The 576716-nt window shown below is 45.9% G+C and overlaps 3 protein-coding genes across 5 annotated transcripts; all 3 read right to left on the bottom strand.

The window, feature by feature from the left end:
- Positions 1-50756: 50756 nt before the first annotated feature.
- On the bottom strand, positions 50757-53553 carry Rassf10 (Ras association domain family member 10). The gene has a single exon (XM_036189926.1). It carries the CDS (start codon positions 53304-53306, stop codon positions 51780-51782), a length of 1527 nt encoding a protein of 508 aa, XP_036045819.1. The 5' UTR covers positions 53307-53553; the 3' UTR covers positions 50757-51779.
- A 53219-nt stretch (positions 53554-106772) lies between these two features.
- Positions 106773-333481, bottom strand: Tead1 (TEA domain transcription factor 1). Of its 2 annotated transcripts, XM_036168990.1 has the most exons (13): positions 333075-333481; positions 254963-255218; positions 168966-169030; positions 166293-166355; positions 152660-152671; positions 151794-151928; positions 150479-150525; positions 149573-149634; positions 147926-148050; positions 132519-132692; positions 117274-117414; positions 114503-114655; positions 106773-109482 (listed from the first exon to the last, which is right to left on the bottom strand). In XM_036168990.1, the coding sequence occupies exons 2-13, from the start codon at positions 255108-255110 to the stop codon at positions 109369-109371; spliced, it is 1239 nt and encodes a 412-aa protein (XP_036024883.1). In that variant the 5' UTR covers positions 255111-255218; positions 333075-333481; the 3' UTR covers positions 106773-109368. The 2 variants fall into 2 exon arrangements, with proteins under 2 accessions (XP_036024883.1, XP_036024873.1); XM_036168980.1 differs by lacking the exons at positions 152660-152671; positions 333075-333481 and adding an exon at positions 166445-166507 and having other exon boundaries at positions 254963-255179.
- An 82959-nt stretch (positions 333482-416440) lies between these two features.
- On the bottom strand, positions 416441-576513 carry Parva (parvin alpha). Of its 2 annotated transcripts, XM_036195938.1 has the most exons (13): positions 576161-576510; positions 462888-462977; positions 462053-462123; positions 459102-459204; positions 448164-448304; positions 440113-440228; positions 434642-434700; positions 432546-432565; positions 431364-431425; positions 430834-430902; positions 428122-428223; positions 426980-427052; positions 416441-419627 (listed from the first exon to the last, which is right to left on the bottom strand). In XM_036195938.1, the coding sequence occupies exons 1-13, from the start codon at positions 576294-576296 to the stop codon at positions 419551-419553; spliced, it is 1119 nt and encodes a 372-aa protein (XP_036051831.1). In that variant the 5' UTR covers positions 576297-576510; the 3' UTR covers positions 416441-419550. The 2 variants fall into 2 exon arrangements, with proteins under 2 accessions (XP_036051831.1, XP_036051840.1); XM_036195947.1 differs by lacking the exon at positions 430834-430902 and having other exon boundaries at positions 576161-576513.
- Positions 576514-576716: the final 203 nt, after the last annotated feature.

The following is a 576716-nucleotide window of genomic DNA, read 5'->3' as shown; positions in this document are numbered from 1 at the left end:
AATTGCCATCCTTGAATAATTGAGAGCTCATGGCTAGCCTGGGCTACATGAAACCCTGTCATTTCTAGCTTTCTAGAGCAGGGCTTGGAGACACCAGCCTGTGACCAGCACTGGCTCAGATACTTCCAGGTCTCTGGCTGTAATAGAAAGCTGGTCACTAAGATTCTTCTCCCTCCCTCCCTCTTTCCCTTCCTCTTTGTTCTTATAGACACAGTCTGGCCATCTAATTCACCAATCTTTGAACACTATCTTCCCAATTCTGCTGCTACCACCCAAGTGAGATGTCACAGACATGTAGTACCTACTTCCAGACATAGAAATAAATGTCTAATATGTGTGGTGAGTCAGCTTGGCCTATCTCATGATTCTTACCCCAGGCAGGAGAAAAGGGTCCTGGGCCCAGGCCAGCAGTATCAGAATTAACCCTTGATGCTAAGAAGGTGATATGGAATCTAGTCTTCCAACATACAGAAGGTGGGGTTGGAGTGGCACATGGACCCTCCCACACTCTGGCTGTCCTTTGTCCATGATCATGAAGAACTCCAGGTACTAACATTTGAGCAAGCCATGGGGCCATCCATGTTTATGTAACCAGGCTTAAACAAAATAGACATGGCAGGGGTCAGCTAGGATCAACTGGCCTGGCTTAACCTAGCATGTGGGCTCCATGAGAAGATCTTGAGCCCCATCTGACATATAGGCACTCGATAGCTGTAAGTGAGTGGTTGAAAGGAGGGAGAAAGAATCACCAGTCTCCCCTGAAAGGGAATCTACACGTAAGCCTCTCTTCACAAAGCACCCTACCTACCCTCATCAGTCACATACCCCCTCTTCAACACTCACAATTTCCTGCAAAGGTGGGTATTGGGGGAGCGGCGGGGGGGGGGGGAGGTGGATCTCGGCCAGATCTCTTAAGTTTTGCTCTTATGCCTGCACCTACTTTTCCAAAGGCAAGACAAACTGGTCTATCCAGTTCCTCTTGGCTGGAGCAGGAGCCACTGTCTGCAGCTTCTGAGCCACAGGCTTCCTCACCAGGAGCGGGGCACCTCCCTTTCACAGTGCAGCCTTGAGCTTACAGGGCAAAGTCTGGTCTCAGACCACCCAGCTGCAAGCTGCCTGCAGCAGTCCAAGCTCTTGCCTTAGGCTCCATGGTCACCAGGTGATAGGTCACAACCCTTCTGGATTTAACAACAGTCCTCTGTACTTCCTCCAGTTTCTCTGTCCCCAGGGAGTCTGCAGCACATGTGGCTAAGAGTTTCACAGCTCTTGGACCAGACACAAGTTTCTTAACTTGGCCAAGCCTTACCTTTCTTATCTATAAAATTGAAATAACAATGGTGGCTGCCTCTTAGGATCATTAGGCACACAAGTGAAAGAATGTGTGAAAGGCTTTAAGTTTTTTTAAAAACTCATTCAGATTCATTTTGTTTTATGTGTATGAGTGTTTGTTTACATCTGTATCTGTACCACACAAGTGCCTAGTGCACATAGAGGTCAGAAAAAAGTGTCAGTTCCCTTGGAACTGGGGTTACAGATGTCTGTGAGCTACCATATGGGTGCTGGGAATGGAAGCCCACATCCTCTGCAAGAGCCACAACTGCTCTTAACCACTGAGCCATCTCTCCAGTTTGCTTTGCTGGGACCAAACCACCTGCTGGAAACAATTTAAGAGGGGAGGAGTTTCTTTTAGCTCCTGGTTTCAGAGGGCTTGGGTTCCTCATGGTGAGAAAGACATGGTAGAGAGGCTCAGTTCATGGTTGTGGGAGCATGCGTGAGTCAGAGACTGTCCTCATCACAGTAAACTAGGAAGCAGTGTGTATGACAGGAACCAGGGTTTGGGTACAACCCCTAGTGGTCTGCTTCTGCCACCTAAACATTGTATAGCCTCTCCACTACCTGGGGACAAGAATTCAAACTGTGACTCTGTAGGGGATGTCTCAGATTCAAACTGTTGTATTTCTCCCTTGTTTCCAAAGGGCACAGCAATCCCATAATGCAAAAATACATTTAATCCAACTTCAAGCATTCCTGTGATTTTTACATTTCATCATCTATTTAATTAGATTTAAAAACACCTAAGATGGGGGCTGGAGAGATGGCTCAGTGGTTAAGAGAACTGGCTGCTTTCCCAGAGGACCCAGGTTCAATTCCCAGCATCCACATCACAGTTCACAACTGTCTCTAACTCCTGTTCCAAGGGACCCAACATCCTCACACAGACATACATGCAGGCAAAACACCAACACACATAAAACACAAATAAATATATTATTTTTTAAAAAACCACGTAAGAGATTGAGGCACACTTCTGGATGTAACTATGAAGGACTTCAGAGAGGTTTAGCTGAGGTAAAGGCCCACCATGAATGTGGGTGACACCCTCTCATGAACTGGAAGCTGGTCATATTTGCTTCTAGTCAGGAGGCAGAGAAAGACAAATGCTCTGCTCACCCGCTCTTTTTCCTTTTCATTCTTTCTAAGTTTTCCTCACCATGATAGCTGACATCACCTCAAATAGTGATGAAATCAATACTTCCTTCCTCAGATTGCTTCTTATCAGGTTTGTGGTCACAGGAAGCAGAAAAGTAACCAATGCAGTCCCCAAGGTCTTAACCATGCCAGTATTGCTCAAATGTCTCTGTCTCTTCTGTGACTCAAGGCAATCTCCTAGCTGTGAGTGAGCCCCTACAAAATAAAATGCAAGGTTCCTTGCTTCTAATATACCACAGCACAGAGTAAACCTTACCATACCCTAAAGGAGGAACAGGATGATTCGCCAGCACAAACACTGAGTCCTATGGCTTCACATCTAGTATCTAGAGCATAGAGGGTCATGATTGAGCTTCAGTGGAGGCAAGCCTCAGCTCTACAGTCTCTTCTATTGGGCTGGCTTTGCATGTCCCATATTCCTGACATCTCTGTCATCCTGGAGTCTCCATTGAAATTTAGCTTCATCCTCTTTGCTAAGTCTTTCTCTTTCCCACCAGCTCCCAAATAATGACATGGAGACTTATGATTAATTATGAAAGCTCAGCCTTAGCATAGGCTTGTTTCTAACTAGCTCTTACAACTTAAATTAACTCATTTATATTTATCTACATGCTATTGCATGGCTTGTGGCTTTTACCTCCTCTCCTGCAAGTCCAGCTTCCTCTGTGTCTGACTGGAGACTCCTCCTTTCTTCTTCCTTGAGAATTCTCTGTTCCCAGAAGTCCTGTCTAACCCCTTCCTTCCTAGCTATTGACCATTCAACTCTTTACTAAACCAATCACAGTGACACATCTTCACACAGTGTAAAAGAATATTGCACAACAACCCTCACCTCTTCATGTATAGTCCTCTTAAGGGCAACCCTATAGAAAATCTATCCCTCCTACACACTAGTTGGCACTGTAGGCTTTTCTCAAATATTTTGATGGAATCCCCCATAATTCTTGAATTATGGAATCCCTCATGCTTCTAGAATTCTTCACACCTGCAACATAGCACCACACAGATAATGCCAAGTTCTACCACAACCTTGAATAATAGTAGGCTCCAATTGAGCCATAGCTGCAGCGGCCTCTGTGAGTATCTTTGTGGCTGAGCCTGAAAAAAAATACTTCCTTAGGCCACTCTGTGCAAGTAGAACACCTAGCAGTATCCTTTCTCTAAAGAAAAGACTTTCTACAATGGGTGGGGTCTCGTCAATTCCTGGAATGCCTTCAAGACACCTTTTCTACCATTTCCCTATGGAAAACTGGTACCAGGAGTGGGTTTTTGTGTGACTACATCTGACAATGTTATTCTTGGGCCTTCAGAACTTGTTTGTGAGAGGAATTTGGAAGACTTTGGAGCTGTAGGCTAAGTATTAAATGCTATAGGCAGAGCTTAATGGGCAGTTCCAGTGGGGGTTTAATTTGGTGCCTTCATCTGCATGAAAAGACCACCCTTGATGTTGTGTGTCTAGTCTCCTTAACCATGCATAGTGTATGCCACCTTCCTTCCTGAAGCTCAGCCCTCTCTCCTTTTACATAGCACTATGGAAGCACCATTGTCTAGTTTTCCTTTGAGTTTCATACTTTGTATATGGTTACTATGTTTCTGCACATTAATACATTTTATGTGCATCCCAGTACAACTTGCTTGGTAGCATTAATGATACTCTTTGAGAATGAAAGCCTCTTCTTCTGCCACTTCAAACATGCTAAATTTCTGACCAAACTATACTTCAAAAAAGAATCTTTCTACTCTTCTTTTTGATTCTCACTATAAGCCTAGCTAAAAGCAGGCAGGTAACAGTAACTATGCCAAAACTATGTGGTGCTTTGAAATTTCCTCCACCAAATTAATCCATAACATTTTAATTCAATCTTACTTAGGATATGAAGAAAACAGAGCCATATTTCCAGAATGTAAAACAAATAGGTCTCAATCGTAATTCCCAATAGAATTCTTGTTTCCATCTGAATCCTCATGAGCTTGACCTTTACTGTGGATACTTTCATCAGTATTCTGGTTTTCCAAATCCCTCAAGTATTGCCTATAAAGTGTTGCCTACAGCACATTGGGTACCTTTAGCCTGCATTCCTGAACACTTCCAAATTCCTCTCACAAACTGGTTCCAAAGGCCTAAGAACCACTTGTCAGATTTAGCTGCATAACAACTCCACCCATAGTACTAATTTTCCATATTAGTTTCTTTTGGATTCGAGATCAAAATACCTGAGAGAAACCACTTAAGAGGGAAAGATTCATGGTTTTGATTTATCATGGTTGGGAAAGACACAGCAGAACAGGTTATATCACAGTGAGGGAGCATGTGACAGAGGGTATTCACATCACAACAGATCAGGAGGCAGACAATGCAGCAGGAACCATGGGCTAGTTATTACTTTCAAAGGCACACCCCCAGTAATCTACCTCTGCCAACTAGGCCTCACCTCCCACAGTCTCCCAAAAGAGTACCACCACCTAATGAACAAGCATTTAAAACATGAGGCTATGGAGGTCATTTTAGGTTGAAACTATAATAACCTGGCATGTTGTAAGAACACAGTAAATGTTAATATAGAGAAATTTTCACTTTCCTCTTTTCAATCTGAAGTTTCAACAATTTTTCTCTAAAATAAATTAGTAGTTGGTTATGAGATGGGGGGGCATAAAATGTATTAATGTGCAGAAAAAAGGAAGTCATGCCCCAAATATGAAACTCAAGAGGACTATATTGGAAGTTAGCTTCCATAGTGCTAACTAAAGATACCTGGGCTTCTGGAAAGAGAAGTAGGATGGGCTAATGAGGGGTGTCCAAGGAGACTAGATACATAGTGTTAGGGACTGTCTTGCCATACAAATAAAGATGGAAGGATACAATTGCCACGGAAGTCCCAGTCTTCCCGAGGAGAGCATTTCCTCAGGTGGGATATTTGACTTCCCCACTTCAGCTGCTATTCTTTCTGATTCATGTAGTTTGCTCCTGTTCTCTTGTTGTAGACAAACAAAGCACAGAGCCCACAATCTAATAAAAGTAACTATCATCACTATCAATACATTTAACAAAGACTCTTTAAAGTCCAGACAGGACCTGGATGGTTTGCAGAATAAGGGCAAAAGTTTGAAGCCCCTGAGCTTTATGTAGGTTGATCCCTTAAACAAATCACACAATGTCTATTTGCCTGTCTTACCTGAAGCTTCTCCAAACTTGGCCTATCCCTTCTCTGGCTGGTTGCACCCCTGGCTCCATCTCCTGGGGGACAAATTCAAATAGCAGTGCATAGGAAGTTCCTCAGCAGGGTCTCTTAGTCTGGGTATCTATGTAGGAAAGAGAAGGCTGACAGAACAGAGAGAGGACTGGGCACTGTGCAGGTATGTAGTTTGAATGTAATTGGCCCCCATAAGCTCATAGGGAATGGAATTATTAGGAGGTGTGGCCTTGTTGGAGGAAGTATGCCACTGTGGGAGTGGGCTTTGAGGTTTCCTTTGCTCAAGCTTCACTCAGTGTGACATTAAAACCACTTCCTGTTGCCTGTGGGTCAAGATGTAGAAATCTCAACTCCTTCTCCAGCACCATGTCTGCCTGCATGTCACCATGTCTCACCAAGTCCATAATGGACTAAACCTCTGACACTGTAAGCCATCCCTATTAAATGTTTTTCCTTTATAATAGCTGCCATGGTCATGGTATCTCCTCACAGCACTAGAAACCCTAACGAAGACAGAAGTTATTACCAGGGACTGGGTTAGTGCTGCAATAGACCTGACCATGCTTTTGTTTGAAGGACTATAGATCTTGAGATTATGGATTAGAAAAGCAGTTAAATGCTTTAAGTGCTGCTTAATGGGCGATACTAGTAGGAGCATGGAAGACAGTGGTGCTGAGTGGGATTTAATAAACTGTGGAGACCTAGCTCAAGAGGTTTAAGAGGAGAAGAATATTAATATCTGGTTTAGAAATCATTCTTGTGATATTTTGGTGAAGAATGTGGCTGCATTTTGCCCTTGTCTAAAAAGTCAGCTTGAGCCAGGTGATAGTGGTATACGCCTTTAATCCCAGCACTTGGGAGGCAGAGCCAGGTGGATCTCTGTGAGTTCAAGGCCAGCCTGGGCTACAGAGTGAGTTCCAGGAAAGATGTAAAGCTACACAGAGAAACCCTGTCTCAAAAAACAAAAACAAACAAACAAACAAAGAATTCATCTTGAGACTAAAGTGAAGAGATTTGTATTAATCCATTGGCAGAGGAACTCTCAAAACAGGCTAGTATTGACTCTGTTGTGTGGTTATTATTGCTCACCCTTATACAGATTTATAATGAAAAGGAGCAAGCTGAGAAAGGAAAAATACAAAATATACAATTTGAAGAGCACCAGGGAATGGAATGGAACTAAGTCCTGTGTTCAAGGAGATTAGGAAAAAGAGACCCAGTGTTTCTAGGCCTGGGCATGTGAGAAGAGAACAGCAACAGCACCATGCCATACCTTTTGGCTTGGGCAGGCAGGACACAACCATGAGTGTTTGTGTTGAGCACCATTATGGTGAACCAGTACAGCATGGGGAAATGGGAGAAAAAGGCAAAATGGTTCATGAGCTGGGAAGAGAGATGGATCTGAAGGGGCAAGGATGGTGAGGAACAAGCTAACATGAATGGCCTGCTTGCCACCCAAGTCAAAGGTGATGTCTGGGCTTGGGCTGTTGCTAAGGGCCAAGTCTTGATCTGAGACCCTGAATGCAACTGTGGGGGCTATAGTATCTATGTCTCCTATCACCACTGAGGGCCATGCAGAGGTTTGTAGTCTGGGCAAACACCTGAGGCCATGTTGGTATTTGAGGGTTAGGCTGCCACAGGGGCCATAAAGAACTGGGTGGCCTGTGCTGCCAGCTGGGGCCATGGTGTTATCTGGACCTGAACTGTGGCTGAGAGCCATGTCTGGGTCCATGACCCTACCACAGCCAGAGTCTGTGTTGATATCTGTGACTTCTGTTATCATTGAAGGCCAAGCAGATGCCTGGGGTCTGGGCAGCCACCTGGGGACATGTTGGCATTCAGGGGCCACACTGCCACTGAGGCCATGCCTATATGGGTGACCTGCAATGCCAAGAAAGTCCATGATGACATCTGGTCCCAGGCTGCTATCAAGGACCATGTCTGGGTCCATGGTCCTACCACAGCCTGAGTCTGTGGCCTGTGTTACCACCAAAGGCCATACAGATGCCCATGATTTGGACCACCATCTATGGCTATATTGGTGTCTGACGGCTGTGCCACTGCTGGGCCCATACAGACCTGGGTGAAATGCACTGCCACCAGGGGCCATGGTGATGTCTAGGCCTGGGCTGCTGACAAAAACCATGTCACAGTCTGTGTTAATGACCATGGCTCCTGTTACCACTGAAGGCAGGGAGATTAGGACTGAACAGAGTTGGCCCTGCCCCTCACTGGCTGTGGCACTAGGAGAACTGGCCCTGCACCTTCCCTAGGCAACACAGTAGAGCTGTCCTCGTTGGCAGGAGTGCAGGTAAGGTGGGAGAGTGGGAGAGCTAGCCCCACTGTCTGTCATACAGTCCCAAGGAGAGATTCCTCCCTCACCCTTCACCCCTTGCCACCTACTGCAGGCAGGGTAAAGTTGATGCCAGCGTTATGAGAGTAGGAGAGCTGACCCTGCTCCTCACCAGCTGTGGCACTCAGGAGATTGGGCCTGCACCTCACCTTGGCAGCACAGCAGGGCTGATCCTACAGGCAGGCATGCAGATGACTGGCCCCAAGAATGTGTGTGGGAGATCTGGTCACACTCCTCATCCGCCTCAGGGTAGACTGAGCAAAGAAGGGGAGACAACCCAACATCCACCTCATTTATGAACCCCTCCCTCTGCCCCTCACCACCTGTGGCAGGCAGGAGAGCTGGGCCTGAGGTCTTGAGAGTGGGAGAACTGGCATTGCACCTCACTGGTGGTAGCACTTGGGGGAGCAGGCCACACACCTCACCTGGGCAGCACACTAGAGCTGGTCCTGTTGGCAGGAGTACAGGTGAGCAGGCCCTGGGGGTATGAGAGCAGGAGAATTAATCCCCCCCTTGTCTGCCATGTGGTGGCATGGGTGAGGGAAAGATACCCTCCTCTCTCACCCCTTGTCACTTGTGGCAGGTGGGAGAGCTGGGCCTGAGGTTTTGCAAGTGGGAGAACTAGCCCTGCCCCTCAATAGCTGCAGCACACAGGAGAGTGGGCTCTACAACCCACCTGGGCAGCACACTAGAGCTGACCCTATTGACAGGCATGCAGGTGAGCTGGCACTGAGGATGTGAGAGCAGGAAAACCAACCCCATGCCTCCATATACTCCTACAGCAATTGGGAGAGATGGTCCTGCACATCGCTGGGGCAAAATGGTTGAGCCGGCCCTGGTGGTGTGGGTGTGAGTGAGCCAGACCTGAGGGTCTGAGAGCAGAACTGGCCCTGCTTCTTGCTGCAGGCTGCATTGGGTGAGCCAGCTGAGGTAGTGCTGGAGAGCTCACTCAGGTAGTGATGATGAAGGAAAACTGGCAGGCTGACCAACCCAGCTATGATGCAGGCCTAGAACCAAGGCTATGAGTTGGCCCACCCCAACATCCACCTCATTCATGAACCGTTGGAACTTGTGAAGAGGTCAGACCTGCAGATCCAAACTTCTGGTGCTCCATGACACAGGATAACAACAGGATATCCAAGAGGAGCCCCAGGGAGAACCTAGTATCAATTGTATATCAGAAGCCAGAGGCCTCGAACCAGACCAATGACTCATAGCAATGAACACTTACAAGTAAAGATGTATGGACTAAAGGGTAAACTATGTGACTCACAAAGCCATACTACAGCTTCCCGGATGAGATTCTTTTCCTTTATTTGTTTTTGTTTGGTTGGTTCAGTTTTTGGTTTTTCTTTTAAATTTTCTTTTTGAGGGGGAGGTTTCAAGGGCAGAGGATGGATGGGAAGGGACAGGGAGATAAGTGCAATCAGGATGCATGATGTGAAAACCACAAAGAATCAATAAACCTTAAAAGAAAAAAAAATGGAGCAAAGGGATTGGTGACCTCAGGGCAACCAGCTAAATTCCCAACTTGTGAAAAGAAATTAAAGAAAAGCTTAGAGCCAGATGTGGTGGTGCATATCTCTAATCCCAGCATCGAGAAGGCAGAGGCTGGCAGATCTCTGAGTTTAAGGACAGCTTGGTTTACAGAGAAAGCTCCAGAACAGTCAAGCATAGGCAATGAAGGAAAGCAGAAAGTTGATGGAGATGTAAGTGAATGAGGGGACCTTGCTCCAGCCCCAGCTAGCAGCAGAACTTGGCAACTGCAGCCACATGGTTCTGGTCTTAGAGTCAAGGAGCCACTATGGAAAGCTGCTGAGGCCAGACATGTGTCAGCAGTGTCCCTGAATGGAGACCTAGAGAGGCCATTGAGTGAGGTTTTAAAGCTGAAGCATAGATTTCCTTGGAGACCCCCATGATGTTGGAGATGCCAGAGCTGTGGGAGATCTGTTAAGAAAAGCTACTAACAGCAAGTAGAACCAGCCCAAGAGAAAGAAGTGTGTTACAGTCAATGAAGAAGAAAGGAGTGGGAGATCTGAAGAGCATTTTGACATCAGACATGGAGATATAGAGTTTGGAGTTTGCTCTGCTGGTTTTTGGTCTTGCTTTGGTCCAGTATTTTCTATGTTCCCTTCCCTACATTTTGGAATGGGTAAGTATATCCTGTGCCATTATATGTTGGAAGTATATGATCTATTTTTTTATTTTGATTTCATTGGGGATTACAGTTAAGAGATTGCATGAATCTCAGAAAAGACTTTGAACTTTGGGCTTTCACACATTGTTGAGTCTGTAATAAACTATGGGGACTTTTGAAGTTGGACTAAATGCATTTTGCATTATGATATTAGAAGTCTATGGGGGATAGGGAGTGAAATGTGGTAGTTTGAATGTAATTGGCCTCCATAAGCTCATAGACAGTGGCATTTTTAGGAGGTGTGGTTTTGTTGGAGTAGATGTAGCCTTGTTGGAGGAAGCACATCACTGTGGGGGTGGACTTTGAGGTCTTCTTTACTCAAGCTTCACTCATGTGACATTGAGACCATTTCTTGTTGCTTGTGAATCAAGATATAGGACTCTCAGCTTTCTCCAGTACCATATCTTCCCTGCATGGCACCATGTCCCACCAAGTTGATAATGGACTAATCCTCTGAAACTGTTTTTCCTTTATAAGAGTTGCCATGGTCATGTTGTCTCCTCACAGTAATAGAAACCCTAACTAAGACACTAGGCATGTCTCAAATCAAAAAGGAGTAGTTGGATTTTATGTGCCCATGTGGGATAAATACCTAGGTGCAAACTACCTATAGAAGGTGTGACCTTGAGTGTATTTAGACTTTTCTTTGGGCCCCCAGCTCACAAATGATGACATGGACACTTATTATTAATTATAAGAGCTTGGCCTTTAGTTTAGGCATTTTTTTTCCAACTGGCTCTTGTAACTTAAAATAACCCACATTTTTAAATCTATGTTCTGCCATGTGGCTTGTTACCTCATCTTCATACTGCACATTCTGCTTCCCCTGCATCTCACTGCAAATTCACCTTTATGCTTCCCAGAGACCTCTATGCTGGAAATCATATCTATTCTCTCATGCCTATCTATTGGTCATTCAGCTCTTTATTACACCAAACACAGCAATACATCTTTACACAGTATAAAATATCCCATATCATTTCCCCCTTTTTGTCTAGATAAAAAGGAAAGGTTTTAACTCTAATACAGTAAAACTATATACAGTAAGGACAATTATCAAGTAAGAACTACATTTACAATGTCCAGTCCATTTGTATCTGCAAATTTGGAGAAATTAATCTATTATCTATCTTACCTTGATGGGTTCAAAGTTTTATATCTAAACCATTTTTTATTGTAACTTGTTTATCATCCTAAAAATATCCTTTTAGACCTTAAAATATTTTCTTGACTAACAACTTAAGCTTTTATGTTTCTCAACTTTATAAACTTTATATATCTTATGTAAGTTTCTTTTTTGAATTTGATAACAAGGAAAACTGTGACACTATAACGATCTAGTCTTCAACTCCATCAGAGGCCCAGGAAGGAAATAATATTACCTGAGTAAACAGGAAATGCAGAGCAAGCAATTTCCAAAACTATAGAAATGACAGAAATAGTTGGCTGCCTGGACAGTCACCCAAGATTCCTCTATAGTGGTGGGATTTCCATCTTTAGCCTCCAGGCTTAGAATATCTGACAGACTTTTCTTTTCTTTTTTTTTTTTCCTTTTTTTTTTTTTTTTTTTTTTTTTTTTGGTTTTTCGAGACAGGGTTTCTCTATGTAGCTTTGCTCCTTTCCTAGAACTCACTTTGTAGACTAGGCCTGCCTCTGCCTCCCGAGTGCTGGGATTAAAGGCATGAGCCACCAATGCCCAGCTCTGACAGACTTTTCTGTAAAACAGTTATTTTAAAGGATTGTCCTACCTTGTCTTGACAAAAATTTGGCAGTCACCTTCTTTTGAGTCCTGCTTGTCCAATTTAGACAGCATACTGTCAGCAGTCAAGGCAAGAGCAGTTTCTTGCCCAGTGGCTAGGTTTGTCACATTGAAAGCAAACTCCATATGGAGGTTCTTCAATGCCTACCATCTTTTTTTTTAAGTAGATTGGTGCTGCCAGGAGCAAATGATCTCACTGTCATGAAAAGTCTTATGTTATTAAAACATCTTAAATGCCATATTCTGTAGGTCTCTAAAGTGTTTAAAGACCATGTATCTATCTAAATATATCTCTGACTTTAAAAATATACCTACATGACTACAAATTTGATTGTTACAAATGATTAACTACTAACCTAAATTTCTTAATTATCCTAAACAGTTTGTAATAATAGCTTTTAAGAACTAGAACTTTACATTACATTTTAAAATGTGCTGCATAGGTACAATACCTTAAACAAGAACAGAAACATATATACAGCATGTTAAAACAAAAATAACCTTAAATTTGTATCAATATACAAAAACCCATACCAAGGTAAAATATTTGAGATTAGTAGTTGCTTTTCTTTTTTTAGTTTAAAAGTGGATTCAATAATCTACCCTTTTATTCTATCATTTGTATATCCCCCTTGTTCTTTTCAGAAAGAGATTTGTGGTAGTTTGAATGTAACTGGCTCCCGTAATCTCATAGGGAGGGGCACTATTAGGAAGTGTAGCCTTGTTGGAGGAAGTGTGTCACTGGGGGGTGAGCTTTGAGGTCTTTTGGTCAAGCTTTGCTCAGTGTCACAGTCAGTCAACTTCCTGTTGCCTTCTAGATGTAGGACTCTCAGCTATTCCTCCAGGACCATGTCTGCCTGGATGCCACTATGCTCCCTGCTATGATGATAATGGACTGAACCTTGGAAACTGTAAGGAAGCCACCCCAACTAAATATTGCCTTTGCAAGACTTGCCGTGGTCATGGTGCCTCTTCACGGCAATAAAAACCTTAACCAAGACAAGATCCTTGAATTCAACTTCCCTTGCTTAGTTTCCTCCCTTACCATGACCAGTAACAATTTGCAACCAATCTCCCTAAATGATAACAAATATTCATAACCCACTGAATGATCAAAAACTACCCACCCTACCTCTTGGGAATGTGGGCATCATGTTCTCTAGACTGCTTCCTGTTGTCTGGGGTGATGGCATCTTTAGGGGACCCTGAGAAAATTGAGGTAACGGTCAAGTCCTGGAGGAGTTGGCTGTTTCGTTTGTTGTCCAGTCTCTGTGTGATGGGACAGTGCAGGGCTCGTCTGAAGTCCTGGCAGAGCAGTCTGTGAGGCTGGACCATCTTAGCTGATGACTTTGAGGTTATCCTGAGAAGTTTGTAGTACAAAGCTGATCTTTGGGTGGTATTTATCAGCTTGGTGGCAGTACCACACTCCAAGTAGAATCGTCATTGTGAGGCTCCACCATCTTTTTGGAGACTTCAAAGGTCACTATTAGGAATGGTCACAGTTCACTGCAGAAAACTTCAATATTTTAAATGTCATGCGCAGAGGATCTCAAAGAAGTTAAAGAACCACAATCTGTTAAATACATCCAGAGTATACACACTTAACTCTTAGTTACTTGCTTCAGACTCAAGACCAAAATTACATACAGAAGGCTAGATGAAGCTCATTTCTAGAATTAGTTAGTTCTCTATATGACCATTAATATCATGACAGAAAAAATATATACATACATTTTATATATACATGAGATGGTTTCCCATGAATTTTATCTGCCTGGAGGGACCTGCAAACTCCCCTGGAGCTGGGGAATGATGCAGTCATTCTTGAAAGGAGGCTTGGGGGTACATCTTCCCCCATGCTGCAGCCTTTGATTAGTAGTAAGGACATGTTGATATCACCCATTCAACCCCTGCCCTGCCTCTCAATCAGGTGAGAAAGGAGATAAGGAATTGCAGATGTCCTGCACATGCAGCCCCATTGACATCTGTGCACAAGGGTCTCTCCTTTTCAGGGTCCCAGTCCTGTCTCCACTGCTAAACACTCCTGACATCAAGGCAAGAAGTCTGTGAAAGAAGGGGCTTGCAACCAACAAAAAGAGGAAAATATAAATGAAGATTCATGGAATCACTGGGGAGGGGTGGCCTGGGCTTATTTCCAGAATGATCTAGACCTCATTCAAGATAGTTTATGGTTGCCTCTGCTGCTTTTCCTGAAGTGAGAGGAAGGCAGGTAGATTTTAGCCTCTTTGGGCAGGAAGGGCATGAGGACCTGTTTCCTTGAACTCTGTGAGCAGCTCATTGCAGCCAGTCATAATGAAGTGTGGCTGGTGGGCCTGCTGTCTGCTGGCATGCTCCAACAAGACCCACTATAAGACTTACCAAGCATAAGTGCCTGTTGGAGTGAATTCTGGTACCACACAGTATATTTTCAAAGATGTCTTCAATTAGAAGTTGCTCCCGGGAAACTACAGTTGCCTTTCCAACCACGGGATGAAAACACCCCAAATCCAATAGCACAATGTGGACTAACTTGCATTTATGACCAATAACAGGTTAGGATTTTTTAAGATTTATTTTGTGTGTGTGTGTGTGTGTGTGTGTGTGTGTGTGTGTGTGTGTGTGTGTGTGTGTCTGTGTCTGTGTGTCTGTGTATGTCTGTGTGCTCTCAAAGGCCAGAAGGGCTGTCGGATCTTCTATAGGAGCCACCCAACATGGGTGCTGGGAATGGAACTCATTTCCCAGGAAGAACAGCAAGTGCTCTTAACCTCGAAGCCATCCAACCAGCCTGCTAACAGGTTTTATTAAGGGAGTCTGAGTTCTCAGGAGATTCTTCAGATTGCCCATAATCAGCCACTAAAACTTTCATGGATTTTTAAGAATAAAAAGCAAGCATACATTTCCAGGACTGAGTTGTTTCCTGTAAAGGGACAAGGGAAGCCGTTCCTACAGGAGTGTGTGTGTTTCAAAGCACTGAGGAGTGACTGAGTGTCACTGCTGACACTTAAGGCTCACTGTGGACGGGCTGGGAGTGGCTGCGGATATGAAGAGAAGAACTGGGAGACGGTGAGGCAGAACCAAGTGTGGAAGTGGAAGTATCAGTCTATCCTGTGACTTTTAAAGCCTATATATGTGTGTGAACATGCACGCTCTGTGCACGCGTGTGAATGCTTATGTGTGCATGCTCATACACAGGTGTACGTCTCCTACCACTGCAATAGTCAAGAAGCAAAGACACTCCACTAGAAGTGAGCACATCCAGGTTCCCAGCTTGGTCTCTAATGCGGTTCCCCACCAAAAGGAACAGCACTTTGTAGAGAAAGGACTTATTCCAGCATTGGGGGGAAGAGAGACAAGGTGACCCTAAGACATCCTGATGTGCTGGAAAGTAAGGAAGAGGGGAGGGGACATCACAAGGACACAGGAGCCCGATTAGAGAGACTCCATTTGGCCACATCAGTTATGGACAGAAATGAATTATAAATCACCGGAAAGAATTTCAGGGTCTTCACTAGCAATGACTGGATAAATGAATAATTAAATGAAAAGGAGAATAAAATGCCAAGTTAGATGAGCTGGCCAAAGTGGAGAGAGAGCTATAGTTGGGAAAGTGTTCATTTTGCAAACTTTACCATAATGACAGTTAGGTAAGAACTACCAATAAAGCTAAGCCTAGGGAGTTATTTGGACAAAGAGTGGGATATTCTGTACCACATCTTAAGTGTTTCCCTCAAGCTGGTTATTAGTTGCAAGGGGGTAAAAAGGAGTATAAAGTGGAAAAAAAATCAAACAACAGCCCAAAGGTGGTCAAAGTTAACCTCAGCAAGGGGAAAGAAAGGCACCACAGCATCCAGAGGGGACTTACCATCTCTGCAGGTCCCAGTGAGGAATGTCATCACAACAAAACATTCATTCATACTACTAACACAAAGAGAAGAACGGTCATGTTCTTCAAAAGTGTCAACTTCATAAAGACAAGGAAGAGCTGTGGATAGAGAGGCCTGAAAAGCAGGGTCTGGGAGATGGCCCAGTCAGTAAGTGTTTGTGGCGCAAACTCTGGGTCCTGATTTTAGATTCCCCACACCCACTTAAAAAGCCAGGTGGGAAGGTGTGCTGGCCTGTAATTCCCCCAAGGGAGAGAGGGAGGGGAGAGGGAGAAAGGGGGGAGGGAGGGGGAAGGGGAAGGGTGGGAGGGAGGGAGGGAGGCAGAGACAGTTAGATCCCTGAAGCTCACTGGCCAGTCAGCCTAGGAGAATCAAGATCTGTTTACATTTCTAACAACACCCCCTAGCTAGCTCTGGATCTTTCCTCCTCCACCCCTCCTTTCCCATTTCTGCCGTGGAAATGGGAACAACAAATGATATTTCTGTTTCCTGGTGAGCCAAGGAGACTACACAGGCTGGAGCGTCTGGTGGGGCCCCACCCTCTGCCTGAGGACCTCAGTTCATTGTCCTGTCACCAGGGCCAGGCCTTCACTCTGTCTAGGCGGAGGGCTGAGGAGATCACATCCAAAGCAGTTCCCGTGAAACAGGTGGAGATTGGCCTCCCTGCCATTCAGGCTGGGGCCAGGCCGCCTCCTGCACAGCTCCCTCATAGAGGTGTGTCACGCCCCACCATGCTTCACACAGCCTCTCTTCTGTCTCATAACCTTACATAACTTTGGCTCCTGTACAAAATAACTCCCTGGGAGGCCTCTGAACTTAGATGCCTGGGGATTTGGGAGAACAGACTAAGTTAGGGAAATGCCAAATTCCCATGGCTGGGAAGGTGGCCTTCCAGGCTGTCTATCATAAGCTTACCCAACAGACATCTGTCACGCTGAGTGTGTGTTTTCCAGTGGCATAGGGGTCAGAGAAGGTGATTGACAGCTGCAGCAGGGAAATCCTTGGGGTCATGGGGTCTCCTCCCGCTGCTCTCTACTGACTTCTGATAATATGGTATTATTTATTTTCAGGTTCTCCCATTAAATAGGTAGGTGGATACTTTCCTTACTCAAGTAAATTGGCAGTCTTTAATTCAGGCCAGGCATAGTAGCACATAGTAGCAACATTTAGAAGGCTGAGGCAGGAGGATCACAAGATAGAGGCCAGCCTGGGATATCTAAGGAGAACCTCTTTCCCTGGTCCAATGAGAGAGACAGACAGAGACAGAGAGAACAGAGGAGACCTATCAAATCTACAGCCTTGCCAAGGACTTCCCAGTGCTCAACCCTTTTTCTCAAAGCTGGAGACTAGCCATGTCTCCTGCACCTGGATTCCAGGGGTAAGCCAACCAGTTATCGTCTGTCATTGACAGGTGAGTCCTCAGAGACGCCTCGTATATAATTAGTCAAGATGACACCTGGTACCAAACGTGTCAAGAACCTAAACACAGCAGTGTTTGTGTAATACTAACCCCAGTGGGCACACATTTCTTTTTCCTGGTAGACAAAAAATGAGAAAACTTTTTTTTTCAGATTGATTGACTCAATATAGTAATTGTACTGATTAACCTTGACTGTTAACTTGATAGATTTAGAATCTTTCAGGAGACAAACTGCAGGATATGTCTGGGAGGGTGTTTCCTTAGAGGTTTGCCTAAAGAGGGAAGATCCATCCTGAATGGGAGTGGCTTCATCCCATGGACCAGGGTCCAGAATTAAACTAAAAAAGGAGGAAGCGTGCTGAGCGCCAGCATCCATCTCTAGCTGCTTCCTGACCAGGGGTAGAGTGGCCACTGGCCTTATATTTCAGTCACATTACCTTCCTGGCCGTGATGTACTGTCCCCTCAGACTGTGAGCCCAAAGAAAGCCCTCTCCCTTATCTTTATCAGGCACTTTGTAAGATAACAACAGCAACAATAACACAGGACTGGAACATCTGCTTCAAAGTTGAACACGCTAGGCTGAAATTCTGCTTCGCTCTCTTGTACACCAGTGACCTTGACATGGTTGTTCTTTGTATTACCCAGTTCCATCATCTGGAGTGTGGAGTAAGCCACAACATCTGCAGTATGCTGTGTCAATCGAGTCAACAGCCTCTAGTATATAGTAAGTATGTAAGCAGTCTTAACTATGGCATTCCTGAGGCCGAGAGGCATGGAAGTTGAAGGCTGAACTTTCTACTTGACTTTGGTATCATAAAGAACAATTTTGGTCTTTAAAAACAGAATGTGACATATGAACTCACAAACACACACCACCACCACCACCACCACCACCACCACCACCACCACCACCAGAGGAGAAAAGCTGGTCCATTAAGGGATTATTTGAGCTGAAATGTGCCTGCAGGAGGCCTGGTTTGTGACAGGCTCTGGAAAGTTCCGTTTAGCTCTCAACCTGGGAAGTGAAATGATTTACTCTTCCCACTTTGAAAAGGCTAGTGCCACCAGGGCATCCCCAGGGACAATGCATGCTTTTGTTGGAGAGTGACATTTAAAAGTACTTGATTGTTCAGGATGGGGTGTTTGAAGGGTTACCTTACTACAGGTTAATGGCAAATTCCACTCTGGACTTCCTGCCAACAAATGTATAAAGCTTTGTTTGAGACTTTGAGACTGAAAGCACTCAGAAGTGTTTGTTTTTCTGGTGGTGTTTTTTTTTTTCTTCCCCCAAGGAGGTTCTGGGTGAACATGAAAAAGACAAGAAGCCCGGGGAGGGGTGGGGGGGGGGGGGGGAGGAGCACCCTCTGTGCTTAAGGGCTTTGATGGAGGAAGCGCTGGCCCCAGAGCCCAGATGGAAGGGAGGAACTCCAGCCTTGCAGCCTCTCTGGGCTTCTCCCCCAGCAGCCGCCCCTTTCTGTTGTGAACCACCATGATGACAAAGCAGCTTCCAGCACCTTCTACCCATGACGTAACATTATATAACACCTGCTCTGCCAGAGGCTGCGGGTGTTGCTGTCAGGAGCCAGAGCCAGCATTCCAAGGCTAGGTCGGGATGTAAACACCCAGAGGTTTTCTCCCCAGTGTTCAGGAAGGGGGCCTGGTGAAGTACTCCAGGCTGCCTCTGTGAGGTCCCATTCATGCAAGCCATTCTGTCTTCTCTGTGGTAATATGGGTCAACCATACAATAACCATCTCCATCACAAGAGCGCTTACTCTTTTTTAATTTTTTAAAGATTTAAAGATTTATTTATATTATCTTATTTTATGTATATGGGGTCTTTGCCTGCATGTGTGTCAGCACTGTGTGTACACCAGGCCAGAAGAGAGCTTTGGAGCCATGGGACTGGAGTTATAGACAGTTATGAATCACCACATAGGTGCAGGGAATTTAAACCTAAGTCCTCTGAAAGAATAGTCAGTGCTTTTAACTGCTGAGCCATCTTTCCACTTACTCTTTGGAAGATGGGTAACCCTGGTGAATGTAGTGTTGGATGAAGAGAGTAGATTTCAAAAGGATGTGGACAAGGAAAGCGATGTAGGAAAACATTTTAAACTTTTAAAAAATTAAATCTTATTAAGTGTGTGTGTGTGTGTATGTGTGTGTGTGAAAATGTGTTGATCTCATTGGTTTAATAAAGAGCTAAAGGCAGGAAGAAGTTAGGCAGGACTTGAGGACAGGGAGAGAACTCTAGGATGAAGGACAGAGTTCAGAGGAGACTCAGGGAGAAGGAAGATGAACATGCTGAGTTAAAGAAAGATACTGAAATATGGGCTAATTTAAGTTGTAAGAGCTAGTTAGCCACAAGCCTAAGCTATTGGCCAAGCATTTGTAATTAGTAATAAGTCTCTGCATGGTTATTTGGGAGCTGGCTGGTGGGACAGAAAATTACACCTATCTGTGTCTGTGTGCATGCATGCTTGCACACATGTGCATGCATGACGCCTGAGTAGCATATAGAAATGTCTGAGAGTACTTTGTGATTTTTAGCCTTGCACTTTGTGGTTATAAGGGATGAAATTCAGGTCATCAGTCTTGGTAGCAGGTTCCTTAGCCACTGAGCCATCTTGCCAGTACCCCAGTGTAGGGAAATTTTTTAAAAATTATATTAATTACATATGTGATGGAGTCCTTGCAGGTGTCATGGCAGGAAAATGACCTATGAAGAGGTGAGAGTGAAAATTCAGTTCAGCCTGACTTAGTCTGCCAGGCTGGATGAAACTTCTAGAGAGTCTGATGCCAAACAGTTTATAACTTATTGCCAGCATATTTAAACATGATATAATTTGGAAAACAGTTTCCTGGTATAACACAACCCCCAATGTACAAGGAGACAATGATTATATTAAAATTTAATTCATAATATATGCCATTTCTTCCAAGAAGATGGGTTCTAGAGGTAGGATATACATACTAACATAAGGTCCTAAGGAACGGTCTAGCCTAGGCTATTAGCCCACCTGGTTGTGGGAGATCAGGGAAGCCCGTGGCTGAACAGGTAATGTAAGGTTCATTTATATTACTAGCCACCCCCAATCCTGGTTGTAGGAGTTTGATATGGTCTGGTCCAACAGATATCACAGTTCACCAGGCTATTAGTCACCTCCAATTACCAGCCTTCTGGAAAAACAGGTTAAATGTCTTTCCCTTTGAAAGGACAATCCTGGGTCTTTAACATTCCTGTTTTCCCTGGAGATCTGTGGGTGCCAGGACATTTATGCTCCTAAAACATATGGTTTAAAGAAGCAACTTTACTATTGCTCAGAAAGTACAAATGTGTGCCCCAAAATCATTCTAGTTAGTTAGCACTGGAGAGGAGGCAGACAAGAAGAGGAGCAGAGTTGACCAGCACCTAAATTCCTCAAGTACAGAACAATGCAATCTAGGACTAGTATTTGTGCTGAGGCTGGATGTGTGGATCTCTGGTCTACATTTTATAGACCTTTCTATGTTTAAAATCTTTATAACTTTAAATGTGAAAAACAATGTTTTATTTATACAACAGAATACCATGTAGCCATTAAAAATATAAGAGGGCCCTATATAGATTGTCATAAATATCCACATGGAATGTTTTTAGATCAAGAGAACAGGTTGTTGTTTAGCAGCATGATACCATCTATTTGTACTTAATGTCATGCATACACAAAAATCTTTTTCTTTTTTTTTTTTTTTTTTTTTTTTTTTTTTTTTTTTTGAGACAGGGTTTCCCTGTGTAATTTTGCGCCTTTCCTGGAACTCACTTGGTAGCCCAGGCTGGCCTTGAACTCACAGAGATCCACCAGACTCTGCCTCCTGAGTGCTGGGATTAAAGGCATGTGCCACCACCGCCCAGCCTCAAAAATCTCTTTAAAATGTGTGTGTCTAATCCAAAATATTCCCATGGGCTCCACACCCTTATGTTCAGTAACTTAAATATCCTCGTGTGTATGTTAGTTTCTTTTTTCATTGCTATAATGGAGTGCCTGTCAAAATCAATTAAGGAAGAAAGGTTTGGGAGTTTTATTTCTCCCCCTTTCTCCCTCCCTCCCTCCCCCCACCTCTCACTCTCTCTTCTCACAGTTTAAGGGGATACAGTCTATCAAGACAAGGTGTTGCAATAGTAGAATCATGAGGTGTCACATTGCATCCACAGTGAAGCAGAGGATCAATGAACGCTGCTTGCTGCTCATCTGGTTTATCCTTTCTGCCCTTATCATTCAGTCTAGGAATGTACCCCACAGGATGGTGGTACCTACATTCAGGGTAGGTATTCCCTCCTCAGTATCTCTGGAAATTCTCTCACAGACACGCCCAGAGGAAGGTCTCCTTGGTGTTTCAAAATCTAGTCAAGTTGACGATGGAGATTAACATCACAATCCCTAACCAACCTCCAGAGGGTCTCCTCCTCCACTCCTCCTCCTCACAGTACAATGTCACCTACTGGTTCCAGTAAAAGTCTCAGGAGTGAATGGTGAGTTCTCCCTTTCCCTCAGGCCTTGCTGGTTCTTCCATCTGTATTAATTGCTTTTTGTTGCTGTGACAAAACACCATGACCAAAGTAACTCATGGAAGAAAGTTTGTTGGGCTTTGGTCCCTGAGGGAAAATCCATCAATATAAACAAGGCCAATAAAAGCAATGTGTGCTATCTGCTTCTAGGGAACACATTTTAATCTCAAGGATGGATCATTTATGGTTACAAAACCAAAATGAATGAGCAGAGGTATTCATCCTTTCCTGCTTCCTGACTATGTATGTAGTAGTTATAGCTATGAGCTCTCAAAACTACCCCCAGTGACACTGCCTCCAGCTGTACCACCTCCCCAAATAGCGCCACCCACTGGGGACCAAATGTTAAAACACCTGCCCCCTTACCACATTCCTGGGAAGCTGGCAGCAGTCTCTGGCACTCACTCTTACCATCCACCACTGCTTCCTATGATCCATCCTTTATACAGTGCTGAAGTGGTCCCAAGGGATAGAAATTGTTCCTATGGAAACATCTCAATATTTCCATTGTTCTCATTCTTTGATCACTGGTTCTTTTCTCACCCCCTGCCTCATCAGGGGTCTATCTTCCCCTTTGCCTCTGTGTTCCACTCTGGAGCACTGGAATTTGTCTGGGCAGGTCCCACTCTGTGCTGACAGGGCCATCTTACATGTTATGCCTCTTGCTGCAGCTGCCTGCTCTCCCCCCTACCCCTCAGAGTCTCACATATCCCAGGCTGACCCCAAACTCCTTATATACCCAAAGATGGTCTTGAACTTCCGATCATCCCACCTGTATCTCCCAAGTGCTGGGATTAGGGCATGTGATACTATACACATTTGTGTAGTGCTGGGGATTTGTCTATACTAGCAATTATAATGTGCTCTCTTCTGATAGCATACCATGCTTCCATTGGTCTTACAATTTCTGTGCTTACTATTCCATTGAATACAGTAAATATTGTCAACTCCGACTTGTGTCCTAGGGCTGTCCTGCATCCCATTGCCCTGCTAAGTAGTTACATCTCCATTCCCATCACCTCGAGCTTCACTGGAGGACTTTCCTTTGGATCTAGAGTCTCTCTACATGATGGGGACCCCATAGAAACATACATGCTCTGAATTTCTCATGGGGCAGAAACTCTTTGGTACAAATATTGAGCTGACGTCTAGGAGCAAGGCTAAACATCCCCCAGCCCCAGCAATTCACTCTCCTCTTAACATAGCCAGCCATAAGTCTAAAACCAAGTGAACTTCACCCCACCCTGTAGCCAGTCTTTATGAGACCTGAGCCTTATCCCTGTGTACAGCTAAAGTTTGCATCTGGAAAGTTCCCTGGAAAGTTACCAGAGAGCTCCATGGCCAGATCCCTCCACAAGCAGTTTCTGGGGGTACACAGCCAGGTCTCTAGTTCAGGATACATCCTGCCTGTCCATACAGCCTTGTCTTCTGGGCACAGCTCAGATTTGTGACTCATTTCAAAATCTAAAAAAAAAAAAGGCCTATGTAAAATCCTCTGGGTTGATTACTGGTATTAAGTCAATTTCATTGTTAGTTTTTTGTTTTGTTTCCACAAAAGCTCTGGCTGGACAAAAGAACATTCAGAAAACATTTGATTGTGAAATAAATGGAGGTGGGTTAGCATGGCGTTGAAAGCTCGAGGTAGGCACGCTCTTTCCTTCACAGCTAGCTCCTGTACTTGGAGACAAACTCCTCCATAGCCATCAACACCCACCTCACTTGTCACTTTGGGAAAAAGTCATTTCCCCAAAGCAACCAACCTGAGAAGGGAGCTTTTCTTCTTTACTAAGATTCCCAGGACCTGCCTACTGTCTGTAGCTTAGCACTTGCCATACTGCCTTTGGGCTGTTTGTTTACTTGTTTCTTCCCACACACTAACCAGATCCTCTAAGGCCCAAACCATATTTTGTTCCATCCAGCAAGAGGTCTGTCTCTTGTAACAGTAGCCAATCATGAGCACTCAGGAGCCAGTGGAAGTGGGTTCCAATTCTAACTCAAACTTCTACTTCCTGTTTGGCCATGGGAAGTCATTTCCCCTCTCAAGTCTAGAGGACAGCTACTCAGAGTTGTTGAGAGAATCAAACTCAGCCTGGTATGGAAATGCTGCCTAGAGAATGATTCATACTGAAGCATTGGTGACTTTTATTGTTGTCTCTGCTCAGGGCCCCTTCTTGCCAGCTGGAGGCAGCTCAGTGAATGAAGTGTGGCAGAGGCCTTCACGAGAATAGTGTCTGATTTTCTAAAGCACAGTGAATTTCTGGGTATGTTAAATGGACCCTTGTACTGGGCACGGCAGTGTAAACCTTTAATCCAGCACTCAGGAAGCAAAGGCAGGCTGATCTCTGTGAATCTGAGGCCAACCTGGTCTACACAATTAGTTCCAGGCCAACCAGGATTACAGATTGAGACCTTGTCTTCAAAATTATAGCAATAGTTATTATAATTGTTTATTATTATTAAATGGCCTTGTGGGGAAGAACTGTTAGACCAGTGGTTCTCAAACTGTGGGTCTCAAACTTTCACAGGGGTCACATATCAGATAGCCTGCATATCAGATATTTACATTACAACTCATAAACTAGCAAAATTACAGTTGTGAAATAGCAACGGAAATAGTTTTATGCCTGGAGGTCACCAGAACATGAGGAACTGTATTAAAGGGTCACAGCATTAGGAAGGAGGAGAACCACTGTGCTAGACCAAAAGCAAGCTGACCCCTTCCTGACCCCTATGGAGTCGAATAACTCAAATTGTCTTCCCTAGACATTTGGCAACATTGGCCAAAAAGAAATTAAAATCAAACACATAATGAATTGGGGTGCTTCTGAGAGCACCCCTCTCTGTTGTGGTCGGCAACCTTACTGCAGCCTTGCTTCTGAACATGTGCCATTTGCACGGTACACATGATTTAGATAACCCAGTTAGGGATGTGCACTCTACCGCCACATGATCTTGGAAATTTGGCCAGTTGTGGGCCTCTACATTAAGCAAAAAGAAGCTTCTCTGATGCCTCTAAGAACTGCACTAGCCGAAGGGTGCAGAGGTAAGCATTTAGAAGGCAGTTTGAGATAGTGTTCACTTAACAAAACAGCAGTTCAACCCTAGGGCTAGGAGCTCCCCAGCCAGGGCTTCTTGGTCAGGTTTATAGTACCAGGCATGAACAGTACCTTATCCTAGATAAGGGCCTTGGACCTGAGATTCAAATCTTTCTGTTCTTTCTAACTTCCTTTCTTTATTTCTTGCTTTTTTTTTTTTTTTTCTTGAGACATGGCCTGTCTATGTAACCTTGTCTGGCCTGGAGCTCAGTATGTAGACCAGGCCAGCCTTGAACTCACAGTGATCCCATCTACCTCCGCCTCCAAAATGCTGGCATCAGAGGCATGTGCCACCACACCCGGCTCAAAGATTTAATTCCTTAAGTAAAAATAAACCAGCTTATCCATTTCATTAGCATACAAATTTACCTTTATCTTTAATCAATAACAAAATTACATATACATCAAAGAATGATTTTTAAATATTTTCTAATGGTTCATTATCAGTAGATGTTTGATTCATAGACCTATTTTGCATACCTATATGCCAGGGATTATGTGAAGATTTCTCCAGAGAAAGAGGGTCTGAAGGGGAAAATGCATGCAGTCTGCTCTGGATGGCTCTAAGTGATTACCATCCCTGCCAGGCACTGTAGCGAAGGTGTTGGAAGGTGTTTTCATCAGGCCTGTTGGGGCAAGTGCATTTTCTCTGAGAGCCGTCAGGAGACGGCTTAATTGGTGGTCATTAGAATAGATGCAACTGATTACGAATCACTTGAAAGCATTTCAGCTGCTTTTGCACTTTGTAATCTTCTTCCCTTATCCCTCCCTGGCAGCTTTTCTGCTTACTCCTCATTCAAGTTTCCCAGATAGATGCTTTATGTATGTACAAGTTTACAGCCTGTTATTCCGCCTTGGGCTCTTCATTCTCTCCTTCTCAAGACCAGAGCAGCAGCTCCAAGAATACCTACTATGTGCTTTGAGACTTCCTTACTGTATGTTCACGGACAGTGTGGTGAGCGCAGGTGGTCTCACCTTCCCTGTCCTGGAGCCCTAGCTCAGCCTTACCACACAGAGTGTGACTTCCCTGGCTCAAGGGAAATCTTTTTTTGTTTTGTTTTGGGTTAGTTTGGTTTGGTTTTGGTTTTGCTTTTTCGAGACAGGTTTTCTCTGTGTAGCTTTGAGCCTTTTCCTGGAACTCACTCTGTAGCCCAGGCTGGCCTCAAACTCACAGAGATCCGCCTGGCTCTGCCTCCCAGTGCTGGGATGAAAGGTGTGCACCACCACCGCCCAGCGAAAGGGAAATCTTTGTTTTGTTTCCTCCTATATCCCCGAAGAGCATGTGCATTAGTTACCTGTCTTCCTGCTGTACAAATACCTGACAGAATCAACTCAAGGGAGAAAGGTTTGGTGGCTCACAGTTCCAAGTACATGTCAGGGGAAGATGTGGTGGCAGGAACATGAGGCTCCTGGAACTGCGTTCACAGTCAGGAATCAGAGTGGTGAGTGTCGCTGCCTGCCTTCCTGTCTTCCTGCCTGCCTGCCTGTCTTCCTGCCTGCCTGCCTGTCTTCCTGCCTGCCTGCCTTCCTGTCTTCCTGCCTGCCTGCCTGCCTGCCTGTCTTCCTGCCTGCCTGCCTGCCTGTCTTCCTGCCTGCCTGCCTTCCTGTCTTCCTGCCTGCCTGCTTGCTTTTTATACAGTCCAAGACTGCCCCCCATGAGATGATGCCACCCACATATAGGATAGACCTTTGAGCCTTAATTAACTTAATCTAGAAACTCCCTCATGGATGTGCCTAGAGGTTTGAGTCCTAAGTGATTTTAGATCCTACCAACCATTAAATGTCAACTACCACAGTAGAACGATGTGTAGCTTGTGGGAGAACAGCTGTTCAATAAGCCACCTCACACATGCCTTGTCGTCCTATTGTACTGGAAGCACTCTCTGTCAGATCACAGTCCCTCTAGCTGCTGCTCTCTCCTCAAACCTAAGCCATGCCCCTCAGTAGCCCCTCTCCCTCCCTTCACATGGAATGCTGCCATACAGCACCTGCTGTCATCTTACAGGTCTTCCTCCCTTCCCTCTGCAGCTACAGCCTGCAACTCCTTGCTGCCCAGGTCAAAGGTGGTCTGAGTTATAGCTAATCCTTCTCAGTACCTGCCTGACTTCAGGCACATGGGCTAGGTCATGGCACGGAACCCTCAACAAGCCCTGGAAATCTATAAAAGACAGAAAACCTATTTTCTTCGGTCAAGTTCAAGAGAGAGGGGTACTCTGACAACTCTGTGTGTCCTACCATCTGGGTTGGCTGGTGGTCTTCAAAGTCCCCAGCAGACACAGCACTCTGCTCACACAGTGATTCCTCTGGGGAATTTTCCTATCTTCTTCCCTTGGCATCTGTATCTGCTCTAAACTTCCCTTTTTTATAAGGACACTGGGCATATGGTCAGGGTCACCTTCCCTAGTGACCTTAATTTAATTTGATGGCCTCCATAAATATCATGTTTCAAGAAGCATGGACATCTCCTCTCTCCAAAGTTGTATTTAGAAACTACCAAGAGTGTTAGGCCCAGGCCATTGTTTCTCTTTTAATCTAGCTTGGTGATAGCAGTTAAATCCCCCTTCCTTCTTATAGGTGTTCTTTTGTCCTGTAGAATGTCCCAAAGCATGAATGTGGCTGATTGTGCCTTGAAAACCACACCTACGTGTCCCTCTCAGTTGCCAGCTCCTCTTCCTCAGTAGAACTGCCCTTCTAGTTGGAGGTAAGTGCACCATTTGAGAGGACTATTTGCTAAGCAGGCTCAGTACTCCCCACGATCAGACCAGGAGGTACAGCAGGACTGGAGAGGCCGTGGGTCTCAGTGCCTCATGCTGGCACTGTAGCTCAATGTCAGCATCCCTCGGTGATCATGAGGTCACACAAAGGAAAGGTGGCTCACTCCCACCCCCTCCAAAGCTAGCTGAAATCCGCGTCAACTGTTTGATGACTTAGAAACACAGTATGTTCAGGAAAGGCAGAATAAATGTTCTTTTTATTATTGATGTGGAGAAAAACAACTTGGTATCCTAGCAACCCCCAAAGGTAATTAACAAGCTAATTTCTTTTCTTTCTTCGGGTCATTTAGAAGCTCTGTGTTTTTATGTTTTAGGATGAATCCATTACAGTTGTCATGATCACTCAAAGTCAGTTTTTCTCACTTTTAGCCAGCAGGAGCCCCTTAGGTTGACACCAAGTTCTGTAGACATAAACACAGTTGTAGTTAAGACATTTTTTATAATTATTTATTCTGTGTGGAGAGTAGGAGAGCTCAGGTTCTGAGGTGAATGTGTGGTAGTCAAAGAACAGCTTGCAGGAGCTGATTCTCTCCTGCCATGAGGAATCAAACTCAGGTCCTCAGGCTTGGCGGCAAGCCCCCAACATTCCCAAACACAGTCTTTGAGCTTCCTCTCTTTCTAGCACTTGAAATGCCGAAGCCCATCTCAGCTCCTTTGTGCCTTAGATTGTGAGTCAGTCAGATTCAGGAGCCGCCCTTTCCCTTTCCATGGAAAATGACACATTAGATGCCACAGTGCAGACATGAAGAGCGTTAGGACAGGTGTACACGCTTGGATTCCAGGCCTTTCAGAGAACAATGCTAAGAAATCGACCATGTATAGAGCTTCAGAAATGAGAAGTGCCTCTGTACCACTCCCACCTGCTAGTGCTCTTGCTCTTGCTCATTGCTCAGTGGTAATGTTCTTCCATGTTCGCAGTGCAGATGTGTGGGATTCCAGAAGCCACACAATGAAATAATACGACTAGAAGAGTCCGTTAGAACTACTTTCCCACCGAGATGATCTCAGCTTTCCCTCTGACATACAGTGATGTAGTGAGCACTATGAATTCTCAGTCTTACATGTGCAACTGTTCTGAGAGGCTCTGAAAAGTGGAATTGCTGTTTTGAAAGTGTGAAGGCAATGGATGGATTGGATCAATTTTAAAATCCCAATACCGGGCCAGGCATGGTGATCCATACCTTAATTTCAGCCCTCGAGAGGCAGAAGCAGATGGATCTTTTAAGTATGACATCAACCTTTAAGTCAACCTGATCTACAAAGTAAGTTCCAGGCCAGCCTGAACTACACAGTAACACACTGTCTCAATAATAAATAAATAAATAAATAAATAAATAAATAAATAAATCCCCAAACCAGAATCTTTAAAAAATTTTAAATTACATTTACGTGTGTGTGTGTGTGTGTGTGTGTGTGTGTGTGTGTGTGTTGTGTACAACACAAATGTGGAAGTCAGAGGACAACTTTATCCTCCCTTCCACCTGGAGGGACTCAGAGCTCAAACTCAGGTTTTGTGGTGGGAGTGCTTTCACCACCAAGTCTACCTGCTGCCCCCACCTCCACCCCCAAAACCAGAATCTCACAGGGATTTCACTTACTCCTGCTTTTGTAACCTAAATCCTGGGTGTAGCACACAGCAGAGCAGACCTGATATTTAAGTCGACCTGAGCCAAGCAAGCTGGAGCCCAAGGAAGCAGCGGTTTCCTTTAAAAAAGAAGAAATGAAAAGAAAATTCCAGGTTGTTCTTTGCAACATTCCAAGAGCCCCTTAAAGAAGGTCTATGTTTGTGGTCAAGAGGTAGAAATTTGGGGGGAGGGGTTGTTTTTGTTTTTGTTTTTTCCAGAGACAAGGTTTCTCTGTGTAGCCTTGGCTATCCTGGAACTCACTCTGTAGACCAGGCTGGCCTCGAACTCAGAGATTCCCCTTGTCTCTGCCTCTCCAGTGCTGGGATTAAAGGTGTACACCACCACCACCACCCTATGTCTGTGGTCAAAAAAGGAAAAAAGACCTAGAAAGACCAGCTTTCAGACTTGAGCCAGGTTCAACTGAACACAGACTACATATCAGCCAACCCCTGGCTGCCCCACTCAGACTAAGAAAAATGGCCTTTCCCTCAAAAATGTATTGAGTGCTGGAATGATTTGTCTTTCGGTGTTGTTGTTGTTGTTGTTGTGTGTATTTACGTGTGTACCACAGCATGATTACAAAGTCAGAGGACAGCTCAGGGTGTTTGAGGTGGTCTTCTGTTCCTTTAAGCTAGCTTACCTTGAATTTCCAGAGATTCTGACACCAGCTCCAGCTCCATGTAAGGGCACTGGGACTACAGATGTGCACGCCAGTGTCCAGGTCATGTGGGTTCTGGGGATATGACTTCAGGTCCTCACACTCACGTGCCCGCATATTGTCCAAGAAGCCACCTTCTCAGCCTTGTCTTACCTTTTACTTGAATGACTAAGCCACATGAAATTATCACTTTGCTCATGGCAGTGTGTGCATTTCATATGATCCCCATAAAATAGACTGATAGAGGCTCTTACCAGCTAAGGAAGGCTTTCTAGAATTATCATTGAAAATGATACCACTATGAAAAGAGAAACCAGAGACAAGCGGGCGGGTTGTTCACTGGCCATCTCTTGCTTAAGGGCAAACATAGGTTTGATAAGTTGCTAAATTGGTCAGACAGAAGAAACCTAAGTATGGTTCTGGGTAAGTCTGGAGAAACAGAAGCACTAAATTAAAGGCACTACTTTCAAATTGGCCAAAGAAAATTCTGTCCACCCAATGAAAGGGAAACATCTGGTTTAGCACTGTAGCAGAACAGAACGCAGTGAGAACCTCCAAAATGCCACTTGACAGAAAAAAAAAAAAAAAAAAAAGTCAAAACTCTCCCAGAATTCTGCAGATTCCAACATTCTGAGTAGCCAACAAGCCAAAGAGACCTGTAACCCCAGAACTTGGGAGGATCACAAGTTTGAAGTCAGTCTGGACCTATGTATCAAAAGAAAGGAGCAGGGGAAGGAGACAAAAGGAAGGGAGAGAAGGAGAGAGGAAGAAAAATAATTGAATGAGAAGATCCAGAATGCTGGTGCTCTCTGGTGTTTGCACTTACATTAATCCACCTCCTCCCCTGGCTCCACAGTAGCCTTGGAAACCAGCAGCCCCAGAATCACAGAAAACAAACCCTTGCAGCCCTGTGATCAATAGCTGTGCAAACCAGCAGCCCTGTGATCAATAACAGTGCAAACCAGCAGCCCTGTGATCAATAGCTGTGCAAACCAGCAGCCCTGTGATCAATAGCTGTGCAAACCAGCAGCCCTGTGATCAATAACAGTGCAAACCAGCAGCCCTGTGATCAATAGCTGTGCAAACCAGCAGCCCTGTGATCAATAACAGTGCAAACCAGCAGCCCTGTGATCAATAGCTGTGCAAACCAGCAGCCCTGTGATCAATAACAGTGCAAACCAGCAGCCCTGTGATCAATAACAGTGCAAACCAGCAGCCCTGTGATCAACAGCTGTGCAAACCAGCAGCCCTGTGATCAATAGCTGTGCAAACCAGCAGCCCTGTGATCAATAACAGTGCAAACCAGCAGCCCTGTGATCAATAGCTGTGCAAACCAGCAGCCCTGTGATCAATAACTGTGCAAACCAGCAGCCCTGTGATCAATAACAGTGCAAACCAGCAGCCCTGTGATCAATAGCTGTGCAAACCAGCAGCCCTGTGATCAATAACAGTGCAAACCAGCAGCCCTGTGATCAATAGCTGTGCAAACCAGCAGCCCTGTGATCAATAACTGTGCAAACCAGCAGCCCTGTGATCAATAACAGTGCAAACCAGCAGCCCTGTGATCAATAACAGTGCAAACCAGCAGCCCTGTGATCAATAGCTGTGCAAACCAGCAGCCCTGTGATCACATTGCAAACCAGGACTGTAGAGGACAGGATGGGTTTCTCTGAATGTCACCATCCTTTGGCCTGTCTAACTGGTATTTATTTCACCTGATCCTCTTTCCCTGCAGTTGTGTGTAGATGTATCCTGCTTGTTAAATAAGAAACACAGAGCCAGTTGCAGAGTTAAAAACCACGAGGTCAGAGCCAAAGCAGAAAACCTTACCCTTCACTGCTTCTGTGGTTCCTCCTCTCCGCCAGAGACCTACTTCTGTGCGTCCTGTCTATTTAAAGACTTTCTGTTCTCCTCCCTCATTGGTTGTAACCCAGCCACATGACCTCCTCGTCACTGCCTGTTTGTACAGACCTCCAGGTCTTCTATGGTTGGTATTGAAATTAAAGGCGTGTGTCTGCCATGCTGGCTGTGTCCTTGAACACACAGAGATCCGCCTAGCTCTGCCTCCCAAGGGCTGGGATTAAGGGCGTGCCCCACTACTACTCGGCTTCTGCTCTGGCTTGCTCTGACCTCAAGGCAACTTTATTGACATACAAATAAAATCACATTTCAATACAAATAAAATATCACTATATTTCCCCTTTTCTATTTTAATAAAAAGAAAAAAAGGAAAAAGTTATAACTAATATAAGAAAAACTATATACAAAAGTACAATAACTATATATACCATATATACAAACAATAAATACCTAAACAATGTCTAGTCCATTTGTAATTGACAAATTCAGAGAAAATAATTCCATTATCTATCCTATTTTGGTAAGTCCAGAATGTACCTGATTCACTTTTTATCCTAACTTATATAGCTAACGGAACTGTCTTATAACGTCTTTCAAATTTATACACTTACAGCTCTTAGTGAGTTTTTCTGAAATCCTTAACAAAGATAATTATAACTATAACTAACTGATCTTCAACTCCCTCAGAGACCCAAGAAGGAAATAATACTACCTAATAAAAAATAAAAACAAGAAGTACATGCAAGCAGCTTCAAAAAAAAATGTGAGTTGACAGAAACAGCCAGCTGCCTGGACAGTCACCTGAGGTTTCTCCACAGTGTTGGGGCATCATCTTCAGCCTACAGGCTTAGCGTTTCTGACAGACTCTTTTGTGAACTAAGATGTATACAAGGTCAACAGTTTGACCTCACATTTGGTGAGAACAGTCCATGTACCAGAAACACCTGAATTCCATTAGTGTCATGTCATGATTCAGGATTTTAAATTCTGGAAATTATTGATGTCTTTTCAATTCAGCTGTCCATTTTTCTTGGCTGTGTATATGTGGCTTCATCTTGGCATCCTGTTCTTCTCCACATCTCTCTATTAAACGCCATTCTACTATTGAGAGAGGTGAGCTTAGTTATTCCTCAAGAATAACTGTTTCATCTGCTGTTCCATTGCACATCAGAAGCCATTGGCCCACTCCCTGTTCAGCTGCCTTCAAAGAAAAGGACATGGTACCTTTTACAGATTGCAAAGGTCACTCACTTCAGGGATGGTGCCATATTGTCCTGGCTTCAGAAGATGCCTTTTGTTAAAGCCACAACCACACTTGTTTTGGCAAGAATTGGTAGTCCTTGGTTTCATGTCCTGTCTGTCCTGTTTGTCAGCAGTTGATTCAAGGATACTTCGTTGTCCAGTGGCTGACTTTTGCAACAATGAAAGTTAGTTCCATATGCAGTTTCTTCAATGCCCATATTTTCTCTGAAGTAGATTGGTACTGCCAGGAGCCGTCATGTCTCATAGTCATAGCAAAAAAGAAAAATTCTTAAGTTATTAAAACATTTTAAATGCCATATTCTGTAGATCTCTGAAGGGTTTGAAGATGACCTGTCTATCAAAATATATCTGTTTGATCTTGACAACACACCTAATATGACTACAAGTTCAATTGTAATGTCTAACCACTAATTTTCATTTCTGTATATCCTAATAGTTGGTAATACTAACATTCAAGGATTAGCAAATTACAATTACATTGTTAAATGAATGGTATAAATACAATATCTCGAACAAGATTAGAAATACGTATATGGTATATTCTAACAATCTCAATCTCAATAATAATAATTTGTATACAATATAAAACAATCCAATTGAATGTAAAGTATTTAAAACTAGTAATTGTCTTTTTTTTTTTTTTTTTAAAACAAGCACCTTTTGCCTAGCCCTTTTCCTAACCCTTAACAACAACTTGTAACCAACCCTCCTAAACAATGAAAACTATCCCAGACCCAATACCCATAAAAAGACCAAAAAACCACCCACCCCACACCACCCCTTTGGGAATGTGGGCGTCGAATTCTTAAAATTGCTTCCTGCTGGGTATGGGCGATGTTATCTTTATTCTGAAAAGAAAAATTTTGGGTTAATTGACAAATTCTAGGAAAGATAACTATATTCTTTGTTATCCATAATGCCAAAGTTCAGGGTTTATCTCAAGTCCTTGTTCAAGCAGTCTTTGAAACTGGATCATCTCAGCTAGCCATCTCAGAATTGCTCTAAGCACTTTGTAGTCCAAAGCTGATCTGTAGATGATGTTTGTCAGCTTAGTGATATTATTTTCCACGTGGAATTGTCGTTGTGGGGCCCCATCTTCTTCCTGGAGATTTCATTTGATGTTAGGCCTGGCCGTGATTTCCTGCAGAAAACTGAAAAGAGACTCGAACACAAAGACATGTATAGGCAGCTAATCGAAGCCTTTTCTCTAAATTAATTAGTACTCATATGACCATTATTATCTCAACAAAGTTTAATATATATATATATATATATATATATATATATATATATATCTTGTGAATTCTGATATAAAATTCATACTTTAAGAAAAGTTTAAAGAATCAGAATAGAGTCAAAGAATTGAGATTAGTAATAGAATAGTCCCTTAATTAATTTGGTTTTTCTCCTGTCCCATGTCAGAAGATGGCTCTTTCTTCTGGTATGATACAAGGAGTTTTCATTTTCTTTTTAACAACATGCTTGAGTTTAAAGGAGGAGAGAGCCATTCTCCAACTCCAAAATCAGCTTGAAGCTTTAATTGAACTGGGACTACAAGAAGACTAAGAGTATTAATTTTTTAGAGAAGAGCAGAAACAAACATTTAGAAAGATTTATCAAATTTTGTAGATGATATACCAATAGGCCATTTTACTCTTTTTCCTGGGACAGATGATTTGTCCTTTTTTTCCAGTTGTCTCATTTGTCCAGTGTTCTTCAGATTCCTTAGCCTTCATTCTCCTAAAAGACAAAAACAAAATCCCTTCCCCAAGACTAATTTTGGGGAGGTCCCCTTTTGGCAAGTTACATCTGATTAAATGAAAAGGCATGTATTAATGGTATAAGTGAGTTTAAACTGGATGGTCATGTTGGTTGATGAACTATCACCTCTTCTAATTAAGAGGTCTCTCTTGTTCAAATCGAACCTTTATCAGTTTTGATGGTACCCACAGCTTATCTTCTCCTGCAGAAACAAAAGCAAAACCTCGTCCCCAACGTAACACATGCCCTGGTTTCCATTCTGAGGTCAGCACATCCTTGAAGTATATAGGCTGATTTAATTCTGTTGTTTTTTCTATTAACCAATGTCTCTCTGCAGCTGTTGTTCCTTTCTCATTAGCATTGAGAAAATTCAAAGTTAGTAGAGCATTGTGCAGTCTATTTCTGGGGGTTTTTGTTACCTCTTTTTGTTTATTTATCATGTCCTTTAGAGTTCTGTTGGATCTTTCTATAACTGCTTGGCCTGTAGGATTATGTGGTATACCTGTAATATGCTTTATATTATAATAAGCAAAAAACTGTTTCATTTTAATAGAGACATATGCTGGAGCATTGTCAGTTTTAATTTGTGCAGGTATACCCATGATGGCCATAACTTCTAGCAAATGAGTGATTACAGAATCAGCTTTTTCAGAACTCAAAGCAGTTGCCCATTGAAATCCTGAATAAGTATCAATAGTATGGTGTACATATTTCAATTTTCCAAATTCTGCAAAGTGAAACACATCCATCTGCCAGATTTCATTCCTCTGAGTACCCTTTGGGTTACATCCTGCTGGTAATGGTGTCTGATTGTAGAAGGAACAAGTAGGACATTTCTTTACAATTTCCTTGGCTTGTTGCCAGGTTATGGAAAAATCCTTTTTTAAACCTTTACTATTGACATGATGTTTCTTATGAAATTCTGAGGCCTCCAGCACATTTCCTATCAATAATTTATCAATCTCATCATTACCTTGTGCTAGAGGGCCTGGCAGACCAGTATGGGATCGGATGTGAGTTATATATAAAGGATGACTCCTTTCCCTGATTGTATCTTGTAATTGAATAAATAGTGAAGTTAATTCTGAAGCATCAGGGATAAATTCTGCAGTCTCAATATGTAATACCACTCTTTCAGCATACTGAGAGTCAGTAACTATATTGAGAGGTTCTGAAAAATCCATTAATACCAAGAGAATAGCATACAATTCTGATTTTTGAACTGAATTATAAGGACTTTGAACCACTTTACTTAAATTTTCTGATTTGTAACCTGCCTTTCCTTGCTTGTTGGCATCTGTATAAAATGTCCGAACTCCAGATATGGGTTTTTCACGTACAATTCGAGGCAAGATCCAATCAGCTCTCTTTATAAGATCAATTCTATTGCTTTTAGGATATTTGCTGTTAATTTCTCCCAAAAAATTACTGCAAGCTCTTTGCCAAGGTTCACTTTCTGCCCATAATTTTTCAATGTCCTCTTTAGTTAAAGGTACAACAATTTCTGCTGGGTCTATTCCTGCTAATTGACGAAGTCTCAATTTTCCTTTCAAAATTAAGTCAGAGATTTTTTCCACATAAGTTTTTAATTTTTTATTTGGTTTATTTGGTAAAAATATCCATTCTAATATAATATCTTCTCTCTGCATTAATATTCCTGTAGGAGAATGCCTAGAAGGTAAAATAACCAAAATGCAATCCAGCTTTGGATCAATACGATCTACATGTCCTTCATGTACTTTTTTTTCTACCAAGGCCAATTCTTTCTCAGCTTCAGGTGATAATTCTCTTGGACTATTTAAGTCCTTGTCACCTTCTAAGGTTTTGAACAAATTATTCAGTTCATCATTTTTTACCCCAACAATAGTTCGTAGATGAGAAATGTCCCCAAATAATCTTTGAAAGTCATTAAGAGTCTGTAGGCGATCTCTCCTAATTTGTACCTTTTGAGGTCTAATTTTTTGTAGCTCTATTTTATATCCTAAATAATTAATAGAATCTCCTCTTTGTATCTTTTCAGGAGCAATTTGTAATCCCCAGCCAGGCAATATTTTCTTTACTTCTTCAAACATTCTTTCTAAAGTATCTGCACTTGAGTCAGCTAGTAAAATATCATCCATATAATGATAAATTATAGATTTAGGAAATTTTTTACGTATCACTTCTAAGGGCTGTTGTACAAAATATTGGCACAGGGTTGGACTATTCAACATTCCCTGTGGGAGGACTCTCCATTGAAATCTTCTAACCGGTTGAGAATTATTGTAAGTAGGCACCGTGAAAGCAAATCTTTCTCTGTCTTTTTCTTGTAGGGGTATTGAAAAGAAACAGTCTTTTAAATCAATAACTATGAGAGGCCATCCTTTAGGTAACAGAGTAGGCAAAGGAATTCCAGATTGTAGAGAGCCCATTGGCTGAATTACTTTGTTAATTGCTCTAAGGTCTGTTACCATTCTCCATTTACCAGATTTCTTTTTAATAACAAATACAGGAGAATTCCATGGGCTAGTAGATTCTTCAATATGCTGAGCATTTAACTGTTCTTCTACCAGCTCTTCTAAAGCCTGGAGTTTCTCTGTTGTTAAAGGCCATTGATGAACCCATACAGGCTTGTCTGTTAACCATTTTAAAGGTAGAGCTGTTGGTGCCTTTGGAAGATCATCAGTTTTTCTGCCCTGTTCTTGTATAATATGGATGGCTGGTGACCACTCATTAGAATAATACCTTCTAATATTTCTCTCAGAAACATGTGCTAGTTTATTATTTATTTCTGAGGTTGGAGGGATGTTAATCTGAGTATTCCATTGTTGTAACAGGTCTCGACCCCACAGGTTCATGGCTATGTTAGCCACATATGGTTTTTAATCTGCCTCTCTGTCCTTCTGGGCCTATACATTCGAGCCATCTTGCACTCTGTTTAACTTGAGATAATGTTCCAATTCCTAACAGTTGAACATTTACCTCCTGAAGAGGCCAAGATGGATGCCAAAATTCTGGTGCAATTATGGTAACATCAGCACCTGTGTCTACCAGACCAGACAACAAAACACCATTTATTTTTATTGTTAATTGTGGTCTTTGTTCATTTATAGAAGTTTGCCAAAAAATTTTCTTTATGGTCTCTCCTGAATTTTCTGTTCTCTCTGTCTCAGTTGTTCCATTACTCTGAGTAGCCTGGTTTATTCCAATAGGCATTTGGTCATTTAACTGCTCTGAGTAGGGGCCTCCTCTACGATTGCAGGAAAAGTCTGAACTGGATTCACTGTAGGGGCCTGCCTGAGGCCCCTCTGGGAGTTTCCCAAAGACTGAGGCAAAGTATTACCTTGTCTGTCCCTTGTTGATCTACATTCATTGGTCCAATGTCTTCCCTTACCACACCTTCTACATACTCCTGAAGGAAGGGGCATTCTGTTGCCATTGTTCCTTGAAGAAACATTGTTTCTAGAAGTGCCCTGTTTACAGTCCCTTTTCAAATGCCCTTGCTTTCCACATCCAAAACATCTAACATTCCTCAAACCTCTTGAAATTGCTTCTCCTACCCACATATTATCATGAGCCTCAACATTAACCGTGTCTCTAATCCAATCTTCCAGGGGTGCAGATCTCGCCTTTAACGGCCTGATTATTCTCTTGCATGCTTCATTTGCATTCTCAAAAGCCAAAGATTCAATTATTATCTGGCTAGCTTCTGAATTTGGGACCATTCTCTTTACTGCTGAAGTCAATCTTTGTAAGAAATCTGTGAAAGATTCTTTTGGGCCCTGTATAACCTTTGTAAATGACTCTGTTTTCTTCCCTGGTTCCTCAACTCTGTCCCATGCATTCATGGCTGCCATACGACATAGAATTAGAGTTTGCATATCATATAAACATTGTGTTTGTACTGCAGCATATTGGCCTTCTCCAACAAGCTGATCCTGGAAGATTTGTATACCTCTATCACTACATTGTTTTGCTATGGTTTTAGCTTCCTGTTTGAACCACATTTGCCACTGGAGCTGCTGTCCGGGTTCTAGAACCGCCTGTGCCAGCTCCCGCCAGTCCTGTGGTATAATTCTATTATAAGTCGACCAGGAGTTTAACATTTGTTTTACATATGGAGAATGCATGCCATAAGATACTATTGCCTCCTTAAACCTTCGTAAGTCTAACATTTCAACTGGAGTCCAAATATTTTGTGTAGTCATTTGACCAGGCTGCTGTTGTATGGTTACCGGATAAATTAAGGGTGATTGTGTGAAAACAGGCTTTCTTTCTGTAACCTTATAATCCAATCCTGAAACAACTTCACTGTTAATTTCTTCTGTCTGAATCTGAATTTCTCTATAATTCATTTTAACAGGTTTAACAAGTTTTTCTAAAATTTTTATCCTGGCACTTAAATTGACTGTCTTTTTAAATTGTAAAATAAGGATAAGAAGAATAATAATGTACATAATTCGATCAACATTAATCTTCTCATATAGTTGTTCCATTACCATACTGCCTAAAATTTCAAACAAAGCCCAATTTTCTTCCAATGTACACATAAAACCCATTTTTTTTTTAATGTGGAAAAAAATCTCTTTTAAATAGTTTCCTTTAAAATATCTGATATAAATGACTTACCAATTCTGCGCAGAACAGTAGAAATCCGAGGGAATTTCCAAACAGCTACCTAGCGTCCGAGGTGGGAATCCAGAGAGAGAGAGAGAAAGAGAGAAAGAGAGAAAGCGTAGCCAAGTTCTGGCTAAAATCTTGAATCCAGCCGCTTCAATGTTCCGGTCTGAGCGGAGTCGAGCCTGGGCTCTGGCTTCCTTAAGCTCCGACCGACCACGTGTGCTGGCGTTTCAGCCAAAAGCAGCCTATCTGCAGTTGCGTGTAGCTCCTGCAATTTAGCGGTAGCTCCCGCAGGCCTGAGTTGTTTGTAGCACTGGCTTTTTAAGCAAGTAACTCCAGCCGCAGCGCCTGAGTCCTAAGCTGAGCTAGGCCTGGGTTAGACCAGGGCTAAGCCGGAGCTAGGGAGGCAGGCCCGCCCAGGCGGGAAGCCGGACCCACTGCCAAGGCAAGCGGTTTTTTAATGAATTCTTGCCACGTTGGGCGCCAATTGTAGATGTATCCTGCTTGTTAAATAAGAAACACAGAGCCAGTTGCAGAGTTAAAAACCACGAGGTCAGAGCCAAAGCAGAAAACCTTACCCTTCACTGCTTCTGTGGTTCCTCCTCTCCGCCAGAGACCTACTTCTGTGCGTCCTGTCTATTTAAAGACTTTCTGTTCTCCTCCCTCATTGGTTGTAACCCAGCCACATGACCTCCTCATCACTGCCTGTTTGTACAGACCTCCAGGTCTTCTATGGTTGGTATTGAAATTAAAGGCGTGTGTCTGCCATGCTGGCTGTGTCCTTGAACACACAGAGATCCGCCTAGCTCTGCCTCCCAAGGGCTGGGATTAAGGGCGTGCCCCACTACTACTCGGCTTCTGCTCTGGCTTGCTCTGACCTCAAGGCAACTTTATTGACATACAAATAAAATCACATTTCAATACAAATAAAATATCACTATAGTTGTGGGCAATTGCTTGACCTTACAACTGCTTGAAGCAGAGATTATAGCAGAAAATCAAGAAGCTGACGAGAGAGAGAGAGAGAGAGAGAGAGAGAGAGAGAGAGAGAGAGAGAGAAGATAAAGAAAAAATTAAAAGGGAAAGCTAATGAATAAAATGCCCATAGAGGCTCTCGGGGACTCTGATACTTTTCTAAGAGTTTAGACAGTCTCATCCTGAATGTGGAGTGCATGTTAGCAGGGAAGACCTAAGAAGGCAATAACTTCTCAACTCTGACTGCCTCTGGCTCTGAGCCAGGGGAAATGAAGTTCAATAAATTGAGTGTCTACAGTGCAGACACAGCCTTCATACACAGAGCCCCTTGGGAACGGCTGAGACATGAATTAGCATTTGAGGAACTCTGTCCAATCATTAATGACCACTAGGCTATAGGCTACCTATGCAGACTTCTGTGGCCACATGATAAAGAAATACTTTACAAGATAAATTCAAGAAAGTTACTAATCAAACAAGCAGAATTTACAAACAGAAGGAAACTATCAAAGACAACAAGAAAGAGAAAGACTTAGATTTCCAGAGTTGGAATGTTATATTGTTTACAATGTCCGGTTTTTAACCACAAATTATGGGCCATGTGAAGAGACAAGGAAACACAGTCTATATGCAGGAAGGAGAGAAGCTACTAGAAACTTCCCATGATGAAGTTCTGGTGTACAAATTATTAGACAAAGACAAAATCATCTACTTTAATTTCTTTTTAGATAGGCTCTTCCAATTAGCCCAGTGTCTTAGTTGAGGTTACTATTGCTGTGATGAAATGCCATGACCAAGAGCAACTTGGGAAGGAAAGGGTTTATTCTGCTCACAGTTCCATATAACAGTCCATCACCAAAAGCAATGAGGGCAGGAACTCACGCAGGACAGGAACCTGGAGGCAGGAACTGATGCTGGGGCCATGGAGGGGTGCTGCTTACTGACTTGCTCCCCATGGCCCTCTCAGCCTGCTTTCTAATTGATCCAGGACCACCAGCCCAGAGGCAACACCAACCCACAATGATCTGGGCCCTTCCCCATTGATCACTTAGTAAGAAAATGCCCTACAGGCTTGCCTACAGCCCAGTCTTATGGAGGGATTTTCTTAAATGAAGCTTCCTTCTCTCAGATGACTCTAGCTTGTGTCAAGTTGACATAAAACTAGCCAACACACATTAGCCTAGAACTTTGACTCCCCATGTCTCTGCCTTAAAAGTCCTGGGATGACAGGGGTGTGCCGCCATGCCTGGCTCAAAGTCAGTAATTTTAGAATGTCCTTATCCAGAAATATTGATGACAGTATGCAGTCCCAGTTGCCTAAGAGACTGAATCAGGAAGTTCACCTGAGCTTAGATATTCAAGGGGAAACTCAAACCCCACATAAATAATTGGATAAGTAGATATGTGGAAATGGTGTCACAACAAATATAGAAGAAAAGCTCATTTTAAAATCAAACACAAAAACATACTAAATGTGAAATAATAGACAAATATATTGCATATACACAGTAACCAAAAGAGAGCTGGGGTAGCCTTGTTAATAATACCAAACAATATGGACATTAAGCCGAAATCTTTCACAAAAAAACAAAGAATAATGCCAAATACTAATAAAAAGATCAGTTCACTACAGAGACATGGCAATTATAAACATATATTTACCAAGTATCAGAAAACCAAAGAGCAAAGTGGATGTCGACTAAATGGAGAGAGGAACAGTTCTACCACACTCTACAGTTACAGCCGGAGTCTGATAGAACTCTTTCAACTAGAACAGCTAGAGAAATGAAATGGGCCCTGCAACCATACCCTCAGCAATGCTACCCAGGAGAGACACACACAGCACCATTCCCACCAAGAGGATGAGATACATTTCTCAAAAGCACATGGAAAATTTTCCAAGACAGATGATACATCTAAGGAGATTGAAATATTTTTTTAAAAACTGTCTTTTCATCACAGTAAAGTGGACAAAAATAACGGTTACACTATCCAGTCCATTTGTATCCAGTCCATTTGGCAAATTTAAAGAAAATATTTTATTATCTATCTTATCTTTGTGAGTCTAAAGTTTTATACCTAATTTACCTTTTATCATAACTAAGAAAAACTTTAAGTCTAATTATTTAGTCTTTAACTCCAACAGAGACCAGAAGGGTGTAATGTTACCTAATGACAGGAACATCTGGCTGCCTAGAAAGTCACCCAAAGTTCTTCTGTAACATTGGGGCATCTGTCTTTGGCCTACAGGCCTAGTATATCTGACAGACATTTTTGAGAAGCAGAGAATTTTGAAGGACTGCCCTACCTTGTCTTGGCAAAGTTTGGCTTTTTTTTTCATCCTGCTGGTCCAGATTGGACAGAATACCTAGTCAGCAATTGAGGCAAAGGAAGTTTCATTGCCCAAATAGCTAGCTTTTGCAATAAAGAAAACAAACTCCATATAGAGTTTCTTTGATGCCAATTATCCTTTTTTGAAGTAGATTGGTGCCGCCAGGAGCAGATGTGTCTCATTGTCATGAAAAGCCTTGGGTTGTTAAACATATTAAATGACATATTCTGTAGGTCTTTGAAGTGTTTGAAGACCATTTCTCTATCTAAATATATCTGTGTATGAAAACATACTTAACATGACTACAAGTTTGATTGTAATAGGTGACTAATTACTAACCTGCATTTCTTAATTATCCTAAGTAGTTTGTAATAATAACTTTCAAGGACTAGAAATTTACATTACCTTGTTAAATGAGCTGCATGGGTACAAGACCTACCTTAAATAAGAGTAGAAATGCATGTACAGTATGTTCTAATAAAAATAACCTTAAATTTGTATCAAAATACAAAAATATCTTAAATAAGAGTAGAAACATATATACAATACCACAAAGATTACCTTAAATTTGTATCAATATACAAAAATCTGTACCAGTGTAAAATATTTAAGACTAGTAGTTGCTTTTTTAGTTTAAAAGTAGATTCAATAATCTACCTTTTTATTCTATCATTTCTATACCCCCCCTTAACCTTCCCTTTTTATTTAGACAAAAAGGGGGAAATATTGTGTAATACTTTTATCACATTCTGACAATAAAGCTTGCTTTAAATCAGAAGGCAGAGCTAGCTGCTAGCTGACCAATGTTAACCATAAAGGTTTTGAAGGACTAGGGACAGATAAAGAGACAGGACGTAGTAAGGCAGGGGCTGAAGAGGATCTCAGTCCTTTTGGCTGGAGGAGCTGAAAAGACAGGAGGTCACTGGTCACTTCTCTGATCATTCAGGTTCTTACCCCGATATCTGACTCCCAATTTTTTATTGATAAAGAGTAATTAGATAAACACATCAAAGGCCTCAACCTTACGCAAAGAACAAGAGGCAACTAAGGGGTACTGAGACTATGGGAAAGAGCAAGGGAGGAGCAGGCCAGCTGGTTAGCTCCAAAAATACACATACAAGTAACATTGTACACACTGAGCAGGTTATACTTATATGTTTAGAAATGTAAATAATGATATATATGCATATATATAAATATATTCATATAATTTATTTATATATTTTGAGACCCTGTCTCAAAAAAAAAAAAAAAAAAAAGCTGACAAATTTCAACATCCTTTCTTCTTGATTAAAAAACAGAAAACTAGAAATTTCCTCATTGTGACCCAGGACAACACAATGTTGACAGTATATGCAATAATGAAAAGCTGAGTTTCTCTGCTAAGAGCAGAAATCAGACAGGAATGTCCACTGTCACCACTTTTATTCAATATGTACTGAAAATTTCAGCCAAAGAAAATGCCAAGAACTTGAACTAAAATTAATACAGATCAGAAAGAAGTGGCATCTCTGCTTGCAAATGACATGTTCTTACATAGAATAGCATGAAGATCACATGCATACACAAATGCACAGGCATTGTTGACCAACCACTTTAGCAAAGTCTCAGTGCATAAAAATTAACACACAAAAATTCTCTACACTAATGATTAATGGCCCAGAAAGGAAATTAAGAAAACAGTTCCATTTGCTGTAACATCTGGAATAAAAAAATTAAATAAAATATTTAGAAACAATTTTAGCAAAGAGATAAAATATTGGGCACAGAAAACTATACCATTGCTGTCATAAACTAAAGACAACATAAATAAACAGGTATCTGAGATGTTTATGGATTAGAAGAGTAATAATGTCATGATGCTTTAGCTATTTTTACCTCTTGCTGTGATTAAGATATTGATCTGGCAGAGAAAGGGGGAAAGGGCTCATTCTGGGTCACAGTGGCATCTGCAGTCAAGAAGCAGAGGTGATAAGTGCTTGCACTCAGCTCACTTGCTCTTTTTCATACAGTGCAGAGTCCCAGCCTAGGGAATGATGCCACCCTCTATGGGCAGACTTTCTACCTCCATTAATCTAGTCAAGATAATTCCTCATAGGCATGCCCAGAGGCCTTCAAGTTGATGATTTAGATTAACCAGAGATAGCAGTACTATAATTTAGATATGCAGTGACTCTCAAAAGCCTCTGGGACCCATTTTATTGATGTTGGGATGTTGTGGAAACTTTAAAAGGTATATTTAACGGAAGGTTTTGGGTCACGGAGGGAATGTCCTCAGTGAGATTTCCTTTCTCATTTTTACTTCCTGGTAATAAGTTTGAACTGTTTGTTCCATCATGACCTCCCTGCCACAATGTGCTGCCTCCACAGCAGTCCAAAACTGATCATGGATTGAAATGCTCAAAACTGGAAGCCTAAATCATCCTTTTCTCCTTTTAAGTTGATACCTCAAAGCATTTTGTTACATTAACGGAATGCCAACTGACACAGGGAACACGCAGTAAAGTCAAATAAGATAGAGGTGTGCTCCTGAGCGTCATTAGGGGTTGAGGTGCAGTCTTTACTGAGGGTCATGTTGGCCTGAGAAAAGGACCATTAGATGGAAAACCAACAACTTCAATCCTAAAAAATGTGGATGTCACCCTAAAGCTCTAGATACATCCTACACATGTGTGAATGGTTTGCAAAGGAGTGGATAAAGAGGCAGAAGATGGGACAGTGGTCTTTAAGCCTCATGTCCACATGTGCAGTGGGAGCCATATACCCAAAGATGCCCTTAACCTAGCTGCACAGGCTTAAATGCATGGGAACAGGGGCACTGCAGGCACAGTAACTCTTACCCTTGTCTCTTTCCTAAGATTCCTGCATGCAGCAGCTCACCAGAAAAGACTCAGTTAAAAGCGTTCAGTGGGGCTAAGGAGTGATGGCACATGCCTTTAATCCCAGCATGTAGGAGGCAGAGACAAGCAGATCTCTGTGAGTTCAAAGTCAGCCTAGTTTACAGAGGGAGTTCCAGAACAGCCAGGACTGTTATACAGAGAAACCCTGTCTCAAAACACAAAAACATAAACAAAAACAAAAAGTGCTGGGTGGCTCAGTGGGTAGAATGCTTGCCTGATGTGCAGGAGGCCCTGGGTTCTATCCCCAGCTCCACATAAACTGAAAGAGTGTTACATGCCCGTACTTCCAGTACTCAGCTGAAGGCAGTGGGGTCAGGAGTTCAAAGTCGCTCTTGGCTACATAGAGAGTTCAAAGCTAGGCTGGGCTACATGAAACCACAAAGCTAGAAACAGCTCTAGTACAGCTTGGGGTGGCACCACCAAGGGCTTCATGTGGCTCTGCTCTGTAGGACAGCTACCCACTTGGGACATTCAGTCAAAACCTCCATGCTAATATGCCCATGTTAATTTTTGTGAACATTCTCTTCCTTCCTTCCCCTTCCTTCCTCCCTCCCTCCCTTCCTTCCTTCCTTCCTTCCTTCCTTCCTTCCTTCCTTCCTTCCTTCTTCGTTCCTTTCTTCCTTCTCTCTTTCCTTCCGCTGTTTTTGTTTGTTTGTCTTTCTGTTGATTTGTTTGTTTGTTTTTGAGACAGAGTCTCACTCTGTGTAGCTCTGGTTGTCCTGATATTCACTACATAGACTAGGCTGGCCTCAAAAATCACAGAGATCTGCCTCCCTGGGGGAAATGATGCACAAAACTTTGCTAATGGCTAAGCCTTTCCAGTACTGGGAACCTTTGAGGACTCCTTTCTGTCTGTGCAGGTGTCTGGTGTGTGCAGTAAGCAGGGCACTGGCTGTGAGGTCAGGGTTGGGCTGGAATCTCATATCAGTTATTGATCAGAAAGACAAACTTAGCTTCTTTGTAAAAGGTGGAGATTCAAAAGGTCCACCTTACAAGAGGGATGCAGGGAAACACATGTCATGCCACGATGTAGCCTCTTGGAAGAATTCTGACAACAGTGGCTTCCTCACTCACCCTCTGTCCTTCCTGTAAGGAAGTAGATTGGACAAATATCTCCACACTGTGGAACACACCTTTAATCCCAGCATGCCAGAGGCAGAGGCAGGTGAGTCTCTGAGTTCAAGGCCAGCTCTACAGAGCGAGTTCCAGGATGGCCAGGGCTACACAGAGAAACCCTGTCTGGAAAACAAGCAAACAAATAAAAGAAAAAGAATTTAAGAGTGGGCTAGCAAGATGGCTAAGTGGGTAAAGATGCTTTCTGCCAAGCCCGACAACCTGACTCACACCAGAACCCACATGGCGCAAGAAGAAAAGGGACTCTCATAATTTGTCCCGATTTCCATATTCATACCTTGGCGTGTGCCCCTCCCCAAATAAATAATAAATAAATGTAAAAGGGGGGACTAGTCTAAGAACTAAATGACACACGATAACTAAAAATTAAAAAGAATTTAAAGGCAGAGGCATGAGGATCTCTGTGAGTTCGAGGCCAGCCTGGGCTACCAAGTGAGTTCCAGGAAAGGCGCAAAGCTACACTGAGAAACCCTGTCTCGAAAAAACAAACAAACAAACTAACAAAAAAAAAAAAAAAAAAAAAAAGAATTTAAGAATGAGCCCAAGTGCAATGTCCTAGCTAGAAAGAAACCCCCAGACAAATCTAAACTGTTAGCAGCTGTTAATTAGCAACTTGGCCTGTGTGTTTATTATGTTTAGGTTTAATTTTTGGTAGAGATGTGTAAAGAGAAATACAAATGGTTTCATGACATCACCTTCTAAGAATCACTGTCCAGCTAGATTCAGATGAAAAAGATAATTGTTTGTTTTTATAACTCTAGTTCTTCTGTTATCTTCTTCGCCCTGCCCCTATGGAGGCTTGGCCCCTCCTATTCTCACATCATTAGCCAATTCTGATGGGAGACAAGATTGCTGGCAGGTAAATCTGCCCAGAGAAGGAAGGAAAAATGAAGAGAACACTATGCTCTCCTTTTTTTTTTTTTTTTTTTTAAGATGAGGTCTCATGTAGCCCAGGCTGGCCTCAAACTCACTGTGAGTATGACTTTAACCCTCCTCCTCCGAATGTTGGATACTGGGATTATAGGCATGAATCAGTATGCCTGTTTTCACGTAATGCTGAGGATCGAACCCAGAGCTCCTAGCTGCTGGGCAGCTCTGCCAACTGAGCTACACCCCTGCTCGCTGCCAGTCATCTTAGCTCTAGGTAAAGGCTTTCAATCTTCTTGTGGCTTTTGAGCAAAGCCAGGGCCGTGAGCATTTACAGGAGAGCTCTACCACTGGTGCTGCACCCCAGCCCCTAAACACCTCTACTAGCTAGCACACCTGTGTTACAAACACAAAGGTATTTTAGCACAGTGATGCTCAGCCCCAATTTTGAGGCCATGTGAATTAATAAATTAATTTTGGTGAAACTATTTTCTAACAACAACAACAACAACAGAAACAAAATCTAATGACATCTAGGATAGAATGGGTACTCTTATGTATAGCTTACTTTTAATTAGAATGAGTAGTTCGAAGAGCAGTGTGGCAGTAAGCACGAAGTTTACTTATACATGTGTCTGTTCTTTAATGTGAGAATTCTCTTTCAGGCAATCTTTGTGGGGGAGGGGGAGGAGAGTCTCCAGAGCAGATGCACTCACAGAGAAGCTTAGCACAGAGGGAGAGTGACATTAATGATGTGAGCTGTCACCGAAACTAGGAAGTACTTCCCAGCTGAATGGATCTGCTCCTAAGTAGTTGGCCAAAGCATGGGGGCCAAAGCATGCATGTAATCATATCAAGACGATTTTGTGTAACAACAGAGCAAAATAGGAAATCTTGAAAATGCACAAAAAATCCTGGAGAGAACTTTGGCAAATTTTGGCCATGATATGTGTTTTGTGGTAAGAGACTGGGTGTGGCTTTTCTTTATTTCCCAAATTCATGCTATTTTCAGGTTTCTCATCAAGACTGTACTGTATAATTTTTCTAACCAGCAAAGTAATAATAATAATAATAACCATCTCTTTTGCAGTGTGTGTGTGTGTGTGTGTGTGTGTGTGTGTGTGTGTGGCCACAGGTGCATGACAAGGCATACCTGGGCAGGTCAGAGGCCAACTTGCAGGAATCAGTCCTCTCCTTCTACCATGTGGGTCCTGGGGATCAAGTGTCTTTACCCACTAAGCCATCTTCTCATAGGCCTAATAACCACATTTTAGATAATGAGGTAAGCAGAGTGAGGCCATCTGGGATCTGGGCTTGGAAGCACATGGTGAACGGGATACATAGGAACAGGCCCACACTGGATCTCCTGATTCCAGAAGACGGGCTGGCTGGGGAGCAGCCTCACAGCATTCCCTTCACAAGTTCACTGGATTTCTAGGGTCCTGAAAACAACCAGGGCGCAGGAGTCCCTCTTCAGAGACAGTGGCTGCGATGCTGTCTCACCCCCAGCGTCATGAGAACTAATCCTATGCAGGAAGATGGAACACGCTCAGCGTCAACCAGACTTTGAGTCTACACACACCACTGTGACAAAAACTTTTCACAAAAGAAACTATGGCCTCCCCTCTCACCAACAATTCTCCTTTCTCCTATTCACACAGAGCACCTTTTAGAAATAGAATTGATTAGAATGAAAGAAAAAAAGAGCAGACTGGACTATTCTTTGGATTATCCTATAAGCAAAGCCCCCCAGATGCCTGCTGAGTTTTAAGTAGGAAACATCTTCAGGTGGTAGAGACCAGGAAGGTTCTCAAAACCCCGCAGGCCTTCCTCCTGTGATGTGGCATGTTTGCTTTGCAGGTTTCAGGCATACTTGCTGACGTCAGCTACCCATCGAAGTTTAAAATAATATTAGTCAAAAGAAAAACAGCTCCCTTCTGCCAGGCAGTCGTGCTCTGCTAACTTCTATGTCCTTTCTGAGTTAATAAACGTCCAAGGGCCACCTCCCCTACAACCCTGGGGGAAAGAAAAAAAGCACAATAATTTTAAAAACCACCAGATCAGCCCATTGCCAGCAGAAACCATTCAGACAGGTGGCATTTGTCACACTCTAATGAGGATTTTACCTCTGCCTCTAAAGGAAAGCTGTCATTCAGCTTTGTGTTTACCCAATCAAATGACTGTCTGAGGACAGGGAGTTTCTTTTGGTCTCTTCCTCATCAGAAGGACCAAGTGTGAGGATGTTTTCTGCATCAGATGAAACTAAACAACAGCAACATAATTATACCAAATAGGGTCTTTCACAAAGAAATTAAGAAAACCACCTTTTCACTTCTGTTTTACTTGAAAATGTGAGAACAGTCACCTGTGTTAGAATTCCACAGCAGCATCAGTGTTGGGACAGTCTATGAAAAGGAAACACTTCAAAGGATCTGAGGAGTTCAGGAAGACATGCTCCTTCCTGTTGCGGGCACTCAGACAGCTGATCTCTCAAGGGAAGAACTCCCAAGGCCTCCGAACTTATCTTTGCATGTCATTGTGGAAACGGGAGCCAGCCCCTCGCTAGTTCAGTTGATACCAGCCTTCTGTACCTCGCTGGCAACACACACACCCCATTGTTATTACCTCCTCCAGACACATTAGATCCACATTCCTCAGAAAGTACCGGGCTCCACAGGGAAATGGACCAGCAGGCTCCTTCCACGGGCCAAACAGCTTACTACAACTGATAAGTTCCTATTGAAATATCTGGAACAATTACACTGAGCACCTCCCCCCCCCCGCAGCACTATCACCAGCTATAGGAGACAATGTCACCCTTATATCTCCTCTGCCACGAGCAGAGAGGCAGCCAGGCAGTTCCTAGCTCACTTCCATGTGCCTTTACCATGGCTCCCTGTCATGGTTTAATCTATTTGCTTACCAACAGTGGCCTATCAGATGCCCGCCCCCCCTTTGGAGGCCTTAGCTAGTAAACACTGATGTTTGCACTTGAAGTTAATTGGCAGTAGCAGCTTACTTGAACCAGAACCTTATCTCCAGCCAAAGATATTGAAGTTGGACTTGGATCTGGGTAAAATTCATGAAGGTCACGGTTGATTTTAATCATAGTGCTGGGCTTAACATCTAAATACTATGCAAAGTTCTTTGCGTTCAAGTTATAGTTGACACTAGAATGTTCGTTAAAACAGCAAAGCGGGCTGTGCCTCATTCTGCAGCTTCCCTTTTTGTCTCTTTCTTAACCATCGTCATTGGACAGTCAAGGAATAGACATCAGGAACTAGAAGACATCACCTCTGCCTTTGCAGATACACACCCCAAAGAGCCAGACTACATTTTTACCCCAGATTATGTGTGCCAGGATCTTATAATTCAAAAGGGCTGCATTTGGGGTGGGGCCGAGGTGGGGTCGAGGTGGGGGTGGGGGTGGGGGGCTTTTAACAGATTGTATTTAGTAGGGGAAACACAGCTTTAGATTGCAATGCGGTTTGGCTTTTGACAGAAATAAAAGGCAAATGATTTAGCAGATGGGTAATTCCCAAACCTGAAGAAATGTAAACAGTCAGGATTTTGGTGCCTATGGGTTTTATCAAAGACGTTAGGCAAGGCAGAGACCGACACTAGTGCGTCCTCTTTGGCTAGTTTTAACACGTTTCCAGTCACAATTAACATTCAAGGAATTTCCTTTTCATCCAAGTGTTTTCTTTTAACAGCACTTCATGCCACAGACCATAGTTCCAGCTGTCATCAGTCCTTCCCTACAGAGGAGTGGTTAAAACGTCCATACTGTTTTTCTTTTTTGTTTTGAAAATGGGCTTGGACCTTGTCGATTTTCCTAAGGTGTTTTAAAAATAGGGAGGGGTTCTCACCTCCTGCCTCCTTTTCCCTCTGAAGCTTAAGAAGTTTAGGGCTTCCTTGTCCAGGACCCTCCCCCACATTCATCCTGAGTCAGAGGAGCATGCTGCCTGGCAGTTGTCCTCTCCACTCTTGAGACCCATCGGTGGGAACTCTGAGCTCATCCCACCGCCTCACTTCATGTCCCTGAGCAGGCTGGGCCAATGCAGGCTGCAAGCGTCTAGACTCACTCCCTACTACTTCTACACAAGGGATTCGCACACAGGGGGTACCGAGTCCGAGTCTTGGCTATGCATGGAGCTCAGCCCAGTATCCGAGTCCTCATCGTTGCCGGGGCAGCTCTTAGCCAGTCCCCGGGCCTGGTCTACCCACATCTCTGCACAGGTCTGAGGCTGAGGTTCCCCCGAGGGTCCGCCGCAACCCACAGCCCCATCATTCACCACCGTCTGCTCCAAAGTGCGCAAAGTCTGGAGAAGGCCCTGCAGCTCGCGCTCCTTGATGTCCCTCTGCTGCTGGCTGTAATCCAGGTCAGCCTTGACAGCCTCCAGGTCCGTGCTGAGCCTCAGCCCGATGTAAAGGCTGGTGCTGAGCTGCGTCCTAACCCGCTCCTGCTCCAGCAGCAGCTCGCCATCCGGACCGCCGTCGGGCTCCGGGGGCTCCTCTCGAGCCGCCAGCTCCTCATTGCGCCGCCTCATCCACCGCTGGTTCAGCTCCTCCTGGATCTCGGCGGACAGGCGCTCCAGCAACTCCTCCTGCTGGGCGCGCTCCTCCTGCAGCCGCACCAGGTCGTCGCAGCGCCGGGCCAGCTCCTCCAGCGCTGCCGCCTGAGCCTCGCTGTCCAGGGGTGCTACCGCCTCCGTCCCCTTCTCCTCCAGCGTTGCCTCCTCGGGCTCCTCTCCAGGAGCCGGCTCGTCCAGGTCGATTCCAGCCCCTACCAGGTACGTATCCTGCACGTAGTTGACTCCGTGCCGCCGCATGCGATCCAGGTGCACCTTGGCCTCGTAGCGGTCGATCTCACGGTCCAGCTCCCGCAGCCGCTGCACCTGTTGGCGGATAGTGTGGTCCTGCGACAACACCAGATGCACCAGCGTCTCCATGCGCTCGACCGACGCGCTCTCGTGGGTCCGAGGCGGCGACGAACAGGACGAGGCGGTGGACGACGACGTGGACGAACAAGGCGACGGCGGCTGTTGCTGGCGCCTCCGGTTGAGCTTGGCCAGCTTGCGGAAGGCCTTGCGCACCACCCGCCGCTGCTTCTCCTGGGTCAAAGCCAGGCTGGGCCGCGCCGGGGCTCCCCGGGCCAGGCAGGGCCGCTCGCGGCTGAGCACTACCCGCGCCTCGGCGCTGCGCGGCCCGGCGTTGGGCAGCGACGCCTCGCTGCGCACCAGCACGAAGCGCACATTCTCCTGCTCGTCGCCCCAGGCGGTCCAGAGGCGCAAGATTCGCGTCTTGTTGGGCAGGATGCGCTCAAAGCCGCGCCACTTCTCCACGATGCAATAGCAGTGCGGGGGCCCACATAGCATGCCCTGGGGAATCGCGTCGTCGTCATCCTCGTCGTTTTCGTCCGGAGGCTCGGGCTGCTCCAACGAATTGGAGGGGTCCTCCGCCATTCCCCGTCGCTGGCCCCGCCGCTGCCTGCGTCTCCGCCGGCAGCCGTCCTCCAAAAGCACCCGCACCACGTCTGAGCACGTGGTGCGGCGGGAGAGGCCGGACACTAGCTTCTCCTCTTGGCAGATCCACACCGATATCTTCTTCTCCGAAGGATCCATGGTGTAATTGGGACGCGAGGGGCAGATCCGGCTAGGTGCTACTGGGGCGGCAGGGCCAGCGCGGGCAACCTGGCAGCTCCCAAACTGAAGGAGAATCCGTGACCGGGTCTCCGGCGTCACTAGCTTTTCTCTCTCGCTGTGCACTGAAATCAGGCGGCGGCTCCGGCACCGGGGCTCGGACGACGGGCTCTCCGGAGGCAGCGTGCGGGCGCTCGGGTTCCAGCGGCTCTGGCTCTGCCCGCGGTGCCCGAGGCCTCCGGGTTTTGCTCCTCCCCACCTGGCTCCACCTCTTCCCGCCCCCAGCGCCCTGAGCTGCGGCTGAGTGCACCGCAGGCGCGGCGCCCAGACTCGCCCCTCCCAGCCCCGCCGCTGGGTCTGCCCCTGGCTCGGGTTGCTGGCGTCGGGAGTCCAATTCCTAGTTTTCTCCACTCCGAGCAAAGAAGGACTCGGGAACCTCTCTGCCACAAGGCCTTGAGCCCAGGCTTCACATGGCATCAGCTCTGCGCCCCCCTCGGCTTAGCCTTGCCTCCCATGGAGAATTGGCTGCAAACACCTTAACCCAACTCTCTGCTTTTCCAGCACTCCCAGATATGCGTGGTCTTGGTCCTTCAGGGTAGCTAGCACCCACTGTACACTGCACTTTGCACAGGCGGAGAAACTGAGGCACCCAACAGTTTCTAGTGGAGAGGTTATGATCCACTACCTGACCAGCTAAGGTTTGTAAGCTCTGTCTCTTAAGCCTTCCAGTCCTCAACCACAGTGGGATCCTTGAGCAGATGTGCAGTGGTCTGAGTCGTGCTCAATTCCCCATAGAGCGGAACTGTGGACCCTCGTCTCCATTTCCCACAGTCTTCTTGACAGAAAAACTTACAGAGGGAGTCTGGGGGCCCAGGCCTAAATTAATCACCAGCCCTGCTTCCAATGGGGAAACTGGGACCATTACTACGACTGTTTCTGCAGTTTTCTGGCATGTAGATGTGCTCCGGAAATGCTAAGAGTTACGTATAAGAACACAAATCCAAAGCCACAATGCTGAGCTTCTTAAACCCTCTCAGTACAAGGCTTGTTCTGAGCTTGTCCTGGGAAGCACAGATCTGACAGCTCACTCCCCTGCCTCAAGACCTTGGATGTCTCACTATTTCTTGTAAAGTACTTTTGTCAATAGAATGATTCCTTCCTGAAACATTTACTGAGTTCTCACTGTGGTCTAAGTCCGGTGATGTGATGATGAGCATATCTCCTGACCAACAAGGAGCTCACTATAGCTCAATAAACATTTCCAACACCAGGGCTTCTGTGTTCTGACCACGGAAGTCGCTATGCATTAGGAGAACATGCCTGGATGTTGCACAGCAGTATAGCCCCTATCTGGGAGAGTCCACAAAGGCTTCCCATCAGAGGTACCATCTAGGGCAAGACAGAAAAAGAAATTGAACTTTCCAAAGGACAAAGAGATGGGGGAGGGGGGCAGGGGCACATGGCAGACAGAAGGAATCAATGTGCAAACTAAAGAATCAAGACAGCGTGGCAGTCACCAGGCTACAAAGAGTTAAATGACAGAAGTATTGGAGGAGAATGACCTAACAGAAGCCAGGTCAGGAAGAGTCTTCAATGCCATGCATATGCTTTTGGTTTTTATCAGAAGCATAGTTGTAGGTGCTGGGGCCACACTGGGTGCTTTTACTTACTGTGACCTTAGGGAGAACTTAAAAAGTGACTGCTATAAGGATTAACTGGCAGGACCTGGTAAGTGTATAGCAGAAGTCTTTATTGAAGGGTTAGAAACCTGGGAGGGGTATGTTTTTTTATTGCTAAAAAATGGGTTACCATGAACTTGGTAACTAAAAGCAACACCCACACATGATTTCACTTTTCTGAAGGTCATAGGTTGTACTTGGCTTGACTACTCAGAGTGTCCCACGCTAAGGGTGTTACAGCTGGTTAGAGTTCGGCATGGAGAGGGAAGCTACTTCAGACCCATTCAGACATGTTTCCAGAAACCACTTCATTTCCACTGTAGCACTGACGTCCCCGTCTTCCTGTTGGCCTTCGTCAGAACTTCTCTCAGCCTCTTACAGATTCTCCCCACGTGGCAGTGTCTGCCCTATTTAAAGCAGTGATGGCAGGTCAGAATCACCCAGTCCTCTTGGCATTGAACCACCCTGGCATCATCCTTTGCTAGCAGTGAGAGAAAATTCTGCTTGCAAAGGCTGGCTTCATCAGGCAGACCCACCTGGAGAAACTCTATGTATTGAGGCTGACTGATTAGTCACTGTGCTGGCTAGATTTATGTCAACTTGACACAAGATAAAGGAGGGAGCCTTGATTAAGAAAATGCCTCCATAACACTGGGCTGTAGGCAAGCCTATAGGGCATTTCCTTAATTAGTTATTGATGGGGGAGAACCCAGCCCATGGGAGGTGATTCCAGCCCATTGTAGGTGGTTCCACCCCTGGGGTGATGGTCCTGGGTTCTATAAGAAAGCAGGCTGACTGAGCAAGCCATGGGGAGCAAGCCAGTAAGCAGCACCCCTCCATGGCCTCTGCATCAGCTCCCTGCCTCCAGGTTCCTGCCCTGCTTGAGTTCCTGCCCTTGCTGTTTTTGATGATGAGTTTAACATGGAACTATGTGTGAAATAACCCTTCCCCCCCCCCCAAGTTGCTTTTGTCATGGTGTTCCATCACAGGATTATTAATCCTAACTAAAACAGTCACCTTAACTACATCTGAACAATCACTTTGATTGTGTGATTGTGTATCAGTCACCAGAGCAATGATGGGTGTTGGAGTGGTGGAGATCATGAGGCTAGCCTGGGATTCTTCCTACCATGAAGCTTAATGATAGCATGATTAGATCTTCACTGTTGAACCATCAGACCATGCAGGGGCCATAGTGCAGGGAGGGATGTAGTTACAGGTTAGAAAGCCCTTAAAGGACTATCCCACTCGTGAAAAGAAGAGATGGCAGGCTACATTGCTTCTAGAAAAACAAATCAAGGTGGTATGTGCAAGGCCATTTAGCAGTGTTTCAGAGAGTGTGTTCTGGAGTTCACCCCAACTACATTTGCGTTGAAGATAAAGGGATAAAACAAACTCACCTCCTCTGGTCCTCTCACTCAGCAGAAGCAGATATCAGGAGAAAAGGGCTCCCACCCACCAAGCAGGCCATGTTGGTTCTGCAGCAGACACCCACAGAGCACCTTCTAACTCAGCTTCACTGACACTGTCTACTTGGAGAGGCCACAGGTTGAGAGCTTAGTACCTAAGCCTGCCTCAGATGACAACTACAAGCCCAGGCTTGAATTGAGGGTCAGATGGAGAGTTACAAAACAAGATGTGGGAGGAGTGGGGTGCTTCCATGTCACCCTCCAGGAACCTCCATGTATTCAGCTTTCAAAGTTCTCCATCCCAAGACAGTGTCCTGTGGAAGTGTCATTAGATAGGCATGATGGATAAAGGCACTGGCCATTGATGGCCAACTTAACCTTCAGCCTCTCTTCCCTCCAAGGATGTTGAGAAGTGGGAATGAGGGCTGCAGCCCTCTGAGTCTAGCTGGCTCCTCTGGCAACCACCCCTCCCACCCAGTATTTATTCTAGAAGCTTTCCAAAATATCATCTCCTGTATGCTTGCAAGAGTGCCCCCCCCCCCCCCCCCCACAAAACAATAGCTTCTCTGTCATTTTCATCACTCTGGAGAACCAAAGACAAAAGAACAAATGTTTGACCCTCAAAAGTGCCCTTCTTGCTCAAAATCATTTAGGGAATTACAAAGACTACTATAAAGGCTTCAAGCCAGGAGCTGGTGAGCAAAAAGATGGATGTGCAGTCACGAACTGCATAATGACATTCCTACCAAGGACAGACCACACAGAGGGTGCTGGTCCCATAAGAAGAGAATGGAAGAGCTCAAAGGTTCCTGTTGCCTAGGGATGCTGCAGCCATCCTCATGTCGTCACACACTCTGTGGTCATGTGTGGATGTCAACAAATCTGCCATGCTGCCAGTGCTATAAAAGCAAAACACGTTCAGTTACTACTCAGTAATGGCAATAAACGACTGTGTTTGCTTTTCATTTACAGTCTGTGTTCTTAGTGTACTGCGCTCTTGGTTGTTATTTTAGAGTGAACTTGTACTTACAAAAACACAGTTGGCTACAGAACAGCGCACTGTCCTGTGCAGGAAGCAGTTCAGACAGCTCCTATTTACTGTATCACACCATTGCAAGGCTTTCGCTTGTGCTTGATTTCATCTTGGGTTTTGTCTCTCATGACCCTAGCAGTGACAGGTGTGTGTGTGTGTGTGTGTGTGTGTGTGTGTGTGTGTGTGTGTGTGTGTGTGGTGTTGTTGTTGTTGTTGTTGTTGGCTATACCCTCTAGATTTGTGTGAGTATGCCCTGCATGTTACAGACTCACCTGCTACAGACTCACCTGCTACCGCATTTCTCAGAATGTATCTATTGGAATTAAATTGCTAGCACTCCACAGAGTCCGCTTAATGATCAAAGGAATTTATTTGGGGAGTTAACTAACTCACAACCACTGGAGATTTATCATAGGTTACAGGAAAGCTGAACTATGTCCCATACTGATCTGCTTGGCCAAGATTTCAGCATCTAAATCACAAGTAGCCAAGATAGAGCCACGTTCATGCATCCCAGGACTTAAGGGTCCCTCACCAGCCACGCCCGAAGGGCATGTGCCTCAAGGTCATAGGCAGGTGTAACAGCCACCTGCTAGCCCACTAGGAGTCGTGCTTCAGGGCATGGCTCAAACAGCCACCCACTACACATGTCCTTTCATTCTGTTGTTCAGCAATATGAAACTGTATGTCGGATGGACTAGAGAAATGACTCAGTAGTTAAGAGTGCTACCCCGAGCCAGAGTTTGGTCCCCAGCAACCACGTGGTAGCTAAAACCATCTGTAACTCCAGTTTTGGGGAATCTGATCCCCTCTTCTGGCCTCTGTGGGCTTCTCTACACACATGGTACAAATAAACATATGCAGACACACATATAAAATAAACAAATCTTTTTTAAAACCTGTACACCATATCATAATCACCACAGGTTTTGCCAATCACAGTCTTTTTATCTGGTAAAGGAACAATGGCAGAACCTTTATAGAGTTGACATTACATGGAACAAAACAATGCATGGTATATAAAATACCTATGTCCAGGTTAATCATTGTCAACTTGACTGGGTTTGGAATCACCTAAAAGACACACCTCTTGACCTATCTGTGAGGGTACTGCCAATGAGTAACTTTGGGGAAAGACCCACCCTGAATCTGGGCAGCACCATCCCTTGGACCAGAGCCCCAGCATAAAAGGCATCTAACACACTCACTAAAGCACAGACAAGGAGGCACACAAGGGCACTTGCTGTTCGTGCAGCAAATTAACAGAGACCATGGACATATCCGTCCACTAAGGGACGAATCCACAGACAAGAAGTTACCCCTAGCTCGGAAGGTTTGCAGCAATTAAGTCTGGCAAAGTAGATTTGTTTGTCTAGGCAACAATGAACCTCCAACATGCATTAGCCAGTGTAAAATGAGTTTCAGAAGGATGCGTGAGAGAGGATCTTGCTTGTATTTTTAAAGACACACACAGAACACATATGCACACACATAAAATTGCTCTCTTTGTTTTCCAGGAGTCCAGACACCTGTATGGACATGCATAGAGAATGGTCCTAACAAACACTCAGCTCAAAGCAATGACTCCTTGCAGAGGGACTGTCAAATTTAGCCTCATGTCATAATGACTTTATGTGAATTTAGTAATCTATTAACTATGCAGTCACAATGAGTAACTTTTGCTTGCTTGCTTGCTTGCTTGCTTGCTTGCTTGCTTGCTTGCTTGCTTGCAGCAAGGTCTCACTCTGTACCCCAGGCTGGCCTTGAACTCAAGGTGATCCTCTTGCCTCAGCCTCTCAAGTGCTGGTATTACAGGCATGGGCCACCACACCCATCTCTGTGATGTGTAATTGTAAAACAAGAAGATGCTAGAATTGGATCACTACCCACTGCTGGTTCTTCTTTAACCCCCTACCTTACCCACCTTGTCTCCTTTCTGTGGTCCGAGCCACTACACAGCTGTGTCTGCTCCCTTCTCCCTGTAGGGCGTCACGTAGCTCCCAGGACTTTGTGCTAATGCTTTTGAGAATAATGATGCTCCTGGCAAAGGGATGGAAGTCAGCCTGAGACTCACAGTGGGTGCTCTACATAGCTTCACTCCTCTCTCTCCAGGGACACTTTGCAAATACATCTCCGCTCTCAGAGGGGTGCCAGAGCCCTTTGCTAAATTCCCACGTTTGCTCTCAAAGGTGGCACGTCATTCGAGCCTGTGGGAGTGTTTCCAGTCCTTTACCTTCCTGAGACCTGTGAGAGGTAAAGCAGAGCTCTCTTACCATGAGGAAACTGGGGCCAGAGGGGAGGGGTTGGCTGGTTTCCCAGCTCACACAGTTCTGAGGAAGTTGGCATTTCTCTGAAACTTTCTACCTTTCCAATCTGTCAGTCAAGGTTCACAGCAGTCCGGAACACCCAAACAGGAACTTCCGTCCTTAATTATGTTGAGCCACACAAAAACGTGACCGGGTTTTATTGACTGAATAGGTTTCTTGTAATGATTAGCTCCAGAAAATGATTGGCAAACTGTTTACAGAAACTAGGGGCTCCTCTCAGACTTGGAGGAAGCTGAGCACCACCACTCTTGTGAACCTTACAAACAACCCCTTCACTAACTAAGCTAAGCCCAGGGCTGGAACATAAATGCTGGGCTGTCATCACCCGGCCATATCACTATGAAGTGAGGGAAAGCCTGGCATGGTGCTCTGTAAAATGCAGCTCACTGGGCTCTAATAAATGGGCATCCCTATTCTCTAATGGTTACGTTGTATAAATTCAAGATTAATTTTAAAAATTATTATCATTATTATTGAAGTGTGTGTGTGTGTGTGTGTGTGTGTGAGAGAGAGAGAGAGAGAGAGAGAGAGAGAGAGAGAGAGAGAGAGATTATTGTTTGGTGTGGGCACACACATTCCTCAGCACATATGTGGAGATCAGGGACAATTTTTGGAAGTCCATTCTTGCCTTCTACCATGGGTTCCAGGGATCAAACTCAGGTAATCAGGCTTGCATGTTTTTGCCTAACAAGCCACCATCTGGCCTCCCCTGATGATTCTTATACACACCAAACTTTGACACAGACATATGTGGATCTAAGAACTGGATTCAAGGACTCCTATTTAGAATGTGCTTTGGCCCTTTTGGCCCCATAGATGACAATAATACACATCTGTACACAGGAAGATGGCAGGAGCATATGACAGCTTAGAAAGAGATGCCTCAGGCAGGAAAGAGAAAGCAGAGCTGGCAGGATGGGAGGAACTGCTTATCCATTCTCCTCTTGGGACTCGTGAATGGCTGGTGGAAGTCTGGGCTATGAGTGGTGAACACAGCAATGCTAAGGGAAGGGGCTTGAAAGCAACAGTCACTCCAGGTATGGGAAAGACATTCTACAAGTGAGTAAGCATGTTTAGTCTTTGTTCCAAGCCTGGGAGCTGGCGTCTTTTTGACAGACGTTTTTCTGGGAATTTACAGTACACACAGAGCAGAGCTGTCACCTATTCAACATTGATGATGTCACCCTGGAGGACTATGTCAAAAGGGGTTTTGTTTGATTAATTTTCATTATCTGTAGTTCCCCAGTAATGAAAGGTGATACTGTTAATGAGTGTGTGAACGAGACAGTGTCTTCAATGCCACATGTGAAGCATTTCCAGCTTTGTCAGGGTAGAATAGCCCTGACCCAAAGTGTGCCCTTTCTTCATTGTAGGGAACACTACTCTTTCTCTCCAAGTGTCCCCAACACCAAATTATTGTGTCTCAGCTGCTCACTTCTCAGAACACAGTACAAGGTCTGTGCTTGAGTTTCTGCTGTCCTGTGTGTGCAGAACGCTAGCTTTCTTTCTGCAGTGAAGTTGATTGAGTTAAGAGGAGTTTCAATACCACATTGACTGGCTTGGAAGGGTGGTTGTTTTAGAAGCTGGTACAAACTGCAAGGATTCCTAAGTCCTTTTAAAGAACAGCGTTTCAAAGAAATGAAATTGGACTGAGCAGAACTTTGGGTGCAAATTACCCTCAAATGCTGAAACCATCATCACAAGATGTTCTGATTTTCTCCTCTGAGGAAGACACAGAGATATTTTTCCTTTGTCACTACATCCATCCGGACAGAAGAGGAAGGCTGTGGGCCAGATAAGGGAAATGGGTTACATCTGGCACCCCAGTGTCCTTGCCCTGCTCGCTGAAGAAGCTTCTCTTTGTTCCATTCCTGAAGTGCAGCGTTGTTTTCTTGGGCTGAGTTCTGGGTTAACCCTGGGTTAGACTATGGATCTCTTACACTTGATCCTGTGATTGAGAGACCCACACAAATGCAAGCCTAAAGTACAATTGGACCCTATTAGCTGAAATCTCTGTGACTAGCACAGAAGCCACCTGATCTTATAAAAGTCTCGTCGGGTGGCTTCGCTTTTGTACCAGTGAAGTTTCAAGATGAAATTGGCTGGATTTTCAATCTGTGGATATTTGCTGCTTTAGAATATACCTTTTAAGAATTTTGCAAAACTATGCATGCTCTAAAATGTACTTCCTCCACAGGATGCAGCAATACTCTCTTGAATAGGTCCATACCCCAAAGGACTGAGAGCCGGATCTCAGAGATGTTCACACACCCACATGCATTATCCACAATACCAAAAATAGAAGCAACCGCAGGGTCCATTGATATATAGATGATAAGTACCATGTGATATATACACACAATGGATTGTTATTCAGCCTTTAAGAAGGGGGGATTATTATAAGATTTAGAACCTTGAGAACATAATGTTAAACAAAGCGAGGCAATTATTAAAAAGACAGATTATTATAACTCTATATAAGTTGCCCAGAATAATCAAATTCATAAAGCCAGAGAATCCAATGGTGTCTCAGGGCAGAGGGAGGAAGTGAGGAGCCCTCTCACACGGCTTCACTTTTGCAATATGAAAACAGTTCTGGACTCTGATGCTGATGACGGGTGCACAACCTATGTGCATACTTAATGCTGCTGAATTTCACATTTAAAAATCAGTTACAATGCTGGAGTTGTTTGATTAAGATAGCCACCACAGCACTGGGCATTTGAATACCTTGTCTCCAGTGCGTGGTGCTGTTTGGTGAGGCTTAGAAAGTGTGGCCTTGTTGGAGGAAGTGTGTCACTGGAGGTGAGCTTTGAGAGTTTAACGACTTGGTGCTGTTTCTAGTTCACCCCCTCTGCTTCTGGCTTATGGTTCAAGATGTGAGCCTCCATCTTCTGCTCTAGTTACCATGTCTGCTGCACGCTACGGTCATGGTCCGTCATGCCTCTGGAAGTGTATGTCAAATAATAAACCTATCCTGGTGGCAGCATTTTATCACTTCAATAGGAAAGTAACTAATACAGAGACTAACTGTTCAGTTGTGTATATTTTACTACTGCTTTTGAAAATAACAGCAAGGGCTGAGAGATGGCTTAGTAATTAGGAATACTAATTGCTCTTGCAAATGACATGGGTTCACTTCCTAGCACCTACATGAGGTGGCTCACAACCACGTATAACTCCAGTTCTAGGCGTCCTGAGGAGGCACCTGGAAGGCACATAAATCCACACAAGCACACAAACATACAGTAAATCTTTAAAATAAAATAATATAATTTTTTCTTTTTAAAAAAGTTCATGTGCATGGATGTTTTGCCTGAATGTATCTATACCCTTTGTATGTAGTACACAGAAGCCAGAAGAGAGTGGGCACTGGAGTTACAGACTTTTGTGAACTGCCATGTGGGTGCTGGGACTCGAACCTGGGTCAGCAAGAGCAGTCAGTGCTCTTGACTACTGAGCCCTCTCTCCATCCTCAAATAAGAGTAGTTTTAAAGACTTTATGCTGTATTTCTTATCAAGAGATCCTTCAACTTTTAAAGGATGTATAGAGCACTTCTCACATGACTTTCAAAGTAAATATACTACCTCCTTAGCTCCCCTCGCTCCGTTTGGAGACACCAAATTCCTGGTCACTGCTCATCTGAATGAAGTGTTTGTCTTCTTTCTCTCGCCCAACTCCCCCACGGCTCCATGCAGCATTTGTTAGCCATAGGCGCTGTTAGTGGCTTCATTGCTGTGGTCTTTATCAGAAATTTAGGTAGGTATTTGCACACACTGTTAAGCTTGATAAATGACGTGGGGCACCAGCAACTGCATTAAGAGCCTGTACGGCTCTACATTGACACAGCACATTTTCATTCTTACTAAGATTGATGGTCCTCCTACTTCTTGAAGCTGTTCACAGAATAAACAGCACACAGCCTGCTCAAGTGCCTAGAGACTGTGGCCAGGAACACACACCACCCCAACAGGTATTTGCTTACTAAGCAATAGTTTAAAAAAAAAAAAAAAAAAAAAAGTCAGGTAGATTCAGAGGCTCTTCATCCCTGTCCCCTGGAGCACTACATTCCTGAGCAGGTTTCCAGTCTCGGGAGTGACAGAAAGCAGAGCTAAGCCTTCATGTGTAAGTCAGGTAGTGAAACTGCATTTGTGTGTTTGTGTCCAGTCTGCATGGATTAACCCAGAGGTGGCTTCTGAGAACTTCTTGGGGTGATGTTGTCATTGTGCAAAGTAGAACTGCCCTGACCCTGAGTGGCATGGGCCAGTCACCGAGTGTGGCCCCTTGATGTAATCAACAGACAAAGTAAACACACAGGTACGTGACGTGGCTTGACACTGATTCCGGGGTCAGAGGACGCGTCTGGTGGGATTCTAGGTTCTCACTCCTGGAACAAGCAATTGGGCAGTGAAACCTAACTGCAGCAGAAACAGAGACAGTTATTAAGAAAAGATACACTTCCCAGGGAGGAAGCAAGCTGGAGCAAGAGTGTTTAGTAGTTCAGACAACCCCACAGTGTATGTGGGCTTTCCCATGAGTGCTCTGTTACATGTAGCTCAGCTTGAAACTTCGTGTGCTCTGTTACATGTAGCTCAGCTTGAAACTTCATGTGCTGTGCGTCTCCTTAGCATTTTTCATCTCCACCCAGGGTGAGCATTTTGGCATTATCACCAGCCACAACTCACCTTCAGACATGAACTGTACTAAAAGCAGTCACTGGGTGTTTTTCCTGCCCTTTCTCATTTGATTCTTACAGCGACACCATGAGAAGTGGGTAGAAGCTCTCTATCCAGCAACAAAGAAGTTAGGTGAGTTGCAAGGTCAGGTTTCAAATCTTGGTGCAAGGGTGGGTGCAATGGCTCAATGGCAGAGCACTTCCCTGGCACTCAGGAGGTCCTGAGTTCAATCCCCAGTACTACAGACAAACAAAACGGAACAACAAAACTCTTGGTGCAGTTCCAAATCTCCTTCCTTACACTGCTGGGGTTGACCAATAGTTCACTGCTTTACAAGAATTCTAAATGATAATGGCCTCCTGGATCTAGTATTGAGAAGTTCAAGGCCTCCTCCAGGGGAGCTGTTTTCCAAGCCACACCACACACTCACATCTGGAGGTTTTCTAGGAAGGAATGGTGTACCAAGGAATCTACCTATGAAGTTCATCAACTGGACTCCATTGGGAGAAAAGAGGCATTACATTTTTAGTTTAAATGTGGGGAAACTGGAAGTCATCATTGTCTACCTGGAGGTAATAAATCAGAGCAGCTAGCAGCTCAGGTCCAGAATGAACCAGTACACTTATGTCTGGAGGCCATGGGGGCTTCCCAGCAACCTTCTCCAGGCCAGTGTCCACAGATGCATACTCTGCAGTTACTTGTTTAGAGAACACACTCACATGGCACCACCAAGGCTGGCTCCAAGGGCATAGTGTGACATCTGAGTAAGGAATGTGAAGTGGCCATTTTATTCTCTGGAGAGACTGAGATGTCAGATATGGAAAGCGGGGTATTTTGAAGACATGCTTCTTAGCCCTGTCACAGGTCACACCATAGGTTCCATGGTGATGTGTCTGCAAGGATGGTGGTCCTTTAAGGCCTTCTGAGGGAGGAAACTGGTCACAGGAAGCATTCCATTTAGAAGTGAACCTGATGGTCTGATTTTGAGCCCTGGAACCCAATAAGGTAAAAGGAATGAACAAATTTGTCCTTTGACCTCCACATGCACACTTTGGGATATGCATGCCCATGTGCACACACATGATGATAAATAAAATACATTTTCAAAAAGTGAGTGAAGACCCATGACTTGACCCAGAGGGTGAAAGCACCCGCCACAAGGTCTGACAGCTTGAGTTTCATCCCTGGAGCCCACATGGTGGAAGGAGAGACCTGGCCCATGAATTGTCCTCTCATCTCACACTTGTGCTGTGTGGCACACTTACAGACCCATACACAAATAAATTAGTTCAAATTCCTTTTTAAATAAATAGATGATGTAAGTGGGCAAGGCAGTATAAATCAGGGTAAAGCACGGATTCAGAAACTCTGGGCCCTATTTGCTTTATTTCCTCCTCTGGTGACTGTCCACCCCATTCAGTGGCCTGGGGAGTCATCTGCGGTTGTAGAAGGCAAACAGGTTGACCCAGAGCCTAATTAGAGATGCGTGTCTTGAGGCTAGAGGAAGCCAGTGTGCAGATGATGAGTTTGCTGAGAGACACAAGGCATCTGTCTGAGGGATGCTGAGGGAGACTGAGAGACCAAGCAGGTAGAATTCACCACTGGGGTGAATGGTTGGCTTGGCTGATCATAAGAAAAAGGGAATGGATCCATGATTGAATAACAGTGGATTGGAAGATAGACTTTGAAGGGCACAAACTAAATCTACCGTCTCTTACACATCTAAAGTATGGCCTTTAGCTAGTAAAACTGTGCCCCTGAGCCATGGCTATATCCTGGCTATCACCTGACAGTGTTTCAGCGCCTAGATCTTTCCCTTGAGGTTTAGATTCAATTAATCGAAAACGGAACCCGGAAATCAATGTTTTCCAAAAGCTTTGGAAATGGCTCTGATGTTCCAAGGTTGAAAATCAGTCACAGCTCAGAGCATAGAACATCTTCAGAACGCCACGGTTGGCCTATGACATTTGAAGGAACTCAGGAGAGGCCCTTAGGGATTTTTGAACCACACTCTGTACAAACATTGATTTCCCACCAGCCCCTGTTCTCAGGACAGGCAAATTGCCCAAGAGAGTGTCCCCACAGGGGCCACTGAGAAGTGTACTCATGACACCCAACAAGTCAAAAGTCAAAGAACATCTCAGAACCTGGGCTCCTGACACTAGAGGAAAATCACACTGAAGGGCTGGCATAAAGCACGGAGCTCCAGGCAGGAGTCCAGAACCCCATCTAACACCTGTAACTCTGGAAATATCCTACTCTGCAACCCTGGGAAAGTTGCTCGTCTTTCTGCTCGCGCTCTCTCTCTCAAACCCTCACTTTTTGTTGGTTTCTTTCGATTTCTGTGACCCAGAGCCAACTTCTATTCTTAAATCCTCTGCTGTCACACTTTGGATCTGAAATGTCCCCCACAGGTTCATTTTGTGTTTGGTCACCTGGTTCCCGGGAGATGGCGCTATTTGGGGAGGTTGTGGGGCCTGAAGGAGATGCTGCTTGGCTGCAGCAGGTAGTCACTGGGGTAAATCCTAGGTCTGTTCTTGTGCTCTGTTTCCTGGTCTAATCATCGTGTGAGGTTCTCTATCATGGGCTCCCCCATCACAAACTGAACCCACCACTTTGCCATGATGAATCAAAAATGCTCTAAAACGTGAACCCAAGTCAGCACATCCCGCTGAGAGGGTTCTGTTGTGGATTTTGTCGAAATGATGAGAAAAGTGAGCCAGTGTGCCTGCCAGAAGCGTCGGGGTGCTCAGTTTCCTGACTGTGAGGAGGCCAGACCAAAAGGGTAGTATAAGAGGAAGAAATAAGCCCGGTGGCAGTGGCACAGGCCTTTAATCCCAGCACTCAGGAGGCAGAGCCAGGCGGATCTCTGTGAGTTCAAGGTCAGCCTGGTCTACAGAGCAAGATCCAGGACAGGCACCAAAAATCCACAGAAAAATCCCATCTGGGGGGCAGGGGGACAGGGGGGGGGTTTGCGGGGGGGGGAGGAAGAAAAAATGGGCATAGGTTATTTGCACTTTAAGAGACGTTTGACAAGGTTCTATGGCAAGTGTCTACAAAACACTCTAAAATTGTTTCATTCTGGAGAGAACACTTAGATTGAAGATGAAATGGTGACTGAACACTTAGGCCAGAAGCAACCTACCATCATCACCCTCATCACCACCATCATTGTCAAAATCCTGAGACATTTACATAACACTTGACAGTTTACAAAGTACTTTCTGATAATAATAATAATAACTACCACATAGTAGTTTATAGTAAAAAGGATATTTTTAAAGATTTCCCACACTGTGGGAATGGGTGCTGGATAAAAATGGAAATGGGCTAATTTATGGGAATGGACAGTTTACAGCTGAAAAAATGGACGCTGCAGAGGATGACCAGGTCCATCCATGTCCCTGTGTCTTTGTGTCTCACCCAGGGGTTTCCTGGCCCTGCTCAGCAGCAGGGTTTGAACCATGCCATTCTGTCCCCTTCCTTCCCTTCATCTTCACTCAGCTGGCCATTAGCTTGTCCTTTCTCTCCGAGGAGAATCCTTGCCTCGGAGTCAAAACTCTAGGATCCGCTCTCAGCCCTGCCATTTATTACTACATTCATTCCACCCAATGCTTTCGTTTGTTTTTGTTTTTGTTTTTGTTTTTGTTTTTGAAACAGGGTTTTTCTGTGTAGTTTTGGTGCCTGTCCTAGATCTTGCTCTGTAGCCCAGGCTGGCTTCGAACTCACAGAGATTCGCCTGGCTCTGCCTCCCGAGTGCTGGGATTAAAGGCGTGCGCCGCCGCCACCACCACCCGGCTCTACCCAATTCTTACTTTCCTCACCCACAGCAGGGTGAAAATGGCTTTTGTCTGCCGCTCTAGGTCTAGGTGAGGCTCAACTACAATAAACTTTTTAAAAGGGATTGAGAAATGTTCAAAAGCTCAATTCCGAAATATCCGGAAGACAGCACATGGCCCTCAGGAGGGAGCCTAGCAGACCAGGAAGCTGCTGTCACTGCCTCCAGGACAAGTCAGTGTGATGCTGACCTTGGGGCACTCCCAGAACCCCTCTTCCTGGTCACACAAACCCCAGGGTATGCTGATTCTTGGATGAGGCCCAGGATTTCCATAGCACATTGGTGCTGAGCCAACCTCACGACCATCCCCAGTCTCTGTTCTTTTCCATGAGCCAACTCTTTCTCTCGCACCCTTTCCTGCCTGTGTCTCATTTGCGTTAGATATTTCCCTCAAGGAATATTAGCTGTTTTTGCTAATAATCCATAGTCATACTCAGAAAGATAAATCAGTAGTTCAGAGAGAGGAAACATCACCATCACAAAGACCAGTGTTAGGGCTGAAGAGATGACTCAGCAGTTAAGAGCAGCTTGCTCTTCTTCCAGAGGACCTGAGTTTAGCTCTCAGAACCCAGGTCAGGCAGCTGACAATCTTCTGAACCTCCAGCTTCAGGAGGATGTAATGCTTCTGGCCTCCTCGGGCACCTGCACTCATGTGCATATATCCCCACACAGGTACTACACTCACACATAATTAAAAATAATAAAAATAAATGTTTAAAGATGTTCATGTGGACTGCATTAAGGATGTCAACACTTTTAAAAAAGACAAGTGTTAGGTGAGTTTGTGGAGCGTCATCTAATTCTCTGTCTTGGCTGCCTTCTTTGTCTATCCCCTGAACCATGGCCCTCTCTTTTAAACCCTGTGTTCTGAGGGCTGGGGAAATGGCCTTGGCTCTACCCAATAAGATGAGCCCAGCTTTGGTGTGCTTCTGCCTATCATCATGAATTCTTCCTATTGCACGTGGAAGTTCTAAAGTCCCCAGGCACCCTCTGGGGTCCAGACAAGGTTCCCACGCCCTGACCATCTGGCAGAAATCCACAATCACAGCCCTTAGCAATCAAAGCCAACCACTCAGCAGGCAGAGCAACTCCCCTTTGTGTTCTCAGTCTAATGGCCTGAAGAGCCCATAGTGGCTTGATGCCATAAAACCTTAGCATCCCTCAGTGGAAGTTTTCTTTTGTGGGTCTCTCAGACTCCAGACATCAGCACAAAGCCTGGTGACTGAGTTACCAGATGCAAGAGGAGCTGTTCCCACTTCCTCTCTCTAAACACAGCCCCAAGCACTTCATCTTCTGGTAACACCAATATATACACTGGTAGCCAATTCAAAGTGTCTTCTGCATCCTACCAGACAAGACCCAGCATCTTTGGCACTGTCTTCTGACTGCTATCCAGACTAGCTCTGCAGTCAGCTGCTCCTCTCCACTGCGGTGTCTGAACTCCTGCTTCTTGTAAGATTCTGAGCTGGCCCTGGGGTGTATATCTGTAATCAAAGAAGTAATGTGGCAGAGGCAGGAAGATTACTAGTTGGGGACCAGCCTGGGATACATGAGATCCTGCTATGGAACAATCTTTGTACACTGTAAATATGTATTGTCCTCATTAGTAAATAAAGAACTGACTGGCCTATAGCTGGGCAGGAAGAGATTGGGTAGGAGAGCCAGACTAGGAGGATGCTGGGAGGAAAAAGGTCTGAGTCTTAGGAGTCACCAGCCAGACACAGAGAAGAAGAACTTGTACAAAATGAGGTAATGAGCCATGAGCCACATGGCAGCAAGTAAAAGAATAGAAATGAGTTAATTTAAAAATGTCAGAGCTAGTTAGTAACAAGCCCAAGCTATCAGCCAAGCATTTATAATTAATAATAAGTCCCTGTGTGGTTATTTGGGAACTGGCTGGCAGGACAGAGAAGTCCACTTACAAGATACTATCAAAAAAAAAAAAAAAAGAAGAAGAAGAAGAAGAAGAAAGGAAGGAAGAGAGGAAAGGAGGGACAAAGGTCTTATGAGCCTAGGTAAGGCAATGGGCAGTGAAATGTGTCACTTGATGAGAATTAATATTTAGAATTTCATACATGCATACAATGTGTGTTTTTATCATATTTACCCAAAAGTAGATTTATTGTTGTTGTTGTTTAATATGTAAGAAACTGGGGCAGGGTAGCGCACATCTCTAATATCAGCACTTGGTATTTGAAGGTAGGAAGATCAGGAGTTCAAGGTCATCTATGACTACATAGTGAGTTCAAAGCTAGCCTGAGCAACATGAGACTGTCTCAATTTTTTTCTTTACTTAAAATTAATAAAAGATATAAGATTGTGGAGGTTAAAGCCCACCAGAAGGCTACTGTATTAGTGAGAGATGCTGAGAGAATGGATCTGGGCAAGGATGATGGGAATGAGAGGGGACAAGACAGCATCAAACTGGCAGAAAACAAAATAAAACTTAGGTTCAACAAACACAAGGAAGGGAGAACGAGAAGGAAGGAGAATGAGACAGAGAGATAGCCATGGGACAAGAAACCCCGATTTGCTAGCATTTTATTATTAAGACATAGGACAAACCCTGGAATTAATATATCAAAAGAATCTACTTCTTGCCTTTTCTGCAGAGAGAGAAAATCTAAGCTCTCCTCTCTAAGTCTGCAAGCATAAAAGACTTGCTTGAGGATGCTCTGAGACCTGGGGTCTGTTAAGCTAGAAGGAAGGGGAAGGAGACCACTCAGTCTCCAGGGAGCAGGTAGAAGCTGCCTTTGGGGTTCCATCAGCAGATGGGGTTCAGGACTGGGAGCAGAAGGCTCTTTTAACTATCTGGGCTCCAGCAGGACACTGGAGAGGAAGCCCCTCATCTGTCACCAGCGTAACTTCACAGAGTCGTCTTTACTTAAAGACTTTGATGTGGTCTCAGGTTCCTTTGTCTAAACCTCCAGAAGTAGCTAGCTGCCTGAAGAGGTCAATGCAGGCTCAGGTTTTATTGGACTGCCTCACCTTGGCCTTGATCATGGCCCAAGCTCTGTTTTTGTTTCTAAAGGTCACATGTGGGGAGACCTCCTTCACTGAATCAAAATGAACAAGGAGGCAGAAACGTGTCCATGGATGAGCAGAAAGAATCTCAAAACTTAGAGGAAAAACATGTGTGTGTGTGTGTGTGTGTGTGTGTGTGTGTGTGTGTGTGTGTGTATGCACATACATATAAATGTGAACCCTCTCAAAGAGATGGACAGGTAGCAGGAGTCACAAATTTGGTAAATACATTCTTGGGCCCACTGGATAATGGCACTTACTGACAAACCTCATTGCCTAAGTTCAATCCTCAAGACCTACATGGTGGAGAGAGAAACCCTGGTTCCTGAAACTTGCCTCTGACTATTACACAGATGCCCTGTGTGCATACATATATGCATGCACACACACAAATAAATGTAAGAAAACATTTACATACACATATACATAAATGTAAGAAAACTTTTTTTTTTAAAGGGCTGGAGACATAGTTCAGTAGTTAAGAGTGCACACTGCTCTTGCAGAGGACTTGAATTCTGTTCTAAGAACCCATGTCAGGTGGCTCCTCCAGCTCCAAAGGCTCTAATGACCTCTTCTGGCATCTGAAGGCACCTGCACTTACACACACACACACACACACACACACACACACACACACACGCACACACAATTTAAAAAATAATAAATCTGAAAGATGAGACATTCCCTCACATGTTTTAATGCCCATGGGCTCACAAGTGCTTTCTTTGACTGAAAAGCACAGACCCCTCACTGGGTAACTGGAAGCAGAATTGAAGCCCAGCATCTTTGCAGATTCAATGTCAATCTACTGTACTTTGACTGAAGACACAAAGATAAGTCATCATCCTAAACCTTAGATTCTAGGAAAAGCCAAAACTTGACAGGACCGACCCTCTGCCCAGAGGAGGGCAATCATTCATGATGGTGAGGCTGTATTCCAGAGCATAAATGAGGACCTCTTGAGAACTCCATTGTCCTCTCAAGCAACAGTTTCTTTGGATCACCTTGTAGAACCAGGTAGACTGGCTGGGGAGAGAATGGAGAACAGGAAAGGGCTGGGATACAGGGAGTGGGTAAAAATCAAATGCAAAGGGTATCAAGGCCACACCCTAATTAAGCACCAAAGCCAGTCAATTTAATTGGAATTTGCAAAATCATTAGAGAGGGCCATTGTCATCTTCCATAGACTCCATCCAGCCAGGGTACTGAATTGATTGAGTTCCTAGGGTTAGAGACAATCCATTGAACACTTTGCTAATGTTTCCAGGGAAAAGAAAGCTCAGTACAGGCTATATCCTGGGAACCACAATTGAATGTTGGTGCTGGACAAACCTGAGTTCTGTTCTGCCTCTCATTTCATGAGTACCATACCAGAAAGGGGAGACAAAAAGAAAAGAGAGAAGGACAAGTGTGGAGTAGGGTGAGTGGGCCCAGCACCTACCAGTGGACTCAGGATCGCATTCACTGATTTTACAGTGCCTAGTACATTGTGGACCACCTCACTTCAAAGATAAGTGTGCTGGGTTAGAAAGATGATTATCCATAAAATGCTTGCCATACAAACATAAAAAAACCAGGGGTGTGTGCTTGTAGTCCCAAAGCTGGCCAGTGGAGACATGAGGGTCCCTGGGCCAGCTAGTCTGGCCAAATAGGAGTGTTCTGGGTTCAGTGAGAGACCTTTCTTCAAGAAACAAAGTGGAGAGCAATAGAGGAAGACATCCTCTGTCCTCCACATGACACACAGGATGCACACATATGTACTTATAGATAATCACATAAACATGTAACACATATGAATGCACACACACATATGCATACATACATGATAAAGCAAAAAGCTTTAACATCTGAACTAGAGAGAAGTAGAAATTGTATTCCTTCTAAACTTCCAGATCTGTCATAGCACCTAATCACAATGCATGATGGTTTCTAAGCTTCCTGTCCACCTTTCCAGTAAACTGAGCACTCTCTGTGTGGACCAGGCCTGCCATCTATATGCTAGTGCCTGGTGCAAAGCCCAGCATAGAAAAAAAATGACCAAGAGTTAATGCTGGCTTGGGTCAGGGTGGGAGATGGTCAGGTTCTACGGATGTTTTGAGGGCAACTCCAAAAGGATTCCTTATTGAGTTGAGGATGCAAGATGGAAGGGTGGGTAACTCACAGGTCCTGGCTTAGGAGCCTAGGAGGGAAACAATCATCAGAGATGGAGAAAGCTAGAAGTAGACAAGAAGTCCCCTTTCCCAGGAGCATTCTGGCCATCTGTAAGCCATCCAAGTCAAGAGGCAGAGTAACAGCTGAGATCTGTAAAAAGGGTTTATAATAAAGATTTATTTAAAAAAATCGGGAGTCCTTGTCATAAAGATGATATGGAAAAACCTTGAAACTGTGTGCTTCCACCAAGGAGTGGGTGTGAAGTGGTCCAAAATCTGAGTCCTGAAATACTACAATACCAAAAATCTCGGGAGAGGCAGAGACCTCAGCAAACAAAAACAATGAACAGTGACCAAAGATACAGTCAGGAAAAAAGCAAGGAAAGATAGAAATGGCCAGGAGGCCAGGAGGAAAAAAAATCACAGCAACAGGATCATTCAACAGTGCCAATCAACTCCAATGTTTGGGAGTAAACTGAGGGGTGAGAACTACCCGCTGGACTTAGCAGACAGAGCCCCACAGTGTCCGCCTTGCGTCTATGTGTAGGTTAACAGCTTGGGCAGGTGAGTCTGAGACAGGAGGAGAGGCCAGGCCCTGGACACTTGGAAGTCTACTTATTACAAGAATTTGATAAGGAGAAACAACAAGATGAGCATGGTAGGCAGAGGGGAAGCAGGGGGAAGTCGCAGGTGTGTTGCTATGGGTAAATTATCAGCAGGTTGGAGTTCTGCCTGTTGCTAAAAGAGGCTATGGCTAGACTTTCCTAAACTCAGTCGGTCTTTCTCTTTCTAGGTGTGACTCCTAAGTTGTCTCAATTTGGTGGGGATCACAAGCCTTTCCTTGACTCTCACCATATTGCTATCTAGTAAACACAAACTACTTATCAACTACATGAGTGACTATACGTCTGAGCCAATAGTCAACTCTGAGCCATGGTTACTTCTGCCTCAGAGGATTAAATAAGAAGAGACACAATGGACATATCACAAGGGTCTGGTAATTGGCTGGTATCCAATATTACTTTCAATAAATCCAACTAGTCGAATGCCTTCATGTTATAGATAACGTATCTAAAGTCCAGAAAACATTTTGCTCCAGGTCGTATAGCTAGTGATAATAGTCTCTTGAATTCATCTTTAGCAAACCCCCTAGAGTGTCTAGGTGACAGGATTTAGGTGTATATGTTCAAGCTTCTGCAGATTGAGATGGTGAGAAGCCTAAATACGAAGAATTGATAGCAGCTGTAACAACCCTCTGGGAGCTTCCCCCATGGCCAGTGTACACCTTCCCATGTGACCTGTCCCCGTGTCGCTCCACTTCTTGCACAGTTGTCTGCATCCTCTCACAGTGTGGTCTCTTGTTTTCCCTGAATTCCACTTCTAGTGTTTGGGGCATCAACCCTTGTTATTCTCATTTTCAAACCGATGGACCAAGCTATGCCATGTGCTTTTTTTCCCCTTTATCATTGTTTTGTAAGCCTGGGTGGCCGACTCTTCTTGTTCCAATGGCAGGTGACCATCTCAGCACAGGCCCAGCACACATTTCTGGACAGCATTAATGGACATGTTTGTGAGCTGGGAACACATCTCTGTCATTGTCCTTGCAAGAAATGAACAGCCTACCCTTTCCTGGATGAATGAAGTCTGTTTACTTTGCCAACATTTATCCATGGAGTACTATATGCAGCAATTCCTTTAATAAGACAGTAAATCCTTAGCAGGTTTATAGCTGTCTTTCATCCAAAGACCTCAAAGAAATTTTATTCACACCGTCATTATTAATCATCCAGCTTGCCCAGGGAGGCAAGCTGTGATTGTTTCAAAGAGAGAAACTGAGGTTCCAACAAGGTTTATGTGACTTCTCAGGGTCATGAACAGGGTCAGAAGAAAGAGCTGGGCAGGGAGCCCAAATTCCTTTCTATCAGGCCAACAACCCAGCCCTCCCCTCAAAGCTCTCCAAACACTCCCTTTTGGTAAAAAGCATGATTTGTTACCTTGATCTATTAAGCAGGAATGAACTCCAAACTCTTCTTCAATGACACCGGGAAAGCAACGTTTATTTTTGAAGTTCCTTCAAGTCATAAAAAGCTTGATTCATTGTGTTAAATACTAACATTGAACCTAGCAGATAGCTTTGTAGTCCTAATGATACCCTGGATTTAAATGATGCCTTCGAAATGCAGTTCACAGGCTTCTGAAGACCTTTGGTCTCTTTTTTACTTCAAGTATCTCATTCTCCCCCCCCCAGTCTTCTGTGTGTCCCCCTTTCCTTTGCCTAGACCCTACTCCCATTAATCACATCTGCCTGTGACCCCCAAGTTCTCAGGATAAAAAAGAACTCTTTGGGGTGAACACAGGAAAGCCTCCCCAGACCCTGGAGCAGGCTGTGCGCTGAGACTCCACAGGGATCCTCCAACAGATTTATGGGACTAAATCTTGCTTGCAAGGACAGGTAGCAGACAGGAATTAGTCCCCTGGCTTGCCGACCTCTCATCTAGGGTGTTTGGATAAGAGCATGCTCAGTTTGTATTACCATTGGTTGTATTTGGCAAGGAATTACAGTCAACCTCTAGAGGTTTGTAAAGTACTGAATGGTTTGCAAGAAGAAAGGAAAGAGAGGAACTAGAACTTTCGGTCTCTCCCTTCTCCTGAACTCTAAGTGGTCTATAAATACTGTGGTTCTCTTAATGCCCGCTCAGATGTAGGAACATGGAGGGATGTTTTGGAAAGGAGAACTCAGGGAGCCAGGCTCAGTATTTAACAAAGACTTGAAAAACTGAAGGTAAAGTAGTCAGGTGTGTAGAGAACAGAACTGCACCAAGTACAAAGACCCTGGGACAGAAGTGTTCCTAGAATCTTCCAGGAAACATGGAATGTCAATAGGACTGCAGAGGATGGACCAAGGGGTGGGGTGACGGGAGTAAGACCAAGGAAGGAGGACAGATGACATGGGCTGGCACTTGAGAGGAGACCACATGGGCTGGTGTAATCATCTTCAGGATGCTAGTCTTCAGCATGGGATGAGTTGAGAAGTCATAGAGAGCAGTGGAGTGAACGGGGACATACTCACACTCTGACTTGTGGTTTCCTTTGTTTCTTTCTCTAACTCTTTCTTTTTGAGATAGAATCTCATATAGCCCAGACTGGTCTCAAACTATGTAGACAAGGATGAACTTGAACTTCTGACCCTCCTAGCACTGTGCCTGGCTTCTGCAGTGCTGAGGATCAACCCCAGGGCATGGTGCATGCTAGATCAGTACAAATCCAGGGCCTTGTGCCCCATGCACAACAGATCAGTACAAATCCAGGGCCTCGTGCACACTAGAACAATACCCTACCCAGCCAATTACTTATGTTTTCCAAAGAATTATCATAGTTAGAAAGCTGAGGGAAAAAGGGGGGGGGAGGGCAGGCATGGTGGTGTGCACCTTTAACCCCAGCACTTGGGAGCGGAGGCAGTGCTACAAAGTGAGAACTTGACTCACCAAACAAACAAGTGTATGTGGAGGAGTGGGGGTGATAATAAGACCAGCCAAGAGTCCTCGCAGTGACCCACACACCAGTTCATTCATTCAGTCACTTATTTACTGCACAAACATTTCTTGGCTCCACCCAAGATGACATCGTGGCTGGTGTTTCCCACTCACAAGATTATCACAAAGGACTTCCATCAAAGGATAGTGCTGGATCCACAGCTGGGTCCCATGGAAGACACAGTTTTCATGACGTGGCAGGATATTGAAAACCGTTAGAATATATTCCCTTTTCTTTTGGGTGTGGTGGTGCTGAACTCCAACCCCAGCACTCCGGAAGCAAGAGGATCAAAAGTTCAAAGTCACCCCCTGCTACAAAGCATATTAGAGGCCAGTCTGTGATATATGAAATCTTGTCTAGAAGTTTCGCTCTTAACTTGGAGAGCAATATCTTTATTTTCAGGACCTGAACACCGAAGTTTAAAAGATTAAGGGGCACATACAATAGAAAAGCATATCTATGGAATTTATCTTCAAGGGTTCAGAAAAAAAATACATACACCACATGCATGCATACGAACGTCTGTATGTTTAGGTATGTCCATGTATAAAGAGAGTATAAGTGCATGTGAATATGTTAAAAATGTATGACGGTTTGTCCATGTATAAAGAGATTATGTAGGTATATATGCGAGTGTGACTATGTTAAAAATGTGTGTGTGTGTGTGTGTGTGTGTGTGTGTGTGTGTGTTTATACATGTCTGTTAGAGAGAAAGAGTAAGGCAAGTGCTAGCACAGACCAGAGTATCTAGAAAGGTCTGTCGAGATCAGATACATGAACTTCTCTATCACATTTGAAAAACCTTTAAAGGTTTTTACTCAGGCATGGAGGTTTGTGCCTGTAATGAGTCCTTCAGAGTAGGAGTATTTTGGTCAGTTCAAGGCTAACCTGGGCTGCATAGTGAGTTTGAGGCCAGTCTGGGATACAGAGAGAGAAGTAGACCAAAGCCAAATTGAAAGTTGAAAACAAAAACAACGAGCTGTGGTGGTATTGTGTTCCCCGAAATATTGTGCAGGCTAATAAACTTATCCGGGGTCAGAGAACAGGACGGCCACAATATTAAACATAGAGAATAGGCAGTGGTAGCATTCCAGAGACAGAAATCCCTGTGGATCTCTGTGAGTTCAAGGCCACATTAGAAACCGCCAGGCATGGTGACACACACCTTTAATCCCAAGAAGTGAGCCAGGGAGTGATGGCAGAAACCAGAAAGATATATAAGAGGTGAAGACCAGAAACTAGAAGCTTTTAGCTAGTTAAGCTTTTAGGCTTCTAGCAGCAGTTCAGCTGAGATTCATTTGGATGAGGACTCAGAAGCTTCCAGTCTGAGGAAACAGAATCAGCTGAGGCACTGGCGAGGTGAGGAAACTGTGGCTTGTTCTGCTTCTCTGATCTTCCAGCATTCACCCCAATACCTGGCCTCAGGTTTGATTTTATTAACAAGTACCTTTAAGATTCCTGCTACACTGGTTATGCTGTAGACCCCTGCCAGAGGAAGAGGAGGGACACCCTACTTCCAAGGCTACCCCAATATTCAGAGGACAAGCAGGAGGATGGGAGCCGCCTTAATTTCTAGCCAGGAGCCAGAAAGCCATCCCTCATCCCTGCTGCCATGGAGCAAGAAATCTTGGGATGTAACAACGACCAGCCACCACCGGCTCCTACACATAGCAGGCTCCATATCACCAGGAACAGGAACACCTGAAGCCTTGCTGGTCCCACCTCCAAGGTTCCGACTTTCCGTGGGTGGAGCAAGGAATCACAGAAGGGATGTAGGGTTTTCACAATAAGAATTTGAACAGCTGTGAGTCACCTGTACAGCAACCCAGAAACCCTGATTCATAACATCTTACTTCCTACTGTGAGCTGAGCACAGGGCTGGGGAGGTGATGTAGGTGTGTGGTTGGTACCAGCTCTACTCTCCAAATTCTAGCCCAGAAGCCATGACCCCCAGTGTTGAATTCCAGAACACCGAAGTCCCTAAAGCCCCCATTACCAAAGTCACAAACCCAAGAGACCAAAATTTCTCCTGTGGCAGCGCTGGAGAAAGGAGACAAGAGAACACATATGGAAAGGCCATGTGACAGAGCTGGGCACAACCTTTGGTTTAAAATGTGTCATCTGCATAGCACTCATTGGCCAGTGACCTGTAAGAAAAGCTGTTTTGGTGAAATGCTGTGCCTACGATCCAGATTCCCAGGAACCATGCTGTTTTTTTAAATGGTGAACTTGATTCCTAAAATTAAACCTTTTATTTGAGAGAAAATTAATGTGTCATTAATCTCTGGTAGTATTCCTTCAGCTGAAGAGATGCCAGGCAATCCCTCCTGAGTTTGGACAGATTCTGTCAAACTTCAAGGCCCATTCTGGTATTTCAGATGACTCACGACAGTGACAGAGCAGTGTGCCCGGCCTCCAGCTGCGCCACTTTCTGCCCTGTCTCCTGCAAACAGGGTCGTCTGCTCCTATGGCTGTTACTCACTGATAAATCTGGTGTTTGCTGTGTTTACAGAAATATGTGATGATTATCTATTTTAATGTGTGAAATCGCCTCCAAAAAGCTTTTTTATATTTTCATTAAACAGATAAAAGCTTTTCAAAATATATCATTTTATTTATTTATTTATTGTTTGGGTTTTTTTGGGGGGGGTTTTCAAAACAGGGTTTCTCTGTGTAGCTTTGAGCCTTTCCTGGAACTCATTTGGTAGCCCAGAGTGGCCTCGAACTCACAGAAATCTGCCTGGCTCTGCCTCCCGAATGCTGGGATTAAAGGCGTGCGCCACCACCGCCTTGCCAAAATATATCATTTTAATGTAAGCAACTTCTTAATGTTGCTTCTGCAGTCCTTACTGGCCTGAAGCTCTCAATGTAGCCTATACTGGTCCAGTTCAGTGATCCTCCTGCTTCAGCCTCCCCACTGCTGAGATCACAGGCATGAACCACTCCACACAGTTTATACATCTTTTTGCTGTGGGTATCGCTTACTTGGTTGGGTCTGAGCCTGTGGGACTGGCGGGTAAGAAATATTTGTCGTGATTGTGGGTCAGGCAGAAAAACTCTAGCTACATCTTTTCTTTAAACAAACTGTATAAATGCCTGCTATTTTAAGAATTTTTTAAGTTTCTTTTTCCAGATTTATGTTTTTTGGCCTTTGGCCTTTCAATACTTAAGTTTTACAGAGTTTGAATCTTCTGAGCTTTCAACTATTGGAATTATGGCACTGAGAGATTGTTTTCCAAACCTGCTTGCAAAGTCTTCCGGGTTGCCAGCATCCTTGACCACAAGGAGCGCCCTTCCTTGACTGACAGCTTCAAGGTCTCCATGGAATGTAGGATGCTTGGAAGTATATCCCAGTATATTGTCCAAAGCACCCCATTGTTGCAGTGGGGTTCTACCGCCAAGCTCGGCCCTGGTGAGGACTGATGGGGAGAATGAACAGGACGGCAAAGGGCTTTCAGGGTGTATTCAGAACCCTGCTTTCAGATGTCCAAGCCTCTTTCCAACAGCACCAAAACAGGTCACCAGCAGACAGGCCCTGAGCCCCAAGCACAGAGTAGTCAGGCAGGGTGACACTGAGTCTTCCCTGTAGCTCAGATGAACTCTGTCCTCTCTTCACTGGAAAGCCATCTCAGGCTGCATTCTCTTCAGAGAAAGCCATTTGCTGCAGCCTGGGAAGGCCGGTTCACAACAGTCCTTGGTGATGTAGGAGGCACCACAGGAGGTACCACACAGGCTCTTTTCATCTCTAATGGTTCCAGCTCTCCGAGTTCAAAATACATTTCCAAAGTTCCTCGTTCAAATGCTATCAAATGCTAGGACTTAAGTGTCTAATGGGTAGTTGTTGGGCTTTGAAATTTTGCCCTGAAGAGTTAAAATTTCTACTTGACTGAAAATGGGGAGGATGTCCTTGAGGGAGGAATTTTCAGCCCTTGGAATTTTATGTCTGATCTCCCTCCCCAGCGCGAGATCAGTAGGAGACTGCTGGAGAGGGAGGGCTGGGGACAGTTCTGGGGCTGCAGGTGTTCCTTCCCGTGCCAGCCAGTAAGGGATTGCCCCCCCCCACACACCATCTTAGCCCCCAGCAGGCAGACACACCAGCCAGGACTTGCTGAAGCCCAAGTCACAGGAGTCAGCTTGCAAATGACTTTCCACAGTGTCGTTCCTGGTTGGATCACATCAGAGAGGGCATGGAGGTGCCTGCCGTAGCTGGGGCTGCAGGTGGAGGGAGGCCTGCAGAAGGAGTGCATCATGGGAAGGTGCAAGGGCCACCTGTGATGACCCCCAGACAATCCTGAGCGCTCCTGAAGCAGCTTCTCTTCTGTTGCTACCTCAACAGCAGACTAAACCGAAAGCTGGGGAAGTGGACCCCATCTCCAGCCTCAACTGCAATTACTGCCCTTTCTTTTTTATAATCTGTCTGTCTGTCAGTCAGTCAGTCTGTCTATCTGTCTGTGTCTGAGACAGGCTCTCAGGTAGCTTTGAACCCACTATGTACTAAGTATGACCTTGAACGTCTGCCTCTCCAGCCACCACTTCTGGAGTGCTGGGATTACAGGCAGGTGCTGCTACACTTGGTCTAGGCACTGCTGGGAATCCAACCTTGCCTGCTAGGGAGCTTTCTCCCAACTGAACATTCCCAGTGCTTCCTTTCTCGTTCAATGAACATTTCCTGAAGTCCTATACCTGGAGAAGCCCAACACTATCCTCCAAGAAGGCCATAGCCACTAAGTACTCAATATGGTGTGTATCCAATATACGCCACTTCTTAACAACGGTTTAAGAAAACACACAGTCCTCTTGGATGATGTGGCAGATGTGACCTGAGAGCCCTAAAAAGGGGGTCAGCAACAAGGCACTGAGGATGTTAAGGAGGCTGAAAAGGGACTATAGTCATGCCAGCCAATTACCAAGGACTCTCAGATCTGGCTCCTCTGGACAGGTCCAAGTTTAAAGAAACGTTCATGGAAGAAGAATTTAGGAAATATTTATAAAAGGGAAAAAATGGAGGTGGGAGGGCATGCCCCCTCAAAGCAAGGGGCAGAAGAAAAGGACTTCAAACTTCCACTTGAGAGTGGGCAGGGAGCTGAGGAAAGGGGAGGGTAAGGAATGCCACTTGAACCACTCTGGAGTTTCAAAGAAGGTGTGAGGAGACAGGACAGGGGCTGGAGCAGAAAGAGCAGGAAGAGAAGGGTCAAGGGTTACGTCTTCAGTTGCCCTTCCTGTTGCTGAGAACAGCAGGCTCTTCTCAAGGGCAACCCAGCCCCCTTCAACCCACTCTGCTCCTGTGGACTTAACCTCATCTGGCTCAAAGTCTGCCCCAGGCCACCCACCTACAGAGAGGCAGTGTGAGGGGAAATGGGCCTTCAAGATCCAACCCACTGCTTTCCTTATCTCCCCTCCAGATCTGAAAATCAGCTCTCAGTCCCTAGGATCCAGCACTTGTGAGGTTTACTCATTTCCCTGCATGAATCCCTTTCTGCCTCTTTGTCTCAGATCCATTGACAACAATCTACATTTTCATGAAAATATTTTATCAGATTTGCTCTTATCGATTTTCATAGCCAGCCTCATTCCAAAAAGGAGTGGAGGCAGCAGCTTCTAAAGCTGCAGGTGGTGACTGCTTTGATAAACGCAGCTCTCCACCCCCTTCCCAAACACCTGTGCCCACAGCCCTGGAGTATAGGTGCTGTTTCTGATTTACACTTAAATCAAGTGACAAATCACCTTTGAAGCCTGGCTCCAAGTTAGAGACTATGTGCAGGGTACTAAGCGCCCCAAGATATTACACACTATTATGGTGTCTCAGCCACAGAAAATATCCTTGAGGGTGACATTGGTGTGAGCTATGTTTCAGAGTTGTTTGCAACATTCTAGTCTCCTCAAGTGTGACCCCACCCTCCCACCCCCAGGCCTGGGGTTTGGATTCTGAGTTCTGGACACGCAGCAGTCTTCCCTTTGTTAGTGGAGCAAAGATCTGCAAGCCTGCTTTGGAAGAAGGGGTTTGGAGGAACAGGGCTTCCCTCCTCCAGCCCTTGCAATGTTCACACCTCCTCAGTCCTTTTCTGGACAAATTTGCACCCTGCCCACAGGGGATTGAGCCTAAAGGTGCCAACTGATCAGAGCTGGCTGAAACTGGACTCTTTTGCTAAAAGGCCTCTTGGCCACTGCCCAGCTGAGCAGGGGAGGGTTCAGCTTTGTCCTTAGGGATCTTCTGTGAGAGTCGCAGCCTTGGGAACTCCCATACTGTGGGAAACTAACAGGTGCTCCCCCTCCCACATCCACAGAGAATGCATTTTTGGGGGCTCACCCTTAGATCTGTGAAAATCCATACATAGTTTGCCCTGCAAATGAGCAGCGCGTCTCACTGCCAGGGACCCAGGAAAGATCTGCTGTGTCAGCTCAGGGGACACAATGGGGACTACAAAAGGGCTTTTTTGCTCCTTTTGTTTGCATTGGTCATGAGCTTACAGTGGCTGCCTTTCTTCTGAAAACATCTGGAGGGTTTAGGAAAAAGCACTGCATGGGACGAAGTGGAACCCCTGAACAAGCAGAAGACGTGCTGTCCAAGCAAAGAGCTGAGCATGAAAGGTGGACTAACCTAAGAGGATTCCTGTGTGCCATTTCCTCATGACACCCGCAGTCCTTTGCATTTTTATAAGACAGCGGGATGAATATCACCAACACTTTACGAGTGCTCTAGAGCACTGTTCCTGGAGAGAAGTGTTCGAACTTCTTACCTCAGATAGGGCACCAGCAGCAGAGCACAGAATTCCAGCAAAGGCCAGTGTAGTCCGCCAGTGCATTTACAGAGCAAAGGTCAGAGGTTACTTACAGGAGCCCGAGTGGTCCCAAAGCCACCACACCACCACCAAGTTTCAGCCCTGCGTGGATGGGGACTTTCCTGTAGCTACATAGATGGAGTCCCCCTTTGGCTAACATTCCATAGTCTGAGACTCTGAGACCACATGCTGCTGGGGCCAGATTTACATACAGCTGGGAGAGGGGTGTAGGAAAGAGTGGCTGGAATCTCAGGTGAGAGTCTGAGAGAACCCCAACAGGTATTGTCAAAACACAAAGGAGTGTGAGTGCCCTGCAGAGAGGACACACAGGGACCCTCCTAGGTTGGACAGAGACTGCTTCATCTCATTCACCTTGATGGTCTCTTGTGGGTTGTCAAAGCTGCTCTGAAGATGGCAATGGCTGTTATGCTCACACAGTTACTCTGAAGGTGGTAATGGCTGCAATGCTCACACAGTTACTCTGAAGATGGTAATGGCTGCAATGCTCACATAGTTACTCTAAAGATGGTAATGGCTACAATCAATGCTCACACAGTTACTCTGAAGGTGGTAATGGCTGCAATCAATACTCACATAGTTACTCTGAAGACGGTAATGGCTGCAATACTCACATAGTTACTCTGAAGATAATAATGGCCGCAATGCTCACACAGTTACTCTGAAGATGGTAATGGCTGCAATGCTCACACAGTTACTTTGAAGGTGGTAATGGATACAATACTCACATAGTTACTCTGAAGATGGTAATGGCTGCAATACTCACATAGTTACTCTGAAGGTGGTAATGGCTGCAATGCTCACAGAGTTACTCTGAAGATGGTAATGGCTGCAATGCTCACATAGTTACTCTAAAGATGGTAATGGCTGCAATCAATGCTCACACAGTTACTCTGAAGGTGGTAATGGCTGCAATCAATACTCACATAGTTACTCTGAAGACGGTAATGGCTGCAATACTCACACAGTTACTCTGAAGATGGTAATGGCTGCAATGCTCACACAGTTACTTTGAAGGTGGTAATGGATACAATACTCACATAGTTACTCTGAAGATGGTAATGGCTGCAATACTCACATAGTTACTCTGAAGGTGGTAATGGCTGCAATGCTCACATAGTTACTCTGAAGACGGTAATGGCTGCAATACTCACACAGTTACTCTGAAGATGGTAATGGCTGCAATACTCACACAGTTACTCTGAAGATAATAATGGCCGCAATGCTCACACAGTTACTCTGAAGGTGGTAATGGCTGCAATGCTCACACAGTTACTCTGAAGGTGGTAATGGTTGTCATGTTCAGAGGGAGTTAGGCTTGTTGAGTCCAGCCTAGGTGACTCCACTTACTCATGACGCCCCCATTGTCAGACCCTCCATCTTGTTTGTATCCAATAACCACTAACGCAAAGCAAAATCCATCCAGGCCATGAGCCTTGCTCCTCAGCTGGGTGACAGTCATGGACTCAGCAACAACACATGTCCTGTCTCTTAAATGGACTCTGCTTGTGGAACTGATGAGTTCTACCTCATGTGGGTATGCCTTGGACTCTGCAGTCCCTAGACTACACTTCCACTGAATGTGAGCATTGACAGCTCTGTCTTCTTTGGACTTTGATGTGCTTTGGGACTACCTTAAGGGTGACTGAGTCCTCTATGCAGCTACTAAATCTACCCATTGAAAAAAAACTGCCCCAGGCTGCCAGAAATGTGGGAGAAAAATTAGAAAGATCGTTTTCATGGGGCTCTAGTCAATGTTGAGCTTCTGAGAACCACAGAGCTCCAGGAGAGCAGAGTGGACCCAGGCAGGAGTGTGACGACAAAAAGGTTGCAAAGGCCCTTTCTTAGTGCTCTAGTGCACCCCCTACGGCTCATGCCTTTAATCCCAGCACTTGGGAGGCAGAGACAGGTGGATCTCTGTGAGTTCGAGGCCAGCCTGAGCTACAGAGTGAGTTCCAGGACAGGCCTAAAGATACACAGAGAAACCCTCTCTTGAAAAACCAAAAAGAAAAAGAAAATGTCCCCACAAACTTGCCTACAGGCAATCTGATGGTGGCATTTTTCTCACACGAGGTTCCCTGTTGCCAAATGGCTCTAGCTTGTGTTGAGTCAGAAAAAAAAAAGAAATCTCCCCAGCACACTTAGTGAAGAGAGGGGCACAGTTCACAGACAGTCCCTGGAGGCCAGCTGTCCCAGTAGCACAGATTCTTAGAAAGAGCTGGGGCACACAGCATGAGGGATTGCCATCTCAAACATATTTCCACTCACAGCGCATGGAGGCAAGTTGGCATTTTCATTTTGATTTTAGTAGAGACAAGTTGGATTTGTGGAGAAAACATCTTTTTAGAAAGCCCATAGAGAAGAGTTCAAATCCCTGTTAGCCTGCATGATAGCTATGTGGCCTTGGGTAGTTAGTTGCTTAAGTTGGAGTCCAGTGTCCTCGTTAGGAAAGGAAGATAGCAATACAGAAAATGCTGGAAAGCTGTCAGGATGAGGGTCAGTCCTGTGAAGACACTATGCCAGGTACTCTGGAAGAATCTATAATAGGTCTGTCTGTTTGCAGCATGCCATGGCACTGTAAACCCTTCCCTGGCTGCCCTTGCCAAGGTCAAAAGAGCTGTGGGAATCAGTTTAGGCTTTGCAGGAGTAGCAGCCGTGTATGACTAGGTCTGAGGGCTTCTAGGTTTAGCTTGTTTGGTTTAGGGTTTGGAGGGGGCACTGTATATTGCTTTATTTTGAAACAAGGTCTCATGCATCCCAGGCTGAACTTGAAGTTGCTATGTAGTTCAAGATGTCCTTGAACTTGTGACCCTACAGTGCTGGGATTACATGTGTAGGACACTGAATCTGGTTTACATGGTGCTGGGGATGGAGCCCAGAGCTTCATGTACACAGGAAAGTACTCTGTCAACTGGGCTACATCTCCAGCCCTTGGTTTCAGGGTTGTTGTTGTTGTTGTTGTTGTTGTTGTTGTTGTTGTTGTTGTTTTGGTCTTTTTTTAGACAGCCAGCTGAAGCCAGACGCAATTCACTGTTGTCCTTGAACTCATGATCTTCCTGATTTGGCCTCCTAAGTTCTGAGGTTACAAGCATGTGCCTGTAGTGGTTAAAAACATGAAGCCAGCCAGGCCTAGTCCTCATCCCTGTTACCTGTTATCCTCCCCATCAAAGCCTCTGGTCCCCACGAGCCATGTTGCCATGGCAGTTTGCTGCCCTCTGCTGTCCACATAGGAACTTCCTAGGATGTTTTGTAAAATTCCCAAGGAATCTGTGGCCCCAGGTGGAGGATCTCAACCCTTTTGAAAATGGCCCCAGAAGTGGTAGTGCCAGGCCTGGCTGCATAGTCTGAGGGACCCAAAGGCCTTGCTAAAATCTATTATGTTGTGAGTTGTCCTCTGTTTTCCACGTGAGTGCTATCAACAGACACACACACACACACACACACACACACACACACACACACACACACACAAGTACATGCACATGCAACAAAGAGGAAACTGTAGTTAGAGTTTTCCTGCCTGGCCCACAGTCAGGACAAATCTCTCTCACCCGCCAGGCCCATAGACACTCAGAACCAACCAAGTAAACACACAGAAACTTACATTGTTTATAAACTGTATGGCCGTGGCAGGCTTCTTGTTATCTACTTCTTCTATCTTAAATTAACCCATTTCTGTTAGTCTATACTTTGCCACGTGGCTCGTGGCTTACCATTACCTTACATCCTCCTAGTCATGGAGGTGGCTCACAGTATCTCTCTCCCCACGCAGCCTTCCACCTTCCCGAATTCTCTTCTCTCTTGTCCTGCCTATACTTCCTGCCTGGCCATTGGCCAATCAGAATTTTATTTACACAGAGCGATATCCACAGCAGGAAACTTGTCAAAAGAAACCCAAGGGTGGAACAGAATGTTGATCTAGCTTTGGGCACTTATGAAGGGGACATCTTTACATCCACTGGTGTCTCGTGCCCTGAAGCTGATATCCTTATTTCTACCTGCTCCTGACAATAAACTCCTGGGCCTACAACATAGTGCTACTAATCCTCTGAAGAATTTTCATGTAGCAGCCTTTGGGGGAGAGCAGATGGAGGGAAATCATTCCCTAACAAGACAGTCTTAGGAACAGACTTCTCTTGAGTAGACTGTATCACAAATCTAGTCTCTTTCCGACTCACTATTAAGGTCAAGAGGGGTCAAAAACACAGTGGCCCCTGTCTAGGCCCTGGGAGTCAATTCAGTCTTAGGAGCTGGACCAACTGGGATCCAGATGTCAACTCTGTACAGAGCCACACTGAGGACAGAGGCAACTTAAGAGCATGGGGTGGGAAAATTCACTTGCAAATTTCTCCAAGGGAGATACTCCAAAAGAGAATGTGGGTCCATTGCTGTCACCTGATGCCATACTTGGTATCTCAGGGTACATATGGAGAAAAAGAAGGAGTAAAGAAGGGGCCAGGAGGGTTGGGGGTGCATAGGGGTGGGGGGATGGGCATGGTGAAGATATCTCTGAGGAAGTCAGGGCGGTGAGTCAGGCAGGGGTGGACTGGAAGGAATTCAGGGAACTGGTGATGAGGTAAGGATGAACACAAGTGGAGAGCCTCTGGAGTTCTAGATTAAGACATAGGTGGTGTACTCAGACCCACCAGGCTGCTGCTGGAGTCATACACGCTGATGGTACCCCAGATTGGAACTCGGGGACTCAGAAAATGTAACCGTGCTGGTTCAGAGAAAGGACAACATCCTGGCTTATTCATTATTTCTATTCCTAACTTCCCCTGGCCACACACAGCTGACAGGTAGCTGTCCTGGGAGCCTGGAGAGGACAGCCCACAAAGTCAGTGCCCTGAGGGACAGGAAGGAAAAGCAAGGACTGAGTATGCGCACAATCCACCCAGCACCAGTGCTCATCCTGGTGGCTGCAAACCTGTGTGGCTGTCAAATGTCCTCAAAACAAAACACACATCTCTGCGGCCATGCACAAAGACTCTTCCTCTGGCTTCCTTTCCCCGGGGTTCTCTGTGGTGCCCCGTCTCCCTCTTCCTCATCTGCCTTTTTCTCCCATTTCCCACCTCTCCTCCTGTTTCTGTCCTTCTTTACTTTCTTTTCTGTTCTTACTTTCCATTCTCTTTTCTCTCCACCTCTTTTTTTTCCTATTAACGTGCACCATTCAGAAAAAAAATCAACTCATGAGGTTTTAGATTGTGTCACCGTCTGAATAGTGTGATGAAATCTCTCTCTGCTCCATCCTTCCTGGGACGTGACTGTTCCCTTTGTCCAGAGCATCCATGGTGTATACACTACCTGACCATTTGTTACACCTTGACTATGGCATATCCCCATGCTTATGTTTAAGTCACCTTAACTTTACTTAATAATGACCCCAAACACAAGAGCATAAATTGTGGAAGGACAGATCAGCTGTGGGACTATGTGGTCATGCTTTACATAAGGCTTATTAGAAAACATCGAAGACCTGGATCAATACTACCGGTGGTTTCACACACCCAATCGGAATCGTGGGGCATAGCTCTCTTAAATAGAAAGGGAATAGAGTATGAAAACACAGTGTGAAATCTGACACCCACCTCAACCTCTACACCCGGAAAGCCCCAAATCCAAATGTCCAGATGGGTTGATGAAAATCAATCCTAACTTTCTTTACTAAGTGACTAGATTCAATGCTGACTTCGTGGCAGAACTGGGAAGACCTGCAAGTATAGAAAGGAAAAAACATCTAAATCTCACATGAAGGGAAGCAGTATAATATTTGCTCAGTCAGATGTCTGCTCACAGTAATGATTACGGACACATCTGCGGGGTGGACACCACTTGAAATGCAGCTACCCAGAGGCACTGAAGGGCGAACCCACCAGGCAGGTTCTGGGAAAATCCAGGCATGAAACAGATGTTACCGAAGCATGACGCCTCCCTGCTCTGCTCTTTGAGTCAGGGGGCGTACCCAGTGTTGTATGAGCTACTGTCGCCACTGGTGAAAGGCAGCCATCATTTTGGTCCCTGACACAGAATGCTGCATTCAGAGCAATGATAGCTGAATAGAGAGTCCAGGGAGGCAGACAGGCAGAGCACCCCCCCCCACACACACACCAAATGCTACCTGCTCTTGCCTCTGGCTAACCCCTGAATTGAGCATGCCCAGGGAAGAAATGAAGTGTCTCAGATCAAGACAAAAGTGTCTCAGAAAGAGTGAAACCATTGCCCCCAAAATAGACCATGGTTATTCAGTCAAAGAAAACACCTATGAAGCTGAGCACAGTGGTGCAGCTCCCCAGGATCCGAGGGGCAGAAGAATTGCAACAAGGCCAGGGTCAGCTGGGCTGCACAAGAGCTCCAGGTCAGTTAGGCCAGCTACACAGCCGGACCTCATATAAAAAGAAGGGAGCAGGACAAGAAGACAGACAGACATGTTTATTGTGAAGGGAGAGACAAACTGTCTAAATTTGGAGATGACAAGGTCCTATCCTTTACAAAAAGCTATTCAACCTAATAAACAACTTTACCAAGGGTGGATACAAGGTCAGCCCACAAGTCAACTGAACTCCCATGGACTCACAATGGGTAGATTAAAATAAGATTTAAAAAAAGGAATCACATCCTTAAAAAAGATAAAACAGACTTCATTGAGATTCAAGGTTTTTCCTCCTCAAGTGGCAAGCTAAGAAACTGTAAAGACAAGGCACAGATTGGGAGAAAAGATTGGCAATGCATCTATCCAAGTACAGTCTTGTATCTAGACTATATAAAACCCCCAAGACTCAATGATTAAAAGAAATAAACATGGGCAAGAGATTTGAGTGATCACTTCCCAAGACAAATGAGTAGCCAAAAGGGACATGAAAAGTACTCGGCCTTACTAGGTCATCCAGGAAGTTCAAGTTAGAAATCACAAAGAGATGCTATTCTGTACCCACCAGAAGGCTAAATGGTAAAGAATGAACTGCCAATTCCAGAGATGACATTCACTGCTGGAGGCCACAGGAAATAGTACAGTTGTGTGGAGAAACAGAGGGACAAGCCCCTGTAGAGACACATTTGCCAATGACTCAACAATCCCCTTCTAGAAACATGGACACATGTCCTCACAAAAGTTTAGCACAGACACTTCTGACAGCAACAGGTTATACTGAAGCCCAAACTGGGGGACAAGTTAAATGCTTACCAGAAGAGGATTTAACAGTGGTACATGTGTGCTGTGGGACACCACTCTCAGGGATGAAAAGGGAATGAACAGTTGCTTTAAGAAACATTATTGAGGACCCTGAAACACATTATTCAAACTGCAAGAAAACAATTAGAAAGGACTACATGCTGCTTGCCTCCAATTACATGAAATTCTAGAAAAGCCAACGGCAAAGGAACAGAATGCCGACCAGGGCTCGCCTGCCTGAGCAGTGCTGGAGTTAGGGGAGGGGGATGGCTTGCAGAGGGATGTGGGAAGCTCTGGGTGTGGGCGATGCATATGTGCTGTACTTTATGTTGCAATGGTTATGCAACTGAACACAATTTTCCAAACATTATTTACTTCTAATGAGAGCAAATTATACTTTACAAAAGCTGGATTTAAAGGTGAACAGCATAGGCTGGGTGATGGCTCAGTGGGTAAATGCAACCTTGTAAAAGCCAAATTGGTAGCACCCATCTATAACCCCAGAGCTTTGTGGGGGAAAGCAGGAGGGTCACAGAGCTCCTGGTTTGGTGAGAGATCCTGATTCAGAAAATAAGGTGGAGAGTGATAGAGGAAGATGCCAATGTCAACTTCTGGTCTCCACACGTGCAATGTAGGGGCATGCGAACTCACATATGCTCATGCATGCACTCACACACAATTAATCAACAACAAAATCACAGTCTAGGAGCTCTTTTTCTCAGCTACAAGAGACTGGGTTCATATGGTCATGTCCTTTACACTCATATCATAGTCCATTGTGGCAACAAATAACTTACAGGGTTGGAGAAATGGCTCAGAGGTTGACAGTGGTGCTCTTGTTGCAAAGAACCCTAATTTGTTTCCCAGCACTCATGTTAGTTGCTCAACAACTGCCTTTAACTCCAGATCCGGAGGATCTGATGCCCTCTTCTGGTCTCCGTGAGCACTGCACCCACATGGGTCGTGCAGGGGGGTGGGGGTGGGAGGAGTGGCCTGGGGCACAGCTGGGGCTGCTCCACAAAGGCTCCTGTGGGGAAAGCAATGCCTGCCTGCGTTCTAGAAAAGAGGTCACTTTCTACCATGATTGCCCCCAGTGCGCTCTGTCCACAAAGCCCAAGAGTGCACTTGCCCAAAGCACCGTTTCCAGAGCACTGCTCCAGGATGGCAAAGAAGGGACAAACAAATCAGTAATCCATACATTCTCCCAACTTGTTCTTCCTCTCTGAGAGTCATTTTTGATTCTCTGGATTTCCATACTTCACAAGTGATGAGGTACAAAGGGAAAGTACTGAATTTTTACTTTGAAGGCATTTAGTCTATAGATTTATTGGGTGGAATTGACAATGTCAGCTCAGGAGTCGCTTCAGCTCTTCACTGACTTATGTTGTTGAACTTTAAAGTAACATGTTTTTCTCCATAAAGCTTTCTTACAGTTTCTGTTAGCCTTTATGTAAGAAAATAAATAAATAAAATTTAAAACGTAGCCGGGCGGTGGTGGCAAACGCCTTTAATCCCAGCACTCAGGAAGCAGAGGCATTCAGACCCATTTCTTGGAATCCTGGCCAATAAGCAGATAATACGCTGGCCAGCCCAGCATCCAGACACCATCCTACATTCCCTTTGAGAAGGGCTCCTCCCCCTTCCTTCTCTCCAGAGGTAGTGCACACCTCCCCTCTTCTCTCCCCTTCTCCCCCTGTACCCCAGCCTCACATGGGAGCCCACAGAGGCTTCCCAGTGAGAACTTACTCAGGGTCAGAGAATCTGGGCTTGCTTTACCCAGCAGGGCTGCATAATGGGATGATTTCACCATGGGCGTGGAGACCGAGGCTGTTGGTACTGACCAAGGCCCTCCTGTGTTTCTGACTTTCTTCTGTCATTTCTTAATTCCTCTCTCCTCTACCTAAGTGTGGGCTCCCACCGCACCTCTCCCTCCCTCCCTCCTCTCTTTCCCACACCAAATAAAACTCTCCATGGAGTGCCATGGAGTCCCATGAGGCACCCTGGCTCAAACTTGCCAAGGTCTCTCTCACAGCAGGTGGATCTCTGTGAGTTCAAGGCCAGCATGGTCTACAGAGCAAGTTCCAGGACAGGCTCCAAAGCTACACAGAGAAACCCTGTCTTAAAAATCGAAAACAAAACCAAACAAAATTAAAAATAAATATTTATTTTATTTTATTTTTTAAAGCTAGAGTCCTGCTATGTAGCTCAGGCTATCAGGGAATTTGCAACTTGCTGTGTAGACCAGGCTGGCCTTGAACTCAAAGATCTTCCTGCCTTTGCCTCCCATGTGCTGGGATTAAAGATATTCCTTCATAATTATAAAGAAATGGTACTTGGATTTATTTTTCTTGTATGAAAAAAAAATGTAGTTTGGTTGTTGTTGTGTTTTGTTTGGTTTGGTTTTCTGAGACACGGTCTTTATCCCAGATTGGTCTCAAAATAGCTATGTAGCTAAGGATGACCTTGAACTTCTGATCCTCTTGTCTCTGTTTCCCTACTGCAAGGATTACAGGCATACATCACCACACTGTTTATATGATGGGAGAAGTCAAATTCAGGGCTTCATGCATACTAGGCAAGCACTCTACTAACTCAACTACACCCCCAGCCACCAAAAAATCAATTCTAGGTAGCATACATTACTTTGCATGCAGAATATGCTTAATGTTCAGTCAAGTTCTAGTCATACACCTGTATATTCTTTTGCATTCTTTATATATTGTCTTCTAAGAATAATGGCAGATTTGATTCCCATGTTAGGTAGTTTTGTTTCTTTTACTGACCTTATTTCACTGTTTGGAAGCTATGTTGTGCTGAGATGATGCATGTAGGCATCCTTGTCTCAGTTCCCAAGTCAGAATTATTTCACTAGCAGCCAATATTTTATAGCTGCTTATTAGTTCATAAAGGATCTTTCTAGTCTTAATTCAATAAGAAGTAATTTTTAAAAATCATGAAAAATATTTTTAAAATGGATTAAACAAAACCCATTTATTTCTAACATTTCCAGGTCTAAGGCCAGGGTGTCAGCAGAATCTGTCTGCTGATGACAGCCATCCTAATCCACAGATGGCTTCCTTTTTGCTGTGATCTTGTGTGGAGGAAAGCAGAGGGCCCTAATCTCCTTGTAAAGGCCCCAAAGTCCTTAGTGGGGATCCTATGTCCCATGCAACCACAATCACCTCTCTTAGGCTCTGTCTCACATCGGGGACTAGAGCTTCAACCTGGGAATTTGACGGGTTGGGAGACACACAGACATTCTGTCCTTAGTGGACACCGAATGTTACTGGATACACCCATCTCCATCTCTTCACATGGTTTTGTTCCTTTGACAAAAGGTGTGGGAGTTATATAGGATGACTTTCTAATGTTAAACCAAGCTTGAATCCTTGGGATGGGCTCCATTTCATCATGCATTATGATCTGTTTGTCCTGTTACACTCAGTTGCTAGTATTTTGACCCATTTATGCTCATGAGTGGGATTAGCCTATGGTCTCCCTTTACATACTGTCCTTGTGAGTGTACGGTATTCACCTCAAACAACTGCAGGAGCATATTTAGAAACAAATCTTGTGCACTGTCTCAGATGCCCTGAGTTGTCTTCTTCCTTGCTTGATTGACACCCTACACTTACTTCCTAGGTGAGCCTTCCACTTTCGGACTTCCCATGCTCACACCTCAAGCCATGGCCCTGAATTCTTCAATAGCTACTCAGGGCAGATGCTGTGACAGAGATGGGCAAGCATTAGCCCTTTTGGAAGAATATTACTCAGTGAGAATTAGGAGGTGGGGCCTTACTGGATAGGCCAATTGCTCCTTTTCTCTCTTCCATTGATAACTAAAAGATTTCCTTCCTCCTTGCAATAGTTCCAGAAAAGCCCAAGTGCCAAAAATCATACACACCGAGTGACCTAAGGTCAATTCCCAATGCCCAAATATTCTAATCAATGAAACTTCCCAAGTACTGATAGTAGGCTGCAAGAGAGAAGTTCTACATCTGGCCAACATGACAGGTCAGGGCCAACATGCAGCTGCATTAAAAAATGTATAAATTTACTTCCAAATGATGTGAGAAAATGCACACAAAACAAAAGTGAATCTCCTGTTTAGGTTTGAGTCCCATCTCTAAGATATCTCAATATTATATCCAAATATTTAAAAATCTGAAATACTTTGGTTCCTTTGTTTTGAGTAAGATAAATGACCTGGACACCTCAATGACTGTAGCATGGCAGTCTGTAGAGTAACACATCATGGCATATTTCAACGGTTCCTACTAATGAACTTCAGTGTCCTCATTCATCCTGCCCTGAACTTGCATCTGCTATATATTAGCAGCTTAACTTTTTGTTTCAACTCTGCATTCTAGAAAATTTAAGTAAGCTAAGACTCCTGTATATAAGTGTAGGATTTTGTTCCTTGGGTTTGTGTGCTACCATTAGGAACTACTGTTTCATTCTCTTTGATGATTTTTTAAGGCCACTATTGTCTTTTTTTTTTTTTTAAAGACAGGGTTTCTCTGTGTAGCTTTAGAGCCTTTCATGGAACTAACTCACTCTGTAGTCCAGGCTGGTGGTGAACTCACAAAGATCCACCTGGCTCTGCCTCCTGAGTGCTGGAATGAAAGGCATGCACTACCACCGCCCGGTAGCCACCATTGTCATAAAACAATTTTCTGAAGTTAACTAACAGTTAACAAACTAACTAAAGTTTCTAACAGTTAACTTTTATCTGTTTTTTAAACTTTATTGGCACAAAAACTTATAACGGTATGTTTTTATTATCTATCATATTTTCATGAGTCTCCTGTAAGCACTGTAGGGATGACCCATTTCCCTGTTACTTTGGGTACTCTTCCAAACCTGCCAGTGTTCTGAATTTCTCTGTATATTTGAAGAATCAACTTTGAACTTTGTTGATCTGCTTGTTTCCTACTTGGTTTGCAAAAGCCACCATAAGGTCCTTCCATCCATCTATCTATCCACTCATCCACTCACCTACCCACCCACCCATCCACCCACCCACCCATCCATCTATCCATCCATCCATCCACCCATCTAAGCCACCCACCCACCCATCCATCTACCCACCCACTCACCCACCTCTCCATCCATCCAGCATATTTTTTATTTTTTGTTCTTTAACTTTGGGAAATGAATGTCTGGCTCAGCTTGAACCTCCCTTTCTTATACCATGTTCTAGGAGTGTTAGAGTGCAGACTTCCTCATAGCAGGCTTTCTTAGACCACCAACTCCCAAATCATTATGTGGAAACTATTTTAATTATGAATGCTCAGCCTTATCCTATGCTTGTCCCACTAGCTCTTCGAACTTATTTTAACCTGTTTCTCTTCATCTATGTTTTGCCTCGGGCTTTTGACCTTTCTTTCATTCTGTACATTCTATTTTTCCTGCTTCTCCCATGTCTGTCTGGCGGCTGCCTGGCTGGCTGGCCGGCCCTGGGTGTCTCCCTTGTTCTCTATTCTCTCCCAAGCCTAGATACCTCCTCCTACTTATTCTCTCTGCCTGCCAGACCCACCTATCACTCTACTGTCTAGCTATTGGCCATTCGGCTTTTTATTAGACCAATCAGGTGCCTCAGGCAGGTAAAGCAACACATTTTTATATCATTAAATAAATGCAGCATAAACAACTGTAACACATCTTTACATAAAGTAATATTCTACAACACCTCCTAGAGACTAATTTAGGGGTATTCTCTATATTTGAATACACAGCATTTTCTTGACTTTATTTTTGCTAGGCTCAGCACTAGTGTAGCAATGGTTGGCCTCTGACCCACAGCAATCCCTCCTGCCTTAGCCTCCTGAGTATTAAGATTACAGGCATGAGCCATTACACTCAACTTTACCTAAAGCTAATTTAATTTCCATGGCCAACTTTTCTTATGAGTTAGAATTGTTTATTCATCTTGATATTATATGTGTGTGTGTGTGTGTGTGTGTGTGTGTGTTTTAATCCTCTCTATATTGATATTTACCTCAATTGTATTAAGGTCAGAGACTATTAAAGCAATCCTTTGACATATAGATATTTGCTTGATTTGGAAGAACATAGTTTTCAAATTGTTTCCTTACATTTGAAATTTTTGGGATATGTTGTATACACATACATGTGCTCACTAATACAAAGTGTCTGCATAATTCTTTGTCTTGACTTGTTTCATTCATGACTGGGAGAAATGTATGAATTTGATTTGGGGCACTTTCATATGTTTGTCTCATGTCCAATAAGGCACAATTACTAAGTGCACACTTAAATTTAGAACACCTCCCCAAGATCTGCCAAAGTTCCTATCACCATTTCTAGATTAAGGATAAATCCTCAATATTAGATCATTGCTTCTGGAGGATGGGATCAGCAAGAGCTACAAGATCTGCCCAATCTGAATTCCTCCCAGCAGGAACTGGGAGACTTGAGTGTTGGAGAACTTAGAACACATCTTGAGAACTTGAATCTGGGCTAGATTATAGAAAGCACATTGGTATATACCAAGCACCTTTCTGCAATTCAGGATTTAATATTCCAATGGAAACATGCTACTTGTAATGGAAACTAATGTGCTTCTGGGAAGCCCCTTGATGTTTGAAGAAAACTATGGTGTAAATAAGGCAGGGCTCTGAAAGTTCAGAGACCATACTCCTGGGTTACATTGATAACTTGATACCAGAGTACCCACTTCCTATGTGTCCCAAAGGTCTACTAGACCTTGCATTAAAACTACAGTGAATGGAGTTCAATACTGCTGAGAAACTGGTCATAAGAGGTCAGTGACATGGAACTGTATGGAGATATTAGGGCTCTCGTGGCAGCATGTAGCTATCAGAGGCAAAATATAAACAACAGGGAGCAAGGAATGGTAGCCAAGGAGTGCAGCCCCCAAGAGATCTGGGAAGACACTAAGAAGACAGGGCAAGCCAAGGGTAAAAAGAATGGCAGCCATTGAAAGTGCTGTTGACTGCTTTAATAATGCTCTGATTGGGAAGGCAGATTCAGTGATTGGAAGCCATCAAAATCCCCATTCCTATAGCTGGAAGGATTATTCAGTTCGTTAGAAGGACCTGAGTTCGACCTCAAGAACTCACATTATAAAAGAAGGTAGACATGGTAGGATACATCCCAGCCCTAAGGAGGTGGGGGAAAGGAGAATCTCTGGGACTCACTGGTCAGCTGTCTAGCTTCATCTAGCTTCATCCGTGAGCTTTAGGGCTGAGGAAGATTATTTCAAAGGAGATAAATGTACCTGAGGATGACAGCTGAGGCTGTCCTCCAGTCTATAAACACCCCCACACAAGACACACACACACACACACACACACACACACACACACACACACACACACATGTGCACAATGGAAGGGAAAGCTGGGTGGCTTGAGAGAGGGTAGAGAAAGTTACAACCATTTACACATCTGGTGTATCTACACAACAAAGAAAGATAAACTACCTCTTTAGGATTACTGAATGTAGGGCCTTGTTTTATGGCTTACAGTAGGGTGGCAAGTTTATCCCCCCACACCTTGCAAAAAGCCAGATCGTTATTTTAGGCTCTGTGGACTACAGGGTCTTTGTCACAGGCACCTCTGCTACCACAGTGTGAAAGCAGACACAGCAGTAGGCTAACAAACAGTAAGGGCTGTGTCCCAATAAGACTTTGGACACTGAGTCACCGCATTGGCCAGTTTCCTGACTGCCGACATTGGTTATGACCAATATTCGTAAAAAAAAATCTGTATATTCTTAAAAATAATTTAAAGCCTCCAATTGTGCAGCTCATCATTTTGCACCTAATTAAAACACGTTCATCAAATTCTGATATTCAAATCCTGTTCTGTATATGTATTTTATAACTGTGGGAGCCCACAAAGGTTTCCTAGTGAGATCTGAGCTTGGATCAGGTCTGCATAAGGACTGGAATGGACTGACCAGGTATTTGGAAGGGTCTGCACTGTGCTAGGGGTTAAGTCTTTTGCTCCACCTTTTGGCATTTCTATAAATAACTCTTTAGAAGAGACAGAAGAGCTGGTGGATATTGATCCAGGCCCTCCTAAGGCTATCTGTGTTTCTGTCTCTCTCCCCTCAATATTTCTATCTAAATATTTCTCACTTCTCCCTCCTCAAGAGTACCCTGGGGAAAAAGTGGGGGCAGAACCCCCACATACAACCCAATGTCATCAATTTATCCATTTTAACCTGTAGCTATGTTAATGGGCACACATTAGTCTTGTATTTTATTCCACATCAATCCAAACTTGTAAGTAATTGTGAAGTAATCCTCATTGGCTATGGGAATTTTTACCTTGTTTGATACTAGTTGGAGATTAATAAGGGGATATTAGTTTTCTTTTGGAGTTTTGATTGCTGGTATTTACTAACTGGTGGGAGTCCGTTCTCTACTTCCAACCTGTGTGTCCTGGGGGCCGAATGAATTCCAGTTGTTAGGCTTGGCAGCTGGTGTTTCTATCCACTGAACCATTCTGCCAGCTTCATTTGTTATCTGTAGTTTTTATTTGGTTCTTTATCAATAGTGTAGAGCACAAATGTTAAGTCTTGGGTTCTTGGAGGTAAAAGTGAATGAAAACATTTGCTGAAGAGCCAGGCAGTCAGTGGCCTATTTGCTGTTATGACAACAAGACATTTGATGAACAGGCATTGGACACACAGAACAAGATGTCTCTGCAAAGTTTTACAACTTCCCACTATGAATTTTGATTGGCTTTCCATCAGTCACTCAGTAATTACACAAGAGTTAATTTGGCTTTCTATACCTGTGTTCATTAGTTCCTGAGGCAGTGTGGCAGGAAGAGAATTTGGGGGATCCACAGCAAAGTTGCCAGTCCCCTCAAATTTTCACTTACCCTCCCCCATGCTCCCCAAATGCCCTCAGGCTCTGGTGTTTGTTTTCCTAGTACCTCCCTCCTTGCAGAACTCCACTGGAACCTCCAGCCTAACAGAATGCTTCTGACATATGCAAGTACTCAGTTAGGGGACGGAGAGAATGGCTGTGACTTACCAGCTGTTAAGATCCTAAGAAAGGCCTGTTACTTCCTTAGATCTGAATCACATTGTAGCAAAGTTGTCAAGGACTCCTATTCTCCAAGAGTATACAGACTAGGAAATAGGGATGGGGTCTCACTTAAGACAAAAAGCTCCCATGGGCCTCTCCTCTGCTCTGCACGAGATCACAGCACCCGTGAAAACACACGAGCAGGGAAATACATGCCCACTCCTTGGCAAAGTGATGCAATTCTAGTGCCCAGGCTTTAGGTAGAAATAAAGAGAAGCAAGACCCCCTGAGGCCTAAGTCACAAGCTGAGGGCTCCCACCATCACTGCCAAAAGTCCCAGTCATTACAGTCTGGTGAAGTTCCTTGACCACTCTCATTTCCTCCTGGCCTTGAGCTTCTCCATTGTATAGTCAACCATTGTATATGCACAGGCCAAGAGATCAGGCCCAAGCATCAGGCTGAATGAACCTAAATAAGGCTCCATCCTTGTTAGTCATGACTCTGGATGAGTTAGCCTTTCTGGTCTCAGGAAGCAATGCCATTGAGACTGGAATGTGGAATATAGCACAGAATGGTTATACCAACACAGGGGCACAATGAGACCTGTTGTCACACAGGAACCAGTACTGCTGGGGCCAAGCTCACGACTCAGCATGCATCCAACTGCAAGAACACAGGCACAAGCAGGGAGCTCACAGTGCATTTCGCTTTGCACTTCCAACCCCTGGATCTACCTGCCCCTGGTCCCCAGCATGCACACATTAAGTTAACAACATAGGAGTGCATGCCTTTTAGTCTAAGGCTATTGTGAGTCATAGGATATGGCTTCTCAGGGTGTGTCTGGAACCACAGACAAGCTAAGCTATTCCACAAAACTTTTGTCGATTTTGGAGATAGGTTCTCATACAGCCCAAGTTGTATAAGTATGTATGGCTGAGATGCCCTTTAGGGAACACCTAAAGCTCCAGTCATCAGGCACAGGAGACACAACCACAGCTCCAACCCACTTCCCTCTGTCCTTCATATAACCCCCACCCTCACACAGGGCAAGATGACCCATGAGTAGAGGCACTGGCTACCAAGCCTGATGACCCAAGTCCATCACCAACACTCACATGGTGGAAGGAGAGGATTGAGCATGCCATTGGCTGTTGTGGACTTCCCATCCCAACAAAGTAAATGTAACTTAAGACAAAAGAAGGCAGATGTCATTCTCAACAGACTTTTGCAGACAAGAAAGGTGACCCACACTTTCATTTTCTTTATTTTTTCATTGATACCGTATGGATACAAAGTTTCTAGAAAGCTACAAAATGTCTACCACTTTATCAAGAAGGCATCAAAATGTGTCACTTTGCAAAGACATGAAAACACCTGCAGGAACCGACACAAAAATAGCATTTTTAGAGTGATGAAATAATTGCACTTAACTGTCATGGATATTAAAGTTATCACACATATGTACCGCGAAAGCTAGAATACATTTTTTTTTTTTACAAAGCACTTTATAAAAAAATTCTCTGCACACAAACCCTATAATTTTCATATAACTATCATACTAAAGATAAATTCACTTTAAAGCCAACACTTACAACATTTTTTAACAAAAAGGTACCAGTACCTAAACACAAACGTTAACAAATACAAGAATACTGTACTGCCGGGAGGTTTAGCCAAATGCCTTTTGAAAATTTCTGCCAACAGTTTACAAAAACACGTGGATGAGCCACTCTGCCCTCTTCTCCACGGTCTCCCCAAAGAGGAACCCTGTCACCCAAAGGCTCGGGTTCCAGCCCAGACCCAGCAGCAGTACAATATCAAAGGAATCACTGACCAGATGAAAGACTTCTGCCACAAGGCCACCCTATACACTTTCCACAAGAGACAACAGAGAAGCCATGAAGTCGTTTAGAAGGTGAACAAACACACAAGGCAAAAACCAATTCTCATAAAACTTGAGCATATCAAAGAAGTAAAGGCTTTTCAGGTTTTTTAAATGTTACAAAAAAAAAAAAAAAAATTTTTTTTTTTTTGTCATTTTTCAGGCACGTACTGTTTTTGTTTTTACTGTTTTTTTTTCCCTTGTCTGAAGTTATAAGCCCACTGAAAAAGGCCTAGAGAAGTTGATCTTTCAAGGAGGTAACAGGAGACGTACATTTGTTTTTAAAGAAGTGCAGTTTAGATCTATTTTACACAGTGAAACTAATCAGAGAACAATTAATTTGAAAAATTAAAACACAAAACTCATGGACAGGTTTTCCAAAATGATGGACGTGTAGATTCTGGCCACCTTTCTAAGAAAGAGGGGAAACAGGATGCCCATGGTGAAAACTAACAAGGCTAGTGGGAGCTGACCCTGTGGTCATGAACTAGGGTGGGGACATACACAGACGCTGCTGCTTCCACCTAAAATGATGTAGTGTGGGGCACAGGGACCCAATGCAGATTCACAGAGAAAACAAGTTAGGAAGGAGCAATAAATACAGATATCTCATCTCAGTCAATGGTGCATGACTTCGGTGAGGCCTGCCCTTTGCAATCAGTTAGTTTTAAACATAAAACCTTCATTGTTGAGGATATAAGCAAAGAGTTTAGGAGAGGCAACTACCACCGGACAAGACATCAATGGCTAGAAGGAGGCACAAGAAAACACATTTGACTAATTTCTTCAAGTTGTGGTGTGTTCCTGCCAGGGAGGAGTCCAAGACACCAAACAACCAACTCTAACCTGTGCTAAGAAATTCTCCTTTTCACTTGATAGCTGTTTTTCTTTAAAAAAACAAAACAAAACAGGACGTTTATACAACTTGGGGTGGATACAAGTCACTTCTGCAATTTCAGAGCCCAGACAGGCTATTCCTTAGACACCGGGGAGGGCAGGGAGAAGGGATGTGGATGTGGTAGAGTTTCCAGGCTAACTTTCAAAGTTGTCTGTCATTACTTTTACACTTATATCAGCAAAGGAATTTTTTTAAAAAAAGAAAAAGAAAGTAAGAAAAGAAAAAAGACCCTATTTTTTTTTCCTGGCTTCTTTTTGCCTCCTCTGTCCTTTTCCTTACTGTATGAGGTTTCCAGATGCACAAAGATTTTACTCTAAGCTGACACAGACTTCAGAGTTGGCTCTCTGAGGATAAGACCATTCTCAAAAATTGCAAATGTTGTGCTCTTTGGAAGTCTCTCACAGCACATCCGGACATCTGGAGCCAGCAAATCTGCCCAAAGACACTTCAACTGCAATGACCCTAATGAATCCATTTTAATTTTTGTTCTGCACTGTCATCTCGATGCAAGGCTTCCAACAACCAAACGGTATCACTGTGTAAAGCAGGCAAGTGCGCACTGTCGTCCCAGTGGACGAGAGTCTCCACAGACTGGATGTGAACACATGGAGAAGGCAAAGCCGTGGTGTCTGTCCACTGGCTGGGATTCGGGTGCTCGTGTGCAAGTTCCTTCCCAGGGATGCAGAGCTGGGTGACGAGTTGACGGACGTCCGGGGGTGGGGGGAGTCAGCACACACAGACACAACAGTTTGCGGGGTTCCCCGCTGCCACACTGTGCTATAGGTGAGTGGTGGTGGGGTCCCCACTGGCAGGCAGACTCACAGCAGGCAGGGACCACGCAGTGCTCTCATGAATAGAGGCCTGTGGTTGGTTACTCATCCTGGTTAACCAAAGGCATTATGGTGATCTCAAAATATTTTTGGTCTCTCTACAAATTGTCGTTATTATGGTGGCACTTTCTAAGCTGGAATCTCGAGCCAAAGGCACTTTCATGCTGGAGTGCAGAAGATTCACAAATAGCTAAGTATTTGGTCATGAATTGAAAAAGGCATCAATGAAAAGTACAATTCACTCTTCATAGTAAACTGCGGAGTTGCAGCCATTAGTTTTGGTATGGATACGTATGTGAGAGCATGGTCAAAGAACTGACTTGGGTTCTGATTTAGGTTGTTTGAAACCAAGTCATTAGCTTCCTATAGAGCTGGATTTAAAAACGGGCTTTTGAAACAAAAATGAGAACGCTTTTGGCTTGTCCTGCTTCGGAAATGGGGCCAATTAGCAAATGGACACCGAGAAGAGGCGTGAGAAAAGGCTGGCAGCTACTAAGGTATGACTAAGGCACTGCTTCACTGGGAGGCTTTGGCAGCTGTGAATTGAAAACTCCCTTCGAGGACAGGAGAAGTAACAGTAGTAAGAGAAATGCTTCCAGCTTATAAAGGGCTCACGCTTCCCAGGCAGCCTGTCACACCGACACCCTACGACGTGACGTCACCAAGATTTAAGGCTTTTCAGAAAAGACACGTGCAGGGCTTAGCCACAGAAACATCAACATAGAAGTCAGCAACTCAAGCATCCTCCTAATGTCACAGGTGAGGACACCAACATAGAGTTATTCTACCCTTCCTTAGGACAGGTGTGGTACACCAGAGCATATACAAAATTATACAAATTACAGGTTCCTGGTTTGTAAAACTGACCATCCTGTGACTTCAAGAATTAGGGTTGTATAAAAACAGTGGCTAGTGCCACCATGGTACTGAAGCCTAATGAAGACCTGGGTCGAAAAGTCCTTTGAGGAATTTTCACACCAAAGGTTCTATTTTGGCTGGTGTGTGAGCAGGACGTTGCTGCTGGGATGGGTGGGAAATAGAAATTTGACTCAAAGCCCATGGCTGGAGAACTGTCCTCCGAGGAAGTGAAGAGGCACATCAGACTTCCCATCTGCTTATGGTCCCCGGGTACCTACAGGGGATCTGTAGTGACCCGTCCGTCCATGCATTCTCAGGGATCACTTAAGCACAGAGCACCAAGGAAAGATGGCTTCTACCCAGGGGAAGCCGCAGAAGAAAGAGAAGCCTCACCCTTGTCTGTGACTGACTAGCTAGGAGGCTTTGGACCAGGCATCTCTCACCCTTCACGGTGAAGGGGAATGGACTGTGCTCTCTTTGGTCTGAGTACGAGCCACCTTGTGGACCAGATCCAGGCCCGCTCTATCCCAAAAGCCCAACCAAAGAGAGAGCGTGAAGCAAGCAGTACAGAGCAAACTCACCCTAACAATTAAAGGCTGAGCAGGAGAGTGGGGAGCTTGTGAGAAAGAGCCAAATCTGAGGGGAGTTTCTCTTTGTAAGCCCCAATAAAGCAAGGGCCACAGGACAAATCAGAAATGCTCTTTAAGTGGAGGTCAGATGGCTCCAGGGAAGGTGCTGGCTAGCTGGACCCAGCTTTCCAGACACAAGAGCAAGAGCAGCAGGCGGCGAGAGATGGTGGCCGCCTGTCCTGCCTCTAAACAGGGGGAAGGATGCTGCAGAAGAATACCACCTACCTGCCTCTACCCTCCCCACCAGAAAAAAGCTTACAGGAGAGAAGTTTTCACAGGATGAGCGAAGCAAAACTGGTTATCAATATGCTAATGACAAATAAGAGAAAAGGCAGCCATTTTCAACTAAGGTTGAACCTTGCACAACCAAGGGCAATGAGCTGTGACAACCGGGAAAGAGGCCAGCAAGTCTAAAAACCTCTGACAACGCACAGGGTGATGGTCAATTAACCAGCCAAATGCCCCTGGCCTCCAGTTAGCTGGACTCAGGGGTCCCAGCACATTTAGGTCTCTTTCATTGGAAAGATGGCTTCTAAACTATGCAGTGACTAAGCAGGACGCCTACATATGTTACTGACAGATCTGTCCTAAAACACTAAGAAGGTCACAGAAGAGAGAGGGCAGGGCTCGGCAAGGGTATCCTTCCAGCCTAGAGGAGGAGGGGAGAAGGAACCAAGAAGGATTAAAAGTTAAGACACAAATCCCACCCTAGGCTTTCATTTGAGAAGTCAAGCAAGTCTGGGATAACTGGGTCATTGATTAAGGCGGGGAAACTCTAGAAGGCTCACAAATCTTATAGCTACCCGCACTGAAGACAGAGCAGAGAGACTGTAAAAGGAGGAGGTGGGGTGGGTGTACTGGAGCAGAACACTGTCTTCTGGACATGAAAGGATCATAGCACTCATCAACTCACAGCAACTGTGAGAACAAGCTGGTCAAATTCCAGCACCGAGGGGGAAGGGGCTCATGAGCCCCCACCCCAGGGCTGAGGATCTATTGACAGTTGATAGCTTTTGGAGTAGGGGAAGCCCATTTTCTTTTAAGAGTGTGCTTCCTGGTAGGCTGACCACGTTCTAGTAGATGTCTACACACCCTTGAGTATACCGGCAGCACAAACTTGCCATGGTGGGTGTACTGGCTAGTTTTGTGTCAAGCTATAGTCATGTGAGAGGAGGGAACCTCAACTGAAGAAATGTCTCCAGAAGAAATGGCTGTAGAGCCAGGTGGTGGGGGCACACACCTTTAATCCCAGCACTCGGGAGGCAGAGGCAGGCAGATTTCTGTGTGTTTAGGGCCAGCCTGGGCTACAGAGTGAGTTTCAGGACAGCCGGGGCTGTTACACACAGAATCCCTGTCTTGAAAGAGAGAGGGGCAGAGGAGGAAGAGCTCTAGACAGGCCTACAGGGCATTTTCTTAATTAGTGACAGAGTGACAGAGAGGGTAAGGCCCAGCCCATTGTGGATGGTGTCACCCTTGGGCTGCTGGTCCTAGGTTCTATAAGGAAGCAGGCTGAATAAGCCACAGGAGCAAGCCAGTAAGCAGCACTGCTTCAGGGTCTCTTCAGGTATTAATTCCTGGTCTCAGGTTCCTTCCCTGACTTCCTTCGGTGATAAACTATGATGTGGAAATGTAAGCCAAATAAACCCTTGACTCCCCAACTTTGTGGGTTTTTGGTCATGGTGTTTCATCGCAGCAATGGTAACCCTAAGATGGTGGTTTATTTTCTTTTTTTAAAGGCGAGAAAGAGTAAGAAGTTGGGAGGGGTGGAGATATGAGGGATGGAAATAAGTTAGGGGAGGAATAGGGGTTGAATATATATTAAAGAATTTTATAGCTGTTTTAAGAGCCAACAGTAAGTCAGGGTCATTCCTAACTCCCACCCCCCCTACCCCCCCACCCCCGAAAGGCTTTGGAAGAAGAGGACATAGACAGTGAGGCAACACAGACACCATCCTAATTCTGTGAAGTCATACCTTCCCCATTGCCAGCCACTATCCTCTAGGTGGTACTTGGGAAATAAACCCCCAGAGCCTAGGTAGTATAGAGGGGCAACTCCACTCCTGAGTGGTAGACTGCTCCCCCATCACATTATTGGATGGCCTGGCCTGTAGCCACAGGAGATCACTTGTACCCATTCATATAGTCCTGGTCTCAGGACAATAGGCCATTCCTCTAGAGGAAGGATATAGGAAATAAAAGCTAAAGAAACATCCCTAAAGGATTAACTAATGGCATCCCCAAGACAGACAGAAGGGGAAAAACCCAGGGTAGCCATTCCTTTGAGGGCTGGCTTAGAATCAGGGAACCAAGGCAGTTCTCCTGAAAAGAAACAATGCCCCGCTGGCTTACGTGAAGGAGGCACATTGCTAATGACAAAGTCTTGCACATTCTCCTCAGGTCTTCCCAGGGACCAGGGATACAGCTGGGAGGAGACAAGAGTCAATCCAGTTTGGTTCTTTTAGCTACACACTAGCCATGCCCAACCACTAAAGACCACAAGTTGCTGAATATAATAAAAGCACAGTCAGAGCAGATGTTGGGGCAAAGAAGGGGTGTGTGTCACCTGGATATAGCAGAAGTAGGATTTTACTTGATAGCCTTGGTACAAAAAACAAACAAACAAAAAATTGCCATGCTTTTTTTAACTTAAAATTTTTGTCATGTTCTTTTATGTTCACATATTCCTGTGTGTGCATGCATGTGTGTAAGGAAACTCTTACTTTCCTCTTACCTTCCCTGGGAAGTAGAGGGGTAACCTTTTTTGCTTCCCCAATGAGAAAGCACTTAGGGAAGTAACCCCAGACTGGCCATATTAGGCCAACTCTGCTGGGTAATGCTTTGGAATATTCAGATCAGAGAGGGGAAATCTCTCTTGGAAACAGAACTTCCTGAATGAGGGCATCTGCTTAAAAAGATCAAGAGGGGATGGAGGGAAAAGAGAGGGGGAGGGGGAGGGAGGAGCACATAAAATACCATTGAGGCTTATGAAGAGATGTCAAGGAAAGAGATGCCCTTAGGGAAAATATATCCATGTCTATAATGCAGACCAAGAGAGTGATGAGTAAGCAGCAAACTGAAAGGAAGCAGGAAGAACTGAATATGCGCACGAACACAGAGCTACAATGACAGATGCTTCCCATGCATGGTGGGTTACCAGCAACAACAAACTACCCACAGGCTGGTGAGGAGGCTGGTGACAGTGACATTCTGGGGAGCAGACACCAAGCCTGATGAGCCTTGCACTTGTTCAGAGGATGACAATTTTCTCCCAGCCACAGGATTCTGCATCCTTTGCAACTCACTGTGCAGTATTCATGCCAATTTTTAAATTTTGTTATTAAATTTCAGTGGTTCAAATGTGAACTCTTCTCCATAAAAAATTTTGGTTGACCATATAAAATGCAGCTGCACACACAAGACTATAACATTGTAAGCTTAGATTTGTTTCAGTATTATCTACTTATTGCAAACCGAGCCATCTTTTCTTTTTCATTAAATAATCAATTATCACATTAGTACAATACAATTTTACATTTTTAAATATACTATATATGTTAAGGATAAGGGGTGACATTTTCTTCCTTTGCAACACCTGTTTCAAGAGTTTAATGAATTAGGATATTAGTTTTAACCTTGAGGGAGGGAAAGGTACAAAATTTGTCTCATTAGGATACTTCTACCAAGTATTTCTTAAGGCTATAGTTTAACATTTGGTTTTAAAAAGAAAGAAAGATTTCATTTAAAAAATAATTTAGTGAATTACATTCTTCCATAACTTCCACCCTAATTAGTTACAAAGATAAGTCTGAAGAATCTTAGTTTTCTTGTACTAATTTACATTTAAAGATTAATTTTACTTGTATCTTAAAACAAGGATTTTATGTTGGAAAAACAACAAAAAGAACTAAATACATTTGTATAAAGGCAATCAATGCTCCGTGGCCAAGCCTCTGTCTCATTATTTTCTACCACAACAGGAAACAGGTCTGCAGAGAGAGAGGTTTAGGCTGGTAAGATTCACCCTCCCCAAGGAATTGTGGGTTGCAGATCTGAGGAATACACAAAAAACTGCATCACAACTTCACAGCTACAATGATAGCATGAACACATGAAAAAAATAATAAGTTCACTCAAACAGGATTTAGAAAAGTCAGGGTGTGACCTGGGGGGCCAGGGCATCACCTGTGGTGAGGTTTACAGTCAGTCGTTCGATAATGGAGAGAGTGTGTGTGTGCACATATGTGTGTGTATATACAGATATCTATATATATAAATAACCAGGTTCAGTCCTTTACAAGCCTGTAGATATGATGCTGTGCTCCATGTTCACTATTTGAAACTTCAAATACACAGGCCATGCAGAGGAGAGTTTCTTGTGTATCCCTGTTTGTTACCACCTGTTTAAAAAAAAAAAAAGGCATATATATCATCACCCCACATAAATGAGAGCATGGTCTATTTGTGCCAAGGGTATGATTTGATGGAAGAGGAACCATCTTAAGGTGACGGGTGGATCAGAGACCCGTTTGGCCTCACTCTGTATCCTCCAACACATTCAGAAGATTACAAATCCCACTGGAACCCCACCTGAGCCCAGTACCATAATCAAGGAAGACCCAAGAGATAGGCTGACCCATCACCTGCAACCAACAGGTCACCTGTAAGAACTGGTGTGGTTTCTGTGTTTGGGATTAATTTGTTTATCATCAATAATCCTCTTTCACAGGACATTCACATGTTTTAGGTGACTTTCACCTATTTTAGTATTTTTGATCTTCATCTGAATTGACAAATAATTGTATGTATTATAGAGTGATGTTATGATATATTGTGGGATGGTTAAGTCAAGCTAATTATTATAGTCACCATAGTTATTTATTTCTGTTTAAAACATTTAAAAATCTCATTTTCCCATCTTATATTTAACTTGAGCTAAATTCTACTTCCCAACAGCGAACTACAAAGTTAATTTTACAGACACCTTGATTAGTATATCACATTAGCCAGCAGTACCTGGATGCAGCAGAAGTATTTGCTGTATAAAAGACAGTGGTACAGACAGAATCCTGTCTAAAAATGCTGCTTTCTGCTGACACAGGCTGTACCTCTCACAATGTGTTAGGAACTACCCATCCATTCCCCCTGGGTGCTCTCCCTCACACCCATGATTAGCCTCTTTCAGATATGAGCTCTGGCTCTCTTGCTCATGCTGGCTCCAGTCCTCCATGCCACCTCAGAAGGAACATTCGGAAGGCCAATCCGATCAAATTTACAATCTCACAACGCTTCGATGGTTTTCTGTGACTTTCATGTTCAAAAACATTTTGAACTTGAGTGCCTTATCTAGCTTGTCAAGGGCCTAATTTCCCCTTGGCAACGGTCTGCTTCACCCATTTAAGTTTCCCTTGCTTTCAAGCACCCAAGCTCAGGGGTCCTGATTGAAAAAAATAAAGTCTCATTTCTGGTTTTCTCCATGGAGCTATGTGATTCATATAGATCGGTTGTTTTCAATATCCAGCTCATCAGTGGACTATGAAGAACTAGCCCACGTTTTCTAGTTAACCGTCTCAGGCATGGTACGCCATGATCAAGCATTTGATGAGTGACCAAAACTCCCAACAGCCACCAATGCTGTGTGCTCACTATGCATCTACCATGGTGTGAGATACCTGGCCCAGACTGGGTTGCATCCAACCTCACAACTCTGTGACTGGGTGCTACCTTCCCCATGACAGAGGAGACTGAGGCACTGCCTGCTCTAGACTACTCAGTTCAAAGCTGTTAACCCACCTGTAGGTCTTCCCCACCTATGAGCTACATAATCCCATCTCAGCACAAGGCCCCTCTCTGCCAGACACTCATGATCATTTTATTTTCCATTCATCTGCTGGATGAATGCCTGCCTCCCTCAACTGCCCATGGAATGGCTGCTCTACTCATGCAGCTCATCACAATATTCCTACCACCAGACACCCAAATATGCACTTAGGTAAAGTCTTATTTGCTTGGTAAATGTGAAAAATGTCCAACTTATTTTTCAACTTAAAACATCCTCTTTACCATCCCTGAGAACCCCGCCCCCACATCTCTCTGGACTACTGCAGTGCTTAGTTCAGAAATACTCAACAATTTATATGACTCTATCATCATCTACTCACTTGGTTCTTTGACTCAACAGGCTATAAGTCACCACAGCATAGCACTGTGTTAAATCACTTCCTAGCAGCCAGCGCTATCCCCATGGTGTAGCTGAGGGAATTTAAAGGATCTTATGGTCACCTTGAGGTGGAGAATACAGATCTGAGTGATCCATTTATGAATGGAGACAGCCATGCAGGTCTGGAGACTTTAGATGGCTTGGCTAGGCACATAAAGCAGAGGGTCTTCAGCTCAAGCTTCCTAATTTCATGACTGCCAATCACCATGACCTTGAGTGAGTCATAATGATTCCTTAACCACAAAAATGATACTGTGGTTCATGGTAAGAATTTTATAATTGCATTTACAAAGGGCCTTTGTATCCAGCATAATGCTAGAAATTACTTAGACACTCCCATCTTCTTATAAATTCACTCTGTCAGTCTGTCTATAGCAAAGATTGAAAACCCAGACCATTATGTAGGGTAGCTAAGTTCTCTACCACTGTGTGTCCCCAGGTCTCTTTTCATTTTGTTTTAAAATATTTTATTTGATTTTACTTTATATGTGTAAGTGTTTGCCTGCATGTATATATGTGTAACATGCCCCTGGTGCCCTCAGAGGCCAGACAGAAACTGAACCTGGGTTCTCTGTAAGAGCAAGTGCTTTTAACTGCCAAGCCAGCTCTCTAGCCCCAGCTTTCCACTATTTAATTTGAGACAGGGTCTCACTAACTTGCCTACGCTGGCCTTGAACTCTCTGTGGCCCAAGCAGACCTTGAATGTGCAATTCTCCTGCCTTGGCTTCCTGAGAATCTGGGATTGCAGGCCTACGGCATCAGGTCCAACTTCTGTAAACTTGATATCAAAGAGATTGAGAATCAGAGGAAATATAAAGTAAGCAACCTCAGAAGACACCAGGCACACTTGGCTCATGGTTTACCTTTGTCTTTCTCAGCTCTGCTTGGGCTAGCACTGCCTCTATGTGCTCAGCTCAATCTCTGAGGCAAAAGGATGCAACCAGAGAGCCTACTCTACCAGTTGGCAAGGCTTTAAATTGGTCAGATAGTGTAATTTCTCCTGCCCATCAACTAGATGGTTTATGTTTTGTAGTCCTTAAGTCCATGGTTTTCTAAAGCTATGATATTCTCTTTTCTTTTCTTTTTTTAACATGTGTTGGTGTTTTGCCTGCATGTATGTCTATGTGAGGGTGTCGGGTACCCTGGAACTGGAGCTACAGACAGTTATGAACTGCCATGCGGGTGCTGGAAATTGAACTCGGGTCCTCTGGAAGAACAACCAGTACTCTTAATCACTGAGTCATCTCTCCAGCACCATGATATTATTTCTAACAAATGGCTTTTGGCAATTATTAATTGCTTATATCAAAATATTTTGTTTACCTGCTTAATGACACTTGTTTTGAGAGAGTTTCTGATAGCCTAGGTTGGCCCTGAACTCATGATCCTCCTGCCTCCACTTGCCAAGTGCAGGGATTACACACATGTGCCATTATGACTGGCTTTAATGGCATTTTTAACCAAACCCAGTGAGGTTCCAGGATACCTCTGCTGGTGGAAGTTGTATAGCCAGAGGCATGTTGCTGACAGGCACCTGGCTCTGTGAGAATTAGGGGCTTTGACATCTCAGGTACACATTCAATTCAGCCAGGCTCTCTGAGGCAGAGTCGGGAAGGGGGCTATCACCATCCTCAATGTGCAGTCATAGACAGAGCTGAAGTTGAACCTCCTGCTAAGAGAGGTGGTTGGCCACCCACTTAAGACTTCAAGTCATTGAGGTGGTTGTGAAATCTAGAAAAGAGCACCACACTCCCCACCTGCTCCCGGGTGCTGAGTCCTGCATTTCCTTTGTTTCTGTGTCTACTTAGGCTAGAGTTGGATGCTGCATGTTCTCCTTGACCACTCTTCCTCTTTATCTTCTTTTCTTTTTGAGATATGGTCTCTATCTAAACATGGAGCTCACTGATTAGGCCAGGCTGGCCAATGGCCTCCAGGGATTGAGCTGTCCCGGCCTCCCTAGTACTGGGGATCAAAGGCCTGGCTTCTTGTGGTGCAGAGAAACAGTACTCAGTCCTCACACTTGTGTGGTACTGACTGAGTAATCTCCCCAGTTCCCACATACGTGGACTGCAGCAGGACACAGTTTGAGACAGACACCTGCTCCCCGCCACCACACACTCTGTAACCTTCTCGTCTTCCAGCAAAAGGCTACTGCTGACATTAGAGACAGGAGTTCCAGATTTCCTCAGCCTTCCAGTATCTAAGCTTCAGGAGCACACAGGCACAGCTGAGACTCCACTAAGAGTCTCTCTCTAGAGTAAGCCAAGCTTGCAGGAAACATCCCATCCATGCACGCAGACCCTCTGTCTAAGCTCCGAGCCCCTGATGGCATGCACGCCTCATCCTGGCTATGCCATGACTACTTAGATTGCTAGGTCAGCATGGCAAGCACCTTTACCTGAGCCATCTCACTGGCTTGTTTGAAAATAGGGTCTCATTATGTAGTCCAGTCTGCCTTCAACCTCCTGATCCCCCTGCCTCAGCCTCCCAAGTATGGGGATTACAGGGGGCATGCACCACCCATAAAGTCTAAATCAGTTTGTTTTTAAATAGGAAGGAACAAATGGAAAGAGCCTTTCAAACCAAACAAAACAGGATAAATCTGACTGAGACTCACGTCCCAGTGGAACCAACACGCCAGGTAAGGCATTCTCCAGGTAAACACACAGGCTCGACATTCTGGTAACAGAACCACGTGGCAGGCATTCAGAGTACTGTCTGACCACAGATGGCCTTGTCAGCCCCTCGGGAAACGTGTTCTCCCTGAGTTTTTTGTCTTGGCATTCTGACCTTGCAGTTTAATCAAGAATTATTTTCTTTTTATTTTCTTTCTATTGCAGAATACTTTATGAACCTGTTTTGAGGACAAGAGTCTCGGATTCTGGAACTGATCCAAAATCAAGGCACTGGAGCTTTGAAACAGTCTTTGGGACATCTCTCAACTCGGCAGCCATGGTACAGAAGGACCCGGGCCATCGTTTCCTATTGTCTTGGTTCTGAATTCAGGTCGCACCTAGACCTATCTTTCAAGTCAAGCCCCACTACAGTCCATGTCTGTTGGTTGGGTCATGGAATTCAACTGTTTACCAGCCATCCAAGTTCCCTTTCTGAAAACCTTGCTACCTCCCCACCCACCTTCCTCATTGTCCTCAACACGCCTCAGGACAGACTTTGCCAATGCCAAGAGAGACAAACATTACCAATAAAATGGTGAAGTTTTCCAGAACACTGTTCATCATATATTTCTCTGGTAGGTGTTTGAGCTTATGGATGAAGTTGATCATATATTCACACATTGGCGAGCGGTTTATTCGGTACACAAATCGGCCATTCTCAAACCTTGCATACTCCGTCTGCGAAGGAAAAGAGGTTTGAGTAGTTTTTTATACTTCAGAACACAGAGGATGGCTGCTTCTGTAAGCATGCACTTTTCAACATGAATCATCTGTTCACGTGCTTTGTTCTTTGTGCAGATTACCTAATTAAAAACAAACCCTACCTTTACTGCTATACACAGAATCTATTATTTTTCTGGAAGTTTAAAAAAAAAGTGGCAAAGGGTGACCTTTAAAGGATTTGATAGATACTTTTTTTCAGCAAAATGTATGTGTGTGGCAACACACACACTGTACTTCACACAACTCTAGGTAAAAGGCAAAGTAACACAAACTTAGAGAACATGATTCTGAACCCCCAAAACACAACTGTTAGCACCGAACCAAACGTGGTACAAGGAGGCTGCAAAAAGTGGCCACCAGGCCCAGATCCACAAAGAATCCCAGACCCTGAGGGAGGGACCACCGAGGCTGAATAGGAAAATCTGGTGCAATGGACACCCTGAAAACAGATCCTCCCACCAAGACAGGCTTCTCCGGGTAGCCCTGGCTGTCCTGGATCTCACTCTGTAGACCAGGCTGGCCTCAAACTCACAGAGATCCACCTGCTTCTGCCTCCCAAATGCTGGGATTACAGGTATGCACACCACTGCCCAGCAACAGATCTTCTTTGAGACAGGTATGAAGCCAGGGTTGGCCTGGAACTAGACATGTAGATCAGGCTGGCCTTGAACCCTGTACCACCAAGCATAGCTCTGAAGACAGATCCTTGATAGAGATTTAAATCAGGCTCCAAACCCAAAGCCTGTCAGGTCTAGAAACCAGAATCTAGAAACATGAAACTGACACAAATCATAAAATATTCAGAATTTAACAAGAAACAAACCAGTATGATAAAATCATAAAATCCTATTAAAATACCTACAATGAGACAGAAATGCAAATAGATTTAATATTAACAACGTATCATTTTAAATGTGGTTATAGTGCTCAAACTTTCTTTCTTCCTTTCCACTAAATAAAGTGCACATTATTTGCCTAGCAAAGATGGAAAAAGAATAGTGAGATGGACGGGTTTCCCCAACCCTAGAACCTAGTTACAAAGTCACTAGGCCACAGTGTACACAGAGACACGGATGGAACAGGACCCAGGAGCTCCCAGGATATTCAAGAATGTTACAGAGACAGTTTCAGCTGGAAAAAGATGAATATTAACAAGTATAACTATTTTCACATTTATTTTGTCTGTATGAGGTATGTATCTGGCATGCACATGGAGGTCAAAGGGCAACCTACAGGAGTTGGTTCTCTCCTGCTGCCATATGGGTGCCAGTTGAACTCAGGTCCTTAGGCTTGGCGGCAAGCGCTGAGCATCTTGCTGGCTGATACCAACCCCCCAAGTCTAATCCGAATTTTGTGTTCCTGCGTCTCTGTCAGGGCATTCAGTTCCTCTCCCACTCCAGTTTTAATTATCTCTAGTGCTCAAGGCTCCCCACTGATATTTCCTGTCTCTCAAGTCCACTCTTCCATCTCCAATTATCCCCATTTGTCCCTTGAAACCATTCCTTCTGGTCACTGCTGCTGGCAAACATAAAGAGTGTGACCTCTGGCTTCCCTCCTCTTTAAGCTTTAATACACAGTTACTAAATTCCATTTAAAACCTCTTACTGGAGTCCCTCTGAAGCCATTTCAAGAAAGCTCATGACCTCTATTAAATTCACCGTCAACCCGACCAACCGTATCCTTTCTTGCCTCTTTCTGTCTGCCTCCCACAGCTGGAGCTGTGCTCAGGAAGCTCCGGGGCCGCCCGCACCCTTAGGGCTCTGCCCAAATCCTTAAAACCTTCCCTCTCCAGCCGGGCAGCCTCTGGATGGGTTGGAGTCTTGCCACAGGCAGGTTAGGTCCTGGCCCTGAGAGTCCAACACAGCAGCAAATAAAGCCTGCCTCTTCCGGTGGAAGATTCTGGTAAGACCAACGTGTTTGTAGAAGAAGGGGGGAATGAAATATGCAAGTGGAATGCGGACATTTCCTGATGCCTGGATGAAATGCTTGAGTTTTGGTGTTCATTTTGAGACAGGGACCCAGGCTGGCTGGAACTCAGGAGTCTCATGCCTCAGCTTCCCGAGTGCTGGGATTTACAGGCATGGGTCAACATTTCCCACTAAAATTTCAACTAAGAACAATAAAAATTTTTAAAAAGTAAAAGTAGCAAAAGCAACAATATCCAACTCCAAGTGTCAGGTTTGGGGCGGGGTGGGGGTGGGGGTGGGGACCACACAGCTGCATGCACCTTGGTCACTGCCTACAATGCCTGCAGCTAGGAAGCAGGGAAGCATCCTGACCCAGAGGCCCTTCTAGAACCTCTGGGGGCCTCTCACCAAGAAGACCCGTACAGGTCAGCTGAGCAGGACTTCCCTCACAGGGAAGGCTAGCAGAGCATCCTGTTGGCTTCCAGGAGCCACCCAACCCTTTGTACCTTTACGGATGTGTCAGGGAAAAGCGGAAGAGAAAGACATGGGCGGGAAGAGGGGGGAGCACCGCCCTCCGCCCCCCCCCCTCCCATCCCCACCGCCAACCGGATGTTTAAAGGAAGCCAACAGGCTTCCCAGAGGACTTTCTCATCTAGGTCAACTTACCTCTACTTTTTCTACTACTTGTTTCCCAAAGGAGCACACTTTGGTGGAGCAGGTAACCGTCATGTTTTCAGAGCTCTCGTACTGACTGCTCACACCATAAAAAGCCCCGGCGTCATCCTGGATATTACAGTTTAAGTCCGCCTGTTGGAAGGAAGTGGGTCAGGTTAATTCTCCCCTCCTAGGATCATGGTGACAGAGGACAGAGTAAACCATCGAGCAGACCTCTCTACAGACACCACCTTGGTGGGAAGCCACTTCCTTCCCAGGTGGGGCTGGAACTTGCTACATAGCCAGTCTCCACCTCCTAAGTGCTTGCTTACAGGTATGTGCCACCTGTTCCCAGGTGCCAGGTGTTAAACCCAGCCAGGGTCTCATGCATGCTAGGTAAGCACTCCACCGACTGAACCCTGCAGCCGAGCACATCTGGGAACTTGTCCCTTGTAAGGACATGCTACCAGCATGCTCAGCCTGACTTCCTTGCATTTAGTATTGGAACAGCACTATACCCTTGTAATGAAAATTCTGTAAGTTTCTAAAATGCACAGAAAAGCGGGGCATGAACTGACGGTGTACTCTGCCAATCTTGTGAAAGACTTAAACAAACAAGCAAACAAACAAAAAAAACAAAAACCAGGCCCTTCCAGATGACACCACATCAAGAGAGGAAAGGCTTCCTATTAATGACCACCCTACAAAGACGCAGAATCACAGCTACTCAAGTCACTTACAATACGCACAATAACTTGTCAATCAATACATAGATATTTTGAACATATCAACCTCCGTTGGAATGACAGTTACGGACTGACATCAACAAAGCTGATAATGACAGCATTCAATGTTCACACTTCCAGCCCTACAAGCTGAAGGGAAGTTGCCGCCCATGGTGGACGCAAATCTAGATTCCACAAGTGAATTAGGTGCTCTCTTTCTTTATCCAGTGCTAACTCTATTTAAAATTTCAAAATCTAAAGAGAGAATGGTAGTGGCTGAGTCTGCCTCTTCGTGACTTTCACGCATTTACAAATCCATTAAAGGCAACTGACGGTTAAGACTGTCCGTGGAGCACTGGCTGCTCAAGCTGAAGCTGCAGCTGCAGCAGGCTCAGACAGCTGTTACAAACAACTGCAGGACAGGACCTATACTGCATCTGTGTGTATTACTAAAGGCTAATAACTCAGGCTAGGAGTGCTATTTTAAAGCATGCATGTGCTGTGTATGTAAAATAAACCTCTGATTTGTCATTTCCTTAATTATTTAGGCAAACAATTTGGAGGAGTATTTCACCAGTAGATCTACTTTAGAACTATTCCCACATGGTAATAATGAAAAGACTTTTTTAAATGAGTGGTTCCTGCCATTGTCTGTCATTCCCCACAGACAAGCAACCCTCTTAGCTTAAGCCTGCACCAGATCATGTTCATTTCTACTCTGCCCTGGGTCACTGCTGTGTCTTAGGACTGACTATCCAGATACTGCTGCCGAGCTTTCATTTGGAGTAGATGATCTACCATTATACTTACCCTTAAGTTATTGGTCAGGTATGGTGGCACAGCCCAGCAATTTCATCGTTCTTGGGGCTGAGGCAGGAGGATTGCAGCAAGTTTGAGGCCAGCTTGGTCTCCAGTCAATTCAAGGCCAGCCAGAGCTACATGAGACTCAGTATCAAAAAAGAAAGTTCTTAAAGGTCTGGAGGGATGGCTCAGCCTTTAAAGGTGAAAAGCTCTGGCTGCTTTTCCCAAGGAGCTGGGTTTGATTCTCAGCACTCACACCATGGCTTACAATTGTCTGAAATTCCAGTTCCAAGGGATATGATGCCTTCTTCTGACCTCCTTCAGGACCAGGAACTCATGCAGTACACAGACAGATTCCACAACATGACTGGATGCAGCAAAACACCCAGACAAATGATGGACGGACGGACGGACGGACGGATGATAAGAAGATAAGAAAAGGAAACTTCAAGGTGCTGGGGCTGACAGAGTTGATAGATACAGTGCTCTCACCAAGCATCTACCTCAAAAATTGGGCACTCAGAAGGTGGAGACAGAAGAATCAGATGTTCAAGGTTATCCTCAGTTACACAGTGCATTTGAGGCCAGTCTGAGATGTATGTGATGCTGTCTCAAACCAAACAAACTTAAGAGCAGCCTCACAAGATGCTCACCCTGGTGCTTTGCTTGCTCTTCCGGCATTTTCTCTGTGACATTCAGCCACGGGATTTCTCACAGCTCATTCACCCTTGTTACTTCAGTAGATGGTTCTGCACCTATCTTTTTTCTTTCCCTTACATTCTGAGAGAACAAGTCAGGCAATGGTGGTGCACACTTTTAATCCCAGCACTCAAGAGGCAGGCTGTGAGTTTGAGGGTAGCCTGATCTACAGAGCAAGTTCCGGGACAGCCAAGGCTACACAGAGAAACTCTTGTTTTGAAAAACCAAAAAGCAAAACAAAAATTCTGAGAGAACTTCAAATTGGACATGCAAATTCTGGAGTTTGGATTTTAAAAGGTTTCCCCAGAGAACGGCAAATAACCCATTTGGCAATGTCACAATAAAAGCTATCCCTACACACAAAAAATAATCAGTCATCAACTATTATCACAGATGTTCTTTTGAGATAGTCTAGGAGAAAAGGCACTGACGTGAAAGAGAATTACCTGTCAGCTGATGGCATTAGAACTATTCTTCAAAGAAACTTAGGGGGACTGTAGAGATGGCTTAGTGGTTAAGGGTACTGGCTGCTCTCCCAGAGGACCTGGGTTCAAGTCCCCCTAGCACCCACATGGCAGCTCACAGCTGTCAGCAGTTCTAGTTCCAGGGGACCCAACACCCTCACACAGACACACACTCAGGAAAACACCAATGTACATAAAAATAAAAACAAATCATTGGGGGCTGGAGAGATGGCTCAGAGGTTAAGAGCACCGTCGTCTGCTCTTCCAGAGGTCCTGAGTTCAAATCCCAAGCAACCACATGGTGGCTCACAACCATCTGTAATGAGATCTGGCGCTCTCTTCTGTATATATAATAAATAAATAAATAAATCTTTTAAAAAAATCATTAAAAGAAACTTAGTCAATGAACTCAAGAGCAAGGAAAACGTAAGAAAGAATGCACACATCACAGCAACAAAGAAGACAGCTGTAATTAGTCTGGGGCTCAAGGAAACCCAGTACCCACCCTGCTGACTTGCCCACAACCAAAGACTCAGGTGTAAAAACATCTAACTTGGGCTGGAGTGACGGCTCAGTGGTTAAGAGCATTGACTGCCCTTTTAGAAGTCCTGAATGCAATTTCCAGCACCCACATGGTGGTTCACAACCGTCTATAACTGTAGTCTCATGGGATCAGATGACCTCTTCTGGTGTAGACAGATGTACAGGCAGACAAAACATCCATATACACAAAGTAAACAAATCTTTGAAAAACAGACACCTAACTCACAGAATTCTGACAACAAAAAATAAGGGAGGAAGATTATGCTGCTCTCGGGTGTTCAAACTATTCCTGCCAGTTCTTAATATAACCACAGGGTGTTTTCTGAGAGCACATAAACAGAAAAATACAAGAAACAGTGAATGAAACCCCACACTCTTGCTGCATACCAGCTCTGAAATACACCTGTACCCTGAGCTAGCTGGAAGGGGCTGACTCTGGATTGGATTCTGAAAAGGGGAGGGATGGGCAGCCCAAGGAGGCAGCCCTTCTTAGAGGCCCATCAGCTGCCCTAAGGATGAATGGGCTGCAGAGTTCAACTCTTTCTCCTCCATGCAGAACCCCCTCTCGCAGCCCCCTGGCCTGTGCTAACCACGTCTAAGTGTTTCCATGAATTTCTTCAGTAGCATTGCAGAAAGCAGTCAATGGTCACATAGCTCCGATCCTGTCCAATGTGTGTCCTACTGCTGCAACAAACTGCCACAGATTTAGAGGCTTAAAACATTAATTGATCTTGCACTTCAGGTAGCTAGAAATCCTACTGGGTCTCACCAGGCTCAAACCAAGTTTTGGATTAGCAAGGCTGTATCTCATTGGAGACTCTGGGGGAAATCTGTTTCTTAGCCTCCTCCAGTGTCTAAGGACACCCGAATCCCTCGTGGGTTGCTCCTGCTTCCTTCCATTCCTTCCTTTCTCTCTCCGGGTGTGTCTTCTCCATCACTCTTCCCCCATGATTACACTGGGGCCTCCTCCAGTGTCTAAGGACACCCAAATCCCTCGTGGGTTGCTCCTGCTTCCTTCCATTCCTTCCTTTCTCTCTCCGGGTGTGTCTTCTCCATCACTCTTCCCCCATGATTACACTGGGCTCAGTCAGAATGTAAGCTACCCTCCCACCTGAACCTTAGCCCCACCGACCTCCTCCCTGTGCCTTGCTGGGTAGTGTGCCATAGTCACAGACCCCACAGACATGGCACTCCCTGGAGCATCCCAACTCTGCCTAGCACAGGCGCTGACAAGCCAGCAGTAAAATCCCATTAAGAGAAAAGCATCTCTTCCAGAGATGAATCTCTGGCCTGGGTGGAGACCTGAGAGTCCAGTTGGGCAAGGTCAAGGACCTGGCTAATGAACTGATTGCCCTTCAGGAAGATGGTCCCACTCTTAAGAAGGCAGGTTTATCTCAAGCCATACTAAAGGATTAATAATTAGGCTTTAATGAGGTAATATACTTTTCTCCCAGAATTCCTGTCCCAGGGCCACAACTATAGGGCTCCATGAACCTGTCCACTTTCCTGAATTACTCAGAAAAGCCTCATCTTTCCTTTTCTTCTTTCTCCCTGTGTTCTAGCATGCTTCCTCATGCACCCTGGGCTTCCTTATGCTTCGTCTAAGGCTCCCCTCCCAGCCAGCCATATGGTTGCCTCTCCGCCATGTGGCAGGTTGACCTCCACAGTAGTTAACTCAAATGGCATGCCTCCCATCCCCTTCTCTTCTCCAAGCAGTGCTGAAATTTGCAGTTGGTCTGCTCTGGGGATTTTCTTTTCAACGCTAAAAAGAACTGCCCTTTCGCTCCATTAGAGTCCGTTCTTAAATCCTCTTGTTAATGAGACTAGGAACTCCAAGAGGGGACCCTGACTTCCCTGGCATCACTGCTTCTGGTAGCATCCACCCAGACCTCCAGGGCTTAGAAGACAAGTCTGACACTCTCCCAGTCTCTCCGGGGGGCTCCATCCTAGGACTCAAATCTGTTTCATTAAGCCGCCCCTCATGTTAGACTCCTGCCTGTCCGGTCCAGCTATTTTGGAGGTTGCTTCACCAGTCACTGCGTCTTCTGTCATCTGAACAATGGCATGGGCAGCAGGGCCTCCCATTTCTCACTTTAACTAGAGGAGAGGTCGTGAACAACAGCTGCTGCAATGCAGTGAGGAACGGGCGCACATTGCACCTGTGAGCTGCAAGGTGCTTTAGTAGGACAGTTAGCAAACGGCACCAGCCATCACTCCTGCTAACTCCACAACTGAAATTACGGTACACTCCATCACTGTGCACCAGGACAGAGCCTGACGGCCCATCTACAGAGACCTTACTAAGTACCATCATTAACACGATGATGACCATCAAGACACCAGGCTTAGCTTCAATCCACATGGGTGTGAATGGCAAGCTGGCTTTTTCCAGATAAACAAAGTGGGACGCTTGGCTGATTTGTGAGTACCGTGTCATAGCCGGCACACTGGGTCTAACTGCTCAGACAGGATAAATCCACCAATTCTCCACAAAGGCACAAGTAGAGATATTCTCGAATGCCCTCTGGAAACCAACAAAAAAGAAGTCACTTGTTGTGGCATATTTGTTTACACTGTAAAGATGTATCCTGCCTAAGGTGCCTTCTGATTGGTTTAATTAAGAGCTAAATGGCCAATGGTTAGGCAGGAGAGAATAGGCAGGACTTCTGGAGAGAGAGGACTCTGGGATGAAGAGAGGCAGAGACGACAGCAGTTGACTCAGACAAGTTGGACACAGAATGATGGAGAGGTAAAAAAGCCACACGGTAGAACACAGGTTAATAAAACCTGGTTCATTTAAGTTATAAAAGCTATCTGGGGCCGGGCAGTAGTGGCGCACGCCTTTAATCCCAGCATGTGGGAGGCAGAGGCAGGCAGATCTCTGAGTTCAAGGCCAGCCTGGGCTACAGAGTTCCAAGAAAGGTGCCAAAGCTACACAGAGAAACCCTGTCTCAAAAAACAAAATAAAACAAAACAAAACAAAACAAAAAGCTAGTTGGGAACAAGTCTAAGCTAAAGGCCAAGCATTTATAATTAATATGAAGTCTCCATGTCATTACTTGGAGGCTGGAGGTCCCCACAAAATAAAGTCCAACTACATTTGAAAAAGTAGTACATTTGAGAAGTACTATAGTGACCAACACACTTTGAGTGGATTAAAGACTCCAAGACCTATCTGCAGACAAGTTCTGGAAAGCAGGGTTGGGGAAGGAGCAGGTTTCACAGGTAGTCAAAGGAAGAGCACCCAAACTATAGCACCAGGAAGTGCTCCTGGGGACAGGGGTGTGGCTCAGGTGGGAGGGAGCTGTCTAGCATACATGGGGACTTGGCTTCATGCTGAAGAGGGCTGAAACCAGGAGTGCTGGCACATGCTTGTAATCTATACATATGAGGCGGAGAGGCAGGCGGATCAGGAGTTCAAGGCCAGCCTCTGCTACGTGAGACCCTTTAAGGCAAGGTTTCTACTCACCGTCCTTTTGTTCAACCCTTTAAGGCAAGGTTCCTACTCACTGTCCTTTTGTTCAATAGCCTATTTATTCAAGGCTATGGCTCACTGTTTGTTTTCATGGCCTTTATTTTTGGTGCCCATTTTGGGTAAACATTAAAAATGCACCTGGACTAGAATTCATCTTTGAAAACATGAAGTCTAGTCCAGATGTGTGGGATCCAGATCCTGAAGAGAGTGGCAGGAAGGAGAGCTAGGCTAAGAGCAGAGCAACTGTCCCTGCAAAACCTGTGGCCACTGGGGTAAAGGAGCAGGAGATAAAGGCCTATGCTGCCAAGGAGGGCTGGGAACTGGCAGTCCACATAGTAAGGACACTTAGCTGTGCCACAGCTTGAGGAGGTGAAGCTTGCTGGACCATGGTTGGAGAGAACCCCTAAGGTAGGGATATAAAGGGACAGGGGCAGGCTGTGGACACCCACTTTCTACTTATCTCCCATCATTCTTTAATGTGCAGAAGGGCTGGGGTGGAATTATGAGCTTGCAAAAGTGGCAACCATCTAGCACTGTCCCTGAAAGAGCCAGTGTGAGAGGCACTGAGGGATGGGCTGTTTTCAAACCACCACTTTGAATCGCTCCTCTGCATCCTCTCTGAGCCATGATCAAAGGACCAAGATCTCAAATTGTGAAGCAATTTTTTCCCAATGGCAGCATCTGGCTGCTTGGCAGACGGCACCAGGAGCTGGACCCTGCTGTGGGCGGCTGTCCAGGCCTGCCACATGGTGAAGCTGGGCCAGGCAGGGCACGCCTTGTGGGCTTCCCAGCTGCTCCCACAGGCGCCAAAGGACAATTGCTCTGCACAGGGCAAAAGGGCCCTAAGAGACTGAGCCTATCTGGGTGGGTGAAAGGTGGGTCTGGAGAAAGCTGGCAGCCCGCAGAGTCCTCCCAGCCTGCTTCATTTGCATGCATCTGTACTCTGGCCCAGACCCCTAAAGCTGGCCCCACATGCTTCAGGGTCTGGGCAGGAGAGGCTGGAGTGATGCTGGACACCTCTCCAGTTAGACAGACTGCCTATGGGGACAAGGAAGGAGCTGCAGGCAGGGAAGTGGGCCCCTGAGTGCATCCATTCACTGGAGCCATTGTACCCCTGCCCAACACAACTGAAACAGAGGCAGCTCTCTGGCCACAGCTGTTTTAAATAAGAATAACGGGAATAAATTCAGCCAGCCCAGCTCTTCAAGTTACTTCCCACTAATTATGGCATATATTTACATCCACAAAATAGACGATTTTTAAAAACACCACCAGGGCCCCTTTATTGTGCAGATTGCACACCCCTATTTGAATTTCATAAACATTTAGTACTTCAAAGAATCTTAAAAGCTTGCTCTAATTACAATAAGCCTAGTTTGAAAAGGCCTTGTGTTTGCATTGCAAATTTCCCACCAATACCAGCATTCATTTACAAAAATGCAATTAATATCACCCACACTCCAGGTAAAGACCACTGTGGACTACAGACTGGACTGTGGCACAGTCAGGGTCTCAGCTCCATGAAGTCTCTACACAGGCCAGTGCTTTCCTTCCAATTGAGTCATGCAATGGGTCCAGGGTGCCCAGTGGAGGCAGCCTGATCCCAGTTCTTCAGGTGTGTGAATCCTGCTGCATCCCCGGTAAATGGGACTGCTTCCTGAACTGGAGGTTCCATATATGAAATGTCTTTCTTAAATAAACAACAACCACCAGGCAGCCAATCACACACAGTGAAATAACAATTATATGTAAAGAAGCTATAGGCCACCCAATAATAACTGCATGGCAGATAAACATCACATAGAATTTGGGCACTGGAATGGTCCAACCATCTCAGAGTCACTTGCACTAGAATTTAAGTTTAAGTGGGAAGCCTGCACTGGTTAGTTACTAACCCAGTAATTCTACTCATGCTAACCAGTCCTTTTTACTAAAAAGAACAAAAATTAATAAAGACTCATCCTCAAATTCTGACTGATGTAAGAAAATGTTAGCCAGGCGGTAGTGGTGCACACCTTTAATCCCAGCACTCGGAAGGCAGAGGCAGGCGGATCTCTGAGTTTGAGGCCAGCCTGGTCTATAGAGTGAGTTCCAGGACAGGCTCCAAAGCTACCTGTCTCAAGGAAAAAAGAAAAGAAAAGGAAAGAAAACGTTGTATACCCCTGAGGCAGGGTGAGGGCAAGGGGTGGAGCTGTGGGGTGAGGACACTTGTGAGTAATCTTTTCTGTAGTAAAAACACTGTAGCCATGCACGATGCTCACAGACTTGGCTGACAGGAAACTGGCCCAAGAGGCTGTCTCACATTTTGAACTGTATTCCTTTATCTGCTTGAACCACTTGTAACTAACTTGTATTACTTTCATAAGATTTTAAATAAAAAAAAAGTTTATTATTTTTTTGATTCTGTGTTTGTGTGTCTGTGTACATTACTTGAGTCCAGGTGTCCTGGGAAGCCAGGGAAGTTTGACCCACAGGAGCTGGAGCTACAGGTGGTTGTGAGCCACCCAATGCGGGTACTGAGCTCTGAACTCAGGTCCTCTGGAAAAGCATTATAGACTTTTAACTCTTAACCTCCAAACCCTCTCTACACTCTACTTTGAAATGCGAGAGAGAGAGAGAGAGAGAGAGAGAGAGAGAGAGAGAGAGAGAGAGAGAGAAAGAAAGAAAGAGAGAGTTAACACTGGATCTCTGTGGACACACAACAAATTAGAGGGTCTTAGCTCATCAGTTTTAAGCATCTAGTCCCCAGGCTGGGGGTGTAGCTCAGTGGTAGAGTGTCTGCTTAGCTAATGCAGTGCCTTGGAACTACAAACAACCACCAAAACCAGTGTGGGAAGGGCAGTGCCCTGTGTGTCGGTTCCTACCCCAACCCTGATGCCCCTCTGTTCAGTACCAGCTCCAGGACAGCAACAAAGTTTAAACAGCCACACACACAGGAATGGCTGCACCCTGTCCTGGTTCTGCTAGCAAACACTAAGCCCAATGACCCAGGAGAGAAAGCTGTTGAGGACTGGCCAGCCAACTGGCAGAGGCACTCTCCCAGTGTGGTCAAGGCAATTCCCAAATGTAGAGATTCTGGGTGGATTCTACAGGCTGCCCCCCATGCGAGATAACTTGCTCATCCTTTTCCTGGTTCATAAAATTCTCTCACATCTGTGTGGTTTTAATTCCTTAAAACAGTGGTTATTCAGGAATGGTGGTATATACACACCTTTAATCCTAGTACTTAGAAGACAAAGGAAAGTAGATCTTTGTGAGTTCAAGGCCAGCCTAATCTACATAGTGAGTTCTAGGACAACCAAGGCGTATGTATACTGCTTTTCCAAAGGACCTGAGTTCAGATCCCAGTACCCACAATGGGTGGCTCACAACCACCTGTAGCTCCAACTCCTACTGAAAGAGTCTGTCTCAAAAACCAAAACCAAAAAAAGGGGTAAACATGCAAATTAAGTGAGTATGAACATACTGTTATTTATAGTGCATGTAATTTATAGGGCATGTATTTATAGTGCATGTAAAGAATTGTTTTACTTTGGGGTTGGCCTTTAATCCCAACACTTGGGAGGCAGAGGTCAGGGGGATTTCTGAGTTCAGGGGCAGCCTGGTGTACATAATGAGCTCCAGGTTAGCCAGCCAGATAAGGTTTCCCTCTCAAAAACATAAAAGGAAAGGATTCATGTGTATATAGACACATGTATTCAATTTATTTTGTGTGTATGTGTACATGTGTGTGTGCAAGTGTCCCCAGAGGCTAGAAGAGGGTGTCAGATCTCTAGAGCTACAGAGGGTTGTGAGCCACCTGATGTAAGGGCTGTGGTATGAACCCTGGTCCTCTGTAAGAGCAGCAGGCTCTCTTAGAAGATGAGCCATCTCTCTAGCCCCAGCTACAATGTTATATTACTCCAATTAAGTTTAAGAATAAGGTTTCATTCATCACATCTAACACTGTTATGAGTAGTTTGGGGCTGTAAGGTGAAAACATACAGCTTTCTTTACATGACTATTTGACACTCTTGAGCACTATTAGGATGGAAAGTAGAAAACTGAGATCCCCTCAAAGATACTAGCTTCATCTGGTTACTTGGCTTAATTCTGCCCAGCCCAGTCCACTTGGGAATGAGAGCTTAAGCTTCCATTGCCTGAGGTGCCCACACTGGTGTTCTGGGTTCCGTCATTTGCTTTGGTTGTAGGTCTGTGAAATGGCAGCACAGTTATTTTTCCATAGGAAACACCTCAGGTTGTCTGGCCTTACTGAACCCAGGTCAGACACTCTGAAAATGGAATTTCAACAGCAATCAAATGAGCAAATTAAGAGTCCTCCTGATTTGGGAAAAAGGCAAGAGGGAGAGCGGCTAGGCACGGGGGTCTCTGTTGTAATTTACTGAACTCATACTAAGAAGAGAATCTGCTAAATGAATTGCTAATATAAAGGCTGTTTCAAAGGGAGCATTAAACCTTCTGAAGCATCGTGAATGGCACGCACCTGCTGATACCCAAGGATAGAGATGCTAAGAGCACAACCCATCTTCACGAAGTCATTACAGAAGCCAGTGAGACTCCAAACCGCAGCCTGATTGAAACTGCCTTCTCTCCTCTGTTCTAACAGTTCGAGTGAATTTCTTCATAAAGGTTAAGGACTCCCAACAGTGGTGCTGAGTGAGTCACGTTTTCTATCATAGTCATGTAAGTGTTCAGTTTTAATCCTGCACATCTGAATAGAACAGATAAGTATCTGGGCTCATAGAGTAACTTTCTAAGTGTGTACACCACCAGCCACACATCTACTATCTAGGCCTCCTTATCAGGAGACATTATCAGGAGAGTCATGACACAAGGGTCCCCTCAGAGAAAGTAGCTCATCCACTGGGTGAAAGGAGCAATTTTGGAAGCAAAGCCCCCCCCCCAAAAAAAAAACTGTCCAAGCACTTTCTACATAAATTTACATTCAAACAAAATGTTCATCATAAAAAATCTCATCATCATTAAAATCCACTGCTGTTTAATTTGAAAGTAGTGAAAGTGGTTTCTTCTAATTATCTTATACTTTCCTATTAACTTGTATAAACCCCATTTCCTATCTTTGACAAAAGGACTATCAAACTTGACTCAAGGACCGTTCATAGGCTTTTTCATAGCTTGCATCTATCTTCTGTCCTACAGACAGTTTTTACCTTATAGTAGCCTCAAAAAATACATGACATGCTAATATACACCTTTTACAATTTAAGGATGCATTCAGAGCATACATATAAATGTGTGTGTTTTTTTCTTTGCTTTTCGAAAAAGGGTTTTTTTTTCCTGCGAAACCCTGGTTGACATGGAACTCTCTCTGTAGACTAGACTGATCTCAAATTTAGAGATCTGCCCCAGGTCACCACCAGGCCTGGCTAAGCATGCCTATATTTTTTATAGTAGTAAGAAGGAGACCCAGGGTGCTGGCGCACATCTTTAATCCCAGCACTTGGGGGTAGAGGCAGTCTGATCTCTTTGAGTTTGAGGCCAGTCTGAGTTACAAAGAATCTGCCTCAACAAACAAACAAACAAACAAACAGTAGATGAGAACAGCACTGCTTGACATTTGGAATAGTTACTCAGGCGATTACACCAATTCTTCTTCAACAAAAGCTATACTTTGTGTGTGTGTGTGCGTGTGTGTGTGTGTGTGTGTGTGTGTGTGTGTGTGTGTGTGCGCGCGCGCGCTGTGTCCAGAAGACCAACGGACAACCTCTGGTGTTGTCCCTTTAAAGCCATCTACCTTGTCTTCTTATTTTAGTTACATTTATTTATTTGTTTGTTTATTCTGGGAGGACAGCACATGTAGGAAGACCAGGAGACCACTTGTGAGAGTTGGTTCTCTCCCTTCTACCATGCTCATCAAGCTTGGCAGAGCCATCCAGCAGGCCTCACCTCATATTTGGGGTCAAGGTTTCTCACTGGCTAAGAACTCTCTAAGTAGACTAGGCTAATTGGTTAGTCCGCCCCAGGAATCTATCTGTCTCTACCTCCCTGACACTGGGATTACAAGTGCATGTCACCACAGGTGGCTTTTTATATACGCATTGGATATCAAACTTGGGTCCTCATGCTTGTATGCCAAACCCTTTACTGAGCTAGCAGAGTTTCTCAAGGGTTAGCTCTGGTGTGTGAGCAGTCCAAATTCACACCAACCAAGGTTGTCTCCTCCAGCATAAAATCCGTCAATCTCCCAGGAGAGTTCTTTCAGTTACCGTGAATAGCAGGCCTTTAAGGTACTGGGTACCTGGCAAGTTCACTTAAATAGGGACAAACTTCTCAAAATTCTAGTTTCCCTTTTACAAACTTGAATTTTATCTTTGGCAATAATGTCTATAGTTTTCCATGTTCAGATGGGGTTGGTGTGTTCATTGCCAACATGTGCTCTAGGTCCTAGGTGTAATCAGATGCACACAGGACTTGTTGCCTTGACTTGTGCTACTTTCCTGGTGCATCTCAGGAGCAGAGCCTTAGCTTTGGGTCCTACCGTGTCACCTCCTTGAGCACACTTCTGCTACATCACCTGTGTGAGCACCACCAGCAGGGGACAAATCAGGGCAAGTCACACTTCAGAAGTCTAACAAGTACAGTTTTGATCTTACCAATCCAGTAACCCATACTGAGGCAGGGCAGGGCAGGCAGGAGAGCACAGATGGTAGGGTGCACACATAGCCTAGCATGCATGGAGCCCTGGGTGGCATCTCTAGCACCAAATAAGCAGCTGTGCTAACACATACCTGCAATCTTAACACTTGGAGGGAAAGGCAGAAGAAGGATCAGAAGTTCAGGATCATCCCTCGCTACATAACAAGTTCAAAACCAGGCTGCGATACAGGAGAACTTGCTGAATGAAAGCAAACAGGCATGCAAGACTCTGAGGAACCCAGCAGGTGTTCACCTTCTAACCCATCCCTGAGCAGCCACCAGCTTAGCAAAGTGGCCTGTGCAGCTTTCTTAGGCTGCCCTAAATGTTAACACTGGCTACATCCACCCAACCTGGTCACCAAGGAAGGATGGTAAAGTTGGGTAAATTTAATGTGCAAATCCCCCAAGGAATTTAAAATGCACATTTTTCTATAACCCACCCATTTGTTTCCACTTTGGCTAGGCTTTTTCCTCTAGGACACGTGCTTGGTGTCACAATTATAGAGTCTTAGGATGACAAACCCTGTGGCCCATGGGTTAAGCCGCCTGGACACAGGGAGATGGACTGAAATTGACATATCTGATTTCAAGCACCAGGTCCACGGCCTGAAGCCGCTTGTCCCTTGTCATCCCCAGGCCTGTCTTCTTAGCTGGATATGAGACCAATTCCACTTAGAGCATGAAATCCATGTAAAGCTAACTTAGCCCACTCCTAGCACGCAGCAGGCACTCAATAAATGGAAGCCACTCTGTGAATGAGGTCCCCTGGGGGCAGTCAGAGTCCAGAGGGGAGCTGAATACACGTCCCAATAATTATGACCCAGCATGGGGACTGATTAACCGCAAAATGAAACAGGAGTGTGTGCAGTGGGGGAGGGCGGGGGTCATTGCTCTGCTCTAGTGAGGAAGGTGCTGCGAGAGGAAGTAGCTGGCTTGATGACAGCAGAAGACAAGACAATGGTATCTAGATGTGTGTGACGATGTGTAGTACACGGAAGGGCAGGCAGGCCCAGGGGGCCATGAAACCCAGGAGAAAGCACCTTGGAAGCAGGTCATCGAGGGCCCTGAATGACACACCGAGGGACTTACACACTTGAAGCTTCTTCTCGTAGACTGGCGACTAGTGGCCTGTCTCCTGTGCTCCCCACTCAGTACCCACACATCACACCTATGCCCCTACAGCCCTATCAGCAGGTTGCTGGCTCACACTAGAGGGAAAGGGACATAGAGGTGGTGAGGGCACATCAACAAGCCTGGTCACCAAGGATAATTCAAGTGGCCCCCGTCCTGGGAAAGCAGGAATGGAATTCTTTCTTTTCTGGTGTGTATAGGCCAGAGCACACCCTCAGGTGAGGTCCCTCAGGAACCATCACTTTAGTTTTTTGAGACAAAGTCTCTCACTGGCCTAAGCAGGCTACTTGGGCTGACCAGTGAAGTCCAGGGACCCTCCTATCCTGCTTCCTCAGCACTAGGATGACAGGTGCTTGCTACCACACCTGGCTTTTTGACATGGGTGTAGGAGATCATACTCAGATCCCTGTGTTGGTATGGCTGACATTTTATGCCTTAGCCATTTCCCCAGCCAGAAATAAAAACATTAACTGGCAAAGCCACTGTGTAGCCTCTCTGATACTTAGAAAACCTTAAGGCACACAACTCATCCTGACTCCAGGTTCCATGCTCCAGTGGAAGTCACAGGTCACTTGGCTTACTGGGGGGAAATGCAGCAGAAAGGGAAGAGGGTCTCAAGTTTTGCATTGTGACTCCAGCCACCTATGAGTCACCCCACGAGTAAGTCCTGGGGCCCACCTACCCAGTCAGTGTGGAACTACAGCTGGCTGTACTGCACCTCACTCACAGGAACCAGCAAAATCACAGCCATTGTCCACTCACCCAGAACTTTACGAGGAAGAAGGCATTTTGAGGACCTTTTCCAAACAGTTCCTTCAAGCCACCTTTCTTTTCAGGAAATTTGTCATATATCTGACGAATGTCCACAGATTCAAGCAATGGGTCACTGTAAGAATGGTTGGCATGTCCAATGTGCACGAAGAGGTGTTTGTTGTACTGCAAGAGAACAACAGAGACATTCCCATTACAAATGCTTTCTTAGAACAATGGAGACATCCCCATTACAAATGCTTTTGTAGAACAACAGAGACATTCCCATTACAAATGTTTTTGTAGAACAGGGACTCACCTACATGAGCAGAGAGCGAGTGGGAATTTTGAAATCCCACCTCTGAAAAGATACATTAGAGAGTAGAGGAAAACAACCATTGTCACTGATGGGCAAGGTCACATAGTTTCCGAAATGCCTAAGAAAGCTCCTCAGGTACACTAAGATGCCATGAAAACGTCAACTACCAAACCAAGAAACAATTCTTAGATGACTACAGCTGCTGACTGGATCACCCACAATGCACTTTCAGCCCCAGCTCTCCAAGTAGGTACTCCCTTCCTTCTGGCAGAAATGAGAGTGCTGAGTGGGTCACCAGGCAACACAGGAACCCATAAGAAACTTCTGTGTGAAGGGCTGGTCAGCACAGTTGAGTGCAAAGTTAGGATCGTGAGTAAGGATCTCCAGGGCCAAACAGGGACGGTAAGAGAAAAAAAAGCATCGGTCAATTGCGAACAAAGAAACAAAAAGCTCAAATTGTATTAAGTCATCTACTGATAAAGGACACTCTTTCTCCCCCGGATGTGTTATAAGACCTTATTTGGTTTGTCATTTCAGAGACACAGTCTCACTATGCAGCTCAGGCTAGCCTGCAATTTGATATGTAGACCTGGTTGAACACACATACATCCACCTACCTCTGCCTCCTAAGTACTGGGATAAAACATATTGCCACCACACCTGGCTTATAACTTTGTACATGGAATACAAAGAAGTGTCCTGACCCCCAACAATTATTTAAACATCACTAATGCTAGACTCCATTCTTACTAAACTGGAATCTCTGAGAATTGAGGCCAGGCATGGGTCATTTTTAAAGTTCCTTGATGAGATCCAATGTGTAGATGAGTATGAAGCTACTATCTAGAAACTTGGTACCTGACACTTTGGGCCTGCATTTCCCACTTATTCATATGGAATGTCCAGGAGGGCAGGGGCTCCAGAAGAGCTCAAGGAATCACAAGGGACACTGCACCCCAGTTCTTTACATTATGGACCCCCACTAAACCACTTTAAATCAACAGCTTACCAACTATAACCCTGAGTTAGACTATTATAGTTAACACTCAAATTGCAGAAGGCTTAGCAAACGTTCCTACAGCTTTGCCTGAAGCACAATCCTAATTAGTCTTAATCAATAAAAACACAGAGACAGATATTGAGGGTGAAAACTGAAAGATCAGAGAAGCAGAGCAGCAGCCACTAGAAACTTCTTACCTCTACGAATCCTCAGACCAAATGGGGGCGGGGAAGGCGAGATCCTGTCTCTACCTCCCTAGTGCTGGGATTAAAGGTGTGCACCTACTGAGCTGTTTCTCTTTTAGACTGGTTCAGTCTCCTGTAGCCCAGGGTGGCCTTGAACTCCTGGCCTTCCTGCTTGTTTCTCCCAAGTGCTGAGTTTAAAGGTGTGAACCACCACTGCCTGACCTCTATGGTTAACTAGCGGCTAGCTTCACCCTCTCATCTCCAGGCAAGCTTTATTTGTCAGAATACAAAATAGCATACATTTGCCCATTGGTTAAAAAAAAAAAAAAATGTGGAGTCCAGATTCAGCCAGTTCAAGAACAAAACGCTATACCCAGTATATGCCATCTGTGGCAGTGGCCTTGCCTTCTTAGTGTCGAAAGGATGATGGAATGAATCTCAGTGTTGTCAGAGGTTTAAATGACACCATACTTGGAAGTTTGTCACAGATCCTAGAGCCAATGAAAAGCAGGCACTCAAATGCTAGCTGCAGTCATTTTAAATGGCACTCCTAAGATCCAGTGCATACTTGTATATTTAAAATATCTCCACAAAGAAATGGTTTGAGGTTATGTATAATTCAGTTTCATCAATTGGGCCGACTAGCTATAAACTCTAGAAAATAAACCTCAAAGGAATGCCAGCTGCTATTCTGATTGCAACTGAAGACCTCTGGCCATGACATTGAGAAGCAGAAGAATGGATATCTCATCAGATGCCAGTACATCATGACTAGGTGGATATCTTCTTTAGGATGGCCAAATCCTCTCTTGGAAACATCTGAGGACTAATTTTATCAAGGCTTCCAAGAATGGTAGATTCCAGGTGAGATGAAAACAGGACCCTGTAGAACTCTTACATACACTCAGCATAGGGACCAGATGCCTGGCAGCTTTGAGCTCAGACAGAGAGCCTGCACGCCTCTGTGGAAGAGGAGAGTGAGGCTATGCTTAAAGGCCTGAAAAGTCAGGGTACATCTATGCAAAGGCTATCACATTATCTTCCTATTTTTATTTATTTTCATGAGATGGGTGTTTGTTTGTGTGTATGTATATGCAGCACATGCATGCCTGTTGTCCACAAAGGCCAGAAGAGGGTACAGATCCCACAGAGCTGAAGTTACTACAGATGTTTGTAAGCTGCCATGTAGATGCTGGGAACCAAACTCATCCTCTGCAGAAGTAGTAGGGGTCACTTAACCACTGAGCCATCTCTCTAGTCCCAAGGCCATCTTCTCAATGACAAGAAAAACAAAGGCCACAGAAAGATGTGAGGCACAGTGAAGGAACAAGTAGTCTCTAGCTTAAAGTCTGAGTGGTCCCAGTTCTGCTACCTCCTGTAGGCAGTGAGTCATGGAAAAGAATGGAATGCAGCAGGCCCTGGGGACACAGTGGATTGAATCAGATGTCCTGCCTGAGTTCCCAGCTCTTCTGACTCACTTGTGGCCCATGGGCTAGGGCAAAGTGGGAACAAAGTTAACAGGCTCTGAAGCTCAAAGTCCTTTTGCTCTTGATATTGAAATGGGCCCACACAAATGTTGGGAGCTCAGACCGCTCCTTGCCAAGAGGTCAGGAATGTGAACAGAAGGGAGAACGTTATCATATTCGTAGGGACCGAGAAGGGGTAGCCAAGCTGTGGAAGCCTGTCCTTTGAGCCTAAGAGCCATTACCATCTTCATGAGAACAGCTGTGATTGCCCCCGAACACCTTCCAGATCCAGCTTGTTGAGGGTTCCTCATGGGAGGACGGAGTGAGTGGGAGGGTCATGCGACCTTACTTGACATCTAGTCACTCTTTCCTACTTTTTCCCAGCTGTATATAATTTTGTCTGAGCTGTCCACTGCCTTGAGATTTCAGGACCCCCAAGAGTAGACAAAATGTGGACCATTAAATGAAAGGGAACCTCATTTATGCAGCTATGGGGCAGTTGCCATTGATACTGAGGGAAGCTTTTTTTGATAGTGTGGTTTTGTTTTGTTTTTTAAGTGGGGGGGGAAATCAACCACATCACTGTAGGCAACCCTTCACTCATGGTCTCTAAGGGAACCCAGTGGACTCACTGGTTCTCAAAGGTGGACTTGAATGGAATCCTTACTTTGTTTTGTCATCGATGCCTAGCCTGGGGTCAGGAGACGTTTGTTTTCATCTCCCCAAGATGGGTTCATACAAGTTGAAAACCGTGGTACTGATTGAGCACAGAGAAGGAACCCTCTGAACTTCCTGTGCACTCTGGCAGCGCAACGCCTGTATGACGGAAGAGTTCCAGGATGAAAGGGAACTATTATAGGCAGATGGTGCTTGGAATAAAGCCTGCCAGACGCAGAGCAGTCAATAAACTAGCCGCTAAGACAATTAATGGTCTGGGTTATGAATATTCACTCCATCCTACGGTAGGAAAAAAATATCCATCACTCAAAAGCTAGGAGCAAGCAAAAGAAGGTGTGTAGCAGGTTTAAATGATGGAGCTCGACCTTCAGAGCCAGCTGCTCGGGGGAAGTGAACCTCTTGCCTGTGTGGAAGGAAGGGAAACCAGGTCTTGTTTCCCAGGGCTTTTGTGAGCATGCTTTTCATATGTATGACTTCAGGTCATCCTTGCTGTAGTGGACTTTACATTCTCCTTACAGAGGAGGAAAGAGGAGTTACACATTGTTGTTTGAAGTCACACGTTTGGGAATAAGCCCGGAGTCAAGAACTAAAGCTTGGGCATGTAAGAGAGAGGCTTTGGGTCTCACAGACATCACTATTTTCTTCCTGAGGAACCATCTATGCCCTCCCAGATGTGCAGTCAACTGTTCCTGAAAGCTGAATCAAGGAGAAAAGCTGAACAGCGTTTCCCAAGTCCGTGAAATTAAATTAGAATTCTAGATCAAGTCACAAGTGCAGTAGACCGAGTCTTCAAAGGTTTCTATTTGGAGGATGTGACCTCTGTGCCCAAAGGGCTGAAAGGGATAGAGAAGCTGGTGCTGTCTCTCCAAGGCTGGGGACTTGAAACCAAACCCTGGCCAGTGGTGTTTGCAGGCTTTACTGCTGCCAAGGAGTGACCCTGCTTCTAAGAATACAAAGGACTGAAGGAGGTGTCCTGGAGACCACAGCATGCAACAAACAGACCTCGCTTCCCTTCAACTCAACCTGAGCAGCTCAGGAGTCCTTCTGGCTGCAAACCCAAAGGGCAAAACGAACAAAACAATCTGATGTGCTTACGCCTAAGTGTAAACAAAATCAAAACTCCAAAGAGACTGGGTGAGGCTGTAATTCCTTCCTAAGGGAATGGGGTAGGAATGGACACTTCCCTACTAACTGCCTCCTTCCCCAAGAAACCCAAGGCATGATGTTTTCCCCCAAAAGGTGGTATACACATCAAAAACAAAAACAAAAACAAACAAAAAAACAAACAAACCAAAAAAACCCTACAACCAACCAACCAAACAACAGAGCAGGAAAACACTTTCCAAAGGAAGGTAACTGCCCAGAAATGACAAGACTCAGGACTATAATTCTTCAAAACCCAACCTGTTTAGTTGAAAATAGTAACGTGTAAACATCAAAAGATGGGACAAGGGAAGTTGAGTGGGTGGAGATACTCTCATGTACACAGGAGCTAAGGCACTGGAAGGAGAGGAGGAAGGTGCAAACGAGGGAGGGTGGAAGGTGAGAACCCCACAAGACTGTCCTCTGACCACCACACTCAGGCGTGGCACATGCCAAACAGAAACCATAAACTTAAAAAATACAGTTTCCAAGGCACTTTATAGCTATAAGTAGCCACCCAAATATCCAAGGCAACAACAGAAAAGGCACCTACCCACGCTGTATTTTCTCCGTGGATTTTAGTAGAATGACCCACACACCTACCACCTACCTACCGTCCACCAGGCATTGAGCTAGGAACACTAAACCCATAAGCAAACACTGCAGGGTGCTTTTCTTTGAAGACTGGGCAGAGACAGTGTGGAGGCGGCTTCCTAGATCATGGTTCTGTGACTAGAACCATGTTCCTCACCTAAGCGAGCACCCTTAGCCCGATACTGAGATCATGAGGACATGGAAGACTGTCACCCCCACCTCTCCTGCACATCACAGTTAAACCGGTTCTTTTCATAAAATGACTACGGAGACTCAAGAGATGGCTCAGTGTTTGCAGTTCTTGGAAAGGCGACCAGTAGGATGTGGGCTGTGGGGTCCTGGAGAGGTGGTAGCAAGGAAAATGGGAGATTTCTCTATTAGAACAGCCAGAGAAAGTTCTAGAGTCGTACTAGAAATGGGGTGCCTGTGTGCATCTGGAACCCCCAGAAAGATACGCTTGTATAGATATAAAAAACAGACAGATGACGAACAGAGGCAATTACATACTCTTGGGGACAAGTTTCTAAGAAAGAAGATAGAGCAAACAGGTCACACTGCTATATGAAAAATAAAACTGATTTGTAATATAAGTGACGAAGAATTAAACCAGAAATTCTGATAGCCTACACTAAGGCGTTAAAAGCAGAATGAAAGCAGGTGTTTTATATTTAACATATGCTAAATATAGAGAGCTGAATCCTACTCTTCCATAGTAAGAAGTCAATGAGTATTTTCTAAAAAAAAAACATGAAAAAGGGCCCTTCAAAAGTGTGAAGACCTGAGCTCCATCACCAGTGGAATGTGCATGGACACACACACACACACACACACACACACACACACACACACACACACAAGTGATAATAAATTGCATCTAAAAGAATATGGAGAAGTGGTTGTAAGAGCTGTGCAGAAATATCACTAGTAAGAGGGACAAGGAGGTGAGGAGACACCGGGTGGCATATGACTGTTTTCCTTATAGACCATGTGGTTCAATTAGCCTTAGCTTTAAAAACAGTCCATGAAAAACTACCATAGGGCATGGGGGGGGGGGGGGAGAGGAAGGAAAAAAAACATAAAAGGAAGCAAAAGTATGACTTTTAGGGATGCTTATTTATTCGCTATTGATTACAGGCTCCCTGGGGTTCGAAGACCCATGGGTCAGACGGTAAAGCTCCTCTATGGCTGAAGACAGCTGCCCAGGAGTCAGGGTGACTGTGTGCCCATAGGACCCCCAGACAAGGCAAATCCACTTGAAACTTGAGGGACTCTTGGGCTCCTCTTTCTACCACTGTACTGTGACCATAGCCTGTCTTCACTGCTGTCCCTAAGAGCCTGAAGGAGCAGAACTCCTCAGGAGTCACGGAACAAGGCGTGCAAGGGTAACAAGGACCTTCCTCCTCGCTGAAGCACGGTCTCTGTCTCCTAGGTCTCTAGCCCCATTTGCTCTTTGCTGCTAATGGAAAGCACAGAGGGATGAGGAGACCTGGGCCTGGAGCCAGCTGAGATTCCGTCCTCTTCCTTCTGAGCTGTGGCTTTCAGCCCCTCTACCCCAGTCGCCTCCATTCGAAGGCAGTTCCTGCCCTACGTGACCGCCAGAGGATTAAGTGAGAGAATGCATGGAAACAACATTATCAACTGAGCACAGAGAATCTGTCACGAATACCATTTATTCCATAACTGTGCATTTCTCTGCTTGGGCTGAGACCATCTGAAGTGGTGTGTTCCCTCAGAGAGCAACAACATGGAAAGTGATTTAAAGCAGAGCCAGAGGGTGGGAAGTTCCAGACTCATGGGGTGAGCCCCACTGCCACGGCTACAGCTACCATCACTCCTGGAGGGAGGTGAGAGTTGTAACCTGAATTTCCCTCAGGCTAGAAGACTCCAGCACCAGAGGCTCCCTTTGAGGAAACACTAAAGGTCTGTCCTCTGAAATGATGGAGTGGCTGGGGATGTACCTGATCCATGAAAAAGAGGAACAGAGATTCCGGTGATTATTGGGACTTCACCGGTTTCTCTTCCACCTCAGCCTCTTTCCTTTTCCCAATGGGACTGAAAATATTCTACCTTGTTCAGAGATTTCTGATGTGGCCATTTCATTTCTGGGAAGGGAAGAGGGGAGGAAGGGAGGGAGGGAGGGAGGGAGGGAGGGAGGGAGGGAGGGAGGGAGGGAGGGAGGAAGAAAAGTTCTACAAATAATCTCTGTGCCCTGGGATAGGCCTGAGAGCTGCACTGCACCATGCAACCTGAAGATGGCGATCTTCTCCTAAACTTCTCCGAAAAATTCCAAGTATTTGAAGAACTTAGTAAAACCTTGAAAAATGACTGCTGTCAAATGATACCAAGGGAAAAATTATAATCCACTTAGGAATTTAAAGAAACTGAGACAAATAACTCATGTCGAAGGATACTAATGTCTAAGCTGAATCAGAATGAGGACAAATCACCTGCATTTGCTTCCCATCACGCTCTAGCTTGGACTGTCCATCTGGGTACCCTCAGGGTGACCTGGGCAGCCTTTAATGGCAGGAACAGGGGAAGGGTGTGGAGTCAAGTCAAGAAAGTGACTTGCAGACTCAGGCCGCAGAGGCTGGGGATTACATGGGCCTCTATGCAGCTGCCAGAGAGCCAGTGAACCTGAACCAGGCGTTTCCTCCTGAGATTAAGCACTGCACAGTGCTATATCCCTTTACTTCCAGGATATTATACCAGGATGCCTCCTCCTCACTTCCTAGTTCCACCCAGTGCAACTGAAAAGATACAATGGCTGAGTGCAGGGCGGCCACAGGGAAGGCAAGTGGGAGGGACGCCGACCCGCCAAAGAAAGCAGATGGAGCCTGGCTGGGCCTCTGTGAAATGTCTATAAAACCTGCATTTCCAGATGCTTTCAATTGCCTCTTCCCCAAAGGCTAATGAAGAAAGAGGGTGAGTTCCCAGACCAGCTCAGAGAATATAAACCACCCAGCAACAGGCTGCAGTCATGAGAAGCCATGTGCGGGTGTGGGACAACTTAGCATTGGTCAGAGCAGCAAGAGTTGAGGGACTGCACCACACCTGGGCATCATGCAGAGCCTTGGATGCCACTTCATCTCTTGGGTCCTCCTGGAGGACCACAGAGGAAAACCCACCTGGGCCCAGCCCACCATCAAACCAAGTCGCAGCACCCCTCCAAGCCCCAGGTCAAATGTACTTTGGGACCATGTATTTTAAGGATGTCAAGGATACCCAGGTAGGAATCTACTATTGGAGAGCTGTGTGACCTGAGGCATGGTGGCTTATCAGCCTTTCTGGGCTGTGTCATCTGAACACAAGGATGACACAACTGGTTGGGTCACCTCTAGGGGGTCGATGTGAAGGTCAAGTGAAAGAGAGCTGCAACACAATCTGCCAATCAGCTACACAACTCGTGAGACACAGTAACTGGCTTAGCAGCCCTACCCAGCCTGTAAACTTCACAACTTACACACTACCCGGCTCCAGCCACCCAGGGCAGAGGCAAGGATGCTTGGAAATCCACTCTAAACTCTCCATCTCCAACCCATGCCGTCCTCAACCCTCTGCCCCCTCTCACAGCAAAGGCTCCTAGATGCTAATTTCTTTTGACTTGTTCTGATGACATTTCCCCGAACCAAGCAACGTCAGAACTGTGGTCTGACAAAGGAATTTTACTGGAGCTGGTAATTTAAGCCTTTGAAAGACGCTATAAAGATAAGAAAATTAAATCATCTTTGGGCCTGTGTTGGCCCAACCACTTTACTGGAAGGAATCAGGTTATCTGAGGGGACATCAGTGGGGACATCAATGAGAGCTGGGTCAGAGGCCCATGGTCTCCTGCAGGATGGGCTCCCTTAGGCAAGGAGGGCTGCTGACTCACTCACACCACAGCCCAGGCTCCCACGCTCCAGATGAGATGCTTCCAGCCACTTGGAGATAAGGAGCAGAAGCCAGGCATTGCTGGATCCCTAGCCTAGGCCACCCTTCAGCAATTTCCACCTAGCAGAACACAAATGTCTGGACTTTGCCTTCAGCCCACACCCCCATCTGTGAACTAACTGTCCATCCTGATCCTCTTTCTCCCCCATTTTGAGGTCATTGTCATCCTCTCACTGAAAGACAGACAGTATGGAGGGGGAGGTACTTGTCCAGCCAGAGACCTCCCTAGATATTAGTGATTTATTGCTTGGACTTTCCCTAAAATGCCTCAAGCCATTGGTTTTTTATTCAAATAGCCAACCCTTCCATCTATCTGTGAACTGTTTCCAATGCTATATAACATCTGAGGCGGGGTCCCAGCACCAATGCCAGATCTTTTTAATTTAAGGATGACATGAAACTGCATCAAGAGCTTCCTCCCCTGTTCCATGGCTCTTCTGCATTCCATCGGCATGCTCAGCCATCCCAGGTACCCTCCGCCTCTTGCAGCTGGCTACTCCCCAAGGCTTTGTCCTCACTACCCACCATCTGGTACATTTCCCATTGTAGTACTTTAAGATCAGTTCAAAAACCATTTGGCAATGTGTAATTAACATGGCTACCCAGAAACCCAACTATGCTCACACCAAAACCAGGAAACTGAGGCTCACAGGCTAAGAAGTCAAGTAATCTTATCTTTGTATGAGATACAGATGTCACAAAAGTGAGGCAGAAAAATTCAGGTGAGGACATTCTTTAGTTCTCTGCCTTCACAGAATGCTGAGCTGTAAAAGGAGCCCCTAGAAATGCTAACCCAGCTCTCCATTCATTCACCCGTGCCTTTTGGAGGCAAAAGGCCCAGCCCAGTGCTGATGGTACAGGTAGCAAGTGCTAGTGATGACCAGGCACTCACTAGGGCAAGCTCAGGAGGGTCTCGCCTGCCTGGTCAGGCGTGCTCCAGTACCACACCAGAGCTGGACCATGTGTCATCCTCTCCCAGTGTTCCCTTCTCTAATGCAGCTCTCACCTAAGCAGCCCTGCACGCTCTCCTTTCCTGCTCTCAGCTCCTGCTTGTGCTGGCACTCAAGACCACAGTGGACATGAAACATGGAACCTGGCACCTGGCAAGAGTGACAAGGAGAAGCCGTGCTGCAGGTGAGTAGAGAGACAACGCATCACTGAAGGAACCTTCCTTGTCCCAGGAGTGGGTGGGAGTGGGGGCTGAGGAACCATCCAGGCTTTATCAGGCACACACAGGACACCACTCACAGTTTCCTGCTATGAGAGTTTGTGTGTACAAGGAAACAGCTGCCTACATCGCCTCCAGACACTGGGCCCCAATTCCAGGACTGGCCCTTTAAACTGCCCACATCCATGGGGGAGCTTACACTTCACACTTTAGGTCAGTTGCTGCACAACACCAAATCCACATAGAAAGGGTATTTTCAAGCATTCCCAACCACTTCTAAAACAGACTTTGTTACTTAGATTCTTCCTTCTCTTCTTCACCCTCTGCTGTTTGTCTCTTCACTTCTAGTGGAGCCAAAGGTAACAGAGGGACTGACTGCCTTGCGGTTTTCTACCGACATAAACAACCACCAACTTGGGGAAGTGCTGCCATCTGCTGCACACAGGACACGGCGCCAGCAGGGGGCGTGCAGCCATCTAGTATTCTTCCATTAGCCCCTCACCGCCTCGGGCCATGAACACAGGCTATTCCTCAGACATAAATGAACCAGACAGCCTTTTGGTCACAATCTCAGGACTCAGAGTCAGCTGACCTGGATATGAGTCCCATTCTGAGTACCAGTTGGCAGTCTAACATTAGGCACACTGCTTCCTAAGGATTAAATAAGCTAACATATAGTGTTGGCACATAGGAAAGGTTTAAGAGGTACCGGCCATACTGCTACTGGAACTAACACCACCCGCGTGACAGTGGCAAACCTGAGACGTCCCTGGTGATGACAGCAGCATCATGCAGTGAGCCAGTGGGGTTTCAAGAAAGGCTGGTACAGAGTGGGCAGCCCTGTACCAGGGAGACAGGCTAGGGTCCAGGCTCTTGGGCTTTGCTGTTAGGCAGCTAAGCAATCATGATACAGAAGACCAGGGTTCAAAGCTGCCTATGCGACAGCAATCCCCTTCAAGCCTCTTATTCAAGAAGAGGTAGGGTGACCGACTTCAGCATCGAGCTACAGAGTAAATAAACGAGCTCCCCAGCACCCTATCTGGCTGCTTCATCTCTTTCTTGCCTGTAAGTTCTAAGAATATTCTTTAAGATGGATTTCATTCCAATTATTGTGTGCATGTGTGTCTGTGTGTGGGGATATACACATGAGCGCAGATGCCTGCTGACTCCTGGGGAGCTGCCAGATGGGGGCGCTGTGAATCGAACTCATCTTCTGCAAGAGCAGAAGTGGTCTCAAGCTCATCCCCCCCAGCCCCTACTGAGGATATCTCACCACCTCATGATTTAAACAAGCCTACAAGGCAGCAAAGATACAGGATATATACACCTGTAAGTAGATACGAACAAAGGTCTAGACACTCCAACTGAGACACTCAATTTGGTTAAGATACGAGAACTGGCCACTTTGCTGATTTCCTTATCAAATCAATGTGATTAATGTTTTCACATTAAATTTTAACTATTTCCAAATGTCTTTAAACATACCAGCTGAGTATTTTAAATGACCAGAACTTTTCTATCATAGAACAAAAATACAATGAAATTAATGTCTCGGAAATTGCAAGAACCAAAGAAATCATCCACATGTTTTGGATTTTTCAGCCTAATCTTGATTTTGAAGGAGCACTTGGGCCTGTCAGGGGCCAGCACAGGGTGTTTGCCTAGTGGATGGTAGGTGAGGTCATTGCAAAGGCTGGCGCTTCAGACACTGTTAGATACTTTAAATAACTTGGTTAATTCCCTTTCACTTCAAGGAGTCAATTACCACTTTTCTCTTCCAGAAACCACACTTTGGGCCCTTGTGTTTCCACCAAAATTGAAGATGCATAATTTTTAGCCTGCTAAACATGTAGCCCAGACTGGCTTGCAATTCATTATCGAACCAATGATGACTGTGAACTCCTGATCTTCCTGTGTCTACCTCCCAGATGCTGGGATTATAGGCATAGGCAGCCACGTCCAGGTTATGTGGTGTTGGAATCAAAGCCAGGGCCCCATGCATGCTATGCAAGCACTCTACCAACTGAGCCAGCCCCCATACATTCATATATATGCATTTAACTACAAAATGGGTGTTCTAAGAAATAATATGTGAGACAGACTAGCTAACACAAAATATATAAAAGTGATATGATTTTTAGTTGGCGAATCTGATATAAACATCATATCCCAAGTCAGAAACATCAAGATATCTTAGAAAGCATTTTCTTTCTTTTTTTTCCTTTTTTTTTTGTGCATGTGTAGCGCATAGATGTGTGTATGTATGTGCACAGGCATGCATGTGTGTGTATAGAAAAAGTATTTTCATTGTCTGAAATTATACTTACTTTCTTCCTGTTGAAATGCTGTGGGCAAGACCCAGGGTCTTGCACATTCATACTAAATAAGCCCTCTCCCACTGAGCTATATCTCTAACCTTGAAACTAGACAATTTTGCTTTGTTTTGTTTTTTAAGACAGGGTTTCTCTGTGTCACAGGTCTGGCTGTCCTGGAACTCATTCTGTAGACCCAGCTGGCCTCAAACTCAGAGACCCACCTGCCTCTGCCTCCCTAGTGCTGAGATTACAGGTGTGCACCACCTCTGACCAGCTGAAACTAACATTTTAAAACTAAAGATCAAGAAACCTTACTTTTAAAAAGACTTTAGTTTTCATTACACACCTTCTGTATGCAGGTGTCTTTGAATGCACATGCCCTTGGAGACCAGGAAAGGGAATCAGATCTCTGGAAGCTGGAGTCGCAGGTGGGTGAGGTCTTTGCAGGAGCAGTACACAAAGAACAAGCAACTTTCAGCCTCTGACACACTATATGTAGTTGGCCCTTAGCATACTGTACTTCCTTTCTATTTAGTTTGAACCTTAGTCTATGAGATGGTGTCATCTACATTCCCCAAACAGTATAGTATGAAACTACTTAAAATAAGAAATTCACGACAACAAGAAACCCTGCCTTGAAAAACCACACACACACACACACACACACACACACACACACACACACACACACACACATACACGGGAGGGAGGGAGGGAGGGAGGGAAGGAGGGAAGGAAGGAAGGAAGGAAGGAAGGAAGGAAGGAAGGAAGGAAGAAGGGAGGGGTGAGGCGAAGAAATCCATGATTTAAAGTACAGGAGACGGTGTGTGTAGACTATAGGGGAACTGAGCATCTGCAGCTTTTGAGATGTTCTGCCCACACTGAGGGACCATGGTCAAGAAATCTGATGTGTGTTTGATTAGGCGTATTTCAAACATCAGCAATAGGGTAGAGAGGGAGAGACCTCCTCAGGACCATGCAGGCAGTCAGGGTCCTTTATCAACAGTGTGATTTACAGCAGTTGGAACAGTAGACTTCAGGAGGCCCAAGTCTGGTCCTTTGTTTGCTAACTGTATAGCTCAAGTCACCTGGCCTCAGTCTCCTCCTCCGCAACGTGAGAAAACAGAACCTACCTAAAGGCCTACAGAGAAAGAGTCAATGGCAAGACATAGGGGAACAAACGGGGTGCAGGAAGGAGAAGGTGAGGCCAGCGTCCAGGCAGAAGCGGACTGCCATATTCTGCCGTCTCACAATGCCCCCACCTGTGTGGACTAGCCTAGCAGACCCTGCGGCTGCTCTCCAGTTTGTTAGCACTTTACTTCATTATCCCCTAACTCTGGAGCAGCCTCATTCTCTGCCAGCCCTCAGGGTGGCAGGTATATGGACAGACCCCTCGTGAACTCTTGGTGTGCTTGGATGGGGCAGCATCTCTGCCTTGGGTACCTATCTCTGCACTCAGCCAAGCAGAAGCTCAGACGGTCACATCTAAAGCTCAGCATATTGTTCACTTATGACTGTGTGTGCTCACCTGTTTGTCTGTCTACTGTCTGTCTGCCTGCCTGCCTGCCTGCCTGCCTCCCTCCCTCTGTGTCCCAGACAGGGTCTTACTATGGAGCCCTGGCTGTCCTAGAACTATGTTGATCAGGCTGGCCTCAAACTCACTGGGATCTGTCTGCTCTGTGTGTGCCACCAAGCTGCCTATGACTCCTTCTCTTGATAACAGATGACAGCAAGACCCACAGTGACTCCTGGAACCACATTTCCAGCGTGGTTCCCAAAGAGGTCAGTGCTGCAAGACAGAGTAGGGCAAGGAGTTGGTGAGGATCCCAACACTAACTCATGACTGCTTCAGTTGCTGCCTGGGGCTCACCCACACACAGATGCAACCCTCACACTCACAGCCAAGGAGTGGGCGTGAACAAAGGGTACAGGCTTCTGGGGTGGGGAAGAAGGGAGGCTCGCATATGCATGGGATGATGTGTACAAGATGGAGTGGGTGGGGAAGGAGAAGGAGAAGATGACAAACAAAGTCCAGATGCCTGTGTTTCTGGTATTTACAGCATGATAAGGCATTGCTGTCTACAGAGCACCAACATTACTTCTGAAGATAATGCTTTCGTTTGTGTTCTTTTCGGGATGAGGGACCCAGAGACTTAGAGATACTGGATAATATAATGGCTGACTGTTTAGGCTTTAGTGCTTTAGAATGAACCTTTAACCCAGAAATATGAACTATATGATTGAAGAAGTTACTAGTCCACTGTCATCATTTATCTAATATAATAGTGTCCAAATACTTTACATCATATCAGCCACATAAGAATGCTCACTACGGGTTACATAAGCCTGGTGAGGGCCTGCCCTCCAGCCAAGGTACTCCCTGGAACTTGTGGTCCAAGCAGCAATAAATACCCACCTTTGAAGCTGGAGCTATCTGCCAACAGTATCCTTCTCCCTGGGTGAAGAAGGGCTCCCCAGCTGTTCCATGTCATGTTTTTACACAGGACATTTCACAGAGGTGTAAAGAAAAGGGGGTCGGTAAGGGATAGACCACAGAGTGGAGAAATGAGCAGCTGTGGAACACTTGCCACTAGCCACACCCCTCTGGGCATACTCACCGAGTCTGGGTCTCTCTGCTGTTCAAGGAAAGCTGAAAATTCCACCAGACGAAGCTTGGTTGTGCCAATGGAACGGCCCTGCCAGGCAGGGACGGAGGGAGCTGGGGCTGATGCAGGCTCAAACCCTGAAATAACAATTGTCACCTTTACACAAGTCCACATGTACCTCCTCCTAGACCTCAATGGGGTGGAATTCTGAACACAGAGGGCCTGGAAGGACAGGACAACTCCCTCCACTAATGGTACTCAAGCAGTGTGACAGCTGAACAGATCACATGAGGCTCATCGTGAAGACAGCTCCAACCAAGGTTAAAGGCCTGTGGCAGGACACTGTTAGTTGATAGTTAATGTCCATTGTCAGCTTCATTAAATTTACAATCACTGTGGTAAAACATCGATGAGGTTTAACTTAGGAAAATGAAAGAGTCACCCTGATAATGCCATCTCACAGCTAGGGCCCTGAACAACAGATAAAAGAAACAGAGAGCTGAGCATCAGCTTTCACCCCTCTCTGCTTCCTGCCTGTGGATAGAATGTGACCAGCTAGCTACCTCACACTCGGGCCACCATGACCTCACTGCCAAGATGGACTCTACCCTCAAATTGAGAAACCAAATAAAACTTTCCTCTCTTCAACTGCTTGTATTGATGTTTTGATATTTTGTCAAAGCAACTAGTATAGGCAGGTGATCCTGGGTAAAGAGGGCAGGTTGGAGAGCAAGCCGAGGAGGACAGAAGCATCTAAGGAAAAGCTTGTGAAGGCATCCTGTGAAGCCAGGACCCATACAGCATTGCTGCTATTGGCTCATCTTCTATCTCAAGACTAGGAACATTCCCTCAGGATGCTCCATGGAAGCAGAGGGTAACAAGGGACTACAATTTTATCTGGGACACTAAAGATTATATAGTACCTCACAAATTTCAGCTGAGTGACACTATGTGTATTTGGATGAGAGTTTTTTCATGAGAAGGGGAGCCAGATGGGCCAGCCAGGCTCACAGCTTCTGCTATGAGCATCCATGTCAGCCCTTCATTGCAGAAGGGAGCCACCGAGGAACCCAAATTCATGGGCTAAGAAAGCTGAGGTTAGCGGTGCCTGACTCAGAGTACAGGACTTGGCAGCTGCTGAAGCTGGCAACCACAACAACTTCCCTCCTAAGTGGGACCCGGCGTCTCAAGTGAAAGTGGCCAGGCTTCCTGTTTCCTGACAACCCCGCAGGAAGAGCTCTTGGGAGAAATGGCTTTCAGATTTTTTTTATCTACTAATTTTTATCACCTTCAAAGTTTTGCCTGCATACACGTATATGCACCATGTGCACGCCTGGTGCCCACAGGTCAGAAAAGGGATTGTATTCCCTGGAACTGGATTAACAAATGGTTATAAGGTATCATGTGGGTGCTGAGAAATGAACCCAGGTCCCCTGCAATGGCAATCCGGGCTCCTAACGAGTGTGGCCCTGGGAGAGGAACTAGAGTGAAGGGACCCAGCATCTGATGGGAGATGCCTGGGACTTTTCTTGGCTTCAAAATAGGGCCCACCCTTAGGAGGGAAAAGAAGAGGGGCAGCTGGTGGTTAAGAATGACATCACTGCACTCTTGGGACCCAGGGTGCCCTTTATTCTCCATTGAAGAAGCAGGGAGACTTACCTGGAATGGGGGCTGTGACTGTTGGCTGGATGGGGTAGGCCTGCTGCACAAAGGGCTTGACGCTAGGGACAAATAGTTAGCAAGAGTTAAAATTATGGGTACAGTGGTGGCTACAACCCAGGCCTGGCTTTGGCCTCCAGCAGGACTCCTCCATGGCCCCATCACATTGCCTGGCTCCCCCTGCCTGCACCGGGTTGCCCATTCCATGCTGAACTATATCTACAAAAAGGAAGTTTCTCCCTCCAAGGGAGAGCCTGGTCAGCAGGCTGCAGAGGACCAAACACCCACAATGATTTGGTGTGACAAGCTGGAGAGGGTCCATCCTCATTACCCCCATGGTGTAGCAGACACCCATGGAGAACACTTTTCAAACCCACACAGACCAAGGCCATCTGTCATGGCCCAAGGAAGGTTTAGGATGCCAGGAGTCAGGATCTCCCTTCTCCAGACCACATGGCTCAAAATATACAAAGAAAAATTCCTTTCTGTCTCTTGTGGGCTGAGCTTGCTCCTTGAATTCAAGGGGTCTCTGGGATTTCCTATCAGGCACTCATACTGCAGGGCCGGCCACAGAGGAAAGAGACAGCATCTTTGCTGACCTTTCGCAGGTGAGGGAGACTCTGGTACTGCAGTGAAGCAAGCCACAAAGGATGGGAGGGAGGCCTAATTCAAGTTTCCGGCTGTATCACTGCTAATACTAAAGGTGGGAGAAAGGAATCTACACCCGTGCACACTCTCAAAGGTGGCTCCTTTTCACGCCCGAGAACATGGGGACATAAGGAAAGGCAGATTCAGGGACTCCATCTGACACTCTTCTCTCCCTTATCCCCTAAGAGAGCCTAGTGCCGGAGGAGAAATCCCCCAGGCTGGGCTAATCCCTGCTGTCCCGGCCTTTCACAGACTTACTCTTGTGAGGATCCTGGCTGTCCTGTCTGTATCATCCCAGGCCAGAACTGGAAAGCAAGAGGCAAAAGCTTCAGGTTATAAGTTCTCATCAAAGTGCAGTTTGGGACATGGCCACATAATAAGCCCTTACTGAAGAACATACAGATTGCTCCCACCTGCCAGCTGTGGCATCATGTCTCTGGAGTACAGGTGTGGTTGGTGCTGTGTTCAAGACCACAGCCTACCCCTGACCTGGTAATAGGGGCTCTCTTTAACCACCACGATCCTGAAAACTCTCCTAAGGTCAAGAGGTCAAGTTTATTTTGCAAAGGCTGGCCCTCCTCTACTCCAAGTGCTTCCTGCAATACCCCGCAGTAGGTAGCTCCCAAGGTCCAATGCAGCAACACATGGACCTTGAAATAACAAAGGCAGAGCTTGGAGAAGCAACTGGGGCACTTCTTTTTGCTATGAGCATACCTAAGGCCTTTGGTACCTGCTAGTCCCCATCCAGAGGGAGAAGGGCAGAATCCTGACAGTATTACTTATCGGACTGACCAAGTCACCTCTTCTGGCGCCTCATTACTGAGTAACCTCAGCTTCGGGAGCTACAAAAATGGCATGACACTGAGGCCACTGAAGATGGCCCTGGGGTGAAACACGTTGTAACAGACAGCTTCTAGGCCTTCGGGAGCTGCCCCAGTGGTGGCTATAAAGTGACCCTGAGGATATAGGGATGGAGACCAAGAACGAGGAAAAAGAGTAAAAGAGGCAGGCCACAACTAAATGGGTTACCAGAAACAAAATATTTAATTTTATTTCTTTCCCAATTTTCTCCTTCCTCTTTCTTCTTTTCCCTTCTTCCTTCCCACCAATCATTTTCCTTCTCTTTTCTTTCCAGCCTCATCTTTCACCTTCCTTGTCTTATATATCTATCCATCCATCTATCCATCCATCCATCCATCCATCCATCCATCCATCCCCTATCTAGCATCCATCCATCCACCTACCATCTACCTACCTATCATCCATCATCTATCTTTCATTCTATTCATTATCTACCTGTTTGTCCATCCACTATCTATTTTGTGATATTGTGGACTGTCCTAAGGGCTTCGTACATGATGAGCAAGTGAGTGCTCTACCACTGAGCCACATTCTCACTAAGTCCCTCTTAATTCTAGTTTTAGATAGGGACTCATCAAATTGGCCAGGATGGCCTTGAACTTAGCCCTAACAGGCTTTCAAACTTGTGATCCTCCTAAATCAGCATCCTGAGTAGCTACACCATCATACATACCCAATAAACCACCATTCCTGGATTTGGTTCCTAACTTACCCCCGGTGCCCCCGGGAAGGTGGGGCGTGGAATTCCAGGCAGCCCCAGCTTGTTGTGGATGGCAGTAGCTGAGACGATCTGGGCTGATGACATGGCAGCCATGTGCTGCAAGGCCTTGTCCTTGGCAGTCTGATCCTTGAAGATGACAGTGACACACTGACTTAATATGGAACACATGGCTACCATGTGGGTTAAAAAGTACAGCCACGAGCACAAGGACTAAAATACAGAGCCACACAGGGGCCAGGGAAGCACACATGCACAGAGAGAACACCACAGCCAGGAGGCTGTGACTCTGGCTCATGGAACTAGGGCTACTAGCAAGCAATACCTAGTGGCAAGGTTGGGTTTTAAACCCTTAATCCATTTTCCAATAGATAGAGGCCAAACAATGTATTCATTGTTTTTATTTCCAGAGGAATTCTCAATGACATCACACTAGGGGTAGGGGTGACCCTGCTTTCAAGTGAAAGGTAAGAAGAATAGCTATCAGCAGGGGCAGGGCCATCTACAGAATTTAGGGAGCACTATTTGGGTGCCTGCTGTCACTGGGTCACAGTGTCAGGCCCTTCTGGGGTCATTCAAGGCCCAGGAACCCTGGCAGATATCTATGGAGGGGCAGCTCAGAAGCAGCAGACGGGCAGGGGGTGGGCAGCCAAGCAGCATGCTGTCAGGGCACATGCTATGGGGCTAAGACTACAGTGGTTCCTTTACCAAAGCTCAGAGTGTAGGGGATGCCACAGTGTTTCCTTTCCTAAATGGATCTTTTCTAAAAAGCCAAGACTGGTAACATAAAAGCTAGCCAAAATAAAAGTCTGCCAAGCACAGCTAAAATACAGAATACTCAGTTTAGAGAATATACTTACCATGCTTGTTACCTGGATACAATAATAAACAGTTTGTTAAAAGGATCACGTACAAAGGCAGGGTTACTTTTCTTCTTTAGTTAAAAAATACATATGTATATAAATACAACATTCGGGTGCTATAAAAAAATGCATACGTGAATGTGGTCATTTTCTATACTTTAGGAGAGTATCATAGAGATAGGTATCCAAAAACCACCACTGACAGAACTGACCTCCCCCCCAATTCCCTGACTGTGAGGCTATGTGGTGTCCCCATTATAGATGGAACAATGGTCAGGGGCCTTGTGTACGGCAGGCCCCATGGGTGCTCGCAAGGCTTGAGGGGTGAGGGTTCACAATCAAGAGCCCAGAGGCCACTGAAGCAGGGAGTGACACCAACACAAACTGGTGCCTTCTATAACGCTACTGCTCAGCGTTTATGATGAGGGACAGTGGCTGAGAAGACACTAAGTGTCAGCTAGGAGGCAGCTCCCATGTTTACAGAGTTAACCAAAGGTGAGGAATAAACAGGCTGAGCTGCCAAAGGGGAGGTTAAGAGGAGCCTGAGAAAGAATCAGACTAGGAAACTATTCTAGAAGCTTCTAACAAAGATGCATTGGATTCTCCAAAGTGTGGATAGTACTTTGTCCCAGCACACCAGGAACACCATGAGAATTTTTCTAAAAGCTCTTATCAAGAGACAGATTCTTAAAACATAAAAATATTCTAAGTTTTCTGAAAGGGAGTGAGTGGAAGGAGGGAGAGTAGGAAGAGCTAACATGCATCTTTACATTTCTGTACTTTGTACCCCAGAGCAGGACCCCTGTGCCAGCTCTCCAGGCTGCACTCAAGACACTGTGCACATCTGCCATGCCATGGCACCTTCTGCATCAAGGACACAGTGAAGGCCTAGGGACATTTCCTTGATTGCTGGTCCCTGCTGGAATGGCCTCGGGTGACTAGGAATGATGCTTAAGATCTCTTCACAGATAGCACTCTTTCAAGGCAGGTTTTATTAACTAGCCAGTCAAACCTCTAACCTGACATGTCTAACCCGAGTTGATGTAAGTAAAATTTAAGGCTCCATATATGTACTTACTGCCCAGCCATCCCCCTCAGAAGGGAACCTAGGAGCAGTAAATACAGCTCTACTCACAATGAAGAGTGCACAATACCAATAAACACTTGCTAGTTTGTCTTTGGGCCCTCACATTAGACTCCAGCCCTGAAGCCAGTCAACCTCTGGTGAGGTTAGAAAAGCTCATTAGGCAATCTGCTGAGCCTGAGAGAATGGCAAAGGAATGGTCACAGATGCCTTCCCCAGGCTTCACAACTTCTTTGGGGCGCGGACTCAAAAAGAGAGGCCCAGACTCGTCTGCTCAGCTGGTGTGAATTCAGAAGAACAGGTACAAAATCACTCCAAGACCTGACTCTGCTCCATGAGAAAGTCCTGCAGCCTCTCATGGAGACCTGTTGAGTTTTGTGTTTATGAGATGCTGAGGAGAGGAGTGATTCTGTCTGCCCCAGTGTGGAATATGACTGGTACATTTTAGTAAGGCAACTTGTAAAACCAAAGCTCAGGTCCAGAGAGAAACCAGTTCCTAGAATCTCCAAGACCTACTGGCTATGAGGACCTGCTTGAAACATTTCTCTTTGCTAGGTATGTCCAAAAGTTCTTCAAAATGTCCACGAAGGCTTGATAGTCTCAAACTGTTAACATTCATTAAATATGGATGTGCCTACATGTGAAGGTCGGAGGACAGTTTCAGGAGGCAGTTCCGGCCTTCCATCGTGTGAGTCCCTGGGATTGCCTCACCAGCCACACTCTTCTTTTGGAATAAGGAAATTAGTCAGCCTGAAGGGAGCAAAGAAACTATTTTTGCTGTTTACCTCTTATAGCTTCAGAACAAGATCTGATGTGTCTGGGTTTTTTTTTTTTTTTAATAATTTATTTATCTTTATTTTATGTGCATTGGTGTTTTGCCTGCATGTATGTCTATGTGAGAGTATCAGATCTTGGAGTTACAGACAACTGTTAGCTGCCATGTGGGTGTTGGGAATTGAACCCATGTCCTCTGGAAGAGCAGTCAGTGCTCTTAACCACTGAGCCATCTCTCCAGCCCCCTGATTCATCTGTTTAATTACTGGCCACTCTGGCAGGTACATAAATAAAAACAAAGTTCAAATGCAAGAGAGAAAGGGCATTGTTTTCTGTGACGTCTACAGTACCCAGAGCTTTCTATAGCACACGCTGTCGGGGAGTCAAGTGCCTGGCTTCCTGTCCTACCTAGGACGAGTCATGACACACCTTTCATTTTCTTCACTTTAGATAGAATTGCACCTTAATTTCTTACACCCTTCTGGGTCCATTATAAATGCACATATTTGTAGCTATGAGGGTGGCTGGTGAGTTCCATTATAACCAGCACATCATAATCTATAAGGCCACTGACCTAATGATCAGTAGCAACCTAGTAGTTTGTTCAAATCAGGGCACCTCTTAGCTGCCTGTCCTGACAGACAGAAAGCCAAGTGTGGGATGGAAACGTTATCTCAAGTAGTGGCTCCTGCACTTGACCCACCTGCCTGAGAACAGGCAATTTTCTGCAAATGGACTAAAATGTTTCCACTTGTGACTTCCTATCTTTTTCAGCAAGAATACTCTATTAATTTCATAGCAGTGGCCCTTTATCTACAAGATACACGGGAAAATTAAAAGGGGGGTGTGTGTGTATGCGCGCGTGCTTGCGTGTGTGTTTTGGGAAGGGGATCTATAACCCAAAGCAACCCTGTAGATAATAAGCACTGGCGGGGATACATGAAAATCTGGGCAAGAGCCTGGCTGCAGACTCTCTTACCCTGAGATGGGGGTCCAGAAAGACGATGTCACGGCTGTCATTTACAGCACAGAGACACGCACCTACCTTTGGAAAAAGTATCACCCTAAGTGTCAAACCTGAGGAAATTGCTTGCCTATGTCACTCTGGAATGATGTCCTGGTCTTTTATCTGTTGGCTCTTCTCACTCTCAGACAAGAGAAGAGGGGCTGATGGACACAGTTAAGTCTTGGTGCATGTAAGAAATGTGAGCTACGCTCGCACAGCAAATTAATTTCACTCTGAGATGTATTTTGCACCTCTTGATGTTTCTGAGATGTGGATGAGATTTACAAAGGATGAACGTACTGTTTTATCTTGAAACACTGTAGGAAGTCAATATTGAGTTATACTCTGCCTGCCTTAGACTCCAGGAAATACTATGTGTATGTGTACACAGGAGCACAGGAGAAGGAAAACAAGGAGGAGAGACCTGGGACAAGTTCATACTCCCCGTCCCTCTTGAGCCCACGGCCCACTCTGAACTGCCAGAGAGTAGCAAACATGGGCCAAAGATCCTAGAAAAGTCTGGGCTAGAGGTAAGAGTCTCATTATCTACCCTCTTCCTCCCTCACTGGCCCTGCCCCATCTGTACAATCACTCATAAACTCCCTTCCAAACTGTTAGTAAGGAAACAGGCTTTCACATTTCATGAAGATGAACTCTGTTCTGCTGACTGCCTCCCTTTGTGATCAAAATAGACGTGGTGTTAGGAAAATACCTGTATGTGATATACATAATGGAAAGGCAGCAATGTGAATGCACATGGCTGAAGAGTCCACCCTTCAAGTCTAGACACTGTAAGCTATTGTATGAGTCTTTCCCGTTCTCAATGGTTTGCCAGCACCCAGTTTGCAAAAACCATCTCACTGTCGCTAGACACTACCCACAGAAAAACTGAGGATAATAAATAGAATGCATGCTCCTATATGCAGTGTATCTCAGCGGCCATCCATTAATGAACAGCATGCTATACACAGCATATATAACCTGTAAAGTTCTAAATATACAGAATATACTGTGTGTATATATAAACCATATAACACACCAACTTATTTGTGAACTATCATCTAGAAATTTAAAGATTCCAATCTTATTTATTCATATGGAAAAATTAGCAATACTGAAGGAAAAAGACATATGAAGTCACAGAGACCAAGCCTAAAAAGCTCTCATGAGCTATTAAATGCTTTCCTGCAAACACTTTTCCCAGCAACATGAAATTATAACGCAAGGAAGGGAAAACAGCAATTTGCTTGAAAAACCTTTTTTTTCCCCCACCAGAAAGACAACACAAAATACTTCCCTAAGAATTACTTTTGCAGATGTTTCTAATCAAGCATAGTGTGGATTCACGTGACCTCTGCAATAATTAGCCGTGACCCTTGAGCAGATAAATATCACAAAAACATACGGTGGTCTGGGCAAAGGATGGGGCACTTGAATGTTTTCTAGCTCCAATCTCTAATTTGCTTATCATTGCAGAAGGCGGGAGCAAATACAAAAGGGGCGATTCTGGTCAGGCCACAGCTACTGTGGAGGAGGGAAGCCACATTCAGCGCTGGCCTGACTTGCAGCCTAATGAGTAGCAATTAATTCATCGTATTGTATTTCGAAATGCCCGACTCCATTCACATCAAAGAAAAAAATGTTTCAAGGCTTTTACACATTGTTCATTTTCAAATGTACAGAGCTATGTTTAGCACTGTGTCATTGTCCACCGTGGTTCTTTTCTTCTGATATGAGCCTTTGGCTTCACAAAGAACCGCAGACGAGGAGCTGGGTAGGTGAGCCTTGAGACTGTCCAAGAATTGAGGATATAAGCCATCTGTGGTCTGGAGCTAGGTCCAGGGAAAAAAGACCTTCCTGTGTCCTGCCCTTTTGTCTGGGAGCTGGCAGTTGAGATCTGGAGTGAGAGCTAGCCCTCACTGCTCATCTTTGCCATTTCCTTTAAACTCAGAGGAGAAGGGCTAGCTGGAGGGAACCCATGCACAGCACCTCGAGTTGGGGACAGGAACCCTTCTGGGTAGTCCTGCGAAGAATTTGGGCTTTGGCTCCTGATTTGGCTAAAGATTAGGGTCAGATCTGTGACCCTAGGCAGGTCACACAGCTTTTCTGAGCCCTTACTACCTTTGTGAAATAAGGAACACGGACAGCCCAGATCAGACAAGGTGTCAAACCACTGGCCCACCATCCAGGCCTCCCCTGCTATGACCTGCAGCTCAGGAGCTCTGGTCTTCACCGTACAATCTTGGCTACCAACGTCATTCTAGAGTGTTCTCCAACAGACCTTGGAGGTTACTTAGCATGAGACTTCTCAATGCAGGGATAAAAACATAGAATAGAGCTGCTTCAGTTTACCCTAAGAACTGAGAGGCCTAGTTCAGCCTGAACAGAGAGGCAAACAGATTCAGTGCTGGGCTCACAAAGTCAGTCCTTGCCATATTCCTGTGGAGATTCTAATTCTACCCCACATCAGTTAAAAGTACCTCTGAGGTCAAAGGATTCATGTCATGAAGGCAAGAGAACCTGAAGGGAGTTGCCATGGTTTCCCAAACCCAACACATGGCCAGAAGGATGCAGGTTCCCATCAAGGCTTGGGACCTTATGTTCTGTTCAGGTCCCACTCCTCATGTGAGTGTGGCACGCCTGCCTCCCCTGGAGTAGGCTTCAGTGGTAACATCAACTGGATGCAGCAGGGTGCACTTGAGCAATGATCCATGGAGGTTCTTGGAAGGATGAAATCAAGGATTTGAACTTTAAGCTCTTTGCTTATTAGAAGCAATGGTAGACTAGAACAAAAGGTCTGTTGAAAAATCATATCACAAAGGGCTCCAGGACAGAAATAAGGAAGGCCTCAGGAGTGTTCATGTAGCTAATAATTTAGTCAGTCACTGGACAGATCAGAGGCACATGTGTCTTCACCAGCTCTGCTATGATGAGGCACTATTGGAGCTTTTCTTCATTGCGTGCCACAGCTGGACACAAACAAACCTGCCCAAGACAGATTCTTGCCAAGGTGAGGACATACTGTCTCATGCTGTGCAATCATGTGAACACAAACATGAGGTAGAAAGGTTGGCTCCATCTATCTCCTGGGCCATCTGCATAGCCAGGTATGGGTCCTATGGTTCTGGACATCTTGGGTGAAGAAAGAGACTCAGCAGAAATCTCTGTGTAGAAACTCCACAGAGGAAAAAGAAAATAGGCAAAACATGGAAAAATCAGCTACATTATTTTTCCATGGCAGGATGAGTCACAATCCGTAGAAACTCTGAAAGAACTAATTTTGATAAATTTATGAAGAGTCAAACATTTCAGAGTCGGGAAGAATTTCAACTGTTGCAAGCTGCTCCTCAGACCACTATGCTGTCTCCTAGAACCCTATCTGAGATCTCGGTAAGACTCTAAACTGCAGGGGACTGGGGTGTCAATGGCAAGAAAGACCAGCACAGCAGATGTAGTTGGTCACAAAATCAAATAGCCAGTTCCAAGCTGGCATCTGTGAATGCCAATCCACCTATGCCACAGACCTAGAGACCACTTGCCTACTGCATTGTGTGGGTCCATCTTCTACTTTGCTGATGGAGTCAGGACAGCTACAAAGCTGAGGGTCATCTAAAACACACCCACTCCCTGAAGAGCCTTGGGTCAGAGGGGCTCGGTCAAAGCAGGGAAGCATCCTCAAAGATAAGCTCCCAGAGGCCTGCAGGAAGCACTTTTGCTTCTTTCTTAGATGTTTTGATCAAGATAAGATAAACCCTCGACTGTGTGAATTTCCACTATCTTGGTGCTTGGCCACAAATGCCTTTCATTCCTTTCTCCATCTTCAGGGGCTCTTCTGGAGTGTCTGTCTACTTCAGCAGCCGACACCGTCCTCTCTGCTCAAATGCAGTTTTAGTCTCAGTCCACATTTCTCTTCTCCTTGTCACGCTGTTAGGGATTCAACCGCGCCAGGCAGGTGCTCAGGCACTGGGCTATAGCCCCAGCTTCCTCTCTCTCAGCCACCTTGCATCTCTGCCACAGGATCATGGCCTGAAGCGAGTGACCAGTCTGTCTTCTGAGGCTGCTGTAAATGCTGAGGGAGTCCCGTATTGGTGTCAGGGGCAACAGCAAGAACTCGTGGTAGACAATGAGTGACATCCAGCTTAATACAATGTCAGGGCAAGATGGGGACAGAATTCTCCCTTGGTTTTATTTTATCAAAGTAACAAAAGAAAGGCTTGGGAGGAGGGGAAGCGGGGGAGGGACTAAGCTTAGTTAGGGAAGAGGGTTGGAGGAAATTAGAAGAAGTACAAAACAATGTTTTTCCTTGTTTCTAACAACATCAACAAAAAGTCACTCCGGAGTATACAAACCTAAGCATGAAGTTTTGCTTTTTGAGATGTAGCTATGGTTGGCCTAGGAGACTGACCTTACATTGGTGACAATGCCCGTCTCCCCAGTGCTGTGATTACAGGTATGAGCAAGCACACCTGACTATGTACTGACTTTTATATACTTAAAATTTAGCAAAGAGCAAAAGCTTCATAGTTAATAGTGATGCACTCTCCCCGCTAATCAGTTTTACTTTAAAAGAACCCAATCTGTAAGAAGTTCTGGGTCTCCTCCATCACACTGTGTGTGTGTGTGTGTGTGTGTGTGTGTGTGTGTGTGTGTGTGTGTGTTCCTTCCTTGATCACGCTCCACCTTATTGTTCTGAGACGCTAGGCTGGCTGCCTAGCAAGACTAAGGGGTCCCGAGGGACCTCCCCAGCACTAGGATAATAGACGTGCGCACCCGCACCCAGCTTTTACATGGGTGCTGTGGATCTAAACCCAGGTCTTCCTGTTTGCTTGGCAAGCACTTTACTGGCTCTGCCATTTCCCAGCTCTGAACAAGCTACATTTTAAATGTCATTGAAACTCCTATTCAGGAGGCTGGAGAGCTGGCTCAACAGTTAAGGGTACTGACTGCTCATCCAGAGGTCCTGAGTTCAATTCCAGCACTCACCACTGTATATAATAGAATCCAATGCCATCTTCATGTACATGGTGTGTATGTACATGTAGACAAAACTCTCAAAAATACAGAGTACATAAATAAATCTTTTTAAAATTCTTGTTCAGGAGTTCTATCATATATTTTACAGACTTAAGAACAAAACTAGTGTTCATAATTCTCTCTTACGAACACTGAGGAGAGAGCCCAAAGCAGTCATAGCAAGGTTATGGGGAGTTGGTGGAGGCTGACCAGAGGGACAAATAAATGAAGGCAACTGAGCAGGGCCCAGGCTGTGGAGGAGCCCCTGGTCCAGGCACCCACTTCTCCTATCACAGTCATAGTTCAGGCACTAGGATGCTGCCTCCAGCTTGGCCTCTCTTACTTAGCCATCCTCCTAGAGCAAGCTGTAAGGTCTTTCCAAAAGGGTCTTATGAATAACCTGTGTGCGCTCCCTAGCAAATGCTCCTACTTCAGTGAGATGACACAGGGCCGCTCCAGTCATCACCCGGGGACCACCTGCACGGTACTCTTCAGGGTGCTCCAGATACCCTACCTACATGAAAACTGAACAGGTTCCTCTACGCCCAGTTCTAACTGCATCCCCTCCACAGAATATTCTTCAATGTCCCACTCTCGGGTCAGGCATTCTTTCTTCTCTGGGCCCTGTTTCATGGCTACTGCAGATTCCTGGCTATGGGAAACCAACCAGGCAATTATCACAGAGTTGAGTGTTTCCCCAGATTACCAGTTCTAGGAAGTCAAGGCCTGCAGCACACCAGGTTTGAAGAAACCCCAGAGGCTGAGTGAAGCAATCACTCCTTTGTTTGTAAAGTTCAACAGAACCCTTTCCTGGGTGCTAAAATGGAAATGGACTTAAGAGTCTGCATACCTGGAGGTGATCAAGCCTACAGTCACTATGACAACCAGTCAGTAGCAACCTGGTCAATGAAACTGCCATAGGAGAGGCTCTGTCACCTGTGAGTTGTTTTTGGTTCAGAGAAACACAAGTCAGAAACACACACTTAGTATAGGACACTAAGGCTGAAAACCAGCTCCGAGATTAGAGGCCCTCTTGGCCTTCTGCCCGAGGCAGGGATGGTGGTTTCTCAAACTATATTCCATGGAACAGCCAAAGGACAATGCACAGCTAAGATCTGAGAGAGCGGGTGTCAATTAGATCCACTTTTATATTTCATGTTACAGTTTCAGTAAGATTTTCAACTTAAAACCTGAGGTTTGCTATTTTTCATTGGGCTGGGGAGACGACTGCGGGGGAAGTATCTCCCATGAAAGTGTGAGGACCTGAGTCTGAATTCCCCAGCACCTACATAAATTGGGGGTGGGGGTAGGATGGAGGCCTTTTCTGCAATCCCAACACACAGATGGTAGAGACAAGGGATCCTGGAGCATGCTGGATGGCTGGATGGCTGGAGCAGCCTAATCTCGGTGAGCTCGGGAGATCTGCCTCAACGTAAGATGGAAAGAAGTTGTGGAAAACACCCAATGCCAACACCTATTCCCCCCCCCCCAACACATACACACCACAAATACCCTTGTAAAAGAAGGCAGAGATGCCATCAACTTGTCACAAGCTAGAATTATGAGGGAAAGGGGACCTCAATTGAGAAAATGCCTCCATCAGATTGCCTTGTAAGCAAGTCTAGGGGCATTTTCTTGATTAATAGCTGATATGGTTGTGGGAGGGCCCAGCCCACTGGGAGTGGTGCCACCCCCTGGGCAGGTGGTCCTGGGTTGTCTAAGACAGCAGGCTGACAAGTCAGTAAGCAGTGCTCCTCCTTGGCTTGCCTTTAGTACCTGCCCCCAGGTTCCTGCCGAGTTTCATGAGTAATGGACTGTGACCTGAGAGTTGTAAGATGACATACACCCCTCCCTCCCCAAGTTCCTGTCTCAGGGTGCTTTATCACAGCAAACAGGAGGGCTGCTGGAAAACCAGTAGCCTGAAGAATTCTCACATCCTGTTCTGGTAAAGGAGAAGCAATTAGGCTTGGGATGGAGAGATGGCTCAGTGGGTAAAGGTGATGGCCTGACCAGAGACCCATATGCTATAAGAAGAGAACAGACACGGGAAAGTTGTTCTCTGACCTCCGTGTGTGTGTGTGTGTGTGTGTGTGTGTGTGTGTGTGTGTGTGTGTGTCTTTCTCTCACACACAGTCACAGACACACAGACACACACACAGAGACACACACACACACACACACACGCACATTTAAAGCAAGTAGTCTCATGAGGAAGTGCACCCATCAGGGACCCAGTTGTACACATGCCAATTTTGTCAACTCGGTGGGAAGATAAGGAAATGAGACCCTGGTTTTAGTATTCACAGGAGGTGCACCCCCCGCAAAACAAAAACAAAAACAAAAACAAAAACAAAAACAAAAACAAAAACCCACACATCCCACTTTGGTTTCTGGGTATATGAAGACATGGTGAGCAGCCTGGAAAAAGCACTGCCAATGAGAATGGACCAGTGGTAGCCAAGTCATCTGTCACCTTCTCCAACAAGCCTCCTACATCTTTCTCAAGGAAAACACAATAGCTCATGTAATTTTGACTACTTCCTGCTACCCCCACTGTATACCCGGAAGCTATTTATGTCCTTTTCAAGATGACTTCAAGTTGTGTTGTGAGTTTATCTCAGCAGTTATTGGAGGAGTTAACTAGGACATCAGCCTGTCCCTGTGGTGAACTCTGAAGACACCCGTCACTGTGTCTCCCCTGTGTGCTGCTGGATACCGGAGCCCAGCCGAGAGAGCTGAGACAGGACTATGAGGTCACCTTCCCGCTGCAAGACCTGCAGACACAAACCCATGCTCTGCTGGGGGCCAGTGAAGCGACACGAAACTAAAATGTCCATGGAGCACACGGCTGGCAAGCAGGTACACCAAGAGCTGATCTGTGTCCTCCTTGACTGTAATGAGGCCCTTCGAGCAGTAACAAGACACCACCATCCACTAAGTTACTGGTGACCACCAGTGTCTACTTCAAATGACCTCCATAGATCAGCTCAACAGTGCAATGCAGGCACTTAGTGGAAGGGCTGTGGGTCCAGCTCCAGGGACCAAGGGGTGGGTGGCCACTTCTCTACAGGAGGCTGGCATGAAGCTCTTAGCTAGTTTAGGATTCAGAAGGAGCCGAGTTCAATCTTTTCTTAGCTCTTTATGAGGCTTGGTCACTTCTGTCAAGTCAATTAGGGACTTGACCTACTGAACTATAATTTCTTCTGTATTTTTTTTTCTTGAAATCAGAACCACAAAATCAGAACTTGTGGGCTTCCATGAAAGAACACAGAAGGTTCCACATCAGAATTCAACGTTTGTCCTCAAAATCCCAGACACTGAAGACCATTCTTCAGGAATGTGGCCATGGTGCTCCCTCTGTATCAAATCGTGGCTCTTCTGCTAACATCCAACAGTACCCTACATCTCAGAGTCCCATTTACATGGCTAGTTCTGGGACAGGGGATTTGCTGCCAAGAGCCCACCAATGAGTGCCATGCCTGGAACATTTGATAGGTATTGGCTGATGGAGAGAGACACAGAGGACTCCATTTCTTTTCCTTGTCTTCTTTTTTTTGTCTTTTTGTGTCTTTTTTCCCCTTTGAGACAGGTTTTCTCTGTATAGCCCTGGGTGTCCTGGAACTTGCTCGGCAGACCAGGCTGACCTCAAACTCAGAGATCTACCTGCCTCTGCCTCCTGAGTGCTGGGATTAAAAGCGTGTGTCACCACCGCCCTATGAGGACTCTATTTCTATAAGAGGAGTGTGGAAGAAAAGAACTCAGGAGGCAGTGGTACTTCTTGAATTCAAATGCTAGGCCTGCCCCCTTGTGCTTATTGCCAAGAGTAGGTTAAAAGTGAGGAAGAAGCCGTCTTTTTTATTAAGAACAAATATATAAAAACAAGTATGTCTGTCTGAATACAGGTGTATGCATAATACCATGGCACATTTGATTTAAAGACAGTTGAAAAGCCTCCAAGTGACTTCTCATACCTCAAGGCAATCCCTCCTGAGCCAGACATTTTTGTTTTAGATCACCTTCTGATGTTTCCATCCACCCCTGCTCCCCCCTTCCCCAAAGCCTATAGGGAACACACACATAGTGGAGAAATAGTTTGTAACATCATAGATGGAAACATAAAATTGGTATCTATAAACTTCTTTGTACATCATTAGTTCATTAGCCTAGAGAAACGAGAATCAGAGTGAACTTGAGCAAGCCCTGGGGTAGTTACATCCACATAGAGAGTACAGCACCTTTGGTTAAAAAGCAGGATCTAGAAAGTTCTTTAGCCTTCCAACTGCTCAGCCAGTGCAGCTCAAAGCCAGCCACCATCAGCCACACGTGCCAGCGAGCAAGCATGCTGCCCACTGCAGAGCGCACATCCTTCCTGCCCTAGTTCTGTGCCGGTTGGCCTGGTTTGCATTTTAAAGTTGATGGATTTGGGGAAGGAGCCACAGTGTATGGCACTATGAAATGACACTGTTTTGGTGTTGAATAAAACCACAAATGTAATGGGGGGAGGGGGGCTTGAGAATAGCAACAATGTGATCCTAGATTAATTTTTACTATGAACCAAAGACCTTCTTCCCAGAGGCTGTGGATTAGTGCATTGCAGAAACGTAAAAGTCATGCACACTTTACTATAAACTCTGACTCAGGAAAAGGAACTTGAAATTAATTATCAGCGCCTTAATTTTTAAATTCTTACTTATTACTGTGAAAGGCACATGGTTATAAATGAGGTACAAATAAAAAAGCTCTCTGTGAACATGCACATGAGTTTGAGAATGTAGTTATCTCCAAGATCCACTGTGTTTTGCCTATGGCCATATCTGTAGATCTCTTTATCTCTTTCTTTTCTGTATTTTTGAGATGGAATCTCATGAATCTGTAGCAATCCTCCCTGCCTCTGCCTCCTACATACTGGGATCACTGGTATAAGCTACCAAGCCTGGTTTAGAATTCTCTACTAAAGAGACTTATTCAAAAAAACAAAACAGAGCAAACAAAAACCCCCAGCATGTCAGACAATGTCGAAGACATCTGATGAAACTGAATTGAAAGAAATGTATATGAAAATGTATTTTCTTAATATTATTATTACTATTACTGTTATTTATTTTATGTGTATGTGTTTTGCTGGCTGAGGCCAGAACACGGCATCAGATCCCCTGGAACTGGAGTTACAGATGGTCGTGAGTTGCCATATGGGTGCTGGGAATTGAACCTGTGTTCTCTGGGGGAGCAGCCAGTGCTCTTAACCACTGAGCCATCTCTCCAGTCCCACAAATATTTTTTAAAGTACATTAAAAATACAAATTAGCATCATTTCTAAATGTGTGTTATAAAGTCATTTCACAACAACTCTGGGGATGATTCTTTTTTTCTTTTTCTTTTTTTAAGTATATACCAACTGTTTTCTCTGGGTGCAAATTGCTAGCCCAGCGCTACAGGGCAGTTATTAGAATTTTTTTTTAATATTTGTTTCTGTGCTGAAGTTATCAAGACCAGCTCTCTGCTGCGATTGCGTTGTTACTGGGAACACACACTCACACACACACACTCACACACACACACACACACAAACACATAGAGTTTAATGTGAGGCCAGTACAGAAACGGAGAGATTAGACACAAAGAAATGTAAACAGCCCTCACATGCTAGGAAGCTAGGTTACAAGAATCCCGGCACCAGGCATTCACCAGTCACCATGGAAAACAGGAAGTGAGGTGCATAGCAACCACGAGCCAAAAAGCAGAAAAGCGCATACCTTTAGCTTGGAATGAAAATCACGAGATTTCCTTCTGGCAAGAACCTGAATGTGACTAGACACCTGCAGGGTAGGGGAAGGGAGGAAAACAAAGGAAAAGCCTGTAACCATGGAGATGAAAAGCCCCCTACAACTGGGCAAGCCAGACGTACCTTAATGGCGGCTTGAATTTCTCGAACTTTCTTTCTTGCTAAGACCTGTATATGACTAGACACCTACATTTTTCGGGTTTATGCAGGGGGGGGGGGGGGGGGAAGAAAAAAAAAAACAAGAAAAACAAAAAAAAAAAAAAAAAAAAAAAAAAAAAAAAGGAAATCAAATATAAAATCGCTATTCCTTGGGAGGGGAGGGGGGAGGTTATTTGCATCTCAACGAAGCTCTGCGGTTAGGAACATACAGTCCCGGCCAGACACCAAGCCCCAGCACTGATCTAAAGCTTACGGACAGGGTCCTCACTGCAGTGACCTGATTCAGAAGTTTGGGCAGGCTCACCTCTCATGTTCCCACCTGAAGAGACCACAGGTGGGGAAAACCTCTTTTTGGAGAGCCATGAGAGGGGGGGGGGAGGAGGGGTGCTTTTTATGAAATTTAAAAGGCGCGGATAGAGGTAAATGAAAATATTTACACCTCCTCCGTATCAGGAGGGAAAATCCTTTCTCAATTTAGAGCGGATTGTCCATAAATTAGGGTGTTCTACAGAATCACAGCTGAGGCTGTGAAGGGGTTCTGAGCTCCTGGAGGACTCTGGATTCTGTGGCAAATGCCAAAATAATACTGACACATAAATTAGACCTCCAAGAGAAATGAGACCTAGTTAGCAGAGCCTTTTTTTCCTCCCTTAAAATTTCTTTAATCCTCTACTCTTTTGGGAGTCGACTGGGTGCCAAGTGGATCTGCATATTATTACAAAATGAGATGTGTGAATACAGCCATACAGCCAGCCAGCCAGGCCAGCCAGTTAAAAATCTGGGTTGAAAAACCACTCAACTTTGCTGAACACCAACACTGGAGAGGTGTCGCCAAATATGGCCTACAGGCACCCTGAGGATAGAGCTGGGTGTGGAAACACAGGCAGGCAGGCCTCTGACACACACTGGGCAGGCAAACCAGCATCTATTTCAGTGGGACTTGATTAAATTTTTAAAAAGCTCCAAGTGAAGAGGTCACAGGCAAGTGACTAGAGTTCACCGGCCAAAATCCAGTTCAGCTCTTGAGACCTGCTGTCTGCATCGGGAGGTTCTGAGCCTTCCCATTACAAGTTCAAAGACCTGAGCGTTCTGGCAGTCACCTCATTTCAAACTCTGCAGTGACTCTAACAACAGGACTCGGCATTATCAAAGATCTTTTGCGGTTAAATTTGTCTTTTTGTTTGTTTGTTTGTTTCAATAATTTGCTTTCTTCCCGTTTCCATCCTCTTCACCCCTCCATCTGGCTCCTGCTGGTACTCATTTTCACCCAGACTCTTGTCTGATGCCCTGACTCAGTGAGGGCTGTGGCTGGGTGCATCCCCAGCAGACAGGCCTGCCTGCCTGCCTGCCCGGCTGGCGGGAGGCCACTCCTTTCTGCTGACTCAGCAAGGGGCCAGCACAGGCAGCCTTTCTGGGGGACAGCCCAGGCCCCTGATCCACACTCCAGAAAGGGAAGCATTTTGGGAGGGGGTGGGACCCTACAGCCACTCAGCCTTAAAGAGACAAGGGTGAGTTGGAAGCATTCAGGCTTCAGTTTTCATTCCCTCGCCTCCCTTTAATTACTTTGAGATGAGGTCTCTCACTAGGTTGCCCAAGTGGTCTTGAACTCCTGGGCGCAAAAGATCCTGAAGCCTCTGACTCCCAAGTGGCTGGGATTATAGGGATGTTCTACCACATCTAGTTAGCTGCTGCTGCTGAACTCTGTACCATGTCATTCCATATAGGTTAACATTAAATAAAAGTTTTCCCATTAACAACCCACCCATCACATTTTTTTTTGTTCCCCCTCTTTTTCTAATTCTAGAGACTGATCTCCCACCCATTCCAATTGTGAACTTGTTCACATCAGAAATATGGACTTTGTGTCAAAAAAACAAACAAAAAACCAGGGAAGGTCGAGCCCTGGCCAGAGTCAGAAGAGAATTCCCATTCCTGTTCTGCAGCGTATAAAAATTGTAACTGCTTTATAGTTACAGCAGCAGAGGCTGACAAAAAGCCATTGCTAAAGAAGCCACAGTGCCCTGCAAGTGTATCGCTCAGCATCGTATTTAGGCCACTGCTAAAGGCCACCGGCGTGACTTCACTGAAAGTATGACAATTACATAATCGTTTCAGGATGTTAAAATGCACAGAACCTCCAAATCTCTTGGCTTGCCAGGGTTAAGTGCACCTGCAGCCTTCTGCAACTCTGGCAGATGTTAGGGAGGTGGGAAAAGAATGGCAGGATTGAAAACACCTTAGCAAGGGGAGCTTCAGATACTGGCTTGGCAGTAAACTATGCCATTTTTGTATGACAGCACACGAGTGCACGCTCAGGCCACAGAAATGGTGAAGACTGGAAAAGAGCCACTCCAGGACGCCTACAGGGCAGACTCCTTACAGGGCACTGGGCCTGGGGCTCCCAGAGCTGAAGCACAACAGCCAAGGCCGCCCAATGTCTCTGGGCCATTCGCTGACATGCAAACCTTGCAGGCGGGTACTGTACCTGCTTCCTGGTTCTTGTCTTCCCTGTCCTGAGTTTGATGTATCTGGCTATCAATTCATTTCTACCTGCAAGAAAGAAGAATTTATAGTAAGGTGGGCTACTTAAGGATAAATAAACAAAGCCCCTAAAAGCAGTGGTTCTCAATCTTCCTAATGCTGCAACCCTTTAATACAGTTCCCCATGTTGCGGTGATCCCAATCGTAAAATTATTTTGTTGTTACTTTGCAGCTGTAATTTTGATATTGTTATGAATCATAATGTAAATATCTGATATGCAGGATATCTGATAATGCAACCCCAGAGTGGTAGAGACCCATAGGTTGAAAAGCACTGCCCTAAAAAGTTAAGAATAGAAATACGACTCAAGAAGTTTGAACTAGTGAGAGGCTGGAGAGATGGCTCAATGGTTCAGAGCAGTGGCTGCTCTTGCATAGGACCAAGGTTCAACTTCTAGAACCCACATGGTTGTTTACAACCATCTGTAACCTCAGCTCCAGGGGATCTGGTGCCTTTTTCTGGTCTTCATAGACACTGCACACATGCAGTGCACATACATAAATGCCTACAGGCAGAACACTCATATACATCAAATAAAAGTAAATCTGAAGAGAAAAACAGAATTTTGAATTGGGGTGGCTGGCAGAGTGCTTGCCTGGCGCTGGGCTAGCTCCCTAGACCGTATAAACCAAGCATGGTGGTGCACACCTGTCATGCCAGTACTTGGGAGGTAGAGGCAGGAAGATCAAAAATTTCGGATCAGCCTGGGCTAGATGAGACCTTGATATTTTTCAGATTATTTAACTGGAGCGTTTTCAGTTTATTCCTGACAGAAAAGCAGCACACTGAGAAAAAATGTTTACTAAGGGAAACTGAGATCTTCCTTTCAGAAGAGTATGCAGACCTAGAAGGATCATGCTCTGAAGTTGAGTGTGCCCATTACCTTCTCAGCCTAGACACTCACTCTGCTGATGCTGTCTACTACCATAGCACTAATTTATTATTTTTATTTTATGTATATGGGTGTTGGTTTTTTTTTTGGGGGGGGGGGTTGAGACATAGTTTCTCTGTGTAACAGCCCCAGCTATCCTGGAACTTGCTTTGTAGATTAGGCTGGCCTCGAACCCACAGATAAATGCCTGCCTCAGTCTCCCGAGTGCTCAGCAGTGTATGTGGGTGTTTTATCTGCATGTCTGTACATCATGTCCATGCCCACTAAGGTCAGAAAAGCAGGTCAGATCCCCCAGGACTGAAGTTATAGATGGCTGTAAGCCACCATGTGAAGGGTGTTCCACAGTTACACCCCTCATCCTGTTCCCCCCCTTTCAGAACTGCTGGTATTTTTCAAACCCCGAATATAAAATTTTCCATTTATTTCTATTCCCATTTCGCCCCATTAAATTGAGCCTATCATTCTAGCCTGTCAAAATCTTTTCAGATGCCAACTCTGTAACTGAATGTACCTTTTCCAGAGCATTTAGAGAAGGGCTTCTGAATTCAGTCGGGGAGCGGGGGTGTGTGTGTGGGGGGGTGCTTCTGTGAGCATCCCCTTTCAAACTTCTCGCTGCCAATATCTCCTGTAGTGTCATCGGGCCTACTTGTCCATCTCTCAGAAGGCTGTGCAGATTTTGCAATTTGTCATAAAGGCTTACTGACAGGCAAGCCCAGCCAGGAGTGCCTAATTACCAGAAACCAGACCTGAATGACAATGTCCACAGATCAGCCAAGTACCCTCCAGCCCAGGGCCCTCTCTGGGCAGCCATTCAGGGCCGTTGGAGCGGCCAGGGCTCTGTGCAACATGCAATTTCGCCTGGATCTTGTCCAGGTGGCACAGGAGAGGCTCTTGCCCCAAACTTGCTTATTTTCTGTGAATACAGAAATATGACTAGGAGAAGCAGTATGATCCCAACGTAACAGCTTTCGAGTACTCATGGTGTCAGTTTGAAGGAGTAAGGTGGCTGTCTAGGACAGCCACAGGCACCCAAGATCCCCCACGCCCACGGAATGGCACTGCGCTTTAATCCCGCTGCAGAGCTACTCTAAAGGGCACTTCTCCATCAGGTCCTTTCTGCAGCTGTGTGCTGAGCACGCCTCTCAGGTTATTTCACTAGAGTTTAGTTTAAGGCAGGTGTGTGTGGGCCCAGCCCGCTTACACAGAGATCTGCCATTAAAATAAGAATAGAGCCTATCTTACTATCACATGATTTTTCCAGAGGTGAACAAGACAACTTTGGAGGGTAGGACGGGGGTGGGGGGGATTGTGATTTTTCGAGACGAAGTCTCTCTGTGTAGCCCTGGCTGTCCTGGAACTCACTCTGTAGACCAGATGTCCCTGAACTCAGAAGAGATCCTCCTGCCTCAGCCTCTTCTGTGCTGGGATTAAAGGCATGCACCACCATGCCAGCTAACAAGACCACTGTATAAAGCCTGGGTTATTTTCTTTCATACTCTGCTGAGAATTATTTCTGTCTTTTAGATATTGAAACCGTTTGAACGTATGCAGTGTATCTTCTACCCGTAGAAGCCTGAGCAATTCTCTTGCAATCAATGTCCTAATATGGCTTATAAACCTCTCATGTGATTTCAACCCTTTCTGCTTAACTCAATTATTGTACTGCATGGTTTCATTTGGAAGTACAGGCTAACCTATTACCTGGATCAAATTATTTTAAATAATTCTTTAAAAATAGCAAATAGAAATCCTTTAAACCAAAATAGAAACCGTATGGTTGAGTCTATTAAAATTTTCTACATTTATTCCTAAATCTTGCCTGAATTAAAATAATCTGACTTACTTAGGAAACAAGAGTGGCATTCCAACTGTCTGGATTTCTCTGTGACCCTGACAGGATACTCTGAGCGCTACTTCTTTTTCCTTTGTGTGAGAGTGCGTGTGTGCATGTGCGTGCAAGAGCATGTACATGTGGTATGCACACCACACACCCATGATTCAAGTGTTTGCATTTCGAGGCCAGAGAAGACTTTTCATATCGCAGTAGCACAATCTCCTTTACTGCCTTGAGACAGGGTCTCTCATTAGACCTGAACTCAGCTCAGCATTTATCTTCTAGCTAACTTGACAACAAGCCCCAACAGTCCTCCTGGGTCTGATTTTTCTACCGGAAAAATCTGGTTTTGCTTTATTTTTTTTTTTTTTTTTGAAGTATGGGTTCTGGGGGTCCAATTAACCCAGTTCCTGGTGCTTGCTTTTATCCACGAAGCCATAAACATAGTCCCCCACTTATACATCTCTCAAAGCACAGTGTCTATAAAGCCCACTACCCCTCAACTGAACTGTGTAAGATTCCTATTCAAGAGTGGGACAGACACCACATCGATCCAGCAAAGCCGTAACTGTGAGGGGCGCCAGGCTGCACTCCAGGGCCTTGCTAAGCATCCACAATCAGAACACTGGCTGTTACAAAGGTTCACTCTTAGTCGGGCAGTGGTGGCACACTCAGGCAGATCTCTGTGAGTTTGAGGCCAGCCTGGTCTACAGAGCAAGTTCCAGGACAGACTCCAAAGCTACACAGAGAAAGCTTGTCTCGAAAAACCAAAAAGAAAAAGAAATGTTCACTCTTGCTCCTCCAGTTCTTCTGTGCTTTCTTTTCCATGAGCATTACATTGTAAAATAGACTTCAACAAGGTAAACTCAGTTTTACATCATCTCCCCACACAGTCTCTACACATTATCTGAAACAACTGTGGTTTTGGATCGTGAATTTTTCTGAGATTTTTGGAATATCTACATACATAAACAGGTTATCTTGTGGGCAGGACCCATATCTAGACATGGAATTCATGTATGTTTAAAATAAATAAAGTCTTTATCAACTAGCCTATAGGAAACATAATACATTTAAAACACACGCACGCACGCACACACAACAACCAGTCACATGAGGTCAGACCTGGAATTTTCCACTAAGTTTCAAATGCACTCCAGATTTCTGTATTAGGGATAGTCAGGCTATATTTAGTCTTCCTATTTGTTTAGATTTTTTGAGACAGGGTCTCATGTGGCCCAGGAAGGTGACCTTGAACTCCTAAACCTCCTTCTCCACCTTCCATCAGCTGAGCTTGCAGGTTTGTGCAGTACCTCGGGCATGCAGTATGACAGGTGTGTGCACCATCACAGGTGTGTACAGTACCACAGATGCTCACTTTCCTGTCCCCAGCCACCAAGACCCGTTATGTTATTGTAAGGTGAAGGCATCTGAAGCTCTCTGGAACATATCATTACCTTGAGTGAAAAGGCCAAACTGGCAGGCTGACCACTGTCGACAGATAAAAGCTTCTCTCTAAGAAGCAGGATCCTGGGACTCTTGTAAACCACACTGGCTGCTCAGACCCACTGAGCTTGCTAAGCCCACTCTCTGGGCTTGCCATCAGAAGCTGGGAGGCTACAGGCCACGCAGGTCACACTTGGCATTCCCGACTTCCCTTCTCCTCAAGAGCATTGTCATGTTTCATTACTAAATGTCACCTCATGGCAGAACTCCAACAGAGGTGTCCACACACACCCTCTCTTTGGTCTGAGACCTTGTGACCACGGTTGTTTCTCTCACAGGCAGGAGGCCAGGGTCACAAACCACACAGCCTGGACTGCTCAGCCTACCCTGCCACCCTCCCCAGACTTTAGATGTCTGAATGTAAGGACAAGACAGAGCACTCACAGAAAAGCACAGAGTTCGAACTGGACTTCTAAACCCAGAGGAGACTGCTTAACATCGTTGTGGGCTGTACGGGCGAAGGGAAGTGGCCTCAGGGTCGTGTTTGAGGCTCAGCAAATTCTGGGTCTGTGGCTACAAATTGTAGCCCAGAAACACTCAGCTTTAACAGAGGAGGAGCCACTTTGTCATTGAATGGAATCAGATTGCGGAGAGGGGAGAATAGGATGTCCCTGCTACAGCCAATATAAAGAAACCCAACTTCAGGCAGGACACCCAGGCTTTCAGAAGTATGGAAAGGGGTCAGGCCCAGTACTAGAATAGAAGAAAACCTCTGTTGCCCTTCATCCTCCAGCAGATCTATGTGAGGATCCCCATCACTGTGGACCCATGTGAGGACCCCCCACCCCCATCTTCTATACAAAAGAATGGGAAACAGGTCACAGATGTAAGACAACATATCTGACCAATGTTGTTATCAGAAAGTCATTGGCCTATGGGTACAGCTACAAGATTAGTCATACACCACCCTAAATCCTGATCTAGCCCAAAGGGCTATTTGATTCCTAGGATATTTTCAAAGAATACTTTGTGTTTCCTGTATAACAGGTGTTCCCATGAACTGGAACGTACCCACTGATTTCAGCATGCTTAGAATCCATCCGCCTTTCCAATAGCATCGTCTCCCCAGAATTTTGACCTGGTACAAGACCACCAGAGCTCCCCTTTTCTAAACACCTCTGGCCCCTAAAATGACAGCATGCAGATCTTCCCTGACTGACCTACCCAGCAGCTCAGTGTTAGCGGAGCATGCCATCACCTGAGACATAAACAACCCTATAGCCAAATTTGTTCATGGACCATCACCATAAAGCCAAGAAAAGGATGCATTGGGAAGAAGCCGTGAGAAACATTCCAACAGCACCACAGCCATGGGGTAAGAGAAATGGGGTTAGATGCAGGTTCTGTCCCCCAATGCCAGCAGCAGCAAGACCCAGCACAGAGAGGGGGTTCATGGAGGATCTCCTCAGACAAGATGGCATGAACATAGCTTCTAATTCTAGGATTCATTTTCATTAAGCTGGAGTTCATCTAAATGAGAGGGAAAGCTAATGTTCTAGAATATAAAAACTAATAACCAGAAGGTATAGCGGAACACTGCAGGGACCAAGTGTCACCAGCTCAGCAGAGGTCTGGGGGTGTGCATCCGTGGACCTGGCCAGAGGAGGCAGTCACTGGTCTTACTTTACTAACATTAAGGCTTAATAATTAGTCACTACCACCACTGTAACGTGCCCTGGCATAGTGGGAAGTGGGGGGTGCCCACCAAGGGGGAAGACACTCCCTGGTCTACATATAATGGGGCACAGGCAAGACAAGAGTAAAGTAATGCCACTTACAGGAGTTTATCATTTTCAGAGAATCTCCAAAAAGGTCCTACTGTGTGCTCACATGGTGCCCAGTCTCCTCGTGGCTATGAGGCTTCCATGTCTGAATGCTTAAACACTACATTGCAGCCTCTTCCCTGCCCCCAGCACACACCAGGCAGGAAGCTTCACAGGAGCATGGAATAAAGCTGGATTTCTGCTCACTGTAGCGAGGCAGGCCATAGGTAGGCACGAACAGATGGAGTGAATGTCTCCATGGGAGGGATGTGGGATCAGCGTGAGAGGGTGACTTCATGGAAAGGGGTATTTCAATCAGTCCCTGAGCACCGTCAAGGAGGAAGTAGCCAGGCCAATGTCTCAGTTAATCCCCAATATAAATCATTGACCAAAACCCAGTGCCAACATGGAAAATCACCAGGAAAGGCCAGGGCACCTTTCTAAGTTGTCAGAGGTTAGGACTGCATGTTCCTGAGCTAAAGGTCTACAAAGGAACTGGAGGCAGTTTCCTGAGATGACCGTTCTCTTCATTCAGGGGCACAGGAGAACAGCTGATACTTAGAAGAAGAGCTTAACAGAGGAGAACTGATGGAACCCTGGAAGGCCAGAAGTTCGAGTCTCCCTAGAATCTCTTTAAAGTGCCTGGTAATAACTCAAGGTCTAGCTTCCTGGAAGTATCATCAGCCCACCCCCTTGATAGCATTATATCAAGTGACAGCCCCATAAAATAACTTTATCATGGGGGTAAGACAGCTTATAATAACGTTTGCACTGAATTACAGGACAGCAGGTAAAAGTGGCTTAGGCTTTGCTGAATGAGGCAGTTCTGATTCTGCATACATACAATCCATGTTAATAGCTCTGTGGAAAAATAAGTAGGAATAATGGTTTCCTTCCCACCCCCCCCCCCACCCCCACCCCAGGCAGGGTTTCTCTGTGTAGCTTTGGCTGTCCTAGAACTCAGTGACCTTCTTAATCCCCAAGGGGATAGTGCTACCTTTTAATACTCCAACTGTGCTTCGAGCCCTTATCCATTCCTCACTGACCACTGTGACTCACAGTAAGGTTCTGGGATAGACAGTCCACAGCTTCAAGACCTTCAGTGTCTCTGCTGCCTCCAGCCTAAATCAGTAGCTTAGTAGGATGTCCTAGAGTGTGTCACCATAACCTGTTCCCCAACTTCTTCTTTTTCATGGCACCCTTCCACCATCCTTCAATTCACTTTACCATCAAGATGCATACCCGGCTCCCAGGTCCATGAACCCACCCAGCCACTCTAAAGTTACCCACGGCTTCGCGATCCCCGAGACCATACGACAGTCAGCTTTAACTACCAACCTGACCACACCTAGAGCTATCCAGGAAGAGAATCTACACTGGGTTGGCATGTGGGGCATGTCTGTGGGAAGGCTCCCATCCCAGTGAATGATACCATCTTTTTATGCATGAAGCCCTGAACTGTGGAAGAGCATAGGAGCTGAGCTGAGCAGAAAGCAAATGAATGAGCATGCACTGATCCTCCTCGGTCCTGACTGTGGGGGTGGCGTGACTAGCTCTTTGAAGGGCTTGCCACCATGACTTCCTGCTATGGTGGACTCAACCCTGGAACGATGAGCTCATTTCCCCCTTTATCTTTGTCAGTGTAATTTATTACAGTGGCAGATGAAACTAGGGCAGATTATCAATCAAAATTCGCGCAGGTACAGCTCATCTGAAACACATAGGTCACGGGTCCGGGGGGTGGGGGAGGGGTGTTGGTCAGGGAAGACCACAGGATTACAAAGCAAAATGAGACACAAGGAACCATGAGCTCAAAACAAGTAGCTCAGTGTACAAGAGGAACGATGGCTTCACTGTCACCAGGAAAGCAGTATGGGAGTCAACATGTCTCCCTAGTCCTATAGCTCTTCTTCATTTCCTTGTGTGCCTGGTCACTGCCCAGACTAGACTCTATTGCAAGTGCCTATCTTATAGATTGGAAGCTCCCAAGAGACACCTTCAGAATCCTCATTATCTTGGCATCCCACATGCCCACAATGTGTACAGGGTTCATTGGAGTCTCAACCTGTTGCCTTCAACTCTGCAGCAACCTGAAGAGACCCCTGACCAGAGGTTTCAGGACAGAGGTGGTTCTGATGGCCCCTTTCAACTCATCTCCTTCAGGGCCACGTCTGTTTATGTTGGGTTCTGTTGATGGTCTGAAAATAAGATGACCCAAACAGGCAAACGCTATAACACTTGGTCCCCAATTTAATGATGCTGTTTGGGAGGTCACAGGGATTCATTAAAGGAAGTAGGTTGATGGGGAAGGAGGGCCTTGAGGTTATAGCCCAACCCCACCTTCTTGCCCTGTCTCTGCTTCCTGGTTAGTACCATTAAGGAGCCGCCCCTCCATGATGGACCGTATCCCTCGAACCACAAGCCACATAAATCCTTCGTCCACTAAACTGCTTTAGCAAGTATTTTATCAGAGCCATGTGAAAAGTAGCAAGTATACCCTTCCTATGTCTATTATGAGGAGAACAAAATCCTCAGGGCATCCCTGTGCAGGGATCTCCTACTGCTCAAGAATGAGGCAGGAGCTTTCCCAAACCACAGCTCTGTCCAGGCCACTGTGTTGCCATCCTCCTACAACAGTCTTTCCCTCCTCCTTTGCTTGCAACTCCTACGCATCCCCATGCACCCCAACTGCCATATTCCTTCCAGGAGATCTACGGGAGCAGAACTGTAGCCTCCAACACAGCTGGGACTGCATCCTGCACTTCCTACGACAGAGGCCGCTCTATGGAGAGGCCATTTGCTTCCCTCTGACCCCATAATCGGCACCTTCCAATTGCACGTGACAATCCATATTTTTTTTAAATGAACAACATTTTATTAAATGTTCTTTTGTGTGAGGAAGAACAAAGGAAAAAAACTTAATGGACCATGGGAGCTGGGAAGCACTACCTGGTCTCAAAAGTGCTTTCTGTTCCCAATTTCAGAGATGCACACTTTTCCAGACCGGAGCTCTGCTCTCCAACACTGCCACCAGTGTGGCCAACCACTCGCTCCTTCCTTCTTCATGCCCCACCCACCTGCCACAGACAGAGGGACCTAGTCCAAAAAGAGAGCTAATCTCAACCTTAACCCGGGAAAGCCTCGTTAATGAAAAACTTTGCTAAGAACACTCTGTCTGTTTATTAATTATTTGGCCTTAGAGAAGTGTGAAATCCACACATGAGAGGTGCTAAGAACTGCAGGTCTTCACAGAGACTCTTTACTGACGCACAGATGCACGATTCTGGGTGTGTCTGCTCCCTGTGCTGGAACTACACTCAGGGTGTCCTGTGGGCAGGACCACCCTCTACCCCAGCTTGCTTGCTTCTTTTTTCTCTCCTCTCCTTCCTTCCCCCATCTCTCTTTAAGATCTCTCTGGAGACACTAACTCAATCTGAACCGCTGCTTTCCCATGTAATGCTAAGCAAACTGCATGGTCTCTGAGGGTCTACTGCGTGAGTTACCAACCACAGTGTGAAGGCACCTTACTGGAGGCCTCTCATTGTCAAGTAACGCCAGTGTAATGGTATGTGTTTCTACAGTCTGGATCTATTGGTGTAGAAAGCCTTCATGAGGGTTACAAAGGTGCTCTGTCCAGGACACCACCCTGCTGGGCATCTGACATAAGCCAGCTCCCATGTTACTGAAATGGAAACACTATGATCTTTTCATTTAAAATGGACTCTTCTGGTCTGTAGGATGGCATGCGTTGCCACCAAGTCTGATGGCCTGGGTTCAATCCCTGAAACTCACAAGGTATCCTATGAACTTCATACCTGAAAGGTGACATGAGTCCAACCACCTACCTTCCCACGCAAAATAATTCAATAAATGCTAAAAATTGGGAAAATAAAATAGTTCTTTTTTATTGGATAAAAGAGTAGACACCTGGTTTTTAGAGGAGGCTAAGAGTCAGACGCACACCTTTAATGCCGGCACTCAGGAAACAGGGGAAGGCGGATCTCCAGTTCCAGGACAGTCAGAGCTACAGAAAAAAAAAATCTGACTTGAGAAACAACTGCCGTGCCGGTGGCTGAGTATAGTGGCCAAGTATTTTATGAATTGTGACAGTTTAAAAAAACAAACATACAAAAAAAAAAAAAAAAAAAAACCCTCTGTGTGGATAGGCAGGAAGAATGTCAAACAGCAGAAACTTAGTTCTTCCTGTGAAAACATTAACTCTCCAGAAGAATTAGCAAACTTCTACAGCTACTGAACAAGAGTTGCACAAAAGTGAGTCACACAAGTCTTAAATCAAAATGAACCTCGCATATGATTGATCACCTGATGCTTAGAAAGCATGTCGAATAAAAATGCCTACTTAATAATGCTTCTCAAGCAGTATTTTTAAAAAAGCACTCAAACTGAAGAATGTGAAGTTGAGGGTTAGGCTAAACACAACCCCACTGCTCGCACGGACAATGTAGTGAGGTGGTAGAGAGCCAGCCAAGCTCACTGGGTGCTTGCCACACATCAGTACCATGCAAGGCCCAATCTGGGCACATACTGAACCTTGTACCTGATTCCCATCTTACAGATGCTGCAGGTCGGGTTTAAAACTTCCTTCAGGGATGTGAATCCAGTGCGGTTTCCTAAGCTCATTACTGCTTAATTTCCACCAACTATTCTGAAAAGGCCCATCACCTCACACAACCATTACAAAATGCTTGAGAAGAACAAAATCATAGAAAGTGGCAGAATTAAACCAAGAAATGGACTGAATCACATAGGCTCCGTTGTAAATAGTCTCTGCGCACCACTTACAATACAGAGTAGGTCTCAACTGTTGCCCATGAAGCCAAGGCCATCACAGGACACAGACATTCCTCCACCACTACAGACCTTGTACTATATCAACAAGACCATGTGTGAAATGCACACTCTGGCATAGGACACATTCTACCCTCAAAGAGTCCAAGACTGAGGCAAGATGGTTTGTAGTACTAGCGGCAGACCAACTTAGGTGGGAAGAAAGAGCTGTGTTGAAGAACAGCCCAGACGCAAGTGCTGTGATGCTCCTCCTAAGGTTGCCCTGCTCTGGGTCATGTGACCTGGGATGCTTCCAACCCCTGTGAGGCCAAGCTATAGAGAAAGCAGTGGCTTGGAAAATGCCCTTTCATGTTAAGACAGTGGCCAATCACATTAAAACACATCACCTCTCTAGGAGGAATGTGAGATTCAGGAGAGTTGGCCGTCTTTACATATCTTACATTTCTCATTACCCAGGTACCACCTTTGGTCTTCTCACCTGCCACCCTGTGGACACACTTCCCTGACACATCCTTACACCACAGCACCTTTGTGTAAAATGACTAGTCCTCACTCTTCCCTGTAGTCCACATCTGCTGAACAATAACTTCTAAGTTGCTAAGACACCATGGCCTAGATCATCTTAACCACTGACCCCCACTCTCTGGATATCCAAACTGGAATTGCCTGGTGATATGTTCAGTGGATTTGCCTAACTTCTTTGGCAAATGCTGAGCTTCATGAAGGCAGAAACTAAATTCTGCCTCCACAGTTCTCCTGGCTCCCGTCAGTGTGTTCATAAGATACTACTGAATGATGATTATACTGATGCTGGCTTCTGTCTCTTCCTAAAGCACATATATTTTGAAGAGCAGCATCATGGCACACAGGGAAGCAGAAATCTGATGTGTTCTTGTGGCAGTAAACAGGAAAGAGCTCCACAATGGCAGGAGGAGGCAAAACCCAGGGCTCCTGTCCTTGAGCTACACGGGGTCTGGGTGAAAAGATCGTGGAATGTTGAGCTATCTGTGACCTTTCCTCCCCCTGAAAAAGGATTCATCTACCACCCATCCACCCACCCATCCATCCATCCATCCACCCACCCACCCATCCATCCAGGAGTAGTTGGCTAACAGGCTTGTACTGGGACACCTGGCTTCTCTTTTTAAAATTCCGGTGGCCTTCATAGCTTTTAGGAATAGTATTCTGCCTCAACCCACCCACAAAGGGTACATAAATCGATGATTAAATATTAATTCTGATTAAATGATTAAAAGAAGAAAACATCTCTTCTTTTGGACAGGTCAAACAGGTTAAGAATCAACTCACTAACTCGGGGCCACATTCCGGGTAGCCACAATGTTTTCTAAAGATAGAAAGAATATACATCTGCTAGCTCATTCACTACACTCGAGAGCCCAAACGTCATGTCCTTATATGGCTCTAGCCTTGAATATTGCTTTGTAAAGATATCTCCAAGTGAAATTATCCAGCAAACCCTTGTGTGGATAGAAGGTTCCACAAGTCAACAACCGCTTAAGCAGTTTAAACCAACAAGCAAGATGCCTTCTATTTAAATGCTAGGAGCGACTCTATTTTAAGCCTTTTAAAATCCTTCGGGCAGGTGTTTAAGCTGTGTACTGACTGGGCCTGTGGAGGCTCCGGGTGGGGGATGGCAGGCTCTACTCTCCACGCAGGCAACAGTTTTGTTCAGACAATCTTCCTGCTGCAGGTCATGTGACAAAGGGCAAATAAACAGCATCTGGGGATTTTCAATTACAGACCTTCGCCCAGCATGCCTGCACTGTAATCTCTACCAGATGAGGCCCAGGCCTCCCTATTTTCAATAATTCACACACTGTGTACACATAACATGACAATAAGGGCATTCATGGTGCGGCCTGATTCGCAGATCAAAGCTAGCAGAGGGCCAGGAGGGCCAGCTGTATGCAGGCTGGGCTGCTAGATGCTTCGTGCTTTTCACAAGCTTGGAAAGGCTCTCCCCAGGACCTGGCAAGCCGGCCTCTTTCCTGAGCTGTATTGCTGAGCAAACTCTGAACAGGAATAGGGTGCCCTCGGGGAATGCCAGAGAGACAACCCATCCATGCAAATTTGGAAGCGCTGGGGAGGCTGCATCACTCTGATCCACTCAAATTGATGCCTCTTGGCTGGCCCAAGATCTGTGCAAAAGTTCCTGGGCCAGGCGGTACCTAAAAATATGCTCATTCTAAAAAACATTGTACAGTACCTGGGCAGTCTAAACCCTTAACCAGGTGCAGTGTCTCCCCATTCAGCCTGCAGGAACATAATTAGGCCAGAGGACACAGAGCCATAATTTAAGCATGTCTTACGGTGTGGAAAATGAAAGACAGGTCATTGTTGTTACTACTGAAATCTCTACAGTTAATTAACTCAATTATTCCGCACGTGGAGACCAGCACGGTTAGGCACTGGCTTTATGAGGATGTGCATGCCCCAACTCTAAATGCACAGATTTCTCAAGTCTACAGCATTCCAGATGCCTCTGGCCGGACTACGGAGTAAGTCCTGTGGAGAGTAGAGACATGGCTTCCTCCTCTAAAGATTTCACACTTGTCACTCAGGGCAGGAACCAGGAGAAAGCCGTAAGAGCGACTTCCTCTTTGCAAACACATGCTGCTCACCAGCTGTGGCTGGATGTCCTTCCCCCCATTTTCTCTCGCTCATTCAGAATGGTTTCCTCCTAATCACAATAATTCTGAAAGTGCTAAAACATATCAATCGTTGGCTAAGCCGTGCCTACAAAGGGGCCAGCCGGCTGGCTTTTATGGCCTTGTCCAACAGCAGCTGATACTTCATTCAGGAACAAATCCAATTTAGCAGTTACAAGAGGGTTAGCATCCCTGAAAAATACAGGGGTTGATCTGACGCTCAGAGTCGGCACAAGCTCTAGACGTGTTGCTTTGAAGGTTTTTCTGCTGCCATCCTTGGAGGTCCAGAATCAATCATCTTGCACCCCCAAACACATCCCCAAGCCCCCACAATCTGTTGGAGGCGGCGGCAGTCTAATCAGGCAAGTAAGTGTTCACGGGAAGCGAACAGTGTTGTTTTCCAACTGACTCACAAACACACAGGAAAAGTAGCAGCCACTCCATTCTGTCACAAATTCCTAACAAGCTGAAACCTTTGGGCCTTAGGTCAGCTCTAACGATGAGAAAATGTTAAGATTTTTACCTTTTGATTAAAATTTGTTTGTAATAAGGACCCAAAACTAAAAGAACCTGTAATTAAACTGTGCTTTTACATATCAAATCCTGGTCCCATGAGGAAGAACAAGAAATTGACAGAAAGAATATTCATTTTAAAATGCTTATTATACGTTATTTCCAGATGATTATCTAAGTTCAAGTTAAAAGAATCTCCAGAGAAAATGACTTAAATAATTCAAGCCATAAAAAGAATCCTCTACCACCATGAAGATGTCATTTTTAAGCCACAAGGTAATTTATAAAGTAAAATAAAAAGGAAATGATGTAACAGAAACATGAGCTGGTTACTCCTTAATATTAGGCTTTCTAGTCAATAGTTGGTTATTTATCCCAGCTATAGTTTTAACGATATGAAAAAAAGTGAGCCACAGAGACATTTGGTTTAAAAACATAAAATTTTTTCCATGCCATAAAGGAGACACATGCAATTGTGGCTGGCAAGTTATCAGAGATGGAATATTCCATACATGGCATCTCATTTCATGTGGCTTTAAAGAGTTTATTCTTCTCCATGCACTTCAGAAAGCACAAACTAAAACAACAATTCCCACCCCTGAGCCTACAGACAAAAAAAACCATTAGATTAATATTTTGTCAATGTCACTTGTCACAACAAAAGTGGCAGCGTTTCTCATTTACTTGAAGACTGGTTTAATTAAAATTCAAAAAACCGCGACAAACCTATATTGAATTTCATTGGCTGCACAGTAATTACTTATTTTGTAGCTGACTATAAACAGTATTTTATTACATCCACAAAAATGCATTTAAAAAGCTAACAAGAACTCTGACACAGGCAGGGAGCAAGCCCCGCCTCTTCTTCTTGAAATAGGAAGCTACTTCCTATTAATGTGACCTAAGAAAACAAGCACCCATGAGTTCCTTTTCCCAGTGCATGGGACGACAATTGACACGCCTGCAAGGATCTGCTCACACCAGGGCTCAGCTCCCCAAGAACAGAGCTGGCAGGGCCTGATGAACAAATCTGCCCCCACCCCACCCCCTGGACCAACAGAAAGAGTCTGGCTTGGCTCAAACCCAAAACTGAGACAATGGAGGCTGCCAGGCATGATGGATGACTTAGAAGACTTAAATATACCATTTGCATTCTCCCAGATAAACAATTAGCTGGGGGGAAATGTGGAGGAGGGAGTTGAGGGGGCCGGTTTACTTTTAAAACATCCAGGACATTATCTTAAGGTGCCTCATTGGAATGAGAAAAACAAAGGGCTAGGGAAATTTAGAATGTTTAAGTCAAGAGCGGTTTAGAAGCATAGAACACCCTTCCAGCATGAGAAGGTTTTCAATGCATATCATGGCTGATGTTTCCATTCCCTCTTCCTTTATTTTCAACCCACATAATTCTAATAGGCGCACAATAACTTTTAAAAAGTCATTTATGGAGCAAGGCGGGCTGGAATAAACGTGATTTAAGCATGAAGGAAAGGAAACGGCCTTCAGACATTCTTGCCAGACAGAAAACACTAGCTCTGAAGCCACATATAATTTCTTGAGCTCATGAAGAGTCTGGGTGGGGGTGAGAGACGCTTGACAGAGGAATGGGAAACGTCTTAAAAGTCAACCTTCATTTCTCCAGAAAGATTTACAAGCCTGAACAAGAGTGCCTCCGGAAGTCCACCAACTCTCCATTAATGCAGGAGGCAGCAGTGTGGTTTCCAAGGCAACAGAGACTCTTGCTCGCCAGCAAGCTTGGTGCACACTGCCAAAGGTTTCTCCTCAAATCTCAACTTCCTGTTTGCAGGTGCTGACAAAACCAGACATACTTTTAAGTACAGGCAAACAGTGCACTGATCCATCCCCCCCCCCCCCCGCTCCACCCCCCGCAAAAAAAGGGATTCTAAATTTTGGTCTTTAGCAAAAGTGACAAGGTAGAATCACAAGGCTCTGCAGCTAGCTAAACCTTGCAGGAGAGAACAATCTGAACAGGAGTTAGGAGCCCCCTGAGAACGTTCAGTGAGTTAAATATATTTGCTGTAATAGTATAATGTGTTATGACAAGCTATATATCAACATAATAGGCTCCTGTGATTAACGCTAGTCTGGTTTTTGTTTTTTCTGTGTTATAGGAGTGGTTTGAGGGTTGGTAACAGCTTGACTTAGCAGAATTCAGACACTAAAGAATCTGAATACATTGCACATGTGTGCATGTGCATGTGTGTGTGCACGTGCGCGTGCCAGAAGGTGACATGAGTGTCTTCTTCAATGCTCTCTACCTTATTTTTTGGGACAGAATCTCTCACCGAACCTGGGGTACACATTCAGCACTCCCTTCACCTCTGCCTCCCCAGAACTAGAATTCTAAGCAAGGGTGGCTAAAGCCAGTATTGAATATGGCTGCAGTACTTAAAAGCCAAACCCAGGTCCCCATGATCGCACAGCGGTTACTCTCCAACCTGAGCCACCTCCCCAAGCCCTGACTGCAGTTCTAAAACATCTATAACTCTGACAACTGTATTTCATGAGGTCACAATATACTTTAAAAGAGACTTTTCCTCCACGTGAACAGAAAATTGCAGGAGAAGTACAGACTACAACTCTCCCGTTAACGGTGCTAGCTTGTGGCCAAACTGCTAACTTTATAGTCTTAGTTTTTTCAGAGCCCTACTACAAAATTGTTGTCCCTTCTGGCTACTTTTGCATACCCTCCAAACACATCTAGACAGCAACAGAAAGCAGTCCCAGTCTTACTGGGGACCTGCAATAACAATCCTCCCATTTCCTTCTGAACAGTTTCAAGAGTACAAACCAAGGCAAGGGTGTCAACAGCCCAGGAGGCTCACAGAGGAGGCTCCCATTCCAAAACCAAACTCTACAAAACCAGCATGGGAACCAACAGGCCCCCAGCTTCTCTCTACAGAATGAAAAGCTCTGAAGAAGGGTGTCTACATGCCAAGGTAATAACACACTCACTTCTCATTCCGGAGCCATCTTCTCGAGTACACTGCCGTAAGGATGTTGTGGATATCGCTCTGTATAAATAAAATGCTGATTGGCCAATAGCCAGGCAGAAAGTATAGATGGGACAAGCAGAGAAGAGAATTCTGGGAAGTGAAGGATAGGGCAGAGAGATACTCCCAGCCGCCGCCATGACAAGGAAGATGTAAGGTACTGGTAAGCCAAAAGCCACATGGCAAAGTATAGATTAGTAGAAATAAATGGGTTAATTTAAGATAGAAGAAGTAGATAACAAGAAGCCTGCCATGGCCATACAGTTTATAAGTAATATAAGCGTCTGAGTGATTTTTATATGTGGGTTGTGGGATCACGGGGGTTTGGTGGCACCTGGAGAGAAGCTCTCCAACTACATAAGGAGACTGGAGCACCGGTGGCTACTGACAGAGGATGCAGTGGCTAGCGGGATAGGAGGAAAGGCATCTACTGAGTCATGTCCTCCCTGGCCACGGTGGACAGCAAATGTAGCTGGGGAAAGGCACAGCACAGTGACTAAGTATTTTACAGAGCTTTCCTTTTTAAATGCCCCTCCCTGCTTCTTAAAATCTCAGAATAGACTAGTTTTGTAGGTCCCTCTCTGTAACCACAGGATACCCTCACACATAGCAGGTTTTCAAGCTAAAAGGCTTTGTCAGACAGTAACAAGTTCCTGCTGACTTCAGTCAATAACTCAAGAGAGAAGGTATTCCATTTCACTTTTCAGTCATGCCTACCCCAGGACAAGCTAGCTGAAGAACAGGAAGTGTTTCCTATGCACACTCCTGCATCCCCATGAAAGCTCCAAGAGGTGCTGTCAAATGTCTATCGTGTGTGTGTGTGTGTGTGTGTGTGTGTGTGTGTGTGTGTGTGCGTGTGTGTGTGTGTGCGTGTGTGTGTGTGTGTGTGTGTTTCTGCCTGCCTGCCTGTCTGTCTGTCTGTCTCACATTCTGGGCACCACCACTCCCAACAGAGATAGCGTGTCTCAGTTTATGAAGTGCACACGTCCAGCCTAGACACTGTGTTAATGATGCTTCTTATTGTTCTGACAAGCAGCTGAAGGGTTTGCTTGGGCCCACAGTTTAAGGGTACAGTCCACCAGCAGAGGGAAGGAATGTCAATCAGATGTCCACACAGCAAATGCAGCCAGGAAGCAGAGCTGGCTTCCTCCTGCCTAGTCAGTACAAGGTCTCAACCCATGAATGAAGCTGCTCACAATTCATGCAAATGTCCCAGTCCAGAATGTCCAGATGTACCTAGATTTGACTCTTCCCGTCAAGCCGACAACCAACATTAACCATTACGACAAATAATCACGCCAATAGAAGAATGCTGACTGATTTACTGAGTGTCTATTTCGCTCCATACAAAGTGAGTTAGACCACTCCTGCCATTCACTGAGCACCTCAACATAAGGTTTCTGTCAGACAACAGAGTGTGAACTTTGGGAGAGCTGTACCAGGAGGTCAGGCTCCATCCTGTGGGTGGGTACACATGCACTCAAGAAAGGATTGCCCAAACACCTACACACTGGAGAAGGTAAGACTGGGGGGCTGAAGCAATCTTCATGACTTCCTCGGTATGGATACAAAGAAAGGTCAGCAGCCCGGCCTTGTGGCATAAGCCTTTAATCCTAGCACTTGGGAGGCTGAGGCAGGAGGACTGCTGTGAGTTCAAGACTATGTCGCAAGTGCTACATAGTGAGTTCCAGGCCACTTTGGGCTACAAAATAAGACCCCAAGATAGGACAGGACAAAACCAAAGGAAATGGAACTGAGAATATGGACGGAAAGGAATGAAGAGAAGATGGATGGGTTTCAGTGGCACCTGGCACTTCCAGCTCCACGATTCTTGGAAACAATGAACACCACAGGAGAAGGAGGCAAAAGCAGGGAGGCAGTGAGGTGCATCTTGAATAGATGAACTTGAGAATAAAAGCCATCCGTGTGGAGCAGCTCTCCAGGAGGCCGCTGTGCGGAGACTAGCAGAGCAGACTCCAAGGTCACAGTTCTGAGTATTGAACCCAAGGGAGTAAAAGATGACACCCAGCAGCACACAGCGGCAATGAAATAAGGAGCGAGGAGGAAGAGAGGGGCTTGAAAAGAGGCAAAGGCAGCCACAGTGGAGAGGGAAAAGAGAAGTAACTGAGTTATACCCTCTAAACGAGTTCAAAGCTCAACAGTGTGATGCTGGGTAAAGACCCCCCACGAGCCACTGTGACACTGGTACGTATGCACTACATGACGCCTCTAACATGCTAACATATGATGTTCTCAGGGGCTGACTACTCATCAGTCTCACTCCAAAAGGAAGTGAAACCCGGGGGAGTGGCTGGGTGGTGACACAGGGTTAGAGAAGGTGACACAGCAGAGCCTTTCCAGTAGAGGAAATGAGGGAGGAAACACGGTCTGAGGTGGAGGGTGGTTACTTACCTGTCTGGTAGCTGCTGAGCTACCAGCATAAGATTTGGAGGAAAAAGGAATCCAATGCAAATATTTCATGACAATCAGTGGCCTATATAGAATTTACAATAAAAATCGTAGCATATTTTAGTATCTGAAAATTGCATTGACACAAATGCTTGACATTAGTGATATCACCATGTAGTGTTTAGGGGTGTGTATGTGTGCATACACACAGTTATAAAATGTCAGCATGCTACTACCTAGAACCACGGAATTCTAGGCACTAGAGGTTTCAAAGGAAAAGCAGGTTTCCTGAGTCCACAAAAAATAACTCATGGAGCACCTGCAGATCACTCCCCATTGTCTGGGAGTTGCTCACGGGTGAGCCAGGCAATACCTACAAGCTGCCCAGCATCCTGCATGGCTACTTCTCAGCCTTCACCATTTCCGGTTATGAGACTAACCATTCTCTCTTTCATTCAATTAAGTCTTGCTTTGTGGCCTTCCTCGTCCCTAACTCATTACTAGGGTCCCTCCAACGGACCACTACACTACAGACATGCTACAGACAATGTCAGCACTCCTTGCTACCTGCAAATCCCCATTCCCCTGCCAAGAACCAACTGAAATAAAGCCTCCACTTTGTGCTGTTAGAGATCCTTCTACTTTCAAAGCCTCACTTGTTCTTAGTGTCTAAGACATATGTCTACCCATCTGAGACACTTCATGGAAAGGGTGTTTTCCTATCACTTCTGTATCTCCAAGTTCCCAAGACATTGCCTAGCACAGAAGACATGATCAATAACTTCCCAGAACTAATGAACCAGAAATATAAGTAGTATAGGCAGTACTTTTCTACTAAGATTCTTTTAAGTGTGTGGGTTCTTTTAAACTAACTTGGAATGAAAATGCTATTTTCAAAAAACACTTACTTAGAAATTTCCCCATGCATGTCTGTGAACAGCAATGTTCAGAGCTTTCTTTTCTCTTTTTCTTTTCTTTCTTTCTTTCTTTCTTTCTTTCTTTCTTTCTTTTTTTTTAATGAGCTGCTTCTGTGGTGACATGTTTTCTATCAAAAGATATTTATCAGGCTATTTCCCCAATTTGAGCCACACACATTCTTTCTGCTGAGAAACGCTGTAATTACATGTGTGCATGACTCCTCATCTCTCCAAGCTTCCTAATTACAAAACATTATCATTCAAAACCCAAAGCGTGAACACTCCAAGTATCTGCAACTTCCCTGCCTGACTGGGAGGAACCCTGAAGACTGAGTGGCTAACTCCAGAAGACACCCCAGGTTCATCAGACAATGCCAATGTCACTGATGAGAAAATGAAAGCAAAGAGACACCAAGAGACACACACTGAGCCCTTTATAGGCAGGGAGAACTGGGGCCTGACTTATTCTTGTTTGTTTGTTTGATATTTGTTTTTCTTCTTCATTTTCTTTTCTTTGGGGCTTAGAGGTTCAAAGGGGGAGATACATAGAAAGGTCAGAGAACAACTTTGGGAAGAAGTTCAGCGAGGACAAAGGGGTGAGAGTATCTGATCAGATAGGGATGATGTCCTTTCTAAGAACAAGAGACAACAGGGAGGCCTGTGCTCAGAGGACAGACCATGTATGGACACAGAAAAAGCAGGCAAGAGCTGTGGGAAGAGGTACCCAGGCCTTAGACTTCAGCTTCCAGACTAGGAGATGACTGACTGTGGTCTCACTAGGCTGGCCTCACACTTGTTATATAGCTGAAGATGAACTTGAACTCAACACTGTGGCTCCATGACACTCCAGGTTCACTATTAGCATGGCACCACTTTCCCTGAAACATTTAGGAGGATGCCACCACCTGGTGACACCCAGAACACTGTGCTGTTCTTAGGTCATCGACAGTGTGACAGCCCCAGACTTATCCAAGCTATTGATAGCTTCTACACGGACTCAACCTGAATGGCAGACATAGCCACCCAAATGTCCAGCACTGCCCACTTCACACTTACCACAGTGTGGGGGCCTTTGCGTCTTTACAGTAGCTAAGAACTTCAAACACAATGCTAGAGTGTGATGAGAAACAGCTACTTTTGTTGTTCTTGTTTTGAGATGGTTTTCTATAGCCAGGCTAGCCTCAAACTCAGTCTTTATCTAGAATGTTTTTTCTTTTCCAGGTACATGTTGTGTGTCTGAGTGTGTGTACTTACATGTATGTCTGAGTGAATACTGTGTGCTTACGTGTGTGGGGGGGGGCACAGGTGTGAAAATCTGAGGTGGGGGGTCCACCCCCACTTTTCCCCCCAAAGGTACACTTGAGCAGGGAGAAGTGAGAAATATTTAGATAGAAATATAGAGGAGAAAGACAGAAACACAGGATAGTCTCGGGAGAACCTGGATCAAGACCCACCAGCCCCTTCTGTCTCTTCTAAAGGGCTTTTATAAAAACACCAAGGGGTGGAGCAAAAGACCTCCCCTTAGCACAGCCAAGTGCAGACCCTTCCAAACACCCAGTAACCATGCACATGGTCAGTCCACCCCCTTATGCAGCCCTGCTGTATAAAGCAAGCTCAGATCTCACTAGGAAACCTCTATGGACCCCAACAAGTTGGCATTGGGGACCTCAGGGCACAGATTCCACTAGTGTAGCTAGCCACCTTGCTAGACTACTTAAACAGTTGATTTCCAGATTATAAATTAAATTTCAGCATTATAAATAGTTCATTTCCACCTCTCAAATTTTGGGATTACAGGCAGACCATACCACCACCTGTATGTAGGTGCTAGGGATCCAAAATCAAGTTCTCATATTTGTATGACAAATTCTTTACCCTCTTAGCCATCTCCCAAGATGAAACCTTAAACTTATGATCCCCTCCATTCACTTCCCAAATGCTGGGATTGTAAGCATGAAAGATCAGCAGGGAAGAAGTACGAGAGAGTAATGGGTGAGAAGTAATCATGTTGGTTCCTTGCAATCCTGAGCAGATTTCAAACTCTGCTAGTGGTGTACACTCCTGAGCATTATAAATATTTCATTTCCAGATGATTGACAGTGGATGAAGGTAAGTTAATTAAGCTGTTTGCCTTTGCACTAGGGTATATGTGGCTGCTTGGCTAGAGGGAAAGAGTCACTATGGGATGTTCAGCATTAATTAACTCATGCTTAATTGCTGAACATAAAAACTATGAAGATGCTGACTTAGTTGGATTAAAGAAAATCTGCATTTCACAAAGCAATGACTTCAAAGGTTATCTCTGCAAAGGAAAAATGGATCTTTTTAAAAAATCTATTTTTACTATTTGTAATTAATTGTCTGAGCGTGTGTGCGTGTGTGTACACAAGCACACGTGCAGGTGTTCACAGAGTCTGACAGCAGAGTCAGATCCCCTGGAGCTGGAGTCACAGGCAATTGTGATTCACCTAACTTGGGTTGGGGAACTGAACTCCAGGCTTCTGCAAGAGCAGTACTTGTTCTTAACCACTGAGCCATCTCTGCAGCCCTGTGAAACAATAGGTCTTGTTGCGACAAATATAGCTTTTACCCTGCCGTGTCCAAGATGTGGTAAAGGTTTCTCACCACCACTGTCAAAGCAGAGAAGCTTTGGGACTAGCAGGATAAATACAGCCAGCCTCAAGCTGGACAGTAGGGCAAACCTGAATAGAAGCCCCAGCACCTTGTAAAAGCTGATGTGGTGGAGCACACTTATGACGTTGGCACTGAGGAAGCAGGCAGGTAGATGCAGCTTGACTTGCAGCTGGTTCACATCTCCATGAGCATGTGAGTGCAAGGCCAAGTCATGAAAAGCAAGCCTGCTCCAAGGGACTGAACACATTCCGGGCACCACAGGGGAGAGGGAAGTTTTGACTACTATGTCAATGATCTAACAGAAAGCAGTCATTTCCTTCTGGCTACCTCTTGATGCCAAGCGCCCTAACCCAAGGTTCTACTGAACTCCAAAAGCCCTCTCTGTACTTGGACCTATTCTCTCTTATCCCATCCTGTACCCTAAGGCCCAGTTTGGGATGAAGAATAAGCATTCTGGCTGAACTCCTTCAAGCCACAATAGACAACCCCACCAGCCAACAACACAGGAAGGGGAGTGGTGGTGTTAACAAACTTTGGGTTTTTTTTTAAATTTATTTATTAATTATGTATACAGTATTCTGTCTGCATGTATGCTTACAGACCAGAAGAGGGCGCCGGATCGAATTATGGATGGTTGTGAGCCACCATGTGGTTGCTGGGAATTGAACTCAGGACCTCTGGAAGAGCCGACAGTGCTCTTAACCGCTGAGCCATCTCTCCAGCCCATTTGGGTTGGTTTTTTTTGTTTTTTGGTTTTTTTTTTTGAGCTGAGGGTTGAACCCAGGGCCTTGTGCTTGCTAGGCAAGCGCTCTACCACTGAGCTAAATCCCCAACCCTGTTTTGTTTTTTGATTGATAGCTTTATGGTGAGGTACATGGTGCCGGCTTTGACACACACTGCAGAGTTGTAGCACTGGGCTAGCACACACCTGTTCATTTCACCATTTCGGGGGTGGGGGTGGGGGGAAGAGTCCAGACAAGGTTTCTCTATATAGCCCTGGCTGTCCTGAAATTCAGAGATGTGTCCACCTCTGCCTCCTGAATATTGGTAAGAAAGGCACGTGCCACCACTGCCCGGCTCATTTCACCATTTATAATCTCACTGAGAAACAGATGTCATCTCTGACCAGTATGAAAACACCCTGAGGAATAAATAATGTGGAACTCTACTGCTCCTGCCACATCTACCCCACAACAGTGACCCCCCCCCCATCCTGTCACACATAGGGTTGCATGTTTTCCAGTTAGAAGAGTGAGGTCATGACGGTGCAGGCCTTTAATCCCAGCACTCAGGAAACAAAGGCAGGTGGATCTCTATGAAGTCCAGGCCAGCCTGGTTGATCTACAAGAGTTTCAGACCAGGCAAGGCCACATATGAGACCCAGTGTCAAACAAACAAATCAACCAACCAGAAAAGCACACGGTTTGCCCGTCCCACACTCAGGACTGCTATTGGGTCCTGGGTAAGAAAAGCATGCTTTCTGGGACCTTGGCAGCCCCAAGCAAATGGAGGGAGGATTTCCAAGGGACTGGGGACATAGCAGGGGCTAGTCAGGGGCTCACTGAGCATAAACTAAGGCCTGGGTTTGAGCCCTGGCACCACATACACCAGTGGCAGTATACATCTATGGTCTTGGCACTCAGGAAGGGTAGGCAGGAGGATCAGGAAGGAGTTCAAAGCCCTCTTCAGCTAATGAGATGGGTAAAGGTACTTGTAAGCAAGCCTAACAATCTGAGTTCAGTTCCCAGGACACACAGGACAGAAAGGAGAAAACAGACTCCCTCCCATAAGCTGTCCTCTACGTACCCACTGTGGCACTCACCTGAGTGTGCACAGGGTAAATAAAATGTCACTTAAAAATGTAACATCACCACAACAAAAAGCCTTATGTTTAATCAACACCAAGGATCATTCATGGAAAATCTGCTGTGTGTACCCTCAGGCACTGTCAACACATGTCCAGTCAGCTCCTCACTATGGTGACAATTTCAAGCCTAGGCCATGACATTCCATCTGACTGGGGAAGAAGCAGAGCCTAAGACCTATGGAGGAGTTCACCCACAGCACAGCTGATCATGCCATGGTAGTGTGGTATGTCCGATCCCACTGCCCGTGCTGGTGAGTGTAAGGTGCCCACAGTCACCGCCCACAGCACACGGAACTAAGATAGTGTGAAGAGTCTTCGCTAATCAATCACCAGGGGAAAACGACAACAAAAATCAACTTTGCCTCATACCTCACCTTGCCCTCTCCTCTCCACAGAGAGACTGACTTGCCTCCCATACCTCAAATAGTTTTACACCACACTGTAATAATGTCCCAGGGCTGGTGGCCAGCCATTTACTCATAGGATTTCACAATATCCAATTTGATCCAAGCTGTCTTTCTTGGGCTCCAACTTCAAATTCTCATTCTTCAAAAGGTAATGATTGCAACTCAATTCAGAAGACATTTATTAAGCCCTTACATAATTACATGTGTCAAGGCATCAAACAGAGCCCTGGCTGGCCCAAGGCAAGCTCCAGGTCTGTTCTATGAACAAGTCACCAACCTACAAACACAAAAAAGAGCCTGCTAATTCCGTCTAGAAAAGGCAGTGGAGGCACCGTGGGGGCTTTTGAAAAATAAAGAATGGCTATTATGACAAAAAGCACACCAAGTCAAAAAACAATATAAATTAAAATCATCACTTGGGACTATCCAGTATGTATGACTAAACAGGTGGGTGTGTGGGGGGATAAACAGCAGGACTTACTTACTTACATACAGCTTTTGGTTTTTGTTCATTTTTTTAATATTTGCATGTGTGTATGTGCAGGTGTGTGTGAGTGACTGCCAATGACAGAAGAGGGCGCCAGAATGTCAAATTCCCCTAGAGCTGGAGTTGCTGGTGGCTGTGAGCCTCCAGACATGGGATCCAGAAACCAAGCACCCTTCACCACTGAGCCATCTCTCCAGCCTCATTGTAAAACCATTTTATACATTGGGGAGGGAGGGGAGGAGCTGTATCTTGTCGAGGGTTTGGGGGTGGAGTTTCCCCAGGAACATGGTGACAGGAGACAACTAAGCTTCAGAACACTAAGGGAATATCCTGGACCTCTTTACGAGGCTTGAAGATGAATTCCATGTGTTCAGATTTTGTATGCCCTGGGTGTTGGGTTCCTAAGGACAAGTTCCATAAACAGCTACCTAAGGTTCTCCTTTATGGCACCTTGATTCAGGTTCAGGGGCATCCAGTGCAGCCTAAATTAGATCCCAGTACACCTGAGGACTAAGGAGAAGGGCAAGCTGCACTCTGGAGCATCTCTGTAGGCTGGAACACAATGTTCAGAATTAAGATGATGTGAATTCCCCCCTTGAATCTTTTTTTTTCCTCCAACTCATTGATAAAGTCTTGATTAAGAACACAGACATTTTGTCATCCTTACTACAGTAACCTCATCTCTAAACTCGCCTGACTAGATGAGAGCTAATGCTGCTGCTTCTGTCTGGTCAATTATTGCATGGACACGAGGGACCAATTAATGCCATCCATAAAAGCCTGAATCATTCTGTCAATTAACAAGAGCTAACTATGTCATCAGATATATTACTGGTGAGCAAGTCTATTTGGTTGCAGTATGTCTTGGAGGAGAGCACTATCAAATGAATCACAATTGACTTGGACAACTGCTAGCATAATTTCGAAAGATGAAAAGACAGATGTGGTAGTTATTAGTGGTCCCCTGAGGAATTACGGCCAAGCAATTGGGATGTGCTAAGGCTGCGCTAGCAGGTGTCTGCAGCAGGAATCAGACGGAGGGTTAAATCAATATTTTCAATTTCTTAGGATCAATCTGGTGTTTGAACGAGATGGAAACTTGTTAGCAATTGGCAGGATGTGTAAATGAAAAGTCAAACTTCTTCTTATTTGTTAAAAGGGAACAAGTGTACTGCCTCATGCCCTTGGCACAAACTAACGCTTTCATGATCCAGTAGCTGGAGCATTTGCTGGGAATCAAGCGGTTCTTACATTTTAATAGAGTACTAAAGGTTAGCTTTCTAAAGGTTGAACATTTGAGATCTTTACAAAATGATTGAAGTGTCAATGGGAAAGTTTTGAGCTGTGACAACAGTATAGTTATTAATGATTAGTACAAAACGCAGAAGGAAATGTCAGCCTGGCTAGCAAGAGGGGAGAAGCAGTCTCACCAACAATGTGGAGATTAAGCAGAGCTCTAGGAACACGGCTGGGTTTTCTGTCAGTAGACTCGGTCGAGCCTTGATTCACCAGACACTTTCCTCCCCAGTCTTCTATAACCCTTGAGAACATCTTTTTCTCTTAAAATTCTTAAATTACATTGAGGGGTGGAGGAAGAAGAAGAGGAGAGAGGGAGGGAGGGAAGAAATGAGAGAGAGTAATCAGGTTTGCCCAGGCAAGGACCAGTACCCTGAACATCTTAACTGAAGCATCTTTGACAAGGTCTTGTCTCGTGTTTGTTTGCTTGCTTGCTTTGAATTTAGGGACAGACAGTCCTTTAAAGGACACAAAGGTATTATGGTCCAGAACATTTAAAGAAAACTTGGAATAAACAAATAAAAAATTAAAACCTAATAACACTGGGATGGCTAGAGAGGAAAGGCCAGTGTGCTCCATGGGAAGGGCAGTTAAGAGAAATGACATCAGTCTAGATCTTCCAGTCACTTCCCACTATGCTGCAGATCCTCTCACACCTGTTGAGGACAGGAAAGTTCCTGCTTTGCATATCAATTTAAAGGTGCCAAGGTCTACAGTCTACTTAATTATACATTACAAAATAAATGAAATGCAAGGCCAGCATATGTATTAATAGGCAAAACAGAGACTATCATAATGTTCCTATAGGGGATGGCCCTCTACAAATCTATAAAAAACTAATCCAAACAAGGATTTCTTAACTATATTGGAGCAAGCTCTCAGAGACAGGAGGATAATGAGGCAGAGCATCTACCCTCTAGGGGTAAGAGGGGAAGAGGTGCCCATTAACAGTAAACAGGGAAGATGTGAGATCAGAGGCAGGCACTGGGGGAATTCGGGAAGGAGAAAGCTTTAGCTGGGAAGGGGCAAGGAATGGAGGCTTTCCATGGGAACCCTCACAGAAGATGAGTTGGGTGAGCTGTAGAGATGAACTGGGTGAGCTGCAGACAGGACTGGGAAGGGTGAGTCAGAGAGGTAAACTGAGAGCCAAAGAAAGCACAAAAGCCCTGGATTCAATTCCCAGCACTGCACTACAATCTGGGTACAGGGGTACACGGCTGTAGTATCAGCACTCAGCAGGTGGAGCCTTAAGGATCAAGAGTTCAAAGAAATCATCCTCAGCTACACTGCAAGCTCAAGGCAGGCCTGGGAGACACCACACACACACACACACACACACACACACACACACACACACACACACACGGAGGGAGGGAGGGAGGGAGGGAGGGAGGGAGGGAGGGAGGGAGGGAGGGAATTAAGTCAAAGAAGACCCACATGAGGGAGAAGGGAAGCCATCAGTTTTCTGTCATAGCACTGCAACTAGCAAAGGGACATAGGGACCTGACAAAGCTTGAGTTCATACAACCGAACAGAACAGAAGAGCGAACCCAGTGAGTGTGTGGAGAGGCATGCTGCACACACTCTGCCCACACCTACTATGTGAGTTTCTCTTTTGAAGTGGCCACAGCGTCTCTGTGTGCACACATAGACATTCATTCACGTGTTTCATTTTAAGAACATGTTCCAGGTTGTTTTTATTAAACCACACAAGCAGCAAGTACCGAAGAACAAAGGGCTCAGTTAGAGGTGAGAGACAGTCTATCCCCTGGGCCAAGGCCCTGGGATCTGGAGCATCACTCCCTGATCTCTGAGGATGAGGGGAGACCAAGCCCAGGTTTGAGTCCTTCCAGGACCAAGGACTTAGGAGCTGTGATATCAGCAGCCAAGCTAACCAGGAAAAAGCTACCTTACTTCCTGCAAAGACAAATACAACATAAATTAAGAAATAAAAATTTCATCAGGGCCAACTTGTCCATGGATTCAGAAATTAAAACAGTGATACTAGAAAAAAGAAATAACAGCCGGGTGGTGGCGGCGCACACCTTTAGTCCCAGCACTTGGGAGGCAGAGCCAGGCGGATCTCTGTGAGTTCGAGGCCAGCCTGGGCTACCAAGTGAGTTCCAGGAAAGGCGCAAAGCTACACAGAGAAACCCTGTCTCGAAAAACCAAACAATTAGTAGAACCCACTGGGGATGTTAATGAAATAGTACGTCGAGAAATGCAGAGAGTGAGCAGAGTCCCCTCAAAGATACCTAGGTCTTCCCCTGCCAGCACAGGGGAAGGGCTTTTGCACATCCTCCAGGTCTTTTCTCCAGTGGCTCCCTGGGCTCTATATTCCTAGGCCTAACCCCCTTCAGGGCCTCTATCCCAAGTCTCAGCTTAGCAAACTTCTCCCCCATCCAGCCCACCCTATCAAAGGCCTTTGAATGTCACACTGAGTGGTATGGAGAAAGAACGGAAAACGGCCTCTGAAGTCTGCTCATACTCAAGAATTATGTAAGAACAAGAACAAACTCCAGGGTAGGGCGGTACTGGTATAGGCTGACTTGGGTAACTGTGGTGTTGTGCACCTTGTGTTCCCAGGTTAACTAATCCTGTTTAGCGAGAGGTGGTAGGGGCTGCAGACTCATACCTACTGTTCATGCTTACTCATTTCCCATGCAACACTAGAGCTCAGCGAACACAAGGATAAACAAACAGCCTAAAGGACAACAGTAGGAGCATTACTAATTGGTGTTCAAAGTCAGCAAGAGTAAGTTCTCAGTACAAAGGCACTGAGATGTGCAGTACCTCATGCTTCAATCACAGTTGGCACTGACTCAAAAAGACTCTGCATCGTCACCCCAATACACCTTCTTGGGCCAGGACAGGGCCCAGTCAGCTGGCTGAAGAGTCTCACTCACTGAGTGAAACGTAAGGGGTACTTACAAGGGCACAGGAAGGAGATGGTGGTTAGTAACCCCAACATTCTCATAGATTTTCTGGGCTAGGTAACAGGAGAAACTATGGAAAGTCAAGGGCAGAGCCAGGACTACTATTTAGGATCTTAGGGCAGTCTGGGTCAAATGGACCAAGGTAAAACCCTGCCTGCTATGCCTCCGTGTGGGAGGAGCGCCTCTGACAAGATCCTCCAGACGTGCCTGCATCACAACACCCACCAGCATTAACAAAGTGAGGGCATTACGGGGGCCCAGGGAGCTGGACATGAAGGCGCACACCTGCAATCTCAGGTGGAAGTGGGAGGAGCATGAGTTCAAGGCCAGGATCAGCTACATGAGCTACACCAGACTATGTCTAAAAACAAAACAAACCTGAAAAGAAGGGACATGGAAATTTTTCTTTCCAATATTTAAACAGCAATACAACTTTTACAATGATGCTGTCTATATCCCAGATGGTACGGTCTGTAGAACTGGCGTCTGGATAGACAAGACAGAATTGAAGCAGTTTACTTACTTCTACTCCAACCTGTCCCCAAAAGGGTTTGTTTGACGCAGGTTCCAAAAATTCACAATGCAGAGGAAAGGCAGAAACGCTACCAAAGAGAAGAGTGGGAGTGGACAGGAGAAAACAAACCCAAGATGGAGGCAATCGAAGAAAGAGGCCGCCCAGGCTGATACCAATGAAGTAAAAATGAGGTGGAAACCATTCGCTTCGAGTCTTAGGAGTGTGTGTGTGTGTGTGTGTGTGTGTGTGTGTGTGTGTGTGTGTGTGCGCGCGCGCGCGCTCTTGCATGTTATGGGTGCCTGTGTACAGAGACCCAAAGTTATGCCATACGTCTTCCTCAACTGCTCTCCACTCTGTGAAGTTGGAGGCCAGCCTCGTCTACAAATGGGAGCTCCAGGACAGCCAGGGCTACACAGTGTGACTCGTCTTTAAAGTCTGGGGATGGGAGTAGGTGTATATACTGAGCCAACTTCCTATCCTTCATTTAAATTTTTGGTTTGTACATGATGTTTCTTTTAACATACACATACATACACACACACCCCAAACACTTTCACATACATCCCAATTTTTGTTATTTTGTTTTCTAATGCACTGGGTATTGTAACTCATAAAAAAATGAAAGCTGTACCTTTAAGAAATTCAGCTCATAAACACCAGGCTTTGGAAACCAGGGTTCAGCAAGGAGGAGCCAATAAAAACCCTGTAACTTGAAACCAACCCACACAACATAAGAAGAAAGGAGCCCAGCAGTGCCCAGTTTGCCGGACAAGAAGCTAATTGACCAGAATGTCTGCTGCATAAGCTATAAACTAAGTACATAAAGAACAATATGAACATACAGTTAAACAAAAAGGCCCAACTGTCCAACACCACACTGTGCACCAAACAAGCAGAGTGATTGTTTGAGAAGCCGCTGGAGGAAGAAGGAATAATTAGCGCCCCTGTGAATCAAGTGTCTGCCAGGAAGAGGTCTCCATCCCGTGGCCCTGGCACAGCGGCACCTTTGGTCCTCAAGAGTCAAACTGGAGGCTTGGGGGGATGGTTCAGGCAGGAAGACCCTAGTTCAGATCCATGGAACTTACCCATGTTGGGGGGAGTGAGATCCCAGCGCTGAAGGGAGGCAGGGTACCTAAAGCTGACTGGCCAAGCCTGCCTGACTGAAATGCTGGGCTTTAGGCCCCATGAGAGACCCTGTCTCAGAAAATAAGGTAAGAGAGCCATTGAGGAAGACACTCAACATGTACCTCAGGTTGCCACACAGGCACACAGGCACACAGGCAGGGGACACATACACAGAGCCAAGGCTGGATTTTTAAGGACCTTTTATTGATAACAATGGAGGAGGCAAACATATTTTTCAGCCAAACACACTCCACTGCGGCCACCTCTCTTTCTGGAACACATACTTCTCTTCAAGTTTCACCAGCTGCTACTTTCCATGACCGGGAAGGGTCATTTTCTCTCATTTATTGTTTCATTGGCTAGGGATATAACAACCTGTGCCAAAAGAGGCGGGGAAGGGACCAAGGCACCCATCCGAGCCATCCTAACACAGAGGCATACAACAAAACATCACGTCTGTGGAAGTTTGTCCAGAGCTCAGAGAAAAGGTCCTAGGATCTTTCTCATCTCTCACTAAACACGGAAGTGGGTTATCTTCACCCTTCCAGTATGAAAACAGGAACTTGGGATGCAGAGAATGCCACCAAGAGAAAATTCATGGAATGGGGGTTCCTTTTGCCTCCAGGAGAAGCTGCAAGGCACAACAGTGGGTACCTCAGGACACAGAGTTTATAGGCACAAGTTCAAATCTCCTCCTTCCCTAAGATCAGGGTCAGCAAGCAACTCATTCACATGAGTTTTCCTTTTCCATGACACCCATCATGCTCCCGCAGTGTTGAGAGCACAAAGAAGAGATGGAAAGCCTCTGCCCTAGATTTGACAGATGTGATTCTCTTACTTACTTCATCTAAGACACAGCTCAGAAAATGACAGGCACAGTCTCCTTGCAATGCAAGAAATGCAGAGACAATTAGAAAGTGCAGTTCCCTACCCAGAACACACACTAGCTGGAGCCAGACTATGCAGGTGGAGAGATAAAGCCAGATCAGGCATATGTCACTGGAGATAATGAGTCTAAATGCTCTTATTCAAGTCACGTAATTCTTCTGCACTCATGAAACTCCACTGGGTTCTATCCAGAAGGCTCACAGCCCTGAAAACAATAACAGAGTGGCACCTCCCAATCTCACCAAGGGGATTCTCCGAGACAGGGACTAGAGAAGAAGTCCCTCTCGGGCTTTAGTTACTCTATAAATTCAAGCCATGGGGAGAGCTACAACCCAAAGGAAATCATGTCTGCAGCAACAGGAGAATTTGCTCTGACTTTCCACTGAACTGTATTTTTTTAAAAGAACATGGCAGGCAACACTTATGAGTTGGAACCTAAGTCAGGAACCTCTAGAGTCTGAGCCCAAGCATCCTAAACCTGAAAACCAACTGCTCAGCAATATGAATAATGGGTTTTTAACTGTCAGGCTCAATGCTAACCCTCTGAACAAAATTTCTTTCAAAGCAGCCCTACAGGAAAAATAATTTCTTATCTCTCTTACATGACATCAAGAGATGGACTTGAGGCTTGTACAGCTAAGCACATACAGCATGCTCTGAATCCATGCTAACTTTTATCCCATCATGACTGATTATTGGTTTGGGCTGTTTCCAATTTACACTTTATCAATCATGGCTTGAAAAATCACTCAGGTCATCTTCTTTGCCAAAGAACTACAGGTAACAGGAAAAAAAAGTAACCCAACATACAACTTCCACACACTGATGCAAGTTCTTCTCCAGGAAGGCTTGGTGACTTAGAAGAAAGTATGGCAGAAACCTAGAATGGCTGATGGCTTCAATTATTGAGTGAGAGCAGAGTGAATAAATAAATCCTCGGGTGTGTGTGTGTGTGTGTGTGTGTGTGTGTGTGTGTGTGTGTTGTGGGGTGGGGGGGGGGGGGGGTGATCATGTAAAGCTGCCTACTGCCTAAACACCTGGGTTCAATGTCGCAGACAACATGGTGGAAGAAGAATCGTCAAGCTCTCCTCTGACTTTCACACACTCACTGTGGCATGAGTAGCCCCCGCCCACACACACATGCATGCATTTACACACACAAAATAAACATAGCAAATATCCCAGAAAGGAAAAGGGACTGTTCCAAGTCCAGCTTTCTATCTAAACACTCTGTCTACTTCAAGGTCATGCAGATTTTGTACAATGTTTTTCTGGGAGATTCTGCTTGTCAGGTAGACAGACCTACAACCCATTTTTAACTACATTCTGTACATAGAATGTGAGATACGGCTCTAAAATTATCGTTATGTGTGTATGTGTGGTGATCCAATCTCCTAGCAGTGTGTGTGGAAGACTACAGTATTAAACTCTATTACTTCTGCATTACATTGGCTCCTTTGTAGGAAAACCAATATGAATAGTGGTTTATTTCCACACTCTCAATTTTATTCAATTTTCTAAGTAAGCTTAAAACAATAACATGGTCCATCACTGTAGCTGCATGCTGTTGCTTTTTTTAATAAATTTTTTTAAATTTATTTTTATTTTATGTGTATTGATGTTTGCCTGCATGTATGTATGTCTGGGTGAGAGTGTCGGATGCCCTGGAACAGGAGTTACAGACAGTTGTGAGCTGCCATGTAGGTGTTGGAATTTGAACCTGGATCCCCTGGAAGTACAGCCAGTGCTCTTAACCTCTGAGCCATCTCTCTAGCCCTGTGTGGTAAGGTTTGAAACCAGTATGTTTTTCTTTCTTTTCAGAAGGATGTTCGCATTCTTGGGTCCCCCTGCTTTACTGTATGGATTCAGGAAATGGCTGTCAACTTCACACTAAGGAAACAACATGCTTGAACATTTTCAAAGCTCATACTGAACCTAAGTCTATTTGGGGAGAATCAACACTGTTAAATTTTGCAATCCATGAAGACGATATAGCTGTTTACATCTTTTCTCCTCAGTAAAGCTGGACAGCTTTCACTGTTGAAGCCACAAACTTATTCCATTAAGTTTATTCATTAGAATCTTATTCTTGGCCTTTAATTCCAGCACTCAGGAAGCAGAAGCAGTCAGATCTCTGAATTCAAAGGCAACCTGACCCATAGAGTGAGTTCCAAGACAGCAAGGCTACACAGAGAAACCAACCCTGTCTCAAACAAACAATTTTATTCTTAAGCAGAACTGGCTATTTTGTTTTTGTTTGTTTTATTTTATTTATTTAGTGTGTGTGTGTGTGTGTGTGTGTGTGTGTGTGTGTGTGTGTGTGTTTTGCATGTGTGCATGTGCCACCTAGTGCTTGTCGGGGTCAGAGGATAACTTGAGGTGAATGAAGTTTGTTCTTCACATCATGGATCCCAGGAATCAAACTCAGGACATGAGACATGGCCGCAAGCACCTGCATCCATTGAGCATCTCACCAGCCCTAGAGCTGTTTGCAGAGTGTTCGCTGCTGTTCTAGAAATATTGCTGATTCTTGCATATTGATCTTATATGCTGTAAAATTGCTGATCTCTCTCTCCCCACCACCTCACCCCGTGTGTGTGTGTGTGTGTGTGTGTGTGTGTGTGTGTGTGTGTGTGTGTGAGAGAGAGAGAGAGAGAGAGAGAGAGAGAGAGAGAGAGAGAGAGATACCAGACCAACCTACCAAGACAAAGACAGTTCTACTTCTTTATAATCTGGATAACTGTCATTCCGAGTCTGCAGTGTCAAACTTCTGAACAAAAGGAGCAAGAGAGGAATGGACACCATGCCTCCAGGATGTCTTAGGAGGAAGCCACAATCATCATTTGCATGAGGTCAGCTACCAAGTGATTCTCTACAGAGCTGGATAACTATTTTCTTATACTAATAACCCATGAACACCCCATATACTTGCAAACTTAACAACAACAACAACAAAAAAAAAAAAAATCAAAGCATGTTTTAACTTTAAGGAGAACCAAAAGGAGCCAACAGACTGCAAAAAAGCATCAAGTCACTAACAACTAAGTACATGCAAAACCAGCACATCTCAAGCAAGGATCACTGCAAGCAAAGATAGGCAACCTAAGTGAGGCAGGCCAGGGCAGCTGTGGGCCAGCGCAGCCTCAGAAGAGGCCTGCCTCCTACAGGTGCTCCAACAAGGTCCAAGCTAGGCTAACCCCATGAAAACAGGAGTGGGCCCCAGCCACAGTCTCTACTGCCGCTCACCTGGGTGTCCAGGACTATGGCTGCTGAGAAAACCTCTTCCCACTACCCTGTGAGCCATCCGGGAGTGCGTCCTCAGGGGTCTGGAAGACAAGGGACCTCGAGCAGGAGAACTCACTTAGCACCTTGCACAACTCTATCTTACCAAATCAGCTGGACAGGTTTTGAAAACTGGATTCTAGGATGAAAATAATCAGGCATCCAACATTGCTTGAAAGAACACACTGGTTCCAAAGACTTTGTTTTCTCAAAAAGGCAAAGGTCTGGGTGGCCCAGCAAGGGGCATGTTGAGAATGTGACTGCTGGGCTTAACTCCTGGCTCTGACACACTCAGTCTATCCTGTACACAGTACCTGTGCAGAACAACTACTGGTACACAACTGGACAAGCTGCTCGCTACAGCTGGATACCCACCACACTTAGAAACCAGAACCCACAGAGTGCCAATTTGTCCCCGTGAATACATCCTACTGCACAGTGCAATAAATCTGAGACAGAAAGGCCAGTGGGCCAGGTGGTGGTGGTGGTGGTGGTGGTGGTGGCAGCGGCGGCGGCGGCGCACACCTTTAATCCCAGCACTCAGGAGACAGAGCCAGGAGGATCTCTGTGAGTTCAAGGCCAGCCTGGGCTACCAAGTGAGTTCCAGGAAAAGGTGCAAAGCTACACAGAGAAACCGTGTCTCGAAAAACCCAAAAAAAAAAAAAAAAAAAAGAAAGAAAGAAAGAAGAAAGACAGAAAGACAGACAGACAAGTGGATGAACAAACAACAGATTTCAGAGAAAATAAACAGAAATCTCAGAGTCCCTTGGGGGACTTAACATTTAGCAGGCGAGTTAAAGAACCAAAGAAGTGGAAATAGGGGCAGAACTCTGTCTTCCTTCCCCTGTTTATGAAGTTCCCACTTTAAAGGACCCTGGAGAAATGAGGAGTTCTGATCGCACACCCCTGCCCTGAACCCGAATGTGTGCTCATTGGAAGTAGTAGGAAGGTCCCCAGCTTCTGAAGGAAATACCTGAGAGCCACCTGCCCCTCCATTAATAGGTTCACCATTTTCTATAGGCAGTGTATTTCCCAGTGACTATTACTGCATCACCAAAGTCCCAGGGGCACAGGCAATGTCTCATCTTTCTTCTCAGATAGCTTTTACCATGAAATGTTAGAGCCAGCCTGGAACGGTTTAGGCAGTGGTGTTTGAACCTTCCTAACGCTTCAACCCTTTAATAAAGTTCCTCATGTTGTGCTGAACCCCCAACCATAAAATTATTTCATTGCTACTTCATAACTGTAATTTTGCTACTGTTATGAATCATAATGTAAATATCTGACATGCAGGATATCCAATATGCAACCCCCAAAGGGGTTGCAACCCACAGGTTGAGAACCACTGATTTAGAGTTAGACCATGAGTGCCTACTATCCCATCCTTTTGCTCAAGAAGGTCCCCACTACAGAAAGCCCTTTGGATGGGAAGGTACTATGACCAAGCAGGTCACCCAAGAGATCCCCGGTAGCCCCAGCAGGACAGCTGGCAGGGAAGCGTATGTCTCTGGCCTGCCTTACAGATTGCTTCCAAGTGGCTTCCACAGTAGTCTCACATAGCCTTTCAAAGTAGGCCGGGTCTATGAGATGGAAACATCCTTCAGGCTCAAGAGACCAGGTAACCTGCCCCAGATGACATGATGGCAATTTACTCTGCCTCCCACCCCTACCACTACCACAACCAAGTGCTAGAAGGTTTTACTTGGCAATAAATAGCTCCTAAAGAGGGGCTGAAGAGATGGCTCAGAGATTAAGAGCACTGGCTGCTCTTCCATAGGACCTGAGTTCAACTCCCAATATCCATATGGTGACTCAAAACAGTACATAACTCCAATTCCAGGGACTCTAGCAGACAAGAATGTGGTACATACACGCTTCTAGGCAAAATATTGATACACGTAAAAATATGTTAATCAAAATATTAAAAAAGTCCTAGAGAGCTCAGAGACACGATTGGTGAAAAAAGGGACAACCCACACAGCATCTCTCTCTTCTCAGTCACTACCACAGCTGAAATGCGCTAAGGGAGCGGGAACTTCAAAGTAAGAGAAAACTGACATATATTCTTAAAAAATTACTGGACAATTACCTACTAAAAATGTTGTCTTGAAATGGGAAAACTACAAATTAAACTCAGGCTAAGCTCTGAAGTGCTTTTTCAGTTCACTTGTCTGTACAACATGTAATCAGGCATGCTCGGAAGATTACCCCAATAAGCTTTGAAAAGAGCAGTCATTAGATAAAATCATGAGATAATTGCAGGGTTCTCCGGGTGGGGTGTTGCTAATATGGATGCTAATCTTGTCTGTGCAGCCACACTGATATCAGAACCAGGGCACTCCTGAAACTCAAGTTGCCCCATGACACCCTGTTCCCCAAGGTGCATAGCAGGGGAGAGAAACTTCTAGGCCCCTGCGTTAGGTGCCCTGTAGCTGCCAGGATCTGAGGACACAAGGCATGGTCCCTGGAAAAGGCATCATGGCTCTGCAGCTACTCCCTTCTGTGTTCATCCTTGTTAAGACTCCACACATGAGGCTGGGTAGATGACTCAGTGAGCACTTGCCCTACCACATGGGGACCTGAGTTTGAGTGTCTAATGCCCATGTAAAAAGCTGGGCATGGCTGTTACCACAGCATAGGGGACTAGAAACAAGTGATTCTGAAGACTCACTAGTCAGTCAGCCTAGCCAAAAAGACAAGCTTCCAGTCTGGTGAGAGATCCTGTCTTAAGGCAATAAGACAGAGAAATAAAGGATGGCCCATTTCTGTCTTGCCTCTGGCCTCCCCATGTATAAGCCTATGTAAATACACACACCATACACACAGCAAAATGAAAAGCAAAAAGTAAAAAGCATGGGATGGGCAATCTGAGTATACACTATAAAGAAAAAAAAGTTTTCCTCTTGAGGTGACTTCACATTTTGTAGGTTGTCAAGTGAGTGTGAATCCATCAGGTGGGGGATATTACACCCTACATATTTGGGGCTAATTAGGGAGGGGTTCATATCCTAGCCTTTCTATTTGCTAGCTCTGGGATTTAACTTGCATGCCCCGTAATTCACTCAGCCTATTAAAGAGGAAGATGGCAGTATCTACCCACTTAGATAACTGAGAGAATTAAAATAAGTCGATTTATGTAAAATAAGAGTTATAAAAATGGTGTGAACTATGCTATTGAAATCTGTGTTTAGGCATCCCTCGGTATCTATGGAGGACTGATTCCAAGAGGACCCTGCGTACCAAAATCTTAATGCTAATGTTTCTTCTGCAGAATGGTGTCATGCAATCTGCAAATATCTGTGCAGTTTAAATATCCTCTAGATCGCCCACAATGTCTAGCATGGTATAAATATGAGCTATAAACTGTTACAACCTCTTTTTCCCGAATAAGTCTGTGGGTGTTTGAAGAACCCAGTACACAGACGACCAGCTGTATAACTGTTTCCTCAATGCCAGGTCAGGGACAAAACAAGGCAGGTAGGAAGGAACAGGGCACAACAAGGGCTGCACACCCCCTCCTCAGCCCGTCCTCTGCCAACAGCCGACATCTGAAAGGGAGGTAGGCGGATTCTGTACACTATAAACTATACTTCCTGAGCCCCTGCTATCTGCAGTGGAATTCTTGTCACCTTGGAAATGCTTGTATTGGTAAGTTCATAGATGACCGTCCACAGCACAACAAAGCATGATGATAACATGGTAACAAACAGAGCTAATTTGGGGGAGACTGCACTCACATGCCCACTGCCCAAACAAACCAAGGGGCTTCACAGTCTGGGCTGCCCTGAACCCCCCGAACAGCATTCATGACCCTGAACAGACACTGCTCTGTTCTGATTCTTTCCTCAATGGCACTTCCCTCTCAATCAGTTCCCTGCTCCAAAGCCCTCTTGTAGGGTGTTGCGATCTCACCCTCAGATCTCAGACAACTGCTGCTAAACAGGCTCCGTGACATGTCTGACTCGGAACCCTCTGAGATCATGGTTTGGGTGAGGAGGAGACGCTTTAGGAGTGGGATGCGAGGGAGGGACAGACAACTGTGTCTTTCTTCTCACAGACAAAGTGCTAACAGACCAGAGCTGTAGATGGGTCTGTGGGTGAACAGGGTGGGGGTGACACACAGCCATGAGGGTGCCGTGAAGAGTCCACTCTCCCTCCCTCACAGCAGCAGGGTCTGAAGGACTGAAGGAAATTATTGTAAGGCAAGCGCCCAGAGCATATGGCATGCAAGCTGAACCACGCCATATCTGCCATCATACTTTTCCTCTTAAGATCTTTGTCCCAAGACTGATGAAGGATTTTATTCAGGTGGCCTAAAACAGCCTTCATGACCTGTCACCATGACCCTTCAGCCATTTTGAGCCCTCAGCCATTTTGCACCCTTCTCTGCCTAAATTGGCTGAGCTCCCAGTGACTAGGTTCTTTTACCTCTAGTAATAGGGTGAGAAGCTGTTGCTGTCCTCAAGAAAAAGCAAGAAGTATGTGTTAGAGCTCAAAACCCAGCAAGCAAGCCGTTTCCTTGTCTGTGAAGCAGTCCTGACTCACTAAATCCAATGGCCTAAAACTGGCCCCATGGATTACAAAGTAAGGCAACTCTTGCAGATCTGCATTCTCCTGTAGCATACATATACAGGGGAGAGAAACAGTGTAATGTTTAAACGAAGGCTCCGAGGGCTGGGGATGTGGCCCTGTAACACAAGCACTAGTCTACCGTGTGATGCCCAGCAAAGGAGGGGAAGAGAGCAGGAAGAGGGTAACAAAGGCAGGGGAAGGGAGGGGAGGAGAACGGAGGGGAGGGAAAGGAAGAGAAGAGAAGCATTCACACATGTAACTAATTTTTAAAAAAAACTGTTAAGTCCCCTAAGTATCAACACCACCACCATTCAGCCATCCTGTCCCCAGGAAATGCAAGCCTGGCTTTCAGGTTCTCTATTCTCTAGATAACCTCAATGGTGCCCAGAGGCCTCCAGAGTTCCCCAACTTCCTGTGACCCAAAAAAGAAACAACAAAAGCCTGAACCATTCCTGGAGTCCACAGCCTGTGTGTCTGTTTCCTACTTGTGCTCTTGCAAAACCTGAGAGGGCTCAGTTGCTTCACACTGGTCCCAAGTCAGTCTTCAGCTGAGTCACCAGAGTTTTCGCATTTCACCACTGAGCTGATAAAGGCTCCAAGTATTTCCGGTGCAATTCCAAATGTGCACCCCAGTGTCCGAGTGCCCCAGGGTTATTTCTCACTGCTCTTGGCTCCACGTCTTCTCCCTGCCCTCTGAGCTTGAGAAACCCACTGAATCTCCTTTGACAGCTCAGACAATGGTGGAGGAGACAGGGAAGGGTGCCCACACAGAAGGGCAACTCTGCAGAGCCGGACCTTACCAGACCTCTCTAACGCAAAGGGTTTACATCACCCAAGAATCATGATTCTAGGTGACACCACTCACCACCAAGGCTGCCATATTTATTTCCAGGGACACCTAAAGTCTTCCTTCCTTCAACTTTTTGTCTCTGGAAACAATGAGATGTGGAATGTCAGACCTACTCAGACCCCATCGATGTGTGTGAGTTTGTATACACTTGCCTGTGCAGCCACAAGGAGATGGCAGAGGCTGGATGGGGATAGCCTGCTTCATCGATGGCTTCTCCACCTCATTTTGTGAGACAGGGTCTCACTGAACCTCACTCTTTGAGCTAGACTACCTGGTCATTGAGTCCCCAGGGATCTGCCTGTTTCCTCACGCCCTTGCTGGGGTTCAGGTACACACAGTCACAATGGCATTTCATGAGTTCTAGGGACCAGAAATCAGCCCATCATTGCTTGTGCAGCAAACACTGTACCCACTGCTCCATCTTCCCATAGGCAATGCCAGTGACCACAAATTTAAGGGAAACAGGACGACTCGGAAAACAGGGTTTCTACGGGATAAATGACACACTAAACACTGCAGCTGTGCACTGCATACTCTGTGGATGAAAAGTGGATTATGCACTTTCACCATAACAGCAGTGTGTGGTGAAGGTTAAAAATCAAGGTGCTTAATGATTATTGGATGGTACCACCCACACATGTGAGAAGTAATGGGAGCATGTCTTCTAATTTCCTATAGGTAGCCTGCCAAATTCCTGCCTTCTTCCTAGGACAGAATCTGCAGTGTTTTCTTTGCCACACTGATATACCCTGTGTCGTTATAAACAAACGCCGCTTTCTTTACAGCTAATAACCACAATGTGTGGGTAAGAAACCTCTCCAGTATAAATCCGTGGGGACAAGGCTGCATTGTGGGCATTAAATAATTATAACAATCTGACATGAGTCAGAGGATTGTTTCTCAATGGCCCAACTGCACTTCCAACTTGAAAGTCAACCCCAAAGTCTCTTTTCCTGGCACTCTGTCCGTGTGCTCTGCTCTTGGGAAACAATCCTCATTCTTGATAGTTTAGTCCCGTTGCAAGAAGCTGGCAACGTGGGCATTCATGAAATATTAACACAATACATTGATTTTTTTTATAAGTGTGGCCAACAGTGGATCAATTATATTACTATGAAAAGCTTTTCATAATTCATCTGGGGGGCACTGGGATCTCACTGCTGGATGGTACTCAGGCAATGAAGCTGGCAGTTTTGAAGAGGTTGGAACTCAAAGGCAGAGAACACATTATATACATGACAGATGGGTGAACATAGCATTCACAAAGGATGGAAGATGTTTGCATCTGCCAGAAAGATTGATAAGGGGCACAAGAGATCAACAAGTTGCTTATTAAGTCCATGCCAGTTTCCATAAACAAGAACAGAGAAATCCCAAACACTGATAATTTATTCCCCTTATGTCAACCACTGCGTACCTATCCACACCTTCCTCTGAAGTAAGACCTGATCATTTCTAGGTCCGAGGAGGGATTCCCAGGTATCTCTCCTCTGAACTTCCTTTATTCCTAACAGTTTACTATAAACTCTGCTTTCACTGGCTTTTGTTTGTTGGGTTTTCTGGGATAAGGTCTCAGTGTGCAGCCTAAGCTGGCCACAGACTCACAATGCTACTGCCTCCATATCCCTAGCCAAGATTACAGGTATGTGCCACCATACCTGACATACACTGATTCTGAACTGATACCAGCAGTGCAGTAGGGTATACGATTCAGTCCTCACAGCATAGGGCCTGAAATAACCCCATTTCCTAGTTAGTGGGAGCCCGAGGAGTGTCTGCCCCAGGTGCTGATCCAGCTACTAGTGAACATGTATGAGCTTCTTGTTCTACGTGTGGTGTGAATAAACCTCACAGAGATTTGGGGGAACAGCTCACCAGCCACAGGAATAAGCATTATTCCACTCCAGCAGACCTGTGGTAATACTGCCTAGGCAGTCACAGAAGGCTGATCAAGGAAATAGGGGTGGGGGGACCACAGGGGAAGGGTCACTGCCAGTTGCCTTCTCTACTTCTCATTCTGATGCTGCTGTGGTCTGTGGCCAGCTGTTCTGGAGTCATCATGACCTCTGCTCATCACCCTTTGCTGACAGGGAAGATGTGCACAGATGTGGTAAGCCAATAGCCACAGGGTGCACATTCTCCCTCTGCACTGCAGTCTCACTTGCAGAAGAAGGTAAACGCTTCCTCCTTCTTGAACTATTCTGCCAGAATTTCAGAGTCACCCAAATGACCTCCTCCTGAGCTCCTAGATTAGGGCCTAGCATGGAAGACCCGAATACACAGACAAATGCTTTCAATTATTCAAGGCTTAGACTCTAGCAGGAATACCCTCAAAGGAGGTTAGAGTAACTCTGAGGTCCTTGGAAAACACGTGTGCAGAAGAAATGGGGATCCCTGGATGAGTGGCAGACTATCTTAACTCAGGTATCCTGGAAGCTGAACCATGTTTATTTAAGACAGATAGTCTTATGATGCTTCTGTAAAATCCTGGTGGCATAATGGGTACGTGACTAGGAAGGCCTTGCCATGAAAGCAGTGGGTGACAAGGCCAGTGTCTGCCTTCCATCTATCCCCTCGTGGAATATGGATATGAGCTGATTACTTGCCATGTGCAAGCATGGCCTCCGCTCCCTCAGTAGCTTACCACCAGAGAAAGGAAGGCAGGGTGGTCCCCAGCCTGTCCCACCTTAACAAAAGGCCTGCCTGGCTTCATAAGAACCTTTATGTTCTGAAACACTAAAGATTTCGGTTAGGAGCCAATCAAACCCTGAAGTACAGCAATCAGTAAGGAACTGAAAAGGAGGACGCCATTTGTGCTTCCTCCTGGGCCAGGAGGGAAGCCAGGAAGGAATTCATTGATCTGTAAAGGCAGTCAACAACTTCCATGTGCCCTGCTGCCAATACCTTCTCTCCTACACACCCCAGGTTTAAAAGGACACAAGAAGTGTGGGACAACCCCCCTTTAGGTCCTGAAAAAAAATATATAAGAAAGATATACCCAATTCTAAAATTATCTGATCCCTAATGCTTCTGAATATATTACAAATTAGTGCAATAATCCCCAAATCATTGGAATTACTTGGTTACATTTGACTCAATTTTTAACCAAGAACTAGATTCTGAGAAATGGCATCAAGCTGGTGCCCAATATTAGGTGAGGAATGAAGTCAGGGCATGCACAATCATGGGAAAACACTGTTGCATCCTAATTCAGTTATGGTTCTAAACTCTCTCCAGATTCTTCTATTTTTAATTTATTAAATTTTAAAGTATTCATTTTTACTATTTTTTGTCATGTGTTTGTGTTTGCACACCTGCATGCTCACATGAGTGCAGGTGTCTGAGTGTCTGCATAGGTCAGAGGCATCAGATCCCTCTGGAGTCCGAGTAACAGACAGTTGTGATGTTGCCAACATGGGAGCTGGGAACCAAACCTGGGACTTCTGTAAGAGCAGCACACACTCTCAACCACCGAGCTATCTCGCCAGCCACATCCTTTATCAATAACTACACTTCTAAAATTATTTTAAATGTCCTACAATAAAGAACAACTGGAAAGCAATTACTTGGAGACGGGGATCTCCGTATATTATGAAGGCTGATCCTGAACTTCCTGTCCTCCTGCCTCAGCCTCCCTGGTGTTACTGCAGGAGTGCATCCCTGCCTAGCTAAGGGTTGAAAGCCAAAACAAGTGGAAACCCCTGAGGAAGGGGCGGCTGGGAGCTCTCCCCACTTCCACACTCAAATGAAGACAGTGAGTGGCCTTGCCATCCCAGAGGAACAAAGACTTTGCAGCCCTGGCAGCCTCCTGAATGACAGAAACCAGCCTCCCTTTCAAAACCATCTTCTCTGTAACTTGGAGAAAGGCCTCTAGAGCCAGAGAATGAAACCTACCCTAATCTACAAACAAAACTTGCTTTGATGTTGCCAAGCTGGCCTGCATCCCTTTTCAATGGCTGCTTATCGGCAGCTGCATCTCCATTAAGTACTTAGTCAGCAACCATTAGGGGGCCCAATTCTGCACCAGGTGCCTCTCCAGAGGACTAAAAGGAATAAGCATATGCCTTGCCCCTCCTTGCCACAGACAGACAGACAGACAGACAGACACACACACACACACACACACACACACACACACACACACACACACACACACACACACACACACACAGGGGTGGGGGTGCTCTGGAACTGAGGGTGCTGAACTTGAGGTCACACCTCACCTCTCTACCATCCTTGTTGGTTGGCAGTGAGAGAACCAGGATGGAGACTCTCCACAGTTATTTGGCTCCTGATTAATTCCCGAATTGCCCCTCAATCTGGCCTTCCCTTCCATGGCATGGGGGCCTACCCCCAGCATTTTTAAGAGGTTTCCTCCCAATCCAGGCTCAGAGTTCCCTTCCATGGCATTTTTTCTGGCTAGGCTAAAAGTGACTGGGGGTTGGGGGGCAGAGGTTGTAAATCAAAGATGCCCAAGATTCCAGCTGCACCCTCTGCACACCCCAACAACCTATCAAGGCACTGTGTATACATCCAGTTCAAAGGAACAGACTGCCCCAAAAGCCTGGATGGAAACCAGCACTTGAGTACGATACCAGTGGCCCAGGACACCATGCGCTTCAGCCAGATGCTCAGATGGACTCTGAGCACACTCTGGTGCCCCTGAGGCCTCAGCTCTACCTACCTCTGCCAGAATCCTCCATCCATGGACAGTGCTCACTGACCCACACTGTCACTTTCCACATCTCCCTCATAACCAGCCCTAATGAGTAAGGGAAACAAGGCACAAACAGGTTGGGGGGGGTGGGGGGGGAGAATGAGAAAAGTTTCCACAACGGCCAGCCTGCCTGTGTGTGGCTGACTGTTCGGACCCAGGCTGCCGACCATGGCAGCAGGGAGAAACACATGCTCTGGGGAGCGCTTGTTCAGCACCTCCTGACTACATCCAGGCGAGCTAGAGCTGCGTGCCATGGACAGTGGCTCCTCTCCTCCTTTCACCCTCGGAAGTGGCTCCACACCCAGCCTAGTCCTAAGAGAATCTGCAGAGTTCAAAGTGAACTTGGAGCTCAGGCTGACATCCTCCAGAACCACGCCATCCGGTGTCAGGAAGGGAGGGAAGCTGGTGTACCTGGAGTGTCCCCAGACCAAGCCACATGCATGGTAGACTTCACCTCACTGAGCCCTCAGAGAGCCCTACGAGGAAGGGGCATCCTGGGGTCCAGAGACGTGAAGGGGCTCATGCAACCCACATAGCTGGTAACTGGATTTTAAAAAAAAAAGCCAGGATGAAAAATCAAAGCCTGTGGCTTTAGCAGCACCTGTCAAAGCACCTTGGGGGGGGGGGGTGGGGGATGAAACATACAGACCTAAACAGACAGATCAGATGGACGGACTCACCTGAAAACATACACAGTTATTCTCCCAGGTCCAAACGTGGGGTGCAGTAGAGAAGATGGAGTGTATCCCACAGTTCTTCCTTCACAATCATTTCCCTCCCTCCAATCCTACAACATGACTCACTCAGAAGCTCCCCAACTGTGGATACCCTTGTGGGTGATTGAAAGCTGCTATTTCCATAGTTGCATAAGAAAAACAAGGGCTGGAGAGATGGCTCAGAGGTTAAGAGCACCAACTGCTCTTCCAGAGGTCCTGAGTTCAATTCCCAGCACCCACATGGTGGCTCACAACCATCTGTAATAGATCTGGTGCCCTCTTCTGTGTACATAATAAATAAAATAAATTCAAAACAAACAAACAAACGAAACAACAACAAAACAAAAAAGCTGCCTTCCCGGGCTTCCTCCAGCTCTTACTCTGCAGCCACTGGCACAAGAAGCATCCATCCTCACAGGGACCAGCCTCATCCCTCCAAGCCACTCCAGCCACCCTCCAGTGCCCACTAAAACTCCCCAAGAGTATCTAGATGCCAGCTACTCTTAACCATCACCACTCGGCTCCCTCGCAGACCAGCTGCCTTGGGGGGTCACTAGCAGACTCTAGGTATTTGCCACAGACTTTCCTTCCAGCCTCCCACATTATTAGCCTTTGCTACAAGGAGGGAACTTTCAGCACACACTCCTGAACCCAGAAGGGAACTAGTTCCACATCCGCAATTCGGAGGGTTCTGTTGCCACCCCCCACCACCAGACAGGGTTTCTCTGTGTAGTTTTGGTGCCTCTCCTGGAACTCACTTGGTAGCCCAGGCTGGCCTCGATCGAACTCACAGAGATCCGCCTGCCTCTGCCTCCCGAGTGCTAGGATTAAAGACATGCGCCACCGTTGCCCTCTATTGTCTTTTAAAAATCTCACTTAGTCTGGCTGGCCTGGAACATCCTACGTAGCTGAGAATGACTTGGAACTTCCCAAGAGGTGGGGTTATGGCCAGCAGCACCAGCTGAGGCAGCCTTTCCATGGGAATCCTAGCTAGACATCTGTATCTAGCTGACTCTGGCTTGGTGGATCCATTCGACATAGGTAGAGTACACTTACTTAAAGGAAAGGCCTTCACCCCAGACTCAGGAGCTCAGGCTCATTCTCAGTTATGTGGTCCCAACAAGGTTTGTGCAGGCTGTTGTTGGAAAATCTTCAGTTCCCAGTGGCAAGGGTCTTTATATCATGTGACCGTATGCTCCAAGAAATAATAACAGAACTGGCTTTCAAGCAAAGGAAGGGAAAGAAAGTTGAATGACTCATTAAGTCCTGTTCCAGCAGCTTCCATGGCACCATCAGAAATCTTGCTCCCACCAGCTCTGTTACTAATTTTCAGCAGTGGCCAGGCATACACACAAGTCACCGGCCATATTACAGACTTCATGCCCTCACATTCAACCATCACAGGTGGCTGACTTCCTGATGATGTTCCAATTAGGGAAAACTCCGCTCCACCAGAAGGCCCAGCAAGGCAGATCCTCTTCTGCCCTGGCTGTGGCAGACATGACATATGCCAGCACCGAACAGCCACCACCATGGGTATGGCTGTCTGACTTGGGTATACTGTAACCCACCTCTGGAGTTCAAATGAGGCCAGTGCCACTCAGATCACCTACTCTACACAGAAGAGGGTGGCCTGAGTGCTTTGGGTAAGCAGAGGAGAAGGGGGCTGCAGAGGCTGCTATAATGTCCTGCAGAGCTAGGGGACACCTAGGCACCTTCCAGTCACCTTTGCACAAGTGTCTACTGGCCTCCAGGCTGACAAAAGTAGCATTTCCAAAGCTAAGGAAAGAGCTGTCACTGGAAGAGGAAGAGACTGTGGCAATGAACTCCCTTCAGGCCCAGGCATCATGTCAGGAAGCTCCCTCAGAGGCACAGACTGAGAGCTCTCTGGTTAAAGGTCATACAAAGAACTTCCAGACAGTGAACCTTGCCCCATCCCACTCTCCGGCAGAAAGCTAAGAAACTGAGCTTAAACAAGGATCCTCAGGTCGATAAAAACCATCCAGAAGGTCCAGAGAGGAAAAGTCACACTCCAAAAAGGCTGCACCATAAAGTCACACTCCAGCATGGATGATGACTTCCCCATAGCTGCACAGATGGAGTCCATCAGCTGATCTTCCACACTACATGCTCAGGCACCTGACCAAGAGGCTACATGCAATCAGGAGAGAATCACACACAAATGGCTGAGGTCTCAGGTGAGGGGCCACTGACCGTCCCCACCCCTTCTTCTATAGAGGAAAGTCAACAGTCAACAGGTTCACTCTCAGATGTTCCCTGAAAGTCATCTCAGTCTGTCATACTCAGACAATAGCCCACTACAACCTGCCAACACAATAATGCACACAAACATTACCACTTGCAAATACTTTTTCCAAGCAGAGAATGCTTTCATACATGGAGCTTTTATCATGAAAATTAGCATGACAGTTTGACTGTGCTGTTATGCTACATTTTTTTCATAACTTTTTTTTAAACCTGCAATGTGATTTGCTTCTGTCCAAAGAGTGCTACTTTTGATTCTTACCATAGCCCATATATTACTAGTTAAGAGTTTGCTGGCACCCCCCAACCCCCCACAAAAAGCAGCCTTAGGACTTTGCCTGTGGGAGCCAATCTACCAATTCATTTGATTGCTTGATATATCCTGCAGTTTTTACAGGCAATTTCACAGTTGTGGGAATTGCACAGCACATGTCTGTGGGTCCAGCAACTGAAGGTGAAAAGCGAATTTAAACAACTAGGTGGTAGCTCCATGTTTGCCACTGAACTCTGAGACTGGAGTGACGGTGGGATCATGTACAAGGCAAGATGGCAACGGTCTTCAAATCCAACCGAATGGTGAAAACCACACTGCCAGCTTTGGGATCTTCACTCCTAGTATGGCAGTACCTGGTGAGCTAGCCACACTCTTCCTATGGCGGTACCTGGTGAGCTAGCTATATCCTATTGTGGTACCTGGTAAGCTAGCCACACTCCTTGGTGGTGCAGAGTCTTTGGGGGTCAGGAGGCTCCTCCCTTTCACCTTTTAGACCAGCACCCAGGACAAGAAGCCAGGATTTCTGGCTACAAACTCCATCACATAACCAGGGCCGATGACGGTCACTATCCAGAAGTTCAACTAGGGTCACTGTTGTGTGCATCCTCTAGTACAAGAAGTGCTTCAGAGGACCTGTAGTCAGAAGGCTTCTCCTATCCCGCCTGGTCCCATGATCCCTCAGCCGTTTATAAAATAATCATTTAGAGGCTTAATATTAATTATCAACTGTATCAACCTATGACAGGCCTCTTGCTAGCTAGCTGTTATACTTTAACTCAACTCATGACTATTAATCTATGTATCACCACGTGTTCCATGGCTTTACCTACATCCCATTACATGTTGCTCCTAGGATGGCAGGCTGGCGTCTCCTCACTCCATCTTTCTCTTTCCTGTCTCTCTCCTTGGATTTCCCGCCTGCCTCTAAGCTGCCTTGCTATAGGCCAAAGAAACTTATTTATTAACCAATGGGAACAACATATATTCACAGCATACAGAAAAACATCCCCCAGCAGGGACCTGTTGAGGGGGCCCCTGAATATTAGGGAGCAGGTCTGGTCCCATTCCAACACGAGAATACTGGCATCTTAGCTGGACCAGTGAGAACCCTACACAAACCCTCAATCAATTCATGAATTTAATAAATACCCTCAAAAATACCACGGTTAAAAAAATAATAACTAATAAATAAAAAAAACTTCCTGAGATCATCTAATCAGCTTTGAAAAGCAACAAATGAGCTATAAAACTAGCCTGATTTAAATAGATCAATCCTCAAGAAGGTACAAGGTGTATCAATCAATGCCTTCTGTGCCTACTAATCTTTACCTAACCACAGGACACATGGTTCTGCAGACAGTCTCAATTGCAAAACCTCCAGGGCTGTCTTAAACTCTGTTGCATGGGAAAGGGTCACCATCAGTCTGTCACTGTAGAGTGAGGTGCCACTGTAAGGGGCAGCCATTTGCAAGTGAAACTACACCAAGCTGTGAAAGAATCTGAGCCCCAACATTAGTGAGTCTACATCAAAAGTACCTGGAGTTTTGTTTTCTTTGAACAGTGGCAATGCTCTTACAATCACTAGGTTACGTTACATAATCTTTAGTTCTAGGGTCAAAGAGGAATTAAACACCCACAATGCATAATTATGACATAATAGTCACAGTGAACTAGACAGGGGCTGTGATCTGAAATAATAAAAGAATTTCCTGTAGCAAAAAGTACCTACCTCATAAACAACACTTACAATGGTTCTATCTAATGTTTCCAAACTGAAAACGTCCCCTCAAAATAGATAGGGGATGAGATGACTTAGCCTGTAAGGTGGGTGCCACATGAGCACAAGGGCCTGACTCTGGATCCCCAGCACCCATGTTTAAACAAATAAACAAGCCAGGTATGGCGGTGAGTGCCTGTAATGTTTGTTCTGCAGATAACGTAGAGAATCAAGTATCCTGCATGGGGAATGTAGAGGCAGAAGGATCCTAAAGCTCTTGCTGAATTGACAAACTCAGTGAGAGACCCTGTCTTAAAATATCCAAAGAGGAGGGGTTGGGGATTTAACTCAGTGGTAGAGTGGCCCTGGGTTCGGTCCTCAGCTGGGGCAGGGGGGGAGGGGGTAGGAGAGACTATTTTCCAGGTGGTGGCGGTGGCAGCGTACACGCCTGTAATCCCAGCACTCAGGAGGCAGAGGCAGGTGGATCTCTGTGAGTTCGAGGCCAGCCTGGTCTACAGAGCTAGTCCAGGACAGGCTCCAAAGCTATAGAGAAACCCTGTCTCAAAAAAAACCACAAAAAAACACAAAAAACCACACACACACACACACACACACACACACACACACACACACAAAATCCAAAGAGGAGAACAACAGAGAAAGATACCTATGGTCTGCTTCTGGCTTATGGCACAATTGCCATGTGCAGCCTCAAACACACACACACACACACACACACACACACACACACACACCTATATATAAGCAAGCACATACAGCAATATACATACACACACCAAGACACAAGTAAATAATGCAAAGCAGGTGGTTAATTGTATTACTTATGTTCATTATGAGTATCTGTTCCTCACATGGATGGCATGCCTTCTCTGGATATAACTTTTCTGACTACAAATTCTTAAAAGGGGACTCACCCTAAGCACAGCAGATCATCAAAAGGTCATGTGGCCCCTGATCAAACAGGCCCCCTGTATCCCACAGCAGCGGTCTAGTCTATCTCTGTAGGACTAGCAGAAAGTACTTAGAGGGGAGCAGGAGGCAGAGGTGGTAGCAGCAGGACAATGTGGCCACCTTCAAGATGCATTTAGTACATCTGGACCAAATCTGATTCACCCTAACCCGTGAGCACTTTGAACATACTGTATAAGATGCTTTTTCCATTTTTGCCAAGTCTAAGCCACACCAAATATGCCCCATGCCTTCAATACCATGCAGGATACTTGGTTCTCTACATTATCTGAGCTATCCTCTGCAGAACAAACACTACAATCTCTGCCTTCTCTCTGAGGAGGTGGCTCCCTTTTGTCCACCTATGTATGCCCAACCTATTCAGAACTAACTGGGCCTATGTACCAAGGACACAAAGGGAAGAGTACCTAACTCCATGTGTCAGTCAATGGAAGGCACCCTCTCCTCCAGAACATTGCCTGAGATGATGTTCACTGCTGCAGGAGCCACGTGTATGAACCACTGGGCTCTCACAAAGCTGCTGAGTCTGGTGTTCATGTCTGCATTAAACCAGGACATCTAGACCATCTCCTTCCTTAGATGACCCCACTCACTCTTCCAACACCGGCAGATTCCTTTCTGCATTCTGAGACAAAAACATAGGCGCAAACTCAAGACCCTGTACAAAGGCCAGGCACTAAAGAAGACAGCATGGCCATCTTCCATAAAATGCTCTCCCCCACACCACTTCCTCACCTGCTCTCACCTTGGGTCTTAACCAGCTGCGATTCAGATCAGTCTCTGCATTCAGCCCATAAAATGTGTCTATTTTTAACAAGGAGACATGATTAAATCATATCAAATGTCTTGTTTACTACATCAACCTCAGGCTCTGCCTAACGTGCTTCTCAAAGAAAAGAAGATGGCTTGCCTAGAATGGCCAGGTTTTAATGAGCCTATGCTGAGCACAAGAGATCTCCACTAGGGAAAAACCAGGCTTTTCGGCCCATATTTAATGGGGTTACATCCTCATGAATGAGCCACAGCAATGAATTTAAAGTCTTGGAATACAAGCTCAGACACAAGTACTTTCCCTTCCGGCTCCCCGAAAAGATCTGAAGCATAATGTTTGTATTTAGGAGGCAGAATCAAGAGTTTGTTACTTCCAGACCAGCCTGGGCTACACAGCAAGTTCCTGCCCAGCCTGAGCTACATAGTGAGATGGAAACGGAAGAATGTAAAGGACTGAGGGAGGGAGACTCCATAGGCCATCTTTGTTTTGTAGAAAACATTTATTTTAGGCATTACATACATGGAGGGGGGCGGGGTTGCCTCAAAAGAATATCCTACTCGTAGATGTGAAGGGGATCTGGACACAGAGCCTGTGGCCCTGCTGACAATCAAGATTGCTTCAGCTGATCTGGTTAGGTAGGTGGGTGTCTCCTCCCATACCCACTGCTTAGCATTTGTCCCTTCCTAGGCTGCACACAGAAGCGAACCACCTCCCTAGACAAAGGAGGACCTGCCTACCCTCCAGGGTATTCTGAGCTACTCCCCTGCTACAACCTCCAGCCAAGGTCTCAAGCATATTGTACTCTATTATCACAGGGCCCAAGGAAAGCTAACGGAACAGCTGTGCTTTGTGGTTTTTTCTAGGCACGGCCTAAGCACTGTTCCAGTGTATATACGCTACCCAATTCTATCCCACTTTTATGTTTTAAAACTCATTCTTATTTTATCATTTTGAGTGTTTTGCCTGCAAGAGAAGAGAGAGTTGGATCCCCAAAAACTGCAGTTACTGACGGTTATGAGAAGAGAACCTGGGTCCACTACAAAAGCAACAAGTGTTCTTAACCTCTGAGCCATCTCTCCAGCCCCTCTCTCTATTCAGCTTTCTCAGCAAAGGTGAGCAGGGCACTGCAGTCTGTTTATTATACACAGACTAAACCCACCCCAACAATCCCATGACTATGAAATGAAAGCCTGGAATAGAATTCCTTACCTATTGACAGCCTCCAGACCTTGGCTCCCCACTGACAACATAGCCAAGTTGTGGGGTCACAATACACAGCCCAGGAGGGCCAGTTCCATGAAGACTTGATCTGTGTTGGTGAACAGCAGCAGGCACTCAGAAAGCCAGGGAGCCTCCCACTTTGTCTTTCCAGGTGGGCCACACACATAGCACTCACTCAACAAAAGCCAGGAAAAGTATTATCATCTTTGTGGCTTATGAAAAGCCATAATCCTCCTTCCTATTATTTTAATCAAAGTCACCTGAAGTCATCTGTTCTCAAACAAGGCCCACATAAGCCGGGGGAGCCACCAGCAGGTAGGAAAGAGGCGCCCTTCCTCATTAGGATGGGGAAACAAAATGGCTCTAATTTACACACACACTTCTAAATCCACCAACGGGGGGCCTTCAGAAATGCCTGCGGGAGGAAGAAATTTCCTAGAATGTTCTGTGGCTGAGAACACCTGGGGTTTCAGGATGAGCGATAATGGAAAATTTACCATAAACAGGGAATGTGAAGGAGCTTAGAAAGCCTTTCAGGAACAGAGGAGAGAGCAGCCTCCTAACCCAGGGCCAGGTGGGCAAGGACAGCAGTTTCGGCAGTTTTCTGCCAAGCAGGAAAATATAGGTAAAAAGATGAGGCCTGTGTAACTTTTGTTTTCTACACATCCAGCACCCAGGCTGGCCCTGGTCAGGAGGCTGCTTGGCTCCTGGCTACCATGGTGCTTTTTCTTTCTTGACAATTCACTTCCCTAACAGGCACAGTGCCAACTCAAATGAGGCTCAGAGCACTGAAAAGCCCTTCAGGTAAACAGTGTGATAAGCTAAACTGAAAAACTAGACAATGTTTTTGGACTATGAGGTAGTTGCTATGGAGACAGTTGCTAATTAACTGCTTTCAAGCAGGAGAACAAAGGGCTGGGGGCAGGCAGGCCTCTGTATCTCCTTGCCAGCGATGCAGCAGGCTTGCGCAACAGCACGTCGCTCATATCTGGAATACCTGAGAGCTGGCTGGTCTGCTACATGCCTGGGGAATTGACAAAAGTATGTTTTCTTCATCTTGACCTGGATTAACAGCACCTGGCCACCAGAACCTACCAGGAAAGCAAGCTACCCAGTGAAACAGCAGCTTCAAGGGTACCAATAAAAGCCCTAGCCCTTTCCTAAACAGTTATCTTCACTGCAGCCTGAAGACAATGGAGAAGGGTCTCAATGAAGGGGTGGGCAGGAAAAACTTCTCTGTCTTTTGGGTCCTGGGGTTGGATCAAAGCTTTACACATACATGCTAAGCATGCATTGTATCATGGAGCTACACCCACCAGATAAATGCATGAGAATGTCAGTATTTTGTGTGTGTTATGTGTGTTTCTAATGTGCATGCATGTGTTGAGGCCAGAAGTCTAAATTCGGTGCCGCCTTCTACTGCTCTGCCTTATTTTTTGAGACAAGGCCTGTTACTGCATATGGAATCCACTAATATGGCCTGACTGGCTGGTCAGAGAGTCCACAGAATTGCCTGCCTCTACACTCAGCACTGAGGTTACAGACATGTGCAACTGGTCCTACCTTTTGTATAGGTGCTGGGAATCCAAATTTGGACTCCGTGCTTATACAGCAAGTGCTTACCCACTGAGGCATCACCTCAGTGCCCCCCCCCTTATCATTTGTAAATGACAAGTTTAACTTTTCATGCTTTATTTCAGAAAAAAAAAAAAAAGACATTTCAAAACAGAGAGATAAATCTCTCCTTATTTGGGATTCAACTTCCCCATGGAAAACAGTGCTGGATTTAGCTCACGAACCAACAATAAAACCCGTAAACACACCATACTCTTTGGCCTCAACATTATACACATTCAATAAACAAGCACAAAAGCGTAACCGAAATGTGTGTGCCTTACCACCAGCTCTGTTCCTCTCCCATCATGATCCCAAGCTGATCAGCTCCTGAGACACCAATGGTAAGTTCTGAAGGGCTGGCCTCACCTGTAGCCCTTTACTGACATCAACACTGAAGGGAATTAGCACATCACCACTAGTGACCAGCAGGTCTTGGAAGGACTCTAATACCTCCATTTGAGACCCAAGTAGTTGTTTATGCTGGTTACATGAAACATATGTGCATTTAATAAATACCATTACTACCCAGTAAGCTTTGCCTAAAAGAACACATGAAGCAGTCCTCTTCATTCTTAAGAACCTCAGATCAATGCACGCTGGAGTATCCAGCCTCATTACCAGAGGCAGAATCTGGATTAAACCGGCCATAATTCTCAGAGACACAAGAAGAGGATTCTCGGGCATCTAGGTTCATAAACAGCCTTAGAAAAAAAAGCAAGGTGGTGTTCTGGCATAGCTAACCTCTCCACAAGTGCATGAGCTGTGAACGCAGACATGCTGGATCACACCCAGGTTCTTAGGGCACTGTCTTTTGCAATACTGGCCCCTTTGAGCTCTGGTTTTCAGTTACAACAGATACCAGTTTCAGAGTTCCTGGGCTAGCTGTGTGTTTGCTACAGCCCCCCGTCTACAGTAAGCAGTCAAGAGACCACAGCTGTTTACCAGAGTCTCCAATTAGTAACTACTTTCCTTCACAATGGCATAAAACTGCTTTAGAAAGAGGGAAAAGGTATTATGACCAGACTTGTGACCCTTTCTACCCACAATACCAGTGACCATGTCCACAGTTCGAACTGTATGTGGGCACTGGACCTAACTGCCACAGCCAGACTCAGTTGCTGGTATAAACTGGGTCTGTTCTTGTGAAAGCAAGGAGTTAACTTGTTCTGCACCAGGAAGCTTTTTAATAAGGCTTGCACCCCAAGCCCCTCCCTGCCTGGGTTAAATTTCATCAGCCAGTACCCAGGGGCATCTCACTTCGTCTCATTTCAATCAGTTCCCTCTGCTTCTTCCAGATTGTCCCCATCCATCCATCCATCCATCCATCCATCCACACAGTCAGTAGAACTTGCCAGCCATGAAAGTTTTAGTAAACATGGGGTGCTAATGCAGAGAACACAAAAACCTAACTGATGCCTACTCCTAAGAGGTTCATAGGCCAGAGTCACTGACATAGGACCCTTAAACATCTGAGAAGGGGCTGGTGAGATAGCTCAGTGGGTAAGACTCTTGCAAGCTTGACAACCTGACTTCGATACCCCAGAACCCATATGGTGGAGAGAACTGATGTCCACAAGTCATCCTCTGAACTCCACACAAGTGCTGTGGCACGTGCCCTCCTCCAGCAAAAAAGTAAATGGGGGAAAAAAAAAAAAAAAAAACTGAGAAGCTCAGCATGGTGATGCATGCGGGTAATATGGATACCTGAGGGACTGAAGCAGGAGGATTAAGATTTCAGAGCTGCATGCCAAAGTGGAGAGGAAGCCTAGGCCACAATGAGATTTGGTCTCAAAAAGTCAACAAAACAGTGAGATTCGCCTTATAAGGCAAGTACATGTGCTCAGGGACAGAGGTGGAAATCAGGGAGGTAAGATGCCCCACCAGTCTTCCTAGAGAAAAAAAACATGGCTGTCAGGGCACTTTCCTTTTTGTGCCACCATGCAGGCTCACCATGCTCCCTGTGTCCCACTCTGTATGAGCAAGAGGGACCAGTCTTTAGGAGTAGGGGGAAGAGCTGGACATTAGTTAACAACACATTAGGTTATATTATTCCCCACTCCCGCTGACACCTAATTCTGTAGCTTGGCTGTCTTAAACCACCTCGTCAGCAACCTGGGCCAGGATAGAATATACAGGAACAATAACCACCTCTCCCAAAAGCCACCTCTGCTGGTAAGAGAGTGGTACCCATGCAGAAGCTTCTTCATCTGCCCTTCTATCCAGAGTGGCTATAGAGATGCCACCACTGCTGTTCAATAGATAAGTCTCTTGACTAAAATAAACAGAGGCCTGAGATCACCACCGATGCAGTAACCTTGGATGGGAAGCCAAGCTCTGACTCATCACTCTCACACACAGGTGGCTGTAGATCCTTCAGGGCAGAGCCTGCCTGGCTCTGGAGGTAAGAAACAATCCCCTACACTCCAACCACAGTGTCTTCACCTATAGGGTGGCTCACCCACTGCCGGTCTCTTCCATAAACCAACCCTCATCCACATTGGTGAACTGTCCAAGAGCTTCCTGATGGCCACCATGTACAACTCTCCCAGGTCTTCTCAGTTCACACCACCCAAAAAAAACCCAAAAAGGAACTGTTATCCAATTTAGTTTTTTTAAAAGGGAAAAAATTCACTGCAACACCTAGTAATTTCCCCTCTTTCAAAAAAACAACATCCTTGGCCACCTACTTCTGCCATCTAGTGTATCTACACATGGGATTCCTTATGGAACAAACGATTGTTTCCATCCAACCTGACAAGTGACCTCAAGACAGAGACTATGTCACACACAGCTGTCAGAGCAAAGGGCTAGGAGGTCCTATGGTTCAAACTGCAACATGTCTGTTGTATTAAGGACATAGCCCTCCTCTGGAAATAAATGACAAGTCCTCTTGTCTTAAAGTTGTTGGACTAAGTAAGGGATATGGTATCTAAAAATACATTTGCAAATTAAATTATAAAGTGTTGTGAGGGTTATGCTTGTGGAGCTGTTTTCTGTAATGATAATACAGACACACAGAGCACAATCCGATTGGGGGCCAGGCAGGGGGCAGGAGGCAGGGGTGAGGAGCATACCTACAATCCTAGCACTCAAGAGGATGAGGCAGGGAGATAGAGGCCCAGTCTGGGCCACAAAGCTAGACTCTGCAATGAGAAGGAAGAAAGAAACACAAAGATTTGTGGGAATAAAAGCCACAGAGTTGGGAATTCAATTGGCAATAATGGGCTCAAAACCATCTGAATAATTATTAGGGGAAGTTCAAAAAATATGAAAAATATGCCCTCTTTCAAGATTTTTCTTTTAAGATTTAATTGTGTGTCTGTGTGTAGGTGTATATATGTGAATGCAGTACCCACAGAGGCCAGAAGAGGGCATCAGATGCCCCTGGGGCTGGAGTTACAAGCTGTTGTGAGCTGCCTGGCCTGGGATGATGGGAAAGAACTTCAGGTTCTTTCTCTGCACGATCAGTAGGTGCTCTCAACTACTGAGCCATGTTTCCAGCCCTTAAAATGACTTTTTAACTGCACTGATTGGCATCTGTAAAAGGACAGGCACATGACTTTTCAGGGCCGTTTTATAACTTCAGTAATTTAAAATTTAAACTTAAATAAATTAAGTTGTATAAAGGAAAAGCAAAACAAGTGCACAGTTGTTTCTAATTTGAAAGTGAGGCGCGCAGGTAAACTGCAAGCAAACAGTGGATACGTACTTCTCGTAAACCTGTGTTCTTGGGTTTTAGTCTGCCATTAGCAGCCACCCCAATAAGAACATGACTGTACCTCAGGATAGCTCTGATCACATATCTTTCTACTCTCAACATGGTACCAACCCCCCCCCCCCCCAATCACCCAGTTTGTGTTTCTGTTTATTGCTTATTTACAGGAGAGGGAATGGAAAGAGGAAAGAAAAGGAATACAGCTGCTGAGCCTATATCTCCACTCCCCTCCTCTCGGTGTAATGGGATTGTCGTGAAACATTAATCACTACCACCACAGAAACTCAAGCTCCTTTTATGGAGACAGGACATCGAGAGTCTCGGCGCATCTGAAGGAAAAGGGAGCCAAGCCTGCTTTTGTGCCAAGCTCTGTAAATATAAGATCTGTTTCCCTCCAGGAATCACACAGAGCACCCTGCTGCCTTCAACACACCAGAAGCCTTTCTTGATTTGCTTGTTTCAATAAAGGCACTCACTTGTTCCAATTCCCTTCATGCCTGTCTTTGACCTGAAGCTCTGAGATCCTACTATGTGTGGACCGATGCCTTGTATCTGATGGGAGAAAATACAATCAAATTCTAGCCTTAAAAGAAGACAGTTTAACCCCACTTGAACCTAAGCAGCTGGGTTACCAGTCAGGTGATGTGTTAATCAAAGTAAGTCAAGTTACCACAATATTAACGAAACATGCTAAACTCTGGAGTCTGGAGGAAGAAGTCAATGTCAGGCAGCGTGGTCTGGAAGCAGCAGGTGGAGTGCAACCGCACGCCAGTGTCTTCAATCACAGGAAGCAGAGAGCTTTCCAGAGGGTAGGCATGTATCACTTCCAATCAGCAATCAACAAGCATTTATGGAAGGGGATCTCAGCGGGCAGCTGAAGTAAAGGTACAGGATGAAAGCATAGAGTGAGCAGAAACAGTAAGGTCAGGGTGCCGAGGCCACCAGGATAGGAGTGTAAGGTGAAAATACAGGTATAGTTTCCTCCCCTGCCACCAGCTTTTTGAGACAAGATCTCACTATGGCATAGAGCTCACAGAGATCTACCTGCCTCGATCTCCAAATGCTGGGATTCAAGGCTGATGCCACCACAAGAATATCTACTGACCTCACTATCTAATGGAAGGAGTCACTTAATTTGCAAGGATAAGCACAGCTAGATTACTTCTCTAGTAAGCAACTGGGACTTGAGTGGTAAGCATGGAAGGGGGAAATGAGCATACAAAAGACGCCCCAAAGAGTAACACAGGAGCCCGGTGTGGTGGCGTACTCTTAGAACCCCAGCCCTCAAGAGGCTGAGTGAGATTGGAGGAATTGTGATGAGTTCAAGTGCAGTCTGGGCTACAGAGCAAGTTCCAGGCTAGCCAAGAGCACATGGCAAAAACCTGCAGCAAAAGAGGCAAAAAGATGGCTCAGAGGTCAAGAGTACTCAATGGTTTTCAAGAAGACCAGTTCTGTTTTCAGCACGTTTCTCCAGTGGTTTGCCTGTAACAGGTCCAGGGGGATTTGACACTCTTGGCCTCTGTGGACACCAACATACACATGGCCCATACATACACACAGCCACAAATAAACCTTCCAAAAAAAGCAAAAATGAAGAGGAGGAGGAGGAGGAGGAGGAGGAGACTCTAGGATTATCTACATCTTCCATGAGGACTGCGTCAGCCAAGACATTTCCAAAACGGGAGAAGATTGAGTCCAGCAATGTGGGTTAGCAGGTGTCACTGTGTAAAACCCGACAGTAGGAGTTCAACACCCAGAACCCATGTGTAAAGCTGGATGTGATAGCACGAACTTCTATACAGGAGTGGGGTGGGGTGGGGTGGGAGACCCAGAAAGGCAGAATAGCCAGGAACATATAGGCCAGCTAGCCTGGAGGATGTCACCAAGAGGCGGCAGCCCAGAAGGTGAAGGGTCCCATCAGCGCAGTACAGGACTCTTTGCTCTCACCCAGACAGCTGCCATGAGTCCCAAAGAGGAACTCCAAGCCCAAAGGTCCTACAGCACCCCAAATTCAGCCAACCACTCAACACCAGGGTCTCTGTTTTGTTTTTAAAGATTATTTATGTACTTTATGTATATGAGTCTTCTCTGTGCTATGGATATTACTCTATATAAATAAAACGCTGATTGGCCAATAGCCAGACAGGAAGTATAGGTGGGACAAGGAGAGAGGAAAATTCTGAAAAATAAAAGGCAAAGACAAAGACAGACCTGCCAGCCACCGCCATGACAAGTGAGATGTAAGGTATTGGTAAGCCACGAGCCACGTGACAAAATATAGATGAATAAAAATGGAATAATTTAAGATAAGAAAGTAGACAACAAAAAGCCTGCCACAGCCATATAGTTTATAAATAATAAAACGTCTGAATGATTATTTTATACATGGGTTGTGGGACCGCGGGGGCTTGGTTACACCTGGAGAAAAGATCTCCAACTACATCTCTGTCTTCATGTACACCAGAAGAAGGGGTCTGATCCCAATACAGGTGGTTGTGAGCCACCATGTGGTTGCTGGGAATTGAACTCAGGACTTGAAGAGCAGTCAAGTGTTCTTAACCACTAAGCCATCTCTCCAACTCCCAACACCAGGTGTTTTTTTGTTGTTGTTTTTGTTTTTTGTTTGTTTGTTTTGAGCTGAGGATCGAACCAAGGGCCTTGCCCTTGATAGACAAGCGCTCTACCACTGAGCTGAATCCCCAACCCACCAGGTGTTTTTAAGTGTGTGTGTGTGTGTCTCTGTGTGTGTGTGTGTGTGTGTGTCTCTGTGTGTGTGTGTGTTAGAAAGAGAAACAGAAACAGAGAAACAAGAGAGAAAGTGAGTACACATGTGTGTGCATTTGGAAATACAGATCAAATTATTGTAAGATATTTTCTAGCTATCAGAGATGTTTTACATTTAAAGACCCAGAACTGATCATAACTTGGGAAAGGTTTGAGTGTGTTACTTTTGTAGTGGGGTGGACATTGGTAATATGGCAGGATTATCAAAGCTCTTCAAAAAAATAACCCACCTTAACTACATTTTGGAAATTGCACTAAGGAAATTAACAATACTACTACTCTAGGATATTCACCTTAGCCACTTGTGGAAGTGGGGGGCCACTTTAATCACAATCAAAAATAGGTAATTAACAAATAAAGCTTATTTAAATATATATGGGTATGCATTTCCCTATGCACATTTCTTGATACATACTTATAAACAATTTTAAAATAACTTCAGAGATTTTTTTCAATGATATGTAGGTATATAAACTATCATCTCAAACCAGGGGCAGTGGCACATGCTTTAATTCTAATACTGGGGCAGAGGCAGGCAGATCTGAGTTCAAGGCCAGCATAGTCTACAGAGGAAGTTCTAGGACAGCCAGGGATATACTTGAAAAATCCTATCTAGGGGACGAAAAGTTATAATCTCAATATTCAATTTTACAAAAAGTTATAAGCACAGGGGAAAAAAGATTTTATATACATATATAACCTAATTAGGCCATAGTCAATATTTGTGGCAGGCTCCTTACACTTTGCTAAATAAACTATTCATGTTGGATGGTCAATGAATAAACAAAACAAATCACTAGATTAATTTCCAGAATGAGAATTGAATTTATTTTAATGCTTTTCAATTTCTTCTAATGCTACAACTAAAAAGGAAAGCAGGGAGTGTACTTTACAATTAGAAAATCTGAGTTACAACTTTCACTAAGAACCATTTGCATGGGAGATAAGGTCACTAACTCTAATTTGTACCATGTTACCATGCTCCTGGCATCACATCAGCTTTCCTGCGTGTCATTTAATCCTCACAGTAGCTACACAGCTGTTCCACAGAACTGCCTTGTGTTAAAGCTGATGACCCACTGGGGACCGAGTACAGGTCCTGCAGACAAAAGCAAGTCTGTGCACACGCCAGCCTCATATTCTAACACCAGGACTTCACAGAGGGCAACCCAGTGGGGCCCCGGAGTCACTCCACTTGTAAGTGTGAGCACCACACAGGCAAAGACCGCTCTCGAGAAAGACAAAGACAGGTGTTCAGACTAGCCGCAAACTTTCTTCAGAGTGCTAAAACCCACCCACCTCCCCACCCAATGAAGGGTCAAGGCCAGATGCCTAAGAAATGCCCCAGAGGGGATGGGCACAGTTATCAACCAGCCCGAGATGGAAATCACTCTTAAAAATACTTCCTTTCATCTTAGGTCATTGTAGGTCACCCATCAAGGGTTCTAATCAGGAAGGTGATCTCAAAGTATCCCCAAGCACCTGAAGGAGTGTCCTAGGACACACCTGAGGTCACCTACAGCCTCACCTCCCATGCCCTGGCCTGAGTTTCAGAAAAGACGAATCTACAACTCCAATTCTAACTGTTCCCTTTGTTGAGCTTGTTAACAGACCTCTGTGGTACCTTATGTCCCTTTATCCTGGTAGCCATCGAAGGACCTAATAGAACTCATCTCTCAAATGCAGGAGAGCATTGGTTAGGAGGACTGTCTTAACTTGGTCCCAAATCTCTGTCAAAAGGCCCTGGGGCTGATACTTAATCCCTGCCCTTCACTCACCCACCTGTCACCTATAACTGATTGCAGCCAGGAAAAACCTGTTGCTCAGGTATCTCAATCATTGGAATCTTCTCAAAGGAGGCCTTGCCCACCTCTGAAACTGACAAAACCTTATCAGGTCTTTCAGAGATATCCCATTCCTGACAGAATCTCCCATCAGCCAGGAATCCTTCTTCCAAAGCCTGCAACCCACATAACAAGAGGTCCACCAGGCTGCTTCTGAGGAATTCGGGGCCAATGCCTGCAACACCTCACATACCATTCACTAATAAAGGATTCTACCAACCTCTCTCCTGCAACACAGACAGAGGTTGTAAAGGAGGGAGGCTGAATGTCTGGCACTTGCTAGGTATAAGACCAGACCCACTACATTAAACAATCCCAGGAACATCTCCACAGTGTCCTCATACCCAGCCCCAAGAGATCAGAATCCTCAAAGACCACCCATGAAAATGCTCCCCGTATATGTGTGAGTCTGCATAGAAGTGTGTTTGCTTCTCTTGGATAGATTGATTCCTTCAAGCAGAATAGCTCTCTGCTGAACATTTAAGAACTCCTTGGTTGCTGTTCCAGAAAGCTCACCATTCACGTCTGGCGATGCGAGGGGGGGCCCCAGATCCCCACCCACCCACACTTTCAATCGGCTTACTAACCACAGTGATGACTGTGTCAATAGCGTGTAAGGCGATGCCTCTGTGTCTGGAATACACAGTGGGAGTCAGTGTGTGCCTTTGGGGCAATTATACCCTTAAGAGGGAATGCCTGCTCAGATCCACTAGCAACGTCAGCAAAAGTTTGGGTCAATAACCAGAAGTACACACGAGCTTCTCTGTGAGCCTATCATCGGAGGGAGGAAATGAATACAAGTGACCCTACACTAGACTCCCTTAGGCAACAGCTAAGGAAATGACATGCATCTTCTCTCCTCAACCTCACACAGGGGTGAGGACACTACTGTCCTCTTTGCCCAAATTTAACCAGTCACTCACTGGGCAAATGCTGTCCCAGAGAGCACAGAGATGAATACATGTGAACAATTTCCAAGCTGTCTATTGAAGCAACAACCCCCCCATGAGGTAGGATGACTTGCCCAAAGGATTCAGCTAAGTGGTACCAAAGAATTCAGCTAAGCAGTAGAGGCAACGTCTAGGTGTTATGCCCAAGTATCAAGGTAGAACAGAACAAAAGCCCCATCCCTGGCCATGCTAGGGAGAAAGGTGCCCTGTGGGCAAGGGACGGGCACTGTAAGAGGCCATCTCAGGCTCGGGAACCGCCCCTAGGGAGCAGGCCCATGTCTGCACTGATGGTTATTCCACTGGCCAGAGGCCTGAGGACAGAGCCCTGCCGAGGTAATGAGATGAAACCTGTAGCACGCACACTGTCACTGCTGAGGTGGGAAGCTGTCACCAGCAAGTGACAGATTTAAATAGCAGAGCAGGGACTCAGGCCTAACACGGGCTTCAAAGCAGCTGGAGGCCACAGCCCCCAACTGGGGCCCTTCTGCTCCCTGAGCCCACTGGGCAAGATCTAGGATGTGAAGTGGTGTCTGCACACCAGCTGAGACCTGGATAGGCCCAAGTCAGGGTGATGCCCACAGCAGCCCAGCTGAGCCCAGTCGTACCCCCAGCCAGGCGCAGACCTCCACATGCCGTGTGCTCCAGTGTGCTCCACTCTCGGCTTACATTTGTTGATACTAATTACCAAGCTGCCTGGGCAGCCATCTGGAGACGGGGAGCGGGCAGGAAGGCACACTCACTGGAACTCAGGGCTTCCATCTATTCTGTGTCTATATATCTCACCTGCTTGTTTCCCCTTCAAAGCATTCGAAAGATGCTGGCTACACACTCCAAACTTGAACTGGAGAGTCCCCAGGATACTCACTCCATCAGCTGGTCTCAGTCAACAAATAATGGAGCTGGAGAGATGGTTCAGTGCTAAGTGTATGTGACTGTTCTTGAGGACCACGGTTCGATTCCTGGCACCCATATTGGGCCTTTTACAACTGACTGTGACTCCAACTCCAGGAGCTCTGATGTTATTTCTGGGCTCTGCAGGAATCTGCACTCATGTGCGCGCGCGCACGCGCACACACACACACACACACACACACACACACACAAATAATAATAAAGTAATAAAAACGACTTAGCAGGATATACATACATACATATGAATACATACACATTTGCATGTACAACAACAATTTAATAGAAGAAAACGAGGAGTGGGGAAGAGGAAGGAAAGGGACGAGGGAAAAGATGTAATATTTTAACTTTAAAAAATTAAATAAAATGATAAATCTTTACTAACAAAAGCAATGCTGGTTAGAATGATGTTGGCAGTCACACACCACCAGTACAAGTCACCTCATTTAACCGGCCTAAGTAATCTTTCACATCCGGTTTATTTTTTTTCACTTTTTTTGTTTGTTTTGGTTTTTGTTTGTTTGTCGAGACAAGGTTTCTCTGTGTAGCTTTGGAGCCTGTCCTGGAACTTGCTCTGTAGACCAGGCTGGCCTTGAACTCACAGAGATCTGCCTGGCTCTGCCTCCCCAGTGCTGGGATTAAAGGCGTGCGCCACCATCGGCTTTATTTTTCACATTTATCTATTTACAGTGTCACCACAATGTGTGAGTGCAGGCCAGAGACAGCTTTCGGGAACCAGTGCTCCTTCCATCGTGTGAGTTCCAGGGATAGAACTGAGCCACGGGGCTTAGTAACATGCGCCCTTCCCACTGAGCCATCTTGCCAGCCCCACTCCTCCCATTTTACTGAAAGGACTCTGGACTCAAGGACCTTACTGTCAAAAGTGAGAGTAATAATGCCGGAGCTGCCCTTTCTAAAGTAAGCAGTGCTCATGCATCACAGTGAGTAGCCTCAATTACACTGAACACCCCGGGCTTAAATACATGACCGCACATTGGGGGGAAAAAATCCCTGGTCTATAATAGGAAAGCTATTGGCCTTCTTGCTAACTATCCATATACACCTGGACTTTTTACCTTCACTCTGAGTTTTCCAAGCAGTCAGCCCTTCCATGGTACCTTGGGCTGTGCCTGAGGCACAGGACAAACACTCTGGATACCAACGGGGCCTAGCGGTGAGGCACCAGTCTATTTTCACATCTGAAGTCTGTGTGCTATACACTTGCTGATATGTCTTCTGTTTGTACCTTCTCAAACATATTTTGTGGGTATTCTAAAAACGTCCAGTGAGTCCTCGGCAAGGCTCGCTTACCAGTCTGCCTCTAGTCAACAGGCTTGTCAACGGTTTTTGGAAAATATTTGCCTCTACTATCAAATTCCCATCATCAAACTGGCTGACATTTAGAATAATTTTCATTACTTAAAAGCCAAGCCTTCATAAACTCAGTATTTTTTCCCAAAGAACATAGTTATTTTATGAAATCAAATGAATATCTTTACTTTTGAATATATTCATTGTTTGTGTGCCATTTAAATGTTTCCTTTTCACATTTATTTATTTATTATTTATGTATTTATTCATCCATTCATTTGTTTGTTTATTCATTTATTTTTATGTGCTCAGGCATGCATGCCACAGTGTAGGTATGGGGTCAAAGGACAACCCAGGAGTCCGTTCTCCCTTCCACTGTATGGGTTCTGGGACTGGAACTTGGGTCATCAGGCTTGGTAGCTAGCTGCTGAGCCATTATGTTGACCCTGTTCATATAGCATTTGAGGTTGGGTCTAGATATGTAGCTCAGACTGGCCTTGAACTCTGTCCTCTCAACTAAGCCCACAAGTGTTGGTGTTAGGTGTGCAGGTCGATCCCAGACTTCCCTGGCCAGGTAAAACAGAGAGTGCCTTATCTGCCTTTTCAGATTGGAAAAAGAAAGAGAAGGCATCAGGTTCATCAGCTCTCTAACAATTTCAATTTATGCCAATTAGCACACAGGCATGCATTAAAACCCAACTTCAGGGCTGGAGAGATAAGTCGGTGGGTAAAAGTGTTTGCTGTGAAAGCTTGGGGCCTAAAACACCTGTAACCCTGCCGCTATACAGAGTGGAGACAGGAGGATTATTACCCTGTCTCCCAGAGTGATACAACAGGGCACCAATGGAGCCCCCATAAAGGAAGGCACTGGGATAGACTGACAGGGACACACACAAGGGTTATGTGGGCAGACAAAATACTGTTTTATGTGCTGACTCTATGTACACACATTATCTTACATACACATACACATACACATACACATGAAAAATCGAAGGGGACTTGTTTGGGAAGCAGGCAAGAGAAGGGGAGTACAGTGACAGGGGATGACAGCCATCTTTGCTGGCTGTTTTCTCTTGACTGGGTATCGAGCTAGCATATTCCATTTATCTGCCACACATTCCACCACACACTCTACTGGAATCTCCACCAATTCAGGAGTTCACACCTGGTTTTACTCACCGCAGTCTCTCTAGAACCTGGGACAGCATCTGCTGTGTGTTGTTCTTGGCGCTCAACAAACTGCCACTGGACTGAATAACAGATTACTGTGACTAACTCCTGAGTCTCTGCAGTGATTGGTTCCCGGTGCCTCTGCAGTGAGCAAAGCTGTCCTGTTCCTAACTGGTGTTGCCATGCAAAACACAACCTTCACATATCACATGCTTGAATTAAAAAATGACTTTATTGCTGGGGTGGTGATGCACACCTTTAATCCCAGCACATGGGAGGCAGAGCCAGGTGGATCTCTGTGAGTTCAAGGCCAGCCTGGTCTACAGAGCAAGTTCCAGAACAGGCTCCAAAGCTACACAGAGAAACCCTGTCTCGGGGGGAAAAAAAATTACTTTATCCGCAATTAAAATCTAACTGGGAACCCTACACTGAACATGGTAATCTTAGTACTAATTACAGGAGAGAACGGGTGAGACTCACCCAGGACCCCCAGGCAAGGCAGAACTGTAGGGTGCCATCTGAAGACCCAGTGACCTTTTCTGTCCTTTATTACTGAGGCCCTGTGGTGATCTGAGTTCTGCCAGACTTGGATGAGAAATGGCTTGGTGCTGGCTAAGACAGCCACAGGCCAGAGCCTTGGCGTCCACCTCTTCTGCTGTCAAAGACCCTGCTCTGCCAAGGGTTGAGAGGCCCAGCTGCTCAGATGGAAACAACAATACAGGAGGGGCAAGTAACCAGCTCCCCCTCCTTTCTGCAGGAGCCTGCCGCCTCAGGCTTTGCTCTGCACCTGCAAACTGCCTCAGCTTGGGGGGTTCAGCTAGTCACAGAACCCTGGAGGAGAAAGTGGCTCTTGTGAGCCATGTGCTACTAGCAGGCAACCCTGGCCCTGGGAAGCCAAGTGCCTATTCAAAAGCCAAGGGAGCTACACAATGTTCAGATCTATCCCAAGTCCTGAAAATCAAATTACTCACATCTAGATGCTGGACCATCATGCATGGACTTTCAAAGGAACAGACAGACAGTCAGTCCTGTGGTTTTCCTCAGGGTTCCCACCTGCTGTTCTCCTGGATCGCCAATGTGGGAGGGCCCTTAAGTTTCTGCTCCACAGACCAAACCTCAAAGTACCCATATCTAAAAGTCCCTACTACCTGATGTCATGGGATGGGGATTGGGGGATGGCACAGTGTAAGCCCAAAAGGGAGCTATGGGGGTGGGGGAAGACCCCATTTCCTGCTTTGCCTGCCATGGTCCTGGTTGACTCTGGCTCTCCTGATGTCGTTAAACACTTACTCTCTGAAGTGTTTCTGTTTGGATTTTAGATTGGATACCCATCCTAGGCTGGGGACACACTGGGAACAACGTCTGAGCCCTGGGACTGGGATGTCGGAAGGTGACAGCCATGTGGGAGCGGCTGCAAACAAGGCCAGCCAGCAGCGTGTCCCCAGAACTGGAACCAGGAAAGGGCCTCACCGGAAGCAGCTTCCATGAAAGCTGAGGCGGCCCGCTGCCCTCTCCAGATCCCCTAGCCTTGAGTTCCAGGAGCAGCTGCTGTGAGCCTGCCCTCCCCACCACGCCAGCCCACAGGAGCACATGCAGGCCCACACGTCCTCAGAGCTCCCAGGTCCCCAGAAAGCCCCAGCCTGGCCTCAAGCACATCTTCACATGAAGGTATCAAGTGACTGGGAAGCCACCTTTGAGCTGACACTGAGAAAGGGCAGGGCCTGATCCTCTAACAGGCTCCACCTACCAACCAACTTTGGGTTTTCCTAGACCCTGAGGGGGGCCCCAAATTACCAAGTTAATGTGGGTTTAGAAAGGAGGGCCCCCCCACACCTGCTGGCTTCACCACTCAGTAGGGGGGCTGCAAAAAAAGGAAACAACATAGGGAGTCAAAGGGGGGGGGGGGGCTGGAGTAAAGGAAAACACACACTGAGCCCAGACTTAGCTGGTGTTTGGAAAAGCTAGAATCATGGGGTGACCAGGGAATGTCCTATAGGGAGCTACAGAGCAGAGCAGGGCAGGGCATTAGGCATCCCCCAGGCTGGCAGGAAAGCCGTCATGCCTGCATCCCAGCTGGCCAGACAGCATGTCTGAATACTGGACACGTCAGATGCTCACTAAGATGTCATGTCCACATGGCTTAGCAAGACAAGAGTTCTGACCAGGGGTGGTCCTGACTGCTTCCTTTCGGTTCTCCTCTCACGTTCCTCTATCCTGCACATGACCAACACTATCTGGTTCACTTCCAAGGTCCTACCCCCAAACTGTGTTGATGTCTTCCAAAGAACCCTGTCCTGCCTGTGCCTGTGGAGAGACCCACTGCATGGAAATTCCAATCCAAATACACCCCCCAAAGCTGTCCCCTCAAACCTGCTCCTCCCTGCTGTCTACCATCCAACGCAAATGACAGTGTCAGCCATGCAGATGCGAAAGCTCCATCCCACCAACCACCCAGCACTGTAAGCTCCAACACCTAGTCTCTGCTAAAAAGATCTAAAGGCCCATTCCCATCCTACACCCTGTCCTTGCCACTCCCAAAGCCTCTGCCCAGGTTCAAACCCTCCTCATCTACCAGGAGTACTATGGAGACAGCCTCTCAAAGGAAGAATCATTCTCCCAGGGAGTGGGTGAGTATCCTAACCCCTGTGTGTGGTACATCAACAGAGAAACAAACTGGACTCTTCTACAGTGTTTCCTCCTAGTCTTGGCTCTCCCTTAACTTTATCATCGCATAGCCTGTTCTATCCTTTCAGATGCTCCACACCAGCTCTACGCTCAATCCCTGCATCACAGACTCCTATAAGATAGCTCACAAGTCCCTAAGCGAGCCAGCGGCTAACCAGGACCACAGTCTGGTAAATTACTGGTAAGCTGAGTTCCTTAACAGCTTACACATACAGCATCCTCTGAGAATGACCACGCTTCAAAACGCCTTTCAAACAACTCAAACTGAACCCAGAGAGGATCTGTGACCCATGTGTGTACCTGTGTACCCCACACCTGCCACTGAAAACACCTCAGGCACACAGACACGGCGGCCCTCAAGGCCCCACTGAGGTTTCCTCTCACCAGAAGCAGCAGCCTGGGCTCCTGGGTTGTTTCTTATCTAAGAAATGAATGGCTACGCTCAGTATTTCATCAGACTGTCCTTAAATGTGATTTTAAAAAATGGTGAGAGGTAATGAAGGGAATCCTCTTGGGATAAATGGTAAGCTCATTACTAACACCTTCCACAGAGCCCAGCATCCTTGAAGTCTGCACTGAAGAAGTCGTTCTGCTGAGGCACCGGTACAGAGAGGTCAAGTCACAGCATCTGCCCTTGGACAGTCCTTGGGAGTTGGGAACACACAGACCTACACACACAAACCCAAACTGAATTCAACAGATCTTAGCATAATTTAAGAGTCAAGTCTGCAGAGCTCTTTGCCAGATGATTGACAGTATACTAGCTGGAACAGGAGCTACAGATCCTCCCTGCCTGAGACTTCAGGGACCAATAGCTTTGTTAAGATAGTTATTTTCTATTTTATGTGTACTGCTGAGTGCCTGCATATTTATGTGTATGTATATATGTATGTGTAGATGTGTGTATATGTATATATACATATACATATATGCGTAAGCACTAAGTGCATAACTGTGCCGGGATGCCAAGAGTCAAATCCCCCTAAAATGAGAGCCACGGGCAGTTGTGAACCAACACATAGGGTGCTGGGAACTGAACCCAGGTCCTCTTCACAAGCAGTTGATGATAACTGCTCGACCATCTCCAGACCTAGAAGGGATATTTATTTTTACAAGGCCTTGAAAGTCCAGTAGGATTTTCCCAGGCAGAGAGTGGGATCATGGATTCTCCTAGATTCAGGAAAATACATTCTCCCTTTTCCACTGTGATCTGGAGCCAAAACTACCCAAGCAGATAGCGGTGTGGAAACACCAGGCTTCTGGGACAGCAAGGAGATCAGAACTCTGGCTTTGGACCCAAACTGTGCCTTGTGCCTTGGCTGGAAAAATAACTAGCTATATAATCCCAGGCAATTAATTAGACTTGTCTAGCCTGTGATGATGTTCAAGGCTGTAGCTGCTTAAATGTGTGAATGTCCTTATCAGGACATCACCATGCCCTGGACCTCATCTCAGAAAAAAATGGTCATTTTTCAGAAGTCATTTGCTGTATGAATTATGAAAATAATGATGGCAGTATTGTAAAACTCCAGAGACTTAAATAACGTTAGGTATTAGAACAGTACCTGGCACACTGGACACTAATAAAAATAAAAATGTTATTATTATTACTGCTATGATTCCCTGTCGCAACACCTGCCCCATTCAGTCCAGGCTTCAGTTAACACACCTTTCTTTAGGGTCTCTCTGTGTACCCTGGCAGTCTAGGAACTCACAGTTGTAAACTAAGCTGACCTTGACCTCAGAGCTCTGCCTGCCTCTGTCTCCTCAGTGTTCATGCCCAGCCATAGTAAAATACATTTCCAAGGGCTCTTATCACTATGCCAGTGTTCAAGCTACCTGAAAAGCCTCTGCAGCTAGAAATGCCCAAGGGTGCTGTCACAGGGCACACAGGCACTGAGAATGCTTGCCCAACACACAGTTAACAACCCTAGTAACCTAAACAACCTGATAGGACCTTTCATAGTCAACATCCCATCTCCACTCCAAGTTGCCTGTTGCTGCAAGACAGTAAAACACAACCACACATCCTAATGTGGAGTCTGCAAGCTGAAAAACAGGTGATCTGATTCACAATCAACTGTTTAAGGCTGCAGCTACTTTAGAGGTATGCATGTCCTTATCGGGACATCACCCTGCGGGGACCTCACTCACTCAGTAGGAGGTTATAAACAGCCAGCTCTCCAAAGCTGTCACGGAAGCAACTGTGCTTGGAACAGAATCATTCACGAAGAGAACAGCTGCCGGGTCACCTCAATCCTGCAGCGAGCAACTCACAGGTGACAGAGAAAGAGGCAAGAGCAAGTCATGAACTTATAAACATACAATACATGTCAACTGGCACTGGGCTCATCAATTACATATCCTCCAGAGAATTCTCTTTTTTAACTTATCTAAAAGTTTCTCTGACACTTGCAAAAAGAACAGTGCTCTACAGAAAATTTTCAGGTAATGACTCAATTCATTTCCTTTAAAAAAAAATGTTGTAAACAGGGCATGGTGGTGCATGCCTTTAATTCCAGCACTCATGAGGAAGAGGCAGGTGGATCTCTGTGAGTGTGAGGCCAGTCTGGTTTACAGAGTGAGTTCCAGGACAGCCAGGGCTGCCCCCTTCCCCGTGGGGAGGGAGACAAAAACAGAAAATGGCTGTGGAGCACATGTTCTCTCTCCCTCCCTCCTGTTTGAGACAGGGTCTCACTATCCTAGGACTAACTAGATAGACCAAGTGCTGGGATTAAAGGTGTGCAGCAATGACTGGAAATTTTTTTTCAATAAACCTAAAGGCCCAGGCAGCAGTCTGCATTCTACAAGGCCAACAAGGAAAGAGAAAGAATGTTATAGGAAGAGAAGTTTAAAAAATAATATCCAGGGGTTGGGGATTTAGCTCAGTGGTAGAGTGCTTGCCTAGCAAACGCAAGGCCCTGAGTTCGATCCTCAGCTCCAAACAAAAAAATAAATCCAGATGGGCTTCACAGTACAAACTTGACTTTGTTATGTACCTGAAAAAGAAGCCTTGTGGAAAGGGAAGGAGGGTAGATGGACATGTAACAGAAGCATCAGGTCAATGAAACCCATCTGCAATGAACTATAATCTAATGAGTGATTAGAGTCAAGTGAGATTTTGCAACATGCCATAAAGTCCCTGGAGCATTTTTAAATGCTAAACGCACCAACTGTGCCTAAAGTCAGGGCAGTAGGAGATTACTTGCCAGGAGTCTGTTACAAAGAATAGCATGTCATCAGAAAAACTACTGGCATTAAAAAAAATAAGACACTCCCCCAAACACCATGTCTATTCTCAAGTGCAGGCTGAATGACAGAAAATCCCAGCTCGGCAGAGATCCAACTCCCTCTGATGGCACCCATCCTCTGGGCATCTGAAGAATAGATGTGTGTGTTCACCCACCCACCCACCCACACCAGCGCTCTATCACAAGGCATAATACAGGACACCACTGACTGGTCTGGACAGCTGACTGGCAGACCCAAGTGTCTGGGCACCTGCTGAACTCCTGCACTTGTGTCCTAAACCCCATGCTAAGAACACTTTGTTCTGTTTCTCCACCCCAGCACAGACCCTGTGACCCCCTGTGCCCCAAGCTTGGCATCCCAGCCACCACAAGTGAGAGAAGAGATGCTCTCTGATCCCTACCCTCCCACCCCGGGATCCCTCTGTGGCTTCCCAAAGCAGGACCTTGGGGACACCTTGCCACAGTGCATCCAGGCACCATGGTTCCCTTTCTACTATTTACTGTTCTTCACAATTGTCTTTAATGAGTAGTACTGACTTAAAGGGAAAAATAAATTTGATATAATTATCTCTTTTCCTCTAATTCCAAAAGTAACATATGTTCACTATTTTTAAAATCCCATTAATACCAAATCCTATCATAGAAAGGAGTACTACAGCCCTGTTCCCCCTCAGTGCCCACTGTGAATAAGTTGTAAATGACTCCAGATTGTTCTCTGAGATTCCACCCACATAATGCATTTATAATCTTTTAAATTTACTAAGTTGAAAGATACCAAAGACAGAACCTTTACTTAGTAATCAACAAAGCACTGCAATGGTTCTATAGAAATGGTAATTTAGACTTGTTGATAGGTTTCAGTGTCAACAAAATGAGATGCAAACATAAAACTAGACCACCCGTCAGTAAGCAAGGACTTGGGGCTCTAAAGGTAGAGGCTGGCAAGGGGGAGGAGGGTGTGTGTGTGTGTGTGTGTGTGTGTGTGTGAGAGTGTGTGAGAGAGAGAGAGAGAGAGAGAGAGAGAGAGAGAGAGAGAGAGAGACAGCATCTGTCTCCTCCCTTCTCTCTGTAGCTGCAGAACCTCCTGCCCACTATGGGGCTCCTCCCCTCCCCTCTGCCCAACAACAGGCTCCTACAGGTCCTTCCCATCACGTGTAACTCAGGCTCATAAAGTCTGCTCTACACACAATCCACTCTTCCTTTGCAGAAACTCTGCCCAATCTCTCCTTAACAACACTCACTCCTTGGGCCAAGCCTTCCAAAAGACCCTAGACCAGTTCTGGTGGAGGCCATGTTCTCACACATGACCGCATTCTCTCCCGACGCTGCTAAGGAGAAGGAAAAAATACCTTGGTTTTCTTGCCTCCATTCTGCTGATGGTAACTGGTCTGAGGAGACCTTATAAATAAATATGGTGTGCAACCAGTCAAAAAGGAAGCATGTCTTCTAACCTTCAAGTCCCTTCTCCTCAGGTTCTGCCACCTGCTGTCTACTGGGTTCAAGCTATTCAAATTTATCAAGCTCTTTCTACCCCTAGCCAAGGGGGTCATCTAAAGTCCCCTAGTAAGGGTGACTCAGGTAGCTTATTCACAAATACACACTGTACTTCTTCGAAACCAACACAGATCACCGATGGCCCCACAGGCTCGTCTTCTTCCTTGTCTCCGTAGCCACAGCCCACATTCACACATCCTGGCTATACCAGTTTCCATACCACGAAACTCACTCCAAGTCCTCCTGTCTATACAAGAGCCTGCAATCCCGTTCCTACTCTCACTCAACAGAGCCGCCAACAGTCTCCATCTGTCATGACTGGAGCCCTCCACATCTCCCATGTTCTCCATCCCCACACACACCACCAGCTCCCGCTCGGATGTCAGGCTATGGATAGACCTAAGATATTTAATCATGCCAACTGCCTCCCTTGAAAAAACTGGCTCTCCACCTGACACAGAATTTAATTGAAAATGGATTGCACACTGTGGTATGAAACATGGCACTTTAAAAGTAACAGAACAGAGGGCCTCTAGGCTAGGTACTGAGCATGACTCACAGAAGGAATGCTAACCCCTTAGACAGCAGGGAAATCAAGCTCCTGCTTTTTGTTAATTAAAAGTTTTTACTCAGCTGGGCACGGTGGCACACACATAAAATCTCAGCACTAGGGAGATAGAGGCAGAACAATCAGGCACTCGAGGCCAGTCCCAGGCCAGATCCTGTTACAAAAAAGAGAAAAAGCAAAAATCATACTCACTCCCCACTCAAAAGTTTTACTAACCTGAAAACTTTTGGTTGGTTGGTTTCTGATGCTCACCCCTCCAACCCCAATACAAAAAAGATAGAAGGGGGAAAAGCTACAATAAGGAGAAAGTATTTTAAGCCATGAATCCCACAAAGCCCTTAATCTAGAAGATTCTCCAAAACTCCGATTATGAGATAGAAAAAACACGTAAAGTGATGTCACCACCAAATGAGCCCAGGAAAAGATAGTCAACTTTAGTGGTCACTATGGACTGTGAACCAGGAAAGCAGGCGCTAGTGACACCCACTTTTTACAATGGATCACATAAACAGAGATGGCTAGGACGCAAAGGTGGTGAGGATGCAGAGAAGGCAGGTGAGAACATGAAACAGTGCAGCCACCCTGGCAAACAGCCTGGGAGTTCAACGTCCCTCCCGAGTTATTTACCCCACAAACTCCCCTAGAAATCCAAAAACAAATGCTCCCAGTGGAGAGGAGGTGGCACAAGGCCAGTCGGTCTAGATGCCCTCCAAAATATGTTCCACCGTTTAAACCTGAGATGGGGAGATGTCTCAGTGGCTAAGAATGCTTGGTGTGTAAGCATCAGGACCTGCATTCAAATACCAGCATCCATGTAAAAACCAAGACATGGCAGCAATCACACCTGTTCTCACTGTGCTGCAGGGAACAGAGACAGGAGGGTCTTTAGGGCTTGCTAGCTGTGAGCCTAGATCCAGATTCATCAAGGGACACTGTCTGAAGGGAAAAAAGCAGAGAGTGACAGAAAAGGACACCTGATGTGATCTGGCTTCTACGTGCGTGTGTATAGATCTCCACACCCACACATACATGCATACCACATCATACCTACAAACACAAAAGTTTTTTGGCTTACATACACTGTGGGATGCTTCTTCATGATAAAAAGGGATAAACTGTTGATATGCACATATAACTGGATCGTCTCCAGGAAATGAGTGAATGGGACTGAGTGGGGGGAAAAAATGTCACTGTCAAAAGACTATGCATACATTGGTGGTTGCAAGAAGACAGAGATGGGTAAGGAAAGGGCAGGACAGAATGTGACAGGGTCAATAAGGAGCAACCCAGGGTTTTGCATTCTGACTGATGGAACAGAGAAGACACTGCACACAACCCAACAAGCCTGACTACACACACACACACACACACACACACACACACACACACACACACACACGCAAGTATAACTGGGAAAATCTGAGTAAGACCAATGGGTTGTGCTGATGTCAACATCCTGGCTATGGTATCACAATTGTGCAAAACCTAGCCACTGGGGGCAATGGGCAAATTGTACACAAAGAAACCCGTTGTGTATTATTTCTTACAATTGCATGTGAATCTATAATTATCTCAATAAAATTTTCAACAAAGAAAGTAGTAACCTCCAACTTCCCTTGGGCCCTCTGTGGTTCAGCCAGCAATTCTGTTCACCCTGTCTGTCTAGGTCCCATTCTCCCACAGCTGCACGAAGGCTACTCCACTCCTCCACAGCTAGGGGCCAGCTCAGCCATGTGGCCTTAATCACTGTCAGCCCTCCAAAGTCCCTTCTAGCTTTCACTCCATCAAAAACACCCGCAATTTACAGACTGCTCTCCCTTGCTCACCATGTGGCCACACCCATCCTCTGCCCTAAAAATTAGTCTTCTCTTAACTTGATAGCCATCCAAGGTATCATGTCTCTTTCACATGTGGTCAAAGACCACCACCACCCACCCCAGAGCTTGGGTCATGATCATGGTCCTGGTGAAGTCACCCAGTTCACAGTGTGAGGAGGACATCAGGAGTCACTCCGCTGACATGGTTCTTTTGGCAACTTGAAGGACTTTATGCCCACCAGCCCTGTGGTTATCAAACCCAGAAGGCCACCTAATTCACCCAAGTACTCAAAGCACACTCCCAGAGGCTCTTTGAGTACCCCTTCCCTTCCTCTTTCCCTCCCTCCCCCCTCCTTCTCTTTCCCTCCCCTCTTAGCTCAAGTTTCTGCAGCTGATAATCAGGTTGAGGAACCATAGATTCTTTCTTTTGTTTCAAAAACCAGAAAAGGCCATCTCGGGGTTGGTGTGTCACTCGGAAGAGTGCTTGCCCAGCATGCACAAGGCCTACATTCAACCCGCAGCATTGCATACAATGGGCATGGTATCCCATTCATGCAATGCCAGCACTAGGGAGGTGAAGGCATGGAAAACAGAAGTTTAAGGTCATGTTCCTGGGCTACATAGTAAGTTTGGGTTATATAAGACCCTGTCAAAAAGGAAAGAAGGAAAATGGAATAGGGGGGTCCATTGGAAGCAACCTGTTTTCTCTCCCCACAAATCCAGACATTTCATTTAAAATCTACACCAGGGGCCTGCAAGATAATTCAGCAGGTAAAGATGCTTTTCCCCCAAGCCTGATGACCTGAGTTGGAAGACTGGAACCCATATGGTGGAAGGGAAGAACTTTCTACCAGAAGCTATCCTGGGCTCTACTGTGTGTGTACTGTACAATACACACACATAATGATGTCTTTTAACCCACACCAGCTTCGGCCTTGCTAAACTGTTAATCAGGCCACACAAGCCGAGCCACCACTCCTGGGATATGGGAGTGCAGTCTCCTCCTGCGTCCACCTCCAACCTGAGCTCTAGGCCTGAGTTTCTAACACCCCACAGGACAAGCCCCATCGACAGATACCTGGGACAAGTACGTGATGCAAAGAACTTCATTCCCACCCTCTCCCAAACCTGCCTCTCCTGTCTCCACTCCCCACCTCATTCCACAGTCCACCTACCTCTCCATCACCCAGGAGTAGAACCTCAACATAAACCTCCCATTCTTTTACAAACCACTTCTGGTCAGCCGGTTCCGTGGGTTCCACCTTGGAAACTTTCCCCCATCTGCAAGGCACACCTCTAGCATCAGCTGCAATGCCAATAGAAGAGTATAAGAGGCATCTAACTCGTCTTTGCCTGAAGAGGTGGCTTCATAATACACAGAGTGAGTCATGTCAGTCACATACCTCTCCTGAAATGCTGCAGAGGTCTGACTCTACTCAGAGTGAGTGCCAGACATCTTGGTGTGGTGCACATGCCCTCCTCGGTACAGTACCTGGCTACACTGGCAGCTTCTATACCACCTGCCCACTGGGCATCCTCATTTCCCTGCTCAGACTCAAACTGTTTCATGGTAAGAGGCTCTCCCCTTGCCACCCTGCCATTCTGAAATTCAGGCTCCAAAAGTCATGTGAAGTCCCTGCCAAGGTCTATGGCTATACCACCCTGAACAAGACTGATCATGTGTGAAGTCACCTACAACTTCCTACAAATATGCCTCATCATCTTTGGCCAGAAGGGGCCTATAATCTCAAGAAAACCACTAAGTGTTTCCTTCCCCAAAATTCAAAGTTAGAGCAGGTAACTGTCTCTCTCATTCTCACTTGCCCACTCATCTACTTTGAAATAAACATATGGAAATTCAGCCAGGCGATGGTGGCGCACGCCTTTAATCCCAGCACTCGGGAGGCAGAGCCAGGCGGATCTCTTGTGAGTTCAAGGCCAGCCTGGTCTACAGAGTGAGTCCCAGGACAGGCTCCAAAGCTATACAGAGAAACCCTGTCTTGAAACCCACCCCCCAAAATAGGAAATTCCCAATCATTTTCTCCCCCTCCTTCCCCATACCTTTCCCCTCAACACTAAAGTTTGTACCTCAACAACAAAACATACTTCCATGGTACACTTAGTTGTGCTGACTGACCTGGCTGGAAATGTCTACTCCAGCTTCTTTGCTGTGTGACCTTGAAAAAAATAACCTGACCTTGCTGGTGATCTCAAGCTTCCTCAGCCACAAAATGGAGATTCCTAGAGTTCCTTTGTCATTGGGTTGTTAGGAGGACTAAAGAAACAACTCCATTCTAAAAAGCAATTCAAACAGGTCGTCTGTTTTCATTACTCCCTATATATTGTCCCCAACTCATGGTCAGAACACATACTTCAGTGAGTGACTTCTAAATCCACCTGTCTCCTGACAGTCCATTGCCATGGCAAAGTCTTTAAGAAGTAGAAGAATCTGAGAATGACTTGGCTTTTTTTTTTCTTTTCCTCCCTCATGACCCATTACTAAGCTACACACCTCAGGAATAATCATCTGCATGCCTACCCCCCCCCCCACCCCATTATTTCCCAATCAAAATACTGATGACACGGGCTAGTCTCACAGCAACCAAGCTGGGTCAAAATCCCCTATTACTCATCTGCAGTAAGGAGCCCAGAACTCACCCTTGTGTGCCTATTTGGATCAGAATTCCTTCAAGTCCTCCAATGAAGAATTGACAACACACACTGCAAAAACAAGGGTCCTCTGCCTTCACCTATGCGACAAAATGAGCAAACCCCTCTCTTCCCTCTCCCCTTTTCTACCACATCTGCCCAAAGTGGAGGTTCTGAGAGCACAAGCGAGAAGCATCAACAATAATACCTCAGTGCGTCTGACCCTATAAAAAGCCGGCAGGAAGCGAAACCAGAGTCCCTGATTCCTGACTGTTCCAGGGTAAAGCTCTGTATGTTTCACACTTTAACCAATTGTCTTGAAACAGGTAAATAAGTAGGAAGGAAGGGAAGGAGTTAAGGATGTCATAGGATGCTCAGATGGAGAACTAGCAAAAATATGTTCAACTTAGGCCCCAAGACACACTTTCCTAAGATCTAGCGACAGTAGGCGTTGGAGACTGTAATCATTTACATACCAGAGCCTCTGGGAGCTCCACAGACTCAGCCACCGTCCTCAACCCCAAAATGAACCATGAAAGCAGCTTTCCTGTGGAGGCACAGACAGCCCTGCCTCTCCTTAAATGGTTCTCAGGGCTGGGTAGAGCCAGCATGGGCCCCTCAAGCTGTCTGACTGGCACACAGTTGTGTTCACCCATGCACACTCATTCTGATGTCCCTAGGTAGATGTCCTGACTCACTGAGCAAAGCCCCTTCCTCTTGAAAAAACAGGCCAACAGGCAATCCCAAATCCTGTTTGTGACTGGCAAGACAGGAGTTAGAAATGGGGGAGAGGCACACGTACACCTTCCCTGTCCTCCTGAACTAGTTAGTTCTCTAGGGCTGACCAGTGAACCTAACATCCCAGCAGGAAAGACAGCCCCCTACATACAGCTGGGGATATGAATCACTTGACAGAATCCTTGTCTTACAAGCAGGATCCTGGGTTTAATCCCCAGCACCACTTTAAAAAAAAAAAAAAGCTGGGTAGGGGGCTGCCTCCCACCCAGCTGTTCTCAAGAAAGAGGCTAGAGGTATCTGCTCACAGGAGAAAGTCACTGTCTAGCAGTGGCTGTGCCTGCAGAGTCCTAGGACACTAGAACCTTCCAGACGTCTTTCTGGCCAGCATCAGGGCCAGCCTTGTGATCTGGACCCTCCCTGTTGTGTCCTCTTCCTGCCAGCAACAGGCCAGGTGTCCTGGACTTTGGTAGCCAAGAACAAGTTTCAAAAGGCTAAGTGGAAGGTGACCATCTTCAAAGCGTCCTCAGACTTCCCAGAAATCTCTGGCAGCCAGCCCTGACCTCAGGTCAGTTGCCGGCAAATGAACTTGTGACAGCTCCATGAGGGCAGGGACTCTGACTGTGTCTGTCTGGTTCCCTGCCGTCATCCTGGCAACCAAGCATGAGCCTGGCATATAGCTGGTGCTCAACCCTGATCTGCTGGATCCATGGGTAATGGCTTCTACCAAGGATGGAAAGAAAGGACAGCAGGAGCAGCCCAGCTTTGGAGCTACGCGGACCTGGATCTGAAACTTTCTAGACAGCACATCCACAGCTTCACGGCCCCTCCCTGCCCAGCCCCCTCATCACAGCACCTCAGAGAGCTCTTAGGGAAGTTAGCTGGAAATAACATATAAAGCCTTAGTACAACACAAGGCAGAAGCCTCTGCCATGTTTTCGGTTCACAAACACTTATTTAGCACTCGTATGTAAGATGTTTTTCCATCACAATGTGCAATACCAGATCACAATCACTTCAGTTTTAATTTTTGTAACAATCCTGAAGTTGGATCTTCAGCCTTTGAGACAGGGAGAAGGAAGAAGGCAACTTGCCTGAAGCCAGAGACCTAAAAGTGCAGGGCCAGGATTCGTATTAATTACACAGTCTAAACTGCTAAGTGCTGCACCTGTCTGCCTCTAGGGCTGACAAGCACTGCAAACTGGTTTCTGTCCCAACCCTTGTAGGATTCCAAGGACATCTGACCACACTGCCAGACTGGTGTCTTCAGTTACAGGGGAAACAGACACAGGTACTCCCCTGGATCGGTGCTCTGTCGTTTTTTCACTGTGGGGTGTACTCCCCTGAAATCCAATTTCAGACAAGCGCATTCACTAAAAACTTCCCTCCCGTCCCATCCTCTCCCCCCCCCCATACCTACCAGAAGAAGAAACACACAGCTATGCAAAAAATAAGATAAGAAATGAGGGGCAGAGCTAAGAGAGAGAGGCCTGTGTGCCTTTAGAGCAAACTCAAAGGCAGAACCTGAGAATAAGTGCTGGACATCAGGTAGCACAGAAGACGGCCAGGCACACAGGCTGGATACACAGCCTCAGAAGCCCAGAAGTCCAAGGTAACAGAAAATTAAGCCATTTTCTCCAAGGGACAAAAGCTTATCGTAAAGAACTTTCCATTTACTCTCCTGTCAACCATGATGGACATCTCGTTACCAAGATAAAGCAACTGACCCTGCTTCTTCCAATGTTTCAGGACTCGTGACATCACAAAGAACTCCACAAATGCTCAGAAACAGAGGAACAGCATCCTCAAGGAAAACACGCATTGACTGACTGCAGAGAATCCCAGAGATTTCCAGTGCATTCCTTTTTAAAGCTCTTAGGGACTGACTGCCTATTCCTGGTCCAACCAGGTTCTGATTCTTGTATGTGACGGCAAAAGCTTGATTACAAAGGTGGTTCTGGCCTTACACTAGCTCACATGACTTTGTCCCCAAGTGGCTGAGGTATCATTGTGGAAAGTCAACTTTCTCTACTTGCAAAGTCCCTGGCAGGGCAGAGGCAGCTCCCATGAAGTGGGGGTCCAGTCTCCACCTCCCCTAGTCCAGGAACTACCACACTTCGTGCCAAGATAGCAGGGGGCATTCTATTACACGGTACAATGATGGAGAGCTGAGGGAGGGTTTCCTCCATGGAAAGACCAGGATATTGTAAGCTCAGTGCAGAAAATCCATCTCTTTCTCCCCAGTCAGGAAACAAAAGCCTACAGGTTCTGGGCTCTCTGCCCTGTGAAAACCCATAACCAGTCCTAGAGTCTTCCTCCTAGTGAGTTGTGATTCCTGAAGTTGTTCCCTCAAAAGGGTCGCCTCATTTTAAATCTGGCTGGCTACCAACAGACAATAATCAGATAGTGTTGACTTAAGGAAAAAGAAACTCATCTCAAAAACAGAACTAGGAAGTACCCTGGTGATACAGACATGTCCCACAACCAACACCAAGCTTACCAATATCGAATAACCCCGCTAAGTTCCAAGCCCTAAAACCGCAATGTCCAACATGGCAAATCCCCAAGGCCCTGTGGTCATCGTTTGTTCGACCACGTGTCCCAGGAGCTCAAAACTAGCCAGCATCAAGGACAAAAGTGATCAGGTTAACTGTGGATAGAACAACTCAAATCTGAAGTTCCCGTAGTTCAGTTCACAGCCAGAGACCCCAAAAGTCATCTTCACATAAAAAGTTCACAATTGAGTTACAGCAAAGTGGTCAATATTAAAAACAAACAAACAAACTGTTGTTTTCTGGGGCATGGTCTCACTAGATACCCCAGGCTGGCCCTAAACCCCCACTTGTCCTCCTGCCTTAGCCTCCCGAGTGTTGGGATCACAGGAGTACACTACCAAACCCAGCTTACATCATTAACCTGGATTAAAATAATTCCTGAGTAAAGAGTGGGGGCTGCACACGCAATGTCCCAAAGCTACGCTTCACCACACGTGACAAAGTCATCTCAAATGAACGAATGAAAGCCATAGGAGTGGGGAAGCAGGGGAAGACAGGACTCAGGACACCTAAGGCCCCGAAACCATCCACACACGGCAGCTGAGCAGCTTTGGCCTGACTTCGCTACCCTAGATACAAAGAGGATTCTTTGGCTACAGCAGAACTCACAAGAGCCTAAAACAAATGCCCCAAGTTTGGGTTCTCACCCCCGGGTGCATGACAGGCTGAGAGGCTCAGTGCCACAGAGAGCAAAAGTGTCTTTGTTTCCATTACATCATCCATGGTGAAGGGGGAGGGCAGGCGGGCCACAGCTGGTGGCAGCTGTGCCACCATCTGCTTTCTCCTCAGCAGCCTTTGCTGGTCTGAGCACAGCCTCCTCGGGCTGCTGACAGAGACGTGCAGGGTTAAAGGTACAACATCCTATTACAGAAAGAGTCGGAATTACTGAGAAATAAATCACTCCTCTGTTGAGTTAACGGCCTCGGGCAGTTCATGAGCTGGTGTTCTTGGAATTTACGCTGTTTGCATCTCTTTAGACTTGGTGACAACACAAATTCTGTCAGCTCAATTAGACAAACACTGTGTACAAGCAACCACCTGCCATCTGCTTCCCTAAAAGGTAGGTGGCCAAAAAAGCACAGGTCTGCGGCTGGAAGCGTTCTGGAAAAGGAGAGAGACATCCCAATACTGGGGAGGCAAGCATCACACTAGCTGCTGCTGTTGGCATCCCAAGCCATTTGGAAAGCTGGGCTTGCTTTCCTCACCTTCATGCAGCCTACCTACAGGACCTCAGCCAGGGTAGGCGAAGCTGGTACTTAGGGGTTTTGGGGGAGACAATAGCAGCATCTCAGCTGGCCGTTCAACTGCAAGTGGGAAGCATCATCACACTGGCTGCTGAAGCCCACACGTGTGTTTTACCTGCCCAGTTCAGTGGGGGATTTGAGTATTTTTTTATAGAGGGGCACAGTGTTGAAACAAGGTCTCATGTAGTCCAGGCTGGCCAAAAGTTTCTGTGTAGCCAAGGATGAGCTAGGACTTCTGGCCTCCTGCTTCTACTTCTAGAGTGCTAGGATTACAGGGCAGGCACAACCATACCTACTTTCCCAAGTGCTGTGGATTAAACCTTGGGTTTTGTGATGCTAAGCAAGCACTCTACCAACTGAGCCACATCCCCAGCCAATAAAAATAAATGTCATATACTAATCTAAATCACAGGCTCTTCCTGCAAGGGTGGGAAGGATCCAGGAGACTCGGTCCCATTCCTGACACCAGCTATGTGGAGCTAAATGGCAGGACTCCCTTGAGATGGAGGGCATGTGCTGAAGAACTTGTTCCCTCCTGCACGAATGCCACTGTGGCACCTGGACCTTCAGAGCATCTGCCAGAAGGCCTGTCAAGCAGGAAGAAAGAGAAAACCCCAAGAGATGTTATCCCAGTATCCCTTATCAACACTCCTCTGTAGTGGAGCCCTGGTCCCTGGGATAGCAATTGTCATTCCACAAAGAGCATCCGAGCTGGCTTCAGAGAGCATCCCCTCCCACCACAGCAGGTTGCAGTCCCTGAAAGGAATGTTCCAGGCCACTTACCATACATTTTGCCTTCGTCTGATAAGATGATTTTCCTCCTCCCACATGGCGGATAGATAGCCAGGGCCTCCTGAAAGCTCTGCTCTATGTCAGGACTCCAGACCCCCTCCGCGTCATTGTCCATCGGCTTATCTGCCGAGTCGCTCATCCTTTCCAGGTTTTCGGCAGGGCTCTCGCTGCCGCTCCAGCTGCTGGGCTCAATTTTGGCGGTTGGATTTTCCAAGCCGAAGCCTGGAGCCTTTTCAAGAAAACAAACCTAAAAGAGAAATCATAAAATAGTATGAGGACGGGATCATCATCCACACACTGCTCCTATGAGCTGCCCTGTACGGTCTTGGCCACTAGTGTTTCGTGGACAATAACTCTAGTGAAGAATATGGGGATTCTGAGATCCCAGATGATTGTGTTCACTGGGTGTCCTGTTAAGCACCCTACAAAGACATTAATGGCTGGCTGAAGCCAGGTAATCTTCCTCAATGAGAGGAAAGTCTCACCAATGAAGGCAATCACTCAGAACTACATCTGCAAGGCTCACGTGAGAATCTTTTACTAAGTGCGCATACCCTACAAGCAGTGCCGTACTCAAGGGTAGTCAAATCCCCAGAGCAGAACAGGTTTTGGTTTGTTTTTAAATAAAATAAAAATAAAAAAGTAAAATAAAAGATATCAGCTTCACTCTAGCAATTGACATCCTAAGTGAAATGTCACGCCATCTCAATACAAGATCATGCAAGAGTGGGGGACAAGAGAAATGAGATTACTTTAGCGCCACAGGTACTCCTCCTACCAGTCAGCGGTACCAGTTGACCAAGACCTAGCACATTGATCTTTGGGTCTCCTACCTTGTGGGCCCCTGTGGAGGCAGGTCGCCCAGTCCTAAACTCTAACCCTGAATGGAGCAGAGACCAGTCCAGTCTGCTCCCACACCTGCCACCCTTGTGGGGATGTCCCCATCCCTATGGTGCAGCAGCCAGCCCTGCAGCAATACTCTCCCAGTCATCTGGAAACTGTGGGGCAATCTTTCCTTCATTCTTCTGGGCAGTGGAGATAACAGAACCACAAGAAATCTTCCTCCAAAATGTAAACGCATTCCCTTTCAATTATACATGCCTCCTATAGTCACAAGGGGATAAGCTTTCTAAACAAATGTCACGCTGGCTTGACACCAAGGTGAAAATGATCTAATCCAGTACTCCCTGCTGGCTGCACACTAACATATCAATATTGCTTTGTGAAAACCACATCAGATCATTAATGCAAAGGGCTCCCCAAAAGAAGGAGGGAGGAGAATCGCTCCTGGGGAATGATGGGAAAGGAATCATGGTGTGCCTGAGCAAGGGCCTCATGTGATCACTGCTGCTCCTTTTACATCCCTGCAATATTTCAACACAAGAGGCAAGAGGAAAGCATGCCCATGTTCTAAGGTGCTGTCAGCTGAGCACAAACAACTGAGTTTCTTCCCTTGCCTGTCCCAACTGTATCCTCTCACCAATGCGTAGGTCAACAGAACCCAGGTACAGAAACTCAGAATAGAGCACAATCCATGGTCTAACTGATAGGAGGTTTTGGACTCCTCACATTGGCTTTCTTCAATTTGGCAGCTTTGTTTGTTTGTTTGTTTGTTTGTTTGTTTGTTTGTTTTTCAAGACAGGGTTTCTCTGTGTAGTTTCAGTACCTGTCCTAGATCTCACTCTGTAGACCAGGCTGGCCTCCAACCCACAGAGATCCACCTAGCTCTGTCTCCTGTGTGCTGGGATCAAAGGCATGCACCACCACCACCTAGCTAGCATTTGTATTTTTTTTAAAAAAGGTAGTATGCTTGGTTTTAACTGTTATCTCTAAGCCATCATTCAGAGAACATGTCAGCAAAATATTGACAGCCCCATACCACCACACATATGCTTACACAGGACGTCAAAATTTGCCAATGTCAAGGTATAAATTATGAAACAAGAAAGGGTTTTGTGACTGGCCCCAAGATGAACTTTGGGTGCCTGCCTGCCTCATGGGTCTTTTGAATTTTCAAATGATTACATTTTGGGTTGGGATCTGAGAGTACTATAAAATCTGAGCTAAGCTATAACCACCCTAGGATTGCTTACTGGAGAAATTACGAGAATAGGAGGGAACTCTTTGATAGTGGCTACCCTCTTTCCCAACCCCCCCCCCAAAAAAAACCAATACACACACATATAAAACCATAGGCCACACCAGGACAGATCCCAGAATGAATTCACTCAAGGAAGCTGCACTTAGATGTGTGGGTGCTCAACCACTATAGCCAAGGGATGGAATTCAGCAGAGTGAGAGCTGAGGAGCCTGGGCCTTTGTAGGCCTAGGAAGAAGGTTCTTAGGCAACTAAAAGTATAGTCTCCAGAAGAAAACATACCAACAACCCCCACCCAAAGTCTTAAGAGCATCTATCTCATCAGCTGGTCACACAGGCTATGCTGGAACTCACCAGTGGGAGGATACTCACTGGCTCCTCAGGACCTCCCACCTTCACACTGGGATGCTGAAAAATTAGGTCAACACCCATTTCCTCACTTAACTTGACCCTATCATTCCTGAGGGTCTATCCATCCTTCAGGTCAGCCTCTCCTCAAAGGTCCATTTCCTACGGCCTGACCAACCCTTGGGATCCCTATGGGCCTTCATAACTACTCACCTCTCACCAGTGCATCTGAAATCACAAGGGAGAGGACAGCCCCACTCTGTGATGCTTGGAAGAAGACTCCACCATAAGGAAAGCCTGTCCACTATCCAAACTGTCCACCAAGGATAGCCTCACCTCAGAAGACTAACAGCAAAGGCTTGCAGACAACGTTCAAGTTGCTTCTCAGGCTAAAAGTCACACACATTAATTGATCCATCCACCCAGGAAGCACAAACATAGCTCTAAACACTCCCACATTTTGATTCATTTACAGGGAAAGAAAGAACTTTGTGATTAGGCTCTTGCAATTTATCCTACTGGAGCTCAGCAGGATGAAGTTACCTCCTCTGGACCTAAAGCAGCACACAGCCCAGAAAAACACCAGGCACAAAATCTGCAGAGCTCCTCAGGTTCTTGGTTTTACAACCCAACTGTAAGATGAGCCCCTGTATGGGCAGAGAGTTTTGATCACAAGGCTGGTGGGGCTGGCTGGGAAAGCACCCTGTACTAGATACCAAAATAACCATCCTGGCATTCCACTCCTCAGCTCCAAAGCCACCTCATCCTGGAAATTGTCCTTGTCACTCTAGTGACTGTGAGAGTATTAGTCACACTTTATGAGCATCCTACATGTATACAGATGGTTACTTACTGCTCAATCTACCTTGATTTGAATGCACACCAAAAAGCACCTGCTTATTACCAACATTAAGATCTAATCAAGTCAGGTACAGTGGCACACGCCTGTCATCTCAGACCTCTGGAGGTGGGAATGAGAGGACCCAGAAATCAAGGCCAACCAGGGCTACACAGTGAGACCGCCATCATCACCACCACTACAGAATATAATGGATTATTCGCAGGCCATCTGCAGAGCTGATGTCTTCCCCTCCTCACACATCTTTTGAATATTAAAGTCCAGTTTCCCTCAATTCATTATGAAGAAATAAGACTCTGTGTGTGTGTGTGTGTGTGTGTGTGTGTGTGTGTGTGTGTGTGTTACATTCAAACTGGGATATGGATTCAAAACTTGACTCACTCACGAGAGTCACATGGCTCAAACTAAATTAGTTAATCTTTTTAAAGCTCAAGTTTTCACTTACACAATGGAAATATTAAATTGTATTCAAATGTAGAAAAGCAGTGGGGGGGGGGGGTCAGCTGTGAGATTAAGTGAGCTAAAAAGGAAGAGTCTGTCATCTGAAAACCATGTGCCCTCACTCACTGGGCAATCCTCTCTAGACAAAGCATGCCATGATGCCAAAATGCCCCCAACACAGGACGGTGGAGGAATAAAGGTATACCTCTGAGAGCTCACTTTAAAAGGAAATCAATTTACTAAGGATTTGCATCTTAAAAGTCTTCAGAAGACCAAACAGAAATTTCACGTTGTTGACAGCTAGCTTCCTAATATCCACCTTAGTTCAAACTTTCTCACAAATTATAGTTTTCATATTTTTCTGGGCAAGGTGGTTCAAGTGTCTCCAAGGAAAGACTGCTGAAACCAACAAAAACGTGTATGTATTATGGAGTCAAAGGACCTCAGTGTCCATCATGAACACCGCTCTGTAGGCCCCTTGTCTCCTAAAATTTCCTAGCCCCGCACTACTCAAAACACAGCTGTTAACAATAACCCAAAAAGCCTGCTAATTGGCTAGACAGCCGCCCTTCCGCCATGGACATTCCTTTCTCAGAACCCACCAACACTTCAAGAAGATTGCTAAGAGCAGGGGGAGGTGTCCTAAGTGCACTTGACCCACACAGCGAGTCTAAGAGCCTGAGGACAGAAGGGAGGGAGAGCAAATGCAGGCGCTTCTGACACCAACTCTACACAGGGTGACATGTGACAAGAGAAGGTGCTCTTCCCATGGCAGATTCCCATGAGGCCCTCACCATAGAAACATCTTACCCCTTCATTAAAACTAGCCCTTGTGGTTAATGAAACGCCACTGAGCATGAGGGTCAAGAAAATCCATAAACCTTGTTCTAGCCAGTGTCTTAATTGGCTATGAAAACAGGAAAGGAGCCAGACTATGAGTTTGGACTTAGATGTCTGCCTAAGTACCCAGGACCACATCTCATGTGCCTCAGTGTCCACTGTTAGCCATGAAGGCGGCCAATTCATCTATCCACCCACCATCTTGCATTCCTGTGTCACTGTGCCCTCTCTCTGCACCCCAATGCCCTCCAGGAAAGGAACCATTATGCTCACCCTAACATTTTCACCCCACTGATGACACAGTACTGATACAGAAACAGCTAATAAAGGAGTGAGCATCACCCAGATGACCTGAGCATGTTTTGTAACATGACAGCTCATCCCCCAAACTCATGCTAACTAAATTTCCACTGACTAGTAAGTACTAAAAGAAACCACTCCAGCACAGGGATCGAGCTCAGTCAGAGCTGAGAGTTGAAGAGCAGGTTAGAGGTCCACAAGAAAATGACAGGGGGGAAAAATCACCATATTAGAAACATGTCAAAGGAAACACAAGCCAGACAGAGTGTGTATGGTCCCACATCTTATCTATCAGCCAGTTATTACTGACAACTAGTAATGTGCAAGAGACAAATACGGTCTGACTCCTAAGAGGAAGGTTACTTTCATCATAAACCTTACTTAAGCTGGGCAGCAGTGGCCCACACCTTCAATCCAGGCACTCTGCAGGCAGAGGCAAGAGGATCTCTGTGAGTTCGAGGCCAGCCTGGTCTACAGAGTGAGTTCCAGGACAGGCTCTGAAACGACAGGGAAACCCTGTCTGGGATGGGGGTGGAGGGACCTTACTTAAAGGAACTGCTGACATTCCCTCTTTCCCTTTTCTGGGGACCACTAGAGAAGAGAGAAAGCTAGAAGACAAAGCTGTAAGGAAAGCAAGAGGGGGAACATGATGTGAAGACCAGAGGCTCCTCTTCAAAGGGAGAGGAGCTGGTAAGGCCAGTGGGAGCACGTGGGGGAGCAGGGGTGGGTGGGAGGAGAGCTAATAAGCCGCCAAGACCTTCACTAGCTCCAGAGGTGCCAGAAGCTGGAGCCATTGGGGGAGGGGTGTGGGAAAGGGAATCACACAGAGAGATATTTATAGCACTCAGCTTGACCACAAATTGGATAGCTTGAAGGTCACAGTGATCTTCACAAAAGCCCAGATGTTTTATGTGAGAAAAAAACTATACTCCATTATTAAAAAACAAAAAACAAAAAACCTGAGGAGACAAGGAACTTTCCTTCCAATGTAATCTCAGACAGCACATCTAAATACAATTCCACAGCTTCCCAGGGATCCCAGGTGAAGAACAGTGACAGATTTTGTCTGTGGGCCCTGTCACTGCTCTGCCCTTGGGTATTATCTCCACCTTAGGAGGTACAGAGAAGGAAGCTGCCTAAGGTCTGTCCAAAGCTTCGCTGAATCAGAGATGGAGTGAATTCCATAGGCAGATCAGACTCACTGTCAGCCTCAGCAGGCAGGAGGAAGGCACTGCTGAATTCCAAGCTCTGTCCACAGCTGACATCACCACGCACAGTCTAATTAATTCCTAATGAATAGTGATGACACTGACTCACCTCCCTGGGCAGTTGGGAGGAATTTTGGGCACTAATGACAGTTAATTGCTTTTGCATATGTAAAGTGGGACATGTAATTATTTTCCTATCATCTCAGACACTTACAAACCTTGCTAACAAGTGGCCTAATCATGTGGGGCTCAGTAGCCAGAGGGGTGGAACTGAAGAATATGTGTAATTGTCAGAGATGACAGAATTCTCTTAGAATATGGACTCTGAAGCAATGTCTATCACACAGCAGACAGCAACCAGTGAGCCTTGTTTGGTGTCATGGGCTCCAATTGTCAACAGGGTCCCTCTACATTTGGTAGGAAGGAAAGGCTAATCATAATTATTCCTTATATGTTTCAAAAATCACCTTCTTATCAACAAAAGCCATCCACAGGCCAATAACTCTTCAGTCCACCATTCCTGAGCACCCCATTGGAGGGCCTAACATTTCCCAGTTCCATCAGGCCTGAGTATATGCCCAGGTGATAGCTCAGGAAAAGCTTTGATTGATTTCATGTGATAACAGCCCTTACCACACTATTACCAATCAATAAAGGAACTACCCTCTCCATTCATGAACCACTGAGAATAGCAATTCTGCCCCTTTCTCCCACCTCCACCTCCATCCGAGGTGACCACAGTTCTTCATCTGTGAATTCCTCAAAAGATGCAGCTACCTACAGAGTGCCAGGCAATCTATGCCCCCAGCCTCTCCAGTGCACAAAACCTGATGTAAAGATAAAGTGAGCACAACAGCTGCAGTCAGCAGGCTGAGAACAGACCCTCCAGTGTGACAGTGACATTGACTGTCAACCTGACAGGATCCAGAACCATTCAGGAGAAAGACAGTCTGTGACTGATTATCTAGTTGGGTCAGTGACATGGGAAGACTTAGACAAAATGTGGCTGGCACCATCCGCCAGGCTGGGGTCCTGGACTGAATAAAAAGGAGAAAGATGAACACACATTTGTTACTCTCGGTTTCCTGACTGCAGACTTCATGTGAGCAGCTGCCTCAAATTCCTGACACGGTGCCTTCCTGGCCATGATGGACTAACCCCCTGAAATGTGAGCCACGATAAGCCCTTCCTTCCATAAGATCTTCTGCCAGCTATTGTCACAGCAAGAGAGGTGTAATGAATACCCCCAGCTAAACAACTGTCCTGGAGAAACAGACTTCAACCCTAATTCAGATGTTCTTCCAGCTCCAAGAGAAGATCACAGTTTACCCTCAAGCAGCCATCAGTGTCTCAAGAGGAAAACCAGTAACCTTGCCCAGAGGTTAACGGACAAAAACCCAAGAGTGCCTCCTGAATTCCAAGCGATCTACAGAACAAATGCATGTTCCAGATTAGACAAGTCAACCATAATATATGCTTAAAAAAAAAAAAAACTAGTAAGATGAACACTTCTCAGGCAGTAACCTAAACATAACCATAATCCTCCTTGCTCAGAAAGTCTGGTTCACCCTCAGGGTATCTTAGCATTTAGCAGGGCTGGAGAGATGGCTCAGCCATTGAGAGCATGTAGTGCTCTTACAGAGAACCAGAGTTCAGTTACCAACATCCACATCAGGCAGCTCATAACCACCTATAACTCCAGCTCTGGAAAATTGTGCACCTTCTAGATTCCAGGGCACCTGTACTCACACATGCACATTCCCACACAGAAACACTTATGGTTCTTAAAGATTTGAAAGTAAACAATTTCTATTTTTATTTCTTTTTATTTTTATTGTATTTTCATGAGTATGAGTGTTTTATCTGCATGTATCTACGTTCACTACCCGCATGCCTAGTGTCCAGAGACCAGAAGAAGATATCAGATCCCCTGAAAGTGCAGTTACCAACACGTGTAAGCCAACATGTAGGAATCAGACGCAGGTCCTCTGGAAGATCAGTCAGTGCTCATAGCTGATGAACCATCTCTCTAGGTGACAGTTCATATTTTAAAACACTCCAAATAAATACGTACATTGTGTTTGGCTAAACCCTGTAAGAAACCATCTTCAACCACATGCCTGAAGTGATGCCTGTGAGTGAGCACCATACCAAGGAACACTGGCTCCTTGGGTGGCAGATCTATAGGTAAACACCTCAGGAGTCACCCCTGATTACAAAAGACACTCAGGAGTCACCCCTGATTACAAAAGACACTCATTTAGTGTCACTTTTTGCTGCCAGCCAACTTAATGGTATGTTAGCTCTGGACTCACACCAGAGTCCAGCAGCTGACCTGTCCTGATGTGCCCCCCCCCCCGCCCCTTAGGTGATTCAGAATGCCCACTCCCTTGCATCAGAAACATCACTCCCACCATATATGGGAATATATATATATATATATATATATATATATATATATATATATATATCCTTGCCTTCCTCTCCAGCTTCTGGGAATTATAACTACTCTTTTGGTCTGGGCCTCCACCAGTACCAGAATGGCTTTGATGGAAATGCTGGAGGAACAGAGAGAGGAAGGGCAATCCACAGCTCGCCTCTCATTGGGACATAGGTCAGACAGACAACACAGAAATCTTGAACCAAGATGGCATTTTGAGCTGTTCACTTAAAGAGTCCAAGCCCTGCTCTAGTTCACCTACCACAAACACTGCATCAAATCTTCTCCAAAGATGCAAAGGGTCCTCATGGATCTCTCCAGCACTTGCAGATCCAAAATCTAGGCTCTACCACAACCAAGGAGAACAACCCTCATCCCCTAGCAAGCTAAGGTAATCAAAAAACGGTCTGTCATAGCACACTCTTCTAGAAACAAGGTCAGAAATGAGGATACCACATCTTGAGAATCCATTCCCCCCCCCCGCCCCCCGAGCTGAGGACCAAACCCAGGACCTTGCACTTGCTAGGCAAGTGCTCTACACTGAGCTAAATCCCCAACCCTGAGAATCCATTTCTAAAGGACCCCAGCAGACATCCTGACAGTTAACCTAAATCATACTTGGGTTTCAGTTTTGAGCCCCAAACACCTAGGGCACAGAAACTGATATTGTGTTATCTCTAGGACCCAGGACAGTGGCCATTAGAACTCTAATAAATAACGAAGCTGGCGAAAGCTGTGGGTAAGGCTTACCTGGTACAACAAATCCGCACTCACGCAATTCTGAAGCCCAACTCTGAATGCCTTACAATGGCCTATATTAAAATTCGCACGTCAGACGCTGTGGCACAGCCCATGACCCCAGCATCCAGGAGGCTGAGGCCAGAGGATCCTGTGTTAGAGGTCAGTCTGGGTCACACAGCAAGTTTGAGGCCAGCTTGGGTTACACAGTAAGTCCATGTCACCAAGGCATACAAAACAGACCAGTAATATCTCAAGAGTCCAGAAACAAACCCTAAGTATGCTTTTGCACTTGGTTTGTGGCAAGGGTAAAAGACAGTTGTGTCAATAAACAAGGGTAAACAGGATCTATCTGAACAAAATAAATGACCCTTACCTCACACCATATACTCTACAATCAACCTGAAAGAGACTTTAGATCTGAATTTCAAAAGCAATGAAGACTTTAGAAGAAGACCCAGAAGACTACCTTAATGTATCAAATTCTTACTGAAAAGGACAAAATGGGGCTGGTGAGTTAGGCCAGCGGCAAAGGTGCTTGCAACCAAGCTCACTTCACCTGAATTCAACTCCAAGACCCAACACTAAGGATGAAGCAAACCCACTGTCCCAAGTTGTCCTATAACAACCTACACACCTGCTCAGCGACATGCATGCATCCATGTGTACATACACACGATGAACGAATGAATGAATGAATGAATGAATGAATGAATGAATGAATGGATGGATGAATGAATAAGTCTAAAATGTTTTGTGAGCAGGGCTGGAGAGATGGCTCCTTCATTAAGAGCACACACTGTTCTTGCAGAGGACCCAGTAGCAGCTCACTGTTGCCTGTGACTCCACCTCCAGGGATCCAATGTCCTCTGGTCTCCTTGGGCAATTGTATTCATGTGTACAAAAGTAAAGTTAAAAATAATAATAATAATAATAATAATAATAATAATAATAATGACAAAATGTGGACAGAAACAGCAAATATTTGATTACAGTTACTTAAGAGAGTGAAACAGGAAGACGGCTTGAACCCAGGAATTCAAGGCCAGCCTATGGAGAACCAACCCTCAAAAAAGCAATAAAGGGAGAGAGAAAGGGAGGGAATGGGGGGGGGGGGCGCTGGGGGACTATTACAAGTAAAAACTTCCTTGTACTTCAAGAAGCATTAAGAAAATAAAATTCAGGGGCGAATGGTAGATGAAAGCAGACTTCTGTGACTAAGGATGGCAAGTTCCAGGCTAGTCAGGGCTACACAGTATGAACCTGACTCAGATTCTAAAATGAAACCACAAAGAAGTTTGCAAAGTCACCAAACAATCACTTGATACATAATAAATTCCTACAAAATAATCAGACAGCAAAAATGAAAAAAAATATTTTAAAAACGAATGCACTACATGAAAAACAAAGAGACAGTGGGAAGGTGTTCAACATACCTAGGACAACATGTCCACCCTGACACTAGGTGGCCCACATGGAGGTCTGAGGAATTTGTCTGCCATCAGCAGTCCCCTTCAACAGTCAAGTCTTTCTTGCTCTTTCTGTTGTTGCACTGTATATTCTAGGCTAGCTGGCCGGGGAGCTTCTGGGTGACTCCCACCTCTACCTCCATCTTTCTACAGAAAATCTAGGATTCTGGAAGTTTCAAACACATCATCAGGCCCCACAGCAATTATTTTTACCTGCTGAGCCATCTTCTCAGGCCCTAAAATAAAAGCCTAAGGCTGACAAGGGTTGTCAAGGATGTTGAGTGCCCAGAATCCTCACAGACAGATGATGAGAGTATATCATAATCCAAGCATTCTAGAAAACTCTTTGGCAGTCCCTAGGCACCACTAGACCTGACTAGATGCATACTTACTGACTTGGCAATTCCAGATCCTCACAAGGCCCATGAAGAGAGGTTCTTTGGAGGTTGGGTTCACGAACATTTATATGAGCACTCTAGCACAGGGCAGCTAGAGATGCTCAACCCACCACCACCCCTTTTTTTTCAGAGATGCTCAATTTCTTATTAACTACAGGATTTATAGTCTGCATCATAGTCATAAAATGGAGTATTAGAAAAAACCTATAGTCCAACACAGTAACAGTTAATGACAGCAGCAAATTGTGGTCTCAGGAGCCACCATGGCTAGTGGCTGCCACAGTGGAAGTTCTATGGGATGTTGCTATTGCAGTCAATGGTGCTGTTTAGTGGCATAAACCAGATGCAGAGAGAGATCTACTCTAGGCTTCCATTAACAAGTTCAAATACTAACAAGGCTAATCTATCAGCCAGGGAAGAGGCACATGCCTGTAATTCCTGCACTGAGGTTAAGAAAATCTTCAAGTTCAAGGTCAGCCTGGGTAGCATAGTGAGACTCTAGGCTTTTCTTTTAATTTAATTGTCTTATTTTAGGGGTGAGAGTAACGGCACATGCCTGTAAGGGGAACACAGCTAATAAATTTTATATGTAGTTACAAAGACGTTTGAGGCCAGCCTAGGCTACAAGAGACCCTGTATCCAAAACAAAACAAAAAGGTCTGGATGCATAAGTGTTCACAATGGAAAAACACAGGGACTCGATACTGATGACGCATGCACTTTTTTCTAAGCATGTTAGTTACACTTCAATAAAAATTCTGGCAGGGGGTGGGGGGACCCAGCCAAGCATGGTGGCACTTGCCTGTAAGCCCCAGTACCAAAGGTCACAAATTTGAAGCCAGCCTGGGCTACACAGAGAGACCTTATCTCCAAAGAAGGATGGCGGGGAAGAAAAGATAAAAAGAATAGTGAAACCACCTGTGTATTTGAGGATGGTTCTGACTCTGGGTTACTCAGAGTCTACTCCAGTAGTTCCGAGCACAACAGCTCTTAGATGTGTTGCCATGAGCACTCGAGGATTAGCAGAACCATCCAATGGGAACAAACACTGGATCCTCCCCAGTGAGGATGGGATGTCACTCATAACAACATAACATACCCTCTCTCTCTCTCTCTCTCTCTCTCTCTCTCTCTCTCTCTCTCTCTCTCTCACACACACACACACACACACACACACACACACACACACACACTGATTTTTACAAAGATTCCTAAAGAAGGGGGGGGGGGTTGGACTACACAGTCAGCAAAGGTTTTAGCCTCCACTCCAGCTGCCAAAATTCACCGAACCACACTGGAGGGCCCTCAGGCAAACTGGAAGGCCATATGGATCTCCAAATTTGGATTATTTCCTAAAGTCTACTTCAGCCCCCATCCCCATCCCATAATTTACTTCTATACTTTTAATTTTGCTATTCTGAAGTCTTTCAAACTCTCATAAAACAAACATTTCCATTTTCTAGTCATTCTACTTTAATGTAATAAAGCATTTATTGAATGAGGTCCATACTCTTCTGTCTCCTCATCCATATCCAGGCACAAGAGATGGGAAATCAATAAACACTGTGACTGTGTGCTGGCTATTTCATATGTCAACATGACACAGACTAGGGTCTTCTGGGAAGACATCCCTACACAGGATTGGCCTGTAGACAGGCCTGGATGTATTTCCTTGATTGATGTGGGAGGGCTCAGTTCTCTAAGGGTGGTATCATCCCTGGACTGGGGTCCTGGGTACCAGAAGGAAACAGCCTGAGCAAGCCAGTAAGCAGCACTGCTCCATGGCCTCTGCTTCAGGTCCTGCCTCCAGGTTCCTGACTTTGGTTACTGCCCTCACTTCTTGTAAAACTACATGGAAAATACTTTCCTCCTAAAGTTGCTTTTGGTCACTGTGTTTCATCACTGCAATAGAAACTAAGTAAGACACCCTAACTCGGTAAGCACAATATACGCAGAAGACATAAGGCACATTAATTATCCTTCAAGATCCCCTCCTCCCCTAGAAACTTGACCTGACGCTCCTGCTTGCTCTGTGTTCCCACAGGTAGCATTTCAAATGGTCAGTGTATTAAGGGGACACAGTGTGCCTGCCTGTCACTCTTTCCAGTCTGGGAGCCTTCAGGGATCTTTCTGTCCTTGATATTCAATAGAATGCTTGGCACATGTTAATTGACCCTCCTCCTCAAATATTAGCTGAATGAATAATGTGCTGAGCTGATGGCTGAAAACATGAACGATTGACTGGATGATGTTACATACTGCAGGAGGACTGACTGACTACTGGATGCACCCTGGAGCACAAAAATGGGAGTCTATTCTGTGACTCAAGTTCTTGGAAGGATACAGTGAAGGCTGAGCAGTAAACTCTCTAAGAGTATAACAGTGCTAATATGTTAAAGTCACAGCCAAGCATGAAAGCATAGAAGGCTGGAGCCAAGAGAGAATGATGGAGCTTCAGGCTCCAGATCTAGGCTTGTAGCACATGGGCTTCACAGGCCAAGAGCAGAGCTGGAACTGTTCACAGAGCAGGCCAGAAAACACCACAACTGTGTTCCACGAAAAGCATGTGAGCTGCGTGTGCACTGTGTGCTTTATGCATGTGTGTTTGTGTACACATGGGCCTTTGCACATGTATATACACAAATGTATATGGAGGGAGAAAGGATAAGGGTGTGGTTTTTTTTTTTTTTTTTTTTTTTAATTGGGGCTGGAGAGATGGCTCAGTGCTTAAGAGAACTGGCTGTTCTTCCAGAAGGGTAGGATTCCTCTGGAATTCCCAGCACCCACATGGCAGCTCACAACTGTCTGTAACTACAGTTCCAGGGCTTCTGACACCCTCACACAGGCACACATGCAGGCAAAACACCAATGAACATAAAATAAAAATAAATTATTCAAAAAAAAAGTTTACTCCAATGTGAAACCAGAGTTTTTAAATAAAAAGCAGTTTTTGGTGTGGTCTGAGGCCAGAAAAACTCTCTAATCTCAGGAATTACAATGTCGGGCATTTCTTAAGCATTCTGAATTTACAAATGTGTGACAGTGACAGCTCAGAGAGACAATTCGGGGGGATGATGGTTTACACAGGTGGCTTGTTTGAACAAAAGCATGGATTCATTCGAGAGGGGGGGGGTAGTGGTCACTCAGCTCCAATAAATGCTCACCCAACTTTGTCTTCAGTCTTCCAGCATATTTCCTAAGTCCCCCAAAGAGAGGCTGAGAGTGACAGTGTGGTGATTCAGGCCTCACCTCTCCAGGCTGCTGTTCTACGGCCAGCAAAGTCAACACACGCTGACGCAGGAACTAACCAAAAGCACCAAGCAGGGTCTGCGTGTGAAATGTCCATGGGTACCAGATGAGCTGTCCGTCCCTACCCTTCAAGTGACAAACACAATCTGCACTGGTGGAAGGCCCAGAGAGAAGCGTCCATCCGTAAAACAGGTCTCACATTGCAAAAGATGTGAACTCAAGGGCCATTTAAAACCCCACCCCCAAGCCAACCCAATCTCTACCCAGATCAAATTCACCAGGAGAAACAATCTTGGCACTCTGGTTGGAAACCGGTTGAAGCCAGATAAGGGAGTGACTATTCTCTCTCTCTCTCTCTCTCTCTCTCTCTCTCTCTCTCTCTCTCTCTCTCACACACACACACACACACACACACACACACACACACTGAATTACTCTTGTTAAGAGAACACATAGTCCATGTGAATTTTTAATTCTGCACTTAATAACTGTGCCCCAGTTTCTTTTTACCAAAAATTAGAATATTATCACCATGGTAAGGAAATCCTTAATAGACAGTATGTCTCTGTCACCAACAGATTATACACTGCTTTAGCTGAGTGTATACAGACTAGTGTGAATACATTTTTTTTTTTTTTTCTTTTGAGACTCACATTATAGCCCTGGCTGACCTGGATCAAGCTTTGCAAACCAGCCTGGCCTCAAATCAAAGATCTGCCTGCCTCTGCCTCCTGAGCTCTGGGATAGAAAGTGTGCAAGACCCACGCCCCAGTGTATATGCATCTTGACTTCGTTGGCATTCTGCAGGTTCTCAAGCAACTGCTGAATAAATTTTACATGTGATAATATTTAATAACTACAACTTAAATGTGTGTTCACTCTGCATAACCAATTTCTAAAGGCAAGGACTTTTTTCCATTCGGTTCTGCAGCCCTCATAACACCTAATACAGTTCAGTAAACATCCAATTTAACACATTTGTATGACTTTTAAGAAATCAAGTCAGGCTTCATGTTCCATGCCTATAATTCCAGAACTCAAGAGGTAGAGGCAGGAGGATTGCCATTTTTAAGGCCAGCTTGGGCTGCACACTAAGACCCTGGAGGAAGGCGAGGGGGCACAAAATCCCTCCTCACCTAAACAATCCCAAGACCAAATCAGGCATACCCTAGACTAGACTCACAGAGCAAAAGCAACAAGTCACTGTCTTAAAAATATTTCTCCCACTTCCCCAACTGGACTCAATACCAACCCTCTCTTTCTTGACTCCAAGGCTGAGCCCCCACCTCCCAGCAGGGTCTGCTACCTTCTGAGCTGCAGTCCTCACTAGTGATTGCCCCCCCCTAAGCAGCTGCTTGGCTTGCTTGGGGAACTGCAACAGAATGGGCCTGAGCTGCCTTTTCAACTCCGGGCCAGTTCACCTCCTGAGGCCTGGGGGCTGCTCTAAGTATCAGGTTACTACAAAAATAACAGCAGGCCTGTCTACACCCGTGCCAAGTACAAGAGGGAAGTGTCTGGGAGGTGAGAAAGAGGGGCCTAGGGAGGAAGAAGCAGGCATTTGAATAGGTGCAGGAGCCCCCCCTCACCCCCACTTTAAGAAATGTACTTGAGAATTCCTAGCCGCTTTCTTAACATCTCCACTGCAGATCTGCAATCTCCTGTTCCCTCGGAAGCCAGAGGAACTCTGTATCTATGATACTTGACCATTTTGAAGGTGCTTTTAAAAACTGTTTCAGGGGCAAGCTGGAGAGAGGGTTTTCTTCCAATAGCATACATGAAAGTCAGATTTGAGTCAAAAGGTTTATACAAGGACTCCCAACTCGACAAATTCCCGATGCTGCTCAGCTTTAATGTTCTCAAAACGAAATTCCAGCACCACAGAGCTAATTAGGTCTACAGTAGGAGAGGCAGGCCTTCAAGAAAGAAAATGCTAGTAAAAAAGCATTTATTCGCTGTTCTGTTCCTTTCTAAAATGAAATCAAAGTTCACTCGCGTGCCACAGTCCTCATGCACACAGGTGCACTGCTGGCTTGATGTGGTCTGGCCAGCCTGGCCATTTTAAATAAAGGGAACTTCAATCACCCTATGGAGTTAGCAGGTTATTGATCCTACGTCCACCATTCTTTCATCTTAGTTTGCTCACACACAGCCTCTTTAATTGGCTCCTGGAAACTGTTTTATAAGTGGGTGGGTGTGGACCAGCACCAAGGCTCTCCCTCCTTTGGACCTGACAGGGAACCTTCAAGATCAGGCCGTCCACTGGGCAGATGAAGTCTCCCACTGAAATCCCACAGGTGTGAAAGAAACTGGGAATGTCTTGAAATTCCAGGAAGGCTGAGCTAATTCTAATAATAAGCACAGGAGATTCCCAAAATGGGGATGTGAAGGCAAACAGGTCTCTCATCAGCATCTAAGATTAAAAAACCAAATCCTCTAAGTTTTGGGATTTTGTTTTTGGGTTTAGCTTTCTCCAGATTCTTGGGGTTCTCATGCAGCTCAGGAGAGACTCCAACTTAATGTGTAGTTAAGGCTGGCCTTGAACCCCCTGATCTTTAAGCCTCTACCTTCTGAGTACTAGAATTATAAGCATGCACCACCATGCCTGGCTCTAAGTTTTCTTTGTAAATTAATTTCGACTGGGGTGGGGTGGGGTGGGTGGAGATCCCCGAAAGTCACAGTGCTTTGTAGTTGGTTTATGTTTTATGTTGAAACAGGGGGATAACAAGTATTCTAAGACACCACAATATTCTAAACAAGCAACTACTGCAAAAGCTCAAAGCCACAAAGATTTTACAAAGAATAGTTTAGTGGAGGCCACAACAGCAGCAGATAGGCAGGCAGGCAGGCAGGCAGGCAGGCAGGCAGGAATGGTGGGATTTCTGGGTTTACAGCTTGTAAGGAACAGCCCCTCTCCCAAGTGAATCAGTGAGGAACTCCAGGGCACCCATTATCAAGGATCCTATCTTCACAACCCAGGCCTGGTTCCCAGAACACAGGATCCCACCTGCCCCAATGGTCATAATCAAGACAGTCCATGCAGAGCTCAGCACACCATGCATGTATCAGCCAGCTGAAAATTCTGTAAGAATCCTGGTGTTTACCATAAAAGCTCTCATTATTATCCCAGCTCTCTTTGCTTGGTCAGTGTGCCTGGCCACTTACAGGAGGATGAGAAAAATACACGGGCTCAACTCATCTTTCCCCCGGCCTTGTCTCCCAGGGAGCTGCTGATGTCTCTGCAGCACAATGCCACCGCACTGGCTGGCTGGGTTTAAAATTAGCTGAGCCCTGGAGGGCCGAGGGTAACCTTCTGACAAGGTTAGCCAGAGAGCTGAGCACTGCTCAGAGAGGGACATTAATAAGAAGCCAAGTGGGGCCTTTCAACAAGCCCATTAGGGCCTCTCGGAAGCCTGCTCTTCTGGAAGAGCCAGGTGGCAGCATGGGGAGGCTGACCTAGGCGCTTATTTTTATCCCACCGAGTCAGCGGCTTCCTTTACAGGCCATCAACACAACCGCCAGTGTGCCTCTGATAGTATAAATCCAACACACCCACCTACAACCAGGAGAGTCTGTACTTCAGACATTTAATTGGATTTTTTCAAATCTAGTTTTTGAGGAATAGCTCTCTCCATAAATATCCACCACATGGAACATGAAGAAATGTAACAGGAAATATCCATATCATACCACTAAGATACTCAGTATGAACCATACATTCAAGGGTTTTTCTTGCATTAATAACTTGTTGTAACTCTGCCTTGCTGCTGGGGGGGGGGGGGGGTTCCTACTGTCCACCTAACATCTCATGTTTGGCATTTTTCTGCACCTGAAACCCCACCATCACTGCTTCAAAAGACCATAGTCGTTTCAATGTTTCATTTTGTGTTGAATTCAGCATTTTGTCCAAAGTTTTCTTGTGGTGCTAAACATCCTTGAAAACCTTCCCTAAGGACTGTCCCCAGAGGCAAACCGCAGGAACAACTGGAAGGCTACTGGTGCAGACTGGAAACAAGCCCCAGCCCCTACTCCCACCCCACCCCACCCAGAAGGAACCACGGATCTCACACAGTACTGACACTAAGTGCTTTCTGCATAAATAAGAATGTCTCCATTGATCCAGACAGCTCTTAACTCTATGGTAATACTTCCTAACCACCTGTTTGAAGACCAAGCCCAATACACAGTCCCTCAGCAGTGAGCTAAGAGATCGACAGCCCTCTTGAACCTGGCTCTAGACAATACTAGGTTCCCCCACTCACTCTGTCAGCATACTTCATTGGCACAGCAATGCTGGTTGTCTAAAACATAAAAATACTTCCAGAACAGGTATCCCCCAAGCAAATCCTCTGATACCACAAGTACCTCCTCAATTACCTGCCCCTCCTCCACCCCCTTCTCTACAAGTCTGTCATTTTTGTTATTCAGGCCATCTGGTCTATGCCTCCTTCTCACTCCAGTGAGACTTAGCCTTATCTCGGGTCTCTGGCATGGGTCTTGATGGCTGCCCCCACCAGCCCAGGGCTCCTGGCCTACTTCTCTGCTCCTTCTGAGGCTACCTGACCACTCTTCCCTTCCTCAATATGCCCAGTTGCTCCACCCCCGTTACTGGGCAGAGACACCAAGGCTAAGATACATACTTCTTTTCTTTCAACTTTCTCGGGGCTTGGTCTTCCTCCTTCTAGCCCCTGAAGAGCCTCTTTCCACACGGACTACACTGAGGCCTCACCTACCCGCCCCAAGGCTCCCTTGTGAACCCCAAAGTGTGTGAACCCCAAAGTGTGGGACACTTCCTCTCCTTCGGGGACTTTCCATTGTTCCCCTATAAAGATGGCTCCAAATGTAAAGAGCCTGTGCCCTGAGCCCCGCAAGGATCCTGCCTCCCTCTCTCCCAGTATCCAGTAAAGGGTGACTAAAAAGCCCAACATACTAGGGTCTCCATGGGTCCTATTACTTGGAGACCCTTCCAGACTGATGGGTAATATTTTAAATAGCCCTGTTCACAGGCACATCTTATGTAAGAATTGCTTTTTAAATCATGTTAACATACAAACCATTTATCATTTTCAAAAGGTCTAGGGGTGAGGGCCTTGCTCTCTAACCCAGGTTAGCCTAGACCTCACCATGTAGCCTTGGCTGGCCTCAAATTCACAGCAATTCTCTTGTCTCAGCCTCCCTAGTATTTAAAATTTAATCAGCATCACATTGATAGTTTCTTAATTTTCTTTTTAGAAACAAAGTTAAACAATCATTAGGAATATACTCAGCCACACGCCTAAAAGGCAACTGTTTCTGCTCAATGCGCAACAGTCCCATTAGACAGAAACAGAGTAAATCTCAATGGCACGGAGAGCTCATGGGTCTGCTTGAATCAGGGCTGGGGAACTCTCACATCTCCAGCTAGTGTCTGAGTAAACATAAAAGGGAAGTAAACGCTGAGACTTGGAGCTGAGTACAAGAGGCAGGTAGGGTTCAGCCTCCTGCCAGAACCCATCTGGGCTTTCCCACAGGAGCACTAGAAGAAGCAAAGGTCGGGGAGCACAGCCATGGGCTGGGCACACAGCTATGCATCTGGAAACCCAACTCTACCTTCACTGTCGGCAAAGCCCCGTGCTTTTCTGCGGAAGGGAACAGATAATAGCATGTGGACAGAGCTTCATTTCCTTGCAATGTTTTTATCTGTCCTTTCGTGGGGATGCCAAGGCAGGAAAATCAGCCAAGAAAGGGAAGAGAGACAAACAAGAGGCCTGTATAATCAGACTTTGAAAGTGGAGAAGGTGCAAACCTAAATGCAGTTCAGCCCTGTCCAGCCCAACAGGCAGGTAGGTCACAGTCCCAGCTGGGATAAACTCACAAAGGATGTCCACCCCATCAACACTGCAAAAGAATAAACTCCAGATTCAGAACCACTGTGGAAGGGAGAAGCAAAGCTTCTCAGCTTGGTTCCTGTTGCTTTGATAAAAACCATGGCCACAAGGAACTTGGGGAGAAAATGGTTTATTTGGCTTACATATCCCAAGTCAAGCACCAAGTAAAGCCAAGGCAGGAATCTGGAGGCAGGAGCTGAAGCAGAGACCACAGAGGAATACTGCTTACTGGCTTGATCCTCATGGCTTGCTCAGCCTGCTTTCTTGAACAACCCAGGACCGCCTTCCCAGAAACGGCATCACACACAAACCCCACCGTGGGCCCAAAAAAATCCCCACAGACATTGCCTACAGACCAATCTAATGAAGGAGACATTTTCGCAGGTGAGGTTTCCTCTTTCCAGATGAACATAGCTTGTATCAAGTTGACCAAAAAACTAACCAGCACATCACATTCACAGTAACGTCCCCACAGTTCCATACATGAGGCATAAGGACTTGACGTTTTGGAAAGTTAATTTTCTATTAATACATGGGATCAATATATACCTTTGGATACCTGTACACACTGTGTAATGATCTCATCAGGTTGATTAATGCATTTATCACCTCAAATATATATCATCTCTTTTTAAAACTCCAGTTTTGTTTTTAAAATTTATTTATTTTTTTGTACATTGGCGTTCTGCCTACATGTATGTCTGTGTGATGGTAGCAGATCCCCTGGAGGTAGAATTATAGGCAGTTGTAAGCTGCCATGTGAGTACTGGGAATTGAACCTGGGTCCCCTGGAAGAAGAGCCAGTGCTCTTAACTGCTGAGCCACCTCTCTACCTCCCCCCCCCCAGTTTTGTTTTTTAAATATGTTATCTTTAAAAAAAAAAAACTTTTTTACATCTACTGTGTGTGCACACTTGTATGCCAGGGCACACCTGTGGAGACTGAGGGAGCAGCCTGTAGGAACTCTGTTCTCTTCTCTCCTCCTCCATGTGAGTTCCATCCAGGGGACAGAACTCAAGTTGTCAGGTTTGGTGGCAATCATCAGCACCTGTCCAGCCACCTCCCTGCCCTCTAAGCATACGTTCTTCTTAGCTACCGTCACTGTGCTGGCTAACAGATGGCCAGAGTGCTTTCTTCGCCCTAACTGAAACTCTGACCCTCTAACCACCATCTCATCCTCCAATCTTCCAATGCCCCGAGGATCTGCCTTCTACTTCCATAAGTCCATTTTTTCCACATTCCTCGATCATAGTTTTATTATTTTGTTTATCCTCATTGTAACTATGGGGTAAAAAAATATAATCATACTTTCCAGTATCTGGAACAACAAATAAGCTTTAAAAACTCACCTGAAGTCATAGCACTGACAGAGATAAACTTGAAACTAGAATCCAAGTCCTGTCACCTGAGGTGTTAACCCTCCCATCATTGGAGATTATCAATACTCAGCTACAGGCAGGCTGTCTTAGCAGGGATCTATTAGAAAGGCTGAGAGGGGAGAAGGGGGTCAAGGAAGGTCTAGTCCTGTCTTCTAATCTACAATGGCAGAAAACCACCTGCCAGAGGTATGGCAGTTCTGCAGGAGGTGCTATGGGATAGAAAGAGCTGTCGCAAATATGATGTGAACACATTTTAAACTAAAATCACAGGGGGACACTGTTGCTTTCTGCTCTCAAAATAAATGGGAGGGGAGGCAGTCAAGCTCTGGAGAGATGGTCCAGTTAGCACAAAGCCTGTCACATAGTCATGAGGACCTGATCCCCAGAACCTATTAAAAGAAAGAGAGAGAGGGAAAAAAAACAGACAGGGTACACTGACACACACCTGCAATCCCAGTGCTGGGGAAGCAAAGAAAGCTGGACCCTGGAGCTCCCTGGCCACCCAGGCTACTCAGCAAGATCCAAGATCATTGAGGGACCTTGTCTCAAAGAAGGTGGGTGGCACCTGAGGAACAATATCCAAGGTTGGTCTCTGGTCTACACACACACACACACACACACACACACACACACACACACACACACACACACGTTTTTAAAGGCAGCTGAAGACAAACATTAGAGAAGGCAACAGAAAAGCAAAGCTGCTCCAGAGGCAAGCGAGCCACTGGGACTCAGTGGAGCTGAGACCTGGCAAAACACAGTGTGCTTTTCTGCTTCTCCGCATCCTCAGTGGCCAGGAAAGAGTCCCTGCCTTGGACTTGCCTCCCACACACCAACCTTGGTGGTGATGAAACAATTAAAAATCTACACTGGGAAATCTACACAGAACTCAACTAGAAACAGATGGAGAACCCACAGCAGGCAGTAAGCACATATGTATCTTCACCGAGAGAGAGGGAAATGGGCCTCATTTGAACAAACTTAAGGCACTGCTTTTGAATTTCTAATCAGCAGAGCTTTCAACTTAGCATGCACATCATAGCATGACGGTGAGTAAACCACACTACTATACTAGGGTGACTGTGAAAAGTCTACTAGTTACACTGGGGGACAGCCTCAGGAGGCTTAGATTCTGTGACCCCCTAGAAATTTACTACAAACTCCACAGGAGACCAGAGTGAGCATAAAGATATGCAGCACTACCAACTATTTATGAAGTACTGCGGAAGGTAGGCGAGAGGTGACACCTCAAAGCTCTCATAGGACTTTCTCACATATGCACTGTGGCTCACATGTACCCACAATCAAACACACCATACACGTGCTGAAAATAAATCCATTTTAAGTCATTCTGTAAAATGTATTCTGTTTCTAATGAAGATCTGGGTAAACATCAGACCAAAGTTGAGACAGCTAAGCATCTGAATAGAAGAAAACCAGAGATCAGAGATGAGATACTTGAATCCTTGTCTCCAACATCCAATGATTGAATCTCTCTCTTCACAAAGTTAAACATGCACTAAGGGCTTATCACCTGCTTTTGGTAGCTAGACAGGAAGACAGATGAGCACATGGACGACTTCTTGGTGACAGAGGAAGACAATGGGCGTGTTGGACAGGAATACCTCACACATGCCAGGGGTAAAAATGAGATCCTGAATAATCATATTTAAAAAACACGGTGTTTGTGACAAATGCCACATGATGCCACTGAGTGAAATAAGCCAAGAACAAAAGGCCTGGTACTGTAATGACCTCACTCATGTGAGGTGCTGGAGGAGTCAAATTCATAAAGACAGAAGGTAAGAGGAACGACGGATGCCAATGATGGAGAGGAGTTACTGAATGAGCACAGAGTTCCAGTTCTTTCCCCCTTTCCTGCAACTTCAAATGTGTACCACGAGCATGCAGTACCCACGGAAGACAAAATAGAGTGTCAGGTTCCCTGCACTGGATTACTGATGGTTGTGAACCATCTCTCCGGCCCCCAGAGTTTCACTTTTGCAGAAGAGTTCTGAAGCTAGACAGTGGTGACAGTGGCAAAACTATGCCCAGGTGCTGAGCATCACTCAACTACACACTTACAAATAAGTAGGATGGTAATTCTGGGCTTGGGTGTTATTCCACAGTTATACAGATAGACTGGTAACATGGGACCTTAAAGAAAGTAGAACATATCAAATGTCTATCATGGGTTCAAAAAGTGAACTCAGACATTTTGCCATGATGAGTCTACCGATCCATCAACAGACCTACATTTTTCTTAAAGCCTTCCTGGGCACCCAAATCCATCTGGACAGCCCTGCTTCAAGCTGCCATCCCACCACAGCCTTGACCACCAGTGCACCTAAGTACCTGCCTGTAAAGACCACCATCCTAGTTAGAGTTTCTATTGCTATGGTCAAACACCATCGCCAAAAGCAAGTTGGGGAGGAAAGGGTTTATTTGGCTCACATCACATTCCATCCATGTCATAGTCCATCCCTGAAGGAAATCAGGACAGGAACTCAAGCAGGGCTGGAAACCTGAAGTCAGGAGCTGATGCAGAGGCCATGGAGGAATGCTGCTTACTGGCTTGCTCATCGTGGCTTGCTCAGCCTGTTTTCTGAGAGAAACTAGGACTACTAGCCACAATGGGCTAGACCTTCCTCCATCAATCACTAATTAAGAAAATGTCTTGGGCTAGTGAGACATTTCAGCCATTAAAGGCTAGGCTCACAACCAAAAATATAAGAAAATGCCTTACAGCCAGATCTTAGGGAGGCGTTTTTTCAATTGAGACTCCCCTCCTTTCAAATGAGTCTTGTGTCAAGGTGACATAAAACTAGCCAGTGCCGCCATTTTCCCAATACTAAGCTCAGTGAAGGCAGCAGCCTGCTCTCCTGTTGCCCTCCCTCGCGGACTCAGCTCTGAAACTGTCATTTTTCAGCAATACTGAATTCACACAGGAACTGTTGAAAGCCAGAGGTCAGTGGTAGGGTAGAGGTGATCTTCAGGGCTCACACACAAGACCTCTTCCACGGTGGTCAGTAAAGAGCCGGGAAACAAAGAAGAGCTTCTCATCTGAAAGCCAAAAGAAAGGATCCTGCTGCCGAGGAGGCACACACAGCCTCCTCCACCGCCTGTTAGAGAAAGAGGGAGTTGTTTGTGAGCAAGGTGATTTCCACAATGTCCCATCCACAGAAGTCAGTCCCCTGCCTCATTTGATAGCCCAGGACTAAGAGTCGGGTGTAAAAGACAGTATGAGGATGTGACACATGTCACCTTTCCAATTCTCTAGGAATCAAATGTATTTTCCTCTTTTCAAGAGCAGAAGTTCAAATTGAAGCTTGATCCTTGTCAGACACCTATTCTTTGGACTAAAATTAGGAAACATTCATCACAGCTGCTAAACCACTAGTGCTACTTAGAGGTCAGCACTGAAGGTACTGAGTGGTAATTACTTTTCTTCCCTTTCCATTCCTTAAGGCTGGCACATATTTAGTAATCCATCTTCCATGGTTCCTGCCACACAACTTTCTATATGCCCACCCAAGCTATTCCAGGATCCACACCTCCAAGCTTCCTTTTAGTTTATGTTTTGGGTAAGAGAAACAAAACATTTGGATCTTCCACTAAGCAAAATATGCCCCTTGTTCCCCCCCTCCACTAACCAAATGGATGGACGATAGAAGGGCCTATATAAACCTGAGTCTCCCTCCAGACTCAAGCCCAGATGCTCTAAGGAGCACAAACACCTGCCAGCACGTCTCTAAAAAGGAATCTGGCAGCAAATGTTGGGGTGGAACCCTTATTCACTGTTAGTGGAGGTACAAATTAATACACTGTGGAAATCCATTGGAGGTTTTTTTTAAAAAGATAAACTACCACATGACCCTGCTATTTCTCTCCTTGGTGCATACCCAGAGACTCCATACTTTACAGTGGAGATATTTCCACCCCATATGTATTGTTGCTTTACTCACTATAGCAAAAAATTAGAATCAACCTAGCTGTCCACCAACAGATGAATGAATAGTGAAAAATCTGGTATACGTAAGAAATGGAATACTATTTATTCAGCTTTAAAGAAAAATGAAATTTTAAAATCTGCAGGAAAATGGATGGAATTCAAATGTATAATTTTAAATGGGATCACACAATCTCAAAAAATCAGCATGTTCTCATTCATATGGAAAATCTAATCAATACTATATGTACAAATGGAAACAATGTATATGTGAGTGCAGGTAACATGAAGAGAAGAGAATCAAAAGGCTAAATACTAGGGAATGAGGAAGGACTGTATGCAGCTAATGAAAATGAGTTACAAAGGAAGGTAAGACTAACTGTTTTAGTTCCAGCTCGGAACGGATTTTTGGTTTGGTCATGGGTAAGTGTAAGTACATAAACATACTGACAGTGAAACTGTAAAATCCACTGTGAAAATCGGAGGCTTCATTCAGAACCACTATTCCAGCTGAGATGTACAGACTCTGGGTCTGGCTAATTTTGGTCTGTAATACTTTTTTGTTGGGGAGGTGGCAAGCTTTTTTAAATAATAAGGTTTATAAACTTAAAATTCACACACAGGTTGTCCTTGTGTAAGATGAAAAGAAATCACAACTGGCCGCAGGCAGGCATGCAGTCAGATTCAGGTCAAGCTCTGTGCTGTAGATGATAACAGACCTCACAGTGAGGTGCTTGAGAGATACAGGCATTACAAAGACACCTTAGCAACAACGATGGTGGAGAAATGACAAGCATGTGCAAAGGACAGAGGCTGGGGCAGGGGTGGGAGTGCGCCTGTCAGCACAGGTCCCACGGTAACCCCAGAATGCAGGACAAAGAAAAACACAGGAAGGAAGGGGGGAAAAGAGAAGGAAGGGGGTGGGGAGGAGGGGCAACAAAGATGTAGGGAGGTCAAGCAGAGAACTAGGAGAGAGGTAGAGTGTGGAACGCGGTCCAGACGTAGAGATCTGGGGCTAACCCAGCCATGTTTTGCAGCTGGGCTCCAGGGCATTGCATTTGCCCCCCAAAAGCTGCAGTGTCCTGTGTGGTCTTGGGGGAGGGGGGTCTTGATGTGGAGTATACAGAATGCTGGTAAAGGCATCCACTCCAATCCTGCTCCTGGAAATGCTCCACAATTTCTCTGTACTACCTTCTCCCCGGAGCCGGACGAATGACCCAGAACCACAGCGGTCTACCAGAAGAGACGGAGCAGGGTCTGGTTTGTTCAGTTTATTTTCCTTTCCATCTGTCGTACTCCTTTCCTAGTGTGGACTCGAAAAGGCTCAGGAAAGGGGCCTGGAGGAAGAGGGAGCAGGGGATCCCTGGCTAACCATGGGGCTTGGAAAAGATGGTGTGTATTTTAAGACAGAAGCCTTCGCGTTCCTAAACTGTAAAGAAAAAAACAGTCCTCAGATACCCGAAACATCGTTCCAGCTCCTGCTTTTCTGGACTACCTCTGGACATTTCCTCTGGGTTCTTTTTCCCTAATCTCTGTATTTTAACTTCCTTTGCTAAAGTACTTTACTTAAGAATTAACTACAGAATGTCAATACTTGATCAGCACAAAAGATCTTATCTGACTAAACTAACCTAATTTTAGATCTAACTTCTTTTAAGAAACCATGATGTGTGTGTCAGTATATCACGCCCTATAGCTTTTCTCCATCCAGCCATTTTACTTCCTTCCTAGTACTAGGATTAAAGGCGTGTGCCACCACTGCTGGGCTCTGTAGTCCAGGGTGGCTTTGAACTCCCAGAGATCCAGAAGGATTTCTGCCTTCAGAGTGCTAGGATTAAAGGTGTATGTCACCACTGACCAGCCTCTATATTTAAACTAGTGGCTTGTTTTGTCTGTCTTTATTAGGGTACACAATACATCACCACATCCTAGAGACCGGGTAGTACCCAACCCCTTACTCTGTTTTCTCACATCCCTCCTCATCTTCTCACTTTTCCATCCTGGATCTTTTCTGTTCATTTTTTCTTTTTTCTTTTTTTTTTCTTTTCTTTTTTTTTTTTTTTTTTGGTACTGTTCATCTATACCCAGACTCACATAGCATCTCTGACTTCACCAAGGAGGACTCAACACCAAAGCAGCAGTTCAGCTTTCTGAACCATCCTCCCTCGGGTTCCAAGATAGGTGAGCCTCCCCTCCTTTCTCTCCACCTATCTCCCAGTTGCTTGATTCACTACATGGATAATGTCCTACTTCCTCGACAGTCCCTTGTTCTTCTCATCACACCACATACCACTCAACTCAGCCTTTAGGAAACAAGTGATACAGAGTCTCTCTTTCCAAGGTGCAATTCTCTGTCCTTCAGGTCAAGGACTCGGGTTTTCTGCTTTCCCCGTGGCTCTCTCAAGCTCCCTCTCCATCAATTCTCCTTACACCACCAAGGATGGATTCTTTCCTTCCTGTGCTTCACGGGACACCTCAGAATCTGGATTCCCAACTTCGCTCTTCTCACTTACGCCCTCTATCAAGCAGCTTGGAGTCCCCAACAGAGAGACCCTAGACCCTACTATACCGGTAACACCTGCCTTCTCTGGTCCTGATGGGCTACAAGTTCCTGCTCTGGCTCTCCCAGATCTCCATTAACCCTTTATCTCTCCCTATCCTGCTGATAAATGGGGTTCCTAGGACAGAAGGGCCCATGTTTGGCCTGTTTCTTATCTTCCCATACAACTGGATACAACCTTGCCTATGGGCGATAGTGGCAGCCTCCCTATTAGCCCAGGAGGCCTCTAGACTCACCTCTGACCACTCTGACTATCACACTTAAGCCTTTCTGCTCTATTCCCCTCCATCCTCCACCTCTTCCACATCCCCTTTTAAGAAAACTTGGAGCTGGGGATTTAGCTCAGTGGTAGCAAGCACAAGGCCCTGGGTTCGGGCCTCAGCTCTGGAAAGAAAGGGGGGAAAAAACCCAAACAAACAAACAAAAAAACTCCAATATTTCTCCTGACTCCTGCTCCCCTCTTAATCCAGCTACACTCCTCCCTAAAGCTACTACCCTCACCCACTCCGGCCTGGAATCAGTCCTCCACAAGAATCCAAAACTCTATTTCCCCCGCCACACCCTGACTACGGATGGAAGCTCTTCTCTCAGCAACTCCAGCTCCCACCAGGCAGACTGTGCTGGAGTCTCTCCCGGCCAGGTTACAGAATCTGTTCTTCACCCTGGCACTACCAGAAAGCGGAGCCCCTCACAAAACAAGCTCATCAAACCATACACAGATTCTACACATGCTACACCACCGTGCTCCTGTTTGGCAGGAGGGGAGCCTCCCCATCACCAAGGGTACATCTATTACCAATGGGCTGCTAATCCTACAAGTGCTGGAAGCCTCTTATCTCCCCAAGCAGACAGCCCTTATTCACTGTTGTGGTCTCCAGGACCCTACCAATGACACAGCTTTGGGAAATGCTTTTACTGACAAGACTGCAAAGGGGGTGAGCCAGCACCCCTTCCCACCTTCCTCCATTCTCTTCCTGGCCCCTCCAAACTTAACCCCTATCTACTGTGAGTCCCATAAGCAAGGCCTCCAAGCCACGGGATCCGTTGCAGGGCCCCAAAGCTAGCTTCTTCTATGAGACAGGTACTGGTTCCCTGAGGCTCAGGCAAAGCTGTCCTTCACTGGGGTCTCAACCTCTTTACCTCTTCCTCCAACCTCTCTCCTTCCACCCTTGCCTTCTTCTTCTGCTCTTTTAAGGCTACCACCCCGGGATGCTCCATCAGGACCCAAACTTCTCCACAGGGAGCCTTACAACCCCCTCCTTCCTTCAGTCCACACCAATTTCAGGGTAATTTTCCTGGGGAGGACTGGCAGATAGATTTCACACAATATGCCTCCTAACAAGAAACAGAAGTATCTTCTTACTATGGTAGACACTTTCTCAGGATGTGTAGCTTTCCCCACTGTAACTGAGACTGCAGAAGTGGTCTGTTACACCTCTTAAATGGTATCTCTCAAGATAGCATTCTTACTTCCAAGATATACATACGTGTGTGTGTGTGTGTGTGTGTGTGTGTGTGTGTGTGTGTACACATATATATACTCGATTCACACATTCAGATGGGTAATGGCCCAGCATTCACCTCTAAAGTTACCCAGCTAGTTTCTAGGGCTCTAGGGGTACAGTAGCACCTTCAGATTCCCTAGTCCTCATTAAAGGTAAAAGGAGCCATCCTTTTGAGAAATGTCCGTCTTCTGGAACCAGCCCACTCCATGACTGCTACCTTCTCTCACTTATGACGCCTCTGGAGACACATACATCCTCCTCAGCCCTTTACTGGTCTCACCCACACCACTTTACCAGGAGGCTGGGTTTATCTGAAAGCCCTCAACCTAGGCTGGGCCAGTCCACATCTGGTCATCCTAACTACAACAATGGCAGCCAAGCCTCAGGAAGTCTCCACTTGGATCCACCTGTCACAGCTCAGACTCTGGATCCATTCTCTAATAAGTACTTCTGTCAGTCAACAGGGCACTAAGGCCTAAATTCTCTCACTTGCCTTCTATGCCTGAGGACACCTAATACGGGTTCTTTCCTCTCCCTCCTGCTGGACGTTCTGTCTTCCCCACCACTTAGATAGGTGACAAGCATGGAAAACTAAGACACATGCCACCAAAACTAAGTTCAGCCTTAATGCCACCTTCTGCCTTGTCTCTGCTGTCGTTCAGAGGACATCTGACTCTCATCCCTAGGCAGCCTGCTCTCAGAACTATGGCACTTCCACAGAACATTCCATAGGCTGTCAAAGGCCACCACCCCAGCCCACCCCACCTCCACATCCCAGGATAACTCCAAACACCTTTGCTGCCCAGAGGATCAGACTGGGCTGAGTATCCAAATTGGGGGTGTAAGTACTAGCCAGTAAGGTATAGGGAGGATTAAAAACCTACCAGACTGGGCCCTTAGCTCATGCCTCTCCTCAGCCCTCTCTGATCCATGTCCACCTCACGGTAATGATTGCCCTGTCTATTCAGGTTATTTTTTTTCCTGGGGGGAAAAAATATCAACAAGCTGACCCAATGATCAGTAAATCAGATGCTTCTGAAGGAATTTCCTCGGGTCTCCTACCACTGCCAGCCGGCTTTAAGCCCCTGATTTGGACCAATATTCCAGAACCCTTTTACAACATACCCCTCAGCTGGACAAACCACCTTCTCCCCTGATTATCAATAAAGGGCTGGAATGTTAGGTCATAAAATGGACCCAAAATGGCAGGACTAATGGCAATATTTTACGGTGCTGGTGAGTCCTAACTGGTACAGGTTTTATTAGGAAGGAGAACCCTAAAACATTTCTCAGAAGCCCTTAGCGGCTGGCTGGACAAGAGTACCCACACTAACTACCTGGCTGTTCTAGCTCCATCATATACCCATATATAATCAATCCAACAAGCTCTGCTGCTGGATGCTGTGGGCCACTACCCGACACAGCCCAGCAGTTTTGCTCTTAATAAACTGCTCTTCTCTCCACAGAATGGCTTTGTTTGGTGGTTTCTTGCTGTGCCTACTTACAACCAACTTTAGTTGAATTTGAGAATTGTAAGGCACAAAAATTTTTCATCTAAAAACTTCCATTTTTTACTTTCTGCAAAACCTTAAGTCTCCTGATAGGTGCCACTTGTTCAAGGTGCCTCTTCCTCACTGTCCCTCTGCCCTATTGGGGGCACCCCGGTACCTTGACTTCAATCCTCACTGCCCCCGCCACCTGTCATGATTTCTCTGTTCAGCTGTGTTCTCATCCATGCCTTGTTCTCTAGCCCCACGGCAGCTCAGCTGGTTATTTAGGGAGTGCATGAGTTGGATAAATGAATGGCCTGCTCCTAAGAGTCTCCTCATCTGTAAGATCTTCATAGCCCCTTCTGGCTCAGAGTGAGGAAAGGTATGCACATGTCTGTGTTGCTGGCACGGGAGACAGGTCTAACTGGACGCTCACACTTGGCCCTTGGCACAACCAGCTATACCAGATGACTGATCCAGGAAAGAGACTTTACCTAGACTACACTTTATACTGCATTTCTCTGACCCAACGCAGACTTTCAGATTTTTTTTTTAAGGTGGGGGAGCATTTTAACCACACTCTGTAGCCCAGACCCAGGCTGATCTCCAAGACGTGACAATCTACCTGCCTCAGATACCTAAGTGCTTAAACTGCGGGTAGACCTTTTAAGTATCTTGTGGTTTCCAGCTAGCCTACGGAACTATGGAGATATATATCATAAAACATATATAATTTCATCTAATTTATGAGTTTCAATGGCCAGCCATTTTTAAATGTTTCATTTCATCCTTAGTGAATCACTGTCATAGAAAGAGTTTAAGGTCAAGTTTTCGACACTGGGTTTAAGGCCAGTATCTTCTCATGCGATCATGAACATGTTACTTTCACCTCTACCCACCTGCATTTCCTCATCCCTAGATTGAGGAATGTAACAAATCCAACACACAAAACTGTTTCTCTGTCAGAATACCCTAACTGGAAAGCCAGGACAACAGTCATCTTAGTCCACGTGTCTTCAACTTATAAAACACAGTTCTCCTCAATAAAGTGTCAGAGTAGGTGACAGGAAGCCACTCACACTAAACGAGGCCAGCACCAAAGCCCAGGTCTGAGAACCCCGTGAACACTCCCAGGCTGAGACCATACGGACCCCAAATGCTGAGGTCTCCCAGGTAGGCCTCACCTGGTGAGCCCAGATGAGGCATGGGAAGCCTCAGGCCCCATGAGAGGTGCCTGTGAGCATGACTGCCTACTGGAGCACAAAGGAGCCAACCCAGGGAGTGAGCGGGGAGGGGAGGCTGGGAGTTCCCCTTCCGGAAAGGACAAGAGGAGCCCTGCCCCAGTCAGGCCAGTCAGCCCTGGCTGCCCAGGGGGAGCTTCCCGCCTTTTTCTTCCTCTTTCTCCTCCATGAACTTTCCCAAACCAGCTCTGCCCGTTTCACACAGGACCCGGGCTTGCGTGTGCGTACATTTTATTATTTCAGAGGAAAGCATCTGCAGTCAGCTAGAGAGTGAGTCATCAGTAAGCCTCGTCAATCTGCCAGCAGCCGGCCCCTCTTCATTACAAACGTAAAGATAAAAGCTCTTGCTGCATTAGTTGGCATCCGCCTCCACAGACAGCACAAATAAATTAATTGTGCCTCGTTGCAAACAGCCAAGAGGTGTGCAGGAGGGGAAAATGTGCTCCTTGTTTCATTAACAAATTAAACAGCAACAGAGCTGCCACACACCCGGCTACACTGCCAACTTTAGATTCTCCCACCAGGCAACTGCCTGGCCAGCATCATCCAAGTAGAGCAACCATCACTATGGGAGGGGGGACTGGGAGAGGGGGCTGGGGAAGGGGGCATCACTGGGAGACGGACCGGCCAACCGGGCCTAAGCTTGGCATCCACACTGTAAGCCTGGAGAACAGTCACCCAGTGCCCATGCGATGCTGGGTGCTGCTGCTGCAAGGCGGGGGAGAGGTGTTTCTACAATTTACCCCAGGCAAATAAACAAAGCAGTTCTGGGGCCCTGGTATGCACAGCCCAGTGAGAGAGCTTGCCATCAGGGAGACCTGTCATACTGAGGACGGCCAACATTCCAGAAAGAACAGGGTGAGTCAAGACCAACTTGAAAAACACGTTGGCCTGCCCTGCACCACCAGCTAAGATTACACCCTCAAACACACCTTTCTACGATTTCGTACTTTAGTCACAGGCAATTTGTTACAAGGCTGTGATTCTCTCTCATTCTGCACCACATAATTTAGGAAAACTGTGTTTCTAAGTTGAAGGTGCATGACTAAAAACCAATCCTTTTATGTTTTTATCTCCAAAGACACAAACACAGTGAACAGAAGGGGGGGCAGGAAATGGGGGTGGGGGCTGAAGAGAAAGAACAAAGAGAAGTCTAAGAAGAGGAAAAGACCCTCTGCACTCCAAATGTCACCCTATTAACTCATGACCTGTAAGGAAGTTAAGATCACAAACAGCTAATCCAACCATAAAATATGTCCAAAGTATTTATTATACAGATAGACACTGGGGGGGGGGGGGGGTCAGTTGTTCATTTAGTTGGTTTGGATTTTATCTGTAAAATCCAAGAATCTAAAAAATTCTACACAGAAAAATTCGACCTGAGCTAGCTAGGACCTGCCTATAAAAAGCAAAGGAAATAAAAGCTTAAGAGGAATAATAAATAAAGCCATATACAACATTTCCACCATCCAAGAAAGATCAACTAAACCCTGGTGCACCCCTGAACCAAGCCTTTGTTAAAAAAATAAAAATAAAAATGGAGCTCTACAGAGGACCACGATGTTGAAACCTTGGCCTTCATCCTCACTTGCAGCACTGTAGAGAGCCAGACAGTCCCTCTGGAAAACAATTTAGCAATGTCCACTGAGAACCAAAACTCTTTGTCTTTTAAACGCCGCCCCAAACCCCCGCACTCCACCCCACCCCACCCCACCCCACCCCTGCCCAAATGCTTCTGGAAATTTATCCTAAGAATATAATCTACAATCATGACGAAGTTGTATCTCCAAGTACTATTTATAACAGCACAAAACTGTGGGGGAAACGTCTAAATGCCCAATAATAAATGAGTGGATAAGCAAATTCAGTCTGAGGGATGATATAGTAAGACCATTAAAAGTCATCCTGATGGGGTTGGGGATTTAGCTCAGTACTTGGTAGAGTACTTGCCCAGCAAGTGCAAGGCCCTGGGTTCGGTCCTCAGCTCCAAAAAAAAAAAAAAGTCACCCTGAGCTAGGTGGTGGTGGCACACGCCTTTAATCCTAGCACTCGGGAGGCAGAGGCAGGCGGATCTCTGTGAGTTCGAGGCCACCCTGGTCTACAGAGCAAGATCCAGGAAAGGCACAAAGCTACACAGAGAAACCCTGTCACGAAAAACCAAAAATCATCCTGAGGATGATGGAGCCATGTGGAAAGCATTTACTTAAGGTTTCCTGAGAAGAACAGAGGGCAAATTGAGCCTCCCTGTAACAGACAGCAAATCTATAGAAAGCCCAGCACTGTGGTCAAGGGCTACTGGTTATTTTTAAACATAGAGACTGTGGGGGAACTTTTTTCCTCTGTCCTTTTGTTTTGCTTCCTTTATTGTGGTTAGAGGATTGTTGCTGTTGTTGTTGTTTTGGTTTTGTGTGTGTGTGTGTGTGTGTGTGTGTGTGTGTGTGTGTGTGTGTGAAATTTAAAAAAAAAAAAACAAAAACTACAGGGTGTAGAGACCACTGCTTGGCTCCTATTCAAAGGAGAACAAAAGCCTATGGAGGAGGGGGATTGGCACACACCACACCTAGCCTAACGCCTCGGTCCTGGCTTTGCTTGGGGTCTCTCCAAACTCGTGGCAAGAAGCTTGAAGAGGAAAGGGAGACCAGGAAGTGGGTTAGGTCTGCCTGCAGGAGCCTGATGATACCAATACATGGAGAGCCCCAGAGCCCTGGCTCTAAAGCCCTGGTCTACACTGTCCGCTGCAGCTTTGAATTCCAAGACCTATCCCCTCTTTGGAAAATAGCTTCTTCCTCAATAAAAGGAAGGGGTTTGAGGGTTCCCATACTGTCTCAAGGTCAGTTCTCTGAGCACGCACATCCAGATTGCTGCTGGAATAGTCCAAATACCAGAGGACTAGCCCCAGTGAATGAGAGCATCTCAAAGTGAAGTGTGACAGACGGCCTTTAACAGCCTCTCAGGCACACAGTGAAAGGCACAGGGCTAAGAATCAATCACACCAACAGCTTCCAAGTCCCAACATCCAAACTTCTATACCCATCCTCCCCTCCCCCCCACCTACCCTTAGGAGGCACTTAGGAGGGGACAGAGGCTTACTTAGGAAGGCTGGTGCTTCCTCCACTCAATACCTAACCACAAAAGAGTTATGGTGCTGAAAACACAGGGGCACAAAAAAGTGATCATCTTTCCAGCATCTTCTTTTCCAGTGAAATCGTTACTGGGCTCACGGTATTAGTTGGTCCCTCGTGCCCCATGCTCAGCACAGTGCTAGGACTGGAACAGGTGTTCAGAACTGCTTGTGCAAAAAAACAGGCACAAGAGGATGGGAAAGAATGAGCTGGCAGACATCTGCATATGCGTGTGTGCATGCACGCGCACACACACACATCTCTCTCTCTCCAAAAAAAAAAAAGAAGCCAACGACGACTCCTAGGTCTGATACAAACCCCACTGGGCACTTCCACAAACATCAAGATCTAGTGATTGTCCCCAAAACAAACAGTTGGTGGGCCAGAAGCCAGGCAGTAGGGGCAGGATGCTGTTCCAATGACCACCAAGACAGACTTCCCAACTGAGATTCAATTAGCAGATTCAAACCCAGCACACAAGGTTCCAGAGAGGGGTGGACCCAGAACCCTAACTGCCCACTGTTCCCAGCACTTCAGAAATAAGCAAGTCAGCACCTTCCCCCTCCCCTTCCCCTCCCCCGCCATTATTGCGTTACCTCAGGAGCGTTGTGAATTATTGTGGTGAGCACTACTCTGACATAACCTAATAAGAAGCCTGTCTCAGCATTCAGCAAGAGTGAATGCAACGGGCAGGGTACATGTGCAAACTTGATTCTCCGGTCCAGGGGTGATTTCTGAGGAGGTGTAATTCCATTGTCCGCTGCACCCAGCACATCTTCTATCCACAAAGCACAAAGCCTCCATCTGTCATGGTTCTCAGGAATGAAAGGTCTTGCCTCCCATCCTAGGATGAAATGTGCAGCTAGCCCCCCTCTGGTGACAGAAAGTCAAAGCTAACCTGATCTTTCCACTTAGAGGACACAATGGTGAGCATGCACGGGGCTGTGTGTACCAGGTGGCATTTCTCTGGAGGGACACCTCATGTCCAGTGTTCACTTCTGCTGGTTATTTATTAGCCCCAAATTACTTGGGATATTGTAGTCTGTGATCATTATAAACTACATCCATTACAATACTGACTCCCTCCCTGAGTAGACTTGAGCATGAATGGTGAATTCTCTTAAAGAGTCACAGACCCACCCTGCACTGTCTTTGGACAGCTAACTATGAGATGTGGGCTTGGATCTGCATCCATGGGCAGCTGAAAAGTTAAACCTGGTTCTTAATACCCGGTCCAATCTGTCACCTGGGAGGTGCAGAAGCTGTGACCTGAGGAGGGAAAAACACTCAGCCCAAAAGTGGGGGCTGCCGGCCAAGCTCCTGATCCATCATATTCTTGAGCTGATAACTCAGAAGAGGGTTGGCAAACGGAAGCTCACAGGACAAATCTGGCCCACCATCTGTTTTCATATGGCCCGTGGCAGGAGAATGAGTTTACCATTTTTAAATGGTTGAAAATTAACTCAAAGGGCATATTACTTAGCATTCACATTTCAATGTCCCTAATGAGTTCTTGTTGGGACACAGTCACAGCCACAGGTTCACACATTGTCTGTGGGTACTTGTATGCCGACTTCTCAGAGCTGGGTGGTGGATAGCTCAGACCATATGGCCTGTGTTGTCAAAAATATTTACTGTCTGGCTTTTAAAGTTTGCTGATTCCTAATGTACAAACCAGTACCACAGCACTACTGGGAAAAGGCCTTGACCTAAGGGCAGAGTCTGGAATGAAAATACACACTGCTACTCCTCAGCTCTGGACTCAGGTTCGGGGATCTGACAGCTTACATGCACCTGCCTGCCTAATGGCTAGGAGCATCTGCAAGGGATCAAGACGTTGTACTTGTCCCGTGGCTCAAATACAACTGAAAGAGAAGACAAGGCAAGATGGAAGGAAGTTTGTGCCAGAATTCTGCACCCATCCTTCAGGCCCAGCAGCCTGAAAGGGGTGGACAAAGAACCAGAGAAGGACATGAAGCCCAGCCTAAGACATCAAGCCATGGCCTTTAGGAGGCTCTTAGCAGAAAAGACATGACAGTCCGAGTTCAGGGGAGCCATACATGGGGTGATACAGAACATGAGTCCAATGTTTTTTCTTACTAGTTTTTTTAGGTTGGGGGGTGAGTAGAAACATAAAGGATCTGGAAGGAGTTGGTGTGATAAAACTATAATCAAAATATATTGTATGAAAATTAAATTTTTAAATCCCCCAAACTAAAAAGAAAAAGAAAACAAGTCCAATATTTTTCCAAGTTCTTTCATTTTATTGAGTTAAGATAGACTCTGTTCAGGCCAAGCAGTGGTGGTGGCACATGCTTTTAATCCCAGCACTCAGGAGGCAGAGTCAGATGGATCTCTGTGAGTTTGAGGCCAGCCTGGGCTACAGAGTGAGCTCCAGGTCAGGCACCAAAGCTACACAGAGAAACCCTGTCTCGAAAAAAACAAAAAAATAAACAAATAAATACTTTGTCCCCCCCCCTCCCGCATCTTTGCCTCTATTATTATTATTATAAATTCTAGAGTTATGGATTTAATAAATAAAAATACAGGGTACCACTTTCAAGTGAACTTGGCTCCAAACACTTCTTCTCTGAAATGTAATCATGGATGTGCAGTAAAGGGCTGATGTTATCTGATATGCAAACGTATCTGGGCATCCTGTATCCCATGCAGCAGTCAAGCCAGAACCAATCACTCAAAGGAGGTGACCCCTTGACCGCTAACATGACAGCTGTCTGGACCTTGGTCCTGCCTCGCTGCAGCTCCCCTGGCCTCTACAGGCTGAAGGCCACCCCATGCACCTCCAGCCTCACCAGTCACACAGCAACCATCATCCTGTACCCAGCTGAAATGAATGAAACTAGCCCTGGCCAAAAGAGACAATCCCCTGCCCTCCATTCCTAATACACCCAACCCCTGGTCCCCACTGCATTCTCTCAAGAAGCCCCTCCAACTGGAAAGGATCCTTCCCTGGTGACAGCAGGCCACAGGGACTAACAACCACAGGGTTGATCTGATGAGGAATGTGGTGAAGTCATTTCAGGGTAGAGGCTCCCAGACCAAGCCCAGAGGCAGTAACAGAGGAGCAGTAAGCCTGCCACTCATGGTCAGCTCCACCGGGCAGGATTTTTTGCCTACTATTATGACAGCTGTCTTCCTAGTGTCTAGGGCAATACCTAACACCCATTCACACCCAACAGATACCTCTTCCCACTCACCCCCCCCAAAAGAAAAGAAAAGAAAAGAAAGGCATTAAAACCCAAACTACTAACTGACTGAAGATGAAGATGTTTGAGTTGCTCCTTAAATGTCCTTAGATGATACTAAGTTAAATAAAATGAGTTCCCATTTGACTGCTGACCAAGAGGAGATTTGGGGGCTGGAGAGATGGCTCAGGGCTTAAGAAAACTTGTTCTAGCAAGGCAGTGGTGGTCCACACCTTTAATCCCAGCACTCAGGAGTCAAAAGCAGGTGAATCTTCGAGTTCAAGGCCAGCCGGGTCTACAGAACAAGTTCCAGGATATCCAGAGCTACACAGAGAAAGTTTGTGTCAGAAAAAAAACAAAACAACCACAACAACAAAAAACCCTTGCTTGTTCCTACAGAGGACCCAGGTTTGGTTCCCATCACCAGCATGATAGCTCTAGTTCTGAGGGATCTGGTGCTTTCTTCTGATATCCAAAGGCACCAGGCATGCCTGTGATACACAGGCATGAGCAAAAAAAGCATGCATGCAATACACACACACACACACACACACACACACACACACACACACACACACACACACACACATGCAAGGCCATGTAAGGACAGAGCAGAGGCTGTCTGCAAGCCAAGGAGAAAAGCCTCAGGAGAAACGTCAAAGTGCCAACATCTTGATCTTTGACTCTAGCCTCCCAAAGTGTGAGAAAAGAAATGTCTGTTGTTTATCCACCCCATCTGTAGTGTTGTTTTATGGCAGCCCTGAGAACAACTGAACAAACCAGCCAAAGAAAGGAAGATGCACCCATGCCTGTCCCTTCCCTTCTCCGCTGAATCTTCTAGGCCTATCTATGTCAGTACATGGTGACCATTTAGTAAAAAGGCCAAAAAAGGAGGACTAAGGACTTAGCTCAGAAGTACTGAGCTGGAGAAGCATTCACAAGATCCTGGGTTCTATCCCCAAGACTACCAAAAAGCCAAATCAAGGGGTTACAACTTCTTTCCCTACCCCAACACCACCAGGAGCAATAGGGGACAGCCACAGGCTGTGGGGCTGTTATCCCACTGAGACCCTGATTGCCTAGAGGCTTTTTTTGGTTTGTTTGTTTGTTTGTTTTTTTTTTTTTTTCCGAGACAGGGTTTCTCTGTGTAGCTTTGGAGCCTTTCCTGGAACTTGCTTGGTAGCCCAGGCTGGCCTTGAACTCACAGAGACCCACCTGCCTCTGCCTCCCAAGTGCTGGGATTACAGGCATGCGCCACCACCCCCCATCTTGAGGCTTTTTTTAATGGTCCAATAGCACCGCAGATTATTGCTTGTAGAGATGTGGTCTTCCTACCAGAATATCTCACACTACCTTTCTTGAAGGTGGAGTCCTAATCTCAGGATGTGTTCATCTTCCACTACAACCCCTGAGTGTGGTGATTTCACTCACTGGGTCCTTGGTTTCATCTAGGAATAAGTATTTCAGTTAGACCTTACTGTCCAAATGAGGCAGAAAAGGAAGTCTGACAGATGGCCAACAATAGAGAAAGATGCCCACTGAGAAAAGGGAACAACTATTCCTGGGCATTCCTGTGGCGATGTGATGCCTGGAGCTTCTGCAGCCACTGTGGGCCATGAGCAGGGGAAGCTAACATTTAAAGGATGGCAGAGTGAAAAACGGGGAAAACCAGGTGTTTATTGAGGTTCCCAAGTTGCCAATTTAAGATTGTCTACCTTTGGAATTCATCTCGGAAGACCTCTGTTCTCCTTGTCAAGCCATATTCACCTGGGCTTCACCTTCCGTCACACCACACACACCACAAGGTGCTGGCCAGACTAGCTTAGGTTTCCTGATCACAAGCTACAGCTCTGAACTTGATCACTAATCTGGGAACCTCTTTTAACACTAGAACATTCCACAGCCCATCCATCTAATAGAGTCCTACTTTTGATAGGCAATGATAAAGAACCAATCACCTAACAGACATTTTGGTAATATTTTCCACTGGATTTACATTGTTGGCATTTGGACACATCTGCAAACACTCATGTATCACCACTGACAACATTCCCTTCCACTAAATGGAGCTGTAGACAATCCTTGGCATGCACAAGGGGTTAAGAATGCCCATGCTTACTGCACAGACCTCAGAGCACACCCAAGAAACACTTCGCTAAATCACTTCAACTAAAGGATCCACTGTTAGCTAGAGAGCCGGCTCGGTAATTAAAGTGCTTCCCATGCAACCTTAAGGACAAAGGGTCGGATCCCAGCAGCTGAGTAGGCTCTTCAGGAATTCCAGCCTCAGAAGAGGGAGGCGAGCCCTCCCCCATCCCACCCCCAGCAAAGAAGTTAGTAGAAGTAGCCATATATATTGCTGAGCTCTGAATTTCAATTCACCTCAGTAAATAAGATAAGAAGATGATTCCAGACGTCAACCTCAGGGCTCCATGTGCACTCACTCATACATGCATATGCACCCATGCAAATGCAAACACAAATGCAAACACATACACACACCCCAAAATTCGAAAAAAAAAAAATTCTGCAACTAAACACAAAGGCCAAGATCTATTTCCTACAGACAGAAAGAACGTGATAGCGGCCATACTAAGGATACTGATGCAGCTGGGCAGTGGTGGCACACGCCTTTAATCCCAGCACTTGGGAGGCAGAGGCAGGCGGATCTTTGTGAGTTCGAGGCCAGCCTGGTCTACCAAGCGAGATCCAGGGAAGGCACAAAGCTACACAGAGAAACCCTGTCTGGGTGTGTGTGTGTGGGGGGGGGGGGATACTGATGCTTGTCGTTGGTGGTAAATACTGGTCTAGCTTAATCTGACCAAGCCAATGGGCAAGCGCTGTGAGTTATTCAGCTTTATCTTCAAACTACAAAAAGTACAGCGAGCCCACATACTTATGGACAATGGGCCAACATGTTGAAGGGTCTCCCCCAAAGCTATGCAGAAGAGCCAGGAAGGCCGTCCCAGCCCACAGACACCAAGTGAAGCCGAGTGGATGAAACAAGAGTGGGAAGAGGCCACACCAGCAACAGTTCCAGAAACAAAGGGGCAGAGAGGAAGGACAAGCCTGAGGCCAACACTCACATTCTTCTATCCTGAGTACCAAGAACAGTGGCAGTCCCCGAAAGGAGCTCAAATTATTAGATGGATACAAACACAGGTTGTTGGTGGGTGTGTGGGTAGATGGTAGGAAACTTTTTAAGGAAGATGGGTGATCCCATGAAAAACTTTAGGAAGACTTCCCTCACTTAACAGCTAGGGGCTATTTCAGAATGTCCCACAATACAGCAAATTATCCATGTGAGCAGCAGAGCTGGCGAAGCAGGGGAGAGGGGAAGCCAGCACATGTGAGGGGTGATGGAGCAAGAGATGAGATTGAGAAGCCTGGTATATGCCTCCCAGGGGAGTCAGAACCCCTGCACTGAACTGGGACTATCAATCTGTAACCTCACTGCCATGGCCACCTTTGTTACTCGGTTTTCTTGTCTCTTACCAGCCTCCTCAGGGCTCTTGGGAAACCTTGAGAGGGTAAAGGGCATGTTTGCTGAGTTTCAGGGGACAACTGGGGGAGGGAGGAGGTGGCTCCACCTTGGTGGAGGGGGACATGAAGGACTGAAGTAGATGTGGGTAGCAGTTAAGAAGGGACCTGAGGGCCGAGCGTGGTAGTATATGCCTTTAATCCAGCAGGTGGCTTTCTGTAAATTCAAGGCCAGCATGATCTGCCCAGTGAGTTCCAGGACAGACAGGATTATAGAGAGACCCTGTCTCTAAACAAGTACATAGATATATGGATGGATGGATGGATAGACAGACAGAAAGGAAGGACGAACAGATGGATGGATGGACAGACTTGGTCAAACCTTAAAACCTCAGTTATTATCCCAGCCATGCCCCTCAGGGAAAGATACCCAGGGAGAGGGACTTGGAATTTGTTGGGGGTGGGGTGTGGGGTGTTGGAATGAAGTATTCCTTAAAGGCGGGAAGTTGAGCTGGGAAAAGGCCAGGGTTTGGCTTAGAAGTCACTGGTGAATTCTGTAAAGACATCACACAAACATGGGTTAAAATACACAGAATGAATGCTGCCATGATCTCTCCCAACTGCAGATCTGGTCAGGATTTCTGCTGCCTAGTACTGTCTGTTCTCCCGTCGTCACCCCACCTCATCCTGAGCCACCGTAGGAACCCTACAGGGTCCACTCTGATCCTGGCTTCTCTCCCTTCAACCCAGCACTGAAGTCAGAGGGCATTGAAGTCAGAGGGCATGTCCTCACCCACCAGCTAGCCACATCTCTTCCCAGTTTAAAGTCTAACAGGCCAGCTGGTCACTAAGGTGATTACCCTAACTCCTAAATACAGAGCAGAGCCTAGAGACTCCACCCAAGCCTTGTGGTAGGTACCTCAGGAACCAATGGGCTTCCCATATACAGCCTCTGCACCTCGGCACCAGCTACACCCTCAGCCAAGAGCAGCTCCAGCCCTTCAACATCTGTCCTCAACATCAGCTTTCCTGTCCTCTCAGGAGCCTCCTCTTCCCAAGGACTACTGCACACAGTGGATGTCAAATGGTAACACATGAAAGATACCAATAATTCCAGTTTGAAAACACATGCATACTTTCTTTACTATGCTCATTGATGATTACTTGCTCTCCACGGTATTCACATAGGCAGGGTCTCTCATCTGAACCCAAAGCTCACGAATATGGCTAGTCCGGCAAGACAGCTTGCAATGGTGATTTCCCCATCTCTCCCTTCAGAGCACTGGGATTATGGGTAGGCAGCCACACCCACTCAGAATTACATCAGTGCCAGGATACAGATTCTGTTCCACACACTTACATGGCAAGTGCTCTAACCACTGAGCTACTAGCCCTGAAGCTACTTCTTCAAAACTAAAATCACTGCTAATGGCCAGGACCGCATGGAACTTCATGTTGGCAGAATCACTGTGGGAAAACTGCCCTCTTTGGACACGCTTTCAGTATGAATTCTAATCAAGACTGAGATGAACAGAACTTTCCATTTGAATATCTAAAATCCTCCATCTTTCTCAACAGGGCTCAACAGACACACACGATGCTTCCTGAAGATCAGTGTCCTACAGAGACCTGACAGCACTGACCTTCTGTCAGAGGAAGCACAGGGCTGAGGCCTAAGTGCACGTGTATGCCGCCCCGACTCTCCCTAGCAAACACGCTCTCTGCTTGTAGACACTAACGTTGGGAAGTAGAAATCTGTCAGGTTAGAATTGAAAAGGCAAAAGGAAACGATCAGGTAGTCAGGAGGGACTTGCCTATGTGTGAGACAGTCTGCTCTAGAAGATGGCCTAAGAGTACAACAGCTAAGTTCTGATATCCAGAATTTGTGACACCCAACTCAAGCCAGGTACAGTGGGTGACTTATACCCATGATCCTAGCAACTCAGGCAGCCGATGTAGGTACTGTTTTGAGTTCAAGGCCAGCCTGCGCTACACAGTACCATCCTATCTCAACACAAATAAATCTGAGTATCAAGCCTCAAAGTCATTGCCACAGCTCAGAAATGCCGTGTAGTTGAGGAATTTTGTTTTTGAGGAAGAGTCGGGCAGCCAGTTGGCCACAAGGAGAGGGTAGATGCAGGTCTCAGGACCAGTTTTTTGTTTTTGTTTTTAGACACTGTTTCTCTGTGTAGTTTTGTGCCTTTCCTGGAACTCGATTTGTAGACCAGGCTGGCCTTGAACTCACTGAGATCCGCCTGGCTCTGCCTCCTGAGTGCTGGGATTAAAGGCCGCCGCCGCCACCACTGCCTGGCCAGACCAGAGTTTTAAAAGAACATTACCAACCTTGTCCCACCACAAGGAAAAAGGGAGATAAGCACCTAGGCACATATGCAAGTCCCCTGCCACACAGGGTTGGCAGCAGGAAACTTGAGTGGGCTTAGCAGCTGGAGTCTGTACTGCTCTTGTTAGAGGACTGGAGTTCAGTTCTCAGCACCCACTTCCGGCACCACACACACACACACACACACACAGAGAGAGAGAGAGAGAGAGAGAGAGAGAGAGAGACAGACAGACAGACAGACAGACAAACATAGGCACAACTTAAAGAAATTAATCAATCTTTCATAAGACTTGCACAAATTCAAACCAAAGAAAATCCCAGCACTGAGAAGGGAAAGTGGACACAAAGTCCCACCCCTAACCAAGAAACTCTCCACAACTGATACCTGCTGGGAAAGGAAAAGATATTTTCCTCCACCGGAGGGGCACTAGGTCTGTCAACCCCACTCCATGGCAGCCCCATGTCCAGGGGGGGTTAGTTAGCCAACACAAATCACGGGACTGCTGTGCACGCTTGCTTTGGTGGGGTCTTTGTCTTACTGTTTCCTTAAGTTTGTAGTTTGTCCTTTTTGATTTTTATTTGGGTTTGTTGTTGTTTTGAGAAAGAGAAATAACAAAGCTCAGTGAGAAGGGACATGGGGAAGATCTAGCAGAAGTTGGGGGAAAGGCTATAATCAAAATATAGTGTATGAAAAAATGTTTACATATATACCACATATGTATGTGTGTATGTGTATATATATGTATATGTATATATGTAAAGCCCTATTTCTTGTTAGGAAATGTTGAACTTAGAAAGCGCCTGTAATCCCAGCACTCGGGAGGCAGAGCCAGGCGGATCTCTGTGAGTTCGAGGCCAGCTTGGTGTCCAAAGTGAGTTCCAGGAAAGGCGCAAAGCTACACAGAGAAACCCCGTCTCGGGAAAAAAAAAAAAAAGAAAAAAGAAAGCGCCACAGAGTGGTTTCCTCGGGGAAATACGTTAAAGGAAACCATGAACAACAACACAGAAAGCTCAGTGCAGTCGGCTCTCGTTACCCCCAGACACTTGGTCCCAGCTCTAACAGGTATCTATCAAACTTTTAGTAGGAGCCACATCTGTGTTGTTTTCCCCTAGACAGTCCAAGCTAAGTCTCAATCTCACCACTGGTTCTGTTAGCCTCCCTAATAGGTAAGGTGCTAACGCAGCCTGGATTGGCTAATGGATTGCATCCAACTAACTAAACAATTCCACAAGACACACAAGCAACAACAACTGTTGTACTTGAGAGATTTAGAACATTGGGAGTTCTTTGAGACCATGGGCCAGGCGGCAGTGGCGCACACCTTTAATCCCAACACTCGGGAGGCAGAGCCAAGGCAGATCTCTGTGAGTTCAAGGCCAGATGGTCTACAGAGCGAGATCCAGGACAAGCGCTAAAACTACAGAGAAACCTGTCTTGAAAAACACATATATATATATTCATATTAGCATGACAAACACTCCATGTGCTTGTATGTGGTGCTATGCTCAAAGGCTACCCATTTAATAAGCAGGAACTGCATATGTCATATGTGACACCCAACTGTGGGTCCTAGCTGTTACACATGCCATCCTGTCTGAAATATTTCTAGCCATTGTTCTGGGGAAATCAGAGCAAGCTTTCTTGAGTATTTGAAAGAACAGGTCTTACTTGTGTTTGCTAACCAAGCATGAGCTTTCATTCATAGGGAGCAACCCGGGGTTCTTTCCCATGAAGCACCACTATGCAATGGCACCAACCACATACACAGCCGCTTCGAAGTGAGAACGTGGGCACCTCAGAGCATTTTCCAAGTTAGGCAGATCTAGGATTCTGATGAGCAGGATACAAACTTGTGGTCGTGGAAAATATAAAAGGCACTGTGCCTCCAAGCCAGCAACAGAGTGCACCGGACTCCCGGAGGCTCCTGTCAGCTTAGTCCTGCTTCAGCGTCCTCCAGACCAAGCACGCTTCAGCTCTGAAAGCTGGAGGAACCTGGAGAGTGGCTCAGTGTGAGTGCTTACACACTTACAACAGGGAGTTCACAACTGCCTGTGATTCCAACTGCAGGGGATCTGGCACGCCTGGCCTCCGCAGGTACCCCCACATGCATGCATATGCACATAGACACAATTGTTTCAAAAGGAAAGCTAGGGGAGGAGGGGACATGCTTCAATGGGTAAGAGCATTTGCTCTACAAGCATTGAGGACATTCAAATCCCTAGCACCCATGTAAATGGGGGCAGGAGTGAAGACAGGTTCCAAGAGCCCCAAAACATGACTTTTTGGTTCACTGAAGAGACCCTGTCTCAAAGCAGTGAGGAAAGAGTGACTGAAAATGACTCCTGACATCCTGCTCTGGCACCCACACATATGCACACGGCTGCACACACACACACACACACACACACACACACACACACACACTCAGCAAATACCACCACCACCACCACCACCACCACCACCTCCACCACCACCACCACCACCACACTGAATGTAATATAATTTTTTTAAAGCCCCTGAGAAAAAACCAAGGAGGCTGGGGTATAGCACAATTAAAGGGCTTGTCTAGAATGCATGAAGCAGCCCTGGGTTTGGTTCCCAGAACTGCATAAACTCGTGTGGTGGGTGCTCTGCAACCCCAGCACTGGAGAGGTGGAATCAGGCAGCGCTGAAGTTCAAGGTCATTCTTAGAGACATAGGAAGGTGGAGGTCACCTTGGGCCCATGAGTCCTCGTGGCTACCCTCACACAAGCAGGCCACTTCTCCCAGTCCTTCCTCACCCGGCTTCCCATCCTCTGCTCGGTGCAGAGCTGGGAGACTCAAGTGACCACCACAGACTTACAACGTCAACTCTAGACGAAAGCCATGAAGCGAAGAATGGAGCAATGCATGGGGACTAACCTGGAAAGTGGAAACAGAGAGAAACTAACGCCACTAAATTCTGCCTCTTCCCAGACAGGGACACCCGGGTTCTACGTCCCACAACCCACCACACAGCCTCAGGCTGGCAGCAGCCTATGACCAGAGGTTATCTGAAGTGGCCACAGGAAGAGGGGGAAACACACAGAGAGGTCTCTGCTCTATGGGGTAGTCCCCAAGCCCGGAAAGGGACTTCACTGTGGCAAGGGCATTGCATGGATCAAGGAAGTGAGCAGAAAAAAAATAAATAACAGCCCTTGGTTCATTCCTTTCCAGATAACTAGTCATAAAGCTATAAATCTGTGAGCAGATCAGAAAAAAGGTTCTGGAGTTGCCAGAGGGTGCTAGGGGGCTAAGGAGTAGTCTGCCCTAGCCAGAGGCCCTCAGCACCGCCTCCATTTGTAAGCCAATGTGGTTACAGTTTCTACATTACCATAGCACTTACTGGATATGATTTCATACAGAAATGTGTAGTTTTTAAGCATGTAGCTTCTGTACCCAGGAACTTCTATCCACACAAGGTAAGACTTTCTTTTGGCTATGCAGGAAGAATTCAGGAGCCCCCGCCCCAAGGCTTTCTTGACAGGCCCACAACCCCCGTCACGTGGCTGATAAGGTGGCCTGTAATGATGCTCTTTTATAGCCTTTTTTCCCTGCTGCCGCCCGTACTTGCTTGAGGTTCCCTGAGCCACTAGTATAGAGTCTGTGGAATTCTCTTTGTTCTCTGAATCTCTACCATACTGCTCATATTCTGGTGGAAAATGAACTGAGATTTCACACCACCTCCTGGGACCCCAAGACCGTGAGCTAGAACCCTCTCAGAGACTCGGCTTTTCTGCCAACTCAGAACAGGCTGATTAGCTACCCTAATTAGCTTCCCCAAACTCCCACTTCCAGCCTCAGATGAAAAAGTTTACCTTGGACTTGATGTCTTACGTTTTGTTTTCATTGCTATAGTTTCTGGCAAAGTAAAACGCTTATTAGTCTCGAAATATAGTTACTAAAATTAAAAACACTCCAGAATATTGCCTTCTCCTTTGACCAACGCTTTCTGGCTAGTTTTCAAGCTGATGGACCAGAAGAAACCTTTATTTAAAGAAAGAAAAAAAAAATAATCTAAGTCAACAGTTCCCCCTGCTATCTAAGCATCTGGACACAGTCTATCCACACAAGGATAAACGCAGTTTTATTAAAGAAAACACAATGGGTCTACACTTTCCAAATACTATACACTGTACACATTAGGAATCCAAAAGGTGCACGAGGCACTAGGGTCCCTGGGGAGGGACCACTGTGGCCTGCTCAAAAGCTGGGCCCAGGCCCCTGCTTTGTCTTGTCCAAGGTAAAGCTGCTTGGGGACTGGCAGACAGTGCAACAGGAAGACAAACTCCCCAAGAGGGGCCATGGTAATTGAGCTCAAAATAGCTTTTGTAAGACTTTGGAGATGGCTTGGTGGATAATGTGCTTGCTGCGTATGCACAAAGACCTGAGTTCAGATCCCTAGCATCAGGGAGTACCTCCCTTACTTAGCACCTGCTACGTGCATGTGCATAATACCAGCACACACACACACACACACACACACACACACACACACACACACACACTCGCACACACAATTAACTAAACTAGATGTAATATCAATCTGCCTGGAACTCCAAATGCACTGTGTATTCATTCACCTACACTCTGGTTGCTGTTGTGATTTGAGCATACTTTATTATCCATATGTGAGCAGCTACAAAACGAAGGGATCCCACTCCTGGCAGCAGAGAACTTGTAAGTCGGCTAGCTGTACCGAAAATGAAATGGCTTGATTAGGTAATGCAAATTTCACTAAGGAATCCCTACTCACAAAATAAAGAACCAAAGTTCTTGGCCAAAATGTCTTAGCTGGTAAAGATGCATGTCACCGGGGCTGGACAGAAGGTTCAGAGGTTAAGAGCACTGACTGCTCTTCCAGAGGTCCTGAGTTCAATTCCCAGCAACCACATGGTGGCTCACAACCATCTGTAATGAGATCTGGCGCCCTCTTCTGGCCTGCAGTCATACATGCTGTATACATAATAAATAAATAAATCTTAATTTAAAAAAAAGATGCATGTCACCAAGCTGTCTTCTGACCTCAACATGTACATGATGTGTGCACACATGTACCTTATATGGATGCACACACACAAAATAAATGAAATGTTATGTTTTATTTTCTCACATTAAAAAGTTGTAACACCAGGAGCTAGAGAGATGGCTTGGAGATCAAGAACTCTGTTCCTCTTGCAGAGGACCTGGATTCAGTTCTGAGCGCACTCACAACCATCTGTAACTCCAATTCCAGGGATCCGACCCGCTCTTCTGTCTCCACAGGCACCAGGTATATATATATATATATATATATATACATGCAGCCAACCACACTCCTCCAAATAAAATGTGTAAATCTTTTAAAAATACATAACTTTTTAAAAACAACTAGTAATACCAAAACAATCTGTCTATTGTCTGTTTGTCTGTTTGCTTGCTTGTTTGAGACGGGGTTTCTCTGTCTGTGTAATACTGGCTGTCCTGGAACTTGCTCTGTAAACCAGGCTGGCCCTGCAGAGATCTGCCTGCCTCTCTCTCTCCAGAGGTATGCACCACCACCACCTGGCTTCCCAGAACAATCGAAAAGTAAGATGGTTCTAAGCACAAAGTGACAGAATTTCTTCCCAATGGCCCTGACTATGCTCAACTTTCAGCCTCTACTCTACACAATGAATTCATGCCTTTTTGACAAACATCATACTTCAAAATACTCTCACTGTTACAGTTTCGATGTCAGTATCCCCACAAAAGACTTCCTGGCTGGTGGGTGCAGTCACTGAAAGGAGACTAGATCTGAGGGCTCCAACCTTCTCAATCTATTGACCACTGATGGTCTACCGGCCTTCAGAGAGATGATATGAGTTTCAGGGGTGGGGCCTAGGTAGAGGAAGGCTGAATCTTGTCCTGGACCCTCTCTGCTTCCTGGCCCGCTGGAAGTGAGCAACTCCATTCTGCTTTGCCCTCCCACCATGAAGCTCTGCCTCACCATAACCCACTGAAACCCCGAGCTGAAATAAATTCTTTCTCTTTGAGGCTTTCTCAGGAATTTCATCAGCGCTGAAACAATGGTTACCACATCCGGCCTTGATTTAATGGCAGAAAACTTAAGGATCTGCAAGAAGACCACAGGGCAATCTCAAGATGTGTGAAGAATTCATCCGGGATCCATGACAGATAATTCCACAGGTCACTGATGAGCGATTACATAGCTAGAGCCTTTGGGAACCAAGGTGTATGGAGGATCCACATGCTAGGAATTTCCTAGATCACAATTTATAAACTGTGGGTCAAGATTCCATAGGGGGACAGTCAAGCAACTGAATGTGGGCGGTCACCAAAAATTGGCAAAAATAAACTTTCTGAAAACACAACTACCAAAAAGAAAAAAACAAAAAACAACTCAAAACCAAGTATGTAATGAACCCATGATGCTCTGGGCTACACTCAGCCATGATGGATCATAGGATGTACAACAACCCTGGTTCCAAATACACAACACGTGAACTTTGTACTGTGCATGATGTCAGCTATGAAACCACAAAGATGCTGTTTGAAACACCTAAGTTCAGATTCAAGTCTGCTATATACTGTGAACTACATACAGGGTTTTGTTTGTTTTTTACTGAACTGTGCCCAATCTTGTAGAAACACTATGGTTTACAGAAAAACAAACGCAACAGTTCCATTCTGTAGATTGTCAGCATGTGAGTATCAAATTATACCTTGGAGTGTGGTTCTGATTTTTAAATTTCTGTTTGTGGTCTGGGGACGTGGCTCAGTAGGTAGAGTGCTTGGTTAGCAAACACTAAGCCCTGGGTTTGAACCTCAAACCACTTATAACTAGAAGTCGTGACCCCCTCACTGTAATCCCAGCACTGGGAATTGGAGGTGGGGAGAGTGGGGTCAGGAGGATCACAAGTTCAAGGCCATCCTTGGCTATATAAGGAGTTCAACACTAGCCTATGTTACATGAGACCCCGTCTCAAAAAAACATACATAATAAAATCTGCTACTGAGATGAAACAGCCCTAAACATATTTCTGCCATTTAAAAAAAAATATATTTTAATTATGTGTAACCCTATGTGAGATGTATACCACATATATGCAGGTGTCCATAGAAGACAGAGGCCACCAGATCCCCGGGAACTGTATGCAGTTGTGAGCCATCATGTGCATGCTAGGAATCAAGCCCAGGTCCTCTTCAAGAAGAGTACGTGCTCTTAACTGCTAAGACATCTCTCTAGTCTCACTTCTATCATCTGGTACTATGTATTTATGCAAAACAATGTTCTCAGCATTTATCAGCAAGTGTTTGATCTACACACCCATCCTACAGTTCCAGAGCACGAAATAATTTCTTGGGTGAAAAGGGGTCATGATTAGACTAGGTTTGAGAAGTACCAGATTGTTGTGAAATAGGATTTTAACTGGGCAAAGATGCATTACATTTGTTTAACATGTAAGGATATGTTACATTTGTGCTGTATTTGTTTAACTATGTAAAGAGGTGTTACATTTGTTTATGCTGCATTGTTTAACATGTAAGGAAATGTTACATTTGTGCTGTATTTGTTTAACTATGTAAAGATGTGTTACATTTGTTTAACATGTAAGGATATGTTACATTTGTGCTGTATGTGTTTAACTATGTAAAGATGTGTTGCATTTGTTTCACCTTGCCTGCCCAAGGCACCTGATTGGTCTAATAAAAGGCTGAATGGCCAATAGCCAGGCAGGAGAGAAATGAGGGGGCTGGTGGACAGAGAATAAATAGAAGGAGAAAGAAGGAGAGAAGAAGAGATTGAGGAAGAAAGAGAGGGACCCACCGGGGCCAGAGCTGTGCAACGCCCAGACAGACAAGAAGCAGTGAAAATAAAACACATAAAAAGAAAGAACACAAGTTTTAAAAAGCCTCAAGGCAAAATGTAGATACAGAGAAATGGATTAAAATAAGACCTAAGATAAGGCTGAGTATTCATAACTAATATTGTTTCCATGACATGATTTGGGAGCTGGTTGGTGGCCTGAAAGAAAGCCTGTTACACCAGATAATGTGCAATCACACACTGGTAAACACAACATACACAGGACTGTCTCTTTAGAGGCTGCAATCTAGTGGGCAAGTCGGGTGATGAGTTTCTGTTACTGTAAGGAATAAATAGGACAAAACCTTCAAATATGCATTCAAGGGCTCAAGTCACCAAAACAGGGAAATACTAACACACAGGAGTTAGAAGACAAAAATGTTTCTTTAAAAGGTGTGGTAAGGCCAGCACTTGGGAGGGAGGCAGAAGCAGGCAGATCTCTGAGTTCGAGGTCAGCCTGGTCTACAAAGTGAGTTCCACAACAGCCAAGGCTATACAGAGAAATCCTGTCTCAAAAAAATTTAAAAAAAAAAAAAAAAAAAAAAGGTGGGGAAGGCTGGGTGATGGCGCACGCCTTTAATCCCAGCACAGGCAGGTGGATCTCTGTGAGTTCAAGGCCAGCCTGGTCTACAGAGTTAGTCCAGGACAGACTCCAAAGCTACCGAGAAACCCTGTCTCAAAAAAACCAAAAAAAAAAAAAAAAGGGTGGGGAAGTGGCTAATCTGTTTTGACCTTCTGTAATCTTCTACCCAAATAATCTATTTCTAAAATTGTAAACTTAAAAGAAATTAGTAGTAGCTGTTAGATATTAAAATACTTGACAGCACCAGCCAGCCAGATAGCTCAGTGGGTTAAAAAAAAAAAAAAAAAAAAAAAAGCCTGCTCAAGACTCACAGGGGAAGAAGAGACTTACTTTGACAGGTTGTCCTCTGACCTACACACACACAAACACACCCACGCACACACATACACCATGGCAAGTATTTGCCCACACACATACACTAAATAAACATATTACAGAGCTACTGTAATTAACTAACAACGAAAATAGAATATATTGAAATTGGCGTAGAGTCACATAAAGGAAGTCAGTGGGGAGAAGATGTCACCTCTGTGGGAGGCCAGCCATCAGGTCTAGATCCCAACCTCACTCCTTAAAGCATCCAAAAATATTCTATACATATCCAACTATGTAAAGCACATTCTGGTCTCATATTTTATGTAGAGGACATCTGTCCATGTCAAAGTAGGAAAGTCTAAGTGTACACACAGACCCAAAGAGAAATAACCTGACTCATAATTAGTTTGTGCACGGATAAATTATACAAGGAAACAACACATTTGGAAAGAGCCATGTATTATCTCTCTGCTCTCCATCTGGAGCATCCCTGGAGTATTTTCTAGACAGCATTGCTCTTAAATTTTAACGCATACACCCCGATCATCTGGAATCTCAGCAAGAGGCAATAGAGCATCCAACAGACCTGAACTTGACCCATTCAGGTAGTGTCTGATTCTACATTTCTAACCAAAGGGGACAAGTCAAGCAGCTAAACTCTGTGCCAGGTACCCAGATAACGAGATACACAGGGCCAGAATTAAGCACGCCACACAATAACCTGGCCTTAGACCACTGAAGCTTCCAAGCTTCACCCCTGGAGATTCGAACTTAGAAAGTCAGATGTGAACAGTCTCAACAGCGCCCTGTCCCCACCCCCACTCCTGGGTGAGCCTGTTGTGAAAACCAGCAGAAACCGTCTGAGCCTGTTCCAGCTCTTTCTTATGCTTTCCAGTCCGGCCCAGACCTACCTGATTGATCCCTTTATTTTCATCAGACCCTTCTCTCTCAACTCCACCCCCACCCCCCCCCCCCACCCCCGATCAATTTCCCCACACAGAAGCTGACAAATGAAGAAAGCACAGCAGAGGTCTTCCTCAACACACACACACACACACACACACACACAAGCATGAAGTCCTGAGTGTGAATCCTAGCACCTACCCGAAACAGCCAGGTGCCGCAGCACACACTTGTAACACCAGCACTGCAGAGGCAGAAAAAAGCAATTCCCGGGGGGCTCCCTGACAAGCCAGACTGGCCAAATCCAAGTTCCAGTTTAGTGAGAGGCCTTGCCTCAGAAAATGAGATACAGGGTGACTGAGGAAGACGCCCAATGTTAACCTCTGGAGTCCATGTGCACCTAAGCACACACCTGTGAGCACACGAATACATACACACACAAGACGCCAAGCTGCTGTGAGGAACAAATTAATTAACTTAAAAAAAAAAAAAGTTATGCATGCCGCAAAGCACTACCTAAGCCTCAGCTGTGTTTGCACTAAACAGGCTAGAAACACAGCAGCCTGAGCCTCACACCCCTGGCCCCATCTCCACACTCGATTCAGAACATATCTAGATTTTTTTCTTTCTTTTATTTTTTTTTTGTGGGGGGGGGGTTCAAGACAGGGTTTCTCTATGTAGTTTTGGTGCCTGTCCTGGATCTCGCTCTGTAGACCAGTCTGGCCTCGAACTCACAGAGATCCGCCTGGCTCTGCCTCCTGAGTGCTGGGATTAAAAGTGTGTGCCACCACTGCCCGGCTCAATTCAAAACATATTTCCACTTTTAAATGTAAAACTAAACTTCATGAGCAAAACAGGTAAAGCACAATGTCAAATCAAGTCCAAACTAAACAGTTTCAAATTTGTAAGACACCAACAGAGGGGGTGTGTGTGTGTGTGTGTGTGTGTGTGTGTGTGTGTGTGTGAAATTTGTGTCTACTAACTACATATTCCGCCACCTCTGCCTCCAAGTGCTGGAATTAAAGGTATAGCCATATTAGAGTTGTTTTTAAATCTCTTCTGGAAAATATTTTAGTGATAGGTAGGGGTGTGCGTGCCTGTCTGCCTGCCTGTCTGTCTGTGTGCATGTGTATGCATGTGTGTGCCAAGGAAGGAGAAAACACATCTGGCATAAGCAAGACCTGAGTTCAATCTCCAACACAAGAAAATGAATGAATGGATGAATAAGTGAATGAATAAATGATTTACTCCATTTTGTCAAAGGTTTAAGTCTCCCACTATGTAGCCTTGGCTGGCCTGGAACTTACTATGTACACCAGGCTGTCCTGGAACTCAGTGATCCACCTGCCTCTGCCTCCAGAGTGAAGGTCTCTGGTGCCTATGAACCCTCCTCCCTGCTTATTTCCACTTTCCTCTCGGGCGCCTCGAGATCTTACTGGTCTCCTTGAAAGAGGCTTTTGCTGTGGATGCCTCATCTAGTAAAACTCACTGAATTTCGAAGACTTTCTGACCCAGAAGCCTCGGCATGCGCACTGCATAGTTCTACAATTGATCACAGACAAGCACTTGCCAAAGGCTTTTAGAACATTTCTTCCATATTGCTCAGAGATGGAGAGAAAGGGGAGGGGCCACCTGGCAGGACACTCAGGTCTAATGACACACATGGCTCACCTCTTCAAGTTGCTCAGCTAACCAGAACTCTATGGTGTCCCAAGGCCAGCTGGGAAAATTCCTCACCTGCTGCATACTCTGACCCACACTCTGCACAGCCTCAACCCCCAGGGTGGACAAGCAGAAGAAAGGGAGGCAGGAGACTGGCAATGAACATCAGTGCAGGTTCGAATCCCCTTTGTTGTTAAGAAAATAAGTGGGGGGCTTCAAGGATGCCACTCAGAACAAGTGGAGAACAAGGAGAGACAGAGCTGCTTTGGGAGGCACTGACTCACTGACGCATTTCCTCACAGCTCTGTTGACCTGACAGCTTCCATTAGCAGAACCCACCCGGGCTCACCTAGGGGGTAGGGAGAGGATACAGGATCACTTTGAGGCAATGGGCCTGTCTACCAGACACCCTGCGTCTCTCCTGAAAGACACGCAGCCGGAAGCAGAAAACCACCAGGAGATGCCAGCCTTCCCAAGGTCTTGCTGGCCCTCTGCACAAGCACTGTGTTGCCCTTGGCCACACAGCTTCACCCATGCTTCTCTGAACATATGTGTCAGACACCTACTCCCCAGGTAGAATCTGCCTCTGCCTGAGCACTACTGTGTGAGCATCAAAGAAGCTGCGAACTCTACCTTAAATCCCAAGAGCAGAGGTAACCCAGCCTGGGTCGGGTGGCCTCTTTGATCCTAACATCAGAGGAAAGGTTGGTCTGCTGAAAGCATCTACCTGTCAGGCGTGATTGCGGAAACAGTGGCATGAATGACAGCAGCCCATGTTCTACAGGGGTGTCCATCCTTGTCACTTTGTCATGCATCCAAGGAGCGCAACTCTACCGCCAGGCCAGCATTAGCTCGCATGTTGGTGAGGGACCATCTCTTATCAAATGGGAAATCTGGTTCTGGTTCCTCTGTCTCTTTAAATGAAGGTTCTCGGGTTGGGGATTTAGCTCAGTGGTAAAGCCCTTGTCTAGCAAGGGCAAGGCCCTGGTCCTCAGCTCCAGAAAAAAAAAAAAAAAGGTTCTCAGAAGGAATCTTGCCTAGGGAGAAGCAGATCCCAACTAGTACACCCAAAGGTTCTAGAAGCTTTTGAACAGGGACACATACACATGCAGAGCAAAATGAACATGACACACAGAACATCACACATGAAAGTATGACACACACACAGCACACATGACACATAAAACATAACATACAACAGACAACACACACACACAAAAGAGACCAAAAAATAGGTAAGATACACACCCAAAAAATATCAAACACAAAAACAAAAACAACATATACAAAACATACAATACACACAAAGCTGGAACACTCAGAGCAGTATCGGGGATAATTTCCTGCTAGGAAGATGTTTGGCAAAGAGGTTATAGGTCAGGCCCCTTCCTGACAAACACCACTGGACTTTTCAGAGTCCATCTTCTGTGTCCACTGCACCTAAAGAAATAAACACATTCCTCACAGATCATGGGCTGCTCTGTGAGGTGGCTAATACGATAATCTGTTACAGGAGGCTTACAAATCCATTTAAATTGATTTTAATTAATGAATCAATTCCTGGCCCGCTGAAAAACTAGGTCCATAGACAGTAAGTAATACAAAGATTTGGTCTCTAATGCCAGCCCTGAATCTACAAAGTGGGGGGAGGGGAGGGCATTTTCTGATCAATGCAAGACAATAGTAATAACGACAGATCGGATCTCAGTTCAGTACCCAAGCAACCTGAGGGAAAAGCCCCTCTGCCATTAGCTAGATTTTCATAATGGTTTCCACATTGGGGGGAGGAGGGGGTCATGTGCCAGGCTGGTATCTGGAACCTCTAAGATCAAATAAGCCCATGTTTCTCAAAGTCCATTAGAGTCCTTCAATCTGGACAAAAAATTATCTATATACCGCAAACACCAGCAACAGGAAAAGCATAAGCTGGTCCTCTGCCCAGCTACATGCTACGTTGTCTGCTAAACAGGAAGTCCTGGGTTCTGGTCCCCAGCACCAAATATAAATTAAAATAAAATCCCAATAAACCTTTGCATTTGCTCAGATTTTATTCTTTCTAGAGACTGAAAGCGCATCTGGCCTTTCAGGGCGGCTGCTGGGGATGAGCTGGAAACAGTCCCCACTTAAAGATGGTCCAGAGCAGCTCTGCGTCTCAGGGTTTTTCCCTTTCTTGGTGGCTTTTACTGGCCTGCTGACCCACTCTAATTTTAGAATCCAATCAGAATTTCCAAGGACAGACTACTCCTTCAGGTCCTTTTTTTTTTTTTTTTAAATCAAAATCTGCAACCAACACCAATCATCAGAGGAGAAAGATAAAAAAGGCAAGCTCATCATTCAAAGGCTTTCTGAAGTTTGAGAATAAAGTCCTAGCACACTAACACACAGCAACAGTGAGCCTGCCTGGCACCCCCCTCCACGGCTCTGGCTGCAGAGAAAGAGAAAGAGAAAGAGCCAAGGCGCCCAGAGACAACCACTGTGTCACCTTTCTCCCTGACTCCTCCAAGAGAGTTCACAAAACAGTGTAGTTTAGCAAGAAACAAATGGAAGACTGGCCGGGACACTGCAAAAGGAAAACACACAAAAGACTCTGAGGCATTAGGAAGTCAACTGCAACTGCAGAAGAATCAGGACACGGGCCAGAGCTTGAGCAGAAAGGCCTACCTCCCTTCCCCCTCCCCCACTTTGCAAGGGGAGAGCGAGCGAGCAAGCGTGCGTGCATGTGCGTGTGTGTGTGCGTGTGTGTGTGTGTGTGTGTGTGTGTGTGTGTGTGTGTGTGTGTATGTGTCTGTCTGTCTGTCTGTCTGTCTGTCACACACGCGACTGCAAGCATAGGGAGAGTGTTTGCCTCTCCCTAGCCTCTCTGTTCTGTGTCTGTGTTTCTCTGTGTCCAGTCTCTCTCTCTCTCTCCCACAAGGGAAAGAAACAAAAGAACTCTGCTCCTCCGGAGCCCTCAGGTTGGAGGACTCCCTAGCACCATGTGTTCTGAGTGTGTAGCAGCGATTCTGGGACTCAGCCTGTGCCTTTTGGGCTGGGCTGTGCAGGGCTCTCCACAGCAAATCAAAGAGTGCCAATACAGCCTGAGATTCAGAGCAAGACCACAAATTATAAACAGTTTCAGCAAATTGACTCGAGAGCCTTTGTTCCTCAGACACCCATGCAGGCAGCGGAACCTCCCCACCGCTACGGGGCTGGGACTGGGAAAGGAAGTCGTTGAAGCCTGGATTTCCTGCTTTTACTTGTAGCCAAGAACTATGAGGCTTGTAGTGGTTTCAGGAACTGACTCATCCCATGATTCATGGATAAGATACTGCCTTTAATATCTTTCTGACCCTAAGACTGGGGAACTTCAAAACCAACCTAAAGGCACACTCCATTCTTACAAGCAAAAGACTATTCATGGCAAAATAAACAGGACACCAGGTTAGCATTCTTCAGGCAGAGACAGGCAGAATGAAGGACATCATCACATGGCAACCAGTGATCAGAGTTTAATCCACAGAGTGTGCCTTGACAACAACCCAACTACCCCAAAGTGGATAACAGGTGGGATAGGGTTATTTTCAGATATCATTCCCCTAGGTGTAAAAATAGATTTAGCACAGCAATATTTTAATTCAGGCCCATGTGGGGCTAAGACTCCATATACCCAAGATGTGCTGAAGCACATGGCTGGGTGGAACAGAGAGACCTAGAGACTAGCTAATAAAGACTCCACTCTGCATGCAGGAAGACTGCACTTTATTCCAATTCCTGAGAACCAGACTTCACTTTCCCTTCTGCACATACACACAGGCACAAAGAGGTACACATGTGTACACCCATGCACACACACACATATACACACATACACAAGCAAACATACAGTCCAGAACTTATGAGCAACTTCTGCAAACGAATAGCACCCCACCTCCTAACCTCCTATTCTCATGCAAGTAACCCTAATTAAACTCAGTGGGTGCAAACAAAACACACCAAAGTAGGTTGAGGCTTGTTGGGAAGAAGGGGGTTCCCTGAATATGAAGGGTGTTAAGAAGGTTTCACAGAGGATGCGGATGATCAAAATACATTATAGATGTATGAAACTGTCAAAGAATAAATTGAAAAGTTATAGTACCGGGACCTTGCACTTCTGGATGTTCCATAAAGACCTCCATGAGTTTATTCATCAGAGAAGTCCACTGGGGAAAATTCTCACCTCCATGTCCAATAACCCATGGATCCTGGAGTCCCCTCCCCAACACCAACCCAGTACAAGAGGCACAGGGCAATTTTCAAGAGTGGTTTCCATAGGCACTTACAGATTTAAATACAAGTGGGTGGCACAGAGGGAAAGAGGGGCAGGGAGAAGGAAAGACAGGAGCACAGGCTGGGATGGGGAAGTGTGGAAGAGAATAGGGGACTAGAGGGGGCCAAAGCGCAGGGGCTGGCAGGGGCTAGCCGGCGGGGCTCCTCCATCAGATTTACTGACATGGCATTAGTGGCTCCCATCCAGAGTTCTCTCTCACGGCTTTTAGCACTGCCCCCTGAAGCTTCCACTGTGTTGGGGAGGCAGGGAACAGTGAGGAAAACTCCCTTTGTGATGCTGAGTTTTCCCGCAGGCTTAGAAGCCTGCCTTGTGAATTACAAGACTCTGTCCCCTTCTCTGGGTACACATGGAGCAAAGAGTGGAGACAAACCCCACAATCCTGCACTCACAGTACAGAGGGGCGGAGTAGGGAACAATAAATGTGTATCATGGTTTCCCAGGCCAGGAGGTCAGCTCAGTAGAGTCAGGACAACAGTAATTTGGAATTCCTCACTCATGCTGTTTCTAGGCTGTGCTGCACTGCACAGGGCTTTGTTTGGCCAACAAAACAAGAAAGTATCCACTAAGGCTGAAAGCCCAAATGCCAAATGAACTTCTAAAGAGAATATGGCTGGTATTTGAACAACTGAGCCTTCTACATGCCCCTCCATCCCTACCCCCACCCTCCCACCCCCGTGCACCACCTCTGTCTTCCGCCTAAGTGATGTACCAACATAGGCATGAGTGCCCAAGAGGCAGAGGCAGAAATAACTAAAATAAATGTAGTAGTAGGCTTGTTAGACAAAAAACACTCATTTCCTGGCGTACAGGGTGCGCATTGCCACGATGGTAAAGCGATAGCTGTGCTCCACAGAGATCTGCCGGGAACTACAAAGTCACCTTTTTTTTAACCTATTAAAAATAATAAATTAGTGATAAATTCCTTAAATGACCAAAACATTAAATATATTGTACTTTAAAGACTTTGAACAGAAGGCTCATATCACTTAATCCAATATTTACTGAGCATATGTATGCAAATGACCCTAGTAGCATCTTCAAATAGAGCCTGCCGTATACGGGACCCAATCACCATGGAGTGAGCTGTTGTAGAATATTATTTTAAGGTGTGTTACTTTTGTTAATGGGGCATTTTGTTTAATTCTGGGAAGCTGTGTTACCATGCCTGTCTAAAATACCAACCTGATGGTCTAATAAAGCTAACGGCCAAAAGCGAAGCAGGAGAAAGGATAGGTGGGGCTGGCAGGCAGAGAGAATACAGAAAGAGAATCTGGGAGAAAAGGAAGAGCAAGAAAAAGAGGACCCAAGGGGCCAGCCACCCCAGCTACACCATCAGCAATAAAGAAAGAAAAGGATACAGAAACAGAGAAAGGTAAAAGCCCAAAAGCAAGAGGTTGACAGGATAATTTAAAGTTAAGGAAAGCTGTCAAGCAACAAGCCAAGCTAAGGCCGGGCATTCATAATTAAGAATAAGCCCCTGTGTATGGTTTATTTGGGAGCTGAGTGGCGGGCCCCCAAAAGAGTGAAAAACCATTAACAGTGAGGCATGCCTTGGTCAGGTAGACAGGAGGTGAGACACCTAACAGGAAGATATGGGGAAGGCAACCCATGAACCCCAGTCAAAGCACAGGTTAGTCTTCAACGTAGGGAATGATGGGTTGGGGGGGAATTATATACCCAGGCAGGTCTCACGGCCATCCTCCTACCCCAGTCTTCCCAGTGCTGGGATTACAGGCACATGCCACTGCACCTGACCAGACTTTTTCTTCAGGAAAAACACAAGGTGACCAGCAGATGTGTGGAAGTGGCGAATGAGAGCCAAAGAAGGGGGCTAGGCAAGGGAATGTACACAGAAAATTCTTATGATGAATCAAGGAGCAGATACTATAGGTTGGGTCCACTTCCAAACTGGAGCATGGTATATGAGAGATGTAGCTAAAACCAAGTGTGACATCAAACTACTTCCTACAGGAGGAAAATGAACGGCAGAGACACTTCAGTAAACCTGAGAGTGCACAGGAGCCTAGGCATGGAGGACGCACAGGGTCCCCACAAAGACAGGGAGGCGATGAAAGCCACCACTGCTAGCCAGCAGTAAGCATGAACGAGGAACAAGGATGGATTCAAACACATCTGCAAACCTAAAATACAAAACAACATGACGGGCTACAGCAGACTGGCAGACACTTGCCTAAGTAAGGCCTGCGGTTGGTGGTGACACCGCCCTCCTTTAACTGGAGGGCAAAGTTAAACAGTGGGGGAAAGTATCTTTGTAACTATTCTAACAAAGAAAAGGGGACGAAAATATGGAGTAGGGATATGGAGTAGCCATTTGCAAGGTCCTCATCAAATACCAGAGAGCAGCAGCAAGCATAACCAATTGTGGTCCCACTATGAGACAGAGCAGACATTTTGTGCATGTCAAAAGAAAAAATTAAACAACTGGGGAATGGAGAGATGCCTCAGCAATCCTACTCATAATCAACATCTCACAGCCACCTGTAACTCCAGCTCCAAAAGACCCAGTGCCTCCCTCCAGCCTCCTCAGGCACCGACGCTCTCTCTCTCACTCACACTCACACACACACACACACACACACACACACGCACGCACGCACGCACGCACGCACGAGCACACACAGACACAAACACAGAATTTTTTTAAAAAATTAAACCAACAGGAAACAGATCAAACTCAAGGTCCAAGAGCTTCTAGGTCTAAACTCTCAGTTGCTGAAATCCAGCAGGGAGCGAAGAGCAAGATAAACTAACTGTGCTACGTGGTTTAGCTGCAAAATCCAGATGGAACCAACAATGAGAAAAATCCTGGGGTGTGTGTGTGTGTGTGTGTGTGTGTGTGTGTGTGTGTGTGTCTCACACACACACAGAGTTCATGTGTAAAGTACAAGCGCACACATGTCATGGAGGGAGTCCTTACCTTCTCCTTGTTTGAGGCAGGGGCCCGGACTCGCTGGTGTGTGCTCTAGGCTAGCTGTCTCCACCTCTCACATCGCTGTGGGTAGGCTGGGTTTACAGACACTTGTGCTGCCTCCTCCAGCTGTATGTGGCTTCTAAAGAGCAGAACTCAGGTCCTGGTGCTGCTTGTGTGGCAAGCACCTTACCCACCCAGGCATCTCCCCAACCTATAGAGTTTTAAGAAACAGCAACCAAGCCTAACCTGTCAGTCTGGCTTGGACCCTGACTTGAACAAATGAACTAGAGAAAACATTTATGAGGCAATCGAGGAGCTCTCTAGTAGCAATGCTAAGCAATTATTAAGGTGCCAGCATGATTGTGATATTATGATTGGTGGGGTTCAAGATGTCTTTTAAAATGTTTAAGTGTGTGTGTGTGTGTGTGTGTGTGTGTGTGTGTGTGTGTGCAAGTGTGTGTCTGTGCCTGTTACGGGGAGGAGGTGATGCATTTGCCTGCAGAGGCCAGAAGAGGGCATAGGATGCCCTAAAACTAGAATTACAAGCCAGAAAGGGGTACTGGAAACAGAACTCCAGTCCTCTACTGAGAGCGGAAGCAAGCATTTTTAACTACACAGCCATCTCTCCAGCCCCATGCACCCCGCACCATGTTTTTCAAAAGCAATCACGGTATGAACACACACAGAGACCTCATAGATGAACAATATGGCACCCAGAAGTGCTTCAAGACAGGGTTGGAGGAGACGGGCCAAGAGAGGGCTGCTGCCGAGTGGACACGGCTCTTGGGGGTTCCGGCCTTCTGCTAGGCTGCACTTTCTCATGACATAAAGTCTGGAAATCTAAAACAGAATAGAAATAGGAAAGCCTGACAGCAGACCGGACAGGCAGCACTCAGCTCCAGAGTGACGGTAACCACAGTCCTAATTACAATCACATTGTTTAGGAGGCACCATGCCAATCTTTGAAATAACCTAGAAGCCCACAACTATGTCGATGGCACAGGTAAGGAACAGCATTCCTCAGGATCAATGAGGCTGCTGGGGTCAAACATTAGTCAGATGGTGGAAGCCAAACTCTCCACAGTGCAGCGGCCAATGAAAATCACGATGAGTTAGTTGTCTTTGCAGAAACACTTTTGAGTGCTGTGATCTATAAGCCAAGAACTCCAGTACAGTAGGAGGAGGGAGGGTGCTTTCCCCATGGCCATTTTTGGTGAGAAGAGAGAGTGTGTATGTCCCTGTGTGTCTCCATGGGTATGTCTCCATGAGTGTGTGTGTGTGTGTGTGTGTGTGTGTGTGTGTCTGCCTCTTCCCCTCCCATGTGTATGTGTCTGTCTCTCTCCCCGTGTGGTGTGCCTGTGTGTGTCCGAGTGTGGAGGGGGGGGTGGGGGGGGAGTTCACGAGAGAAAAGCCAGTCTGGCAATCTGCAATTCCAGAGTTCAGGGGATGGAGGCAGGAGGATCTAAGCTTGAGGCTAGCCTAGGCTAACAGCAACATAATTGTCTAAAAAAGGGGAAAGAGACAGGGAAGGAAGGAGAAAGGGTGAAGGGGGTGGGGCAAGAGCAGGAAGTTGAGCCAAGAGGAGAGCTGGGAAGCATGAAACTTACCAACCCCGCAAAGGAGGCAAATGGTTCCATTTAGCGGGACTGAGACCTGGGGTGGAGAGAGTGGGAAGCTTTCTCAAGGTTAGAGGGACACACACGGAAGCTTCCTGAGGGCCGTCGATGTTCTCATGGGCCTCACCCCCACGAGCACTATTTCCTTCCCCACTTCTCAAGGGATGGAACTGTGCCTGGCCCGGGACATGCTGTCACTGGCAGAAAGGGCCTGGAACCAGGTCTGACTGCAAAGCCGCTCTGCTAGGTTAATTTGCAAGCACAATAGTGAAAAGGGCTGATGGAGGGTTACACCAAAGCGGGAGGGAGGGGTGGGTGCTGTAACGAGGGAGGGGGAGAGGAAACAGCAACCAGGGACCCCAACCACCACCTACCACCTAGAGAGAGAGGAGAGGAAACAGTTGCAAACCTTTCTCTCTCTCAAAGGAATTAAGGTATCAAAGATAAATGCCACCTATTCCCAACCCCACTCAAACTTCAGCCTCTGAGAAGCAGGTGATGGCCTGGTGGGAAGGTGGAGGGTGGAATCCATCAAGAATTGAAATCAAGGTTACCTGAGGGGCTGCTAGCCTAGCAGGATCTATTTGCATAAAGAGGCCTTCAGGGGACTGAAGGGACCCCTCCAGAAAGACCAGCAGGGCAAAGCAGTCCCCAGCTTCCCAACCATACTTGTTCCTCCCCCTACAAAACACAGGCAGCAGACAGACCCCATGCTCTCACTTTCAATGGCTAGTCCCAGGTCCTCACAGTCCTGAAAACTAAAGCCAAAAGCTAGAGCGGACCTTTGCTCTTTCCCTGCCAAACAAATGGAAAGCTCCCCTGGGCCACACCCAACTGTTTTAAGATCTCGGCAACGTTTATACTCAAGATAGAGAAAATGGACCTGCCAGAGATAAGTATTGTTCACCACCCCCTTTCCAAGGCAAAATCATTAACAGAGGAGTCTCTTTGTTTCCACAGCACCCTATCTTAACTCATTCAAATTCCACAATAAAACCTGACAGGTGAGTTAATCCTAAACCCTTTGTTAGCCTGCATATCTAAGAACTGGCTGTGTGACCTTGGGAAGCTTACTAAACCTCTCTGAGCTTCCTGGGCCTCAATTACAAATGGACATTTACATTTAAATGACTGGTATTTAAGAACTGGATTAAAACAGTCTCTACCTCCCCAAATTCCTGCTGGGAAGCCCAGGAATTATCACAACTAAAAAGGTCAAGGGGGTGAACTGCCTTTAGAGGGACGGTGTGGACATCTCACACTCCCAAGCAGTTCCAGGGGCAGGCATCCCAACATCATCATAGATCTAAAAGCCCTGTGTCTGGCTGGGGGCATGACTCCCCAGGGAGAGATCTTGCCTGGCTGGTGTGGGGCCTTGAGTCCCATCTACAGTACGTGCCACAGAACAAACAACAACAGAGGCTTCCCAGCAGACTGGAGCAAAGGGACCAAGCCCCAAACTCCTAGAGTACCTTCAATGCCCCTCTCTCAGTCAACAGCCCAAATGAAGACACATCCCCTGGGCTCAAAGACCAAATCCAGAGGGTCCAGTCTCCTTGGAACCTCAAAGACACTGAACTGAATAGAACAGCTGGACAGCACAGCAGGAGCAGCCCTGGCAAAACCACTTGTGATGATGTACGTCTTTAATCCCAGCACTCGGGAAGCAAAGGCAGGTGGATCTTGGTGAGTTCAGAGGCCAGTCTGATATGTAGAGTTCCAGGCCAGCGAAACTACACATTGAGAGCCTGTCTCAAACAAAAAGACCCACTAGGACTGAATGATTCATACTAACTTCTGGTTTCGGACAAAGATTTCCACCCCACCTTCCCCACCCACGTGTGTGGGACACCAGCAGTCTTCCTAAGAAGAGAGGGAGGCACTGGCAGTCCAATGGCCCTCACTCCTTCTCCACAAGACCACAAAGTTAAACACCAAAGGCCACACAGGCGTCCTGTCCAGACACTCTCCTTTCTGCCCAATAATAATAGGGAGTCAGCCAATCTCCTATTAGAAACGCCATATAGCACATTCTATGCACTGGGGCATTCTGAAAGAAAGTAAAACAGGGTGCCAAAGGCAAGCCACACTGAGCAAGTGTCAGAAACTATCAACAGTGACCACAGTGCTGAGGAAGACAATCAGGGTGTGACTGGAGGACATGGGAAGAGGAAAGGCCCCATGAACGAAGAAAACCAGGCAGAGCAGAGGCTGAAAACCGGGCATCAATTAAAATGACTTAGTCTCCTCCCCGCCACCTAACATCAAGTTACACTCTGGACATGATGGGCAAGCAGCCCCGTGTGCCTTCCAGGGTGACTTCACCTACTTGATCCTTCATGATTTCATTCCATTAGATGCCTTCAAGTTTAAAAGCAGCTGGTGGAGTGCTTGCCTAGCAGGCACAATTCCCTGGGTTAGATCTTAGCACAGGAGGTGGAAAGAGGAGGGTCAGAAGCTCAAGGTTATCCTTAGCTATACTGTGAGCAAGTTTGATGGTAACCTGAACTACATAAGACCATGCCTCAAATAAGTAAATATGTACATAAATTTAATCAGTAACTACATAGAGCATTTGCCATTCAGGAGTCAGTAACATTACTAGCACTTAGTAGGTGAAAGATTTCCTGTACTTTGTTTGTAGACAGTCTCATTATATAGCTCTGGCTGGCCTTGAACTCACAGAGATCAGCCTGCTTCTGACTCCCAGGGCTCAGATTATGCTAGGATGAACCCAGGTCCTCGGACATGCTGGGCCAGAGGTCTACCACTGGGCTACACTCAACCCAATATGTTCCATCTGAAATACTCTGGTGGGTCCCTTTAAGGGACCTCTCTGGTTCTTCCTGTCCCTTCACTAAACCAGGCAAACAGATAGATATAAGCTCCTTTCATTAGGTCTAAATATTAATCGCCTGAACCACCACCAAAATTCATAAGACGTGGCAGGGGGAGTACAAAAGACACCCGTCAGTGCAGTGACCAGATCCTGAGTCCATTACTTTGAAGATACAGCTCACACGTTGTAAAACTTAACCTCTGAAAGTATACGACACACTAACTTTCTGGAAAGCCGCTGGGGCTGGGGCTGGGGCTGGGGCTGGGTCAAGTTTTGACATCTTGACGGCTGTCAGTCTGCTCACCTCCAAAAACTTCCCTCCAGCACCACTCTCTCTCTGCAACATTTTCAGTTTTAACTTTTCCAGACTGGAAAACCTGACTGAGTAGGACCCCTCTTCCACGCGTGGCTTCCTAGGAGATAAGGAAAGGAAGCTGATAAAATGCAGGTGGTCCCTGGCTCAGACTCCCACAGAGCAAGCTTTAACTACTCAAACTGTTCAGCCAGAGCCGCTAAAAACTCAGGGTCAATGACACACCCTGAACTGTACAGAGAATCTGAGCAAAGGAGGACCAGTTAGGAGCAACTGACTTCAAAAACCTACCCACATGAAATTGTGAAAGAATTTAAAAGAAGAAGAAAAATAAAAACAGGCAAGTAGGCTTCCAAGGAGTTGGCTCATTTATCCAGGATACCTGGAATTAGACATTTATCACTTAGGCTAACAAATGTCCTGTCCTCTTGAATATGCAAATAGAAAATAAAAAGCAGGGGAGCTGCGCCCTGCCCCCACAGGCACCTGAATTATCATGTGAAATGTACCTGACACCAATAAAAGGGGAGTTTACTGGAGCAGAGACCAACGGGGCAGTCTGTGGTCTTTGGGGGCACAGGGCCAGGGAGCTAGGGGCAGCCCCTCCCCTCCTGCAGTGTGGAACTGTCACTCCAAAATGCCTCAGCCCATCTTCCAGGTGAGGAAACAAAAGGCAGCCTGCCTTAAGCAGTCTCAAGAGGGCCAGGCATCGGGAGGTAGAGTTTGTGACTTCAAGGCTAGCCTGGTCTACATAGTGAGTTCCAGGCCAGCCACAGCTACACTAGTGAAACCATGTCTGAAAAACTAACATTACAAGGAGGGCAATGCAGTTAGGCATCATAAACAGCGACATTCTCTGCCTCCCAAGGCTAAATGCTCTCAGAACCCCTTGGGGTTCCAGGCAGGTCCAAGCCCCTAGAGCATAGTTTCCCCAGGAAAATGCCCCTTCCAACAGTCAGCAAACAAAAGAACTTGTAGACGCCAAGCTCAAGAATCAGGATAGATGCCTCAAAAGGGCTTTTCTTTTAGACAGATATAAATGACGTATTTTCTGAAGAATTTTCATTTAATTCTTTTTAACCGCTTGGCAAAGGGAACTTCAACTCTTACGTACTTACTGGTGGATTGATCCCTCCACTCACTGCACAGGGGAGTACGCTTCCAAGCTTGGAAAGTAGAGACTGCAGAGTTGCTTCAGCCTTCCCTGCATGAGATCCTGGTTTTCTGAGGAACCACCTCAGCCTTGGCTAGTCTCCAAAACTACCCCAAAGGCTGACCCCCAGGCAATCCCCTAAAAAAAGTCTAGTCCTCTAGTCCAACACTCTAGTGAGTACTTACTTTTTACACTGTACAGTGGGAGCCTTCTCACCAGATTTACAGATAGGTAGGCAGACAGACACAGTGGTACTGGTCTGTAATCCTAAGTATTCTAGAAGATGAGGAAGAAGGATCTCGAACTCCAGGCCAAACCAGGCTATATAAGACCCTACTGTGCCCAGCTGTGGCACACACCTTTAATCCTAGCACTAGGAGGCAGAGTCAAGCAGATCTCTGAGTTTGAGGCCAGCCTGTTCTACAGAGTTGAGAACAGCCAAAGCTACACAGAGAAACCCTGGAGCAGGGACATGACGCCACCCTAAAAAAAGGGGGGGGAGGGTAAGAGAGGGGAGGAAACTCTAAATGAAGACCAAAGCCCAAGAACAAAAAATACTCTGCTTCAGGTCACAGTAGCCAAGAAAGCCCAGAATGACCAAAGTCCACACTTTTGCACACCATCTCACCCCCTAGTGATGTGACATTCTTTTTTTTTTTTTGGTTTTTTTCGAGACAGGGTTTCTCTGTTCTCTGTAGCTCTGCGCCTTTCCTGGAACTCACTTGGTGGCCCAGGCTGGCCTTGAACTCACAGAGATCCGCCTGCCTCTGCCTCCCGAGTGCTGGGATTAAAGGCGTGCGCCACCGCCCGGTGTGATGTGACATTCTTAGGTGCGATTACTACTGCCTCTGTGAGGACTCATCTCGCACCGACTGCACGCTGACTACAGGTTCTGAAGAGTATCTGTAGTCACGTGGAAGATCAGGCCTGCCACGATTCTCCAATTCCCACACATCCCAGCACCACAGCACTCAAGTCAGCTGGAGCCCCAAGGCTCTGTTGGTAGAGGGCCTGCCTGCTTGCAGGAAGCCCAGGGCTCCGTTGCCCGCACCACAAACCAGGCCATGCTGAAGCATGCCCATTATCCCAGGAAATGGAAACAGGACAGTCAGTTCAAAGTCATCCTCAGGTTACACAGTGAGTTCTAGGTCAGCCTGCGTAAGATATATCATAGAAAATTAAAAGTAAAAACACCTCCTGGGCTGGGGATATAACTTAGTGGAAATACATGAGAGAGAGAGAAAGTGAGCAAGTATATGTATGAGTGAGTGGGTGATGCTCAGCACCAAATAAATGAAAATAATAAAATAAAGATTTGCCCTTTTAGAACTCAAGAAATTCGATACACATACTTCCCACTGGCTCCTCACTACTTCTCCATGCATCTGTCTTGGAGGGGCCTGGAGACGGCACACTGGCTGCCTTTTCCTGACCGCCAAGTCGCTGTCACTGTTTAAAGGCACAGTGTTTCATGCAGCAGCTCTATAGGGATCAGGAGCACGCACAACTGTCCAGATGAATGGAGAAGAAGCATGGGGACGGAGCTGAGCACCTGGTTCCTTCGAGTCTGATTCAGAGCTGCTGCTGCCACTGCTGTTGCCACTGCCACTGGGCTCTCACCCTCCTGATCCCTAAGTGCTCCAATGTAAGAGGCTCTAGAACCTTCCCTGCTCAGACAGCAGAACCTCCACAACCAGAGCGGAAATGTGCTCGGGAAGCCCTGGGAATCACATCTGCAAACAACTACAGGACTCTCCAAGGAGCTGGTGATGCCAGACACAGAGAGGATGGTCCAGATTGTTTTCATTGCTTCTTTTGTCCAATAAGGTGGGCCAGTAAGATGGCACACACACAATCAATAATAATAAACAATTTTTAAAAGGCTTGTGCACATTGTTTTTTAATTCCATGGAGATTCCTCTAAATGCCTAGGCACACACATCCTCACAGTAACTGAGACACCACTTACCCTGACTCCATCAGAGGCTAAAAAGAGAAACAATACAACACGGTCCCCTCCCATGAGGGCCTCTTCAGAGGCCTTTTAGAATCAGAACACTAAGGAGTCCAGCCCTTCAGTCTCTACGACTGGTGTTCATGGTATAGGGAGGAGTAGAGAGGCTGACCTGGGCATGAAGCAGAAGGAAGTACTGTGAAACAGCCACTAAATGGGTCTTCATGCCCTCAGTTACAAATCCAAATGTCAAAATGTGAAAACAGGCGAGGGGCCTGAAGGGTGGGTGTGCATACAGGTGGGAGGTGATGGGGGAAAAGTCTCATCCTGGCTTCCCAGGCATCTGTAACTGAGGCAAAAACATCTGCCCCGGGGCTGATAAACCAGTGGTCATGTGCATGGCCAAGCTCCCTAAACCACTCCAGCCACGGCGGTGATTCTGACTTGGACTCAGCTTTCGCTGGACACCTGAGTAATAGTCTAGAAGCATTTCTGTTAAAATTGCTGGGTAAGAAGAGTAGCCACTTCCTGTCTCCAAACCATGGGTAGCCCTTCCAGACAGACATATCAATCATTTTTGCACTTGGTGATGAAGGTGAAAGAAAATTCAGGAGGTTTTCTGGATCTGTAACAGAAGCCTCTTATCAGACCAGAAACAGCAGCAATGTTATCTCCTCGGTACTTAAAACAAAGCCAGCTCTGAATTAGGGGAACTCTTGGCTCCACCAATAAGAAATGAGCACTGACAGCCTGTTCTCTGTTAGCCTGTCAATGCCAATACCTGAGGACTTTAGGATGGTACCAGCATCCCTTCAGCTGATGGGAACTGACTTTAACCACCATGATCTCCGAGAGGCTCTGAGATGAGGAGGTAGCCAGAGGGGAAAGGACCAAAGGGGATCCTTCCAAAGGAAACGTGGACTCACAATGGTTTGGGCATCAGCACACCCCAGGCCGGGTGATGGGTGATCTGAAAACGAGGCATATCAAAGTGCTATTGATAAGCTGACTCACTAGACAGCTTATCTGAGGCCCTCATGGGCCATATGGTGCCCCAACCTCTGCTGCCTGTTGCTGCCACAACAATAGGCTCGCCTGCCCAGAAAGTACCGCTGTGGGACAGAAGCCCAGCAGCAGAGGCATGTCGGCGGCTATGCTGTTTACATTTTATTTTGTGCTATTAGCTTTGTGTTTCCCCCGGTGGAGACTTGAAACACACCACACACACTTCATGTCAGACACCAGAGCTACCTGCAGAATGCACGTGCGCGCGCGTGTGTGTGTGTGTGTGTGTGTGCGCGCGCGCGTGCGCGCTCCATATGTGCCTGTGAGGGGGGACAGATCAGGTGAACAAGAAAAGCAGATGTCAACTTCAGAATTGGAACATGGCTAGTGGGGGAGGGTGAGCAGGCAAGCTCCCAGCTAGTGCAGGAGCAGACAATGCGATTTTCTCAAAAAAAAAAAAAAAAAAAAACCACTTGGGCCAGGCAGACCTTGGGGAGTGGCTATTTAAAACGCATGGCTCCTTTTATTCCACCACCATGGAAGTGAATTCAGTTCTTCAGAGCCTGAGCAGATGAAGTCATTTGGTGTGCACAGGTCCTCCAGGCACTTCAGAAGCAGGAATCAGGAATCGGCCAGCTAAGTTGTCCTTTCTTCATCAACTTCATCTTGCTTGAAAAAGATAGTAAGGTCATAGAAAAATTGTAAGATATGAGTCACTGGGTTGGATACTGTCAAAGCCACCAGGAAGTCATGGTGTCAAGAAGGCAAACAGGTTATCACCTTCCAAAGGCTGGGTTGGCATGAAAGACCGACCAGGTCTTTTGTCAAATGAATTCATAAGCATTCTAGGTGTCTTCCTATTTTCCTAGAGATTTTCCTATCTTTGTAGATGACCATAAAATATTCTTTTTATCTAATTGGCAGACACTGGTTTGCAGTGAGACTCTGCAGCTGTAGCATCAGGTGACATAAAAACTGCCTAAGATGCAGGTCCTCCCCATGTGACTCGAAAAAAAAAAAAAAAATAGAGGAATAAGGCTCTCTCAGCACTCACAGCAGAAATACTGCAAAAGGGTACTGGTTTCATCTGCCCGCCACCATCTCCGCACCTAAGTGGACAAAACAGTCTTGGATGAACTTCTCAAATCTTCTTAAACATTCTCAGATTTAAAAAAAAAAAAATCCTTTCAAGTTAAATTGAGATTACACTTGAACTCCATCCAAGAGCAAAGCTGAACTGAATTATGATAATTAGAAAGCTGTGCCTATATTTTTAAAAGGCAGTACAGTGGATGTATTTTTTTTTTAAAGTTCATGCCAGAGAATATAAGTTCAGTGTGTTCTCACATAATCAACATTTCCCACCATTAGCAGCAGTTTTTCAGTTTATCTATCAGTACTGTCGTGTATTCCCAGAGCTCAGTGCCACAGTCATCTTTTGCATGAAATCTAAAGCTGCCAGATCCTAGAAGTCCCCAGGACGTCCCCCTGCAGAGGTGGATGCTTAACCTCTTCATCGGTAAATTAGTTCACATTTAAGTCTAAGCTCATTTCCTCCAACACCCTGTCTTCCTAATTAAAAAGAGTTAATACAGAACCGGGTGGTGGTGGCGAACACCTTTAATTCCAGCACTCGGGAGGCAGAGGCAGCTAGCGGCCAGCCTGGGCTATAGCGTGAGATCCAGGAAAGGCACAAAGCTACACAGAGAAACCCTGTCTCGAAAAACCAAAAACCAAACAAAACAAACAAACAAAAAAAAAAAAAAAAAAGAGTTAATACAGGGTTGACAATGTGGCTCCGTTGTTACAGAGGTTGCCTATCATGCGTGAGGCCCAGGGTTTAACCCCAAGCAAAGGTATAAACCCAGAATGGTGTAATCCAGCACTTGAGCAGCAGAAGCAGGATGAGTTCAGGATCATCCTCCATCCTCGGCTACACAGTAAGCTGAAAGTCAGCTATATAGGACCTGCTTCAGAGAGAGAGAGAGAGAAAAAAAAAAGCTAGGAAAATCCTAGGAAAGAGACTTGGAAACTGAAGTGAATATGGAAAGCACCAGGATAACAAATACCAGCTTGGGATGCTCCAGCGGCGCAATCGGTTAGCTCGAGGTACTTATACAAATACCAGCTTGTGAATGGGGGTGGGTGGGTGGCACAGTCCTCCCTTGGGCTGCCACAAAACTGAAAAGACAGCTGCTCTGGAGAACACTCCCATTGTCCAATCAGAAGAGAGACCTACATGTGTCTATTATCCCCACCCCACCAACTGCAGAAGTGAACAAAATGGGAACTTGGGATCTGAGAGTAATCCACCCTGTGGGAAACACTGACCCAATCCCTGCCCTGCAAAACCAAGGCTTACCATTCACTTGGAGCAAGTAAAAAAATACACATTACAAAATTCTCCTACAACTCTGCCCCACTGCAAAGACTGAACATTTCTGAAGAAATTATCATATTTCAACCTCAAGTTCAAACATGGGACAGCATTAAGGAAGCCTGTAAAATGGAGCCTCGAAGGACTGACAACTAGGTTCACATCTTTGAAACTAAATGAAAATCCTCCAAAAAACGGAGACCCAAATATTCCAGCATTACACACTATGCCCTGGAAGCCAGAAGGGTAGAATACCCTGTTCAGATATGCACCATAGCTTCCACACAACAGGGTCTAAATCAAAAAACCCAGCCCTGAGACAGTGCTAAGAACAGACCTGATTGCTTGATCTTATACTTTAATGAATACGAAACAAAGCATATCAATACTACATGATTTAGGTTCAACTTAAAAAAAATAAGATGAGCTATAAAGCTTCTACAGCTAAGAAAAGGCAGCAGGAAGCTACAAAATATGGTGGCAGCCAACACCAATGCCCAGACAGCCAAGCACAGCCTATGTTGATCAATGCCGGTGAGCAACAATGTATTTTTCTTGCTGAGTTCAAAAGTAGGGCATAAACAGCCTGCAATTCCAGTCACCGAACTCCCTGCCTTGATTAACAAAAATGATGTTTTCTTATAGTTTGGGGGAGAAAGCTGGAGTGAGCACTGGCTTTAGCCATTATTTCCTAAACCTGGGGGGGGTACGGGGGGGGGGGGGAGACCTTACTCAAAGTTCTCTCTGAACAGCTCTTACTCAGAAATACATACATATACTATTTTTCTGCTTTCACACTCCCTTTTTATTGAAGAACAGAATCAAGTACCAAAAAAGTGGTAGCTTCGAAACAAGGGCCCTCATTTCTCTGCGGGGCTATGGTCATCATAAGCCCACCGATCATACACAGTTATTTATACGGACCTCTGGAGTGAGAAAACACCATCACAACTTCCATTTGCAAGCAGTGTAATTATGCTCACTCACAATTAACCCGTAACACATGAGATTAAAGAGGGAAAACAATCCTACAGATGTTCAGGCTCTTCTAGTACAACCGCCATGGATTGGGGGCGGAGAGGATCTATCCATTTCCAAAGCAGGCAACTCCCTAATGCTGCTAATGGCCTGTCTCACGCTTGGGGTCTCCATGCTTGGGGTCTCCATTCTCGTAACTGCTCTTGTTATATACTTGTCCACAGACAGTATGTTGCCAAACACAGTCTAGACACCAGTGATTACACGGATATTCCTCCCCAGATAGTCCCCATAGTCCCATGAAGATATGCCTTCTTACACTTGCTTCTGTGTATATCAGAACCAACTAAAATCAAAACTGGTTATGCACTACCAAACTAAAATACATTTTTATTTTTTTCTTAGTTTCTGTCTTCTTCCCTAATCAGAAGATGCCAGCACCCAAAATGAGTATGTGAACATACAATTCCAGCTGTATGCAGCAAATAGCAAGTGGGGGGAGAGAAAGCAGGAGTGGCAGGAAGCTGACTCCCCACTAGGTGACCCTTGCAAGCCCACCATCACCATTTCAGAGCTGTGGGAAGCACACACTGTACCACAGGAGAAACGAGAGCTACTCATTCAGAGTTCCTGCAGCCTGGATCAGACTAGGCTAGGATGTCTGCCTGCTTCAGATTAAAGGTCACTAACTATATACATAAATCCTGGCCTTTGCTTGTACAAAATCTCCAATAATCCCAGAGTGTTCTCTAGAGTTTAAAAAGAATCCTAGGAAGGAGGAACTCACACAAAGATTCTGCCCCCCCCCCCCTTTAACTCTTTTGTAAAGGCAAAGTGTCTCTCTGGCTTTGTTTCAAACTTGTTTAAAAAAATAAAAAGTATTCTAATATTTCCCTAAGTCTGCAGTTTCAACAATACTTGCCATTAAACTGAAAATAAAACGGTTTACTGAGGACATCAGCAAGAGCCAGTAACGGAGACAGCTTATCAGTTCATTTTTTAAACCAACAACAAATAAAAGAATTGCAAACTGTTGAAAACCTGAAACCTTAGAGTCCAGCACAGATGCACACTCAAAGAAATACTACACAAAAATATCTTGTGACCATTTAGGGAAATACAGAGATTAGAAAAATACGCCTTTCCCCCTTAAAATCATCAACAATTTAAAACGCTGCTGTTGACAAAGGTTCAACTAAACGCATTTGTCTTTCCCGGAGCCGTGCTGTAACTGGCTCTACTGTTTCCTTCTAAAGAGGAAAGATTCTTACCAAAGTTGGATCTAAGTCTGACCCTTATAAGCATTCAGATGTGTCTGGGCCCAAGGATCCTGCTATTCACAGAAAAGCGCATACTAGGCTAAAAGGCGGAAGCCCCTGGCAGTCTGTGCAGCCTGAGGACTATTTCCAGCCCCAGTCTCAAGGCAGATTAGCCCCCACCCAAGAACTCAGGCTTGCACAGACAAGCCACCCCTTGACTCCGGGTAGATCGCGTCTCCCTAACGGGAAGGATCTGTCCACCCGGGGAACCACCTGCAGGTACTTAGCACACCCTAAGCCACCAGACCACCTAAACTTCCAGAACGAATCCAGGCCACAAGGCGGAGAAGAGATCGAGTTCTGTTACTTTGCATTATCTCTACGAATTGAAATATTTTCCTTTCACTATTTTGAAATCTGATCGTATTTACAGACCTTTTTGCCCCAAGGACCTCGGCTCCTTTCAAATGCGCTATTTTAAAACCCGGCCTTTCTACGCTCCCGATTCCTGGAATATCTGTAAGTTTCCAGCGCGGACTGAGATCAATTTGCATTTCTGTAAATCACAGACAGCTTCTAAGAACTTAACAAGCCTCCTGAGAAATGCTGGTGGCTGGTATTTCATTGTTTCATAAATATTTTTATACGGGTGACACCATTCAACTTTAAATAAATCTTTAAAAAGAAAGACGATTAAAAAGAGAGGAAAATTGTGATCTGGGTTTAATTTTCGTGGGAAGAAGATAAATGTGAGCCCCTCGTTGTTTTCAACTTAGAATGTAGCTTTGGTTTAAAAAAAAATACATTTAAAAAGGAAAAAAGAAACTCCTGGAAGTTGAACTTTCTTTCAAACGGGCCTCTAGACTTTGAAAACAAGTGGTGCTGCCGCGAACAAAGGCTAAAAGTGTCCCCAGATTTTTCTGCCCTCCTGGGGATCGTTTCTCCTCCAATAAACAAACAAATCCCCCAGTATTTCCTACCAAGGGGAAGTTTTCCAGGGAGAGTCAGCTCCCGGGTTTGGTGGTAACTGCGACTCAGTCTTTTTTGGACACAATGTTTCTGCTGACTCCTGAAAATTTTCCACTTGAATGTGCACTGAAGCGGCGGCGGCGGCGGCAGCAGCGCTGGAGAGGCGGCAAGGGCGAGAGAGCCCTCTTTCATCTCCGGGGAGGAGGAGCCCGGGTCGGCGCGGACCCCGAAGGGGCCGGGCGCCGGGGGAGTCGCCGAGCTGCAGGCTCTAGACTGCGCGCCGGACGCTCTCCCCACCCGCGATCGCGCGGAATTCCGCGCTTCCAGGACAAGGAGCGAGAAGCGCGGGAGAGAGAGGAACGCGGGAGAGAGGGGCGCGCAGAAGAGCGGAGCGGGGCCGCCTGTTGCCGCGCGGGGCTGCGGCCCAACTTGCAGGGCGGCGCGGCCGCTCCCCTCCGAGAGCCCCGGGAGCCGCACACAAAGCGCCGATCGCGGTGACGCCTAGGCAGCCCGCGCCCCCGCGTCCGCCCCGCGCGCAACTTACCTCGGCCGCCCAAGCGGGCGCGGCAAACTTCGGGGCGCTGGGCCGTCGCCCTTGCGCTGCTCCAGCCGGTACTCCCCGCGGTGCTCCCGCGCCGGGCCGTCCCAGGCCGGCCTCGCCGGCTCCCGGGACGGGCAGGGCGCGCCGGGGCAGCTGCCCGCGCTCGGGCGACGCTGCGCGCTGGGGGGTCAGCGCATGGCCTGCGCCCCGCCGCGGCCGCCCCGGCCCCGGGCCCCGGCGCGCGGACTCCCCGCGGGCTGGAAGCGACTGTGCGAAGTGCTGGGGGGCGCCCGCGGCGGGCGGCGGGGCCGCGGAGGCTCGGCTCGGCTCGGGCGGCGCGGCGCGGCGCGAGCGATGCGAAGAATGTGCGGAATGAGGACAGGAATGAAATGAACGCCAGGACCGAACTCGCTCCGGAGGGGTGGGGCCTCGGTGACGTCATGCCGCCGGGGCCGGGTGGGGCGGGGCCTGCCGCCGCGGTGACGTCATGTGTGTGGGGCGGGGAGCGCGGGGCGGGGCTTGGCGCCCACTAGGGAGCGGGCCGCGCGCGGTAGCGCGCGCTCCAGGCTTTGTGCGGTGTGAGGCGGGGCGGCCGGGCTCTGAGAAGGCCGGGCGTGCCCGCCTCCGCCTGCTGTGCCTCAGTTGCCCCCTCTCGGTGCGCCCAGGTACCGGCGCTCCGGGGTTGGAGGGGAGATTGTTCTTCTGGAAACTGAGTCCCGGGCGGGAGGCTTCTCCAGCCCGCCACTCCTCCCTTAGCCCTTTCGCTTTACCCAAGTTCATGGTGATCGCGCAAATCCTAGGCTTTGCAGACTACGGTTGGAGCACCTCAGAGTTCTCGCTTGCCGTGCTGCGAGTTGCTCTCCACAGAAGTCCTGCACCCGGTTAAATAAAATAAAAAATAATAAGTCTTTCCGGGCCGTCCCTTTAGGGAAAAGGTGAGGGTCAATCATAAACGGTTTGAACTCTGGTTTTGGAGTGGGCAACACTGCAGTACTTCAGAAACTCGGTTAAAGTTAACGGTAGCCCGGACAGACATGCTGGCAGCTTGGGCCGGTTGCAGTCCGTAGTTTCCCAGAAAGGAGAGAGCCCTTCCCGTACCGGGACTTCCTTCTTTCAGCTTTGGCTTCAGAACAAACTAATGGCGCCTGTTTTGTGCTGGAGGATTCCCGGAGTGTACATAACTCAGGAAAGCTAGTTAGACTCACTGCGGCGCATTTGCTTAGAAACAACGTTTACTAAAGCGTTTTTAAGGCAAAAATATCTTTCATTGGAGCATTTTTAAAAGTTTATGTCAAGAGAATTGAAGACTCTCAATCCGTTGTAAAAAAAAAAAAAAAAAAAAAAGTAATACAGAGACATTCTTTGTTCGCTTTGCCCAGCTCTTCCCCATGCCATGTCAGCCAAAATTATATCACAATCAGGCTATTAATTTTCGTGCAGATTTTCCAGATCTACTTGTACACATCGGTATGTACCTGTTTAATTCTATACAATTTTCTCACCTGTATATATATCCACCACAGTCAAGTACAAATGCATTATTTCTGGTTCGTATGCAGTAATATGACAGGCTGGCAATAAGAACCTCAGCCACCTAGACAGACTATTGGAAAATACACGACTATTTTTCGCTTTAAAACTGCAGCAGGAGTATTTCTTCCCAGATAATCTCTTATAACAACACCAAATAAAGTCCAATCTCTGCTCTAGCAGAGGACCAAGCTACTGTACATACCCAGCACCCACGTGGTGGCTTTCAACAGTCTGTAACTCCAGTTCTGGGGGCACCAGGCATAAACACAGTGTACATACATGCAGGGAAAACATTCAAATATGTAAATACATAAGAATTTTTTAAGTCCAATAGCAGAGCCAGCCTACCTAGTGGGTAAAATTTCTAAACCCGTTTGTCTTGCCCAAGACAGGCTGGTTACCCTTGAGACTTCAGTTGCTCCTGGCGATTTGATGTTCTCTCATTCTTAGTAACATTCAAAGCTATTTGTGGTGTGCTATAATTCCTTAGCCAGTACATTATACAACTTCTTCCATCAACACACACATTCTTTGATGTGTATACTAAAAACCTTTTCTTCAACAAAGTCTGTTCGACTGGAGCCAGGAATAGTGGCACCTGCCTAGAATCCCAGCAATCAAGAGGCTGAAGCAGGAGGATGGGCACAAGTTTAAGGAAATTCTAGGCTAAAGAATTAGATCTTGTCTGGAGGAGGAGGGAGAGGAGGAGGAGGAGGAGATTGCGGGAGGGAGGAAGGGAGGGGAAAGGAAGGAAAGGGGAGGAGAGAAAAGGGGTGGGGAGGAGACTGGTTAACTAGACATCTCCTTCCCAGGACCTGGAAGTCACTCGGTCCAGCTAAGTCACATGTATTTGTTCTGTCAGCTCACGGCTCATGCCTATATGAGACCGGTCTCATTCAGCTAAGGGTTCTGTCTAGAACCTGCTCATAGGAAGTCAGTCATCATCCTCTACCCATCCGTTCCATGCACTGCAGTCTCCTTCATCTCCTTACTGGTCAATAACCAGGACCTGTGAGTTTAGGGCTATGTATGGTTGAACCCATGTGAGGGCAGAAGCCACAACTACCACCGCTAAAATGATAGCAGTTTTCATGGATACGTCATTCATTGCCTTCTATATTTACCATCTCAATTAATCCCCACTACACCTGGATAAAGTAGACATTCTTAACCCAGTTTATACAGAAGAGAAACTGAGTTGCTGAGGATAATAAAGCGTAAATCCAAATTCCTTCTGAATTATAGTCCTAGCCTGTGTTGTTTCTAATTCCTGACAAATAGCACAGTACGCCAGGCACTGTTCTATGTACCACCTTTATACTGTTACTATTCTTTAAGGTTTTATGTTGTTAATGAGAGTGCAGTAACTACAGAGGCCAGAAGAAGGTGTGAGATCCCCTGGAGCTGGAGTTAGAACACTTGTAAGCAGAAGTTTGGGTGCTGGGAACAGAAAACAATAAGCACTCTTATCTGTTCAACTATCTCTCCAGCCCTGAGGTAAGTGTTGTTGTTGTTGTTGTTGTTGTTGTTGTTGTTGTTGTTGTTATTATTGTTATTATTTTACAGACAGGCAAGCTGAAGATCAGAGAAGTAAGGTAACTTGGCCTGGGGTGTGTACTTAGTAAATGCAGAGCAAGCATGCAAACCCAGGCAGCTCCACTTAAGATCTGGTGCTTAGCCATGCTCTCAGCACCCTGAAAGCAGCACTTTATAGAACTTAAAGGATCACTGGTCTGCAGGGACCACTGACCCCAAGATGTAGCAACCTTATGCTAGGTAAATGATACAAAAAGTCCATTTCCTTCAAGCGGTCCCCAGAAAGAAAACTAGCTGCTAACTTGTAACACATGAAGGAACAGTACCAGCCCCCACAGAACCCCCCATCCCGTTCGGGTTCCTGAGACACATCTCCCAGAGAAAGAGGTCCCCAGTCTTCTGAGCTAGCTGATAGAAGAAGGAAGGGCGTGGCCAAGAATGTTCGTTCCAAGCTAAAATGCATTTGTAAGAATAATGTGGGGTTTTTTTTTTGGGAGGGGGCAGGGTTCGATACAGGGTTTCTCTGTGTAGCTTTGCGCCTTTTCCTGGAACTCACTTGGTAGCCCAGGCTGGCCTCGAACTCACAGAGATCCGCCTAGCTCTGCCTCTTGAGTGCTGGAATTATAGGCGTGCACCGCCACTGCCAGGCTCAATAATGTGTTTTTACTACTTAAGCTCCTTTCTTTCTTTCCTTCCTTTTTTAACATGTGTGTTCCAGTAAAGAATGGAGGTATCTTCCATGATTATCCCCTATATATAGTTTTTGAAAGTCTCTCACTGAACCTGAAACTCATCCATTCGGCTACTCTGTCTGGCCAATGAGGTTCAGGGATTTATCTGTCTCTGCCCATTGTACCCTAAGCCCCTAGGACTGAGATTACAGCCTCATGCCCCTGTGCCTGGCCTTTGTCAGAGCTTCTGGGGTTCCAAACTCAGGTCCTCATGCTTTCCTGGCAGACATTTTGTCAAATGAGCCATCTCCCCGGCCTGGGTCTGGAGTCTCTATAGCCACATTGTTCACTATGTGGAAGGCACCTCTTAGCCATTATGAAGGACCCCAGTTCCTCTCTGCATTGGCCTCTGCACACTTCCTGAGCTTCTCCACATGTTGACTTGACTTCAAAGTCAAGCAATAGGCAAGTAGGGTAAGGGCAGATGAAGGAAGGAGGGAGGGAGGGAGGGAAGGAGGGAGGGAGGAAAGACTTTTAGCCGCACTAACACCCCCCACCCCAAGTGGCAGAGCTTCTTTTCTGCAATATTCTGTTCACTAGAAAGAAGTGAGTCACTTAGACTCCCCCTCACATTCAGGGAGAGGCAGTTAGACCCACCTCCTAGAGGTAGAGTGTGGGGCTTAGGGAGGAGAGACCTCTCCTGCATGCACAAGTCTCTGGATTTGATGTCCCACTCATGTGAATGCATACACAAACACACACACACACACACACACACACACACACAAATTTGTTTTTAATTTTTTTTATTTGTTTGCTTTTTGAGACAGGGTTTCTCTTTGTAGTTTTGGTACCTGTACTGGAGCTCACTCTGTAGACCAGGCTGGCCTCAAACTCACAGAGATCCTCCTGCCTCTGCCTCCTGAGTGCTGGGATTAAAGGCGTGTGCCACCACCATTGCCGGCTAAATTTTTTTTTTTTTTTTATTTCTGACCTAAAAATATTTTTTTAAAGAATTCCTTACAAAGACTTCTGTCTGCTTTACCCACCATGATCTTCTTCCCCAGTTCCTAACACAGCACTTGGCACTACCGTATAGAATAAATATGAATGTTATTAGCTATATGCAACACCCGAAACAAACAGCCACTGTTGGCTGAAGTAGGAGGATCGCTTAGAGTTCAAAGCCAGCCTGGGCTAAGTAGAGAACACAGATTTACCACTGAAGGACTGTGGGCTCTCCTCTATCAGTCCTCTGAGCTATTGTTCTCACTTTAAATAACCTCCCTCAGTCTCTAAACCAGACCATTCATCTGCCCAGAACCCACTGGACATAGGACTAGCCTGGGATACCGTGTCTTTTACCCTCACCTCTGGCTTAGACTAACCCATCTCTGCACTTCAACCAGTCTCCATTTTTGTCTCAACATATCTGATTTCTCTGCTCAAAAATCAAACTCACTGGGACCTGGAAAGATAGCTTAGTGAATTAAGTGCTGGCTGTGTGGAGTGAGGAATGGGGTATGGATCCCCAAAATCCACATAAATGCTGGATGAGCATGATGCCTTGTCTGTAAACCCAGCACTGGGGTAGGCAACGATCTGGCCAGCTAGATTAGCTGTATAGGTCAGCCTTAGTTTAAAGTAAGAGATACTGCCTCAAAGAATGCAGGGGCGAGCAATCCCGACATGCACCCTGAGTCTATGTACACACTTCTTCATTTAATGCTGAAAATCTAGGAAAGCCAATGCCCAGCATAGCAAAAAGATAACTGTATGCCCACATTTATTGTCCAAAGTAGCACTATCCAACATAGCTGAGAAAAGAATCTACCTCATCTTTATCAATGGGCAAATGGATAAAGAAAATTAGGTAGACATGTAAAGAACGAAATCCTGTCATTTACAGTAAGATAGACAGAACTAGAGAAGCTGGGCATTTTTGCACACATCTTTAATCCCAGCACTCAGGGAAGCAGATGGATCTCTGTGAGTTTTGAGGCTAGCTTGGCCTACATAGCAAACAAGTTCCAGGCCAACCTGGGCTACACAGTGAGAGTATACACTTAAAAAAAGCAAATAGCACACACCTTTAATCCCAGCACTTGGGAGGTAGGGGCAGGTAGATCTTTGAGTTTGAGGTCAGCCTGGTCTACAAAGTGAGTTCCAGGACAGCCAGGGCTATACAGAGAAAACCTGTAAAAAAAAAAAAAAAAAAAAAAAAAAGGAAAGTTACAGGCAGGGTTAATCAGTGTTCCTTCATGCACATGATTAAATATCATACCAAATCCCATTAGTGAGAACAATTTATACACAGTAATAAAAAAAAAAAAAAGCCAATGTCAGGGGCTGGAGAGATGGCTCAGTGGTTTAAAGCACTTGCTGCTCTTCCAGAGGACTCAAGTTGGTTTCCAGTACCCATGTAGGGTGGCTGGCTCACCACCACCTGAAACTCCAGCTCCAGGGGACCCGACACCCCCTCCTGGTCTCTACGAGCACCTGCACTCATGTGCACGTACCTAGACATAGACGTATGTTTACCTAAGTAAAAATAAAAAGTAATACTTTTAAGAAAGTCAATGCCAAGAGATCTCAAATCAATCAGCTCTCAAATACCACATTTTCCTGGGCAAAGCAAGTCACAGTGATGGGCTGACTGCAGCTCACCATATGACTACAGCTCACAATAACCTATCGTGCATTTTATAAAAACCTGGATGGGATAAACTCAAAGCTCCAAACACCAAGAACCAAGAAGGAGATGGAAATATTCACTCTGAGCTGACCAGGACTGTATACATAGACTGCAACAGCACATGGGACCTTGTGAATATAGACATGGATTAATGTATGCATTCTTTTTTATCAAAACGTGATTATCTTTTTGAGGCAAGTTCTCCTGTAGCTCATGTCACTTGGTCCTGTTGCGACTAGATCTTTCTCCTCTAAGTCTTACATCCTCAACCCACCCCCATCCCACCTCATTTGCTACCTGCAGAGGCCTGTGAATGACTGACAAGGCCTGTCTGGTCAGTTTTTCTTCAAATATTTGAGTGCTTACAGGTTCACACAAGTACCAGCTGTTCAAAATCTTCATTTCAACGTAGCTCTTTCTCTTTTTGTCTTTTGTGAAGGTTTTCTTCTACTTCTTATTTCAAGAAAAGGAAATGTTAAATATTTTTAAATTTTAGATAACTGAGAAAAGTATGCAGAGAAAAATAAAAAACCATTCACTGCTCATCATAAACTAACCACTTAGTAGTAGAAAAAAAAAAGTTAGACTGTTCCTACCACACAACACATAGATTACTATACCCAAGACTAGGTTTACCACTCAGAACTGCATATTGCTAATATTTTGTCATATTTACTTCTAGACAATTGCTTCTGTTTCTACATTAAAAATATTTGTTTATTTAAAAGATTACTTTATTATGTGTATGAAATGTTTACACATGTACATGTATGTGCACCACATACATGCCTGTTCGATCCCCCAGAATTGGGGTCATGGGTGGTTCTAAGCCACTGTGTGGATGATGGGAATTAAACCCAGGTCCTCTGTAAGAGCAACATGTGCTCTTAACTGTTGAGCCATCTCTCCAGCCCCTTGTGTTCACATTTTCCACGCCCACTATAGCACACAAAGGAAGGACCATATATCATGTGACTAACTTTGCAAGATTAAGATCAATGCAGTCTTCCAATATTGACAAATACACTGTCAGGACAAAAAAATTCAAGTCAATACTTTTTAATATGATTTTTTATTGAATATTTGGGAATTACTCATCATGCACCCCCACCCCACTCATTTTCCAGGCCTTCAATATCCACCCCCCACTCTTGTAACCTCCCCCCGCAATGAAAATTAGAAAAGAAAAGAAAGAAGTACCAACCAACCCACCAAACACACAAACAAAAAATGAAAACCCATCTCACTGACTCCTCTGGGCAACAAGCTGCCCATGTACCATCTGCAGCCTTCTGTGCATGTACCATGCCACTCCTGTCTTTCCTGCCTCTCCATCACCTAGCCCTTCATCTTAGTGGCTTTAGAAGTTGCAGTGTGTCATGCAGTACACCCTTTGGCCCAGCTTTACATGTGTAAGTTCATTGCAGTGAGTCAGTAGTCTAGTTCAAGGCCTCCGGTTTCTGCTCTATCAGCAATGCTGGACCCTCACCAACATTCCTCTCAGATATCCTGCTGTTGCCCTGAGTTGTGGAGATCCTGAAGATATGGATCCTCAGGACTGGCCACCTTATGTGCTCCAGCAGCTCACAAATGGGGAAGGTGTTAGGTTGGGCCAACCCAAAGCTCCGGATCTGGGTCTGAGTGATAGCTGAGTTGGCCAGGCTACCAGCTCTCAGGTGCCCACACCACTAAGGTCAGCTTTCCCACAAGCCAGGCAAAGGGCAGGACCAGCTCGCCAGCACTCACACCACTGGGGCCAGCTCTCCTGAATCCTCTCCCCCAGGGCCAGCTCTCCCACACTGCCCAGGTGAGGGGCGGGGCCAGCTCTCCTAAGTCCACGTCACTGCTGGTGCCACTGTGTGGAGGCCCATGAAAGGGCAGAGCCCTTGGACATGAACATGGCTTCAGGCTACAGACCAGACCACACACATCCACATGCCTTTGGTGGTAACACAAGCAACAGATAGTAACACAGACCCCAGCTGCAGTAGGACCATGAACCCAGGCATGGCCTCCAGCCGCAGCACAGGCCTGGACATCACTACAGTGTCAGGAAGCAGCGCAGGTTCCTCACATCAGCCTCTTCCTCACCTGTATCACATCTCATCTCCAGTTCCGCCTCTCTTCATAGCACACAAACCACTCCACTTCACTTTCTCACCCATCTCCCCACCACATACTTGCTCACTTATGGCAAGGGCCAGGCACAGCACAGTCTCAGATCAATATTTTTTGAGATGAGGGCTCTTGTAACTTAGGCTGGCCTCTAACTCACATGCTGGCAAAGATGACCTTGGACTTCTCATCCTCCTGTCTCCCAAGTGCTAGGATGACAGACGTGTATCATCAGGTCTGGTTTATGCTGCACTGGGGATTGATCTCAGGGCCTTAGGACTGCTAGGCAAGCTCTCTACCAACCAAGCTATATCCCAACTCCTAAGAGAATTTGTTTTGTTTGTTTGGTTGTTTGGTTGGTTTTTTGGGTTTTTTTTTTGTTTGTTTGTTTGTTTTTTGAGACAGGGTTTCTCTGTGTAGCTTTGCGCCTTTCCTGGAACTCACTTGGTAGCCCAGGCTGGCCTCGAACTCACAGAGATCCGCCTGCCTCTGCCTCCCGAGTGCTGGGATTAAAGGCGTGCGCCGCCACCACCTGGCTGAGAATTTGTTTTGAAATACTTTTCTTATGTTTATTTATTTGGGGTGGGTAAGGATGTACATGTGACAAACGTGTGTGGTGTGAGAGAACAAGTTTCTGGGGTCATTGCTCTCTTTCCACCATGTGAATCTCAGGTCGCCAGACTTACATGGCAGGTGCCTTTGCCCACGGAGTTTTCTCCCTAAAGGAATGACTTTTAAGACTAAAATTTACTACATAGCAACAGTGATAGATGTGGCTTATTATATATGTATGGGAATTTTACTAATGGCTTTGTGATGGATGATTAAATACTAACATACATGTAATGTATGAATAACTATTTTTGTATAAATCATTTTCTATTTATAATGTACACAGTATGTCTGCATGTATGTCTGCACACCCAAAGAGGGCACTAGATCTCATTACAGATGGTTGTGAGCCACCATGTGGTTGCTGGGAATTGAACTCAGGACCTCTGGAAGAACAGCCTGTGCTCTTAACCTCTGAGCCATCTCTTCAGCCTGAATTACTGTATTTTCCATGAAAGATTATTTTCCTTACCTTCATTTCAACACTAATAATGTTGAAGTGGGATTGGTGGTGGTGTTTGAGACAGAATATCATTCTGTGGTTCCACCTGTACTGGAATCCATGGCAATTCTCCTGCCTCAGCCTCCCAAGTACTAGAGTTACCATTTGAACCACCATACTTGGCTTAATAGTATCATTAAAATCCAGCTTCTGCATGGCCTGAATTCTTTATCTTGACTCTCTAGTGTTGCTTGATGCTGCACATGGTAAAGTCTGAGTCCCCAGGATGACATTCTTTAGGGGTGATGGAACTTGAAGCAGGAAGGGCTAATATGAGGTCCACAAGTCACCGTGACATGACTTTGATGTGGTCGTGGGTCCCAGGTCTCTTAGTTTTCCTTTCTTTCACTTCTCTGCCATGAAGTACCCTTCTGGACTCTGACACACAGTTCTGGCACCCCTGCTGTGAGATACAGCCATAGACCTAAAAGCAGCAGAGTCAACAGAACAGGGACTAGAAACTTTGAAAAGTAGGACCGTCTTACTTTTCCTTCTAAAGGTGATTGAATGTCTTAGACAGTTGTGTAGAGAACACAGATCCTCAGTAATCAGAAAGCCAAACTTGTCCTCCTCAACTGCTGGTCTGTAGTCTTTGTAATTTTAGATACTGTCTGGATTTCTGTGTTTGTTTTGTTTATTTGTTTGTTATTTATTATTCAGAGCATATTATGTTGTTGAGGGTTGAATCCAGACCTAGGGTGTGGTAGGTAAGCACTCCACCACTGAGCTACATCTCTAGCTTGTTTTGTTGGTATCATTTTGAAACAGAGTCTCTTATAGCCCATAGTGGCCTGCATAGGCAAAGATGACCTTGAACTCCTGATGCTCCTGCCTCTACCTCCCAAGTGCTGGAATTACTGTGGTTTGTTTGCATGGTGCTGGAGATTGAAGCTAGGACTTTATGCATATAAGGCTAACACTCGCCCAACATCTCTAGCCCAGAAAAAATATTTTATTACAATATAAACTTTTATTCTTCTATCTGATGACCATTTAAGCTGTTGAATTTTGAGCAAGCACACACTTCTATACATGTCCTAAATTTTATTTCTGTGGGGTAATACCTAGAAGGCAGTAACTTAGTTCATAGATTTGGTCTATGTCTAACTTTATACAAACCTTTAAAACAGTTTATGTAGAAAAAGTGCTGTTTTTTATTACCACAAGCAATATATGAGCACCAAATGTCCTATACTTCCACAGCCTATGGTCTTTCTACATTGTAGGTTGGCTTTGGGTTTTGTTTGTTTGTTTGTTTTTTTGTTGTTGTTATTGTTTGTTCCAGGAGTAGGGAGAGTAAGGATATTTTCTTGAATTCAGGAAGTTCCTGTCTAGTCTTCTGTAGAAAGCTAAGTTTTCTCAAATATCTTTTCTACATCCATTCAGATCTTATACAATTCTAAATTTTCTTAATGAATTGATTGCTTTTTTTTCTTTTAGAAATATTTATTCTGTTTTATGGTGTGTTTTGCCTGCATGTATATACCTGTATCCTCTGTGGGGGGGGGGGGGGGAGATACCTGTGGAGGTTGGAAGAGGATGTCAGATCTGCTGGAACTGTAAGTTATAGATATGTTGTGAGCTTCCATATGGGTGCTGGAAAGTTGAGGGGTGATAGCTTGTAATAGCATACCAGCATAATATTACCCAAATTTCTTAGGTACACCTTAATACTTTATGTGTCCAAACAGCATGATGGCTCATGTATATAATTTCCAGCACTCAGGAGGCAGAGAGGCTGGAGGCTTGTCATGATTGCAAGATCAGCCTGGACCACATAGAGACCTTGTCTTTAAAGAAAATAAAAACAAGACAAAACACAAAACTGGCAAAGTGAAGAAGCCAGAAATCCCAGCACTTTAAAGGTAGAGTCAGAAAGATCTGCTGTTGGGGTCCCCTGACTGTCCTCCCTCTGGGGTGCTTCCTGGCAGTATACAGATGTCTTTTTCCCCCCTCTTTTTGTTTGTTTGCTTTGTTTTGCTTTTTTGAGGCAAGGTTTCTCTGTGTATCCCTGGCTGTCCTGGAACTTAGTCTGTAGGCCCAGGCTGGCCTCGAACTTGCAGAGATCCTCCTTCCTCTGTGTCCCAGTGCTGGGATTTAAAGCTAATGGTGTAATTTCTCACAAGAGTGTTTGTTCCCTTTTTCAAGTTTTAAGGAAATCATTCTCAAACTTGCAGCCATCCTGCTTCTGCTTCACCAGTCCTGGAATAACAAGTATGTGCCATGGTGTTAAGCATAAACAAGTCACCCTGCATTTGAAAAGAAGCAAAATCTCAAACCAACCTCTTAGGCTTAGGAGACTGAAAGAGAGGAGCAAAGTCATCCCAAAGGAAGTGGAGAAGAAAAGAAAGCCTAAAAGGAGTCTGTCTCTAGGGAAGACAATTCTGGGAGCAGAAAGTTGTCTTCTACTTAGATTCCTGCACATGTTACCAGTTCTACACTAAAAACCTACAGAACTGTGATCGATTAAAGTCTGACCACTTCGAAAGACATTTGAAATTCCTGATTTCACTTTGTTAGGAATCGCGGTTCACATTTACTCCCTGATTCATTTCTTCTTCTGATTAGTAATGCCACTCAAAATGTTGTGGTGTTCTGTTTTTTGCATATTTTTCCACATTTAGCTCTTTCTGTTGAGTTTCAGTTTGATGTTTATCTTGATGTCTTCATCTTTATTAGTTCTTATATACTATCACTATAAAACAATGATACATAAATAAATGAAATCTCAGCAAGTTATTTTGTGCATATTGACAAACTCATGTTATGCTTTTTTTGTTTGTTTGTTTTGAGACAGGGTTTCTCTGTAGCTTTGGAGCCTGTCCTGTAGACCAGGCTGGCCTACGAACTCACAGAGATCCACCTGCCTCTACCTCCCAAGTGCTGGGATTACAGGCATGCACCACCACCTCCCGGCTTATGTTATGCTTTTAAGAATGTCTTAAAATAGGGTTTCTATTGCTATGAAGAGACACCATGACCACAGCAAGTTTGTTTGTTTGTTTGTTTTCAAGACAGGGTTTCTCTGCATAGCTTTGGGTATCCTAGAACTCACTCTGTAAACCAGGCTGCCCTCGAATTTACAGAGTCCTGCCTCCCAAGTGCCGGGATTAAAGGTGTGCACCACCAGTGCCCTGTCCACAGCAACTCTTATAACGGAAACATTCAATTGGGGCTGACTTACAGTTCAGAGATTCAGTCCATTGTCATTATGGCAGGAAGCATAGCAGAATGTAGGCAGACATGGTGCTGGAGAGGTAGCTGAGGGTTCTCTATCTGGAATGGCAGGCAACACAAAGAGAGAGTCACTCGACCTGACTTGAGCTTCTGAAACCTCAAAGCCCACCCCCAGTGACACTCCTCCTCCAGCAAGGCCACACCTCCTCATAGTGCCACTCCCTCTGAGCCTATGGGGGCCATTTTCTTCCAAAACACCACAAAAATATTTACTTTAGAGCACATGTGTTTAACCCCTGCATTTGGGAGGCAGAAGTAGGCCAGTCTCTGAGTTCAAGGCCAGCCTTGTCTACAGAGGGAGTTCCAGGACAGCCAGGGCTACACAGAGAAACTCCATCACAAAATACAAACAAAATTTACATGATTATTTTAAAATATGTATGTGTGGGACAGGGGTATACACATGATGGCAAATGCTCAAGGCCAGTATAGGGGATTGGATTCTCTAGAGCTGGCATTACAGGTGGTTGTGAGTCACTCTATGTGGGGGCTGGGAATGAATGCTAATCTTCTGCAAAAGCAGTATTGGCTTTTAACCACAGAGTCAGCTCTTTAGCCCCAACAAACAGATTCTAAAGTTAGTGTGGAGAGATGAATGACCCACGATATGAAATACAACGCTACAGGAAAAATGGACACTGACAGTGGAGGATGGATAACAAGGTCGGAATGAGCATGGCCACAAGGGGCTCATATTTTGAATACTGTTCCCGGTTGATGGAACTGTTTGGGAAGGATTTGAAGGTGTGGCCTTGTTAGAGGAGTTGTGTCACTGGGGCAGCTTTGAGGCCTCAAACAACTCACACCATTTTGATTTAATGCTCTCTGTCTCAGGCTTGAGGTTGGAGATGTAAGCTCTCAGCTGTTCCTGCCACGATGCCTTTGCTCTGCCATGATGGCCTTTAAACCTCTGAACCTGTAAGCCCAATTGAACACTTTCTTCTGTAAATTAGCTTGGTCATGGTATTTTATCAACAGCAATGGAAAATAAACTCATACAACTTATAGCAATGCTAACACACCCTATAAGGCTACAGTAATTAAAGCAGTGTGGTGTTGATGAAAAATAAGAAAGCAGGGGCTGGAGAGATGGCTCAGTGGTACAGAGCACTAACTACTCTTCCAGAGGTCCTGAGTTCAATTCCCAGCAACCACATGGTGGCTCACAACCATATATAGTAGGATCTGATGCCCTCCTCTGGCATAAAGGTGAGTACTTTTATGATATATGATAGAGTACTCATATATACTATACATAAATAAATAAATCTTAAAAAAAAGAAAAGAAAAGAAAAAGAAAGCCAAAAATAGGCCCAGGTAAAGATGATTGACCTGTCTTAGACAAAGATGCTAAGGCAGCAGGATGGAGAAAATATGGTCTTTCAATAAATGGAGCTAGAACCTCTGAACAATCATATGCAAAGGAATGAAGGGGTTTAAGAGCACTGAAGATCAGAATTCAGTTCCCAGCACTCATGATGCTTCCTTTTTACTTTGAGTATGGTGTGTGTGTGTGTGTGTGTGTGTGTGTGTGTGTGTGTGTGAGAGAGAGAGAGAGAGAGAGAGAGAGAGAGAGAGAGTCTACTCTGTGACCCTAGCCTTGAACTCACAACAATCCTTCCACTTCAGAGTGCTGAGATTACAGCTGTGAAGCAATATATCCAGTTTGTAATTCACACACACACACACACACACACACACACAGTCTGTTTATTTTCTGTGTATGGGATATTTTGCCTCCATGCACATATGTACACCACATGTGTTCCTGGCGGCTGAAGTCAGAAGAAGGTGTTGGACCCCCTGGAACTGAAGTTACAAATGGTTGTGAGCTGCCCTGTGGGTAATGGGAATTGGACCAGGTCCTCTAGAAGAACAGCCAGTGCTCCTAACTACTGAGCCATCTCTTCAGGCCCTGCAATTCTTTTCTTGATAGCTGGAGATTTATATGATGTCTAGGGTAGAAGGAATTGTCACCAACAGCTCTCAGAATGGGGTGGCAAGGAGCTGGGTATGATGTAGCACTCTCTAGGCCTGTGGTTAGTGATCAGACTCACAGTGAGCCTGTGCTTCTAGGTTGTGACCATCACAAATACTTCTCAGCATTCCCCATTGGTTCGGGTAAGAGACGGGTGCGGACTGGGTATTGTTCTCGTCCATGTGTGGTATTAGAAGGAGCTGGGATTCAGTATTTCTCGTCTTCTCCACGGAAGGCCAGAGCCAGCTGGAGTTAAGTGTCTCCCTTTTCCCCTGTCATTTCTGCTCTGCTAAATCTCCAGCTGGTCCTGCTCTAGCTAAATCATTTTCCCCCGGGGGCAGAAGTTGCTAAGAAGATTGGAATGTGCTTGGTATTTCAACATGGTTTTTCTTCTCTCTTTGCCAAAAGCACTGGGGGGGGGGGGGGGGGGGGGGGTGGGGGTTTCTCTGACAATCACCATGAGAACCTATCAGAGCTCCAGGATGCAAAATTCACAGGAGTCTGGGAACCCCAAGACCTGTCCGTCCCTGGAGTTTTCATCTCCCAGGTTTGCCCATGAGGAGCCTGCAGTATGTTATCAACCCAGCACAGATGTGTTCAATCCTGGCAGTGTGGCTAGGGATGTTTCAGCTTGAGGGTTACAGACCTGGGAAGAAGTGACTCTGTGGTCGCTTCAATTGGGGGACAGCAAAAGTTTGCTATGTGACCTCACTTCTCTAATGGACCTTGGAAGAAGGGTTGATTTATTTTTGTCATCATTGGGAGGGACCAGTGGCTTCCGTCTTTTTACATGCCCGACCGGAAACTTACCTTGTACTGTTGGATGCATGTGGATGACAGTCTGCTGTCATAGTTCAGGAAGTTTACGTGGCCCCACATTCAGCCAGGGGCTCAGAACTTGCAAGCTTCCTCCCTGAGGGCTCCACAGAGATTGTAGTTCTGTGTATGCACACACAGTCTTCCAGACTTCAGTGGTTGAGTGTGACTTTGATTTTTAAATTCATCCTCTCAGTGGCTGCCCCTCTGGGGCAAGGGAACTTATTACTCAGTGAATATATACTCAGAGGCCGGTTGTAAGCAGCTTGTTCAAGCAAAGCTTCAGTTTTGTTGTTTTGACAGCATCAATGAGGCCTGGGGAATCCTTTCAAGTTCACCCCCACAACCTGTGTGTGCAGCGACCTTGAATGTGCCCATCTCAGTGTTGACTCAGCCAGAGCAGGCCTCTTGCCTTGGTTCTGTCCAACTTCTGCCTGCTGTGATGTTGCTCATGTGACTGAGCAAACAGCCTCCTCTTCATCATCCTCCACCTCATCGACAAGGACTTCAGCTTTGTAGGAGGTACGGTGGTTTGACTGAGCGTGGCTCCCATAGGCTCATATATTTTTGCATGCTTAGTCACCAGTTGGTGGAAGTTTGGAAAGAATGAGAAGGTGTGGCCTTGTTGGAGGAGGTGTGCCACTGGAGGTGGGCTCTGAGGTTTCAGAAAAGCCCACACCAGCTACTGCTCCAGTGCCATGCTTCTCTGATCTCTGCCATGTTGGTAACGGACTCACCCTTGAAAAGTATAAACAAGCCCCCAATTGAATGCTTTCTTTTTAAAGAGTTGCCTTGGTCCTGGTGTCTCCTCACAGCAAGAGACTGACTAAGGCCGATGTAGAGGTTTCCTGTCTCTGTTCCAGACAGTTCCTCCCACACAGTCCCCACTGGCTTTTACTCTCCCAGTGTATAACCTCTGTCCTATTGTGCCAGAGCTGGGGGTGGAGACTCACATTGTCAGTGGACCCTGCTTTGTGTGTGAAGAAGGAAAGGGGGCTAGATAGTTGTCCGTACTTTCCTGTTCTGACCCTTCCAACATGGAAAACTCACTAAGAGCACATGAAGTAGGGGCGATGTGGGTTTGGGGTGGTGGCAGCTAGTCTGGTATTTGTAGCTTGCTGTGTGTGCGACGACGCATAACATAAAGGCTGGATGGGAAAGGAAAACCATGGTCCTCTTGGCTTTTTTTGTTGTAGAATGGAGCCTCTAGAACTAGGCAGGTGGCACTGGGTGGCAAGTGGCGGGTGAATCCGTAACCTGAAGGAGAAGAGGAATCCAGTTACTTGTTTCTTTCTTTGAGGAGCTCTGTGAGACAAAGCAACTGAAGGGGGAAAAGAGGCCGGTTTATTCTGGCTCGCAGTTCCCCACAGTGGGGAAGGCAGGGCTGCAGAAGTGTGATGTGGCCAGTCATCGTATCCCAGTTAGCAAGCAGAAAGGGATGTTCGGCTCTCTTTCATCTTTTTATTTCCTTCCTTCTTCTTCATCCCAGAACCCTAGCCTGTGGATGGTGCTATTCATTTGCAGAACAGGCCTTTCCCTCTCTTCAGTTAAACCTCTCTGGAAACGCCCTCCCCAAACCACCCAAAAGTGTGTCTTCTGGGTGACTCTACATCCCATCAAGTTGACAATGAAGATTAGCCATCCCTTCAGTCTCCAAAAATAGCCACAATTGGCTTGGAACTCCCTATATAGACCAGGAGGGCCTCAGGTTTTCCAATCCTCCTCTGTTACCCAAGAGCTAGGGGTACAGGCGGGTATCACTATACCCTGTCTGCTTGACTGACAGTTATTTCCCCCTATAGTAGAGTGGATACAAGACAGAATGCAAGCTCTTCAAGATTTACATTGTTTGGATGAGCATGGCAGTTCACATCCTAGCATTCTGGAGGCTAAGGCATTAAGATCAGAAGTTCAAGGCCAGCCTGGGCTGTATGAGACCCTACCTCAAAAATAAATGAACAAATAGAAAACCAAAACCAAACCAAATAGACAAAACTCCCAGAGATACCAAGGTTTAGTTAGGTGTCCCACTTGGGGTTTGTCACTACCACATTGTCCCCGAATGTGAGGGTGTGAAGACACTGCCTCCCAGCCACTGTCTTGGGAGAGACGAGCCCCAGCTTAGAACGCAGTCACTAACTGGTAGTGTGGGAAGCTGGAGGTATTGGTCCTCCAAATAACAGTCCAGGGTCGCAGGGAGGACTCTGCTCCATAGTTTCAAGTGAGAAAGGCAAGCCGGGTAACTGTCTGTCACACGATGCAAGCAGGATCAGCAAGCAAAGGGCTGGTAAGAACCCGTGACAGTATCCAGGGCAGGACTGGGAAGGAATTCTAGATAAGAGGGCAGGAGACCAGATGCCTAGCCACCCAGAAGGCTCCTGGAGGGAGGGGGCCTGCGCTTGAATCCCAGCAATGGCTGAGGGTGGGGTGTAGGGTTTAGCAAGAAGCCTTTTGAGCACTGGAAAACGCAAACAAACAAAACTCAGAGAGAGAAAGAGAGAGAGAGGGGGGGGGAGGAGGGAAGGAGGAGAGAGAGAGAGAAAGAGAAAGAAAAGAAACAGGAAAAGGAAATTCAGTTTTGTTGTCCTGGGATCCCCTTCCTGGAGCCCTTTGTCCTGTGGAAGATAAAGCTGTGGTGTATAGCCAGCTTCTTTTCAAGGCATCTCTGCGCTTCATGGGTTGATCAATGCAAACAAGGAAACCCACATGTAAAGAGATTTGTACCCACATTTTCCACACCCTGTCTGGGGACAGGACCTTGACAAGAATCTGTGTGTATTTGGAACAAAGTGAGAATCTGCGGAATTAGAGCTGCCCAAGAAGCCTGGCACCTTCTGTGGTCAGTGCCCTGCTCTGGGCAGGAGGACCTCTCCAGCCAGGCGGATGCTTTTTCCTCATCATTGTGCAAACTAAGGCCATTTCAGGGGAGAGGCAGGTGACTGGGGGAGTCTATCAATGCTGGAGGCTGTAAGGATAATGGCCCAAAGTTCATTCAGGGCTCATTGAAGATGTGTCCAGTAGGCGGTTTTGGTAGTTGTTTCTATTAGAAATAGTTCTTTAAAATGATAGTTACTACTTTAGTGAAATGAAAGAGAAATAATGGCCACAGGCACAAATCATACATTTAGGAACCTTCTTCTTTCTTCTTCTTTTATTTTTGTTTGTTTGTTTGTTTGGTTATTTATTTATTTATTTATTTGTTTATTTATTTATTTATTTCTGAGGCATCGTCTTCCTATGTAGCCCTGGCTGGCCTTGAACTCACAGAGATTCACCAGCCTCTGCCTGGAGAGTGCTAGGATTAAAGGTGCGTGCCACCAAGCCTGGCCTCTGCGTCATGATTTGGGAGCTGGTTGGTGGCCCAAAAGGAGAAGCCTGATACAATAACCTCACTGAAAAGAAGAGCAATATAAATAAAAACAGTGATGGACTATAGCTCAGAACTCTGTGACCCTGTGTTGTTGATTGTGTGATAACTGACCCTTCAACTTAGTGGATTAAAATCATGGTTCAGTTGATAGAATGCTTGCCCAGCAGGCATGAAGCCCTCGTACTGCTCAACGGGGCATGGTAGCATACACTTATACTCCCAGCACTCAGGAGGTGGAGGCAGGAGGATCAGACCTTGAAGTTCTATGTGAGACCCCATGTCAAAGAAGGGAAAAGAAGCTGAGAGGGTGGCCCAGTGAGTAAGAGTACTTGCAGCTCAAGCTTGAGGGCCCAAGTTCATAGCCCTAGTATCTTCATAAAGAAAAGCTGGACATTACTGTGTATGCTTGTAACCCCAGAATTGGGGGGTGAAGACAGGTGGATCCTGGGGGGCTCATCAGCCAGACAGTCTAGCTGAAGGGAAATCTCCAAGTTCAGTTAGAGACCCTCTTCCATGGAATCAAGAAAGAGCAGGATAGAGAAAACACCAATATACTCCTCTGTCTTCTATGCATGCTCATTTTCCTCTACCATATGTGTACACACATGTATATACCACACACATATACACACATAAACTTTAAAAAATGAAGCAAATTAACAAACCCACAATATGCAGAGGATTTCTGGGAACAGCCCAAAAGATAGAATCAAGGGGGAAGGGCCAGTGCAGAGTGTGTGCGAGGCTGCCAGTCTCTAGGATTGCTCAGAGCATGTCCTGCCTCAAACCCAAATTAGACTACTCTTCCAGATGGCTTGAGATTTTTTTTTTTTTTAAAGTATCTCCTAGAGGTGACCAGAGGATTGTACTGGGAAAATATGTTTCTCAGCTGAACCTTCACCAGTGCTGGGTGGGAGATGACCCTGGCCTTCCCTGAACCTCCAGTGTGCAGAAAAGATGCTGCCTATGCGGGCCTCACATTTGGGTTTCTGACTTGCTAAGTTCTGAGAACAACCTGGCAATGTGTGTGGTTTCAAAGCAATTATGGAGACCTAGGGGCTTCATTAAGCAGAAGTTGCTCCCTGACTCTGCAAGCCTCCTTGTTCTAGTGACTATGGTGTTCAGTCCTGACTCATGGCCCCACGTGCTCTCTCCCAGCTTGAGAGGTGAAATTGGGAGACACAGATATCTGACTGCTCCTACTCTTGGTGTGTGAGTATGTATGTGTGTGTGTATGTCTGTCTGTACATGCATGCACATTCAAGCAAACTTACTCAAGTACATCATTAACATACACTATTTCCCTCCAGCATTCCTAGTGAGCTGCTGATGCAAGGTCTGCGGAGGTGACTCAGTGTAGACAGTGTTTGCTGTGTAAGCGTGATGACTTGCGTTTGGACCTCCAGGGCCCTTATAAATGCTAGACACGGAGTATGAACATCTGTAACCCTGGTGCTCCTGTGGGAAGAAGTGAGGTGGAGACAGAATCCCCAAAAATCTCACGGGCAAGCTAGCCTGGCATATACAGCAGAAAAACAAGAGACTGTCCCAAACAAGGTAGAAGGCAAGGACTGACAGCCCAGGATCTTGGCTACATTTATCTTCAAAGTGGGAAAAGCTGATTTGTTCGGGGAGAGAGAGAGAGAGAGAGAGAGAGAGAGAGAGAGAGAGAGAGAGAGAGTTGAAATGCCTTGTGCTACCATCTTTAAAAATTATGTATTGATGTCTCTACATTCCACAGTTAGTTTTTCCATTATTTCATTTTCTGTGTTTGGGTGTTTTGCCTGCCTGTCTGTCCATGCACCATGTGGGTGCCAGGTGTCCACAGAGGTCAGAAGAGGGCATTAGATCCCACAGAACTGAAGTTACAGGTGGTTATGAGCCACAATATGGATGCTGGGAATCAAACCTGCCTCCTCTGGAGTATTAGTCACCGCTCTTAACAGCTGAGACACCTCTCTAGTGCCCTATAGTAAAACTTGTTTTAACCAACTAAGCTGCAGATTCAAAAAGAGCATACTTTGAACTGGGTTTCTGTTAGGTGACCATTTATCCTGAGGGGAATAACAGTGCTGCTAACAATATTAGTTCTGACCCCATTGTGACTTCTTTTTTCCCACCAACACCTGGTGAGGTGGAGCTGAGAGCTGCCCTTCTACAGATGAGGAAACAGGTTCAGAGATACGAGGGCAGGTTAAAAATACTCTTCAAAGCCGGGCGGTGGTGGCACACGCCTGCAATCCCAGCACTTCGGGAGGCAGAGGCAGGTGGAGATTCTGTGAGTTCGAGGCCAGCCTGGGCTACAGAGCTAGTCCAGGACAGGCTCCAAAGCTACAGAGAAACCCTGTCTCAAAAAAAACAAAAAAAAAAAAAACCCCAAAAAAAAAAAACAAAAAACCAAAAAATACTCTTCAAAGGAAGCTGGATTCAATGCCAGGCCTATGCAATATCAAAGTCCTCCAATTACCCCATGCTGTTGCCTCAGGGGATGACAAAGCTTATCACCAAACTGAAATCTGGGAGTCCCACTCAGTGCCAGTCATTCCTCTCGCTGTAATGTCAATCAGTGGATGCTAATAGACTGAGCAGAGAGTGGGGGGGGAGGCGGGAGCCTGGAGTCTGGAGGAGCGGGGGCACGTGGGGCAGAATGACGGTCTGATAGAAGTCACCAGCAGATAAGAACTTGAAAACCTGTGTCAGCTCACTTGGGGATGACATGTCACAAGCTTATACAAGCCTCTTAGCTACCAGGGTACCAGGCTGTTTGGCTTCGTTTTCCCCAGAGTGAGATTGATAAGCACATTCCATTGAGACCAGATACAGCCAGGAGAGGCCAGAAGCCAAACGGTATACAGACCTTGTGGGGTAAGCAGCAAGAACTCTGCAGCTTCTTAAGGCTTCGTGGACTTTCTGCAAAAGATCAAAGGTGGGTTCAAGCTGTATCCACGTCCCTGTGAAGTCTCAAGTCCTGGCTACTGAGACGGCGAGAGAGCCTGAACTGGTGTATGTGCATGAAGTACGTGTTCTTGCACGAGTTCCTAAACGTCTTTGTGCCATGAAGAAAATGATAGATGAGTTTTGGAACAAGTAGTTGTTGACATCTCTTCACAGTTTGTTCTCAGCCTTTATCCTTGCTGACTTAAAATTTTAAAACAATGTGACCTGAGAATATCTTTAAATTTTACACACATGAGTGTGTTGCCTGCATGAATATATGTGCGTGTGTGTGCAGTGCCTGTGGAGGCCAGAAGAGGGCGTCTGATCCTCTCTGGAACTGTAGCTATAGACTCCTGTAAGCTGTTATGTGGATGCAGGGAATCGAATTCTGATCTGCTGCAAGATCTTGGAGCAAGTTCTCTTAACCACAGAGCCATTGCTTTTGTAGGATGTATTTTTTAACACCTATTTTGTATTTTTAACACATATTTTGTTTGTCTGCTGATAATGTGAGTAGTTCAGGTAGATTCAGAGAAGAGAGACAAGATGGGGACGTGGGAAAGAAGGCCTTGGGATGCCATAAATCTTATTTAGAATCCATATGTAGCCCACCTCCATTAATTCCATATAAGAACAATAATGGCTAGCCATTATGGAGTGTTTTGTACATTTAGGATCTGTACTACATATATGTCATTGAACTCACTTGTTTTTTGTTATTGTTGCTCTTTTGTTTTAGGGCTTTTTTTTTGTTTTTGTTTTTGTTTTTTGTAGTTTTGAAAATTGAACTTATGGCCTCACGAAGGAAAACCTGCTTCCACTGAGCTACATCCCCAGGCAGGCCTGGAACTCACTCTTTAGTCCAGCCAGGCCTCAAACTTGCAAGTCCTCCTGTGTCAACCTTATGCATAGGTAGCTGGGATCACAGGCCTGTGCTACCAAGCCCAGGCTCATTTACTTTTCAAAGTTGCTCTACAATTCCATTTTGTCTGCTGCTGTCAACTAGGGACTGAAATTCAGATGCTGGAGGAGGAGATCTCTCAAAAATTGAGGGGCAGATTTGACCTCAGGCCCATCAGAACTTTACAGTTATACTCTTAACAGGACATGGAAGAGCTTTCTAAAAGCACACTTTAGTTTTCTTTAAAGTAGAAATAAATTCATATAGATTGTAGCATTATCGGAAGGTCTAAATTAAATACGGTATTTGTTCTCTTTCCCCAGGTGTATAGTAGTGGCAAGGGGCAGGGGGGGGGGGGGGGGGGGGGAGTGGGGGGTGAGACCAGGCAAACAAACAGTCCAAAGCCTTGAACAAGGATTCTCTCCCAGAAACTCCTATATTTGAACACTCAGTCCCTGGTTGGTGGTACTGTTTTGGGAGATGATGGAACCTCCCACAAACACACACACACACACAAACAAACAAACCCACAAGGCCTGTCTTTGTAGTCCCAGCTGTCCCGGAACTCGCTTTGTAGACCACGATGGCCTGAGATTATGGAACTTTTAGGAGGAGGAGTCTTGCTGGAGGAAGTTGAATACTGCAAATGGGCTTTGAGGTTTTAGAACCTCACCCCACGTTCTGTTTTCTCTCCCCACCCCTCTCCGGTGTGCAGATGAACATGTGATCAGCCTGCCTGTTACCATGCCTCTGCTACCATGATGTTCCCTCTGGAATCATTAGCTAAAGCAGACCTTTTCTTCCTTAAGTAGCTTTTGGCCATGGTATTTCATCATACCAATAGAAAAGTCACAGATACAAGTCCATAGAACCAAAACACATACAGTGTGGGACTAGACAAGACAGAGCGCAATACTGTGAGGTAGAGGAGACCTCAGCTTTACTAGACAGCAGCAGAACTTTATCAGGAGGGTGCTCTGGGGTCTAACTGGCAAATGAGCAAATAATGCTGTGCTGGCTAGTTTCATGTCAACTTGTCACAAGCTAGAGTTAACTGAAAAGAGGGAACCTCAGTTGAGAAAATGCCTCCAGAAGACCTGGCTATAAGGCATTTTCTTTCTTTCTTTCTTTCTTTCTTTCTTTCTTTCTTTCTTTCTTTCTTTCTTTCATTTATTCATTCATTCATTTATTTATTTATTTATTTATTTGTTTGTTTGTTTGTTTGTTGAGACAAGGTTTCTCTGTGTAACAGCTCTGGCTATCTTGGAACTCACTTTATAGACCAGACTGGCCTCGAACTCACAGAGATCTGCATGCCTCTGCCTCCCAAGTGCTGGGATTAAAGGTGTGTGCCACCACCACCCACACGGGAATTTTCTTAACTAGTGATTGATGGCACCCCCAATCCATTGTGGGTGGGGCCACTCCTCAGCTGGCGGTCCTGGGCTCTCTAAGAAAGCAGGCTGAGCAAGCCACGGGGAGCAAGTCAGTAAGCAGCACACTCTTCCATGGCTTCTACATCAGCTCCTGCCTCCAGGTTTCAGTTCCTGTCCTGAATTCCTTTGATGATGAATTGTGATGTGGAAGTGTAAGCCAAGTAAACCATTTCCTCCCCAGTTTGCTTTGGTCATGGTGTTTCATCACAGCAACAGAAACCCTGACCAAGATAGGTGCTCTCCCAGACCTGCAGCACATCGTATTGCTGGGATTATCTTCAAAGGGTGATATCTCTAGATTCTTAATTGTTTTTATGTGTATAGGTGTTTTACCTGCATGTATGTCTCTGTACCATGTGTGTGCAGTGCCCTTGGAGGCCAGAAGAGGGCATTGGATACCCTACAACTGGAGTTACAGATGGTTGTGAGCCTCCACATGGGTGCTGGAAGCTGCACCCTGGTTCTCTGGAAGAACAGCCAGTGTTCTCAATTACTGAGACATCTTTCTAGCTCCTTATTTTTTTATTCTGTTCACAAGCTCTACTTTTTAAAGTCATTGAAGTTAACATTCAGTGGTTTTAGCATGCCCACAGAGAAGCATATCTGCCACTGCTATGTAACCACCTAATTGCAGAATATTCTCCTCACCCCAAAGAGAACACTGTACCTATTAGTAGGCACTCACTCTCTACTCACTCTGCAATCTCTTCTCTCTGCCCCTGGTAGTCTGCTATCTGTTTCTATGGATTTGCCTTTTCTGCATATTTCATACAAAATAGGACCAGGTGATACAGAGCCTTTTGTGTCTGAATTCTTTCATGTAGTGTGATGCTTCAGGAGTGGTCCATGTGTGACATCACATCAGTCAATGAATCAGTGATACACCCTGATATGAATGTAGTGCATTTTCTCTATCCATTCATCATCTGATGGAAATTTTGACTGTTTCTGCTTCAGGGCTGTTATGAATAAAGATACCATAAACATATGTTCACATATGTTTCCAGTTCTCTTGGGTATCTACCTGGGAATATATTTGCTAATCCATGTGATAAATTTGTGGTGAACTTTTTGAGGAATTTCCAAATGGTTTTGCAAAATGGCCACCCCATATTGCACCCCCAATAGCAATATACAAGAACTCCAATTTCACCACAGCTCTATCAACATCAACATATTATTATTACTTGTCGTTTTCATGGTAGATATATTAGTAACTGTGCAGTGATATCTCATTGTGATTGTGACTTGAATTTCCCCAAAGACAGAGGACATTAAATATCTTTTTGGTTACTATTGGCTGTGTGTGTGTGTGTGTGTGTGTGTGTGTGTGTAATCTTTATTTTATTTTAAAATTATGTGTGCCAGACAGTGGTGGCACATGCCTTTGATCCCAGCACTCAGGAGGCAGAGGCAGGTGGATCTCTGTGAGATCAAGGCCAGCCTGGACTACAAAGCTACACAGAGAAACCCTGTCTCAAAAAACCAAATAAAATAAAATAAAATTATGTGTATGTGCAATGAGTGTCAGTGCTATTGGCGATCATAAGTGTTAGATCCCCTGGAGTTGGAGTTACAGGCAGTTGTGTGCCATCTGACTTGGGTGCTGGGACCCAAACTCATGTCCTCTGCAGGAGCAGTGTGCACTTTTAACCACTGAAGCATCATTCCATCACCTCTACCCCACATATATATAAGTAATATCTTTTGCCCAGTTTTTATTTTTGAGACAGAGTCTCACTGTATAGCCCAGGTCAGCCTTGAACTTATGATCCTCCTGCTTCCCCCTCTAAAATGCTGAGATTTCAGGAGGAGTATGCCACCATGCCCACCCAGTGTTGCCTGTTTTTAAGTTGTTTCTCTGTCTTCCTGCTGAGATGCATATATCTTATACAGACGATGTTCACCAGATGTGTGGCTTCCTGTGTTTCTTCCCACTCTCTCACTTTCCTGCTAATGTCCTCTGATGCTATCACAGCTGAAGATGGACACTTCAATGTGTACCCCCTCCCTTCATTTGTGGGGAGCCATGACAAGCCTCCTCCACCCAGGTCTGCGTGTCAACAAAGAATTCAGCCTCAAGCCAGTCGAACAGAACAGTGCTATAAACAAGAAATAAATTGCTACATAAAGCCACTAAGATCAAGAGATTGGCGGCCTCACTGTAATCTAACCAATTCAAGCTGGTATAAGGAATGGCAAAGGAGGGCTCTTTTTTATTTTTTAAAGGTGATTTGATTGTGGGTTTGGTTAGAGGTAAAACCTGGAAGACGGGGTCTATGCTAAGAAAGACCTGAATCAGGCTTATGCCCATGAGAGCAGAGGGCAGCGGCAAAGAACAGCAGTCTCCTGCCGGGCAGTGGTGGCGCACGCCTTTAATTCCAGCACTCGGGAGGCAGAGGCAGGTGGATCTCTGAGTTTGAGGCCAGCCTGGTCTACAGAGGGAGTTACAGGACATCCAGGGCTGCTACACAGAGAAACCCTGTCTCCAAAAACCAAGAAAACAAAAGCAAACATACCATGTCCTTCTCCAGGCTTCTCCCTGCCTCAGACATAGGGCAACCTGACTGTGTTCTCACTACCATGGTGACTTCCCAGCCAGTGACTTGGCCTTGCCTTCAAGCAGATTTTAAAACACATTGTTTAAGATCTTGCTATAGAATTCAGGCTGGCCTCAAAACAGGTAGCCCTCCAGAGAGTTGGGATTATATGTGTGTGCCACCATACCCAGTTGAATAGTTTAAAGACAAACCAACCAACGAAGGCTAATTATGTTTATCGAATCAGTACCGTGGACTACTTGTTGACTGGATAGTGCCTGTATTGACAGGATGTCTTCCAACCTTGCAGACTGAAGTCTCTAACGTGGTGATTCTTACCGGACAATACTGTGTTCAATTTATTTTGAAAATAATTATGCTTTGACATCAGACATTTCTCTTTGCAGTCAGTAGAGGCTGTTCCTTTTTCATTATAGCAGAAGTAAATATTCATTTTAGGAGTCAGGACAGGAAGATAAGGCCTCACAGAGGTGCTGTTTGCAGAGGAAGCAGATTTCAGCTCACAAGCTGTGGTGCTTGCTCAGTCACAACAGAGATAAAGATGCTGGGTATTAAATACACACTTGCCTGTGAGAATTACTGAGCAGCCCAGGTGCTTCCTAGGTTTCAGCAGAGTCAGGACCACACTGCCTCATCCTGTGGATCACACAGGAGACAAAAGCCTTTATAGAAAGCCAGCTTGTGGGGAGGGTTGTAATTCTCAGTGGGGCAGTTAGTTGCCCCTGTGCAAGTAAACAGCCCCAACTCACATTCATACGTGCAACCCCGATAAATTCATTAGGCCATACACATGCATGCAAAAGAACATGGAGTAGCTTGTTGGGAGGTAGAGGGGTTTCAGTAAGAGGGAGAAAGGGATAAGAGATAACAATGGGGGAATATGGGCATATGATCAAAAATACACACACACACACACACACAGGTATGCATGAAACTGAAAGAAAAAAAAGAAAGGAAGAAACTCCACTCCTCCAGAATCCAGTCATTAGTATCTGCCTGTTTCCCCCAAGTCACTAATGGATACATATGGGAAGATATTAATCATTTGGTGAGGTAATGTTTGTTATTTAAAAAAATTACAAACATAGCTGGGTTATTAAAGTTATCAGTAAATATTTCCCAAGCACCCAATGTTTCCATTTATTATCAACAGGCCCCTCATTGAATGTTGGGGTTCTCTGGACAGTGAGGAAGAAGAGCAGGGAGTAATGTTGATTTGAGTAGCATTCCTATCTGAGCTCCCTCTGCGCTGAAGTTTTCCAGCTCCAGTTTGGGAATGTAATTGCTCTAGCTTTACTTTAAACTTTTTGTTGATACCTGGTTAATTCGTCCACCCCACCCCCCTTTTTGAAGCAGAATATCATGTTATCATGAATTCCACCCAGGCTGGCCTTGAATTCACTATATTGCTGAAGATAATCTTGAACTCCTGATCCTCCTGCCTCTGCCTCCTGAGCACTGGGATTACAGGATACAGGACTTTATGTATGCTAGCAAGAACTCTGCCAACTGAGCCACACCCCCAATCCCAAGGCTTCTAACTTTATTCTTCCTTGCTTTTCCCAAGTTGGATTTGGCTCTTCTTGGCTCTTTCATTTCTATATGTATTTTAGATAAACTTATCAATTTCCATCCATAAAACTATGCTGACATAAAATTTATCAGGAATGCCACTGGGCATGGTGGCACACGCCTTTAATCCTAGCACTTGGGAGGCAGAGGCAGATGGATCTCTGTGATTTTGAGGCCAGCCTGGTCTACAAAATGAGTTCCAGGAAAGGCTCCAAAGCTACAGAGAAACCCTGTCTCAAAAAAACAAAACAAAACAAAAATAAATAAATAAATAAAAAAACCAAAATAAAAAGAATTTATCAGGATTGCACATAACTTATGGATAGGATTTGGAGAAAATTACTGTTTTTAAAATGTTTTAAGCCTTTTATTCATGAACATGATATGCCCCCCAACCCCATTTACTTAGCTTTTTATTTCTCATAGTAACATTTTTTTTTTTCAGTGTAAAAATCTTGCATGTCTCATTGCTATCTATTTGATATATTTTTGCTTTGTTTTGTTTTTTTGAGACAGGATTTCTCTGTGTAGCCCTGGCTGTCCTAGAACTCACCCATAGACCAGGCTGGACTGAATTCAGGGAACCTCCTGTCTTTGCCTACCAAGTGCTGGGATTAAAGGTGTGTGCCACAATACCTTGCTGTTGGTATTTTTTATATTACTTTTGGTACGGTAAAAAAAATGGCTCCCAAGGGTTGGGCGTGGTGGCTCACACCTTTAGAACCAGCACTTTGGAGGCAGAGGCAGGCTCCAGGCATCAGTTAATACCTGCATCTCTCTGCACTTGTAGGTAGATCATTGAGGCTTTCAGTCATGTGACCCAATAAACACTTCTTTTGCCTTTAGGTATTCTGAGTTCTGTTTATTTAACTGCAATTGACTCTTACATGGATAATTAACAATAGTGAGAACGAAACACAATTCACTGAATCTGCCTCCTATGGCTACAGAGTTATGTTGTCAGAGTTTTAGTCATTATGAGTCATATAATTCCTGGGGTTAGTCAAGAGGGTGGAAAGGAGGAAGATGTTGGGTAAATGGAAGGGCTCAGGTTTTCTGAGAGAAACATTGGCTTTCAAAAGAAGAATAAAACTAACAAGAGGCAATTCTGAGCCTAGAGCGGAGTCAAGGAGAGGGGGCTGTTGAAAGGATCTCTTTACTGGAGGATCGGGGACCCTTGTCTCAGAGCTTCGAGTGACCTGGAAGGACATGGGACTGCTAGGTGGTCAGGCTTGGTGGCAAGTGCTTTACCCACTGAGACATCTGGCTGACCTCTAATTTTTTTGTTGTTGTTGTTTTGTTTTTTTCCAGAGCTGAGGACCGAACCCAAGGCCTTGCACTTGCTAGGTAAGCGTTCTACCACTGAGCTAAATCCCCCACCACTGACCTCTATTTAATCTTAATGGAATAACAAGCCCTTCATATAGCTATAAGACTTATTTTTTTAAAAGATTTTGTTGTTGTTGTTGTTGTTTAAGTGTGTGTGTCTGCCAGTTGGCCGCATACATGTGTATGTGTGCCCGAAGAGGCCAGCAGAGGACATTAGATTCCCCTGGAGCTGGTTACAAGCAGCTGTGAGCTACCCCACATGGATGCTGGGGACTAAACTTAGGTCCTCTGGATAAGCAGCCAGCATTTAACTGGTCAGCCATCTCTCCAACTCTAATTTCAATGTGGTACTGTTTGGCTGAGTGAGATGGAAGGGAGCCAGGAAATGAAGACAGACATTAGTTTCCTCAGCCTTTATTCTGTGAGGCACATCTAGGTCTCATGGCTAGGGAGATCTGTTTTAATCTTAATGCTATAAGACCCAGGTATGGCTCAGAAGATCATGAGAGAAGGCCCAGACAGAGCATGTGGAGATATGAGGCTGTTCGTTTGCTCATTTGCTTCCATGTTGGACTGTTTTTCCCCCTCTATAACATTTTCCAAATGCTGGTCTGTTTAGCATAATTGTGATCCTCTTAGGTGCTGACCCAACACCATGTCAAGACTCTACCATTACCAAGACCTCTAGCCCTCCATGTCCACCAGCTTCCCGGCAGGCTCCCCCTAGTGGCACCAAGTGGGTCAGGAAACCTAGGCTCAGAGGGGGAGAGGAGGCAAGAACGCAAGGGTGGCAGCCATCCATATTTACTAAACCTGAACAGAACAAACACGTCACAGAACGTTCCCAGTCTGTGATGCAATTCTTCCCCAGTGGGAGAACACTCCTCTCTGCTTGGGGGATTCCAAGGCCAGGAGGAGAAACAGTGGAGGGTTGGGGTGGGACAGAACCCAGGGCCTCCAGAGGAAAGGGTTGATGGATGGGGCTAAGGAGGCCAAAGTCTTTTCTGATCCTACTCAGTCTTAAGTAGTTTACCCACATCCTGCTGGGCAGCAGTTATAGAGCCACAATGATCCTACCCGGCTTGGCTGAAGGAACATTCTGGAACAATCTGGACCTGTCCCCTGAGGGCTGGCTTTGAGCTAAGTGAGCCTGTGCCTGTTCTGGGTCAAGCATTCACGTAAGTACTAGAGTTTCAGAACCTGTTCCCTAGGGCTTGCTAGGTTTGGGTAGGAGCCTGTTCTGAGAACTAGCCATTACATCCTGCAAGCTGGACTGTCCTGATCCTGGGCTTAGGCAAAAGGAGACAGGCTTACACTGAGCTGGCACCTCTTGCCAAGGATGGAGCATGCACATGGGGGAGTTGGCATGGACGATCTCTACATCTCAAAAGTTAAAAGCCGCCCTCACTCTGATCACCGGAATTATCTGTCACCTACAGACATCATCAATCACAGGATTTCTTATCCACAGCTTTACTGCGTCTTCTTCCTCCGCCCCAGCCCATGTCCTGTGGGCCCTCCCTGACACCCGCCTGGTGGTTTGCTCTACAAGTCTTCCTTTTATCTAAGGACCACTGCCAAGCCACAGTTTCCTGTGTTTTGTCTGATTATCCAGGCAAGAAAGTACTGTCTGTGGGCTGCATCTGTCACTCAGGGCCATAATTACTCCTGGACTCTTTGGATCCAAAGGCTTCCTGAACAGCTCTCAGAAATACCACAGCTTTCCTGTTCTTTCTTCCCTGTGATGGAGCTATAGGGAGACAAGTAACATGACTGGAGCCCTGTCAAATACCACGTACTGAACCTGTACATGCATATCACTGAAATTTACTCTGACCCAGGCAGACCCTTAGGGTACAGCCGGGGGAACTGAGGATGGAGAGATCAAGAGATCTACCATCTGCTGACATCACATCCTGAGACACAAGACAGGATAGGAAGCCAGTCTGTCTCCTCACCAGTCTCCCATCTGTCTCCTACATTACACTTCCTTCTGGTTTACAAAGGCCTTTTGGGGCTGGGTATAGTGGCACATATCATTAATCTCAGCTCTTGAGAGGCAGAAGCAGGTGAATCTCTGTGAGTTTGAGGTTAGCCTGGCCTCAAACTAGGCCAGCCAAGGCTACACAACAAGACCCCATCTAAAAGAAAAAAACAAAAAGCCAAACCCTCACCAAATTTACCATATGCACTTAGGCCTACTTCCTGGCTGTCAATTTCGTTCCTTTGTTTGGTTTTTGTGTTTCAAGTTAGGGTTTCTCTGTGCAGCCCTGGCTGTCCTGGAAATAGCTCTATAGCCCAGGCTGGCCTTGAACTCAGAGATCCCCCTGCCTCTGCCTCCCGAGTGCTGGGATTAGAGGTGTGCGCCACCGCTGTCATTTTGTTCTTTGATTTACAGCAGCATGTGTCCTGGCTGTTGTAGCAGGGAAGGCATAGCTGCTTGTTCACATCTTAATGGACCAGAGAGAGATCATTCTGAGCTTATCAAGGTTTCTACTTTCTCCTCTATTTACTTATACTGGGCTCCAAGCTTATGAGATGATGTCGCCTATAATTGGAGTGGGTCTTCCTTCATTTAAAACTCTCTGGAAATACCCTCACAGACACACCAAGAGATGTATCCCCTAGGTGACTTTAAATTCAGCTAAATTCACAATGAAGATGAATCATCATGATTACTTTGAACATATCTTGTGTTCTCCAGTGTAATCTATATTTTTAAAGTATCTATTCTATGGGTAAGTAGATATGTCTGGTTTATGTATGTGTACCACATGCATGAAGGAGCCTGTGGAGGCCAGAAGAGGGCATCAGATGCTCCAGAACTAGGGTTGTGGGTGGTTGTGAGCTGCTATTTGGGTACTGAGACCAATTCTAGGTCTCTGTGAGAACAGTAAGTGCTTTTAACTGCTGAGCCATCTCTCTAACCCCAGCGTCATCTATTTTGATAACTTAAACAGGACTATTTTGACCTTTTTTGTGCTGTGTAAATATTAGTATATTTTATATTTTATGAGGGTTTAAGAAATTATTAAAATAACCAACAATATTTTGGAGTGCTTCAAACACCACATGCATTTGTGGATGTTGGGTGTATTTTGTGTTTGGGTGCATGTTTGTATGTATTTGTATGTATGTGTGTATGTTAAGTTTGCATAAGTTTGTGTTTGTGTGCTTACATTTATTTGTATGTTAGTATGTATTCGTGTGTGTATGTGTGTAGAAAGAGAGAGAGTGTGTGCGCAAAGGACAGTACACATGAGGGGAGTTGAGTTTATAGTCTCTATTCATCAGAAAGCAGCTCAGCTAACAACTCCTCTTGGGATGTGTCTCTGGAAGTCCCACTCACTCCTCTTCACTTCCCTCTGCTTCTCTATGGTCATGCGCACTCACATTGTATCATAGCATTTAAAGAGCTGCCCAGAGCTCTGCTTGCCTACAGTAGTCTGTGTTTCTTGACAATAGGCCCCTGTCTTCTTCGGCATCTTGCACAATGCCTGACATATAGAAATCATTGAATAAGTTTTTGTTGGGCAAATGAGGGAACAAAGGCCCTTCTTGCCTCTGGAGTGCTGCAGAACATTCAGAACATATGTACTAACCCGTGTGTCTGCTGAGCTCTGCTTCAGAGAATAAATGTGGGCCAATTCTGTTTTAAAATGCATTCAAAATGGACCATGTTCAGCATGTGTTGTGAGTTACTGGTTTTCCTCAGCAGGGGCCAGAATCAATCAATATCTATGACCCAATAGCAAGTGGCTAAGACCATCCCTCATTCTTCATGCTCTCCTTAGTCCCAGAGGGAAGAGCTAGGCCAAGCCCAGTTCCTGCTAGCTCTGGTTTTTGTCCTTGGAGGTGGGGACTGCCTACCAGGAGAGGGGCCTGTTTTAGAGGTGCCCAAGTCAGGCTTTTTACCTAAGATCAAATGTCCCTAAACTCCAGCCAGATCAATTTGTGCCCTCCTCCCTAAGCTATTATCCTAGCGCCTTTGCCAAAGCTCTCAGCAAGTCTTCATAATCTCCAACATGCTTCGTTCTCTGTGGAGTTTTCCAAACACTTGCCTACCCATTAGCAAGGCTAATGTCACACCAGCTGTTGTGTATTCCAGAGGGCACCAGATGAGGGGAAGAGATCACACCACACTGATTCAGCTCCTGCTCTGCCATTTACCAGAATGTGCTGGGAGGCAGCTGGCCCCCACCACCAGACTTTAGTTCTCACCAGGATGATGATGCTCACCCAGAAGGCATTTTCAAGGTGGTACCACTTAACACAGTGGCAGGCATAGGGGGGGAGCTGGGTACATGGAGGTCATGGCTGTTACTGTTTTTATGTTCCAATAATGTGATTATATTGGATTCCTGCGGCAAGTCATGTGTTAAAATAGTCCTAATGGGGCTGAGGAGATGGCTCAGTGGGTAAAAGCGCTTGCCGTGTAAGCCTTCTGTCATGAGTTCAATTCCTGGGACCCACTGAAAACTGGATGAGGTAGTGCAACATCTGGAGTCCCAGCACTCCTACAATGAGATGGGAGGTGGAGACAAGAGAATTGCAGGAAGCTTGTGGGCCAGCTAGCCCGGAGTACACAGTACAGTGACAGATGAAGAAAGACCCTGCCTCAGCAAGGTGAGAACTGACTTCCGCAGGCTGTCCTTTGATCTCCACATGAGCACTGTACTACAGCATGCATCTGCATGCTCCCCCACTCTGTTCCTGTCTCACTGTCTCTCTCTCTCTCTCTCTCTCACACACACACACACATAGAGATGAATACATGAATAAATATTTTGAAAAGTAATTCTAATGAGCTGTGTCTAAGTTGTTGATTACCTCCAACCAATCCTTTAAATTCAAGCATAGGAGGAACTAAGAAAACAAACAAAAATGATGGGGTTCAGTGGTTAAGAGCACTGGCTGCTTTTCCAGAGGACTTGTGTTTGATCCCCAGCACCCACATGGTGGCTCAAAACATCAGTAACTACAGTTCCTGAGGATCCAATTCCCTCTTCTTATTTCTGTGGGTACTAGGCAGCACATGGTGCACAGACATCCATGCAGACAAAATGCCCATGCACACGAAAATACATAAATCTACAACCCAAACCAAACCAACACAACCAAAGAAAAAAACCACTGAAGAACTAAGATCCAGAAACATATATAGAACAAAGGTAGGCCCTAGGCCTTAGGTGTCACTGGAGATCAGCTCTGTCCATCCTTGATCAATGAGGAAAGTCTACTTAGAGTGGTCTCTTTGCAGAATCTGGAGTTAATTTGTTCCTATGAATATAGTAACAATAACTAAGCTGGTAACTAAGCTATGCTGGTTGCAAAGTATAGAGAAATAAATGAACCAGTCAGTAGCTGACAGAGAACAAAAGACTTCACACAGGGCACCAAGGGTGGAGCCACTCATCCTGACAGGGCACTAGGAAAGAGTCTTTTTAAGAAATATATTATGGGGCTGGAGAGAAGGCTCAACAGTTAAGAGCACTTACTACTCCTTGCAGAGGACCTGGGTTTGGTTCCCAGCATCCACATGGTGGCTCACCACTGTCTGTAATTCTAGTTTCAAGGGATCTGATGCCCTCTTCTGGTCTCCATAGGTACTTCACACATGTGGTGTGAATACACACATAAAGGTAAACACATATACACCAATAATAAAAATAAATAAACCACTGGGTGTGGTGGCACACACCTTTAATCCCAGCACTCAGGGATCAGAGGTAAGCAGATCTCTAGAGCTCAAGGCCAGCCTGGTCTCCAAAGGGAGTTCTAGGCCAGCCAGGGCAACATGGTGAGACACTGTCTGAAAAACCGCACACACACATACACACACACACACACACACACCTAAATAAATGCTGGGCTTCTTGATCTGTTAGATTTGCTCCTCTAAGCTTTCTTAGGTCACAATGCTTTCCTCTTCCAGGCAAACAGATCAAAGAACAGGGCAAGAAGTGGCTCATCCAAGCTGGTCTCCTCTTCCCAACTATTCAAAGGGATGTGATCTCCACAAGGCAAATGAGAGGATGAGCCAGGGCCTGAGACTTCTATGCTACTGTAGAGCCTTCATTCTACATGGGAACATGGTGGCCTCCAATGCCTACAGCCAAGGTTCTTCATAAGGAGTAGATATGGGGCAATATGTATCGGGTCTGGTACAGTAGATGTGTGCCTCCAGGCAGCAGATCAACAGAGCTCTGAATATTACCTGATATTCTTCCATGAACACACCAGTGAAGATATGTAAAATACAAACACTGAATGCTAATGACAAGACCATATGCCTGTATTGAGATTGAAATATGTCTATATTGAAATTCTTTCCAAATGCTTCCTTCTTCCAATTAACAATAGGGATGAGTGACTCTCCCAAGGGAAATAACAAGATTGCTAAGGATACCTATGCTGCCAATGTTCCTTAGAGAGCATAGACTGAGGACCAGGAAGATGGCTCAGCAGGTAAAGTGCTTGCCACTGAACCTGACAAGCTGTTTTACACCCAGGACCCATGTGGTGGAAAAAGAGAACTACTCACAATATCTAATGGATGCTATGGTGTGTCTGCATGTGAACACACACACACACACACACACACACACACACACACACACACACTCACACAACCAAAGAAATGTAATACAATTTTTAAAGGGAAAGAAAACCATATAAAATTAGTACAGTACAAATTAACTACAAAAATATTCACTGATTTCAGAGGAAAACCATAACCTTAAAGGTTTACATTGCAGGGGCTGGAGAGGTGGCTCAGTGGTTTAGAGCACTTGCTGCCTTTGCAGAGGACCAGGATTAGATTCCCAGCACCTACACAACCATCCGTGAATCCAGTTCCAGGGCTCCAACGCCCTTGTCAGGCCTCAGGAACACCCCCAGATCCATCAAACACTTGATTCTGACTCAACTTTTGGTAATTATGCCTGTTAGGATCCTGCCTTCGCTTCTCCGGGTCTGGCGTCTTATGCCATCAGCAGGTGCTGGCGGCTATGTGGTCATGCAATCTGCTCCTTAGAAAGCTGGACGCGGACCTTTACCCCTCTCTCTCTCGTTTCCTCTCTACTCTCTCTCTCTCTCTCTTTTCTCTCTCTTCTCTGTCTGTTCCTACTCTGCTCCTTCCACCCAGGCCTGGCTCTCCCTCCCCCCACTTTTCCTCCTAATAAAGCTCTAAAAACTAACGTTGGGTTCTGCTGGGGCTGGTAACCAGTGCCACCAACCAGCGCCATTTTTACTATCAATGTCTCCAGAAACCATCCACTTTTGACAAATTTATCATGGCCTGAGCAGATGTCTCTTTGGGAACATTGGTTAATTTAAGTTTTGTGTTTTTTTTTTTTTAATTTTTTTTTATTTTGGTGTTTTGAGACAGGGTTTCTCTGTGTAGCTTTGGAGCCTGTCCTAGAACTTGCTCTGTAGACCAGGATGGCCTCAAACTCACTCACAGAGATGCACCTGCCTCTGCCTCCCAAGTGCTGGGATTAAAGGTGTTTAAGTTTTGAAGAAATAAATATGAACCAAGAATTGGTCAGAAACCAAAGGAGAGATGATTCTAAAATAAGCCAAGAATGTTAAGTTGACCAGGACAGGGTGATGTGCGCCTCCCACACCAGCAGGTTTCAAGTACACACTGAGCTACATAGTGAGTTCAACGTTTTGCTGTACTATACAGTGAGTTTAAGGTCAGCCTGGATTACATAGACCTTGTCTCAATGAAAACAAGTTAAACTCTAGTATAGAATTAAAAAAAAAAAGAATCTGAGATCCATCATTGAAAATGGTTGAGAATCTGAGTTTAGTGAATGAACCAGGATGCTTGGGGAACCAATCCTGCTTGGTATTTCAAACAGTAGGGAACTTAATAATTGGCCGACTGTTACTTAGGAGATGGTCTTCCTAGGGACACAAATGGGGCATTGTTTCCCAGACTTTAATACATATTTAAATTATATTGGATTTTAAAACATTGTTCTTCATTTGTAGTGCTGGGGATAACACCCTCAGCCTCAGGCATGCCCAACAAGTGCTCTTTGCCCTTGAGCTATAACCCCACACACACCCTAACTCCACTCCCCGTAGACTCTAAAGATTGCGATTTGAATCCTGTAGGATGGATCTGGAGCCCGAGATTCTGAAGATCTTCCTAGAAAAAGCCAGACCACTGCTATTTATCTCCAAATCACCCCCCTCCTCCCCCCCAGTCTCCCCACCTATCTGCCTCTGAAACAGGGTTTTTCTGGGTAGCCCTGGCTGTCCTGGAATTTGCTCACTCTGTAGACCAGGATGCTAGGCTGTAGACTGAGAGGTCCGCCTGCCTCTGCCTGCCAAACGCTGTGATTAAAGGTGTGTACCGCCGCCAACACCACCACTACCTGGCCAAATCCGAATCACTTGTGAACATGCAGGACACAGAAGTCAAAGAAACCAGAGATTAACTACGGCAGAAACTGCAGTTTACCTCATGGCTGAAAGAACACGGGAGTCTAAGTTCTTTTGGTATCTGTGGAGTGGCAGCAGGAGCCTGGCCTGCCTGCCCTTTGGGAGCCCAGGAGCCTGGCCCGAGGGGAAAGGCTACTTGCAGGGGTCGGAAGACCCAGCCGCAGTCAGAGCTACCGGTTTCTTTAGGCTTCTCTACTACTGGAGCTGAATTTTTGCAGTGCATAACGCAGCCTCAGGGCTCTCCCAGCATAGTGGACAAGTTCATTTGATCCCAACTTTAATCACTTTTTGTGGCCAAAAGTAAGATAAAGAGTTCTGTAGCACAGCACTCCAACCCTCTGCCTCCCTTAGAAAGTGCTGGAGAGGTGCAACAGCTGGGCCAGCAAGGGCGAACACACAAAGCAGGGTTTATAAGTAACTAACCGCTTTTCTTTTGTGCTGTTGCTCCGTGTGGCTCCTGTCCTTAAGAACCTTGAACGTAACCGGCTCTGAGGCCTTAGCGGAGACTGACTCCTTACAGAGCGATGCTTTTCCTCAGCTCTCTGGTGGGTGAACTGGTACTCATGACTGTTCTTAGCTTAAATCTTCCCTCCTTCTGTTCCTCGGTCCCTCCCTCTCTCTCCTTCCCTTCCTTCCTTCCTTCCTCCCCAGGGTGTCTTAGGGTTATTACTGTCATGACCAAAAGCCAGTTGGGGAGTGAAGGGTTTATTTGGCTTACACTTCCACATCATAGTCCATTATTGAGGAAGTCAGGACAGGAATTGAAACAGGGCCAGGAACTGGAGGCAGGAGCTGATGCAGAATCCATGGAGGACTGCTGCTCACTAGCTTGCTCCCCATGGCTTGCTCAGTCTGCTTTCCAATAGAACTCAAGACTAACCAGCCCAGGGGCAGCTCTACCCACAAGGGGCTGAGGCCTCCCACATCAATCACTAATTAAGAAAATATCCTACAGGCTTTCCTTCAGCCAGATCTTACTGAGCCATTTTCTCAGTTGAGGCTCCCTCCTCTGATGACTCTAGTTTGTGTCAAGTTGACACAGAACTAGCCAGCACAAGGGGTCTATGAATCCCAGGCTGGCCTCTAGCTTACTATGGAGCTGAGGATGACCTTGAACTTCTGCCCCTCCTCCCTTCACCATCCAAGTGTTAGGATTACAGGTGTGTTCTTACACCTAGTTTTTCATGCTGAGGATCAAACTAGGGGCCTTGTGCATGCTAGGCAAGCATTCTACCAACTGAGCCACACCTCTAGCTCCTTAAGCATCTCATATTGGCAGGAAGTTCCCTTCAGACCCTAGGCTAGGGAAGATCTACCTGGAATCATTTCTTATACCATTTTCACTTTGCTCTACCTAGCACTTGTCACAGTGTGAAATCATATGTTCATGTGACCATGTTCTATATCCCTGTCCTCAAGGAGGTCATCAGTTAGTTCCACGAGAGTCTACATTGTATGCACTTTGTCAAATGCATTTCCCACACGGGCAAAACTAGACGAATTAAGTGGATGCACCCTTCCAACTCATCAGTATGCCAAGTCCAACAGGTGTTTCAGTAGCTAAAGGAGATGTTTCCGACTTTGCTATATGAATGTGAACATCAGAATAATATTGTTTGACTGTGGTGATGGAAGGCCCTTTGCTGGGTAATGAGCTGATGCATCAGGGCCTGTTATTACTCTAAATTCTTTTAAGCTGTATCCCATATGCAACCACATAAAGGTGGCCTTTCGAAGCAGATAATGACACCTACCATTCATTGGACATTTAGCCATGCCCAACGCTGCACTGTTTTATAGACAGTATTTCATTTAATCTTCGCAACTGCCTAGGCGGCTGCTGTTCTCATTTTATTAACTAGGAGCCTGGACCTCAGAGAGACTGATGATCTGCAGCTCATAAATGGTACACTGAGGATGAAGGCTGAGGATTTATGTTTGGCAGTTGGCATCAATTCTACCGCTGCTAAATAACTAGTTTCAAAAACATGTTTTTTTGAGACAGGGTCTTTAACCCAGAATGGCCTTGAACTCAATGTGTGGTCAAGAGTGTTCTTGAACTTGTGGTCCTCTTGTTTCACCTTCTAGGTGTAGGGATCATAGGCGGGTGCCATCACCCTGCCTAATGGTCTGGGGGTTGAAGCTAGGGTCTTGTGTATGCTAGGCGAGTGAGCACTATAACAACTGAGCTGTATTCTAAGCCCCCTCCTTTTTTTTTTAGTTTTTAAAAATTGTGTTATGTATGTATGTCAGTATGTATGTATGTGTCTGGGCACACAAGCCACAATGTGCATGTGAAGGTCAGAGAACAACTCATATGAGTTGGTTCTCTCCGTGGGGTCCCTGGGATCGAACTCAGGCCTCCAGGTTTGTTGTTGGCCATACATTTGCCCTCTGAGCCACCTGGCTGGCTCGCTCTTTCTTTTTTTCTAGCCTAAAGAAGAGAAAGAGAAGACTCAGGCTTCGACTAACAGAAAGCTGTAGAGCACGGGCAAAAGACAAGTAAAGCACCGGGCTGTGGTAGCGCACGCCTTTAATCCCAGCACTCAGAAGAAAGAGACAGGTGAACCTCTATGAGTTCCAGGCCAGCCTGGTCTACAGAGTGAGCTCCAGGACAGCCAGGGCTGTTACACAGAGAAACCCTGTCTCAGAAAACAAAAACAAGTCAAGCACAGATCAGGGGTGGGGCATCCTCCAGGGAGTGTTTGTGTCCCGAGCTGCCAAGAGCAGCTCTTTGTGGAAAAGGGAAGCCCAAACTGGAGAGTCTGTCAGGTCGACTCTGGTGGCGTGTGGGCTCACAAGGGCTGATTGCTAAGTTTTCTGGAATTTTGTGAGCTAGTTATTATACATAGCCATTATTAAAAGTTTAAGATTATGGGGCCTATAAGACGGCTTAGTGAGTAAAAGCTATTGCCGTGCAAGTCTGCTAACCTAAACCCAATTCCCAGAACCCATGATGGAAAGAAAGAACTGACCCCTGAGAGTTGTTCTCTGACCGCCACACATGTACCGTGGCATGTACATACCTGTACACACATATATCATACACATACAGAATAAATAAATAAAATATTATTTAAGTTTATTAAGCAAGGTATGGTGGCTCTTATCTATAATCCCATCACCTGGGAGTTGCCAGCCTAGGCTGCAAAGCGATTTCTAGAACAGCCTGAGCTACTGAGTGACACCTTCTCTCCAAATAAACAAACAACCCCCCAAGCAAACAAAAGTTTATTAACTTAGAATAAAAATTATGTTGAACAAAGGTCTGGGAAGACGGTTCACTGGGTAAAGTGCTGACTACAGACATGAGCTTGGATCCCAACATTACATAAAATGTCAGGTGTGGGCACAGACAGGCTTATTCTAGGGACTTTCGACCAGACATCCCAGCAGAAATGCTGTGTTCCAGGTTCAGTGAGAAACCTTGTCTAAAAAATAAGGTGGAGAGTAATAGAGGAAGATGCCAGATGCCACACACATGCACAGGCGAAACCGCATCCCCCATATCTATATGCATACAACACACAGAGATTATATTAAACACAAAACACAAAGATAGAAATCCTAAATTATCCTTTCCTAATTTTATTATGCTTTATCCTTATCCATGCTCGTGAGTTGTTTACATTTCTTGAAACCACGTGGCATACACACTATGGACCGTACATCTCCCAACTTCATGTTCTGTGATGTTGTTGGCAGCTTAAAGCTGTCTAGGTAGAATGAAACCGGTAACTGCCGCAAATACCTTGCCCCTTGCCCCTTCATGGAAGCTTTTTTTTTTTTTTTTTAAAATAGGCAGATTCTTTATTTTATTTTATTTTATGTACATTGATATTTTGCCTGCATAGATGTAAGTGACGGTGCCAGACCTTGGAGTTACAGACAGTTGTGAGCAGCCATGAGGGTGCTGGGAATTGAACCTTCCTCTGGAAGAGCAGTCAAGGAGTCATCTCTCAAGCCCTGGAAGCTGTTTTATGTTTGTTTTGAGACAGAGTCTTACTCTACAGTTCAAGCTAGCCCAGAATTTATTATGTAATCCAAACTGAGCTTGAGCCAACCTTCCTGCTTCAGCTTCTTGAGTTCTGAGATTTACTGGCACAAGCCACTGTGCCCAGCCTTGCAAGCTGGGCAGTAATGATTGGTCAGCGTACCATTGGTGTTAACTTCCCATTAATTCCCGGGAAAGAAGCAAAGTTCATGAAGGTGTGTCAAAAGTCAAAGGACTTTTACAGATTAAAATATCGGTGGTGGGCCAGTGGGATGGAGTGCTTATTGACAGAGAAATGAATAAGCCTGACAACTGAGTTTGGTCCCCAGAACTCATGTGGTAGAGAGAAGTGACTCCTGAAAGTTGTCTCCTGACTGCCATACCTGCTCTGTTACATGTGTACACACACACACACACACACACACACACACACACACACACACCCAATCGATAAAATTAAAAAAAGAAGGGCTGGGCGGTGGTGGCACATGCCTTTAGTCCCAGCACTCGAGAGGCAGAACCAGGTGAATCTCTGTGAGTTCAAGACCAGCCTGGTCTACAGAGAGAGATCCAGGACTACACAGAGATCCACCAAAACTACACAGAGAAACCCTGCCTCAGAAAACAAACAAACAAACAAACAAACATATAAATAAATGAAAAGAAAAAAATTAGTGGGACAAGCTGTGATCTGGCATCCCAATACTCTAAAGGCAGAGATAGGAAAACCTTACATGTCAAGGCTAGTGTAGGCATGGCAATTCGCAAGGTAAATAGGGAGTTCTGTCTAGGGCATCTGAGTTGTGAGGGGGCTGTCTGGAAAATGGAAAATTAAAACAAACAAACAAAACCCTCAGTGACCATGGTTATTCCAGTCTGACCCTTGGACAAGCTATCCCTGGGGGACTGGAGGGTGGGCTTTTAGTATTTTATGTACGGAAACCTTGATCGAGCTGTTAAAACAAGAAAAGATGGTTAATGAAGGAAAGGGAGGGCTTAGTTGGCACAGTGCCTGCTGTGTAAACACAAGGGCCTGAGTTTAAGCCCCCAAACCCACGTAAAAAACAGAGTGTGGCAGCCCACACCTGTAGGCCTCGTGTTGGGGTGACAGACAGGAGGGTCTCTGGGGTCCGCTACCTCAAATTGCTAGGACATTGATTAGGATTGCATTGATCAGTGTGGGGAGATTTGTTATCATTATATCGATTCTCACCAACCATTAATGTGATCTGCCCTTCCACTTTGGAATCCTTGTTAATATCTCTCCGTAATGTTTGATAGCTTTGTGGGTGATGGCCAGTTGACTTCATATTCAATAGCAAGGATCATGTCTGCTGTTAAGGTGGTTTTTGTTTGTTTGTTTGGTTTTTTTGTTGTTTTGTTTTTGTTTTTGTTTTTGTTTTTGTTTTTGTTTTTTGTGTGTGTAGCTTTGCACCTTTCCTGGAATTCACTTGGTAGCCCAGGCTGGCCTTGAACTCACAGAGATCCGCCTGGCTCTGCCTCCCAAGTGCTGGGATTAGAGGCATGTGTCACCTCTGCCTGGCTTGCTGTTAAGTTTTAATCTTGGTCATCTCATAAATACTTTATAAGATTTGTGTTCCAAGTCAAACATAAGGAAGAGCTAGTTGGGTGCTCAGAAGGTTACTTTATCTCTTTGTGTACTAGGGTGAGAAAAATTGAATGCCCAGTTCTAGATCCCACAGTGCACAGACACCCAGGACAAAAACGAAATGTTAATGTTTGAGGTGAGAGACAAAAATCCCAGAGCAGCAAGAATGAGTACAAAGCAAAGTGAGCAGGGAAACCCCTGGAAGAAGGCTGGGGACAGCTTCACCACACTGGCCACTGTCTCATGCTCTGACTACAAAGACGGAACCAGTTGCTCAGCAGGTGGGTCACTCAGCGGTACTTGATGGCTGCAGAGAGACCACACAATCCTAGGTCAGTGGGTAGGAGGATAAGAGTTGGCATCGCTGTCTCCTGTCCCTTGCTAGTCAATGTCTGCTCCTTTTGACTTCCCCTCATGTCTAGAAGGGATTATCAGGCTTTCTAGCAACTATGGGCAGCAACTGCTTTGCTCTGTGGAAGGATATTTCTGCTGGATGTGGAGACTGTGGGAGGGCTGGAGACTTCAAGTAAATAGCCGATGAGCCAGGAGCAGCAGCAGCTCTTTGGCTGAGATAGTGAATAAGGCAGACCAAATGATCAGATCCAGAGGAGAGGTGAGGCTGAGAGACCAGGAGGAGGACATGACAGGCCAGTTGACCAAGGCTACCAACAGTTCAAACATGGTGGGGTTGTGGCAACCAATCATCCAACTAATCATCGCTTGTCTTAAATCCTAGATTAAATCAGATGCTAAAAAGGTGCCGCTGTAGGTGGGGTGAGCTCTCAAATACTGTTAGCTGGAAAGCAATTCAATTTATAATCTTCTCCCCCTACAGACACTGGTCTTTGTGAAATGCTTAGAAAAGTCCTCCCCATCCAGCTATTATAAAAATAGAAGCCAGCTGGATCTTATTTTGCTGTAAGAAATGAGGTCAGAAGTATGCTTTATGTTTTCCCACATGACTTGACACCCGTCCAAGCACCATGTATGCAATAGTTCATATTTCTCCGTTTGCTTTGAAGTTTGATTTATAACCGAGCAGGTTTGTGTCTTTATTTGCTAATTTTTAAGCTTTTGTGTTCCACAGGAGTATGTGTGAGTTCTACTATACTGTGTCAGGAGCATGGCTTCATGACAGTCAAATGTTGCTGGACATTTCCATCTTGTGCTCTTTCCATCAGCGGAGTGCCCTGTTTCATTTTATATTTATAATTTTAGACAAAGTTAAGGTTTTGGTCTTCAAACCTCTTCTTCTAAATAATAGATGGTAATGGGGAAAGTAAAGAGAGAGAAAAAGGGGCATGTTTTCTATCACATGGGGGATCCAGATTTTGATGTAAAAACCTAAATTAAATAAATATTTTATTTAGCTAGATGTGGTGGTGCACATCTTTAATTCCAGCATTTGGGAGGCAGAAGCAGACAAGATCTCTGTGACCTCCAGGCCAGCCTGGTCTAGAGAGCAAGTTCCAGGCCACCCAGGGCCACATAGTGAGACTCAAAACATTTTTATTTAATATTCATTCACTGAGTCCATTTGGTACTGTTTGTATGAGCTGTATGTGGGACCATCTGCTGGAGCATGGGTAGCCCTTAGGGCCTGCATCTCTCCTCCAGCTGCCAAGGATTTCCAGTAGCTCCCTAAATAGGTGTAGGACTTTATCCGTGCTGGGAGTTTGGCTGGCTTGATTTTGGGCAGGCCTTGTGCGTGCAGTCATAGTTGCTGAGAGTTCCGGTATACGATTGCACTGTCATATCTAGCAAACAGAGTTTTGCTTTTTAGAGACCTCTATCTATTCCTTTGGCTCTTGTAATTTTTCTGATCTCTGAGTCTTAGGGGCGAGGGGTGTGATTTAGATGTCCCCTTCAGAGCTGAGCACCCCGAAGTCTCTTACATTCTACATGTTGACTGTTTGTGGGTCTGTATTAATTGCCACCTACTGCAAAAAAGCTTCTCTGCTGAAGGTTGAGAGATGCGTTAATCTATGGATATAAGATGAGAATTTAGGGGGCACTTTGTTACTGTGCCCTTTTAGCAGAAAAGTAGAACTAGGTTCTTCCTTGTAGCTTGTGGTTTAGCCATACATGGGATTTTGGCACCACACATGGGTTCCATCTTGTAGAGTAGGCTTTAAGTCCAGTTGAAAAGTGTTTGTGTCACTTGTATTCCAATGGGCACATCTTGCCAGTCTAGTTGTTAGTGTGGCTTGCTGGAGTCACAGTTGGTAAGACTGTTGATGACTTTTCTACTCTGGTAGTGTGCATAGGACCTTCGAGCACTATGACAACTAGCCTGTGGGCATGAAGCTTCCAGGTCAGTACCAGATTAAGTAAAATCTATATTTAAATATAAGCAGACACATATGATACAAAAGCAGAAAGTGGTATATTTAGGGGAGAGAATATAAGGGAAGGCAAGGGGGCAATATGAGCAAAGTACAATGGTACACAGGTTTGAAAATGTCTCCACAAAATCTATTACCAATAAAAGTAATAACAATATAAAAATTAAAGTAATTCTTCTAAATATACTATTAGGATTTAGTTATAAACCATAAAATTGGTGGCTTAAACTGAGGAAAGCTTAGGCTGGTGAAATATGATTTTAAAAGTAAATTCTCTTAGCCAGGTGGCAGTGGCACATGCCTTTAATCCCAACACTTGGGAGGCAGAGCCAGGCGGATTTCTGTGAGTTCAAGGCCAGCCTGGGCTACAAAGTGAGTTCCAGGAAAGGCGCAAAGCTACACAGGGAAACCCTGTCTGGGGGGGGGGGGATCTATTACTTTGTTGTTTTAAAACAGGGTCTTACTATGTAGACCAGGCTGGCCTTGAACTCACACAGCTCTGCCTGCCTCTGCCTCCCAAGTGCTGGGATTAAAGGTGTGAGCCACCATGTCTGGCTAGGAATCTATTACTTTTTAATTGTATAATTTTACAGTTACCTTTGATTGACTGTACCCATTTCAAAGAAGCAACTCAATGATTCCTAGCAGCATGACTCAGTTGGTGTAGCTATCACAGCACATTGGTCTTCGGATATTTTCCTTCTCCTTTAAGGTCATCCATGCCTATTTACAGTTAGTCTCCATCCCTATCCTCATCCCAGGTCAAGACCTGCCTTAAAGAATCAGCTTCATGGGTAAAGGGCTACATCTCAGATTCTTGCTGGTTCTATTGTATTTTATATGATGCATGTTAATCTTCCCTTGTGGCAGGTTATCAGATGTTTAACACTGTTATTGTAATTGTTAATTCACCATCATTTTGCCCCTTTCTCTCTCTTATGTCAGAATTTTATTATGCACAGAATCTTATGTGCAGCCTGTGTTGAAGATACACTACTCCACAGTAATTTTGTTTTTCCATCTACAAGATTACAGTAATTTCTAACCTACATGGGGTCCCCACAGATAAAACTCCCTGAAGATGAGCTCACAACATACATGAAATATCACTTTCAGACTCTGGGAATCTGTGATGTCCCCAGATCACACAACCCTTCTGAATTCAGAGTCTAAGTCTGTAGAAGATGCTGGTCCATCCATGCAAATTGTCAGGAGAAACCATTCCTTCATGTAGTCCAGAACCCACATTTGCCTGGATGGCTCCAAGCTTTCTGTGGACAGCTCAGCTGTAACCCCCATTACTACAGGAGGCTTTTCTGTCCTCTTTTCTGGACATGCCTATGGAAATCCAAAACCCCAGATTATTGAATTTCTCATTTCCTCCTGTTCTCTATGAATTTCAAAGTCAGTTCATATATGTATGTTCTGACTTTCAGATCTCCCAACTCTCTCTCTCTCTCTCTCTCTCTCTCTCTCTCTCTCTCTCTCTCTCCTAAGACAGGGTTTCTCTGTGTAGTTCTGGTTGTCCTGGAACTCACTTTGTAGACCAGGATGGCCTAGAACTCAGAGATCTGTCTCTCTCTGCCTCCTGAGTGCTGTGATTACTACCAGGTTTAGAACTCCCATTTCTAAGATATGGCCATGTCTCACTATTTCCTGTAGGATTACCTACTTTTTGTCTTAAATATGTGTATATGCATGCTTGTATGATTTTATACACAGAAAGAAAGAAATATTCATATATAAAGAAGGCTATCTGAAGATTTTATAGATAGTTCTAAAAATCTATAAAATACACAGCATGAAAAGATAGTTTATCTACTTGTGTGACGGGGTTCCCAAGCAGATAGAGAGAACTGATTGAATTGGCACCTTCTGCCTTGGCTGTCTTTGTTGTCTCCATCAGATGTATAAATCACACAGGGCTTCTTTTATTTATTGTTTGTTTGTTTGGACAGGGTATCCTATAGCTCAAGCAGGCCTGGAACTTGGCGTATAGCTGAGGATAGCCATGAACTGACCATCTTGCCTTTGTCTCCCAGATGCTGGGATTACAGGGCAAGCTGCCCATCCATGGTAGGCTTTTGTTTGTTTTTTTATAGCTTTCTTGTCCCTGTACTTACTGATGTGACGTAAGAGTGTGACACAGTCCACACATCTCTGTGCGCATGAGCACACACACAGTCAGCCACAGATGTTAGTGGGGAAGGCTCAGCTCTGGTGCTATCGCCAGTGCTGACTGAGGTGGTGGTATTGTGTTCCCCAAAATATTGTGTGTTCCCCGAAATAAACTTATCTGGGGTCAGAGAGCAGGACGGCCACAAGATTAAACATAAGGATAGGCAGTGGTAGCACACGCCTTTAATCCTAGCATTTCAGAGATAGAAATCCCTCTGGATCTCTGAGTTCAAGGCCACATTAGAAACAGCCAGGCATAGTGACACATGCCTTTAATCCCAGAAAGAGACCCTTTTATCCCAGGGAGTAGGGGCAGAAAGGGAAAGATTATATAAGGCGTGAAGATCAGAAACTAGAAGCATTTTAGCTAGTTAAGCATTTGGCTGGTTTAATATTCAGGCTTTGGAGCAGCACAGTTCAGCTGAGATTCATTCGGATGAGGACTCAGAAGCTTCCAGTCTGAGGAAACAGGATCAGCTGAGGAACTATCGAGGTGAGGAAACTGTGGCTTGTTCTATGTCTCTGATCTTCCAGCATTCACCCAATAACTGGCCTCAGGTTTGATTTTATTAACAAGTACCATTAAGATTCCTGCTATAGACTGAGGTAGGAATTGACTAGAGACCAGGGCAATTTGTTTTCTGTTTTAAGTACTTTATTTCTGCTAGAACGTAGACTCTCTTGGGACTTCCAGAGTTTAAATTACATGACAACAAAGGCAGGTGAGCCTAGGAGGGTGTACTGGTGCAGCCATTATTGAAGTCAGTGTGCAGATTTCCCAAAAAGCTAAAAGTAGAACTACTCTATGTCCCAGCTATACTTCTCCTGGGGATAGAGCTGACTGTAGGGTCAACATGTCACAGAGATGCTTGCCTATCTGTGTTCATAATAGCCGAGAAATCAAACCTGCCTACATGTCCATCAGCAATGAATGGCTAAAGAGACTGTGATGCAGTTTCTGGAGAGGTGGATGGCTCAGTGCCTAAGAGCACTTGCCATTGCAGAGGACCCAGGTTCAATTCCCAGCACCCACATGTTGGCTCACCATCATTTGTAACTCCAGTTTCAGGAGATCCAATGCCCTCTCTGAACTATTCTCTGGGCAACAGGTATGCACATGATACACATACACACATGCAGGCAAACACACACACAAAATAAATCTAAAAAAGAAAATGTGGTACATACACAAAAAAGAATTTTATGTAGCCATAAAGAAAATGAAATCGTGACATTTGTAGTAAAATGGATGCAACTGGAAATTATTATGTTAAATGAAATAAGCCTGACTCTAAAAGGACAAATACCACCTTTCCCTTATCAGCTGAACCTAGAATTAAAACTGTGCTCTGTGTGTGTGTGTGTGTGTGTGTGTGTGTGTGTGTGTGTGTACATGTGTGTGTGTGTGTGTTTAAGTTATGAAGCCAGAGAGGGACTCAGGAGAGGCAAGGAAGAGATTTGAAGGGAAGTGGGAAATAAGATAATGGAATTCCAGCACTCAGGAGGCAGAGCCAGGCGGATCTCTGTGAGTTCGAGGCCAGCCTAGTCTACAAAGCGAGTTCCAGGAAAGGCACAAAGCTACACAGAGAAACCCTGTCTCAAAAAACCAAAAAAAACCCAAAAAACAAAAAGATAATGGAATTCATGTGATAAGAAGACAGAAAGGGGCCTATCTGGGGGGAGGAGGGAAACCAGCTGGTGGGGGTGGGGATGGGGGTGGGGTGGGGGTGGGGATGGGGGGGGGGGGGGGGGGGGGTGGGGGTGGAGTAATATAACAAGATATAATGACACATCCATGTAAAGATACTATAATGAAACCCATCACTTGGTATGCTAACTTAAAATTAATTTAAAAAAAGGTCTCCCTCTGCTCCTCTTAATTGGTCCTATATGTAAACTGCCCGACTTCCCCAGAGTGGTAAAATAACCAGGCGGGTCCCAGAGCCAAAGTCCGCTCAGGGTGTGCAGTGGGTGGGCGGGCTTTATCCCAACCAGTGGACTGGAAACGCTCCAGGCCACGCTCCTACGGAACTTGACTCTTCTTCCAGATGAGTGTGTCTGTTTCTACTGAAAGCTTTTAGCCATGCTTTGAGGCTTGGCCCTCGACAAACACAAGCAAGGCGCAGTCGTGCAAACAGACAGAAGAACCGCAAATACGGCTGTTTCCGGCGCCAGCCCTGTTCGGGGTGCTTCATAAAGGACGGAAATCCCACCGAGTGAGAAAGATGTAAGGCATTAGACACTGTGCTTCAGAAATCTGGTCCCCTTATGTGATAATGAACTTCTTTAGAGGGTACATTTGGTTTCACTGCTAAATATAACAGGAGACGGACAGCAGTTGCAAAGCGGCCCACATCAAGTGTGTTTCCAATATTGAGAAGCCATCCGAGAGGAATGATTCTTGCAGTCACCGCAAATATGCATAAAGATGGGCATGCAATTTCTCTTTCTCTTTCCCTCTTTTTCTCTATGTCCATGTCTCCCTCCCCACTCCCCGCTTCTGTCTCTCTCTCAGAGGCCGGGTCTTATGTAGCTTGGGTTAGTCTCCAACTTACCATATAGCTGAGGATAAGCAGAAACTGCCTGTCCTCCTGCCTTCCATCCTCCTTCCGGCTGGGGTTACAGTCTTTCGCCACAATGTTCAGTTTATGGAGTGCTGGGGAAATGAACCCAGGGCTTTGTCCTTGTCAGGCAAACACTATCAACTGAGCCACACCCCCAACCCTACAGTTGTCTCTTGTTAGTAACTCTCATGGTCAGTATCTTTCTTAGGTGGCTATCTAATTCTCTCACCCAGGGAAGAAAAGGGGTGATTCCTGCCTCCCACCATCAGATACAAAGAACTTTTATGGCTTGAGTGGCAGCAAGTCTGGATAGGATTCTTCTTGCAGGATTCAGCAATTTTTCAAGATATTAAATATCTTTGGCTTTACACTCCACATTGTCTCTGCTGTACGGAATTGACCCTAAGCAAATGTGGAGACATTGGTGTGGCAGGGTTCTTACCAGATTTTATTTGTGGAGATTTAGTGTGCCAACCCTTCTTCTGAACCTGTTCTATAATGAAATGCTACAACCACATGAATGGATCCATACTCAAAGACATTCTTTGTATACTTGCAACTCCTAGATGCAGTTTCGATCTATACAGCAACTCCTTTAAAATATTTATTTTATAAGTATGTGTGTTCCTGGGTGAATGTTATGTGTGCCATATGCATGCAGGAGCCTACAGAGGTCAGGAGAGGCATCAGCTCTCCTGGAACTGGAGTTACAGATAGTTATGAACCTCTGTATGGGTGCTGGGAATTCAACCCAGGTTCTCTGCAAGAGTAGTCAATGCTTTTAATCACTGAACCACCTTCCCAGCCCTTAGAATTCTAGGACAGGAGACGAGAGATGGAACCCATCACCACAGGCTGAGAAGCCAGTAGAAAGTAGAAAGTGGTACTGGCCTCTTCTAACACCTAAAAGGGGGCTTCTTTTATGTCAGTAACCAGTAACTCTAGTCCACTGACTTTCTATGCATCCTTGACATCTTAAGAGTATGTTGAGGCTGGGAGAGTGACCAAGATGAGGTTGTGTTTTAAAATATTTATTTTTACTATTTTTAATTGTGTGTGTGTGTGTGTGTGTGTGTGTGTGTGTGTGTGTGTATGTCTGTGTTGATATGTGAACATAAGTGCAGGTGCCTGTAGAGCCAGAGGTTTTAGAACCCTGGGAACTGGAGTAACAGGCAATTGTGAGTTGCCTAACATGGGTGCTGGGAACCAAAACCTGGGTCATCTAGAAGTACTATTAACCAATGAACCATCTCTCCAGCCATGGGGTTGAATTTTAAGTTATGTCAGAAGAGTCTAGAAATCAAAAAAATGAATACGTTTGTTTAAACGTAATAGTTCAGAAATTTTTGTAGAAAAGCAATTAGATAGACCATCAAGTCAGTCTCCAGTGTATTCCCTTTTAAATGTCATTTACTTGGTTTCCTGAAGTGTGAATAATAAGCTCGGTTGAGTTTATATGGGACCCACTGACCTGGATAACTTAAGAATCTGGGACTTGGAGAACAAATATGGTCTTATTAATATCTTCCCTAGTATCAAGAATAAGTGGATTCTCTTTGTGTGTAACCTGCCACTTACAGAAATTATGATGACCTCTTCTATTTTCTCTGGGCACCAGAAACACATATATACATGTAGACAAAACACCCATACACATAAAATAATAAAATAAAAAATTAAAGTTATACCTATTTGGGGGGCAGATGAGATGGCCCAGCTGAAAAAGTATTGGCCATGAAAGCATGAGGGCTTGAGTTTTCTTTCCAGAATGCATGTTTTAAAGAAGCTGGGCATCACTAGAATTTGATAGTAAGACCCTATTATTGAAAAATTATACACTTTGGTCACAGGAAATGGAGAAATAAATCTGGCACTGATCTGGAAGCTTCCTCCCTGCTGACTAGCTTTCACAGCACCGGAAGATGCTTTGTAAGCTGCTGCGTAAGAAAAGTCACCATAATCTTATCTAGCTGTAAACCCTGCGAGCTACAGTAATGACCAACCTGCCATGTTGGTGCAATAGTGGCGTGAATATTACAGGGATAACCAATGACCTTTCGGTTGAATTTAAGGCCTGCTCTAGAGACGAGAACTTAAACTTAGTAATATAAACCTGGCCAAGAGTTCATGGTTGGGAGGCCTAATAACCTGGAAGAGAACCAACTACAGTTATTTTGCTAAATGGACATAGCACCAAACTGCCTTCTAAATACTTACCCTTATGCCTATAGATATGTGTGGCTCTTATCTCTCATCAGAGAACCTTCTTACTACAATAGATGGCAGTTGACACAGACTCACAAGCTCTGGAGAATAAGAGACCATGGAGAGCTCTACCTTTAATGGGATATCTGTATCATCTCCTCCCTCCAAGGCTCAGAGAACGTCATAGAGGAGGGCGCAAAAAGACTCTAACAGCCAGAGGTCTGAGAGGACTGCTGCAAAGATGTGTCTTCTGGACACGACAAGACCATTGCATTCATAAACTCATAGCAGCTGCAGCTGCCTGCACAAGACCAAACCTTTCAACATCCCAGTGTGGATGGTGGAAAGGCTCATGAGGCCCCAACCCTGGCTCAGAGCTATTAGCAGCTGATAGCTGCTGAGGGTGAGAGAATCAGTTTTCTTCAGGGTGTGGTCTCTTCTAAGTTGCCCAAGCTCCAGTGAATGGCCTGGCACCCACACACATATGGACAGCTCTAATTGGATTCCTTGGGTAATAAAGGAAACAAAAAAGGTATGAAGGGCATTGTGGTGACGTCTGATCTGGGAAAAGTTAGAGGTGGGAAGGGAAATAGATATGATCAAAATACCTTGCATATATATGCATATTATATACAATTCTGAAAGAATAAATAAATAATTTTTAAAAAACTGGGTATTTCAGCATGTACATGTAACCCCAGCACTGAAAGACAGACAGGCAGTTGCCTGGTGCTCACTGCTCAGCCAGTCTAGCCTACTTGACAGTGAGACTCTGTCATTAAAAAGAAAGGGGGGGGGTGATTACATCTGAGGTTGACTTGTGGCCTCTGCATGCATTCATGTGCATCCACACACATGAACATACATACACATATATTAGAAAGTAGCCAATAAAATAGTCAAATGATTTGAATTCTGATATATATGTGTATCTTTTTTAAAAAGATTGTTTTATATATACAGTGTTTTGCCTGCATGCATGCCTGCATGACAGAAAAGGGCACCAAATCTCATTATGGATGGTTGTGAGCCACCATGTGGTTGTGGGAATTGAACTCAGGTCCTTTGGAAGAGCAGCCAGTACTCTTAATCTCTGAGCCATCTTTCCAGCCCCGTGATATATACTTTTTTACACTGGGTCTCACTATATATTTCTGACTGATTCAGAATTTGTTATTGTGGTGGCCTGAAAGAAAATGGCCCCTAAAAGGAGTAGCACTATTAGGAGGTGTGGCTTTGTTGGAGGAAGTGTGTCTGTGGGAGTGGACTTGGAGGTCTCCTATGCTTGAGCTATGCCCAGTGACACAGTTCATTTCCTGTTGTCTGCTGATCAAGATGTAGAACTCTCATCTCTTTCTGTAGCACCATGTCTGCCTGCCATGCTTTCTGCCATGATGATAATGGACAAAACCTCTGAACTGTAAACCAGCCCCAATTAAATATTTTCCTTTATAAGATTTGCCATGCAACAGTTAACTCTGCAGCTCTCACACAATTGAGCCTATATGATAATGAGTATTCAGAGACAGGTAATGCCTGGGGGGCACTCACTAACTTAAGATAGAATACCTGTGTGGCCTGGACAGGTGTCTCCATGATGGGTCAGATAACCTGCTGATGTCCCACACAACCTAAGTCAGAAGCTCATTTTTTAGTAAAAGGGGGGGGGAACCTGTAGGGCTCTGGACCCCATTTTGGGTAACTGTTGCCTTGCTTGCTGACCTTGACCTTGATATCCTCCCTATGCTAATTCCCTGTGAGATTCTACCCTCCTGAATGCTTAAGGGAAGCTCCTTGTCTGTGTATCCAGAATATTGGGAATTAACAGCTTAGATGCAAGATTGTAAAACATCAGAATCGAACTTTTGCCCTCTGGGGTTCTCCCATTGTGCTGTAAGCCTGTATTTAAGACCTCCTCCCTCCTTCAATAAACGGCATTTGGCATTCAAAAGAAAAAGGGGGGTGGGGAGAAAGAAATTGAAGACAGTGATGTTCTATAAAAGGAAGTGGTGATGGTATCATGGGCCTATGAGGATGCTGGACTAAAGTCTATCAAATTGTGCAAACAGAAAAAATGTATACTATGTAAATTATCTGTCAATAAAGATATTATATTAAAAAAAAAAAGAAAGGGGGAAAAAAAGAGCAGTGAGAAATGCACACACTTCTCTACTCCTATTCAGTCCAGAGTCTGAAACTTGTTAGGCCTATACAGTCCAGGGCCCAAAACCAAGGGATTAGGCTGAGTCCTAACATTGATTAACTATCTGCCAGGGCGATGGGGCGAGACTGTCACTGGACTTCTGGGTTCCCTTTCCAATGTGACCACACTGAATAAATCTCCTTTTGATGCTTAAAAAAAAAAAAAAAAAAAAGAGTTGCCATGGTCATGGTGTCTCTCCACAGTGCTAGAAACCCTAACTAAGATAGTTATGTAGACCAGGTCACCCATGAACTCTGTCTGTCTCTGCCTCCCGAGTATTAAGATTCCAAGTAGGCACCACCTAAAACATTTTTAAAAAAGATTTATTTTTACTTATATGTATGTGCAGGTACCCACAGAGGCCAGAAAGAATGTTGGTGGGTATGGGATCCAAACTCTAGTTCTCTGGGACAGCTGAGTCATCTTTCAGTCCATAAGACATTTATTTTTAAAGGACATTATCCCTCTGCTCTCAAATGAGTTGGAAACATTTTCCTGATTCATCATTATCTTCTGTTATTTTGTTGTTTGTTAAATTTGACTTCAGCTATAATAGTTTTTTTTTCTTGCTTCCAGTATTTATTTATTCATTTCACAGGAATCAAATTTAACAATCTTTTTTTTCTTTATTATTATGTGTTTTAAATTTTATACATCAGCCATGGGTTCCCCTGTCCTCCCCCCTCCCTATGCCACCCCCACCTCCCCCCCAGCCCCTCCTCTCCATTCCCATGTCCTCTAGGATCAAGGCACCCCTGGGGACTCATTTAAACCTGGTGGATTCAGTACAGGCAGGTCCTGTCACCTCCTTCCAGGCTGAGCAAAGTATCCCTGTGTAAGCCCAAGGTTTCAAACAGCCAGCTCATGCACTAAGGACAGGTCCTGGTCCCACAGACTGGGTGCCTCCCAAGCAGATCAAGCTATTCAATTGTCTCACTTATCCAGAGGGCCTGATCCAGCTGGGGGCTCCACAGCCTTTGGTTCATAATTCATGTGCTTCCATTCGTTTGGCTATTTGTCCCTGTGCTTTTTGCAATCTTGGATTCAACAATTCATGCTCTTGCAGACCCTCCTCTTTCTCGACAGTTGGACACCTGGAGCTCCACCTGGGGCCTGGCTGAGGATCTCTGCATCCACTTCCATCAGTTATTGGACGAGAGTTCCAGCACGACAGTTAGGGTGTTTAGCCATCTTATCACCGGACTAGGTCAGATCAGGCTTTCTCTCAACCATTGCCAGCAGTCTATAGAGGATGTATGTACTCACTCATAGGAGGATACTAGATGTAAAACAAAGATGACTAGACTGCTACACAACTCCAGGGAGACTATCTAGAATACGGGACCCTAGGAAAGACCCAAGGATAACCCAATGACAGAGAAATGGATGAGATCTACATGAACAATCTGGACGACAGTGGGAGTAATGAACGGCAAGATTTGAGGGAAAGAAAGCTTAGGGGAGCAGGAGATCCCAGCTGGATCAAGAACAGAAAGGGAGACCATGATAAATGAAGACCACATGAGAACAGGAATAGGCAGAGTGCTGGAGAGGTCCCCCCAAATCCACAAATTTAACAATCTTTATTTGTGGCTTTTAGATCTTTTAAAATTAAAACTCTTCCTTATTTTAAGGTCATAAAGAAAACTCTCCACTTTTTTCTCTGCTACTTTTCATTTCCAGATCCAATCTTCTAGAATCTATCATAAGATACAAAGTGAGGTATGGCTCTAACTGTAATTTATCCTCTTTAGTCACATAGTCCACATTCACAAATTTACCTTTTTGTGTCTGTGTGGTGTGCGTGCACGCATACATGTTTGCCTGTATGTGTGTATGCAAGTGTGAATATACATGTATACACATTTACGTGTGTGTATAGGCCAAAGACTGACACTGAGGGCCTTTATCAATCATTAGCAGGCAGTAGTGGTACATACCAAGTGGTGGTTCCAGCACTTGGGAGGCAGAGGCAGATGGATCTCAGAGTTCAAGGCCAGCCTGATCTACAGAGTGAGTTACAGGACACCAAGGCTACACAGAGAAACCATCTTTAAAAACCCAGATAAATAAGAAAATAAATAAGATTTGGAGAGTCTTTGTCTTAGTTAGGGTTTCTAGTGTTGTGGAGAGACACCAAGGCCATGGCAACTCTTACAAAGGAAAACATTTAATTGCAGTGGCAGCTTACAGTTTCAGAGGTTCAGTCCATTATCATCATGGTGGGAAGCATGGTAGTATGCAGGCAGAGAGGTAACTAAGTTCTACATCTTGACCTGCAGGCAACAGGAAGTGAACTGTTTACCACATTGAGTGTAGCTTGAGCATAGGAGTCCCCAAGCCTGACCCTGCAGTGACACACTTCCTCCAACAAGGACACAACTCCTAATTGTAGCTGAAGTTTTCTCCAGTCCTGCCTGGCCCACAATTGGGACAAGTCTTTCTCACCTGCCAGTCCTGCAGCTGCTCAGACCCAACTGAGTAAACACACAGAGACTTATATTACTTATAAACTGTATGGCTGTGGCACACTTCTTGCTAGCTGTTCTTATATCTTAAATTAACCCATTTCTATTAGTCTATAAGTTGCCTTGTGGCTTGTGGCTTACCAGTACCTTACATCTTGCTTGTTATGGCAGCGGCTGGCAGTGTCTCTCTGACTCAGTCTTCCACTTCCCAGAATTCTCCTCTCTCCTTGTCCTGCCTATATATACTTCCTGCCTGGCTACTGGCCAATCAGTGTTTTAGTTATTAACCAATCAGAGCAACACATTTAATATACACAACATTCCACAGCACCTAATAGTGCCACTCCTTATGGGCCAAGCATTGAAACACATGAGTCTATGAGGGCCATTCCTATTCAAACCAACACAGTCTTCCTCAATCACTTGCCACTTTGTTCACTGAGATAAGGTCTCTCAACTGAACCCATGAATTTATAAGCTCATGAACATGACTAGTCTGGCTAGCCAGCTTACTCAGAGGATACTGCTTTTGTCTTACTGGAATTGCTGGAAAGCCTCCATACCTTCCATTTATGAGGGTGCTAGGAATCTGAATTTGGATCTGTACAAAAACTTTATCCCCTGTGTCATCTCTCCCAGCCCTATATGCTAAAACTTATTACCCTCCATGGTATGCCAATGGCACTTGTACAGTTCACCTTGGATGCTCACTGAGTGCCTAAGACCCCCATCTGCCTAATGTGTGCCAAAAGACTGTGAGAGACCAGGGCCCTGGGAGGACTGCTTCAAGTAAGTGTCTTCTGGACACGACAAGTTGCTGGATACTCACAGCAGCTGTGCTGCCTTCACAGGATCAAGCCAGTCAACACTCCAGTATGGAACGAGGCCAGTCTCTGCCCTCTTGTTTTAGCCCCAGTGTCATGAAGCAAGTGTCCAGTTTGCACCACCACATCATGCTGTGTTGGTGCTCAGGCACAGCACTGAAATACTGAAATCTTCCCAGCCATAAGAAGCCATAGGATGTGTCTTATGGAGAACATGCTAGGTAGTTAGTTGTTCTAGTTTGCTTTCTGTTGCTGTGTCAAACACAGTACACAAAACAACTTTGGGAGGAAGGAGTTTATCTTAGCTTACAGATTATAGTCCATCACTGAGGGAAGCCTACGGATGGTACCATCCCCAGTGGGATGGGCCCTTCTTTAGTAATTAACAATTAAGAAAATGCTCCACAGACACACCCAAAGGCCTGTCTCACAGAGGCAATTCTTCAGCTGAGATTCCCTCTTCTCAGGTGTGTCAAGTTGACAGCCAAGATTAGCCATCGCAGTAGCCTTTGCTCAGACGGGAGTTATAGTGCCACTGGCCCTCAGTTTGATGCCAGTCAACTAATGTGTATGGTAACTAAGGGGTCTTCCAGCTGAAAGATGTAAGACGAATTGCTAAATGGTCTTATTAATAAAAAAAAATAAATAAAATAAAAACAAACAAACCCAGAGCCGCCTCCAGAGAGAGCTACTTCCTGTATACTCATGCCTATATCCTTTCTCTACCTTGCCATCTCACTTCCTCTCTCCACCCAGCGACGTCACTTCTTGTCTGCCTGTACAGACCTCCAGACCTCTATGGTTAACTAAGGCTGGGAATAAAGGTGTATACCACCACTCTTGGCTCTGTTCCTAGTGTGGCCTTGAACTCACAGAGATCCAGATGAATCTCTGTCTCCCAAATGCTAGGATTAAGGGTGTGTGCTACCACTGCCTGACCTCTATGTTTAATATAGTGGCTGGGTTTTTCCTTTGACCCTCAGATAAGCTTTATTGGGGTGCACAAATAAAATATCACCAAAGAAACTGACATCAAAAAGCTTATGATATTTCTATGGCCAGGGACTAAGAAACCTAACTTTGCATTTGCCTAGCAGCAGTACACCATATCAAAGAGCTCTGTGTTTGAGAATTATCACTAACATTTTCTCCCTTTCCCTACACAGCCCTGGAGGGAGTTCCTGTGAGATTGTAGTAGTAACTGGGGCTGGAGAGATGGTTCAGCAGTTTAGAGCACTTAATGCTCTTGCATAGGACCTAAGTTGGGTTTCCAGAACCCACAAGGCCGCTCATAACTGTCTGTTAACTCCAGTTCCAGGGGATGATAGCCTCTTCTGGCCTCCACAGGCACTGCCCCCACATAGTCCACATACATACACACATGCAGGCAATATATACACATAAATAGAAATAAATACACCTTTATTAAAAAGAAAAATAGTAATTACAGTAGTTACATTATCACAAAAGGAATTTGTAATGTTTACATACACAAAGAAAGGAAGAAAGGAAAGAAAGAAGGAAAGAAGGAAGGAAGGAAGGAAGGAAGGAAGGAAGGAAGGACCGACCTATCTAAACTCTCCTTGAAATAGATTTGCCTGAGAGGAAAGACAAACTGTGTTCATGGATATGAAGATTCAACAGTACAGATAAGAGATAGCTGAATTTGATCCCTAAAGATAGCTACGGATTGTACTGATGCTATCACTTAAGTAGTTCCTCTTTTCTCACTGGTCTGGGGTGTCCCTTTTGTCAAACACTGAAGGCTGTATTTTGCTGTGTTTCACAGGTAAATCAGGGAGTTCCTGCACCAAGATAATAATGCTTCATTCCTAAGGCTTTATGAAAAACCTCACCTGCTAAACTGGGCTGGAGATGCAGCTCTATGGGTAGAGTGCTTGCTTAGCACTCCTGAAAGCCCTGGGTTTGACCCCTAGCACTTCATGAAACAGTGTGGGGGTACTCCCTTGTTACCCCAGCATTCAGGAGGATCAGAAGTTCAAGATTATCCTCAGCTACATAGCCAATTTAAGATCTTTTAAATTTATATTTATTGGAGAGATTGCTCAGCAGTTAAGAGCACTAGTTGCTCTTCCAGAGGTCCTGAGTTCAATTCACCATGTGAGCAACCACATGGTAGCTCACAACCATCTGTAATGAGATCTGGCATGCTCTTCTGGTCTGCGGACATACATGCAGACAGAACACTATACATAATAAATAAATAAATAAATCTTTAAAAAATATTTATATTTATTTACTGTCTTAGTGTTTCTGTTGCTGTGAAAATGACCACGACCATGGCAACTCTCATAAAAGAAAACATTTAAAACAAAGCCAAAAACAAAAACAGCCGGGTGGTGGTGGCACATGACTTTAGTCCCAGCACTTGGGAGACAGAGTCAGGTAGATCTCAGAGAGTTTGAGGCCAGCCTGGTCTACAGAGTGAGATCCAGGACAGGCATCAAAGCTACACAGAGAAGCCCTGTCTTAAAAAAAACCAAATAAATAAATAAATAAATAAATAAATAAATAAATAAAAAGAAAGAAAACATTTAATTGAGGTGGCAGTTTACAGTTCAGAAGTTCAGTCCATCACCATCATGGTAGGGAGCATGGTGGCATGCAAGCAGACATGGGACTGGCTACATCTTGATCAGAAGGCAACAGGAAGTGGACTGTAGCACTGGGCGTGGCTTGGGCATATATGAGACCTCAAAGTCCACTCCCACAGTGACACTCAATCCAACAAGGCTACACCCACTTCAACAAGGCCACACCTCCCAATAGTGAACTCCTTATGAGCTTATGGGGGCCATTTACATTCAAACTACCATATTTATTTATATTTTGTTTTGTTTTGTTTTTTGTTGTTGTCCTGGAACCCACTATGTAGACCAGGCTGGCCTCAAACTCACAGAAATCCACCTGCCTCTGCCTCCTGAATGCTGTGATTTAAAGGTGTGTATCACAATGCCCAGAATGGCCTTTTAAGAAAATGTGCTCTTTAGTTCCTTCAACATTTAAGTTTTCTTCAATATTTTTGTTTTTGTTATCCATATAAACTTTAGAATCATGCTGTTCTGCTCTGAAAAATGTATATACATATTGTATGTGTACATATATACTATATGTATATAGGCATAGTTTACATATTAAGCCAGGGACACATACTTATATGCTATTGACTCTTCTTACCCATGAATGTGGTCTGTCTTTTCTCTTAGACAGATTTTCCATATTCTGCAGAAGTTGCAAGTTTTCTTTATGCATGTCTTGAAAATTCTTTTACTTTATTTATTTTTTAAAAAATTATTTTTAAATTATGTGTGTATGTGTGTGCCTGTGCCTGTGAGTGCAAATGTCCACAGAGTCCAGAAGAGGGCAGATCTCTTGGGGCTAGAGTTCCAAGCAGTAGTGATCTGCCTGACATGGGTGCTGGGAACTGAACTCAGGCTTTGGGTCATCTGTTACAGCACAATTGCTCTTAACTACTGAGCCATCACTCCAGCCTAGAAATTCCTTCCTTGATAAAGTAATTCCTTCAGTGAGCATTACTTTTTTTTTAAAGATTTATTTATTTATTATGTATATAGTGTTCTGCCTGCATGTATACCTGCATGCCAGAAGAAGACACCAGATCTTATTACAGATGGTTGTGAACCATCACGTGCTTGCTGGGAATTGAACTCAGGACCACTAGGAGAGCAGGCAGTATTCTTAATCTGTGAGCCATCTTTCCAGCCCGAGCATTACTTCTGTGAGATGATCAGCTCATGAGAGTCTATAGAGCTGTGTGGAGAATAGGGTGGGGAGGGAGGGGCCTGTTCTCAGCCTGGTTAGTTCACTGGAACAAGCTCATTTTCACATGGTGTAGGTAGAATAGAGTGAGGAGATCAGTGAAAATTCAGGAAAGGCGTAACGGCTCAATAGATTCATCTGTGCTAGCAATGGCTCCGTCACCGCTTTGTTTCAGAAAGTGTTAAGCAATTGCAATCATTACTTCATCTTTGCCCGTGACATCCTTGTAAGATGGGTGGATCATCACCCCCATGTTACAAATAAAGGGATTGAGGCAGACTTGGGGTTGCACAACTGGTTTGTTGTGGGGTTAGGGGAGGGTATTTGTATTTGTGTACATATTCTCCCCATAGACATAGATATGTACACATAATCAAAAAATAAAATGAATCTTAAATAAATAGGAACCAATCAAAATGGTTTCTTTCATGAAGAAAAGACTAAAAAACAACAATAACAACAAACAACAAAACAAAAAAACAAAGGCCCTGACTATGCGGTTCTTCCCTTAGAAGAACTAAGGAGAGTGGTCACTGTTCAGCTCAGCTGCCCTTTAGTGAGTTTCTATTACATTCCCAGCTGAAGGAAACACTGGTTCAGTGTCAGTTCCCACTCCGGCCTGGATTTGAGCAAGGACAGAGTTGGGGCTGGTGCTTTGGGTCAAAGACACTCCACACATTTTTCCAGGGTCTTGGGTCATTTGCAGTGAGCCCCATAACTCCCACACATTTGCTTTTGAATGTCCCAAGGCTCTTGCTGCTGCAAGGTTCCCATAGGAATGTGGCTGCTTGCCAGGCGACCTCATGTGCATTCCATTCTTCTCCTTGGCCAGGAGGCAGGGGAGGCCAAGAGGAGGCCAAGTGGGCTGGCTGCTTAACTGTTTGGGCCCTAGCTCTGTTTAAGACAACCTCACAACTGAAGGTAAAACAGGAGTGATATTTATGTATTCACAGAAGCATCTGGAAAACAACTGTTGTTAAAGGTAGCCCAGTGGAAACCACATTCCTTGGTTTGTTATGAAACTGTCCTCCACCCGAAAGGCATTTTCAAGTCATGAGGCTCTGAAAGGTGTGACTAAAGCAGTGTGACTATTTTTTTTTTAAACAAACACACCAAAATGTAGCCATCTAAATGACGACTGCTGTCAGCCAACAAGTCTCACTGGGCTGTGGGCTCAGTCCAAGATGCTGGACCTGTCACATTCCTGTCAGGGAATTTGCTTGGCTCTCAGTGGATTGCTTTCTGTTTGTCACTTGTGCAGCATCTATGAGGCACTTCCTGTGTACTGAGTGCTCTGCTAGACTCTGGAGACAGAAGGATGAGGAGCAGATAATCCCGAGAGGGTCTGATCACAGGATGCCCTTCCCCCACCTTTATCATTCATACAGGATCTACTAGACATCTCCTGTGAGCCAACCACTCTGCTAGGCCCTGGAGGCAGAACTGTTACCAATGTGGATCTGGAAGGTACCTGCTGGAGTATCCAGGTGCTGTGTCCCATGGTGCTCAGTTTTCTGTCTGGTCTGTGATAGAACATGCTTAAAAAAAAAAAAAAATTTTAGATGAGAAAAGGATTTATTTGGCTTACACTTTCCTGTCCATCATTGAGAGACATCGTGGCAGAAGTTCAAGGCAAGAACCATGGAGGATGCTGCTTGTTAGCTGACTTACATGTAGGCCTATGCTCAGCTAGCTTTCTTATACAGCCCAGCCTAAGGAATGGTGCTGCCCATAGTGGGCTGGGCCCTCCCACGTCTATTAACAATTAAGTTAATCCTCATAGGCCAATCTGACCCAGGCAATCCCTCAGTTGAGACTTCCTTCTCAGGTGACTCTAGGCTGTGTCAAGTTAACTGTTAGCTAGGACAGGGCAAAAATTAAACTATGAACACGTCATTAGAAATGGAAATAGGGGGCAGTTTATCAAGAAAGGGAAAACACTCTCAAGAATGGTTGTGGGCTAGTGAGTTGAGGGAAAAATTCCCAAAGCACTGGGCCACAAGTTGCATGACTCTTTTTAGGACATTGACACAGCACCCCTGTCTCTCACACTTGTATAGCCCAGGCTTTTCTTGAGCATGTCTCAGCCCAGGTGGGAAGGGATTACAGTCTTTCTCTGCCACCAGCTTCTTCCATAATCTCGATGTCACTTTCCAGTCCCTATTCTCTAATCACACACTGAAGATCCAGTTCCACTGAGGTCCTGGAAAGTTAATCTGGCCGGGGTGTGATCTCACTGTGGTGGGAGCTAGACTGTGTTGGGCGACTTGCCTAGACACTCTGAGTCACAGGCTTGCTTTGAGGGAAATAGAATCAGATAAGCATATGTGAGTAGCCTTAACCTAGAGGTCAATAGAGGGAGAGAGGGACTGCTCAGCGTGTGAGAATCTTGTGATTGCCCCAACCATTAGACAGGGCCACCATCTCCCTTTGCCGGGACCACATTCTGAACGGACTTCCTGAAAAACTCGTGATTTTATTGTGCATGTGAATGATGTCCAGTACTGGATTGAAAGTGCTAAAAAAGTCAGATGATGAGGATACAATCTTCTTTCCCCTTTTCCTTCTGCTGCTAGCTCCCTCCTCAGAGACAGGCAATGTAGCCAGGATCTAAATTTCTTCAAGACTGGTCCATACCAACATTAGTTGCTTATTGTAGTTTTTCTTTGCTGGGATTTGTTGGGGGTATAACTGACAAAATTGTGTATAATTTAGGTATACAATGTAGTGATTTGATATAAAGATACATTGTAAATTGATTACCACAATGAAGTCAATTACTATGTTACCATTTCACTGTTATTTGTGTGTGTGTGTGTGTGTGCACTGAAAATACATGTATTCTTTTTTATTTATTATTTATTTATTTGTTGGTTTTCTTGAGACAAATTTTCTATGTGTAGCCCTGGCTGTCCTGGCCCTCTTATTTGTAGACCAGGCTGGCCCCAAACCCAGAGATCTGCCTTACCTCTGCTTGCTTTCCTGATGTAGCGATTAAAAGAGTGTACCACCACTCCGACTATTATTTTATTTTTTAAATCACATGCCTATATGCACATGTTAATATAGGTGCTCTTGGAGGCCAGAAAAGGGCATCAGATTCCCTGGAGCTGGAGCTCCAGGTGGTTGTGAGCCCCTTGACGTGGGTGCTAGGAACTGAACTGGGGTCCTCGACAGGGGCAGTAAGTGCTCTAAACCATGCAATCATCTCTCTGGCCTCCGTTTATGACCTCTTTCTGTGTCTTTCAAATACGCAATACAGTATTACTAACTATAGGCGCCATGCTGAACATCTGTCCCCAAGAACGTGCCTCTTTGTGTCCTTTGACCAACATCTTCATTTCCCTGAGTCCCCAGGAACCTAGTGACTGCCATTCCTCTCTGTTTCTATGAACTTGGCCTTCGTGCATATGTGAGCTCATATTGCTTTGTCTTTCTGTGTCACAAGTGGTGGGGTTTCTCTTTTTGTGTGACAATTGTTCTACTTTTCTCTATTTATCCCTTGGTGGACACTTAGAATGTTCCCCTCCTCAGTACTACAGTGGGCAGGCAGTTGCCTCTTCAGTAGCCTTATTTAATTTCATATATATGTATGTGTGTGTGTGTGTGTGTGTGTGTGTGTGTGTGTGTGTGTGTGTGTATTCCCAGAAGTAGGGTTGCTGGATTATATGGCACTTCTATTTTTAATTTTCAAAATTAATTATGTGTCCATGTGCCTGTTTATCTGTATGTGTACCATGTGTAGGCAGTGCCTACAGAAGCCGGAAGAGGGTGTCAGGTTCCCTAGCTTCCTAGCCCTGGAATTACAGCTAGTTGTGAACTGCTTTGTATGTGTGGAGTGTAAACACTCTTAGCTCCTGAGTCATCTCTCTAACCCCCACTTTTAACTCTTAAAGGAACTTTCATGGTGTTTTAATAATGGCTGTGTGTAAGGGTTCCCTCCTATCCACACAGCCTCAACAACATCTAACTCATCCTCTTGATAATATCCTGCAAAGTGTGAGGTGATATTTGACGGCAGCTTTGATTAGCGTTTTTCTGATAACTGTGCCCCTTTCGTAAGCTGATTTCCCCTTGCATTTCTTCTGGGGAAATATCTAGTCTGATGTCTGGGGACTTTAAATTAGATTAGCTGGGTGTGATAGCACACACCTTTAATCCCAGCACTTGGAGGCAGAGGCAGGGGGATCTCTGTGAGTTCAAGGACACCCTGGTCTACATATCAATTTCCAGGCCAGCCAGCCAGAGCTACATAGTGAGACCCTCTCACAAACAAACAAACAAATAAACAAACAAAAAACAAAAAAACAAATGAAAGCCCATAATTTGGAGGCTGGGGAAATGGCCATATTTGTGCATATCTTGGACTATTCCTAGTCAGAGAAGAATGGCAAACCAAAGAAATGCAGTGGGCTCTTTAAAGCAGCACGGGCCACATCTCTGGAAGGATAACCGCTCGGACACAGGAGATGCTGACCTGAGTGGGCACTTCCTACTACTCCATCCCAGGACTGCTAATATCACCTCCAAATGCTACCAGTTTGAAAAGTGCAAAGCTTATTACAGGAAAACATAAAAATGATGGCATTTTAGGGCTGGGGAGATGGCTTGGTCAGTATAACCAGAATTCTATCCCCAGAACCACATTGAAAGAAAGAGAGAGAGAGAGAGAGAGAGAGAGAGAGAGAGAGAGAGAGAGAAGGAAGGAAAGAAGGAAAGAAAGAAAGAAAGAAAGAAAGGAAGGAAGGAAGGAAGGAAGGAAGGAAGGAAGGAAGGAGAGAAAGCAAGCCAGCCAGCCAGGTGTAGAGGCTGGCCTAGTAACGGGGCTTGCAGCCAAGCCTGACAACCTTAGTTCAATCCCAGGGATCCACATGGTAGAAGGAGAAAGCTGATTCCTGCAAGTTGTCCTCAGACTGCCATTCCAGCTCAGTGGGACTCATGTGTCCCTCCCAACCACGCACCCACATGCACACACACACACACACACACACACACACACACACATGAACACACACACACAAATAGATGGAAGAATACATAAATAAATGTAGTTTTTGTAAAGTCAGCTTGCAGAGCACATGTCTATAATCATAACTGGGGAGGCAGAGAGGTGGATCCTTGGGGCTCCCTGGCCAGATAGTGTTTAGCCTAGTAAGTTTCAGGCACAGTGGGAGACCCTGTCTCAAGAAAAAGGTAGCAGCGCCTGAGGAATAACATCTGAGGTTGTTCTCAGGTTTCAACACACATGTGTGTCCACATGTACCTCGCACACGTGTGTATCTGAACACAAGCGAGAGTGTGAGCACACACGAATGCACAAATGGCAACATTTGAAGCCAGGCAAGGCTGTCTTGAAACCTCTCCAGGACATATAATTAATAGGCACATTTTCTGTGGCTGGCATGAAGAGTTGGGGATGCAGAGAAGATTCCAGACAGCCGCTCTAGAAGCAGCTGCTAAGATCTGCACTCTAATTTGCTGCCACAGCTTGACACAGTGAGATGCATTAAAATGTGCCACATTGGTTAACATGGGTTCAAGTAGACAAAGACTGCCAATTTGGAAGGAGGGTAAATGGCCCTTGGTGGCTCTCTCCGTGCTGCCCAGACTGCATGCGGTGGGAAATTAGAGCGTGCTTATATGGGCGGTTCTGGCACAAACAAGACTCGAGGATTAGCTTTCCTGGATGAATAATTATTCCTGAATCATGAGACAGGCCCCTGTGGAAAGGAGACAGGGAATGAATGTCTTTCTAAGAAGTCTCCAAATGCTGTCAAAGATGCGCATCCTCACATGAGCTCCGTGCAAATGAGAACCGGCCCTCAACACCATCCTGAGCCAAAGAAAATTCTTGGTTGGGGTTGAAAAAAATGTTAGATAAATAATTTCTTCTTGCCTCTCAGAAGGCCGCAGCTATCGCTGCAATCCAGAGCTGGCCTCTAAGTGGGTCTGGCGGGTTTTGCTTGGACCAGCTGCTGTGATGAACTCGCGGTAATTCCAGGTTTCCCTCTACTCCAGACAGAGCCAAACGCCATGTAAGCATCCGCTGACTTCATAGCTCTCTCTCCAGTCCCTCCTGACTGAGACTGTTTAGCTTCTGGCGTTTTCTTTCTTTACTAAAATGGGACCAGAGAGGAAACTCCTTCAGGGCAGCCCAGGAGGCTGGCAAAAATCTACTTCAAGTTAATTAAGAAAACTGTGCTAAGCACTAAGGGAATCTGTTGAGGTGGGCTATGGATGTGGCCGCTGCGTCAAGGGTGGGCTGGACTTTTACCTGGCTCCCTATACTATGAATGAAATAAAGAAATAAAAAGGAAAGGAAAGAAACATGACTGCCCCTAGGTGTGGTGGAGGAGAAAGTTTATTATAGATATGTGGGAGAGCATAGCCAGAGGCAGGGACATCTGGAAGAGTCCAGGGTGGACAGGACCCTGAGCTATGTGAGGAGAAGGTGGAGGGAGAGAGGAACCAGGTGCAGCAGCCAGGTGGCCCAAAAGAGAGCAGATGAAAAGACCAGGTAATCAAAATGGTTGGATTATATAGGAAAGAGCATCTGGGGATGGAGAATTCAGGGTAGGGGGTAAGGTATGCCAGCCAGGGGGACCCTGTAGCAGGTAGGGACTGAGGGATACTGGGAGAACCTGGAGGCCAGGTCTGCTTTGATGTGTTAAATAGGCATCTGTGGTGGTCAGGAAGAAAATGGCCCCAAAGGAGTGGCACTGTGAGGAGGCGTGGCTTTGTTGGAGTAGGTGTGGCCTTGTTGGAGGTAGTGTGTCACTGTGGGGGTGGGCTTTGAGGTCTCCTCTGTTCAAGCTTCACTCAGTGTGGTCCACAGTTCATTTCTTGTTGCCTACAGATCAAGTTGTAGGATTCTCAGCTCCTTTTCCAGCACCATGTCTGCCTGCACACTGCTGCCTTACCACGTACCATGACAATAATGGACTAAACTTCTCAACTGTAAGCCGCTACCTCAATTAAATGTTTTTCCTTCCTAAGAGTTGCCATGGTCCTGGTGTCTCTTTACAGCAATGAAACCCTAAGACAGCACCTTAGCCATTTGTCCCAGGTTTGAAACCTGACATACCACCAATCTTATTTAATTCACCATTATCACTAAGAGGTAGGGAATATTAATAAGGGAAAACTGAGCTCAGGAAGACCAACTGTTTTCCTTAGGATGAATAGCTGGTAAACAGAAATCTCAGGATTTGAACTTGGCTGTAGTCGGCCCTCTGCTTATCTGCACTATGCTATAAGCAAAGAAAGCCTTCTGGAGAGCCAAAGAAGAGAGCATGGGATGAGAGATCTAAGCTGAGTAAAGGAGAGGAAGCAAGCCAGGGATGTAGCTGTTAGTATAATGCTTGCCTAGCACGCATGAAGCAATGGGTTTGATTCTCAGTACTATATCAATTGGGCATGGTGGTGCATGCCTATGATCCCAGCACTCAGGAGGTACAGGCAAGAGTACCAGGAGTTTAAGAGCATCCTTGGCTACACAGTGAGGGAATTCTAGTCAGTCTAGACTATGTGAGACTCTGTCTCTGAAAAGAAGGGAGGAAACAGAAACAAAGTGGGAGACCATAGAGGCAGGCCGACCAGACGTGTGGAAACAGCAGAAGCTGGGTTTATGCAGAACCTGGGCCCAGCTTCTGAAGATCTTGGGGATCCTGGAGCCCAAAGGCAGATGACTGGCCCAATTTGCCAGAACTTTGAGCAACTGGCACAGGGTCACCCTTCCCCCTAGGACAAACATCCAGTATGAGTAAACTCATGTGCTCCAGGGGTCTCAGGATCCTAGACGTGCCCTGGGGCACTGAGACCTGTGGTGTAAAGTCTTTAAAATGGGTTTCCTGTGAAGGATGGGTGACTCACTGCCTTGTCACTTCCTCTTGAGGACAGGCTGACAAGAAGGTGACCGAAGATTTGCTTAAGGGCAGGGGTGATTTTCAAACCAGAGTGGGAAGTGGCCGCAGTAGAGTGCACCCCAGCACCATGGCAGGCCTGAAAGGGCACTTCTGAGAGAAGTTGACCAACAATGTCTTCCATTTTTCCCTGTGGTATTTCAATCTCTCTTGCCAATCCTGAGGCAGCTCCATAGGCCTGGAGGTACCGGAAGTTACTTCCTGGAGGTACCTAGACGATGCTTGTGATAAAGGCTTGATATTTAAAGTAGCAGAAAGGAAGGATCCCAGAAATATTGCATCAGGGATCCTGACCAGAGGAAAACGCTTTCTCCAAACAAGTCAAGAGAGAGCTGGGGAGATGGCTCAGTTGATTAAAGAGCTTGTGGTGCAAGTGGGGTCCTGAGTCCAATTCTCCAGAACTGTGTGAAAGTCAGGTATGGTGACACATTCTCATAATCTCAGTGCTGGGACGTGGACAGGAGCCTCTCTGAGGCTCACTAGCCAGCATAGCCTAATGGGTGAGCTCCAGACCAACAAGATCCTCTGTCTCAAAAATAAGGTGGGCAACACCTAAAGAATGAAGCTGAGGGTTGACCTCTGACTTCCACAGGCACATGCATGTGCACACACATGTGCACACACACAGTCAAGAGAGAAGAGTAGTTCTACCCCTCTTCTTGACTGGGCTCTCCCTGCAGGATGGTTCTAGTAAAGAGAAGGAGACACATCAATCTTTGGATTATTTGTTGGGAACTTAACATGAAGCCAAGGACCAGTAGAAGACAAGACATTCACCAACACTGTGTCTCCACTGGGTGGAATGAGACAGACCAAGAAACAGACAAAAACTGATCTATGGATGGTAACTTCTGAGACCCACATAGCCATGTACTAGCTCCACAGTGGGTCTTGTATTTTAAGATAGAACATTTGGTGGCTCAAAAGACAGAACATGTGACTCACAGAAAGGTGGTGGGCTCCAAATTACCCAATGAATTTGTTCTTGGTTGGGCCCTGATAAGTTGTGGGCAAATTACCCCTCCCTGAGATTCACTTTTCTGTGTGCCAAGCACAAAACACTCCCCTTAGTCTCGACAGAGTTGCACACATTTTAAAGGTGCAAAATATGTATACTGAGTAAATGAGAGAGAATAGCAAGAAGAGAAACAAAGAATTAAAAAGATAATATGAAAATAGTAATAACCAGGGGTTGCAGGATGGCTCAGCAGGTAATGCCACCAAGCCTGATGACTTGAGTTTAATCCCCAGAACCCACAAGGTGAAAGGGGAGAACCAATCCAGGAAGTTGTCCCCTGACTGTCACACATGCACCATGGCATGTGTGCACTCACTAATAAACAAACAGATGTAAAATTTAAAAAATAGTACTAACCAGGCTGGAGAGATGGCTCAGCCACAGCACTAGCTGTTCTTGCAGAGGACCTAGGTTCGACTCTCTGAATCCACATTACAGCTCACAATCCCCTGTAAACTCCAGTTCCTGGGGATCCAATGCCCTCTTCTGACCTCTGAGAGCATCAGGCACATGTGTGCTGCATATACATACATCTGAGTAAAACATTCATACACCTAACATAAAATAAATAAATCTAAAAGAGAATTTAAAAAATAGTAACAACCAGAGATGTTAAGTACAAGATGGGCAGATATATTCTTTTGCAATTAAGTCTCATATTATGTAGTCCAAATTGGCTTTTGTTGTAGTTTGAATGTATTTGGCCCCCATAATCTCATAGAAAGTGGCACTATTAGGAGGTGTGGCTTTATTGGAGTGGGCATGGCCTTGTTGGAGGAAGTGTGTCACTGTGGGGGCGGGCTTTGAGGTTTCTTATGCTCAGCATACTGCCCAGTGTCTCAGCCAACTTCTTGTTGCCTGCAAGATGTAAGACTCTCAGCTATCTCTGCCTGCATGCCACCATGCTCTCTGCCACGATGATAATGGGCTGAACCTCTGAAATTGTAAGCAAGCCACCCCAATTAAATATTTTCATTTATAAGAGTTGCTGTGGTCATGGTATCTCTTCACCACAATAGAAACCCTAAGATAGCTTTGAACTCTCAATTTTCCTGCCTCAGTCTCCTAACTGCTGGGATAACAGGTGCACCTCACATACCCTGTATAAGCCCAAGATATAAACAGCATCTTGTTCACGATTGTACCCCAATGCCTTACAGATGACTTGGCACATATTGGCAACCCCTAAACACGTGAGCCTGGCTGGCTGGTGGTGCACCACACATGTGGATGAATGATTGTTTTCTATATTTGGAAGGCAATAGAAGTAAATGAGATTCTAGTTAGACTCCAGTAGAGAAGCATTCCAAAAACTCCAGAAAACTGAACAAAGAACAGTGAAGGAAGAGCATTTCTTGTCACGCTAGAAGGTGCACACAAAGTAAGGACATTTCTGAAAATAAACACACGTTGGAGAAAGTGGTGGCCTTCTTTAGGAGCAAGCTCATGCCCACTCCCTGGTCAGTCCTGCCACACAGCACAACTCTTTTGTGGGTAGCTCTGAAAGGAGGTACACCAGAGGGGAAAGGTCACAGAGTCTCTTGGACAGTGAGTGACCTATTGACCTCAGCTATTAATAGCTGGTAAGTCCTTGGATGGAGCCCAAGCTCCTCTCACTCCAGAGATATCCCTGTGCTCAGAATGTGCCTGATACAGCCTCAGAACCCTGAGGATGCCTTGGAGTTTCCCAGTTAAGGATTTTTTTCTTCCCCCCTCCTCCTCTTTGTCATCCTCTTCCTTTCTCTCTCTCTCTCTCTCTCTCTCTCTCTTTTTGGTTTTGTTTTGTTTTTCGAGACAGGGTTTCTCTGTGTAGCTTTGTGCCTTTCCTGGAACTCACTTGGTAGCCCAGGCTGGCCTCGAACTCACAGAGATCCGCCTGGCTCTGCCTCCTGAGCGCTGGGATTAAAGGCATGTGCCACTGGCCCTTTCTCTTCTTTAAAGGCACACAAAGGACATTTGGCTTGCAGATCCCGTGTGCTTGTGTCCAAGGTTAGTATACTAACAGGTTTTTCCCCCCACTTTGAAATCAAAGTGGCTGCTGAGCTTTCAACAAGGCCGCCAAATTTCTCCATCCTGCTGGAAAGGAAAGAGCACTGTGGGGGGGAAGCAAGCAAGGTATCCATCCATACACACAGCTTGGAGCTGGACTCTGGGGGTCAGGAAGGGCTGATGTCCCAGTAGGCACAGGTCCAGTTGGAAGGTATTGCTGGCCATGGACAGTGTATTACTTTTCTTACCTCAGAGACCAAAACCCTGACAAGAAGCAACTTAAGTGGGGGACAAGTTCATTTTGGCTCTGGGAGTTGAGGGGCCACAGTCCACCATGGTGGGAAGGCATAGAGGCAGGAGTATGAAGTAGCTGATTGCATTGCATGCATAGTCAGGGAGCAGAGGTGAACTCTGGTGTTTACAATCCTTTCTGCTTTTCCTACTTTTATTCAGTCTGATTCCCCTTATCCATGGGAGAGTGTCACCCGCATTCAGAGTGAAATGTCTAACGAAACACCCTCAGAGACTCACACAGATGTCTGTCTGTGATTATAAATCTATGAAGACAATGATCTTAAGTGTCCTGGATGCTGTGAGCAGGCAGGACTTCCCTTCCCTCCCTGCATGGTCACGCTTGATGTCACCATGTAGTTAGAGTTTTTCTGCCTGGCCCACAGTCAGGACAAATCTCTCTCACCCGCCAGTCCCACAGTCGCTCAGACCCAACCAAGAAAGCACACAGAAACTTACATTGTTTACAAACTGTATGGCTGTGGCAGGCTTCTTGTTATCTACTTTTTCTATCTTAAATTAACCCATTTCTGTTAGTCTATACTTTGCCACATGGCTTGTGGCTTACCAGTGTCTTTACATGTTGCTTCTCATGGCGGCGGCTGGCGGTGTCTCTCCCCAGCCTTCTACTTCCCAGAATTCTCTTCTCTCTTGTCCCGCCTATACTTCCTGCCTAGCCACTGGCCAAACAGCATTTTATTTGTACAGTGCGATATCCATAGCATCACCACTTACAAGAATGGAGAATCTTTGATAATTGTGGTTCCTAAGTACAAGGAAAAACAGGTCCTGTAGTTTAATGTCAACAGACATAACATGTCTTTCAAAACTTACACCACATAATGTTACCACACAGATCTACCTAGAGTCCCCAGGCAAGCCTCTCACAGGGATGGGTTGGTGTTCTAGTTAGCTTCAGTTGTCAAACTGACCAAGCCAGAGTTATCTGGAGGAGTCTCAATTTCAGGACTGCCTGATCAGAATGGCCTGTAGGCATGTCTCTGGGGCATTTTTCTTAATTGTTGATTGACATAGGTGAGTCCAGCCCATAGTACCATCACTATGCAGGGGTCCTGGGCTATATAGGGAAGCTAGTCAAAGCAGAGGCTAGAGAGCAAGCCAGTAAGCAGCATTTCTCTGTGGCTTCTGCTTCAGGTTCCTAGTATGACTTCCCTCAATGTGAACTGCTAGGGTAAACCAAATCAACCCTTCTTCCCTGAGTTGCTTTTAGTCAGGGTGTTTATCATAGGGTTATCACAAACTAAGACCATATGTATCAATGACTTTTCTGTTGCTGTGATAAAACACCATGACCAAGGCAACTTATAAAAGAGTTTATTTGGACTTATGGTTCCAGAGGGATAAGAGTCCACCCTGGCAAGAAAACAGGCATGGCAGCCAGAGCAGGAAGCTAAGAGCTCACATCCTCAATCACAGCAGGAAGCTAAGAGCTCACATCCTCAACCACAGCAGGAAGCTGAGAGCTCACATCCTCAACCACAACAGGAAGCTGAGAGCTCACATCCTCAACCACAGCAGGAAGCTGAATGGAACATCATCAGATCAATTAGTTAATATTTCCTTTGTTGGTTTTTTTTTTTTGTTGTTGTTTTCAAGACAGGGTTTCTCCATGTAACACTCCTGGCACTCACTTTGTAGACCACGCTAACCTCCAACTCACTGAGATCTGCCTGCCTCTGCCTCTGAGTGCTGGGATTAAAGGCGTGCACCACCACCACCTGGCAGTATTTCCATATCTTTAAATACTCAGTTTTTAGATGCCTGAATAATAATGGCGCATATCTGTGGGCTACAGTGTGATATTCTAACACATGTGTATGGCATGTCCTGCCAAATCAGGGGGATCAACATTCTTGCCTCCTCCTTAGCCCTGGTGTTTGGGACTGTCACACCTGTCTCTTCTAATTATTCATAGCTAGATGGTGGGTTGCTGTGAACTGTGTCATTCCCACTGTGCTTACATGCATGTCTCCTTCAGTATAATTGTTCTGGAAGGTTCCTGCTACTTCCTCATCTAGCTATGTCTTAGGTTTCACCAATTCTGAGTCTAGTGTATAAAACATAAATATGACATGTTTCTGACATTTCTGGGCACATCCTTGAGGACAGCTGGACATTTGGCTGGAATCCTGGCTCTCCGTCCTCAGTAGACCAGGGTTACAGTGACTGCCTGACGGTGTAGGCCTGAGAGTGAATGGGAAACTGACCCTGAAAGAAAAGTGGTACATGGGGGATGAAGGGGTACAGGTGTGAGGCCTCCTCCACAGAGGGCTTCATTGAAACCTGGGTTGGGTTCATTCTGCCAAAGCCAAGTGGTGCTGCCCCAGGCCACTCAGTGACCCACTCACTCAGTTCTAGAGAGGTTTGGCCGTTTGGAAGAAGAGAATGGAGGACTGGGGCTGTAGCTCAGTGGTGCAGCATTTGCTTAGCACGTGCAGTTTTAGGTTAAAGCCCCAGTTCAATCAAAAAGAGGGAGGGAGGGAGGGAGAGAGAGAGAGAGAGAGAGAGAGAGAGAGAGAGAGAGAGAGAAGACAGGAGAGAGAGAGAGGAGACAGGAGAGAGGGGAGAGAGAGAGAAAAGAGAGGAGAGAGAAGAGAGAGAGAGAGAAGACAGGAGAGAGAGAGAGAGAGAGAGAGAGGATATAATGGGTGACGTCTCCTGGAGTGGCTATGAAGATTAAGAAGCATGCTTATAGACTAAGAAGCTGTCCAACAGGCCAAAATTTTAATACTGGCCCCCAAACAGAGGCCAGTAGAGCCAGAAGGTCCTAAGACCTGCCTCTTTACCTGTCAGTTTGCCACCAGAGACTAGCTATGAGGGGCCGGGGCTCTGAGCACTGGGTCCCTGAAGCCTTTTCTCTGCTTTCCTAATGGCCAGGCTGGCTTCCAGGACAGCAGGCTGGGAGATGGAGCTGTCAGCAAGAGTGACTGGGGAGTGAGCCACTAATGGGGAACAGCACTAATGGGACACAAAGCCACCTGTGGGGAGCACATGTCACAGAAATACTTATGAGAGCATAGTGAATTGTGAGGAACATTGTCGCAGGAGCACCCATGGACATACAGCCGCCTATGGAGGGCACAGGTCCCAGGAACATCTGTGGGGAGCACTCCTCACAGGAACACCTGTGGGGATCATAGTCACCTATCAGGAGCAGGCCTCACAGGAATACTCATGAGAGCACAGCCATCTATGGGGATAGATAGATGTAAAGCACAGGTCCCAGGAAATTCTGTGGGGAGCACAGCTATCTATGGGGAGCACTCCTCACAGGAACACGAGTAGGAGCACAGCCACCTGTGGGGAGCACAAGTACTGATAGAGAACATAGCCACATTTTGGGGCTCCTAGGGGAGGGCATGTTGCCTGGCATGTGTCTTCTGCAGAGGCCTAGAGGAGCAGCATTGAGGAGAAGAGGCGAGAGGGAGGACTAGAGATGATCCCCAGGGAGGCACCAAGCATCTTTTGCATAGGCCTTTTCCAGAGCTTCCGTCTGCTAGCTTCTCCTGTTGTGCCTGGCCTTCCCCAGAGCAAGAAAAATTAATGTGTCCGTGAATCCTCAGCTACTGTCTGGGGCTGCCAGAGATTTTGAAGGCAAAAGCTGAGGAATTCTAAGCATTTATGACTTAGCAGAGTTGTTCCCTAACTGCTGGCTTCTGGAGGAGCCTTCTGGATTTCATTGTGGTTGCTCCTCCGCTTCTAGAACCAGCCAAGAACTCCCAGGTCCCAGTCAGCACTGTGTTGGGCAGGGATCAGAGGGCCTTTGTGTGGCTGGTGGCCCAGAGCACTGGTGTTGGGGTCAGCAGTCCAGACCTGACTCTCATCAGCCTGGGTTTCTGGATTCTCTGAGGAAGGCTTGGAGTACCCCTCAAGGGAAGGGCCTTTCCATGCTGGCTCCCATGGATCACTCTGGGCAGATCGTCACCTTCCACCAGTTGCTTTCTCCTTCAGTGTGTAGCTGGGTGGTGGCTGTGGTGTTCCTATACCTCCTTCCCCATCCTCGGTGACCTAGAGGAACTAGAGGGGCTGTGACTGATTTTGCCTAGTCCCTTCACTGAGGCTGCCAGAGCAGGCAACACTGTCTCTCTTGGTCTTTGTTTTTCCAGACAGGTTTTCTCTGTGCAGCACTGGCTGTCTTGGCACTTGCTTTATAGATGAGGCTGGTCCCAAACTCACAGAGCTCCTCTTGCCTTTGCCTCCCGAGATTAAAGGCATGCACCATCATGCCCTGCTGGCAGCCCTGCCTCTTAAACCACTCTCCTCTTCCCCATTCTCACTGGTAAATATTTATGTATGTATTCTCTCTCTCTTTCTCTCTCTCTCTCTCTCTCTCTCTCTCTCTCTCTCTGTGTGTGTGTGTGTGTGTGTGTGTGTGTGTGTGTGCATGTGGGTATGCTCCTATAAGTACGTATGGAGGCCAGAGGATGAGCCCTACCCTCTTGTTCTCTGTCTTATTCCTTGAAACAGGATCTTTTACTGAGCCTGGACTCCACTGTATTTTTGGCTAGGTTGACAGCCAGCAAAGCCCCATGACCCTCCTGTCTCTTTCCTGCCCCCTGCCCCCTGTGGTGCTGGGGCCACAAGAGTGCCTGGCCCCACCTGGCTCTTTATGTAAGTTCTGGGGGTTTGAACGTTGATCTAAATGCTTGAGCATAAGCATTTTTTTTTTTTTTTTGCTGGGCCCTTTCCCCAGTTCACCTGTTTGTTTGTTTGTTTGTTTGTTTGTTTGTTTGAGACAGGGCCTCTCACTGGCCTGGCACTGGTCAAATGCAAGGGATCCACCTGCTTCTGCTTCCCCAGCTCTGGGATGCAAGCACGTATGACCTACTTGGCTCTTTTCCTTTTTAAAATTTGAGTTCTGGGGACTGAACTCAGGTCTTCATGCCTGTGACAGCATGCAGTTCCTAAGCGGGACAGTAGGGTGTCTTAGTTTCTTTTCCAATTTCTGTGACAAATATCCTGACAAGTGCAACTTAAGGGAGAAAGGGGTTTTGTTGGCTCACTGTGTGAGGAAGTACAGTCCACGCATCATGGCAGGGAAGTCACAGCAGCAGGAGTGTGAAGCAGCTGGCTGGTCTCATTGTATGGGTAGTCAGGAAGCAGAGAGCAATGAGTGCATGCACACCGGTGCTCAGCTAGCGTTCTCCTTTTTCTACAGTCTAGCATCCCCTGCACAGGGAATGGTGTCTCCCAGAGTGGGCTGGGTCTTCCCACATCAATTAACATAAGATAACCCCCACAGCATGTGTACAAGCAGCCAACCGTCTCTAAACAATCCCTTGAGATCTTCCTCTTCCTTCAGGTGATTCTAGACTATCAAGTTGACAATTAAAGCTAGCCATCAAGCCTCCATATATATTATATTGATCAGAAAGCTCAGCAAAAGAGATGGGAGTCCATGGCCTCCGGTATCTTAGCTGAGTGCATAATTATTGCTTGCCACCTTATGGCTCCTGGCTTTAATCCAAATGCCCTGTTCAGTGAGGGTATCTACCCTCCAATATCATAACAAAGGAAGATGTGGTATCCTCAGTGGCCTGAGCAAGGAAAGGCTTCCAGGAGCTGGTTTTAGAAACGGTGACAAATATTTGCCAAGGGCAGGCACCCACGGGGCGGGCAACAGGCTATTGTTGAGGTTTCCAGGAAGTCACAGAACAGCTGGGGAATCATGTGGCCCCAGCCCGGCTCCCATACTGAGCAAATGTGCGACAGATTAAATATTTATCTATTGTCCTGTCCACCTCAATAAAACATCACACTCTTTCATGCTCTTGCCATAATGACGTTTGTGTGCCTTGGAATGCCGCCCTGGGCTAGCCGATCATATTTAAAGATGTGAAAACATAAAAATCGATATAAAGAAATGAAAAGTCTGTTTCACTGATAAAACATCGTTTATCTTACTCACGGGTACTTCTCAGATTCCTCTAAGTGCCCTTTCAGAGGGCAGCATCAAAGCCAAGACCTGCTTGCTTGCAGGCTTCTCAGGGCAGTGGGGTGAGGCAAGGATCTACGGGGCGGGGAGTTGGGAGGTAGGGTGCCAAGGAAGAGACTGTTTCTGGGGCTGGCGCTACTGGGCTCGCTTCCACCCAGGAGCTCCATGTGGGGATTCCCGAGGATAGTTCAGCATTTCAAAGCTCCCAAAGGTTGGGCTGGAGTGTAGAGGGCTTGCCTGGCATGTGTGAAGCCCTGGGTTCCATCCCCAGCACTGTTTAATACCAGCTGGGATGGAACACAGCTATATTCCCAGTCCAAGTCATCCTTGGTTACATATCCAGTTCCAGACCAGCCAGGACTACTATGTCTAAAATAAAAGTCTGAGAAAAGAACAGATCTTCACCGAGCATGGTGGGGCACTCTTTTAATCCCAGTCCTTGAGAGGCAGAGGCAGGCAGATCTCTGTAAATTTGAGGCCAGCCTACAAAGAAAGTGCCAGGATAGCCAAGGCTACACAGAGAAACCCTGTATTGAAAACCAATCCTCCCAAAACAAACAAACAAACAATCAAACAACCCAGATCTTCACAAAACTCTGATAGGTAAGTGCTTAGTGACCCTTTTTTGGTAGATGTTATGTAAGGTAATATCACTATGAAAATTATGCATGCTAGTTAGAATGAATTTGGGAATTTAAAAAAAAATATTTTTATTTTTTATTTTTTTAGCCAGGATGTCTTTGTGTAGTCATGACTGTCATGGAACTCGCTCTGTAGACTAGGCTGGCCTTGAACTTAGAGAGCCACCTGTCTCTGCCTCCTGAGTTAAAGGCATACACCATCACTACCTGGTTCAATTATTTTCTTTAAATTACATTTATTTATTGTGCGTGTGTGGGCATACGTGCCACAGCATGTGTGTGAACGGCAGAGGATAACGTGGGGACTCAGTTCTCCCCCTCCACCATGTTGGTCTTGGTGATTAACCTTGAGTCACCAGGCTTGCTGGCTGGTCCCTAAGCCATCTTGCCAGCCTGAAAATGAAATTACTTAGCCCACATCTAGGATTTAGTAATAAATCAAGTGTTCATACCTGTAGGTTCTGCATCCGTTCATTCAAACAACAGCAGTTAACAAACGTGTTGGAAAGGGGTTGGGGATGGCTCAGTGAGCAAAGGCACTTGCTGCCGACTTTGGCAACTTGAGTTCAATCCGGAGGACCCACCTGGTGGGAGAACCGGGCTCTCACAAGTTGTCCTCTGACAACCACGTGGGTGCTGTGGTAGGTCCTTCTGTACCTCCTCCACAAATAAACAATAAATAAATAAGTATAATGTTTTTAAATGTGCAGGAAAAAACTGTGTCTCTGTACTAAAGCATAGGAAAATCCCAAATAATACAGCACAGACCTCCTCACCCAGCCTATAGTGTCTTCTAGGTAACAAGAGGACCACACACAGGAAGAGTGTGTAAGATTGTATGTAAACACTGCGCTATTTTATATGAGCATTTGTGCATCTTGGGATATCCTGCACCCCGCAGCCCGGCCCCTGATGAATGAGCATTCTTTGAGCCACATGGGGAGGAAGCAGCTGTCCTCCGAGGCAACAAGGTTAGGGTCCTCATGGAACACCAGTTCCTTTCCTTTCCCCACCCAGATTCCCCCAGGCTGTGGGCTCCCTAAGCCCTTTTCTATGGACAGTAGCAAGATCAGGGTGGCCAGGGAGTGGCCCTCTCTGCAGCCTCTGAGGAGGTAGTAACCAGTTGAGGCCACTTTGGGACTGAAGGTGAGGTGGGTGGAAGTTCTCTTTGCTCTGCAGCCATGTTTGGAAGGGAGGTGAGGGGTGTGTCAGCGTTCTCCACTCAGCAGGAAGGTTTGAAACTTAGTGTTTCCCATTGTTGGTGTGATCCTTGTTGTCTTCTACCAAGTGACCAGATGCTCCTTATCTCTGCAAGCTCTCTGTACTGTGGTCCTTCTGATCTTCTGCCGGTTCTTCTCCTAACTGAGCTTCCTCCTGCCCCATGCTGTGTGACTAGAGGACCCCTCACCTCAGCAGCTGAGATGCAGGTGTGACTTTAGAATGTCACATTTCCACAAACCTCTTTAGACCCCCAAATCTAAATGTGACCACTCCCATGGTTTTCAATATGGCTGTCCTTTTGTGTCCTGGGGATTGGTTCCAGAGCCACCCCCAGATACACAAAGTGGTAGATACTCAGATACCTTTTATGGAAGGCTGGGTGTTAGCCCACACATGCACAAACCTGTGCACACCCTCCTGGATTTTCTCGGCTGGAGGGATTGCTGGGATGTTAAGAGCACTTGCTGTTTTTCCAGAGGACCTGAGTTTGTTTCCCAATATCCACATAGTAGTTCACACCATCTGGAACTTTAGTTCTAGGGGATCTGATGCTTTCTTCTGACATCTGTAGGGTCTGTGTGCATGTGGTACATATACACACATGCAAACAAAACACTCACACACAAAAAATAAGAATAAATTAAAAAATATTTTTCTTAAATTTTTTATATAGCCAGTGAGTGTGTCTATCAACCATGCAGTACTGTACCTCAGTGTGGTTCTTCTGTTCTCATTGTTTGCATAACTGTCCTGTATTTTCCAGTAGATCCAAGTGAATCTGATGGGAGAGATTTTATGCATTGTCGGGACTAGAGGTGTGAGGATACATTCCTCTTGCAAGAGTAGGATGGAGTGACCATCTTAGATTCCTGAGGTGGGGCTGCATTAAGGTAGTGAGTTTGAAATAGTTTGCTACTTAGGCAGCCTGAAGCCATCTGACCTATGGACTCCATCTAGTCTCATTTTCTGGTGGAAAAATAAATGAGCGCTAATTTGCGGGGCAGGGAGTGGATGATGTATACATGTGCTCTCACTCTGGAGAAGGGTGATTCATATGGGAACCACAATGTATACATGTTGGAGAGTCTAGTTATTGGAAAATTACAGCCCTGGAATTCTGTTGATGTAAATAAGCTTCGATATCCTCTGTAGGGTTAACCAAGCAACCCACAACAAGTGAGCTGGTAATGACAATACTGATTCATAATTAAAAGTCCCTATGGCAGCAGCTGGAAATTGCAAACAACTCAAGACTTCGCCGGTGAGTGGCCAATAAAGAAGCTTTCTCTGAGACTTGGGAGTCCATCCGTCCATCTGCACATGGGAGATGTGTCTTTTCTTGTAGCCTGGCAAGCAGGTGGACTCCACGATATTGCAGGGATGCAGTAACCTTTAAAAGGCTTTCTTAGTCAATTGCCAATTAGTTGACCTAATTGCATGCAAAAATGAAACCTTAATCAAATTATACACAATTGGGGTGTGTGTGTGTGTGTGTGTGTGTGTGTGTGTGTGTGTGTGTGTGTGTCTCCATGGTAGAGGATGTTCAATTATAAGACTCTGGGTCCCAACCCCAGATCATCAGCCACAAGAGAAAAAAATTATACACAATTTACCATTATGTTCCAAAGGAAGCTTTAGGGAAATTCAGTTCCAGGAGCATGAGATGCCTCTGATGAGATGTCTCAGCTCCTGTGCTGAGGATGCTGCTTTCAACCTTTGGGCTGGGGTCCGTGCCCCCCCCCCCCCACACCTCAAGCAGACTAGAGCTATGCATCTGGATGAACAAAGCACTCAGGTTCTCATTTTTAAAAGTGTGTACATCGTCCATGAGAAACAGTTTAGAAGATTTAACACTGTTCATTTAATGTCTCACAGAAGACAATCTCTAAGATTTAACACAATGAGAAACAACACATAGGCGAGTATATACAACAGGATATCTATATTGGAAAAAAGCACAGCAAAGATTTTGTATGGACATTCAGGTTTTATTTGCACAGAGTATTTCTGGAATCATGCAGAAGAAATGGATCAAGAGAGTCATCTCCATGGAGGGTGGAGACTGATGGGAAAGAGTCCAGATGGGTGCTTAGGGTTTTTATTAGACATCATTCCTGCTTTTTGAATTCTGTGTTACTTATGTATCAACTATTAACAATGATGATTAATTGAGGTGGGAGGACTCACCCTAACTGTGGTGGTGCCATTCCATAGGCTGGGGTGCCAGACGAAATAAAAAATCAGCAGGCTGAGCGTCAGCATTCATCTCTCTCTCTGCGTCCTGCCTGCATGTGACCATTGGCTCGCACTCCTGCTGCCTCCCTCCCCTCCCCCCCCAGGACTCCCCCCCTCTAACTGTGAGCCAGAATGATGCTTGTCTCAGTTTTTTCTTTCCTCTATTTTCCTAGGAGAGGAAGACTCTTTGATTACTTATAATCATGATGCTTCTTTCTTCAAAACCACAGACACGTCTTAAGTATGTGATTCTAGAATCTGAAGGAAAACACCCATCTCCAGGAAACAACAGGGTTATAAAACCAGACACAAGCCTGGGGACTCTGGACTGAGGCAAAGATGTTAGTTCCAGCGCCCAGTTGTTGGGTACATGGACATGCTTTAAGAAACTTTCCAAGTTCTGATATGGTTTCCTACTGCAGATAGTACAAACCCCTAGAGGAGTGCTCTTAGGAAGGATACTGGGTACTGATGGCTTGAGCATCAGGGACAAGGCTCGCTCCCAAGAGCCAAGTGTGTTCAAGTGGATGCAGACCTCTTATTACATCCTGCTCCCAGACGCCAAGCAGCTCCTAACCTCAATTTCCTACCAGGAATTGAAAAGAGCACGAAACCAACATTAATCCTAGTGAAAAAGATGGTATTTCATTAATTATGCAAAAAAGAATTCTCTTCGTACACACACACAGATCAACGTAAGACAGTACATTGCCTTCACATCACAGATGCTCACAGTGCACAGTAACAATTCCTAGGACAAAGCAGCCAGAGAGGTGCATAGTGGATCTAAAGGTTCTGGGTTCTGAGCTGCCCTGGATGGTCAGTACAAAAAGAAACAAGAGCACTTGGAATGTTGTGGAAAGCCATCTTGGTGAACCCTCAAACTAGGGAAGGCTTTACTAGATGTTTCAGTTTGAGTGTGGAAAACGTCCCCACAGGATCATTTTGAACACTTGCTTGTCAGTCTGCGGCACTGTTTTGAAAACTGAAATCTTTAGGAGGTGGAATCTCGCAGGAGCAAGGCCTTTGGGTTTGATAGTTCAGACCCACTCCCTGTCTGTTCTCGCCTTGTTCTGACCTGGATGTGAGGTGACCATGGCATCTCCTGCCACCATGCTTTGCCTTCTGCGATAGGCTTCAGACCATGAGCCCAAACAAGCCCTTCTCCCCTTGAATGGCTTTTGTCAGGTTATTTTGTTCCATTGAGAAATGTAACTAAGACAAGGGGTGACAAGGTGCTCACACACTTCTGGAGGAGGCAATCCAAGCTGGCATCTCCCTGGCACATTTCATTTATAAGAGTTCTGTAGGGACAACAGTAGCACAGACCATCATCCCAAGGCCTTCTCAATTGAAGGGCACAGGGCCAAGGACCACACCTGCAGCTCTGTCTCTGAGGGTGTCCCCCACATGTTAAGTACATTAGTATCCATCTCCCCCACCCTCACTTCTTGTTCCCTTAGGTCTGACCCTTCCTGTACCCATCAGCCGCTTTGTTTTCTCTACAGGACCTAGATGCAGACTGGCACAGCAGAACTTTCCTTCAAAGTCAGGTCTGTATGAGGAGATATATAACCAGCAGCCCTTGAGCCACCCAAGTGAGATGAGATGCTGAGCTTCCGTTTAAATGACTGACATTTTCCTCGCCTGGAATTAGCCAGTAATTGTATGTGGGCAGACTTAGCCAGAATGGTCTAAATGACCAATTAGAAGGCAAAAAGGAGGTCCTTTTTTTTTGAAAGTTCAAGGGTCCCCGTTGACAAGCCCTACTTCTCAGGCGATGCTCCAACGGGTCTGTACCCAGCTCTCTGCCATGTGCGAGTATACCCTACGTTTGCCTAATGATAATGAATTGAGTACTTACTTTGCAGGAAAATATAGGGCACATCCATTACATGCAATCAAGCAAAAAGGCTTCGAAATGGGCACTCTATTAATTCCAAACAGAACCCTTCCCAAATGTCATCCTGCAACCGGAGCGTGGGCTTATTACCAATCTGAAGGAATTAAGGGTAATTTTCATTTGTACAAAGGATTTGAGGGACGCGGCTACTGCCACACACACAGTATTAATTGAGTTAAATTCAATTTGGCAATTTTAGTGCGAATCACCCAGCCCTGACCTGGCCTGTCCTAGGGTGAGATCAGAGTGTCTTATCTGCTAGAGGAAGCAGGTATATGCAGGTAAGGCAGGTCTCTGCAAGCATGTATGCACTTTAGGATACACACAGAACAGCATACAGTTGACCAGTTATTAACCAGTTATTAGCCAGTAAGTTGCCCGAAGAGGAGAAATACATGTTAACGAGTAGCAAATTTCTGCATCTCTGTTTCCTCGTCTATAAAAGGGGAGAATGACATCTCCTTTAATGGAGTTTGAGGCTAGTGAACTTGAGCACAGCAGAGACCTCCCTTAGTGTGAGGACTAATTTTGATCTTTATTTTTATGCTCTTGGGGGGCAGCCTCTAGGCTGTGCTGATTCCTATAGCATGTGTAGGGACACCTGGAGCCTCAGTCTGAATGGGGACAACTTCCCAAGTCACTGCTAGGTCAGTCCCCAGGGCCTACAGATGTGGTTAGCCCACTGGGTCCATGGTCATTTCCTTACTGATTTTAATGTCCACTATCTCTGGGTGGTTGCTGGTCGCTGGGAGAGTGTAAGCAAGAGACAGGAGCAAGCAGGGGAGGGCAGTTGGGAAGCTGGTCCAGATGGCCTGCCGTGAAAGAGGCCGGGCATCAGTAGGCAGCCCAGGTCCTCACTCCACATTCCGGTACTTGGTGAAGAGGTTGTACAGCACTCGCAGCGTGGACTTTAGGTCACAGTTGACAATGTCTGGGGAGAGACAAAACTCATCAGTGGACTCTGTGGGCCACACTCCGAAGTTGGCACTGATGGTCCCCTGCCATCCGTCCCTTATCCTCATCTACCCACTATGGTCCTTGGATGGGACTCACGCCATTAGGGGCAGGTGCGTGTGAAGGATGGGTAGGTGGTAGTGAGAACTCAGAACAGGCAAGTGATAAGGGAAGAAGGAGCCAGCTACTAGGATTTCAGTCCCATAGAAATAAGGCTGTCACCCCAAAGTGTGACTTCACCATGGACATAGCGGCTTCAGATGAGAAGGGTCTTGGCCTTGCTAAGTCTGGCCTCATCTGTCTCTAAGGTGCCTCTCCTGTGCCTCCACCTTCATCACAGTGCTACCTGTGCTTGTGAAGGAGGGGACACTTGAGCCAGGTGTGGTGTCATGAGCCTTTAATCCTAGTAGTTGGGAGGCAGAGGTGGTGGATCTCTGAGTTTGAGGCAAAGAAGAGGAGGAAGAGGAGGAGGAGGGGAAGGAGGGGAAGGAGGAAGAAGATTAAGATGACAAAGACACTTAGGCTAGTCAGAGTAGGATGGAGGCCCTTCCACAAGGGAGACCCCTGTGGGGCACAGCTGCACAGGGCAGAGGGAGGCTGGGAGAGAACTTTCTTCCTCTCACCCACTCATACATCCATCTCCCAGTCACCCACTTCTCAGGGTACCCCTCTATTCTGCAGGATCCTCCACCTTCTTCCCTCTGTGTTTCCTCCATGAGCCATGCTTTGAAGAACTAGAACAAACAAAGGAAAAAGAAAAGGAATTCTGCTCTCTAGGAACGCACACTAAGGCAGTGCAATCAGGGACAGCGAACCCCTCCAAACATAAGGGTAGTGGGTGCTGCCACTGAGGAGTCAGGACAGCAGGTGCCCTTAGAGAGGGAAGTTGGGCGTGGGGAGGACTGTGCTGTGGAACAGGGGGCACAGGGCATGTGGGAGAATCACATTCCTCCTGTCCTGACCTAGGTTGGGGATTCATCCCTGCGCCTGTGTCATTTTACAAATAAAAGTGGTATTTAAAGGTCTAAGTGTGTAGGTCACATGAGGCAGGTGACCTAAGACAATAGCTGACATGGGTTCCAAGATGGGAGAGATGGCACAGAGCCACTGTGGCGAAGGCGAGACTGTGACCAAAATTCCATCACGACAGGAGAGCGGGAGGTGAGCCCCTGGTGGGCTGGATGGTGGTTCCCTTGGCCTTGGGGCTACTGCGGCTGTGGCTGCCGCTCCAAGTCACATGTACCGAAGCCCGGACTTCAAGCACTAAATGGCTGCAAGCTGAGGGTTCTGAGCTGCAGTCGGTCTTAGAGTTCGCTCATGTCTGATTCTGCTGTTCTGGTTGCAAACCAACCCTGATCTACTCCAGCTGTGTCCAGATGCACACCAAAATCCCTTGCTGATAGAGAACAGGCTACTGGGACATCTGGGGAGACATGGAACCCAGCATTTCCCTTTGGGCCCCATTTCAGTCTCCATTTGAGATCCCGGCAGGTGGCTGGGCCCTGTCATGGTCCCCTGCTTGTACCGCCCCAAGTCCCATCAGAATCTCCTTCTTCCAGGTGCAGCTTTATGGAATCTGGCCGATTCTCATTCTCTCTACTGACGCAGGGCCATGAGCAGCTACGGAAAGTGCTCACAGCACAGTGAACAGGCAGAAGCAGGAGGCTGTGGATTGCACACTCGGGTAGCTCTGGAAAGGCAGGCATATATGGGAATTCTTCTTTTCTCCCCGACTCCTTTATGAAGTGTTTTCTATGTGTACCTGAATGTTTGTACGTACACCACGTATGTGCAGGGACCCATGGAGGCCAGAAGAGGGCATCAGATCCCCTGGAGCTGAGTTACACATGCTGGTGCTGCCTGATGTGGGTGCTGGGAACACAACCTGGGTCCTCTGGAAGAGCAGCAAGTGCTCTAAACCACTCAGCCCCCGTCTACGCCTGTTAAAGCCAGGTGAGCTCCAAAGTTGACAGGGAAAGCCAATGTTCAGCATGGGAGGACATTCACACTGGGCATTCTTTCAAACTTAATGTCCACTACATTTTGATGCCCATCTCCACTGCCTCATGAGATCCCAGTGGTCCATTTCTCCGACTGTCTTCTTATGGGTAAACTAGGCAACAACTTTGTGAAATGCCTAGAACACATTAAGGACACATGGTTTCCTTTTCCTTTTCCCACCTTTGCTCACCAGCAGAGCTATAATTGCATACAGTTATGTCATGTGCACGCTGCACAGCAGCAGGGGTCGCCATTCACCCAGGCCTGCTTCCTTAATCGGTAGGAGTGGATTCTCCACTCCTGTCACCACTATCAGATAGATGTAGGGACAAAGGGGGTGACTGCTTAGCACACGTTCTCACCAAGAAAGCCCAACTACTGGCCATCCAGGGTGATGATGAGTAGTGAGGGATGGCGCTATGTCAGCAGGGGGAGGGCTGTGGGTGCCTGGGAGTCTACAGAGACTTGGCGCTATGGAAACAGAGTCCACCAGAAGCCCGGATGAATGACCCGTGAGATGAGCGACTCGCACTCAGTGTGCCTATGCGGCTGGTCCAGGACCAGTCCCTGGGAACACACAGCCAGAACTGTGGGCCTCTGGGTCGGAGCCCATCAGCACTGGTTGGCTAGTGGGCTGGGGCTAAGGAGAACTAGGTCAGAGCCAAACAGCTCTAGGAGAAAGCAGCTCTGGGCCTAGGGAAAGGGTTCCTTAGCCCCGCTTCCTTCTCCTGGGAACCAGGGTCTCCACCTAACCAAGAACCATCCATCCTGAGGAATTATAAGCACATCTGTATTATTATATTATTATTATTATTGTTGTTGTTATTATTATTATTATTATTATTATAACATTCATCTATCTGTGTGTGCAGGATTGGAAATCAGAAGACAACTTTAGGCAGCAAGGTCTCTTCTACCACTGTGCTCCAGGGAAACTCAGTTGTCAGGCTTGGCTGTAAGAACCTTCGTCTGATGAGCATCTTACCAATCCCTTTCCTTTTTTTTTTTTAATTAAAAAAAATTAAATGGTTTATTTACTTTTATTTCATGTGCACGGGTGTTTTTCCTGCATGTATGTCTGTGTGAGGGTGTTGGATTCCTGGAGTGACAGATGGTGTGAACTGCCACGTGGGTGCTGGGAATTGAACCCAGGTCCTCTGGAGAAGCAGCCAGTGCTCTTAACCACTGAGCCATCTCTCCAGCCCCTCTTTTTTTTTTTTTTTTTTAATAAAAATAATTACCAAATAGTATCTCTGTTTGTGTACATAATGGTTACATAATGGTTAAATAAATGTAATTAGCATGCCTATCACTGGTTATTTCTTTGTGTTAAGAACATTCAAGAATTGTCTCACTGACCTGCTCCCCTGCATTCCAGTCTTCTGGTGGGCATCACTCCACTTTTGATTTCTGCACATGGCAGAGATGGTGTGATATCTGTCTTTTGCATCTGGCTTATTTCACTTAAGATTGCATCTTTCAAGCCTATGCACATTGTCACCAACAATAACAATTAAACCTTTTTTATGGCTGAATAGTATTCCATAGTTCCTAATCTGCCCATCCACTGACAGACACAGGCTGATTCCATCTTCTGGCTGCTGTGACTCCACCTGCAGTGAACAGGCAGATGGAGGTGTGTCTCTACCATACTCAATTCATCTCCTTTGGATATATACTCAGTAGTGGGACTGCTACTGTATAGAAGATCCATTCATAATTTCCTGAGGACTACCCCCAACCATTTTCCATAGTGGCAGTACTGATCAACAATGTGGCCAACAATGTGTAAGGACTCCACCACGGTTCATCTTGGAGTTCTTTCCTGGCCTGTGGCGGTGCATACTTGTGAGTGGAGCCGTGGGGCCGATGGGGATGCTTACTTCCTGTTCCTGTTGTAACAAATCATCTCAGATCTGGTGGCCTACAACACAGATTTGTCACCTCCCAGTTCTAGGTGTCAAAAGTACCCAGCAGGTCTCTCCGGGATGTAATCAAGGTGCTGACTTGGCATCTCCTACAGCTCAGAAGTGCAGAACCCTTCCCGCTGGCTTTTCTCTGCCATCGAGTCTGCCCACATGCCCTGGCTTATAGCCCACCTTTCCACGGCCAGGCAACCCTTTCTTATACCTCACCACACTGACGTTCTTACAGCTTATCAGGATGGCTGTGATGAGGTGGGGGCTCCTGGAATGGTCTGGAAGGATCTTCTCATCCCAAGATCACAAGTTCAATGTCTGCTACATTCCTTTTGCTAAGGTAATGTGTATAGCTTATATAAAGAGTAGGATGGAGACTCGTGATATTTTGCTTGCCATGCAGGGTGTTAGAGGTACCCAACAACATCAGATGAAGACAGTGTTCCAACATGGCTGTGGCCATTCACCCTTGCCCCTGCGGCTTCTACGGCTCCATGCCTTTGTGATGAATGGAGTTGGAGGAAGAGGTCACTGTCAGCTCTGTACACTGTGATCCAGGGTTATGGGGGAGGAGGCTGGGACAACTTTCATGTTTTTGGCTACAGACCAAGCCTACCCATGTTGAGCTGACCAGGGGAACTGCCCAGACGTCAGCTGATGCTCCCCACACAGCCTGTCTCATCCCCCCCCAACCTCTGCCCCCTGTGGTTTGCATATGCCACCAATCTGCTGGCTGTCCACAGTTTGATCCTGACTGCACTGGGCTTCTTCTGGGTCCCAACCTGCCTAGCACACTGGGATCTTGACCATATTGGATGATGAGTCCACTTGAATGGTGGTACAGTGAGGCATATGCATTTGAAGACACGTGCCCCTCAATAACAAACCGCCAGCCTTATACCAATATTCTCTTTTCTCCTCTTTGATTTTCCTCCTCTTCCCTCCCTTCCCCTCCTCATCTGCCCCCCTTTCCTCTTTCGCTCATACTGGGTATTAAAACGAGGTCCTATACAAGTGATCTACCGCTGAGCTATATCCCCAGCCTTTACTTTACATGTTAGTTTGAGACAGGGTCTCATTAAATTGCCCAGGGTGACCTTGAGCTTGCACTATAGCCCAGGCTGGCCTGGAATCACTCTCTAAATCCCAGACAGGCCTTGAGCCTGCAACCTTCCTGCTTCAGCCTCTCAAGTTTCCTCACTCGGTATTTCAGCCCCTCCATTGGCTATGGATGTGACGCTCTCCCTCAGCTTAAGCTTGTCAGCTTAAGCTTGTCAGAGCACGGAGAGGCTCTGAAGGCCCGGTGGCAGAAGAAGAGAGCTCTGAGGACCCCTGACCTCAGGACCTTGCCAGGAGAAATGTCCCCATCACGTGTTTCGATCTGGAGCCATCCACACAGAATTCTTCACAATGTCTGCAATGTCACATCTCCCAGGTAGAAACACGGCAGTCAGAGGGAGTGCTGGGATCTGCTGCTCACAAGTCCAGTTTCACAGAGCCCCACGTCAGCCCCCCTTTATGCACTGGAAATTTTCTGCATGGGCACAGTGCCCAGGACAACAACAAATAAGATACATGTGTTTTTCCACTGCCACTGCTCGGGAAGTTTCAGATGAAGTGGGTCAATAATCACATTCGAAACCTCTCTCTATACCCAAACAGTCCTATAGATTGACACTGGGAAGATTCTCCCTGTCTAAAGGGAAACAATGGTGCAGACAGCAACGTATCAGGACAAGTCTTTCTAGTCTGCAGGTTGGGAGTTTCCACGAAGCAGTTCAAGGAGCCAACCACAGAAAATAAAGCTGGGGCTGGAGAGATGGCTCAGCCATTAAAGGCTGGGCTCACAACCCAAAATACAGGAAACCAAAGCTGGGACTCTCCAAGCCAGGTGCTGGGGCTGCTGCAGGACGCTAGAACTCATCCAGAGGGGCATCAGGATAGAGAATCTTGTCTTGCCAAGAGAGTGCTCCCAGGAGCACCTTCACTGCAGAGCTCCTCTCTTAGAGGTAACCATGGACACAAGACAAGGTGGGAATGAAAGGGAGGAAAGCATTGTCCACTGGAGCTGATAGTAAGTCCCTGGCTGGGCCTGTGGCTCATCCCTTCATCCTGATGTCAATCACAGTTCTTGCCGGTCTTTCTGTTGTATTCTGATGGTCCTTGGGTCCATCACACTGCTCCTTACTGCACCCAGACAGAAAAGGGACCCTCCTCCTTCAGCCACGCAGTCTCTTGCTGGACTCTGTCTGGACCACTGTCACGACTCTCATGCTATGTGTGCAGCTAATGCTGTCCTTCCTCTGCTTGGTGGCAGGAGCCTTGAGGGCAGGGGTGGTCTTGCCTTTACTGTGTACAATGATGTGCAGGGTTCCAGGCTGCCTAGACAAGTGCCAGCCCTGTGGGCGCAGGGTCTGGGAGGCGGATCTTAGATTGGAGGTAAGAAAGCAACCTGGTGTAGGAGCCACAAACTCTGCTTGTCCCCATGCCTTTCAGTGACCAGGAAGGTGCAAGCACAAGGCTCTGTGGCCGGCCTTCTGGGAGTTCCAACGTGACAGACATGTCAACTTGACAGTACTGATTACACACACAGCCTTGTTTTCTCCTCATCACACACAGTCAACCTTCTGTATCCATGGGCTCCACACGTGTGGACTCAGACAACAGTGTGTGGAGAATACTTTTAGGATGTTTTCAGGCTGGAGAGATGCATAGTGGTTATGAGTGTACGATGTATAACCATGAGAACCTGAGTTCATATCCCCAGCAATCTGGGAGTGGTCTTGTATGCTGTGGGAGGATTGCTGTAGTTTGCTGGCTGCCAGCCTAGCTGGGAAAAATAAAACAAAATATCCCCCCCCCCAAAAAAAAAGGCTCCCGGTTCAGGTAGAGACCCTGCCTCATAGGAATAATATGGAAAGTGATAGAAGAAGAACCTCAATGTTCTCTGGCCTTTGTGTGTACACGGGTACACACACAAACACACACACACACACACACACACACACACAGAGAGAGAGAGAGAGAGACAGACAGACAGACAGAGAAAGAGAGAGACAGAGACCTCAATACAGAGACAGACACTGCATCTGTATTGAACAGATCAAATTTCCCCCTTGTCATTATTTCCTCAACAAGGCCACATAATAACTTTTTCCATAACACTTATATGTTAATAGATATAATGAACTGTGCACAGGTGGCTGAATGCACATGGGAGAATGTCTGGGTTCTACGAACATACTGAATTATCTTACATAAGGGAGTTGAGTGTCCTTGGACTCTGGTATCCTTGGAGGACTTTAGAACCAACTGGCCATATATACTGAGAGATTACTATATTGGTCGCCTAGATCCCATAAATGAAGATCCCACCCCACTGTCACAGACCCAGGGAGTGACAAAGTACCTTCCGGCCGGGGTTTAGGCTTTTCCAGCCCTCCATCTTGCATGAGCTCAAAGGCAAAGGAGACATTCAGGACCTGGCAAGAAAGATGCAGTGGATAAGTCATTGCATACCTCCTGGGCCCCGGGACACCAGGATCCTGAGAGCTCATGATTCCAGGACCCTAGGACCAGTCCCTGGGAAGCTTAGGAGCCTAACAACATAGCTGTGGGCCTGAGGCTGAGCCTATCTATGGCTAAAGAAATGGATTGGTTATGCTGAGAGTGGCCGAGCTGATCTTAGCCACTACCATAGGGGCTCTTTCTGTCCCATCCCAATCTTGCATCAATTGACAAGGCCTTCCAATTCAAGGATAACAGTGCATCCATTTGCTAGGGTCAGATGGCAAGGCATGTTCAAGGGGACCGCTGCCTTGGGCAAAGGCCTTTTGTTTAGTCAAGGAGGATAATGGCCGCCCCCGAGGAGATGCAGTACCAGGATAAGCCAAAACCAAACCAAACCACCCAGTTGTTTACAAAAGGGCTGGAGAGGTAGCTCAGCTCAGTTTCTAGCAGCATGCACACACACATGTAGGTACGTACTACTGTATTGATATAAGTTTGAGGCCAGTTTTCACTATAATGTAATTCCCAGGCCAGACTGGGCTAGAGTACTATCTTTGTCTCAAATGCTCCCTTTTCTCCACCAAAACAGAAAAGAATCAGGGGCTGGAAAGATGGCTCAGCAGTTAAGAGGGCCCGAGTTTTGTTCTTAGCACCCATGTGGCTCACAAATGCCAGCTCCACAAGGTTCAAAGCCCTTTTCTGGGCTCCATGGCCAGACATACACATTATAAAAAAGAACCAGTCTGGCCATGGGCCTCAGGGCTAACTGGCTCTGTAGCCACCTTTCCTGTCACCTCTGACAGAGACGAGGCTGCCTGTTTATCTGCAGAGCACATGGCTAGGGAAGCAGGGACAGGCAAAAGGCAAGGGACAGTGTTCAGCATGCGTGGAGTCTGCAGGTGGCTCATGCCAAGTCCAACTGTTTCTAGAGAGGCTCCATTACCAAGCAGTGAAGGCCTGGCCAGGAGGCCGCATCCATCTCTTCCTAGACAGGCCCAGCAGAGATAAGCAGGACATGGACTATGGGCCCCTCACCCTTACCTTCTGTTCAAAGCTGTCCGGGGTCAGGAAGAAGCTGTGTAAGGGGACAAAGTAGCCCTCCAGGAGCCCCATGAGCAGCACCAGATAGACCCCATCTGCAAACTGCAGGGAGAACCAGGTATCAGTATGAGCCTCCTTCATCACCCTGGCATCGACCCACCCAAGGCCACCTCAGTAGACAGGTTGCTGGCAAGGGCCAGTGCTAGAGTGAGGAGCGCCCCTGGGGAGGCAATGTGGCAGCTGCCTTGTGTGTTACTTGGGTTACTCCTCAGCTAAGCCTGTGGAATAGACACCAAACTGCTGTACCCCCACTTTATAGGTGAGAAAAGTGAGGTGCAGAGGAAGGCCACCCTGCCTATTGGAAGGGACATGGTTGAATGGAAGTGTCAGGAGGAATGACAGATGATGGGCAATAGATAGATGAGTGACATGAAGGTCCTCAGTACTTTTGCTTTTGGAACAGAGAACACGGTGGCATCAACTGGACCTGGCTGGGATTTCAGAGGCAGACCAGTGCGGCTGGTAGAAACTCAGGTTCTGAGTCTAGCCCTACTTGCTAGCTGTGGGACCTGACTGTCTCTGCACCTCATTTTTTCTCACATGCAAAGTGGGGGTACAGCAGTGTGGTGTCTGTTCCATGGGGCTAGCATGAGGACTATATATAACGTGTCTAAAGCACTTGGGACCTACTTGGGATATAGGCAGCACTTACTAAGCATTATTGCCTTTGCGGTCTGGAAATTGATGAAGTGATTGGGATTCTTGCTGACCAAACAGAACTCTATTAAGGACCATGGAAAGGAGCTTGAGACCTGGCTCCTTCAAGAGAAGTAGAGCTACTGGGGTTGGGAAACTGAGCCAAAGGGCCAGACTCTTGGGCTAAGTACAGAGTGTTTTATTCTAGGGAGGCGAGCTGCATATCCTGGGAGATCGGGGCAGTGGTGGTCGGGGGGGGGGGGGGGGGGGGGTGAGTGCATTTTGGAAGGACTCAGTGTTAAGGCGAACATATGTTGCAGTTAGATGCTTATCTTAGCACCCACAGAGGATGCTGGGCCACCACACATGTATAGATTACAGATGCTAGGGTTCACAAGCTACCCCTCCTGCAGTGGTCCTATTAGGAGAATGAAATGGACTGGGTTGCTAGGGTCTGGGTCTACAGAATCTTCACTAAGCTTCCTAGAATGATGCAGATGACACACAGGGCCCAGAAGGAACTAGAGTAGCTCCTCCATAGTTTCCTGGGTCACCTCAGGCAAGTGCAGCCTGTGAAAGGCATCCCATGCCACCTATGTGGGTCCTGGAGAGCAGGGCTCTCCGTGGTGAGGAAAGCAATTAAGCCTGGGTCTGTCTGCCTGTGGCTGGAGTAGGCTAAGGAGGGATGCAACCAATCTGTGAGCCAGGAGGGTTAGGATGATTCTGCTCTGAAGGGAAGATGTGTGGTGGCTCCCTGTCTGCTGGGTGGAACCTGTGGACAGATGCCAGAGTGCCAAGCAGCACCCTCTGGCACAGCAGCCCTGGCCCCGAGTCAAGGGGAATTTCCAGAGAGCATTCTAGCTGCTTTTCTAGAATGTTCCAGATTGTCCCAGAGTTCAGACACACAAGAAGAGAGCTCTGTGAAGATTAGAGAGGGTTCTTCTATAGACAACAGGAAGTGCTCACACTCATTGAACATCAGTCAGTAGCAGTTCACACAGAATGAGAGGCTGGGGGAGTTGGGGTATACAAACTACAGATTAGTTATTAAGTACTAAGTAGAAAATGATGTAGCAGGTTCTAGTCAGAGTCCAGTAGACTACCTTGGTGGCCTCTTTACCACCATAGTGGGGCTAACAAAGACAAACGTTAGAAAGTGTCTCCTAGCGAGTGCTGGGGTGGACAATAGGAGGCCTGGATGACCTACAAACCATTTGCTTGGTACTTTGCAAGATCACCAATGCCAGCCTGGATGGAGGAGGGGCTCAGAATGCCCCAGCACCGGCTGAGGATCTATTGGCAGTTGATGGTTACTGGTTAGAGAAGAGTCTGTTTTCTTCAGAGTTGTGGCTCTGGGGTAGGCTGCCTCTGACCCAGCGGATGGCCCTATACCCACGTGTATGTACATGGACAGCTCTAATTGGACATAAAGTTAGGAAAAGGGTGGGGGTGTCTGGGAGGAGCTGGGAAGAGGGAGTAAGGGTAGACATGATCTAAATGTATTATACAAACACATGAAATTATCAAAAACTAAAACAAAGACAAAAGCCCACCCATATCCTTCCAAGAAGGGATGAATGTTAAAGGCTGTGTTAAAAGGGGCTGAGGGGATGGGACAGATAATTAAACACAGGGCAGGGGAAACAGGGTGACTGTCCTTTAACCACGTGACAAGCCCATCTTAGTTGCTCGAAACCAGCCAACATCACTTTACGATTCCCCTGGAAACAGATGAATACAGGGGACTGATGCTAAAACTACCTGCATCTAATCAGTGGGCAGTGGTGACCCAGGACCGTGGACTCGTTCTGAAGAAGCACGAGGGAGCTATCCAGAGGTGGAGAGTGAGCTTGGCCAAGTGTTATGTGCCACATGTAGAACAGACAGAATTCTTTCCTGCAACTTCTCTAAAAGGAGCTGGGGGAAAATCCCGTCTGGTTCACGTCTCTGGGCAGCTCACATCTCAGATCCTATCCCTCTGTCTGGAAAGCTTGGGTCCCTGGAACTGTCACTCACCTGCGTCTCCAGTTCTGTGACCTCCAAGTTCAGTTTATTCAGATGCTTGTTCACAAACGTGATGAGGGTCTAAAAGCGAAGTGCAAAGGCACTGAGATGCAGGTCTTATGTGTGAAAGGGCCCTGGGGCCATGGGAAGAGGCTCTTAGGTAGCCCACATGGCTGAAAGGGACAGGGAGCCCTGGAGACAGGATGACAGGTGGAGTATCTGATCTGGGGTCAGGGTGGGCAGAAGGGAATTAAGAAGCAGGCAAGAGACAAAATGACCATCTGGGTCCCTCTTGTTGATCCCTGCTTTGGTACCATCTCCTGTGCCCTGGGAGATGAAGAATTCCATGTGAGGAGCAGAGAAAGCTGAAGTCAGTGTAGGTGGGAAGAAAGGGTAGGCATCCTGATGGGAGCACAAGGGCCCTGGATGACTGACCAGTGACCAAGAGGGAAAAGATGTCAGGACACCCCAGGTACAAGCTGAGATTTCTTCATGCACTGTGGGGTCCTAGCCCTTGCTGCCCCCAGGTACCATAGGCCTACCTTCTTGACCACGTTGAGCTTGTCTGGTGCATGGTCAAACAGTGTGTCAAAGGCATCACGCTCTGAAACAGGTAAACACACACAATGCAGTGCAGAGCAGGGCTGCTGGAGGCCATGTGGTCGGCTACCATAGGGAATCTCTGGTTGATTCTTATCCCAAGGTCCCTGTCTGTGTGTGTCCACCAGGTGACATATATTTCTAAACAGGCTGACCTGGGCTTGGTCCTTTCTCTTCACTTCTATCCCACCATATCCCAGTGGAGTCACAGTCCTAAAGTGTTTCTGACCTTCTCTGGTCATTTGTTAGCCAAATAGCAAAATGTTTTGGCTAATTTTTACGACAGTTATCCTGGTAGGGGCACAGGTGAGGGCACAAAGGCCCAGTGCCTTCCAAGATAGAACAAGAGTCTCTTTCTGGGGGTTCCAAGTCTGCCAACCCCTCTGTGCCTCAGTTTGCACTTCTATAAAACATCATCTGAAAGATAAGCCCTTCCCTGGGGTGTGTGGTAGGTCTGAGCGACATGTGTTCTATAGACTTCAACGATGCTCTCCCAATGCGGTTTTTTTAGCATAATCGAAGTATTTCACAAGATCACTAAGAATCAGGCTGACAGCACATCGCTGAGCCATGCTCCTGGCAGGGATACTTCTTGCTATGGTGCCAGATTCCCAGAACCAGAGGTGACCTAGTGGAAGGGTGTGGAGACAGGGGTGGGGAAAGTTTCCAGAAGCAAGCTGGGCTGGGGAGCATCTGTGACCCAAGGCCAGCCTTTTCCACTTGACACTGCCGGGCAAAGCTAAGACTGCTAGGAAGCAAGTGTGTGCTCATGCACGTGTGAGTGTGTGTGTGCACGCACGCGTGTATGTGTGTGTGTGTGTGTGTGTGTGTGTGTGTGTGTGTGTGATTTCTGAGCCTTGAAGATTCTACACACAAGCCTGAAGTTCTGGGAGATGGGAGCTGTGATGGGGGACTAAGAGGGAGCGAGGCGGGGACCATCTACAAGTGTGTTCAATCTCTTCCTAAACTTCCATGCCAGGCACAGGGTAAGTCTGCTCTGCATGCCACTAAGCTGTCCCTCCCCGCCTGGCCAGCATGTCCCCAAGCTGGGGCAGACATATCAGAAGACAGAACCAACGAGCTTCAATGAGGCCACCAGAGCCAGACAAGTGCACAACACTCACCATGTCTTCCGGAAAGGGCTCTGGAAGAAAAGGAGAAGGAATTCAGTTATATAGTAGGTTTGAGTTTGGGGCTAGCCTGGGCTACATGAGGAGCAGAGGCTGAAGATGCCTAGCCAGGAGATCTGAGTGACCAGCGAGGGCTTTCACTGTCCAGGTCCTGTGGCCGACTGCCTGGAGGTGGGCTTTGTCTCGCTCCTGGCTATCCTGTGATTCCCCCAAGTGACACCTGCCATTGCTCCAGGACAGTGTCTCAGAGAGGACAGGGACTGGAACCTCACTCATAGGCAGGTCCTGAGGGCATAAGCACCAGAGACAGGTGACAGGTCACATGGTCTTAGGCTAAGTTCTCCTGAGGCCCTCCCTTCCACCCTTTTTAGAAGCTGTGTGCCTCCAGGAAAGCTCTCGAACCTCTTTGGTCTCTGGATCTCTTAATTTCTAAAATGAAAATAATGGGTGCTCTGAGCATTCAGCATCTAGAAAGACTTTATTGTAATTTCTAGTGCATAGTAAATATCCTAAACATTAAAACATTTATTTATTGCGCTGTGTGTGTGTGTGTGTGTGTGTGTGTGTGTGTGTGTGTAAGTTAGAGCACAACTTTCAGGAATTGGTTATTTCCTTCTACCATGTGGGTGCTGGGGAACTGAACTCAGGCTTGGGAGCAAGCACTGTTATCTGATGAGTTTTAGGATATATGGCATTCATTTGCACACCTAATCCCCACTAAATGACCATCTGTGTGTGGTTTGCCTACACAGAATGGTGAAGCTGGAGATGCCAGCTAGATGGACTATCCTGCGGCTTCCTTCATCGCCCTGGGGGGGGGGGGGGGCGGTCTCTGCTGCAGCAGTATATAGAAAACTGTCTTGGGCTGTTGTTAGGAGGGCTTCACTCATACTTATGTTTTTGTGGCAGAGAAAGGAGGACCCTAGGAAGCATAACACACAACTGAAAAGAATGTTTTAGAATCTTAAACCTCCCCTTCCCACCCCCCACAGAGCCAGCAGTGTCTCTCAGGCCACTGCCTTCTTTGGTCTGTTCTCTTTCCAGGAGATGAAACAGCAGGCACAGGGCAGCCCTCGGGGGAGGGGATAGTGAAGCTGGACCTGAGATGGTTTTGCCTCTTAGTCCTCAAAGCCATGCCAAAGACATTTGGTGTTTTGCAAGCCATGTGACTATTGGCGACTAGAATGAGACCTGGAAGGGATGGGGGTGTTTCATGATGGGGTCTCCACATGTCATATAGCAGGCATCCTGGGGAGGGCCACTCTCTACCTCTGGCCACTCCCAGGCCTTTTTGAAATCATTTGCATTATGGACTCCTGTCAATCATGGTTGGAGAATAACTAAGTGGAGACCAGAGACCAATATCCAGTATGTCCCACTTTAGTTTTGAGACAGGGTCTCTCACTGAACCTGGAGCTTGCTGATTTGGCTGGGCTGGCTGGCCAGTGGGTCCTAGAGACCCCTGTATCTGCTTCCTCAGTGCTGGGGTAATAGGTGCATACAGCTAAGTCTGGCTTTTTACAAAGGTGCTGGGGATCCGAACTCGTAACACATTTGTGTGGCAAGCACAAACTGAACCCACTCCCCACTCTCATGGTAAGCCTTTTATATTTCTTCATCTTCAAATTTCTAAAAATAAATAGGGTAACAAAACCAAACCCAAACCCAAAAGACATCTGCCAGGTAGAGAGGGTTTTCTGGGTCGTGGCACATGACCAAATAAATCAGACTTAAGACGGAAGAAAAAAAAAGTCATCCTTTTGAAGATTAACAATTCAGATTGGCCCCGTGTTTACCACAGGATGATTTCATGATGGTTAGCTTTTTGGGGGGTATACTTTTTTTTTCCTGGAGTGCCACAAAATTAGAATTTTCAATCATGGCTAATTCCTCTCTCCCCGCTTCCCCACCCAGGGCTGTACCTTAAGCAGCAAGAGGCATGTTTTGAAGGCTAAGCTATAATCATCGGCTGCAGCTTAATCCCTCCTGCAATCCCAATAAATGAAAACTAAATATCAGCAAATGGGTGAATTTCAGAGAAACATCTGTGTTCCATTACAGACTCGCTGGCAACAATGGTGTTGACATACTCTGTGTTACCAGTTATTTCCTCTTGGATTTGTCGAGACTGGAGGATCCCTTCTCGTTTCTGAAAGGAAGAAGAGAAAGAAGAACACAGGCTTTAGCCACACGGAAACATCGCTTGGTATTCCTGACATGGAAGAGGTTATGGGCGTTGTTATAAGAGGGTCAAGAGAGGAGAGGATTCGAGAAGGGGAAATGCAGTGAGTGATCTGAGGGCACCTGGCTGTACCATCATGACTGATTGCAATTGGTGCTCAGTCCAAACAAGTAGGCTGATTCCTGGAGGGTGAAGCCTGCCTTTCTTTACTGAAGATTTCTGTTGGAAGCCAGCTGTTTGCCTCAGGGAGCAGGGATGGAGGCACAGCAAACCCAAAGGAAATGCTGGCTGGGTGTGTCTGCCTCCAGGTGGGGCCTTGCTGGGAGGCCATTGTGTACAGCAGAGCTGTGGGGCTGGAGGTGTGCAGGACAGCCTGGAGAATTCAGACAGAGGCAAAGGCGACTTGTGCTTTGTTTTGCTTTTTACCCAATAACCATAGAGCTCTTTTAATTTTCTGAGTATTTTTGACATATCTTTGATAGTTTCACACATATATACAACATGTGTACATTATCTTGACCATATCCATGCCCTGCTACCCTTCCTGGACCTTCTCATCTTCCCACTCCCAGCTTCATGTTTATATGTGTATCCCACTGAGCCCATTACTATTGCCTGCACACACATGGGTGTGGGGCCATCCATGGACACATGGGAAACCTTCCAGAGGTCACAGGCCCCAAAAGAAAAATGACTCCCTATCTCTTAGCAGGCACCAGTGGTCAGTGGTTCCTTAGTGAAGGACGGAGCCTTATGAGCCCCCGTGTCGCATTCAAGCTTGCTGACTGGCTTGGTCTTGTGCAGGCAAACAGAGCTGCCACGAGGGTTCATGAGTGCGATGGCCATGTCAAGTCCAGAAGCCAGGATTTCACAGCACTCATCCTCATCCTCGGGCCCTTCGATTCTTTTGGCCTGCTTTTTGGTGATATTCCCTGAGCCTTGAGGGGATTAGTCTAGGTGTTTCATTTAGGGCTGAGCACTCAGCAGTCACCTATTCTCAGTACTCTGGTCAGCAGTTAGGAGTCTCTGCATTGACTGCTACCCACCGCAGAGAGAAGCTTCTAGAACCAAGGCTGAGAGCAGCACTGATCTATGGAGTGAATCACTGGCACAGTTGCTCTGAGTTGCGGGGTGACAGTCTCAGGTCCCTCTAGCTCCAGCAGGCTCCACTTAACACTGGCATGGGGACTGAGTGAGCAGCATACTCACTACTTTAGACACATGGCTCACTCTGGGAAATGCAACCACTTTAGGCCTTGTCCAGCCAATTTCTTCCTCCTCTTCTTCTCCCTATGCACTTTTCAAAGACAGGGACTCATATAGGCCAGTACTATGTGGACTTCCAGGTAGGTAGTCAGACATGCTTTCCAAGAAGAAGAAAGAAATACTAGGAGAAGGTGGCTGCCATTGGTTCCTGGGAAGCTCCCCTGGAGGGTGGCTGGAGATTCGAGCATGGGGCCTTTGAAGGAGCACAAAGGTTCCCTATGACCTATTGATAGACTCCAGGAGAGAGACTTACTCTACCAGGTCCCTCTGTACCCTTGCAGGGCAGTCTGGGCACCATACATAAAAGGCTGGCAGAGCAAAGTCACTGTCCCAAAGCCTAAATTAATGCTAGGAAGGCGCCTCTGAGCTAGGGTGTGGTGGTGCTCACCTCTAATCCCAGCACACTGGAGGCCAAGGCAGGAGGACTGAGAGTTTGAGTCTAGCCTGGGCTATATAGTGAAACCTTGTCTCAATCCACCCTCCTCCCCCATCAAACAAAGAAGGGACCTCTGAGTTCAGGAGGATCAGCTGAAACATGCCTTCTGGAGTCTCTCCAAACTTCTAGAAACATCCACTCATGTTTTCAATAGCCACAGACACTAGCTTACTGGCGAACCCTTTTGCAGAAGGAAAAGCAGACTGGATGGAGTCAAGAGTCTCTGATTAGAGGAGAAAGGGACAATCAGGGTGGAAGTAACAGGAAGTGGGTGTGGAAAGGGACCAGAGAGGAGAGTCAGGAGTTGTCCAAAATTGTCAGTGTGAAACACGTCCGATTTCCACATGGGGCTCAGGGAATCTTTGTCTTGTCTTGTCCACCATTAGACAGAAACTCTCACTTCCCAGTTCATACCTAAGGGAAGGAAGTGGATGCTATGGAGCCCTCGCTGGCAGTCCTTGAAGCCCCGTCTCTATCCCTGGAGAGATCACTCACAGTGTAGCAGCTCGCTTTCTGCAAGGTTTGTTTTCCTTATTGTTTTTGTTTTAAAACAGGGCCTCAGCCAGGTGGTGGTGGTGGTGCACGCCTTTAACCCTAGACTTTGGGAGGCAGAGGCAGGCGGATCTCTGTGAGTTCAAGGCCAGTCTGGTCTACAAAGTGAGTTCTAGGGCAGCCAGGACTACACAGGTTTTCGAAACCCTGTCTCAAAAAAACAAACAAAACAAAGCCAAACCCCCAAACAGCGCTTCACTATGTAGCCCAGGTTGACCTGGAATTTATTACATAGTCTAGACTAGCCTCAAACTCTCAGCAATCCTCCTGCCTCAGCCTTCCAGGTACTGGTACAGTTGTGTACTATCACACCAGGTATTTCTTGCCAGTTCTGAGTCCTGCTTCTGAGCTTATTCTCTTGATAAAGCTAATTACCCTGTAAACTCTAACACACAGACACCCATAGACACAGGCACACACACGCACACACACACACACACACACACACACACACACACACACACATACACACCCCACACGTACACTCCATAACCCTTTTTCCATGTCCTCACCCTAACAAAAGTCTCTGCAGCAGAAATTAAACGAACAACTGCCTCTGATGGCTGATAATTGAGCTCAAAATAAGGTCTGAGATGTAGTTTGCAGGGACCACTGTTTCAAAATAGCAGTCTCCCACAGACTCTGCTGCTTAAATCTTTTTTTTTCTTTCCCTTTTTGTCTGTAGTAAAGCAACAGGTAAGTTTTGTTGGTTTTATTAGAGAACTGTTCATCTTACCTGGTCAGAAGGACAACTAAAATATTCAATAAATGAACAAAGAACTGGAAGGCACGGTGGCCACTGAAGACGTGAATGGTCAGCTTACCTAGAAATCTCTCTCTACTAGCAACGGCGGAGCCATGTGGGAACTGAATGATTGTATGTAGGGTTGTAAAAGAATTACAGGCTTCCAAGTGCCTGTGCTGGCTAGTCACCAAAGCACTCCAAAATGAACTGCAGAGGTCAGGTTTTTGTTTTATGTGTGTGTGTGTGTGTGTGTGTGTGTGTGTGTGTGTGTGTGTGTGTGTGTTTGTGTGTGTGTTTTACCTTTGTTAGAGTGTTTTAGGTTCAGAGGAAAACTGAGAAGAGAGGCTAGGAATCTCCCTGGTTTTCCCACCCCTAGCACCCAATACAGTCTCATCCCCCATTGGCACCCTGTGGCAGAGAGGTACACACCATTCACAACTGAGCCAACTGCACGGAGCTGCTGGTCACCCCTGAGAGGCCAGTTATTATCAGGGTCTGCTTCTGGTGTTGGGCCTTTTATAGCTTTGGGTTGCATATCCCAAAGCAGTGTACCTGACTTCAAAGCCTCTGTGCTCCATCATCCATCCCTCCCTTCCCTGTGGCAGTGTTTCAAAACACAAGATGAACTTGTGTGTTATTGGCTGGTAAGGATAACAAATGGAGATGGTCTGGGTTCCTTAGGACAGTTGTTCCAGGATGCTCTGGGCTGGCCACAAAGGCAATAAAGACAAAGACTGAATGACAAGAATTCTGAGTACCCGTCTATCAGCCACACTTAAGGGTCTGAACCACACAGCTCGGCCCTGTCAAGGACAGCCCTCTGTCCCCCTGTGTCATCTTGTCTCCTTGAGGGCAGCACCAATGCCCCCTATTCCTATTATATCTTTATGATGCTTTGCAGAGTCGAGTGCCAGGAGGTGTGGAAGAAAGCCCTTCTCATTAGGGCAGGAGTGATCGTTGCTTAGGAGCACAATTGTCAAATGCTCCCCTCCAGTTACTGTCTGACCTGAAAGCTCAGCTCAAGGCCCTTTTGTCCTGTGAACAGGTCTGACCTGATCTGGCATAGTTAACCAGCCCAAAAGCTTTTTCTTACTGACTGATGGCAGAGCTGTGTCCTGCTGTCTGTTGCAGAACCCTGGATGGCCCTGGATACTCAGGGGGCTGTGTGCATGCACAGCACACCCTCTCACTGCATATTTATTTGGAAACAAAACAAAGAAACCAACCCAGAGATAAGCAAACACAATGATGACCTTTTGCTAAGTGGGCACGAAGTTGGAAAATAAAATTGCATTTGAGTATTTAATGGGGTTAGGAGCAGAGTGAGTTAGCTATGGGGAGAGAGATTGCACCCTCATTGTGCACGACCATATGTGAATGGAAACTCCATCCGACAGTCTGGATAAGATGGCCTAAGGTCCCAGCTGGGCTTTGCTTGGGGACTGAGAAGCAACAGCAGCAAGGGGCACAAACATGCATGCATGTATGTGCATGAGCACACACCCACACACCCTTGAATACATGACACTCCCTCCCTACACACAAACTTACACGTAAACATACTCTCACCCCCCCATGCTTGAACACATCCACACTTCCTTTCATATATATATATATATATATATATATATATATATATATATATATATATATTCCTGCACACACAACTGAACACACATACACACACTTACTTACCCTTGAATATACACATGCTTGAACACACACTCCTTACATGCACACACACACACACATTTGAACACACACTCCTCATGTGCACACACATATGCTTGAACACACTTCACCTGCACACATATATGCTTGAACATCACACTTCTCACATGTACACTCATGTTTGAACACACACCCCTCTTGAGCATACACACATGCTTGAACATATACTCTTTTCACATACACTGTTGAATACACATTCTTTCGCACACAATACATACACAACACTTAACCAAAAATGTAATTTTCCAAAGCTTTTCAGAGAATGTGCATGACACATACGAACACCCTTCTTTCTGTTCAAGTCTGCATATCTCACAAACATGTATACTATACATCTTCAGCTACACAAATGTATATACTATGTACTTTCAGTTATATGTTGCACAGAGACTCTCCCAGCAGAACTATGTAAAGCCCAGACACATACCCACAGAAAGTTACACTACACACAAGCACACATTCTTATTCTTTGCATGTTTACCAGGCATAAGGCAACAGGTGCTGGATGCCTCCCAGCATGCAGCACCACCAAGTCTACTTAGCCCTTGCTGGCTGTCCTTCTAAGCATCTATTCAACATGCTTTGACTGTTGTAGAACTCAGATCTCTGTGGATCAAGGTGCATGCATATAGGGTAGCGTTCCTCTTACCTGGACCACAACCACTTGGATGGAAACATGGTCTGGGAGTCGGATTGGTGCCCGGAAATACTGAGACAGAGCGACCAGCAGGTGGAGGATGGCAACCAGGCTCTTGGCATGTACAGCTGAAATGCAAGATTAGAAAAAGAGTCTTTCTCCAGAGTCTAGGCAAGTTAGACATCTACCAAGGTTACAGTAGTACCCCTTTCAGTGTCCCCTTATTGCACCCTAAGCATCAGGGAATTCCTCCAGTCACCATCTGTTCTCCCCAACCCTAACCTTCTCAATTTATGGCCACGCCCCATGGGTTCCTTCTTGGACACTGATTGGTAGATTTCCAACATGGTATCTCTGCTTGCACTTGAGGTTCCCCATAAGCACTTCAGCAACGAGTGAGCCTGGAGCTCACACCAGCTCTCCTTGCCCTGTTCTCATCTGCACCCACTCCCTCCCCACCTGACAGGGAATACTGGATTGCTATCACTTCCCCTGTCCAGTGCTGTTCACCAACTTTTCTCTAATCAAGAGACACTAAGTAAGGAGCCTCGGGTCTCATCCTCTGTCTAGGGCCAACCTCCCTAGAAGAAGGTGTGAGAACCACTCAGAAAGCTTGGCTGCTGGTTCCTGATAAGGTGGGTGGAGTCAATATCCCCAGGCAAACTCAAAAGTGTCTTCCATAGGTGCTAAGCCCTTTGCCCATACTAAACCACTTATGCTGCTGAAGACTGGGTCCTTCTGGTTATAGCTTTCTCAGTAGATGGGATAAAGCCTGACTTATACAAGGCTCCCGGAGTCAGGCAGACTAGAATTCGAATGTGACTTTGTTTCCCTGCTACCTGTTTACTGATTATGGCCTTGGGTAGGGGCCACTCTGGCCACTGAGCCTTAAGCTCTTCATCTCCTCAAACAAGGATGGCAGTTCCCGGGTGGACATACACACTGTGAAGACTTCCAAAGATAACAAGGGTAGACAGAGCCCCTGGAACGCTGCAGGTGGCCAGGAATGATTGGTATTTTTTATTATAACTTATGAGAAAGTACCTGGCACAGAGGCAATCAGGGCATGCCAAGCCTCTCTCTTCCTGTCTCATAAAGGGCAGACCCGCCAAGCTCTTTGCCTGCCTGTGCGGTCCTACTAGCTTCGGGCTCTTCATTACAGGGACATTTAAGGGAGAATCCAGAGTAGCACATGTCTATGTCACCTGCATTGGGCTCATTATCAGGGTGTCATTTGTCTTCCCCAGATTAAAAACAACAACAACAACAAAAAAAAAAAAAAACAAACAAAAAAAAAACAACTACTTTAAAAGCTTGGAGAAGCCACTAAGAAAGGAAATGATTCAGACAGTCCTTTGACATCATTAGCACTGTTCCTTATCATGGCTGTTCCTTATCACGGAAGTGTCTCCTAATGGCCAGTAGTGGCTCAATGTGACACCAAGCAGCAGGCCCATCTTCCAGAAAATTCAGTTCTGGAAAACACTGTCCACTGACTCTGACCTACAGTGACAACCTACAAAACAACTCCTGCTTGGGACTGGACCACAGACATGGCACTGTCACAGAAGGTGAGTCACATCAGGGTTTGCTTTCCCAGCCAGGATTGTTACGTAACCCCCAGGCTGGTCCCTGGGGGCTGTAAGCACACTTGAGGTCCTCCTGCTTTTAAGGACAAACTTGATGTTGGAAAAGTTCAGGTCAGTCAAGTCCTGCCTGGTGTCACTGTACATCATCTTGGCAAGTGACATCAAAGGCATCAGACAGGTGTCAGACCCTTTCAACAAATGCTCTGTCCTCCAGGGAATTCTTTTCAAAAGAAATAACCCCATACAGTCACACAGAGGACGTGGACCAAGATACCAGCCTGTGTCACACATCATCATCAAGAGCAAAACCCTGGGAAACACTCACATCCAGGAGGAAGAGGATGGCCAGATTTGGAGCTTCCAAACTTGTTTGTGTTGCTGAGAGACAACAAAACCATATAGTTCTTACCATGCAGTTCTGCTGGGTCCAGAACTTTCTGTGTAGCCCAACCTGACCCTGAACTTGTGACCCTACTGTTTTAGGCTCCTGAAGTTTGTTTGTTTGTTTGTTTTTTCTGGAGTTCATTTTGGAAGTTGAATATGACCTTCCACCACGTGGTGGGTTCTGGGATTTAACTCAGGTTGTCTACCCGTCTACTCAGGTTCGCTGGCCCCTGAAGGCTGGTTTTTATTTTTACCCCTGCCATCTTTCTCCCTCCTAAGCAGAGAAACCCTATGTTATAAAAGCCGAAAGCAGAACTCATGAGAGCAAGCCGATGATGAGGGTTTTCGAGTCTTAACTGCTTTTCTTCCAGTTGTGTTTAAGTTTCTCCTTGTAATCCTGAGGCTGGACCAAGCATTTGCATCAACCACGTCATCAATCACAGCCTCCCAAAGCTATGGCATAGCCACATACCAGAACCCTTACACGCACAGAAAGCCACGGTCAAGACAACGTCACCGAAATATGAACAAGGCTAAAGGAAAATCCCACAGAAACAAGAACAGGAGCCATGTACATCTTCATGCACATATATACAGGAGAATATACACACATGCCTGTGTACAAACATGGGCTTGCGGTCAGCACTTGAAAAGGAATAGAAAACCATTCTGAGCTGTGTGATGAAATCCTGAGCTGTGTCACTGTTCTGCTCAAGACTTGGACTGTTCCTTGTCCAGTGTATCCACACCATGGGTGCTATTCCTCTGCCAGTCACCTGGTGCTCATATCCGGTGCCAGGCTGCCTCGGTATTACACTGACCATGTTATGTGACTTAATGATGGCCCCAGGGCACGAGGACAGTGAGGCTGGCGATGAGGATATGCTGAAATGAAGGTATGAAGGGCTGCCTTTAAGAAAAAAGGGAGAGGTTTCAATAATAGAGAAAAACCTGAGTACCGAGATTCCAGAGCTACAGTAAGACTGAATATTCAACATAATTATGAAAAAAAGAATATTCATGCTAGTTTTTAAAAAAAATTATATTGATTTATTGATTTCATGTATATAGGTGTTTTGCCTGTATGCATGTCTGTGTACCACATGTGTGCCTGGTGTCTACAGGGACCAGCAGAGGGTATCAGATCTCCTGTTACTGGAGTTATACATGGTTGTGAGCTGTCATGTGGGTGCTGGGAACTGAGCCTAGTCCTCTGGAAGAGCAGCCAGTGCTCTTAGCTGCTGAGCCACCTCTCCAGCCTTCCATGGTGGTTTTGTTGTCACACCTTAAGGCACAGCAGTGATGGCCATTGCTTATGATAAATGTGTTGTTAGGATGGAAAAGGCCCTAATAGCAGAGACACAAAACGAACCTGTAGACCAATAGGAGAGAGTAGATACCAGGAAATATACTCACATGGCTACAGCCACCTGATTTTCAAGAGGGATGCAAAAAACATACACTGGAGGAAAAAAAATAGCCTCTTTAACTAATGGTGCTGGGAAAACCAGATATCTACATGTAAAAGGATGAAACTAGATCTGTATCTCTCACCCTGAGTAACAATCAATTTAAAATGGATCAAAGATCCTAATGCGGGACCTGAAAAATTAAACTCCTAGAAGACAACTAAGTAAAAGACTTCTATACAGCAGAGACAAGGACTTCCCACAAGAGCCACAGGCTCAGGAAATAAGCCCGTGAACTGAACAATGAGACTGTATGAGATTAAAAAGCTTCTGCACGGCAGAGGAAATCACCCATCAGTGAGGAAACAGCCTACAGAATGAGAGACAATCTGCTAGCTACCACCTAGATCCACAATAGGTAGCTCCCATAAAGAACTTAAAAAATCATCATTCCACCCCCTAAATCATCCAATCAAAAAATGGGCAAATTACTGAAAAGACATTTCTCAAGAGAGATAGAAATGGTCAATATCTATCTGAAATGGGGTTCAACATCCTTAGACTCAGGGCAATGCAAATTGAAAGTACTGTGAGAATCCAGCTCACCCCAGTCACAATGACTACCACCAGGGGAACAAGTACCAACAAACCTCAGTGGGGACATGGAGTGAGGGGCCCTCTTTCACACTGGTGGGGCCACTGCAGGAATTAGCACACTGGATCCTCAAGAAACTGAAAATACAACGATCATATGCGCCTGCTAGATCACTCCTGCTGGACCTCAAAAAACTCTAAGTCAACATGCCACAGAGACACTTGCACAGCCATGTTTACTGCTGCACTACTCACAATAGCCAGGAAACAGGACCAGCCTAGCTATCCATCAGCAGATGGATGGATACAGTATATTACACAATGGTGCAATTCAATTCAGCTATAAAGAAAAATGAAGTTATGACATTTGTAGGCAAATGGATGCAACTGGAGATCATTAAGTGAAACAAGCCATGGCTCTTTTTTTTTCCTTTTCTTTTTTTTGTGTGTGCCCATGTGTGAGGTGGGGAAGAGGAGGAGAAGGATGAGGATGAGGAGGAGGGTGAGGGTGAGGAGGAGGGTGAGGAGGAGGAGGAGGAGGAGGAGGAGGAGGAGGAGGAAGAGATCTTAAAGGACAGGGGAAAAAGAGGGAATGGGCGAATTCTAGGACATCCAGGACTGTTACACAGAGAAACCCTGTCTTGAAACCCCCCCAAGAAAAGAGAGAATGGGATACATGTGACATGAAAACAGAATAAGGAACTATTTGGGGTGAGGAATGAGATCAGCAAGAGAGGGGCAGGAAGGTGGGAGAGGAGGACGAACTGGAACACGTATAGTGACACATAGGTATGGAAATGGCACAGTGTAACCCAGGACTTTGCATGCTAACTTAAAATAAGAAAAGATGGAAAAGCTATTCCATTTGTGTGTCTACGCACATGTAATGTCTGGAACTACCCATGGTGTAGGCATTGCCTGGAGTGTTGAAAGACACCCCGTTTAGATACTGGGAGATTACTGTCTATAAATGCATAGTTGTGTATTCATGTATGAATAAATAAAAAGCATAGTCTATACCCTCTTTATTACACCACACACACACACACACACACCCACACACACACGCACACGCACACGCACACGCATGCACGCATGCACGCGCCTTCCAGTAATAACTCCAAACATTTCAGGGCCCATCTCTGGTAGGCAGCTTATGGAGGCTGTGTGTACAGGCTCAGTCCAGCCTGGCTCTAGAGCTGGCTCTCTGGAACAGATTCCCACCTCCGTTATTTATCACTCTGTGAGCAGGACAGTGGTGCTCCTTCAGCAAACATTAGGAGGCATGAAGTGCACCAGTTACTCTTCCTGATTCTGGGGAAATGATAGTGAAGAAGCTAGAGTGCCTGACCCTGGGATGGTAGTGTTTACAGTGTCATAATTCTTCTGTGCCTTGATTTTCCCTTCTGTGAAATGAGGGTGCTGAAAAGGATTGCCTGAGGTAGGCAAGTGAGCATCGCAAAGATTAAAATAGGCATTAATATTTAAATGTGTTTATATACACTGGCATTCTCTAAATTTTCAATAATAAAGCATTCTGTTTGTGAACAGAAAAGAAAGAAATCCCTAAAGTTCTAGATCAAAGACCTTGGTAACTCAGCAGCCTGTCCCTGCCACCCTGGTCCTGAGCATAAAGGAGACACAGTGTCCCAAAATGCAGACAGGGCTGATTACAGAGAAAGTAGAGACCTCTCCCTGCGAGTTGTGCCTGCTCTGTTCCTTCTAGAACACACTGCTTCTTCTTGTAAACAAGCTCCAGCTCTTCTTGATGCCCGGAGGCATCACAGGGAGCAGCCAAGAGGATAATTATCCCTTCTGACCCACTAATCCATCTCCATTCTGGAGATCTAGCCAGGAAGAGTAATTCATAAGAGGTAAACAGAGAGACAGCAAAGACATCCAACTAAAGCCATCTGATATTAGCAAGCAGGGTGTGTGTGTGTGTGTGTGTGTGTTATGTGTATATATGCATAAATGTATATATATGTGCATATGTTGTATGTATATGTGTAAGGTCAGAGATCAGTATCAGGTAGTCAAATGTCTTCCTCAATTTCTCCATCTTGTTTTTTGAGACAAGGTCTGGAGTTACTTACTCACTTAGCTGGGCTCCCCAGCAGACCCCAGAGCTTCTCCTGCTTCTTTTCACTAGCACTGAAATTACAGGCATGTGGCACTACTCTGGGCCTTTTAATTTTTTTTTTTTAAATGTGCGTGCTGGGGCTCAAACCCAAGGCCTCATGCTTGTAAGGTAAGTGCTTTACCCAATAAGCCATCATCTCTCCAGTCCCATGTGTCCTCTTCTCAACACTATTTCATTTCCCAGGGGCACAGAGAAAAAGGGCTTCTTAGCAGGGTTGCTTCTGGGGCCTGAAGCCAGGTCTTGTCCTCTACCTCAGGTGAGTCTGGCTAAGCAGAGAATGCCCTGTTCCCAGCTTATCCCACTGTTCCATGCCAGCAACGGTATAATTATGCTGAAGGAGGTACTGGGTGTTTTGGCTCCAGTGTCAGAAATGAGGGGAGGAGATGGCTCCTGGCAGCTACGGGGTCACTACAGCGGGGGAGGGGAGAATTTCTTTTTCTTTTCTAAGTTTGAAAAAAATACTTAAAAAAACTCTCCTAGGGGATGAATTCATTTTAAGACCTATAAATGGAATGCAATAAAACAAGGTTTCTGATACTTAGATCCACACACTGTGTAACTATTTTATTTGCACTGTTAAAACCTGCAAACCTGTTTCTTTACAAAGAGAAAAGTCATTCTGCTCTCTTACTGGGGACAGACAGTCATTGCTAGTATCAATGACCCACTGACTTACTGCTGAATCTGAGTGAGAGTTTATATTAGAAGCCAAGGCACACTCTTGAGGCAGCAAAAGAATGAATAGCCTAGGGACTGGAGAGATGGCTCAGAGTTAAGAGCACTAGTTGCTCTTCCAGAGGACCTGGGCTTGATTACCAGCACCCACATGGCAGCTCACAACCATTTGTAACTACAGTCCTGGGGGGGAGGTCTGCATCAAGCTAAAACATTAAAAGAAAAAAGAGGTCTATACTTTCTGAAAATTTTGAGCTACAGTAGCAGTAAAAGGTAGAACTTTAAAATATCCTGTTCTAGGGGCAGGAAGATGGTTATGTATGTAAAGGTGCTTGTTGTAAAGCCTGGTGATTGACTTTGTCAACTTGACACAATGCAGGATTGACTGCACTGGGTTGGCCTGGGAGTGTTTGTGGTGGACTTGTTAACTGAACTGAATCAATGTGGCAGAGGTTACCCATCCCATTTATAAGACTTGAAATGGCTCTACCACTTAGGAGAGTTAAAAAACTTTTTTTCAAACTTAGGAAAAAAAAAATCCCTTCCCACTCACTGTAGTGCTTTCGTAGCTGCAAGACCCCACCCAGTGTGGGCGGAGTCATTCCCTAGGCAGGGGTCCTGAACTAAGTGGAGAAACCAAGCTAAGTAGACAGACACAAGCAAGCAAATGAATCCACGGGAGGGTGAAAGGAGAGAACTGACTTCACAAAGGTGTCTCCTGACCTCCAGATCTGTACCATGGCATGAGCCTTCCCCCACACCTCTGCCCCCTGCTCCACCCTACACTCTAATAAATAAAACATTAAAACGAGCCCTTTGCTCGTGCTTTGGACCTCAGCAATATCTCTGCTCCTTCTGAGAAGCAGAGTGGAAGTGACAGGGTGTGGGGTTTGGGACAGAACTGAAGCCTCCTCACTCTTGGCCTCTCAGCTGTGTGGACCTATGGCCGCAGCTTCCCAGTGTCTGGACATGCTGGAGACAGCAGCGCTCTCAGTGGGCTGTGTGTGTCTCAGAAGTAGCTCCAGGAATGTGTCATTTCCTTTCGGGGCTGACCTCACACAAGGCTGCCACAGAAAGCCTTCCAGATAAAGGGATGCTGACATGGACATTTTATTATTTTTCTTCCAAGAGTCTGCAGGCTGGGCTAGCTTTCCCAGGAAGGTGCTTCTCAGAGAAACGAATTTGCATCCCAGGCCTTACAGCTTAGGGATGGGGGGACACACTGGGGACCAGTGTCATTTCACAGCCCCCCTCCTCTGCACAACTCACAGTCTACATTCCACTTGATGCTCCTGGGAGGAAGCTTCAGGGTCTCGTTGATTTTCTCCAGCACAGTCTGCAGCTTCTGCTTCTGGGCGATCTCCGACTGGGTAACCTCTGCCACGTTGAGCTTCTCACTCTCCAGTTTCTCTGGGGTGACAAGGAAAAGAGCAGCTGTTATCTCGAGTCACAGGAAACCTAGCTCATGCCTACTCCTCCATCCGTTCATTTAGGACAGCCTGCATTCAATCACCAAATATCCGCAGCCAAACCTAGAAGTGTTCGGGGATCCCCCAGATAATCAAATCTGGAGATGTTGAGTGTCCTGTGGAAAATGGGAGTGTGTTTGCCTAGAGTCTATTAAATCCTCTTGTATGCATCAATCACCTCTGGATTATTCAAATGCCTCATACAACATTAAAGATCATTACATGCTGTTATTCTATATTTATAGAATCATGACAAGAAAAGCATGGGTATTTTTAGTACAGTTGATAATTTCTGCTCAAATATTTCAATTTACAGTTTGTTATAATGCCATTTTTGTTGCTGTGATAAAATATCCCAACAAAAAGCAACTTGGTAGAGAACATTTATCTTGGCTCATAGTTCCAGGCTACATTCCATCACTGTGGGGAGGTCATGTGACATCATACACAGAGATGAATGTATGCATGCTCACTTGACTACTGAGATACTTGTCATATGACATCATACGGAGCGATGAGTATGCACATGCTCACTTGCTTGCTTGTACTCAGCCCCATTTCTCCATTTATAGTTCAGAACTCCCCACCTAGGGATTGGTGCTGCCCACACTGGGCTGGGCTTCCCAGATCAATTAACTTCATTAAGACAATTCTCCACAGACCTGCCCACAGGCCCACCCAGTGTAGAGTGTAGACAATCCCTTACTGAGAATCTTTTTACAGTTGATTCTAAGTTATGTTGTGTTGAATCTGCAGAAACGAAACCTTTAGATATGAAGGACCAACTGTGCGGAGAACCTTCTAGAAGAGCGACACCGCTCATTGTCTATTGGTAGCACCAGTCCTGGAGAAGCCTTTGATTGTGCCATGGACCCCCAGGACCACAGAAGTAGGGGATTTAACTGGTCACCTTTGAATGTTCTTCTTGAATTCTGGGTTTCCCCCTCTCCTTGTCCAAGGATACTCCAGTGTCCTAGTTGGCCAGTCTTCTGTCAGCCAGCCATGTCCTTCTTATAGACATCCTGTCTACTCTTGTATGGGTGTCATACCCAAACATATCAGTCTGATAGAAGCATCTCTTCTCCCCTCCCCCGACCACAGACAGTGTCAATTGTATCAATGCCAAGGCACACTTTTTTTTTTCTCACATTTTCACATCCCTAAAATCAGACTATGTATTAAAACTGATGGCCTCCCATAAGTCCTGCCAGCGAGGTGGAAGACACACAAGCCCCTCATGGGACCATTACTTCCATGCTCTAATAAGCCCACAGAAGCACCTGTGCAAAGTATCAGATAAAAACTTGAAGCAAGAAGAAAGCACCCAGTAATAGGTGAGTGGGGATTTTTCTCTTTCTGGATGGCGCTCACATTGTGGCGAGCTTTAATACCAGTGCATCTCATGTGTCTTGACATAGGAGACAGCTTGATCAGTTTACTAATCTAAATTCGTATTTTAATCTATCACAAAGGACGAAACAATGGTAGCCTCCTTGATGGGAATTGCAGTGCCTGCTTCTAGATTCATCTAAATCCTCGCTCCCTTGCTCATTCAGGGCTGACAGAATGCATGGCTCAGAGTGTGTTTCAAATAGCTTTTCTCTGCATTTTCAAGGGCTGCCATATAAATATTTCAGCTTTCCATCAGTGCTCTGATCAGCGCTTATTTATTTTTTGTAGCTCTAGCTTACACAAGTCATGTGCTCCTTGGTGTGAGGCTGTCCACGGGAGAGTCTGTGCGGCTTCTGAAGATTCATGAGTGGTGTCAGCACCACGGCAGGATGACCGCGGGCTATTTGTCCGTGCAGCATCCTCAAATGGATCTCTCTGCTCTTTTCAGTGGATTCAAACCATCCCTCACTTCTGAGGTGCAAGGATTTATCAAGCATATAGCAAACCTTACATAGCTTGTGTGTGTGTGTGGGGGGAGTGTTAGTTCGTGTGTTGCTCAGAGTGCAGATTGCTGAAGTCGGTCCTCCCCTTTGACCCCATGGGTCTCAGGGACCAAGCTCAGGTCAGTAGACTTGGCTGCAAGCGCTTTTAGCAAACGAGTGCTCTCAGTCTACCTTTTCCATTTCAAAGTTGAATTCTCATTTTGGATCTTCTCCAATTAAAGAAAGCCCCATTGTTTCGTGCTGACACTGGAACTGTCCTTAGAAGCAAGCTATTTCTTCAGACATTGCAATTGATAACACCGGGGAGGGCTGCACAGCACACTGTGATGATAAGGTTCGAAGCCTGATCTTGACCTGGGGGGAAAAGCCACTGGGCTAGATTACTGGTGACTGTCTCAGTGGAGGGCTGGGCAGGGAGGGAGGACAAGGGTGTGTGAGCCACAGACTTGCTGGCCCACACTATGGATTTTCATATTTACAATATTCTGCTGGCCAGCATTAAGCATTTCCATTTCCGAGTATCTTCTCTTTTCTTTCTTCCTTTTTTCCTGAGACAGGGTTTCACTGTATACCTCTGGGTGACCTAGAACTCACTAGGTAGACCAGGCTTGCCTTAAGATCATAGAAACTGGCCTGCCTCTGCCTCTCAAATGCTGCGTTTATAGCCATCAAACCTGGCTTTGCCCTTGTTTTTAAAGCAATAGGTGGGAAATAGGAAATATGTACCTGGAGGCTGGCAAGGAGGCTCAGTGGGTAAAGGCACTTGTCACCTGACCATGCAAGCCTGATGACCCAGGAGATGCTAGGAGAGAAGAGACTCATCCCTGTTGTCCCCTGACCTCCTAATACACACAGCAGGAGGAGTGTGTGTGATCATGCACATATACACACAGCAGAAAAACACACCTTCTGCACAAATTTATATCCTGAGTATCTTCCTAGGTTCAAGTCATTCTTTTGGGAAAAAACTCTCATGCAGCACATGGAGCTTCTTGCACATGTGACCATCCTCTGTAGGTATCTAGCCAGGTTCCATCCCCGTTTTCTCTGCTGCAATAAACATCCCTAAACATCCCATGTGTTCAAGGAACTGATGGTTGCAGACAAGACTAAAAGCCCCTGCCTCACACGATTTGTTCATGTATCTGGTCATCTTTCCTCAGTAAGACCTTCCTTCCTTCCTATGCTGGCCGTGTATGTGCGCGTGCGTGCATGTGTGTGTGTGTGCGCGTGCATGCGTGTGTGTGTGCGTGCGTGTGTGTGTGTGTGTGTGTGTGCGTGCGCGCGCGTGCGCGCGCTTGCGAGCATAGGAAGAAAGGAAGGCCTTATTGCACGTGCACATGCCTAAGCTAAAGGAATCTTTCCCAATTGCTCTTCACTGTATTTTTTGAAACAGGGTCTCTCACTAAATCTAGAGTCCACTGATTTGCCTGGCCTGCCAGTGAGCCCCAGAGAACCCTCCTGTCTCCACTCCCCAGGCCTGGGTACACACATGTGCTGCCCTAGCTGACTTACTGGCTTTTCATGTCGGGGGCTGGGATCTGAACTCAGGTCTTCATGCTTGTGCAGCCAGGGTCCCAACTGAGCCGCCTTCCTATTCAACAATTTCTACAGTGACACAATATTTTTCCTCCACGATGCCAAGGAATTAAAGATACTTTCTCTTTCTAGACTTCTAATTTTTTTCTATTCTTAGGGTGATATTAGCTGGGTCTTTACAAATCTATTGCTGAAGCATTATTTTCCTGGGAAGCCATTTCTCACACATTTCCATACTTCTGCAAATTGCCCATAATTGGTTAATTTTTAGGAAGTGCTAATATGATTTTGAAATAGATAAGATGTGGTTTAGAATTTGTTTTCAGGTGTATTACTTGTGACCATTTCCTTGCTTTTAGTTGGAACACTAAGATGTCCTTCCAGAGATCGGCTTTACACAACAATGGAATGGCATTCAACAAACTCAGCAAGTGTGAAGACAGGGCAGAATAAACTCAGTTCCCAGAACAATGACCCCTGTCCTGGGCTTTAACTCCTAGAGTTGCAACACACATCACACCCTCAGAGAATTAGAGCCCGTCAACCCCTTTCCAGTGTTACAGATTCTCCAGCTCTTTAACTACTCAAAACTACTTTTGTTTTCAAATGTTCATTAAATTTAAAAAATCATCTCAGAGAATTGCTTGCTTTATGGACACAACCAAATTGTGTGGAGTTCCACATTCTGTTAAAAAGAATGAGAGTTCTCCAATTAGAGGCTGTGTTATACACTATATAGAGGTCAGAGCTGGTGAACTGTATTATCCTATTTTACTGGTGTGTGTGTGTGTGTGTGTGTGTGTGTGTGTGTGTGTGTGTGTGTATTTGGTAGTACTGTGGATTGAACCCAGGGTCTTGTGGAGCAGGCAAGCATTCTTCTACTGAGCTACATATCCCCAGCCCCTTAAACTTTTCTGAATGTTTTTATTATTATTTGTGTGTGTCTGTGCATGTATGTGCACGTGCATATGTGTGCCTGCATAAGCCATAAGAAAGTGTGGATCCCCTGACACTGGAGTTACAGGTAGTTGTGAGTTGGATGATAATAGGTGGTACACTGGGAATTGAACTCAAAAGTCCTCTGCAAGAGCAGCAAGTGCTCTTAACTGCTAAGCCACCTCTTCAGCCCTCTGAATATGTTATTAAGAGGTTTTGTTTTTTAGAAAATCTACCTGTGGTATGGAGGATTCATTAAGTTCTTTTATATCTCCTCTTTTCCTTTTTTTTTTGAGACAGGGTTTCTCTGTAGCCCTGGGTTATCTTGGAACTGTCTCTGTAGACCAGGCCAGCCTTGAACTCAGAGATCTGCCTGCCTCTGCCTCCCAAATGCTGGGATTAAAGGCATGTTCCATCATTCGTGGTATAGTGCGTTTGATTAGCTATGGCCCCCAAAGATTCATGTGTGTGAATGCTTGGCCCATAGGGAGTGGCACTATTAGGAGTTGTGGCCTTGTTGGAGGAAGTGTATCACTGTGGAGACAGGCTTTGAGGTCTCATATGCTCAAGCCATGTCCAGTATGGGACACAGTAGCTTCTGCTGCTTGCAGATCAAGATGTAGAAATCTCAGCTACCTCTCTAGCACCACGTCTGCCTGCATGCCACCATGTCCCACCATCATGATAATGGACTAAACCTCTGACACTATAAGTCAGCCCCAATTAAATGTTTTCTTTATAACAGTTACCACGGTCATGGTATCGCTTCACAACAATAGAAACCCTAATTAATTTAGACACCCGGCATCATCTTCTTTTTGAAGACAAGATCTCATTCTGTAGTCTAGGCTAGTCACTGAACTCAAGAGTCTCCTGCTGGAAAATTCTGGATGCCAGTATTAAAATTGTGTCCTTTGGAATAATGATTGTCGTTTTTAATGTTTTGTGATGAATATGCATAAGTATAATTTTAAAAGTTCCATATTTTTCTAGTCATTTTAGTTGCTCATCAATATGTAGTGATTTAGTGGTGCATTTTACCTTAAAGGCTACTTTGTATGACTTGAAATAAATCCCTCCCTATTCTTTTAATTAGAGTCTGATATAGCATCATTTCCATGCTTTTTCTTTCAACTTTTGTGTCTTCATTTACTTAGAAATTGAATTCTATTGTAGACAGAAATTAGTAACCTCCTTTTCTTGATGTGGTCATTTTGAGGCAAGGTCTTAGGAGCCCAGGATGACCTTGAACTCAATATGTAGCTGAAGATGACCTTCAACTCTTGATCTTCCTCTTCTACTCCCCAAATGCAGGTATTACAGTATGCCACTGTGCCCAGGAATTTTGTTTGCTTCTAACATTTGTTTTGTTTTTAAATCTGATCAACTTTGTCCTTTCAATGGATGAAGTCAGTTTCCATGGACTGTGTTTGCAGTGTACTTGGGGTCACCTGCACTAGGGGTCACCTGCACTAGGGGCCACCTGTAGTTGGGGTCACCTGCACAGGGGACACCTGTACTAGGGGTGACCTACACTAGGGGTGACCTGCACTAGGGGTCACCTACACTAGGGGTCACCTACACTAGGGGTCACTTACACTAAGGGTCAGAGTATTAGTATTCTTTAGATGTACAACCCCACGAGAGACAAGAAGTTATGGGAAGCCACTGTGGACTCAAGAGCAAAGGAGACTGGCCAGCTAAAGCAGTGTTTGAGCTGTGATGCTGAACTGAGCATCATATTAAAAAGCACTGCACCCTGAGGGGCTGGAGAGATGGCTCAGCAGCTAAGAGTACTTGTTGCTCTTGCAGAGGACTTGGGTTCAGTTCCCAGAACCTACATGTTTGGCCCCTAACTACCCTAACTTCAGCTCAAAGTGATACAATGCCCTCTCCCAGTATCCCCAGGCACCAGACATGCATGTGGTATACATTCATACATATAGGCAAAACACTCACAAACATAAAATGAAAAATAAATAAACCTAAAAAATTTGTAAACAAGAAAGTAGTAGAAAGTAGTGTGTGCAAATGAAACCTGTAATTTGGCTAACCAGCTTATTAATTATTTTTTATTTTTATTTTTCAGAGCTGAGGATCGAACCCAAGGCCTTGCGCTTAGCTAGGCAAGCATTCTACCACTGAGCTAAATCCCCAACCCTGGCTAACCAGCTTTTAAAGGTTATTCTTTTAGTTTTGGTATTGGAGTGATGGTTGGGCCAGCTGTGAACATAATGGGAGCTTAGGTGAACAACACGTGGAAACTCCTTATACAACCATTGTGACTCGGAGTCTAAAATTAGTTCAAAGCCACAATGTTTAGAAAGTGACAAATGCCCTATGGGTTAAGTGTTGAATGGATTAGTGAAATGTAGAAAGAGCTGGAATATCTCAGCTACTGAGGCAAGAAGTGGTGTACAGGAGAAAAAGACGGAACCAAAGAAGCTAGGAGAAATGAGAAGTTCAAAGCCAAGCTGCCTGGAGCATAATGGCGAGAGCTAACCCTACGCAACACCAGACTAAGCCAAGCTCCTTAATAAGAGCTTGTGTGACAGCTGAGCGATGGGATGGATCTGATGCACAATAGATGAGCATATAGTGGCCAGGACTCACTGTGTGGATGGAGGTACGTGAGCAATCCAGCTGAGCAACTATCTGTGTACAGTGAGGCCATTCGTTGGAGTGGGAATGGAAGGACTTTGGAGGGGAGAAACAAGGAAAACAGCCTGTTTGGGGCAGCCACAAGGTGGCTGGAGCACATCCAGATGGAGACCCCTGGAAGAAGACAGTTAGAGATGAGCTTGGCAGTTTTGAGAAGAATGATGTTCTGGAGTGGTGTGAAAGCCATTATGGTAGGTAGCATCAATGGTTAGACCTGCAAGGAAGGGTGGAGACACCCAGGAAGTGGGAAGAAAGAAGAGCTGAGGTGGATGATGAGTCTCTCTCTGCTTCCTGACTGTGTTACAAATTGATCAGCTGCCTCCTGCCTGGTGTCTTCCCTGCCATGATGGGCTGTGTCCCCTCCAACTGAGGACCAGTAGGAACTCTTGAAGCTATATGGTTGCAGCAATCAGAAACGTAACCATTCCACCAAGAAATGCCAACCATGATTAGAAGAAGTAGAACCTTAGGAGAAGACAGCAGCAGGTGTCAGCGGCAGGAGAGAACCACCTAGAGAACACGCGGACACAGAAGCCACGTGATGGGGGAAGGAGCACAAGGTTCAGTCGAATGCCAGACGTCTGAATCCATAGTGATGATCTCAGCAGGAAAGTTGACTATAAGATGGGGAGATGGCTGTTGCACTATGGGGCGGGAGGGGATGGCTGCACTGGCAGCAGCTGCAGGGGCGGAAAGGAAGACAGACGACTAGAGGGGAGTTAAAGTCACAGGGGTCATTCAGACCTGTCTCTAAACTGGTCTATCCTGGGGCTCCTATGACATTCATTTGCTGCTCGCTGGTTCTCTCGACCTGGACACCCTGCCTATAGGTTTGGCATCTGTGTGCCCAGCCTTACACGTGCAGAGAGCTATGCTGAAGTCCACACAAAGAGCATGGTTGCTGGTGTGACTTGCCTTTGTGACATGAAGATGGACATCTTGAGTCATTTGACCTATTCGTACACAAGACCTGATCTGGAGCTACACAGATGTGAAGTCAGGTTCTTTATTAACCTTCCCTGTGGCCACATTCCATCCTTGCTCTGAGAGCCTAGCATAGGACATTCAGCTTCTACGCCTGATTAGAAATCTTGCTGGAGGGGCCAACAGCTGCAACCACAGGAGACATGCTCAGTGAGGATCACATCTTCTCCAGAATTACATGTGCCAAAGCCTTTCCATTCTGTATTCAGCTAGCATTTACAACCTTTAAATATTAATACTCATTAATATTGATGTTTGAGTACCAAATCAGTTTAGCTTCCAAGAAATTACTAGATTTTATATTAGCCACTCATTCATTTATCTAATATACATTGATTAAGTGCTAGGTGATGTTTGAGGCAGCTGGACAGGGCCAGAGAAACCTGGAAAAAAATAAATAAGACCTACTTTTTGATTTTAAGAGTGTCACATGTACTTACATACACAGCTAAAACCAACACATAACATAAGGCACGTAGAAATACATATATGTATATGTTTATGTATACAGATACATACTTATACAAGCTAAATATCCCTTTCCCCAAATTCTTGGGACAAAGGATATTTCAGATTATATATATATAAAATTTATATATTTCTTTAAATTTGGGGTGCTACCATGTACATAAATAAGACATCTTAGGAATGAGACTGAAGTCTTAAACACAAAATTCTTTAATGGCTCATATACATTTATAGTATCGATACAAAGCCTAAAGGTACTTGTTATTGTAGATAGTATTGCTAGGTAGCCCTGACTGGACACAAACTCATTATGCAGCTGAGGCTGGCCTCAACTTTATAAGGATCCTTCTGCCTGAGCAGAATTCTTAGTGCTGGGATTATTGTCATGTGCCACCATGCCTAAGCTGAAGGCAGTTTTATACAACAGCTCTAGAGCACCAACCTTGACTGCAACTCATCAAGTACACCACGTGTGGAATTTTCCAATTGTGCCGCACCCAAAAAACTTTCAGATTTTGGAATATTTCAGATTATATAAATTTGAATACACATACATTTCCCCCTTAGACATGTATGGGTTGGGGGTGAGAACAGAAGAATCCATAGCCCTGTCTTCTACATGTGAGCATAATGTATAGTGTGTGAAAGGGAGACATCTGAGTCCAGAAGGATGAGCAACAATGGTGTGTCTCAGTAGATGACTGAGGAAGAAGGGCCTCAGAGGCAGATGCAGGAATGAATTATCAGGCCGAACACATGACATAGGAAATAATGTTCTGTGGTAGACAGAAAACCAGAAACAACAATGGTGAGGACAGTCACTTACTTCACCTCTCATGCCCTATCATGTGAGCCATGTGTGGAGAGGTGCCTGGAGGGAAGGCTGCAAACAGTTGTGGGGGTTGGAGAGATGGTCTGAAGTCTTGATGGCTGTGTTACGTGGTCTGGATGGTGATGTGCAGGAGAGAGCCCCTGGGAGCTCTAAATGAGGGTGGACAGGCCACCTTGTGACTTGACCAGGTGTCGCAGCTAGCAGGTGACAGACCAGAAGAGGTGGGATGGGAGGAGCAGATGTGAGTCTAGAAGCTTCTCAGTAACTCAGACAGGTGCAAAGAAGGTAAGTGAAAACAGCATGTCAGACGGACTCCGAGAGGTCTCTGAGTAAGAAGAGGGTCTTGGCAACATTGCACATGGGGTGGCTGACAAGGAGAGGGGTACTTCTCTAGAGGGGTCTACTCAGTACAAAGTACACCCAGGCAGAGGTGGCTAAAAGATAGCCAGACATTGGGATTAGAATCTTAGGCCACTGTGGGCCCAAGAGACAAGGAGGATGAGAAAGGGAAGCCTACTTCATCCATTGCTGACTAAGATCACCCAGAAATCTCCTTTTCTTCCCCTTGGCCTTAGATTTCCATATGAACAGTTGGGAAGGCACACAGGAACAGTGTGTGTGTGTGTGTGTGTGTGTGTGTGTGTGTGTGTGTGTGTGTGTGTGTGTGTGACAGCACATACTTTATACTTAGGAGCACTCAGCTTAGAGAGGGACAGAGGAACACACATAGGTCCATATATCACAACTGCACACGTGCATGTTCACAGACAGACATACATACAGGCGTCTATAGATGACAGGAACATACACAGGCCTACAGATCATAGAGTAACACATACAGCTCCATAGACACACAAAGGCACACATACATTTACATGTCCATAGGTCACAGAAGGACATACACATTCATATGTGTCTGTAGACAACAAGAGACGCACACATGAACACTCCCATAGACCATAGAGGAGTGCAGACAAGTACATAAACCCCAAAGGGTCCCCCACATGTCCATAGATCCCTGCTATTACAGTACCTCCCTGCCAAGTGAATATACACACGCACATACCCATACACCCATCAGTCATAGAAGTCTAAAGACCACATCGGGCTACTCACACATGTGTGAATCTACCTAGTGAGGCCCTGAGATCAGTTCCCTGGGGGGATGAGGTGTGCTTTGCATCTCTGCAGTGGGGGCTTCTCATCAACCCAGCTGATGACCCAGAAGGCCAGGGAGCAGATCTATGTTCCCTTCTCACAATTCCATCATATAAAGCAGTACCCCCAGAGGGCAGCTAAAGGGCCCGTGTTTCCATTGTTCCACTCTGTCCACTTAAACACCTCTCGAGTGAGGCACTGTGGGTGGCCTGGACCTGCCTGTCGGCTAAGAGCCAGCTCTCATCCCTGATTTTCCCTCTCCTACCGAAGAGCTTCTGCAGGACTTGGCCATCGTAGAGATCTTCAGCCAGGTCCTTCACAATGATTCTTTCTCCCACCAACACGTCATTGATCCAATCAATGAGCACCTACAGAGAGAGCGTAAAGGTCAGAGAAGAATTGCTGCCTGTGTGTTTGGGAATCAGCTTTCTCATGCTGGACGATGAAAATCTACAGGAACTTCAATCTTGATTAAGAGCAACATAGCAGTCAGGGGAGCAGGGTGCAAATGTAGGGGTGAGCCCCAGTAAGCCCTGAGCATTTGCAGAGTGTGCTGGCTGGTTTTATGTCAACTTGACACAAGCTAAAGTCTTCTGAGAGAGGGAGCCTCAGCTGAGAAATGCCTCCAGTGATCTGGCTGCATCAAGCCTGTAGGACACTTTCTTTCTTTTCTTTTCTTTTTCTTTCTTTCTTTCTTTCTTTCTTTCTTTCTTTCTTTCTTTCTTTCTTTCTTTCTCTCTCTCTCTCTCTCTCTCTCTCTCTCTCTCTCTCTCTCTCTTTTTTTCTTTCTTTCTTTTTGGCTTTTTCAAGACAGGGTTTCTCTGTGTAGCTTTGCACCTTTCCTGGAACTCGCTGTGGAGACCAGGCTGGCCTCGAACTCACAAAGATCTGCCTGCCTCTGCCTCCCAAGTGCTGGGATTAAAGGCGTGTGCCACCATAGCCCAGCTGACATTTTCTTAACTAGTGATTGAACTGGGAAGGGCCTGGTTCTTTGTGGACGGTGTCATCCCTGGGCTGGTAGTCCTGGGTGCTATAAGAAAGCAGGCTGACTAGCCTTGAGGAGCAAGCCAGTAAGCATGTTCCTCCATAGCCTGGGCATCAGTTCCTGCCTCCAGGTTCCGGACTTGTTTGAGTTCCTGTCCTGACTTTCTTCAGTAATGGACAACAGACTCTAGGCTGAAATAAACCCTTCCCTCCCCAAGTTGCTTATCATCAGTGTTTTATGACAGCAAGAGAAACCCTAACTAGGACACTACGATTAGTCTCTCTAGTGTGGGCAGTACCAGTGAGTCAGCTGCCCTGCTCTGACTCTGCCAGGCCTTCCCTCAATGGGATGGGCCTCATACCAGGCAAGAGTATGGCCTCTGGAGTCATGTGAATGGGTCAAAACCCCAGCTCCACCTACTAACCTGTGTGTGCACCACAGCCATCTCCAGCTGTGCACACAAGTGTCTGCATCCCTCTGGTGTCCATGATGTACATGTGTCTGCCCCTCTGGGGTCAACTCACAGCCATCTCCAGCTGTGCACACAAGTGTCTGCATCTCTCTAGTGTCCATGATGTACGTGTGTCTGCCCCTCTGGGATCTACTCACACCCTGCGCACGTGCACACTCTTGTCATCTCTGAGCGTGTGTGTGCCCATCCCTGTCATTTGTGAGTCTGAGGCAAGCTTATTACTTCCATTGAGCCTCTGGTTCCAGATCCCTAACAGTGCAGACTAAAGTACTCTCCATGGTAGGTGGTAGAAAAGAATTACCCATGACAATGGCCAGATACTCCATGGAAGGCAGACCTTAGCACATCCAACACTTGCCCTTAGGGTACTTATTCTCCCCCTTAATTTTTTGAGACAGGGTTTCTTCAATGAACCTGAAGTTGAACATTTTGTTGAGACCAGCTTTCTCCATGCCCTTCTTCCCTCAGTGAAAGGCTTCAAGTGCATGCCAGCACACCTGGTTTCCATCCTGTGGATTCTAGGATTCAGAGTCAGGTCCTCATGCTTAGCAAGCCCTTCACCCACTAAGCCCTCTTCCAGGGCCCCATCTGCCAGCTTTTATGAAAGATTCTTTCCTCATTCCCTTCGTTTTCTTCCCTTCCAGCCCATGTATATGAAATACCTGCTATCCATGGCATATTATACTAGACTTGGGGATAGAATGGTTCCAAAGAAAGGGAAGTTTCTAAACCCAAGCAGCCCACTGGCAGGGAGACTAGAAGAGAGAAAAGGGGAAGGGAGAGAGGAAGGGAGGGGGTAGCGAGGGAGGAAGGGAGAGAGAAAGAGAGTGATCACTTACTCCAGGAGCTGGAGCATGTGGAGACTCCACTGACACACTAAATCCAAGGGGCCACTGCTACACAGAGAGGCTGAGTCATAGCAATGGTCATCAGAGAGGACTTCCTGGAGGAAGTGGTGTGCAGGAAGCCAGAGACCATCTAAGTAGAGAGAGCTGCTTAAACAGACAACCTGGGGACAGGGACTGCTGCAGCCAGCATTCAGCTGTCCCCATGTTGCTAGGTAGATAATCTGAGGCTGAAGAGAGCCAGAGCAAAGACTCAAATGCCACCCGACCTTGCATTTGATAGAAAACTACAGACAGGCTTTCAGCAGGAAGACATTAGGGGTAGACTTGTAAACCAAGAGGAGGGGCACAGGTCAGGGGACAAGAAGGGACAGGTGAATGGCAGAGGAGTTACTGCATGATGGCCAAAGTGCTGCATGTAACATATAGCCTCCTTCCTCGCCATCTCTTTCCTCTTCCTCTTCCTTCCAAGTACTCCAGGCTACCTCAGACTCTATGTTGCTCAGGGTAACCTTGGATTTCTGATCCTTCTGCCTCTACTTCCCAAATGCTGGGATTACAGTCATGTCCCACCATGCCAGGCTATGCTCTGCTGGGGAATCAAACCCAGAGCTGTGTGCATGCTAGGAGAGTACTTTACCAACTGAGCCACACTCCAGCCCCCAATTCCTTCTCTCTACACCAGCTAGATCATAAGCAATTCACTTGGCTTCCTAAGACTTAGTTCCCTCACCTGGAAAATGGGGCTGTTCCTGATTTTGACTTTCTAAGTTCCTCTGAGGGAGGACACTATGTCCTCCTTGTAGTGTGCCCTGTGTGGTGCCTTCATAGAGCAGGTGGTCTGTGGACACCTGGCAAGGCCAGGAGGGTAGGGGAAAGTCTCCCAGAAGCTAGCTCTCCTCATTTCTTCTTACCTTCATCAGCTCTTGAAGCTTGGGATCACTGCGTGAGTTTGGATCGACCATCGTCCGCACCTCATTCTCCTCTGTAAAAGGAAACAGTTTCTGCACTGGCTGCCGCCTACTGCAAAAAGAAGCTTCTCTGAGGAAGGCTGAGAGCAGCCGAAGTGCTGGGGAAGGTAACTGTGAGCGTTCCGCTCCGAGGGAACATGGAGGAAGAGGGGACAGCCATAATGTAAGAGCCAGAGGAGGGTGGAGAGGAGCACTGTGACATGCTGTCCTCTGGACACTTCGTGGCCACTACACTTACAAACCCACAGCCGCTGTGGCTCCCTGAACCAGATGTGTACGAGATCAAGCCAGAGAGAACTCCAGTCTGGATGGAGGAGGGGCTCCGGAGGCTCCACCCCTTGCTGAGGAGTTAGAGGCAGTTGGTGGCTGCTGAAGGAGAATGAATGATTCTTGGGTGGTGTATCCACTTGTGGGCTGCCTATGTTCCTGTGGATGGCTCCCCAGCTGTGCACATACAGGCAGCGTTAACTGGATTTAGTGGGTCATTAGAGAGGAGAGGGAGAAGGGGGAGGAGGAGGAGGAGGAGGAGGAGGAGGAGGGGGAAGAGATGAAATGGGAAGGGGGATGCCTTGGGGGATTTGGATGTTGGAGAGAAAATAGATGTGAATACAATCATATTTCATTACATACATGTATGGAATTCTCAAAGATTAAATTTTTAAAATTAAAAATTAAAAAACAATCCTAAAACTGGAAGAAGAGACAGAAAAAGAAAAGGAGTTTGGTGGGCATGTCTAAGCTGTGGGCACTGAGCTATTCTAGACACAAGGACCCTTACCCAGCATGGTGTCCTCAGGGTCCAGCTCGAAGGAGATGGGGCTCAGTGGCAGGTTGATGGCGTTCATTCCTTCCTCCTGGAACTCAGATACTAAAAGACAAGGAAGAGCCTGGTCACATGTCAGGGAAGGATGACGGGGTAGGGGAGGACTCTACAACATCTGTGATCCATACTGATGTTGTGAGAATGTTCCTCTGCCCCCAGACAGCCATCTCATAGTTGCTTCCCAGCCTGAGATATCCACAGCTGCTCTCTGCTAAAATGACCTAATTGTTCCTTTAATCTCAACTTTCTGCCTGTCATTCCTCTCACTTTCCTGAGAAAAGGGGAGTCACAAATGCAGACATCCATCTTCTCCCAGGGAATATTCTGGAACGAACAGGAGCAGGGTGGGCACAGCTACGCTCTGTCTTTGGCCTCTGCCTGTCCTGCCTCAGGGCTCACTGACCCTGCCTCCTCACTGTGGAAGGAGGAAGGAGGCCATCGCTCTCAGGCTGTTATCTCCTGAGTCTTTTCCACGTGCAGTTGACCCTTTCTGAGACATTCATACATCTTCGGATGACCTGCCTTCCCTCCTGCATCTAACCCCAGCCGCTGTGTGGGAACATCCCAGGCTCTGGGCTCTGGTTCCGGTTCCTCAGCTCTCAAGAACTATGGTACCAGGTCTAGGCACTACCACTTTACAGTCTTGAATCCTTAGCTGAAAATGAACTTCCAGTGGAACCACTAACTTAAACACTTTTTATTACGTTTAATTTATTTTGGAGTGTGTGTGTGTGTGTGTGTGTGTGTGTGTGTGTGTAATATGGAGGTCAGAGAACAACGTGAAAGAGTAGGTTCTCTCCTATCATACTACCGTATGCAGAGGTTGAACTCAGGTCACCAAGCATGGCAGCATGCACCACTGAGCCATCTTGTCAACCTGACTACTAATTTCTTTTCATTTTTCAAATACTATAAATCTGCAGTCCAATTTAGCAAAAGAACTATTAGAGCAGGTTAGTGACCTAGAGCCCTGCTTCTTCAAGCACACAATCCCACATGAACCTTGTGGGAAAAGATTCCTGCCCCCAAGTCAGCTGTGCACCACACACTTGGTGTTGACCTTGGCATACTTTCCTAAAAGCTGGAACTCACACACTCTCACTTTTCACCAATTAAGCACTGAAGGGTCATTTTCTCTGAAGGTGTTGGTTACTGGGAGGTTTGAAGGTGCTAATGCAGGAGCAGCAATCAACCTTAATGAAAGCAACAGCCCATCTTTCCATTTCATTCATTCATTCATTCATTCATTCATTCATTCACTCATTCTTTATTGACTCAGGTCTCCCTGATTGTAGCACAAGGCAGCTACTTACCCATTTGTAGCTGGATAAGGAAATGAGTCAGCCGCACCAACATAGAGAAACAGGTCTTACCTTAAAGGGACATTCACATTAGGAAGTCCCTGGCCAGTGGACTCTTGTTTGTATGTATGTTGTATGAGTGTATGCATATATGTGGGTGTACATGCCTTCCATACAGGGTCCAGAAGAAGACATTGGATGTCTTCCTCTATCGTTCTCTGCCTTATTCCTTTGAAACAAGGTCTCTTACTGAGACTGAAATTTCTGCCCTCAGTGCTGGGGCTACAGGTAGGTACAGCTATGCTCAACTTTTATGTGGGTACTGGGGATTCAAACTCAGATCCTCATGCTTGTGGAGTAAGTGCTCTTCTCCACTGAGGCATCTCCTCATCCCTGTGAATAGCAGGCTTTTAACATTCCTCGGACATTACCCAGCTCCTGTCTCCAAATTCATTCAACTGCCTTTTCTGTATAATCCTCCATAAAACATAGGAAAATACAGGTGACCTGGAAGCTTCAGTGAACCATACAGGGCTGCACATTTGTTTTCCAGCTAAACGCACTTCTTCTTTGGACTTCATGCACTTTGCTCTTTTCTGGACACACACACACACACTCTCTCTCTCTCTGTCTCTCTCCTTCCTTCCTTTTTCTTTCTTTCTTTCTTTCTTTCTTTCTTTCCTTCCTTTCTTCCTTTCTTTCCTTCCTTCCTTCCTTCCTTCCTTCCTTCCTTTCTTTCTTCCTTTCTTTTCTTCCTTCCTTCCTTCCTTCCTTCCTTCCTTCCTTCCTTCCTTCCTTCCTTCTTTCCTTTCTTTCTTTTTGAAACAGAGTCTCTCTCTCTATAGTTCTCTGAATGGCCTGGAACTTACTATGTAGACCATGTTAGCCATGAACACACAGAGATCCTTCTGCCTCTGATTCCTGATTGCTACTGCACCTGTCAAAAGCCCAACTTTTATTACTCAACACACCCTCCAGGTGACTACCAGGTGGTGGAAATAGCCTAATTAAATACAGATGTGGGAGCAGCTTAGGTACCTGAAGGCAGCCCAGGCTGCTTCCTTGAATGCTGAGACTCCTCCTGACTTCTGACTCTTCAGCTTGTCTCTTCTGTGAGGTTTTATACAATCATTTAAATTTCACTGAATTAAGCACTCACATCCTTAGCTATACCAAACACATTTTAAGTACTCAAAGGTCCTTGGTGTCTGCAGTCCCCACAACACCATGATGCAACATTTCCCACACAGGAAGTCTAATTGTCTGATGTGTTCTTAGGAGATCCAGTTGGCCTACACACGGAGGACATTCACGTAAGAAGTCCAGGCAGGCCTGATGAATGAGCCTCTATTTACGACTTTGAAGTCTACTGAGATCTCAAGTTTAGACATCCAAGACAGAACTTGAGATTCAGCACCCTCGTGCCTATCACAACCATGCAAAAATAAACCCACTCTCTCTCTCTCCTCCTCAGTGGGAGGTACCACTGTTTATACCAGGGGTGTCCCACCTGGTGCTCATGGGTGCTCATGGGTATTCTCATGCTACATGTGACCTAAGGTTGCTATGGATATGGCCCAACATACTTAAAAATCATGATGAGATGTGTATGTGTATCTGTATGTATGTATATATGTGTACATATGTATGTAAGTGTATGTATGTGTGTTGGTACCTTGGTTGCATGGTGCTTGATCTTTAACTTAGAAGATGAATGCTTTGTATTAAAATGTCACATGAAATACACATACATATTCTTTTGAAGGACCCTGGTTTACCAAATGGTTCAAGTTGAAATCTGGAGAGACACTACTTGGGCTCTTCTCCCTCACCCTCTTTATCACACATACAGACTGGAAAGCTTTCTAGGCCCCACCCCACCAAGCCAGGACCCCAGTCTAGCCCCTCCTCAGCAACACTTCCCACCCCCAATCCTGGCTCAAGCCAAATTCTCCTCCATCTGTCCATCAGAACCACTTCCTATCCAGCCTACCACTTTCTCTTGAATTTCCCACTCCCACCTACTTGGCACTGTGCAGCCAGAACGCTGTAGGAAATGCAAAGGAGCCGGTCCATTCATCCATCCTCCTGCCTTCAACTCCCCCACAGTCCCTCATCACACTCTGGACTCCTGGCTGTGATTGTCAAGACCTCTGCTCAGCCTTCTGCTGCCCTTAGATTTTCTTCACTTGAAGAAATCACGGTAGGGATGCTTTTCCAATGTTCCCCAAATCAGAAGGCGAGCTGCGTGAAGTTGTTGGTGACAAGGTCTAGTGTCGCTCAGGCTGGCCTTGAACTTACTGTGTAGCTGCTGTGTAACAGTTTCCTCCGAGATCAGAACATTCTACCCCATGGAAAGCTTTTTAAGCAGGAAGAGAAACAACTCAAAACAGCTCCAGGAAGTCCCTGAAACAGATTCACTAGGCCCCTCCCGGACAGATTAAGTTAAAAAAAAAGCCGAGAATCCCTCTGTTGTGGTTGGAATAAGAATGGCCCCTCATAAAAGCATATAATTGAATGCTTAGTTATCAGGGAGTCATAGGATTACGTGGTGTATCCTCGTCGGAGGAAGCATGTTTCTGAGGGTGGGCTTTAGATTTCAAGAACCCAAGCTGGCCGGGTGGCTCTTTCTCTTCCTGCTGCCTGCAGATTGAGATTAGAACTCTCAGCTACTTCCCAGCACCATGTCTGCCTGTGTGCTGCCATGCTCTCTGGCATACTGGACTAAAATCTCTGAAACTGTAAGCAAACCCCAATAACATGTTTTCTTTTGTAACAGTTGCCAGGGTCATGGTGTCTCTTCACAGCATTAGACCATGGACTAAGACACCCTCCTCAGACAGAGGAAAGCTGAGCTGCAAAGAAGACTCTGAGACCAGACCAGCTGCCTGGAAGAGGTTTAGACCAACTGAGGCACCTGGAAAGGACACTCTCCGACCTGTTGAGCTGCCTGTAGGCTGTGCAGTGTGCTCAGCCTTGTGACCTGTCACCCATGCTGGGGTGGGCTTTGGTGATACAGTTGTCTTTGAGTCATTTCTGCCCCTGCAGGTAACTCTTCACCCATATTCCTGTAAATAACCCCATAAAACTCATGGTTCACCAAATTGTTCCTTGGTGGTATCTCTACTTTGGTTTGTCATGGGTTCCCTATCTGGGGTGAGTAGATGCGTGTATTGCATCTCCCCAGGAAAAGTTTGTCGAATAATAGCCAAAGATGACCTTGAACTTCTGAAGCTCTGGCCTCTACCTCTTATGCTAGGACCACAAGCATTTATTATCAGCCCCCTGGTTATGTGGCACTGGGGACTGAAGCCAGGACTTTGTACATGCCAGGAAGCAGTCTATCAGCCTAGACTCACCCCGCAAGCCAGGGGACGCTTTGTCCTCTATTCACTATCAGATTCCCAAAGAGGCCAGACAGCAGAGTGCTTAGGAACTAGACTGCCTAGATTCAAAGCCAGGCTCTACCACTTCCAAGCTATGTGACCTTGGACAAGTCCACTAGTTTCAGGTGACTCAGTTTCCTCATCTACAGGACGGGAGTAATAATATTGCCAACTTCCTGGGTCTGTTTGAAAAAGAAAATGAGTTCCTAGTTGCTGTGGACATCGCTCTGTATAAATAAAATGCTGATTGGCCAGGAGCCAGGCAGGAAGTATAGGTGGGACAAGCAGAGAAGAGAATTCTGGGAACAGGAAGGCTGAGTCAGGAGCCACTGCCAGCCGCTGCCATGAGTACCAAAATGTAAGATACTGGTAAGCCATGAGCCATGTGGCAAGGTATAGATTTATAGAAATGGGTTAATTTAAGATATAAGAACTAGATAGCAAGAAGCCTGCCACGGCCATACAGTTTGTAAGCAATATAACTCTCTGTGTGTTTACTCGGTTGGGTCTGAGAGGCTGCAGGACTGGCGGGTGAGAGAGCTTTGTCCTGACCATGGGCCAGGCAGGACTGAAGAAAACTTCAGCTACACCTAGTCTCTGAGGAGAGCCATAGAAAACAAGCCACTACTGCTACTTAAAATGATATCTCTAATACTCTCTGCACCTGGCGAGTATTTATTGAATAAGTAACCCAGATTGCAAAGATCACTCTTCAGGGCACAGGCTAGATACAGTGGCAGAATTTGCCTAAGGAGTTTAAGAAAGGCCTTCATGTTGTCAGGGGAGGGGATGGGGAGATGTTGAGCCAGAAACCATTTACATTTTAGTCTGAACTTGAGCCTTGACTCTCTGTGTGCAAGCACATGAATTTCTGAGATAACATTTGCAGCTTGTAGTTGATTAGTTCTTTTGAGACAGGGTCTTGCAGGTAGCCCAGGCTGCCCCAGATTCACTATGTACCACATCCTGGCCTCAAACTTGCAAATCAATCCTCCTTCTGTGACCAGTCTGCATTTAGGAAGAAAACCCACATCTGTCCCAAATGCAGCTGGAGCCAAGGTATAAGCACAGCGGTCTCTAAATATCTCCTAACTAGAAAGATGATATTCCCAGGACTCCTAAAGGTGGGTCTGAATGAGGTCTCCCATTGTGGAGAGTTGTTCAGAATGTTTTCAGATGAACACAGCTTTGGTCAGAACTCCGCCCTCTGGCCTGCCTCTTTAATTCACTCACAGAGACATAACAAGCCCCAGAAGAAAGGCTCAGATATGCTTGCAATTGGAAATGGGTGTTTGGAAGAAACCATTGGGCAGGAACCCCATTCCTGTTCCATTAACCGCTGACTCAGAGCCAGTTGTTTGTAAAAGCCAATATGCAAACTGCTCCGTCTGCGCCTGGCCCCCGCCCCACGAGGCCCCATTAGCGGCCACTTTCCCAAAACAGCCCGCCTGCTTTGGAAGGTTCCTTTCTATTCAACCCCAGCAGGGCCCAGCAGCGGCCCGCTTGCCAATCCCTGAGCTCGGAAAGACAAAGGGCCGAGACTGAATTTTCTCAGAGCAGAATCTGAAGATGTTGTTTACTCTAGAATGGTCTGAAGCGCTCGGCCTGAGGGTGCAGCCTCTAGCGGCTCACCGGCCATTAGTCATAACTTAATAAAAGCCTAAATGGTTAGCTGAAGGGCGGGCTGGGAAAGCTCCGAGATTGCCTTAGTTCACCCCAGGAGAAGGGGTTTCTTCCTTTCATTTTATTCTCTAGAAAATGCCATCTGAAATGAAGTCCAAGTGGCCAGTCCAAAGGCAGATACAGGGATTTGAAAGAGCTGGATTCGAATCCTTCTTTGGTTTTTATTAGCTGTAGGACCCGATGTGGCTTCCTGCAGTTAGGCCCAAAGCGATTCTCTCTGAAATAACAGGAGCTAACACTTCGGGTTCCCTCCAGTGTTGTTATTCTTTTGAAGGAATCCCCATTTTTGTCTAGGAGTTAGCTGTCCCTCCTGTGTCCCGGGAGAGATTCCGATGCGCCCCACCCCAGCATTGGGGGGATCATATAATACAACTCTAGTCACTGAGCTGTGAGTGGAAATATTTCTAGGAATTTTTTAGGAATGATTTGCCTCCAGTTAAGAAAGAGTCCCGGGCTGGAGAGATGTCTCAGAGGTTAAGAGCACCGACTGCTCTTCCAGAGGTCCTGAGTTCAATTCCCAGCAAGCACATGGTGGCTCACAACCATCTGTAATGAGACCTAGTGCCCTTTTCTGTATACATAATAAATCAATCTTTAAGAAAGAGTCCCAAGGAAGGTAAGTGTCGCCTTTCCCATCATATTGTATCAGGCTATCACGTGGAAGTTTGCACGGATATTTTATAGCCAAGAGGTGAGTTAGCCTAAACAAGAAGCTAATATGCTGAAGCTGGCAGGAATGAAGGAAAAAAAAAAGGGTTTTGTTGATACCCCTGGAACCACCCCTTACTATTTAAACTGGAAAAGTAGATGTTTTCTTGTGGCACAACCTACCCAATCAATGCACATGAACCAATATTACACTGAGAGCATAGGTCTGTAATAGATGGTAACTTTACCTCCCCTTTCTCTCCAGGAGGAACAAAATAGCTAGAGGACATGCCGAACCCTAAAGGAGAGAAACAAGTGTGGAAAAAAGAATGAAGAAAGGTTCTAAAAGTAAGAGAGCATTGGGGGTGGGGCTCAGCTGGTGGGGCTCAGCTGGTTGGGGTGCTTGCTTGGCACACATGAAGCCCTGGGTTCCAGTTCCAGGAAGTGGAGCACACAGTAACCCTGGCCCTGGGCAAGTGGAGACAACAGGATCAGAAGTTCAAGACCATTCGTAGTGAGTTTGAGCCTCTTGGCTTATATTCAGTCCACCGATAAGCATTACTGGGTGCCTCCTGTGGAGTCTGGAGACCTGCCTCACTCTGCTCCCAGGACTGGAAGAGACATGCCAGGGGAACAATGGGATCAGTGTGCTGCACTCCAGGCGCCAGATGGGAACCAGAGGAGCTTCTGGGAATGGGGCTGATGCTGAAGGCTGTGGGGTGGAGGGGTTCCTAGAAAAAGGGCCATTTGAGTAGGACTTTGGAACATCTAAATTCTCATCTAACACGAGTAGACCCCCAAAACACATATGTGTAAAAATAGGGAGGTTTAGGAAACCAGGGTATGGGTTGAAACAGTGGCCATGATGTCTGAATGCTAGTTTGGAGCATGCACATTCAATGAAGGGGAAACAAGGCAGGGGCAGAGAAGTGGATGGGCCCAGAGTGTTAGAGCCCTGGGCTTAGTCATAAGGAGAAGGTAAAAGCAGAATGCCCCCAATGAACAAAATATAAGGGAGTGCCCAAGGCTGCAGGAGGTGCCGTTATCACTGTATTACCGCTCTCCCACATATGAGAAAGAATGCCTGGAATTTGAAACTAAAAGCAGTGTTATTGCAGTATCCCAAAATGTAACTCTTAGGGAGAAACCAAGTGGATAGGATTGACCTACGGGCCATAGAAACCTCTCAGTTAAAGCCATAGGAAGCTATTTCCTTGTTAGCGACAAACTGAGCCTGAAGCTCGCATGCAAAGGCAGCTCACAGTACTGACAGTAGACTTCTAGACACTAGGATAGCTATCATAGTCAAACCAGGATGGCATTGATAAAGGGATAATGACATAGAACAGAGAATTCAGAAACAGACCCAGACAGGGTCTCATGGATCCCTGGCTAGCCTTGAACTTATCATGTAGTTGAAGGTGATCTTGAACTCCTGATCCTCCCATCTCCACCTCTCCACTGCTGGGATTATAGGTGTGTTCTATCACACTGGGCTTAGGTAGTGCTGGGGATGGAACCCGGGGCTTGCATGCTAGGCAAGCTCTTTACCCACTGAACTCCTTCCTTCCCAGCAACCTCATTCTTCTCTGCTGAAGACACAAAGGCAATTCCACACAGAAAACACAGTCCTTTTAACAAAGGATCCTGCAGCGATGACTGGATGTCCAGATGTAGAAAAGTCAACGTTTCCCCAGACTTGAAATCACCACAGACCTAAATCTAAAGTATGACGGTCTAAGAAGCCTCTCTGTCCCCCTCAAAAAAAAGGGGGGGAGTAATGGCTTTGGGTGTGGCAATGCATTTTTAAGATAAAACAGTAAGGAAAATCTACAAAAGAAATCTGTTGAGCCTTATTCAAACACCTGCTCTCTGAAGGACATGGCTAAAGAATGAGAAGGGGCTGGAGAGATGGCACATATACACATATACACATGCTAACTCATGTCACACACACACACACACACACACACACACACACACACACACACATGAGAGTGGACACATCAAACTTGGAACAATTCCAACAACAAAATACAAATAATGTTGGATTATAAGCAAAGGCATACAATAACTATCCAGGTATCCATACTGATATAAACAACTGAATAAATGAACAAATGAGGGAGAATTTGATGTAAAATTCAAATAACTGCTGGGTTTAGGGACACTCACCCTTAATCCCAGTACTGGGGAAGCAGAGGCAGGCAGATCTCGGTGAGTTTAAGGCCAGCCTGGGCTACAGAGTGAGATCCAGGACGGCACAGAGCGGTGGTTCTCAACCTTCCTAGGCTGCAACCCTGTAGTACAGCTCCTCATGTTGTACTGATGCCATAAAATTATTTTTGTTGCCACTTCATAACTGCAATTTAGCTACTGTTATGAATCATAATGTAAATGTAAAATCTGTGTTTTTAGTCTTAGACGACTCCTATGAAAGGGATGTTAGAGTCTCCCACAAGAGGGTCATGACCCACAAGTTGAGAACCACTGGTATTAGAGAGCCCCTACCTCCATAATGAATGAATGAATGAATGAATAAACTTGCAGATAACTTAGTCCATCTTTACTGTTCAAACTGGGTCACAATTGCCCACTCCTTAGGTGTGGCCTGAGACAGCCAGGTACCTCCCTCTACAGCATTGTAAGGAAAAGAGGGACAAGCCATGGCTTTGCACTGGAGCATCCTGACACATTGCTGCCTCAGCGACATAACAAGTCAACATGAATGGCCATGTGGCATGTTGATTCCACATACTATGATAGGGTGAGGTAAAAATGCTACTTTAACTTTTTTTCTCAAAAGCGACATCCCAAAGCTTAATGAGGAGAAAGACTTCAGCCACATCCCAGTAGAAGGAGAACACACAAAAAACACTTGGCTAAACCGGGCGGTGGTGGCACATGCCTTTAATCCCAGCACTCGGGAGGCAGAGGCAGGCGGATTTCTGTGAGTTTGAGGCCAGCCTGGGCTACAGAGTGAGTACCAGGAAAGGGGCAAAGCTACACAGAGAAACCCTGTCTCAAAAAACAAAACAAAACAAAAAACACTTGGCCAGTGGCCAGAGGAATGGCTTACCAGTTAAGAACACTAGCTGCTCTTCTAGAAGACATGGGTTGGAATCCCATCGTCCATTTGGTGGTTCACAGCTGTACCAGGCATGGATGTGATACACAAACATATATGCCAGCAAAGAATTCATACACATCAAAAAAGAAAGAAAGGAAGGAGGGAAGAAAGGAAGAGGGAAAGACAGACAGACAGATAGACAACAGCAAATCCCAAACACTTGGCCAGCTCTCCTCAGAACTGTCAATGTCACTGAAACCCAAGTCTATAAGACTTACAGCCAAGAAGATCTTTAGAGAGGAGGGAACTGGGCACAGTGCCCCACACTTGTGGTCCCAGGGCTTGGGAGTAGAGGCAAGAGGATCAAGGGTTCAAGGCCAGCCCTGGCCTCAAAATGAGTTTGAGGCCAGCAAGGGATATAGGAGGTCCTGTTTTAGAAAACCAAGACCAGGGCTAGTGAGATGAGTTGGCAAGTCAAGGTGTTTGCTGAGTTCAATCCATAGGACCTACACAGTAGAAGGAGAGAACTCATTTCTCAAAGTTGTCCTCTGACCTCCACATGTGTGCCATGGCAGACATGTACTTCTACACCACACAAAATAAATGTAAAAAAACAAAATATGAAAACAACCAAAACCAACCACTATGCCACTGAACTATGATTTTAACAAATATACTGTACTTAATAATGTAAGATATCAGTAAGTATGGGATCTAGAGATGGGGTATGAGGAAACTACATCTCTGCAATTCTTCTATGACTCTAAAACTATGCCAAAAGAATATTTTTAAAAGTTAATATAAATTTACTGATTGTCCTGGTTGGTTTTATGTTAGCTTGACACAATCTGAAAGGAGGGAACCTCAGTTGAGAAAATATCTCTCTAAGATTCATCTGTAGGGCATTTTCATAGTGATCTATGAGGGAGGGCCCAGCCCACTGTGGGTGGTGCCACCCCTGAGCTGGTGGTCCTGGGTTCTATGAGAAAGCAGGCTGAGCAAGCCATTTTGAGCAAGCCAGTAAGCAGCATTCCTCCATGGCCTCTGCATCAGCTCCTGTCCAGGATTCCGCCCTGTTTGAGTTCCTGAACTGACTTCCTTTGATGACAAACAGTGATGTGGAAGTGTAAGCCAAGTAAATCCTTTCCTCCCCAAGTTGCTTTGGTCATGGTGTTTCATCACAGCAATAGAAACCTTAAGACACTACTGTTGCAGAAAAATAAACATCATTCATGGGAGGAGGGTAGAAAGAAATCCATAATTTTAGGGAGCACGTAGGTTTCTTGCCTTTCCCAGGAAGATGGTGATTTGTTCATCCTGAATAGAGTTTTCTAGACACATCTGTACAGAAACAAAACACCAAGTTCATCACAAAGTCTCACAACAAGGGCTACACTCATTATGATCCAAGAGCCCAAGAAGCCAGAAAGAAAGCTCATAGTCCAGCTTTACTGTCAACTTGACTGGATTTAAAATCACCGTGGAGACACACCTCACCCCTGGGTGTGTCTCTATGGGGGTGTTTCCAAAAAGGTTTAACTGAGGAGGGAACATCCACCCTGGACGTTGGCAGCACCATCCCATGGGCTGTGGGCACAGACTGAATAGGAAGGAAAAGAGGAGTTGAGTACCAGCACTCATCTATGTCCTCACACTCAGTGTGACCAGTGTCCTCATACTCAAGCCGCCGAGGCTTGATGCCATGATTGACAGTATCTTCAACTATGAGCCAAAGCCCTTCCTTCTTGGAGTTGTGTCTGCCAGGCATTCTGTCACAACAAGAGAGAAGAAAGCAACCAATACAGAGGCTTCGAGGAAGCCGAAGAGCCTCCTCTTTGCTGAAGGATGCTTAAGGGACTATTTTCACTTTCTAGGAAAGGGGTGGGTCTCACCGGTGGATCTACCACTGAAGGCTCAGGGTTTGCTCACATCTCCCCAAACCCAAGTTTTATTTTATATTCACAGCCCCTGATGAAGGTCTTTGTACTAGCTTTCAGTTGCAGCGAAAGCCAGATACTAGAAACATGGTAGCTTACAGCAAGCGGTGTAGGTTAGAAGCCCAATGTGGGTCTCACTGGTTTAAAGTGGAGACATCAGCTGGGCTGCATCCTTCCATGGGCTTCTAAGGAAACTTGGTGTTCTTATCTCTTTGTCCACATTCCTTGTCTCTTGGTTCCTTTGAGCCATCTCCAAAGCCAGTACTGGGCGGAGGGGGTAAGTTTTCCTGTTGTATCTCTCTGACCCCCCTTTTTTTTTCTGTCTCTCTTGTCCACTTTCAAGTACCTTGTGCTCACACTAGGTCGACCTGGGTAATCCAGCATGGACTCCCCCCAAACCCTACCCATAACCCTTATTCCCTTGTGTCACATAAAGCACTTGTTCGAAGATTTCCTGGGAGTTGGGGCTTCAGTATCTCTGAAAAGACCATAATGTCCTTGGGTATATGCCCAAGAGTGCTATAGCTGGGTCTTGGGGGAGATGGATTCCCAGTTTTCTAAGGAAGCGCCATATTGATTTCCAAAGTGGCTGTACAAGCTTGCATTCCCACCAGCAGTGGAGGAGAGTTCCCCTTGCTCCCAGCTGGATCAGGCCCTCTGGATAAGTGAGACCATTGAAGAGCTTGATCTGTCCTTAGTGCATAAGTTGGCTGTTTGAAACCTTGGGCTTACACAGGGACACTTTGCTCAGTCTGGAAGGAGGTGACAGGACCTGCCTGTACTGAATCCACCAGGTTTAAATGAATCCCCAGGGTGCCTTGATCCTGGAGGACATGGGAATGGAGGGGAGGGGCTGGGGGGAAAGGTAGGGGTGGGGGCGGGAGTGGGGAGGACAGGGGAACCCATGGCTGATGTATAAAATTTAAATCACATAATAATAAAGAAAAAAAGAAAGAAAAAAAAAAAAGACCATAATGTCTACAATGGCTTTTTCCATGGACTGTGGAATTCTCTTTTGCTCTTCCTTCCAACATATGGGTTCACTTCCCTTCTCAAGAGATTGCCAAAAGAAAATGCAAAGGCCCGATGCTGCCCACCCAGTCCCTCAAACAAGGGAAGTTCTATTACTTTCAACAAAAAAAAATGATACTTGTTTACACAGCTATCATAGATGAGGCAGGAGCCAGTCCTTGGTGGCCCCAACACAATGCCAAAGTCAAATCACATGTTCCTATACTCTCTACAGCTATTTAGTTGGTCGCTCGCTCGCACGCACACACGCACGCATGCCCTGTGGGTGAGGAAAGGAGAGGGAGAGGGGGAGAGGAGAGGGAGACTGGCCCTGTGATGGGAAGGGATGGAAGGATCCATAGTCCTGCATCTTAAAATTTCCACCAGTTTTTAATTTGGTAGGCTGCAGAGTTGGAAGGTAGCCAAACAGTGACTCTGGGCATGATTTTATTGTTCTGCCCAGCACGTGGTACAGCTGCCCTCCAATTGCTAGCAAGCTCAGAGAGAGAGGAGAGGAGGCAGAACTACTGTTTGGCTCCAGGCAGTCAAAACTGTGAATGGAAACATTTGCTGAGGTCTTAAGTAAGCCATGAGAGTTCGATTTAAACAGGACATGGCAAGGGGGGTTCAGTGGAACAACACATCAGCAGGCTTTGTTTCTTTCATGCAATGGCTTGTTGCCTTTTTAGACGGAGAACCTTGACTTGAGAGTCTACCCAGGGCTGGTGAGATAGCTCAGCAGGTAAAAGTGCTTGCTATAAGCCTGATGCCCTGAGTTCAATTCCCAGGACACACAGAGTGGAAGGAGAGAAGCAACTCCAGCAAGTTGTCCTCTGACTGCTACACACACACACACACACACACACACACACACACACACACACACTCACACACGATTTAAAAACTTCTTCAAACCTATCCCTATGCAAGCAGAAGGTTGGGTGATGTTCTGGGAGTATATTAAGGTGAGGTATCACATCACTGTGGATAGATGTGATCCTGGGTATGTTCACACACCCTAAGCTTTAGGAAGAATACAGAATTTAATCTAGTAAGCTGGCTACTTGTATGTCCAGTGATGTGTCTAGTCAGTAAAACTGATCCTGCTTATCTCCCTGGCTCCTAGGCATACAGGGGGCACCTCTGGTACCAGGAGCCATGAATGCATTGGCAGATGAGCACCAGATTGCTGGAGCTGGCCAATTCCTACGGTGGCTCTCAGATTCTAGCAAAGCACCAGGGATCCAATCTTCACACTTAGCTTGGGTGATGCTTCTCTGGGAAGAGGATGTTTGTTCTAGTTTCTGTTGCTGTGGTTAAATATCTTGACAAAAAGCAACACAGGGAAGAAAGGGCTCACAACTCCAGACTATAGTCTGTTATTGTGAAAAGTCAAGACAGGAACTTAAATATTATATCTTCAGTCATGAGCAGAAAGGCAATAAATACATAGAGGCCTGCATGCTTCACTCTTATATATAGGACCAACTGCCTAGGAATGGTGCCACCCACAATGGGCTATGTCTTCCTACATAAATTAGCAATCAGGCCAGTCCTCTACAAACATCCCCATAGGTCAACCTGATTTAGACAATTCCCCATTAAAATTCTCTTTTCGGGTGATTCTAGGCTGTGTCAAGTATACAGTTAAAACAAACTAACACAGAGAGGCTGTGTTCCGTGCAACACACTAAATCCCCCAGGTAGTTCTGACACAATCCTGAATGGACAGGGCACGCCTGGGGTATAGGGAACCATGGGGGTGTGTTGGGGACCTGTTACTTGCTTTATCTTTGTACAGTCCTTGGATTAAGTTTCCTTTCTGCAACTCATTTTCTGCGAATCTTTCACCTTCAACATCCATAACCTTCTTGTTTATTAATTCTGACAGATGTCACTTATTAGTTTAATGGCTCTGCTTAAGAAGCTGCACATCAGCTACTCAACCACTCAGAGCAAATGACAACTGGGTGTGGCTGTGGGCAGACATGGGTGCTGTGTTCCAATTGGGTCCGTTTGCTCATGAGACAAAACAGGATTTGTCTGAGCATCAGCTAGAGTTTATTCTGGAAGAACACCATGTGTGGAAGCTCAGTCTGTGTGAACCTTAAGATGATGAACAAATCACTTATACTTCCCTTGGACCAGACACATAGGCATGGCTCATATGTGCCTGTGCAACACACTCACTCACACAGCTCATTTAATATTCACAATAATTTCCCACCATGCAGAAAGGAAGATAAGATCCAGAGAGGTTATTTACCCTGACCAACGTCACTAGAAAGTAAAGCTTGGATTTGATGCCAGGCCAACTGGTTCAAGAGTTCACATCCTCAATACTATGTTGTATGGGCCCAACTCCATCAAACAGCTTTTTGATATGAAACTGTGGGGTTTGCTGGATGAACTAGATGGGGTATTTCCCAAACACAAATGTGTACCTCTAAAAAAAAAAGCCTGAAAATATATACCATGCCATTTTGTAGGCTATATTTGTTGGGAACACATAGGAATGTCATTACTCCAACTTTCTCCTGCAAAGTCAAAGGTTCTTTATTTGGAATAACTGCAAATGTTGTGTTTAAGGGTCTCTAGTCAATTTTATTTTATGTGTATGAGCAATATATCTACATGTATGTGTGTGTATCACCTGCATGCCTGATGCCTTCAGAAGTCAGAAAAAAAGCATTGGATGTCCTTGAACTGAAGTTATGGATGGTGTGATCCACCACGTGGGAAGCTGGGAACTGAACCTGGGTCCTCTTCCAAGAGCGTCAAGTGCTCTTAACTGCTCAGCCATCTCTCCGGCTCCTATTTTGCATATATTCTCATTAAGAGAACTTTGAAAATATAAAAATCCTGGTGTGTGAGATAGCTCAGTGGATAAACGTGCTTGCCACCAAACCCTATAACCTGAATTTGATCCTCGAGACCCATCTGGTAGAAGGAAAGAAGGGACTTCTGCTTGCTGTCTTCTGACTGCCCCCAGGTAACCATGCCACCGGTACATACACACACCTCAAAGCAAGCAAACAAAACCCAATTAAAATGTATTTAAGTTTTCTGGAAAAGAAAGAAAGAAAAAGAAAAAGACTAGGGGATGAAGTCCTGCCACTTAGTGAAAATTTCTGGGGCATGCTATAACTTCTTACAATCTTTCCCAGGCCTCACGCACACACGACTTAACCATTCTGTAGCTGCTGGCATTTGGGGGTTTTCCAGATTGGGGGGAGCAGCAGCAGGGTATGTCAACTGTGATGGGTGAAGGGAGAGCTCAGTTAACACAATGCTTACCTGATATGCATGAGATCCTGTGTTTGACACGTAGCACCACATAAGCCAGGCCTGGGGGTACATATCTGTAATCCTAACACTCAGTGGGTGGAGGCACAAGACTCAAACATTGCCATCCTTGACTACATATTGAGTTTGAAGTCAGCTTAGGCTACATGAGACCCTGATGTGGAAGGGGTGTGTGTGTGTGCTGGGCCAAGGACTGCAAGAGGTGATAATCTCCTCCTCATATGTGGTAGTTTATCCTTGCTGGACAGCAGGGAATTAATCCCATGGGAAGCTGCTGGGATTAGGAGGGAGACAAGGACCTTGTAGGAAGTACCTCTCAGAGATTTTCCATCAGCTAAGTTCCCCACTCCAACTGTCTCCACATTTTCAGGCCATACTAGGCACAGGCTATGGGGCTCCAGAAGCTAGACCCTGGCCAGAAAAGTGGAGGAGTTTTATTACATGGACCTACACTGTCTCCTACAGCTGGGCTACAGGTGGCTATGGGTAGCTGTGAGGTACAAACTTCTGTTGTACCCATGGAAAGGTTCAGGACCTCTCACCCCAGAGAGAAACCCCAGGAGATTGGCAGGAGATTAAGAGTATATTTTTAGGAAGAAATCTGAGGACACTTTTTCTTTTTCCTCCCAGGACAGAGCAATAAAGAACAGACTGGACCTAAAGCAGAACACTGGGCTTAGGCCATTTCTTAGTCCTGGCTTTATGACATGACCACACAGGAGCTTCTGAGGGTGTCCTGACCTTACCTAGGCTAATCTGAGAGAATGCCAAATCTGATGAGGCAGCTTGCTCTCATCAGAGTCCTACAGCCTCACAACCTCTAGAGGAAGCTTCTGAGGGTGAGGAGAGAGACCAGGCCCTGTGTGGGCTATTTCCCAAATATTAGTTTCCCCTTTACAACCCTCTGGGGAACAAAGCTGAAGTTCGGAGCTAGTTCAGCCCATTGTCACAACCACAGAGCCACAGGAAGGGGACAAACCCTCTGTCTGATGGAACAATAAATGGTGTGTGTGATAGTTATACACAAACACACAAGAAAAGTAACCTTTAATTATAAACCTGACACAACTGACATTCAGTTGGGAGAAGAGTCTCAATGAGAGACTGTGTCTGTTGGGTTGACCTGTGGGCATGTTTGTGTGAGACTGTCTTAATTAAGTTAATTGATGGGGGAAGACTAAGCCCACTGTGGGCAGCATCATTCCTTAGGCAAGAATTCTTGAACTGTGCAAGAGTGGAGAAATCTAACTGACCACAAGCATGCAAGCTATCATGGGTGCATTATTTGTCTTTGTTCTTGACTGTCAGTGTTGCTTTAGTGATTTGAATGTGATTAGTTGCTTTAAGTTCCGGCTGCCTTGACTATTCCACAACCATGGACCTTAACCTGCAATTCTGAAAAGAAAATAAATCCTTTCTCCCCTAAGTTGCTTTTTGTCTGGATATTTTTTATTATAGGGACAGAAATGAAACTAGAACAGGAGGTATTGAATGCCTGCTCACTCCTTTCTCCTACCTCCAATGGATGTGCACTGTGAAGCACATTTCTCTAGGAGAGAATGAGCCCTTGGCCTGGAAGCTCACAACCACACACACTCCAAGTGGTAGGAGAACACCAGGGTATCCAGAAAGGACCAGATGGGAAGAGGAATGGACTTGATGATAAAGATGGCATCAGATCTTTTTGTTCTCAGAGGTCTGTTTTCTGCTCATCTCACCCAGCAGTGTGCAATTACACACCTGTGTGCATATCTGAAGAACACATGTATCCCTTGTGATTCCAAAAGGTCCAAGAATTGCCCATCAGCATTTGCCAGCATCTGACACACAATGAACACTCAACATGCATTTACTGAATGAGTGAACAGGATGGCAACGTGGGCCCCTGGGCTGTTCCTCCCTTCCAGCAGAGACCCACAGCCAAATAATCAGCTCTACTTTTTACATCAGAATCAGCATTAATCCCTGGAAGGTCTGGGCTTCCAGAAGGGACCAGAGAAGACGGAGGATCAAGGCACCCATGGAGGAGCAGAGTTGGTAATATGTGTTTGTCCAGAACACGGACAGGAAATTTGGTGTGAGGCAATTGTGTTTATTGTTAGACCTCCTCAGTGCTAAAGTCCTGTCCAGACCTGGAAATTCATGGAGCATGGCACCAGAAATGGCACAGGCTGCCAGTCTCTGCACCACGAGAGTCATCCCAGCTCCCTGGTTATTTATCTTTTTTGAAACCAACAAATCATGTTGACAGCAAATCTGTACAAAAAAAATCTATTAAAAGAAATTGTAGTGAGTGGAGCTGCTTTAACTGTCTGCCGTTCTGCTGCTGGCGGGCCCTGCACCTCCCCTGAGCCTGCCTTCTGTACAACCTGCCATTTGACTCCATTCAGTGGATAATTACTGGGTCTCAACTCTGAGCAAGGCAATGCATTGGGAACCTCATCCCGGTAACATCTCCCAAGCACAGAGCATGATTTAACTCAGAGGCAGAAATGAGCACATACAACAGAAGTCCAGAGCAGCAAAGACCATAGGACGTTAATTACATTACAAAGACCATTTCAAAGCAACTTATGTTGAACCTGTGTGAGCCAGCATGGGATAGCTGGTACCATGAATTATATGTCCATTTGAATACACATTTAGCAGCTACGGTGAGCAACGTTCCTGGGCCACAGTGATGGTTAGTCTTGACTGTCAACTTGACTGGACTTACAATCACCATGGAAACAGTCCTCTGGTTTTATCTATAAGGGTACTTCCAGAAAGGCTTAACTGTGAAGACCCACCCTAAATGTGGTGGCAAAATCTCATGGACTAGGGTACCCGAGAGAATGAAAAGGAGAGACTGAGTTGAGTATCAGCATTCTCTCACTGCTTCCGGGATGCAGATGAAATGTTCCTGTCATGCTCTGCCTTCCCAGCTATGAGGGACTGTAGCTCAAGATGTGAGTCAAAGGAAACCTTTCCTTCCTTAAGATGCTTTGTCATAGCACCAAAAAAAAAAAAAAAAAAAAAAAAGTAATTCATGTAGCCTCATGCTAGGTTCTGGAGTGAGGAGAACAAAGGAGAAACTGCCCTCGTTCACATCGAAGTGAGAATTAGAGAGAGCATCTCAAAGGAGGCACTTCAATGGCTTCAGGATTCAGCAGGAGCTGGGGAGACAACAGGTACAACTGTGGGTGTTATGGCAGAATGAAGTCAAGGCCACACTAGCCAGAACAAGCAACGTGTGGGTTTAACCCTGAAAACAACGGCCAGCCCCTTCATAAGAAAAAATAGTTTCCTAAATTTGTAGGGCGACTCTGAAAAGGTTCTTCAGGGGACCAGGAGCACAGTTCTATTGGTACATTTCTAACAAGGATGAGAATTGGCGTTTGATCTTCAGCATTCTCATAAAAAGCTTGCAGGGTGGCTTGCACTTGTAATTCCAATGCCAGAGGAGTGTAGACAGGTGAATCCCCCTGGGGCTTGCTGACTGGTCAGCCAACCCAGCTAAGTCATGAGTTCCAGACAAGCCAAGAACCTTCTCAAATAAAAAAGCAAGGTGGGGGGTGATTGAAGGACAGTCCAAGATTGACCCCTGGCCTCTGAATGCACATGCACCTGCACACACAGACAGACACACACAGACAGACAGACACACACACACACACACACACACACAGACACACACAAACAGACACACACACAGACAGACACACACACAGACACACACACACACACACACACACAGACACACACACAGACACACACACACACACAGACACACACACAGACAGACACACACACACAGACAGACACACACACACAGAGACAGACAGACACACACACACACACAGAGACAGACAGACACACACAGACAGACAGACAGACACACAGACAGACTGACACACACACACAACAGACACACACACACACAGACACACACACAGACAGACACACACACACACACAGACACACACACACAGACACACACACACACACACACACACACACAGACAGACAGAGACAGACAGACAGACAGACACACACACACACACACACACACACACACACACACACACACACACACACACACACGGGAGGAGGGGGGAGGGGGAGCCTCCCCAGGGAATCCAGCCAAGCAGAAGTCTGTTCTAGGACACATGCTACCATAATAAGGTAGACTGAGTTAGCATGGGCTCTGGAGATGGGCAGATCCTGGATGAATCCCAGTACAGCCTCTTGCTTTTTCTCCTTTCCAAAATGGGAATCATATTGCTTAGCTCTGATGACATAATGCATATAAAATGCCCAGCATAGCAGGACTTGCCTTCCTGAGCACTCAGTAACTGCTCATTTGCCCTTTCGCCACCTCTCCCCAGTGTGTGCCTAGTAATGGGTGACCACTGGGAGAGAGACAGAGGGGCTTGCCAGAGATGATCGAACGGGCTAAGAATGCCTGGGAGAGCTAACTGAGTTCTAAAACCAAGTGAGAGGAGACTCTAAGGAATGACCTAGCCCCTTGTCTTGGGTGGAGAGCGACAGGATGATGAAAGAAAGAGCAGGCTCACACAAAACTCTACAATGCAAAAAGATCTCTGGGGTAGGCAGCACAGTGGAGTCCCCAGGCATGGAGGGGAAGGGTCATATGACTACTGCCATGGAGTCTGGAGGGAGGATGCTCAAAGAAGAAGACGGCAGTATAGTGAAGGCAGAGGGGAGATAGCTGAGGTGGTTGTCGTAGAAGCTGGTACTGCCACTAGTGGTGGCCTTGGTTTGGCTGAATTTTCAGAAGTGGGGAAAATGATATCCCATAGCCAGAGAACCTGGGCTGTGGTATCTCAAGATTAATGCCACAGAAAGAAGAGGTTGACTATATAGGTCTGAACATATTCAGAACAGAGGAGCTATGGGTTGAGCCTGGGTTATATCTGACCTCCAGAAGCCCATCAGCTGTGGGCTTCTACCAGCTACAGGACCAGTCAGGCTTCAGCTGGCCAGAGGCAGAAAGCTAAACATCAACAAAGACAGACACAGCAATGGACTGAAACTCATCAACTATGTGTAAGTCCATGGATTAATAATGGTACTCCAGAACTAGGGAGGCAGCTTAGTTGGGAAAGTGCCAGCTGTACAAGCATGAAGACCCAAGTTCAATCCCCGGCTCTCATGTAAAAATCCAGGTGTGGCAACTAGCTCTTGGGATCCCAATGTGAGGAGGAGACAAGAGGAGGTGGTGCTCACTGGCCAGCCAGCCCCTGTAAGTCGGTGAGTCCGAGGTCTCAGTGAGAGAGACCCTGTCTCAAAAAAGGGCAGTGCTGGGGGCTCTATCTCCAGCTCTGGAAAGATTACAAGCCATTTCATCTAACCAGTGATGTTTCAATGCCCCAACAGAGCAGTTATCTAAGTAATAACACCAATGGCTCTCCACATCACACAAAGAGAGGCAACTGGGAGTCAGGCTTCCCAGCCTCCCTCAGGACACAAGCTGGGCTGGCCCGACCCCAGCCCAGCCAGCTTTGGGAAGTGCAGGGGCCAGAGGAATAGGTCCAACCACACCACCACCATCCCATTAGCAGAGTCCAAACCATTAGAATTTCTGCACGTTTCTCCAGAAAAGACACCGCAAAGACTCAGAAGAGCATGAATGTGGATTCACCAATTCCAACACGGTTTTGGTTGTTGTCTTAAGTACGGATTCCAGCCTGCTGTAAAAGTAATTACTAAATGATCAAGATTTGGAAAATGAAAAGCTGAAAATGTTAAGAAATTGATTTTTTCCCCTATATAAATTTTAAATAAATAAAAAATCCTTCTGTAATGAAATGCATTACTTTGTATGGTACCCTGAAATATAAAATTTAAACACTGAAAAACTATACTTAAATAAATGGTCAAAATTTAAATCTTTATGCATAAGAGCTATATATGAAATATATTTGGGACATTTATTATATATCTGGGATTTAATCCAAACTAACTTTCCAGTGGAGACCGGAGACTAGACAAGAAATATCAAGATCAAGATTGATCACTGGTGAACTGACAGATTTATTTTGGGGGAGTCACACTATTCTTTCTACCTTCATTCGAGTTACAAGTTTTACATTGTCAGTTGCTTTTGTTCTTGTAGAATTTCTAAATTAAAGAAAATTTCGTTTTTATTTTGTTTGTTTGTTTGTTTTGAGAAAAAGTCTTATTATATAACAGAGACTAGCCTCAAAGTCTTCACCATTTTCCACCTCAACTTTCCCAGTGCCAGGATGATAGGCATATGTCATCACACTGGGTTTTTGTTTTTTGTTTTTGTTTTTTCCTTTTAATGGTACTTTGGAATGACTGAACAGAAGCTTATTTTAAAAACTAAGGAGGCAGATGAGAGCAAAGCCTCTTGCCATGCTCAAGATGATGGCAAGTTGGAAAAGAGAACTGGGGAGATGGCTCAGGGTGAGGACCAGGGTTCAGAGCCCCAGGACTCATGTAAGTGCCAGGTGGCATTTCAGCCCGTTGTCCGTCAGTCTAATGCTTCAGAGGCAGAGAAGGGGCTTCCTGGAGCAAATAATCTAGCTACACTAGACCAACTGGTGAGCTCCAAGTTCAAGTGAGAGACACTGCCTCCATAGTGAGTTGGAAAGCAATCAGAGAAGACACTCAATGAATGTCTGTGGGTGTGTTGTGCACTCACAACATACCTGCACACACGTACCACCCCAAGAAGAAAACCAACTAATATAGCAAGCAGTAATGGTAATCTTCATATATAGTGACTTCCCAAATGTATAATAAATGCCCCTCAATGTCTTTAATGGAAGTTAAAAAATACATCAAATGTAATTAATTAATTAACTAATTAATTAATTAAAGTTTAAAAAGTTTTAAAGTTCTTGGATTTATTTATTCATTTGTGTGAGTGTGTATGTGCATGCATGTGTACATGTAAGCACACGTTATGTACGTAGATGTCAGAGGACAACTTGTAGGAGCTGGTTCTCTCCTTCCATTCCTGTGGTTCCAGGGATGAAACTCAGGTCATCAAGTTTGGCAGCCAACCCATCCCACCAGCCCAAGTGCAATCTTTATGAAGAAAGAAATTACAGATACTCGGCAAATATTTCAGAACCTACTTCTCCCTGGTCTCTAAGGATACATTGGGGAAACAACAGTACCTATCAGCGGTGAGTGGAACCTCTCATCAGCCTCTTACCCTGTGTGTCTGGCCCAGGGCTATCCCTACCCCAGGGTGATTTGTCCTGCTTAGGAACCTCCAGAACTTAACTGTGACTCCACACCTCCTGACTTCTACCTTCTCCCAAAGCAGTCGCTTTCTGGTTGGGACTTTCAGCACAAGTGGATTACTGGAGGGGTAAATGTGACTTCATACATGGTGGAATTCATCAGTGATGGAAGCAAAATGACCCCCACCCCAAGGGAGCCAGGATTCTCCTATACATCTTTAAGGGGGCCAGGAAGACCCACTGGTTTTTCATTCACCATGTTCTTCTAGAACTCAGATCAAGAAGCTCCAACGGATGCAACCTATCAAATGTCTTAGGAGGCATCTCAGCCCAGCCACAGACCCACATGTGAATTTTCAAGTCCTGTTTTACCCACAGATGGAAGCTGAGTGGGAAATCTTGCCAAGAACCCTGCACGCCCATCAATCAAACCCACAGCAACACCTGTTGGGACTGAGCCATCTCATACCAGGTGGGAGAATCTGATCACGGGCTCTTAAGCATGAGATCCTGATGTTCTTCACGCTTGTGCCACCAGAGACAATCATGACACTCTCTCTGCAGCAGCTGTGGGAGAGAGCTGGCAGACAGATCCTGGGAAAAGCAGTTAGCAGGGGGCAGCACACGGGGGGGGGGGGGGGGGTGGGGGCAGCACACATTTCTGCGTGCACTGCCAAAGTCTATACTTACTTTGGGAGCAGAGAACAAACAGCCAAAGGTCCAATTAGGTACCTTTGCCTAAGTCCTACACCCTCTTACTTGTCTGTTTATATCCTTCCCTTCCCTTCCCTATTATCTCTAACACAGTCAGTCTAACCACCTCAGACAGAGAGCCCTGTGTACATACATGCACAACCTTCAAAAGCAAGGTCCTCATCTCAGAAACCTAAATACCAGGAGCTGGCCAATGCATGCCCGATACAGATTTACCCCCACCTTCACATGTTCAACTCTGCCCACGTTTGGTCCTACCTTTAGGGCACAGTGCCCCACAGCCCATGGTCTAAGCCTGCAGCCACAATCATCGTCTCTTCTTCTATCCAGCTGCCCTCTCTCTGCGGGGTCCCCTGTGCCTGCTTTCAGGACAGTCTTCGGATGTGTAGAGGTCTGCAAAGCTATAGACAGGATCCTTCCTACCGTTTCCTGAGGATGCTGCTGCTCGCCTGGTACAACCCAGAGCCCAGCATCGGCTGAGCACAAGTGGCTGCCTATATAATTTAATATGATGCCACTTGAGACTTGTGGATCTGCTGAAGAGCAAGCAGGATTCTGTCTCCTGCCTCTTGGCAACCGAGATGTGGACTGCCTGTTTGTTTCTACTCTGTTGGGGAGATACCTCAAGTGATGGGTAGAGGTGGCGCAGGCACCAATAGGAGCATTGCCCTTTTCCAGGGGTCAATGCTGGGGCCACTTCAAAAAGCAGATATCTTCTGAACTTCCTTAGCCCTTTACAGATGAGGAGTTGAGATTGTAGGCAGAAGCAAGGTGGAGGTACACCTGGATGACCCCAGCCAGCCCTGGACATGCGGTGGCCATGTGGCACACCCTCCCCACACAAGAAGTTTTCTCCCAATATGGGTGCTGCCCTACCAGGAGAAAAAGCCTAAGCTTATGGAGAGGACAATGAAGGCTACAGAATAACCACAGAAACATTTAAGTTCAGACTTGTGTTAAGGAAAAGAAATCCCTCTTGGCTTTAAACATTTGTCACTGGTTCATAGCGTTTGCTGGTTGCTTGGTTTGAAGCAAAGCCCTTCCAGGAGAGGCAGGCCTGGACCACTCACTGTGATTACTGGTGTGGGTGCTGAGCTAACACCAGTGGAGGTCAGCTGACTCAGAGACCAGTTCACCTGAGCTCTAATGGCACACTGTGGGATCTCAGGACTTGTTCCCAAGTTCTCTGGATCATGTAAGCAGGGTGTAGCAGAGATGATCACCACTAAGGTCTATCCTTTGGGGCCTTACAAAGGTCTCCCTGCCCTAGGCATGGGGACAGACTGAGCAAGGGGATGAAAATGGTCTTGCTAGTGAGAGCTAAGAATGGCTTCTGGATAGAAGGAGCTGTCTCCTGAGGCCAGAAGACAACTCTCCTTTCTTGTAGCATCTGATCCTGAAGGCCAAGGTATGGGCTGTTCTGGAAGGTGGTACCACAGAAAGCATATCTTCTGAGATCTGGGTACTTTTCCCATCCATGTAAAGGGAAAGGTTAGGTCTGAAGGATCTGATACCTAGCATCCTCCTCTCTGGCGGGTTTGTTGTTGAGGATGATGGATGAGGGTTTTGTTTTGTTGAGCTGGGGTGCCAGATGATGGTGGTGACATGGAGCTATCTCTAGTTGTAATTTCTCCCTTTTGGAAAGATAGAACTCCAAGTCCCCCACGACCCTCTAGAAACCCTAGAAAGAGAAATTATAGGATATAGTGTCTATACTACCCATGGTCAGTTGACAAAGGGCACAGGTCATACCTGCCAAATCCATGATCATAATATCATAAGAAGCCTAATATTATTCAAATTAGCTAGTAGCTAAAAGATATAATCTATGCAAAATTACCTAATGGTCCTTAATTAAAAGATTATATGACCAGCATTAAACTGTGCCCCTCACATACATTATCCTACTTAATCTACAGGATAGAGAATCTCCAAAAGTGAGTTTATTCATTCCTACTTCTTAATGTATTATTTGTATGGGAAAGACAAACCTAGAGATTGCACTGTAGGTCTGAGCTAAAAGGTTCTGATTTGCAGCAAAGGAAATTTAATTAAAGCATGTAATGTCAATTACTGTCATTCATAATCTTATTAGACCTCCCCAGAAATAATACAGATATCAAAGTCTAGCGTTACCTACGTGTTTGATGTAAATAGGATAAAATTATCTAGGTTCTGAAAATATCCAGATATCAGACAGGAGAAAAAGGGTCTATCTAGTCTCATGTGTCATCAAATATCATTAAGCAGGAACATGGACATCCACCTCCCTAGGAGAGCGTGTTGTAGAAACTTGAACTGGCCTGGAAACCTAGGGGTTTTACATGTGTTTGGAACCATTCAAGACCAGATGCCTTGTTTGTTCTGACAAAGTCCAAGAGAAGATTCAGACACTTCTGTAGGCTCAACCCGGATTAGGGGGTGGCTAGGACAATTCTCTCGTGAGCAGCTTTGAGGGTCCATAGAATGAAAGAACCACAGGAAACCATCCAAGAAAGAAAACATGACACACTGGCCAAGCCACTGCCAGGCCTCCACTGGTCTATCTAAGGCTGCCCAATACCCAGCCACTTCCTTCTCGGCTCTCCTCATCATACAGTGCGCACTGTTGCCAGACTGGAGATGAGCAGGGGGTTCGCTGCCAGCACAGGGAAGCAGCAAGACTTGTGCCTTCTTGGGATTACAGTGCAGTGGGGAGACTGACGATAATTTTCAATGGTACCAGCTCATAAACATAAGCCAAGTTCCAGCAGATCTTATTTTCTCTGTGTCTTAGATGGATATTAGAGTGTATCTATTCCACAAGGTTCCAGCAAGAACAAAAGAGGTGAGCATGCCCAAAAGTCTTGATTGAACAAAAATTAAAGGGCTGGGGATATGACTCAGCTGGCAAAGTGCTTGCCTCTCAAGTATGAGGATCTGAATTCAGATCCCCAGCCCCCACACAGAAAAAGCCAAGCACAGTGGCACACATCTGTAATCCCAGTGAGAGGTAAGTAGAGACAGGTATAGGTCCTGAGAGCTCACTGCCCTGCCATCCAGACAAATGGAGACTCAGGGTCAGAGAGAGACTGTCTCAAAGACAAGTGGGGAGGGACTGGGGAGATGTCTCCATGGTTAGGGGTGCACAGTCCTCTCACAGAAGACCCAGTTTGATGTCCAGCCCCTACATCAGGTGGCTCACAACCACCCTAACTCCAGGTCCAGGGGGATCTGATATGTCTGACCTCCAAGGGCACCTGCATGTGTACATATCCACATACAGACACACATGGATACCTGTAATGTCAAAGAAAAGAAATCTTTAAAAATATAGTGAAGAGAGACTGAGGATGATACCTAATGTTGACCCCTGGCCTCCACACACATGCACACCCAAGTATCCACATCTTTACATACACTGCACATACACACATATGCACACACAGGTATCCACATCTGTACATACACTGCACATACACACACATATATACATACTTTAAAAGTCAATACGAATTCGGCCCTTTTACCATTCTGATTATGGAGGAATATTCTCACCAGCTACTGGTTTGTGTGGCTTAGGCCAAGTTACTTTACTTTCTCAAATCTTGCCTTTCTTGGGTTCCATACTATTCAGTTTTAGTAAAATAAGATGACAATGATCTCTAATAAGCAAGTGAATATGCAGAAATGATGGCTCAGAGACATGCCTAGCATGTTAGCTGATAGTGGAGATTATCAGTTTGCAAAATATCTGGAGAGTAGCCTTGCTGTTATGGCATCATATCAGCACCTGGGACATGTGCAGTCTAGCTCCAAGCGCAGGACACGCACTACTGACCAGTGCACTGGATAAACTTTGCTGTAGGAACTATCTTGCACACTGAGGGATTTTAATAGCATCCCGGGCCTATCTGATGCCATTAACATCCTCCCACTCTCCTAGGCATGAAAACCAAAAGTGTTCCTAGACATTGCCTAATGTCCCCTGCAAAGGGACATGTAGATGGTCCTTAGAGAGAACTTCTGATGTGGCTGGGGAATGTGCTTGAAGAGGAAGAGAGGACAAAGGGAGCCAGAATCTGCAGAGTCAGAGTCAAAGTGAGTCTGCACGCTCCGCAATGTTGCTTACCAGAGAGACCCTTCAGTGCTGCTTCCTGGCCATCGATAATATATGACCTTTTTGATAAACATAAAAATCCATTTATTGAGATTTAAAATCTCAAAAAAAGTTAAATCCAAATTAGAGTTGCTGTAATACACGAGATACCTCCCCCCACCCCCCTCCCAGTTACACAGAGTTCTCCCCTGCATCAATTCCAATAAAGCTGTGTGGCCAAATGTCAGCTCACACTGCTTTATATAGCTAGGATGAGGAGGAAAAGAGAAGGGAGAGGAAGAGGTAAGATGGCTCACTAGGCATCTGAGTGGGTGTGGGCACTTGGGGCCAAGCCTGACAGCTGGAGTTCCATCCTCAGAACTTACATGGTAGAATGAGAGAACCAACTTCTGTACACTGTTCTCTGACCTCCACAAGTGCACTGTAGCATCCAAATGCCGGTGCACATACATACACACACAGAAAAATAATGTCAACAATTATTTTTGAAAAGGAAGAAATGGAGATGGCTCAGCAGTTAGGAGAACTTGTTGCTTTTGCAGAAGACCTGGGTTCCGTTTCTAGCACCTACATGGTGGCATTATCAGTACTTCAAAACCTGGGCTTAGTCCCTGTCATCCCAGCATTCAGGAGGGAGAGGCAGGAGGGGAGAAATTCACCGTCATTCTTAGCCTCAAAGTGTCATAATCTAGGACACCTGAGACATTGCCTCAAAAAAGAACCACCCTTCCTCCCAAAAAACAGGTCATAGGTTAGGTTCAAAATTCATATTTGCATAATGAATGGTCTCCATCCATTTCCACTTTTAGCAGATTAGTATTTGAGGTTTTAAAAATACATAAAGCTCTGTATTATAGAGCCTATTGATTTTACCTGCAGTTAAGAGTGTTATGTTAGACAGAGCTGAATCACTTTAGGAGTCAAGTGTAAACAGTTATGTTACAGGGTTCACATGACACATAGAGCCTCATCATCTCTTACAGCAAGTTGCTTCAGCATTCGAGGCTCACATTTAGGAAAGGTGGGGCATACACCACCACGCTGGAAGCAGCTGTCCTTGCCAGAGGGGTCTGTCTAAAGAAGCAACTGGCATTCACTTCTGAGACCTACTGTTCAGAGCTCTGGGACCATAATTGTGTTCTTATTTTTCTCCATTTGGAAATCTTGCCTCTGGTTAAAATGTCTAAGACCAACAATAAAAAACAGTGGGTCACAACAGGCAGGATACACTTTCATCACAGGAAATGAAAAGATGACGAAGTTTAGCTTCTTACCCGACCCTTGTAGCTGGACCAGATGAGCTTCCACAGGGTCACAGGGTCACAGTCCAACTGAGATATCCTCATTGTGTTTTTATGACTTAACATTCAAAATACATCTTTCCATATGTTTATAAGGTAAGCTCATTTGATAGTTAATAATAATAAAACATTCACTTACTCTGGCCTATTAAAACACACTTGAGCCATCATACATTTGTTGGTCTTTTGGGCTGTGTCAGTATAGATAAAATTAAATCAACTTTGATCTACCTACCTGCCCTGTCTGTCTCAAGTGTTATTTTCTTGACTCTATTTCCAAAAGTACAATTGTTGGGTCAGAAAGGAACATCTTGTGATCTCTTTGCTCCCTGTAACACTGCTATCGAGGAGGAAAAATTAGAAGGTATTTCATAATGTCCTCTTCAAAGCCCAGGTGGATGTGTTTCCACAAAGCTCTGCCCAGGTTAGATTTGATGGCTTTTATTTAGTTTTGATAATATAGTAGGTATGAAATGCTGACTCTTAATGTGAATTGTACATTTATCTTTCTAAGATTTGTTTACAGTTTATATGTGTGAATTGCTTGCTCTCATCCTTTGAATATTTGACCAATGAAGTTGTGTGTGTGTGATATGTGTGTACACGTAAGTATATGCACATGTATGTATGGGCGCATGCACATGTGTGTTGAAGCCAGAGGTCAACACTGGCTGGCTGTCCTCATTGCTCTCCACCTTATTTTCTGCGACATGATCTCTCACTGAACCGGGAGCTGACTGAGTCAGCTAGACTGACGTGGATGAGCTCCAGGGACCTTCCTGATTCCCATCTTACTCCAGCACTGGGGTTCCAGATGACACCATCACACCCAGCTTTGAACATGGGTGCTAGAGATCCAAACTCAGGTCCTCATGCTTGCACCGCAGGCATTTATTGATTAGAGCCCTCTCTCCAGCCCCTCAAATGAAGACTTAATTGCATCCTTTCAATTTTTAAAAATTCTTCCCTAAGTATGTGGCTATTAAGATTTTGGTTGTCATGCTTCATCATAACTGCTCCCCGATCTATTGCTTCTCTTTTTTCCTTTGTTTTGTTGATTTTCTTCATAAACCCCAAAAAGGTAGTTTTCTTAAAAAAAAAAAAAAAAAAAAAAAAAAACCAAAACATAATTGAACCCATCAAACTTGTCACCGATAATTTCTTCAATTGCTTCAATAGTCAGAAAATTGTCTTTCCTCAACAATTGGGATAAGTGAACCATTAAAAAAAATTAGCTCTTTAAGCCATCTGGCATTTGTTGTGGTATTGGGGATACAGTGACCATATTTTCTGAGTCAAAAATTGGAACACGTGATCTGACAAATGCCAATGTTCTTATGGGTAAAATGGGACAGAATATTTGAAATTGAGACAGTACTGGAAAATTGCGGACATGTGGCCCCCATATGTAAGAAACAAGCTGTTATTTTAAAGGTACAGCGCCAGGCCCTGCTCTTCCTAGCTCCCATCTACATGAAGCAACAGCGGCTTTTAGCTCGAGGCCCAGCCTTACTCGCAATCTGAGCCCAATTTTACTAGGACAGGCAGGGTGTCAGCAGGGCCAAGCCCACCTGGAGGTGGGACCTAGGACAGGCTAAGTTACAAGAATCCCTGTGTTCGTCCTCTCGACTCATCTCTGCCTTCCCATCCCTGTTCTCTGCGCAGAAATGGCTGCACCAAAGGACATCACAGCCTTCCATCCTGAGCTGGGTCAGACCAAGTGAAAGCATCTGAAGACATCTGGGGGGAGGCGAGAGGTCCCTGGGGTGTTTATTTCTTGAGAGCACTGCAAATACAGGCCATAGGCCCTGGTAGCTGGGGCCCTCCTCATACCACTCTCCCTGGAACTGGGTACCATGCCTTCTCTTACCCTTCAGGTAGTACCCACAGGATGGAGTATGTTTAGCCCCCTCTTTTGCAACCAACCTTCATTAAACTTTACTCACACTCCAAAATCTGATCTACTAACATTTCTATCAGGGATCCTGACTGACAGGTGTCCTCCAGGCTGCCTCAGAGGAGCTGACATATGACTCTGGGCAAGCAGTAGTTAAAAAGTCTAGTTCCTTCTAGAAAGAGAACCTGCCCCCAGACCACAGCCTGCTTCACAGTTCTGCCAGCCCCCTTCCTGCAGGTTAGGATCCCTAGGTTCCACCCACTAGCTGCAGAAATGCTACACTCTGGCCCACGCTGTAACCCAGATGCTCACACTGTCTGGACCGCTTGCTTTCCTGGCCTGGCTTTACACTATCCCTGTAGCTTTCTGTTCCCCAGGCCAGCTTTGAGTTCGTCTATGTGGCAATAGCCACACAAAGGGCTGAATGTCATTAGGCACAGAAATCACCACCATCTGAATGGCCTTTCCCTAGCAGCCCCACCCCCTTCAGTGGCTACCCACTTCTTGTGGGTCTTACAGTGTGCTTTGTCTCTCTACCGACTGAACTGTCCAAGCACCTCTGTACCTTTGTCTGTCAGTAGATTGCATCTCTGAATGATGAATGCCCAGGGCATGGTTGAGTAAGCCTCAGTAAATGCTTTGTCAAATACAAACACGGATTAATATTCTTAATCCTCTGGTGACCAAGAGCCAAAAGTTCAGTTGTCTACCTTTGGCTCTTCTTACACCTGCACCTGTGGTGAGATGGTTTAGCAGGTAACAGCTGTCTGCTGCTAAGCCTGACGACTTGCATTTAATCCCTGGGTCACACATGGCAGAAGAAGAGAACTGCGTCCCCAAGGTGTCCCCTAACTTTAACACGGGTGCCATAGTATTGTGCATGGTATGTGCAACCTCCCCACATAAATTAGTAAGTATTTAAACAGGGTTTTTCTCTGATGTGTGTGGGTGTTTTGCCTGTATGTATGTCTGTGTCCCACATGTATTCAGTGCCTATGGAGGCTAGAAGAGGGTATCACATCCCCTTGAGCTGGAGCTACGAAGGTTGTTAGCTACCACGTGGGTGCTGAGAATCAAAGCCAGGCAGACTCTCTGGAAGAGTAGTCCGTATTCTTAACCCCTGTCCCATCTCTCTAGCCAACAGAATCGTTTTAAAAAGGCAGAAGCCACACCTCCAGTTAGTTGTCTCTCTTTGACTCCTCTCTTCAGGGAGAAGGGTCACCCCAGACAGGAACAGTTAGGGAGGGCTGTGTTTGAGGAGACGGTGAGTATCTTGACCACCTCCATGTAGTTTTGCCTTCTGGGTAAGGTGCCTTTATTTCACCTCGGGCCTACACAAGTCTTCCATTTCCTATCCTCTGGAAGTTTCAGGTGCAGTCTCCCCCCCACCACCACCCCACACCCCCTGCGGGCCCCCTGCATTGTTTACAAACTTGAGCGTGGCCTCTGGTTTCCTGGTAATCCTGTTACTTAGCTCCTAAGAGCTCTCCTTTCAGCCGATGCTGCTGTGGGTTTACACTGAGCCTGTACTCATTTATGCAATGTGGGCTTTCCTTGTGCTTGTACAAGTATACACATGTGTATACATGTGTATGTGTGCATGCACACGTGGTGTGTGTACACAGGTGATACCCGAGGCGTGAGGACAATCTTGAATCTCTATCAACCCTGATAACTAGGTGTTACAAGTTCTGCTGGATGGGAGTGAGGATAACTCAGCTGGTAAAGTTCTAGCTTGCAAGAACTGGGGCCTGAGTCTGATTCTCATAATACACATAAAAATGTGATGGCACATGCGTGTAATCTCAGGGATGGGGACACAGAGGCAGGTGGATCCCTAAGGCCTGCTGGCTACTTGGTGAGTTCCAGGCCCAGTGAGTGACCATATCTCAGGAAAAAAAATAGTAGACTGCTCCTGAGAATGACAGCTGGAGTTATCTTCTAACCTCCACACATGTGTAAAGCACACATGCTTGTACACCTATGCACACGAACACATACACCACACTAAATACATAAACTAAAATAACAATTTTAGTTCTGGTCCTAATGCACCAGGCCAACCACAGCCTGGGGCTCCTTGTCTCTGGTCTTCATCACTACATCAGCCTTCCTTCTTACACTTGGAACGTGACTAAGCAGAGGTGACAGCCTCCTGTCCCTCATGCCTTGAGCTGGTGTGCACACCAGTAGGGGCTGGTGGTGGCGGCAGCAGGGAGGCCTCCCCAGTTCCAAGTTTCTCAGGTTTGGCAACATTACAATCTTTCAACATGCCAGCACCTCTCCCAAGGCACGTTCCTCCCTTCCTCTCCTACTTACCACATGCTATTTTTTGACCCTCTGCTATGATTGTACATGTTTTGAAGCTAGACAGTGAACTGTTCAGCAGTTCCACATCTCTGATTTCCCAGTGTTGTAGACAGAAAGAGTGGACGGCAGGGGACAGAGGGAAAAAGCACACAAGTGTTGTTCCTGTGCCGTGTTACTCTGCAGATGTGGTCAGTGGCCTCTCTGAGTCTTGACATGCTTCTGAACTCCTCGGATCTGTCTGCAGGAAACACAGCACACTCTGCCTTGCATGTTTCTTTTAAATTTTTTTTAACCCAGTTGATACCTTTCTATGTGGAATTTCCTGATCATACCTCAGGACAAATACATACTTACATGTAGTAGCCTTTTAGCTTCATGGCATTATTTAATGAACATCATTCCTTTCGATCAATACCTAGAGGGCTCTAGCCACTTACACCCCATGTTTTGTGCAGGTTTGCCAGGTGACTCTTGGCTTATCAATTAAGTCATGAGGAAAGACTCAGGATCACCATGACCTCACTTGGATGGTGATTTTAAGGATTTTTTTTTTTTTTTAAAGACAGGATTTTATGTAGTCCAGGATGGGCTCAAACTCACTAGATTGCTGATGATGGCCTTGAACTTGTGATCCTTCTGCCACCACCTCTTGAGCACTGGAATGGTGTATGTCACAACATCTGGTCTGCGGTGCCGGGCTTCATGCATGCTAGGCAAACACTCTACCAACTAAGCTACAGCCCTATATCCATAGCCCAGAAAAATGGGGTTTGTTTGCCTGTTAAAGTTTTCAACAAGAGAGTTTAGAGGCAAGGGGCCGTGTTCACTATTTTTTGGCACATGAAGCCCAGCAGATGGTCTTATCATCCCCATCTCTACATCTCTACTCTTTTGTAGACAGAAATTAAAGAATGGCATTTCAGTGGAGGTCAGGAAGGCAAAGTTTATAATCTACCTCCCCCCTTGAAATGGAGTCCTCTGAGGTTTATACTCACTACTATTTGGTCATAAGCAACAGAACCCCCCTCCTCAAGCCCAGTAATTAAAGCAGATTAAAAACAAAAAATACTGTGCTAGGCAGAATCTGAAAATGGCCCCTTACTATTTCCTGCCCTAATCCCAGGGCTGTGACCAGACTGGATTCCCGTGGCCTGCCGGTGGTAGGTTCCCGGGAAAGGAGATTTCACAGATGTAATTAGTTTTGATTTTGAGTTACTCAAAGGAGATTATCTAGGTAAGCCCAGCCTAATCACAGGATCCCTTTGGAGCAGTTCGCTCCTGCAGGCAGTGGGGGAAGTGGGGAGACTCCACACAGAGCAGCAAACTGTTGCTGACGCAGGGGTGGGAGTGACCTCTGAAGGGTAAGAAGAGCACTTGGCCAACATCAGCAAACACATGGTGACCTTGTCCTAAGACTGTAAGGAACTGAACTAAGCTAACATGTCCAACAAGCTAAGTAGAAAGCACTTCCCCAGCCGCTCATGAAACCCAAAGCACAAAGTGCAGCTGAGCCCACCTGGACATTGGAGACCAGTAACAAGCGAGTGTTGTTTTAAACAGATACTGAGACAAGTTCATGGTTAAGGGCTCTGGAGCCCAAAGGAAGGAGCCTCCAGGAAGTAAAACTCTGTTCTTCTCTTAGGGAACCCTCTTGGCATCTCTCTTATGTGTGGCCAGCTTCTTTTGCTTCCATATGACAACACAAGTCTGCTGGTCCCACACCTGGCTACTCCACAGGGCCAGTACCTATCATTTATCAAAAGAGGTCACTGTGTCTTTATCCAGATTACTAAGAGGGAAGCTGGCCACTGGAATTTATTTGCCCACGAAATATTAGTTGAACCTCCTAGGTGGTGTGCTGACCATTCTTCTAGACGCTGGTCTAGGCAAAATCATGGTCAAGAAAGGCTTTCTTATAGGACGCTTACACTTGACTGGAGGAGAGGCACAATGGAAAGGCAAAACAAAAACAAAAAAACAAAAACCACCTGTGATAACAGCAGCAACAGGTCTGACAGGACCAAGGGCTAGGCAACCCAGGGCTAACTGCTGCTGTCAGTGCTGACCATGGGCTTATGAAGGCAGAGGAGCTGGGCCCATGGGAGAAGGATTTGAATAGAGATTTGAGAAGAGACAAATCCAGGTCTATAAACACATTCTTTCCTGATGGAACATTCAGGAAGAGGAGCAGAAAGTGCAAAAGCTTCAGGGGAGAGACATACTTTGTAGGTGTGGGGAAGGAAAAGGGAGAGATCAAGGGTCTCGAGCAAGAGAGGGACAAGCGATAGAGAGGAGACGTGGACCAATACAAGTGGCCAAATGCCCTGGCCTGAGCTGGGGAAACTGTTTAAGAGTTGACAGCAAGAAATGGACATACTGCCATCAGACGGCCTTTTAAGTGTTTGTGGGTAGACTCACAGATTAGCGCTGCTCTCAAGCCTGGCCAGAGAAGTTTCTTTCTATAGTAGATAGCAGTTAATGCAGGGGGCTCATAACTGGTGAGAATGGCCAGAATAAGTGATCACTGAATGTGCAGTCCTGAAAAATCTATAGCAACCCTCCCCCACAAGGCTTAGGGAACATGGAGGAAGAGGAGGCGGAAAGAACATAAGAGCTGGAGAGTGAGTGTGGAGTCCCATGAAAGGCTATCCTTTGGACACGATGTGGTCATTGTACTCATGGACTCAGAGCAGCTATAGTTACCTGAACAAAACCTACATGAGAGTTGTCAACAGGGCCAGCCAGCAGTCCAACAGACAGCACTAACTGGATTCGTTAGTGTGTCAGAAAAAAAAAAAGAGGGGGCAGGAAGGGAAGAGGGGACATGCTAGGGGTACCTGAGGCAGGGGGAGTGGAAAAGGAGAGTCGGGGGTGGATATGATCAAGACTCATTGTTTACTTGAACTAGCTGATCTAAGAATGAACGGAGGCTATTCTATTCAAAGGAAAAGAGGAGGTGATATCAATGTTGTGTTGGCCGGTTTTCAGTCACAGAGTCAAATACTGTCTACTAGGATCTAACCTGTGAACCATGGGCCTCATGTACCCCAGGATAGCTATGAATGTGCCCACCACAAAAATCATAAATGTATCTGAAATATTTTGAGGAGTGCGCATATATTTTAAAAACACAACTAACTGCACATCCCTCAAGCCTGAACACTGTCAGTACAACATTATGGTGCAATGTCAAAAGATTAGACAGAAGCACAGCAAAGCTTCTGGGCACCTCATTGTCAGAGGAGAGGGTAATGGTCAGACTGAACATCTACTTCTACCATAGCCAAGGCCAACTGTGGCAAATCCAATAAAGCCCCAGTCATTTGCAAAGTGGAAGCTGAAGTCCCCGGGCCATAACAGGAGCACACAAGGGCTCTTCTGAGACACAGATAGGCCCTCTATCACAGTATGGGGGAAGAATTTGCAGAACCAGTGCTCAAAGTCTGGTCCCATTCCCCATTTGAACACACTGAGACACAATCATCTCACACCATTAAAAAGACTCCAATAGAGTGACTGTTCACAAGGTTTCTGGGATCAGAAGACACGGTATCCCCTGCCGCAGCTCCATAATCTCTGACCACTGACCACTCTCTATCCTAGACTCACGACCACTGTTTTCATTGTTTAGAGACAAGGCCTCACCATGCACCCCTGGCTGGCCTGGAACTCACTATGTAGAACAGGCAGGCCTTGTGCTCACAAAATCCTGCCTGCCCCTGCCTCCCAAGTGCTGGGATTAAAACCTGCACTACCACACCCAATCCTAGATTCACCTAATTTACACATCTTTTTTTCCTGGCCCATGAGGCCCCAGGAAATGAGCCATCCCAGGTTCCACCACCCCTACCCTTACTCCATTCCTCTTCAGAACTGCCTGGGCCAGTTCCTAATCCCAGACTGTCTCTTTCCTCTGTATTCTGGATCCAACTTTCCCTAGAATAACCCAACACACACTGACTGAGCAGTTCCTGCAGGCTGTTGTGCATGGTGTGAAGGTGGAGGGAGGTTCTGAAACCCAATTCTGCCACTGACCAGCTGCCTTAATTTTGGGCAAATGACTCAATCTCCTTGAACTCATCCAGGAAATGGCTATGTTGGGAGGGTTTGGGGTGAAGGATAAAGTCTCTCACGTGGAGTTGGAAAAAGAGCAGAATTTCAGCAGATATATGTTGAATGATGGCTAAGTTGATGAATGATAAGGTTTAAAGTATATTTGATAACTGAATATTTATTTAAAAAAAACACTAGGATGAATAGTTCATCAGAGGGCCAAGGTCAAGGTGAACTGGAAGCAGAGCTCAGGATGTCATCTCTTGCCTCCCCAGCAAGCTCACCACCCTAGCCACTCAGCCAGCTCCAGACCAGTCAGCTCCAGCCTCCAGGTCTCTCTGCACACCATCTGACTCACAGCCGAAGAATGCCTCCCCCTTCCTGCCTGGAGGAGACTTGGATGCCAAGCATAGCCTAAGCACTTTTATCTTTACCCCACATCATCATCTCCAAACCTCTCCAGGCCTGCTGCTTCACTGCCATTCAGCACACCTCAGTTCAGTTCCTGAGAACAAGCCTGCCTTGTGTGGCGAGGCAGTGTGGCCCCAGAGATGGAGGGGCCTTGGGCTCTTCTCACAGTGCTGCTTCTCTCTAGTGGGGTTTCCACCAAGGTGGCCAGTTCCTCTACCCTGGTGATGCTGACAGTGGAGCTATATTTACAATACAGTGGAGGTGGATGAACCTCTGCAGAGACTCAGAGGGTGGCAGGTGATGGAGGGCAGGGAAGCTTCTGGGAAAGAGGGACCCAGAAGTGGGCTCTGCAGGATAAATAGAGGTTGCCTGGCAGAGGCAGGGAGAGGACGTCCTGCACTCCATTCCTTGCCTGTCCTTTCTCTCGGAGACCCTGTGTTTTTCTTACTCTGTTGTTTCTCAAGCCAGACAAAGTGAAGAACCAGTGTCTCTTCTTTTTCTTATTTCTAAAGCATTACAGACTAGTACTTTGTCAAAGTCAAGTAAATTAGTAAGAAATACTGACACATGGCTGAGGAGATGGCTCAGTGGATAAGGTGCTTGTGGTGCAAATATGTGGATCAAAGTTCAGATCCCCAGAACCCATGGCAAAACCAGATATGGTAGTGTACATCTGCAACACCAGCACTCCTGCAGCGGGATGAAAGCTGGAGCCAGAAGAATCCTTGGAAGCCACAGGTCAGTTAGCCTGGAGTACTTAGCAAATAACATGAGAGTCTCAAACAAGTGGAAGGCGAGGATGTGAGGGTGCTCTAACTATGACAAGTCATCCCATTGACCAGCAAGGTTGATTCAGCTAATCTGGCTGCCTAGGAGGGAGCTCCTTCCTCTTTCATGAGAGAAAATACCAAAATGAAGTATGCACAATGCAGGCACACTGACCACAACACACGCAGCTGGTTCTGCAACTGTGGGTCTGTTGTAAAGGTTTCTCTTCCGGGGATGATGGTACTGCAGCAACGTGAACACACCCAGTGGAACTAACTGGCTGTGCACTAACGGAGGCCCAGTGGGAATCTTCAGACTGCATCGATTTTTGTCATACCAAGAGTTTCATTTTCATAGTCTCCAACGGAAGACTCAGAAGTCACTTTTAAGTCATTTTTTGCTTCCATCTTGAATTTGTCACTGATATATTCAGTAACTTTTCCCTTTGGAGATAGTCTGACATCCCCTTCTTTCCTTCCCATTCTAATCCTGTATTGTTTCAGATCAGGGTCTCATCTCTGCAGCTGCCTGCTGAGGACTCTCCTCCCAGCCTCACTAAAACGTCTGTCCGTCATTTACTTCTTTGTAGACAGAGTCTCATGTAACCCATAAGTAGTTGAAGATAACCCTGGACTGATCGGTCCTGCATCTGTCTTGATAGTGCTGGAACTGCAGGCATGTACCACCTCATCTGGTTTCATGTGGTGCTGGGATTGAACCCCAGGCTTTTCGTATACTAGGGAAACACTCTGCCCACTGACTATATCCTTAGTTCTCCAAACTATCTTTTCAGTCAGGGAACTTATCTTTTCCCAGTCCTGTTTCAGCATGTTCCCATTAAAAAATACTCAGGAGCTCCCTGGTGCCTCTGGTATTGATTTCAGCTCCCTTAACTACTTATCACAAAGCCTGTATGACTTGTTACTTACTTTATACCCCATGACATTTTTATGTCAGGCAATCTTCCCAGGCCATACCCCATCTGCCTGAGCCCCACTGGCCTTCCCACCTCTAGAACTCTTATTGCCCGATGTAAGGGACACCTCAATGCGAGGGCACAATGGAGAGCCTCTAAAGGAGTGTGTCGGGGTTCAGCAGCCTGAGATCTGGAGCCAGCTCCGGGAATTCTCTCAACTCTCATACCAGTGCATACATACAGGAAAAAGGTTATACATAACTTGTGGTGAGTTGGCAGGTGTCAGGTTTATAGTTAGAACAATGTCACCATACCAGCCTGATCACCTACTAAATTATGTCTCCATCTTCCCACTAGTACATTATCTCTCGTTCTCAAGAAAGAACGATACCATGTCACAAATAGCAACAGAGACACAGCTGAGAGAAGCCAGCTCCCTAAGGACATATCATGGTGGGAAGAGAGTGGGTTTAAAGTAACATGAATAATTCCAAACCCCACAGAGTTTCCATGGCCCAACCAGCTTGGGAATGGCAGATTCACCCCAGGCTATAGCGCACCTGCCTGGCAGGTGAGACTACGGATGCCCAACATGGCCGCTCAAGCCCTGCTCTAATCTCCGTGGACTCAGATACTCAGCATCAGAGGAACACCTTCTACCCTAGGACTCCCACTGATCTCAGACACAGGCTGCTAAGCTCAGCGGCTGCCCGCAGTGGTTCTCTTCCCAAGTGTTGAGTTGGGAGTGAGCTTTTAGGTGCAGCCTTTGGAATGGCCAACCTGCTGCACTTTGGGGGATAGTAATGTGTGTGAAGAAACAAAAAGAAAAGAGAAAGCCACCAGGGAAGTGGAATGAGAGGGACAGAGAAGGAGAACCTGAGTGAGTAACCCTCATCACAAGGAGGGAAGAGAAGAGCTTCAAGACAGCAACAGAGGAGGACTCAGGAAGATGAAGTAAGATCTGGACGTCGAGTCCTTGGAGTGGAGCCAGAACTCATGTATAAGCAGAGGCAAAGATGTGGCAGTTGTAGGTGAGTTTTCAAGGCATGTGGAACCTCCCCATGTTTTAAAGGAAGGCCGTGTTGATGACTGGGAAGGAGAGAGTAGAGGGCGCTCTGGTCAACAGACTTAATACACAGCAGAGCTGGCACAGGCTGGAAGAGCATCTCCTAGCTCTTCCACATGGGGACTGGTTGTTGGTTATTTTTTACTTTTTAGGCTCTCTTGACTCTTTGGGGGCCTGCCACCCAGCTCCCCCCCCAGCCCCAAAATCACAGAGTTTTACTCTTTCTTATGAATGTGCAAACTTAGCTTGGCTTGTTTCTCGACAGATTTTCTTAGCTTAAAATATCCCATCTCCCTGGGCTTTTACTTTTTTCTGTTTCTGTATATCTTTTCCTTCTTTCTTATTCCATGTCTGGCTGTGTGGCTGGCCCCTGACATCCTCCTCTTTTTCTCCCTCCTTAATCTTCTCCTCCCAGACTTCTATTCATTCTCTCTGTCTGCCAGCCCTGCCTATTCTTTCTCCTGCCTTGCTATTGGCTGTTCAGCTCTTTATTAGACCATCAGGTATTTTAGACAGGTATAGTAACATGGCTTCACAGAGTTAAACAAATGCAACATTTAAAAAAAGGCAACACATCTTTGCATCATTAAACAAATGTTCCACAGCATAAACAAATGTAACACATCTCAAGTTAATATTCCACAACAGGACTGCCCAGTTCCTGCAGTAAGAGCATAAAAGGTATTGGTGGTGGAGTGGGGGAAATCAGGGTCACCTACTGGAATAATCAACAGTCAACTGGGTTGGGTGGGGAGGACACCAAGGCTCTGGAGAATGGAGGATCATTAGTTAGGGGCCAAAGAACAAGGCACATGAAAGATAAAGAAGAAAGGATAAGATGGTGGGCAGTGGCTGGGGAAAGCAGTTGTTCAGACATAGGGTGATCTACTTAAGACAAGGGCATGAAGTCACTGGCTGAGTGACTCTTATAGCCAGGGACACAGAGAAGGTAGAGGAACTGAGTGGTGGGTAGATAGGTGAGCAAGGAGGCTGTCAAATTCAGCAGGCAGCAAGAGTGAGTGCTCAATGGAGACTAAGAGGCTCCTAAAAGTCAAGTGTGGGTACATCGAGCACCTCAGCTTTTTGGGGGGAGCAGCTTCAGAGAAAGGGTGACCTGGATGGACAAATGGAACAACCTAGAGCTCGGAAAAGGTGAGGTGTTGGAAGACAGCCCAGATTTCCAAAAAGCATGCAAGGAGTGGGTTAAGCATGTCAGGAGAGCCAGGACTCCAAAGAGAGGGAAATGGTTACAGAGGCATATGGGCTTGGCAAGAAGCGCACAGGCACACAGCTAATGTGTGTGTGTGTGTGTGTGTGTGTGTGTGTGTGTGTGTGTGTGTGTGTTGGAGTAGGGGTGGAGGTGGTGAAGAAGACAGAAACCACATGTGGCCAAAGTGGGGTTCCATTTCAAGGTGGGCCCCACACAGAAGGAAGACAAGCCCATAGTCCACTTGTTTTTGAGGGTAATTCTGATCCTTGCTTCCTCCATAAGACCAGAAACAGAACTCAGTCACCTGAGTGTAGGCACAGGCACAGGCAGAGGAGGCCCAGGCCCCAGAGAAGGGCTGGATGTAAAACTCAGCCTGCTCTGGTCAACAGAGGACAGAGGAGGAAGGGGAGAGTGAGGAAACAAGAGGCTGGCTTTCCCCAGAGGAAACAAGAGGCTTGACTTTCCCCAGAGGTTTGAGCAAGCATTTATGCCTCCATAATCCTAGAGAGCCCCTGTAAAGGAAAGCTCGGGCCTGTCACAACACGTCCTGTTCTATGCTGCTCTACGTCAAGTAGTCCGCTCTTTGTAACTCTCAGAAACACATTCTGGGGACCAGGCAGGCCCATCTCTGGTTAATCTGCCGTCCTGCTGCTGTGACAGCAATCGAAGCAAGGACAGCATCAAATTCTTGGCGCTGTCTAGGTCCCATCACATCACCCTGTCTCTGTTGGGGAAAGCAAGGCTGTAGGATGGTTCCATGTCACCATCTTTCAAACACAGCTGGGAAAACCACTCGGGTGCACGATGCTTTAAGCCCTGGCTGGAAGCCAAACTCTGACACAAGTCAAGCCTGGAGGGGCACACTAGTAGAACATGGTCTAAGGATGCTTGGGTCTGAGTTAGGACGGAAGGAAGCTAGTTTCCAGCCTGCCCCCACGCTGTCCTCTTTATTTTTATCTGTGGGATCGGGCGTATTGGAGAGGGGAGGAGAGAAGCTCGGTAACAACAGCTTCGCCATCATTCTTGGTTACTTACAGCTGTGGTCAATTTTCCACACTTTATTCCATAAAAGGTAAATGAGACACGGTACTTGCAGCAGGATAATCTAAACAATAAGAACCATGTTACTGTTAAAACCCATCTGGCTGATCACGCCCAACTCCACACTTTTAACTCCTTGAGGTAAGAAATATGCCAAAGCAGAGGGGCTGGAGGCTGAGTCTGGCTCTCTTCCTTCCATACCTCTTCCTGTCAATTGGAAGGCCCTCCTCTGAGCACTCTGCCAACTCCAGTACTCCCTCTGACTCTAGGCTGGCCATGGGTGAAGAAACTTGTAAAATGTTTCTTACCCAATGACTTTGCTCTTCTTTCTCTTTAAAGGAAAACATTAAAGGCTTAAAAAAAAAAGAAAGGAAGGAAGGAAAGAAGGAAAGAAGGAAGGAAGGGAGGGAGGGAGGAAGGAAGGAAGGAAGGAAGGAAGGAAGCAAGCAAGCAAGCAAGCAAGCAAGCAAGCAAGCTTACACCCAGTCCAAACTAAAGCACTCAAGTGCTGGGCCCTTTCCTTCATTCCTGATGCTCCTCCTTCAAGCCAAAGGCTTCATTTACATAATTTTAATTCCAAAGGCAGCCGACACCAGTGAAGAAGCAGCATGACTGTTCTTTCTTTTTATTTGGGCTTACACATTTTTCTGGCCATCTGTTATCCAAGAAAATTGCAAACTCAAATAAGAGATGGGAAAATTTGTAACTCGGATGGTGGGGGATTTTAAAAATTATTATTATTATTAGTCTTTGGGTGGGGAACTAAAAATAAGAGATTCCGGGAAAACTTCAGATGCGTAAGGTCACTGAAGAAATGGAGCTTGGTGTTTCTCTGGGGTGCAGCGGTTCCCACCTGCAGAAGGAATTTGGCCTTTCACTTAGAAGTCCAAAAGTATTTTATTCTTGGTCCTTGAGGACTGCGGCTCCTCCCCTGGTGCCCCCCTTCCTTTGAGGGTATTAAAACCACCAACACGGTTCAGTTTAATACACCTTTTAATTTTTAAAACCATACTTGTTATCTTCCATCCAGGTTGCATCTTCCAGAACCAGCCATAACAATTACCATTTGCAACCACACCCTCCCCACTGTGAAACCACAGGGCCAGCCTAAGCAATTTCTGTTGTAGGAATTGGTTTTCAGAGGTACAGGCAGAAAGCACACTCAGATAAAAAGGCCCCAACAAGGCTGTCTAAACCGCTGGAACTATTAATTCTGCCTGGCCCCTTTTTAAAGAAAAAGTTTATTTTTATTATGTGTAGGAGTGTTTGTCTGCATTTATGTCTGTGCCCATGGAGGCTAGAAGAGGGTGCAGATCCCTTGGAACTGGAGTCATAGAGAGCTGTGAGCCATGATGCCAGTGCTGAGAACTGAACACAGCTCTGCAAGAGTGGTGAGTGCTCTTGACCACTGAGCCATCTCTCCAGCCCCGAACTCTCCCCCTTTGGAAAGGCACTCTGGGACAGGGGGGATAGCTCAGCCAGTGAAACGCTTGCTTTGCATGAGGACCTGAATGAAGACCCACAACCTATGTTAAAACAAATAAACCAAGAGCAGTTGCCCTAGGCATAGTGGTGGGCACTTGTAACCCCACCCTTGGGAAGCAGGGACAGGTCCCTGAAGTTCACTGGCTAGGCAGCCGAGCCTACTTGGTGAATTCTAGGCCTGCGAGAGACCTTGTATCCAAAAAGATGGTGGGAAGCATCTGAGGAATGAATGACACATGAGGCTGTCCTTTGGCTTCCATACATACACGTTCATTTGTGTATGTGCACTTTACATATATATGTATACTCTCACACACATGAACACACACACACAAATAAAATAAAAAGACAGTCTGGAAAATCTAGATAATAAACACAGAAAAAAAAGTCTGCTGGGGCATCAGTACACTTAATATTGTGAGAAACTTTTTTCTATCAAAGGAGTCAACCCAACCAAGGCCTATATTTCCTGAGTCTTTCTCCTGTGTACTGATTAGTCAGCCACATGTCACACTGTGAAGTCAGTCAAACTCTCATCACTGGGATGAGATTCAGTCACCAGCTATGTCAGTGATAAAAGGCCACTTTGACAAGTGTATTCACTAGCCCCGTTGAGGTTCTGGTAAATCCTTTTTACAAGAAGAAATCACCTTGCTGAATTACTTAAGTTTTATTTGTGTGTTCCTTTGTAAACAATGTTCACATGATTAGGATTAGAGAGAGGGCTCAGCTCTCTCACTTGCTGCTATTTCAGAGGACCTGAGTTCAGTTCCCAGCATCCAGACAGGGAACTCACAATTGTCTGCAACTTCAGCTCCAGAAGATCTGATGACCTACACACACACACACACACACACACACACACACACACACACACGCATGCACGCACGCACGCACAAATAAAAATAAATCTTTAAAAGTACATATATCTGGGGATGAGGAGTTGGCTCAGTGGTGAAGAGGGCTTGCTCCTCTTGCAGAAGACCTGAGCTCAGATCAAGGAACTCCTAATTACCTGTAACTCCAGTTTCAGGGGATCCAATGCCCTTTTTCTGGCCTCTGCAGGCATATATTCATGTGTACAAACCCACAAACAGACATACACATATACACACGATACATACATACATACATACATACATACATACATACATACATACATAACATAAAGCATATATCCACCTGATGGGATGTGGCTCTTTGTTGGCTAACCTGCTTTTAATTCCATAGGTCCAGAAGACCAGTCTGTGTTTGTAGGTGGGTGACAGAACAAGCCCCAACATTCTGCCTTTCTCTCCCATCCACATCCCCCAACTGCTGAAGGCAACTCAGAGTCGAAGGGGTTAACAGTCACTAACAGACCCATGGGAGACAGAGCATGGGACCCCAGGATCATAAATCTCTCAGTGCGAGTCTGACTGTATTCTACTACAGCTCTCTGAACTCAGCCTTCACCGCCAGTTACATAAAGTGATATTTACGTCCATCCAGACGCTCTTCCTTTCCCAACACGTTTATCTCAGGAAATGACAACAGGAAAAAAAAAAAAAAAAAAAACACCCCCCTCCCAAGCACACATGGTATTTTTTAAAAGGGGTTAAGGAATCAGGCTAAATCACTGAACTAACAGGACTTTTATTGGAATTCACTTTTAATATAAATTCTCAAACATCTGCAAGCAATATTTTATAGAAGTGAGCAAGAAAGCAAATGAGGGGAAAAAAAAAAACATGATTTAATCATTACTCAGCTACGGTAGTAATTTCACAACCTGAAGCAAAGTAGGCAAGATTCCGTGATAACTAAAAAAGTGAGCTTATTATGAAGCTACAGATGGGTATCATGACAAGACAGCCCCTCGGAAGAGCTTATCCCTTTGGAGAAAGGGGTCCCATCTCTTTACTTTGGTGAGCATAGGTGACCCTGACATAAACTAGTACCTCTGCTTCTCTGAGGACCCAGGCTGCTGCCAGAGCAGGGAAGGCTGGGAATTTCCGATGACTAGAAGCTGAGGGAAAGTCCCAAATGGCCCGAGTCTCAGCTGGGCGAGGGTGAGTTTGTCACACCTGGCAAGACTTTAACAAGGGGACAGGTGTGCCTGCCAGGGCTGGTCAAAGCACCGGGGACCTGTTTAAAGGAACTGGGATATGGGGAGACAGGAGGGGACCCACCCAGGCATGGGAGGACTGGAAACGAGGGGCAGGCATGCCAGAGAAGAGCTTGGGACTTTAGAGACCTTGGGCTGATTCTAAGCCATTCAGTTCTCTGCTGGAGACAACACGGACCTCACAGCCATAAAAAGGGCTGGAGAATTCTGGCAGGGACTGCAGGTGGGGGCTGAGTGCGCAGGGTAGTTGGTGGCCCATGACCCTGAAGATGACAGCAAGGGGCAGGTGTGAAAAACCCGGGTAACAATAGCAACCAGCCTGTCAAATGCCAGGGTCTCTGCCTTTGCCTGCTGGGGAAGGGCTCTGCACAGGCTGGGGGTGCGGTGGGGGTACTGGCTGGGCATTTGGGCAGTCGACTACTTATCAGCTAGTATAAGCACAGTGGACTGTGAGTCATCCCTGGAGCAGGGCAGACGGGCTGCTCCCATCCACATCTGTGTGAAAGGGATATTGCGTAAATGAAAGAAACTAAGGCGGAGGAGGCTGGAGCCAGGAGGAGCTTGTACTGGTCAAATTTCTCAATAAACATTTGTTTTGCTGATAAGTTTAGCCCATTTGCAGTGAGGAATTGTGCTCCTTTGTGTTAGTGGCAAGAGGGGAGGGGGAGACGGGTGTATGTGTGTGTGGGGGGGGGAGGTAGATAGCTCATCCAAACCTGCCTGGCAGGTTTGGGTGTCTCTGAGGAGGTGAGGTCAGGGGTCAGGAGGGAGTTACTCTAGGACAACTCATTTGATGGTTGGCCCCAGGGATCTCTCCTTAATGTTCTCTGCTAGAGCTATACACAACCAAAACCTGTCTGTCTGTCTGTCTCTCTTTCTTCTTGGTGTAAGGGAAATAAATGTGAAATATACAGTTACTACAGAATTCACTGACTATCACAATTAGGGTGAGCAAAGAGACCACATTATAATCGCATCTACACCCTCCAACTCCCAGCAGCACCCCTTCCCCTCTGCTAATTAAGCCTGGGTGTGTTAGGAGGGCGCAATGAGGAAAAAAGTGGGCAGCTAATGTAAGATTTTTACTTTCCCTGGGAATGAAAGCATGGCGTTGAAGCAAGTTTGTACCACCTCTCAAACACTAAATGCTTAGGAAGTCAGTAAAACCGGCTAAAACATTAAGTTGAAAAAAAGTAAGTTACCGCGCTTCCTGTCCTGTGTGTGTGTGTGTGTGTGTGTGTGTGTGTGTGTGTGTGTGTGCACGCTAAGATTTACATTCCAAGACTTCTAGTGAATGCCCAGAATCACACTGTGTTCAAAAGCACAGGAAGACCCCAGCAGTCAATCTGATTGCCCAGAAAGCTGAGTGTCTACGGAATAGTTGGGTAGGACGGCAAAGTGATCTCACCATGCCGTTTAGAAGAACATGTAGTTTAAAATTTATAAATTGCTCATCTCTGTAATTATCCATGTAACATATTCAAATTGTGTTTGGCCATGAGAACCTGAAACTGGAGAAAGAAGGCAGAATTTCTGATAAGAGGAGATTATTGTATACTTTGAAAGAAAGTTAACACGTGCTCACAATGTAACACTTTGTTATTATTATATTTGAGATTCATTTACATTTTCAAAACAATATAACTGAAGTAGATCTCCTCCCAATTATACATCCAGGGGTCCTGACACCTTAGATTAGAAAACTCTGTGCATCGGGAGGAGTCTTCATCTGTGATTGATTTCTTGTTTTGTTAATCTAGACCGAAGGAAGTGAGGAGGAAACATCAGCCCAGATTACACTAGAAAGTGTCTGCAGTCACTATACTGTGAACAATATCTTAAGAAGAGGAACACTCTCTCTCAATACTCGAAAGCTGCTGTCAGGTGCAGCACGGGTGAATGAACTAAGTTCTGACACACTTGGTGCTGAAGCTGAAGGAGTGTCAGAAGTAAAGGTGAGAAACACGGGGGCTAGCTATTGTATTTCTTTGTGTACCATACAGGGGACCAAACTTGCTAGGCAAAGGGTTTCATTACAGAACTACATCTCCAGTCACAGGTGTTTGTGTGTGCACTCACATACGTGTGCACACATGTTGAGGTCAGGAACTTTCGTTTTTTGTTTTTGGGCTAGTCTTTCACTGGCCTCGGAACTCCCGTAGCAGGCTAGGCTGGCTGGCTAGTGAGCCCTCGGCTGAACAGTGACCTGTCTCTCTACCTCTCCACCACTGGGATTACCAAAAAAACCCATCCAACTTTGTTACCTGGTTTCTGAGGCTAGAGCTTATGTCCTTATGACACTTTACTGACTGAGCCATCTCCCCAGTCCCTACATGTGACTGTTTTGTTTTTTTTTTTGAGACAGGTTCTTACTGCATTCCAGGCTAGTCGCAAACAAGATCTTTCTGCCTCAGCCTTCCAAGTGTTGGGATTACAGTCTTATGCTGCACACTAGGCTATGGCAATACATTTACTGGGGAAGGGTTACTGGACTTGGGGTAAAATTCTAATAGTTCGATCATGGCTAAACTGCAGCATAGGCTAGCCATGGCTAAAAGAACTCAAGAGAAATAAGCAAAAGTGCCCACTCCAAGTCAACTGTCTGCACAGAATTTACTAGGTGGAGGAGTGGAGATTTTATTATTGCTTGTGAAATGTATGCTACATAGCTTTTAAGTTAGGAAAGTTATAATAAGTTTATAGACTTGTTCCTACACATAACTTTTTTTCTTCCTGGAAAGCTGGTGGAACATTTACTAACATGCAGCTGAATGATGGTGTCTAGAGGTCCTGGGCTTTGGGGAGAGGGCTGTTCTCCCATTTTCACTGCAAAGAGGACAAAGGGCTGATGCACTTTAAAACTCTCAACCCCATCGTAGACTAGATGAACACAAAATGTGCTCTCCCTGCCAATCCACAGAACTGACCTCTCCCTCCAATTTCTGCAGCTCCTTCCAATTTCATTCACGTAGCATTTAGAAAAATGAAACCCTTGTGTTGACTTTTCAACCAGTACTGTTTCATACTGATGTCCCATCTTGATTTGGACAAGGGTCAGTCACACATGCTTCCACTGAACCTTTTAAAGGTACCTGCAGGGGCATGTGCTCAAAATGTATTTATTCCCTTAGTCAGCTCCTCCCCTTGCATTGACAAAGTCTAAAAGTACCTGGGTACCAGACATGGTTCCAACCAAGATCCTTGGGCATCTCCCAGCAAGGAGAGTGACGGTGATGTGGGAATGGATGGGCTTTTCTGAGTACTGAATACATGCTGGATTCCGTGTGTGGTCCACCGCCCGCAGTACTCAAATACACTACTGTCCATGCCTGTGTGGCTCCTTGTATTGTGCAGTTATTTCCTTGGAGACTTGTTAAGACTTAGAAAATTCTAAAGACTCAGGAAATTTCTAAGAGGCTCTGTTAAGATTCAGGATGTAAACAACTCAGAAACCTCAGGAAGTCCCTGAAATGACGGTCTATAGCTTCCCAGGTATGCACTTAGCCCAGGCCCAGGCACTCCTCAGATACCCTCAATTGGTCACTTTATCTGACAGTTTGAGATCTGAAGGCAATGTACTTCTAGTCATGACTATTCACCTGCTCAAGAGACTCAAAGGTAGTCACAGCACAGCTGCATTTGAAGTTTTTGTCTAAAAGGTAACATTTCATACTGTTAATAGATGTTGCCTTTCAATTTTGTAATGCCTTGTTGATGAACCACCATGACAGAAGTTTCTAGACACTTTGTTGTTGTTTTTGTTTTTTGAGACAGGGTTTCTCTGTATAGTCCTGGCTGTCTTGGAACTCTGTGGACCAGGCTGGTCTTGAACTCACAGAGATTCTCCTGTCTCTGCCTCCTGAGTGCTGGGACTAAAGGTGTATGCTAACACCGCCAACACTTTTTAAAAAATATCTTCAAGCACCAAAATTTGCTTTTCAAAACAGGGTCTTCTGTGGTGAGAATCATTTCTGAAGCCCATTGTTCAGAAGGCTGTGCAGAAACCCACACACAACAGGGCCAGCCCAGGCTGCTGTCAACTGCCAGTTTGCACCAAACCTACCACATATTCATATTGACGGTTTTATTTTTCCACCCTAGGCAGGGGTTTGAGCAGGGTCATGAAGACCGATCAAACTTCAGCAAGCAGGGAAGGGAAGGCCACGCAGAGGGCAGAAGATCTCCTGTCAGCTTTAATGGCAATAAATTGCTGACTGGTTCCATTATCTCATGCTGTCACTGTCTCTGTTTTAGCTTGGTTAGCTAATGCTGCAAGGAGTCATGGGTAATGGCTTAGAGAAGTGACAAACTTTTAAATAATATTTCCTTTCTTGTTTGCTATTTCTTCTGCGTTACTTAAAATGAAAGGCTTAGCTTGTGATTTTGTGTCACATCCTGTCTTTATGTCTCTCTCTGTGCTGTGATACAGCTTGGGACTTTTTGTTTCTTTTTTAAAATTTACAGTTTAAAAAAAAAAAGTACTTTCTTGAGGCCAGCCTGGTCTACAAAGCAAGTTCCAGGGCAGCTAGAGCTATACAGAGAAACCATGTCTCAAAAAACAAACACACACACAAACAAAAGTACCTTCAAGGCCTTTTATTTCATACTAAATCCATCAAATCTATTCGTACAAATATTTCCACATCCCTCTGTCACCATAGAATGTCTGTTTCTCTGCAATGATACAGCACCCCAGGTGCACAGCTGTGACTTTTCACCTGCACTGCTGTGGATATCACTCTGTATAAATAAAATACTGATTGGCCAGTAGCCAGGCAGGAAGTATAGGCAGGACAAGCAGAGAAGAGAACTCTGGGAAGTGGAAGGCTGAGACAGAGAGATGCTGCCAGCCGCCATGATGAGAAGCAGATGTTAAGATACTGGTAATCCATGAGCCAACTGGTAACTTATAGACTAATAGATATAGGTTAATTTAAGATATAAGAATTAGATAACAAGAAGCCTGCCATGGCCATACAGTTTGTAAGCAATATAAGTCTCTGCGTGTTTACTTAATTAGGACTGAGTGGCTGTGGGACTGGTGGGTAAGAGAGATTTGTCCTGACTGTGGGCCAGGCAGGACTGCAGAAAAACTCTAGCTATACTTGCATTATGGAAAGATGCTCCCAGTTTGTCTGCTCCCATACTGACCAACTCCACCAGCTGCTTAAGGCCCAAAAGACATAGTTATATGGCCCTGTGGTGGCCAGCCTGTGGACTCTGTAGGCTCAAGATGATCTGGGTATTTCCTAGTCCCTCCATGAATATTCTAGTGACACCTGTGTTCTTGCCTGTCACCAATAGGCCTTGACTACTCAACTGGGAAGTGAGAATATTAATATCTATATAGCTGGGTGTGGTGATGCATGCCTTCAATCTCAGCACTTGGGATGTAGTGGCATGAAGGATCAAGAAATCAAGGCCAAGTTTGCTACACAGTGAATTCCAACTGGGCTACATGAGACCCTGGTCTCCTGTACCCAACTGCCCAGGCCTGGGCCATAAGACCTTTCCCATTAGGGCTGGGCGGTGGTGGCACATGCCTTTAATCCCAGCACTCAGGAGGCAGAGGCAGGTGGATCTCAGTGAGTTCGAGGCCAGCCTGCTCTACAAAGCGAGTTCCAAGAAAGGCGCAAAGCTACATAGAGAAACCCTGTCTCAAAAAACAAAAAACCAAACCAAAACCAAAACAAAACAAAAAATCAAAAGACCTTTCCCATTAGGACATGGCTCCCCCCCATAGCCCTCTACCCTGACTCACCATGCTCCAGGCACATACTGGCTTTTGGTTGTTTTCCAGGGGAACAAAACAATCCCATGTCTCAGGACCTTTGCACATACTGCTTCCCCTAACTGCCTTCTCTGCATGACTGATGGCCTGCTGTTCCAGTCTCAGCTTACACGTCACTTCCTCATCTGAAGATGCCTGCTCAACTCTTAAGCTAACTGTAATCATGTACAACATTCTCTCTCCTTTGTGGTTCTTAGCACAATTTGTAACTATACAGCTATTTCTTGGTTTATTTGCTTAATAATGCTGGACTGGGAACACCAGGAAACCAGGGAAGGCACTTACCCTGTCCATCCCTGAAGCCTCCATACTCAGCAGCTGGGAGCTACTCAACGATCACCTAAGCATTGAATGGAAGAGGATGGATGACCGAATTAGACAGCCTGGGAGGTAAGCATGGCCCCTTGTGGGAACGCTTTTGTTTTTTTCTCCTAATGAGTTACAACAGTTCACTAAAACTAATCAAATGCACCCCTGGCCAGAGTTAGGTTTTGCCAGAGAATAAGGTAAAAATTGCTGATTTCCCACCTGCTTACTCAGAGAGAATTTCTGAATGTTTGCCACATACTTAGCACTGTGGAGCAGCTTGTGTTAAATAAATAAACAGACCTGAAGCCTCCTTCCACCCTGTCCCTACAGGGATGCCAGACCCAGGAGACACACATAATGACACAGGAGGCAATTAGATAATAGGACAAAGCTAGGATAATTATTTGCCATGGTGAGTGACACACTTAAGGAAAACATCGTGACATAAGCAGAGAGCTATCACTTCAGGGCACTTGGAAGAGGGTGTCCTCAGGACCAGGACAGGTACACAGAAAAGTGACTTTCTGAAAATCGCTGGGAAGAGGCCACAAGGTCAGTTTCCCCACTGAGGAGCCTGACCTAGATGACAAGTGGGGGGTACAGTGGAGGAGATAATAAAAACTCACAGGGGAGCCCAGAAGACTCCAGGAAGAGGGGAGGTGATAACTCTTAGGGATTTCTGTTTGTTTGTGTTTGATGGGTTTGGGATATTCTGCCATCAAGCACTTAGCCTAGTGTCTTCTAACCTAGGTGGTATATATAATATTCAACTGTACCTGCTGACAATACACGTACACACATACAAACACACACACACACACACACACACACACACACACACACACACACACATAAACACAGAGAGAGAGAGAGGAAAGAAGAAGAAGAAGAAGAAGAAGAAGAAGAAGAAGAAGAAGAAGAAGAAGAAGAAGAAGAAATGGTAGGATTGTCTTACTTAATAGTTTAAGAAATCCTAATCAATATCCTCCAATAAGAAAAGGGAAATGTCTCAGAATCACTTATGAGCCACCTCACAAGGGCAGAGAATTAGGACTACTAAGGAGATAGTTCAACACTTGGACATAAAAACATTTTTGAAATATAAGATTATTCTGAGGGGCTGGAGAGGTGGCTCAGCAGTTAAGCGCACCAGCTGCTCTTGTTAGAGGACCTGGGTTGGTTCCTAATACCCACATGGCAGCTCATAACCAGCTCCAACACCAGTTCCAAGGGATCCAATTCCCTCTTCTGGTCCCTAGAGGCATTGCATGCATAACACACACACACACACACACACACACACACACACACACACACACACACACACACAAATACTCATACACATAAAATTAAAATAAATCTTTAAAAAATGTTGGCAGACGATCAATAATATTCAACTAACTTATCCCTTCACTCCCTCCCTTCTTCCCTCCCTCTCTCCTTCCCTCCCTCCCTCAACCTGGGGATTAAATTTCAGCCTTCTACACACTAAACAAGCATTCTACCATAAAGCTACCTTCTTAGCCCCCTTTAAAAGGAAACTTGAATTTCAAATAGGAACTTGTTAAATTGCCCAGGCTGGCCCCGAACTTGCAATCTTCCTGCCCCAGTCTCCTTAGTAGTTGGGATTATAGACATATATCATTTTCAACATTAATTTTTATAAGAATTCTTTAAAATCAAAAAGATAGGATTTTTTTTCCTCTAAACTTAGAAAAGATGGGCTGCTAAAATGGCTGTAAGTGGCTTAAAGGCACTTGCTGCCAAACCTGGTGGCCTATGTTGGATAGCTGGGCCCCACATGGTGGTAGGAGAGATCAGGCTTTTGTCTTCAGACATGGCTCCCGTGTGCTCCATCCCCAACACCAAGTGAAACAAAAACATTTTAGTATTTTAAACAATTATAGATTTAAATATGAGCTTTAATAGTAGTCTTAATGTATACCTTGGTCCATTTTCTATTGCTACCACAGACTAGGTATTTTATAGAAAAATTTCTCTTCAGGGTTCTGGTGCTGGCATCTGATAAAGGCCCTCATGCCAGATCATACACACACAGCAGAGAGCAGCAACATGAATACCAGGTCTTTCTCCTCTTCTTATAAAAACCCACCATTCTGGGCTGGAGAGATGGCTCAGAGGTTAAGAGCACTGACTGCTCTTCAAAGAGGTCCTGAGTTCAATTCCCAGCTACCACATGGTGGCTCACAACCATCTGTAATGAGTTCTGGTGCCCTCTTCTGGCCTGCAACCATACATGCTGTATACATAATAAATAAATAAATCTTAAAAAAAAAAAACAAAACAAAAAAACCCCACCATTCACCTCTTGGGTGTCCCACCCTTAGGACTTCTAATTCTGATCACCTCCCAGGCCCGCCTCCCTAGGATCAACATCCTGATGGGATAGAGTGCTCACTATAAAAAGTTTCGGGGTGAGGATTTAGCTCAGTGGCAGAGCGCTTGCCTAGCAAGCACAAGGCCCTGGGTTTGATCCTCAGCTAAAAAAAAAAGAAAAGTTTCTGACAACTAAATGTAATTACAAGGGCCAGAGATGGAGGGAAGGAGAGATGAGGGGAGCTGGGTGGTGAACATTTTAGGCAAAACCAGGAAAACCCAACCCAAATTACAAAGAGTGGATTCACACTCAAGAATACAGGCTGAAACTTGAATTTAAATCACACCACAGGGGCTAGAGAGATGGCTCAGTGCTTAGGAGCCCAAACTGTCTAGTGGAGGGCCTGAATTTGGCTCCTAGCACCCAACTGGACAGCTCACAAACAGTTCTAGGGGATCTGACGCCTCTAACCACGTAGGGCGTTTGTACTCGTATACACATACCCACCCCACTCACATGCATAGAATTAAAAATAAAAAAATAAGCCTTTAAAAAAATCATCACAGTTGATCACCAGGCAGGCACCTGTCCTCTCTCTTTACGTCAGGTCCCAGATTGCTCACCCTAGCCACCCTAGAAGCAGCTACAGTTTTCCTTAGAGTCACCCTCATATCCCAAAGCTTCTCATCTCATCTACTTTGTCTCATCTACTCCTCTACAGGGTCTCACTGTGTAGCCCTGACTGGCCTGGAACCTGCTAGGTAGACCAGGCTGGCCTCGAACTCACAGAGATCTGCTTGTTTCTGCCTCCTGAGTGCTGGGATTAAAGGCGTGAGCCACCACAGCTGTCTCATTGGCTCCTCTACAGCCAGTGCAAGGTTACTTTCCTTCTCCAAATTTTCATCACAAAAATACTCTGAACTCCAGGTCTGACATATTTGCTCCAGCTCCCAGCACCACAGTGGGGGTGGTAGAAACCTGTGGCTAGCATCTGTAACAGCTTAATAAACTCTTCTATTTCAGAGACACACAGCCACCATAGCAAACATTCTATGAGAAGCCCTCCAACAGGCGACCCACGGGGGGCATAGGGGTACTACTCATTTGTATGCTGTGAGGTGCAACTGGACACCCAGGGTGCTAGCTGGGAGCGACTGGTCCCAGGCACCTGTGAAGCACGTAAGCATGACTCACAGGACTGGGGAGCTAAATTTGTATTTCTTTCACACTTTCTCTAAGTGTGAATAATCATGAGTGGTTCTCAGCGACCATGATGGACAGAAAAGACTTTACTCTGCAAGTTCAGGTAGAAGCCACAGGCAACCCTCTCAGCGCTTCCATAGGAAGGGAAAACCCCACAGGATTAAGATGAAAAGGAAATGGAAAATAAATGTGGAAAAGACAGAAATAGAAATAGTGTTTTTCTTTTGCAGATACACAATTAGTTAAATGGAAAACTGGCCAAACCCATACCACTGACATAAAATTAGAAAAAAATTAAGTATTTAAAAATGTACCGATCTAGATGAGCTATCTACAAAAATAAAACGTGTAATGGGGAAAAACAAAATAATTCTAACTAAACAAAGTTAGACTTATTAGCCCTGATTTAGAGAATTCATGGTAATGTCAGAATGATTAGTCTGTAAGATGAAAAATAGATTAACATAATAACAATTACATTCCTGCTAGAATACTCTAGAATGTGATAAATCACTGGCAAAATTAAGGAGGAAACACACACACACACACAAATACCCAAGAGTGGAGGAGGATGTACTAATCAAATTTTAAGACATATTATAAAGTGATCTTCATCAAAACTGAATTTTGCTGGATCAAAGCCAGGACAAAGACTAATAAAATAATGATTTCAGAGATAGATTTAAGCACTTAAGAGTCCTTAGGACATAGTGAACAAAATAAAACTAAGAGTCCCAATAATGGATGAAAGAATTACCACTTAATAAATGTGGGCAGAACAAATGAATATCAATATGAAGAAAAATATATTATATCCATAACTCACCAAACAGAATCATTCTTTCCAAATCGGTCAATGAACTAATTAAACACAGAAAGCAATAAACAAGAAAAGATGATGTGCCCCCAATATAGTGAAGAGATGACTCATGGCTGCCCAAGACCACAGAGTCGTACTGTAATACAGCCGTGTGAGGGCTCCAATGTTTTAAAGTACCTTAGACTCTTTTAATAAAAGGAAAAAAGTAAACATAAAGAAAGGATCACTTTAAATCAGGATCAATAGAACGGAGATTTACAATTCCAAACAGAAAATAAGCTTTATATCGGGGTATGAACACCCACTGCCATCAGCGACATGACATCAGCTAAGGTGAAGCAGGAGCAGACCTGGCCAGCATCAACTCCATGGTGTCACTTCTCTGCGTTCTGCACACTGAGAAACGTCCCTAGTAAGCTAATCTGGGGAAGCGTGCAATCTCACTGACAAGGGAAGAAACGCAAGTGTAGACAGCCCCCAACTTGTTTTTTGTTTGCTTTTACTAGCCGATGTTGTCAGCAGAAACAGTACTTTGAATTTTTAAGATTTATTTTAGTTTTAATCATGTGTATGTGTGTGGGTATATGCATGTATGAGAGCGCAGATTTTCATGGAGGCCAGAGGAGGTATTGGATCCTCTGAAGCTGGAGTCACAGGTGGTTGTGACCCATCCCACAACCGAACTTGGGTCTCCTGGGAACTGGACTTGCAGCTGCTGCAGGAACACCAAGCACTCTTGACTGCTGAGCCATCTCTCTGTCCCTTTGCTTCATTTTCTTCGGGATAAATGTAAACATTTCTATTCGGAACAAAAACATTAGTACTCCTTCTTGGGCTCTAGCGTCACATCAGATGCTTGTGGTCCCTCTTGCTTGCCCACCTTCTGTCCATCACATGTCAAACAATCACAATGCCAAACCCCAAGTCTGGCAAGATATAACAAGTCCTAACTTCATGGTGACCCCTCATAGTCTCATAGCTGGGTGGACTGAGCTCAGTGTCCTAGTAGACTGATAACAATAACAGTTGCCCTCTGCTAGGGTAACCACTGAAGGACACCAGAATTCAGGACTTCTTCCAGGTGGCTCTTTCCACCCTTGTTGGGAGGCATTGGTGTGGGGCATGGATCACAGTGCAAGCTTCTGCCTCAACCTGAATGCTGGTTAGCCACTTACTAGCTCTATAACCATGGGACATGGGTTATCTTTCATCTATAGATTGAGAGTAAAAATTCTAACTCCTACAAGATCTTTCCTGTCATAGGCTTAACACATAGAAAGCAGCAAATAAATGGTAGTCATCACCATCATCGTCGTCACCATCATCATTATCATCATCATCATCAACAGCAGCCACATCACCAGCTCTACCATTTTCATCTTTAAGGACAGGTCTTGGACTCTAGGTCTAAGCCCCCAGAAGAGCCCTTACTCCGAAGAGCTTTGAAGCTGTGTTCTGTCATCAGATGGAAACATCTGTCTTTAACATCATGTCACTTTCCATGTGTTTCTGCTCCATATGTCAAAACCCATTACCGTCATTGTAACAGTTTTTAACTGTCAACTCAATACAAGCCAAAACCACCAAGGAAAAGAGTATAAATTAAAGAATTGCCTAGATCAGGTTGTCTTGGTATTGATACGGGAAGACGCAGCCCACTGTGGGCTGCACCATTCCCTAGGCAGGGGTTCCTGAACTGTGTGAAAGAGGAGAAAGCTGGTAAGCAAGCAAACAGGCTTGCATGCATTTATTTCTCTCTGCTCCTAGTGGACGTGATGCTTCAGGCTCCTGCCACTGTGACTTCTCCCCACGAGGGACCATGACCTGGAATTGTAAACAGGATAAACCTCTTTTTGCCTAAGTTGCTTTTTGTCAGGATATTTTATCACAGTGACAGAAACGAAACTAGAATAGACTTATCATCCCTCAGCTTGGCATCTTTTTTTCTACCTTTAATAATTCGAATACAAGTGAATAATTTAAACCAAGTGAAGGGTTCACACCTCACCTTCCTTGCTTCCACTTGGAAGATAATTTATTTATGAAATTCAGATTCAAATTAGATAAAACGGCCATCTGATGTGGTTATTTTGTTTTGTTTTTTAACATCACAAATCCACATTCTCTGTTGCAATCAGTATCCCCAAAAGGAGGATTACTGACGTGTACAATAATTTCTCAAGGGCCCCCGACATGAGTCTCCAAGAACTGGCTACTATGCTCCCAGGGATGAAGTCCCTATTAGATCACCGAACAACATTTTTTAAATTATCATTCATGGAATCGGAAAGACTTTAAGAAATGTATATTCTAAGAGACCAGAGTGCTCACCCCCAGATGGGACATAAACATCACACCTCTCCCTGCCAGGCTTGGGGAACTTCAAGAAAGAGGTGACAGAGAGATCATAAGAACCACACATGGTGGCTGACCTCAAGGAAACAGAGTTTTCCAGATATAACACGGCAGTTACACACAGAGTACACAGCAGCTCTAAATGCATGCTCAAAACCTGCACAAGCTCAAGCAGCCAGAAATCCCTGCATGGAGGGGGTTAGGGAGGCCCGAAACCTACCACCAGCTGAGGAGCTCTGGGAGAGAGACTCAGTTTTCTCTAATGATGCAACACTTGGTAGGTCAACCTCATACTGGGGCAGGCCACACACCCAAGACCAGTTGGTCAATACAAACTGGACTTGATGGGGGCAGCACTCAGAGTTGGGGGGGGGAGGATGTAGATGGTAGATGTGAGAGGAATTGGGGGAGGAGTGAATATAATCAAAATGGAATTCTCAAAGAATAAAAATACTAAAGAAGAAATACATTCTGCAAGCTACCTACATATGAATTTGGAGCATCCTAAGGGTACAGACGATTACACCTAACAGTCACAGAATTGAGTTGATATTTGTACATCTATAAAGTATATAATTTATATTATATGCACACATACCTCTCTCTCCCTGTGATGATGGGAGACATGCAGTAAATACGAATCTTACAAGTATTTCTGACAGAAGAATTCAGTTGAATTTAGATTGGCGGGCCATTGAAATGGCTGGGTTAGCTAAATGCATTTACAGCTTAAGTCTGAAGACCTGAGTTTCGTCACCTATGAAAGGTGAGGACTGACTCCCCCAAGGTGTCTCCTGACCTCTATACTCATGCTGTGGCACACAGAATGTGGATATCACACATCCCCACACAGGTTCCCATACAAAAGCTTCAGAATAACATCAAGGAACAGTGGGACTCATTTATAAGTGACCCAGGACAGGTGTTGTCTTGGTCCATTCTGCCTCGGTCAAATTCAGATGCCAAGAACACAAAATAATGGGCTAGGCAGAATCACCTTCCTGGGGACTCTGCCCCCTTCTGAAAGCAGGATAACAGTAATTCTAAAGAAGTCTAGAAGTTTCTGTGAGAAGATGTAGCCTCTCTCTCCTAGCCCCCCAACTCACTCAGAATGAGGCCTGGGGTCCACTCTCTCTCTCATTTGCCCCTTACTCCATCTTCTGTAAGCCAAACCCTGAGTTCTCTGTTCCCACAGTAACCATGTATGTAGCCTTGGGAAAGAAAGATCCTTGGCTGGTTTTCCAGGTCAGATCAGAAAAATCGGTAAATTCTTTGGACCCCAAAGGACTTCATGCGAATATTCCCTCTCTCAATCCAATGAAATGCCCAGTCTATTTTCAGAGAGTTAGACTGGTAGGTTTTAGGAATTAAACAAAAATTAAATTCTTAGTTCTAGTTCCTTATGTCGTTTGCTCACCAATACCATTCAATTATAGGTAACAGAATCCAGGAGACTTTGCAACATTGTTACAATGTCAGAGGCGCTGCAGGCAGTCTGTGTTCCAACAGAGCAAGGATGGATACCTTAGGTGGCCGTATTTGGTACCACACAATCCAGACTGGGCTGTTTGGTCCAGATGGCCAAGCAGGAGGCTTGCCTGTGGCCTATCACGAGATTTGGCACTTAAGGATGAGCTGGGCAATTACAGCATCTTTCTTAGTAGTCCAACCTGGAAAATACCAAGACAAAGGAATGGTGGGCAGTCAAATTACTGCTGAGATACCCGGAGGCTGACAGAGTACTGGGAGAGGCCTTTCTGTGCTGTCCTGAGATCGGGTGTGACAGATAGGTCAGCAGAAGTGGACGTGGGGAGAAAAGACCCAAGAGGAAGTAGAGAAGCCATCCAGTAGCAAGCGAGCAGAACAGCGGACTTGGTACATGCAGGAACTCCCAGACCAGAGGCCTGGTCTAGTATGATGGGTTCTGATGGGCCTCCATTCTTCCCTGTAAGGAAGCTGATGCTGCTCATCCTGTGGCCTGGCCCATACTGCCTTTCCAGAGCTCTGGCTGACTTTCTTCCTCTGTGAGCCTTTGTTTGTAGAGGAGCTGTGCAGAGTGTGGGAAGCAGAGTTATGCACAGCAGGACCACGCTGCTGACTTCTGAATCCTAGCGCAGTGTGTTTCTAGCTTCCCTGCCTCCTGTCTGCTCAAGCGCTCTTGGGATGCTGCTGGCAGCCTCGGCTGACCATTACTGTCCTGACTTCCAGGGGCTCAGAGCAGCAACCTTGGCTATGGTATTCCCTACTGTTCCTTCTTAAAGTTATTAACAGAAACCAAAGGCCATGCAGGCTTCGGCCATTTCCTCCCTTGCTCCCTGTGCTCCTTTCCCTCCCAAAGCCCTGTCTACTCTGACTGTGCCTCTTCCTTGTCCTGGAACCCGGATGTGGAAGGATGAAAGGAATGCAGTCACTTCCTCAGGGCTCTGAAAAGCCCTCCCTCTCTCCTCATTAGCGGCCTCGGCTTCCTCCCTGAGCAAACCTCAGCATGGGCCTCCTTTCCCTCATCACAAGGAATTATCAACCCCTGGATTCAAATTTCAATCCAATAACTCCTTCCCTAATGCATGCTGTACCCCTATCAAATCATCAAGGGCCCATCTTCCTCCATCTTCTCGTGCACATGCATGTGTATTTAAATCATCTGGACCCTCTGGTTCTCGACCCTGGAAGTCTGAAGTGTCTGGTAATGCAGACTTCTCAGGCTATTTTGCTCAACTTTGGACTAGTTAGTATTCAGGCCCAAACTGTGTTCCTTCCATTATTTTCTTATCTTTTTTATTGTCTTTCCAAGCTACTCATCAGGGGCTTCTGGCTTCAGACCTTACTTTCCAAACAAAATGGGTAAAGCTCACATCCTTCCTCATCTTCCTTCAGCTTAAATCACCTCAGGGAAAACTGCTAGTTAACACCAGCACAAGCCAGGCAGGAGAGTGGGACAGGTACCCTGAAGAGCACCAAAAGGAAAAGCTGGGCCTCCAAGGACACAGTCAGCAGAGTGAAGTGGGGACCCCTCAGACAGGAAGAATACTGCCAACTATATATTGACTAAAGGGTTAATACAAGACTATATAAGAACTCCTACAAGTCAAGAATAAAAAAGGCACCCTAACTGAAAAAATGCATTGTGTTTTATGTATTTACTTGGGGGTGCAAGGGAGGTCTGCTGTGGATATTGCTCTGTATAAATAAAATGCTGATTGGCCAGTAGCCAGGCAGGAAGTATAGGTGGGACAAGAGAGAAGAGAATTCTGGAAGGTGGAAGGCTGGGTCAGAAAGATACTGTCAGCTGCCACCATGACAAGTGAGATGTAAGGTACAGGTAAGCCACAAGCCATGTGGCAAGTTATAGATGAATAGAAATGGGTTAATTTAAGATAGAAGAAGTAGATAACAAGAAGCCTGCCATGGCCATATAGTTTATAAGTAATATAAGCGTCTGAGTGATTATTTAATACTGCGGGGGCTTAGTGGCACCTGGAGAGAAGATCTCCAACTCCAGAGGTCCACATACATGCCTCAGAACACATGTAGAAGTCAGAGGACAACTTGCAGAAGTTGGTTCTCACCTTCCATCATGTGGGTCTTGGGGACTGCACTCAGGTCAACAGCTTGGCAATGGTGCCTTTACCCACTGGATCATCGCATTGACCCAAAGCACCTCAGTTTTTAAAAGGGCAGAGAACCTGAATAGACGTTTTCCTAAGAAGATATGCAAATGGACACATGAAAATATTCAAGTTGCTATTCCTTAGGGGCCCTTGGATGAAGACCACAATGGGATACTGTACCACTCCCAGCAAGACGGTCACTGTCCTAGTCCATCCAGGCCTCCTCTTCCGGGGTGCGTGCGTGAGTGCGTGCGTGCGTGTGCGTGTGCGTGTGCGTGTGTGTGTGTGTGTGTGTGTGTGTGTGTGTGTATTTGGAAGCCAGAAGTTGAGGTTGGGTGTTATCCTTGATTGCCATTCTTGAGTTTATTTCTCCATAAACAGGGTCTCTCAATGAACCTGGATCTCACAGTTTTAGTTAGACTGGCTGGTCCACAAGCCTCTGGATTCTGTCGTCTCCGCTCCCTACGCCCTGAAATCATACCTGGCTTTTATGTGGGAGCTGGGGATCAGAACTCAGATCCTCATGCTTGCACAGCCAACCTATTACCCACTGAGCCATCTCAGTGAGTTGCCAAGGCTAGTCTTGAACTCACTCTGTAGTCCAGGCTGGGCTTGAAGTTGTGATCTGCCTGTGTTAGCCTCCCCAGTAGCTGGAATTATAGTCTTACACTACCAGGCCTGGCTAGAATGGCTCCTATAGGATAAAGGAAACCAAGTATTAACAAAGACATGAGAACACTGAGCAGCTGTCCTGTTATAGGAACATAAAATGGTGTGACCACTACAGCGTGGAATGGCAGCTCCTCTACAGGCTGAAACTAGATTTACCCATATAACCTGCAATCTTACTTCTAGGTACACACTTGAAATGGAAGCAGAGACTCAAACAGGCATGCCCTTGATTACGGCAAGTGTTCATCTACAGAGCAACAGAGGAGCAAAAAGTGGTAAACTTCATATAATGTGTGGGGCAACCTATAATCCCAGTGCTGGGGAGGTAGAGACAGGCAGATTTCTGAAACTTGCTAGCCATCCTAGACTATTCAGTGGGTGACGTTCATTGTGGGACCCTGTATCAAAAACAAGGCAGATAGTGCATGAGAAACAACACTGAAAGCTGCCATCTGATCTTCACATGTGTAACACACACACACACACACACACACACACACACACACACACTCCCTTCCACTACTAGGAATCAAGTGCAGGACCTTCCTTGTACATATAAGCATTCTACCACTACCCCTGAGCTACATCCCCAGCCACGATGGTTCCACTCTGAGGTACCTAGAGAACTCGGATTTATAAAGATGTGAAGTAACAAGGCCCTGGGTTTGGTCCTCAGCTCTAGGAAAAAAAAAAAAAAAAAGTAGAGCACTGGTTCTCCAGGATCTGCTGGAGGAGGAATGAGGTTGTTTCACGGGTGCTAGGTTTGGGTTTTGCAATTTGAAAAGGGTTAGGTGTGGCTAGCTCCATAACAATGTGAACGACTTGGAACTACTGAACTGTACTGTACACTTTAAATGGCTGAGAGGGAGGACTGTATGTTAATCCTAGCATTCCATGACAATGGCTGGTTGATCTCATATAACTTACATGACATGTGTGTAAGTGAGTGAGTGAGTGTGTGTGTGTGTGTGTGTGTGTGTGTGTGTGTGTGTGTTTGCATGTGGGGGGGGGGGGGGGGGGGGAGAGGGAGAGAGAGGGGGGGGAGGAAGAGAAATACATATGCCACTGCACACACATGTGGAGGCCACAAAACAACCTTGGACATCAGTCCTCATCTTCCACACTGTTTGAGGCAGGATCTCTTGTTGTTTTCCAATGTGTATGCCAGGCAAGCTACCCTGCAAGCTTTGGGGATTTTCTGTCTCTCCCTCCTGACTCACCATAGGAGCACCGGGGTCACAGAGGTGCTCTACCTCCTGCCTTATGTGGGCAGCTTCTGGAGACTTACATGAAACAAGCCCTTTGCCTCCTGAGCCACTTTGACCGCGTAACTTTTTATTTTTTTAATTTTTTATTTTTTTAAGAACTCCTGCTGCATGTTTTGATTTCTTCAAGGGTGTTTGGTGCTTGGTAACCACTGCTCCATGGGCAGGCCCCATTTGGAGCACCTCCTTGTGTTCCGGTAGCCAGCTACTCCTGCCTCTATCTCCACTCTCCCTCAGTAAGGCTGAAATTGTAGATGCTGGAGTTAGGGCTGGCTGGCAGAGATGAGGAGATAGGCAGCTACCAGGGATCTTCAAACTGGCCCTAGATCCAGTCAGAACTGGATCTTAAACCCCAACAGAGAGCTCTGTGGGTGGGGGGGATGGAGCTGCCTGTGCTGGTGAAGCAGAGAAGCTCCTAAGGGCTTCAGGCCAAGAACCCACCCACTGAAGAATCCCACTGTCCTGTTTCCCTCCTACACCCATCCTGCCCCAGGGACAGGACCAGCTGGAAGCAACAAAGAAAACAGGAGCCGCAAGCCCAGACCCAGAGCTTCATCTAGGGGTCACCACAGCCTCCAAGCAGATGGAAGGTGGAGACTGGGGAGAGACAGGGTAACCGAACTCCCATCGCCCTGCCAGAAACCAGCCAGGCAGCCTGTGCCCCAGTCACCATACCTACCTTGGCCCACACCGACTTCCTTGGAGGATGTCTGAGGACAGGGCAGACTTCTCTTTTTGTCTTTGAAATCAGCGATTTGGCTTCCCCATCTCACTCCAAGGTCTTAAAAATACCAAGCTGGCTGAAGAGGTCATGAATGCCTCCTGTCAGAACAGGGCAGTAGTGGGTCTAGTCTAGAGGAAAGAGGGGCCTCGTGGGAGCTGCCCATGCCAAGAATGGCCTCTAACAGATCATCTGCCATTTCTAGACCACTCAGGCCAGCCCTAAGTTAAAAGGAAGGTCTCACACCAGACACTTGGGTGGTGGGAGGGATTGTATTTGATATTTAGTGGTTTTGTTTTGATATTTTTCTTGTTTTGGGTATTTTGTTTGTTTGTTTGTTTGTTTGTTTGTTTGTTTTTGAGATAGGGTGGGTCTCTCATGTAGCCCAGGCTGGTCTTCAACTCTCTGTAGCCAAGGATAACTTTGAACTCCTTGATCCTCCTGCCTCTACCTCCCAGGTGCTGAGATTACAGATGTGCATACCTCACTATGTTTATGCAGTGTTGGTGGAACCCAGGGCTCTGTGCACGCCAGCCAAGCAGTCTACCAACTGGGCCCCAGGCTCAGCTCTGACATTTGGAATGGTTGTTTGTTTGGTTGGTTGGTTTTTTACTTTAGTATTGAGCAAGGCTCTATAAACTCACACTGAACTCAGACTCTCCTCTGTGGAAAAAGAGCTTAAGTAAATGCCCCGAGGGGAAAAGTCCCCCCCTACCCTTTTTATGTCGGGTAAGTCATTCACACTCACGGTAGAGAGTGAATTAGGAAAATACAACAGAAAAATTAAGCACTCCAAATCCTACCTTCCAGACTTAATCACTGCTGATACCTTAGGACCATGTTTACAGACTTTGTTAAATGTAAGTACAAGCATGTGTTTTTACATGGATCACATGCAATTACATACATCCTCTCAAAAACATTATCGATAATATACTACAGAAATCAGTCTCCACGAGTATACAGTTACATTTTTAAGTATGTTATAAATCTTATTATGATATGCCATCATTTATTTAACTAGTCTCATCCTTTTTTTAAGATTTTATTTTTAAATTCTGTGTGTATCCATGAATGTGAATGCAATGTCCATGGAGGCCAGAAGAGGGTGTCAGATCCCTTGGTCCTCTGTTAGAGAAGCAAGTACTCTTAATTGCTAAGTCATCTTTCCAGCCCCATCTAACCCTGTCTCAAAAATAAAAATCCTGGGCGGGGGTTGGGGATTTAGCTCAGTGGTAAAGAGCTTGCCTAGCAAGTGCAAGGCCCTGGGTTCAATCCCCAGCTTAAAAAAAAAAAAAAAAAAAAAGCTGGGCGGTGGTGGTGCACGCATGCAGCCTGTAATCCCAGCACTCAGGAGGCAGAGGCAGATTTCTGTGAGTTCGAGGCCAGCCTGGTCTACAGAGCTAGTCCAGGACAGGCTCCAAAGCTACAAAGAAACCCTGTCTCAAAAAACAAAAACAAACAAACAAATAAATAAAGAAAGAACAAGCAAACAAACAAATAATTCAAACAAGGAGTAACAACAAAAACAACCCCACAGTGGGCTTTTTGGTGTAAGTCTGCTTAGATGGCAGTGAGGGAGGCGAACAAGATTCTTAACATAATCACACCTGATCCATTTATTTCTTCAGAATAAATTCCTTAAGCTGGGTGTGGTGGTTAACATCTGTGATCCTAGCATTTGGGAAGCACAGACAGGATCAGAAGTTCAAGGTCACCCCCAGCTACAGAGCAAGCTCAAAGCTAACCTAGGCTACATGAGATCCTGTCCCAAAACACTGAAAGAATACATTCTTAAACCCTAAATTTGCAATGCTTGCATCAGAAATGTTTTCTTCGCAATATCCATACATCTCTCAGATCAATTATTTTGATCAATGGACACAAGTTCCCTCAAGACGGCAGACTGGAACCGTGCTCAAAAGGTAGTGAAGTGCTTGTGGCCATGCTGAACATGAACCAGACACAGATCTCCACTAAAGCTAGTTTCAAAGTGAAACCCCTTAAGCTTCTCTTCTGTGAGCTCACCAATAACTAGTGACATTTTAAAAACATAGTTTCGTTTTGAGCAGTCTGCTAACCAGAAGCCCATGTGGCAGATGTACTGGGAAGGACACTTGCCATACCATGTTTTTCCCAAGACTGGATAACTACCCACCTTCTCACAGTCACTCAATCATCTTCTACCCTTCCAGCTTTCTGCCCTCACTGCTGCCTGCCTTCTTTCACTCCCCGCTTTCCTTTCTCGATTGTTATTGTCTGAGTACTCGTGTACTAACACTTGAGTGCATGAATGTAAGTGGAGGCACACATGTGAAAGTTAGAGAAGGAGTTTTGGCAATTTGTTCTCTCCTTCTACCATGGATTCCAGGGAGGGACCTCAGCTCCTCGGCTTTACTCAGCAAACACTTTTATGCACCAGCCTGAGAGACCTGCACTCAAGCAATCCTCCAGCCTCTGCCTCTAGAGTAGGTGGGCATATAGTCTTCCTTCCTTCCTTCCTTCCTTCCTTCCTTCCTTCCTTCCTTCCTTCCTTTCTTTCTTTCTTTTCTTCCTTCCTTCCTTTCTTTCTTCCTTTCTTTCTTTTCTTCCTTCCTTCCTTCCTTCCTCCCTCCCTCCCTCCCTCCCTCCCTCTCCCTTCCTTCCTTCCTTCCTTCCTTTTTTTTTTTTTTTTTTTGTTGTTGTTTTGTTTTGAGACAGGGTTTCTCTGTGTAGTTTTGTGCCTTTCCTGGAACTCACTTTGTAGACCAGGCTGGTCTGGAACTCACAGAGATCCGCCTGCCTCTGCTTCTTGAGGGATGGGATTAAAGGCATGCCCCACCACTGCCTGGCTCTCTCTCTCTTTCAACATGATCTCACATATCTCATGCTGGCCTTGAACTTGCTATGTGGCTAAGGATGACTTTGAACTGATCTTCCTCCTCCACCTCCTAAGTGCTGGATTACAGTGTACTACCACACGTAAGTTTATGCTGGGGATCAAACCCAGGGTTTCCTGCAGGGGAGACAAGCACTCTGCTCACTGAGCTCAGCCCCAGCCCTAAGCCTGTTTCCCTTCTCTCTCCTTCTTCCTGTCAGGCCTCTTCCCTCCTGGAAGAGTAGGGGTCCTGCACAGGATGACCTCGTGGAGTTGGGCAAAGATTTCAGCTGCACGAAAATGTCTGTAAACTCTTGAGTTTGGGGTATTTGTGATTTCAGTTCTGTGGAAATGGGATTGATTTGAGGTCCCCTGACTCATCCTTCTCTTTAACTTCTTCCTGTAAATGAGGCACTCATTTTTGGGCAGGGATGGTGTCATACAGCATCTCCTTCAGAGTGGTTGTCTGGGCTGGGGATCATCTGAACAGGGCCCCTTACACACATGAACTAGAGCAAGATGCTGACTGGCTGGCTCTGCACTCTTAAGAGTTGCTGGAACAGCTCTATCGGCCGCCTCGAATTAATAATATGAAACACATGCTCCATCTGCCTGCTAATGGTGACAAAGCCATTCGTGTTCAGCATGGTCACAATCATTCCTCAGATGAAAACCCGGGCTGTTCAATCATCTCCACCAAGCAGGAAGATTGTTCCCCATCATCCCACTTAAGACCTCTCTGCCAAAGCAGTCAGTTTAGCATGGCATGATGCCGTTGAAAGGGGAAACAGAGGAAGAGCTGTTCACCCAACTTTTCAAACTCTCTGTTCCTAATAAGGCAGGCAGAGATCAGTGCCAGCGGCTAAGTGGAAAAGGCACTGTGCTTTTCCATGGGGATCCTGAGAGCCAGGCACGGCTCCTGTGGGTTTCAGAGAGCAAATCAATCGTTACAAGGCTGCTTCTTTAAGGAAAAAATTAAGTTGAAGAAGGACTGTTATCAGCAAAATGCTAAATCTCTCTCTCTCTCTCTTCTTTCTCCTTCTGGTTGGAAACAGAAAGATATTTCTTTGATATTTGAAATAAAAGTTGAATTATTGACTGCTCATGTTAATGCTGAATTTTACTACTATCATATTTCAAAATGAAATTATTCTAACATTTATGCTTCAAATTAAGATCTGGGATAATATATATTGTAGTCCATAGAATGTCTTAGGTTCAGATGATGCAAAGGTCAGTCTCCCTCTGAGAATAAACACTGGCTAATGCTCTCCTTGTCCCCTCCAAATAAATCTAAGCAGCAATGACATCAGAGAGGGCTGGCTGTCTGGTTATCAGAGCACAACTCGGGATGGGCACCGACAGGGCACGGCGATGCTGCCGAGGGCTCAAGAGGTTGGTGTGGCTGAAATGGAGAACTGCCAAAATGCAGCCTTCTCCCACGACCTGAAGACATGAAAGCCTCTTGAGAAGGGTTGGCATATGGCAGATGAATCTCCTCTCCCGCTTCCCTTCTGCCATGCTTCCAGCTTTTCATGCCATCTTTGCTCTTAGACACACAATGTCTTTGGTGTGTTCATGGTCCTGCCTTCTAAGGATGAAGTTCTGGATGCTGACTTACTGTCCTCAGCAAGTTACATCACCAGGGTGTTGCACAGGGAGGAGAGAGCAAGCAGTTAAGCCAGCCTATTTGGGACCAGTTGTTCCCACCAGTCTACAGTATGTGACACTGTACATCTAGCCTTCCATTCACAAAGAACACTGGCCCTCCTCTCTCTGGTGAGGCTTCTTGTTTTAGAGAGAGCACATCTCCACCCAGAAGCCTTCATGTCATTAAGTTCTGACAAAACCTTCCAGGCCAGTAGACAGACATCATTAACATCACACACATAGTGTCAGCCACGATCCACAGATTTCTTCCTCACCGTCCACGGATTCCTCACCATCCAAGTGCTACATAACAAACTGACAAAGGATCCAATTCCCCCTCTCCCCAATTTTTAAGTGATGCTGAGGATCAAACCCAGGGCCTTGTGCATGCTAGGCAAGTGCATTACCATTGAGCCATATGGCTAGCTCTCTAAATTCCATTTATAATATTATCTTTCATAATTCCCTTTACCTATTAGGAAAATAAGACCAAATGTTTGTAAGGATCCTTTGGACTGTGTTTTCATTTTCCAAATACAAACTTATGGAATCAAGAAAGGAATTCTCAACTCCCACAAGAATGCCTTTCTCCCAGTGCCAAACCAGAGGCTGATACCCAGATAAACAACAGGATGCAAAAACTAAAATCAGAAATCTCCAAATGCTTGCTGATGCATCCTCTTGCTTAACCTTATTCTCCCTTAATGCTCACTTCTTTTTCTTCTTTATGTTCTTTGGTTTATTTGTTTTGACAGCACTGGGGATTGAACCTAGGACATCATATATTGGTGGCAAGCTCTCTACCACTGAGCTACAATTCCTTTGTTTAAAAAACGTTAATGTTCATATTTTAATTGTAGTTTCATGGCTTTAAATGTCTCTGGTGATGCTAGAAGAAAAAAAATGGAAGTATTATTTAATATTAACTTGGAGCAAAGAGGAAGACTTGGGGGCCACTACAAATAGAAATTTTACAACAAACCACTTGAGCAGCCCCAGATTTGCACGAAAAGCAACGAGCTAATCCTGCTGAATCTCTGACCAGGGAGGTGGGCTATCGGAAAATGTAAGTAACTCCTGCCTGGCACCCCTAGCTATTTTTGTTTTAATTTAGGAACCGGAATGTAATTATCTCTTATTTACTACAGTCACAAACACCGCCAAAGGGAAAATAAACCATTCCTTTTGGGATGAAGTTGCTGACAAAGGTTTGACAAAGAAAAATAATTAATAGCTCCACGCTGGCACAGAGCTGAGGTTCCACGAAGTGGACGTGCCAGGCACAGTCACCACTCGGCTCTCAGATCCCGGGCCTAGGGCAAAGAGTGTGCCCGAGTCTGGGCTTTACAGAGGTTTTGGACTGTTGTGTGGGGCAAAAGGCCAGGAGGTTTTAGGTCACCCTCCTGTGCAGACTTGCTGTGTGCTGTGATTATAACCTTTCTGTTTTCCAGAGCGGCCCGGCAGGGACCAATGCCTTTCAGCTGGGGCAAGTGGCCTTCCAGCTTGTTGCTGGACTCTCCTGTTGAGAATCCCATCCTGAAAATCAGTGGAAAGGCAGCCTCTGGGACAAGGAACTGAAGGGGACAATGTTCTGGAGCCTGGGTGGCATCTCATGTAACCACACCTGTCCCTAAGGGTTTGGACTAGCAAGATCTCAGGGTCTTGTGCAGGCAAAATCACATGCAGCCAGGTCAAACCCTGAAGAGGAAGACACTGAGGGATGGGAATATGGTGGCTGCCACACAAGCATGAGGATCTGGGCTCATACCCCCTAGACCCACATAGAAACTAAGCGTGGAGCATGTCTATAACTCTAGCTTAGTGCTAGGGGAGTGGAGGTGGGCCCATCCCTGACATCACTGGCCAGTCTAATTAACAGGTTCAGTGAGAGACCCTAGCATTAAAAAATAGTGGAGAATGACTGAGGAAGACATGTGGCATCCACTTCTGAGCACCATGTATATACACGAATACACACCTCTACACATGTACATAAACACATAAACATACATATACAGCATACACATACACATACACACACACACATACACACACGCACAGGCTGAGGGTATAGCTCAATGGTACAGCTTTTGCCTAGTATGTAGCCCCAAGTTTGAGCTCCAACACTTGGGACTGGGGCACCCTTAGAAGGAAGATTCTGCCGCTTAAGTGTATTCAGGGTCCACCGAGGCTTGCACTTAGAGCAAACTATGAAAGCTTTGAACACAGTATTCAATATAAGCAGACAGACGTCCCTTTGTATTTTTGTACCTTGTGGATGCTGGGAAGCTCATGGCCCCAAAAAGGGAAGTTACAATTGTTCTTTTTATTATTATTATTATTATTATTATTATTATTATTATTATTATTATTATTATTAATGATGGGCTCACCTGTCATGATTATACATCACAACTTCCTATGGCAATCCTTTGCTTCCCTGGGGCATGGGGAGGCCTCACCACTGGCAAATTGACTAGATCCTTTAGGGGTGTGCCAAGAGTTCCGGTCTCCAAGGCAGGCAGGATCTGACTGTGGCCTGGACAAATCACTTCATGTTTCTGGCCTTAGTGTCCTCTCTCTGAACAGCTAAGGATTACGCTGGTCCAATTCTCCTTATGGCCAAACAATCATGGAGTAGGCACCAAATACACAAAAGCTACGGTTATGATTACCATTAATAATATCAAGGATGAAAACAAAAGAATAGACTTCACAGAGCAACAATGTCTAAATCTACCACAAACTAACACAGCTCTATTCTCCCCTTCTCCCTAGAACTCAGGACAGTCAGTGCTCCACCTTCTCAGTGGTGCCCTTGGCTTTAGGAATATCTATTAAGAGTTTCTAAGGTGAGCCCTTAACACTGAAGTGGCGGGAGAAATCAGGAAGTCAGCAAGAAGGTCTGCTCACACACATAATAAAATCATTTGTCTCTACCAGCGTCATGTCACAGTTCTCGGTAGCTTTGGTCCTCTCTGTAGACCTCTGGTCTAAAGGACATTTGGGGCCCACACATGTTTGCAGAACAGGCTGGTACATCCTGTCCTTGCTACAGAGCCTGGCACATCGGTGGCAAAACACTTCTCTTTTGACACACTTTCTTTCAGGAGTAGCTGGACCAGGGCATGCTACAGAAGCCACCCCAGCCTTCCTCCCCTGCTGGCTGCTGAACTGCCTCCTGGAGCCCCCTGGTGGCCAGTCCCATATTCACACTCCATTCTCACTATGGGACTGGGAGAAAATGCCCTTAAAAGATTAAAGGGTGAATCACTGGTATGCATCACCCACCATGGCACCTCATTTCTTTGAACAAAGGTGGGGTGCTTTGTTGGGGCTGCCCTGGAAAATGACAGCTCTCCCTAATATCTTGGCTACTTTCCAGCCTCTGGTTTCTGCTGTGTTGGTATAAGGAAGATCAGGAAGCTCTCGAGGAGCTTTCCAGCATAGAGCAAAATGACTAGACACACATGCCCGAGGGAGCCCCAGGGAGCTCCAGGGATGGCACCAGTCACCTCAGGGAGAGTGGGGCAGAAGCAGGGAAGAGGTGGAGTCAAGAAGACCTTGACATCTTTCCCTAGAGATCAGAAGTGAGTCAGGCAGAGAGAATGAACAGCATTCCATAGAGGGGAATCAACATGCTCCAAGCCAGGGCTCATGGGGGAGACTCACAGTATATACAGGAGGGACATGTGCAGGGACAGACAGAAAAGGCTCTTGAAAGCCAGGAGACTTGGTCACCATATATCATCATTAATTTTCTAACCACACTGTAGGCTTCATACATTCATTAGATGCTTAGGTTAAGAGAAAGTTTATGTAGGCCATCCATGACCAAGCAACTTCAAGTTTCAGCTCAACTGCAGTCTGACTATGAGATGATCAGAAGACCAATCCCAGGACAGAAGCATCCTACAACAACACCTGACCCAACTTCCTGGGAAATATACACTCTTAAGGGGCTGGAGAGATGGCTCAGTGGTTAGAAGCACTGGCTGCTCTTCCAGAGGACCTGCATTCGATTCCCAGCACACACATGGTGGCTCACAACCACCTATAACCCTAGGCCCAGAGAATCTGATGCCCTCTTCTGGCCTCTGTGAACACTGTATGTACATAGTGCACAGACATACATGCAGGCAAAAAACAAAGCAAAACAGAAAACAAACAAACAAAAACCCTATCACATAAAATAAAAAATAAAGGCAAAACATTTTAGAAAGAAAATAAATGATCAATCAGAACAAAGAAAAGCCTAGCCCTGCCCCTTGGAGAGTAGGAGGCTAGAACCACTAAGGGAATACGGTACCCTGGACGGGGTCCTGGAACAGAGAAAGACGGTTCTTAGGTAACAGCTAAGCAAATTTGAACACAGTGTGGGGTATGGCCTGTAGTGAACAGTTGTGCATGCATACTGGCATGAACCTATGGTAGGGGAAAGTACATGCCAGGTGTGTGGGAACTCTGTATTAGCCCTACTCTCTTTTCTATACATTCCAGGGAAGAAGGGGCGTGGCCAGCACTGGGTTTTAGAGTGAGCAATCTGGCAGGCTCAGTGTGAATCACAGACTGGTCTCGGGCACTGGGCCCTGTTGAGATTTGTTGATGAGACATCCAGAAAGAGGGGTAGAAACAAGCGGAGAGAACCGACTTCCCTAAAAGGAGAAAGCAACAAGCCTTGGGTAGGACCCCTCGGGTCCAGCCACAGCCAATCAAACTGGATCTGCTGCTGAGCCCCATATGTATGCCTGCAACAGGCTGAGCTGGCCCTCTGCAGATGGGCCTGATTGCTGGGGAAATAACCGCAGCTCGGGAGGTGAAGCGGCTGGCTGCAGTCCTGACCAAAAGAGAAGGGACGGGCTTGGGGGCAGTTTCCTGGGAGCTGGGACAAGCTGGAGTGCCACATAGGAGGCCTGGAAGCTGTACCTTGAACCAGGACAGAGAAGAAAGACTTCACACAGAGCCCACATCAGTTTCAGGGCCATCCTACCCCTGATCCACAGTCCCTGGATCATACCACCAGAAGGTCTGGGCCTGGAAACCCAATCTTTCTCCCTGAACTCTGTAGCTTCCTCTGCCCTCCATGGTCAATTAAAATCAGGACTCTTAATAGGCTACAATGTGTCACCTGGAAACTTTTTTGCTATCCGTGTCTCTGGAGGCTAGAGACAAATCATCAAATCCCTCCAATCACTTCTCCAAAGGCATGATGTTGTTGTTTCACACAGCCAGACAAGGAGACTTCATTTTCTTCTCTCTCTCTCTCTCTCTCTCTCTCTCTCTCTCTCTCTCTCTCTCTCTCTCTCTCCCCCTCCCCCCCTCTCTCTCCCTCCCTCCCTTCCCCCCTTCCCCCTCCCCCTCTCCCTCTCCATATAGTCCTAGCTAGCCTAGAACTCACTATGTAGATCAGGCTGGCCCCAAACTCACAGAGATCTATCTGCTTCCCAAGTGCTAGGATTTAAAACACCTGCCACTACACCTGGCAAAAGAGACTTAAAATTTCTAGGTCAGAAGTCACACTGGAATGTACTACAGTTAAGGATATTGGGTACAAAAATGTTGTTTGTTATTCTCCTTGCTGCTGCAACCAATTAACATATATTTAGTGGCTTAAAACAAGGCACGTTTATTATTTCACAACAATAGAGGTCAGAAGTCACAGTGCGTCTCCCTGGGCCATGCTCCCTTCTGGAGGCTCTGAAAATTCCTTCCCTTTTCCAGGAGCCAGTGACCTCCAACACTGCTTAGCTTAAGGCCCTTCACCTGGTGTCCACAGCCTGTCACGTCACACTTTTCTGACCTCTTGTCCCTGGTCACACCTCCCTTTAGCTCTCTCCTGGCCCCTCTCTTCCACTTTTAAGGTCCCTTGCCAGTATGCAGGTCCACCTAGATGATTCAGGGTCCCTTCTTCATTTTATGGTCAGCTGATTGATTACCATAATGATAAATCTACTTTTACTGTTAATTTCCCTTTATCATGGAAGGTAACATATTTGCAGGCCCTAGGGATTAAGATGTGGAATTTGGAGGCCCATTATTTAGCAGACTGCCCTCGCTTCTCATCACCAGTGAGAAACAGTTGAAAAAAAAAAATGGAAGATTAAGGCTGGGCCTGATGGCACATGCCTTTAATCCCAGCACTTGGGAAGCAGAGGCAGGTGGATCTCTGTGAGTTCAAGGTCAGCCAGGTCTACACCGAGAGTTCCAGGACAGCCAGGGCTCTGTTGAGAGACCCTGTCTGTAAAAAACAAGAAAAGGTGGATCTGATTTTTGATGTCACAGTTTCCAGCCCATGACAGGAACTCTATCACTTTGGGACCTGTGTGAAGACAAAGCATCCTGGCACTGCTCACTACATGTCAGGGAGGGTGTGCTGGAGACAAGAGTCCCTTCAGAGGCACATCAGGGATACTTCCTCCACCTAGGCCCACCTCCCAAAAGTCCATTGTTATGAACTCAAAAGCAGACTCTCCATTGATGAAGACTGGGCCCTGGGAATTCAACCACACCTCAGCAGCATGGCCAGCTGGAGGTCAGGTCTTCATCGCACAAGCTCTTAAGGGTGTCGACCCTGTATGCCACCCACCACATTCTCATCTTTTTAAATTAAAAAATCACATTATTATTTTTTTATTAATTTAGTGTGTGTGTGTGTGTGTGTGTGAGAGAGAGAGAGAGAGACAGAGAGAGAGAGAGAGAGAGAGAGAGAGAGAGAGAGAGAGAGAGACAGAGACAGAGACAGAGAGAGACAGAGAGCACCAGTGAGCGTGCATGTGTTTACCATGGCACACACGTGGAGATCACAGGACAACTTTCAAGAGCCAGTTCTTTCTCTTCTACCGTGTGGGCTCCCAGGGTGGAAGTGAGATTGTCAGGCTTGGTAGCAGGCACCTTTACCTGAGCCAACCTCCTGACCCTACATCTGACCGTTTAAGGTCCAACTACAGGAATAACCATCCTGTCTTCAGAAGTCATCAACTCCTCAACCCTGGCTCCACAGCTCAGTGTATTGAACTGTAGTCAAGGTCAATGAAGAAGACACCGCTCACAGCTAACATTCAGAGTACAACACTCCCCTGCTCAGACCCCACAATGGCTTTCCTGTCTCCTCTCCAGGGATCCCAGCCCCAGCTCACCCTCTCGTATCTCCCTAGCACCTCCATGTTGTCACCTTTTGGTTCCTGGAAATCTTGTGTCTGTGCCTGGAATGTTTGGGACATTCATCCCCGAGATTCTCACAAACCAGTCCCAACTCTTTACCTGGGTCTCAGGTCACATGTTGCATCCTTAGAGAGGCCTTCTTCAGCCATCTTAGCTTGTCCCCAGCACTCCCCACCAAGACACCACTGTTGACAATTCTAATCATGCCTACCTCATTTATGAGGCCCACAGACCTGGTCTGTCCTATTCAAAGCTGGATGTCTAACTTCTAAAAGTGAGGCCTGGTATATAGATAGCTGTTGCTCTTTAAATGCTTGTGAATAGAACAGATATGAAACATGTAAGTGAGGAGAGAGGTGGCCTGCTTTCCACAGCCTCTCACTTAAGACACAGGAACCATGCTTGACTTCTGGACTTTTAAAATCACGTCAGTATTTCTTTGAGTGCATGTGTAGGGGCACAGACTTGCTACAGCACTCATGGGCAGGTCAGAGGACAATCTGCAGGAGTCAGTGTTCTCCTTCCATCACGTGGCTCCCGGGGATCAAACTCAGGTCATCAGGCTTGGAGACGAGCACCTTTACCCTCGATCAGACACCTCACTGCCCCCACGCTCTGACTTCTGGCTCAGAGAATGTGGCTGAGAGGTGCAGAGAAGGGAGGATGGGTCTGGCTTTGAGGGGCCGTCTCCTCTGGAAGTACTGTGGGACAAAGAGTGAGAGAGCAGACCCCAGCTCATCGTTTGAGTCACTTCGGTCTCTGTGCTCAGCCAGAGGCAGAGGCTGGGGAAAGGACGTGGTCACTGCAAACCAGGAATTCTCAATCAAGTTCGGGAAACCGATCCAAAAACATGAGCCAATCAGAGGCAGCGGGAGGACAGAGATGCAGGGTTCACTGCTGTGGCAGGGGGAGCTCAGGACCAGGTGTGCTCAGGAGAGCATAACAGAGTAGGGGAGGGGGTGTACTGGGCCTAAGCAAAGGCGCAGACTCTAGAAGGGGTGAGATGCAAGTTGGAGAGACAGTTAGCAGAAGCAGCAAAACAAGTTGTGGGACGGGATGGGGGTGTCCAGGGAAAATGCACGCTTCATCTTAAATCATCTTTACAGGATGGCGAGTTGGGGAGATGACATGGCTCAGTGGGTAGTGCAAGCTGGTGGACCAGAGTTCAATCTGGGGCTATGGGTGTGGTAGTGTGCTTGTAATGCCAGCACCCAGTGAGGCAGAGACAGGCAGATCCCTGAGGCTCACTAGACAACCAGCCTTGCCTACTGGGAAGGCCCCAGACCCCCATTAGAGCCCTTGTCTCAAGAGAACAAGATGAATGACTCCTAAGGTACATCACTCAAGGTTGACCTCTGACCTCCATACACACATGTGTACTTACGTCCATAGACACATGACTCCACCCCCCATATTCATACACACAAAAGGATGGGGTAGGTTGGGCATGGCAGTGCATACCAGGAATCCAGCACACAGGAAGTGAGGGCAGGAAGACTAAGTCTGAACCAGCCTTGGCTACATTCTGAGACTCTGTCTTTAAAAAAGTGTGTGTGTGTGGGGGCGGGCATGGCAGGTTCTTGAGCACAGAAAGGCTAGTGATTTTAGTGACACATTTTTCTCCTCTGTTGGCAAAAGGCAGCATGGATTGAAAGTCAGTCAAATCTATTCCTTATCAAGCACGAGACAAAAGGCCTCAGGCCATCAAATGCCTCTGCACCTTAAAGTCCCACAGGAACTCTGTCTAAGGCCCTGAGGGTGACACAGGGGTGACTCTAACACTTGGAGGCTGAGCAGCTGGGGACACCTGGGTGGTGTAAGAAGAGAGCTGAAACTGAGCTGAGTCTCCCAGCCTCTCCCACAGCCCTAAGGGGAGTGTTTACAGTTTCCTGACCTCAGAAAGCATCCCAGAGAGCTGGGAGGAATTCTTTATTTATTGAGCGTGTTTTAAAGGAAACATGTTAAAATATCCTTCCATGGTTTATCTCCTCAACGCTTGGATTCCAAAGGACAACAACCCACAGACCCTGCCCTCTCCTCAGCCTCGGGTTCGCCCAGGACGTCTGCAGTAGAAAGCTGTATCACACACACTCTTGCTTTTCCAAGACATCTGATGGGGACCTGAAGCTTCTGGAACCTCTAAGCAGTCACCCTTCGCCATGTTCCAGTCTCTTTTAAATGTCAGAACGTTGGGGCCATGTGAAAGTTAAAACGACGCTGTTCCACTATGCTGCACGCAGCCATGGAGACTGCAGTGTCAATGTCTGACTAGAGCCCAGATGAAGCCCAACCTGGCCAGCTAAGAGCTACCTGCAGGGAAGAACTCTTCAAAGATTCCCTGCTGTGATCCTGCAAGCCCACAGTGGCCAGAGAGTGTGCCGATGACACCAACTCAAGAGGACTTCTGTCCCTTCTCTCCACCCCTTCCCACACCAGGCTGTAAATATGGAGCACTCGAAGTTCTGGGTGAATGTTTGTGCCTTAAAACCTTGCCCAGAGTGATGTGGTAAAGAAGGGAAGGAGTCACGAGGTTGGAGCCCCCACAAGAGGGAGGCTTTTCAACGTGCCCCTTTTAACGAGCCCCGAGAGACCCATCACGCCCCCCACCAGATGTGGACACCTGGAGCTGGCACCATCTGTGAGGAAGAGCAGACACCAAGCCAGCAGGCATATTGATGGTGGACCACCCAACCTCTAAAACTGTAAAAAAGTTCATTTCTGTATCGAAGCCACTTAGTCTAGGGCATTTTTGTTAAGATAGCCCAAGTGGCCTAAGACAGAGGAAGCTGAGGAAAAGTGACCCCCCCCCCGCAGGTGTAGACACCTGAGCCATAGCAGGCTGAGCTCGGGGTAAGCAGGCACACAGGACAGAGTGGGAGAGTAAAATTTGATTTCAGACAGGACGAGACCTTCTCAGCAGCAAGCAAGTTATCATCAACTAAATAAGATCTTCTTTAGCTGGACAGGACTGGAAAGCTATGTGCTCTGCGGGACCAATCACATACACCAGAAATGATTTACAACGTGGCTCTGGGTAAAGAAAACACAAAACAAACTGTTTTTCTTTTCCTCACCGAACTTCTCTGGTAAAATTAAAATCAAAAGAATAGAATAGAAGTCTTTGGTTAGTGAATTAGTAATGGTGAAAGATAACAATGAACCAGGTATGGCAGCACACACCTGCAATCCCCGCACTGAGGTGGCTGAGGCATGAGGATCATGAGTTCCAGGCCAGCCTGGGCTACAGAGTGAGACCACATCTCAGTAACAACAACATTAACAACACCAATAGCAGCGACAATAAAAACAGAGAGAAAAGGAAAACCTAAAGTATCCAGTTTTAATGAGGATGCAGCTAAACAAGCCTCTATATGTACTTCTGGCTGGGCTGGAAACTGGGAAGAATTTTCCTCTTAAACTTTAATGGACATGTTGGTACTAGTAATCAAAGACAAAGAGCCATGAATTTGAGGGGGAACAAGAAAGGGAACTGGAGGGAGAGAGGGTGGAAATGATATAACTGCATTTTAATTAAAAAAATACATTAAAAAACTTTAGTGCACATGCACATCACTGTGGATCTTGCTAAAATGCAGACTGATTTCAGAGTGAGTTCCAAGACATCAGTTACCAAGTGACAGGGATGGGGTTGGTCTGTATACTCACCAAGAGAAACAATAACCCAGAGAGGATTCAAAAAGCAGATGAAGAGCTTAACAATCCTCGAAACTTCAGTGATTCTGTGTTAATAACTGTATTCTAGGAACCACAATGAATGAGTGAAAAGGAGCATTCAAAGGCATGTACACCAATGTTGTGTTTATCATGAAAAACAGACATAACTTCAACAGTCAACAACATGGAACTTTGCAAATCTGTCACATAAAGCCTTTAGGCACTGAGACATTATGAAAGTGTCAGTCAATATCAAATTCATTTAGAATTAATAGTGTCCTGGGGGAAATGTTCACGATGTGCAAAGGGGAAAAATTGAAATATGAAATGGAGGTTGTACTAGGGAGGTGATGGCTCAGGGGGTAAAGTGCTGGTCATACAAGCATGAGGACCCGGGTCTGGATCCCTAAAGCCCACAGAAAAGCCAGGTGGGCATGGTAGTCGAAAATGTAATCACTGTGCACAAAGAGGAGACAGGAATCCCAGGAGTAAGCTGCCTAGTCAGATCAGTCTAAACAATAACTGTGGGTTCAGGGAGAGACCCTGCCTCAACATATAAAATGGAAAGTGACTGAGGAAGATACCTGATATCACTCTTTGCACCCATGCACGCACGCACGCACGCACGCACACACACACACACACACACGTGCGGGCACACACACACACAAGCAAACATGCATGCACACATCCCACACCCACACACATTCGAGGTGTGCAGTACTGTGATGGCCAGTTTCATGTGCCAACTTGGCGAGGCTGTAGCGCCCAGGTATTTAATCAGAAGAGACCTAGGCATTGCTGTGATGTGAGCAACATCTAGATTAGTTGACTTAAACAGCAGAGGCTGCTTCCACAATGAGGCTGGACTTGATCCAGTCAATCTCTTCAAGTCCCACAGAGTAGAATTAGACCCCTCAGAGAAGAGGGATCTGCACCTCGATACTGCTGAACTCTTCAGTGCTTCTGGCCCGGTGGGGTGACCACCCTTCAAACATTTTAACCTGTCAATCTTATGTTACCCAAACCAGCTTCTGAGAAGAAAATCTCTTTATATATGTGCTCTGAAGACCTGTTTCTCTGGAGAGTCTTGGCTGGCCTGCAGTTTGAGCCCACAAAGCTAAAGGCACATGAATGAATGCATAAATACCTTTGTGTCCCAGGACTGAACATGCAGGGGGACTCTTAACTCTGTAATTTAAATCATACTATTCAAATAGTTAAAGTAGATGCATAAGCAACAAGAGAAGAAAACATCCTAAATTAACAGTGTAAAAAGGACTGAGATATATTTTTATTATGTATTACTTATTATTATGTATATGTATCACATATATTATTATTATTTATATCTTTTTTTATATTTAATTTTTTCTAAACTTCTTCCTAGAAACATGCTACTTTTGCAGGTATAAAGTAATACCATCACATGCCGGGTGGCAGTGGCGCACGCTTTTAATCCCAGCACTCAGGAGGCAGAGTTTGAGGCCAGCCTGGGCTACAGAGTGAGTTCCAGGAAAGGCTCAAAGCTACACAGAGAAACCCTGTCTTGAAAAAACAAACAAACAGACAAAAAAGAAATATCATCACAACACGGCCTGCATGCAATGCGGCAATTTCAGTGTCCACTAAAAGGTTCTCTGGAGGTTTCAGACAGTGGAGGAGTGAAGGCCCTTTCTCATATCTCACCTTCTACCCAGCTGGCAGTCTCTCTGTCTTTTCTCCCTCGCTGCCAAGCTCCACTTCCTCCTTTTTATCCCATTCTGTCTCCTGCCCCTTTCTTTCTTGCCCAGAAGAAAAGTTCATGGACAGGTACAACAAAGTGACTTCTGTTTTCCAAATGAGGAGACCAAGGCCACCAAGGCTAGACGTAGCACCAGGCTGCCCAGCTGGTAGTTGATACAACGCAAATGCCTCCCTCTGTCAACTGTAAAATGAGACATATGCGAGTGATTTTTATGAGTGTTCCCATATGGTCAGAGGGAGAACCATGTCATTACATTACAGGGCCTGCTCCTTGCCTTTCATAACCTTCTCCAATGACTGTACACAATGGCTCATTAGGCTAGAAAAGACGAGGATGATGGTCAAGGTCACGTGCCAGGACCAAAGGCATTCTGGGCTCTGCTGTGTGTCCCAAGCAACCTGGGGTGGCCCTGGTGACTCGAGTCTCCCAGCTGCAAGTGAGCAGGGCCACCCACACGGCCCAAGTGTGCCAAATTCAGAGCCCACTTTCCACTCGCAACAGCCTCTCTAGTCCTCATCTAATTACTGGCACAAGACCTTGGTCAGCTGCCAACCTCATGCCCAGAAGGATGGCCCAACTGCAGGACACTCGGAAGCACCCACTGCTTCCCACTTGAGAGTCCTGTCTCTGTATACAGCCAAAGCAGTCCTTCTCACTCCTCTAGTCCACCCAGACCTACTGCATTCTCAGGTCCCTTTAGGATAAAACCCTGGGGCTGATGCTGTTAGTATTTATGCGGCGCTAGGAACACGTCCCGAACATGACAAGACCACGGGAGAGTTTTATTAAAGAGGATAGAGGTGACAGGCCTGCGTGAAACACACGTGGGTGAGGAGATAAGGAGAGAGGGGGCTCATGCAAGATGGCGCTGGCTTTTTAAAGGTTGGGCCGCGCATGCGTACAGGGACTCCTGTGGGTACTCCACGCATGCGTGTAGATTACATGGCTGCGTGCGCGCGCTTTACGCAACCACTTAAGGCCACAGAGTCCCGGTCCCGCGAGATGTCTGACCCGGAGATGGCTATTCTACACCGGAAATAGTTAGGCGGTCCGCCGGGCAAGCCCAACCGTGTGGACATGTAATTATCTATCAGATGCTCTCAGTCATCCTCAGCGAGTGAAGTCCCTGTACCAGTGCCCCTGGAACAGATGGGCTGGCCTCCCCAGCTCATGAGCCCTCTGCCCCAGGAACCTGGAGTTGCTGCTGTCACCTGCCCACCTAGGAACCCATGGCAATGCAGGCTTCAAGAACATCTGGTGTTTGCCCAAGAAATGAATGGTCAGAATAAACAAAGGCCACACTACTGAGGTGCTGGCAACCTTTGTCTCCAAACCCCAGGACCATATTACATGGTGGGCTAGCGGTCCTGCTGTTTGAACAGATGATTATACCAAAAACTGAAATGGCCCAGGAACAGACGGGAAATATGTATGGTGCTAGGTTCGTACACACTGTCAATTGAGGCCATTTCTGTCAACTGAAACAGCACATTTATGAAGGAAGGGGAAAGACACAGACCACTCTGTGTCTATTTCAGATGAACATGTTTATGATGTCACGTTGCAAGGTGTCATTAGAGACCATGCCACCAACCCTGAAGCCAGCTCTGGGCCAGCTGACATCATAAACCCAAACAGACCCTCAGCAGCAGAAGTTGTTTAGTGAGCGTAAGGGATGTGTGTATCTGTGGAAATAAGTCTGGATACCTATACCCTATTTTCTAAGATGTTGCTTAGTGTATAAACCACATGAAATATGCATATAAAAACCTCTTCTTCTAAACATCAAGAGACGGCTAACAAAAAAGGGATGGTACCCAAGGAATGACACGGTGTCCCCTGGCTACACACACACACACACACACACACACACACACACACACACACACACACTAAATACAAGCAATTAAAATAATAAAAATAATATTAAATAAAAATGTCTACCAGTCCAGAGAGTGGGATAGGAGGCTTTCCAAGGTGGGCCTGGGTGCACTGGTATGCTGGGTCCCCAGTCCCAGCTACACCCTGCCACCGGCCTGCACATTTGCTCAATAGTTGTGCTTTGGGCACATTGAGAAATCATGTCTTATTAACAAATAGTTTTTTGAATTATTAAAGAGCGAGTGAATCTTCCACAAAACTCCTATGGGAACATATACTCAACACTGAGGTCAACTTATCCTGCTGGATTCCACCACAGCTTAATAGCCTCCCCAAGCCTCCCTCTGCCCTCCCCACAAGCAGAACACACAGAAGTCACTTAGAATTTCCCAAACCACCCAGTTTTCAAATGTTCTTCCTATATGACATCAGAAATGTCAACTGAGAAGTAGGCACAAAAATGGACTCATTAGAGCTGGTAATTAATGTTTAAAAAAAAAAGATCGAATCCCCTAAGTGAGAGGGGAGGAAGATGGCAGAGGAAATCACTGGGAATCCTCAGCTGAAGTCCCTGGAGCTTGTAGCCTTACAGATGAGGTGAACAAGGAGCAGTGCTATGCTAGAGCTCATGGGAGAGCACTTGCTCAGCACAAGTTAGGCCTGGGTTCCACCAACGCGAGGGAGGGAGGGCAGACGGAGGAGGGAGAGAGGCTAGAGGGAGGAGGGAGAGAGGCTAGAGGGAGGAGGGAGAGAGGCTAGAGGGAGGGGTCTCTAAACACAACAACTGAAGCGTTGTCCTAATTAGCCTTAACCATAAAAGTCCAGAGTCAGATACCGAGGGTGAAAGCTGAAAGACCAGAGAAGCAGAGCAGCCAGCCACCGGAGATTCTTACTTTTACAAATCTTCAGACCAAAAGAGGAGGGGATCCTGTCTCTAAGAATCCTCAAACCGAATGGGCCGAGATTCTGTCTCCACTTGCCTTATATTCCTGTCTCCATCTCCCTGGGATTAAAGGCATGCACCTCCTAAGTGCTAGGATCAAAGGCATGAGATCCCAAGTGCTAGGATCAAAGGCATGAGATCCCAAGTGCTAGGATCAAAGGCATGAGATCCCAAGTGCTGCTAGGATCAAAGGCATGGGATCCCAAGTGCTGCTAGAATCAAAGGCATAAGACCCAAGTGCTGCTAGGATCAAAGGCATGAGATCCCAAGTGCTGGATCAAAGGCATAAGATCCCAAGTGCTGGATCAAAGGCATGAGATCCCAAGTGCTAGGATCAAAGGCATGAGATCCCAAGTGCTGGATCAAAGGCATAAGATCCCAAGTGCTGGATCAAAGGCATAAGATCCCAAGTGCTGGATCAAAGGCATGAGATCCCAAGTGCTAGGATCAAAGGCATGAGATCCCAAGTGCTGCTAGGATCAAAGGCATGAGATCCCAAGTGCTGCTAGGATCAAAGGCATGAGATCCCAAGTGCTGCTAGGATCAAAGGCATGGGATCCCAAGTGCTGCTAGAATCAAAGGCATGAGATCCCAAGTGCTGGATCAAAGGCATGAGATCCCAAGTGCTGTTAGGATCAAAGGCATGAGATCCCAAGTGCTGCTAGGATCAAAGGCATGAGATCCCAAGTGCTGTTAGGATAAAAGGCATGAGATCCCAAGTGCTAGGATCAAAGGCATGAGATCCCAAGTGCTAGGATCAAAGGCATGAGATCCCAAGTGCTGGATCAAAGGCATAAGATCCCAAGTGCTGCTAGGATCAAAGGCATGAGATCCCAAGTGCTGCTAGGATCAAAGGCATGAGATCCCAAGTGCTGCTAGGATCAAAGGCATGAGATCCCAAGTGCTGGATCAAAGGCATGAGATCCCAAGTGCTGCTAGGATCAAAGGCATGAGATCCCAAGTGCTGCTAGGATCAAAGGCATGAGATCCCAAGTGCTGCTAGGATCAAAGGCATGAGATCCCAAGTGCTAGGATCAAAGGCATGAGATCCCAAGTGCTAGGATCAAAGGCATGAGATCCCAAGTGCTGCTAGGATCAAAGGCATGTGATCCCAAGTGCTGGATCAAAGGCATGAGATCCCAAGTGCTGCTAGGATCAAAGGCATAAGATCCCAAGTGCTAGGATCAAAGGCATGAGATCCCAAGTGCTAGGATCAAAGGCATGAGATCCCAAGTGCTGCTAGGATCAAAGGCATGAGATCCCAAGTGCTGCTAGGATCAAAGGCATGAGATCCCAAGTGCTAGGATCAAAGGCATGAGATCCCAAGTGCTAGGATCAAAGGCATGAGATCCCAAGTGCTAGGATCAAAGGCATGAGATCCCAAGTGCTGCTAGGATCAAAGGCATGAGATCCCAAGTGCTGCTAGGATCAAAGGCATGAGATCCCAAGTGCTGCTAGGATCAAAGGCATGAGATCCCAAGTGCTAGGATCAAAGGCATGAGATCCCAAGTGCTAGGATCAAAGGCATGAGATCCCAAGTGCTGCTAGGATCAAAGGCATGAGATCCCAAGTGCTGTTAGGATCAAAGGCATGAGATCCCAAGTGCTGGATCAAAGGCATGAGATCCCAAGTGCTAGGATCAAAGGCATGAGATCCCAAGTGCTGCTAGGATCAAAGGCATAAGATTCCCAAGTGCTGGATCAAAGGCATAAGATCCCCAAGTGCTGCTAGGATCAAAGGCATGAGATCCCCAAGTGCTGCTAGGATCAAAGGCATGAGATCCCAAGTGCTGCTAGGATCAAAGGCATGAGATCCCAAGTGCTGCTAGGATCAAAGGCATGAGATCCCAAGTGCTGTTAGGATCAAAGGCATGAGATCCCAAGTGCTGCTAGGATCAAAGGCATGAGATCCCAAGTGCTGCTAGAATCAAAGGCATGAGATCCCAAGTGCTGGATCAAAGGCATAAGATCCCAAGTGCTGCTAGGATCAAAGGCATGAGATCCCAAGTGCTGCTAGGATCAAAGGCATGAGATCCCAAGTGCTGCTAGGATCAAAGGCATGAGATCCCAAGTGCTGTTAGGATCAAAAGGCATGAGATCCAAGTGCCTGCTAGGATCAAAGGCATGAGATCCCAAGTGCTGCTAGAATCAAAGGCATGAGATCCCAAGTGCTGGATCAAAGGCATAAGATCCCAAGTGCTGCTAGGATCAAAGGCATGAGATCCCAAGTGCTAGGATCAAAGGCATGAGATCCCAAGTGCTGGATCAAAGGCATGAGATCCCAAGTGCTGGATCAAAGGCGTGCACCACCACTGCTGGGATGTTTCTCTTTTAGACTGGTTCGATCTCATGTAGCCTCCTGCTTCCTCCTCCCAAGTGCTAGGATTAAAGGTGTATGCCACCACTGCCTAGCCTCTATGGTTAACTAACTAGTGGCTAGCTCTGATCGCTGATCTCCAGGCAAGCTTTATTTGTCAGAACACAAACAAAATACCATATAACAAACAACTATAAAGGTCATAAAAGGAGGCCCCACCGGTGGCCTTAGAGACGCTGGGAAGGACATGCAGCAAGGGACATGGCAAGGACACAGACTCTGGTAGACACAAACATCACTATGCATTGATTTTGTGTCTAGCATTACTTGGTTTTGAGGTACTCTGAAATTCGTTCAAAGTCATAAGTTTTTTTGTTTGTTTTTTGAGATGGTTTCTCTGTGTAGTCCTGGCTGGCCTGGAACTCACTGTGTAGACCAGACTGTCCTGGAACTCACAGAGATCCACCTGCTTCTGCCTCCTGAGTGCTGGGATCAAAGGCATGTGCTATTATTGCCCAGCCAAAGTCATAAATTTTTTTAAGTCTAGTGCCCAACTGAGTAAAACGGAAACAGAAATGGTTATAAGCATAGAAAATGCTCACCTTACTGGTCATCAAAGAAATGCCAATGAAAGCAATTAAGACTATTTCCATGAAATAAACTTTAGGAACAAAGGCAGAAAGGACACATTCTGGTAGAGAGCTGCAGGAGCAAGCATGCCACATATATTTTAGAAAATTATTTATCGATATCTATGAGGAATGTATGAGCCAGAGGCTGGGGGAAATGGCCCAGAGGGTAAAGTGCCACAACCTGTACAGTTTAGGGACTGACCTGACTAGGGTGACAGGGAATAAAGAAATGACAGATACACACACGGAAAAGCTGGGATCAGATGGATCATGCACTCTGATGGAGACACACCAGCAGCCCAGAAACTTAGCTCAAGAAAGGTCATGAGCCAGGCATGGTGGCACATGCCTGTAACACCAGTACTCAGGAGTTAGAGGCAGAAGTTCAAGGTCAGCTTCAGCTACAAAACAATTTTAAACTAGCCTAGGCTCCAAAAACTAAACTAGGCATGATGGCAATTCAAGTAGTTGGGAGTCTGGAACAGAGGGTGTAGTGCCCTGGAACTCCCAAGTTGGGTAACTGCTGCCCTGCTTGCCGACCTATGCTGATTCCCTGCAGGTCTCCACCCTCCTGAATGCTCACTGGAGGTTCTTTGTTTGTGTATCCTGCATTTGGTGTAAACAGCTTAGATGCAAGAATGTAGAACATTCAGTAGTGAACTTCTGCCCTCCAGGGTCCCTCCATTGTGCTGTAAGCCTGTATTTAAGGTTTCCTCCCTTCTTCAATGAACGGCATTTGGCATCCTCTGGCACAAATGACCCGCTGTCTTTTGTCTGTTTTTCAATCCACAGCCCCTCGCTCGGACATGGTAAATGGGTGGTTTACCATGATCCCTGCAACAAGAGGGATCATGATTCGAGGTCAGTTTGGGCTTTATAGTAAGATTGCTTAAAAAACAAAAACAAAAACAAAAACAAACAAAACACCACGGGAGAAGGGGGTGGGGAGATCTTCTAATTTCACAATGTTTAACTCAGTAATTCCATCCCATGAAATCTACTCTACAGAAGCAATACTATATATGGGAAAAGTATTTCTACAAGCAAAAATATACCATAATATTTCTGTAATGGCAAATAACCTGGAAACTCAGCTGCTGAAGGAGCAGTTGGCAAGCTACAGTATGTCTTCCAGGTAAAATATTATTTCATTAGTCATAAAAAGTTATGCTCCTATTCACAGGAGCATGGTAACAGAAAATGCCAAGAGGAAAAATCATAGAAATGTGTATTTAGAGGAAAAAAAAGAAAAAAAAAACCTACAGTAGCAAAACCCATGGGAAAATACTGGAGCTGAATATGCTAAGTGCCAACTGTGATTGTTTCTGTCACGGTGACTCAGGCTGTGCACAGACCTTGCCTGTGAGCTAGCTGTCTGTTAGGAAGCCTTGACAGATCAGAAAAGAATTGTACAGTGAGTAAGTAGGAACTTTGGCAACCTGGCTTTGCTGTGGCATCCACACACTCCCACTTGGGACTCATCTGATTGAGTTGGGTACAAACCAGGTTGACTGTTGTCCCAGCTGTGGAACGAACACGTACTCAGGACATCTGGTCCACAAAGAGCGGGAACCCGCAAAGCTGCCCCAAGTCAATCTGCATAGACTCCTCCTCCATACAGTTCTGTGTTTTCATGTGATCCTGCTACCATGAGAAAAATAACAGTTGGCTTTTTTAATATAAGGAAACAAGAAAAAATATCCTTACTGGTCCGTATTTGGAAACTTCCCTATGGAGATGTATAGATATGCTGAGAGGCAGGATAACTTAATGGTTAGGGGAAAGTAGGTTCTAGAGTTGACGACCTTGTTTTGAATGCTAAGCTGGCCCCAGCATTTACAGTGAGCTCCGTTATCCAGTACACGCAAGGAGATAAAAACAAAGTGGCCAGCAAAGTGGCACATCTGGTAAAGGAGCTTGCCACCAAGCCTGATGACCTGAGTGTGGTCCCCTGGACCTACCTGGTAGAAGGTGAGAACTGTTAGCTGTCCTCCTTAAGCATACATACACATAGATTAAATAAACGTAATAAAAATAGCAAAACTTGCCTCAGAGCATTGGATTTAGTGGGATTAAATGAATCTATCTCTCTATGTAATATATATTATATATAACTGCAAATTCTGCAAGCTGTCTACAATAATATTCCAAACTGTGGGGTGGGGTGAAGCCACAGTCACCAATGGGTCAAAAGCAAAGGCAGAAATAATAGCCAGGTAACGGCAAGCATTTTTTTTGTGCACCAGGTGTTGTGCCAAGCCCCTGAAACAAGTTCATTAGCTGTGTTAGAGGTCACTCTGCTCCATCCTTGCATGGCTTGGGTCCTCGAACCCAGACTAGGGGTGGTGAGGTAATGAAGAAATGACGCACGCTTAAAGAGAAAAGCTGGGATCAGGTGGACTGGGCTGGCTGATGGAGCAGCTCAGCATCCTGAAGGCACAGCATGTTTATTATGTACAGCTGAACAGGGAGGCAGGTTTAGCTAGTCTCTACAGAAGCACTCTGTGTAGGGGAGCGGTCTTCAGGCCATAACCCTGACAGCAGGGACAAAGCTACCATGGGCATTTTCTGTAGCTACCATCAGTACCCACACACTGGTCAGGAGAAGGCTCTGCCATCCCTCAGAGCATCATCACCCAGGAGAAGGCTCTGCCACTCCCATGGGTCTGAGACACTGGGGTCCTTGACATGGCTGTGCTCATGTCAAACGATACACATCCACTCAGTACTTCTTCAGTCGCTCCTGATATTGCTCCAGAGCCTGTTTATCCCCATTTGGTAGATGGGGGAACTGACATTCAAAGAAACAAGTGACATGGCCAGGGCTGGCCAGCTATTAGGTAGGTCTGTGTCTCTCCAGTGCATTGGGCACAGAGGACCAGTCCCTAGACGCTAGGCTGCAGATCTCTGAAGAGCTGAAGCATGGTGTGTATCCTTCCCAGAGCAGCCAGGATTGCTAACCTATTCGAGAGATCAGACCAAAATTCAAACCCAGGGCTGTTTCATCTGGTCCCCTCTGAGAAGCTAATACTCAGCAGCTTGCCTGCCTCCCCTTGGTAGGATGGTGTTCTCAGGGTGTGAGCTCAGCAGGAAGGCAGTTCTCGGAATGTTCTGGGAGGATGCAGGGGCTCATGAGTCACTCTGCCCCACTCCTCCCCACTCCTTCCCAAGGCCCTGGATGTCATTCATTATCTTTGTCACTGGGTTTTCTGCTGCTGGTTGGCTGCACAATTATCCCTAAAAGGAAATCAGCCTTAAGTTTCATGTCCATAGCCAAGTGCCTTTGAGGCAGAAGGAGGGCCCAGAGGAGGGCCCAGCAACTGTCCTGGAAGGGCTGGAGAGGCAGGGGGGCTCTGCTGGGCAGGCAGACACTAACTGCCTGGCTTTGGATCTTCACTGGGGCTGACCTTTAGAGGCCTCCTCCAATCAGAGCCCTGTGCCCTCCGCATCAAAGGCAAGAATGCCAGAAGAGCACCAACTCTGTAAATATTTACCCCAAAAGTCAAGAAAGAACCGAGACAGCAAAGGCCAGGAAACCAGACACCGTTGGTGTAGGAGAGAGGAGAGAGCTAGGAACATGTAGGATTTTGCCTTGAACTCCAGAACTTTCTGTGAATGCCAAATGCTAGAGACAGAACCTTGGGAATTCACTGCCTAGAAATCTGTGGGCACATTCCCAACAAAATCAGAGCTCTTTACAAGAAAAGTTCTAATTTTGCATTTAATTTTAATTTTTAGGGACAGGATCTCACTATATAGCCCAGGCTGGCCTCAAACTTTGTTACATAAAATCAGGTATGGGTGCCACATGCCGATAATCACAATATTTCAGAAGCCAAGGCAGGAGGATGACAAATTCATGACCAGCCTGGACTATGTGACACCCTCTCTCAGAAAATCCAAATCAACAACAAAATCCTGCTATCTACGGCAAACTCTAGTCTTTCTTTAGCTTTAGCCTCCTGAGGGCCAGGAGCAGGATTGAATTCACAGTAAGGAACGAAGAGTTTCAGTTTGAATAGGCCTAACGCTATATTTGCTTGTAGCCCTGCTGCCGCACTCCTCCATCATCTCTGTCTTAGAGACCAAACTGGACATACCTGGTTAAAATCAAACCCAAGAAGCTTGAATCAGCGATTTCACTTCCAAGAATTCACAGTTGGGGGCTGGAAGCAGGAAAAGCAAGGTGGGCAGATGGGTGAGAGCAGTGGGCAGGGGTGAATATGAGTAAAGGTTAGTAATATATGTATGAAAACATTGCGATGTGCTGTGGATATCGCTCTGTATAAATAAAATGCTGTTTGGCTAGTGGCCAGGCAGGAAGTATAGGCGGGACAAGAGAGAAGAGAATGCTGGGAAGTGGAAGACTGGGAGAGAGACACTGCCAGCCACTGCCATGAGAAGCAACATGTAAAGACACCAGTAAGCCACAAGCCATGTGGCAAAGTATAGACTAACAGAAATGGGTTAATTTAAGATAGAAAAAGTAGATAACAAGAAGCCTGCCACGGCCACACAGTTTGTAAGCAATATAAGTTTCTGTGTGTTTACTTGGTTGGTTCTGAGCATCTATGGGCCTGGCGGGTGAGAGAGATTTGTCCTGACTGTGGGCCAGGCAGGAAAATTCTAGCTATAAATTCTAGCTATAAGGATGAAACACATTATATTCTAAAAAGGAATTCATGGTGCTGGTAAATGGAAATAGGATACTTTTATTTGTTTGTAAGCAGGCTTAATGCACCATTGTTAGGAGGAGTAAATTGTCACAAAAAGCTTAAATGCCCTGTAATAGCAAACTGTTTGAACACCTACCAGGGTGTGACTCCTTCATACAGTATACCAAGTGGCTAAAAAACAAGATTACACTTGAAAGGCACCAAGACCGGTAATAACCAGAAAAGAGTAGTCGGACATCTAAACATTATATTTACTGTTATTATCAGTGTGTGTTGTGGGGGGTCAGATTTAGGTCTTCAGACTTGTAAGTTCCTTTACCCACTGAACCATCTCCCCAGCCTGCTACATACTTTTAACACATGGTTGAAGCACTCAGATTTTCTGTCTGTCTGTCTTTGGTGTTGTTTGCTGTTGCTGTAACCCAGGTAGAACCTCAAACTCGCATCTATCCTCCCAGCTCAACCTCCCAAGTACTGGGATTACAGTAATTACTCCCCCACTTGGCTCACAGCCTTGCTGACATGGACCCTACCACTGTCTCTAAGTCCTGAAGTGAGGAATAAAGATGGGTCTGAACTTTCCAGTCAATACTTATGACCCCAAGAGCTGGATAGACGGCTCATTGGTCAAGAGCATGTACTACTCTTGCAGAAGACTTGAGTTCAGTTTCCAGAACCCACATCAGGAGGCTCACACCCTTTCTAACTCCAGTTCTGGGGGATGTGATGCCCTCTTATGGCCTCCGAGGACATCTGCACTCAGGTGCACATACCCCCACACAAATACATTCCAAATTAGTTTTTCAGCATGTACAAAACTTAGTTTAATAAGAATATCAGTAATACTATGAGCTGGCTTGGCATTCTGTGGACAACAAGAAAGATCCCCAAAGCAACAACCTAGAGCCTGACAGCTCACATCAATGGAATGCTCAAAGGGCCCAACCTTGTTTTCCATGCTTTCCAGTATAGGGGCATTTCTTGACAATTCTATGAGGTGCAGATACCATGGCCAGAGCTCAGAGACAACAGTAAACTTGTCTCAGGTTGCACAACCAACATGAGACCTGGCAGGCTGGCTCCTGGGTGGCGCTTGCCACTCAGCACTAGTTTGGTTTGTTTGTTTGTTTGTGTTTGTTTGTTTGTTTTTTGTTTTTTCAAGACAAGGTTTCTCTGTGTAGCCCTGGCTGTCCTGGAACTCACTCTGTAGACCAGGCTGGCCTTGAACTCACAGAGATCCCCCTGCCTCTGCCTTCCAAGTGCTGGGATTAAAGGTGTGCGCCCTCACCGCCCAGCTCAGCACTAGTTTGTTGAACAAATGAATCAACTAGAAAAGTGCCAATATCTTGAAAGGCTAGGGAAACTCTAACTTATTAAGTGGTTGCTACGGAAACCAAAGGCATGCCACTGTTTGTTATCATGGATGAATGAACACATACTATTCAGAAAAAAAGCCCTTGGGTTGGGTAGAGTTGGATTTGCTTCCAGAAGAGACTGAAATCCTCTGCTTTACCTCTTTTGTGGTTGTTGTTACTTTTAAAAGATTTATTTTTATCATGCACGTGCACTCGTGAGTGCATGTGAGTACAGGTACCCATGAAGGTCTGCAGAGAGCGTCGGATACTCTGTAGCTAGAGTTATAGGTGGTTGTGAGCTTCCTGAAATGAGTGCTAGGAACCAAACCTGGTTCTCTAGAGGAGCAACAATCTGAGCCATCTTGAGCAATCTCTAGCCCCACCCCACCCCCTGTTAATAGGGGAGCAACTTCGGGCAAGTCACTTCGCTTCTCTGAGCCTCGTTTCCTTATCTGTAAAATGCAAGACCTTCCAGGATTCCTATAGGGATTTAATTCATCCAGATGCATCACATATGTTGGCTACATCCACAAATAAAAGGAAGAGCTGGGATGGAATAAATCATACTTGGAGCATCACCAGACATACCCCATCTCTTTTAATCTTAAAAGTGAGCTGGAAAATGGATGCACATCTCCCAGTGCTCTGACTGAGAAAGCTGGCTTTTAACTGTTCTGATCCTGCCTCTCACATATTGACTCAGGACATCTAATACTATCTCCAAATGCCAGGCTTCATTTGCATTGGGTCAAAAGCCAGCCTGCTGATTGCCTCTGTTGATTTTAGGCAGGGACTTCAGCACCACCCTAGCCCTGAAGTCCACCTTCCTCCTGGCCCCTGGCCAGGCTTAGCTGGCTTTATTTGGTACTCAGGAGAGTGACTGATTTTTACTGTTTAGCTTGTGCAGTTCGGACCTGGGATGTACCCTTTGGCAAGACATTAATTAGTCTCGGGCTGTGCAACTAGGTCATGCCTAGGCCACTTGGCAGGGCACTGCCCAGACTTTGGCTGTTCTTTCTGCCCAGAAAGCTGGTGTGTCAACCTTTAGGTGCTCGAGGGCTCACCCTCATGACCTCTTTTAGGTGCAGCAGGTTTTATCTGGGAGCATTTTAGAATTTGAATTTTTTAAATAGCCAAAATAGCCAATGGCTGGGTATGGTGGTAATCCCCAGCACCTGGGAGGCAGAGGTGGGTGGATCTCTGTGAGTCTGAGGCTACCTTGTTCTACACAGTTGTGGGAGGTCAGCTCCAACCTTTTAAAGGGTTCCTATGAGGAGAAGAGAGGGATAAGAAACTTTTATATAGAAAGATAGTGAAGAGGAGACAGACAGAAACACAGGATAGCTTCGGTAGGAACTGGATCAAAATCCACCAGCCCCTTCTGTCTCTTCAAAGGGCTTTTTATAACAATGCCAAGGGGCAGGGCAAAAGACCTTCCCCTTGCTAGATCAAAGCATACCACACAGCCAAGTGAAGACCCTTCCAAACACCTGGTAACCGTTCCTGTGGTCCAATCATCCCCTTATGCAGCCCTGCTGGGTAAAGCAAGCTCAGAGTCTCAGACCCTGAGTAAGTTCTCATTAGGAAACCTCTGTGGGTCTCTACACACAGTGAGTTACAGGAAAGCCAGGGCTATATAGTAAAGACCCTGTCTCAAAACAACACAGAATGAACAAACAAAAACCTGCCAATGGCTCACACAGGGATCCTTTGAAGACCTGCCCTGTAAAACAAATGCTCCCTTCAGTGAGTACATTCAGTGCTTGGGACACACCCGACATTTCACTCCTTGAATGTCTACCTTCAGGACTCACAGAAGGCTATTTTTCTCAAAATCAGTGGAAAATTTTAACTATATCCTAAAGTAACAATGGCAACAATCACCCTCCTTGCCCATTCCTTCAACTGCAATTCCTACCATAATCATGTGTTAACACGTACAAAGAAAAAAAAATTAAAGAATATTTTAAAGAAAGCAAGACCAGGGCTGGAGGGTCACCATACTCCATGGCTCATGATATGGAAGTAAAGACTTGAAAAGCAAGCTGCTGAGCCAGACCTCCTGGGTTCAAATCTCATGCCTTCTTTTCACTCGATAAGATATCATGGAATCTATTCCATTCCTCCTTGAAAGCTATGATGTTAGTGCTTCTCAGCCTCTTTTTTGCTTGATAGTGGCCATATCACTGAGCTCCTGTGGGTGGTAGCTGGCAATGTCTTAGGACAGGCTAGCCAAACCTTCTCCTGTATCTTCCACCTCTTTCTGTAAGGACCTAAAGGATAGGAAGGCTGCAAAGAGTTCTATTTGTGAGCGCTAGGCACACGCTTAGCACTGAGCTATCTCCAGCTCTGAAAACCTTTTTGTTTTGAGACAGTCTCACGTAGCCCAGGCTGGCCTCATTACTTGCTATGTAAATGAAGATGACTAAGCTGCAGCCCCAACTCCAAAATACCATGTTGCATGTTAGACTCCCATTCGCAAAAGAAGCATCAATTATCAGTGACTTTAGGAAGCAAAGTTAGAAACACAGAAAATCTAAAGACAGATCTGTGTTTGTTTAGTCTGAATAGATGTTGCTAATTAGTCTCATCAAGTGTGTGAAAGTGCAGTGCTAAAGTCACCTGACATCTTGCTAAATAGCCATTGCTTTTAGAGTCATATGGTGTATTGTAAAGAGGGCAGTTAATTATCTAGATTTCAAAAATTTTACAGTATTTATATCTTATAAGAAATCACAGTACCATTGTAATTAATCCAAATGTGTCAAGCCTTAAAATAAGTCTTAAATAAATAAATGATATGTGTAATTTGAGACAGGGTCTCATTTTGCCTACAATGGTCTCAAACTTGCTATCTGTCTGAGGAGAATCATGCTATGTATCTAAGATGAACTCCTGATTCTCCTGTCTCCGCTTCACAGGTACTAAGAATACAGTCACACATCATCATGTCCAGCTCATATTTGCTCTCAAACAAAACAAACAACAAAAAACATGCTGGGCATGGAGGTGCACACCTTTAATCCTAGCATTAGGGAGGCAGATGCAGGCTACAATTGTTCTCCTGTCTCACAAAAAGCCTGAGACCTTGGATGAGCATGTGGAAACAACCCAATCGAGAAACAATGCCAGTGGGTTCTGCTGGGGCCTAAGATGCTTCTTTATACTCATCTTTATAACTCATTTTGTTGTGTTAAACTTCAGAGAGTTGAGGGCCTGTTACAGCAGCTAGTGGTACCTTAACTAGCACAGTGCTTTGACTTTGGAAATCTTCCCTGGCCTCTCTGTGGCTTGGTGTCCTCCGCTGAGGAAAAAAGGGGGTTAACTAATTCCTTTCATTGGTTTGCTACAAAGATCTAATAAGTCAATATGTAGAGGATACTAACCACAGTGCTTGGTCCCACAATAAGACTGTATTATGGTCCCCACTGTCAGTATTATTGTCTAAAGAGTAATAGTATAGACTATGGCTTAGATAATGTCCCTCAAGGCCCCAGTGCTAAAGATGCAGACCCTAGAGGGGGCTTACTGGGAGGTGGTGGGACCTCTAGGAGGTAGGACCTCTCTACTGAAAGATCCTCATGTCCCTAAAGTGTAGGACCCCAACCCACTCCTTTCCTTTTTGCTTCTTAGCCACAAGATGACCAGTTTGCTGGACCATGTGCTCCCCATCATCACCACCTGTCACATCTAGAAGCATAGTAGGTCTGCCCAATCTTGAACTGAAATCTTCAAAACTGTAAGCCAAACCAAACCTTTAATAAGTTAATTATCTCAGGCATTTCATTATAGTTATAGGAAGCTGACTGATACAACATGTTATCAAATTTTTCTATGTGTCATTTAAATGTATACATTCTTAAATCTTTACTCACTTCCTGGCATGATTTTTTTTAAGTGCATTGGTGTTTTGCCTGCTTGTATATTTGTGTTAGGGTGTTGGGTCCCCTAGAACTGGAGTTACAGATAGTTGTAAGCTGCCATGTGTGTGCTAGGAATTGAACCTGGGTCCTCTGGAAGAGCAGTCAGTGCTCTTAACCCTGAGCCATCTCTCCAGCCCAATGATTTTGGTTTTTATCGTTTGGGGCTGAAGCTATGTTCTAGGCAAGCCACTTGTAGTTTAATGATAAAAGGCATAAGCATAACAAGATTATGACAATTTCCTTAACAGGGGGTACTTTGGGACTGTACAAGGTATGCCTAACTGAAGGTGAAAAGTGTCTCTACTGCCCCCAGTCAATGTAAAAAAACAAAGAAGAAGAAGAAGAGGAGGAGGAGGAGGGGGAGGAGGAGGAGGAGGGGGAGGAGGAGGAGGAGGAGGAGGAGGAGACAGGCAGCTTTCTGGCTAGCATTCAGGAGATGCTCATAAATCCTATGGAATTTAAAGAACTGGTGCCCAAGACATCCAAGTGACCAGGAAGCATGTGAAAAGTTACTCAATATTAGCCACCAAGTTAATACAAATAGGAAGCAAAGTGAGAAACATTTCCCCCATGCTAAGATGGTATCAATGGGAAAGACAGACACTAACACATGTTGGCGAGGCCAAGAGTGGACTGGCCTCCTCACCACTGCTGGTGAGAACGCACTTGGTGGAGCTGCTTTTTCTCCCCTTCTTTCTGCATATATATGTGTCTGCCGTGTCTGTGGACATGTGCACATTCACACATGTGTCAATGTGAGGAGACTGGAGGGTAATGTTGGGACCTCTGTCACTCCTCCACCATGTTCTTTGAGGCAGAGTCTCTCCAGCAACCCTGGGACTAGCTGTTCTGGCTAGTCTCACCAGCCAGCTTACTCAGGGATTCCACTTCCCCTTCAAAGGCTGAACCTACAGGTGAACTGCCATGCCCATCTGGCATTTATGGAGGTTGTAGGGGTCCAAACACTAGTTCCCTTGACTGTATGGCAAGCACTTTAACCACTGAGCAACCTCCCCAACTCTGGTATAGCTAACTTTGAAAAGTTTGGCCATTCCTCCAAATATCAAACATGGCAATTACTATATAGCCCAGCCATATCTCTCCAAGGGGAATGAAAACACATAGTCACATAAATGCTTACATGTGAAAATTCACAGTGCTAATTTGTAATAGGTAAAAAAAATGAAAATAACTCGTGTCCATCAGCTGATGAGTAAGTACATCTACCCAAAAGAATATTTTCCAGCTACAAAAAGAAGTGAAATCCTGGTACATGCTGATGTGTGGGCACCTTGACGAGATTCTGCTAAGGGATCAGACACAGAAAATCACGTTGTACAGCCCCACTTAGAAGTGATGTCTAGAACAGGAGTCCTAGTTTCTTTCTGTTGTTGTGATCAAATGCTATGACCAAAATTCCGGGGAGGAAGGGTTTTTTTGGCTTACACTTCCAGGTCCCAGTACATCACCTAAGAGAAGTCAAAGCAGGGCTGGAGAGATGGCTCAGAGGTTAAGAGCACCATCTACCCCTCCAGAGGTCCTGAGTTCAATTCCCAGAACCTACAAGGTGGCTCACAACCATCTGTAATGAGATCTGGCACCCTCTTCTGTATACATGATAAATAAATAAATCTTTGAGAGAGAGAGAGAGAGAGAGAGAGAGAGAGAGAGAGAGAGAGAGAGAGAAGTCAAGGCAGAAACCTGAAGGCAAGCCTTCTTGCTATTCCACACAGCACCTTGACCAAAGGAACTCGCTTCACAACTGAAGTAAACAGTAGCTATGGAGATGGTGCTTACTAGCTGCCTTGCAGGCTGTTATACTTAGCTTGCTGTTTTCTTATATAGTCAGGGTTGCCCATCTAGGGGATGATGCTGTCCATGGTGGGCTGGGCCTTCCTACAACAATTAACAATCAAGACAGTCCTCCACAGTCATGCCCATAGGCCAATCTGATCTAGGCGATTCCTCAATGGAGGCTCTGTCAAGTTGATCTTAAAGCTATCCAGGGCAACACGCCAATCCATGGAAACAAATAGTAGATTGGGGAAGTAGGTAAGGTATAGGAATTTTTTAAAAGGTGATAGAGATCATTTGTAACTCACAGCAATAATTGTACAACAGTGGACACACTCCAGAATGATACCATTTAAAGATGGGTTCTATATCTCAGCATAGACTTACAAGAATTACTACCCCTCTCTAGGGACCAGATGGTCTTTCCTCTGCCTCTGAACTTCCATCAGAAACCTGAAACATGCATTCCCACCTCCTGAGAAGCTGTGTGAAGACAAGTTACTACTGTGTGACAGCATCGTGATACATATGCTAATGAGCCTGCAAGTTAAGACAAGAGGCCCAAAGCTGAGAGGTCTGGGCAAGAAGTGTAGCTTGCGAGGTACCACACACCAGGCAGATGAATCTGTTGTTCACACTCCCCCCTCATGCCCAGCAAACACAATCTTCCAACCCCAGAGGTACAGGCAGTGTTGTTAGATTTTGTTTTTTGGTTTTTTTCATACAAGAACACTATGAATCACAATTCCCAGAACCCAGAATCCTGAAAGGGCTAGGTAGCCAGGAGCTCAAATTACTTCAATTGATGTCATAGCATTGGAAAAGCTGACAATCAGGCCTTCCTAACTGAAAGTCAATTGCCAACCATGAAATTCATGGCCCCTGGACTCCTCTTCCCCACCTGCTTCAACACCAATTTAAGCGATCCTGAACTTTGACCCCTGTGGTAGAATGTCCCGATTTATTGAAGTGTCAGGTCCCCGATTGTGTTAACATCCACCTCGGGCAGAGCCATTACTAGGCGTGAATCTGGGTGCCCATCACCCTGTCACATTAGCACAGTGACAATCAGAAGGAACAAATCAATCTTCCTCTCCAGAGTCATCAGGGAGCCGTGCAATTTACCATAATGACAGGCAGGGAGGAAAAGCAGGTGAAGCATTGTTCTTCCTCTGGGAGACTCGGCAAGCGCTGGAAGGGGCAGGCAAGTGCTGGAAGGGGCAACCGAGCCCACGGTGAAGCCTTGTAACCTTGAGCCCAGCCGCAGCTGCAGCTCCCTGCACAGGGCTGCACCCTCAGACTTGCTTTGCATTAGAACTGGGTTACCCTCCCCCTGTGTTTTGCAAACAGCCTCAAAACTGTCAGCTCCTGCTGCCCAGGCTTCTCCCAGCTGTCACTATTAACTACCTGTCATCTGCAGGTCTACTCCACCAGGGCTGAGAGCCAGGAAGGGTGTGTGTGTGTGTGTGTGTGTGTGTGTGTGTGTGTGTGTGTGTGTGTGTGTGTGTGTGGTGTGTTTAATAGGAAGATTCCTTCCAGCAGAGAGGAGTGTTTATTATTTCCAAGCCTGAGGTATGGGGATGTGGGGTGAATTGGGCAAGAAGCAGGGTTCCTCTGCGAGCACCCTCTTGGCTTCCTGGAGCCAGTAAAGGTGTGATTCTATAGTAGTGTCAACAGCTCAAGCCCATTATTTACTCGGTGAGGAGCCTAATCTGCCTGCAGAAGCCTGCTGGCCTTTGTTCCCAGGACCACGCATCTGAGACTGTGCCCTAAATTCCCATAACTCTCTCTGATTCAAGACTGTGATGGTTAATCTTGATTGTCAACTTAACTGGATTTAGGATCACCATGGAAACACACCTCTGAGTGTATCTATGAAGATATGTCAAGAAAGGTTCTGCAGAGCAGGAAAGACCCATCCTGGCTGTGGGTGGCACCATCGCGGGGGTGAGTGGGTGGGAGGGGGGAGAGGGGGGCCAAGATCGAATACAAAGAAGGCAGAAGGTACCAGACTCTCTCTGCTTTCTGACTGATACTGTGATATTGACAGCTGACTCACTCCTGCTGCCGTGCCCTCTCCCCCATGAACGTGCCCTCAAACTGTGAGCCAAAATTAACCCACCCTCCCTCTCTCCCTTTCTTCCTTCCTTCACCCCTTGCTTTCACCAGGCATTTTGTTACATCAACAAGAAAGATAATAACAGAAGAACTAAGGCACTTGATGGACTTGAAGAATTCTCTACAGAATGCCCACACCTGCTGCCTTGGTGCCTGCCTCAACTATCTTGGTGTGTGTGTGCCATGACCCCTAAATTTGAGCATGGGACTACAAAGCCTTCCTGGTTTCCCCTTGCCTGCCACTTCCTCATCAGACTGCCTGCAGCCCCCAATGCCATGCTAGCCAGGGCAAAAGTTGCCTGCAGAACCACTGTCCTGAATCAAGGAATCAATGGAACTAGCAGATTTTAGATTCTACCAATGAAGGTGTCGGAAGAGAGAGGATCATAGAGCACTGTGCTGAGCCACCTCAGTCATGGGGGACCCACAACCTGGCTTCACACCATGGGGGAAGCAGCCCCTGCTCACCTAACACAGTCACCCCCAGGAGCTCATTTGTGCAGAGCTTTGTTCCTGACTGCTGAGAGCTGGCCTGTGCTCGCCGCCACAGCACAGAAGATAACAGTGGGTGTTAACAGAGGCACAGAAATGGCTGAAGGGAACAGCGTGTGAATCATAGATGAAATAAATGCTCTGGTCACATCTGCTACCAGGTAACTCGCAGAAACACTCCCTGAGGTGTGGGGTGTGATGGACATGTGCTCCAGCGGGCTCAGTCCACAGCAGGTGTGAGACATCTGATGATTGACCCCTGTCACAGGTGAAGAACACTTGCCACAATCCACTTGTCAAAGGAAGGAAGCTGAGATGGCTCAGTCAGTAAAATACTTTCTTGCAAGCACAAAGACCTGAGTTCAATCCCCAGAACCCACATAGATCATAAAAGCCAAAATGATGTGATAGTGTGGGCTCATCATCCTAGCCTTAGCCTAGAAATGGAGACAGATGGACCATAGGGCTCACTGGCCAGCTAGGCTAGCCTACTTGGCAAGTTCTAGGCCAATGAGAGACACTATCTCAAAAGGCAGTGATTGGTGCCTGGGTAACAACACTCCAAGCTGTCCCATGGTCTCCAGACACCTATGGGTTTTGTTGTTGTTTGTCTGGGCCTGTTAGTCAGCTCCTTGTTGTTTTTTGTTTGTTGACACAGGGTTTCTCTGTGTAGTCCTGACTGTCCTGGAACTGGCACTGTAGACCAGGCTAGCCTTGAACAAAGCCACCACATCTGGTCTTACTGTTTCATTTTGAGACTGGTCTCTCAAAGCACCATAGGCAGTACTTGAACTTGAGAATTTCCTGACTCACCTCCCAGGTAGCTGGGATTACAGGCTGGTGCCACACCACCTAAGTAGCTGTCATGATTGATTGATAGGCAGGACTCTCGCTGAGGGGGCCCTGCTTCTGGTTCATTCATAGTTCCTTAAACTCTGCCCTTTGGGGTGGGAGATGTTGAGACAGGTAAGAAAGGATACAGGAGGTGAGAGGAAGGACAGATTGGAGTGAAATAATTCCGAATCTCCGAGAGGTCTGGTCTGCCTACATCTTACTGCTCCCCACCCTCTAGCCTTGGCCAGCGAGCAACTTCACCTCAGTCCTTCATTTAAGCACGTGGACATGAACGTGTACAGAGCCACTTGAGCAGAGGAAGCTGCCCCACACCACCTCCCCCACCCGACTCCCTATGCAGTCAGTACCCACATATTCTAGGACTTGATCTGCTTTTAGAGGTCCGCCAAATAATAGGTCTTACCAAGAATGTCTTCTCACAGAGAGATATATTCCCAGGGAGAGGGAGAGGAGGCATTTGCACAACCTAAACACATTCACATGCACCCCAAAAGTTGAGGTCTAGGTGGAATCCAGGGACCAGAAAAGTCACCCAAGATTAAAAGATAATTTGGGGTGAGCCTAGGACTTCCTTGATATAAAGAAGATGCTCATTGATGGTCCAATACAGTTAAGACAGACTTCATGGAGTGGGTGTTAAGTGTGCTGTGCTAATAACAGATAACTGGGATATAAATATGATCAGAATACACACAAATCCTGCCTGCATGGTATCTGCAGAGGAAACAGAGGACAGGTGAGGCCCAAGGCCCAGGCTAAGGAAGGTCCGTATCCAGGGTTCTGGCCCTTAGGTAAAGTCCTCACCTGGATTTCTCACTGGTTTCAGGCTTCATGACATACTGAAACTGCTCACAAGTTTACACCTGGTTTTAAAAGTACTTTATTATTACGTTTTAAAGTAATTTAATATTGAATTTGCTGTGCAGCTCTCCTCAAATGTTGCTCATTTACCCACAACAGTTAGTAGAGGTTTTAGAGGCTCGCCAATGTCCATGGGAGGACTCCGTCTCTTTTCCAGTACAAATGGCTGAAACGTAATTATGAACTGCACTTGTTAGCCAAATAAAGATATTCCAGGAGTCAAGAACAATCCCTAATATGGAGGTGTCCTTGGGCTGGAGCCCACTTATCCAGGTCTCCATCTCCTCCTCCTGAAACAGAGGTGCCTTCATTAGCAAAGGAAAGAAAGAGTCTTTGAGGTGATGTAATTCCCAGACCACCCCATGCAGACAATAAAATGGAGTTTGAGAGAAGCCTGGTGAAATCAGACCTCAGAAATCAGAAGGGCTGCGAGGCCCCCAGAGGTTACTCAGCCTAATCCCCTAATTTTAGAAATCGGCAAACGCCACCAGAAAGAAAGCAATTTGACTATAATTATATAACCAGTCAGTGAGGGCAATTTTCACCAAGGTAAATATGAGGAAATCCATCCCCCAAAAACCCCCACTACTGATGTGTGTTAAATATTACACAGGGCTACAGAGAGAAGCCTCCCCAAAGTGGGTTCCATGAACAGACACTGAGGGCTGAAACGCAATGTCCCTAGTGTCACAGTAGAGTGGCAGGCTGAGAGGCTCTGATGCATGGGGAAGCATTCCACTGTCTTCAGACAGGCAGAAGGAGATCATCTGGATTTGTGTGGTTTGTTTTCATACAGCCCAGGACAATGTTGCACCTGCTAAGTAGCAGAGGATGACCTTGAATATCTGGTCCTCTTGCCCCACCCACCAAATGCTAACCATGCTGGTCTACAGGGTGCTGGGTCATAATGAATAAACAAGAGTTTATTGAATAGAGAAGGTCTTTTTAGAAATGTCAAATAAGCTGGGCGGCACGCCTTTAATCCCAGCACTCAGGAGGCAGAGGAAGGCAGATCTCTGTGAGTTCGAGGCCAGCCTGGGCTACAGAGCAAGTCCCAGGACTGGCACCAATACTACACAGAGAAAGCCTGTCTTGAAAAATAGTACATGAACAGGATAGAAGAACTGCAGCATCTTCACTGGGAGCCTAGTCTTTATGGCTGAGCCACCTCTCCAACCCAAAGGCAAGAACACAAGAAGGCGCAGGATGTGTTTAGGGAACAAAGGGTCTATCCTGTGATGAAAATGGAGATTTCTTAAAAGGGAAACAAATGAAGCTTGGAATGCAGAAAAATCTGTCCTGGGGAGAAGTTCCCTTTACATTTAAAAGTAAAACAACAAAGCCAGGCGATGGTTATTGCTTTGAAGAAAATTAGCCATTTTCACTCCCCCCAGGTGTGGTGGCACACGCTTTTAATCCCAGTACTTGGGAGGCAGAGACAGGAAGATCTCTGTGAGTTCAAGGCCAGCCTGGTCTACATAGGCAGTTTAAAAGAAAAAAGAAAAAAAAAGGTAAACCAACAATAAATAAACAAAACCCCAAACTTCAGTGCTAGTGAGATAGCTCAGTGATTAGGAGCCTGGCCCCATTTCCAGAGTACCCAGGTTTGGTTCCCAGCACTCACAAGGAGTGCTCACAAGCACCTGTAAGTCAAGGGGAGCCAGGCATGTACACGTACATGGTGCACACACATTCATGCAGACAAAACACTCACACACACACACACACACACACACACACACACACACACAAATGAATAGCTTTTGGGGGAACAAATTAGACAACATATTTTCAGGCACAAAGCCCCACACCTACAATCCCTGCATTTGGTAGGCAGAGACAGGAGGATCACCTAAACTTATGAGCCCTGTTTCAAAAATCAAAACCAAACTAAAACAAAGCAATATATTGGCCAAAAGATAAAGAAAGAAGAAAAATGGCCCAGAGATAGACTAGATGGGTATATACTGCAATACTTTAAAAAAAAAGGAGGGGGAGATTTTTAAAAATAAACAACTAGCCTAAACGAAGACGGGACTTAGCCTGAGAGAAAGTCATGGTGTTTAGAAAGTGGAGTCAGTGGGGCTAGATGAGAGACGGCTGGACCTGGGCTAACCATTGCCCACGCCCCCACACAGCTTGCTACCTATTCTACACAGCCCCAATGTTGGGAAAGCACTTGATATTTTTTAAATGGCTAAAAAAAAGGTGAAAACTTTGTAAACTTCAGATTCAGTGTCAAATATTTACTGTCTGGCCCTTTAAAAAAGTCACTGACTTCTAAAATAGAAAGCCCCTGACATGGGAGCTGGAGAGATGGATGGTTCGGTAGTTACTTCCAGAGGACCTGGGTTCAATTCCCAGCACCCACATGGCAGCTCACAACTGTTTGTAACTCCTGTTCCAAGGGATCTGACACCTTCACATCAATGCTCATAAAATAAATTAAAAAAAAAAAAAAAAGGAAGGGCCTGACACACTGCAGTTTAGGTGGCTGATCGATGATGAAAGAAGGGACCCAAATTGGTGACAAGGAGAACAAATAATTCCACTGACAGCAATGTAAAGCTGGGATTCCATGAAAGATCCAAAAGGCAGTGGGAAGATGTATTAGGAATATGGGTGAAAGATCAAGATTTGAGATATGTGAGAATCATCATGGGCAGATGATAGGTGAGGGAGCAAGTGTGAGTGTGTGTGTGTGTGTGTGTGTGTGTGTGTGCACGCTGGGGTTGGGGGTAGGGTGTCCAGGGAGGCAGGAAGAACTACTGAGCAGAAGAGCACCTAGAGAAGGGATCTGAAAAGTGGAGAGACACCAGGAACAAATTCAGAGAGAACAAGGTACGGGAGATGATTTAATGATTCAAGCTGGACAATATTGACCGTCTCCAGGAGCCTAGGCAGAGGCAGGAACAGAATCAGAATAGGAACCCTTGGCCCAGGAAGTCACCTGAATTATAAAACTGGTTCTCTGTTGGTCTCGGGATTCTATATTAGCCCAGCTTCCTTCCCTCTTACCGCTCCTGGCTTCTTCTGTCTCTCTCTGGTTCCTTGTCTCCCAGCTTCGGAGTTTGAGGAACCCGTAGGCCTCAGTCCTTGGCCCTCTTCTATTTTATAACGACGATCTCATTCGACCTCATGGATTGAAATACACATGGATGCATCTCCACCTAGACCCTCCACTTGACTCAGAACAAACCCAAACCCAACATCTCTCCAAGGAAGTACATCAGGAACCATTACCTGGACAAGACCAAAGCCCAGAACCTTCTCCTCCTTCCCAAAGCAGGTGGATCTGCAGGATTCTCCACCACCTTCAAATCAACTCATCTTGCAGCTGTTTAGACCGATGAGCCCTGGTGCCTTCATTTGACTCTCATCTTTCATCCAGCCTCTCAATAACTCCCTCTCACTGTACCTTTAGACAACACCCAGGATTCAACTCTCAACACACACCCCCATTGCTGCTACTCTGGGTCAGACCCCACTGTCTGTCACCTGGGTCACTCTAGGGGCCTTCCGGCTCATCTCCCTGCTTCCAAATGTGTTCCTCAGTCGCTTACTATTACGAATGATAGCTATGCAGACAGAAGGGAAGCCAAGCTCTTCTGTGTGAACCTTCCCAAACCTTCCTGGTCCCCCTCCCCGCCCCCAGCAGAGGCCCTAGTCTCATGATGGCATGGGACTGGAAACTCATTAGATCCCCACAGCAAAAAGAAGCTAGCTGAGTTACAATTCCTGAGCACAGGACCAAGTCGAAAGCTCACATGTAACATCTTGGGAACAGAATCGGACTTGCCAAGAAAGGCCACTTAGCCTTTCCTACAAAGTCCAACATAGTGCCTGCCATATGAGCTTCAGATGGTCACTAGCTACCTACAGCAGCTACAGAAGGTTCTACAGCCCACAATAAAGACCATTTCAAGTTTCAAAGACTCTTTAAAAGTAAGTTGTCAGTTTCAGTAGCCACTATTTGTGCCTTATGGTGCATACGACATAGCCTCTCTAAACTCCCCAACGTCCAGGAGGAAGTGCGGCCCTGGGAGACCATGGTAAAGCACTGGTCTCACACATACAAGGTCCTGGGGTTGGTCACAACACTGCAAAACTAACTAACAACTAACTAAAAGGAATTTGAGTCTCCCATCAAAGATGACGAAAGAGAGACTTAGATAGTTTAAGGAACTTGTCCTATGTCATAGACATTAAAACAGGACAGGGCAGAAGTCAAACATAACACTATAGGCTATGAAAGACATTTTTAACTCCTAGCCTCTCTTGTTCATCTAACAGTGGTTTTTTGTGTGTTTTTAAATTTTTTAAAATGTGTATGGGTATCCCCCCTCCCCCGCACATGTATGTCTGTGTACCACATGTGTGCCTGGTGCTTGCAGAAGCCAGAAAGAGGGCATTTAGATCCCCTGGGACTAGAGTTACAGATGGTTGTGACCTGCTCTCGATGTTAGGAATTGAACCCTGGTCCTCTGAAAGAGCAGCCAGTGCTCTTAATCACCAAACCATCTCTCCAGCCCCTTGTCTGTTTCATTTTTCTTATGAAAAAAATACATGAGTGGCTGAGTATTGTGGTACACTCCTAAAATCCCAGAACTTGGGAGGTAGAGGCAGCAGGATCAGGAGTTCAAAGTCATCCTCAGCTATAGAGGGAGTACAAGGCCAGCCCAAGCTACATAAGAACACGTCTCAAAAAAAAAAACCAAACATCTAAACTGGGGTTGTAGCTTGGTGATAGAATGCTTGCCTTGAATGCAGGAGACCTGAGGTTTGCTCTCCAGTCCTGCCAAAGGAAAACAATAAAACACAAATGTGGAAATTTACCTGATACCTTCTACATGAGACTTAGTCAATGATGTATGTAGTAAGTATCCTGAGGAAGACACGTTTTATAGAAACTATTGACCTAAATATTCTAACACACATCATACCTTTCCAATCTTTGTGTCCTACAGTGGGACAGAGCAAGCCGGTTATCAAATGATGAGGGGTGGTTCTTGGCCCCATGGGAAACCCATGCTGAAGCCTTATAGGATGGTTTGAAAGCATATCAATGCACTGATTCTGAGGAGTCATGAAGAATGAGAGGGAAATAGAAGGCAGATTCCTCACAGCACAGAGTTGTGAATCACACATGACACAGAGCAAGACCCAGCCCGAAGCCACTACAGCTGAGAGCTTGTGGGTCATAGTCTACCCACAGCCAAGGAAGGCTACCAGTGTGGCCTAATGCAAAACCATAAGCCCACATAAAACGTTATGAAGACCTCTATGACAATTTTTTGGGGGGGAAGGGATAACTCAATTGGGTGGCTTTCACTCATCAATGTTACAGGGGCCATCATGTCACAACATAGAAAGGCTGGACATGCCTGCTACTGCAGCATCCTGTCTTGGTTCTCATGACCTTGCCCATGGCTCTGTAAATAACTTTCACTGCAGCACATGCTGCTTGGGTCACAGAAAGCTGACAGGGAATGAGGAAAGAACAGACACACGTACAGAAAAGCTGGGGTCAGGTGGGCCGTGCACACGCTGGTGGAGTGGTACCAACTGTGGAGTAACTCGGAACGTCAGCAAGTTTATCATGGATAGCACAGGAGGAGGGGTTAGCCAGGCTAGGTAGGAGGTGTCTGCAGATGAGCCGTCTCCGGATTAAACATCCGGGAGGAGGAAGCTGCAGGTGTTTTGAACACAGCGGTCAATCGTTCATAATGCTCATTCTTGTGCACACTGTCAATGTTTGCACTCACACCAGAAGGCTGGCCATTGTTCTCAGCCTGATCTACGGGAAAATCTTTGCCAACTTCCCAGAGGTCCAAGGCCTTAGTCCTTGACATGCCTGGCTCATGTCAAACAACACACATTCCCACAGAGCTTCACTCCCTCCAGACTTCAGTCTCTCCCCACACTCCTTCATCAATTATTTTCAAAATCCCATCCAAGCTGACCTTCTGTTTCCTCAGGGCTCTGATGAACAGAGAGGACAGGATGCCAAAGAGCCTTAAGATCATGTCTCCGAGGACCAGCTGCAGGGACAGCGGATACTGAAGATTAGACTCCAGAAAGTACTACAATCTATTCCAAAATGGCCAACGCCACATCAGACTCCAAGAGAGTAGCAGGGACAATCCGATCATCTCCAGGCTAATTCAAACCTTTCTTATAACTGGTAACAGTGGGATGAACACTGCTGGCTAGTTAGGAGCCTCAGTAATTCTGACTGTCAATCAGCAGGTGGATGGACCACCCATACCAGGAATACAACCTAGAAAAAGGATTTCCTAAGCTAGGTTCTCATGATCAGTCACCCACTACACATTAATCAGGGTTTACCAAAACACTTGTCCACAATTTCCACTTCTGTGGTATCAGAGATCTGTGGTCAACTGTGGTTGCAAAATACTAAATGGAACATTCCAGAAATAACTCCTAAGTTTTACATCACACATTCTGATTAGCCTGATGAAAATTTGCATCATTCTACACCTTCCTGCCTGGGGTAGGAGTCCTGTGGCTCCACATTATATATGCTACTAGGCATCGGTAACTTAGTAGCCATCTTTGTTATTGGCTCAAGTATCAGCCTGACTGTCCTAGTATTGCAATGTCTGCAATACTAAGTACTATCTGTTATTATTATTATCATTATTGTGTGTGTGTGCATGATGTATGTATGTGGGCATTCTGGCACAGGTCAGAGGGCAACTTTGAAGAGTCAGTTCTTTATTGTAGGATTCAAATCACAAGTCTGGGGTGGCAAGTGCCTTTACCCACTGAGCCATCCCAACTCAGCCATGTTAACATCTCTGACTGTGCCTAACATACAGGTTAAACTTCACCATAGACATGTATAGGAAGAAGCATACTATCTATCATGTTCAGTACAGCTCATAGTTCTGGCCTTCCGCTGGGCAGCTTGGAGCAATTCCCTCATTGATAAGGGGGAGCTAGCTGTAACATTAACTGCGGGGGTTGCGGGGTGTAGTTGTAGACTCTTCCTGTAATCTAAACAACACTTAGCTCTTGCATTGAGTTGGCTACTTAAACAGCAAAGCAGCTTCCATACTTCAGGAGACTAAGAACATGAGACATTTCCTAGTTCATTACCTCAGACCCACTACTACTAATCAGTCTCAGGGGCTTGGGATACCACAGAGTGGTGGAGTACTCGCCTAACATCACTGAGGCTCTAAAACCAACCTCCAGTACCACAGACAAGAACAATCCATCAACAGCAAACCAGGTCTGGTAGGGCAGGCCTGTAATCTCAACTGCTTTGGAGCTGAGGAAGGAGGACCACAAGGTCCTGCCTGGGCTACAGAGTAAGCTCAAGGTTGGCCGGGGCGACTTGGTGTCTCATAAGACAAGCAACAAGAGGGTGGTACTCCCGCAGTAGCCCCAAGGCCCTCTAGGTTCAATACTAGTGCTGCCAAAAAAGAAAGCATTTTAATTCTACAGCTGTTATATCACCACGTTGATTTTTGAGAACCATCACTTCCTTTTACATACCCAAAAGCGAGTTGCAAACTCTGCCTACAGGACAAAGTATTTTACACAGAAACTATTTTGGAAACAAAGAAAGAAAGAAACAACAGCAACAACAACAAAAACCCAAAAACCAAGATTGCTCCAATTCACCATGGTGGGAAAAAGAAAGTGTTTGGGGGTTTTGTTACTGCTGTTTTGTTTGTTTGCTTTTTTAAATAAAAGCTCGGAATGGAATGACCGGGTTCACAGCAGGGTCATGGCCCTTTAGGTGTAGTCAGTTTATTCTTCCCTCCACCTCGGCGCGTTCCTCACTCTTTCAGTCAACAAGCATTTGATACAAATCATCACTGTCCACACAAGCCCAGGGGACCCACGAGAGATCCAAGGAGGCCAGCGCCGCTGCAGTGAGGGACCCGAAGGCTCCCGGGAAACGACGGCGCTGCAGAGACCAATGAAGGCTGAGAGCGGGGAGTGACGGAGCAGGAGAAAACTTTCCAGCAGCAACTTGGCAAATGCCAGCCCTCGGGCGCGCAGAGGGCGGGGACAGCGGCCTAGCGGAGGGCGCAGGGGACCGGCTGGGCCTGGGCTCTGGGACCACAGTCGTCCAAATCCTGGGATCCGTGTGTAGCCCAGCGAGGACACTGGTCCCTTCCGAGGCCCGGAAGGCGACGCGGGGACAGTGCGAGGCGCGCCCCGGCACTGCCAGGGGGTCCCCCACCCCCAGGCTCCCGGGTCCCCGCAATGCTCGCGGCCTCGGCCGTTCCTACCTTCCTTGGCTTTCTTCCTCCGGGCCAGCGTCCCTCCGAGTTTCCCCAAGAACGAGTCATCCTTCTTGCGGGACGGAGGCGACTTGGGGGTGGGAGATTTGGGGACCGAGGGCGACTTCTGCGGAGAGGTGGCCATGGCGGCGGGACGCGGAGTTGGAGCTGGGCGGCCGCGGCGGGCGGCGGCGGGACTGAGGCTGCGGCTTTCCAAACGGAAGCGGAATTATTCCAGGCATTTGAGGCAGCTCGCTCGCCTTTCCCGTCCCTCGCTCCCTCCCTCGCGCCGCCCTCCGCCCAGCAAGGAGCTGCTGCGCCTGGGGCCCCGCGCCCCGGGCTGTCCCGGCTGCGAGGATGCCCAGGCCTGCACGCAGGGACACGTGCCTGCAAGGGGGACATGAAGCCTTATCTGGAGCCTGGAAGCCTTCATTTCTCCCCTGCCCTACACACACACACACACACACACACACACACACACACACACACACACACCACACACACACACACACACACACACACACACACATCAACCTTGCTGCTGGGGTCCGCTTGCTCTACCCCT

Source organism: Onychomys torridus, chromosome 1 (assembly GCF_903995425.1).
Source record: "Onychomys torridus chromosome 1, mOncTor1.1, whole genome shotgun sequence".
NCBI classification, from domain to species: domain Eukaryota; kingdom Metazoa; phylum Chordata; class Mammalia; order Rodentia; family Cricetidae; genus Onychomys; species Onychomys torridus.
The sequence above is the reverse complement of the archived record's forward strand: the minus strand, read 5'-3'. Positions and strand labels throughout refer to the sequence as shown.

Excerpts from the sequence above, each read along its gene's own strand:
- Rassf10 (XM_036189926.1), bottom strand. The coding sequence starts at position 53,306 with ATGGATCCTTCGGAGAAGAAGATATCGGTGTGGATCTGCCAAGAGGAG.
- Tead1 (XM_036168980.1), bottom strand. The coding sequence starts at position 255,110 with ATGAGCGACTCGGCAGATAAGCCGATGGACAATGACGCGGAGGGGGTC. Across the intron at positions 169,031-254,962 it reads AGACGAAGGCAAAATGTATG|GTAGAAATGAATTGATAGCC; the intron begins GTAAGTGGCCTG and ends TCTTTCTTGCAG. Across the intron at positions 150,526-151,793 it reads CCTTCCCGGGGGCACCGGGG|TTCTGGCCTGGGATGATACA; the intron begins GTAAGTTAGGAA and ends CTTGCTTTCCAG.
- Parva (XM_036195938.1), bottom strand. The coding sequence starts at position 576,296 with ATGGCCACCTCTCCGCAGAAGTCGCCCTCGGTCCCCAAATCTCCCACC. Across the intron at positions 462,978-576,160 it reads GAGGAAGAAAGCCAAGGAAG|TATCTGAGTTCCAGGAGGAA; the intron begins GTAGGAACGGCC and ends CTTGTCTTTTAG. Across the intron at positions 419,628-426,979 it reads GCCTAAACCCCGGCCGGAAG|ACATTGTCAACTGTGACCTA; the intron begins GTACTTTGTCAC and ends GTCTCTCCCCAG.